This window comes from Cydia pomonella, chromosome 18 (genome assembly GCF_033807575.1).
Source record: "Cydia pomonella isolate Wapato2018A chromosome 18, ilCydPomo1, whole genome shotgun sequence".
NCBI lineage: Eukaryota > Metazoa > Arthropoda > Insecta > Lepidoptera > Tortricidae > Cydia > Cydia pomonella.
The window spans coordinates 16,479,229-17,055,944 of record NC_084720.1 but is presented as its reverse complement, the minus strand read 5'-3'; the positions used below and the strand labels follow the sequence as shown (position 1 = coordinate 17,055,944).

Below are 576,716 nucleotides of genomic sequence, written 5' to 3'. Positions count from 1 at the left end.
GTAAGTACCCACAACACAAGCCTTATTGAGCTTACTGTGGAACTTATTGTTAAGCAATTTGTGTAATAATGTCCTATAATATTTAAAAGAGAAAAAAGATAATTATGACCCGTTGAACCTTATTAGTATACCTACTAAACCAACGCTATAAGTGCTATAACAATAGACAATCAAAAACCTACAATTTAATATCTAAAGCCATATGTTTATGTAAACAGGAGTCCTTGGCCGCTTCCTCGTACCGTGGGAGACGTAAGATCGCTGTAGGTCAAGGCGCCATTTGAATACTGGTTTTGTTTATGTCCATGTTAATTATGGAATATGAGCTCGGTCACGTTTGCCTGCGGATTGTGGTCCTGCAGAAATGGAAACTCATTTTATGTAGGTACAAGAGGCTAGTATTCTACAATAGTCAGCATTCGGACAAAGCGGACATTCAACAGGTTTACCTTTTACCAATTAAGTGAAGAACAAAAATGAAAATTTATGAAAAGACACTTTTATGCGTCCGCGACACAAGAATAAGGTTGATTCCTTGTCCAGGGATCGGAAACCGGTATTTTTTGTATGGGAACGAAAACGGTATTTTTTCGTTCTTTGTTAATTATTTCATTCCTAATCGGGCAATCTAATAATACGAAGTCGTTATCTAAAAACACAACTGAGTCCTACATTTTGAGTATAAAATAAACCGAAATATATGGTTATTTCGATGTTTTTGCAAAAAACCGGTTCCGATCCCTGTCCTTGTCATTTTTAGCAGGAAGATGGCAGAAAGTGTCCGGAGAAATTATAAATGTACTTATGAGTAGTAATAAAAAAAATTGTAGTAATAAATCCCTTTTCACCACACCAGCTGGCAAAGGCTCTCTTGGAATGTTCAAAAACTGATGAAAAAGTTGCATTTTATCCACATGTGTGTCAAAGTAATCAAATTTTGAGTTGTTTCCTTATGTGTTAATTGGCTGATGGTAGAATTGACTTTAAATCAAAGTGGTAAGTAATTTTGAATGAAAAAAAATTAAGAACATTCATTTTGGTTTGATTTAGTTTGATGTTGTTTATTATTTTACATTTGGTATTTTCCTCGCGTTGGTGTGTGGTGAAAAATTTTGCAAAATTTGTTTGTCTTTCCTTGAAACTTTCGCAACACTTATCAAACCAATAGCTACGCTCGTAGTTCAATTTAAGGATCTTTCCCTTGCTCGGGTATCAATATTACCACGAGAAGATAAACAACGATTTTGCCTCCTTGTAAAACAAATAAATATTGCGTTTTCTAATGGCGGTTATTTACGGCTGTTTTTTCGCTTTTAAACGGAAAAGATAGAATGGTGGATCGATGTTTGTCGTCCCACAACTAATTCCGATGTTTATTAAAACTACAGTGATCGAAAAATTCTAGAAAACACTATTGCATCATATTTATTTTATTTCCCACGTTTTCATAACACCATCCTGGCAATCTTCCCGCTCACTCAAAGCTGTCAACAAACGATTTCTAACCTTAAAACAAAGATGTAGAACACAAAATTGATGGCATCAAAAGTCAGTGTCGGCTCGGATACTGCCAGTTTTCTCGGAAATGCTTTTCAATGTCTTCATTCATCACGGATAATGCCTGTTGACAAAAAGCCACATGTCCTTAGCAGTTTCATAGAGACTTACGCCCTTTTCGTTTAGCAATCTAGTTTATCCATTGAGAATTGTTCTCGGAGTCACTGCAGTGACACGAAGTATTAAAGTTGATGACAAATATTAAGCGAGAAGCGAAGAAAAGCGTTTTTCAGGTTATTTACATTTGGTGGAAATAACGAGTTGGAACACGTTTTTCCGTCAGTATTTTCACATTTAATTAGACACACGTACCTGCCAAGTTTCAAGGTCTTGAACGTTGCTAGGGACACATTCTAGAATTACTTACTAATTATGGGTGCCTAGCTGAGAAAAGGGACATAATTCAGGTATTTTCGGGATTTCAAAAAAAGAAAATTGAAAATGTAGATTATAGTTTTTATTTACAATAACAATATACATAATGGATATATACAGATGATTACTATAACTAGCTTATATCTAAAATAGGCCCTTGAGGCATTGTACCAAGGATGCTAGCGGCATTTCCTCGTTGTATCGCAATACTGATAAAATATAGATTAGTTTTGATTAGATTTCTTTATTTTATAATGAAAATTACCTACACTATAAAATAATCATGCATCATGTCAAAATTGCGTTTCACTTCTTATCATGATCGTCCATAAAAGGAAGGTAACAGACAAAAGGAAAGAAACACAAAATAAACATGACGAACATACTTAACACTAAGTTTAAATAAAATTGCACGGACGAAACGAACGTACCGGTCTGTAAATGTACCGGTCCGGTCGGATCGTATCGTGGCGCGGCATTATCGCACGTGCAATTGTATATTGTATGCATATTGCATATGTATTTATATTTATACCTATATTAATACATATTGTGTATTCATAGTGATAAGATATAATTGATTACAGTATTTATCAGTAATTATAGTCCACTCATGATTTAGATATTTTTTCAGGGTTGCGTACCAAAAAGGTACAAAAGGAACCCTTATGGTGCGACTGTGTCCGTCCGTCTGTCACAACGCTAAATAACGCCAGAACCACTTGAGCTCTCGATTTGAAATTTTGAATAGTTATGTACAAACCCAGACACATTGAAAGTTTTTTAGGGTTCCGTAGCCAAATGGCAAAAAACGGAACCCTTATAGATTCGTCATGTCCGTCTGTCTGTCCGATTCTGTCACAGCCACTTTTTTCCGAAACTATAAGAGCTATATTGTTCAAACTTAGTAAGTGGATGTATTCTATGAACCGCATTAAGATGTTCACACAAAAATAGAAAAAAAAACAATAAATTTTGGGGGTTCCCCATACTTAGAACTGAAACTCAAAAAATCTTTTTTCATCAAACCCATACGTGTGGGGTATCTATGGATAGGTCTTCAAAAATGATATTGAGGTTTCTAATATCATTTTTTTCTAAAATGAATAGTTTGCGCGAGAGACACTTCCAAAGTGGTAAAATGTGTGTCCCTCCCCCCGTAACTTCTAACATAACAGAATGAAAAAACTAAAAAAAATATATGATATACATTGTCATACAAACTTCCACCGAAAATTGGTTTGAACGAGATCTAGTAAGTAGTTTTTTTTTTAATACGTCATAAAATTTAAAAAAAAAATTTTTTTCATCAAACCCATACGTGTGGGGTATCTATGGATAGGTCTTCAAAAATGATATTTAGGTTTCTAATATAATTTTTTTCTAAACTGAATAGTTTGCGCGAGAGACACTTCCAAAGTGGTAAAATGTGTGTCCAAAGTGGTAAAATGTTGAACAAGATCTAGTAAGTAGTTTTTTTTTAATACGTCTTAAATGGTACGGAACCAGGCGCGGATCCAGCCCTCAAAAAAGGTTGTGGTCACAGCACAGCCACCCGAAAATCGGCCAAGTGAGAGTCGGAGTCCGAACTCGTTCATGAACAATCATGACTCTCTACCAATTTCAATAGACTGAAAGTGTGACGTCACAAGGCTATTAGGGGGCTATCTTATCAATTTTTTGCTGATACCCGATTCTCAGACAACGTTCTGATTCTTAAACAGATCTTCGATGCCTGGGAGGAGTCACAGGATGCTTTAGGTATCTTCTGTGACTTATCTAAGGCCTTCGATTGCGTCTGTCATGAAACATTGATCAGGAAACTGCACTATTATGGAGTAAGAGGCTCGGCACTGAATTTAATAAAGTCTTACTTACACGGTAGAATACAAAGGGTTGATGTGAGTGGACAGCGATCACCGGGGTCATTGGTCTCTATGGGTGTACCGCAGGGATCAATATTGGGGCCGTTCCTGTTCCTTATCTACATTAATGACCTGCCTTACCTTGTAAAGACCCACCATGACATAGTATTGTTTGCAGACGATACCTCACTTATTTTCAAAGTCAAACGACAGCAACAAGCTTGCAGTGATGTAAACAATGCTATTTCTAAAGTAGTAAATTGGTTTAATGTTAATAATTTATTGTTAAATGAGAAAAAGACTAAGTGCATTAAGTTTGTTACAAGTCACATAAGGAATGAGCAAACAGGTGTCATTGTCAAGGATGAGGAATTGGAACTAGTAGATAGCACAGTTTTTCTTGGTATAACTTTAGATTCTAAACTACAATGGGGTCCCCATATTGCTAATCTCTCGAATAGACTGAGTTCTGCAGCTTTTGCAGTGAGCAAGATCCGTCAGTTAACAGACGTGAAAACAGCTCGATTAGTTTACTTTAGTTACTTTCATAGCATTATGTCATATGGTATTTTACTATGGGGTAGTGCTTCAGAGATAAATACCATTTTTGTTCTGCAGAAGAGGGCTATTCGTGCAATATATAAAATGTACCATAGAGACACACTTAGAGATAAGTTTAAGGACATTAACATAATGACAGTGCACTGTCAATATATTTATGAGAATATTCTGTATGTACATAAAAACATTGCCCGTTTTAAGAAAAACTGTGAAATACATAATATTAATACTAGAAATAAGCATAAGCTCGCAGTGCCCTTCACTAGGCTCCATAAAATTAAGAAATCATTCATGGGTAATTGTGTAAGATTTTACAATAAACTTCCTAATATTATAACTGAATTGTCTGTTAGTAAATTTAAAAATTATGTAAAACGTAAGCTTATCTCTAAAGCCTATTATAGCACACAAGACTACATGAATGATGAAACACCGTGGGATTAAGTGTGATTGTAAAGAATGAATTATTTATTGTTATGTTATTAATGATGAAATTGATAATTCAATGTATATATATACCGTATTTTTTGACATTTAGATTTTATTCTAGAAAGGTTCTAGACTAGTATTTTTATACAATTTTGATGATTGACGATCTTTTTGTGAAATTCTTATTATTAAGTTTACCATATCTATAATAGTTCAATGTTTTTTTTTAGAACAATAATAACTGCATCAATAAATTGCTCTGATATTTAGATTAAGATGATATTTGTAAAATTTGACGATTTAAAAGTGCTTGTTGCTAGGCCTATTTGAATAAAGAATATTTTGACTTTTATGAGATTCGGCTAAAAACAAAATACCATATTTTTTCATGAATATTTATTTTTAAATTTTGCAAATGTTTATGTGCTGGGATTTTGTTATTGGAAATTTCCACTTCTTTAGGAATATTTTATTTTCATTTCTTAAATGTATTATAGTTTATGAGATATGAGATTCGGCTAAAAATAAAATACCATATTTTTTCATGAATATTTATTTTTAAATTTTGCAAATGTTTATGTGCTAATGCTATATATACGCTTCGAATACATTTTTCTAGACATTACTTATTCCGAATCTAATGAGGTACCACCAGGGGCGTAGCTACCGCCGTATCTGCCGTATCAATTATACGGGGCCCTCGGGCCACGGGGGCCCCCAACGTGCGTTTTTGTGAGAAATCTTTACCCTTCCTAAGGGCCCCCAAACGAATTTTTATACGGGGCCCCGCCAAGGCACGCTACGCCACTGGGTACCACATGTATTTTTAGGAGCAGTATCTAAATTTTTCAACTTGCTAACTAGACTAAAGTTATTTTCGAATAAAGTGACAATTTAATTAAACTTTAACTGACAGTTAAATTAGTAATTTAGCAATTGCGGTAGGTACTTACAACATTCGGGTCGGCAATATATCGAAACCGATTTATTGCAGTCTATGGAGCACGTTTTATACATACGCTACGCTAACTACGCTAAAAAACTCTTACAGCTGTAAATTAAAAGCTGGCAATATTTTTAAATATTGTACTAATATTTGTGAATGTTGAAGATTTCTAAGACTCCATAAGCTAAAAGTAATTGCCCTTGTTAGTAAATAATCTTTCTTTATTTTTTACAAATAATTAGGACTCGTGGTGGCGAGAATTTCTAACGGATGATCTGTTTTCGACTTGGGTAAGCGTGACAGTTATCAAACTATCAATTTATCAATGTTATGCCAACCAACTAACTACTCTGTGTAATGAAATTTTTACAAAGATTCCTCTGCCATAGCATCTAGGAAACAAAAATCGGCATAATTTTACTCGAACAATCATTAGGGCACCCTATTAGGGTTGTGGGCATGCCCATCGTGCCCACAACGGTGGATCCGCCCTTGTACGGAACCCTTCATGCGCGAGTCCGACTCGCACTTGGCCGCTTTTTTTTATTAACTATGGAAAATGCCCAATATGAAGAGGGGGCATAATTTCATCCCCCCCCGAAATTTACCGAAGAACAATTATGAAATATTTGCATAGTATTAACATTACTACAAAATTTACAGAAAAAATATAATCAGACCTCTATGTTGGTAACTTTTTTTTTAAATTAACAAAAAATATTTGATCTTCTGATGTCTTTGTCTTTCGCCTTTATAGTTACACGAGAAAATCCAAAGTTTGTACGGAACCCTCCATGCGCGAGTAAAACGAACTCGCACTTTTTTTTTCACTGCACCTAAGTTCACAAAGTTTTGTTTCGGGGCGTTGACTGGTAGAGAATACCTGGAGGCATTAAGGCCCCATATTGCACTTATTGTAATTTACAATAAAGTTTAAAATATGAATAAATAAAACTGTACTCTTCTGAATGTCTTTTCAGCTACCATGTTACAAAATTATCGCCTCGCCTGGTCGGGCTATAAAATGCTACAACCAAGCACTACCCAGCAGCTTGTTTATTGTTTCCCATTTACCGTGAATATTATTACAACATTTATCATTAGCAATAACAACTTTATTTTACGATTCATTTCGAACAGTTCTTGGTACTTCGCACGCAAATAAAACTGAATGCATTTGTTTATAGTAACAGCTATAATGGTCTCTAACCTCAAGAATATCGCATATGAATTATGATACATTGCGGCATTTGATCGAACGATTTAATTTGTTGCCAAGTAGCCGGCAATGTATCAAAAATCGAGTGATATTATCGTAGCCTGTATAACCCATAAAACTAATGATTTCATAAACCGATGGCCCTGAGTTACAATGTTGCTCTATAAAATCCAAGGTCAGATGTCGGATGATCAAAAACATTTTCATGTAAAATGTTGCCAAGGCTCACACAGTCAAAAAGTTATCAGATCTCTTGTACCTATAGCCAAGTTTCTAACTCTAAAACCTCTACAAGCCCTGGGTTCACAAACTCTACACGGGCGTAACGTGAAAAAAATATTACCTATTTATTTATTTTTTATTATATTTATATACTTTTGTTGAGGTATATTCGGGGGCAAAAATCGATCTAGCTTGTCTACCTTTGGGAAAACGCGAATTTTTTACTTTTTATATGTTTTCCGAGCAAAGCTTTATTTCAAAGGATTAAAATAATGCCATCATTTATGTCTACAAAAGTCTACAACTCTACAGCCCCTTGAAGGTGTGAAAAAATCAAACTTCTAAGTTACGAGTAACCTAAAAAAAGGTATAGCCGTTTATGTCGCAAAAAACGTCAATTTTGTCACTCTCAAGGAAATCAAAATTCATATGGTTATGGTACTTCCTGTTGGCCTAGAACTATGAAATTGGGCCAGTAATATCTTCTCACTTTACAAATACAGGGCAAAATGACAAAACAATAAATTTGTAAAAAAATAACAAAAAAATAAGATAGGTTTGTACGGAACCCTCGGTGGGCGAGTCCGACTCGCACTTAAACAATCATCATCCCACGCAGACGAAGTTGCGGGCAGAAGGTAGTAGGTGCATATAAGTAGGAGCGAAACGCAAGATACACTGCATAATTAAATCAAATTGAGATCAATTAGTAGGTAAGTAATCGAAGACTCACGCTTGCAAGCCTTCATTAAAGCGATTAAACAAAGAGGCGCTTTTTAAATATTTAGGTACTTCTTTATGGCCTTTGTGTTTCAATGTGAAAACCCTTTCAGGACGAGGGAGAGATTGGGTGTGCGTCGCATTGAGCGCACGTGCAGCCCAAATGTCGTAAAATCTCCGACAAACTCCACGAAATGGTAATTGAATGAAAAATGAAAATGAAATGTAAAAAAAATGAAAAGAATATTTATTCTCTAACAAGCATATTTAAAAAAATACAAGTTGGTGCCCCTTTTTAGGGTTCCGTAGTCAACTAGGAACCCTTATAGTTTCGCCATGTCCGTCTGTCTGTCTGTCTGTCTGTCCGAGGCTTTGCTCCGTGGTCGTTAGTGCTAGAAAGCTGAAATTTAGCATAGATATATCAATCAATAAAGCCGACAAAGTCGTACAATAAAATCTAAAAATTTAATTCTTTTTAGGGTACCTCCCCTACACGTAAAGTGGGGGTGAAATTTTTTTTTCGCTTCAACCCTAGAGTGTGGCTGTGGGGTATCGTTAGAAAGGTCTTTCAAAACTAATATGTAGGGGTTTTCAAGAAACAGTTTTTAATAAAGTGAATATATTCGGAGATAATCGCTCCGAAAGAAAAAAAAATGTGTCCCCCCCTCTAACTTTTGAACCATAGGTCCAAAAAATATGAAAAAAATCGTGGAAGTAGAGCTTAAGAAAGACATTAAATGAAAACACATACACTACAATATACTTTAAGCTCCAGTTTAGCTTATTGTGACGGAAGAGTAACTACGGAACCCTACACTGAGCGTGGTCCGACATGCTCTTGGCCGGTTTTTATTAAGTATAGAAATACCTGTGTTAAGGAACACCGATGTTATAATATAACACATTATACCTATTACAAATTATTAAATAACTGTTGGTCAACTACTTCTTCACGCTTAGACCGCTGACCCGATTTAGATGAAATTGGTATAGAGATATTATAAGTAGGTTATTGTTTTTATATCCCAGACACTGAACTGCCATTTTACAGGTTTTTTTAACTTGCAATGTAGGTGTATGTAACTATGTTTGTATGTATGGGTCAAATCTTGCAAGTTAAATTTGACCCACTTCCCAGGTTCCGATGAAGCTGAAAATTTGCATACACATGTAAGTCGGACGACAATGCAATATGATGGTACTATCCAGCTGATCTGATGATAGAGACAGGAGGTGGCCATAGAAACTCTGTGAGAAACTAACGCAACCTAATTGTGTTTGGAGTTTTTAGAATTGTCTCGATGAGTATTAGTTGCCTGTGGAAAGAAAAATACAATCAGCGGTAAAAGCTTTTACCTAAAATAGAATTTTATTGTCAAAAACTTATTAGTATCTGAAATAAACATAGTAAAATAACTAAAATAACTTTAGCACGTGAACCGTTGAGTTTTGAACTCGCTTGCCGGTTACAATGTATTTGAAAAACATACACAATTTACAGAATCATTGCGTCCAGCGCTCTCAGCGCCCCCTATTGGCGGAGCTCCAGCATCTACCAGTAATTAGGCATGAATATCACTTGTTTTGCAGCTGTTGCTGTTGCTACGCTGACTCAGACGCTCAAGAGTCCCCAGAATGCTCGACCGAATTTCACCTTCCCCATACAAACGGAGTTTCGTTTTCCTTTTTAAACTACATGTTGGATTGTAATGAAACTGCATATAATCATCAGTATCAGAAGTTAATTTGCTTAGATACAGAATAAGAATAATAAGAATAAGAATTATAAGAATGATAAAGAAGAAGAAAAAGAATTATAATCATTTATACATATGAATAACGTAGAAATATTGGGCAAAGGGTTCCAGTCTCAGCGTGTGCTGGGCCGAGATGCCCGGCGCTGGTTTTCAGACAGTACACTAATGGGATGTTACATAATATTATTTATAGATATACTGTTTATGTTGTCTGCATGTATACAATGACATGAGTATCTTATGTACAATGTATCTTATGTATCTTGTTATACATATGATACATTGATATGAGATATATCTAGTCCAGTAATTAGTTTATATAGCTCCAGTTTATAACACAAACGAGATAGAGCAAAAACAAGTTTTGTATGAAATATTCGCTGTATTTTTTAACGATGTTATCTGAAGCTACATAAACTAATTACTTATAGGACTAAGATATACCTTATCCTATTGTAAGTACATATTTACAGTTTCAGAGCAATCTAGCAAGTGGTTTTAAAATGAGAACGTAACTACGTTAGTATGGAGATCCAGCGAGCATGCTGGGGATTCTTAACAGAACTCTCCATTAAAAATTCAAAAAAATATTATAAAAGTTAGGAGCGAAACACGAATTTCAAATATATATTTTATTATGGCTCCTCTACGTGATGGCCCAGCGTAGGCCAGTCCACGGGACGCATTTATGCGTTAGAGGGAGTAAGTGATATTGCTATCTCATTCCACCTCGTAGCTGCGTCCCTTAGACTGGCCTACGCTGGACTATCATGTAAAGGAGCCCTCTAATGCTTCTAACTATGAAAAGAAAAACTAATGAATGGGATTAGTTGTGGTTAATTTACATCAAATTGTGTACGTACCTATAAATATTTCCATCAACTCGGCGATTCGGATATTTCGTCTCTCTGAAATCGCACAAAAGCTCGAAGAAAGTAATAAGTATTCGATGGCCAAGTTTGTGGTAAATTTCCTACAACGCTATAACTATGTACACTAACCAGAGATAGGGTATAGGGATCATCCATAAATCACGTCACACTATCGGCCAAACTTTAACCAGCCAAATTGAATCCTTCAAAACCTTAGTAAATATTATTCATGAAACACGTTGTATACAACAAAAAAACACGAAATTGTAGTTTCACAACAAACTCCCCGGAAACGTCATTTCTTCTTCGATAGCGTCTGCTACTCACAGGCACTTTGCCAATTTCAATCAAATTAGAAATTCATGTATCGCATAATAATTACACACAATACTCTTTCGGTTCTTTCGTTGTTCAACGGGAGGGCCACGAGCAGGTGAAATAAATAAAAAAGTAATTTTCTGTTAAAATTAGTACATTAAGTACATATATGGATGGATAAGCATATTAAAAAAAGCGGCGAAGTGCGAGTCAGACTCGCTCATGAAGGGTTCCGTACCATTTATGACGTATTAAAAAAAACTACTTACTAGATCTCGTTGAACCCAATTTTCGGTGGAAGTTTGCATGGTAATTTACATCATATATTTTTTTTAGTTTTATTATTCTGTTATTTTAGAAGTTACAGGGGGGGACACATTTTACCACTTTGGAAGTGTCTCTCGCCCAAACTATTCAGTTTAGGAAAAAATGATATTAGAAACCTCAATATTATTTTTGAAGACCTATCCTATAGTTTCGGAAAAAAGTGGCTGTGACATAATCGGACAGACAGACGGACATGACGAATCTATAAGGGTTCCGTTTTTTGCCATTTGGCTACGGAACCCTAACAAAGTGACTATAATGAATAAATTTCATCACAATTTTGGGGGTTCTCCATAGAACTGAAACTTAAAAATGTTTTTATCATCAAACCCATACGTGTGGGGTATCTAAGGGATAGGTCTTCAAAAATGATATTGAGGTTTCTAATATTTTTTTTTTCTAAACTGAATAGTTTGCGCGAGAGACACTTCCAAAGTGGTAAAATGTGTGTCCAAAGTGGTAAAATGTTGAACGAGATCTAGTAAATAGTTTTTTTTAATACGTCATAAATGGTACGGAACCCTTCATGCGCGAGTCCTACTCGCACTTGGCCGCTTTTTTTTAATATGTTATAGTTCTTAGAATTAATTATATTTATGCACCTAGGCTAATATTTGATACACTATCGCATTGGGCAACTGTCATGATAGCTGTAACGTTATTGTAAAAAAAAAATGTTTTCTTTTTTTGTGTGGTCTTTGAATGTGAATCTTTATGCGGTTCACAGAATACATCTACTTACCAAGTTTCAACAGTATAGCTCTTATAGTTTCGGAAAAAAGTGGCTGTGACATACAGCCGTTCAGACAGACATGACGAATCCATAAGGGTTCTGTTTTTTGCCATTTAGCTACGGAACCCTAAAAAAGACACACAAGCCGCAAAAACGCATAAGCTGGGGTAAGAAGATCTTTAGTTCGGTCAGAACCCTGACCTGAAAACTACTTATGGCATGTTATGGCAGAGCAGAGGGGAAAGAATATGAAATGCTGATTTTCACCAATTCGATCAATTTAAGAAATATCTTAGTACCTAGTTCACTCCACTTTTGGCTATGCATTTTTTTTCTTTTTACCCTCGGTGGAACAAAGACGGTAAGTATATGCGTTTAAGCCTTGGTTTAAGATGAGATAATACTACTCTTTGAGTTGAGGTTGTTTGTGTATTTTTTTTTTGTATTTTAAGGCCTGGTTACGAAACCTTTAAGCCAAGTGTATGTTTGTCCATATGAATGAGTGTTGCCAATTATATAACAGTACTATAGATGGCGACACAATTATAAGTAGCATTTTATTGGAGTTTTTTAATTAAGAGGTAGGGCAGACCTGTAAATAAGTAAGTAAAGTAAATATTCTTTATTAATTATACATTTTACATACATGTAAAACTAGAAATGAATTTTAAAGGAAAATAGAACCAGGTAACAACAGGCGGTCTAAGGCGGTATATTGTTAATTTTTGTATGGAAAGTAACATACATGCAGATCTCTCTTAGCTGTCCATGCTAGCGCTGGTGTGGAACCAGCTTCTTCTAGACTTTCGATTATTGCGGGAGGTCCTTAACATACATCTAACATACGCAAAACTTCAAGGTCAAAGTGTAATATGGCACTTGTAAAATTTCACATATCACGTCACATGCCACCACATTTGCCCTTTACCCAGCCCAAAATTAACGCACCTAGGTATAATAAGTAGCACGAAACGCATTATGACGGGTGACCTTTGTAATAGCCTGTATCATGCTGAAGATGTTTTAAAATGTCCACTTTATTACAATCGCTTAAAGTTGTCATTTGAACAAATTTGCTGAATAAGATATGAGCTTGCGAAAGTTAGGTGGTTTAGCCTCGGTCACCCTACAATCGCAGTTCTCGGAACTAGCGTGTCGCCACGCCACGGTCTCGTATGCCAAAATTTGTCTACACCCGGCATCCACTAAGCATTACATATATACTACGTACTACATAAGTACATGTAATGATTTTGAATTATCGATTTAAATATATTGTGGATACTAATATGTTATCTATCAACTGTATGTAAGGAGTCCATAAAAACAGTTTTTTTTTTATCGTAGTCTTGCCTAAGCAATGTTTATAATATTGTAATTGATAATTACAAACACAATATTTTAAGCCTCTTATCGCCATCTATTGACAAGTAGTCTCCATACGAGTTCAAGTTTTATTTTTAGTGCCATCTAGGTTCCAGTAGTAATACTATTCTTTATTATTTATGGTATTTATTTTAATAGGACCATGGAATTAATACCAGAAAGTTTTTAAATCAATTTTAAATCGAAACCATTATTTGCAAAGAAAGATAATAATATTGTCTTCATTTAATGAAAAAAATATCTGCTTTTAAATGTTAATTATTTTAATTTTGTGTGTCAAATTAAAGATGATTTATACATGATTTGTACATGATGCTCTTGAGCGTGTGAAACGGCTTAAATGGAAAAACTTTTTTCCTCTGGTCATATTTCTTACGATTGCTTATGACTTATCAAAAAATGAATCAATTGATTTTAAACCTTAATGTACAGAATAAGGGTTTATCTTTAAACTTCTTGGCTATGCAAAAACCGGTATCTTTTATTACGTGGCAGCACTAATCTGTTGTCTATGGTCCAACGTTGACTGACGTCTAGGTGGACGTATCCGGCCCACGAAAGGGCCTTTTTCAAGCGTACGCCATTGTTGGCGTATGGTAGTTTATTTTATTGAAAGTAAAATCTAAAACCATCCAAAATGGTGAGTATTTAACCTCATAATCGTGTTCAGAAAAGTGATACGGTGCATCTATATTAACGTTTCGCGTGTTTATTTTTGATATTTCTTTTAAAACGGAGAAATTAAATTTAGTTCTTCTCACGACCGTCTTTGTAGTTCGATGACGTATTTCACCGATATCATGTCGGTGCAAATCTCTCTAAAGTGCCAGTGAATACAATTCAACTGAAGCTGAAGAGTTGGACCTTTAAAAGAAAACATTGGAGTTTTATTTACGTTAAAAATGAAACGTGCGTGTGACAGTGCATGCCCATCTGTGTTGTGGTCGAGACTTGGCGATATGTTGACGTGTTTTCTGGTTTGCGCAGGTGAATTTCACCGTAGACGAGATCCGCGCTATGATGGACAAGAAGCGGAACATCCGCAACATGTCCGTCATCGCTCACGTCGACCACGGCAAGTCGACGCTGACGGACTCGCTGGTCTCAAAGGCCGGTATTATCGCCGGAGCCCGCGCCGGCGAGACTCGTTTCACCGACACCCGCAAGGATGAACAAGACAGATGCATCACCATCAAGTCTACGTGAGTTACTTCAGATGTCCGTATAACCTTTGTCATATGTGACTATTATTATTACTTTGTCAGTTGTCGGGAGTCACCAACTTCTTTGATTTATAATGAATGTAAAGACCATGACAAACAACGGTACTAACGGTAGTTACCAGTAATTAGCTTTAATTGCACCACAAAATCAATACCGTACCTCTACCTGTCACTGCATTTGAAAGTTGCATTTACTATGCATTGTGCAATCATATAAAAACAAACAATATCGCTTCAAATGATGATTGTTCTTACCATTAAAAGCCGAATACCATTGAAGATCTTTAGAACGGCCATCTGAGAAAAAAAGAAATTGTAGAAATGTTGCTTTCAAATTCTAACCTCAAAACTAACACATGTTACTTTCTCCAGCGCGATATCCATGTTCTTCGAGCTCGAAGAGAAAGACATGGTTTTCATCACGAACCCCGACCAGCGCGAGAAGGGCGAGAAGGGATTCTTGATTAACTTGATTGACTCGCCCGGGCACGTTGACTTCTCTTCTGAAGTGACTGCCGCGCTCCGTGTCACCGATGGTGCTTTGGTCGTAGTCGACTGTGTATCTGGTGAGTGTAATGATATTCCATCTTGTTCAGTGGTTTCCTTTCAATGAGTGACTACTTAACAAAATTATATTTATGCCAGGGACTGAATTAATAAATGTTAACAGGGTTGTTCATTGCATTGATTTGCAGACCACTCCTGGTGCTTTCTGGGATCATCAGTGGTCTGCAGATCACCTGTTAAGAATGGCTGCTTTAGCTTCATGTTATAATATAGCTACAGGGAGCTCTTTCTGACAGCATCCTTGCTGAGAGGTTGAAGGCATCAACTGTCATTTTACACTTGTCCATTCAATTTAAGAGCTGGGCTTTTGTCGGTGCAGCTTGATGAAGTTTTCTCCACTTTGGTTGATCCGAAGCCAGCCTTTTAGCATCCTGATACAACACGGCCCATACATACTCCTTTACTTGGCTCATATATCTTTTCCTTGGGTTTCCCCCCCTCACCTTCCAGTTAATATACATAGATAAACTTTATATTGATGTCACATCATAATGAAAACAACTCAATATGATTTATTTTCAGTTTTTTGTGACCACTAACTTGGTTAAAATGCATCACAAAATGAATACTTCCCACACTGAAAGATTTCAAATGATGATTGTTCTTACCATTAAAAACCGAATTTTCATTGAAGATCTTTAGAACGGCCATCTGAGTACAAAAATGTTTCCACAAAAAATACTCAACCAAGGAATCTTTATTGAACACAATCTATCCTCCAGGTGTGTGTGTACAAACCGAGACTGTGCTCCGCCAAGCCATCGCGGAGCGCATCAAGCCCATCCTGTTCATGAACAAGATGGACCGTGCGCTACTGGAATTGCAACTGGAGTCTGAGGAGCTGTACCAGACCTTCCAGCGTATTGTGGAGAACGTAAACGTCATCATCGCCACCTACAATGACGACGGTGGTCCCATGGGTAAGTTGTCTATTGAATGATTTTTAGATATTATTAAAAAAATAACATATTTCCAGTGATTGGCATGGACGGTGCCATGCCGGGGGATTTTGAGTAGAAATCTTAATATGGACATGACTCAAATCCCATGATCTTATTTGAACAAGTAATTCTGTCGAGCACTATTTTATATAATATTTTTTAAGAGTTTTCAAATAAGATTTCTTCCGTGCCGATCACTGCTTATATTTCAGACTGGTCCACCCATACAACATATGAAATATTTTTTGAAGTCTGCAGGCAGTGAACTGTCAGTATTTCCCAAGTAAATAGTCTATTATATCACTTTATATGCAATCTACATCTATCTACATGCACTTCCAGGCACAAGATTTGACTTTAACGTAGCTCGTGTAGCATAGCTACATGGCTGTTGGCCTATTGTACTGAATGGATGTAAACATCTGTTGGTGACTCATTCATTTGCAAAGTATTGCATAAGTTTGTTTTTTTCACCACACCAACTGATAAAGGTCCTCTTGATTGTTCAAAAACTAAAGAGAGAGGTGCAAATTTTGAGTAGTTTCCTTATGTTAACTGTTAGAATTGACTTACGAACAATGATTTTGAGTGATGAATTTTTTATTACGTTCATTTGGATTTGTTTTAATTTTTATTGTATTTTCCTTGCGTTGATATTGTGAAACTTTTGTATTTCACTCGGAGGCAAAGTTTGTTTACAACTTGTAAAACTAATAACTATTAATATTGAAAATGGTAGTGCAATAAAAGTCTTGGAAAATATTATGGGACTCAGGGGACCTGCCGCGAAAACCGAAATTCGCTAATTGCGGGGATCTTTCTCTTTTACACTTACTAAGACGTAATTAGAGTGGCAGAGAAAATTGCCCGCAATTGACGAACTTCGATTTTCCCGGTAGGGCCCCAGGAACTTTTGATAATGTTTTAGATAAATATTTTTAATTTTATTTAAAAAATATACAATGCAAAACATTTCTTTCAATTTTAATGGATTTTGATATTTGAAGAACATTTAATCACTTGCAACTTGTTTGTCCTACAAATGCCAAAGGACGCGTTTTTGTTGTCGGCAGCTTTCTTTGTTATCACCTTGTTAGCGGATCGCGGTGATAACGCCGAGGTCGCGACAATGACTCGTACTTACAAATGAACACAACATGTTGTTAACTTGTTAAATCGGGTTATATAAAATGTGTGTTTTCCTTGGATTTCATTTGGCACATAACATAAAAGCTTAAGTGGCTCAACCTTCTAATTATTCCAAAATTTTAAGTTCCTGTCAAAAATAAGTCATTAACTTAAATGACAAATTCTTAGGGTGGATCTTTTTCGCTTAACTACGCCATATTATGTCCCAGTCCCACTGCTGGGCTCTGTTCACCATGGGCACAATAGAGCCTTCCAATTAACTCATCAATTAATGAACTTGGACAAATTACGAAAGATTTTTAAGAACTCCATAATAATCAAATGAAAGAGCTATGATTATAAAGGATTGGGTGTTTGCTATAATCTGGTTCAGTTCCCAAGGCATTTGTGCTTCCTGGTTGTCTCGCTGGGCCCTGACCACTCTGACTAGTGTAGTTGTCGAGATGCGCAAAACGCTTCACTGAGTTGAAAAGATTGATTCATATCTTTTGCTCGCAGAGTTAGATATCACTCATTTCGCTTAGTGGATCTGTAGACTATATTGTTCACGAGTAAGTAGAGAGAGACGTCAATCAATCAGATACGCAGCCATGAGTGCGACCAAGATGGCGAATCACGCAAAACGATCCCGCCATGTTTTCCCGACACCCTCCGAATTCTTTCGAACCGCTCCGAAACATTCGCATTGTCTCGCTCGTCATGCTTGGCCGGCTCATTCGATTCATGAAATCATAAGTGGGAAAGAGTGAGCAAAAAACACCGAGATAGTTGAGTTACTGAGCGAGTTAAATTATCAGTGGGTTGAAGAGTGAGAGAGTTCAATTAAAAATCACTCGTGAACAACACATGTCTAAATAGTTGCATTCATAGGAATCATTCTCACCTGTCCTCGCCTCATGTATGGCAGGGACAAATTAGAATGCATCTAACAGATTCGTCACATTATTCTTATTCTTATTCTACACACCCAGTATTTGTGGCTTAAAGATGAAAAGACTTGTGTATTTGTTCTATGTTTTCACTTTATGCACTTGGTCGCAGGTGAGGTCCGCGTGGACCCCAGCAAGGGCTCCGTCGGTTTCGGCTCCGGTCTCCACGGCTGGGCCTTCACGCTCAAGCAGTTCGCCGAGATGTACGCCGACAAGTTCAAGATCGACCTTGTCAAGCTCATGAACAGGTAATTGGCTCTAAATAAAATGCAGTTGGAACTGGAAAACTTCTAAACATAAGTTCCTTTTAAATTATCTTTTTAATATGCTACGAAGCGACATCGTTTCTTTTTTATTTTTCAAAAAAGTATAGTTCATTTCAAACTTATATCAGGTTCGCTAAACGTTACGTTTAACGGCGAACATTAGAAGCAGATACCCTCGTGCTACCCAATGTCCATTACTTTCATTAAGTCAAACAAAACCAAGTAGCCTTTTTGCTATATTTCTGTATGGTGAAGGCACGAGAAAAAATTGTTATATATATGATGGTCAGATTCATGTCTGAACTACGTTTAATTAGGTTTAATTAAACAATTCACTGATGTGATAAATCATCTGTAATGTACCGTAAAAACTAGATTATTTTAACCTATTAACTAGTGGTGTGTTTATCAAAATAGAGTTCACATTTATATATTGTCCCGTTGATACTGGGTAAAGACTGTTCTTTACACCGGCGGCAGAAAAGGACGAACATTATTTATTTGTCCCGTTGATACTGGGGAAAGACTGTTCTTTACACCGGCGGCAGAAAAGGATGAACATTATAATTGTGTTTTTCAATATGTGGATTAATATAAACCGTCATAAACAAAAAAATATCTAATCTACATTTTCTAAACTGGATGCCTAAGTAGACACTGACCATAAAGCACTTAGATTTAATCTAAGAGTCCGCATCAAGCAGCGCTCAACTCCGCGTTGAGATCACGTGCTAACGCTTTAAAATGTTTTTGTTTGACGTAGAGTGAGACAGGACGTAAACCAACGACAAAGGGCGGCGCTTACCGCCCTCCCCCGTACCATTCCCCCGCACTGGAGTGATTCGCTGCAGATTCGCATCAAAATTTTGTAGTTTTTAACTATTTTCGTTTGAAAACCACAAAATCAATGTCGAAAAATGCTTTTTCTTATGGAACTACATATGTAGTTTAAACGATGCTGGAGGTTTTGGCTTCAATCTAAACTATATTTTGGCTGTAGTGTTCAGCCAAACTGAACAGGGTTTTGGGGGTCTTAAAATGAAAAACTTGTTTGTACTCACTCTATTTTCTTTCTAATAACATTTTAGGACTCGTAAATTAGTTTCAGGTCTACATATCTCATTGTATGTATTTACAAATTTTCATGATAATGCAACATGTTATTTTAAAATAATGTTTGTATGGAGAATCAACCTTGCTGCGGACTCTTAAATTTACTTTTTAGTCCCAAGTTAAATCCAATATAGGTAAAATCACTGAACAGATTCGCCACATTGTTAACTGACAATTCGTAAACGCAAACATATTTATGTTCAACATTCCACTTATTCCAAACCTACCCTCAGACTGTGGGGTGAGAACTTCTTCAACGCCAAGACCAAGAAGTGGGCCAAGCAGAAGGACGCGGACAACAAGCGCTCCTTCTGCATGTACGTGCTGGACCCCATCTACAAGGTGTTCGACGCCATCATGAACTTCAAGAAGGAGGAGATTGACTCGCTACTCAAGAAGATCGGAGTCACCATCAAGCATGAGGACGCCGACAAGGACGGCAAGGCCCTCCTCAAGGTAACACAATCATTACTAAGGTTTTGGGTGTGGGGATGTTTTACACCAGCCAGTTGCTAAAGATTGTCAAAAATGTATTCGCGCACCCAAAACCCCCGGGTGTGATCAATTGATCATTATTACAGTTTACTTTTTTTTATTTGCAATTTTGACTAATTGTACGGGTTGAAACATAAATTAAATAATTGAGGCTTGTAAAGTTTTATGAATAGCGGGATAAGTTAACATAATCACATTGAGTTTGAAAAAGGTTTATTTTGCTACTGTAATATGGTGCAGTTGACTAAAATCTAGTCCCAAGTGTTGCCGGTTACTTGCAATAGGTTTCTGGGTGTCAAAGTGGACTTACAGCGTCAGTCTTTCCGGAATTGGTTGTAAACTAAGTAGCTTATGACCCCATTAATGGAAGATACACTTTAATTTAATATTTAAATTAGAACCAGTAGATAATAAAATAGACATCTTAATCTTATCATAGTTATCTTGATAGGTTGACTTTGCAAATCTAAATTAGCCTTTAGAATCTCTAGAAATTCTCTGAAATCTGTCTTGTAAAGCCTTTCAGTCCTTGTACAAATATTAAATTGGTAATATTTTGTTGCAGGTTGTGATGAGGTCGTGGCTGCCGGCCGGAGAGGCGCTGCTTCAGATGATCGCCATCCATCTGCCGTCGCCCGTCGTGGCCCAGAAGTACCGTATGGAGATGTTGTACGAGGGACCCCATGACGATGAGGCCGCCATCGGTATCAAGGTAGGTAACATTTTTAATACATTGTTGTTTAAATTTACAATCTCTTGGTCAATTGAGTGGTAAAATTAGTATTTGGGACTTAAAAGTACCAGTTGTAACTTTGTTCAAATCAGTCCCAAGTGTTGCCAGTTACTTTAGTAAGTTTCTGGGTGTCAAAGTGGACTTAAATCATTTCTTTCCGGAATTGGTTGTAAACTCTATAGCTTATGACCCCATTAATGGAAGAAACACTTCTAAATGATGATAGAACCACAATAAACACATCCTAAATAGATTTTCTAATTATTTTTTGCGTTTCCAGATGTGCGACCCTGAGGCTCCCCTCATGATGTACGTGTCCAAGATGGTGCCGACTTCGGACAAGGGCCGTTTCTACGCCTTCGGCCGCGTGTTCTCCGGCAAGGTCGTCACCGGACAGAAGGCCCGCATCATGGGCCCCAACTTCCAGCCCGGCAAGAAAGAGGTAACTACAACCGGGCATTCAAAATGGCGACCAAATCCGCCATCTTGTTTTTCAAACAATTCAAAATGTGCCTGGTAAAAGTGCCGTGCTATAGCGCGCTGCTCGCTCCGGCGGCAGCACGCCGGGACAGCACGGCGGCGCCGGGCACAGAGTATAGCCACTTGCCTGCTCGCTACGCTGCATATGGACCTCTATCCTTATGTCCCAGGACTGCTAGTTCCCGGGCAGGCAATACAATTCCTATTTATAACTTTTCATACTAGCCCTTTCAGTCTAATGGACATGTTTGAAGTACAAAACTTTTTCTTTTTACAGGATCTGTATGAGAAGACCATCCAGCGTACCATCCTCATGATGGGTCGCTACGTGGAGGCCATCGAGGATGTGCCCTCCGGTAACATCTGCGGTCTGGTTGGAGTCGACCAGTTCTTGGTCAAGACCGGTACCATCACCACCTTCAAGAACGCTCACAACATGAAGGTAATACAATTAATAGTTCTCCTTTACAGGTTGCGTTTTTCAACGTATTCTCGTGAAATTTTGTGAGCAGGTTCCATTAGATTTGTTCTCCTGATCCTCTTTAAATCTGCTCAAATACAAGGTGGGACTCCGTTAAAGGGCATATTCAGTATCGTATTCTGATGAGGGTAAATTAGAAGAAAAAATTTCTGACGCGAATTTTTTTTTTAGTTTGTAGGCCAAAATGAACAAATTGCTCCATAAAAAAAATCTCGTCAATACTATTTTTCTTCTGCTTTTGCCTGTTGATTCCTTGGGAGTTGGTACTTGGCAGAAGTCCTTTTGATCATTTTAAACACCAAGTTTTAGCTTTAACACGAGTGTAATTTCCCCAGGTCATGAAATTCAGCGTATCGCCCGTGGTGCGCGTGGCCGTGGAGCCCAAGAACCCGGCCGACCTGCCCAAGCTGGTGGAGGGGCTCAAGCGCCTCGCCAAGTCCGACCCCATGGTGCAGTGCATCAACGAGGAGTCCGGCGAGCACATCGTCGCCGGCGCCGGCGAGCTGCATCTTGAGATCTGTCTTAAGGTAACACTACTATCCTGAATATTAATGACCGCTCATAATGCCTCAATTTGTTCTGCAACGAGTCCCTGGTTTGTTAAACAGAGAGAGAATAGTTCAAATTTTATCAACGTCTTTCCATTCATTCCATTGAATAGAAATTGGAAAGTAAATTCTCTTTGCTGGCTATAGTTATACCAGCAAACTACTACAAAAATTATCTTTGATCCAAATAATTGTTGTGTAGGATCTGGAGGAGGACCACGCCTGCATCCCCATCAAGAAGTCCGACCCCGTCGTGTCGTACCGCGAGACCGTGGCCGAGGAGTCGGACCAGATGTGCCTCTCCAAGTCGCCCAACAAGCACAACCGGCTCTTCATGAAGGCGCAGCCCATGCCCGACGGTCTGGCTGAGGATATCGATGATGTAAGCATGTTCCTTTTACTGGCTCAGTCTGGAGTTGGTCATTACACCCTCTTACATTCTTCCACCCCACATAAAAAATATTATCCCAAAACATCGTGTTCCTGCATAGTTACCCACATGTATAATCTCAGCGGTACTAACTTGGCTGATAGCACCGCCTTTCCGAAACGTAAACGTAAATATTTTTTTGTTTTGGCATTGTCAATATACGCCTGAATGGGGGACTAACAAATATTTAAATCTTTAATACGACAAATAATTGAAACTAGTCGAAATTCTATAGGGGTAGACAACAAAAATAACTGGCTGAACTGTAAATTTGTAAACACAGGTCTGCACAGTGCGATCCCTTTTAGAAATTTAATATTTTAAATGTCATATGTTTCTTTATTTTCAAATAGTATCTTTCGTCTTGATGTCACTGGGACTGTAAGTCTTATATGTTAAAAGTGTTACATTATAATAATGTTATGTTGTTGTCCTGGTTTAGGGCAAAGTGAACCCGCGCGACGACTTCAAGACGCGCGCGCGCTACCTGTCGGACAAGTACGAGTACGACGTGACGGAGGCGCGCAAGATCTGGTGCTTCGGGCCCGAGGGCACGGGGCCCAACCTCATGGTGGACTGCTCCAAGGGCGTGCAGTACCTCAACGAGATCAAGGACTCCGTCGTGGCCGGCTTCCAGTGGGCCGCCAAGGAGGGCGTCATGGCCGAGGAGAACCTGCGCGGCGTGCGCTTCAACATCTACGACGTCACGCTGCACACGGACGCCATCCACAGGTTCGTCCGGCTGACTGTCCCGTAGCTACGGTATAAACTGATCCTTAACACCTTATAAAGTTAATTATTGCGTGTGTTAGGAAATAGTCGCGGTAGTCAAAAGAGGTCCTACTGTTCGTTTCCTATTGTTAAATGGAGGTCTGTTCCAGTGCTTGTACATCAACAAATTCACCTCTCCAAATTTCTTTGTGCAATGTGCATTGCGTCTCACTCTCTCAATAAGCAAACTGTAAGATGCAAGTACACATTAGACAGGTGAAATACCATCCTAAGACTCCTTGTCTAAGAGACAGACAATTTTCTCTTAACACATGTCTTTTCTAGAACACTACACCACGACACCTAAGCAAAGTACTCTTTTGATAATAATTTTAATAGAATATTTGATGTTGATGGTAGCAAATGTAACGTGTTGCAGAGGTGGCGGTCAGATCATTCCAACGACGAGAAGATGCCTGTACGCGTGCCTGCTCACCGCGCAGCCGCGCCTCATGGAGCCCGTGTACCTGTGCGAGATCCAGGTACCGGCTCACTCTCATTCACGTCAACCAATGAGGGCTACCGCGTTTACTTTCGCCGCTAGGAGCGCTAGTGTAGACGGAGGTCGTTCGAAATGTCAAATTCATAGAATTTTTGGGGGTTGCAAGCTTTTTTATCGCGACTTTTTACTACTTATTCATAATTGTGGTATATCATTTTATATTTGATGCATGGTAAACATAAGATATGGTTCAATAAATCTTAGTGGTTTAAAAAAATTGCCAACTAAAATATGTGCAAAATTAATCAAAGAACGGCAAATTTATACATTAAAATACCGTTGTGTGTATTAGAACGTATAATTTTTTTTTTAAATACGCGTAGCAGAATTTTGAGTTTTGGTTTTCCTGGACCTACGTCTACAGTGGCGCCAACTGGTGAGCACAAAAACTAGCCCTCATTTATATATTTGTTTCCCTTTGAAAAGCGAAAACACAATTGAAATATAAAATTACACTTGTTTCTACTGATATTGACAATGAAATGACGAATGTATCCATTACTTGAGTAGACTAGAGTAGATTTCCATTCACTTTGTTTGAACTTTTCGAAGACAATTGTGAGTAGATTTCCATTCAGTTTGTTTGAACTTTTCGAAGACAATTGTTACTAGGCTAGACGCCTACAAAAAAGACGCTTTCCGCATAGATTTTGGCACATTGACCCGCCTGTTGCTATATCTCTATTGCACGCGCATAATTATATTACTATCCCACTCATGATGCCGGTTGTTAATGCCACTGTGCGAGCTTAACAGCAATATAATTATGCACATGCAAATAGAGATAGCAACAAGCAGGTCAAAACGAAAATCTATGTGGAAAGCTCTTTAGAGGTCCTTGGATCTGTCATTTTGCTTTTCATGTCTTTATTGTGGCTTGCAGTCCACTCCTGCATGTGTTTATTACCCACGTTTATCCTGAGCGGGGCTAGCATGTCTGATAGCACCGCCTTTCCGAAACGTGGCAGATCAACAGTTCTTTGTTTTGGCATTGTCACCCGACATACACTTTGCCTGAATAGGGGGACTAACAAAATTTTAAATTATAACAGAAATTATTGGCACTAAGACTGTTAAGATTATAAAGGGGAGGACAAAAATGGTATTCTCCATAAAACCTACCTGCATGGTGTGTCCCCTTGTAGTTTTTTTTTAGTACAGTTGATATTATTAGATTTTTGTTGTAATTTTTATGGCAATAATTGTGTCGAAGTCTATTGGGAGCGTGCACGACTGTCACGCAACCTAGTGTCCGCAAGTCTAGGGGAAAACGTCAATTCACTACATCTTATAAAACTACTCCAAAACTAAAAACTACTGAACGGATTTTCATACGACTTTCATCTATCAATAGAGTGATTCTTGAGGAAGGCTTAAGTATATAACTTGTTAAAGTTTTGTGTAAATTGTTTGAAATATAACGATTTTTTCGGAAAAAATCACGCTGGCTAGGAGCTTTAATCGAAAACGCTGCCTAATCCGTTTGAGCTATAACAACACAATGTATGGTAGGGTTGTTTCTCATTCATAGGTCTACAAAAAAGTCCGCGATGTTAAATGTCTATCTTTTAAGGATAACTTACTATATCCATTCTTAACTTTTAGAAAAAGATCACGTAATATGTGGCATTTGCATTTTGCAAAGCTATTTACATGGATACATTATTAACAATTATCAAAATAAATACGTTTGTTATATTAAGCATTTCATACAGATTACAATGATCCCTTACACCATACAATTTAAATGAATATTTCAGGAGTAATCGTAAATCAAAGTTTCATTTCGAGCCATATAATTGTACGAAATGTTAAAGACGCTATCCGCAGTTAGTTCAAATTTTTACCACCTTATGCGCTGGGATCGCTTTACATACCCCCACCATGCACCTCGCACGGTCCCAATAGTCTAAGGTCCTACTTTGTTGCTTACCATAAGGACGAGATTTGCTTGTATCTTCATACGAATAACTTGTCTATGCGTCTTTATGGCAAGCGACAAAATGGGACACTGCTTAGAAACGACACAATTATTGAAGTAACTATTATAACCTTTAAATAATTAAATTTACGTTATTAGTAAATTGCCGCGCGAGGCAGTTCGGTCTGTGCAGACATGCCTCGGCCGCGGCAATTTCCTCGCGAGGCGGCTCGTTCTGTGTGGACCCGCCTATTTACTATTGTGTAAAATTAATATATAGTTAATTTGTCTTGTTTGGCATATGTATAGAAATTTGATATGTATTGTGCAGTGCCCCGAAGTGGCCGTGGGCGGTATCTACGGCGTGCTGAACCGTCGGCGCGGACACGTGTTCGAGGAGTCGCAGGTGGCGGGCACGCCCATGTTCGTGGTGAAGGCCTACCTGCCCGTCAACGAGTCGTTCGGCTTCACGGCCGACCTGCGCTCCAACACGGGCGGCCAGGCCTTCCCGCAGTGCGTGTTCGACCACTGGCAGGTGCTGCCCGGCGACCCCTGCGAGCCCGGCAGCAAGCCCTACGTCGTCGTCCAGGTGAGAACTTGCTACCCATAACGACTATCTTTTAAGCTTGGCTGTAAAAAGAGTCGGAACTTGGTCGCCGCCATACAATCAGAGTTGCACTTTCATTTTAAAATGATATGATGAAAGAACATAAATTTGGCTTGAACGTTAAGGTAATATGTATATCTGGTATTAGTTTTTGTTGCTAAAAATTCTAAAATGGAAGAATGTGTGGAGGACATTCGCAAAATTAGGAGCCGCGCCCCACTGGTGCGTTGCATCGCGTTGTTTCAACGCTGTGCCATTTCACATATATTTTTTTATGACATGCCGACGTGTGTTAAAATTACAGGACCATCATGAAAGGTACAAATTAGGTATTAAATCATTGCCAAAAGACGAATTCGTTATAACGCCTACGACTTGGAGAAATGGACTAACCTGACGTCAGAATGGCTGACCACTTTATTTTCAACATTTCTCGATTTTTAGCGAGGTACAATTTTTCTCATGTCATGTACCAAATAGTACAGAAAAGCACTAAAACTTGGAGTAACTCTCCTTATAAATAGCTATTATGGTCCTGTCTGTAATTTTAGAATAGATTAGTATGTTGTCCTACGTGGAACTATGTTGCTGTGCCCTAACAGGGCGTCACATGAACAGCTTATATTTCAGAACACCTTTAACTGTTATGTGATATGCAATAAATGATTTCAATCTCAATGTCATTCTGACGCTCACATGCCGACGCGACGCAACGCACCAGTCGGCCTATCCAAGTTGACGATCGCTATCGCTTCGACAACGAAACGCTTTGTGTGTCTCTCTATCACTCTTCCATATTAGTGCGACAGTGACAGTTGCGTGTCGATCGCTACGGAGCGTAAGCGATTTGCACGTTGGCTACGCGGCCAGTAGGGCCCCTCTAGCTCGCGTAGCTTCGATTGTTAACGGCAGCAAGTTCTTGTGACTCCTAAACTGCTTTTGTAAATTCAAAATGTGCCGGGTAAAAGTGCCGTGCTATAGCGCGCTGCTCGCTCCGGCGGCAGCACGCCGGGACAGCACGGCGGCGCCGGGCACAGAGTATAGCCACTTGCCTGCTCGCTACGCTGCATACGGACCTCTATCCTTATGTCCCAGGACTGCTAGTTCCCGGGCAGGCAGTACAAATTATTATTTTAAGATAACTAAGTACATACATGTATGTGATTTTTTTATTCATCTGCAATTATTTGTTCCGCAGGACACGAGGAAACGAAAGGGGCTGAAGGAAGGTCTCCCAGATCTAAATCAATACTTGGACAAACTGTAAACGTCGTAGCTAAATACAATGTACTGTAATATATGTAACGAAACCAGCGCACGTACATACACCACATTATACTATACTGTTTTATTACGTTTACAATTTTTATTCGCCCCGGTTCTTACTTGTTTGCGCCTGATAAGTTTGTAAGTGTACGTTCAATAAAATATTGCTGGTCGATATACGCATTGTTAATATTCCGATATGAAGGGTGATACTAGATTAATGTTGTAGTATCACACATGATAGATGGGAACCTGAATTTTTCCTTTATTATACTGTAATGTAATTAATTTTTAAATTATAATTTTTCTATTGTAATGGCAGTTTCATTTGAAACGATTTAGGGTATAGGATCTTGAAGTATGGAAATGGTGAGTTGAAATATTTTACACTACCTTTGTTTATTAATTTGGTGCATTTTTGTTTCACTAAAACAGTTTTTTTTTTCAGATCAGTTGGTTTGGCTTCACATCTGCTTGAGGTTAGTATTTGAGTATCATTTTATTGTTCCAATATTTTCCGTTGTATGATGATCCTTCACAGACCTGTTCTGAATATTTTTGAGGAGAAAATAAATAAATTTCTGATCAAATTATGAAATTTGACATTTCTGTGATGTGCTTCAACGTATTTAACGTTTTTTATTATTATTTACAGGTATCTTCCCTCGTTCATCACTTGGTCATTCATCAGGTAAGATTTTATTTCACATTGAGAATTCTCCTATATTTTATCCAGGCAACAAATTAATTAAGTACTTTGCCTTATATCGTGGATCATTATTATCAACTCTACTCACGATGACGTGTAATACATTATCCGGATACCCTGTCATCTACCTCCACCTGTTATCTGATGATCCTTCACAGACCTGTTCTGAATATTTTTGAGGAAAAATTAATTTACTATCTGATTAATTTGTATACATTCTATTTTGCTCTAGCGTGTTTGGACGCGTAGTGATGAAATTGTTTTATTTTTCACAGGTATTTTCCCCACAACGGATCCATATTGCTAATGCATCAGGTTTTTCTTCATAACAGTTAATAATATTTACACTATTATTTATAAATAAATCGTTTAACTATCTGAAAGATTATGATGATAAAATTCCCCCGATGCCACCGTGACGGTTTATACAAGCTCAACAGGACTGATGTATAAAAAAAAATACAAAAACTATTATTCACTAAGCATACAATTGCTTACATTGTTTTTGTATCTTTTCAGGTGTCGACTGACTGAAGCTGCTGGATCATTTTGTCCACATAAGAAAATGTAAGTTTTAGTTTGTCGGTATATTTATATAGTTCGTGTCATCCACGATGACGCGCAGATTTGTCAAATCTAACCTCTAATAACATGACAATACGAGTCAAGGCACGCGTCGTAGTGGACTATGGGGACCGTGCGCGTTAAAGGGTCTGCCATCTTGTGGCCTGAATCGGAACCATAAACTTGTACATTTACACGTCACGTGTTTTCTTGAGCATAGTAGGTTCTGCTATTTTTTGGGCTACATCGGAACAATAAACATCACATTTACGCCCCGCGCCAAAAATCTGACGGCTCCTGTGCTGCCTCCTACAGTTCATGCACGCTCCCTTTCGTTTTGGATAACCTACACATAGATTAACTACATTACACATGTACATTCAAATTACTATTCTTAGATAAAATGTGTACAATTTCAGGATTATCAGGAAACTAATGAAATTAGAAAAACGTTGAGTGTCCCAAATCTGAGATTTATACCAAGAACTGGTTATGTAATAACCATACCCCGGGTTTTGACTACGGGAATGATTTCGTATATGTATTTATAAATTTACTTTATTGTAACATAGACACCAAACTATTTAAAAACATTCCCGCATGCCGAAACCCCGGAACATGGAATAAGTAAGCGTAAATGATCAATATGATGATAAACTTCCCCTGATGCCACCGTGACGGTTATTACAAGCTCAACAGGACTGAGATAATATCATAAGTCAAGGATTTCTCTGTACCTGCTACAAGGAAATAATTGTAGTTTTTATTTACAGGCTTCATCGCACACGACGCATTCGCAGCAGCACGTCTAATCGATTTTTTTACATTAAAGGTAAGCATTAATTAACTTTATTAAATTTAAAAGTCTGTTTATAATCACGTATACACCATTCGTGATAAAGTTAATTACTTCTTATCTAGGTTATTTAACGGGCTACAGGCGTTAATAAAAAGCCCCTTATTTGTTTTCAAAATGGAATAACTGCCTAACAATTATCAGTATTATCGTTAATTAGCTAACGTAAATAACGGCTTCACACGGGTTACACAAAACCTTAACCAATCGCACACCTAAATTTCATTTTATTTCATAGTTAATATTTTCCTCGCGTTGGTGTAGTGAAAAAAAATGTGTTTGACTCGGAGGCAAAAGTTTGCCCTTGTGCCTTGATACCCCCCCAACGCTCAAGATTCTTTCGCTTGCTCGGGTATCAATATTACGAGCAGTTAAACAACAAACTTGCCCCCTTGTAAAACAAATAACTATTATTTAACATCAAAGGTAATATAACAAAGGCACATTGCAATGAACCCCACACCCCGATTCTTTATCCATTCTATGATGAACCTTCACAGACCTGTTCTGAATAATTTTGAGGTCAAACTCTTATTATCTGATTATTTCTCATCATTCAAGTTCAGCACTTTGTGTAGTACTTATCTTAAAGTACGTTTTTCGTTTCAGGCGCTGTATTCGAGTCTGCGAACTGCGAAGCTAAATTTGAAAGGAGCATGAAATGTTAGGATGTATGTGAAATAAATAAATAAATAAATTTAAGGAAACGTTTATTTTAACCCTCTCCAAAGAACTTAACCCTTTTCCAGGCATAGTAAGATTTATCGACCACACATATGCGCCATTACAATTTCAACTTTAGCATTCGGATTTAAGGTTCAAATTAGATTACACTTTCAGGAAATGTTACTTGTCTTCAAATGAATCATCAAAGCTGGATTAATTGGAATATATTTGAGGGGTATAGAATCAAAGTCAGCTAAATCCATTTTGGTAAATTTTTCATGAAAGGAATAAAACTAATATTTTTATTTTTGGATCGCTGTATGAAGAAAACTCCAAAAACCTTGCTAAGAATGATATCTCCAGGAACTACACACTAACTGAACAAAGTTACGATTATTTTTTAATTAAATTTAATTTATTTCATTTAGCTGCTTTTGATACCAACTTTTGGATTTAGCTGACTTTGTTTCTAAGACGAATGGATATAGCTGTATTTGATCCCAATAATAAAATGATGACATACTATGACTAGTGATGTGCGTAAAGAAGAATGTCAGGGAAGTAACAAAAACCCAAAGTAGCAAGCGTGCTCAAAAATAGTTTCTGGCAAACTGGAATCAATTCTTTTTTTACATATATATTATATTTTATAGCAAAATCTCTACTTTTTCTTGTATTCTTAGTAGGTCGCTTTCGTTGGTTTTTTTTTTACCTTAGGACATTTTAGTATTAATGCATCTTGGTTATTTTTTAACGGTTTTGCGTAAAACGAACGATGAAAGTTTAGCAAATCGCGTACTTTTAATTTTTTACATGCGTATGTTTTACTATCATGATTACATGTAATTGGTTCAGGCAACGACTTTGCTGAGTATCTGTAAAAAAAAAAGACGAAACTTTTATATTTACCTACTAATTAGTAGTTTTATCACAGACTTCTTATTTATAACGGAAAGCAGCGTTTCGCGTCATACTTTTAACGAAATTATGAGCCATCATTTCATAGTAAGTACATCACTAGTCTGAAACTTACCTATCAATTTTGGCTTTGTTTGCCTTCCAATTTTCGGGATTTTTCTTGCGTTTCCTCCCTTTCCCTTGCGAAGATTCCATCACAGGCACTTCCATTGTATTTTTTACTTTAACTTACCACGATTTTTTAACTTCAAATCAGCTTAATTACCATAAAAGTTTAACGAAAACAGCAGACACGCAAACGCTATTTACTATAGAAGTCGCCATTTTGAAGTTACCGCCATTTTTAAGAAAAAGGACGCTGTGATTGGCTGATCACGATTTTAGCTGTTTTCGTTTCCAACCATACGGGATATAGCTGTCTTTGATACTAATACAATATTTTGAAGTAGATTTTTTAGTAATTCGTTAAGCTTGATGCTGAATAACTTTGGAATTGTACTTCGAATTTGATCGATGATTACAATGGCATTCATAACTTATAGTTTGATTTGATATGGATTTAGCTGACTTTGATTCTATACCCCTCATTTGGATTTTTTGGGAAAACCTTGTAGATTGGTGCGGCATGGAAAAGGGTTAACATTTTAAAACTAAATCCTCTTCGGACCCACTCGGCTGCTGTATCAATCCTCTAGAAATGGGGAAGGCGGCTGCCAAACTTTGACTAGGTGGCGCCACTAGAGTTTGTGACATGACATTAGTTTGTCCCACCTTTTTTCTTTGAATAATTAAATTATCATAATAGTTGGAAATGTGAGTTATCACAATCAAATAAGTTTTGTATTTTATGTACCGGTCTAAATAGTTTATAATATTAGACATGATCAGAGGTGGGAGCTTTGAATCTGCATTGATATGATATCTCTAAAAATTTACATCACAGGCGAATTCGGTTGGTGCCTCATAATCGACATTTAATGCTGGGCTCAATTGAAAATTATTATTTTGGTCGTAAAGTAACTTGTTGATATTGTATATTTTCCTTGATATTTTAAGCATAATATTTTCGAGTGAAAACATACGTAGCCAACCTTTCTGAGGTCTTTTTTTTTCCTTTTACGGATACCTTGCGTTCCCGTAAAAGTGATTTTAACTGTGTTACAGTCAGACGTCCATATTTTGCATGAGGATCCATTTTGCGTTAAACAGACGATTATTAAGTACATGAAAATATCCTACATGCTCTTGTCAAAACAAAACTTTATTTGAATGGCTTTGAGACTATCCGACAGTTTCTCGGTCTCAGATACAAAGTTTAATACTTATAGAGTTTAATTATGAAGTATTATTTATGAAACATTGGTTTATTAAATACAAATATTTCTTTAAAGTTATAAATTTCATAAGAGTTGGTAGTTATCTCAAACTCTAGTGGCGCCATCTACAATTAGCATTCAGCCGCCTTGTGATTATATGCTCTTTGGCCTTCCCCATTACACTTAATTTGGTTCATCCAAGGAGTACAATGCCGAGAGCTGTCGCACGCCGAAAGAGTAAAGGTTTTTTTTGTACTGAATCTGCTGATACGGAAGACGTTAAAATAAATGTACTCAATATCACGCAGGCTATGCTCGTCAAACTCAAAATCTGAGGGCCTACCGCGAACCACGTTCGACGTGTTGCCTCTCTGTCGCACTTGTTAATTCGTACGTAAGTATGACGGAGAGGCAGCACGTCGAACGTGGTTCGCGGTAAGCCCTCTGCTGTAATTTCGACCGGTTCGTGTTTGGTGGAAGTAGTCATCTCGGTAGATTTAATCCGCCAATGTCAATGTTGCCAGATGCAATGCCTGTTCGTTTCCTATAGGGACCGTGCGTGTTGGAGGGTCTGTCATCTTGTGGCCTGAATCGGAACCATAAACATGTACATTTACACGTCACGTGTTTTCTTGTGCATAGTAGGTTCTGCCATCTTATGGGCTACATCTGAACAATAAACATCACAATTACGCCTCGCGCCAAAAATCTGACGGCTCCTGTGCTGCCTCCTACAGTTCATGCACGCTCCCTATACTACACTGGCACAGTTACCTCGTCAGCAGCAAAAGACGACAAATTATTTAAAAAAAAAATTCGCTCCTTTTTCTAATGACAAGTTAGGTGTGTTTCACTGTTGTTGGAAATGGATTCAAAACAATGAATATATTCAATAAATCAAATGACAATATAGTTAGACCAAGCTAATATGGCAGCGATTAATGATACCCAAGACGGTGCACGGGTTATTTTAAACGTCAAACTTCTATGAAAATTATGACGTTTACTTGACAATTGCACCTTTCAAAATCGCTCCCAATGTATCCAAGTGTATCATACTTACTTTACTCTTTATGATAGATAGATAGATACATTCTTTATCCATACCCACAAGATACATGGCATTAGCATCAAAATAAACAAAAAAGAAAAGTGTAAAATAAAAACATGCAAACTTAATTCAATAAAACATTTTTTTTAAATTAATACGCCATGTGTTGTGGCACAGAAAAGGCGCTGACTCAGCATAATGATCAAAGAATATAATACTCACTAGGATAATGATGCAGCAAGCCGCATCGCTGGTATTCTGCCAGTCTTTGGTTCTGTCTCTTTGGGCCAGACTAGACGTCATAATTTTCATAGAAGTTTGAGGTTTGAACCAACACTTGCACAGCCTGGGCTATCAAAATCGCTGCCAACTTAGCATGTTCTAATTCTATACTTTTTACACTGTGCCATTATTACATGAGGCCATAATACAAGAAATCAAGTCCGAGATTTTAATCAGTGAACGAAAATAAGATTTGAATAGTCCCGTATAGATCGATTTGTATCTTTCGTGCGGCAACACTGATCATAACGTCATTTCAATCACGTCTAACTCAAGGTTATAGCATTGCGCATGTTTTATAAAATAAATTAATTTCAACGAAGTAAATTAGTCGCTCTCCGTTTGATGCTATATCGTGTGCTCCGTCGCTTTTCAGTTTCATTCAACAAGATGGTGCCAGAAGTGGTGTTTGTGCTGGGAGCGCCCGGCTCCGGCAAAGGGACGCAGTGTTCCTTGATCTCTAAAGAATACGATTACGTGCACCTGTCCGCGGGGGATCTGCTGCGCGAGGAGCGGCAGCGGCCCGGCTCCGAGTACGGAGAGATGATCGAGGAAAAAATCCGTAATGGCGAAATCGTGCCCGTGGAGGTTACGTGCTCGCTCCTACACAAGGCCATGCAAAAGTCCGGCAAGACGCGCTTCCTTATCGACGGCTTCCCGCGCAACAAGGACAACTTAGATGGCTGGGAACGCGTAATGACTGACAAAACAAAGCTTCTGTTTGTACTTTTCTTCGAGTGTGGTCGGGATCTGTGCACGGAGCGGTGCCTGGGGCGCGGCGCGGCGGGCAGCGGCCGCTCGGACGACAACCTCGAGAGCTTGCAGAAAAGATTCAACACGTACCTGAACGATACCATGCCTATCATAGACCACTACGACCGCCTGGGCCTCGTGCGTCGAATTAATGCTGAAGTTGGCCCAGCAGAAGTGTTTGAGAGTGTCAAAAAAGTGTTCACAGCCGTTGAGAAAAGTGAAAGTTAATTCAATTAACATGTATGAATAAATAGGTCAATCTTAGTTGTAATGGTGTTTGACATGAAGCATTGTCATATCCTGTGCAATAGTTATTTATTTGTCAGCTATGAGTGAGTTTACAAGTTTTAATTATCCAGGGATTTTAAAGTGTATTAATAACACCAATTGGCTTAATAGCCATGTCAAGAATGAGATGATTGAGTTGAACAGAGTTTTGCATAATGTGATCACTGATCATGCTAGGTGATTAATTTTATTAAAGCAAAAGACCAGGACAAAGTAATGATTTCCCCACTCTCTGTAAAACTATGTTCATTTGTTACTAACCCTTTGTGTGCCGAACTCCTGCAGTGGGACGAAAATTAAATTGCCATGTCTGCCGGCCTCCATTTTTAAAATTTTGCCACATTTGGCAGGGGCTGGGCGGGGCTACACACCATCGTCCACGGAATTATGAAGTTTCTATAAGCCTAAAAGATCCTTGTCTAATGATTTAGCATTAGTATATGTCTGAGCGGTACAGAACTAATTTTTGACACTCAACTTTCCGTCAAGAGAGAGTACCTTACATTGTTATATTGTCCCGCAGCGGGACACTGGCAGACAAGGCAATATTTCTTCCTGGCAGCAGCGGGAGAACGGCATATGTACAGACTTGTACAAAATGGCGTCTGACACATGAAAAGCTAAACTTCTATGATATACAGATTATGATGGTCAATGTTACACCTTTAGCCAGGCCGGCCATCTGTGGTGGTGTCCTTGAAATAGCTATACATAATAATTTAATCAAGAGAATGTATGATGAGAAAGTTCCTAGATAATTTTCTGGTCTGGCCTGGCTATAATAGATAAGGAATTTGGCCCAAGTACTTTACAACAGGTTAGAAGCAACCTACGTTTTTAAAGTAATTTTACGCAATGAGATTGGAATGATAAGAAAAATCAGTCATTGTTTTAAATGATCCCTATCGGCTTTACTGTTTGATAAGGCCTGTAATCTTCAAGCTGTAATCACTAGTAATATCTGTCTAATTTACCTTGAATTCAATACATATCATTGCTTAGCTAACAATACCATGCAAGTCAGATTTGCTTGATTTCAAGAAAGAAAAAACTTCATTACATATATAATTGGTGACCAATTGTCATGGCCAATTCTTGTCTTACACGGTATTGTTAGCTAAGCGGCGACATGTAACGATAAAATATAGCCATACTGTTGCCATTAGTAAAAATACTATATATTATAGGACATTATTACACAAATTGACACAAACAAAAACAAATTTACTATGTACAGTCAGCGTCAAATACTTCGTAGCAGTCAAAGTGGCCAAATAGTTCGGTACACCATACTAAATATATGGTGTACCGAACTATTTGGCTACTTTGACTGCTACGAAGTATTTGACGCTGACTGTACACTTAACATGTATGCCGGCAGTACGTATAGTGATAGTTGTACTGCTAAATCTTGTCACACCAAGACAAGTCTGCAACAATTTTGAGGCAGTGCAAGTGTTATTTTAAATGTCAAACTTTTATGAAATTATTATGTATAAGTAAACCTTGCACTGCCTCCACGGCAGACACAAAGCGATAGCTTGATGTCGTAAAAGCAGATACGGGCGTTGCGTAAACTGGCTCACACGCGAGGACGCCCAGGATCGCTCAAAGTGGAGGAAAGTGACCAAAGGCCGGGATAACGCTAGGTAGAAGAAAAAATTACACTTGCACTGTGTTTGCTATCAAAATAGTTGCAGGCTTATCTTGGTCTAACTCAGTTTAAATTCAATTGGCAAATACAGCTATAGCTGTTACTGTTGAGGAACGTGTGCAATGTGAAGTTATAAAATAATCAGTACAACTCAGTTTTAGATAAGCAATAGATAGATAAGCAGCTTTAGAGCCATTGTGATAGTGCATTGGCGTATAATGTCTAGTGGTTTTATTAGTATCCCTACAAGTATAGTCAGCAAGAATGCACACTCATATAGCCATGTACACCCCATTATTACCAAAGAGAAGATTGTAATAGTGAGGTAAAGTCTAAGAAAAAAACGTGCCCATTTGTTTGACATCCAAAACAGATGGTGCTGTACTGCGCCATATGTTTTGTGGTTACTGAGTTGTCAAACATCAACTTTTGACGGAGTTACCGCAAAATGTATAGAGCTGTACAGCGCCATCACGTTTACCTGTCGAATTCGAAGCATGAAATTGTATTAGATTTTACGCATCTTACTAATTTAAATTTGAACTTTATTGCCACGGATAAAACTTAAATTTAACACATTCACTGCCATGGACTCGATGGGTATTATATTGGAAAGGGGCGCTTGGCACTGAAATGTTAACATGACTTCAATCTAGATGTAAAAGTAAAAGGAATATTTCTATGAATGGGCAGGGTTGTAAACAAAGTGGCAAATTGGGCAAAAAATATTCCTTGGGTTTCCCAAGCCAAGATGAGCCCTAGGACCGTGAGATTCTCAGGAGAATAATACATTTATGGCCAGCTACTCGCTAGGCGGGTTGTCTATCCGTAGGCGCTTTTCGCTACATAAAAGAGTTAGCTCGCGCTAGCAGTAAATGCGAATACTTATGCATTATTTAATGTTGAGGGGGTCTAAATGAGGATCACCTCTGCAGCTGACTGTAAAAACAACATTCCTGTTACTATGCAGTCATTAATAAACGTACACTTACTGAAACTACATTATTTATTATCTACTGGTGAAATTTCATTGCTATAATAGTAATAAAATATCATATGAATATTGCTATTGTTTATTTTTACAAGCTTTTATTTAACTTGCCCTGTTAGTATGTGTGTGGGTTAAAACTTGGAAGCTCAATTCGACCCACTTCCCAACTTCCGATTGAGCTGAAAATGTGCATAGAGTCAAACCAACATAAGTTAGAAGCGATTTTGATAGCCCAAACGGTGCACGGGTTAATTTAAACGTCAAACTTCTATGAAATTATCACGGTTACTTGAGACTTGCACCGTCTGGGCTTATATACTTACTTTACTCTTTGATCTGGGCTATCAAAATCGCTGCCAACTTATCTTGGTCTGACTCTAGGTACATATGTAAGTCGGGTGATAATGCAATATTGGATCTTTCCTCCTTAGGAATCTCCTGGGTAATTGCAATCCGCAAAGGCCCCCGAAAATCATAAGATAAGATAAGATGGTAGGTACCATGGAGCTGATCTGATGATGGAGGCGGGAGGTGCCCATGTGTTAAATATCAAAAAGTGACGCCATCTAATAGATCAGAGGCCAAAGGTATGGCGGCATCGTTTCGAGCGATGGCGCCATACCTTTGGCTTATGCTCTATTAGATGATGCCACTTTTTAGGGTTCCGTAGCCAAATGGCAAAAAACGGAACCCTTATAGATTCGTCATGTCCGTCTGTCTGTCCGATTATTGATATTTAACACATTAGTGAAAGAATAAGGATCAAAGCAAATATGGCGTTCTAAAAGTTTTAATCATGTGTCGAAAGATGGCAGTAAATTTACTGTGGCTTGGCTACAAAGTTTTCTTTGACAATCCAACTCTATTTCAAATTCTCTTTGTTAAAAATCCTCGAAACTATCTCCATACCAAATTTTATCAAAATTGGATTAGCTGTTATTGATCTCCCCTTTTAACCCCCTTAAGGGGAGATTTCTGGGATAAAAACTAGTCTATAATGTCCTTCTCCGAGTCGAGTCTCAATCAAATGGCTATGATGTACCTACCTAATTGTCCAAATCACGGCTCGAAGGTTAACTGAAAGAGATACTGGACATATACGAGTTTGACAGAGATAGATTAGACAAGTTACATGACGAGTTTTTTAACTTTTTTATACCACGACGGTGGCAAGCGCGTGCGCCCAGCGATGTTAAGCAGCAATGGCCTTGCTCGCCATCAGAATACAATACTAGGCACTTATCAAATATATTGGAGCGGCCGAATTGCTCAAAAATATCTAAACACACAAGTACCTTGACCATAGAGAAATATGTAACATAACATAGAGTGCTCACTCCATACATCAGTTTTGGTACCAAAACGCTTATTATTTTCGTAGTCGACATCTAAACATCGAGTAGCGGAATTATCAGTACCGCTACTTGACACTAGATGTCTCGTGTCGCGTTTACAACTAATATTACAAACAGAAGGAGTTGTAGACTTCCGGTTATAAAATTAGCTGAAAATTGTTGAGCATTAGACTTTTCGTTCGTCGCAACATCTATTGTCAAAAAGCAGTACCTACTGATAATTCCGCTACTCGATGCTAGATGTCGAATACGAAAATAAGAAGCGTTTTGGTACCAAAACTCATGTATGGAGCGAGCACTCTATGTTACTTATTTTTCTATCCCTTGACAATGACAATAGCGGCCAGATATTTGTGAGTTCCTTGGACGCTTCGATACATATCTGATGGTGACTGTACATACCTACAGGGACCGTGCGCGTTGGAGGGTCTGCCATCTTTTGGCCTGAAACGGAACAATAAACATGTAAATTTACACGTCACGTGTTTTCTTGTGCATAGTAGGTTCTGCCATCTTGTGGGCTACATTGGAACAATAAACATCACATTTACGCCTCGCGCCAAATATCTGACGGCTCCTGTGCTGCCTCCTATAGTTCATGCACGCTCCCTACAGAGTAAGGTGCAGGTATGGTGGAAGTACTTCCCCAGTACTTTACGGAACTCTACCATAGAATAGTAAAAAAAAACTTTCTGAATCATTGAAACTGACAAATAATAGAAGGAAAACAGTCGTCTGTCACTTACCCTAGAACGTAGTGATTATATGCTCTTTGACTTACCCATGAGAATGCTTAAATTATATTTCTCGGTAACAGTGAATAATTGTATAACGGGTGAATAAACCATGGCCCGCAAAGGACAGGTTGCTATCCAGGACTCCGTCGAGACAGACGAGGAGTTTGAGAATTATCTCAATGCAAATTTCAATAGGTTGATCTGTGAGTAGCCAGTGGGTAACTTGACTTTAGGTATTTTTCGGTTACGGGCGTGCTTTTTATGCCCAAGTCAAATAAATCGAATAACAAACTAATCTTCGTTATCCTCTCGAGTCCAGTCCAGATCAAGTCTGCAAATAGTTACTTAAAAAATATTCATTAAAATGTTTACATGATATTACAGTAATAACCAATGCGTCACGAAACTATAACAACAATAGGTAATAGCAGACAAATTATATTGGAACAGTTGCCGTCATATATTCTCGTCCATCGCCAAGCAAACACAGATAATATAATAGTTCTTACGAACGCAAATAGGTGGTACTCAGGAGCTCATTGAGCAGTGAAAGGGCGTGGCGAGTTCCTGTGCGGTACAGGTCTTTCAGAGTCCCATACGGGCTCAACTTCATAAAAAAATATAACAATTTAAAAACCCCGGGGGTTTTTACATTGTCTATGACTGGAACTTTAGAGGATTATGCAAATTAACCCCCATAATGGTGTTTTAGGTATGGAAGTGTACTCGGATTTCTGCGGTCCCTGCCTCGCTACCGCCTTCGCCGTACGTAAGGGCAAGATGGAGATAGGACAAGATCGGATCGCTATGGTCAAGGTACGTTACGTACTTTACGAACTTATAGACCATCTACACGGAAAACGGTAAGGTGCTTTGGAATCACTTAAAAAGTGGGGTAATTTTGAAAATCGTTAATATTTCACACTACTCGAAACAGTCTTGCTCAAACCTTTGATGTATTCATTATATGAAGTACTTCTAGTTTGGTAGATATTAGCGTTAGCGATAGTCCCAGTGCATCGAGGAAAGAATTGTAGGTACGGCAACGAAAGTAGACAGTTTGTTATGAGATGAGTAATATCCTTAGGATAGGCGTCTAGCAGTTGTTCATGGGTTGAAGTCCATCATTTAATCCGAATTTTATATAAATAAATGGAATTTTGTTTTTCAGGCTATGTCGGACAATATTGACGCACTTTCCCGATTCAAAAACAAAAGTGAACCAGTATTTCTCTTCATCTCGGTGGGTAGCAGAATATCTTACTTACTTTTCATCACACTTGATCGAAAAAGATCTTATTCCATGCAGGTGTACTGAAGGACAAATGCCTATTTTGTTCCCGAGGGAGTTATGGATTGTGAAAAAAAAAAGCTATAACTCCAGGGAGTTACAGCTTTTTTTTTTATTATGTCTCTTCTTCATACAAACCAAGTAGCATAAAGGTCACAGCTCATTAGAGCCACCCCGCACCCGACCCTCACCGCCTCGCCTCGAGCGGTTAGTATTCTTCGTATGGATTTCTATGGGCATGCGCTCACTACATCAACTTCGTACCACCACCGGATAAGTTGATGTAGTGAGCGCATGCCCATAGAAATCCATACGAAGAATACTAACCGCTCGAGACGAGGCGGTGAGGGTCGGGTGCGGGGTGGCTCTAATGAGCTGTGACCTTAAATGAGTTTACTTTTAAAATACTGATATTTATAATTTTATATTTTTGTTTATGTTAAAATTATTTAGTTTGATTAATTTAACAGCCGTTAAATTTTTTATTTCATAATTTTCAATCGTGGCTGAATAGAATAGGTGTGTGCCTTCGATCCTCGACCACCTTCCTGAATTCGACCTGTCTGAATGTTTGATATGTCACCGTATTTAAGAATTATATCACTTAAAATTTAGTTTTTTCTTCGCAAGTGTGATGAAATCATTGTCTGTAACTCCGGGGATAAGAATATTGCAAACTCGGGTATTTAAATCCCTCCAGCCTGCGGCTATCGGGAATTACCACCTTCGTATCCAAAATTTGACTTACCCCCCTCGTTGCACAATGTACTATTTCTTGTCGGATTTCATAAATGCATTGAAAGACAAGATTTGCCCGAAGGTTCCAATTATCGGGTTAGCTGAATCTAATGTAGATTAGCGAGTAGAGACAGAGACGTATACAGATTATACTCTTTGCGTCCCTCTCTCTTTTGTAGATTTAGTGCGAACAAGATGCACTAAAATACGCCCTACGAACAGAAAACCAGCCAGCCAGCGGGTCGCTGCCAGTGAATGTGTTAAGAATATCGGTCATTGAGTCATTCAGCGTTCTTACCGCGCACATACCTATGCTACGATTGCTGCGCCGTAGCACGTTGTAGCACGTAGCAGGTTAATGTCAAATGTAGAGAAAAATCCCGCTAAGGAAAATATTATTATTATCCCTCTTACATGTGCTAGCAACTGCTGGTATATTTGGAGTCGTTGCCAGGGCAAATCTTAAAACAAGTTACCGTAAAAAACATGTGACATGATGACAGTGATGACTATGCTTCTCATATGCATGTTTATTAAGTACTTCTCGAGACCTTTCTAATGAGCCTAAACTCGGATGTGTTTAATATGCTCCTCCACCGAGTTCCTTCATTCCTTTGACAACCTTTCAATTGCATCATCAGATCAGCTCAGTGTTAGCATATTGCAATGTCATCGGAGACGGTAGTATTCGAAATTTAAGCTAAATCAGATGTGATTCAAATTTAAGTTACAAAATTATAATCAAACATACAAATTAAATACCGCAGCAAAACTAAATAAGTGTGTAAAATCGTCTATACACTGTTGAACACACTGTTTCAGAAAGGCAAGCTGACCCGCGCACTATTCGGCGCAAACGGGATCGAGCTATGTCGCATCATCGAGGAAGAGTTGGCATTAACACAGAAGGAGATTGACACGGGCGCCGCGCGGCCCAAGCACGAGATCTCGGAGCAACTGCCCGAGGAGACAGTGAGTGACTAGTTGACGCTGGCTCAACAGTTTACATACATGTTCTCTCTCGGCCGGTTTCGTCCACGGCGACTGCTTTAGCTCGATTGTTGAAGATAACACGTTCGCGTGTGGCTCGCGTGTCTATCTTATTTACAAAGACTCGTAACTAGGACCAGGAAATGACACCACTACCTACTGTAATTATACTTAATAGCCGCTGGTGGGCGAGCTTTCAAATCGACTAGCATGAGTTGCGTTCTCGGGCGCGAGTACATACTTGAAGTCGCGCTTGACGTATTAATCTCGTCTAATATCTCGTAAGTATTTATCGACGGGATTAAAATAGAAATACACAATCGCACTCAAAAAGATCCGACTTTACGCTATCATTATTTGCTATTCTAAAGCTGACTTTTATAGGGAACTGATAAAAGGAAGAAAAATTCTTCGCAGAGTATAAACAAGTTCTGTTCTGCGTAATAAATACGTTAATTAAACCCAGGCGCGGCTCGAAGACGAATTGAAGCTGGAAACTCAGATGAAAGCGGAGGAAGAGCGCATTCGAATTGCTACTCTAGCAGCCCGCAAGAAACGAGTCTCCGAACGGCTGTCGTACGCTGTGGCCAGCCTGAACTTCATACTGTTCTTCCCGCACTGCCACCAAGCGTACTATGACCTTTATGAGAACTGGGATGTGCTCGGTAAGTACAGGGCTATAACTACGAAAACCACCACTCTCTGCCACTCTAATTACGTCTTAGTGAGAGTAAAAGAGAAAGATCCCCGCAATATGCGAATTTCGGTTTTCGCGGTAGGCCCCCAGTTTATTACTCTAAGCAAGAAACGGGTCTCCGAACGGATGTCATACTCCGGGGCGGGCCTGAACTTCGTACGTTCTTCGCGCACTGTCACAAGGCTTACTGCGACCTCTATAGATCGTGTCATTCACGAAGACGCGTGCCTTGACTCGTATTGTCATGTAATTAAAGGTTAGATTTGACGAATTTGCGCGTCATCGTGGATGACACGAACTATACGAGAACTGGAACTTGCTTAGTAAGTACTGTTTACACTCTGTTCACTCTAAGAAGCGGATCTCCGAACGGCTGTCACAATCCGTGGCCGGCCTGAACTTCATAGGTACTATTCTTCCCGCACTGCCATCATGCTTACTACAACCTTTATGAGAACTGGGACTTTCTCAGTACTTACACCTTACACCTAAATGGGGTTGTGGCAGGTTGAAGTATTTTGCAAATGGCGCCCGCATTCGTTTTACGTGTCAGTCCTATGAACAGTGTTATTTTTTTTTGGGATTGTATGGCCTGGATGCTAGCCTTTTAAGCCAAATCTCATAGAACAATGCTAGGGGCAGGTAAAACCTATGCTGGCGTCATCTACACAAACTTTTGACAGGTGCCAACCTTATTGCGTAAACTTGTAAAGCAGCCTAAAGTGTTCTGTGGAATCCCGCGTCCTATCGCAAAATTCCAATTGTCCGCCATTTTGCTTGACACTTTCTGCTCGCTTGCTATATAATAAGGGACAGGGAAACAACATATATGTTTTTCTGTACCTCCCAGCAGAAAGTGTCCTGGAAAAGGACAGGGAGACTGAGGAGACTTGATCCTAGGGGAGACTTGGTCCCATAAATAGTAATGTTAAATTTTAAAATAGATCATTTGCAATTCTAACAATACGACAGTTATTTTTCATTTAATGGCAAATAATTATGGTTTTATAATTTAGGTGAATAAGTTTTCCCTTGGATCAAGTCTCCTCGGTTTCCCTCTGATTTAATAAAATATGTCAATCCATTTCCGTCAGTATAAAAAAGAGGCAAATTTAAAAAATGTAGTCGCGAATGGTTATCGTTCCATAGAAACTTTGAATCTCGCCCCTTTTTCTACTGAGAAACTTGTTTGTCTGGCTATAACTCCTTATCCTTTAAACACTCGATGCGAAATTATAACAACGTTCCACTATTGCAGCCATACAAGTAGCAGCCAAAGAGGAGATCCAGATAACAGAGGACATGATACCCGAGGTGCTGTACATGAGCGACGTGGAGCCCAACGAGGCGTGCGTCCACGCGCTCTGCCACGGGCCGGCGCTGGTCGTGCTGTTCAAGTTCTTTGACAACGACTTCAGGAACTTCGTGCGTGAGTAAGATAGACAGACACAGACAGGGACAGCATTAGACGTGTTTAACGGGGCTTGCTTTCCCGTGCTTTGTCTCGGGCCGGCACTCGTCGTGTTGTTCAAGTTCTTGGCTACGACTTCAGGAACTTCGTTCGTGAGTGACACAGACACACAGACAGGGACAGCTGTAGACATGTCCAACGAGGCTTGCGTCCACGCGCGCTGCCACGGGCCGGCGTTTGTCGTGTTGTTCAAGTTCTTTGAACTATCGTAACGACCATGGGAACTTTGTTCGTAAGCATTTTTCCATTTAGATACCTAATATACGCTGAGTGCGTCTGTGCCAGTGTTTTGATATACTCGTGTCTCGCGCCATCATGAAGTTGAAGCACCTCGCCTCTAATGCTCTCAAGTTAGCAGGCAACGCCACCGCTAAATATGGCCCTGCATATTTTTTGTCTATAGATAAAAAGGAATAGATGCAACAAAAGTATTTATTCGAACACGGCAATGTGACTTGAGCGGTCACGTCTTGCCTTTTGAGTGTTATTAAAGAAGTATCTTAGTTCTATGTTCTGAGTTACATTGATCAGTCTGTCAATTGTAGTTGGAGCAACCGGATTTTAGTCTGTCACACTAGGGGCAGCAGTTGTAATGTTATTTATCTTTGGACAAGACTGCAGATGTACAAGTTTTCAAAAACTTGGAAAAGTTCTCGATATTTTCAGGAAAAATTGACAGAAAACAGAGGAAACTTTCATTTGATTGTTATACCAAAGTATGAGGTAAATTTCGCAGTTTTGGAATTTTTCTGGACGCACATCAGTAGGCATGACCAACCGCGTCAGGCCACATCAATTGTCATTTACCTACCTATAGTGGCAGTTACTCGAAAATAAATATTATACAAAATAATGGTTACAGAGGTTCTTCGCCACTTTCTGTACGAGATGATCCCAGAGCCCAAAGAAGACGTGCCCCCGGAGAAGCAAATCCCGCCCATCCCGGCGTACGAGCGCTACGCTACGATCAGCAAGACGCCGAGAGAAGTGCGACGCGATCGTTACAACGCCATGCTGCAGAAACAGGTTGGTCGGTGATGCCATATGATGATAGGGAGATGGGAGGGAGGGAGTCCCACCCATCCCGGCCTACGAGCGTCATGCTACCATCAATAAAACACCGAGAGAAATGCAGCGCGATCTTTACAATGCCATGCTGCAGAAACTGGTTTATATAATTGTGTTACCTGATTAATACTCGTAGAAGAAGCAAGTCCTGCCCATCTCGGCGTACGCTTCGCAACCATCAGAAAGACACCGAGAGAAGTGAGGTGCGTTCACTACAACGCCATGCTGTAGAAACAGGTCAGTTATTAAAATTATTTAAACGGGTTACTCGCGTATTATTAGACAAAAACGCTCACCATGTTTCGATCCGATTTTGAGGATCTTAGAATATTAGGAGATAAAGATAGTTTATTATTCAAGTAGGCATATTACAATGCGCTTATGAACGTCAAATAAAGCTACACCGACTCTAACCCTACACCTCTGACCCCGAGAAGATCTAAAAAAAATATGGACCGGCAAACAACTCGGCGGCACACATCTTTTCAAAACATTATTACTATAGAAATCATGCAATTACATACAGTAGCTACTTTTCTTTATAGAAATTTGATTAAAAATATATATATATATATGTAATATCAAATCATACGGAGCACCGACTGCACCGCCTATAGCACCTAACCTAACCTAACACTTTATTGTTATATAATAATAGAACGTATAGTGTCTCGCAGCTTTCCAACGCCGGATTCGCCGATGACGTCTCTGTCCGCTTGAGTTGCAACCCAGTGCAACCATTACCCCCACAGTTCACTCTGCCAGCTAAGTCCTACATTAACTCAACCGCCTTCACTTTTCTTCAACCTCAACAGAAACCTCAATAAACGGCTTCCAGTTCAGTATCCGCTACTTTTAACCGGAGACCCGTTTCTACTTGGTCAAAGATTTTTGATTAATATTGGTTTCAGAGAGAAGAGGAGGAGGAACGAATGCGACTGGAGGCGGAGCAGGCGCGTTTGGCGCGAGAGGCCGAGGAGGAGCGCTTGGCGCAGGAGAAACAGCGCCTGGAGGAGGAGAAGATGGCGCGCATCGCGGCTGGGGTTCGTTTTGTTTTATAGGATAAAGAATAACCATTTTAGGTACTGACTTATTACGTTTATACATGTTCTAATTTGACTTGTTTTAATGTTTTGTTTGTATTAATGTCATATTTCATATACTAAAGAAAAAGTGACCAAGCTCTCCTATTTGACCTATTTTGTTTGAAAAAATAATAGGATTTTTTTGCACGAATGAAGGAAGAAAATGTTTCCCTCATTGTTTGAAGTAGCAACTCGATAGTGACATACTGGCCCACCAGCCATGTATAACAACAGGTGGTCTAGCCAAGACTGCGAGGATTTAATAACTGTCTGTAATTTTGGGTTATTCCCACTAGTTACCACCAAGTTGTTACCAGTGGTAACTACTGGGATTTTTTTCCCACCTTTTACCACTGGTAACTACTGGGAAAAAAAATCCCACTACTACCACCAACTCGGTTTGGTGGTAATTACTGGGTTTTTTTTCCCAGTAGTTACCACTGGTAAAAGGTGGGAAAAAATTCCCAGTAGCTACCACTGGTAAAAAATGGGAAAAAATTCCCAGTAGTTACCACTGGTAAAAGGTGGATTTTTTTTCCCAGTAGTTACCACCAAAATTTGGTTAGTGTTCAATACTAATAAAAACAGTCTAAATATAAAGTGCTTTAATCAATAATTAATTAAGTCGAATTAATTATAAGTTAATTAGTTATTCGTTGACTTATAACTCGATTACTGATTCAGAAAAATCCTACTATTTCTACTGTTTTTTTTAGTATTGAACTCTAACAAAATGTTGGTGGTAACTAGTGGGAATAATCCGTAATTTTCTGTACAAAACAGTCTGTCGATTTTTGCGGGGGAGTTTCACCTCAAATGTGGCATGTCAGATAAACGTCAGCAGGTTTTCGACAGATGGGTAAGCTAAGGGGCCCACTGATTAACAGTCCGCCGGACGGTATCGGCCTGTCAGTTAGAACAAAAAGTTGACATTTCCGAACAACTAAATACTAAGCTACTTCAAACAATGAGGGAAACACTTTCTTCCTACACAGAATAAATAATAGTACTACTGTGCAGAAATGACACTTCTTCAAAACCGAAGTTTGACATCGATTCAGGGACGAATTATGCTGTCCCTTTCTAATATATGGCACTATCCCTTACGGCCATTTAGGGTTGTCAAAATTCAAGTCATTATCTTATCTGTCGTCGTGCACGTATAGGGACGTCAAGTTGTGCCAACCCTAATAATTGCTCGGAGCAATGCTAAGCCGAACGGAGCCGGGAAAAGCTGAAAGGAGGAGTGTCGCCCCACTGCCTAAAGGTCTTGATCAGGACCGAACTTTTACTTTATTACGCAAGCATACGGTTGTTGGTAGTTGGGCAGTAGGTAGACTACATACAATGTATGCCCCTCTACGGCGTCTGCCTCCCCTAGGCCTCCGGTGACATATGCACTTGTCCCCTGTCCCCCTAGTTCACTGGCTGGCTACGCCCTTGGGTAGAGTGACAGCTGTCGCATCCGGAATTACAGATTTTGTTTTCCACGATTCTGTGACTTCTAATTACTCATTCCAGTTGCCTGCATCACCGGAGCCCGAGCCAGCAACGGAGGAGGAACAACTGCCAGAGGGAGAAGAAGGGGAGCGACCTGAGGGAGAGCTACCTGAAGGGGAGAAGGCAGAGCAGACTGAGGACACAGAAGGAGCTGTAAGACCCATTCCAAAATATCACTAATATAAATACAGTAAAGAGCCAACTTTGTCATAATGCGGCAATCCATTTCCTCTATGTTAAGTTTAGTTTTTAGGCATACCTAGGTTAGCAATCGAGATGCCTTTTGAACAGTGCTATTGGTTTAGCCATATAATACCTATAAGGTTCAGATAAAATTAAATTTTCTAATATTCATTTTAAATAAATTTTCGCAATTACGAAAACGACTTGTAATGGTCGTGTCGTGTGCAATAAATTTATCACCTGCTGTATACTCGAATATTTAATATACCAACCCTTGCGTTTCTCAAAATTTTACATAGGTACTTGATTCGGTATGATGTTTACCAAATTAAAATAGAGCTGGGCGGGACATGTTGCCAGGCAGAGTGATGGCAGGTGGGCCAAAATGTTAACGGAATGGTGGCCGCTTTCAGACGAAAGGAGTGCCTGGCGTCCGTTGGCTCGTTGGGTGGACGACATTTGGTGGACGACATGGTCACTTCTGGATGAGATTGGCTCAGGACCGGGATAAGTGGCGTACTGGAAGAGAGGCCTATGCTCAGCAGTGGGCGATAAAAGGCTGATATGATGATGTTTTATGGCAGTGATTTCCTTTTCAGTAACAGAGGCCGGAATTTTCGTGGCATTTTTGAATTGTCCTAGTGATTTCTCATTTATCGACTTTGCTTTGCAAAAATGCCAAGAAATTTCCGGCCTCTGGACTAATAAGGGACCACTCGTCGAAATTTGGTGCCCTAACATGAATATTTCCTTTTCTATGCAGCTAGCATGGCGACGTGGGTACTTAATTTGGGGCATTTACTATTCATACCTACGCACCTAATCACCTAACGTACCTATGATGAATGAATTTAACAAAAGATGTTATCCTGTTCAAAATTCGCGGTCCACTTCATTTTACTAGGGAGTAGGGACCCTTAGTACTCCGCGGATGGCAGTTCTGTGGTTCCAGGGTTTATAATGATACATTAATGTGTTGGTGTATTTTCCAGCCAACAGAAGAAGCCCCTCCCGAGGAGGTAGTAGAGGAGTTCCACTCAGACGTGGAGGTGGAGGGCGAGGAGTACATCCCTCCCGGCGGGCTGTTCGTGCCCGGCTTTTATTCGCCGCCCAATAACCTCGCCAAAGCCAACGGACTGAAACTGTTCTTCCCTAAGGTGTAGTACTAGCAAAGATAAGCTCCTGTAGAGGAGACAGAAGTTCCACTTGGACGTGGAGGTGAAAGGCGAGCAGTACATCCCCCCGGGCGGGTTGTTCCTGCCCGGTCTGTAGGTACTCGCCGCTCAATAACCTCGCCCAAGCCAACGGACTGAAGCTGTTCTTCCCTAAGGAGTAGTACCAGCATAGATAAAGCTCATGTAGAGGTGACAGGAGTTCCCCTTGGACGTGGAGGTGAAGGGCGAGCAGTACATCCCCCGGGAGGGCTATTCCTGCCCGGTCTGTACTTGTCGCCCAATAACCTTGCCAAAGCCAACGGACTGAAGTTGTCTGAAGGTGTAGTATCATGGCCATGGGAAGGTAGTATTAGGCACTTCTAAATTTGATATCCATCCATCCATCTCCGTCATTCTAATATTGCGTAAGTAATAGAGTCAGACCAAGCTAACTCGGCAGCGATTCACGCTCACCTACCTGACTCCTAGATTTGTAACAACTATACATATTCGGAAGTCAAATTTACAGTCCGCACAGTTGTTTTTTTGCGTCATTATCGTAATTTGTGACAGAAATAATTATATGATATACCTGACTCAATCAAGGGGGACAACAATTCTGTTGAGGAACGCAGGGAGAGTCCGCTGCCTCCCCCTAGAGGTCTAGAGCATAACATTTATAACTAAATAAATGTATGCCCCTCCTTCTTCTCTTTTCCTCTTCTTCGTCTCTTTCCCATTTGCCATATCAACCACATATCAACTGCCCCCTTAGCCCATCAGCTGGCGACGTCCATGCACTAATTAAAGTGGTTGCCAACTGTCAAAGCTGGCGCCATCTGACTACCCTACGGCTACTCAGTACTAATTTCCGTTGGACAGGTCGTCGCTTCAATGACGAAGATCGAGTCGGAGCACCTGCCGCCGCACACGCTGGTGATGTTCCCGGCGGACAAGCGCGAGGGCGTGAAGGAGATCGTCGACCAATATCCTGACGAGATACTCAATGTAACTACATATCTACCTGTCTGGCCTAGTGGGTGACCCTGCCTATGAAATGGAATGCCCTTTGCCCCTGGAGATTTGAACCCGGGAACAGCGTTCAAATCCCGGTAAGGGCATCTATTTGTGGGATGAGCACAGATATTTTTTCATGAGTCATGGGTGTTTTCTATATATACATAGTATATAACATAGTATAGGATGGGCATTTCTATTTAAAGTTGTACCCCCAACTTGCGTTTTAGATTTTGGAATGTTTATATTATTTCCTCTCAGAATCACGAGCTCTTTCGATAGATAGATAGATAAAAACTTTATTTCAATATTCGATCCTAATAATAGGAGAAAAAAAAACAAAAATATTTTTGTCTGTTTTGTTACGGTCGTAGAATGTTGTATTGAAAACGTAACCCAGCAGGCCAAAAAATTTGGAGACATCGTTTTTCTCTGTAACAATGGAAAAAGCTCGTGATTCTGAATAGAAACATTATAATAATTCCCAATTCTAACACAAAAAAATTCGTGTTCAACTTTAAATAGAAATGCCCATATCGTTGTCTAAGTATCTACACCACAAGCCTTATTTAGTTTACTGTATAGAGCTTAGTCAATTTGTGTAACAATGTTCTATAATATTGATTTATTTATTTATCTATTGGCGTTACTATAGGATCGCAAAACAGGTAAAACGTCATGGACCCTGCAGGCCCCTGGCCCGAGAGGAATCTAAATTTGATCCAGTGGTCGTGAGCACAAGTCGCTATTGCTCCCAATTTCATGAATTTGCCATAGGCCGCAATGGCCTCCCCCCGCTTTTCCATTCCTCCCGGTTTTGAGCAGTCTTCGGTCATTATTTTAAAAAGGAGTCTAGCTCGTCTCGCCATCGCCGACGTGGTTTGCCAAATCCCTATTTTGAGCTGGGCTGCCATTCTGTAACCATTGCCCACAGCCTCACGCGGCATACGACAGACATGGCCCATGGAATGTACTTTCTAATATTAGGTATGAATCCATTGTGTAGATTACGCTAAAAATATGTAGCCTGACCTCTGAACCGGTATTTGCGATGTGTAGTTATTTAGATAATGCAACTATGTAGTCGCATCGACAGTATTTGTAGCGTTAATTATAATGTCAATAATAGATAATAAATGCAACTGTATAGGAGTTTCCTACTGATTGCAACGCTATACTCGTTTCCTAAGTTCCTACTGATAAAACAAAATGAAGGTCTTTATGAGAACACACCAGTAGGGCTAAGATGGTCGGCTCTTTATTTGTCACCATGTCTGTCACGTTCTAACAAGTACGTAAGTGCGAAAGTGACAGACATAGTGACAAGAGATAAAAATGAACTATGTTGCCACCGCAGTTAATGAATAGGTACCTACCACAAACAGATTTGTTTATATCTATATTCTATTGATTTGTGTATATCGATTGCATCCGGATCCGCAAGTAACCACATAGGTCCGGAACCATTCGTGGGGCTCTCACAGGGAACCATTATAACGGCTATTAAAGACCACACTAGGACGAGACACCAAAAAGAATGGGACAGTCTGACGGGTCTAAAGCACTCAAAGCTCTTCATACAAGAAGTAGACTCCGGTTGGAGCAAAAAGCTATGGAAACTTAGCAGGAGACAACTCCAAATTATAACAGGGGTGTTTACGGGCCATTATGGGGTCAAAGGGGTTTTGGCCAGGATGGGACACTCTGACAACACCGATTGTCGAATGTGTGGTGAAGAGGAAGAGACAGTAACACACCTAATGTGTGAATGTCACGCCCTCGCCAGACAAAGAATGAAAGACTTTGGAGCAGGCTATCTGGAACCAAAGGAATTCAAAAGGCTACCCATAAGCTCCATCATCCGACACATGGAAATGGTCAAAAAGGCTCTTGAGTAGCTAATGGGTCTTTCCTTAGGGGGCAACTACACAAAAGATCCCTATGGGTCGAAGTGTATCCGCAAGGGCCCCCGGTAATCAGAAGATAAGATAAGAAGTATATCGATTGCTCTGTCCTATACGGTAAAGACCCCTATAATGGACGTGGCACCAATGATGAGACTATAGTCTGGCAAACCCAATTTGTCAGTAAATAAAACAAAAAAATATTGAATTAGGAATATATAGGTTTTAGGTACTATCAAGGTATCTTTTCCCAGTTGGGGATCTTCCATGGCGACGAGTTGCATTCTCTGGAGCACGTGGCCTACACAATCAAGCAGTACGACAAAATGGAGCGGGGCTACCCACACAAATCGTAAGTCTGATACTAAGTATTGTCTTTCTGTCAAAATTAACCACACAGAAATTTCAAATAATATACTTAGACATAGGTCATAAGTTCTGTCAAAAAGGTTTTGACTGATTAAAAAGATATGGGTACAAATCCTGTATTATTCATATGCATTGTAACGTAATTTGCTGTCTTAGTTTTGCTTAATTCTAGGTAATATTCGGAAAATGTTATAGAAAAACATGCAAAAAATATTACGCGACCTGTTTAAGTTGATTTTGATCCCTATTTATTTATTTTTCTTTTTACATGGTTGAATCTTACATAAAACAAAAGCTAGATCTTTTATCTTTCTTAAAATATATAATTCATGTAGGTATACATGTGTAGTTCAATTGGTATTGCAAAAATTGCAACTGGACGTGTTTTACCAAACCTACTCGTTGGATGGCAGTCAAAAATTAGCGTGTCACTGAAAATTATCCCAAGTTTGAAGGGTATTAGTTGAAATGCAGACTTGTAGGAGAACTAAATGCTGGTGATAAAATAACGTTCTAGTAAAGTAGGTTAATACAAATCAATAATTTGTACCTATTTTATTAATGTGACACTGATTTTTACTCCCTTTTGTGAAGTACAGTTTTTCACAATCCAGCCGCGTATTCGCGTCTAACGAAAACACTAAAGCAAACAAATTATACTCGTATTACGTTTTGATCAGTATAAAACAAGCTTTCGAATCATGGCAAACTTTTTTTTATTAAAAGCTTTGTATTACATAAATTACATTTTATCAGTCAAAACCTTTGCGACAGAACTTATGGCCTAACTAAGTACGTATTAAGCTTACTTCTTATATCTATGGACAACCCTATAACCTAACTTAGCCTAAGTTTACCCAGTAGCACTAGTTACATGAAAAAAGCCTTATATAGAGAACAATTCTATATGACGATCCTCAGACATGAGGAAACGACTTTGAAAGTTTCGTATATGCAGAATCAAGACCAATTAAGTTATTCGTTGTACAGCAAAGACCGCGTGGCGGTGATGGTGTCCCGTAAGAGGAGTCTGCCGCTGCTGCAACTGGCCGGGCTCAACCCGACTTACATTAGCATTGACCCTCCTACAGCCGTGCGTGACTGTCTTACCCTCTTCCCTGTGGGCTATGGAGACGAATATGAGGAGGAGGAGAGCGTAGTTGAAGAGGAGATTGTGGTTTGTTATTTATCTTAGTCCGTCATTCTTAAAAAAAATTGTCTGTGGGGTCCATATTGGGTTGCATTAAAGTTTAAGTCATATCTTTGGTACGCATAACAACTTGTGTCATAATCATCCTTGCGCATAGAAATGAAAAGTCATATTATATTGTGTCATACATTTTTAGCCATAATATTTGATGGCATACGTAGTAGTTGTCATATATTTTTTGTGCATACCTAACGAACCTAACCTAAAATTTATGCGAATTAAAAGTAAATGATTTAAAAAAAATATGACATTAACTCATTTATGACATAAACCCAGTTATGCTCAGGAATAATTGTGACAAAAGATTTTTATGACTTACAATTTGATCAAAATCAAAATCAACATTAGACAATCAAAATTATGACAAAAGTTGTTACGCGACCAGAGGGTGACCCAAGTCTGTGGTCTAATTGCCGCGACCCATACATAATTTATGAAAAAACAGACAGTCTGAGACATATTCTCAGAGAATGACCTTAGTACGGTCGAAAGCCGGGCTCAACCCGACATACATTATCATCGACCCACCTACGGACGTACGCGATTATCTTAACCTCTTCCTTGTGGGCTATGGAGACGACTATGAGGAGGAGGAGAGCAGAGTTGAAGAGATTGTGGTTAGGTACTTATTTTAGTCCGATGGTAGCCGTGTTCAACCCGAGATACATTATCATCGACCCACCTACGGGCGTACGTGACTATCTTACCCTCTTCGCTGTGGGCTATGGAGACGACTTTGAGGAGGAGGGGCACATTATTAAGGAGGAGATTGTGATTGGTTAGATGTATGTTGTCTTAACCCGTCATACACCAGCATCGATCCTCCCAACCTCGACTGTCCTACTCTATTGTTGGCTACGGTGCCGCCTATGAGGGGGAGGAGAGCATAGTTTAAGAGAAGAATGTGATTGGTTACATGATTGAACCTTGCTAACTACAGTATTAGCAAGAGAATCGCCATCCGCATCATCTGTTTTATCCGGTTGCCTGTTGGTTGGTTCCCAACAGGAAACAGGACAGCGTAGTCGAAATGGAGGTTGTGGTTGGTGGACCTTGGGTTGGTTGGGAAGGAGAGCGTAGTCGAAATGGTTGGTTACTAGCTTAAAATATACTTACACGGATCGACCAGGCTGCTTTCAAGTTACTGTTTTACCCTTTTCTCTGTAGGATTCAGAGTCGACTATGAGGAGTACGAAAAAACAGTCCAGGAGAAAATTGTGGTTGGCTACTTTTATGAATGTTTGTCTGAATTATGTGTACAGGCCATAGTAGGCTGAATTTGATTTTGATTACAATGTTCTGTTATTTTCAGGAAGTGCCTCCAGAGTCGGAACCAGTTGCTGAGGTAATTAATTAATGATATCATAATATTAAAATACGAGAAATTCATTATTTGAATAAATATGGTAGTATATCAATTATTCCGTCATTAACGTGTCGTAGCAGTCTCGTACTACTTATATAGGACTTAGGGCTTGTGCACTAATCACGCGAGGTTTTTTCGGCTACTTTTTTGGTGAGGTTCTTGGCTATCCCCCCCTTCCACACATAACTTCACGTGTATTTTTATTATATTTTTTCACTTGACTTAATTTTAAGATAAATAGTATTGTATACAGCAAATCTTGTTAATACTCGCTATTTTGAAGTGCCAAGTAAAGATTTATGTTTAACGAAACCGAGAAAAAGTGTGTAGTAGATATTATTACTTAGTTTCGTTCACTATAGAAAAATACCCCCTCTCCCCCAACGTGATGTGTCGTGATTTTGTCGTGACCCCCCTCCCCCCTATCGAACCTCACGTGATTTGTGCACAAGCCCTTATAAAAAACCTAAATTTACTTACGAAACTACGACTTATATACGAAATATAATTTTACATTAGTTAAAAAGTTGCTGGTCGATGTAGAAAAACACAAGGATACCTATCTGCATAGGTTTTGTAAAGAAAATTAAATATTTATTATTTTATTATTCTAGAGGCTATTCTATTACCCTCTCTAGTTCAATACGGGAAGGTCTGTGCCCAACAGTGGGACGCCTGTAGTCTGGTGATGGCTAAATTAAGGACGCGAGGAGAATTTAGTATATTGACTCGCTATTTCCTATCGATCGCAAGCCGATAATGCGGGCGGTCAATGCCACTGTGTGAGCGGGACAGCAATTGTAGGTCAATGGTCGAAATTCTTCGTGCTTAGCGTCCTTATTTCATATGATTTAATATCAAATGTTTATTGACAGGGTCAACCAGTCGAGAAGAAAGAAGGCGGCGAGGATGAGGACGAGGAGGAAGATTGAAATTTATTCAGTCAAATATTGCTAATATACACCGTTTCTTTTTGGTTTCCGTTAATTTCAAGGGGGCATTCCTGAGCTTAAATTAAGTAACTTTGTCAAAGACACCGGTATTCTAATTAACTCCATTTCGGAGATATTAATACATTTTTATATGTTAAGGCCCTTACGAGCGTGTACACTCGTCTTAGGGCTTGTTTACATATTAAGTAGGCAGTGTTTAGTAACATTTATACATTTGTATTTGTAAGTACTATCTGGGACGTTATCGGTATATTCGAAATGACATTGATATGTCACAGTTTTCAATTATTTGGTTGAGTTAAATGTAATGCCCGTGTAACAACGCTAAATGCAACATTTATTTACTATAAAAAAAAAAAACTTATGTCATTTAGTTTCCTTCAACGTACAGTCAGCATCAATAATAGTTGATGAAACAGGGCGCCAAAAGTATCTGACATGCCGCATAATTATTCCAAATATAGTCAAATTTCTAAAATTCACGTTAGAAAGTATATATTTTACAGTCTATTAGTTGTTCTATATAAAAGACATCACTTTTTTTAAGCTGTTACATAACGGAATTCAATAAAAACGCGGTGTATATAATATTTCGTAAGTACCTAGTTTTAATAGTATTTAGAGTTATAATTATTAAAGGTCTTTAAAGGTTTCCCGTCATTTACTTATTTTCATTAAATCGTTACCTGTTGAAAAATGAAAAAATACATTATATTTGTTACATGCGATCTTTATGTGCGCTCTGAAGAATAATGGTTTGAGGTCATCTTCTAAGGTTTTTATTTGTAAAAAGGAAACTACGTTTTTTTAACGATGCAAAAGCAAAGGCCTCCTCCCTAGACTTATAAATATAATAAAAATAATAAAATAAATAATATAAATATAATAGGGGGGACATTCTTACACAAATTGACTAAATCCCACGGTAAGCTCAAGATGGCTTGTGTTGTGGGTACTCAGACAACGATATATATAATATATAAATACTTAGATACTTATTCAACGCCCATGACTCAGGAACAAATATCTGTGGTCATGACACAAATAAATGCCCTTACAGGGATTCGAACCCAGGACCATCGGCTTCATAGGCAGGGTCACTAACCACTAGGCCAGACCGGTCGTCAAAAGACTTCCAATCTTCCCGATTAACTCCAGCAAACTACGATTAAGATAGTAAAAAAAAAAACATTTTTAATTTATTTAATTTTCACCTTAAAAAATGTTACATTTTACATAACTTTCATGTACCTACTTATATACAAAGGGACCTATGACACACCCGTTGCGCGCTCAACTCACTCGCAACGCGCTAGTGTAAAAGAGTCCTAAAGTTTACATGTTTCAGTCTGGTGCAAGTAAAAATGGTTAAGGATATTTTTAAATTAAGGGTTAAAATTTATATAAATCATCGTTTTAGTATTCACGCCCCGAGTTAGCTCACGTATGCTGATAAATCATTCTCATTAGTATATAGGTAACGGTCGGTCCTTATCCAACCCGGAATTAGAAATATCGTCTACCGCTCTCTATGGCAATTAGTTAACTTCACAATTACGCATACATGTATCAGGCTGAATCAACCTGATGCCGATTCTGCAGGTAGCACACCTACACATTACAGTCACGATATTAGGTACTTCATGTATACCTCAATATTAATCTTGATTACTCTCTAACTCCATAGCATTCGACAAAATTTCTGTACTAGATGAGACTACCCTGCTACGTGTCAGCTTATTTCTAAATTTAAGGTAAACCAAAAAACATAACACTGCGAGCATTGCGCACAACAGCGTGCCAAAGTTGGCCGCCAAATATCTGTTTGTGACGTTGACAAGTTTTTCTAGATTTTCATTTCCCGAGAGCAAAATTTTATTGTCACTATCTTGTGTATTATTGTTTATCTCAGTCTCACTTTTACATGTTATTCCATTTACATTTTCTGTGACGAAATTTGGGGATATCGCTCTCAGAGAAGGCTGGGTTCGCTCATGTGTAAACTTCATCAACATATCACATATTAACGGGTTACCTCCTATAGATAAGGTAGTCACACCAGAAAATTCAGTGAAATTAATTTTGTCTATAAAATTGTTGTCAAGATAAACAGCTTGTACATTTTGTAGTTCGTAAAATATTTTTCCATCAAATCTGTGAAATCTGTTATTCGATAAGTTAATTATTCTTAAACGCTCCATACCTTCAAATACGCCAAATTGAAGAAATGACAAATAATTATTGTTTAAATTTAAACTGTAAAGAAATTCACAGTCAATAAAGGATCCTGGCTGAATGTATGATATTTTATTATAACTGATATCAATTAAAGTTACACTACGCTGCTTTTGAAAATAAATGTTGCTTATAGATGCAATAACATTGGAAGTTATCAGTATCTGTTGCAGTTTTAAATTTGTACTGTTTATGGAAAATGATTCAATCTGGTTGAACGATAAATCTAAAAATTCTATTGCCCCAGTGCCATTGAAAACGTTAAACTCTAATAGTTTTATATTACTGTGTGACAAGTTGAGTTTATTTAATGATCCCATTCCGTTGAACGAGTTGTTCTGAAGGGTTTTGATGTTAGATCCCGAGAGATCTAAATCGTAACATGAGGACAACCCATTAAACGTGCGTTGAAAGATATCAGTGATAGGATTATTTCTTAAATTTAATTTTTGCAGAATTTTTAAATTGTTAAACGATAGTGTTTGTATATCTTCGATGGCATTATTAGACAGGTCAATAATTTGCAGCGAAGTGAGAGGTTTGAAAGTATCCCTTCGGATTTGTGTTATGGTGTTATTATTGATGTAAAAATGACTCAAGTTCTTCAGACCGGTTGTATCAAAATCTATGCTTCGTAGTTTGTTAAACGATAGGTCTAGTTCCTCTAAATAGTCGAGGTTTCTAAATGTAGTCTTACTTATTTTGGATATAAAATTTTTGCTGAAATCAAGTGATTGGAATGAAGGATGAGGTCCAAATAGATCTGGCCCCAGCTCCCCTATGTCCGCGTCGCTAAGGTCCAACTTTTTAAAGTATAGACCATTAAAGGCGTCAGTATCTAAGTAGCCTGCTAAAGTATTGTTATGTAGTTTTAAATCGGTGATATGCGCGCCTGCAAAGGCTCCTGACTCTATTTTCGAAATTTTATTAAATGACACATCGAGTGAATATAGAACACTGTTATTCTGAAACGTTGATTTCAAAATGGCCGCAATATTGTTGTTACTTAAGTCCAGTTGCGTCAAAGAACTCAAAGAGTTGAAAGAAGAGCTCTCAATACTTTTTAAACTATTGGAGCTGATATTGAGATATTTCAAAGCGAACAAGCTATGAAAGTTATCCTTATTTAAATGCGTTAAATCGTTGTGTTGTAAATACAATACTTGTAAACTTACTAGACCAGCTAGTGAAGAGTCAAGCTTGAAAATCTTGTTATTCGAAATGTCTAATGTTAGCAATCCTGTCAGATTACTAAACGTATCTTCATTGAACGATTCTATGTAATTGTAAGATAAACTCAAATGTCTTAATGTTACATAGGGTGCGATGTTGTTCTGTAGCACACCTTGGATATTATTATGGCTAAAATCGATCGTGATAACTGGTAACTGCCAGGAGCTAGGCCAACCTATCTGGGCGTCTAAACGTTCTATATTATTATAGGACATATTAAGCACGTTTATCATACTCGGTCTTGCGAATGCCGCTAGATTTAAAGAGGCAATACTGTTGCTAGAGAGATCAACTATCGTCGCTTGTCGTAAATTTAAAACAGCTTCTGGAAACTTCTTGATTCTTCCGTTCGTTATCGAGATGGTCTTTATATGACCGTTTAGCTCGCTTATAATTGACGAGTCATTGGCGCTGAAGTCGAAATCTGTTGCCTCAACGGAGATGCTAAAGTTCTGATGAAAGATGTGTTCTTCTGAGTAATCGTTGTATAAGTAGACGCAGGGCATTTGGACTATGAGGCTGATCGCATCACTGAGGTCGCGGGTGCAGACGAGGTGGCCGCCACAGGGCGAGTCGTCGACGACCTCATGGATGTTGCAGTCGCTGTCTACTGGAGGGCCTGTAGCGACCAGTAGCGTCAGTATTAAGGTTGCTTTTGCTGTGTTATCTGGAATGTGGATCATCAAGTTTTATCCGTATAGGTATGTGATGAGAAAGGAGACGTAAGTGCTCTAACAAGAGAAACAGTAAGGTCGACACGAGGGTCCGAAAATAGATAAAACTGGGACAAAGGTAAGGAATAACATAAGAGCTATATGCAATTCTTATTGCCTATCATAAGCGCTAATTACCTATATCCACACTTCCCGATAACGGGCCCAAAATAAGTCCAGATTTCTGGCCTGATAATCGTTTTCCGTTTCACGAAATATCAGGACATGGTTAACAATATTTGAAATGTAAAAAATACTTTGTCTCTAATTGGCAAAAATGTTCAATGTTTGATATTTTTGGATATGGACCATTTTTTTACATTTCAAATATTGTAAACGATGTGCTGATATTTAGTGAAACGAAAAAATATTCTTTCTCGTGCCCAAAACGGGTCTAATATCAGGCCTGATAAAGTGTGGATGTAATTGGCACTTTAGAGATCTTCGTATTATTTTGTATCTGTGTCGCTAAATGTTTGTTAAAGACATATTAGGTATACGTAGTTCTGAATTTAAAAAGGACATTATTGCACTGGCTTTAGAAGAATATACCTAGGTATTCCAAAAACATAAAGTCCTATCTATAGGCTTTTAGCTCGAACGAAGACTTGTAGAGTCGGACCCAGAAAACCTCTTCATGGCATTTGTAATGACAAAGTGTAGCAATATATGACGTTTATAATTATTAAATTCTTTCACTTTGTTCTGTTCAAGTTAGCTTGCAGTGAAACAGTTGGGGATTCCCCTTACTATTTTTTTAAATTTAATATAACAGAGGAGGCGGAGGAGAGACATTGTACAAATAAATGGGTAGGGAATACCTAATTTAAATTAGGAGAGAATATAGTAATATTAATAGGTAGTTAATCATAATTACTAATTGTGCACGGATTAAGTGTGCCATTTGTACAGCTTTGCATTGAGAAATAAATGGTAATAAACAAGCTTAAGAAAATACATTTTAGAAAATTCCAAAGTTAGATAAATATATATTTAGGAAAATGTTACTGACTGAAACAAATAGGGATGCGCGCACCCGGGATAAGCATTGTCAGCCGTCCCTTCCAACTATAAATATACCTACACTAAAATTAATATAATATATATATATATATATACGATATCAAATTGACTATCAAAATGCACTCATATATTTAAAAGCTCAAGGTTGTTTTTTGGCTGACAAATTTAGCCAGGGGTTCCACACAACACATGATAACAATTACAAAAAAAGATAAACTTACCCATTTTATCCTCTTCATATGGCAACTAAAACCGGCACTGCCCGATATTTCAACAAATAAATTAGGTACTAATTGATAATTATTGTTATTTGAATGGCTATCAAATGACCTGACTGTCAACAGTGGCGGTGCAACTGTCCGAATGACGGTGATATGAGACCGAGGGCCTTGTTGTGTTGTAAAGAGTTGTTTGTTGTAGAAGAAGTGTAAAGTTTAAGATAAAATCGTGCAGTGTTTGAAAGGTGAGATGGCGCTATACGGCGCAATGTTTGTGGGAACTGAATAGGGTTGGCCGGTCGAAGTATTTTACAGATGATATCAGGATAGATTTTTCCCGTCAATCCTACGAATAATGTCAAAAACTTGTTTTTTTTTTTGAATTATATGACCTAATGCTAGCCCTCTAGCCAAATCTCATAGAACAAAACTAGGGTAAAACCTATGCTGGCGCCATCTATACATATAGTTTACTTTGACAGAGCCAACCACATTGTAAAATGCCACTTTTCACAGACAAAGTTACCGAATAAAACACGGTTTAGACTACACTATTTTATTGGCTTTATTTCTCATGTAGATAAGATACCCTGTCCCTCTCTCCCCTACCTGTTTTCCCTAAGCGCTCTAACTCTTACAACACCGAAAGAAATAGTCTGCAACGCATTAAACGGGCTGTACTGTACAGTACCGACAGTATTCAGCTGTCAAATTACAGGCACGATTAAAACATTTCTACAGTAAGACTAAGATAACTCTGCAGCGATTTTGAGAGCATAGACTATGCAAGTTACTTTAAACGTCACACTTAAAGAAATTAAGACGTATAATATAACACTCTATGCTATCAAAATATTGGTCTAACTCTATTTACAATTATATCCCAAACTTGTATTTTGGAATTTTTATATCATTTCCATTCAGAATACGACAATAAAAGTGTCGCCAATAATTCACGCATTTTTTTGTTTGTCCGTTACGGAAGTTTGTATTGGAAACGTAACCAAATGTCCTTTTTTTTTGCTCTGTAAGTGTGGAAGATAAGAAACGAGCAATGCGACGAAATAAATGAGTTCATGGAATTGACATTTTGATTCAGAAATTGTTTTATTCTTATTGTTTTTATTTATTGACATTGTTTTCTTTATCATACAGATGATCCTTATTGGGAGATACTATTTCATTGTTTTTTTATATTGTTGTGTGTTGACGATTCTTATTGGGAGATATTATTTGTGTTCTTTTATTAATTTATCGTTTTTATTTTTATTGTTCTCGTATTTTCGTAAGTTTTGACATTGTAAATTTATATTTTGGATTTTGTAAGTATTTACCTACTTACTGTTATTCTAATTGTATTGACAATCCTTATTGGAGCTATAATTTTATTTCATTAGTACTGTTATTATTTTCATTTTTATTTTATTTTGACGATCATGATAGAAATTCTTATATTTTTGACATCAATGCAAATTTATTATGTAATTGTCTTTCATGAAATAAATCATCTAATCTAAAATAGAAATGCCCGTTTCTCAATTTACACCTCTTCTACAATTAACAACTCTTTGGTATTGTCCTTTGTTATCGCTACTGTCATGCGTGATGCCTAAGGTCAACAGGGCATCAGCGGGCAAGCTTTCGTTTAGGACAATAACAAATTGCATACCTATTATCCAGACAGCTACACGTTCGCTGTTCTTGGCAACTGAATGTAGGATCCCATATCAAAACCGGGGTAAAAACCGAAGCCCAACACTCTCTTCATATATGTGTCGAAGTCTAGTCAAAAGTCCCACTTTGGCGCTTACCATAAGGACGAGATTAGCTTGTATCTATAAATATAGGTATAAACGAATAACCTGTCAAGGCGTCCTCATGTTAAGCGACAAAGTGGGATGTTTTTCCGGCTAAGGGCATATTATCATTTCACCTCTTCTACAATTAATAAGACTGGTAATGGACTGGTATTGTCCTGTCAGCACGCGGTTAAGCTTTCGTTTAGGAGAATAATAAATTGTATATGCATAGGTCACCTATTGTCAACACTGCTTTTGGGTGGATCGACTTTTTTGGAGTTGTTATTCGGGTTGTTGTCTAAGAGACAATAAGACACAGTTACAGTTAGACCAACAAACGATTTTGATAGCACACGTAGTGCAAGTGTTATTTTAAACGTTAAAATTATATTAAATTATGACGTATAAATAACACGTGCACTGCGTAAGCTATAAAAATCTTTGTGATTTGTCTTGGTCTAACTCTAGAAGAAATGTTATATAAATTAATGTTTCGTAAATGTTGATATGTTTTAAAGCCGTAACCTTGGCAAGGAGTGGCACTAAAATTTGATTCACCCTTTTTACACGTTCGCTAGGTGGGTGCGGTAGGGTAGGGGTAGGGTTAACCGGGGTAACTCTCGAAGTCCAACATGGTATAAAATTGTGAAATACTAAATTTCCCTCATACTTTAATAGCAAAAATTACCCCTATATTCCGATAAGGAACCGCACCATATCATACGAATTTATAGATATATCATCTATAAATTCGTATGACACGTAAAAAAAAATAGGATTTTAAATCATAATTTTCGGCTAAAGCGAAAATTAATAGACTAAACGCCGGATTAATTAAACCATTTAGCCAATATACGGTCAACTTTCAAGAGAGCCCGAAAATGAATTAATCGGTATTTAATTATATTGAGATCTCATTGTCCTTACCTATCATTTCAGTATATCAAAAAGTATGCCGAATGATCGGCGATATATTTGATCAATTTGGCTTTCTTGTAACAAAGAGTGGGATGTCTATATTAGCTTCAATATTAATTTCTGACTAGTACAGTCAGCGTCAAATACTTTGTAGCAACCAAAGTAGCCAAATATTTCGGTACACCATATATTTAGTATGGTGTACCGAACTATTTGGCCACTTTGACTGCTACAAAGTATTTGACGCTGACTGTACCTAACCTAATGTGACGATCAAATTGTCTTATATGTACTCTAACTAAAAAATAAAACAATAACTAGATTACAACAATAAGTGTTTATTCAAAAAATCAAAATAGTTGGTGTATACATGCAGTCTTTTTACATATTGTAATATCGTGCTAACGTAAGTACACATACAACAAGTCCGTCCAGATCTGGCGAATACACCGCTATCACGCCATTAGCGAATAACTTGCGAACTGGAATTGCACGCGCGCTACGCTGCACGCCAAGTTTCAAAATGGCGTTACTTGGCAATTACTTGACATTTCAATACTATTATTTATGGAAGGTAGAGGCAAGGAACAGAATCTCCATAAACCAAAAAGTGTCCGACAAAAAATCATAAATAGGTGGCGCTACAATACCTAGAATACTTGAGAAAAAAATCTAGTCATAGACAGCGCACTTCACTCCCTCAATAACGCCTTGGTTCTTAGCTACTCTAGCGCTACCCTGGAGAGATTTGGAACTATCATTTATAGCTGACAGCTGGACACTTGCAACAGTTCTGCCTAAGGGGATTCTGTTCCTTGCCTCTACCTTCCATACGATTATCGTTTTGGTGTGTTCCGACATTTCACCGAAACAAGTATCAAGTAAGAGATAGCAGCAATACAACGATATACAAGCGATCCTTTGGCGCAATGGTTCGGGAATGGCGCGCCGTCGGTGCATTTTCCATATCCGGACGCACCGCATAAGGGCCCCTTCACATCCACTTAATAGCTCCAAAATAGTTCCCTATATATCGGTTTCGGCTGCGATAGCCGATACGAGTAATCTTGTAGAGATAGGATTTATAATGTGAAAGGGAATTAGGGAATTTGATCGGTAAATTTTGGGATTAGAAAAGTCGGTACCGGTTCTTATATTATAAGGCTTAAAATAAATGTGATTATAAGTTTAATTAAACAAAAGACACAGATTAATTTAACGAATACCTCGAGACTTGGGCAGTTGCCAGCCAGATATCAACGTTAACTCTTTTACAGCGATTTATGGACCACATGCGTGCCAATGGAATTGCAACCTTAATTTTACGAGTTATAGTTCGAATTGAACTTTAGCAAATTGAAACTAATGTTAAAACGTATCTTGAAAACTTAATTTCTTAATTTATGAGAAGACATTATGTTGTAAAAGAGTTAATCACCTGGTCCCACTGCGACGGCAGCATGGTTCCATTTTTATCACTTGTCACTATGTCGGTCACTTTCGCGCTTACATACTTGTTAGAACGTGACAGGCATAGTGATAAATGATAAGGAGCCGACCATCTTAGCCCTACTGCTAGACATTATAATGTTATAATAAATAGATATAGGAATAAATGAATGAAATTAAATTATTAGAATATTATTTCAAATATACACATATATATATGATCAATATCATATTCCGTTCCTTATATGTATTATAAGCTTACAAGCCTTTTATACTTCTATTCCTTTGGACAAACTTACTACTATTAATTAAAATATGTTGATAAAAAAATGTTTATAAAATTATATTGTAATAGGGTTCCTTCTTCACCCTCTGACAGCCAACACGCAATGGTACAGTGTACTATTACTTCGTTCATTTCCATAAGTTACGTTGTCGCATTGTATATAATAAGCGTAGCAATCAAAGGGTTATGACCGATTTAACCTGTTTGCCGCCATTGACTTATATAAAGTCTGTACATTTCGTGCCCCATACGTCACTACTTCATATCAAGTCGTGGTTTTGGTCAGGTTTGTATACGTGCAATTTTTTACGTGTAGTTGACGACACTATTACCTCATTGACGTGGCGGCGAAAAGGTTAATAGGGTCTATCATATTGAAATAGGTTAATAGGGTCTATCATATTGAAATAGGTTAATAGGGTCTATCATATTGAAAACAATACTTATCGAATAGGAATGCGTCAGTTCTGGTTTAAGGGCGACTCATGACATACCGTGATAAACCCAAGCTGTTTTAAATTTTCTGAGACACGGGCTGATGCACGGCATGTGTGTCTTAACTCGTTAGGGTAAAGGTGTGTTAAACATCCCACTCCCATTGGCTTTAAAAATATATTTTTACCTAATTTACACTTTAATTATGTACATACTATTTTGGTACGCAGGATTATATAAGTTTTAAGCTGCTATTTAGAGAGCTACCTTGAGCACTTCTTAGGACCTGCCTATAATCTGCTTATAAATATAATACTTCTATATTTTTAATCCATTTGTACAAAGCCGAATACCAATGTCGCTTATTATTTGCAATATTAGGATAAATTTTTGCTTGTTTACAAACCAAGCAATATACACGGTGTTTTACGAGGAACCTGAAAGAATTTAATAGTGTATTCATATTTAAAGAATAAAATGTCCTATAAACTTTTCTGGAATTCGCCTAGTTTTAAAGTTCAAGCTAATTGTAAAAAACCATATTTTTAGTATTACTTGGTGATAAACGCCTTTTTGATGGCGACATTCCTATGGGACGCAGTCTAAATATCTATATGTAAAAAAAAAAAACAACACTTTGCAAAAACTAGGTTTTACGAAAAACAAGTAAAGATCCATGTTAAGTAACCGGTTTACTAATGACTATTGATTTTTATGTAGAAATACATAAAAAAAAAACGAAAAAAAAAAAATGTTTTTTTTTTTTTGCCGAAATACAACCTAAACTCATATAACATTTTTGCCTTCTTTTGGCCTGAGATATTCGTGGTTAAAATCTTACGGGTTCCTCCTGTATTTCAATTCGGTATCCTATGTTTGCTATATTTTATTTTCTCGTCTTTTACTATAAAATACTACATAAATAGAAAGCCTAATTATAGGTATAAGGGAATGTACAACAAACAGTCAAGCAAAACAAGCCTCTATAAAATCAGTACACATCCCATAATACTTCAATTATTCTCCTGCTTCAATACTTTTTAATCTTTGGGAACTTATAATGCCCATACTTAATCTAAGTGCTAGAACATTGAGATTACTTGGTGCTAAATAAAATATTAAGCCTTAATTAAACAAGGATAAAATATTTTTTAGGGTACCATAATACAGATGTAGTGAATAATCTTTTCCCATCGTTTTTTTACGGAAACGTACGAACGTGTTATGCTATTTCAGTCGGTCTCAGTACAAAATGTACTGAGGTTGACTGAAGTAGCGTGACAAATACGAACGTTTTCGAGAAAATACGATGGGAACGGATTATTCACTACATCTGTACATATTCTTCATTTAGAACTTCATACGTTGTTGTTGTTACCGTACGGTCACAGACTTTTAATTGCTGATCAATATAGTGTTCAAGCTTATTTGGTTTTCAATAATAACGGTATGAAATGGCCAATGTAAAGCAAACCCTAAATAGCGTAACAATTAAAGTCCGTAACTGTAGCTAAAATTCGCCTTAAGCCTAAGGTGTGTTAAAACGTCGGAGCCAAACCAAAACACACCGGCATGCAAATTTACCGGTTAATGCTACATAACAGGGGGCCTACCACGAAAATCGAAATTCTCGAATTGCGGGTATCTTCCTCTTTTACTCTCACTAAGACGTAATTAGAGTGACAGAGAAAAATGCCCGCATTGACGAACTTCGATTTTCGCGGTTATAGCCCTGATATAGGCAGAGAGTGGTACGGTCAACTGAATAGGGTCGCTAAGGCAAAAATTGTGATTTCATACCATGCTGATTTATTACCGCTATATTCATAAAGCTTTACTGATTTAATTCAATTATGTTTTATCTCTTTCTTACAAATACATCAGTCAAAATGACAGATAAAGACAAACAATTCATCGCTATTTCAGGCCAGTAAAGCGTTTATGAATAACGCCATATGTGTTTACGCCCGACATGCACCCATTCACATATCAAAGAGCGAGCGGTGAATGGCTCAAACGTGTGTACACGCCTGCGTGTGTGTGCACGCACGCATATATGGCTCAAATGTGTGCGTGCGAAATGGGCTTGCCATGAAGTTACAGTTTTGTCTTAGCAACCCTACCACTATTTGTTAACTCTGGTATTAACCGGTATATTTTAAACCGGTTCTACACCTTGTTTGTATCTTCTTTGCTAGAAAAATAAAAAAGTAGGTAGTTTATGTTAGGGTTACTAGTTGTAGAAAAAATGCTGCTAGGCATTTCAAAAATCGGTCGGAAGTAACAAGGCCACATTTTCGTTATTTATTTCTTACAAAATACGACTTTACGACTAGTGACAACCTTTGTGACAAGTTTTGTTATTACTGAAAGCACCTGTTAATTACACCTATCAGTATTTTATTTTTGTATTATGTTTTTAATTTGAACTGTGATGTTTTTAACCTTTTGAACGCCGTCTGTGAAACTCAAGAACGTCGTGCACACGCCAATATCCCTGGCATAAGTGAGCACATATAAACCGTACTGGAAACGATTAAGGTTACGTTGACAACGTACGCCATAGCACTTCAATCAATCAATTTTTCGTGTTATGGCTCCATCAAGGTGTTGATGATTCTGCCAATGTCGAGGTTGGATAAGACACGGCTAGTATATGAATCTTATTACGGTCATAGACAGTGTTCGGTGGAGTATCCGATCTGCAAAGAAATACAAATTACGACTAACGCCATAGCACTTCGAGTGACAGCTTTTGTGTTTGACACGGCGTCGAAAAAGTTAAGGGTTCTTGGCGTTCAAAGGGTTAATAACCTATATCCCATTGGTAGGTGGGTTTATTGGTTTTTATTGTATAATGTTATACATTCTTAATAAAATACACACTACCAAAGCCGATTACGATACAACCAAGCCAACAGTACACACTAAAATATTTTAAATATTTGTTCAGATTTTGTTTTTTAAATGTACCATTGAATATAAGTATAAAACTTTTAAAATGTTATTGTTTGACATGATGCCAACGGCCACTTTCTATCACCGCACCGCTCGCCGTCGGCAGGGTGTTCATCCTCACACCCTAGAGCCTAAATGGTCGCGTACTGTGCGGTTTAAGAGGAATTTCCTCCCGCGAACGCTCCGGCTGTGGAATGAGCTTCCTGCCGAGGTTTTGCCGAGGGTCTACTGCAATATGGGGTTCTTCATAAAAGGAGTGCACAGGTTTTTAAAGGGTCAGCAACGCGCATGTAACACCTCTGGAGATGCAGGCGTCAATAGGCTGCGGTGATTGCTTACCATCAGGCGGGCCTTATGCTTAATTGTTTGCCAACGAAGGTTCGAAAAAAAATTATATAATTGTCATTCAAAATCGTCATGGTGGTATGGCGGTGGTGATCGTCATGGTGTTGGAATATGAACAGTGTAGTAAAACAATGAATGAAGTGCAATAAATAAATGATAATGCCTAATGATTAAAATATAACGCGTACCAAGGCTCGTCTTAAAATAGACCCGCACTGAAAATGAAGGCATGAAGGAATGTTTACTTGAGTGAGGTATACAGTCTCAACCCCTTGAGCAGGGCTCGGAAACCGGTTAAATTTCCAAACCGTTATCTTGTACTTGGCGCAAAACCTTTATAGATCGGGCAGTCAAACTTAATTTTTTTCCGGTGCTAGCCTTTCCAAAATCTTGGACTATAAAAGTACCTCTCAAAGCTGGGCTCAATCGGCACTTTGAGGGAGACCACTCCAAGCCATGTTTTGTTAAATTTATTGGCCTATACCTAGGACTTGCAAACTCCGTTTTCACAGCAACTAGAATACCGAAACTCTTATATTGGATACAATATCGGTTTACTCCGAATTTTCATAAGAACTCGAATGTCTTAAGAACTTTATTGTAAACAAAATAAACCGGTTTATTCGATGAGCGATGAGACGGCCGGCCGGCCTGGTGGTATGCCGCGTAAATAAAGATGCCTACCGACATAGGAAGAAACCGGTTTTTATTGTTCTAAACCGGTTAATAGGCAAGAACTTTATTGGTAATGTTCTCCTAAAATCCGGTTTTAAAATAACGGTTTCACGAACGAAACCAAAATTAAAAGGTTTTGCGCCAAGTACACGGTAATGATTTAGAAATTTAACCGGTTTCCGAGCCTTGCCGACCATCTTAGGATCGGTTTTGTCCCTCTTTGCGGGGGCAAAGCGAGGCTCATCAGTTGAGTAATGTGGCCCAAACAAAGGACCCGCAAAGCGCCCGTCTTTAAAACAATGATAGCAAAAGTCTAACCTTAGATATAAAATCAGTTGAACTAACGTATAGAGGTCTCAACGCGCGCCTCCATGGCTAGAGCGAGGAACACTTCTTCGAGGTAGTCTTCCCCTATATATAGGGTTGCCATAATTATTCGAAACATACTGGAAAAAATACGGGAAGCGATACTTAAATACGGTGGCAGTCCCGTATATACGGGACGTATGGCAACCCTAAGACGGGAACTGTTCTCGAAGGTTCTCGAGTTGGGAGAACAACTAGCTGTTCCACATTGCATTTTTCAGTACTTAACCTCCATTACAAAACTTTTCGAAGCATTATACCGAAGATCCCGCAAAGCGGGGTTCAATCGACACTGTTTTTGTTTAACTTTTTAGTCCATATATAGGACCTGCAAAGCTAGGAATCTTTACATTAATCACAGGAAAAATCTAACCTTAAAGACAGCAGTTGAACATAGTAGGAAATCTATACGGTCTCAGCGCGCGCCTCCTTGGCTAGAGCCAGGAACACTTCTTCGAGCGTAGTTTCTGTCACGGTATAGTCTTCTACTATAGAAGGGAACTTTTCTCGGAGGTTCTCGAGCTGAGAGAACAGCTCGCTGTAGCGGAGAGAGTCTTTCACGTGGTAGCTTAGCATGCTCTGCAGAAAACAACAGGTACGATGTAAATGAAGTGGATTTTCGGATATCCGAAGGACAGGAAGACTATTTTTACCATATCTACTCGGAAAGATTCTCTTAATTCTTTGGAATTAGAGAGCAAAGTTGCATTTCTGCTAAAGTGTAAAGAAATTTAAGCAAATTTTTAGTTGTTTCCTCACGTTAGCTGATAGGATTAACTTTCAAGTGATGGATTTGAATGGTAAAATATTTCATAGCACTAATTTGAATTTCACATGTTTTACAGCTGGTTTCCACACCTTTGTATGGCGTAATGCTTTTTTACTAGGGTTTCTGCTCGAGAATTCTCGAGGCGAGAAATCTCGAGAAATTTGTCCTTCGTCGAGGCGGGAAAAAAACGTCAATGCCTCGAGAACTCGAGAAATAAATCGTGTGATAAATAAAATGAAAAAATGCGTATGATACGTGATGCTGATGTGTCTATAGTGTATTTCTTTAGGTAAATAAATAAATGTAAACATTTCTTTCAACATTTTCAGGTACTTAAAACATTAGTTACCGACCAAATAAAAAAACTGACTAGATCCGTCCCCTGTCGTGCTAGCTTCAACCGATTTCATATTTTGAAACTTTTGAACGAATATCCTCAAATGTTAAAAAAATTCGCTCGTTTTAGGTTCTTTGCTATACTTCGTTTTTTTTTTTGCATTAGAAAAAATGTAAACAACATTGACGTATCTTCTTATTGAAAAAGGCTTCTATAAAATAAATAACTATTATCAGTTATGAAAGCAAAATAATGTAAATGATCATATATCATTTATGATTGTTATATATTTGCAGTGACTTATTTTTAAAAAGTGTTTTTCAATAAAAAGACTACGGAAGGTGGAGGTAAGGAAATAAATCTCCATGTACCAAAAAGTGTCATCAAAAAACCTTAAATAGGTGGCGCTACAATACCTAGAATACTTGAACAAGAAAATCAAATCATAGACGGCGCACTTCACTCCGTCAATAGCGCCTAGGTACTACTACTACTACTAGGTAGGTAGGTGTAGGTAGGATAGTAGCTACTCTAGCGCTACTCTGGAGAGATTTGGAAATATTATTTATAGCTGACAGCTGGACACTTTTGCAACAGTTCTACCATAAGAGATGTCACTCCTCTTAATTCCACTCTCACAAGACAGGTCCAGTTCGCTTATCTTCTTGCAAATGCTAAAAAAAAACGAATTATTGTGCCATGTCATAGCAAATATTACAAAACTAAATTACTATTGATAAATCAAATCATTCCGATATACATATCCCTATTAGCAAAATAGCACAATTTCAGCAGCTTCATTGTTACGTAGAGTAAGTATTAATAGTACGCAGTAAAACTTCTGTAAGTTTGTCACATCGAGTACGCAGTAAAACTTCTGTAAGTTTGTCACATCGAGTTAAATTGATTTGTAATATTCTTGCCTAAAAATATCTACCATATCGTTGTTTTTTTATATAATGTTAAATACCTAAAGAAATACACTATTGCATATCACATCGCCGCGCCTGCACCTTTTTTTTTTGTTTGTTGTTGAAGTTTTGACTATGAAGTGCAATTTATGGTATCTAAAAATCTACCATTTGTTTGATTTGTAATAAAGCAAAAAAAAATTAAATAGGGTGTTTTTTGAAACTTTCAAAATTTCTCGAGATACTTAAGAAACTCGAGAAATCCTGGTAGAGAATTCCCGTCCCTCGAGAAATAAAAAAATGTCGAGATATCAGAAACCCTATTTTTTACAAGTTTTTATTTAACTTGTAATGTACGATAATGTAAAAAAAAATTGAACCAATTTCCGGTTTCCAATGAAGCTGAAAATACATATGTAACATACGTATGTAAGTCGGGGGACAACGCAATATTATGGTACCATCGAGCTGATCTGATGATGGAGACAAAAGGTGTACATAGGAACTCTGTGATAAAACAACGCAACCTAATTGTGTTTCGGGTTTTTAGAATTATCTCGATGAGTATTACTTGCCTGTGGAAAACAGCGATAAAAGCTTGTACTAAAAATGAAATTTCTGCCAAAAACTTATTAAGATAGTAATAGTATACCTGGTGCTGATCCTGTAGCTCGCATGAGAAGCGCGTGTTCAGCTCGCCCTTGAATTCGTCGAGTTTGGACACGCCGTCCGTCACTGAAAACAAGGGTTATGATTTAGCAGCCCGACCAAGCTAACCCTGCGTGGCATATGCAATAACAAAACGTGGCAATGTTCGTTAGAGCGAAAGACAAAGTTAGTTTTGCATCGCGTTTTTAACCTTTCGAGACCCGTGGGCTTCCTGAGAAGCCAGCTTCAAAAACCAATGACCGAATGTCGCTATATTTGTCCGGGTCTCGAAAGGTTACAGTACCGAACCGCATATAGTTGTTGTGAGACAGATATAGTGAGAATGCACCGCGCTCTATAGGGAACGTGCATTAATTGAGCGGGCAGCAGTCTCCTACTTCCCCGTCCCCTGCTTATTGGTGCGAAGTGTAAATGTCACATATAAGCTTCCAATGTAGCCCACAAGATGGCAGAACCTATAATGCACAAGAAAATGTAGGTCAACTGAGGGCAGCACTTGCTTTGGCATGAAGTAACAAGATGGCATACCCTCTAACGCGCACAGCCCCTATAAGTTATATGCTCAGCTTGAACACGACGGAATACCTTTATGCGTGTTCAGCTTTAGGTCTATACTCTGTATCTTTAGGTATTTAAATAAAAGTAAACAAACAATTTGTACATTTTCGGGTAGTTATAACAATTATTGATTAATCAACCAAATACAAAATCGCCTGGACTGTGACTGAACGACCGGACTTTAACCTACATTATTTGATCATGTAATGTTTTCATCTACCCTCAACTGGCTTAAGGAGCCATTTGAGGGTAGATTTTGTTTACTATTATTTACTCGCCGTTCGACAAGTCGTCCACTGTGGAACAGACAGCTAGTGTAGACACTTACCGTCTTGTGCGTGGCTCAGCTTGAACACGACGGAGTAGCCCTGAGCGTGCTCGGCCTTCAGCGCGGCGGCCGAGCCCAGCGCGCGCAGCTCGCCGCCCGACATGATGGCGATGCGGTGGCACAGCGCCTCCATCTCGTCCAGGCTGCGGAACACATTATATATATCAATCAGCTCGATGGTTAATCAATAATTGTTATAGCTAACCGAAAATGTACAAAATGTATAATTCCATGCACCATTGTTAGCTATCTGACTTTCTTATTTCTTCTTGTGCCTTGGAATGTCAAAGCTTTAAACAAAGTAGTTTTTATTCAAATTTGTTATATCCATGAATGAGCTAGTTTCAAAAAAAGACTTTATATTCTGTATCGGAAACCAGTTGAGTTGTTTAGTATAAAAATATTTAATTTAGTATAGGTGTGCGGGTGCGAAGTTATGTGTGATATGTGAAGAGTTCCCTCGATTTCCTTACGATCCATTCATCGGATCCTGACGTAACGACGAAGGAATCAAAAAGGATGTTCTAAATAGGTCCAAATCAGAGAATATACACAAAAATAGCGGAAATGTAGGAGGTTCCCACTGCTTCTCTTTGAAATCGATCTATAAGTGTACCTGTGCGAGGCTCATGATGAGCTCGTGGTGTCTCTTGGCTCCGAGCAGGGCTTGGTGCAACCGCTCAGGTCAGGTCAGGTCGATATACGACTGCTTTATGAATACACTCGTGACTGTGGGTCCATAGATACCTGTGGGAAGCGATGATGAGCTCGTGGTGTCTCCTGGCCCTGAGCAGGGCCTGGTGCATGCGGCGCCTCGCCAGCGGGTCCACGCCGGCGGTGGGCTCGTCCAGCAGCGCGGCGCGCACGGCCTGGCACAGCGCCGCCGCAGCCGCCAGGCGGCGAGCACAGCCGCCGCTGTATGAAGATAGGCGTTTGTCTGCGTGCCGTGATAGATCTGCCAATGGAAAAAAATTGAATAGGGAGTATTATTGCAATGCCGCCACAGTGGGCTTGTGCATAAATCACGCAAGGTTTTTTCTGCTAATTTTACCCCCACATAACTTCAGGTGTACTTCAAAAAAAAAAACATTCGAGCATTATCTGTCGTCATTTTTTCATGAATCCCCCCATCGAATCTCGCGTGATTTGTGCATAATCCCAGTGCAGCACTAGCACCTATCGTAAACCATAGAGTAACTTATACATACTCCGCCTTAAACTTTTTTCGATAAGTTTTCACAGATAATAAAATATGACATTGATGCATCAAGGCGGTTTGTTTACAAAAGGCCTATTGGGAAACGCGAAAATCGAAATTTTGTTATCTGTGTCTTTATCGATGGAACATGCAAGAGTGATAGAGAGGTTAGATAACGAAATTTCGATTTTATTGTTACGCGGTAGATCCTTAGATTTTGATGGATTGTGGTAGTGGCGCCCTCTACGCAGAGTTTCACGTAAGATTCCCTATACATGGAGTTAAACAAAAACACTCACAGAACAAAAGAAGTGTGCACGCAGAATTCGTCTCTTTTGTCACCCCATTTACCCGATATAACAATCAGATAGTTCCGCTAAACATTCCGTAATTAAATGGCTCAGTAGAAAACTATGAAAATTTTATCTGTCTGGTCAAATCTGGGATTGACGTTTTATACCCTACCTTATTAAAATTAGTAGTCGAGCTGATTATCAGAACACTGAAATAACGTAGGTACATCTAACTTTTGGTATATACGCATTTTTTATACTACGTCGGTGGCAAACAAGCACACGACCCGCCTGATGGTAAGCAGTCTTCGTAGCCTATGTACGCCTACCCTAGCGTTGCCGACCCTAACACTCCGCACCCTCGTTGAGCTCTGGCAACCGATAAGTAGGGTCTAGTGTTATTTGGCTGCGGTTTTCTGTAAGGTACTTCCCAGTTGGGCTCTGCTCTAGATCTGGAATGACATGAATGCTGTGCCCTACCACATAAAGCGAGATGACATTCACAATGCCCATACCTCTCTTTTGGACGTAGTTTAAGGACGTACCCGGGTCCGCATTGAAAAGCATGGTTTTTTTTTTTTGCATGCGATGGAGCTACTACATACCGACTTCCTCGATCCAAGAGTTGGAGACGGTGGCAACATCCTCGTCTTGCAAACCACGCAGGGTCAGCAGCAGCGAGAGGTTCTGACGGCCAGTTAAGAAGTCGTCCAAACCCGCGAACTGCGGACAGTAGCTGAACGTGCGCATATACTGGGGACAAAAAAGATTAGTGCAATAAGATGTCGATCAAGGGGCACATGATTAATACATAACAGTACTCCTGGAAATTTTCTATAAATTGGCCTAACATATGATGTACTCGGCATTTACGGTTATTTTGTAATTTAGAATCGAAAAGTAGAAAAAAACACATGTTTATTTTTTAATTTTTTTTATTTCCTCTTATGGAAACTCCAAATAGGGAACCATACATAATTAAGAATTTCTGCCTCTCTGGTCCATATGAACTGTAAAATGTTTTACAGTACATATGGTGCTACTTTACCGCACTAGTGCGCAGATTAGCATATTACGTTACTGTGTCAAACTTTTAAAGGGCCATATGTACTGTAAAACGTTGTACGATACATGTGCGAATAGATAATTCGCAACTCGTGTCGATTTAAGACACTCCCTTCGGTCGTGTTTTAATTTATCGCCACTCGTTTCGAATTTCCTATTTTTCGCACTTGTATCGTAATGTACTATTACAGTACATATGGTACTACTTAACCGCACTAGTGCGAAAATTAGCATATTACGTTACGTGTCGAACATATAAAGAGCCATATGTACTGTAAAACGTTGTACGATACATGTGCAAATAGGTAATTCGCAACTCGTGTCGATTTAAAACATTCCCTTCGGTCGTGTTTTAATCAATCATCACTCGTTTCGAATATCCTATTTTTCGCACTTGTATCGTAATGTACTATTACGATATATGTGCGAATAGCTCCCTTCGGTCGTGTTTTCATTTATCACCACTCTTCGAATTTCCTATATTTACAATAATTACCACCACAAGTTCATAACCATAATGAACCATATTTCTACTAAAATAAGGTTGATTTTTGTTTAATTATTTTTTTGTAATTAGTGAGCTTTGCTTGTCACCTGACGATATGTACTGTAAAACTTTGTACGATACATATATGCGAATAGGTCATTCGTAACTTGTGTCGATTTAAAACACTCCCTTCGGTCGAATATCCTACTTTCCGCACTCGTATCGTAAAAAATCGACATGTATGTACATATGACCCTTTAAATTTTCGACATAGTTACATAATGTGCTAATTTACGCACTAGTGCGGTAAAGTAGCACCATATGTACTGTAAATAACTATTATTTTTCACTCCCTATTATTGCCTAGCGATATCCCTTTTCTTTAAATAAAAAATGAAATTGAGAAAGAAATGCAAAGTGATACCATGAAATAGGAATACCTCTTAAATAGGTATCGAATTATAATCAGAAAATATTCCGGGGCAATTAGAATCGCCACTTTTTGATATTTAACTAATTTAACACATATCAGTGAAAGAATAAGTATCAAATTCAAATGGCGTTCTAAAAGTTTTAATTATGGGTCTAAAGATGGCATTAAATTTACCGTGGCTACAAAATTTTCTTTGACAATCCACCTCTATTTCAAACTCTGTTTGGGTAAACTTACCGCGTTTCGATCGGTTGCATAGTGCCCGTTGGCGAATATTTCTCCCCCAGTGGGGCTAGTCAGCCCCGTCAGCATTTTGAACGTCGTGGTTTTTCCCGCCCCGTTCACTCCTAGTAGGCCGAAACACTCTCCTAAATACAAAAAATAGTATAATGAGAATTTAGATTTAACTGCAAAAAATATTATTTTTCATCACACTTCCTCGAAAAATACTTTATTTCATGCAGGAAGGACAAAGGCCTATATTGTTCCCGCAGGAGTTATGGATTGTTAAAAAAAAATTATAACTCCCTAGGGAGTTATAGTTTTTTAAAATTACGTCACTTATTCGTACAAACCAAGTAGTATAAATGAGTTTTACTTTTAGAATACTGACGTTTATAAGTTAATATTTATGCTTATGTTTAAAATTATTTAATTTGATTAATTTAACAGCCGCTTCACATATTTTTACATAATTTTCAATCGTGGCGGAACGCCGAATAGGTCTGTGTCTCCGAATATTTGATATGCCACCGCCCCTCGTTGCACAATGAACTATTGTGAGTCATATTTTTTATGTAATGTACCATGAAACTCCGCGACTGTTATGCTATTTAGCATGCTATTTATTTATAAAACCACACTCGTGTATTTTAATGCCTTTTATTATGTAGTCACATTAACTACTATAATATTATTCTTCTTCTTCAATCTAGTGTTTTCCCGGCCTAGCGCCAGGGTCCGCTTTCCTACTCAATATTCTCCACTTTGCCCGGTCTTCAGCATCCTCAGATGTGAGATTGTTCTCTTCGATGTCCGCTGTCACGACGTCCAGCCAGCGCTTCTTAGGCCTAACGCCTATTTTATAATATAATAATATGTAAAAAACGTGAAAGTTTAAATCAGTTTTCGATCGAAACATGTGGACCGCTATAAATTGAATAGCTCTGACCTTTCTTGACAGAGAAGCTGACACCCTTGACAGCAAAGAAAGGCTTCCGCTTGCAGCATCCCGGGTACAACTTCTGCACGTTGTGACACAGGATCGAGTCCGTGATTTGCTGCTTAGCTGCAATTTATAAGAAGTTGTTATAGTTTTTAAATCCAGTAACTGTGTACGAGTATAAGAAAATAAAAGGCATTTATAAAAGGCATATATATTTAGAGAAATCTTAAAAGTTTATGTGATATTATATTATTGCTTTTCTTTAATTCCGGACTAAACGCTATAATATACAGGCTGGAATTTCTAAATAGGCCAGTGCTGCTACGCGAGAATGGTCTAAGAAGACCTTCCCTCGATTTCAAATTAATGAAGTTTGGCGTTTACAGATTTTGGATAAAACATACAGGGTGCGAGAAAAGGGTCATTTTTGTCAAAAAATTGTTTGATGCCAATCGATCCCATTCTTATCTAAGGGCCTGTTTTACAATGTCCAAGTAAAGTCCTGAATAAGCTACTTGCCACTTATCTGACGAATAAAATCATCGTTAGCGTTTCACAATCTTCAAATAAGCTGATCTGATAGATAAAGTGCTAAGTTTTGCGTCAAGTTTTATCTGGCAGTTAATTTATTTGTTAATTAGCTATCCAATACTTTACTTGGACATTGTGAAAGAGGCCCTAAGAAACATACACCCAAGACCAAAAGTATGGAAACAAGGTTGTTTTCTTTAATATCTCATGTTTCTGTCTTTGTTTTATGATTGTAACCGTTGTGTTAAAAATACTCGCTAAATATCAAAACATCCTAAAATATTGTCAAAAACATTTTTAAAAAATAGGAAAAAAAACGTAATTATACCCTTTTAATTGCTTTGAAAAATGTTGAACTGGCAAATATCATAGCAACAACTTGAGTAATTTACTTTTAAAATGTTCTACTATTATATTTACCATTTTGTTTCTAATGAGTAGTATATATTACATCCTTCGAGCAACACCGGCTTCCGACACGTCGGAAGGGAGGAGCCTAGGCGATATCTTACCGAACAAATCATTCTGCCATTTTTTGCGGAGGGAAACGTGCACACAGTCGCACTTCTCACTCACTACATACAAAATCCAATCTGTAATGACGACACAAATACATAGAATATGATACACGTCAAACAAATACATACGTAATTGTATGGCCTTCTCGACGTACGCGGTCTCCGCGCGCGCCATGGCGTCCCCGTAGCGGCGCGGCGGCCGCGCGCCTCGCGCCGCTACACGCGCGTACACGCGCTCCAGGAACCCGTTGTCAGACAGCAGCGTTAGCACCTATATAAAAAAAAATAGTACATTATTGCAGAGGCCGGGAAAGGCCAATTCGTGGATGACTTTCGATTTTGTCGGACGACGTAAAGCGGAATCCGACAAGGAAGACGAATCCACGAATTGCTGTTCCTGCCGAGGCGTATATAGTGCTTTTCTTCAAACATGCGAGGAAATAAGGTAAAATAATCACAATTTAAACATAAAGCAGCACTCAAATCGAACCTTCACATCAAAAACGTCAAAAACAATTTCGCTCTTAAATTATTTTTTAAAAGTTAAAGGCACATCTATTCTCCCATTCAGTACCATTCAATATAATTGTGCAATATAAGCTGTATTTGCACGCATGAGATCCTTAAAAAAATATAAAAGTTATATAGTCTGATTTTATTAAGCAGTATTAAGTAGCACGTCGGTCTTACATGACCCTATCGTATAGCTTGAAATAATGCTGACCGGGTCGTGTAGACGCGGCCCGCAGCTATATTAATTGGCTGTATGCGTTTTTCTTAGTGGATACATGTTTTTAAAAAGTAAAAAACCATACAGTAATAACTTTCCCGTCCGCTAAAACACGACAATAATGGTTTGAATTTTTTTAATATGAATTTGACCATAACGAAGAACTTCCCGTACTATTTTTGATACAATAAGGTGAACATTCCCAAGCATATTGGAAAAAAAGCCTTTTAGTTCTCGAATTCATACATTGTTTACGAATTTATTTATTTTTTGGTAAATTATTCAAGAACCCGCTTTCACAGGTGATGTCCTTCTCCAAAGCCCTCCATGTATCTCGATCCTTGACCATTTGTATCCAATTTGGTCCAGCAATTTTGGTGATCTCATTTTGCCATCTCAAAGTGGGTCTTCCTTTCCCTCTTTTTCTTAGAGGTCCCTTCTGAACATATATACGCTGTTAATAAAATCATATGATGAACGATTGACTTTCGATGTAGCCGCCGTTTTGAATTTTTTACTTCCTAGCCCGATCGCTTTCGAGTTTAAACCCTTCTAGTACCAGCTATTGACGATGTCACAAACCCAAACCCCAATGGTTTTTAACTTTTCATATATTATGTATGTACTTAGTACCTATCCCGTGTGCGATATCGCATTCGAGAGACTCCAGGGGACCTGACGTGGCTCTACATAATATATATGTGGATGTATCTCTATAAATACAAACACAACTTCACTAATCACTAGTTAGGTCTTTATACTGCGTCCAGAATTACACAAACAACAACAACAATTGAAATTTAAAAACTTTAGTCATTTTAAATGAATTATTAACTGTCACATGTTTTTCCTATGTATATAAAGTAAGACAAACCGACAATCACAATATAAATTCCTAAGAATTTACCACGCGTAGTTTTAAGTGAAATTGTATATTGTGAGATAAATAAATCATATCATATCAGATCATATCAACAATACACACAACAACAAACAACAAGAACAACAATACACACAACAACAACAACAACAAACAACAACAATATTTCAAAAAGTTTACCTACCCTACAAGAGTAGATGAATTTAAATTACTTGTTAAAAAAAAACCAATAAAATCGTGCGTATGAATTACATTTAACTTTCAATTTTAAACAAATTTCGATTTTTCGCTTTGGACAGATTAAGTATACTTACAAAATATGCGACGGCTTGCAAGGCGAGGATAAGCATCGGCCAGCCGGCGGCGTCCGTCGCGAAGTAACTCCAAGGCTCCGAGCCAGGAGGGGAATCTATTGAAAATGCATCGTTATAAATACAATGGGGCATTTGTATCATACTCGTAAATCACAATACTAATATATAACACTATATTTTAATCCGTTTAGAATTAGTTACTTAGCGTTTCAACTATCTTTCCTCGCTCGCTGTGCGGAGAAACATCTCCTTGCTCCACCACCTTCATCATCTAAGTTTTATAGTAACTCTTTTACTTTTCGTGCTGTTCGGTTGTGGAATGCTTTGCCGTTAGACATTAGGCGTGCTAGATCCCTTCCCGTTTCCAAAAATCTTTTGAAAACTCATTACTTTTCGCTGCCTTAACTTGCCTTTATTTATGATTGTATAATATATGTATGTACAGTCAGCGTCAAATACTTTGTAGCAACCAAAGTAGCCAAATAGTTCGGTACACCATATAATTATTTAGTATGGTGTACCGAACTATTTGGCCACTTTGACTGCTACGAAGTATTTGACGCTGACTGTACGTATGTATTTATTTTATTAGTATGTAGGTATGTATTATATTGCTTGCGTCTTCATTTTGTTGAATTATATGTATATCGGCACTACCCAATGTTGTAAGTGCATAGTTTCCTGCTATTCAAAGGTTGTCTGGAAGAGATCGCTTTTTAGCGATAAGACCGTCTATTGTTACCTAACATTTAAGTGTTTTTCATTTCCTGTCTATTTTTAACTGTATGGTGCACAATAAAGAATATCTATTTACTTACTTATAAATCGTCAGATTGTGATAATGTCGATATGTTTAAGTTCATGAATTGCCAACAAACAGATTTCTATTATTCTAATAATTTAATAAACAATCGCGGACACTACAGAAACGAGAGACTTGATAAAATGAATCTTTGTGCTATATCAATAAATGAAAATTGCATAATATTCACTAAAACCGCGTCTTCCATTTTAAATTTCATGTTTATGGGCCGATTGACTCATAAAGTTGACGACCGGTTTGGCCTAGTGGGTAGTGACCCTGCCTACGAAGCTGATGGTCCCGGGTTCAAATCCTGGTAAGGGCATTTATTTGTGTGATAAGCATCGATATTTGTTCCTGAGTCATGGGTGTTTTCTATGTATTTAAGTATTTATAAATATTTATATATTATATATATCGTTATCTAAGTACCCTCAACACAAGCCTTATGGAGCTTACTGTGGGACTTAGACAATTTGTGTAATATTAAAAAAAAAAGTATCTCATAATTTATACTGCAGCGTGATGACATTTATCCATTGGATAAGCTGGGATAAAAGGCATAGTTACCACAACACTTGGCCGTTTCAAAGTTGTCAGGGCCGACCAGCGCCGGGCAGCGGGCCCGGTTGAGGCGGCAGTAGGCGTTGGTCTGCGCGGCGGACGCCAGCTGCAGCAGGCCCGCCGTGAGCGTGTGCGGCGCCACCAGCGCGTACGGCACCGACAGGAGCTTGTACCAGAAGCTCGAGGATTCCGGGATGTTGGGGGTTATTTGACCTGGAAGAAGTTGGTGACTAGTAGTTTACGTGACTGCTACATAATGAAACGAACGACGAATTTTTATATAAATATAAACCCACACTCGTATTTTAATGCCTAATATAAAAGGATCACACGAGTATTTTAATAGCTAATTGTGTACAGTTACATGCACTTAAGTAAGAAAATAAATCTCCATGTATCAAAAAGTGTCATCAAAAAACCTTAAATAGGTGGCGCTACAATACCTAGAATACTTGAACAAAAAAAACAAATCATAGACGGCGCACTTCACTCCGTCAATAGCGCCTAGGTTCTTAGCTACTCTAGCGCTACTCTGGAGAGATTTGGAACTATTATTTATAGGTAACAGCTGGACACTTTTGCAACAGTTCTACCATAATAGATGTCACTCCTCTTAATTGGGACACTGGGTAACCGCATCGCTAAAAGATGATGTAGATGTAGAAAGGGAGCGTAGGGCGCTGGCAGTAAGAAGTAATATGTTGATTCGTAGGTTCGCAAGGTGTACTAGCAACGTTAAAATCACCCTTTTTAAGGCGTACTGTCAGTCATTTTACACCTGCAGCCTATGGATCAACTTTACTCAAAAAACTTACAGCGCCCTGCGCGTGCAATATAATAATGCTTTTAGGATGTTGTTGGGGCTGCCGCGCTATTGCAGCGCTAGCGGTATGTTCGCGGAGGCGCGCACCGACGGCTTCCACGCCATCATGCGCAAGCGGGTGGCGTCGCTGGTGCGGCGCGTGCGCGGCAGCGCCAACAGTCTCCTTGCCACAGTCGCGGACAGCGTAGATGGCGCTTTCTGGCAGTACTGGAGTAGCCTACATGCCCATAATAATCAAGCTAGTCTTCTACATTATAAAATAAAATAGTTATTAATATAGGTTTAGTATATTAGGTAATAAGTTACTAATATAATATAATATAATATGGAAATTTAATTCTGAAATAAATGTTTATTTAATTTAATTTAATTTAATTCCACACTCCATTCATGCACTGCTTTATCTACATCAATATCATACGCTTCAACAAAACAAATTAATTTATATGTACTTATAAACTAATAAGAAGATAAACTAAAGTAAAAGCCTGACCAATAATATATGATCACGCGCCATATTGCGGAATTTCATTGGAACTTAATTTTTCATACTAAACTGAACCCCACCCCATGAAAATAACAGCGCCCTCTAGATAGTAATCATATATTTCTGGTCGCTCAGGAATATATGATAATTGTCAAGAGGGTGCTGTTATTCTCATGTATAGGGTGACAGTTCAGTTTAGTATGAAAAATTTAGTTCCAATGAAATTCCGCAATATGGCGCGTGATTATATATTACTGGTCACGCTTTAAACGTCAAATGGCGGTAATGCAAACTTTTTCACGCATGTCACAAACTAGAGTCGAGGGCCGACTGCCATATCTTTCGATATCAAGTAACATTCGTCAAAACGGTTAGCAACTGACATTTAATTACGCATAAAACGTCATTTAACTGATATGACAATAGAGATCAAATCAAATTCCTTTGTTGAATGTAATTAAAATAACGGCTATCGACGACGTAAAGTAAAAATTACGATTCAACTCGCTTTTAAACATATTATAGGGAAGTTATGGAAGTAGAACTGGTGACCGAAGAGTTGGCGGCTTCCTCGCTAAACGTATCATTATTGCGATACAACGAGGAAAGGCCGCCAGCATCCTTGGTACAATGACTCAAGGGCCTATTTTAGATATAAGCTAGTTATAGTAATCCTCTGTATATATCCATTATATATATTGTTATTGTAAATAAAAATTTCGTATTCATGGAAGTAGATAAAACTAGTTATTCATTGAAACCGATGGACTCATTTTAGAGAAATTGTTATTAATGTTTCAGGCACATAAGAGCTTTTTGAAAAGTGTTTGCAACCTGACGTCCGCGCGGGTTAAGGCTGACTGTGTTTTAGTCCAAAAACAGCGAACACAACAACTTCAAAATGAAATTGAGAGCTTCTTTTTAGCTTATTTTATTAGAGAGAGAACTATTTAATGGGCTCTGCGGGCTTACGATGTTCGCTATGTTACTGTCTATTAACGTGACTGTCACTTTCTAATAAGTAGGTACGAGGTGCGAAAGGTGCAAGAGTGATGGATGATATTATAGGCTGGCCACTAATCGGGCCTATTGGCCCCATGGCCAACCCACACCATGACCATCCATGTGTATGACCTACAAGGTCATTAGTTAGGTGCTAAAAGGCTGCTACATCAGTGAACGTATCTCAGTGAGGCCACAGAATAAAAGGTCAACCATCTTAGATCCGCACGTGTTTGTTATGGATCAGGCTTTTTGATTCAATTATGCGTTTTCAAAGCGTTTATGACCAAACCCAGCTAGAGCTCTACCTACTTGCTTTCCGCAGGCCGGATTTTATGAAATTTAAATTTTACCTATTTTATAGGCCCGGGCCGAATTAACCGATTCGCCGTGCGTAGTCTGAAAGCATCTTTTTTTTATACTACGTCGGTGGCAAACAAGCATACGGCCCGCCTGATGGTAAGCAGTCTCCGTAGCCTATGTACGCCTGCAACTCCAGAGAGGACTAACACTCCGCACCCTCGAGCTCTGGCAACCTTACTCACCGGCAGGAACACAACACTATGAGTAGGGTCTAGTGTTATTTGGCTGCGGTTTTCTGTAAGGTGGGGGCACTTCCCCAGTTGGGCTCTGCTCTAGGCTTAGAATAGTGTAGACTAAAACTGAATTATGAAAGTACTGACTGAAGAGAAAAGCGATGACGACGAGGACTGTCGAGGCGGCCGTGTAGCTCAGCAATGTGCTGGCCAGGTACACCAGACCAAGGAACGACAAGATTCCCAGCACTAAAAGTACGCACAGTGCCCCTGAAACAAAACAATATAATAATTTTCACGCCGCTTCGCTACGTTAACCATTAAATATACGTTTATTCAAATTTCAACCTTATTTCCCCTATACAGAGCACATATTTGCATTGTATCGAGCCGCACCCAATCATAACACCTGAATATCGCGTGATATGCATAATTAGCCAATCACAGCTCCGCATCCTTACAACATATATGCCGGAGCCTTCAGCTCCTTACACTTGCTTTCCTATCGCCACACAAACCGCACTACCCAAAAGTATTTAATTTGTTGCTTTCAAATGTCAAATCTCTAAAAACTACTCGTTCCCATCTGGAACAGGTACCATCGAGCTAATCTGATGATTGAACCAGAGGAGGGATAGTGGTCTCTATGGTGGCTATTAGTAGATCTGTTGAAATTAAGCTAATTGTTTTTTGTCAGAAATAACCCTATCCAGTGTCGCACACGCGGCGAGCCGGTTATGACGTAACAGATACATACATAAGGCTACTCACATATGAACCCGGGCTGGTCGAACGTGCTGTCCTTGTCGACGGCAGCAGCCAGCACACACACGGGCAGCACACACGCCACCAACGCTTGCAGTAGTTGTGCAGCAAGCGTAGCTATCCAGTGCAGCGCCCGCGGCGCGCCGGCCACGACGTGCGCGTGGCGCGCGCCGGACAGCCGCTCCGAGCAGGGCAGCTTCGAGAACGTGCACAGGTAGAAGAGCACCACTGCGGACAATGGGAGATTATTGTACAGTCTTATTTACTCGATCGTGGACAAATTTCGCCTTGAGAAAAAAAGTAGGGTGTAGTTGTAGGCTTGAAAAAAAAAGGTTATCGATAAAGTATTTAATATTCTCCGCATATAAATTATACACAAGTACAATCTCACAGTAAAGTAGTAGCACATTACTATAGAGGACGGGAAACGAAACCGTTTCTCGCCGAGATTTGTATAGTGCTTTTCTCAAACTAGCAATGAAATAATAATAAAATAGGATGATGATGATGATAATAATTGCATCATGTCCTAATATGATAGGTTATTCAGTGCGTGGGGTATTGAAGGGGAACAAAAATTAAATTATTTTGGCGCTACGACGCACGCCATTACACTTTTTTTTTTTTCTTTTTTTTCATTATTACTTTGGGGTTCATAAAAGGGGAACGAAAATTTGATTATTTTTTCGCTACGTCGCACGGTTTAGGAGATGCAGCCCTATAAAGATTTCTGCACGACTGAAAAAAAAAACTTTATGGGGCTGTATCTCCTAAACCGTGCGTCGTAGCGCAAAAATAATCAAATTTTCGTTCCCCTTCAGGAAGCCCTGAAATAATATTTAACAAACACAAAAGACAAAAAAAGCATAATGGCAGATTTTTGCTTATAGGTTTTTTATGGTTGAATGCCAAGACGTGCCATAATTTGGCGTTTAAAAACAAAAGAAGGTTGCCTTACAGGCCTAGGTATGTAAAGTTGTATGAAATTCCTTATCATCTTCACTCATCGTACCTAATATGTAGTATTTCCGGACCTAATTTGAAGTAAGTCAAGTCAACATTTCATTATAAGTTGGAGAAAAAATTATAAGAGGATGGTACTAGGCAGGGAACATTATATATTCACATGATACTGTTTGTTACATTACATCATGCCATTTTGCCGCATAATCCGATCTCCGATCTCGATCCGATTCGAGCCGATCGTTCAGTATATTTTTACACTGTTAGGCCTAATAAATTCCCACTCATAGCAATATTGCAGGTGCATATAAACTTTTTTTTTTATATATATACCATGGACGCCTGCAACACCAGAGGCATTACATGCGCGTTGCCGACCCTTTAAAAACCTGTACACTCCTTTTTACTGCTTGGGTAACTTGATTCTATCCTGGAAAGGTACGAAGGCACCTCGCAATGTATGATTACGGGCCATAATAGTATGTGCGTCGGCTCCAGCTAAAAGGCGTGCGCTGAGTGCGTTACTTAAGAGATTTGAGGACTATAAGGGACTTTAGTTAAGAAGCATTATACAATCTTACCCATAGCGATGTTGTTGAGATTGAGGGCTATAAGGAAATTTAGTTAAGTGTTATACAATCTTACCCATAGCAATGTTGCAGGTCCATATAAACTTCTGTTCATTCTGCTTGGGTAACTTGATTTTCTCCTGGAAGGGTACGAAGGCGCCCTGCAGCGGGTGGTTGCGCGTCGCGATGGCGCGGGCGCCGGCCCCGGCCACGAGGCGGGCGCTGAGCGCGTTACTTAGCAGGTTGAGCGCGACGGGCGCCGCGTGGCGGACTGTGGTCGTATACAGAGCCTGGCAGAGAAAACATTACGTTACTTATAGGCTTTGGAGACTAATATACATTAAGAAATCAGTAAATTTAATATCAATCATATCAAAAACAATATAAAATCTATGGTTACTTTAATATTTGTGTCGTTGATCTCGATTCCCACAAGGTACTTGTTGTACTCCGCGACGTCTTCTTTGCCGATCCGAATTATAGCTGTAATAAACAACTTACGTTAATAAAACTTGTTGAGGATGATGTTATTAGTGCATGGCGCTTTTATCGCTAGTTATAAAGAGGCAAGTATAGTGGTTCGTTTTTAATTTTGTATCTATCTAATTAACAGTGTATTTAAGAAAATAAAGCAATTGTTAGGGGTTCTCTAAATCATTGCCGATAATTATTTTGCCGAATGTCATTTCCCAACCAATTATTCGCATTAATATAATTCGTATTATTTGCCAACCTAACAGTTATCAACTATGTTGGGACAATAACTTACAAAAACAATTTTTAAAACGCAATGTTTTAGATAGGAGAATGACTTTGTAAGTCTCATACGAAACAAAAAAAATGTTTTGTAATCTAACATCGTTCGATGCAAAAAAAGTAGGTTCTGGCGCAAGCTCACAGAACACGCTCCTCCTCGCTTCGCTCGTCGTCGCACCTATCTTGTCTCTGCCATATGACTAGACGTTTTCGTATTATTATTATTTTTGCTTAATTAATGATTTGGCGAAAGAGATGTATTCCAAATGTTGTATGTAATAATAATAATCTACTTAATAATAATTCTACCAAGTCAAACCTTGACATAATGAAAGTTGGCCGAATGTTGGTCAAAGTAAGTCATCTGCGAAAAGTTGGTTGGCAAGTGAAATTTGGTCAATAGAACTTCGCGAAAAGGCAGAAAACCATTATTAAGTTATCGCAAAACACGGTAGTAAAATGTCGTTTGAACTGAAGGTCCAACGGATTATCTACTCTATCTCTATGAACAATAGATTACAAGTCAAATAATATACAATGTGTTTGTCCACGTATAGTGGAGCCGTTAACCACGACGACGTACGATGCATTTTATCGACAAATCACCCCCCATACCTATGTTTTTTCTCAACCATTTTAAAACTGCACCCTTTCAAAGTTTTATGGTGCCATACACTACTGCACTTGGTTAATGTACCATTATCTGCCCATTTACCTATCGCACATCTAAAAAATAATAATCATTCAATAGCTTATGAATTAGGGCATAAATTTGAAGCATAAATGTCATAAAAAATTTTTCACAATTACTCGATAATTAATAACAAATATAAAGTCCGTCTTCAAAAGTTTACCTTTTCTGTAAATTTTATCTTTTTTTTCGAAAACGAGGTCGTTGCCCTGTACTTTTTTTATTATTTAATGATAGAACAGGATTTTTTTTTTTTTTTTTATTCTTTTATTATTTAGGGACTTACAATCCTTAATGATTATGTCAGCCCCATCGTACCTTAATCAATATTACAGTCAATATTTATGTTATAGTCTTATATCTACTTAAATAGTCTAACACAAATAAATAAATTTGTTTGGCCTCAACTGACGAAGGCTCTCAGGATATCAGCTAAAAGTTAACATCAAAATGATAGCCCAAGTTAAAACATTTCACAAGTTATACGAGTCCAAACGAGACCTTCTAAAATTCATCGTACTATACGTGGTTAACGGCTCCACTATACATGGACAAACACATTGTATAAAACAGCCCACCCACGGTACGCCACGTGTCGGCCTGACTGTGAAACTTTTTAAGTTGGCCGTTTAGCACTTGAGAGATTACTCCGACGTGCGAGCGGGATGTCGCTATAATACGCGCATAGTGTTCGTCTCGCTTGAACATCGGAGCGACGTGAGAATCGGATCTAGTGTGCTAAGCATATAAGTAATACAAATAATAGCAACCAATAAAAATGCATACAAATTGCTAAGTACCAATTGGCTACTTGACAGTTTTTTGTAAATAATGTCAATCGATCTTGATTTTCCTGAGGATCAAATGTCTATATAGGACTCATGGCATTTAAGCAACACAAAGGTCAGAAATGAGAGTTAAAGTCTGACGTTCGCACTCGACGATTGAAACGCCTCTAACAAAATGATAATGTGATGTGACGTCACATAGTTCAATAACTGTTAGTGGTTTAAAAAAAGTGTCAACTAAAATATATACACGATTAAACAGCTTTAAAAAACGGCAAACTTAGACAATAAAATAATTTTGTGTATATTAGAAGGTTTTTTTTTAAAATAAGTATAGCAGAATTTTGAGAGCTGTGTTTCTGGACCTCCATCTACAGTGGCGCCAACTGGTGACCACAAAAACGGTAGCCCTTATTGCTTTTTTTTCTTAAGTACACTGTTAATATTAAATTATCATATATATATATATATATTAAAGAATAATAATGTCTTAACATCTAAAGTTTGACTTATATAATAAATTACAAATAAATAAAAACTAACCAAAAAAGTCCCCCAAATCTGTTCCCTGCGGAAGGGTGCCCATAATGCTGGCTACATTCCCCTGCTGAATGGCAATGCCGATTCTTTGGCCAAGGAATGAGCCAGCCCTAGGGTCTCGAGTGGTGTCGAGGAGCATCTTTTTCATTTCCTTAAATAAACTATGGGCATCCTGACACCAAGGTCCCAAAGTCTCAACTGCAAACGCCGCAAATATGTGGTTGCTTGATAGACCCGCATATTGGCGGCGCTTTAGAGCTTCAGTATGCTGTTAATTGGATGGGGCAAAACTAAAGACGAAACACTAAAGTAGGGAAATAAAAATTAATAAGTTTTTGACAAAAAAATCATTTTGGGTACAAGCTTTTATCGCTGGCGGTTTTTTCCACAGGCAAGTAATATTCATCGAGACAATAGACGTGAAACTCTGCGTAGGGGGCGCCACTAACACAATCCATCACAATCTGAGGGTCTACTGCGAAATAAGAAAATCGAAATTTCGTTATCTAACCTCTTTATCACTCTTGCATATTCGAGCGATAAATGGGCAGATAACTAAATTTTTCGCGTTTCCCGGTAGGCCCTTCTTTGTAAACAAACCGCCTTGATGCGTCAATGTCATATTTTATTATCTGTGAAAACTTGTCAAAAAACAGCTTAAGGCACAGTATGTTACTCTATGGTTTCCTAAGGTGCTAGTGCTGCACTCTGGCGGCAGAAAATTGCAGTAATATTCCCTACTTTAAAAACCCCAACAATTAGGTTGCTTTGTTTTATCACAGATTTCCTATGGCCACCTCCTGTCTCCATCATCAGATTGCATTGTCACCCGACTTACATATGTATGCAAATTTGCAGGGTACAATTTATCTTGCAAGATTGACCCGTACAGACATACAGAGCTTGTAACATAAATATTTCAACCTTAAAAAAAAAACTATAAAATAAACATTAACAAATTACATTTTGATTAGAACGCCCTCTCTGTGTGCATCGCAGAACTAGAAGGCTCACCTGAAAACCCAACTCACGCGCAAGCCAATTTAGGAAACGTGATAGAGAATTAGTTCCGGAGTCGTCCACAGCAATGGTAGAAGCGCATCACAGAGACTGCATTCTTTTTCGATACGAACGGCCTTGTGATAGGAGTGGTTGCATTTAGATAAATGAAAAAAAAAGAATTTACATGCCTACGTTTGACGATCCGGTGAGTACGGGACTCCCTCTGGTCGCATAACAACTTTTGTAATATTTTTTATTGTCATAACACTTTATGCATACAATTGTAAGTCATAAAATTCTTTAGTCAGATTTTTTTTTGTCACAAATGATTTATATCATCATTTTTATAGTCATTAATTTAATTCGCATAAAATTTTAGGTTACGTTCGTTAGGTATGCACAAAAAATAAATGGCAACTGCTACGCGTGTCATCAAATGTTATGGTTAAAAATTTATGACACTATATAATATGACTTTTCATTTGTAACCGCAATAATGATTATAACACAAGTTGTTATGCGTATCAAAGATATGACTTAAACTTTTATTCAACCCAATATGGACCCGGTGAGTACCAGTGGAATCTATCTTAACTGTTACAAGTTAAATAAAAGCTTGTAAAAACGTACCATCAACGACATCCTGGACCTCCTCAAACTGCACGCCCTTGAAGGCCACCTGCAGCGCGCCGAGCGTGTCGCGGTCCACGTGCAGCAGTACGCGGCGCGGCGCGCGCGCCCCGTACAGCTCCAGGCTCATCGGCGCCGCCGCGTCCGGCTTCTCGGTCTGCTGCATGCCGAACGGGTTGTTGTTGGCCACGGAAGTGAAGGCCCAGAGGAGTAATGTTACGAATACTATCTGGAATGGAGGGAGTTTTGAATGAGAAAACCTTCACTAATGAACACACGTTCCGATACTTCGGGGCAGTTGCACTAACCACAATGGACGGACTGATTAAGGTTACTCAGTAGAGAACTTTAAAACTTCACATAGATATAGTCGTTAGATTTGTAGCTGGCCAGAGCGGCTAATCCTTTGTGTATATGTTAAGTAAAACCGCACCCTTTTTTGTCGTATTAGGATCCAAAGATCTCTTTATTTTAAGTAGCAAAAACATAAAAAAAAAATAAAGTAGTGGGTATACCTTTAAATAAAATGGTATATGATTATGAATAATACTTACGACGTCAGTAAAGTTCAGGAGTAGGGAGTATAACATAAAACTGATCATTTTATTTTCAGGTTTTTTTTAATCCTCGAATTGTGTTAAAAGATTTGAATATTTGTTAATTGTGAATTGCAAAATCGTAAGTTAGGTACATCCACATCACGAATGGTCATTATAAATCAGCAGGGATTATTTTAAAAGCAGTACTTACAATGCCCAAGAAAGAAAGCAATTGAGAAGTGATGTAGCGCCACTGCCTCAGCAATAACACTGCGAACTGGCGAGCGTACAACGTTGGGCCCTTTACCGTCCCATGGACCGGCTCTGCACAAAATCACAATGTCTGTATTATTAAACATTAGGTACATATAACGACAAAATAGAAAATTTAAGGAAACCGATGCAACTGATAAATCTGTCAATAAATTTAACTTCCTGTTATAACAAAAAATATTCCATACATTTGTCAAATTTGTGAAATTGATCCTTCTTAATAAACTATGTCCAACCAATTTTGACAGTGGAACTAGGGCTTGCAATATCGGACGGTTTCCAATTCCGGAACTGATTTTCGATATTGGGTCCGAATTCCGGAATTCCGGAACTGGTTCCGGAATTGGGGTTCACCATATTTTTATTAGATTTTTTAATAAAAAACTAAAAAAATTGAAATTCTGATTCTTTACGTTTATCAAAGAAAGTGTTGTTTCAATAGAAATTAGTTAGTAGTATTATTAATCGAGAAATATCAATAAATTGAGTAGTGCCGTCTTTGCACCACTTATTTCAGCACTTTATTACTATGGTCCCTTTTATTCACTTCAATGATACGGCGTATTTATTTGGGGATACTACGGATGCTAGCAAACCATTTGATGCCTAATTTTATATAATGTTTAAATATAACGGCTGCGTTGCCTAGTAAGTGGTGGTTCTGTTTACGAAGATGAAGGTCCTGGGGTTACGATCTCGGTAAGAGCATTTATTGTGTTTATAACGATTATTTGTTCCTGAGTTAAGATTGTGTTCTATGTATTAAAGTGTATAGCTATACCTATTACCTTTGTGCATTGCCGATTAGTGCCCAAAACCTTACTAAGATTAAACCAAATGGGCTAAATGGTTAATATTATTTTATTAGCGCTACATTCAGCCGGATGAGCCTTTTTATGAAGTGTAAAATAATAACTGCCATGTCAAATATCAAACATTTATTCAGCAAATAGGCCACAGGGGCACTTTTACATGTCCATTTTTACAAACAATAAATTAAAAAAAAAAAAAAAAAAACAATTACAAATATCGAATCTATGAAATAATAAATACTTTATTAGAGATGTATACTGTCTCTAAATGTCAAATTACACAAAAAAAAAACTATGATAAAAAAATAAAACCATAAAATACTAAAATTCTTTAGAGATGTATAAGTCTCTAAGTGTCAGAGATAAAATATAAAATATATATTAAATTATCCTTAGAGATGTAGAGGGTCGCCAAGGCTTGAATTCTTATATAAATAATTAAAAGACAAAAAAAATAAAACAGACAAGAACCGAATGAAGTGTCTCACGTTAATGTCACTCAAAAGTAAAGTTACATACTTTAACATAACCTGTACCCCGTGTAAGCTTAAACAGACCGGTCTCCACAAACAGCACCCGTTCACGAGTATGACGTGTATCTCAGCCATGGCTCACAGACTTAATGCAAAATATAGGTACTTAAACGATACGTTTTTCAAGTTCGGTTTTTTCCTTACTAGTTCTTAATTCAGAATATAATATGTTCCGCTACAGGATCCGAAATCTTTCATTAAGGAAACTTTCTTCTGAGTTGTGAATGAAACATCCAAATATTTATAAATTTTAATTCAAAAGTTCGCGTAGGTAGGTTTCTGGGAAAGTATAGATGTATGGTTTTGCTTTATACTTCGTTTTGAGCATTAGAAAAAAGGTTAAACAATCAAATTTAATCTTGACGTGTATTGTTATTGAAAAACGCTTTTTAGAAATAAGTAGCTTTTACTTATGAGAGCAAAGTAATGTTTTATTTTTCAACTGTATATGATTTATAATTTTTACATATTAATTGATTTTCAAAAGCGTTATTCAATAAAAATACATGTCAAATATCCCTGACATTCTTTCTAATGCTAAAAAAACGAATCCTAGCATGTAAGTATCAAAAGTAAAAAAAAAAAACGATGGTTAATGCTGTTGCTGCTAGGCTTGAGACATTAGTCAGCGACGGCTAATAACACCAGCATAGTGTAGTTTCTTAACGATTTTCAGTATTAAACGTAATAAAATCTAATTAAAGTACATAAATCCAATTCCGGAGTTTTCGATATTCAGTGGTCTTAATTCCGGAATTGTAATATCGGAAAATTGGTCCGAGATTCCGGAATTTAGAAATTCCAGAATCTCGGATTGCAAACCCTAAGTGGAACATATCGTCAACACAGTTATTTGTATGAAAATCTATCGGCCGTCTGATACAGATAGATAAAGCTGACATGATGTATTTATTGTGCACATCAGCAAAGAGTTATTGAATTTAGAAGAGTTGTAAAGTAACAGTAAAACTATAATTTACCTGTTGTGGTGTTGTCTGGTTCCTCCGTATATGCTGGTTTGTCGTCGCTGCACAGCCTGAAACCAAGCATTATACTTGCTAGAAGCCACTATGGCGTGAGTAGAAGCATAATAGGGGATATTGGTCGGATACAATCAGTTGAAAGTCAGAAGGGAGCTAGCACTCGTTACATATATCTTTAAACTGCTTAGGGGAAAGATATACAATGCGGATATATTGGGGTCGGTGGGTATTTGTGTCCCGCGGGCGCACCAAGTTGCTGCGCGAGGCGCCGATGACGCGCGCCATGCGTACCCTGAACATCATAGCCACGCATATAGACCTATTTTCATGTACGATGAGTGAATTCACAAAAGTGGCTGTATTAACTCTTTCTTATATTGAATAGGTAGTATGTAGGTTAAAAATTTAGTTGTTAGATATAGGTACTTGTTTTTTGTTTGTTTGTATATTTAATTTGTTGCTACATTATCGCATTGGGTTCAGCCTATAATGATAATTGTATGTGTGATAATAATAATAAAAAAAAAAATTACGCAAAACTCTGCGTAGGGGTTGCTACTAGCACATACTGAGGGCCTACCACTAAACACGACAATCGAAATTTCGTTATCTGCCTCTCTAGAAACAGACTAAGCTAAATTGTCAGCGATTTTGATAGCCCGGCCTGTGCAAGTGTTAAGTAAACGTCATAATTTCATAGACGTTTGACGCTTAGAATAACACTTGCACCGTCTGGGCTATCAAAATCCAGCCGACCAACTTATCTTGATTTGACTCTTGCATATTCGAGCGGCAAAGTGGCATATAACGAAATTTCGATATTCGCGTTTCGCGTAAACAAACCGCCTTCATGCATCAATGTCATAATGAAAACTTCTCTAAAAACTTTTAAGGGGCTGTGCACACCCAATGTCCTTGAAATAGATGTTACTTAAACAGTTTCTTAAGAAAGACTATTTAAGAACAATATATGTTAATATTCATTATATTTCAAAGACCGTGGTCGTACTCGATACATGATTGAACGAAATTCGGCTCGATAGAAAATAATTGCAAAGATTGGTCTTAAAATCACAATTAAACGGTTCTATGTCTTTATTGTTTTGACTTATGGGTCTGCAATTAAAATCACAATTTCAAAATCATTCATTTATAGTTTATAGATTAAATATTATTTTATATATAATTAATTTTAACGTGTTTATTTAACAATGTAGTCTAGATTTTAACAGTAATGAATTGTAATTGATTGTATCTAATTTGAAATCATCATTAAAAATATTTTTATTTCAAAACATTTATATCTAAACCGCTAACGTGTAAAATATTACACTAATAATCCACTTTTTTTTTATTTAAATAATTTTCTTATTATTCCTTTGCCCAGGCCCAGTAACATGCGACAGTGCTATCTCATTTACTCCGATACAAATAGACAGTGTGCGCGCTTTAGGTATTGACAGCCTCTTAAGGCATAGTATGAATAAGTTATTCTATGATTTACAATATGTGCCAGAGAGCAGCATAACCGCATAGTTTTTTTGCCATCATAATATTCCAATGGGTGCCACAAGATTATACATTTTCATCATCAAGGAGGGCTCGACGAAAAAAAGGTTGGAACCCCTGTATAGCTGCAAAATTGCATGGGCACATTATGAATGAATTCATCTAAGAACACATAACAGTTTTAAGCGCATCTTGTTCAGGAAAACGCGCCGTGCGATCAGACAAGTTGTAGAACACGCCATTCGGACGACGGTTACTTATAGCTGCATAACTAACGTATTGCTGTTTTCGACTGTTATAACTAAATTAATAAAACTTACTATAAAATACTTCATCGAGTGTGCTTTTGTCAACACTAATGGTATCAATTCGCAACTTAGAGCGCGCATCTTCCAGCGATGCAAAGAGCTGAGGGAATCTTGCAGTGTCTTTCGCTGGGAGGTTGTAGGACACTCCGTTCGGACGACGGTCGCGGATGGTCGCGATCGGACGATGGTCGCAGATGGTCGCGTTCGGACGACGGTCGCGGATGGTCGCGTTAGCCACGACGGCGGTGATGGATGATGTGATGGCTGCCTTCGAACTATAGTTGTCAATGAGAGTACAGGGAATAAAACTTACTCTAAAAACACTTCATCGAGTGTGCTTTTGCCAACACCAATGGTATCAATTCGCAACTTAGAGCGCGCATCTTCCAGCGATGCAAAGAGCTGAGGGAATCTTGCAGTGTCTTTCGCTGGGAGGTTGTAGGACACTCCGTTCGGACGACGGTCGCGGATGGTCGCGTTCGGACGACGGTCGCGGATGGTCGCGTTCGGACGACGGTCGCGTTAGCCACGACGGCGGTGATGGATGATGTGATGGCTGCCTTCGAACTATAGTTGTCAATGAGAGTACAGGGAATAAAACTTACTCTAAAAACACTTCATCGAGTGTGCTTTTGCCAACACCAATGGTATCAATTCGCAACTTAGAGCGCGCATCTTCCAGCGATGCAAAGAGCTGAGGGAATCTTGCAGTGTCTTTCGCTGGGAGGTTGTAGGACACTCCGTTCGGACGACGGTCGCGGATGGTCGCGATCGGACGATGGTCGCAGATGGTCGCGTTCGGACGACGGTCGCGGATGGTCGCGTTAGCCACGACGGCGGTGATGGATGATGTGATGGCTGCCTTCGAACTATAGTTGTCAATGAGAGTACAGGGAATAAAACTTACTCTAAAAACACTTCATCGAGTGTGCTTTTGCCAACACCAATGGTATCAATTCGCAACTTAGAGCGCGCATCTTCCAGCGATGCAAAGAGCTGAGGGAATCTTGCAGTGTCTTTCGCTGGGAGGTTGTAGGACACTCCGTTCGGACGACGGTCGCGGATGGTCGCGTTCGGACGACGGTCGCGGATGGTCGCGTTCGGACGACGGTCGCGTTAGCCACGACGGCGGTGATGGATGATGTGATGGCTGCCTTCGAACTATAGTTGTCAATGAGAGTACAGGGAATAAAACTTACTCTAAAAACACTTCATCGAGTGTGCTTTTGCCAACACCAATGGTATCAATTCGCAACTTAGAGCGCGCATCTTCCAGCGATGCAAAGAGCTGAGGGAATCTTGCAGTGTCTTTCGCTGGGAGGTTGTAGGACACTCCGTTCGGACGACGGTCGCGGATGGTCGCGTTCGGACGACGGTCGCGATTGGTCGCGTTCGGCACGACGGTCGCGGATGGTCGCGTTCGGCACGACGCTCGCGGATGGTCGCGTTCGGCAAGACGGCGGTGATGGATGATGTGATGGCTGCCTTCGAACTATAGTTGTCAATGAGAGTACAGGGAATAAAACTTACTCTAAAAACACTTCATCGAGTGTGCTTTTGCCAACACCAATGGTATCAATTTGCAACTTAGAGCGCGCATCTTCCAGCGATGCAAAGAGCTGAGGGAATCTTGCAGTGTCTTTCGCTGGGAGATTGTAGGACACGCCGTTCGGACGACGGTCGCGGATGGTCGCGTTCGGCACGACGGCGGTGATGGACGATGTGATGGCCGCCTCTTTAGGCGCGCCGATTGTAGTGAACGAAAGACGGTAGCCGGTGCCTGGTGAACAAAATATATATTATTTTGTGAAGTGAGGTTAATCAATTATTTACCCTATCTGTGATGAACTTTGTTTTTCGGCAACCTTAAGGTCGTATTTCATTATTTTAGAATAATAATAACCCACATCTTCTTAGTTTACCTAACTATCATACTAATTATGGCAGGAATTCAGTATTATTTAGACTTTCAAAAACGAACAACAATCAGTTTAACGATGTCTATTCATTTGTGCATAAGTTAAAAAATCGTTTATGGCAATATACGAAAGATCAACACTAATTGCCATTTAAATTTGTACTTTATACATTCCATATAAAAATGACAGCGCCTTACCGCTCTGCGGACTCGCTTCTGTTCGAAATCATTGGCATAATGGCGAAATTATTGGCATTTGTTACGCAACTACTGTATTGGGACCGTGCGAAGTGCATGGTGGGGGTAAGTAAAGCGATCCCAGCGCATAAGGTGGTAAAAATTTGAACTAACTGCGGATAGAATCTTTAACATTTCGTACAAGTTATATGGCTCGAAATGAAAATTTAATTTGCGATTACTCCTGAAATATTCATTTAAATTGTATGGTATAAGGGACCATTGTAATTTGTATCAAGTGCTTAATATTACTAACGTATTTAATTTGATAATTATAACACTGTATCCGTGTAAATAGCTTTGCAAATGCCACATATTATATGATCTTTTTCTAGAAGTTTAGAATGAGTATAGTAAGTTAACCTTAAGTGATGGACATTCAACATCGCGGACTTTTTTGTAGACTCATGATAGAGGGACAACCCCACCATACATTGTGTTATGAATGAATGAATGAATGAATGTTTCTTTATTCAGGCAATAGACCCATTACATAATTTTAAAATACAAATAAAATAAAAAAAGATACAGAAATACAGTAAAAATAAAATACAGTAAAAATAAAAAATACAAAAAAATAAAATAAGTAAACACTTTATTTACGTTATAATAGCTCAAACGGATAAGGCAGCGTTTTCGTTTAAAGCTCCTAGCTAGTGTGATTTTTTCCGTCAACATCATTATATTTAAACCAATTCACACAAAACCTTAACAAGTTATGTACCTAAACCTTCCTCAAGAATCACTCTATTGAAAGATGAAAGTCCTATGAAAATCCGTGCAGAAGTTTTTATTTTTGGAGTAGTTTTATAAGATGTAGTGAATTGACGTTTTCCCTTAGATTTGCGGCTGCTAGGTTGCGTGACAGTCGTGCACATAGCGAATAGAAGGTTCAAATTTCCTTGACTCCTAAACCCTTGCTGAATGCCGTGAAAGTTAAATTACTTACCGATAGCCCGTAAAAAACAAGGAAGTGGCGTGGCAGCGCACTCGGCCCTGATGCAGAGCTGCAATACGGTCGCCGAGCGCCGCCTCTTTTATGAAGTGAGTTGTTAGAAGCACCTTGTGCTGAAGGACTTTGAAACTTATTTACAGAAGCTAAGAGTCATTACTCACCAATGGCTCGCTTAAGGAACATGGATGTGACGTGGCAGCGCACTCGGCCCTAGTGCAGAGCTGCAATACGGTCGCCGAGCACGTCTGCCTCTTCCATGAAGTCAGTTGTTAGAAGCACCTAGTGCTGAAGGACGTTGAAACTTATTTACAGTAGCTAAGAGTCATTACTCACCAATGGCTCGCTTAAGGAACATAGAAGTGGCGTGGCAGCGCACTCGGCCGTGGTGCAGAGCTGCAATCCGGTCACCCAGGGCGTCCGCTTCTTCCATGAAGTGTGTTGTTAATAGTACCGTTCGCTCACCGCGCAGACTCTGTCATTGGAGGCAAATATTTTTTATTATTAAAGACAACTTGGGCCTACCAAAGCACCGCATCAAATGTAAAGATATAGGTCCAAAATGTGTCAACGTGTCACGTTACCCGAGTGACTTAAAAGTCGTACAAACATTCGTAAATTGTGGGGGGAACTGTGATTAGCCTTTTGACCGCCAAAGACGTCATATGACGCGCGCGGCTACAGCCCAATATCAACCTTCATGGGTACCGACAAGGTTCACGATTACGCGCCGCGTGCGATAGGCGTGGCGTTCAAAAGGTTAGAGTCGTGTATAATACTGACCAGCAGTAAGTCCCACAGCTCGCGGCGAGTTTCGACGTCCAGCCCACTAGTGGGCTCGTCCAGCACGAGCACCTGGGCGCCGCCAGCCACAGCGCAGGCCAGCTGCGCGCGCCGCTTCATGCCGCCTGACAACGCGCATGTCAACGCGTTCGCTTTGTTTGATAGTTGGAGTTTGGAGAATAGGTCCATGGCTGACTTGTGGGCTTGTGAGTATGTTTGGCCTTTGAGCTGGAAATATAGTGTTAATTATAAATTCCAGAATCTTGGAGTAATTTAATCTGATAAAAATATTAGAAACTAATCTTGAAAAATCGAACAGTTCCGATTTCTGAAGAAATGAAAATACTATTTTGAATGTTTTTACAGATCTGCTCTTATTTGAACTAGCAATGCCGGAAATATTTGGAGATTTAAAATTTAAAACACGTTTTAGACTATACCATTTCTCGGACCCAATATATTGGAGTACCCTGCCACCCTGTACCCCCTAAATTTCTTAAGTCCACCATAACTATGTTTACATAGCACTTAGCGAGAAATAGTGTCCTCTTTATAGTATATTTCATTTAAGCGCTTTAAATATGATGTGCTTATGTAGTCATGATTCGGAAATCCGGAACACAAAAAGTTAAGAATCTATTATAAATTTCTTATTTTTCATTACTTCAAAAATCATGATTCATTCTTACCATAGCAAAAAACATGGCGTGCTCCAGCACAGTAAGATGCGGGAAGAAGATGTTCTCTTGCGGACAGAGGCCGATAAGCTTGCGAACGTCCTTCGCTTGCTTGACTGTGTCCTTGCCTTCCACCAGAACGCGACCGGACGATGCCGATATCAGACCTGAGGAATAAGACTTTTTTGACGACCAGTTTGGCCTAGTGGGTAGTGACCCTGCCTACGAAGTCGATGGTCCCAGGTTCAAATCCTGGTAAGGGCATTTATTCATGTGATGAGCATGGATATTTGTTCCTGAGTCATGGGTGTTTTCTATGTAATTAAGTATTTATAATTATTTATATATTATATATATCGTTGTCTAAGTACCAATAGGCGGAATTCTTCATCGCAAAAATCAAACTGTCAGAGGGATTGACCTAACTGTTTTATCGACTTATCGATAAATATTTGTCACTTAACGAAACACAGGTGTCCCTAATTAGCTGACCGCCACTGTAGTTTGGTATAATAGTATAGAATAAAACAGAAAATACTTTTATGATGTAAATGAACGTAACATTTAGAGCAATATATTGTGGAAGAATCTTCTTTGAAACTGAAATAAGAATCTTTCTGTATCAGTTTTTTTATTGTTTTCTTTTAAGATTAACCATTTTAGTAACACGGCACGGAAATCACTCATGAAAACTCAAGTGACATAAATGACTTATGTGACGCTGACATGATTTACTTTAATACGGAGATGCAAGTTGCTTATCAAAGAGGTCAAATGTTATAGAATAATCTTTTAAGTTGATTATGGATACCTAATGCGATATTATTCCGTAACATCGATAAGTCGATAAAACAGTTAGGTCAATCCCTCTGACAGTTTGATTTTTGCTATGAAGAATTCCGCTCATTGCTAAGTACCCTCAACACAAGCTTTATTGAGCTTACTGTGGGACTTAGTCAATTTGTGTAATAATGTCCTATAATATTAAGACTCCTATGTAGACTGATCGATTAACAGGGGCATTCCAGAGAAGTGTCGGGTATGTTATAAAAACTAACTAAACTAACTGCTTTGGTTCAGCGATCCAAAAAGAATCTTGGCCTCCGAAACGAGAGAACGCTACCTGTCCCGATCCAGCGCGGTTTCCTGCCATGAATTGGCATTCAGCCGACGCAGGTCCGCCTCCACGACAAGGAAGGATCCGATCGGGCGCCCCAGGTACCGCTGGTGTGATGTCGGGTATGTTATGCTATTATAAATTGAGAATTTGGGCATAAAATACAAACCGGTGATGATGTTGATGAGCGTGGTCTTGCCGGCGCCGTTATGGCCAAGCAGTACGGTGATCTCGCCGCGGTACACGGTTAAATTCACGCCACTGAGTGCCGGGTCTTTGCCGAACGACTGAAACAATCCAGGGCATGAGTTTATCCATCTTAGGGCCTGTTTCACAATGTCCAAGTAAAGTCCTGAATAAGCTGCTTGCCACTTATCTGACGAATAAAGTCATCGTTTGCGTTTCACAATCTTTAAATAAGCTTAACTGGTAGATATAATGCTAAGTTTTGCAAGAAGATTTATCTGGCAGTTAATTTATTTAATTAGCTGTCCAATACTTAGACATTATGAAACACGTCCTTAATGCAGTCAAAGCAGCGTTATCTTGCATATTACGGGCGTCCGCTCGCTGGCGCGGTTGCACGGAGCGGGTGAGCGGTTTTACGAAAAATTGTATGAGCGACGCTAACTGGCGCCGACGCGTGCGACTGATTTTCCTTATAGCACCCGCGTGCGTGCGCCCGCTCCGTGCACCCGCACCAGCTAACGGACGCCCTAGGTCGTTGTCACCTCGTCAAAAAAGTGCCCTGTCTATTCTTGGACCAAACAAAAGCGTTTGATACCATTACAATCCAGAATTTACCTATTTAAAAACATTCTTACAATGAAGAACGAGTCTAAAACTAAGTTTTTTATATGGGAATATGTATAAAGAAAATTAATTAACGTATTAATTGAAAATGAAGTAAGTGGCAAGCTCTCTCCTAATTTTGGTGTTCCACAAGGGAGTACCATTGGACCTATTTTTTCTTATTTATATGAATATTGTCGGCTACACAATCCTTTAATTTAAAAAATCGCATTATTGACTTCTTCGCAATGCAATGCGTACTTTATCAACGGCTACTCTAAACAAAGATCGACTGCTCATCCCGACTACTGCTGAAGGTTTTTTAGCCAGAATGCTTTTCGTTTGCCTTTTCGTCGACGGCCAAAAGGGACATCCCTATATATCTCTATTGACTCTTTTTTTTTACAATAACTTGCTATACCTTCCAGACATCGTTGACCTGTATGCCAACCGGGAGGCCAGCGGGGGCCTTCTCGAAGTAGCGCGGGTCGGCCTCACATGGGTCGAACTGGGTCTCTTCTGGCGCAGCCTCTACTTTTGGCTGCATGTACCAATAGTCTTTCTGGAATGGAAATAGTTAAATTGATAAAACAGTGATTTACATCTGTAGATTGCAGTAAACATTACCTAATATCTTGAATCCGACGAGATTTTTCTTAAACTTTTACGAATCTTATAAAATCAAACCTTATGTATATCTTCTTCAGAAACCTACAATAGATCTGAGATATAGGCGAATACTTAGACTTACACTAAATGGGAAGTTCCAGGGTAACGCTTGCCCGTACTTCCCCGGCCGCACCCTAGAGAGGTACCAGGCGATCATAGACAGCAGGATTATCTGCAGCACCATAAACAGATACAGTTCGGCGACGGCGGTCTGTTCGGCTGCGTTCCACGTCCACATGTTTGTGATCGATATGCTGCCACCTGTTACAATATACTATAAATTAAACTTCAACTCTTAATCTTGCTGGTTGAACATCCATAATAGGTATGCCGACCTCGATACTCGGCATTTTTATATCAACAGGCCGCCAGATTTCTGAATCCGTCTAGGCAACTGTAGGCCCAGCATAGAAACGGCGCGACTGTATCTCGCTCGTGAGATAGACTACACTTCTTTTTCTCACTGTATTAATTAGAGAGGGATGGGTTGTCTATCTCGCGAGAAACTGTCGCGCCGCTTCTGTGCTAGGCATAGGTACCTAGGTAGGTACCTATCGGTTTACTTTGCGTTAGCGCTTTTGTCGATTTAGAAGCATAGTTTTTGGCCACAATTCACCTCATGGTTAGATATATCAGCGCAGGAGTACTGGACTATTTGCAGAAAAAAAAAAATTTTTGGAATTAAAGTGCGAGTCGGACTGGTGCACGCGAGATTCTGTGCTATTTACACAAAAGTTTTAATGTTTTGATTTTTTTTTCATAAGCCTGATTTTAATTATTAGAAAAAGTGTAACAAAATTAAAGCACAAACATTAGGAGTGATATTTTAAGAATTTCATAAACCTTTTATCAGTCAACCTTTTGAGGCATGTGGATTTTTGACTCACCGAACATCTCCCTAGAACCGAGCGCGCGCCAGAATCGGACGAACGGGTCGTGTGGCAGCAGGCAGCACAGCAGACACAAGGCGCGACTCTTGAGCTTCTGGCTCAGCATACTGGCGACCAGGAACGCGGTATACACTGACATGGTGATCAGTTCTAGGTATTGCGCTGAAAGAAAACCCCAAGTATTAGTACGTCCGTCTTTTTATCTATAGTCTGTATCTTTAGGTATTTAAAAAAAGGTAAACAAACAATTTGTTCATTTTCGGGTAGTTTTAATATTTATTGGTTAACCAACCAAATACAAAACCGCCTGGATCTGTCACTAAACGACCTGACTTTAAACCTACTTTATTTGATCATGTAATGTTTTCATCTACCCTCAACTGCCTTAAGGAGCCATTTGAGGGTAGATTTTGTTTACCTTTTTTTAAATACCTAAAGATACAGACTATAGTACCAGTTACGATTATCAGCAATGGCAGGTCAATGTAGCTAGTATAATTAAGTTTTATGTCACGCGCAATAGTAAGTAATACTCGTGCGATGGCAAACACTGAAGAACAACATATTCAGGTTTAATTTATCTCCTCGAATCCCACGGATGCGACATTGCACACACGATTTAAGAGGTTTTCGACACTGTCTGCCTGAGACTCCAGCAGTCCCTTGTGTCAAAGTGATCTTTTTCCGAGCTTTAAATTGAGCATGAAGACTCTCGAGTCAAAGGGATCGAAATTTACCAGCCAAAAACAATCTTGTAGTTTTAAATTGAGCACGTAACTAATATTCGGTTGTCTAGCTTGTAGAACAGGGCGCCCGCCGCGTAGAGTCATATGTACTTACTCATATTGAACACGTAAACTGTGACGAACGCCAGCGCCACCACAGTCAAAAAATGCAGTGCCATCGCCAGTGCTATATAGAATCCGCATGTAACGGGTATGAGGTCGTCAATCTTGTAGAACAGTGCGCCGCCCACTGCGTAGAGAAGGAGATGGGGAACTAGGTCTAAGACGTGGGACACGCCTAGCTCTTCCCACGAAACGCCTACCATTTTCACCAGCTCCTGCGAATCATACGTTAGATTAATATAGTTAAAAAAATCTTAATTTAGAGGTCACATGGAAATATGTAACCAAAAACGCGCCATCTTGGTCACTGCTTGTGAGGAAGAAAAATGTGAGTGAGATCAACAAGATGGCCGTCAGCTGACTCACTGTTGTAATCTAAATCTTATACAGCATAGGCGTAAGATCCACTCGATTGCCTGTTCTTTATTCTGGCTCACACACGGTGTTGCTGTAATCTGATCCTTATACACTAGGACATAAGGTCAGTAATTTCCACTCACATGCATTCCGCTGTTTTTCTCCTCGAAAAGTCTGCCCGTGAGGAATACGAATGTGAGTGTAAGTGCGAACGGCAATAAGAATGCTGAAAGCTGGCTCACGGCCACTACGTTGGTGTTGAAGTGGGCGGCCGCAAAGGGAAATTCTTGGAGCTCCATGGTCTGTGGAGAAAGAAAAAAATTGATTGAAAAGTATATAGTTACTTGGTAACAGAATCTTGACTATGTGTGATTGAAGAGCGACAAGTGAAAAATGCAAGGAAAAAGTTTGTTATATCCATCTAAATACTTTAAATTTACTTTTTTTTAAAGCCTACATTGTGTCCCACTGGCTGGGTAAAGGCCCCTGGCCAAACATATCCAGAATAGAGAGAATTTAGAATAATTTTATCGATCTAAGAGACAAATTTTGACCTTGGTCGAAACGAGACGGGATCAAATATATCGCATGCTAAATGTTCCTCCCGTAAGGACACATACACACAATCTAGCAAGTAAACTTTTTAAAATTCGTCATCATTAGGGTCCGTTGCCCGATCATTTCATTTAAAAAAAAAAAATATATTCCACGACTCTTCTCTTTCCGCACAGACTCTACATAAAATACACTGTTAAAAATCTAAAATATGTATTATTTAATAAACTAATAATGTATTTTTAATTGACTGACAATAAGACGAAAGTCAGAGTTAGACATTTCTTATTGTCAAGTATCTATATCGGTTAACTAAAGAGGTTGACAAATGATCATACTCTGTGTAGCGTGACGTCATTTTTCCGTCAACGGCATGAAATGTACGGGCCCTGGTCATCATACTACCTACAGTACCTCGCCAATCATCAGCGGTGGCAGCATGGTTCCATTTTTATCACTTGTCACTATATGCCCCTCACTTTCGCACTTACATACTTGAACTAGTACGTGACAGGCATGGTGACAAATGATAAAAAGCCGATCACTTTAGCCCTACAGGTGAAATTTAGGTCAGAAAGGTGCATTAAAAAAACTAACCTGGTCTATATTGGCGCCAGTCAGAAGTCGCAAATAGCTGGTGTCTATGGCCCACTGCAGGCGCATAAACTCCTCGTACTGCATACCTGCAAAAAAAAAAGTTTTTATTTCGATTTTTTACATGATGAAGGGCAAATGAAATGAAGGAATACGAAAACTGGACTATATACTCCATAGAGAAAAAACACGAAAACATGTCTAATGTTTATTTATTTTCAATTGTACGTTTATATCGTTAACCTGCATCAAAGATAATTTGAAATAGAGGTGGATTGTCATAGAAAACTTTGTAGCCACAGTAAATATACTGCAATTTTTCGACACATTATTACAACTTTTAGAATGCCATTTGTAAAATTTGATATGTGTTAAATTTGTTAAATATCAAAAAGTGGCGCCATCAAATAGATCATAGGCCAAAGGTATGGCGGCATCGTTTCGAGCGATGGCGCCATCAGATGGCGGGTCAAAGTCAAATGGCGCTCTAAAAGTTTTAATCATGTGTCGAAACTGTCCAAAGATGGCAGTATATTTACTGTGGCAACAAAGTTTTCGTTGACAATCCACCTCTACTTCCAATTCTCTTTGCCCTGCACTCCATAGCAGTATCATTTTAGTATAAAATAGCTAGTGATATAACCGAGGGGTTTGACCAGCGAAATAAACCTCTTTCCGATTTCCGTTGATCTCAATTTGCCAGCCATAAAACAACCTTGAAGTTTTAAATTTAGAATTGAAATTTGATTACCGATATCGCGTCGTATGACTCAAGGGGTAAACGGTGGTAAGAAATAAATTATTTCGATAGTGTTATAATTATGTCCTGTTCTTTGCAGCCTATCAATTCTAACGTAGCAAATCCTAGCATGGCCTACTTACGGCTGGAACCGTAGCCGAAGCAGACCAGTCAGACCAGTTCCAGCAATTCCAGAGCGGCCCTAGCTGACGTCCCTCAGCTAGTGCGTCTCCCAACCCGCAGCGGCTGCGGCAGCTTCAGAGGAGTACTTGCGTGGTGGAACTGACCTCGGAGCAAAATCAGTACCGGCCTAAAACGTACCCTACCCTACGACTCTAAATCGTGTGCTTGCTGCGGAATTTCGGTAGAATAAAATTAGTTCTTTATTTAACTCACTGTTTTATTTATTCTCACCGCCAACCGTAGCACTGGCAAACCGTAGCAAATCGAGAATGCGAACAGCTTAAGATGATGGGATTGATGGTGAAAAAGACTTACCAAAGTACTCATGATGACCCATATCAAACGGGTCTTCGGGCTCGTATTGGTTGGTCATGAAATTGTTCTTCATCCGAATAGTGTAGTTCAGTTTCTTCGGCCACATTTCTGACTCCATATCCTGGAGGTAATACAGATGTAAATGACATTTATTGTACAAAACACGTAGCTAACGTCGACTAAGGTCACTTTGACTCGAGGGGTAACATTGGCCGTCGATATTGAAACTAAAAGGAATTTGTTAACTAAGAAGGAGTAACTAGAAAGGAAGAAAGTAGAATTTTAAAAACAATCTATGGGAAAGATAAGATTGAGAACGGGAAGAAATCTGGAGTTTATAAGCTAACCTGTAATGTAATAAAGTGTATGTGGGGCAAACGGGGCACAATTTCACTACGGTATAAGAAGCATGTTGCGTCATACAGACAGAACCATCCAGAAAAATTCGATTTCGCAAAGCACTTAATAGTCAGCGACCACGCTTTGTCTGAGAATCGTTCTTTGGATATTTTACATGCCTGCGAGAAAGGATTGCATTTGAGTGTTTTGGAACAGTTATAAAAATAAATAAATATTATATGACATTATTACACAAATTGACTAAGTCCCACAGTAAGCTCAATAAGGCTTGAGTTGAGGGTACTTACACAACGATATATATAAATTAATAATATATAATATATCAATATTTATAAATACTTAAATATATAGAAAACACCCATGACTCGGGAACAAATATCCATGCTCGTCACACGAATAAATGCCCTTACCAGGATTTGAACCCGGGACCATCGGCTTTGTAGGCAGGGTCACTACCCTCTAGGCCAAACCAGTCGTCAAACAGTTGGAAACAAATAGGTACAACAACAGGGGGAAGATTCTTAATGAACAGTTGTCAACAGCTCCAGCATCTGTGGATACCTCGTAGAGAGGCGAAACACGTGTCGAGTTTTGTACCTTTGGTGGTGGTGTTATATTTATTTTTACGGTGGGGGAGTGGGAACATTTATTGCATGTAAAAATACGCAAGTAAGTATAACGGGTTAGTACCGATTGACTAGCACGTTATTATTTCGCGGATTAACAATGTAACATTTTTGTTTGAAACTTAATCTTAACCTAACTTAATTCTACCTAAAGAAAATAAATAACATTTTGTTGTTCTCTGAAATAGTTAAGATTGTAGTAATGGCTTAGATGATATATTGCTTCACATATACAACTTCAAATGTGAACCAAAAGATCGGTCGACATTATCGGTGTATATAGAGAAGATTTCTACTTGTATATCTATGCAGATATTGCCTTACTGACTTCAGACAATAAGTTACCATTTATTTTAAAACGACACAAAATTTATCTCTATTACCTAAAATGTACAATGTCAACGTATTTCAAGCATAGATTCAAGTCATCGACACTTAATTACAGGAACAGCGATCATAAGGAAAATAGACCATGATCATATAACATTAAGAGCCATTTTTGATAAGTAACTATGTGGCAGTTACGCCGTTCTGATTAAAGCGTGTACAACAATACCGCATCGAAGTATTGTTCAGTTTTAAAACTATCAATTTCCTGTATGAATTTGACTGTATAATTACATACGGTCGTATCGTACGGCGTGTGTTTTATCAACGATATGATATTTTAAGCAGATTTTGGATTTCGACTGAACCATTGATGAGGAAAGAATGAGTTTTTGGCAAAAATTTAATTTTTGGTACAAGCTTTTATCGCTGACTGTAGTTTTCTGTTTGTCTTAAATATCATTGTCAAAGTGTCATTTGATTTATCAACGTGAAGTGGCCAGTTAAGTGTTAGGTAAAAGAAAAGAGGCTCTAGAATCTGTTCAATGAGGTCTCATTTCATTATCTCATTAACAGTGTGTTTCTACGTAGCAAATTTGTTTTCTAATTTTATTTTATTTTATAATGAAATAATGTTTCATACTTAAATATACTTCAGGAGCCGAGTATCAGCTATATTTTTTTTTCCTACTATAGTGTCCCACTGCTGGGCAAGGGCCTCCCACTCGTTTTCTCCACTCGACCCTGTCATCGGCATTTTCCTACCATTTTGGATAGAATGTGTCCAAGTCGTCCCACCATCTCCTTTTCGGTCTGCCTGCACCCCGTCCTGCACCATCTATGGTGTTCCGTGGGTCCCACTCAGTAACCATTCTGGCCCACTTTTCCGGGTGCATGCGGCAGACATGTCCAGCCCAATCACACTTGAGCTTGGCGGTCTTGACGCCTACATCTACAACTCGAGCTCTGGATCGTAGTTCCGTTTTCTGATTCGATCAGTTCTACGAACACCTAATATACTACGCTCCATCGCTCGCTGACAAACCTTGAGTTTCGACTTTTAAAATATCGGTAGCTACCTAATTTGTCAGCACATTATATACTATAGTAATGTTTTTAAAGGACGACCCAGTCACAATGTAGCTAGTATTACTAATAGGTACATGATAGTGAGCCATGTGAGCTGTCATGAGTGTCATGCCATTTAGATGCTGAAATGCTACTAAGTGTAGGTAACTATAAACATACATTGTAGAAATGGATATTTTGCGGTCTATAACATTAACCTTAGAAACTATAGAACCGACCGTAGACTCTGGCCAGCGAATCGTATCACAAAACATGCATAACAGTAAAATTACTACGAAATGAAACGACAGCTTGAAATAATGTTTTAATTGATAGCCAAAAGTTAATAGGCAAAATAGGTTTCTTCTCGACTTGCCGGCCAAGCTCTATAGCCACAACTCCTTATGAAATCATGTAAGGAAAATGTATAGTGGTGGCAAATACAATTAGATTTTCGGAACTTAAGTTAGAGTTACTAATCGTTGTTCGGCCAAGGGCAACTTCGTGAGGAAGCCGAACTAATCCCAATAAAACTTAGATTTGCCTACAGCAAACCGCAAGCGAGGGAGCCGGGGGGCCCGGGGGTTAGTCAAGACTAGACCGTGCGAAGAAAATGATAAAGATGGTGTACCTCAAATATGACAATTGCATCCTCATAGCCCATATCCTTCGAGTATTCCAGTATTGAGAGCGCCGACGCATTTGAGAACGGGAAGAAGCCATACTCTTTGATTCCTGAAAAAAAATACATTAAGTCATTGTTTTTATAATCATTTTGTACTGTTTTCATTAACATCATTACAGTAAAACCCCTATTATTTGAATTATTGTGACCCAGACCAGGTTGGATAATCGAAATGAAATTTTTGGGACGAGAACAAACTAACAAGACGTTTTACATTAAAAAAAACTGTAGGTACAGTATATTAATTTTGATCGTACAATTTAACGTTAAAAAAAAACCTGGATGAAAAAAGTTCGGATAATTGAGGGTTCGGAAAAACTAAGTCTGCGTTCGGATAATTCAAGGTTCCGATAGTAGAGGATCTTATAATCGAGATTCTACTGTATATCCAACATCGTACACATTTGCAACACACCTAAATCATTGTATCTTATCTTATACCTTTAAACGAGCAATTCATGTATATTTGTATAATTCTGGGATCTCTGAAACGGCTCTAACGATTTCGATGAAATTTGCTATATGGGGGTTTTAAAATCGATCTAGCTAGGTCTTATCTCTGGGAAAACGCGCATTTTTGTGTTTCTATATGTTATGATCGGTCTCCCAGATATTGGTAAAAATCTACAGTAAATTATCTCAGCTTTGCCCACCACCTATTTACAATTCCAAATAATTAGTGTCTCGCTGACTGTTCGAATACATTGACAATTTGACACGTCTTTGACATGGTTTAATCTACAACGACTGTGTTAGAGCGGCATTTAGTCTTAACTACTTGAAAAGTCTGTAAAAATACATTTAAATTAAACATGCTGGCTGTTGAAATGTCTTTTTGCATTTTTCATGCAGCTAACTAAATATTTGCCATGTGTATAGGTGAGTTTAAGAGTCACTCGAGCCCACCGCAAAAAAAATATACGAAATTTAATTGAATTGCCGATTGATTTTTGTAGTAGTTTTTGCGTAGTTTGCGAAGAAATTCGCCGATAGAATACTTTTTCAATCTCACTGTATATGCATGTATAGAAAGCTATAATGTATGGTTAGCATCATTATTGTTGATATTAGTGTAATTTATTAATTAGTTACTCACTGATTTCCTTGTAAAATTATATAACAAATAAGAAAACTATAGGACTTAAAACATTATGCATTTACTCATTTTGCATAAGACTGTTTGTTTCTTAATAAATAAATTTAAAAGTAGCTCCCATACAACAAAATAACATGAAATTTGACATAAATATTCAAATATAAACTGAAATAGATATCATACACTAAAAATGACAAAGTCCACCGGTGGCCGAGGCGGGAATCAAACCCGCGTCTTCAGCATACGCGACTAACGCTCTGACCACTAGGCCACCCGGCCACGGCAGTACCCTTCCCAAATTCTCTGGTGTATGCTATCTTTGAAAGGCTAGGCGCCTTTGACTTTTTTCTGTAGTGTATGATATCTATTTCAGTTTATAATTTATATATAGTAATGTGACTGTGTGAAAAAAACATAAAATAATTTGACTTGTTTTCTAGTTGGATGAACATTCAAGTAAAATATACAACACTATGTCACTAATCCGGCACTAATGCTGACACAAATAGCCGGAACACTGTAAAATTCGTATTACTGGAAGTTAGAGCAAATCTAATTATTATATTGATGTATTTTTAGTATGTCGAAGTAATACACTATAATAACATACTAAATTCAAAGACAAGCGTATTATTATCTGTATTTTAGGATTTTATAAAGATATTCAAGAGTGATAACGTAAGCGCACATAATAAATTTGGACATAGAATGATCATTTGCATTGCATCCCTACTTTAATGCCGGATTACTGGGTGTACTGGACCATCGAAGTGTCAGATTATCGAGATTTAACTGTATCTATGTATAATTTTCATTGCTAGAAATAGAAAATATAGAAATTGTCACACGAATACTCTTAAGAAAGGTGTAAGCGAAGGCAAGACGCCCTGTAAGGTGTGAGCAGTTCCGACGCCCATTGGCCGAATCTACCGCTACTAACGAAAAAAAGTCAGCTAACGAAATCATTTGAAACAACTGACCTAAAACGTTCAAGGTTGAATGTTTCGTACAGATTACATTTCATCGATTATAGAACTAATCTATTGTTGTCTAGCTCGTATTTAAAGTTATGTTTTAGGATGCACATATATTATAGACTTTGCGTAAAATGGGTAAATTTTATCAAGTGTGGGTCCAGCTATATGGTCAGGGGGAGTAGGATCATATGGTTAAATTCTAGTTATTTTTTTCGCAAATACATATTTATTGTAGACACAGCCCAGGGCCCAGAGGAGTAGGGCGAAGGCTATGAGTTTTATCTTCTGAAGGCTCACGGTCCTATAGTTACCTAATCACATCGAAAGATGACTATCCCTATGACACTTGATTTCTATATGGAGTATAGAAAATGTTTGTACACATTTTTTGGACATTTAGCACTGTTTAGAAATTCGCGCACCGAGGGTTCCGTACAAACCTGTAGGTATATAAGTAAAAGTTCACCCATCACGACAATCGGGTCATATCAATTATTAAAAATATTTTTATTATATGATGTAACTAAAAATTTACGGTTTTCGCAATTTTTCCTTTATCTGTGCTATAAGACGTTGCTTCGTACCAAATTTCAAGATTCTGAGTTCACGGCAAGTACCCTGTAGGTTTTGATTCCCTTGCGAGTGTCGAAAATTTGCGGCTTAAACGGCTGTATCTTTTGATTGCGTTGGCTTAGAAGTTTGATTTTTTCATAGCTCCAAGGGACAGTAGACCTGAGTATTTGATATAAATTCCAGCTTGATACCTCCACGCGTTCCTGGGAAAAAGGGTCTTGACAGACAGACAGACGGACGAACCCTTATAAGATCACTTTGTTGTCCGTCCAACAAATTGATCTTATAAGGGTTCCGTTATTTCCTTTCTAGGTACGGAACCCTAAAAACACATTTTGTTCAATTATTTTTAAATCAAGTCCAACCAAAAGCGACTTGAAGAACTGTTAGGATATGAATCACCATTTGACGCGATAGGTATAGTGCATATCCAATCAAATGCAATATCCAATCCAATAAGACCATATCCAATTGAGACAGAGTTGCATTTGTATCCTGCAGTCCATATCCAATCGAATTTATTTTATTTCATTTAATTTTTAAACAAAATAATAAAAACTATTTCCTACACTATAGGTTATAGGTTTTGACTATTTATTTTACTTTGCATGTGTTGTAAAAAAAAAACAATGCATAAATATCAGTTATGAATTATGATCTTGAAGTAAACTAAAACAATAAATAGGCGCGTTGTACGAATCTCACAAGCGGCGTTGAACCTTTAAGTCTAATGAGACTTTGTCGCCTTGTGTGTTCTACCGCTTGTACAATGGGCTGTGCTCAGAAGAATTGTTTGACATGATGCCAACGGCCACTTTCTATCACCGCACCGCTCGGCGTCGGCAGGGTGTTCATCCTCACACCCTAGAACCTAAATGGTGGCGTACTGTGCGGTTTAAAAGGAATTCCCTCCCGCGGACACTCCGGCTGTGGAATGAGCTCCCTGCCGAGGTTTTCTCAAGGGACTACAGTATGGGGTTCTTCAAAAAAGGAATGCACAGGATGATAAAGAGTCGGCAACGCGCATGTAACACCTCTGAAGTTACAGGCGACCATAGGCTTCGGTGACTGCTTACCATCAGGCGGCCCGAATGCTAGTTTGCCAAAATACCAAACCTAAAGTTTTTACATTTCTAAGTAGGTAGGTATGGTTCTACGCGTAACATATTTTAAATAGTGGAATTTAAGAGCCTTCTAAAGGGGAGATATCAATTTGAAACAAAAAAATATTCAAAAATATTACAGGCTAGTAAATATCAAACGAAATAAAGTCACATTAACATGTTTTTATTATACAGGAGGCAAGCGGACAGACGAATTGCCTGATGGTAAGCAATTACGGTAGCCCATGGACATTTGGACATCTACAACACCAGCCCGCGTAGCCAACGTGCCAATCTTTAACCTTCCGTAGCGTAGCGTATCACACTTCATTACTTCGTTGGGTCATACATAAGTTCTGTCACAAAGGTTTTGACTGATAAAATGTAATACAAAGCTTTTAATAAAAAAAGTTTACCATGAACTGAAAGCTTGTTTAATACTGATCAAAACGTAATATAATTAGTTTAAAATTTAGATCGCGTCTTAAGCTGCGGAGTCTAATGCTGCGGAGTTGCAAGTGCGCTGCCAACCTTTCAGATGGGCATATGCCCTTAAGGTTCGAAACAGGGATCCAAAAACCGGTATATTTTTCATACAAATTAACCGGTATTCAATTTCGGTATCTCGGTTGTTTATTTATATTTTTGCATTTCACTTAGGTAATTTGATAATTCATTGTCCTGTATCTAAATACCATTCTAGAATATCAAAAAAATATTTGGAATGCTAATACGTGATTTTTTGATTGTTAGTTACTTATACCGGTAACGATCACTAGTTCGAAAGTCGTATCGGTCCAGAAATAACCGGTAATAATTTTATAACTTGTAGCTAAGCTAAGTATAGCCAGTTGCTTTCATTCCCACCCAATGTTGATAACCTTGTGAACTTTAAAATATTGATTTAAAAGGTAATTTGAAACGGCATTCGGAAATATATAGCTTGGCATTTAGATGAGTAATTTTACCCGTGTGTCAACTTGTAGGTAAGTACTTGGCACTACTTAGCAGCCATTGTTATTCATTCACGGCATTCTACAATGTAACTGTTATTAAATAACCAGAAAGCTAAAAGCGTTTTTATTTTTAAACACTAGTTGAAATATTCAAGTTGTATTATCTTTATGTTCTATTTTACGGTCGTAGTAACAACGACAAATAACGTTATTATTATTATACATATACGTAGGTATGTTAGCGAATGGCGAGTCACGCAGCGGCTTACGTGAGCGAATAACTCGCAAACGCGAAGCGGCGCGGCGCGGCGTAGGTGAATCAATCCTTTGATACCTATGGAAGTGTCCTACGTGGGCGATCTCGTTGCGAACGCGAATACCGTGGGTTCGCGAGTTATTCGCTCACGTAAGCCGCTGCGTCACACTAAGCGCGCAAAGTTGTACAGAATTCGAAGTTTTCATGTTCCACGTTTTGTTTACAGTGGAATGCTCCACGATTCGCAGAAGTATTTTGTTTATTATTTTCTCAAGCATGTACGAGTATGAATACAATCCTTACATGCAATGCGACTGATCAAGGGATTGTATATTTGATATTGAGTAAACGTTACGGGGGATCTATAGAATATTGTTTATCACAGTAGAGACTCATTACTCAATTTCAAGCAATTAACACAAGTATTTACAAACGAGTAGTACTCGCACACCGAGGCCGAGGGTTCCGTAGTTTTTAGTATTTGTTGTTATTGCGGCAACAGAAATACACCATATGTGAAAATTTCAACTGTCTATCATGGTTCATGAGATAGAGCCTGGTGACAGACAGACAGACAGGCAGACAGACGGACGGACAGTGGAGTCTTAGTAATAGGGTCCCTTTGGGTACGGAACCCTAAAAAAAGGGTACCAACTATTCACCGGCAAGCCAGTAGGTACCTAATTTTTTTTTACAGTTTGTCCTTTTTTCGTGGGCTGTATTAAAATTTTGTTACCTCCTATGGATTGGCTGCTTAAGTGCTTAACCCCCACAAAATTTGCATACCCGTTCAGAATCACTGGTTTATGATTTATATGATGATTACAATAGCAATATAATACTGATGAATAAAGTAAAACTCACCCGGCAGATGATCCAGTCGTTTAAGTTTGAGTTTAGCGCCAACCTCATCCATGAGTCTGTTGGTGTGGTCCGTGTCCGGTGTGAACAGCACTCGGACACGGTGCTGCCCATACTTCTCCAGGCTGAATGGCTCCTAAAATGATACTTTACAGTCATAATCAACATTCTAGTTAGATAGACACCACTGTTTTACATATGGCTCTTAACGTTGGAAATGGCATAATAATTACTTGGCTTGACTTGGAGATGAGTTGTGCGGGGGTGGGGTACATCAAATGTGTGTCAGATAATCTGCACTATACATATGACTATTGGGCGAGGTTTTCGACAGAGGGATAAGCTCTTAAAGGCGACTCTGGTTGTTAAATCCTGTAAGGCTTCACTCCGTCACATTTTGTTGAGGACAAACAAAAATATTTTGACCCAGTTACAGACAGTCCCTTATGACAAGACAGAAGAAGCAGCCTCCCAGCATCATCTCAGATCCCCAAGAGACCTCCCCGAGGTCCTACTCAACATCAAAGGTTTGATAGGATTCCTCGAGGAGTCTGGCTCAACCCCCCTCCCCCCCCCACTGATACAATACAATGGCCTTTGTGGATAACAATATGGAAATTGTTCCAACAAAACAATTTTATCAATACAAACTAATTATTATAAGGGAAAAATCAATATACTCATTAATTTATAAGGTTGTCTGGAAGAGATCGCTTTTTAGCGATAAGACCGCCTGTTGTTACCTGGTTCTATTTTCCTTTCAAATTCATTTGTAGTTTTACATGTATGTAAAATGTATAATTGTTGGTGCAATAAAGAATATTTACTTGCTTACTTACTTAATTTATGTACTGATTGGTAGTAATTATTTGTTATTAAATCTAATTACAAAATTTTTACCATTTTTAGCTGCAATTTTTTTATGGTGATGGTGCAGAGTATAATTTTTTTTTAAATTGTTTTTTTTGATCTTTTTAATAATAATTAATGAAATATAAACAAATAAATTAATAAAATAAATGTTTAGTAATAAGTCTTTCAGTGCCAAGCGCCCCATTTCCAGTACAATATGAACACACCTGACGAGTTCTTGGCAATGAATGTGTTAACTACTAGATGTAGGCCACCCTGGCCACCTTATCTTCCAAGTTGGAAAAAATCAAAATTTACACATATCAACCTAGCCCCAAAAGCAGTTAGTGCTATGGGTACTAGATGACGATATACTTAAATACTTATAATAAATTAAAAACATCCATAACTCAGGAAACATTATTTGTGACAAACACAAATAAATGCCCTCACCGGGATTCAAGCCCAGGATCTCCAGTTTCTTAGGCAGAATCATTATTAACTAGGCTAGGATGCCGTTAAAGATACATTTTGCTTGAAAACGGCAAATAAAAATAAAAACGTGGACGTATTAGAGGCCAGTTGATAGTCACAAATTCTCAGACATGAATCAATAAGTAACAAAAATATTGGAAGTAGATAATAATACACTTACCGTATAATGAACATTCTCATGTCTTCCGAGTAAACTTGGACCAGTAGTCAGGTGTATGAGCACAAAATACAATAACGGAGAAAAGTAGTCGAAAAATGTTCTAATGTATCTCCGTTTTCTCATAAGGCTGTGCTTCCACAGCAATACCCAAACGGACCACATGATAACTGTGTTATATTATTTCACATTAAGAGATAGCGAACTCCTTTAAAATGTTTATTTGAGATACAATGTTTCAATTAGTATAAACTATCATTTCTCACGTTACACAGACACCTAAACCGTATGTATTTGAAACTCTATTGCACTACACATTATAGTATTTGAAATATACTATTCATATTTAATAACAATGGAGTGACTCATAATTCCTTTGAAAAATCGAACTGCGAGAAACAAACAATCTGGGCCATGGAGTTCGATTGATTGACATGAAAACTTTGACAAATTTGACAATGGCATTTGACATTGACAGATCACAGTAACCATAGACTAGAGTTTTTTTCACATAGATGGTAGGATCCTATAGATGTGCCATACCGCGTGCGCCCGTGAGGGACAGAACATACGCAAAGCGACAACATTAAATACACGTTTTAATATTCCTGACAACGTGTCCTGGGATAAAAAAATGACTGTGACAAGGACAAACAATCATAGCGCTTTCTCTGTTACTCCTACCGAAAGATCCATAAGAGCATCTCGTTCTGTCATCTCCCGGCTCTACCATTTCATTTCCATACTTATGTCCGCAATTGACGAACTTCGATTGTCGCGCTTATAGCGTTTATCGTCGCAGTAGCACAAACATGGACCGCGTTTTGTAAAGGACTGTGACACTGTGTAAATATATTTGTTACAAGCCTTGCGACTTTAGCCGTTTTGTGCAAAAGTCATTATATTATTAATAGTCTATGTTCTGAATGAAATGTGTATGGTAACATTTTTCTTGTAGAAATTCCCGCTAATGATGTGTGAACATTTTACTTTTTCAGTCGCCCTACCGAGGGCCTAACGCTAACGCGAACCACGTTCGACGTGTTGCCTCTCTGTCGCACTTGTAAATTCGTATGCAAGTGTGATAGGGTGGCAACACGTCAAACGTCGTCGCGGCAGGATAGGATCCTAATAAAATTGATCCTAGTTAGTGCAGTGGAGTTTTTTACTAAAGGCGGTTACATCTTTAGACATCTTTAGGTGGCGACTGACTTGTAACATTTCGGTGTAATATAACGTGATACAACCCGAGCATTACAACAGTCAGTGCAGCGAGCCGAGCCGCTCGACGCGAGCACCGCGTGCTCCACTCGGCTGTCGGTTTTTACGCGAATCCCTTTGAGTGTTACAAAGGTGGCGACTGACTTGTAACGATCGCCGTGAACGATACATTACAAGCAAATGTTACAAGTCAGTCGCCACCTTTTACTTTAGGTAAAATGTTAGAAGCATTTTAAGCGCTTAAGGACTTATTATTATTACGTCTATTTTCCATCGGATACTTTCTAGTGGGAACGCCATATAAAGGTAAAAAGGTTTATTAATATGTTGTCCGAAGAAAAAGTACATTTATTATCAGCATCAAATGGATAGTGCCGGCACAGAATAAATAATAAATAAATAAATAAATAAATAATAAATAAATAAATATTATAAGACATTATTACACAAATTGACTACCGTACAGTAATTACACTTCCTGCAGAACCGAAGTTTGACAGCGATTCAGGGACGAATCATGCTGTCCTTTTCTAATATATTGCACTATCCCTTTCGGCTATTTAGGGTTGCCAAAATTCAAATCATTATCTTAGCTGTGGTCGTGCACGCAAAGGGACCTCAAGTTGTGCCAAACCTAATAATTGCTCGGAGCAATGCAGGGCTATAACCGCGAAAATCGAAGTTCGTCAACTGCGGACATTTTTCTCTGTCTCTCTAATTATGTTTTAGTGAGAGTAAAAGAGAAAGATCCCCGCAATTTGCGAATTTCGGTTTTCGCTGTAGGCCCTGAGCCGGAGCCGAGAATGACCGAATGGAAGAGTGTCGCCCCACTGGTGACGGCCAAAGTGGCCAAATATACACATCCTTATTTCAATGGTAACAACTTGTTACTAACAAAGTGTGTTAATATAAATTTGGTCATTTTGACCGTTAGGTATTATTATCTCTTTGATGCTGACTGTACAAAAAAAACATGAATAATTTAAGTATTATTTCAAAAACTATGTATTTTGATTCGTTTATTTTCTAACATATATATTAGTTATATAATACCTATCAATATTACGCATAACAACCGTCATAGTCATCGTAAAATCAATTTAAAACTTGTAAGAGCGCAGAAGGCCTATCGCACAAAATCTAAATTTCTCGGTAGGCCATCTTAGGTACTACCGCGAAGCACGTTCGACGTGCTGCCTCTCTGCCGCACTTGAAGATTTGTACGTAAGTGTGACAGGGAGGTAACACGTCGAACGTGGTTCGCGGTAGGCTCTCACAAGCTTTTTGGCGCGACCCGATTTCCGTGATTCACCAAAACAATCCCCGCAAGCTGCAGAGGGCCTACCGCGAACACTCCAAGTTCACAAATTGCGGGCATCTTTCTCTTTTATACTAGAGAAAGATGCCAGGAATTTGCGAACTTCGCCATACGCGGTAGGCCCTCTGCTTGCTTGATACATTTTAGACAGTGGGCGGGGATTGCTTGGCCTCTCTAGCCAGCGCGAGGAACACCTCCTCAAGCGTGGTGTCCGTAACAGTGTAGTCTTTCAGCAATTCAGGGAACTGTGCTCGATGCTCCTCCAACTGGGTGAACAGCATGCTGTAGCTGAGCGAGGTTTTCACGTGGTAGCGCAGCGTGTTCTGAAACATGAGCAAAATTGTCAATAAAATAACCATGTTCTATATCTACGTGAATGATAATCCGAATTCCATATAACAGTTGTTCCAAATAGCTTTTGGATTATAGATGGCAGGATATGGTAAATTTACGTGAGGTAAAAATAAAAAATGAGACTGTGACAATGACAAGGACAAATAATAATAGCGCTTTCTGCTACTCCTAATGAAAGTTCCATAAGTGCATGTCGTTTGGCCATATGGCCCCTCCACTGTGTCATCTCTATATTATAGTACCTCTTTGTTTAGACCTAATTTGAAAAATAATTGAAGTTGACGTCTAATTGTGCCAACCCTAATAATTGCTTGTAGCAATACTTAGCCGAACCAGTGGGGGAAAACTGGGCTATAACCGCGAAAATCGAAGTTCGTTAATTGCGGGGATTTTTCTCTGTCACTCTAATTACGTTTTAATCGGTTTAAAAGAGAAAAATCCCCGCTATTTACGAATTTCGGTTTTCGCGGTAGGCACCCTGCAGCATTCGGGCGTTCTCGGCTCTGAACGGAGCGGATAAGATTACTTTTGCCCGACTGGTAGCTTACAGTTACTGTTATAAATCTTAGAACGTATGTGCTACTCGTATATAGGCTGTATTTTGGAGGACTCTTTTTGAATATAGGTATAAAAAAAACTCTTTAAAAGATTAGATCAGAGAAAATATTCAAACCGATCATGACATTCTTGATATTCATGAATCAAGTTTGCTTGAAATGAGATTGTAGGCTACAGGCCACTGAAGATTAAGGTGTAGAAACTACTGAAGAGTTGATAGTTGGATCGACTCGGCAGTCCCCAGTATGCGATATCAGTGTTAGCTTTTTATGAATAAAACTAACCCGGTGTTGGTCTTTGAGCTCGCAGTCGAAGCGGCCATACAACCGTTCCTTAAACTCCTCCAGGACATCATCATTAACTGTAAATACAAATATTATTAGAAAAATATATTCATCATTTTCTGCTTATAAAATTTTAGTGAAATAGATACCATATAGGTACATACGGAAGTAAAAGTTATCAAGGCTTCTAGTGCCAGTAGTGTGAAGGCTTTTACATATTTCCCAATCCAGTTTAATCTATGGATTCAAAGACCGGGTACCGACATAAACGACAATTGCTTTTGTTATAACTAAGTACTTAAGAGTTTGGTTTCATTTGATTTTTTTATGCGATGTCCCTCACCCTTCTCGGTGGCCAGTTTGAAGACGATGGTGTAACCTTGAGCGTGTTGTATTTTGAGCGCGGCGGCCGAGCCCAGCGCGCGCAGTTCGCCGCCTGACATGATGGCGATGCGGTGACACAGTGCCTCCATCTCGTCCAGACTGCCCGTTTAAAAAAACTGAGTCGGGAGAAAGCAATGAAAGCATATTCACTATGGTTGCCTGAAATGTCCGTGTATGGTCATCAGCAAGAATCTCATATTCTTATTGCGTTGCGCATACCTGCAGAGGAGCACCGAACGTTCACAATTGGGTCGGGGCAGTTCCATATTGGAAGGATGAGATAGTTGATCTTGGTCTACCGCTAGAGAGCACAATTTTGACCGAGGGCCTGTTTAAGCGGCAAGACTTTGGTAGGTGGTTGACCAATTTAGAAGGGCAGTTCCCGACACTGCTATTCTTTTTTAAACAGTGGATTCAAAATGGCGACCAGTTTTCAAGTGTGTCCTAGCGCGCTGAAATTTGGCCTCTAGATTTGTATGACCATTTCGTACAGTTACCTATGTGACGCGATAATGATAGATTTCTGTCTCCTGACGCGCAGGAGCGCCTGGTGCATTTGACGGCGCGCGACCGGGTCCACGCCGGCTGTGGGCTCGTCAAGAACGGCGGTTTCCGCAGCCTGGCATAACGCTGCCGCCGCCGCCAGGCGCCGCGCCATGCCGCCGCTGTACGATGACACGGATTTATCGGCGTGCTGAAGTAGGTCTGTTGAAAGGTGTTGTTTTCTAAAATAAACTAGGAAATGTCCTTGTTTTCTTTAAAAATCTAGAACGAGGAATAAATTTTTCAAATAGCGGGTATTACTACAATGTTATGCCGCCAGAGCGCAGCACTGGCACTGGCACATATTGTAAACCATAGACTAACTTATACATACTTTGCCTTACACAGTTTTTGAGAAGTTTTCACTATGACATTGACGCACCAAGGCGGTTTGTTTACAGAGGACTTTATCTTTCGAATATGCAATAGGTAATGGAATTTAGATTTTTCGTGTTTCGCGGTAGGCCCTCAAATTGTGTTAGTTAGCGCTAATGGTTTAATAACCCACTTTGCCAGTAGAAAAAGGCGCGTAATTTAAATATAGCATTCCAGGATAACTCTTTGCGTCTACATTTTTTAAATTTGCCGCCTTTTTATAGGTACTAAAAAAAGTTCTGGACTAGGGTAAATTAGAGTACTAATTTCGTGGCAAGTTATTGTTTAAAAAAAAAGTAGACACGAAGGGTTGTTTTCCCATAGAAAAGTTGAATTTCACGCCTATATGTTCAAGAACAGCGGTACTCAACCTATGGTTCGCCTGGCTTTTTTAGGTGGCCCGCAAGGTAAACATGGTATAGATACATAGCCTTGCCATTTGAACGTACACCTTCAAATTCATCTTGCGGCCCCGGGCTACAAGGGAAATTGTCTTTGTGGCCCTCATAAAGAAAAAGTTGAGTATGGCTGCATTAGAAGGTACGAACCGACTTCTTTGATCCAGGAAGTGGCCATGACAGCCGCATCGGTAGCTTTCAGACCACGAAGTTTCAGCAGCAGGGTCAGGTTCTGACGACCTGTCAGGAAGCCATCCACCCCGCCGTATTGCGGGCAGTAACTTAACGTGGGCATGTACTGTAAAGTTGAAGTTACAATTTCGCTAGATACCACAAAACTTACGGCGCCGTACAGCAATATCTGCAGATCGATTTACAAGAGCTGGCACGAATGGTATGAACGAGTGAGTGGAAACATTTATGTGTGTATCAAATTAACAAATAAAATGGTGATTTAAATTTTCACGATTTTCACACATTATTAAATTATGAAACGGGACTTAATCCGGGAAACAAAGCGCACCATAGCAGAAAGAGTTAAAAATCGTCAAGTGAACAAGTCTGCTGTGGCTGAGAATTTACTGGAGTAAGGATCAAACCACTGGATCGAGTTGCATAACCCTAAAATCCTTTCCACGGATCGCCATTTCTACGGCAGAAAAGTGCCAGAAGCCATTGAAATAAAAAAACATTGCAATTTCAATCGGGACGAGGGTTTGGGGATCTCATCCACATGGAATCCAGTCATTAATATGTGTCAGCGGAAACGAATATCGACAGTTAAAAAATCGAATATCGTTAGTGTTGTGTGTCGACAGCAACACGTTCAAGTTGAAGACCAAGTGCGGGTAGTTCGAAAAACTCGCGCGGCTACAAGATGTTGATGTCAACTTTAGCCAGTCTTCTCCGAGACCACGGGGACAACGCCATCCTCGAAACGTTGGGAGGTAAATTTAAAACTCAATACGCGATGAAGTCCCGTTTCTATTTAATAATGTCAATAAAATGGTGGCTCTGACTGTATACTGATACAGGTGTCAAGCATACAATTCGTGCCAGCTTTCGTGAATCGACCACTTCAGCTATCAAACTTAAAGGCACTATTTTTCCGTATACTTGAACAATTCTATAAACAATAATTCTTTGGGAAAAGGGACGAGAGGGGTATGTTCACCTTTTTGATCGGATACTGTCTGTTGAGAGAGGCATAGAGAAAGTACGTTGTTTCCCTCCCCCTTTAGTAGAAAGTGTCTGACGAAAAGGTAACAGTAGAAGAAGAAGAAGAATAGAAGATATAATGACACCGTGATCTTCAATCGTTAAGTTTTTCGGATTCAGTTTTTTTTAATTCAGGTGTTTACTTACTTTGCTGCGCTCAGTAGAACGGTACCCGTTGGCGAAGATTTCGCCTCCCGTAGGAGCTGTCTCGCTCGTCAGCAGTTTGAACGTCGTGCTTTTGCCGGCCCCGTTCACTCCAAGCAGGCCGAAGCACTCTCCTGAAGACCACGTAAAGTATAAAAACGTCTCACCATTAGGTTCGGTTAAGATATTTAAGATCCACGCAGACTGGGGGATACGCAGTCTTGATAGAATAAACGGTGGTAAAACGTCTAAAACCGAGCGCATGCAACGCATCCTCGTTACTCTGCTATTCGACACGTGAAATATTTTTTTTTTGTTAGAAAATTTGGCTCTTTTCTGTACCGGTCTGGTCTTACCATTAGGAGGCCTCTGCCATGCTAGTATAAAGTCAAAATTGTTGCAATGAGTACTCACAATGCATCTCGCTTATACTGACAAGTACTTATTGGTGCAAGTAAGATGCAAGGTGAGTAAGATTAAAATTACTTAGTGGCTTCTTAAGACAGACGCGTAAATCCGTAAAAAGGGGACTGACCTTTCTTGACCGAAAAGCTGATACCCTTGACGGCATGGTATGGCTCCTTAAAGCACCGTGAGTAGCTCTTTTTGACTTTGTAGCCCAAGACAGCGTCTGGTATCTGATTGTTAGCTGCAAGTAGCAAACAACAAGAACTTCACATATATTTAAGTATTAATTATAAGGTGACAAAAGCATATGTTTTATTTCTAAGTAGGTCATAAAGTGACCTTCCCTTTCCAGTTCCATACCTGTACTCAACTACTTACGCAGCTTAATGGTGTTCTCAACGTAGACGGCTTCAGCCCGAACCGCGGCATCCTTAAAGCGTAGCTTCGGTGGAGCAGGTGCCGAGGATATCAGTCGCCCCAGCATGCCATTATCCGAAAAGTATGTCAGCATCTACGAGGAAATACGACACTGAAAAGTTTTGCATGCGAACAAAATAAAGGTGCGATCAAATGTAGGCAAGCTTCGGAAAGACACCATACGTACCATACACTACATACCTACCCCGCCCGCAGCTTTGAATATTATTACCGAATACCTACATAATTTTCCGCTATTAAAAAAAAAAAGTTGTTTATGGTCATTAAACGTTTTGATTCGCTAAAATAAAATTTCATACCTCTTGCGAGGCATTGCAATATTTGACGTTGTCAACATGCGCGCAGTACAGTTGAGTCGCTCGCGGCACAATACACGTGGGGTCATTCTTGAGGAGCTCTAGATACTTACGAAGAACGCGACTGCTTGGAAGACGAGGACGAGTACCGGGCCGCCGGCCGCGTCGCCAACTGACCAATAGCTCCATGGCTCCGAACCCGGAGATGACCCTGATCGACGTAAAACGCATATATAATTAAACTAAAATACAATATCGATACTTAAATCACAAAACATTTATAACCGAATCGTATCTTTAAGTTAAAAAGAGAACGCTGCTGTATGGCTCAGTTTCATTGGTCGATAACTGGGTCGATATAAAGCGAGCGAAGACCTCGCTGGCGTTATAATGACTTGTGAAACTCAATAGTCGATAGTTCGGTCGATATACAGCATGTGGGTGACTCCCTGCAGGCGATGAGCGGGTGCGAGTGCGGGCCCTATAATGGCATGCTTTATGGAAACCTCCCGCACCCCGCATTCGGGCCCTATCGACCAATGAAACTGAGCCAGTTCGGTACCTTAAATATGTTTGTAACTGAATCGTCAAAAGAGTCTAGCAGCACAATTCCCTCTATGGTAAATTTCAAAATCCCTAACTAAATTGTCTATTGAGTTCAAGCTCTGCCCAAACAAAAATCCTGGATAGGTACATCACTGAGAGTTAAACACGATTGTGGCATGCCAGCTTTTATGAGACTTACCACAGCATTTATCCGCTTTAAACATGCCCGGTCCAGCCAGTTCGGGGCACCTGACTCTGTTTAGGCTGCAGTGGCTGTTCACTTGTGCCACGGTCGCCGTCTTAATCAGCCCATCCGTGAGGGCGTGCGGCGGAAGCAGGACGTAAGGAATGTACATAATCTTTAGGGACTCCTTCACAGAAGAAGTGAACATAGCTGAAACATCAACAGAAAATATACCTACTTGATGCTAATGATACTGACCCATGACTTTTTAAACCTTTTATCCAGAGACTGTACGGAACGAGGAGTCATAGAATGTATTGGTTCCCTTATATTCCACGATTCTTCTCTTTCCGCACAGGCTTTACCAGTGTTGGCCGAAACGTTAATGCAATTGACCATTAACCATTACAAATTGAACCGTAAACTGTAACCGTCCCTTACGGTTTACGGTTCAATTTGTAATGGTTATGGTTATGCTTCCAAACACCGCCGCAGCCAATAGAATGGTAAACTTTTCAGTTAGAACATAGTTCTTATCTTATCACGCGTAATAACGTCGATATCGATTTAATAATGACATTCTATTTAACATGTCTAAAAAAATTTTTTTACCATATTTCTTGTCAGTTAAGATGACTTTTTACTTGAAAGAATAAGTTTTTGGAAAACAATTTAATTTTTGGTACAAGCTTTTATCGCTTACTGTACTTTTTATTCCACGGGCAACTACTCGGGACCCGAAACACAATTAGATTAATAGGAAGCTGCGGGCAGTAGACTGAAATAAAATGACAACGGTACTAACTGCTGATCATGACGAGTATGAAGAGCAAGGTTGTGGTGGTCGTCAGGCTGAACAGCGTGCTGACGAAGTACACGAGCCCCAGCATCGCCAGCAAACTCAGCATAAGCACCACGAATAGGGCCACTTCAAACATTTATATTTATTTAAACTTTATTGTATATCAGGTGACGATCAAAACTCCATAATTACTACCACAACTTCAGAGTCATTATAAACCACACGGACCGAATGCGGCTTGTACACACAGGCGAAGATAATTCGATAGGTTTATAGGTTATTTATAGGTTTATAGGTTAAGAGTCGTAATGGATTTCAAAGTCACAATATAAATTTTAACACTACTTTCTTGCCGTGGTGGCCGAGTGGATATGACGTCCGACTTTCAATCCGGAGGTCGCGGATTCAAATCCTGGCTCGTACCAATGAGTTTTTCGGAACTTATGTACGAAATATCATTTGATATTTACCACTAGCTTTTCGGTGAAGGAAAACATCGTGAGGAAACCTGCAATACATCTGCAAAGAAATTCAAAGGTGTATGTGAAGTCCCCAATCCGCATCGGGCTAGCGTGGAGACTATAGCCCGAGCCCTCTCGCACATGAGAGGAGGCCTGTGTCCAGCAGTGGGACGTATATAGGCTGAATTATTATATAATTATTATTATTATACTTTCTTGCCATAAAAAGGAAAAAAATGAAGCATGAGCAACCTAGTGCACCAAACGGCAACTGATAAACCAAACGAGTGAATGAGACTCACATAAGAACCCAGGCTGTCGGAACGTGTGATCCTTGTCCAGTGCAAAAGTGAACAGGATGATAAATAACACAATGATCAGTGTAAAGTTGACATGTCCCGCGTACAAGGCGGTCCAGTGTATCCAACGCGGCGTGCCCGCCATTATGTAGGCGTGCCGAGTGCCTGTCGTGCGCTCTATGGACGGAAGTCGGGCGAATGAGCTCAGGAAACAACATAAGACTGGAAAACAAATGGTTAATGTAACTATTGACATATATCTAAGGACGGGCCTTACGGGCAATAAGAAGGGGCCAGCACATCTGTGTCACGCACACGAATTCGAGCTACAGTCTAACGCCACAACGCGATTGGTCGATGAGTTCGCAACACGCGCGCGATTGGTCGCAACTAGTTGCGTTAGACGATTGGCTGTAATTCGTGAATGACACCACTGAACTACCACCATTCTTAGTGCCTATAAGTCCCGTCCTTAGATATATGTCAATGAATGTAACAAAGTACTAGCATTTACACTGTTGACTGACAATGTTTAAACCTTATTACAATGATTTATAATGATAACTACACTGTTTTCCGAGTGTGGTACTAGCAGTGGTCATAATACTTTTGGATTGAAAAACGGGAATCGCCAAACGTAAGTAGTTTATGTAGACTTTCAGACTAGGTAAACTGACGGTCACGGGTCACGCAAAGTCCAAAAATTTGTTGGAGGGCAGAAAAGTGAGGAGCCCTCAGTAAGAACTACTCCAATAGTGGACTATCCTAATCTATAGGATGAAGAAGATGACATCAGCGACATGAAGATGGCAGGTCTGACTTCAGCCCGTGTAGCCAACGTTTCAATCGTTAACGCTCCCTAGCCAACGAAACGCAATTGTCACTGATGACTGTCGCACTAATATGGAAGAATGATAGAGAGAGATGACTACGATACGCTACGGAGCGTTAACGATTCGCACGTTGGCTACGCGGCCTGGGCAGGAATTTAGCGATGCACTGTGGCCCACATTGATGTTAAATTTTCATACAGACTAACTCGAATGTGCGTCTCGCTCACGCATTAACGTGTACGGACAAGTCCGAGTGAAATGAACGCGAGTTCGAATTGGCCCGTTAGACTACGATTCTTCATTCTCACTGTGTCACAGTTTGCTCTGCACCTCCAAATTTTATCAGGGACGCATCGTATCCCTATATACTCCATACGAGTATTTGATGTAGCACTTGACATGAAAACTCAGCGTGGTCCGACTCTATTAAAAATAATCTCACTCATAGCCATGAAACTGCTCCACATGAGTATAATTTCCTTCTGTTTAGGCCATAGTAGTTTAGCTTCGTTGTAGGGCACGTAGGCGCCGCGCAGAGGATGGTTGCGCACGTTGATCGTTCTTGCGCTCATCGATCGTAGCGGAGCGAATCTCGTCAAGCGTGCTGCTAGCGCGTTGCTCAGCGCGTTCAGCGCTACGGGCGCCGCGTGGGGCAACGATGGCGAGTAGAGCGCCTAGGGGCAGATATGGACATTCATATTCGAGCCACCTCACGACACTAGTATCTCCCAAGCGTCGACGTCTAGTTATGGCTGCTGCTCGGCGCAACTACGCAGCGACGCCATTTTCCATTGCGCTGACTAGGCGCCAACGCTCAAAAGACGTTGACGTTGAGATGGTACCTTGGCACTGGTATCGTTAAGTTCGATCCCCACTACATAATTTTTATACTCTTGCATATTCTCCCGACTGGTCCGTAACATGGCTGAAACAAATATTATCTCAAGTTTTTTTTTAATTCGAGAAAGAAAAAATGGTAGAGACTGTGAGGAAAAAGAAGAGTCAAAGAATGTATTGGCTGACTTCCTTATATTCCACGACTCTTTTCTTTCTGCACTTACAATACAAGCTTTCAGAATATACTGTTTTTTGCAAGCAAACTACGATCATTAAAGCTGCTGTGGCTGTGAAGGGGCCCACTTATTAACAGTCTGCCGAACGGTATCGGCCTGTCAGTTAGAAGAAAAAGTTGACAGTTCCGAACAACTGACAGACCGATACCGTCCGGCAGACTGTTAATCAGTGGGCCCCCTCAAAGAGCATATAATCACTACGTTTTAAGAGACGGGACTTCCATACTAGCGAGTGGAATCCGTTTGTTTCGCAAATCATTACCAAAATGTACGACAAAGAACTGTCAAAGAACCATAGTACCAACATAAGCAATTTAAATAGTGTAGTACGCTACACGCTTGCGTTTCTTATCGATATCGATAAAATGGGGAGGGTTGAAATATACTCTTCTCTACAAATTTTGTACTCGAAATCAAGTTAGGATCGAGTCCACATTTAAGTTGTATGTTTATAGTGGATAGTTCTATGAGTGGACCAATACGTGGTCGAGCTTAATGTGGACTCGATTTTTTTTTAGAACACCTTGTTGTTCTTCACCACTAGGAAGGATCAAAGTAGCACTTTTCTTCCCTACTAGGAGGGATCACTCTTTTTTCCTCTTTTTGCATACTTCTTAGGTTGAATTATTTAATTTAATTAGCATTAATTAAATTTATTTAATTTATTCATTTTTTATTTGTACCATAATAATTTCCTCATAGGTGATGTGAAAAGCAGTATGTAAATTTATCACGTGGTAGCAAAAATATTTCCACCTTAGGGTGGTATTCCACCTATCCAATTTCTTGGTCCAATGTCATTGCGTCTCACTCTGTTATTAAGCAAAATGTGAGACGCAATACACATTGGACAAAGAAATTGCATAGGTGGAATACCACCCTTAGGCGTTAACACTTGAATCCCTCACTACGCTAGGATTCTATTTTAGAATACCTCGTTACACTCAGAATGTAATTATAAAATCCTTCACAATTTTTTTTCTTAATTTTTTTTATTAAAAGCAATATTTTCAAAATGATCTGCAGATACATGTTTCAATAAATATAACTTTTCTATGGGAAGATGTATCAGGTCTTCGTTCCCAACAAATTTGACCCACTGCCTGCATCTGAAAACATACAGCCTTGGTTATGTACAGTTTATATTCCAAGTGTTTGCTAATGAGATGATCAACTGATTATTTAGCGCTAATATGCATCTATAAATCATGTTTTTTTGGCATCCAGTTATCAACAACCCTTTATCAATGCTCAACTTTTTATATATTTATATGTCTGTTAATCATGAGAACCGGTCTGGCCTACTGAGCAGTAACCCTGCCTATGAAGCTGATGGTCCCAGGTTCAAATCCTGGTACGGGCATTTATTTATGTGATGACCATGCGTATTTGTTCCTCAGTCATGTGTGTTTTCTATGTATTTATATGTATATATCGTTGTCTAAGTACCCACAACACATGTCTTATTGAGCTTCCTATGGGATTAAGTCAATTTGTGTAATAATGTCGTATAATAGTTTTTATTGATCACAAAAAGAGAGATTAATTTACTTACATTTCAGATTAATATATTAAATAATTACTAGATTAAAAAAAAAAATGTTAAATAATGACCATTAATGCATAGATGATAGATAATTTTCCACTGAAAATCTTCGACGAATTAATTTTGTGTCATATTGCATGCAAGTTCTCAGGAAATTTCACATATTTTATTTAATTACTTACACTGATATACAACTAAACATACAATTATCGATAGTTTTAGTACATCCCTATATAGTTCACAACTAAAAATAATATAAAATATCAAATTTTCGATGTGTTTAAAGCGTGCTGCACCAAAATAAGGTCAAAAGTATCTAAAGCAATACATACCGGTCTTTATCCAAGGGAAATTTCGCCATAAAATCCCTTTTTTCGTGATTTTCTCGAGTGGCTCGCTTGCCACATATTTCACACTTAGTAAACCGTTTTCTCGGTGGCATTGTAACAAACTCGTTCTTTACTCTGATCACGGTTCACTATTTTCACTAAATAATAAATAAAATAATAAAGAAATTGCACGAAATACCCGAACATAACATTGAAGCCTTCATAACACACAAAACAATTAGGCTGACAGTTGACTTGATGTAAACCTGACAGAATAAATAGCACTGACGTTTAATTTTTCTTCGTTGGCAAAGATTTGCGAAACAAGTTCCATACAAAACTTATTTTGTTCCTAGTTGCGTCAGCCTGGGCCCCCTTTACAGACTAGTGGCTCTGTGACTTGTAGATCTCGCGAAACACAATGGCTCCGCCATTTTAATTTATTAAAAAGTAGATAGAAAAAGAAAGATTATAAATTTTTTGTCTACTAACCGACTGTTGACCAAGTTATCATATCCAGGAGGGCAATTGACAATTTAAAAAATTGTCTTGAAACTGAATCCCGAGACGTAAGCCAGATAACTTATGGACCTAACCAGCCTCCATTACGTAATAGAAAAGAAAAGATAAACTAACCATTAGCAACATCGGGCACCTCTTCGAACTGCACTCCTTCGAAGGCCGTCCTCAAAGCCTGCAGGGTGCCCTCATCCGTCTTGACGAGTACGCGGCGCTGCGGCCGCCCGGCGTACAGATCCAGATTCAACGCTTTAGTGTCTGACTTCGTTATCTTTCTGCGCGGGTTGTTGGATGCGAGGCTTAAGAAGCAGATCAGTGCTCCAATGAAGATTACCTAAATAAAAAGATTTTCCGCAAATCGATAATCATTGTGCCTATTTTGCGTGAAATCGAGGTAGCGCTACTCTAACCACCCCAGCTCCTCCACGAAGCCTAGCAAGGCTTTCAGGTTGCTAACTGCCTCGTTTATCGCCACTTCTTCCATGCACGCTCTGCACATGAGGATGTCTGATTTACCCATATTGTGTAGGTGTTTGTTTAATGTGTTGTGTCCTGTAATAAGTCCTTCACTGATATGTGTTTGATTTGTTAAATATCAAAAAGTGACGCCATCTAATACTTATATCAAAGGTATGGCGGCATCGTTTCGAGCGATGGCGCCACAACCTTTGGGTAGTGCCGCCCGGGAAGATGGCGCCCCTTTTAATACATTTAACAAATTTAATACATATCGTGAAATAATGAAGTTCAAAGTCAAATGGCGTTCTAAAAGTTTTAGTCATGTGTCTAAAGATGGCAGCAAATTTACTGTGGCTTCAAAATTATCTTCACCTCTATTTCAAATTCTCTTTGCTATAACTTTTTATGTTTTTAATTTCGTCTTCGAAAAATCGTGGAACATACATAAAAAACAATGATCCCGCGAACAAAAAAGAGTTTTTGTTTTCGTCATTAAGTGTATTGACTGTATTCAGACATTTGATTCGACTGGTACTTACCACGATGACAAAATTACGAAGCTTGACAAAGTAGCACTGCCTCTGCAAGAGTGCTATGAACTGTTGGGCACGCAACTTACAACCCGTCACCATCTCAAGCGCCGGTTCTGAACAAAAAAAAAAATATTTATCTTAGCTCAAGAAAATTAACCCGAATACGGACTCGCGCATGAAGGGTTCCGTACCATTTGAGACGTATTAAAAAAAAATCTACTTGCTAGATCTTGTTCAACATTTTACCACTTTGGACACACATTTCACCACTTTGGAAGTGTCTCTCGTGCAAACTTTTCATTCATTTTAGAAAAAAATGATATTAGAAACCTCAATATCATTTTTGAAGACCTATCCATAGATACCCCACACGTATGGGTTTGATGAAAAAAGATTTTTTGAGTTTCAGTTCTAAGTATGGGGAACCCCAAAATTTATTGTTTTTTTTCTATTTTTGTGTGAACATCTTAATGCGGTTCATAGAATACATCCACTTACTAAGTTTGAACAGTATAGCTCTTATAGTTTCGGAAAAAAGTGGCTGTGACAGAATCGGACAGACAGACGGACATGACGAATCTATAAGGGTTCCGTTTTTTGCCATTTGGCTACGGAACCCTAAAAACTGATGAGAAAGTTGCATTTTATCCACATGCGTGGCAAAGTAATCAAATGCAAATGTTGAGCTGCTTCCTTATGTTGGCTGGTAGGATTGACTTTTGAATGATGACTTTGAATGATAAATATTATTATAACATAAATTTTGAATTTATTTTGTTTGATATTTTACAGTCAGTATTTTGTTTGCGTTGGTGTGGAAAAATATTGTTTAACTCGGTGGCAAAATTTGTTTAACCCTTGTGCCTTGAAACCCTCGCAACGCTCAAGATCCCACTTTTCAAACCACGAGCGTAGCGAGTAGCAATTATGGATTCTTTCACTTGTTCAGGTATCAATATTAGCATAACACGAGAGGTTAAACAACAACTTTGCCCCTTGTAAATATTACCTCCAGTTGGGGTTTCTTTCTCCTCATACGTTGGTTTTTCGTCGCTGCACAGCCTGAAATAGACAGCTTTTTAACCGGATGGTTTTCAGGTGATGGGTGTTGGTTTAGAAATATAATTTATAAATACGTAAACCCAGATCTCCACAGCCTCTCCTTATGGTCGTGTCTATATCGAAGCGGCTTTATTTAATCACAGTCAATAACTGATCGCAATAAGATTTTATGAATAGCCAGGTGTTTTTGAAGATAAGACTCACTCCAAGAACACCTCGTCAAGAGTGCTTCTACTGATGCCAATGGTGTCGATTTGCAGTTCGGAGCGCGTTTTCTCCAATGTGGCAAAGAGCTGAGGGAAGCGCGCCGTGTCCATCGCCGGCAGATTGTAGGTCAGACCGTTCGGACGACGGTCCCGGATGGTAGCGTCCGGCACGACGGCGGTGATGACCTTTGTGATTGCTGCTTCATTCGGCGCGCCCAATGTCGTGAACGTGAGACGGTGACCAGTACCTAAAAAGAGAGAGAGAGAGAATTAGAATTTATTTAACTCGAGAAGAGTTGTAATTTGAGTTTATTTCCACAAGGAGAAGTAGCTGATGCATGGGGCCCGCGGATCTCAAGTTGAATATGGCTAGTGTATAGAGTATGAGCCAAGAAGTGGCCTTAAGTTTGAACCACGAAACAAGTTTTTGGGCCTTACTATCGCTAAGTACTCACGTCGAAGTACCATGGCAAGTTGAGGATTTTGGCTTAGGAATTTTCCATAGCTAGTTAATAATTTTTTTTAATAAATCTTTCAATGCATCTGGGTTAGCCTAATTCATGACTATTCCAATCGATAGCTTAAAATAAATAGTTGTCTAGATATTTAGTGATGTGACAGACCAACGGACGGACCATAAGGGTTAACGTACGGATGTGAAGCCTGGACACTCACTTTGAGAGAAGAAAGAAAGTTCTGGGTGTCTGAAAGGAGGTATTTCCGCAATTTCCTCGGCCTTGCCTAGAGAACCGATAGCAGTTGGAGAATCCGCAGTAATACCTAAATCGAAGAACTAGTTTCTGAATCCAACGTCATTGGTGTAACTAAGGCGCATAGGCTTCGGTGGCTCGGCCATCTAGATATCAGCCTAGATTTGCGCGAGCTCCAGGTTGAAGACTGGCGAGAAATGGCACACAGGACCGGGATCGGTGGCGAGCAGTTATGTTGGAGGCCAAGATACAGTTTGGGTCGCTGCGCCAGAGGAGTAGTAGTAGTAGGTAGTATAGCTGTAGTAACTTGACCATAGTTGGGTGGTTTACGGTACGCTAAATTGAAGCCTGAAGGTTTCCTTTATTCATTTCACAGACCTATGGCTCGTTTGAGGAACATGGGTGTGGCGTGGCAGCGCACTCGGCCGTGGTGCAGCGCGGCGATACGGTCGCCGAGCGCGTCCGCCTCCTCCATGAAGTGTGTCGTCAGCAACACCGTGTGCTCCCCGCGGAGACTCTGTCGGTTAAGAGAGGTTCGAGTCTCTACGTATTTACCTTGACAAAACGACTTGGTTAAACACCAATTTTACGGAAACTAAACAATCATGTTAGGCCAACGTTTAACTTCCTTAGACCACTTAACATTTGCACGTTGGGTCTCAGAACGGTAGACGACCGTATGAGGTAAGAATGATGTCATCTAATTCTAACCATTGCGTTTCTATTCTACGGGTGTGTAATGTTTGGTATAATTTTTTTTCGTATATTTTCATTCGATATAACAACATTTGGTATATTTTTAAAGGGTATAATCATTCATTAAGTATAACAACAAAATATATACACTTATTTCATATATTCATCATTACGTATAACGTTTATTTCGTATATACTACATTTGATATAACACGTATTTATTATAACAATCATATGGTATAATTAACTTTTAATATACAACTCATATTATGTAACTAACTATATATTAGCCTAGGAGATGTAGAATCATATATAAATGGCGATCTGCGAGTATTGGTTTCTAATTTAAGTTTAAAATGATATTGCAAAGTTTAATGAAAAAAATATATTTAATTTTTTGTATACCTACATTGCGTTCTGTTTATCCATCTTAAACTAATTTATATCATTTCCTGTAGGGATCACAGTTCTAACCTAACCTAACCTACATTTGTGATAGCAGTTCGTTTCTTTAGGGTTTGCAATAAAGTTCCAACCTATACAATTTTATAATTAGTATTAAATTTGTAATTATATCTCCAATACATTATATAAAAAAATTATTGTTCTCGCTTTAGATGAAATTAGCGCTATACCATTTGATTATTATTAGAAATAAGCATTATACTCAAAGAACGTTATAATAAATGTTATTCGATATAATGAACGTTATAAGAAACAATAATTATACATAATGTGAATATATCATTTGTTGTTATGTCAAACAATAATTATATCAAATGAGCGTTATTGCAACTAATATTATATAAAACAAAATTATAGCGATCGATACGCAGCCTTATTCTACACATATTCGACTTACAATAGTAACGATGGTATAGATGGCAGGTAGAGCTGAAACAATGAAGCACTGCCCTTCTGACTCTACCTGAGCGACGACGTATGTGCACAAAACTAGAGTTAATATATTACTTTTATATATTTGGATTTACTGCATTGACCTTACACATGCAAACTAACAGCTTTGGCGGATAGCAAGAATAAGTATATTAACCAGGAGCATATCACACAGCTCTCGGCGCGTCTCCACGTCCAGCCCGCTGGTTGGCTCATCCATCACTAGCACCCTGGCTCCGCCAGCAACAGCGCAGGCCAGCTGCACGCGCCGCTTCATTCCGCCGGATAATGCTGCAGGTTTCTCTTGCAGCTTCTCAGACAGCTGCAGTCTTGCGAGTAGTTCGGTGCTTGATGTGCGGGATTGTGAGTACGATTGTCCTTTAAGCTGTAAGTTTATTATTGTTTAGCGACGCCTTATAATATGTCAATCGATAACATAATAAGCAGATTATTATTTCTTCCGAGATTCGAGACTTACAAAAATTATATTTTCAACACTGATGATATTCGCATGTAATTCATAAAGTAGTTTGTAATCGACGAAGTAATACATATTAATTAACGAGGAGGGACGTGAAATTTAGATTCTCCCAATCACGCGTTCGAGTCAGGTCGAGTTACTTACTTATTAAATTGTAATTTTTTTACAAGTGTTTGCTATTGCCCGGTACCTATGTATAAGTATAATCTTTTGACTAATTTATAGTTTTTCAGGCGTATGTGGAGATTGGGTATTTTACTTATATGTTATAACTTATAAGGGTGTTCAAAATGTAATCTTATCTACGCAAGTTTGAAAAGAACGTTGAAACGGTACCATAGCGAAGACCATAACGTTCTTGAGAATACGCAGGTTGTCGAAAAACATATTCTGTTGTGGGCAGAGGCCGATCATCTTGCGAGCTTCCACCGACTGCTTAATAATATTCTTGCCCTCAATCAGCACGTTGCCTGACGACGCTGGTATGAGATTTGGGTTCCAATCAACATTATCTGCCGAGTTATATTGAAACGGTACCATAGCGAAGAACAGAGCGTGTTTAAGCACACGCTTGCGGGCTTCCATCGACTGCTTGACGGTGTCCTTGCCATCAATCAGCACGGTGCCCGACGACGTTGGGATGAGACCTGTGTTTCGTCCATCAACATTATTTAGGCTATACTGAACCGGTAGGTACCATAGCAAAGAACATAACGTGTTCAAGCACACATAATCTGTCGAAGAATATGTTCTGTTGCGGGCAGAGGCCGATCAGCTTGCGGGTTTCCACAGACTGCTTGACGGTGTCTTTGCCCTCAATCTGCACGGTGCCCGACGACGCTGGGATGAGACCTAGGATCCAATCATCAACATTATCATCCAAGCTATGTATATTGAGTGTTAGCGTAAAAGTAACCTAACAGTGGGGGCAGAACTCTGAGGTTAAAAGGTCGTTGATGTCTTATTCTGTACTGTAAGTAAATAGTACGAGTAAAATATAAGTCCAGCATAAGCGAAGTTAGCATATCATTTGGTATCCGTTTTTACGATGAAAACGCCTGAACAATTGTTAAAAAGTATCAGGAAATCTAGAACTATGGTGCTCAAATAAAAATGTGATATGCTAGATTTTCGCTAAAATTCACAGACAGTAGACCTGGCCGCGTAGCCAACGTGCCAATCGCTTACGCGATTACGCTATGTAGCGTCGTAGCGATAGAAACGCAACTATCACTGTCGCACTTATATGGATGACTGATAGAGGGACACAAAGCGTTTCACCTTGGTTAGTTCGGCTGTACCCAACTACCCACATTAGGCTCGTTGATGTCTTTTTTTACTTTTTTTTGTTCTGCACAGTGTGTAAGTGTTACATAGTTCACAGACCGGTGATGATGTTGATGAGGGTGGTCTTGCCGGCGCCGTTGTGACCGAGCAGCACGGTGATTTCACCGCGACACACGGCCAAGTTCACTCCGTGCAACACCTTCTCTTCACCGAACGACTGGAAAAACCATTCCGGTGTTCAAGCTCTTGTTTCCTCCCTTGTTGCACCATGTATTATTTACCAAGAAGCTTTAGTCCAGTTTCGAGAGATATATGTAAGTACGAGTTAGCGCAAAGTGAGCAAAGCGTTTCAGCATGGGAAAAATAGCTTAAGTGGCCCAGAATTTAAGATTCTTAAATGACGACTGTTTTCAGTTTTGGAATTCAATAATCGTAAGTAGTGTAGTGAATTTCTTGCCTTTCAAGTATTTCGTATTGAAATTTAGAAAATCTTAACCATTTCGGAAGGCAAGATGGCGGACATGTATTTTTATCATTAAAATCTTTATAGAGGTCGTTTTATAGGTTTTCGAGGGATATTAGTGACCTTACCACGATATTAGTGTCAGCGAGATATATAGAAAATAAATCTTGGTAGCCGTACTTGTTGATTGTTGGTCATACCTTGTAGACATTATTGATCTGTATGCCGACCGGAACGCCGTCAGGGGCCTTCTCGAAGTATTGTTTGTCATTCGTATTTATAGTCTGGACTTCTCTTTGTACGGTCTCTACTTGTGGGTGGGTAATCCAATACTCTTGCTGGAATAATCCAAATAATATTATGCGTCGTGTATATGCCATAGCAGAGTAGTTATTTTAATAGTAGATTAATAACCAAGGGATGAAAGGCATTTATTCCTGTCGTTCGAGCGCCAATAGTCTGAGACTGAAATGGTGCCTTTCACCAGACTTAAACAATCTCTTTTCATTTCGAACACGACGAAAGTAAAATACATGAGTATAAAAAAACGTGACTAAGTATAAGGATTTATATAGTATTTCTTGAGGGTACTTTGAATTGATAGTGATTTATGGAATGGGGAGTTAAATATAAGAATGGAAATTGTGCAACTAATCCATTTAATATAAACAACTTCGTTTACTATAAAATCTAAAATAACTTCTTTTCAACTCACACATTAAAGTCGACGAGTACAAAAATATAATATCGTTACCACACCTCGGACAGACGAGGGCAATTTCGGTTTGATAATAGTGCAAAGGCAAATGAAAGTTGAAAATCAAGCATATGTATGCAAATTAAATGAAGTTAAATAAATAGCTTGTGGCGAGCTGTCGGGGAGTAACGATCCCACGGACCCGAGTACTCTCGAGAGTCGTTCAGGGTCCATCTCCGGCGTGTCTTCGTCGGTCGGAGTGGATCCCAAGGGGACCCGTAGGACTCTCAGCTCTGGCATACCTTCATTGGCTGTCCAGAGAGGAGTCGTTAGCTATATGCTCCAGCGATGGAAGTCAAACATGCATATAGACTTACTTTGAACGGGAAATTCCAGGGCCAGGGCTGGCCGAATTTACCCGGGCGCACCTTAGACAAATACCAGGATATTATAGAAAATAGAAGTATTTGGAATGCCATAGACAGGTAGCTTTCACCTACGGACACTTTCCTGAGCCCCTCCCGTGACCACATGTTAGACATCGTTATACCAACACCTGAAATAGAATTGAAATGGAAAGTTATCAAGGATCTCTTCTACGTTCCATCAAATGGGTAATTCTCAAGATTTGTGCCTGAGTCTAAACTCCATCAAACCATACAAAATGTATGAAAAGTTTGACGGAGTTGAGTTTGGCCGCAGTCATATATAGGTACTTAATTTGAGAATGACCCAAATCTGTACTTCCAACTTCGATTGTATGTCCCCACAATTTTTGTTACATCTTGTACATACAAAACTTATACCCGCTGTATTTGCTTTGTGCTTCGAGCAGCACCGGGAAGGGAGACGGCATTCATACTATTGTATTTCCCCTCTGCCGAAGCATAGGTATAACTGTACCTCTTCTTCTTCCTCCTGCCCTTATCCCACGTTATGTGGGGTCGGCACAACATGTTCTTCTCTTCCATTCTCCTCTATCTTTCGTCACTTCAGCACTCACTCCTTTCTTTCTCATATCCTCTTTCACACAATAACAGCTATAACTGTACCTATGGCAGTGCATGTTGTGACTCGTCCGTACACAAAAGAAGATCGAGGTTTGCAACATATGTCTCTGACGTTTGTCATTTTTTATGTTTTTGTGTCGTCTTTACAGATTGGATTTTGTATTTAGTGAATGAAATGTGCGACTGTGTGTACGTTTCCCTGCGCAAAAAATAGCAGACTGATTTGTTCGGTAAGATATCGCTTGGGCTCCTCCCTTCCGAAGTGTCGGAAGCCGGTGTTGCTCGAAGGCTTTGTGTAACAATCTTTAGCAACGAAAACTAGTACAGTCACCATCATATATATCGGAGCAGCCGAGGTGCTCAAAAATATCTGAACACGCACTCTAGCGCCTTGACAATAGAGGTGACCCAGATACCAGAGATATATGTTACTTAAATATTCATGCCAAGTTTCATGTAATTAACTTCAACTGGAAAGGCCATTGAAATAAATAAAAAAATTGCAATTTCAATCGGGACGAGGGTTTGGGCATCTCATCCACATGGAATCCAGTCATTGGTATATGTAAGCGGAAATGAATATCGACCGTCGAAAAATCGAATATCGCCAGTGTTGTGTGTCGAACGAGTAACATTCCTAATGCGCAAAACGTTCAAGTTGATAGACAAGACCAAGTGCGGTTCGGTAGTTCGGTAAACTCGCGCGGCTAGAAGATGTTGATGTCAATTTCAGCCAGTCTTCTCCGAGACCAGGGAGACAACGTCGTCCACGAAACGTCGGAGCTAAATTTAAAACTTAATACGCGTTTAAGTCCCGTTTTTATAATTTAATAATTTGTTAATATTTGTTTTTCACTTACCTAATGCCTCTTTATAACTAAGGGACATCCAAAACCCGGAATACGCTTGGAGTGGTATGTAGTACAACAGCAAAATTAATGTCCGACTTTGCAGATGTATGGTGGCCATGATGATTATAACAAAACCGAACATTATACAAAACATCAGCATTTCTACGGTTTGGGCTGAAATAAAACACATTGGTGAAAAACGCAGATTGACATTCGAAACCCAGGTATGACGTACCTATGTATATATCTCTAGCGACATCTTACTATGTCTTTGGACCCTAAAGGTCACACAATACTAGATCCCATTAAAAACATTTTCATGTAAAATGTTGCCAAGACGAAACCATGAGGCCATTGTCAAAAAGTTATCAGTACCCCTAGTGTAAATAAATTCGATTTCGAAACGTGACGTACGCGTTTGCGTTTAGTCTCATTTTGTATTGGATTTAGAAAGAGCGCGCCAAGCGGGACGTTTTGGAAACTCAAAAATCTCATACAAAATGACACTTAACGCAAACGCGTACGTCACGTTTCGCTGTCGAAAATATTTACACTAGGGGTACAGATCTCTTGTAGAGCCAAGCTTCTAACTCTACAAGCCCTAATTTCACAACCTCTACACCTTACTCAAAATATATGGCTTGGTGGTTTCGCTGCCTTCACACGGGCGTAGGGTGAAAAATTTATTCAAAAGTCAAAAGCATTTATTTGTTCAACATAGGTGTATAGATTACAGGTCCCGTATATCGTTTTACTATGTTGTGCCGTAAGGCGTACAATTTTTCATTTATGGACTGTGACTGCATGCTGTGCACAGTTCACTATTTTTTATTATTATACAATACTTCTTGTAGTAACGAGATGGCCAAGCCACATATTTTGACTAAGGTGTAGAGTTTTTGAAGTTAGGAATTGTAGAGTTAGAAGCTTGGCTCTACAAGAGATCTGATAACTTTTTGACAGTGAAACCTCATGGTTTCGTCATGGCAACATTTTACATGAAAATGTTTTGGATGGGATTTCATTTCTTCTTGTAAGATGCTTATGAAAATCTTCCATACCCTAATTTAAAGGGTTGGGGGTGATTTACTATTAAAAATCCTAAATTAAGTATCTGGGGGGCATATTTTATACAATCTGATTTTTTTACTAATTCCCCATCCAAACTTAAACCTCTTTTCCCCCCCTAACGCCCTGTTCTTCCCCCTTTTCACCCTTACGGGGTGATTTTGGGGTTGAAAACTATTCTACATGCTGCCCCATAACAATAACTATCTATATACCAATTTTCAACTAAATCGGGTCTGCGGTTATCAATAACCGCATACAAACCCCATACAAAATTAAACTCCCCCTTTCACCCCCTTAGAAGCAAAACAATTCAAGTTTTTGATTTTATTTTGTTATTTGTGTACTAATAATATCCTACATACCAAATTTCAGCTTCCTAGGACTTCAGGATGTACCCTAATGGTTTTGATGATCATTAGTGACTTTAGTGAGTGAGTGACGAAATCGGGGCTTTTTAGATATAAATAAAATCTAAAGTATAAGAGCTATGCAATTGAATTTTTTTATGCTTACTAAGTCTACTATTGACAAATATCCCAGGAATTTTGTTGATCTGGTATAATCCAAACCCAATTAAGTTATGAGGGTTCAAAAAAATTACGAAGCGCTTCGAAAAAAGGTAGGTGCCCCCAGATCAAGGATGTTGCGGATGCAGATGCTTTGACATCGGATATTAAAAGGCTCACATCCGCGGATACTAAGTACCATATGCTAATGTGGATCATTTACAGAGAAAAATTGGTTCTGGATCACGGCCCAGAAATCACCCTATATATTTATTTACCTGAGCTGATATCGAGAAGGTAAAATACGATGAAAGTAAACGCCATGATACTGCAGAAATACAGCGCCATAGCGAAGGCGAGGTAGCCGCCGCTCGTGTGGATCAAATGGCCGGCGAGCTTGAAGTACAGGATGAAAGCCAACATGTACACCAGCAACACGGAGAGCATGTCGAGCACGTGAGAGAGGGCTATTGTTTCTGCTGATACACCCGATATCTTCTGTAGTTCCTGTATTAACACAATTATAACCTCACTTGTAACTAAATAAATAAGTAACTAACTATTAATGTATGATGTAAATAAATTAAAGGAAGATGCCACTAGAGCCGATTGGACGGGCACGCTGCAGGCACCAACAGTTGATGATAAAATCTCTCATTTCAATTCTGTCCTTCTGAAGCTGTTTGATGCTCATGCTCCGGTTCGACCAGTTCGGCTAAAGAGGCCACCAGCGCCATGGATTTCAAAAGGCGTGCGTATGGCGATGATGAAGAGAGACAGGGCTTTCCGTGCTTACAAGCGAGATCGGTGCGAGGATAACTGGCGGCTTTTTAAAGTAGCCAGAAATCGCTGCAATCAAATGGTAAGAGCAGCGAAACGACGTTACATACACGACAACATCACGACATCTTCTCCCGCGGACACGTGGAAATTTCTCCGATCACTCGGGATTGGTAAAACCAAGGCCGATATCGACTCGCTTCCTTTTTCTCTTGACCACTTAAATTCGCATTTCTCTCAAACTCCTGTTCTTAATTCCATAATAAAGTTTAAAACCCTATGTTATATCGCGTCTCTACCTACTCCCAATGTTGATCCTTTTTCTTTTGCCCCAGTTACGGATGATGAGGTCCGAAAGATAGTCATGTCAATTAGGTCGAAAGCTGTTGGACACGACAATGTGAGTAGAGTCATGATCACCCTTATCCTCGACAGCATATTGCCCATCGTCACCTATATTGTAAATACTTCGTTGCTCACTGGGGTCTTTCCTTCATGTTGGCGTAAGGCCTTTGTTATCCCACTTCCTAAATTATCTAACCCTAGTTCTCTAAATCATTTTCGGCCCATCTCCATTCTTCCTTTTCTCTCGAAAATTCTTGAGGCAGCAGCTCATAAACAGATTTCCAAATTTATACACGGTAACAACCTGCTTTCTTCGTTTCAATCGGGATTTAGATCAGGGCACAGCACCACCACCGCACTTCTCAATGTTGTTGAAGATGTCAGAAATGGCATGGAGAATTCCAGAGTAACGGTGTTGGTGCTTATCGATTTCTCCAACGCTTTTAATGCGGTTGATCATGACCTACTTGTTGCGACTCTTACACATCTGAGGGTCTCATCAAAAGCGACTGAGTGGTTCGCGTCTTACCTTTCTGACCGCGTTCAGGCTGTTAAAGCCAGTGGATGCTTATCTGCTTGGTGTGACCTGAACACGGGAGTACCACAAGGTGGGATCCTTTCTCCTCTTTTATTCTCAATCTTTATTGACCAAATCACCTCCAAAATCCGCAGCTCTTACCATTTATATGCAGATGATTTGCAACTTTACGCCCATGCTTCTGTGGAAAACGTAAATTCTGCTGTTTCCCTCATCAATGACGATCTAGTTCACATAGCTGAATGGTCCAATAGCTTTGGCATCAGTGTCAATCCGGCAAAATGTCAGGCTATTATTCTGGGTAGCCATCATCAACAAGTAAAGCTTGGTGCGGTTTCTGTCGCGCCGATTTTGTTTGATGGCACTGTTATTCCAGTTACTAAACAAGTGAAAGATCTCGGCCTTGTATTAGATTCTAGCCTTACCTGGAATGACCAAGTCTCTGAAATAAGTCGGAAAGTTTCAGGAACATTGCGTTATCTCTATAAATTTAAGAATTTTCTCCCTGTAGGTACTAAGAAATTACTTGTGCAGACTCTAATTTTGCCAGTTATTGACTATGCGGACGCGTGCACGACTAATATCTCTCAGGAGTACCTCAATAAGCTAGACCGTCTTATGAATAATGGCATACGTTTCATTTTCGGACTTCGCAAATACGACCATGTTTCTTTTTATCGCCGTCAGCTAAATTGGCTCTCCATCCGTCGTCGTAGGTCCCTTAGAATCCTGAGTATTTTATTCTCCATTTTGTTCGAGCCTTCCTCCCCTGGTTATCTTAAACGTAAATTCACTTTCATCACCCCCCGTCCAGGATGTGAACTCCGTTCCTCACGTTCTCTCAAACTCTCGATTCCTTCTCACCGTACTGGTTTTATGTCTAACTCTTTCGCCGTTGAGGCAATCCGTCTCTGGAATTCCCTCCCTCTCTTTATTCGACAAGCCCCAAGCAAACCCGTTTTCAAACGACTACTTCGCAAGCATCTTCTGTCAGAAGAACTTAAATAAGGTTCACCATCATGTATATGTACATAATTATATGTATTAGTCTATCTTTTATACATTATATAAGTAGTAGTATTTAACTATTTATATATTTTTGATATTATTTGACTTCACGTTTAATTTTTTCCTTATTATTTGTTATTATTTTTTCCTGCACCAACATACACAAATGTCTCTGTTTGACCCAATGGTTGACTGGTAGAGAATGCCTTTTGGCATTAAGTTCGCCATTTGTACATTTTTCTTTATGTGTGCAATAAAGTTTAAATAAATAAATAAAAATAAATAATGTAATAATATTTTGTATCTAACTTTAACTAATTTTAATAGCCACATCGAATAAATTTTCATCCCAGGCGTTCCGGGCAAGCGTGATGGAGACAAGATAAGGAGCTAAATTTCAGTTCAATCAGATTTTAATCAGATAATTAAGTAGAGTGGATACCTACTTATAAAGAGTAATGTAAAACGAGGGTTAAACAAACTTTGCCTCCGAGTGAAACACAAAATTTTTCAACGTACCAACGCGAGGAAAATACTAAGTATGAATTACCGAAAAACCGGCCAAGTGCGAGTCGGACTCGCGCAATATTTATTATATATTTTTTAGTATTTGTTGTTATAGCGGCAACAGAAATACATCATCTGTGAAAATTTGAACTGTCTAACTATCATGGTTCATGAGATACAGCCTGGTGACAGACGGATGGACGGACGGACGGACAACGGAGTCTTAGTAATAGGGTCCCGTTTTACCCTTTGGGTACGGAACCCTAAAAATCAAACTAAATCTAAATTCAAATGAACGTAATAAATTATCGTTCAAAATCATCATTTAAAATCAATTCTAGTAGCTAACATAAGAAAACAACTCAAATTTGCATCTGATTACTTTGCCCCACATGTGGATAAAATGCAACTTTCTCATTAGTTTTTAAACGATCAAGTTTACCAGTTGGTGTGGCGAAAAAGAAGTTATTATAGTGAGCCACGGACTGGTTGAGGTTAAAGGTCTGACCACCTTATAATAGATACGTGGTGTATCTATTATATATATATAAACATAGGTACTGAATACTGAACGAACTTACATGCAGTCCGCTGATCTTTTCCTCGAAAAGCCGTCTAGTGAAGCTGACGATGGGGCCAATAATCGCCAAAGGCAAAATTATGGAGGCGAGGATAAAAACAAACCATGGAGTTGTGTCGGTGCTGAACGGGAACTCTTGCAGAGCCAGTGTCTGAGGACACGACAAATAAACATTACGATACTTACTCCGTTGGCAACAAGTAAAAGACAAATAGCGTCAAAAATTTCGAATATAGCTGTAAAACGCCAGTTACGAAAAGAGGAACGTGTACTCGTTCAACGTGGCTGATCAACTTTGTCACTCGTGTAATAGGGTGTTTAGAAGTAAGTTCAGCCTAGCCAGCCATATCATATTACGGCTGACGATAGACAACGTCCGTAATGTTTATTTGGGATCGCCGTCATCGAAAGCGATGAGGACTAGGTATATACTCCGCTGGCTTCGTGATCCAAAGTCTTGATCAGCCTTCGATATAAGTCGGCGCCATCATGCCCTGTCTTGTGTAATTTCCTGCCAGTTTTTTGCATTCAGGGCAATGTTTAACACCCCTCACACGTAATAACCCAGTTATAAATACCTACTCGTACGACGAACAATCAATATTTTATTAATATAAAGACAAAGTGTAACCGTTAAAATCTGTTTAACAAAAGAACAACTGACTTCGCAAAATAGTTTTACAACATTTATTTTACGGTCTTCATCAACAGGGCCGTAGCCAAAATAACAATCGTTTGCCGACAAATATCAATCTAAAATTGCCGAAATTACCTGGTCAACTTGAGCTCTAGTGGTCAATTGGAGGTAGCTGGTGTCTATGGCCCACTGCAGACGCAAGAATGCCCGCATACCTGCATAGGGAAATAGTAGATTGTACATATATTGTAATGGTGCAAAATAAGCACGGAATATTTCATCTAGACATGCGGAACCAAAACCAAACTGAATTGTAGAACTAAAACATAAATATAACATTTAGTATCGTCTACAATAAAGGAGATTTTCGGAGCGTTCTAGCCTCTGACCGATACAACGTATGTATGTATGTAAAATCTTCATTGTACATACATAAGAGGTTAAAACATGATAAAAACAAAATATACGACGTATAAAGGCGAAAACATTATAACTACGTTTTTTAGGGTTTCGTAGTCAACTAGCCCTATCGTAGCTATCCTACCCTATCCTTATCGTAGTTTCGTCAAATTCGTCTGTCAGTCTGTCCGCGGCTTTGCTCCGTGGTCGTTACTCGTTAGTGTTAGAAAGCTGCAATTTGGTATGGATTTAAGTAGTTGACTGTACATATATACCAAAATTCTCGTAAGTGCCCACGTTGAACATATTCAGCGACTCGTGTTTGTATGTGTCATATGGTTCTAGTTGCGTCATGAAATCCGTCTTCATCCGAATGGTGTAGTTCAGTGTGCCCGGCCACGGGTACGAGTCCATATTCTGTAAATAAACCATAGTGGAGGATGGCTTCTCCATGTAAATGTCGTCCTAATTGTCCTTTCTGGATATTGTATTTTTTTTTGCATACTAACCATAGCTATGCCCCTTGATTTGACTTGAGGAAAGAAGGAAAACATGAACATAAATGTTAATAAAATCATAAGGTTGGAGGAGTATGGTTACTGTCAGCACGCAACTTTACCTCAAATATAACCATGGCATCTTCCGAGCTCATATTATCCCTGGAGTATTTCATCATTGTTAATGATGAATCCCTTGAAAATGGACAGTAACCCCTCTCATTTTCACCTAAAAACACACATAAGTAAAATTTGGTATATACGGATCTACGGACGGACGGACGGATTATTCAACGGGCCTAAAGTAAACAACCTATCTGACGACCTGTCTGGCCTAGTGCGTAGAGTCAGACCAAGCTAAGTTACCAGCGATATTGATAGCCCAGCTTCATAATTTCATAGATGTTTGACGTTTAGAATAACACTTGCACTGTCTGAGCTATCAAAATCGCTACCAACTTATCTTGATTTGACTTTAGTGATCCTACCTATGAAGCAGATAGTCCCGGTTTCAATACCTGGTAAGGGCATTTATTCGTGTGATGAGCATGATATTTGTTCGTGAGGCATGGGTGTTTTCTATGTATTTGTTTTTATAAATATTTATATATAAAATTATATGTATGTATTATTTTCTAAGTACCCAAAATACAAGCTTTATTGAGCTTACTGTGGGACTTAATCATTTGTGTAATAATGTCCTGCAATATTTATTTATTAAAACTTTTATTGCCGACTGTGCTTCTTCTGATTTGCATTGTACACGGTGTTTGTTTTAAAGGTGTGATTAGGTGTGCATTCCTGAGCTTAAATTAAGTAATTTTCTCAAATTGATAATTCTTAATGAAAACGGTGTTCTAATAAGCTCCATTTTGGAGATAGTCAATGATTATTTTTTATTTGTTAAGGCCCCTACGAGCGTGGTCTTAGAGCCTTTTTAAGGGTTTCATATTCACCTAGAAACCCTTATAGTTTCGCCATGTCCGTCTGTCCGTCCGTCCGCGGCTTTGTTCCGCAATTACAGTTTCGTTTCAGCCATTTCTTCCTCTGCCTATATTTTAACTCTGGTTCGTGAGTACTTACTGGGTAGATGGTCCAATCGTTTTAGGTTCAACTTGGCCCCGACTTCGTGCATGAGTCGGTCCGTAAGTTCAGATTCCGGAGAATAGAGGACGCTTCCCGAATTTTGGTGAAGCTCCTCGTTACTGAACTCCTGAAATTATGCGTTGTAAATCATTGCCGTTATCATAGTAACCCAAAGGCTGATGGAGTTGGATCATTTTATTTAAAGTTGTACAGTCACGTCTGAAAATGTCGGTACGAAAAATGTGCCAATAATATGTACCTATACACTACCTTAATATTTGGGCAATAAAGTCTTTTTCGTATCGATATTTTCAGACGTGACCGTACCACAGAATAAGAAATAGTACTACCGTACAGAAAATAAACTTCCTACAAAACCGAAGTTTGACAGCGATTCAGGGACGAATCATGCTGTCTCTTTCTAATATTTTACGCCACTATCCTATTCGGATATTTAGGGTTGTCAAAATTCAAGTCATTATCTTATCTGTGGATCGTACACGCAAAGGCACGTCAAGTTGTGCCAACCCTAATAATTACTCGGAGCAATGGTAAGCCGAACGGAGACGAGAATGCCCGAAAGAATCAGTTTCGCCCCCCTGGTTGTACACATTACTTTGGAATAGCCATGTCTAGCATGAAATCAAAATAAGGTAACATAAATACTTAAGGCGTCCGCTAGTTGGCGCGGTTGCACGGAGCAGGTGAGCGGGTTAACGAAAAATAGTATGAGCAACGCTAACAATTACTACGCCCGCCCACCGCCTCCGTAAGGTTAGTACGTCTTTCGTCGGGAACTGTACACGTTTTTATAACAAAGTTCCCACTGATATAGTGAATTTGCCTCTTAACAAATTTAAGTCACACGTTAAGAGCTCTTTGTTAAGTAAGGCGTATTATGCTGTGAATGATTTCATAGATGATAAGGATGCCTTTAAGCCAGTAGCTTGATCTTGATAGTATGATAAAAATGTAAGTAATAGTGTTTTCGTTTTCTTTCTGTGAAATAACCATACTAGCGTCCAGTAGAACTGACACAAGAGAACATCATGTTCTCGTTTGATTGTATTATTTTAGTTTTGGACACTTAGAGACCTTATACACCTCTAAGATTTTATTTTATTTTAAATTCAATTTTATTTTAATACCTATTTTAATGATTTGGACACTTAGAGACCTGTACATCTCTAAGTCAATTTAAATTTATAATTTAGTTTTATAGGTAGGCACTCCTTATGAATAATATGTAGTCGCGTTTATGTGGCGCTATGCCGTCTTTAATGTAACTTACAAGCACAAATGTTGTATCTCACAATTTTTTATTTTATTTTTATTACAGTCCGCGACAATAGTATAACCCACCCCCCTAATTTTTTCATATCTACTGTAAAACTAAATATAAGTAAATATATTACTAACGCGTCAGCATTGTTCACTTAATTCTAGTATTATGGTATGTATATAGTTACGATCCGATGCTACTTTGTTACGCAGCGGAGAGATTCTTTGTTTCATAGCGCGACAAAAGTATAACCCATTCGTCTTATTGACTCAAGCAGCTCAGTGCACTGGACATGTTAGTTCATGTTTATACTTATTTTGTGTAACTTGTGAGTTTTTACGTATAAATAATTTGCTTGAGTTAATATTTTTTTATTTTTTAATCTAAATGCCACGGGGAAAACACTTAAACGAAACTGAAATTGCTATAATTAAAAAATTGCATTCTGAAAATTATTCAAAGGCCAAAATTGCAAAAATCATCGTGTTGAAACAGAAGTCATCGTGTTGTGCGAAATTATTTAAAAGATCCTGAAAATTATGGTAAGAAAAAACGGACAGGTCGACCTAGAGCAACTACACCAAGAGAAAGAAGGTCAATCCTAAGAGTTGCGTCCAATTCTACGCTTACCGCGAGACAAATTGCAGTGCGGGCTGGTGTTAACACTAATTTAAGAAATGTTCAACGTATTATACGTGAGTGTGAACATTTAAAACGTAAGAAATTACGAAAAAAACCGCCAATGTCTGATAAACATAAATTACTTAGATTACAATTTGCAAAAGATCATGTTCAATGGAAAAGAAAGTGGCGAAAGGTTATTTTTTCTGATGAAAAAAAGTTTAGTATAGATGGACCTGATGGTTTTAATTACTATTTTCACGATTTAAGAAAAGATAAATTTATATTGAGCCGTCGGCAAGCCGGAGGTGGTAGTGTAATAAATGATATGGTCTGGTATTGGATAGGTACTCAGGTAAAATCAGGGATATAAAGTTCTGTTCTGGAAAAATAAATAGTAAACGATATATAGAAGTGATAAATGAACAGGTTACGTCTCATGCAATGCGAATTGATGGTCCTAATTTTATTTTTCAACATGACAATGCCAGCATTCATCGAGCAAAGATAGTAAAAGACTACCTTACTAAAAAAAATATTCAAGTTCTTGAATGGCCAGCGTATTCCCCTGACTTGAATATAATTGAAAATTGTTGGGAACATTTATCACGAGCTGTTTGTCGTGGATCAAGACAATTAACTTCTGCTGAAGAGTTAAAGAAAGTGATAATTGACGAGTGGCGAAATATAAATCAAGACATAATCAAAAAATTGTATGATAGTTTACCAGATCGAATGATCGAGGTGATAAGTAAAAGTGGTGGATCTACTAAATATTAAATTATATGAATGATTATTGATTGTTGTATGTTTCTAAAATTTTTATTTAAATTACATTACCTGGGTTATACTTTTGTCGCACCGCAAAACCCACAATCATTTATATTTGGTTAATTATGTATTCAATAAATAATGTATTAATAGTATTAAAAACTTACTAACGCCCAAATTTAGTGTATTAGTAATGTATCAATATAACTATAATTCTTTATCAGATATGGAAAAATTAGGGGGGTGGGTTATACTTTTGTCGCGGAGTGTAATACAACCCGGCAGCTTGAACATGTCATGCTCGCTTAAAAGTCTTTACTTACGGTGGCGTCGTTGATCGGGTCGCCACTTTCCCGAATGAAGGTTGAGGGAGGCGATGGCTGAGATACACGTCATACTCGTGAACGGGTGCTGTTTGTGGAGACCGGTCTGTTTAAGCTTACACGGGGTACAGGTTATGTTAAAGTATGTAACTTTACTTTTGAGTGACATTAACGTGAGACACTTCATTCGGTTCTTGTCTGTTTTATTTTTTTTGTCTTTTAATTATTTATATAAGAATTCAAGCCTTGGCGACCCTCTACATCTCTAAGGATAATTTAATATATTTTTTATATTTTATCTCTGACACTTAGAGACTTATACATCTCTAAAGAATTTTAGTATTTTATGGTTTTATTTTTTTATCATAGTTTTTTTTTGTGTAATTTGACATTTAGAGACAGTATACATCTCTAATAAAGTATTTATTATTTCATAGATTCGATATTTGTAATTTTTTTTTTTAATTTATTGTTTGTAAAAATGGACATGTAAAAGTGCCCCTGTGGCCTATTTGCTGAATAAATGTTTGATATTTGATATTTGATATTTACTGGCGCTTATTCAGTCAGCGGCCGCGTGCGACGGATTTTACCTACAATGGCACCCGCGCGCGTGCGTCCGCACCCCGCACCCGCGCCAACTAACGGACGCCCTAGTGTTCTAAACACGAAAAACTTGGGGGGCTAGGGCCACCTAAAAAAGTCCGGCGGGCCGCAGGTTGAGTACCACTGTCATAGACGATATTATTCAGACTGCATTGACTCAAAATATGTTCACGTATCATTAGACATTTAAACCTTGCTTTCGGTAAATGAAAACATCGCGATGAAATCGGATTTAGTTTCCCATTTGTGTTGCAAGGTCAAATGGCAGTCCCTTTCATAAAAACTGGAGCCCACGTCAAGTCTTAGGAGTAGGTTGCTCAGCACACCTCAAGCTCCATTAAAGTAAGGACCATAAGCACGAAGAATTCCACATATTGACCCGCCATTTCCTATCTCTATCGATAGCATAACTATATTGCTGTGCCGCTCGCACAGTGGCATTGATCGGTGCATTATCATCATCGGCGACACAGCAATTGAGCTACGAATAGGCAGGTCAATGACCGATTTTTTTTGTAATTATCCTCCTTACCCAAAAAAAATACATTTTCAAACTTACCATAGTATTCTTTTTATTAACACTTATTTTTGCCATGAAGTGTAGCACTATAACCATTATTAGGGGAACGATGAATTCGCATACAGCTGCAATGCTCCTTCCCCGCACCAAGGTGTGCTTCCAGAGCAGCACGAAAACCGGCCACATGATGCTTAGAAATAAATAAAATATTTATTTAATATTCACACAAGATTAATTCCTGGAAGAGCTGTATTTGTAGACTTTTAGACTGAATTGAGATTTCTTGGTCAACTAGAAAAAGCAGTGTTTAAGTTTAATTTATATCCAGTAGGTAACAACCACTCCTATACCTCTAATTGTATGAATTCATTACAATATTATTAAATACTAAATAAATAAAAATAAAAATTTTGCTATATGAGAGCAACCTTGAAGTAAACAATTAAGACATGATTGACAGTCGCAAATGATAGCTTGAAAGAAAGAGTAAGTAAAGAAAGCATAATAGGTAATATGTGTCACAGCACAGAGGTTGCCCCACCCCCATCCGTAAAGCCCGAGGGACGTCTGACAAAAAAGGTACCCAACTGTCCGGTTCCGATTTGATTTATATTTATATATGTTATAGAGTAGTTGTTATGTTTGAGAACAGGAAAAAATAATGTACACGTGTTTTGTTATATCTGCTTAAACTCAAGTTTTCCTAAAAAAACGACCGTCTTTATGTGTAACTTTAGCGATAAGATATCATAAAACTTCGAATGTCGATTTTTTTTAGGAAAAAATGAGTTTTAGCCGATATAACAAAACACGTGTTCATTATTTTTTTGCTGCTTTCAAACATATACTCAAACCAGCCATTAACTAGCAAGTTGCTTGAGCATCACTTTCTATAGGAGTTAGAAGATTTAGTAACTTTTTAGTACTTTGGAGGACAATTTCTCCCAATGGGCAGCTAAAAAAAAATACGTGTCCGTTATTTTAGACTACTCTATAACATATATAAATATAAATCAAATCGGAACCGGACAATTGGGTACCTTTCCTTGTGAATCAAAGAGTCTGAATGCCAATTGGGTCATTTTCGACCATTTTCGACTCACTGAAAACTCGCTCCTAGACATTGCAATTAGCAGGAGAGTAAGCCTGTAAACTCAAGGAGTATGACGGCCCGATTCGAACTTTAAGATACGTCAAACATTTGCTAAAGATACGATATGTCTTAGATATGTCAGTGTCAAAAGTGACGTTTCTTCAAACAAAAACGTAAAAATTACCACTGACATATCCAATCTACATCGTATCCATAGGAAATTTTTGATCTTAAATTTCGAATCGGGCCGTGAAACTGCTTTGGACGTCAGCGGCGCCGCGCCGCCCATCGCGCTGCTCGCCGCGTGCGTCCAGTCGGCGACCTAATTCAGAATAGACGGTGAGGGCAATTAAAAGGGGTTCAATTCAAATAAAAGAGCATCGATAATAAAAAAAATCATTTTAATTAAGAACCACTGAACAGCATATAATTAAGTACCACAAATGCTATATACAACACTGACATAAATGTACCTCAATGATATACAATGCATTTCACAGCATCATAGTGTTGAAAGAAAGGCAGAGGAAGTGTCGTTAAAGACTAAACTAACGAGTGTGGGGCCTGGGACCATTTATCGAACGGTATTAGTCTAATATAATTAGTGTGTTGTCATGGTAACCCATATGATTTGACAGTTAGACTAGGACTTTTAACATAAGTAGTATGGCTACCTTCCATACGTAAGGTCTAGCGGCTCTGGGATCTTGAACTATATTATGGAAGGTAGAGGCAAGGAATAGAATCTCCATAGGCCGAACTGTTGCAAAAGTGTCCAGCTGTTAGCTATAAATAATAGTTCCAAATCTCTCCAGAGTAGCGCTAGTATATGGAGATTCCATTCCTTATCTCCACCTTCCGTACATCAAATGTATCACATATCACGAATAACAAGTACCTACTGCCTAAACATAGGAAATATATTACACCATGCTCATTTCAAACATATACAGAGAGAATCATACTGTCTTTGTCTTACGCTAGTACTAGCATCCAAAAGAAAGGGATGAGTATAGTGACAAATTGGGTTGCAAAACTATAAACGCGATCATTTTTGAAGTGAAAACTTCTTTAGCGGCGCTGTGCACTTTATGTGATGGGGAAAAAAGTTTAACTCGCGACAGATCACGTGGCCGACAGATTCGACAGATTGAAAATTCGTAAGACGGACCCGTGACGTAGTCGTTGAAATTATGGTTTATGGATATGTTATGGATGGAAGTTGATTTTCCCGAGATAAACTTTTTAATGTTAAATTAATTGTAATAGTCCAGAATTGTTAATTTTTTAATGTTATATATATTGTCATGTTTGTGTACGATAGCGCAATAAATGAATATTGTATTTTACCACATATATGATAATACTTTTATACTGATAATTAAAGCAATTCGTGCAAAATTATTCCCTAACCATTCCAAAATATCAAAAATGCACAACGTTAATATTCAAGTTTTCACTTCTGCCGGCACTCCCAGAGTGCAGCCCGTTATTTTTTTTTTCAAAAAACTAGGTAGGTACCCTCTCACGACAGTTAAAATTTAAATTTGGAATGTCACTGTTTTACGGATACTATTTTAATTTTTGATATTCTGAGACATAGAGTAAGATCAAACTTGTATGAAATGATGACGTATAAATAACACTTGCACTGCGTGTGCTATCAAAATCGTTACAGACTTGTCTTGGTTTCAAGGGCGTAGCCAGCCAGTGACTTAAGGGAGGGGCTAATTGATATCGCCAGAGGCCTAGGGGGCAGACGCCGCAGAGGGACATACATTGTATTGTCTGTAATATTTGAGCTCCAGCTGCCCCCCCCCCCCCCCCCCCCCTGCTTGAACCTGTCTACGCCCGTGATTGTTCTAACTCTAAACAGGTACGTATAAGGTTATGTGGTAAAAAAAAACACAGTTTACTTTCCCCCGAGGCAAGAGAAGTGTTTTTTTTTCTCTTGTTTCAATGTTTTTCTTTTCGTCCAACCTTAGTAGTATTAGAAGTATTAAGCTAAATCTTAATTTAAGATCATATCTTAGATCTATAAGGAAGCAGCCTCCACTGTGACTGAATCATTTCTTGGTGGTTTTCAATCGGCTTCAGGTGGTCGCCATCTAAAAAACGTAAAGATTTTTTTTATTAAACGAATAAACGGCCCAGCCTAGTCGGGGGTGACCCTGTCTTTGAAGCAGGAAGTCCCAGGCTCCCAGGTTCCAATCCTGGTATGGGCCGGTGTGTTTATCACAAAATATTTGTTCCTGTGTTTTCGATGTTTTCTTCTTCTTCTTCGCGTTGTCCGGGTATTTTTGCCACGACTCATGGGAGCCTGGGGTCCGATTGACAACTAATCCCAAGATTTGGCGTACTAGTTTTTACGAAAGCGACTGCCATCTGACCTTCCAACCTAGAGGGTAAACTATGCCTTATTGGGATTAGTCCGATTTCCTCAGTCTGTTTTCCTTCACCTAAAAGTGACTGGTAAATATCAATTGATATTTCGTACATAAGTATAAAGTTTGTTTTTATATTATCAAGTCAACAGAGAGACATGTCAAACAACTTTGCTAGGCAACTACCAAAGAACAGCTAAGTAAAAAAGTAGGTATGTAAAGGAGGTTACATATCTTCACATCCACAATACTTTTTAGAATTTGAACAAATCTTGAAGTCCAATTCTTTGACTTAGCATGGTCAGTCTCGGTCCAAACAATGGTTTGGTAAACATGTCCGCTAATTGAAGATCAGAGGAAACTTGCTTCAAAACGAAGTCACCATTCTGTAAGCACTCTCGAATAAAGAAGTGTTTAATTCTAATATGTTTTGTCCTCTTGTGGAACTCGTAAGGCGGATTCTCGGAAAGCTTGATCGTTGATTCATTATCCACATAAATGGTTGGTTTTTCAATGAATCCAGCCAATTCCTCCAGGAGTTCTTTTAGCCATAACGCTTCTCTCGCAGTTTCAGTTAAAGCCACAAGTTCTGATTCGGTTGACGAGATTGCAACGGTTGGCTGCTTCTGGCTTTTCCACATTATGGGACCGTTGAACAGGAAAACCATCCCTGATGTTGAGTGGCCCGTAGACGAGTCGCCACCGAAATCAGCGTCACTGAAGCATATCAACTTCTTGTCCCGGCCTTTTGAAAATACCAATCCTTTGTTCACTGTACCTTTGAGATACCTAAAAATACGTTTGACTCTCATTACATCAATATTACTAGGTTTTTCCAGGTTTCTTGAGGCAACACTAACTGCATAGCTTATATCTGGCCTTGTAGCGACCATTAGGTACGCTAGAGCTCCTACGGCTTGACGATAAGGAAAAACTACATCATCATCCTCTTCGTCGTCTTTATTAACTTTAACTGCCGGGGTTGGCATTGCTTTGCAGTTATCCATTCCGAATTTATTGAGTATCTTCTCCGTGTATTTAGTTTGATTTAGCGTGATATTACCTTCTCTGGTTTTGTTAATCTCCAGTCCCAAAAAGTAAGACGCCGGTTTTGTGGTTATTTTAAATCTATTTTTTAACTCTTCTATAAATTTCCTTCCAGATGTTTCATTGACTGAAGCCACTAAACCGTCATCTACGTAAAGTGCAATTAAAACTTTATCACGCATGTACAGGCAGGGATCTTTCTTGCTTTGGGTAAAACCTGAGTTTATAAGGTATTCAGATATGCAAGCGTTCCAGCATAGTGGAGCCTGTTTAAGTCCGTACAAACTTCTTTTAAGTTTGCAAACTTTATTTGTACCATCAGTGAATCCTTCTGGTTGCTTCATGAATATGTCTTCTTTGACATCACCATTCAAGAATGCAGTAGATACATCAAATTGTTGAAGAACTAGGTTTTCTTGAGCTGCCATCCCTAAAACAGCTCTTATGGTACTGAGGCGGGCGACTGGGCTAAAGGTCTTTTGGTAATCGATGCCTGGTTTTTGCGTGAAACCTTTTACCACCAGCCTGGCCTTGTAACGTTCAATAGTGCCATCTGGATTGTTTTTAATTTTGTAGACCCATTTGCACGAAAGAGGTTTGCGGTTTTTGGGCGGACCAACTAGTTCCCAAGTTCGCATTTCATCCAGCGACTGCATTTCACTTTGCATGGCCTCTAACCATTTGGCTTTATCTTTGCTTATCATAGCATCTTTAAATGTTTGAGGTTCTGTTTCGTTATCCATATTTATAGCTGCCAAAACATAATCCTCTAATATTTTTGGCGTTTCTATGCGCGATCTATCACGAAGATCGTATGTCCTCCGTACTTCTACTTCCTCTGGTGCATGGATTGATGCATCGACATCCGAAACAGGTTCTGGTTCTGCTTCATGATATACCACATTATCATCTGCCTCGTTGTCTAATCCATTTACATTTTCTCCGTTCTCGTCGATCTCAACGGTCTCGTAAAATGGTTCGTTTTCATTCAGGTCATCAGGATTTTCTGTGGTATGGTCATAATTTTCGAAGTCATAGAATAACTCGTACTTGTTTTGTCCATGATTAGGTGAGAGGTAAGGAAAATCTTGCCCATTTTCGTAGAACATTTTGTTGAGAATACGAACATCTTTGGATATTATTGTTCGCTTCTTTGACGGAACATAGATTCTGAACGCTTTGGAAACTTCAGAATAGCCTGCGAACATTCCAGGTAATGCCTTAGGAGAAAATTTGCTCTCACGTTTTCCTTTCTTTAGGACAAAGGCTTTAGCACCAAAGATATATAGATGGTGTACACAGGGTTTCCTTCCTACCCATCTTTCAAATGGTGTTTGGTTATCGATACTTTGATTTATGCTCCGGTTAGACAAATAATTTGCTGTATATACTGCGTCTGCCCATAGACACATGGGGGCTTTAGATTCCAACATCATGCATCTCGCTTTTTCGATTAGAGTTCTATTTTTTCTTTCGGCAATGCCGTTCTGGTGAGCAGTATATGGAGCGGATAACCTTCTTGCTATACCATGTCTCTTTAAAAATGAGTCGAATTTTTGGTTCCTGTATTCTGTACCATTATCGCTCTGTAGGCATTTTATTTTATTTCCTGTGAAGTTCTCGACTTCTGCTTTATATTCTTCAAATTTCTGCAGCACTTCGCTTTTGTTTTTGATGAAATATACTCGGCAATATCTACTATAGTCATCGATGAAAGTTACTATATACTTATTGCCGTTCAGCGAAGGCTGTTTAAACGGACCGCAGACGTCACTATGGACGATTTCAAGACGTTGAGTCGTACGTGATACTTTCTTATCACTTGGCTTGCTGGGAGTTCTGGTCAGTTTTCCTTGTATGCATATTTCGCATTCTGCCAAAGAACTATTACTGTCAAAATTTAATCCAACCAGGCTTTCATTCTTTAAGGCTAACTTCAGGTCCTTTTCATTCATGTGTCCCATTTTGCAGTGCCATTTCATGATATCTGTAGACTCATCTTGTTTTCGATCATTATCAGCATTATCATCAGATTCTGCAGCATTGTTGGCTCTAGCAACATTATTGTTTTTAGTTTTCAAATAATATAGGCCATCATCGTCTCTGATTGCTTGCATTTGTACTCTTCGCTTGTGATCTTTAATTATTGCTTTTGTCTTTGTAAATAAAACAGTTAATCCCTTATCAGTAATTTTTCCAACAGATAGGAGGTTAACGCACAGGCTTGGTACATAAAGTGCATCAGTTAAAGCAATTTTTCCTTCTTTAATTTCAATCAAAGCAGGCCCAGATCCTTTTATTTTTGCAGTTTGGTCTTTTGACGCCAATCTTAATGTTTTTGAAGTATTTTTAATATTGGTAAAGGGCTTGTCCGAATATGTCATGTGTGATGTGCAACCACTGTCTAGAATCCAACTAGCTTTTGTTTTTTCATTCATTAAGTAGCAACTGTAGAGGTTCGTTTCGCTTTTAGGTTTGCTGAAACTGTTCTTAGGTTTTCTTTTTTTTCTTGCTAGTATTATTTTTATTTTTCGACCAGCATTTTGTAGTATCGTGGCCTTTCTTTTTACAGATCTTGCAAAACGCGTAGAATGCTTCTTCAGTGCTGTTGGAGTTGCTAGTGCTGGGGATATCTCGTCGACGAGCATCACTCTCTTCGATTATTTTGATTTTAAGCTTTTCAGGATCAGGCAGTGAGTCTTGAGACTCTATAGCTGTTCTAAAATTCTCGTAATCGGAAGAAAGGCTGTAAAGCATCATAATTGAAAGCAAGTCACTGTTGATGTCGATTTCCATCTCTTTTAATTTATCAACTGTGTCCATTATTTTCTTTAGGTGCTCTCGTACGTCTTCACCTTCTTCGAGTTTCGCTAGTAGCAATTGTTTTAAGAGAGTTGCCTTCCTGGCAGGACCCTTACTCGCATATATAGATTCGAGGGTGGTCCAGACATCTTTCGCAAATTTGCAGTTTTTTACTTGTCTAAGCTCTGACGGTGCTATTAATAGCATTAATTCTGACTTCGCCAGTTCGTCTTCGTCGAGTTCGGATTGTGTTGCATCTGCTTTAGGAGTTTCCGATACATGTTTCCATAATTTGTTTTTAATTAAATACGCCTTGGCGTGTATGCGCCATGTATCATAATTTTCCTTGTCTAGGGCTTCTAAGCCCACTTTAATACGTATAGTTGACATACCCTTTTTTTTTCTCGTATTTCCGTTTTCGTGGAGATTTTACATTTCTCTTTTTCGCTCTGCTACCATATAAAGTTTGTTTTTATATTATCAAGTCAACAGAGAGACATGTCAAACAACTTTGCTAGGCAACTACCAAAGAACAGCTAAGTAAAAAAGTAGGTATGTAAAGGAGGTTACATATCTTCACAATAAGTTCCGAAAAACTCATTGGTACGCACCGGGGTTTGAACCTGTGAGAAAAGTATTGCGAATGAATGTGGATGGAAGTAACGGGAAAGGGAAACCGAGGAAAGGGTGGATGGACTGTGTGACATGATATGAAACGAAAGCAAGTAAAAGATGAGATGACGGGCGGCAGAGAGTAGAAAGAAAAAGACATGCTGCGCCAACCGCAAATGAATTGGATAAGGACAGGCGAATAATATTTATTCACTTTATTGCACATAAACAGGTTTACATAAAACAGGGCGGAACTTATCCCTAAAAGGGATCTGTACCATCTAACCTTTGAGAAAATGCAAAAAGAAGAAGAAAATGCAGGTGAAAGGCAATTTAGTATGAACAATAGCAATATAAGAGTTTTGGATACACATAAAGTAGGACAAGAGCAATAATTAATAATAAAATAAACAGTAGAAAATCAGTAGTATGAATACGCAAACTGTAAACATATACATAAACCTATGAATGATGATATTGAATATTGATGATGATATAACTAGTACTAGTACCTATGGAGTGTGGAATTAAGAGGAGTGGCATCTCTTATGGTAGAACTGTTGCAAAAGTGTCCAGCTGTCAGCTATAAATAATAGTTCCAAATCTCTCCAGAGTAGCGCTAGAGTAGCTAAGAACCTAGGCGTTATTGACGGAGTGAATTGCGCTGTCTATGATTCGATTTTTTGTTCAAGTACTCTAGGTATTGTAGCGCCACCTATTTAAAGTTTTTTATGACACTTTTGGGTACATGGATATTTCGTTCCTTATCTCCACCTTCCGTAGTAGTACCTATAGTTGGTGTCATACACGATGACGTGCAGATTTGTCAAATCTAAACTTTAATAAGATGATAATACGAGTGAAGGCATGCGTCGTCGTGAATGACATGTTCTAGCGCCTGTGTTGGTTTTATCGTTAGATACCTTTATCAGTGATGTATTGAAGCATGGAATCGACGAATGCTCGAGCAGGTACCGCCATATTGATGTAGGGGTAGCACGCGCCTGTATTGGTCTTTGCGTTGCTGACTATGATGCCTAGAACTTCCACATTGGAGTCAACTATCCGGAAGATGGGGCCACCGCTGTAAAAGATTGATTATTTTCAAAAATAAATAAATAATATAAAATACTATTTATCTTTTTTAGATTATGTACCTGAATCCTGACTGCACGCAACAACTGCTCTGTATCATGGAAGGCGAGACGCTGTTGACATGGCCAGCGGTCACGTTTGGCTTTAAGTTCTCCAGCATATTCTCGTTGAAGTATGGGTAGCCGGCTGCCAGCACTGATTCTCCTGAAAATTAGAATATGGTGGAAAAAAATATGGTTGTATAATTTTAAGCAGACAGATGAATGTAACATCATTCGATTTTTGCTTTAAACCGTTTGTGGTCGCTCATAATTTGCATTAGGTATTCAAGAAGTGAATTATACACCAAGGGGATAAAGTGCTGTTTTATGTCACGGGCGCGATATTGAATCCTGAACATAAGAAAGCACTCAGATTTAACACCCGAGCGCAGCGAGTGTTAGTTAATTAGGTTATTAGGAATTAAGACTGAGTCCTGAGTACAGCTTTATCTCCGAGGAGTATACTCTCCTTTTGTTACCTCCTGCGAGACAATAAAAAAACTAAGGCTACTAGAAACAATATTTTATTAAAATAAATCAAAAATTAAAATGATATATAATTTGGCATTGTCGAGCAGGTAGTGTGAAAACTAATATTATCGAACTTATCGGCAAATTTAAGCAGCAGTGGGTAGCATATTATTGCTAGTAGAACCGAGCTATTTGAGCGGTAATAGTTTCGACTCGAGTGGAAAAATCAACGTTCAACTTTCAACAGCACTAGAGGACAGATAATATGATTCAAGGTTATAGGACGCGCTGGATATGAGCAACATTGTTCAGCTAAGTACATATTTTTTCCAAGTAGGTACATAATAAATTAATAACAAGTCAAAGCATTTCTGAGACCAAGACGGCAACATTACCAACTGAACGAACCTTTCTCAGAGGGCGTCTCAGCGAACACAGCAGGCAGGAGATGCGTCCAGTTTTCAGGGTTCGTGTATAGAAGAGCTAAATCGTACGCGCGATCATCGCGAGTCTTATATCGAACTATCGCTGTTTCGCTTACGCCTTGACAGTATATTGATACTTTGTGGCTTCCGTACTGTAAAAAAGAAAGATAATGTAAAAGGGAGACAAAAAAATTGAAGTAAATAATTGATCTGGCGAAGATATGGCTGATGCGGGGGCTTCCCCTGTTCCCCATAACCGCGTATGTAATGAGAATTAGGACTTACGTGTTTAACAACGTGCGCGCACGTGGCAATATGGCCGCCGCCGAGGTACACCCCCGCGCCCCACGCGCCCCCGCACCGCACCAGCACCGTCGTCTTGTCGATCCTGTCTGCAACAACTCCGCGCTAGTTATGGGCGCCTGGTACTTTAGGTACAGAAGTGCCTTTTGGAGTTAATTTTCAAATTTTTTTTTAACTTATTAATTTCACAATATAAAACATTGCTCTCTAGCCCCACTAGATACCATCACATTTTCTATCATATTATTATCTAGCTCCACAAGACAATCGTGTATCCAAGTATCAAAAGAAGCAAAGCAAAATTGGGTACAAAATCGATCTAGATTCACCATCATCCGTCGGATAGGGCATAAGTATGGCGTCCACAATAACTCTGCATGTTAAACAGCGGTAAAATACTACTGCATCTCCACTAAGCACACTCACAGAGGAGACACAATATGTCTGTATCGCTACATAAAGAAAACGTATCCCGCGAGTATTAAATAAGTCATGGAATCCAAAATGGAATCCAAGTTCCAACTCACTAAATATCTCCTGATACTGCCGACTGGGGGGCTGGCGTGGTACCGCTGGTGAAGACACCCTCAGCTTGGCGCTCAGCACTGACACCAATGGCGCCGTCAGCGTCAGCCCCACCCATTCCCCTCGCCACCATGATACGCTGCATACTACTGCGCCTATCAATTCTTTGCTGCAAAAAACAAAGATTATAAATAATATATTATAAAAAAAAAGCTTCACTTCACTAAATGCCGCTTTTCGAGAGAAAATGCAGGAATTACCTAACTAATAAGAAAAATCACTGTCTATAACAATTGAAATGTTCCGCTGATTTCTTGTTGACCTGATTTTAAGAGAACTAATTGTGAAAACGATTTGAACTGTTTCATTTTGAATTTTAAACGTTTTATGGGAGAATTAGAGCATGGCTCATGATTATGATAGTGCGTTGATTGCCCACTTCTAATCCAAAAAGAAAACTATGTTTCTTTGCCAAAAGGCTTTGTCAAAAGTAGACAGTCACAAAGACGCAGTAAAGAACTATTTGAACGTACTTAGGTCCTTCTGTGAATACCGGGCCACCTTCAGACCCTATGGCACTCGCTGCATCAGTAAGTACCAACGATGGCTGCCGGCCCACCACACCACACCACCCCGGTCACCGCATTCAGGAACACCTTTGAACCATATATAGAACTATCCAAACATACTTGGGTCCTTCTGTGAACACCGGGCCGCCTTCAGACCCCAGCGCCGTGGCCGCGTCAGTAAGCAGGAGCGATGGTTTCCGCCCCACCACACCGCACACCGAACCACGAGTCACCGCATTCAGGAACACCTGTGGACCATTCACCAGTAGAGAGGTATCCTAAGCTGTCTCTTAGACAGGGCACTTATTATACTACGCTATAAATCGTTCCCTGTTTAAGTGGGAAGAATAGCTTTGCGATCCTAACGACATAACGGTACTTTTTCTATGAAATTCCATTTCGGGAGAAAACGGTTGATTATGATGTCGATCACTTCAGCATAATAAATTCTAAGTTTATAGGTTTCGCAATATTTTTTAATTTTCAATTTTTTTTATTGCAAATTTAGAAAAAAAGGCAGATTTATAAACCTAGTTTTCCATTGTGACAAGAATATACTTAAAAATCATGGAGAATGGAAAATATTTAGAAGTGGAAAAACTTTTTTTTTTTGTACGTGAAATTCTAATATCGCCCTATTCAGGGTGCATAGCCAACATGCCAATCGTTCGCTCCGTAAAGAACTGTTACTGTCGCACTAATAAAGAAGTGTTATAGAGAGAGACTACCGTATCGTTCGCCACAGAGCGAACAATTGGCATCCTGATGTCTAACCACCCTGGTTCCATCTTTAGGGCTCATTTATAGATCGTGTCATTCACGAAGACGCGTGCCTTGACTTGTAATGTCATGTTATTAAAGGTTAGTTTTGACAAATCTGCGCGTCATCGTGGACGACACGAACTTATTACATTGCGGTATTTGGTCCGCCGGCTGATGGATGTAACCTCAACAGTCCGCAACAACAGTCAACAGTCTCGTATGCGAGTTCGTGCGCCGTCTAAATGCGCTTTTACACTCCGCTATTCCTTGAGGCAGAGTCCCACATAACGCGCTCGTAACTTTTCTGTCTTGGGTGCCTAGCCAAGGTGACAATGGCTTGCGCTACGACAACGTAACACTTTTCACTCTATCACTCTTCCATATAATGCGATAGTGACAGTCGTGTTTCGTTCGTAGCGATAACGATTGGCAAGTTTGCTACATACCCTGGGTAGATTAACGACCATTAATGCCATTAATGGTCCTTTCTGATGTGTAGTGACTTTCACAGTATTCACAGAATATTGAATTTCGCAGTTGATTAGATATTTAGCATGGGTTCTAGAGTTACCTCGCATCCGAAGGGTGTAGAGTGCACTTCCACGGCCGACCCTCTGTCGGGTGGCGGTTTCACCAAGTCCAGTAGCTCCGAAAGGGGCCTTAGCGTCCTAAAACCTGAAAGCAACATGTTTTAATAATGAGACAGACAGGCGGCTTGCCTAGCTTCTAGAGCCTAGCGAGTAGCTTAAAAAAACACAAAATTAAATAAATTGTGATGAAACCTTTTTCAAACAAGACAACTGTTTTTTTTTTAATAAACAATCTGACAGCTTTGACATTGTCATAGCCTGTCATTGTCTGTACAGTACAATATTTTCAATAGATTATTTTATCGGTATTAAATGCCGGCGACGACGTGCACGTGCTATGAGGAGCCTATCCGCAACTACTACTGTTACTATGATACGCCCGAAGGCTGTGATATTGATAAAAAGGTGAATACCATAAATAATTCTCATAAAAATCTACCCTATTATCTAAGAGAGACCTCTTAATGATATCTAAATCTTGTAAATGTTTAGGAAGGCTGTTTAGTATTTTTGGAAGCAAGTAATAGTTGGTTCTCATACCGTACACATTTTTAATGAACTTAAGAATTACTTAAAAACGTCATTGATGTTGAAGGCTGATTACAGAGTCGAGGACTACTTGATAGACAAACATACATGTTCCAAAATCAGAAACTGTAATAAAAACAAGTAGAATAGAGTTATCACAGCTCAGGTCAGAAAGCACATCAAATATTTTATGTAGGTATTTCATAGCAATCAGTCAGATTTATATAATACATGTATCATATCATTTGTTTTATTTTATTTTCCTTTTGTAAGAATTCGATATGTTTTCTGAAAGAGCTACGTATTTGTATGATTTGATCAGGATTTGATGTACATATACTACATATATATTTTTAAATCAAATTTATACAAAGAAAAGTGCCTACTGCATGTAATTGCATGAATTCTACAATCATTTAAATTATATTTTTTCTTTATGAATGCATGTTAATTATAAGATGTAATGTTTTAAAAAGATGTGTCCCGCCGAGTTTCTTGCCGGTCCTATATTGGGATACCCTCCTGCTATTGAGGGGGGATTTACATCTTCTCGATGCAGAGATATAGGGTTAGAGCCGGTGTAGCTTTATTTAACGTTCATAAGCGGATTGTAATATGCCTACTTGAAAAATAGACTAAAGATATTTATCTGACCCGCGATCTCCAGGAACTAACAGTTTTTGGAAACGGTATTCCACCACAAAACAGTATTCTTATATATGTATTTAAAGCATAAATATACAGAATATAATCTGCTATATATTTATCTTTGGTCAAAACACTACCATATTTTACGTAACGTCCCTAATGGCCTACATTTTCTTAAATACTAACTTCCGAATACATTCAAGTTGTTACAATGCTTTGTTCCCATATGTTTCATCAATGCTTTGTTCCTATATGTTTCATACATTGTTATTCAAACAATTATTATTGTAATTGTTCATTAACCTCCCTAAAGGAAACGTTCAATACTATATCACAAAGAATAGAGAAACACCTAAAAATAGCCATAGACTATTGAATTGACTGTCTGAACGAAAACAATACACAGAAATTACTAAAATAGTTCAGAAAAAGAAAATTACCTACAAGTCACTATCAAAAACAAATAATTGTGGCGTCCCTCAAGGAAGCATACTCGGTCCACTGTTATTTTTAGCATATATCAATGACCTGCCAAACATACTAAAACATACATGCGTATTGTTTGCAGATGACGCAACCCTAATTATAAAGTCTACCAATAATAGTGACCTAGAAACGGAAGCCATTAATGAACTGCATACCACGGCTAGATGGTTGGAAAATAACTGTCTTAAATTAAATTTGGCTAAGACTAAAATTATAAAATTTAGAACTCGTAACTCTACGCATATTAACCTTAATGTTAATTGTAACAATTTTAATGTAGAACTTGTAGATTCAACCACGTTTCTTGGTATTACTCTAGATGAACATTTAAATTGGAGAGCACACGTTGAAAATGTATGTTCCAGATTGGATAGATTTGTTTTTGCCTTGCGACGGCTTAGATCTATAGCATCAAGAGAAGCTGCAATGTCAGCCTATCATGGTTATGTCGCCTCAATTTTGCGTTACGGACTTATCATTTGGGGTAATAGCACTGATATCCAAAGAGCATTTGTGACCCAAAAAGCTTGTATCAGGGCGGTAAGCGGAAGTGAATATTTCGCCCACTGTAAAACAATATTTCAAGAACTCAAAATTTTACCATTGCCTTGTCAATACATTTTAGAAATCACCAAATTTGTTAAAAAACACCCTCAGCTTTTCCCACTTCATGATGAAGTTATAAACAAGCAAAGGCCCAGCAGGAAGCCACTTCAGCTTTATCAACCTGCGCAAAAGCTAAAAGTCTCCAAGTCAAATGCTTGCAATATGGCTGTTAAAATATTTAATAGAGTCCCAGATGACCTCAAAACTCTACCGGCATGTCAATTTGAAAAAAAAATGTTTCAGTGGTTGCTTGGTAAATGTTATTACTCTGTTGATGAATTTTTAAATGGATATTTATTATGAATTGTTAATTAATTTTACTAATCTTATACTGACTTTGAATTTTAATGTTTAATTTAACTCCTCATGTAAATATTTCTACGCCGATGCATGCCGGCAGAATATGCTGATCTAATACATTCTACTAACCAACAGTGTATGTACCATATTCTTGGAAATAAAGTATTGAATTGAATTGAATTGAATTGAATATAAGCTATTTACTTGACTTAAAAGCTTTGCACGTAGAGGGTTGTGTGAACTTTTAGCACGTGAGGTTTAATCTATTTTCACGTGCAATGGTATGTATGTATGTTATTAGTAACATAGCCATTGAAATCAACAAAGAAGTAACAAAATGGTTTTGTTGACAGATGATGGTGACCACACGTTACGGGGTGATAGCAGGACTAGTATTGTCTACGTACGATATCCTCCTGCACTCTCACGCCTCGGGACTGGGCCCCATTTTGAAGAGGTTAGTATTATTGGCAACAGGTGTTGTGGTGAACTTGTTTTTTTTTTCTCTCCTCACCGCAAATCTCTGTGTCGACTGTGTACCTACAGATGTAATGCATAATCCTTTACCATCGTATTTCCAAGGCAACGTACAAACGTGTCATGCTATTTCAGTCAGTCTCAGTACAAAAAGTACTGAAGTTGACTGAAGTAGCATGACATTGCTTGGCTGCAATCACGCTTTTTGTTTAATACTACGTCGGTGGCAAACAAGCATACGGCCCACCTGATGTTAACCAGTTACCCTAGCCTATGGAAGCCTGCAACTCCAGAGGTGTCACATGCGCGTTGCCAACCCTAACACCCCCCGCACCCTCGTTGAGCTCTGGCAACCTTACTCACCGGCTGGAACACAACTCTATCCCTATTGCACGGGCATACGGCTGTCAATGTCACTCTGCGAGCGTGTTAGCAATCTAATTATGTGCATGCAATAGAAATAGCAACAGGCAGCTCAATGTATGAAAATCCTTGTGGTAAGCGTCTTTTCTTTACCTAAAAGCGCTGGGCAAAAAATATAGAGAATGGTTTCAGTGAGCAGGTGGGCACAGGATGACATAGAGTCTATGATCGCGACCTGAATAACCACGAAAAAAAATCCTCAATCCTCAGGTTCACTCGACAGAAGACTCGACACTTAGCCGGGATGAGCAAGGAAGCTATTGAAAATTTTATGTTTTTCTGTTTAAAGCATGGCTTTTTGGCCTCGGGCCACGGCCTACGCATTTAGCTCTGCCAGATTGGCAGGCTGGCGGGCTGATTCCGGTTGTGGGTTGAAACTCCTGGTAAAAAGTGTGAGAAATTCACCTAACATGTAAATGTAAGGAGAGATTTATGCAGTAAATGTTCTGTGATTAACAGAGACTAAACAATATTGTGTTTGTTAAAGGTACGCGGTCCACACAGTACCACTAGGCCTGATGGGAGCCACGTTCGCTGCTGTCGCCAACGGCACTATGATATACAGGAAGAAGGATGATGTCTACAACTATTTCCTAGGTAGGTACCTACCTAAGCCTGTCTGTTCATTGAGACGGAGACAAGCGGAGATTAGGCGAATAAATCAATAGCATTAGTTGTAATCGGAGCGTAGAAGATAACCCCATAATAATAAAATGTTGATTCCCCACATCACTGCTTGTCTCCGCTTCAGTGTTTAGCCATTATAGCCAGCCTAAAAATATGTCCACTTAGCTGCACCAAACAGCACTACCCAGGTTCCTCTCCCAGAAAATCCCTTTCAAAAAATGTTTCACTCAGCAAATTAAAAAATATACTTACTGAATACCTCGTTCTATAGGCAACTGGTCTATTATAGACAAAATTTCTATCTTTATTCAGGAGGATTCGCCTGCGGCCCAATCCTCGCGCACTACCTCGGTTCAAAGCACGCCGTGCTCCTTGGCGGCATAGCACTGGGAATAGCCGGCATGATCAAGAAGGACGCAGTGAACAACTGTTATACCCTGCTTCCAGACCCGCAGCCTCACCAGAATACCGTGTGGAGGTGGAGACATGACTTTACCCTAGCTGAAGACCCGATGAAAGGTTAGTACTTTATTAGGGGTAATTTTTGCTTCTTGGCGGCATAGCGCTGGGCATAGCCGGCATGATCAAGAAAGACGCAGTGGGCAACTGTTATACCCTGCTTCTAGACCCGCAGCCTCACCAGAATACCTTGTGGAAGTGGAGAAATGACTTTACCCTAGCTGAAGACCCGATGAAGGGTAAGTATCTTATTAGGGGGAATTATGCTTCTCGGCATAGGGCTGGGCATAGCTGGCACGAGCAAGAGGGACGCTGTGGACAACTGTTATACCCTGCTTCCGTGCCCGCGTTCTCACCTGAATACAGGGTGGAAGTGGAGAAATGACTACGTTAGCTGAGGACCCGCTGAAGGGTAAGTGAAGTGCCTTATTAGGGGGAATTATGCTCCTCGGTGGCATAGCGCTGGGCATAGTTGGTCAGTCGCGACACTCGAGACATCTAGTGTCAAGTAGCGGTACTGATAATTCCGCTACTCGAAGGTAGATGTAGACTACGAAAATAATAAGCGAAGTTAACTTTGCACAGACTTCAACAGAACAAAGTAAGAGAATGCCATTATAAACGTCATATTTTCATAGCAATCTTATATTAATGAAGGCATTTTACTATAAAATATATTTCGATACGCTGTAGTCAACTAAAAAAAAAATTGACTAATCACGCGCCGCCGCGCTCCCATAGAACGGGCGACGGGCGGGCGGGGGCTCGCGCTTTTATGTATGTCTGTTTGTATACTTAGATACTTACAAATTTTCATTACTTATTCAGGTTTTATGGTAAATAAAATATTATTTTTGGTGACTCGTAGAAAAAGTATTGTATACAATAGTGATATAATCAAGCTATTCAATCTCGTACCTCACTTAGGCAACTCAGCAAGCTTCGTTGCCTAAACACGGTTCTCGACTGAAAAGCTCTCTATTATATCACGATTGTATAAAATACTATTAAAAATTAATGAATTAAAGAAATATAAAAAAATCTTGTATGATTTCTTAATAACCAAAGCTACTAAGTACTTAATCAAGATTTTTTGTCATACTCTGGAAATTTTGTGTATATTTTATTATTTATCATAGATATAGTTTGTAAATGCATGCTGTAGCTAGCTTTATGCCTTGTGGCGAATAATAGTGATACTTTATTATATTACATTTAATACCTACTGTTGTACCAAAAATAAAATTGTATTGTCCACAGTTTACAACTAATATTACAGCAGAAGGAGTTGAAAATAGAGTTCCGGTTAATCCGGTTATAAATTAGCTGAAAATTGTTGAGCATTTAGACTTTTCCTTCGACACAACATCCATTGTCAAGTAACAGTACTGATAATTCCGCTACTCATGCTAGGTGTCGACTAACAAAACTTGATGTGTGGAGTGAGCACTCTATGTTTACTTATTTCTCTATGCTTAGACGCACTCTAAAAATATGTTAGTGTAGCAAAATTATATCTATTATTCCAGAAATGGAGAAAATCTGCGCTGAAAAGCATACACATGGGCGTGGGCAATGTGGAGCGAAAAAAAAGTGACCGCACAGAACAAACACAAGGCAACATAAACTTGAATTACTACAATTTATTAAAATATGATTTCGATACTGCCTTAAAATTATTTTATTTCTACTTAGTAAGTTTACCTAAGATACAGGAAACTTACCTATTCTTAATAGCAGCCTATGCCTTATCTATACTCTCTGAAACTTGCTCAGAGAATGTCTTTAAGAACGCATACTACGGAAATGTATATTCACAACTCGCGTATGGCATCATTTATTGGGGTGATTCTGTTGATGTTCTATCTGGAAGAGATCTCTGTTTAGCGACAAGTCCGCCTGAAGTTATCTACACTGTTAGACTCCAATGAATTATCTGTAACTTTTATCTTGTAGTGTGCAATAATAGTATATTATTACGGAGGCCGGGAAATGGTAATTCGTGGATGAGTTTCGATTCGACAAAGAAGACGAATCCACGAATTGCTGTTCCTGCCGAGGCCTATATAGTGCTTTTCTCCAAACATGCGAGGAAATCAGGTAAAATAATCATAATTTAAACATGAACCATCACTCAAATCGAACCTTCACATCAAAAACGTCAAAATCAATTTCGCTCTAATTATTTTTTAAAAGTTAAAGGCACAACTATTCTGCCATTCAGTACCATTCAATATAATTGTTCAATATAAGCTGTATTTGCACGCATGAGATCCTTAAAAAAATATAAAACTTATATAGTATTTGGCGGGATAACTTAGACTCCTTTTTGAGGGACTGGTCGGTCGTAGCTCAAAACCGAGATGAGTGGAAGAAGAGGGGGGAGGCCTTTGCCCAGCAGTGGGACACAATGGGCTCGTTATAATAATAATAATAATATAGTATTTGATTTTATTGAGCAGTATTCACACGATCATACACGTCGGTCTTACACGACTCAATCCTATAGCTTGAAATGATGCTGACCGGGTCGTGTAGACGCGGCCCGCAGCTATATTAATTGGCTGTATGCGTTTTTCTTAGTGGATACATGTTTAAAAAAAGTAAAAAACAATACAGTAATAACTTTTCCGTCCGCTAAAACACGACCTCAACACGACAATAATGGTTTGATTTTTTTAAATTTGTGTTTGACCATAACGAAGAATTTCCCATACTATTTTTGCTACAATAAGGTGAACATTTCCGAGTATATTGGAGAAAAGTATTTTATTATTATCTACATTCAGGTTACAATAAAATAACCGGCCAAGAGCATGTCGGGCCACGCTCAGTGTAGGGTAAGCTAAACTGGAGCTTAAAGTATAGTAAATTGTTAACCAAGGGATGAAACGGTTTCTTTCAGTTAGAGGGGGGAGACACTGAAAGCAGGACCTTTACCATCTGCGTTTGCTTTTCTACGTCACCGTGCGTTGGACCATCGGCCAGCGGATGGTATAAATTTAGACGATGTCGTCAACGCAGCAGCTGAGGACTGCATTATCATACATGAAAGAGTGACTTACCTCGATCGTCACTCTCCAGGTCCACCAGCACAAACACTGAAAGCAGGGCCTTGCCCAGTTGCGTTTGCTTTTCGATATCACCGTCGCGGTGCCCGATGGTCCAACTGTAGAGGATGTCGTCAACGCAGCGGCTCAGGATCGGGCATTGCCAGACGTGGACTATCCTAAAATATGTGTAATATATGAAAGAATTGTGTGAGGCAAGTAAAAACAGTGAACAGGAGATGATTTTGGCGGACAGTCCAGCTGGGGCAGTACCTCCACCTTTTTTTTTTTTAATTTATTTAGGATCACCAACAGACAATACATCAGAGAAAAAATAATCTGTAGCTTACATAACATTAAGGGTAGATGTTTGTCCAATTATAGGTAACAGCTTATTGAAAACCTTACAGAAAACCGCAGCCAAATAACACTAGACCCTACTCATAGTGTTGTGTTTCTGCCGGTGAGTAAGGTTTCCAGAGCTCGACGAGGGGAGGGAGGGTTTTTAGGGTCGGTAACGCGCATGTAACTCCTCTGGAGTTGCAGGGGTACATAGGCTACGGAGACTGCTTACCATCAGCCACCATTTCCACCGATGTAGTATAATAAAAACAGTTATTAACCATGTTAGAAAAGTTCTTAAGAATGATTACGTTGACGAAGAGTCTAAACTCTAAAAGAGAGATGAATTTTATAAATGTAGGTTATGTAGGTCTTTCGGGATCATGTCAATGTTATCTGCTTACTCGCTTAGCTTTTTGAGAAATAGAGGACTTATTATACTCTTCATTCATTTATTAAGTATTCAAACTGGTAAGTATAATAATATTGTCTGTGGAAAACTAGGTTGTTTCTCTAGTAACAATCACCTCAAAATGTCTTTAGGTTAAATCGATACGAGTATCATAACAATTATTGCCATTAATAGCCATTGGCCCCTCGGACCGATTAGATAAATTAACTTTCTTAATTCATCTCGAGTTGGGGCTTGCGATGGGCGTATTGGGCGCGTGTCAAACGTAGAACTAAATCAAATGTTACCTACGTTCTACGATATGATGATGAAACATCAGATCGCAGTATACCTAAATTTGATTTCCTTTCAGGAAATGAGTGTTCTGTGTCTGCCACATACATTAATTTATTGCCAGGCTGGAGTTACCGGGATCGCCTGAGCTGTTCCGGATATACAAATTCGTGTCGGAAAATAGTCGTAATGTAACTAAGTAGTAAATACGTCACTAGACTCATGGTAGTTATGTAGATTAGGCTTCGTGGAAGCTTTATGCAGCGTGTATTTTTGATACGACAGCATAATCTAAGGATACGTGGTTTAAAGTTAGTTTATAAATTTACTGAAATTCAATCCAAAGGTCGCGGGTTCAACCCCCGGCTCGTACCAATGAGTTTTTCGGAACTTATGTACGGTATATCATTTGATATTTACCAGTCGCTTTTCGATGAAGGAAAACATCGTGAGGAAACCGGACTAATCCCGTTTCCCCTCTGGGTTGAAAGGGCAGATGGTAGTTGCTTTCGTAAAAAATTAGAGCCTACGCCGATTCTCGGAATTAGTTGGAAAGTGGACCTTAGGCTCCCATGAACCGAGGTAATAAGCCGGGAAAAACGCTAGGAAGAATATATATTGCTGTGAAGTTCGCACAGTGACATCAATATAATCATGCGCGTGCAATAGAGATAGTAACCGGCGGGTCAATGAACGAAAATCTATATAGAAAGCGTCTCTGCTTTACAGACGTAATCCTTATCGCATAGACATAAGGTCCGCTTTAGGTTGTATAACTCACCTCCCAGTAAGCACTCTGATCTGGTAACTACTATGCTCCAACCCATCATCTCTCTCCCTACTAAGCCTCTCCACGTCGTCATACACGTTCCCCTCTTTTGTCTCTCTCTCGCACGTCACGTATATCTCCGGCAGGTTGTCGTAGAACTCCTCTTTCAATATAGGGTTGCCTCTCGCGTGGTTGATGGCTTGTGCCTGTAAGAGAATTGATAAATAGTGATCAGTTTTCTGGGAATAAATAAACCCACAATATTGTCGGACCAGATTTAATGTTTGAGAAAATATAGGCATGTTGCATCTGGTTTTGATGACAGTATACATGACATCATCAAAGAGCATATAATCACTAATTATAATCACCATTTGACTAAATGCCAAAGTTACAAAAAGCAACATGTCAATTTGGTAACTTGTAGTATTGTTTCAGTTTATTTATTCAAGAACAATTTACATCGTGTTTGAATATTCATTATACATATATACAATTAATATTAACCTAGTGAGTACACCTATATAATACCAATAAGAAAAAACAAAAAGGCATGAAAAACATAAATGATAACTCAAATAATAAATTATATTATGACATTAAAACATTTCAACAATCAGCCAAAGCAAATTCATAAATCAATTGAAAATAATAATAAAATAATAAGTATTATAATGTCAGGACAATCAATAATATGTATACATTAAAAATCACTAATTTCATAACAGCATGTTTCTAACAAATATAATTTTAACTTATCTCAAAATGTTGCGGAGCATTTTATAGTATTTTATGCAACAGTTGTATAAGAAGGGTCAAAAAAGGCGAGTGGCGTGAGTTACAATGTGAGCCGGAGCCGAAGGCGTAAGCGAACATTGTAAAGGAATACGCCACGAGCATTTTTTGACCTACTTATACAACGTTGCATACAATATTTTTCCTACGAGTCAACAAAAATAAATCTTAATTTAGGTAAACAAAGCAAAAGTATACAGCCAAGACGCGCGAGCATACCTTGTTACGCGCCCAGCCCGCCCCGGGCCGCGGCCGGCCGGTCAGCGACACCTCGTAACTCATGAGGCCCTGGTACTTGCTACTTGCTAAATTAAATTTTTGGACAGTTTTTTCTAACTCACGCCACTCGCCTTTTTTGACCCTTCTTATACAACTGTTGCATAAAATACTATAAAATCTATAGGCATCTTGTTAAACAATCTGACCGCTTGAACTCTGGCGCTGTGCTCTACAACCTCCAGTCGCGGAGCTACTACTGGGGTCAAGTTCTTAGTCCTAGAGGCTTTCCGTAACACCATTTCGGATTCCGTTTCATAACGATTGCGATGCTTGATAACATCCGTTAATAGAACTAGTATGTAACGACAAGTGAAGACTAGGTACCTACAGTAAGTATTTTTAGACTTTTGAAGTGTTCTTTACAACTTCCCCACGGAGGAATATAAGTGAGATACAAACTTGATGCTCTTTTGATCGTTCCTTCTAATATCCTATGATCAACGTCTTGCCGGGTGATAAGGTAAGGGTGAAAAAATATGAATAGCAAAAAAAGTTACAGTACTATCCGGTATCTATTAATGTAGTTCCTGCCTAGTGTAAATATAATTAAATGTAACCTGTTTGAGGGGCGACATTGCGAATTGAGCCGTGGGTGAGGACCCAGCGCTTGGAGAACTTCATCCTTGACGCGGAGACGGTGATGATGTTCGAGTGCTCGCCGTCCTCGGAGTAGTTATAGGACACCATTACGCCTTCTCACTCTGTCAAGAGTGAAACGATATAGAAGGATAAATGAAAACGTAACCTGTTTGAGGGGCGCCAGGAGGGAGCCGTGGGTGAGGACCCAGCGCTTGGAGAACTTCATCTCTGACGCGGAGACGGTGATGATGTTCGAGTGCTCGCCGTCCTCGGAGTAGTTATAGGACACCATTACGCCTTCTCACTCTGTCAAGAGTGAAACGATATAGAAGGATAAATGAAAAGGTAACCTGTTTGAGGGGCGACAGGAGGGAGCCGTGAGTGAGGACCCAGCGCTTGGAGAACTTCATCCCTGACGCGGAGACGGTGATGATGTTCGAGTGCTCACCGTCTTCGGAGTAGTTGTAGGACACCATTACGCCTTCCACGGACATGGTTGCTGTAAAGAAAGTTTGTATATAAATACAAGCTAGCTTGGCGCAGACTTTACAGTGACAAAGTGAAGGTAGTGTCAATGACATTTCAGTGTATTGTGGCGCCGCCTATTTAATGTTTCTTCATGAATTTAATGGATACATTATAGATATATTTCTTCATAAAATTATTATTTTGATACTTTACTTCTGGGAAGTTAGGGTTCACTACGGTAGATAAGTACTTTTGCCAACCCTGATTTTCAATTAATTTCGATATTGATAAACATGGTTTTTAGTTAGGTATTCTTAGCAGAAACTCAGAAAGTCTCCGGTAAAAGATAGACAGCGTTATTTATAAACGCCTGTCAAGTCTGAGAGCCTCAAGAGGTTCATTTGGCCTCATCCGTTATTTTGAAATAATATATTTTTGGTATGCCGGGGCCACACTAACGGGAAACGCCGTTGATTATCGCGATAATCTCAGTGTGGCTGTAGAGTCAGACAAAGATAAGTTAGCAGCGACTTTGATAGCCCAGCCTGTGCAAGTGTTACGTCATTTCATAGAAGTTTAACGTTTAAAATAACACTTGCACTGGCTGCCAAAATCGCTGCCAACTTATCTTGGTTTTTGACTCTATGAAAAACGTCCATTATGTCCATTGATGGCGTTTCGCGTCAGTGTGACCTCGGCATTAGAAAGGGACGAACTTAAACAGAGTTCTGCTAAGTTTTTTGAATAAAAGGGAGATAAAATATTAATAGCACCTTATCTCATTGTTATTTTGATTACATTGAGCTTTTTTGATGCCATTGTGACCTTCCTTTTAAAGTGGCTACAGGATCCGAACTAGGACAAAGTCAAAATCTCATGAACAGTCCTGAAATTTAGTGCATATTCGGAAGATCGATTCTAATCTTTGATGACTTCGGTCTGGTTTTGACACGACCTTGACGATCGTTTTGGTGATCGGCGCGCATGACACACTTCATTTCGGATGCACCAATCAGCGGTAGCAATTGTTAAGGTCGTATCCTACCATAACAAATTATTCAATCCGAATCGGGTTCTTATAAGTGTAAGTCCTGAGTGGACGCTCTAGTTGAGCGTGCAGCGGGGCGGGGCGGCGTGCATGTTAAACAAATGTAAACGTATTGGGACCGTGCGAAGTGCATGGTGGGGGTAAGTAAAGCGATCCCAGCGCATAAGGTGGTAAAAAATTGAACTAACTGCGGATAGCGTCTTTAACATTTCGTACAATTATATGGCTCGAAATGAAACTTTGACTTACGATTACTCCTGAAATATTCATTTAAATTGTATAGTGTAAGGGATCATTGTAATCTTTATGAAATGCTTAATATAACTAACTAAAAAAATGCTTAAAATATTTATTTTGATAATTGTTAATAATGTATCCATGTAAATAGCTTTGCAAATGCCACATATTACGTGATCTTTTTCTAGAAGTTAAGAATGGATATAGTAAGTTATCCTTAAAAGATAGACATTTAACATCGCGGACTTTTTTGTAGACCTATGAATGAGAAACAACCCCACCATACATTGTGTTGTTATAGCTCAAACGGATTAGGCAGCGTTTACGATTAAAGCTCCTAGCCAGCGTGATTTTTTCCGACAACATCGTTATATTTCAAACAATTTACACAAAACCTTAACAAGTTATATACTTAAGCCTTCCTCAAGAATCACTCTATTGATAGATGAAAGTCGTATGAAAATCCGTTCAGTAGTTTTTAGTTTTGGAGTAGTTTTATAAGATGTAGTGAATTGACGTTTTCCCCTAGACTTGCGGACACTAGGTTGCGTGACAGTCGTGCACGCTCCCATATGTCTCAGTGCACGCTGCTCACATAACTTTTGAGCCCGACGCCACGCTGCACGCCCCGCCGAACGCTCCGCTTCGAGCGTCCACTCAGGCTTTACACTAAGTCCCACAGTAAGCTCAAGAAGGCTTGTGTTGTGGGTACTCAGACAACGATATATTGTAATATATACATAAATACTTAAATATACAGAACACGTACGTAGTAACACTAACAAGACACGTATGGTCATTGAGCTGTAGTCAGTCTTAGTTCGTCGAGTGGATGTTGCCTGATATAAAACTCACGAAGACCGTAATTAGCCCTAGAACGTTGAAGCACTAAAATTAATCACTATAATGTCGTAAGAAACCCACTCACGCACCGATAGCGGCATTAGACAATAAAATGCGGAATGTTAGCAAATGGACACTATAAATAGGTTAAGGTTAAGCTGGCTTATGTAGGGACTAAAAATGCTACGAACCCTAAAGTATAATGCTTGTAGCTTGTTCAAAATAATCTTTAACCTTTGTGTGAGGTGGTCAAAAATCGTGAGTGCAAAGTGTTCAAACCCAGGCTGTGCTGTTAAGTATGTCCATATAAAGCAGAAAGAGCACGTTCTAAAAAAATGCTAAATGATGACTAAAAATTTGGTCAGGATTCTTATCAATCAACACGAGAGATTAATGCCTAAGGAAAAACATTTAAAAAATCCCTAATGCTGGGGCTACACTATCGGGAAACGCCGTTGATTATCGCAATAATGGAGGTTCATATACTTCATATTCATACGGCCACGCTGGGATTATCGCGATAATCAACGACGATTCCCGTTAGTGTGGCCCAGGCAAGTTTAAGATATACGAGTCAGTTTTGGACTATAGGTAGTTGCGTTTTACAGTATTCACCAACTCCCCCTTTACCTGGAGGACGCCATTATATCCGTCATTCCAGTAAAAATTGAAAATTGCCCATAAATGACTGAACACACAAACTACCAAGTTACCTTTACGGGTGGACAAAGTTGGAACTTACGGCACTGCGTACGGACACCATGTTTAGACGTAGACGGTGGCGCCCTCGATAAGGGAAATAGAGAATTAATTAATTACCACGTTATATTTACGGACGGATTAAATTGGAACTAACAGGGCTGTATACTGAAAGTATGGTTGTACGTAGACGGTGGCGCTCTCGATAAGGAAAATTGTAAATAAACTTGTTTGTTCGTCATTGATGTTGTTAATGATAATAATGATCGTGTCATCTGACTGAAATAAAATGTGGGGTCTATTTTATCCTTCCTTTTCTGATTATATGTTCGTTATTACATTTTTTTTACTTTTATTATGGTGATACAGTTAAAAAATTTTGGGGGCACACATCTTACTCAAGGATATTGCCCATAGCTCCGGGACATATTTTTTACTGTACAACAGCGAAATAAAAGTTAAATCTCTTCGGTTTCTGATAGCTATCTATTCTTTGACATTGGAGCCTAGTTTTTAGTATGGAGTTATGTCAGGCCTGGCTTGAAATTGAGGTATATATAACATTTATTGTATAACAAGCCGCATATAATAATATAGGTACATACATACGTATTATCGAAACATTTCTCCGCCCTTGCATTGAAGGTTAAAAATATTTATGATAGACAGCTATAAAAATATTCAAGCAATTTGCTACATCAAAACGTATGAGATTGATAATAAAACATGATGAAAAGTAATTTTGCTACACATTTCTTTGACTAACATGGAATAATCAGTCTACTGACGTAGGGCGTCTCCTTGAGACTGCACCAAGACACATAACATAATCTACTAAATCTGAAAACACGGATCCATTGCTGCTTTTACTAAAAGTTGCATTGATATGTTTCAGCCTCAAGCGTCGATGGATACAGCGTATAGTGAAATAAAAGTCGTAGGCCAGTGTTTGTAATACGGGGTATAAAAATGACAGACAGGGTGCGATCTCTATTACGAATTTGCGGAACATAAAACACTCCCATAATACGAATGTAATGAACGCATTCAGCGGGTGGTCACCGCGCCATACAATTTGTTAGGGTATAAAAGAGAAGTGCGTCGTGTTGGGCCGAACGCCTTCCAAGCGCCGTTGTAGAGGGCGCTCGCGGTTCGTGTTTTTTTTTTCGTGGATTTCGCTTGCTGTTTCGGTTTTTGGCGCCGGTGGATGTGGTAAAGGTAAGTGGAATTTTATAATGCAGTTTAATGTCATGTGATACAAAATTTCGCCTTTAACTCCTAAGTTTCCGTAGTGTAGCGGTTATCACGTGTGCTTCACACGCACAAGGCCCCCGGTTCGATCCCGGGCGGAAACAGTTTATTTTTAAAAAATTTCACCATTTTAATTTTTTCGGGATGTTCTTTTTTTTTTACATTGTATTTCATAGCACAGGAAATACTTTAGCTATCCATGCCACGGGGCTTAGAAATACGATAAGGAAATACCGAGTTCCTTAGATTTAGCTTCTGCTGAGTGCCTCAATATGTAATCATCCGGTCACGTTTTTATACACGTGGTATATGGCTCAAGACACTTTAGTACTAAACCAAATAGATTACATTAATTAAAATATTGAGTTAAATAATAATTCAAAATGTGCAAAATATATTTTTTTATTATATAAATATTACATACAAAAGTTAATTAAAGCAAGAAATTAATTTATTAATTATACAAAAGTTAGTTTTACATAACAAAAATAAACAATAATTTTAAAATAAATAAATGCCATAAAAATCTAAGAATGAATGCAAGTATAAAAAAATACAAAAAGTTTCCTTCGAGCCGGATTTGAACCAGCGACCTATGGATGACTTCAAATTGCCTACTACAGTCCACCGCTCTACCAACTGAGCTATCGAAGGCTTACGGACATGTTCGAAATTACTGTGAACTATCTGCAAATGATAAATGGGCATGTCTCCTGACATTTTGGAGTTCAAATTGTAGGATGACAAGTGTTTTAATGAATAATAACGGACAAGTTGTTTAGATTTTTTGTGTGATGCAAATTAAGAATACTTTTCAACATTATTTTCGTTACATTTTTTTAAGTAATCATAAAATTTTAACAGTGTTACGTAGCCTCGTGAGACCCAATGTGTATTAAAATGTACACTCCGTTTCAATCTAATTAGAGCCTTTCATATACCAAATAATTAGCATTTTTTTATTTCATTGTTTTCTCAAACAAACGAAATTCATCCCTATTTGCTATACAACAAGGTTGAAAATAAAAATAGGATCATTTTATATGGTGTGCCTTACAAGAGTAAAGGAATACTTAACTGATAATATCTAATAAATACTTGAATATGCAATATTTAGCATTGTTTTAATGTTTCCTTTATCTTATCAGAGTGTTATTGTAACCAGGTTGTTCGCCAGAATTATTGACTCAGTTTGACCCAAATTTACCCGAAACACCTTTGAGATAGTGACTAACCATACTGGCAATGACATTAATGATAAATTGAGATCACCGAACAATGTTAATTGTCCGGTCGAAAATAGCCGATTACGTTTTATTTTTAGAACGTTTATTATAATAGTAATTATATGTCTACATTGGAATTTAATTCAACATAACGCATAGCATTTTTAATTTCTAAAAACGAAAAAAATAATTACGTCGTATGTTTTATTGAAAACTCCGTCATATTTACCAATTTTACATATTTAATTTTTATTTTTATGCTTGTAGGTACACCAACGAAGCTTTGGGGGTATATACCTAGTCATTTTATTTACATAATTAGGTACTCTAAAACACATGGATACAATGTTTGGAAAACGTTGAAAAATACAATTCTTTTAGTTTAACCATTTTGGCAATTAAATACGTTTCTACAAAGTTAATATAGCATAATATATCGCCACTAACATGTTTAACTAATATACAATTCTACTAATTCTAATACTAATATTAAATTCATAACTTTGTATTAAAAAAACATAAATACCTACCTATATAATATTATAGCTACCTAACGCGCGTTGTACAATTTTACGGCACTTTAAACAAATGCTTTAAAATAGGTCCTCCATAAACAAAAATAGTATATTCGGTATCGTGTTCTTGTTACGAAAAAGTAGAAGAAAATACCGAATATGCCAGTGTTGGCCGAATGTTAATTGCAATTGACCATTAACCATTACAAATTGAACCGTAAACAGTAACTGACGGTTACAGGTTAAGGTTCAATTTGTAATGGTTATTAGTTAAATGCATTAACGTTTCTGCCAACACTGGAATATAACTTTAAACGAATCTCCACTATTTTTGTTACTCTTGTATGTGAACTCATTCCAACATTGTCGAAACTTCTCACAAAAAATCGTGTTCTTTTATAGGTTATATGTACTACTAATAGGTACTTGATATTTTTGATATTTGATATTTTATTGATAAAAATGTTTACATGACATTACAGTTGAACCAATGCGTCACGAAACTTAAACTAACTAATATTTATAAGTATTAACAATTATAAAAACAATAATGGCACATTAACAAATTAAATTGGGACAGTTGAGCACCTAGCATCCATCGCCTCACAGAATCTCAAGCATTCACTATACACTGCCGCCCATCGCCAAGCAAATAGATCGCATTCAGGCGTCGATGCCAGGAGCGCATTGAGCAGTGAGAGGGCGCGGGGCAGCGGCGAGTTCCTGCGCGATACGGTGCGCGCCGGCGGCACGGCCAACAGGTCGCGTTGTCGTGGTCTGAGGGCCATTCTCGGGACGTCCGGAACAAACAGGCGCACGAGACCAGAAACAACTTCGGGACAGTCTGACTCCCCACGCAAGGCTCGGCATGCCATGACAAGGAGTTGGTAATTCCGCCTGACCTCCAAGGAATTGTACCCGAGGGAGCCGAGAAGATACTTTGTCGGGTACAGGTACGGATAGAATCCGAATATTTTTTTATAAAGGAACCTTAAAAACGCTTTCTGGACCTTCTCAAGCAGTAAAGCATACGTCGACTCGTAGGGGTTCCAAATGATCGACGAAGTCTCCAGCTTACTCCTTACTAGACCATTGTACACCATTTTTATAGCCACCGGGTCATGAAAATCGCGAAGATTTCGGATTACAAAACCCAGCCTTTGAAAGGAGCTCTTCGCGAGAGAAAAAATATGCTCGTGAAAAGTTAGCCGTGCATCGAACACTACGCCCAGATCCTTGACGGAAAAGACACGATTTATTGGCTCTGACCCCAGTATATAATGCCCATATATAGCGGAACGAGAGCGGCTAAATGTACACACACAACACTTGACTGGGTTGAAATGAAGTTTATTGTGCATACTCCACCGAAACACCAGGTCGATGTCCTCCTGTAACGTCTCGCAATCAGTTCTTTGCTCAATCCTGTATACCAGCTTCAGATCATCAGCATACAAGAGACATTGAGCCGCCCGAAGAACTGATTTGAGATCGTTAATCATGATGCCGAAAAACAAGGGTCCCAAGATGGAGCCCTGACTCACGCCGGACCGGGTGTGGTAAGGAGTCGAGACAAAACAGCCATGTCGGACGAATTGCTGCCGATCGCGCAGATAGTTGGCAAAAAAGGCTAGTAGCTTGGGAGAGAAACCAATTTCATCAAGTTTCCTAAGCAGCACATCGTTATCCACGCGATCGAAAGCCTTCGAGAAATCGAAATAAATGACATCGACCTGAACACCTTTGTCAAGATGCTGAGCAAGGTTTTCAGTCAGTATCAACAGATTCGTGTTGACCGAACGACTTGGCCGAAAGCCATGCTGCGCGTCACACAAAAAGGGCCGAACCTGGGAAGATAGAATCCGGTGAAGTATGGACTCAAACAGCTTGCCAAGGGTGGGAAGAACGGCTATGGGTCTGTAATTCTCAACGACGGAAGTGTCACCCGCCTTCGGGATCGGCCTCACTCTAGACACCTTCCAACTTCGAGGATATGACCCAGAAGAGAGCGCCAGGTTAAAAATATATTGTATCGGAATCTTCAAAAACTCCGCACAACCCTTTACAATATACGCCGGCAAGTTATCAGGTCCAACGGAGCTATTGGCCTTTAAGCATTTTATCCCGGCTTCGACCTCCTGTAAAGTTATTGATTTGATATCAATGCAGTTAGCGTTAGGCTTCCGATCGGCATTTTCTAACAGGTTCGGATCGAGAAGCGGAATGTCAGGTAGAAAAACGCCTGCGAAATAGTTAGCAAACGCGCTCGCCACCTCCTTACCAATAAATTCTTCACCCTTACACTTTACTCGGGAAACAAAACCGCCATTTGTCTTAAGACTGCCTACGTGCTGCCAGAAAGCGCGAGGATTGACTTTAAGAGTACTTTGGATATACCCAATGTAGCTATCATAGGCAGTCGCTAGCAGCTCTTTTACTTTTGACCTCAGTGTTGCAAACTTTTTGTAGACGTCTTTATCCCGCGTAGCCTTCCATTCCCGGTGCAGATAACTTTTTTGTTTGATTTTACTAATCAGGTCAGCCGTGAACCACACAGGATATCGTCTACTCGAACCGGGCGGCCGTTTCCGTTTAGGTACACAGAGGTCAAAGATATCATATAATATGTCGTAAAACATGTCCACAGCGATGTCGACATCGCCAGCACTGAGAACTTTCTGCCAACTTATTTCGGACACTAATTTATACATTAGCTCAAAATTACTCTTAGTAAAGTTCCAGTCCCGACGCATATCCACATTGCTAGGATCTAGCCGCTCCGCAGTTGGTCGATGCGCACAGCTCCTGGGCACAGAAATCTCCAATGGAGGATGGTACGTATCAGATCTAGGGACCAACCCCTCACCCGCCATCTTTGAGACCGTAGCACCAGTGATGCGCTCCGGCACCAACACGACATCTAGCTTACTTCCATGTACATTCGTCACTTCGTTCATCTCATTCAAACCGCAGACAGATAAGAGATAACAATAATAACTAAGGACACTCTGGGACGTATACACCGGGTTCAAGTTTAGGTCGCCAAGCACAAGCACTACACCTGCGAGAGTGTCTATCACTGACTCAACTTTTTCAACTTGATTTAGTATTTTAACTAAGTGACCGTTGCGCCAGAGTGCAGTATAGTTCCCGAAGATAACAAGGCGCATTAGATAAGATTCTAGTAAAATACCAGTTTAAAGCAGTTCATATGTTCCTTGTTTCAAATATTAATTTTAATCGGTTCAGTCAAGTTATTAGTTGAAATATTATCTCTCTAACCAGTTTTAGGGAGCAAATGTCATTGCAGTTGTAACAAAAACAATGTTTGTGTATGCAACACATCATATCATCGATTAACAATAACTTTACTTAAGTAGGTAATGAATATTTACTTATAATCAATCTTGCATCTCGGTATCGTTTCAGTACGCATAATCTCTACTAGCTTTGACAAAGTTATAGCGCATTTTTTTCTATGTGCTTAACTAATCTAAGTATAGCGCAAAATGGGTTAGGTTATTTATTAATAATTCAGAATTTCTAGTTTAGTCTTTAAGAATGAATAGAAACATGCATTGCATTTTTTTTTATGTACCATTTTGTAACGTTAAAGGTATGTAAAAAAATAATTCAAAAATTACAAAAAAAAAATTGCACCATACTCTTAACCAAATGCTTAAAAATCTTAAAATGAATAATCCAGTTCACATACGTGGTTTCAGTGACAGTTGTTTTTTTGTGAGACATCGTATCAAAATTCAAATCACATACGATAGTGCAAGCATTTCGACAGCGCACGTATGCACGTAAAAGCTTGAGGAAAGTGAATCGTAAAACGCTGGAGCAAGTCCCCCGCCGTGATTGGCGGAGACGGGTGGTATGACCGCCGCGCCCTGACGTTTGAACACTGTTACCACACACCTTGTTTTTTGAAACACGATTAGCAGGAATTTAGTCTGTATCGCAATGTTAATGGGAGGAAGTTAGGTACAGTCAGTCTCAATAGATACTGTACATTTGACTACTATGACCCAGAAGATACTTTGACGCCCCAGAGACAATAAGATACTTAATAATTGGCTACTTGACAGTTTTTTGTAAATAATGTCAAACGATCTTGATTTCCCTGAGGATCAAATGTCTATATAGGACTCATGGCATTTAAGCAAAACAAAGTCAGAAATGAGCGTCATTTTTTTTTTAATAATACGACCTGAGATGCAATCACATTTTTTTAATGCAAGAATAAGGAATGAGCTATCTGTATCTATTGTTAAAATAACAATGCCAATTTTACTTTCCAATCGGCAGAAGCAAGTCATATTGTGTGCAGGTATGCAGTAAATATTTAAGTTTATTAACAGAACATCATATTTCAGTCCGTATATCAAGTTGAACAATGCCTAAAGATAGCGGTACATAGCCGCTTAACTATTTAAAATATATTACTTAGTATGTTCAGACAACTTAAGTGTGATTGATGAAAATTACTTTGTACCCAGACAAGTACAAGCAGAGACTTGGTATAACTTACAAAACCAATGAAGTTTATATGTCCTTTAAAGACTAAAATCGGCAACTTTGCAGTAATTAAATAAGTTTTATATATATATTATTCATTACCCTATCTTATGATTTATATAGACACTCCTATAGTTAGGCCAAGTTAAGTTGGCAGCGATTTTGGCAGCCCAGACTGTACAAGGGTTATTTTAAACGTCAAAATTTTATCACATTATCACTTTCATAGACTGGGGTATCACAAGCGCTCCAAACTTAGCTTAGTCTAACTCTAAATAATCTTTTAAGACTAGAAATATTTTATGCGACAACTCACGTTAGAAATAAATCGGATAGTAAAAAAAGAAATATACATAGGTGGGTAATTTGATAGCTACACGGTCCGTCAAATAATAAAGTTTAGAGTACATTTTATAAATGCAAAAATTCACATGTAACCTTATGATTTTCTTTCATTAAAGTTACGGTGTGCTGAACGCTCAATACATATACAAATTTTACATCTTCGTGTCCTTCATCACTGTGTCAAGCTAACAAATTACAGAAAGGAACCAATGCTCCCAATATGTCTTTAGGTATTGATATAAATGAGCACCTTACTGTGACCTTAAGAGCTCGTTGGGGCACTTGGGGCATCCTTGCTCGCGATGGCAATCGGGCACTGGCCTATAACAGCTGCTCCTAAACAACAATTTGCCTTACAGAGAGCCAATTTCAGGATAATCTTGTATCAAACTAATACAATTGATTTTTACATCTACATATTATTGGTTCGGAAATTTGTAATAGCGTTCTCAAAAACTGAATTAACGATTTCATTAATTTTGTGATCTAAGAGCTTACCAGTAGACATCATTATGTGAATTGATCGAAGTTTTTATGCGAAGGAAAATACGTGTCAGTGTAACAAAACAAGTAACAAGCGCTTAGTATTTTTAGATGTTTACAATACTCGAGGCTCATCATATGTTTTATAGGTGGATAATTCAGGAAGAAGGCTGCAATTTTATATAAGTGGATAGCATGTCTATCAATGGCGAGGTTATTGATCCATTCCAATTGCTAGACTGCATCAATGTTCTAGGAAATTAAATATTAACTAAGTTCCAGTACATTCCTCCTGAAATACCAGGAACAGGTGCACACTAATTACATTATTGTAATTATGTCAAAAGAAATAGGTACGTTCAGACTGTAACTCTACATAGAATTGAGGTCCGAAACCGGATAAATCCAGATGGAAGTGGCGCGACACGGATTTTAAATCATCTCGAGTTACAGAAATCTTTAGCTTCCATCCTTATTGCAGTTTAAAACAGATTGGCTTGATGACAACAAGGATTGTTATAGGATACTATGTTTTCCTTCATCTGTAACGCTAGTTTTCAATGTTTCTTCACAGGCTTTTGTTTATCGGATTGCGTTGTCGTTGTCAGAAATTTCGATTTGGTTCCTGTGTGAACCATGAACGGAAGCGGCCGGCTTCAGAGCTTCAAATTAACTGTCCAATTGAACAAACGAGCGTGAGTAGCCCTGGATCCGGTCCCGTGACGGGCTTCTTCCCTTTGCCGCTTGTTACAGCTTCTTATGATAATGACCATATTTGGGGTTCAATTTCAAAACATACGCAATTAAAACTTAATTAGCCTCATATTTAACAAAATCCCAGGTCACTATCAGGGTTAGTCATACTGGATAAACAGATAGACGTATGTATCATTGGACACGCTCGAGTTTTAATGACATAGATTTTGCAAAGGACATACCTTCGCCCCCAAATTCAGTGCGACTCACACGTTTATCGCTCCCGGTCGGCAATTTGAGACAGAACCACTGGCGTTACGATAAGCCCACGACAATACAATAATGGACGCTCTTTTTGCCTAATGGGTCGCATCCTGCACGGCCCAGGCGCAGTCCAGTCAGGAGTTCGCTTCTCTCGCTCCTCTACGTTCGTACGTGAACGTACTTTTAGAGGTTTGTCTTGTTTCCAGAAGTCGAGATCACGTTTCGCGTTATTAACAACATCCTCGCGTGGGTAGTTTTGTCCACCTTGACGTTAAAAGACCGACGGTTGTCGGCAACGAACGATGTGTGCGTGCGAAAAACGAAAACGATAACATTTGCCGAACTCCAGTGTACGGATGCAGTGTTGAGGATGCGCCAGTGTCTTCTATAGGAGGTTGAGTGCTGTGCAGAGTGACGGACATGCCTGAGTTCCGACGGCTGGCATCAAGTGTGAAGAAAAAGAAGTCACTTTCACCGACTCAGTTACTGAGTCAGTCGCACAGTTCCATTTACTTGATGCGATAACGTTTTAGGTGAGTGTATTGGAAGCCATTAGTAGAAAGAGGTCAGTTTAATGGGTATTTTACCCGACAGTGAACAGGTGTGTCGTTTTTTATCTTGTGGCTTACTGTCCCGATTTATCTTTGCCGTAGCTATGGTAAGAATTTTAAGTTTACTTCGTGCCCTAGAAACATCATCTATCTCTAAAGCTTAAAGAAGTCCATTTATAGTTTGCGTACCTACGACGTAGGAAAATTCCCGAATATAAAGATACTCAAGACATACAAATGCAATAAACAAAATAATGTAGGGCCTTATCATACAAGTGCGGCAAATGCCGCTATTTGTTGTTCTTATAATAATAAGACATATTACTCAATATTAGAGGGTTGTGAAATATTCCCCTACTCACATTATTCTTAGACAATAAATAGTTCTAAAGTATTATTATATTTATAAATAAAGTACTTACATAAATGTCGATATGCATACCTTTGATCCTACACGTGTAGAGGTTATGTTGTGTTTACAAACTGAACTCATAAAAAAAAAAACGAATAGATCTCAAAATATAACCTCAAATATTTTATTGTTAGACCAAACACATCACTGACACGTTACTGCTTTGATAGTTCGTTTAATAATATAAATATTTCTCAAGCTTAGATAGTTTTATTTATTCACTTATCAGCTGGTTATTGTACTTTGTAAGTACGTACATAATATTTGTACTATAGCCCCTACCAACAATTACTACGCAGAGCGATAATGAACCAACTTCAAAGCCATTCATACAATTCACAGTATAAATTTAGCTCTCTTCTTTACGATTCAGTTCGAAACAATTCCGTTAGATGGCGCGAATATTAAAAACATAGAACTACTATCTAATGTTTTACTTTCATTACATTATTTATAATTCAAAAATTCAACATTCAATATTTTTGTACCAGAGCAGGTATTTTATAAGTAAGTTTTGAAGTAGAAACATGTTTTTATTACTATTTTTTATAATTTTACATAATTTAGTTTGTTGAATATCAACTAAAAATTCAAAAAACTAAAAATTAAAACTGTTTTTATTTAATAACTTAAGAATCACGTTTTCAAATAGCAACTTAAATCCTTACCTTATCATTATCAATATATTTATTTCAAGTTTTTTTTTTACTATATGTTTTATATAGTTAAATACTCCTGTCTTTTGTCCTTTAATTAATAATTGCAATCATGGTCGCCCTTCGCAACTTTTATATTTTTCCAGCCATTAATGAATTATTTATTATGTAACATTGAAGGTGTTATTTCATTTCGAGGTTCTGTATAACTACTTAGCAAAAATCGTTTTTCCGTTCAAACAAAGGAGAAGTTGTATAAATTGTAATTGCCAATTAAATGTATTGTGGTCACTCTTTCACTAAACCGACTAAGTGCGAGTCTTTTTTAATACGTCACCCTACGGAACCCTTCATGGGCGAGTCTGACTCGCACTTGGCCGCTTTTTTTTCGGGTACCTTAACCGCTTTCATAAAGGTACCCTACCAGCTTATACCGCTACCATACCGTACCTAACCGAAATCAGTCCCTGCTTTCAACCTTAATTGTAAATTGCTGGTAATTAAGCTTCGGCTGAGGTGCTAAAAAATATGTGAACATGCACTCTAGCCTTGACAATAAAGGCGTGTTCAGATATTTGTGAGCACCTTGGCCGCTCCCATATATCTGATAGCGACTGTACCTATATGTACGGGAAATCAGCCGTAAAAGTGCATGGCGACTTTGTCAATGATTTCATTTATAATTTTTTCATGCAATTTCGCAGCCCTCTTTACAGTCACGTCTGAAAATATCGATACGGACAAAGTTCCTAAAATATGTATACTCGACCTTATTGCCCATGTATCAAGGTAGTGTATACATATTTTTGGCACTTTGTCCGTGTCGATATTTACAGACGTGACTGTACATCTAGTCGCAGTACTTCATGGGCACTAGGTAAATTAATAAATTATTTAGCGTTTCTTTAAAAAAAAAATCCAACTTCGTAAATTTTATATTTTTTCATTTATGAATATTATATTTTTTAAATTTATTGTGTCTTTTCGACTTAGAATCACGAGCTCTTTCTATTTTAATGGGATAAAAAAATGCCCCAGTTTTTTTTCTATTGAGTTACCATTTCCCCATATACTTTATAAGGCGGTAACAAGAAGGAAAATTTGAAAACGGTATGGAAATTTCGTGACACTTTTTTTCTCCTATAACTATGAAAACAACAAAAAAGTGGCAAAAAAGGGTTACATCAAAAAGTGGCAATAAAAAAGAAACTCTATAATAAGGTTGGCATTGCCAACTTGGCGGCATAGCAACGGATTTTATAGATGGCGCTAGCATTGGTTTTACGTTTATCTGCTTTTGTTCTATGAGATGTGTCTTAAAAAGCTAGAGCCCAAGCCGTCAAAAAACAAGGATTTGATTAGTAGTAGGTTTTACAGGTAAAACCCACCATCCACAATCAGTATAATAATTTGAGCGGCCAATCCCATTTTCCCATGCAATTTTGCAATTCACTGTATACTTGTATAGCGACATCTAACTGTCAAATTTTAAACACACATTTTTCTTAGACTTTAACCATTAGATATTAATAGCAAAGAGAACTTGAAATAGAGGTGTATTGTCAAAGAAAACTTTGTAGCCTAAAAGTTTTAATCATGTGTCGAAAGATGGCCGTAAATTTACTGTGGCTACAAAGTTTTCTTTGACAATCCACCTCTACATATATCAAATTCTCTTTGATAATATCAAAGATAATAGAGATCGTGCTCGTTGGAGGATCTGCCATCTTGTGGCTTAAATTTGAAACACTAACATTTTACGTTAAAGCAAGTGCTGCCCCCTACTGTTCATACACGCTTCCTATACGAGTACTTAAATTAAATAAATTAAATTTAAAATTAAATAAATTTCATTTTCATTAATCCACTACGTTCGATTCTGACTGTATGTAGTTATACTATATACTTCGTCGGTCCATAAGTTCTGTCAAAAAAGTTTGGCTAATAAAATGGGTTTTAATAAAATAATGTATAAAAATCAAGCATTAATAAAATAATGCCAAATTCATATCCGCAACGCAGGCTTCGTCAGGAGGGATAAATGTATTGAAAAACGGGTCACTCACGTATTTTAAGTCGAACAACGCTCGACATGTTTCACTGCGTACCGAGGAGTGTCGTCAGGAGCTTGCGTTGACGAACCGATGCAAACTGGCGGTGTTTTCAATATATTTAATATCTCTGTGTCTGTGTGTTTAATATGTAGTCATGATTTGAAAGCTTGTTTAATACTCATCAAAGGGGTACTGTAGAACACACTTTAGTTTTCCATCCTTCGGTTTCCACTGTATTGTCTTACCTACGTCATACTTTTCGGAGGAAACTATTAAATCAAATGACTAAGCTTTAATAATATGGGTAGATTAGGGATTTCTCAAGATCTCAAGATTAAAACATGACAGTTCTCGGTACTAGAGTTTTCCTTTATAATTATCTCTGCTTCCGCTTGAGACAAGAATGTTTTAAGTGCTTCTTATATTCAATTTTATCATTTGTGTATTATTTTACCCTATCTAGTAGGTATGGGGGCCTAGTCAAGATTATAATCGTTGATAAAAAAGGGCAATCAAAACATAAATAAACGCTTACGTTATATTTACTAGAGATATCACGAATAGTGGTTTTTGCTGAATATCGAATACCGAATCGTATTCAGCCCTTCTCGGCCAAAGCGCCAAATATTCGGCATAACATGCCTACATTTTGTATAATATTTTTTATGATAACTGTGCGCCAACAAAGCACAACGTTTGCTAAGATTTGATTTATGCTCAGAAAGTGTGAAAGTAGTCGATCAAAACTAAGCCATGGTAAAAATAAAATTGTAATACTTACAAAAAAAAAATGCTCAGAAAGGGACTTTGTATTTAACAACTTCCTTAGAATACATTTCAAGACATTCACTTCCAGTTTTCATAACGCTACGCTCGTAGCCGATCCCAGCGTTTTTCCGCTTATACGAACAGAGTACACGCCGAGCGGGTTCCCGGCTCTCAAAGTGTTAAATATTAAATAAAGTGGATTACGGTTATTTTTAATCTTTAGTTTTTCTTTTTCGGTAGAGTAGTTTCTATAGCAAATAGAGTTTTGCGGTAAACCCAATAATTGCTTTGTTTTCTTATGTACCCAGTTAACTAGGTCGGTCGAAACTAAAAACGAAACACTATGTATACATTACATGTTAAGTAAATGTAAATGCTTAAAGGTCTAATATATAGTATATTAAGTATGAATTAATTAGATATCGCAGTTTACAAATTACAGGCTGTAAATTTAGTCAGCTATAGGAATTTGACGTTTTAGTGGCGCCCCCAGACTCTGCCACTTGTCAAATCAGTGCAAAAAATATATATACGCCTTAATATATGGGCGAAAAGTGTATACATATTTTTGAGACTTTGTTCGTATCGATGTTTTTAGACATAACTGTACAGAGCTCTAGTTCCAATCTTACGAACATTCATTGCATTGCGCTCACACACATAGATTAGTATATGTAATTACTGTAACTCACACATACAGTCAAAGCATTGAATTTTAGTACTATTTCGTACCTTGTCACAGTAACAATCAATAAGAAAGTAGCTAAGAACCTCTTACTATTGTCACTGTGACAAGGTACGAAATGCTGAAATTAAATTCCTTGACCGTACAAGTACACGTGAGAGCTCTTTCCCACTTACGTCCAGTTTTTTACGTCCAGTTTTTTACGTACGGTTTTTTTGCTGATCCCAGTTTTCTGTAGGTATTATCCCGCAAACAGAATTACTAAATTATTTAATTTAGAACGTTACTAAATTGAAACCAAGACAAGTCTGCGACGATTCTGCAGGGGCGTATTTACCCTAGAGCCAAGGGGCCATGGCCCGGAGCGGCAGGCTGCTAAGGGCGGCGCAGGCTCCACGTTTCCAGAAAACGGCGAAAAAAAATGCATTTGTGCTTATTATATGGGGCGGCCCAAGGCCCCAAATATTTAAATACACCTCTGCGATTTTGATTGCACAAGATTGGGCAAGTGTTATTTTAAATGAAATTATGACGAATTAATAACACTTGTGTGTGCTATCAAAATCGTTGCAGACTTATCTTGGTCCGACTATATATTAGCACGTATACTAAAACGGGATCCTGCAAAAAACTGGACGTATGTGGGAAAGACCTCTAAGCGAAAACGAAACCAGCCAATTCAATTCCAATCAAATATCGTCACAAATGTTAGTGTCCGAATCATGAGCCTGATCTCAATAGTTTTTTGGGTGACATTGACATGTTTCATGATAACGACAAAAAGTCACCCGGTTAATGGCTCACGTGTGCAGTAACGTGGGACTTTCAAAACGGTAAATATATTTAATTGGGTAAATTATTGATCCCATATTGATGAGTGGTTCCATCCAAGTTTAACACGAAAGTGGTGGACCACCCCGAAACCACCTTTTTATACAAACGTGGTCCCAATTTTCCTCTCTGGATCCATTATTGACCATATTTTAAAACAAATTGATCTATAGGTATTAACCACATCTATGCAACTTCTATTTATTTCTTTCGAATTTTTAATTATTAAATAAAATAAAAAAATTAAAATTTAATCTGTTTATTTCATACCAAAAAAAACATGCATTTTTCTAACTTAACTACTAATCTTAAATTAAAAAGATTTTTTGAGTTAAGGAGTCTAGGCGTGTCGAATTAATTATACAGCACACTTCATCTTTATATAAATTTGCATTATTTTCGCATTTTAAGCATGTGTTTCTTTATCATAGATCTAACTTGCCCACATGTTCGACCTTCTAATGAGCTTACTAATTCATATGGAAATCTATTCAATATACGCGGTACAATGCATTTCCATACTCTTCGACCATATTCATTGTTTGTTTTGCGGACCTCAAACGTTGGAATGTTATCTAGGTTACGTAACCGTAAGGGTCGCGTTTTTTTGTTTAAGTATTTTATGCTAATAAATATAAAAGTAATGAGCATTTAAAAGTTTGTATGGTTTTTTTTCACTCCTAACTCTTAAAATAATAAGAAAAAACGAACTCCGGTGAAAAGCATCCATTTTTGACTCGACCTAACCTCATCATGGATGCCTTTGATCCCTTGGCTAACAATCTAGCATTGTTATTGTTACTGTTATGCAAACATTTCTTTCAGTGCGATACAGTGCGGCGCCATATGCCCATGACCGATTGCATAAGCGGGTTGCGAGCCAAGGCGTCAGTGATGACGATTCGTCCGTCATTGCATCAGTCGGTCATGCTGACGGTACACTGCAATTAGTTGCATACTGAGCATGGTTTACAAACTGAGTAGCCGTTGATTATAGTCACAGGGGATGTAGCCAAGATGTCTATAGTTTGCACTACAATTACACTTTCCTCCCTGGATTTTGATATTATGGAAAATATTTTTACAGAAAAAGAAGCGCAGGTGGCCTGGTGGTAAGAGCACCTTGCGACCCGGAGGTGGCGGGTTCAAACCTTGGCTCGTCGAATGAGTTCTTCGGAGCTCTTATACGAAATATCATTTGATATTTACCAGTTGCTTTTCGGTGAAGGAACCGGACTAATCCCTATAAGGCCTAGTTTACCCTCTAGATTAGGCAGGTCAGAAGGCAGTCGCTTTCGTAAAAACTAGTGCCTACGCCAATTTTTGAGATTAATTGTCAAGCGGACACCAGGCTCCCATGAGCGGTGGTAAAATGTCACACAATTTATTACATATTTACCATAGCTATGCCTCTTCGTTTGACTTTTATAGATGTTTGATAACTAATAAGAACTTTATTCTTTGAAAACTTTCGTCTTAACAGCAGATTGAAACTACGTTAAGTGCTCGAGTTTCGCAACTCGCAAACCTAAATGGCCGTCAGTCATAAACCTGATTTCGTCACGTCATTAGGTCACTACACTAACCGTAAGAAAAGTCAACGACACAGGAAATGGCTAGAGGAAACTGTCATTCATACTTTTTTACACATTTTTTACGCAGAAGCAGAGGTCGATCTTCAACCAATCATCAACAAAAAACCCATGTGTTTTTATAAATAGATATGTAGCAGATTTGCCGACAAACTTCCTATCCGACATGTCTAGAGGCCCGATAAATGAGAAGTCACCATGACAATTCAAAAATACCACGAAAATTCCGGCCTCTGGTCATGGCAACATTTGTCAATTGTCCGGCAAGCGAGAAGCGTCACCGTTTTCGTCTGTCCGGCTGTTCTCTTCTAGGTACAGATCGCCTTTCTCAGCCGATTTTTGTGAAGTTATGATAGCAAGTCTAATAATATTTTGTTTGTAAATTTTTCGCGAATAAATTTTTATAAAATGGCGGAGTCATTGTGGTACACGAGGTCTACAACTTACAGAACTACTAGGACCTAGACTAGGACATACTTAACAATAGGCTTGAATAGCATTGAACCAAGTTTACGAAGTTGACAAATTTCTATAGGAAAAATTCTCAAAAATTTTTAATTAAGAAAACAATATAAAACAATACTTTTTTTAATTCCACAAGAATTTTAATGATTGCATTAAATTCTCGTGTAATTTGCGAGAATGTTCAATAGATAATGTTTTACTGGACGAAATGCACAAATAAACCATTTCAACTCGTTTTAATACCAGTTCGTAATAAGTGGCAACGTACGTCACCAGCAAACACGCAAATTTTGCGTCAATCGTTGAGAAATCAGAGGGCTTACCGCGAACCACGTTCGACGTGTTGCCTTCCTGTCACACTTACGTACGAATCTACAAGTGCAACAGAGAGGCAGCACGTCGAACGTGGTTCGCGGTAGGCCTTCTAGTTTCACCAATTTTCAGAATAAAACGTAATAGGTACGGCGATATTGTGATGATCCTTGGTTTTATTATAGCTCAAGAAAATTAATAAAATCAGTAGAACTAATTCGTGTAGTTTTGAAAATTGCTATAGTTATACCTTGTGGTCTCCAGATAAACATACTAAAAGTCCTCGAGGGTGGGGGTTGTGCTGAGGGTGTAAGGGGGGTTGAAGGTACCTTTTTTCAGATTTTTGCTCATATCTTGAATATTTTTACAAAAAGCATTAATAGCATTATCATTACTTCGGACAAAAGATTTACCATAAATTTCCGTACAACTGTGGTTTGTTTATTTTTACTCTACGATCAATACGAGTACTTTAGGAGCTACAGGGTGTTTAAGTTAACAAAAATAAAAATACGAATATCCTCGTTCTCTTTGCGTGCACGACCACAGATAACATAATGACTTGAATTTTGACAACCCTTAATAGCCGAAAGGACTGTCCCTTACATTAGAAATACATTAGAAAGCGACAGCATGATTCGTCCCTGAATCGCTGTCAAACTTCGGTTTTGTAGTATACTATTATGCATTCTGTGATTAAGCTTATTATCTTTTCGCTACATCAATCATGTTGGTTCCCATAACCAGATCGCGTTTTTGTGGCGTTGCAACGTTGACGTCATCGTCTGCGCGCGAGCAGGCCCGCGGCGTCTACACAGACCACTGAACATGTTAAATGACCGACTTGTTCGTAGATAACTATACTACTAATAACTATATGGGGGCGTACAGTAATGACGTGCGGTGTTCTGGGGGCGGAGGGGGCAAGCTGAATATCACCAAATATCGTGGGGGAGTGGAGGGTCTCGGCCAATACCACATTTTTTTTCTAGGAAAAGGGGCGGAGGGGTTAAAAAATCCTCAAAAACACCTCACGCGCTCCCTTCAATAGACGCTCCTTATTACTAATAACTAAATATGTGGGTTTTTTTAATTTGCCATAGTGGTTATATTAACTTCGCACGGCTATGACTTGAACTAATAGGTAAGTGTACGATGTGGCGTAGCCGCTTGATGGATGCAATAAATTAATGAATTATGATTTTATTTTATCGAATGCGCGCGGGCATGGGCCCCGCTACGTCTGTCTTTACATAATATTTGCTTTTTAATGCAATAATCGATTGTATTTAATAATGATTTCTAATTTTAGCCACATAAAATAAAACTACTAAATTAAGTACGTAAGGCATCTTTTCTGTAGGTTCTAGGTACTTGCGTCAAACAATTTTACGATTTCGGTCGCATGGCACACGCATTAATTTATATTGGGTGAAAGCCTACCGTTACAAGAAAATATTCCCAAAATTTTAAAGAAATAATAATACATTGTAGGAGAGGCCGGAAAACCGCTCAAAGATGGACGAGGGAGTCTCTCACTCAAATAATACGAGTCCATCTTTAGCGTTTCCGGCCTGGCATTACATAGTGCTTTTCACGACTACTGCGAGGAAATAAGAAAACATTTGCATAACTATAAGTACTTTAATAGAAATTAATATTTATATTGGCGCGAGGACAATTGTTGAAAGAAAGCGATGTATTTTTGCCAGGAACATTTATATTTTCTTCACTAGAAGAACTCATTTTTATAGCGTAGATAAATACGTGTTTCTTGTATATTTCAGTCAAACACAATTTACATTATTCAATTCAGTAAGTATTTTCCAATCCCGCCTTTTTTGCTTTTTTTAACACTTTTGAGAGACGTTTTTCTGTTGTTTGCTTCAAGTCGATTCTAAACATAGAAGCGTGTTTGCTAAAAAAACCACAAACAGCTGAATGGTTTTGACGTTTCTTTTTAGGGTTCCGTAGCCAAATGGCATAAAACGGAACCCTTATAGTTTCGCCATGTCCGTCTGTCTGTCTGTCTGTCTGTCTGTCCGAGGCTTTGCTCCGTGGTCGTTAGTGCTAGAAAGCTGAAATTTGGCATGGATATATAAATCAATAAAGCCGACAAAGTCGTAAAATAAAATCTAAAAATTTAATTTTTTTTAGGGTACCTCCCCTACACGTAAAGTGGGGGTGAATTATTTTTTTCGCTTCAACCCTAGAGTGTGGGGTATCGTTGGAAAGGTCTTTCAAAACTAATAGGGGTTTTCAAGAAACATTTTTTGATAAAGTGAATATATTCGGAGATAATCGCTCCGAAAGAATAAAAAAATGTGTCCCCCCCCCTCTAACTTTTGAACCATAGGTCCAAAAAATATGGAAAAAATCGTGGAAGTAGAGCTTAAGAAAGACATTAAATGAAAACTATAGCGGACATGATCAGTTTAGCTGTTTTTCAGTTATCGCAAAAAGTTTTCCCTTCATAGTAAAAAGACTTATTTAATTAGGTACTGATTATGCAAATTTGCCTATTTGTTTAACTCGGGTGAAAGGTACCGTTTCATCCCTTGGTTAACAATTTACTATACTTTAAGCTCCAGTTTAGCTTAATGTGACGGAAGAGTAACTACGGAACCCTACACTGAGCGTGGCCCGACATGCTCTTGGCCGGTTATTTTAAACAAGTAGTTGGTCCTATAAATAATCTAATTTTATTTTTGAAGGAAAAAGTTGTGCCAAAAAAAGACCATTTACTCGCACCAATGACAGATGATGATAACAATGATCACCAAAGACAGGTGATGATAACAATGAAACATTGTAGTAGTGGTGGTTCAGGTACTACAGCTATTTCCTACTTTCCAGCTTGGTTTTAGACCATCTATTGCCACATTTCCGAACAGTGGCGTGAAAATAAAATTACTGGCGCACTCGAACGAGTATGACGTCAATTAAGTAATTTCATACTCGTATTCGTCAGAAATATCTACAAACGGTACTACAATAAGTGAAAAGTAGTAACTTAGTAACAACAATAAAAATAGGCAAGGGTACATAAAGTCCTGTTTCAGTTAATAAGTGAAATCATAACAATCATGTTAGTTTAAGAGCCCATCAACGTGCTCACTAGCGCCACTGGAAAATAATTGTGATTGTTAAAATTTAACGATAGATATTTAAAAACGGGGGCCGCTACGTACTGTATTATGTATTTAAGTACCTTTTGAATACATCAAACTAGTTTCCATGTTGCTGGATTCGTCGATCTATGAACTCAAAACAAAAACGGCCGTTTTAACTTTGGACGCCTAGATTGACGAATCCAGCAACGTAAAAACTATTATGATGTATTCAAAAGGTACTTTAATACAAAATACAGTACGTAGCGGCCCCTTTTTTAAATAGCTATCGTTAAATTGGAATAATCACAATTATTTAGCAGTGGCGGTAGTGAGCACGTTGATGGGCTCTTAATATACTACAATGCTTAGAAACAATAAAAGTCTCACCGAGACGGTAAGTTTAACCAATTTCTCTTTATCTCTAAATTCAAGTCAAATTGAATCTGTCATTTACACACACTACTTAATACACATTCCGTTACACGTACCTAATCTGAATGAGCAAGAACCAATAGGACAATTCCAATCTGATTCCAATAGGAGTATAAAATTTCTCATACAAACAGTATTTGACCCGCGTACTATACTACCGTATGTCTGTGTGCCGAGTTCGTCGGCAGTTCTTTGAAGAACCGTGGCTAATCCACGGAATACCGATCGCTTGCTACTGAAACACTTTTCTAGAAATCATCCCGGTAAGCCAATATCAGCTTTAAAACATCTAGAAAAAGTTGAAATTTCCTTAAATACAAAACAAGTTTAATAGGTGCGTAGACGCGCAGTCTGCGAACGCATTGCGTGTTCCAAATTTGAAAGGTCGACTTTTTAAAACGCAGAATTTCCATTGCTGGCTTTGGAAGTTAAAGCTAGAGCAACCATTGTAGGTGTAAAGCAATGGATGCTGAAATAAAGGAATTTGACGAGGAATTAGTTTGGTAAACAAGAACCGATCGTCCATTGAGGGATTCCTACAAGTGGAGTGTAAACAGAGTGGGATAATGTGACTATTGTGACAATATTGTTTTAGATGGTTTTGAAGCGGGCATTCTTAACTTCATTCGTAGTTAGTGGTATTTACTACTGCTTCAATATAAATACGGTTTGCTGGGTGTTCCAGACAATAATATGCTATAGGTATGTATTTCAATAAACTACTCGTCTTAGCTTCTTATGGATAAATAAATAAAATTCTTACACAGATTGACTAAGTCACACGGTAAGCTCAAAAAGACTGTGTTGTGGGTACTCAGACAACGATATATGTAATATACAAATACATACGAGCGAGGTATTAGCACGTGATTGTCAATACAAAAAGGGAAAATGTTTTTCCACTTCTAAATATTTTTCATTCTCCATGATTTTTAGGGTTCCGTACCCAAAGGGTAAAACAGGACCATATTACTAAGACTCCGCTGTCCGTCCGTCCGTCCGTCCGTCTGTCACCAGGCTGTATCTCATGAACCGTGATAGCTAGACAGTTGAAGTTTTCACAAATGATGTATTTCTGTTGCCGCTTTAACAACAAACACTAAAAAATACGGAACCCTCGGTGGGCGAGTCCGACTCGCACTTGTCCGGTTTTTTAGTATATTATTGACACAATCAAAAAGTAGGGTTTTAGGTTCTCATTTTTTTTTTCCATTTTTATTAAGCGAATCCTATAAACCTATCCTATAAAGTATATAATGCTGTAGCGATCGACATCAAAATCAAAGTGATTTGTTAAGATTTAGTTAGTGGAAAACGTTTTCTCCCAAAATGGAATTTCATAGAAAAATTACCGTTATTTCGCTATGATCGCAAAAGAAAACACGCATGACTCAGGAACAAATATCTGTGCGCATTTCGCCGTTTTCCACAGATTTTCGTGTGACGAAATAGAGTTCTCGAAATTCAAAAATTGGCTCCTAGATCTTCTTCTGGGCTCTTACCCCCTTATTCTTAAAACTTTACGGATCAGTTAAATTATGTTTTATCCCTTTGTTACAAATACATAAGTCAAAATGACATAAAGACAAACGATTCATAGCTAATTAGCTAAATTGGCTTTGTTTTAATTTTTATTGTGATTTTAATTTTAAGTTAGATTTTAACTTTAATTTAGTAGCAACTTTATTTTGACATGTGGCCTTCACTCTGATTTCGTAGTCTGTAGCCCAATTCAGATTTAAACATTTGTTACGGTTTCGATCCTATTTTGATGCGACCTTGAAGATCGCTCAAACTGATTAGTGCATGCGTAGTCGTCCTCCTCACTACGTCGTTGTTATACTACGTCGGTGGCAAACAAGCATACGGCCCACCTGAGTAAGCAGTCTCCTTAGCTATGGACGACTGCAACTCTAGAGGAGTTAGATACATTCGCGTTGCCGACCCTAGCACTCGACACCCTCGTTTAGCTCTGTCAACCTTACTCACCGCGAGGAACACAACACTATAAGTAGGGTCTAGTGCAGGTGGCCAAAGTACGGCCCGCGGGCCAACTCCGGCCAGCGAAAGTATTTTATCTGGCCCGCCGGTCCTTCGAAAGAAAAGATTACTTATATGGCCCGTATGCGTTTTTGCTGCAATTCTGGCCCTTCTCTGAAATTTATTAAACTTTGAAGCCCCCCATGAAGAAAGTTTGCCCACCACTGGTCTAGTGTTATTTGGCTGTGGTTTTCTGAAATGTAGAGATACTTCCCCAGTTGGGCTCTGCTTTAGATTTGGAATGACATCCATTCTGCTGCGCACTACCACACAAAGCGAGATGACATTCACAGTGCCCATACCTTTCTTGAAACATTACTTAATAAGGTGTTCATTCAACATTTTTTCCCACAAATTAAACTTAATTGATTTTCCCTCTTTGTAGGTTCATACACATAATAAAGACGTTTGGGTGAACAAACTTATATTAGAACTCGCAACTACGGGCACTACGGCCTATTTTTCCTTGCAGTCGTTGTTACCGTGAGTACTTAGAGAGACCCCACACTAAAGAACGGACGCTTGGCACGAGATCGTACATTGACTTGTCTCTTGCTATCGCACGCGCGTATTGGAGTTGGGCGGGACATGTGGCGATGGCGAGGCAGAGTGATGGCAGGTGGCCGTTTTCGGATGAAAGTAGCCCCTGGCGTCCGTTGGCTCGTTGGGTGGACGATATTCGGAAAATTGCGGGTCACTTCTGGATGAGATTGGCTCAGGACAATAAAGATAGGAACAGGCGACGAGTCAATGTACGAAATTCCTCGTGGTAAGCGTCTTTGTATAGCGTCTCCCGAGCGTCAGAGTCTTTTTTTTTTTTTTTCTCGCAGGGCTAAATGCATTTACGCATCTCACCCCCTGGCTGGGGAGGCCAACTTGGGGGGTGGTATGTGGGACTCGCTCCTCCCGGTACTCCCTCTGTGTTTCTAGTCTACTCTGTGACTACTGCTTCTTCTTCTTCTTTGTCAGGGGCTATGTAAGGCTCTATAGCCTAAATATCACTGCGACCATTCCTGATCTATTGTGATCGCCACCTACTACAACTCTCGATCCAAACCTGCAACTTCAAACAGCTGCAGGATCTCCTTGATCTCGAGAGACCCTAACTCCTCCGGACGCAATGTGTGTCCGCCCAGGATTGAGTCACGAGTGCGCATTAGGCAAGGGCATTCTGCGAGGATGTGCAAAGGCGTCTCCTCTGCCTCCATACAGAGTCTGCACCGTCCCATGCCACGTTTCCCCATAGTGAGCATGTGCTTATTTAGGCCGCAGTGCCCAGTAAACAGAAACACCCTTACCAAGTTGCGTAGTTGGTTCCTAGATAGCGCTAAGGCGTTCGAGGCCGCCTTTTTGCTGAAGGCTTTGATAAGCGCCTTGGAATGATTCAAGCCTGTAGTTTCTCTCCAGAGTTGAATGGTTTTGTAGTGACAGTAGGTCTTTAGGGTAAGCCGCGTGACTACTGCTACTGCTTGACGCGACGTTATTGCAACTCCGCAGCGACACGATATTCTTTAGCCACCGACGCTGACGCCATTTTTTAAAATAATGTGGGATATCTGTATAGATTTAAAAGTTTATTCTAAGCATTCAAATAAAAAATCAATCGATCAACAGGAAGTACGACGTCTGTGGTTTTTCGCTTCATTTAATTAATTTCTAAAGAATGATTCATTTATTTATTCCAAGAACGGTATGTCAAAAAAGCTTCAAAATAATCCAATTCCTTTTTACTTTTCTACGAATGCATACCAATTAGTAATGGTAAAGCCTTCTTCATAAAGAATAGGCTTTATAAATAGTAAATATACACGATGAAGTTGAAAAATATTAATTTATAAAGTCACACTGAGCAACTTTTACTATGGAACTAACCCTGATACCTATAACGAAAAAAAAAATTTGGCTGTTTTATACATTTTGGCTGGTCTGACGTTGACATTTTCAACGAGAGAGTCATTTTTTTCGGGGTTGGTCCCATAGTAAAAGTTGCTCAGTAGTCAGTATGACCTATAAATTAGTATTTTTCAACTCCTCACCACCGATTGGATTTAATCGTGTATTTTACTAGCTTCTACCTGCGACTTCGTCTGCGTATAATTCGTACTTTCGCATCCCAATTTCATTACAAAATCCAGTCCCGACTCGCATTTAGAATTAAGTATTCTAACCGGGTAGAGCATTTATTAGTACCATTTAAAGTTGCAGTTTTTTAAAATGTTATCAACTTTATGCTTTAACCCTAATTAGTAGATGGGGTCAACGACCTTCCTAATAATCAAGCTTTACATGAATGGCATAAATTATATCATCAATGTCATCAAATTATAAATATATGTAGTTAACATTTCAGCATGCACTCTAACTAATAACCAAATTTCTTGGCACAGTCAGTTCAAAAAGCTTGGTACAGTCAGAAGTTTCATTTTTCTAAATAGAGGTTTGCATGATATCATTATGTTTACATTACAAACAGCTCTGATGCACCGTTTGGTCGGTAACAGTGCTAGGTTTGCATAACCAGAATTTCCCCAAAGCAGAATGCCATATTTAAGTTCAGAGCAAACATATCCGTGATCCGTGATACGCTTGTATCGCTGTCTCTTTACTGATTTTTTTCAACCTTCGTGAGGCATATGCAAACAAGTTTACCTAACGACGTACTTTATTAATATGCTTTTCCCAAGATAATATATGTCTTATCCAAGCATATACCAAAACCCGTATATTTTTAACTGCCAAAAACTGGGAGTTAAAGAAATGTTTTGTTTACTATTTCATAATTTTACTTAACAATAACTTTACGAATAGGAAAAAAAATTAATGTAATTTACACAATTAGTATTTCGCTATCATTGTGAACCAGGCCTTACAGGACAAATTAATATTCGCCGATCGGAAACGACATTCGAATTAAAAAAATGATTCAAACGCGTACCCGTAGCGCATTTTGCTTGCACCAATATCTAAGTACGATTGGGATGAACAGGTAAATGATATCACAATGAGATGAAATTGACAGTTGTAATTTCGAATCGGCCAGCCATTTTGGTACTCGAAATAGAGCCGTGACGTCACAACGGTGATTCACGTTCAGTCAATGTTGAATTCAACCGTAGGCGGTTATGTTATTATAGCTGCATGTGTGGGAAAAATGAAACAACCGTGTGACGTCATTTGTTGCATAACTGGGAAGGAATTCGGTGTATTTAAACGCACGGCGAAAGATCATTTTCAGGAGGGCTGGAAGGCTTTTGATTGTAATGACAGGTTATCCATCATCTTTGTATAGTTCATAACTTGAGGGCCTACAACTAAAGTAATTCAATTGAACTTAATTCAATTCATTATGGTTATTTGTACGAGTAAAAGCGCTGGTAGCGTAGCGGTAAGAGCGTGCGACTTTCAATCCGGAGGTCGCGGGTTCAACCCTGGCTCGTACCAATGAGTTTTTCAGAAGTTATGTTTCAAATATCATTAGATAATTACGAGTCGCTTTTTGGTGAAGGAAAATAAAGTGAGGAAACCGGACTAATCCCAATAAGGCCTAACTTACCCTCTCGGTTGGAAGGTCAGATGACAGTCGCTTCCGTAAAAGCCTACGCCAATTCACTACTTGGATTCCCTAGGATTAGTGACCAAGCGGATCCCAGGCTCCCTTGAACCCTGACAAAAATGCCGGGACAACGCGAGGAAAAAGAAGATGTTTATATGTCGAAAAGTGCAGTGCTATAAAACGGTGTTACCTACAATGTAATTAACCATTTACTCCATTTTTCCATTTTTTTATCTATTCTCACACATAGAAATATGAAAGATTAGTATTATAAGTTAATCATTTAATTTAGATTAAGGTACTAATGTTGAAAATGAGTGCCTCATTTCGCCGTTAATCGTAAATTTGGCGAACCTAACATAAGTTTAAAATATACCATATTTTTTTGAAAATAAATTTAAAAAAAAACTCACCAAAAAAATATCATGTAAAATGTTGCGAAGACGAAACCATAAGGGTCGCACTGTCAAAAAGTTATTAGATCTCTTGTAGAGCCAAGCTAACTCTACAAGCCCTAACTTCCAAATTTTACACCTTTTTCAAAATATGTGGCAAAACGACGAAGTGCTTCGAGAAAAGGTAGGCTTTGCTCGACTTGGTAGGGGCTATTGTATACAATACTTTACAGTACATATAGTGCTACTTTCCCGCACCCGTGCGGGAATGAGCACTTTCCGTGCATATGTTGAAACTTTAAAGAGCCATATGTACTGTGTAGCCAAACGTTGTACGATAGGTACACGTGCGAATAATTGTAATTCGCAAATGGTGTCGATTTAAAACACTCCCTTCGGTCGTGTTTTAATATATCACCACTCGTTGCGAATTTCCTATTTTCTGCACTTGTATCGTAAATAACTATTACCTACGAGTCATCTAAAATAATACTTTTCCTACTATAAAACTTAAATATTTAAGGAAAATTAGGGAAGTACGAATCTCTCAGTAGTACAAAAGACATCAACGCGTGCATAATATATGAATATTACTCATGAAGTCGCGCGTTGGTGTCTTTTCCACTGGACCGCGGTTCCACGTGATTGGTAAAATTCATTATAGTTGAGTACAGTGTTTGCTTATCAATATTCGCATTATATTTATTATTTATTAGTTGAGTTGGTAGCCCATACATGAAAAAATACGCAGTTACAGTTTAGTATACGAGTTCATAATTCAACAATTACAGTCGACGAGTAGAAATTTTTTTTTGATACTTTAACGCGTAGTCTAATGCTTTGGATACCGACTGTACTGCATACGCCTTAAATTTTTCGAAGTCTAGTCAAAGGTCCTACTTTGTCGCTTAAAATAAGGACGAGATTTGCTTGTATCTTTATATTTCAAAGCGGCAAAGTCGGACTGTTTGCTTGGAAACTACACAAATATTTTATCTTTAGAAGAGTCCCCAGCAAGCTCGGTTCTCCAGGGATACAAAAATTGTTACGCTCTCATTCTAAACGACTAGCTAGATTGCTCTGAAACTTTGTACTTATAAAAGGATAAGGTATATCTATGTCTGTAATTAGTGTATGTAGCTTCAGATACCACCAGGTTTAAAGTTTTTCATACAAAACTTGTTTTTGCTCTGTTTCATTTGTTTTACAAGCTGGAGCTATATAAACTAATTAGAGGCATAGAGTCATTGTATGTGCAAAGTTTAATTATAATCCAAATCCAAACAAGTAGTTTTAAAATGAGAACGTAACTCCGTTTGTATAGGAAGGTGAACTTCCCTACTAGCAAAATCAGTACTTTAAAGTATTCTGCAAGCCTAATTAAGTGGCCGAGCTTGCTGCGGACTTAAGTTACAGAATTAGACCTTACCTTTTTTTGTGGAGAAACCTCAATAACCAGGTACGGTGACCAGGGAAAACCAGGCTAAGTGGTAGTTATAAATAATAACATATAACGTCACACTTGACGTCTGCCGTCTGCGGTTTCAAGACGACTGCGGAGTTTCAAAAAGGCATTTTACAAGCAGATCTTTCCATGGACTGTCCCGTACAGTAAACGCATTTCATTTTTTTAAATACTTTACTTTTCTAATTATAACAAAAAATATTACTTTAAAAATTAATTTTTAACAAGCAGAAACGTCTGGGAACGATGCTATTAAACTTAGAATAAATTTATAAGTGGAAAATTACTGTCTTGGGTGAGACTTGAACTCACGGCATCTGGATCGATACTCCGGCGCTCTGCCATCTAAGCCACCATGACCTTATACATATAGGCAGCAAATTTTCCACCATATGGGTCTAGAGGACCCTAGCGACATCTACCGTAAGAACGTTACACTTCTGCTGCCTATGGATGAGGTCTTGGTGACTCAGATAGCAGAGCGCTGGAGTATCGATCCAGATGCCGTGAGTTCAAGTCTCACCCAAGACAGTAATTTTCCACTTTTAAATTTATTCTAAATATTACTTTGCTAATCCGCGAAAAGATAGCGTGCTAGTCAATCAGTTCTAACCCGTTATACTTACTTGCGTATTTTCACATGCAATTAATGTCATCCTCCCACCGCAAAAATAAATACGCAAATAAATATAACAACCCACCACCAAAAGTACGAAACTCAACTCAACTGTACTTTTTACCACAGGAAACTAATACTCATCGAGACCATTCTAAAAACTCAAAACGCAATTAGGTTTGCGTTAATTTATCACAGAGTTCCTATGGCCAACTCCTGTCTCTATCATCAGATCAGCTCGATGGTACGATAATATTGCATTATCGCCCGACTTACATATGTATACAAATTTTCAGCTTCATCGGAAACCGGGAAGTGGGAGAAATTTAACTTGCTAGATTTGACCCGTACATAAGTACATAGGTATGTAATGTAGGTGTATAGGTAGGTATGGACTCTGTCTGAAATAAAAGTTTTTTTTTTTTATAGGTAGATAGATACATTACAAGTTAAATAAAAGCTTGTAAAACAATAGTATTGATAACTAGCGGTGGACTGTGGACTGTGTAAAATGATATGAGATGATGGAAACACGTATTAAGAAATTAATTACTTTAATAAATATAATTACAATAAATATTAGGCACAATTCTATCAGTGGCAACGGCAGAACTGACACATGACATGGAATAACAAAAACAACTAGATGAATAAAAGAGGTCGCATGCCGGCCAGTCGCCAACAAGTATGGAATGACTTTATTTTTTTATTAGCATTTAATTAAATAATAATGCAAAATTAGACCTATGTTCATATTGAGAAATCATCAGAAATTGTGATTAAACATTTTCGAGTATTTGACGCCCAGACTAACTAGTTTATACCTAATTATTGTAAAGTAATTGGGATTTTTTTAAATTGTTCTTGAAGGTAAAATTAAGTTTATATTTAAAAAAAATATTGGTCACAATTAACTCGACATTCAAATGTTTCCTTTAACTTTAGGCTTTTGCGGTTTCTGATGGCAATAAAAGCACCTCGCTAATATTAAAATGTTTATTGCATTCAGTTTGAAAAGAAAACATTCTAAATATATACAAGGAAAAAACTGCATTAACGACCTTTTTAAAAGCAGATAAAATCGGTTCTAATTAACCCTTTGAACGCCACGCGTGTCGAGCGCGGTACTCCATATTGAACCTTATAGGAATGTACGAAGGTTGATATTGCATTGTAGCCGCGCGTCAGTTGACGTGTTTGGCGGTTAAAGGATTAACCTACGTGGGGTATTCCCACGATGGACTTGTACCAGCGACGTCACTGGTAACTGACCACGACGGTGGCAAACAAGCATACGGTCCGCCTGATGGTAAGCAGTCACCGCAGCCTATGGACGCCTGCAACTCCAGATGTGTTACATGCGCGTTGTCGACCCTTTAAAAACCTGTACACTCCTTTCTTGAAAAACCCCATACTGTAGACCCTCGGAAAAACCTCGGTAGGGAGCTCATTCCACAGCCGGAGCGTCTGCGGGAAGAAATTCCTCTTGAACCGCACAGTACAGTATACCAAAGTGATCGTCCATACAAAATGAGAAAACGTTTTTCTACTTCTAAATATTTTTGATTCTCCATGATTTTTTAGTATGTTATTGACACAATGAAAAACTAGGTTTATAGATTTCCTTTTTTTCAAAATTTGCATAGCAAAAAAAAAAATTATCAAAAAGGCGAAACCTATAAACCTAGAATATATTATGCTAAAGCGATCGACATCAAAATCAAAGTGATTTGTTAAGATTTAGTTAGTGGAAATCGTTTTTCCCGAAATGGAATTTCATAGAAAAATACCGTTATTTAGTTAGATTCAAAAACCTATTCTTCCCTCTTTAAACGTTATGAGATTTTCCAATGGATTAAAGTAAGGCCAACCAACGTAAAGGGATAAAGAATTATAATAAGCTTTCAGGGATTCAACACTACTTTATTCGAATAGATCTTTTTGTTATTAGAAAATAGATACATTTGACCCTGCCTGTATAATATACTATATTGTTTTTTTTTTATACATATAATTTTTTCAGGTTGTTTGAGCCCACCCTGTATACATTTACAAATCTTGAATTGTCTCTGTTACTGAAATAGGAATACATTTATTCACTTAATAGCGGCGCGACATTATTAGTTTTATGGGTAGATTTTATCTCCCTATTCTGTACAATATTACCGCAATTTCAAATAGGCACAGGCAATAATAGTACTATAACCGAAGTTTGACAGCGATTCATGCACGAATCATGTTGTCCCTTTCTAATGTATACACTATCTCTTTCGGCTATTTAGGGTTGTCAAAATTCAAGTCATTTTAATATCTGTGTTTTGCCAACTCTAATAATTGCTCGTAGCAATGCTGAACCGAGAACGCCCAAATGCTGAAGTTTCCCCCAACTGTCTACACATGAAATTTAAATATTTCCGCAATTTATGAGTTAAAAGGTAAAACTGAATCTATGTAGACGCCCTGTGTCTTCACGCCCATCTCACATGCTACATTTACGATTGCTAAAGTCTGTTGGATTTTATAATACCAGTAAAACACGTCATAACTTTTATTTAGTCAAAAGGCTAAACAGGAGTTATAAAGGCCTGATGCTGCCATTGACTGCCCGCAAGGTGTCCACACCATATGGTACTTCGTAACTGTCTGGCTGACAAGTTTTATAGGGCCTACGTGTCCCGATGCACGCGTGCCTACGGGGGTTAATGAATGTTAAAGTCAGAGGCACGATATTTTAGGAAGCAATGGAGATTATCTTATGCAAACGTATTATGTATGAAAACTAAACCAAAGCTCAAAAAATACAACATATTTGAAATCGTAAACACAAGAAGTCAGTAAAACAGTTATTAAACACTGTTTCCTAGCAATTATCATTTTAAGACGTAAACATTAAAATCTGATAATTGTTTTCCGTTTCGCGGAATATCAGCACATCGTTAACAATATTTTAAATGTTAAAAATACTTTGTCTCTAATTGCCAAAAATGTTCAATGTTTGATATTTTTACATATGAACCATTTTTTTATATTTCAAATATTGTAAACCATGTGCTGATATTTGGTGAAACGGAAGAATACTCTTTTTCGGGCCCGATATCAGTCCTGATAAAGTGTGGATTTAATTTGGCACTTTATTAATGATATAGCTGCTTTTCTTCTTTTCCGCATAAGTCTTCGTGACGGCCTAGCCTAGTCGCTAGTGACCCTACGACAGCCCTACGAAGCAGAAGGTCCCGGGTTCGAAGCCTTGTCAGAGCATTTATTTATATTGTCACACACATGTGTTTCTAAATTATGAATGTTTTCTATGTATAAGTATTTACATATAAATATCACATTCAACACATTACAGTAAAATTCAAGTAAAATTTTAACTTATACTAAAACAAAAGAAAACAGAACCTTAAACTTAAATCTCATCTTTTAGGTAATGTTCAATGTTCCATCCTAGACTGCATCGGCCCTTATTACCATCAGGTGAGATTGTGGTCAAATGCTTACCTTTACCCAATAAAAAAACTATAACTACAATATATATATATATCTCGTCGTTTGGTACCCATAACACGAGCTCTACTGAGCTTACTGTGGGAGCTAGGTGTAATCTGTGTAAATTTTCCTATATTTATTTATTTCGGTATTTATAATCCCTCACTATTTAACAAGGGTACCGCGTGTAGCGTGTTACCCCTACCTCCCCTGCCATTTTGCCTTTCCTTAAGCAGCCCACTGATTACCAGTTCGCCGGACGATATCGGCCTGTCAGTTATTCGCAAAAGCTGGCAATCGCGAATAACTGACAGGCCGATATCGTCCGGCGAACTGGTAATCAGTGGGCCCCTTTACTATAAATATAGTTTTAATTTAACATTGACATTGTCATTTTCGACATAATTCTGAGAACGCTTGTTTGAGTAGATTTGTTAAAAATGCGGCGTTATCTTCCGCAAACACGCTCAATCTGATAAGTGATAAGTTGATAAGAATGGTGTTGATAATATTGTGACGCCGTCGAGATTCAAACAGATTAGATGACGGTGACATAATAATATATAAGTGTGACGCTACCTTTATCTTCAGTCGTAGGACTTTAAACTCTTACTTATAGGTATATAAATTCCATATTAATTTAAAGTGTATTTTTATTTATTTAATGCATGTTAGTTATAAGATGTAATGTTTTGAAAAGATGTGTCCCACCGAGTTTCTTGCCGGTCCATATTGGGATACCCTCCTCCAATTGAGGGATTACTAATTTAATTCTCGAGTCAGAGGTGTAGGATTAGAGCCGGCGTAACTTTATTTGAAATCCATAAGCGCATTGTTATATGCCTACTTGGAAAATAAACTATCTTTATCTTTAGGTAGGTAGGAAAATATAAAGTTAAGGTACCAACTTAATGTAGGAATTCTTAAGGCAACAACAAATACAATATTCATCTGTCAAAAAATAAAAAATCGGTCAAGAGCATGTCGGGCCATGCTCAGTTTAGGGTTCCGCTGTTAAAGACCATTCTGTTAAAATAGGCTAAACATTCTGGCATTCTGTTAAGTATCATGTATATTACACGCATAAGGAACTTACCTTCGCAGCGCTTTGTCCGTCTTTTTACTAAAAAGAGAAGGCTTTTACAATAACTGAAAAACCGGGCAAGTGCGAGTCGGACTCGCGCACGAAGGGTCCCGTACCATTATTAATAAAAACGGCAAAAACAATATGTTTGTTGTATAGGAGCCCCTTAAATATTTATATTATTCTGTTTTTGGTATTTGTTGTTATAGCGGCAACAGAAATACTATCACGGTTCGTGAGATACAGCCCTGGTGCGATTATTTCCCAAAATATTCACTTTATCAAAGATGGTTGTTGGATATCCTTATTCGTTTTGAAATACCTACCCAGCGATACTTGCAGTATTGGGTTAAAGCGAAAAAAAAAGCATTTTGTATCACAGGTATGCAATTTTTTTTGTAGTTTTTATTTTACCGTTTTGATTTATGTATCCATACCAAATTACAGCTTTCTAGCAATAACTATTAGGGTTGCCATGCCCCCTTTTTTCTACCGAAAAATAGTATTTTGCCAAAACATTGAAAAAAAAAAGTTGTAGTTACTGCAAAATGGAAAATAAGAGGATACCGATTTGAAGCGAATTGCGGCGAAGGCACATACTATGCAATATCGTTGACATTTGTACACCCCTTTCTTTAGTAATGAAAATATAGTATGTTTATTACAAGCTTTTATTTACTTTCACCTGACCGTTGTCTGTTTGTAATCAAATGTTGCAAGTTAAATTTGATCCACTTCCCGGTTTCCGATTGAGCTGAAAATTTGCATACATATGTAAGTCGGGTGACAATGTACCATTGACATGACATGGTACTATCGAGCTGATCTGATGATAGAGATAAGAGGTGGACATAGGAACTCTGTGATAAAACAACGCAACCTTATTGTGTTTGGGGTTTTTAGAATTTGCTCGATGAGTATTAGTTGCCTGTGAAAAGAAAAGTTCAGTCAGCGATAAAAGCTTGTTCCAAAAATGAAATTTTTGCCAAAAACTTATTTTCTTACTATATTTATTTGTATGTTTGTATAATATATACTACAATTGACTAAAATATAGTACGATACTATATATTATAGTACGGGTGGCAACCGTAAGACGGACGGACATTGGACATTGACTACGGAACCCTAAAATATCCCACTAGTACCTAATTGATTGTTTTGACTTGCTCGTAATTGGCCCTGACGTAGTTTTCGGGAGTATTAAATTAAGTTTATTGTTGACGTTAAGAGTTTTTTGTTATAAGTTTTTACTTAAAACGATCTTTTTTTTATAATGGGACCCTCTTAGGTGAACTGCGTCAAAACTTCGGAGTTCCCCGATTTTAATCTACGGAAAATAACAGGAAATGGACAACAGCGCATTTATCTGACGTCGGTGCAACATGCATTAAAAGATATTCATATGATTTAATTAGGTACTAAAGTTTTCAATTAACATTGCGACTAACTTCTATTATGCCCCAAAAATTGACAGTAATAAAAGTGATTGAATTTTTTGACAATGTTTAATTTTTTTTTCTGCTTTATAAATAGCACTTATGAAAGGTTTATTTATTCATAATTTTCCGATTTCTAAAAATATATTTCAAAAAATTTCAAAGCGGAAAATTTGTAAAGTTAAAAAAGGAACAAAATAAACATAAAGGTATACACATTTTAATTATCCTTAGGTACCATTTATTCTTAAACTAGTTTAAAAAACATTGATATTACATTATTTGACAATTGTGTTAGTTCACAATGAGGAAATGTTTTAAAAAGATTTGGAATGTTTGTAATATAAGATGTGATAAAGGAATATGGCGTAATATTATGATACTAATAGTTGACTAGCGAAAATCAGTAGTGTTATTTTAAACAGTGACGTCATTTCTTTATTATCTGGAAAAATCTCTCAAATTGTTATAACACGTGTATCTTATACGGAAGAAAAGTAACTCAAACATATATATGTACCTACAAACCGCTGATAAATAACAAATAGATGGACTTACAAAAAACAGAGATAAAAATATTGCTAACAATTTGATAATCTTTGCGAGTTTGCGCCGACTGAGAGCGACTCGGAAAGAGTTATTCCAGTAGGTGGATACTTGGATAGTTTATTTAACTCATATTTATATTTAAATTTATTAGTATTTTTTGCTGCTTATATTAAACAGTAATATCAATAACTTATACTTAGGTACATAATGTTAGGTATGGTCTTATATAAGCGTAAAAGGGAAAAGTTATTCTTTCACCTCATTTTCTCGTATGCACTCAAAGCAATAAATGGTATAAAAAGTCACCTTTTCATTGCTTATGAATATAGATATCACATCAAATGCATCGTTTCACGTCATAAACCCAAACTTCTTTATTAATAGTAACAGGAAATGCCAAAATCAGCTTGCATTTTATAGATACCTAAGGCGCATGGCACACTGCATCCGATTCGCAAGTTGCTTGTGCGTATATACCTAGTACCCTACTATTCAATATACTCTATGCTACTTACCGCACCCGGTAAAGTAGCACCATGTGTACTGTAAAATAATTATTACCACACCAACTGGTAAAAGCCCTCTTGATTGTTCAGAAACTAATAAGAAATTTGCATTTTATCCACATGTGGGACAAAGTAATCAGATGCAAATTTTGAGTTGTTTCCTTATGTTAGCTGGTGAAATTAACTTCTAAATTATGAATTTGAACGATACATTTTTATTACGTTCATTAGGATTTGTTTTTTTTGGTATTACATATCTACAATTTTCCTCGCGTTGGTGTGGTGAAAAATGTTGTGTTTCATTCAGAGGCAAAGTTTGTTTAACCCACGTGCCTCGAATTTCGGAATCTTTCGCTTGCTTGGTTATCAATATTAATACGAGCGGTTAAACAACAATTTTGCACCCTTGGAAAACAAATAACTATTACTAAATAATAACCTGTTGGCACATAAGTTAAAAGAAATCCAAATATCGCATACATATATTACTCCCTACCCCGCAATACTCGTACCTTTACTAGCTATCAATTTTATTGGTCATGTTCTCCCATGGCATTGAATCTGATATTTGGAAAACCGATCGCTCGCTCGCTCCCGTAATCGGCTGGCTAGAGTCATACGCAGCTACTGTTGCATCAGCCGGCGCGGCGGAGCAGCGCACGCGCCGCACCACGAAAAGCTAGCAAGATTGAACCGAAGCTTTACCTGTACGCATTCCAAGCATTTCAATAGACCCAATAGATAGAATACTCGTTTATTAGGGTAGGTATAGCGTAGTCATGGCAATTATGAAATCATGATTATGAATAGAGAATACTTTTATTTTTTATATTCATTTAAAACACGCTGATAACGGGACCGAGTTTAGAGTACTTTTATGTCGCATTTAAGAGTGAGTTTACCCAAAGTTGCAATTTTATATTGAAATTTTACACATTTTAATCAAGGGAAAATGCAATGAAAAGAATCACACAGAAACTAAACTACATTTGCAAGGGCAAAGATAAACCAAAACCTGAAAAGGTTAAAGTAGGCTTCATTTATTTTCAATGACCATCAATATATTACTTAACCTTTTACTAACACCCGTTTACTGAAATAGCAATTAACAGTTTTAAATAACTGTCCTATAAAACTCAAAACCTAAATCTAAAAATAAATTAAAATAATCTTATAATTAATTATTAAAAGCAATTCCTCTGCCGCATGGTGCCATAAATGCTGGCAGTATTTCCTCGCTGTATCGCATCGCAATACTAATTCTTTGAGCGTGGAAGCTGCCAGGGGGCCGATTTTTTAATTTCAACCACTCGATTTCGTGTATTTTGTCACAATAATATCTCTACTACTAGGCATTTAAATTCAAATAAATACAAATACAAATACTTTATTCGTCGAACATAGGTGTATACAACATGATATTGCATATGATGGTTATACATTTGCTTGTTTCACTATGTCGTACCCAAGGGCATACGAAATTAGGTTTCATTGTCCTACTGGAATTGAAAACGAGTGGTAAATACCACTCGATTCCCAATTTCTATCGCTCGTATTTAAAAAATAGCATTTCGCCGTTTTCCACAGATTTTCGAGTGACGAAATCGAGCGCTTGAAATTCAAAAATCGGTCCCCAGCTCTACGATCGTCAGTGACGTCTCCTATCCTTTTTGATAAATCCTTTATTAGCGTAACCTCTTTAGGATCCCACAATTTAATTATAGTATAAAAAACGGGGGTATATTAATATAGTAAACGGGATTTTAAACGCGTTGGGCGTTGGTGCGTCGCTGGGACAGCCCTATGCTGGCCCGCTGGAAAGCGCTGCATACGCATTAAGCACTTGATGCGTACGTGCAGAGCTATTTATTTAGTTAGATTTAATTTATTGTAATTTAGTAACATTAAGTTTCATAAGTACATACATTGTATTACTAACATAATACCTATGGGCTTCAAGCCTGAAATAAAACATTGAATTGAATAAAATAGCTAGTGATATATATGTATAGTGGAGGGACAAGCAAAATCTCACGCCACGTCCATATCTACCTATGATTAATCGTGCTCAAAAGTGTTTACATCGCTTACACATAGGTACCTAATTGTTATTATTAAAATACTTTAGTCCTTTCGCAGAACTGTGACGCCTCGCTGTAAAATTTATAAACTTATGCGTTACAACGAGTCAAAGGTTTTGAACACTATTACTTTGAGCCAATCAATCTAGTTCATTACAACAAGATGAGGAGGTAGTTTTGATTATAACTTCAATAAAAAATCACAAATATCTAAATTATAATCAACTCCAGATAGGAAATAATACAATCCTTTTCTGCAACCACCCGCAGCACTGTAACTTCTACTTTATCTAGATTTATAGTATTTTATGCAACAGTTGTATAAGAAGGGTCAAAAAAGGCGAGTGGCGTGAATTACAATGTGAGCCGGAGCCGAAGGCGTAGGCGAACATTGTAAAGGAATACGCCAAGAGAATTTTTTGACCTACTTATACAACGTTGCATACAATATTTTTCCTGCGAGTCCACAAAAATAAATTTTAATTTAGGTAAACAAATTACAGCAAAAGTATATAGCCAAGACGCGCGAGCATACCTTGTTACGCGCCCGGCCCGCCCCGGGCCGCGGCCGGCCGGTCGGCGGCGACACCTCCTCGTAACTCATGAGGCCCTGGTACTTGCTACTTGCTAAATTAATTTTTTGGACAGTTTTTTCTCAATTTTGGCCACCGTAGCCTACGGAGACTAACAAGCAACGCTAAGCGGTCTTCGTAGTCTATGGGTGTTGCTATATTACGGGTGTCACATGCGTGTTTCTGACTTATGAAGTCATTATTTTTACTATGCAACCAAATGAATATTTTGTAAGTTGGCATCAATGCACGTAGTTTAAAACTGTATTCGTTTTGGTTTTGTTAGGTTGGTAGCCATTAATCGCAGTAACGTTATAGCGTATAAAAGCACAAGAGCTTTTATGAGGAATAGACAATATAGACTTTTCTTGAAATCTTTTATGTATGTTCTTATATTCGTGTTAATGAATGCATAAATGACAGATAACAGTAGAGGAGTAGGAAAAGTCTATTTTAATGTTGTTGTGTATGTGTGTTTCGAATAAAAGCATCATTCATTCATTCAATATATATTTTAATTGGAAAGCGACGACTTGTATTGGTAAGTTGTCATAAAAAAACACACACAGACATTTCTATCAAATTGACATAATTTTCACAATGATATGACCCTTCACAACAATAAGATTGTTTGGAAAAAAATCCCTTCATGCATGATATAATAATACTGTTACTCAATTAACTTAGTATTTAAGAATTTTGCAATGTCCTGACAGGGTGCCCTGTACGTGCTACTTTACAAATAACACCTGTGTATTGTAATGTACCTGATTATGCAAATAAATAAAATACAAATACAACACGTTTTTCTTTGCTACAAATATCACAACAATAAAGTAAATATTTTCATGAAACCTTCAGGAATTTCAGGATTAAATATATTATGAAACTAAACAGGTGTGCATTATGTACCTAGTCATATACATTGGTTTTATTCATAAAATACATAACAGCAATTAACACTTATCACAGCAAATACTTTACGTATACATATATAAAACTACATATAATCAAATTAAAAATGAATCTAAATTAAAATACATCAAAATGAGCCCCCCGCGACATTGTTCCAAAGATGCTGGCAGCTTACGTTCCGCGAGAGAAAGCTGCAAGCTCTCTGTTCACCGGTAGTATCGAAGAGCTTTTTGCTTAGTTCCTTAAATAGAACATGTGCGCTTATATAACTTCAATTTTCTAGAAAATATTTCCATCATTTCCTGACTAAAAATGAAAGCTTACAATAACAGTCCGATGAAAAGCCAACTTTCCTCAGAAAACAATATTTCGGTTAATTAATGAAAGTTACGTGATCCAATATACTCCGACTAATTGATTCCGTAACTTAATTAATATTACACAATACGCAGCCTTAAATTCAATTAAAACGAATTCTAATTCACAAATTTTTCGTTGAATTGTGAATTTTCTTCTACCACCTCGCAGGACAACTTATGGTCTAAACGGGCTCCACCTGGGCTCCACATTCTTGATAAAACAAAAAGAAACTTACCGAATAGAAAATTTTGAGTATTTTTGATAGTTCACCGACGTCTGTATAATGTCAACCGCTTTATGCTTTAAAATATGAAAGGCAGAGGCAAGGAACAAAATCTCCTTAGGCAGAACTGTTGCAAAAGTGTCCAGCTGTCAGCTATAAATAATAGTTCCAAATCTCTCCAGAGTAGCGCTAGAGTAGCTAAGAACCTTGGCGTTATTGACGGAGTGAAGTGCGCTGTCTATGATTAGATTTTTTCCTCAAGTATTCTGGGTATTGTAGCGCCACCTATTTATGGTTATTTGTCGGTAAATTTTGGTATATGGAGTTTATTTTCCTTCTTTAAAAGTTCCTTTATGTTTTTTATGTATTTAATTAAAGCTACTGCAATTGGTTTCAATATTAATAACCAATTAAAACTATGCTTTTTTTTGCTCCAGTCAAAAATTAAACTTAAGCAGCTCTTTGGCTCTTGTTTATGGTAAAATGTTGCCGTTTAAAACTGATGGTAAAACTTGTTTTACAGGATTTGTCCACTCCATCCCATTACTGGTGCCTGTTCCATTATAGGGGTGTTTACTATATATTAGTTTAGGTCAATTTCACTAGTAATAGTTTTTTTTTTCGTATTTTTGGTTGTATTTGTACATAAAATATAAACGCTATTTGTAAAACTGTAACTCAAAAATAATTTGAACTTTTTTTTGCAAAGTGTTACTTGTCACTTTTTGACATCTATCAATAAGGATATTTGGACTAGGTCCCATAGTGGTAACATCAGCATCAAAAAGGCGTTTTGCACTAAGTAACAATAAAAAGATTTAAAAAAATTGTGAGGCCCTCTGGTGGCACAAGAAATACTTACTTACTTACTCCGTTGGCTCAGCGACCCAAAATGGGACTTGGCCTCCGACACAAGACAGCGCCACTTTTCTCTGTCCTGTGCGACCTCTCGCCAATTGTGGACTCGAAGCTCGCGCAGATCCGCCTCCACCATGTCGCTCCAGCGATACCTAGGGCGTCCGATAGGATAGGATAGGATAGAATAGGATAGGGCGCAAGAAATAACGAACATTTTTACGTTGTGTCCGAGGTATACTTATTTGAGGCGCGAGACCCCTCGGACCGAGATACCGTAGGCGGTGGCCCACGTCGCCCACGTCTAGCGCCACCTCTGGGGGTGAAAAGTTCAATATTTTTTTTATGAAACTTGTACCTCTTTTCACTACTGTGTGAGACTTTCACTAGAGCCTCTAGGTAAATTACAGATGTTCATTGTTTCTGTTACGTCAGCGATCGAATATATAAAGACTAATTGCTCCTTTGGACCCGAGTATGTCTTTAGACTACGTCCAAAAGAGAGGTATGGACACTGTGAATGTCATCTCGCGTTGTGTGGTACACAGCACAGCGGATGTCATTCCAGATCTAGAGCAGAGTCCAACTGGGGAAGTACCTCTACCTTACACAAAACCGCAGCCAAATAACACTAGACCTTACTGTTTAAACATAGTGTTTGAATATTTCACAATACACCATTTCCCATTCCGAAAAATGTGATAAAAGTCAATAAGGGTCAGACCAAGCTAAGTTGGCAGCGATTTTGGGTGGTGTAAGGGTTGTTTTAAGCATGCAAGCAAGCAAGCAAACTTCATGAATTATGACGTTTACTTAACACTTGCACCATCTGTGCTATCAAAATCACTTCCAACTTAGTTTGGTCTGACTCTACCTACACTGCATTATTTACTCAAATATAAGCTCTCTGTGATGTGTTCAGGAATTGCATGTTACAACCGTCAAATAAAATTCCTTTAAAGTACATATGGTGCTACTTTCCCACTCTGGTACGGGAATGAGCACTTTCCGTGCCTATGTCAAAAATTTAAAGGATCATATGTATGGCCGTCATTTGCGGTTTTTGAACACATCAGAGAGAATTTATAATATTATTATAGTGAAAATTCAAGAGATTGATGATTGTTTTACATCCGCAAACTAATTGAAAGCATAAACAAGGCAGGTCAATGCTTCATAAATAACTGATACATAGTTGGCTCACACGTGCAAATCCACGAGCTTTGACCCAAACATATAACGTGAGTAAACATATTGGCTACTTTGTATTCGGACGTAACAACTAATTGACGTAAGACAATTAACTAGAATATCTATTAAAGTCTGACTAGAGCTTAAGTAGCTACGGGAGCTGAGATTTGAATATTTTACGTGAATATAATCCGTCTCGCTAACAGAAGCGGCTCCTAAAACTAGTCCGATAAAGACAACGCTAGGTTAGACGAAAAAACCTGCGTAAAAATGTCAAAAAACGATGTATCGTACTCGACTGTTTCCTCCTCCAAAATTTAACCAAAGTAATGACATTTTGAGTTCTAAATGGCAATGAAATTATTTGTGTCGGACTGTTTTACTTATTAGGCTAATTTATGTCAGTTTTGAATACCATGCTTCTCTTTGCGGCCTAGTAAATTTGGCCGTTTTTGTGAATATTTGAAGTGCACTAGCGCATTAAGAAACAAAAAAAGCAAAAAATTCCGACACAGATATTAATAATAGTAATCTGTATTAAAAAAAAATATTGTTCTAGCTTCAAAAACCACAGAGGAGCGGAAAACTGTGTCGCTAAAATGATTTTTATTTAGCTTTTATGATTTTTAGGGTTCCGTAGCCAAATGGCAAAAAACGGAACCCTTATAGATTCGTCATGTCCGTCTGTCTGTCCGATTCTGTCACAGCCACTTTTTTCCGAAACTATAAGAGCTGTACTGTTCAAACTTAGTAAGTGGATGTATTCTATGAACCGCATTAAGATTTTCACACAAAAATAGAAAAAAAACAATAAATTTTGGGGGTTCCCCATACTTAGAACTGAAACTCAAAAAATCTTTTTTCATCAAACCCATACGTGTGGGGTATCTATGGATAGGTCTTCAAAAATGATATTGAGGTTTCTAATATCATTTTTTTCTAAAATGAATAGTTTGCGCGAGAGACACTTCCAAAGTGGTAAAATGTGTGTCCCCCCCCCCCCCGTAACTTCTAAAATAACAGAATGAAAAAACTAAAAAAAATATATGATATACATTGTCATGCAAACTTCCACCGAAAATTGGTTTGAACGAGATCTAGTAAGTAGTTTTTTTTTAATACGTCTTAAATGGTACGGAACCCTTCATGCGCGAGTCCGACCCGCACTTGGCCGCTTTTTTATTATTGTATGGCATTATTTCCCTGAAAATAAATGATATTTAATTTTAATTTAATATCCAGGGAGTGAGACAAGCTTTCGTCATAATGATGATACTCTTCATTCATTAATGTAAATAAATGTGGTTAACTTTACTTGATGTTGATTTTTTTTAACCTTTAATATGTTCTCACTACTGAGGTGAAAAGTCGTATGTGTCACACGAGAGCAAAATAATTTACATCTCGAGAGCAAAATCAACACTCGCCAGAAAAACCAACTTTCCTCTCTTGTTGCACAAATAACTATTTGGCGACGGTTTTCTGTAGCGTTGTAGGATTAGGCAGATTCCCACGGAATCGCCGAAATACCACATTCTTCGGACACAAGTCCGATGTATGAATTGTCCATTCGGCCACCGCGTGTTGCATGAACCAGACACCTACTAAGTCGTCTCCTTCCGCGGAAAAGTTCTCAATAATTAAAATAATTGTAGCAGCTACTGCATAATTCCACAATTCTCGGATATACTTAGTGTCCGGACTTCGGGAAATACTGCCTTATATTCCTACTGTCTAGACGGTTTATAATTGGTTCTATTTATGGCTTGTCATGTGAGATGTCATTTTATTGGAATGGGAAATAACCAGTTGACTTTTAGATGGAAACCTGTGACAGGTCTAAGCCTTATTTATTGGTATCTAATTATAATTTGTTTATTTATTTAACCTTTATTGCACAATACAAAAAAGTATAAATGGCCTACTTAATGCCTTAAAACATTCTCTACCAGTCAACCATTAGGCCAAACAGAAACTTACAATTGGTGCGGAAGAAAATCAGTACAGAGATAAAAGTTACTATCTAAATACTACTATTATCGATAAACATACATAAATACTCAGTATTATAATATATACATATTATATACATATACATTTAGCGCACCTGGAAAAACGAATACCTGTCAGAAATCCTATTTTGCATTAAATACAGGTTTTGTGATTTCGAGGTCGACCTCACAGTAAAAGTTGCTCAGTATAACCTATATATTCAGCCTGAAAATTATTGCAGGTAACTGAACAACAACCTGTAGTGTGCGAAACAAACTTTTCCCCACTTTTGAAACAGCAAGATTCATTTTTTGAAGCGTCAATTTAATGTGAAATGTACAATAATAAATACGAAAAATATAATTTTCACCACACCAACTAGTAAAGGCCCTCTTGATTGTTCGAAAACTAATAAGAAAGTTGCATTTTATTCATTTGTGGGGCAAAAGTAATCAGATGCAAATTTTGAGTCGTTTTTTTATGTTAGTTGGTAGAATTGAGTCTAAAATTATGATTTTGACTGATATTTTTTTAGGATTTGGTTTGGTTTGATTTTTTTGGTATTTCATAGTTAGTATTTTCCTCGCGTAGGTGTGGTGAAAAATGTTGTGTTTCACTCAGAAGCAAAGTTTGTTTAACCCTCGTGCCTTGAAACCCTCGCAACTCTCAAAAATCCACTTCTCAAATTTTGGTATCTTTCGCCTGCTCGGGTCGGGTATAAATTAGTACGAGCGGTTAAACAACAATTTTTCTCCCTTGTAAAACAAATTACTATTACTGTCCTGAGAGACTCCAATCTGTTACATTGTTATTTTAAAAGTTAACTCCAAAACTTTTCCTTATTTCGTGTGCGTGTGCGGTGAACTTCGCGTTGAAAACTTATAATGTGATCATTATTGAACTTTCCTACCTGAAATATTACAGTAACTACTCATTCTGCAAAGCAACCTACTAGACTCTGACCACGCTAACTTTGCACTAACTTGTTAGTAGGAATGCATACATATCCCTTTAAGTTCCATACATGACATAGCACTTAGAATGAAAATTAACGTGGACCGGCTCTAACTACAAAGTTTATAATTTTTTACCCCACTTTTTACCGTTGAACCACAGAATAAATGATGGTACCGTACAGAAAGGAAACTTCCTACAAAGACGAAGTTTGACAGCGATTCAGGGCCAACTCATGTTGTCCCTTTCTAATGTATGGCACTATCCATTTCGGCTATTTACAGTTGTTAAAATTCATGTAATTATCTGTGGTTGTGCATGCCAAGGGACGTCAAGTTGTGCCAGCCCTAATAATTGCTCGGAGCAATGCCGAGCCCGAACGCTCTAGTTTCTTCCCCCTGGTTGAAACCCCGATATTTTCTAGTTAGCTACAAAGTTTTTTGTATTATATAGGATGCAAACGAGTAATCGATTTTTTCCCCATGAACACCCGCAACACCAGAGGGGTTGTAAGTGCGGTGCCGGTGGGGTAAAGTTTACCAAACAGTCCAACCCCCAAATTTCCAAGCATCTTTCATGACGTACCCAGTGAGTCAGGCGGGCGCGCCGGCGCTCCACCAATCACAGCGCTCCGTGCCGAGTATATACGCGATCGGGCGCCGTCCGCGCGCAATGTTCACGCGCTCCGCACACAGTACGCACGGTCGCGAGTTACACGTCAAACTTTCGTAGTTAACCTTGTGTTTGTGATACATTTCGGATATAACTGTAAGTATTTCGGATTAAGTTTGTAAATAAACAGTTACTTTTGAAAGTCTGAGTTAGTTTTTGCATTTTGACACAGTTTTGACATTTATATAGGATGTTTCGTAAAGTAACTATTATTTTATCGATTACTCATTTAAATCGCGATTATTTTCCTCGTAATTTATATTTGCTTGCCTCCCTCAACCTTAAAAGACAATTCTGATGAACAAATATTAAAATTATAAAACGTAAACATAAAAATATTAAAAGTACTTAAATGTATTAGTGAGTTTCTCAACTTCTAAAAAAATAAGAATTCATATAGGTTTCAAATATATATTCGTAGGTATCATATCTCAAGGATTTAATAACAGGGGATAGTTTTGCAATAATATATAATAGTTATTGCAGTTTAACACTATTATGGACTTTGTTCGAAATAAATGATTATTGGTTAAACACATGTTTAAAAGTGTTAGAAAGGTGCTGTTTCGTGTCAACTAAATTAGCACCTTATCAAACTTGTTTGCGGTTATTGATAAACATCTGCATTTTATTCCTATATGCATCGAAGTAATTTAATAACTTTCTAAGGTATTGCAAGTGACTAAAATATGTATTTATAGAGGATGTTTAAAATCGAAACGGACGGAACTGTGTGAAAAACTAGAACGTAGAAAACTTAGAAACCACACGGTACCATTTCGGAGATAAGAAAAACTGAACAAAAAAAATAAGTCAACCGGGTATCGAACCTGGGCTACAACCGCGAAAATCGAGAATTAAGATCCGCGCAATTTACGAAATTCGGTTTTCGCGGTAGGCCCCCTGGTAAAAGCTGTCAAAAAACCGGAAGTCACATTTTTATCTATGCATACCCATCTGTCGCACTCCTTGAATTAGTTTTAAAATCTACCTTTGGTAGTGTTATAATTTAATTGACAGAGACTATAAAATTGTTCATTCTATTAAGGTTACAATGTATTGCACTTAATAACTTAATAGGGAATATTACGCGAAACACTGCGTAGGGGGCGCCACTACCACAATCCACCACAATTTTGATTTTGTTATCTAACCTCTCTATTACTCTTGCATATTCGAGCGATAAAGAGGCAGATAACTAAATTTCTATTTCCGCGTTTCCCGGTAGGCCCTTTGTAAACAAACCGCCTTAATGCATCAATGTCATATTTTATTATCTGTGAAAACTTGTCAGAAACAATTTAAGGCACAGTATGTATAAGTTACTCTATGGTTTACGAAAGGTGCTAGTGCTGCAGTCTGGCAGCAGAACATTGCAGTAACACTCCCTATTGTCAATTAGTCCAATTTACCAAAAATCTTATTTCAATTCGTGAAAAGTCCGTTCACGACCACTTAACAGACCCGTCAATTCTCGTATTTCAAATGATGGCCATCGCGATTCCAGTTTCACATTCGCCTATAGACTTAACAGGTGATAAGAGATCTTAATTCTAAAATGGCGTATCGGCCGCCATTTTCTACTGAAGTTCGTCACAGTTGGCCAAGATGGTGGATAAGATAAGGCAAACGTCACGCCATTGCATCGTGGGTAACCACAGCATCGGGTTACCAGCTTGGTCGAGTAACGAATGCCGTATCTGTATATACAGATGTATTTTTGATACAAACGCATATTCGAAGGGCAGTTAGTGAAGTCCTTAAAGAACTTACTTTCATAGGTTTTATTTAAAAAGTACAACTTTTATTTTTACTTTAAAAAAACAAGCATTCTACCGTTACTTTGTTCTAAATCAAAACGTCGCATTTACTGACACTACGTCAAAACTGGTCATATTATAAGTAATGACGATGTATACAATACATTACCATCTTCCTTGTGTTGTCTCGGCATTTTCCTTCCAACGCAGAGGGTAAACTAGGCCTTATTAGGATCAGTCCAGTTTCCTCACAATGTTTTCCTTCAACGAAAAGCGACTGGTAAATATAAAATTATATTTCGTACATGCTGAGTTCCGAAAGAGCCGGGATTTGAACCCGCGACCTCCGGATTGCAAGTCGCACGCTCTTAACGCTAGGCCACCAGCGCTTCGCAATACATTACCGCTCGAAATAATGTCAAAATATAATGGTCTCTGGTCATCATCATCATCATAACTTAAGAGCTTTGCTCTCGTCGGAGTATTTGCCAATCCTTTCTTTCCTGGGCCAGTATTTTGATTTGCTCGTATGCATTCTTTTTCACTTGGCTAAGACAATGGGGCGACACTCCTCCTTTCGGTCATTCTCGGCTCCGTTCGGCTCAGCATTGCTCCAAGCAATGATTAGGATTGGTACAACTTTATGTCCCTTTGAGTGCACGAACACAGATAAGATAATGACTTGAATTTTGACAACCGTAAATGGCCGGACATTAGAAAGGGACAACATAATTCGTCCCTGAATCGCTGTCAAGCTTAGGTTTTGTAGGAAGTGCCATTTCTGTATAGTAGTACTATTATTTATTCTGTGGCTAAGATATGTTGTGTTCTAGTAGTCGAGTCTAAATAAAAAAAAATTGCAGCACCGTATTATTGCAATAAAACTTAGGTAAGTAGGAATAATATCGCGCAAAGTCGCATTCAGTTTTATGCCGTGTCGTACAGCTGCGTTCGTGACCCATAAATGGTCTCGCCGGAAGATCAGCGCTGACTTTTGGGTTAGCATTTATGCTGAGGCGAGACCATTTCGTGGTAAACTATTTATTTATCATCCCCCTTATTCATAAACGTGTACTAAAGTGACGATGCCGTTAATCATCGTTTGTCCCTTTCCATCATACTAATACGTCGGAAAGGGACAAACGATGATTAGCGGCATCGTAACTTTAGTATACGTTTATGAATAAGGGGGTATATGTTTAAATATTCCTTTTTTTTATGCTATACTTTTGTATGTTTTGATTTCTGAATATATAACGTAGTAGGGATATGCTATAATACGTATAATTAATTAATTATAAGTTATCAATCCAATCCCGACATCTCATTCGCTTGAAACTTTGAAACTACCAAGGTAACGGTAATGCAACAAAATGGTTGCCGTGAAACCAGCGTATCGTTTTATGAACGTCTTAATACTTAACCGGTCGTCAAGCTAAATGACATTTAAGGGGGTGTTAACTGGCGTTCAGTGGCCAAGGTAGTAATTCATTGCACCGTAACAATAAGGGTCGGCGTACACTAAAGAATACGACTTATAATATGATATGATATGATTTATTTATCTCACAATATACAATTTCACTTAAAACTACGCGTGGTAAACGCGTTGTCAACAAAACTTAATAACTTATTTATTTAACCGAGCGTTAGCGAAGGATTTCAAATCATCTTGGGAAAAAATGCTTTCATACGCCCGGATGTCCTCGACAGGTCGCATTTCTTAACTGATTCTCGTCAAATTTTGTAATCAGCTTTGATATTTACATTTTTTTTTGTCCTTTTTGTATAATATTCAAAATAGCGGAAATAAGGTACTTAAGCTTAAGCGCCAGTAGAGTCTATGGCGCTTAAGTCTTAACTTAAGCGCCATAGACTCTACCACGTAGTGATTATATGCTCTTTAGACTCTACTGGCTCTACTTAACTTATTTCTTACTAAGCTTATGGCTAGACGTACAGCTCATACAGCCACTAATTATTATATATTAATCTATTAATTATTTTTCGACTTCATTATAAAGAAGTTTAAAGAGGAATTGCATATTTTATAATCTGTGCGGAAAGAGAAGAGTCGTGGAATGTATGGATTCCATTAGGAGTTGTTAAAAATGAGTGTTATTCGGGTTACGGTTATACATTTTTGAAACTAATTTATTTGGCTATATGGCCTGCTATTAAGTAAGTTACGTTGGCTAAATATATAATATGGCCTTACATTAACCACAGGTGACATTTTTTTTTATACTCTTTATTGCACACCTCAATACAGAAACAGTATAAATAATACAACACATAAAGAAGAGATAAACAACAGGCGGTCTTATCGCTAAACAGCGATCTCTTTCAGACAACCTTTAGGTAGTGGAATTAAAAAAAAAAAATTATGTCAGTAGGTGTTCCAGATGCAATAAAAGAAGTCTAGCACAGAATAAACACAAAACAAAACATCATATACAAATCTAAATAAAAAGATATATAAATACATATATAAAAATATGTTAAATCTGGTCTACAGCATAAGGCCTCCTATAAATAAATGAATAAATTATGAAATGTATATTGGTAGTAAATTATAAATGTAGAATTTTCTATTTTGTAAGCTGTTTATTTATTTTTGGTTAATTTATTTATAATGTGCTTTTGACGATTCAAAAGAGATTGTAAAATCCTAGTAGCGGAATAAAAAAAAATCATCAAATTATATTTAATTATTTTTATATAAAAAATAATGCATAGGGAAATCATCGGGAAATTTTACCAAAATCACTAATATCTACTAAACTAGAAGTTTCATACTTTGGTAACACATAGGGATGACTTACGTTAATACGGCCCAGGTCCGGGGTCCAATACTTCGTTTTCTATAGAAAACATCATGTTATGATCTGTTCCTGTCATATAAAATGAAGTGTCGGTTGCCTCGGCCCGGACCCTGGCCGTTCTAGCGTGATTCATTCTTAAAGGATCCATTACGCTCCTGCAACGCTTACCAAGGCATCATCTTACTGTTGCTATACCAGAAAATGCTCGTAAAAGATTAAAAGATAAATTATCCCAATACACATTATATACAAAATAAAATTTTATTTGTCTAAAATCACATAAAATTTTCATTTCATGGACTTGAAAGGCGTGGTTCAAATCTAGATTGTCATACATATAGAGAAATCTCAAATATGGCAATCCAGCGTAGAACAATGCAAACCTTACGCGAAATGAAAGCCCTACATAGTACGTTACTTGTCTACTTTCCCTCCAACCGGCACTGTGCCGCCATCAGACATATCGGAGCGGCCGAGGCGCTCAATAATATCTGAACACGTACTTGAAGAGTCATCGAGAAAAAACCACTAACCGCAAATTTACTATTATTCGCACTTGTATCGTAATGTACTATTTTTGTCGAGTAATTTTTTGGATATTTTTTATGATGGCTAAGCCAATGAACCCACACGTTTATTCTGTTTTAGGTTATACTCGCGAGGTCTACAGATTCACTAGTTTAAGTTATTTAGCGTTAAACGCCAACATGCATCATCCCCATACAAAAGACATCAACGGCACAATTTGGACCTTCGGAGAACTTCCCTTACTACCTCATAAACAGATTAAGTCATCGAAAAGCTATTGCAAATTATAGCCTTATGTTACTGTCAATAAGATTGAAATTAGAATGAAAGCTAAGTAGAGATATGACATATTGAAGTAGAAATGTGAATTTTATATAGATTCTTTTGCGTGTCGGTCCGTATGAAGTGGTTTGATCTCGATGTTTCTGAGAAATTTGCGTCTGAGGTTTTGTACTGTTTGCAAAGAGAAGAAAGATTTATTATCGAAATATTTATGGTAATGAAACTTTGAATAACGTTTATAGCTGGATCAGAACAGAATCATGCTAGAGTATTTGTATATACTCTTTTTAAATAATTATTAACTTTAATAAAGTCAAGCCAAGCTAATCGCACAGACTTTGCATGGACAAAGTGGAACTGACAGCAAAAAACTCACTGCTTTCAAAAATCAAATCATCACTTTTAAAAATCAATTCCAACAGCCAAAAAGAGAACTCAAAATATGCATTAGTTTACTTTTCCCCTCTTGTAAATATTTAAAATGCAACGTTGTCATCAGTGTTTGAAGGCACGTCCACAATTTGTCACGTCAAAGTCGGTGAAGACTTAGCTTTGTCCCATATGTAGAAAATCGCCTTATACTTACTATACGTTTTTTACGAAAACTCAAAAAAACGCATTTTAAAATTGGCCAACATATCGCATACAAAATACATAAAGCCTGCGTACTAGTATTTTTGAAAGTTACATCAGTATTTGAAGGCACTCCCACAATTTGTCACGTCAAAGTCGGTGAAGACTTAGCTTAGTCCGTCTAGGTATATGTAGAAAATCTTCTTATATTTACTATGCCTTTGTCACAAAAATTCTAAAAAATAAATTTCGAAATATGGCCAAAATATCGCATACAAAATACATAAAACATGCGTACTAGTATTTTAGAAAGTTACAAAATCTAGGTTTCATTTTGACCTCAGAAGGCCTACCGCGAACCACGTTCGACGTGTTGCCTCCCTGTCACACTTACGTACGATTTGCGAGTGCGACAGAGAGCAACACGTTGAACGTGGTTTGCGGGAGGCCCTCTGTACTCATTAGCATTCTAAACTTGAACAAATCGACATAATGTCCCGTGTCTCATCTAATCTGATCTTTCATAACCGCTTGCAATTCCGCAAACTTTCCCTCCTACCTGATAATAAGATAAGATAAACTTATCATCATTGCAGTTTAATCTTGGCATTACTATCATATTATTACCATCGTGACAACTCACTAGTTTTCGATATCTTTATATTACCGTATAACAAGTTAAATCATTTCAAAAAGTACAGGAAGGCCTCAAAATATGGTCACAAAAAATATTAGTGCAGCATATTGTTGATAATTTTAAGAAACGTTTACTTTTATGCATTAAAGCCAAAGGAGAATATTTTATTTAAATGATTGCAGTTTAAATTTTTAATGATGTTTTGTACGAGATGTTTAAGTAAGAAAAGTAATCCTAAGACTTATTCGTCAACGTATTTTTGGGGCATTCCTGTATGGCTAAGATGGTCGACTCTTTATCATTTGTCATCATACCTGTCACGTTCTAACAAGTGTGTAAGTACGAAAGTGACAGGCATAGTGACAAGCGATAAAAATGGAACCATGATGCCACTGCTGTAGTCTATATAATCATCATCATCTATATAATCCGACTACGGATTATTTCCTCCTTTTTACTGAGTAAATATTACGCTAAAAGGATGATGGATGACCCAGAAAACTATAAAAAATAAATTTGGGTTTGAGTTTCATCAAATAACGTTATTTATAACGCCATCATCATCCTACGGGACAGGCCTCGCCTAGTGTAGGAACCAGAGGGCCTACCGCGAACCACGTTCGACGTGTTGCCTCCCTGTCACACTTACGTACGAATTTACAAGTGCCACAGAGAGGCAACACGTCGAACGTGGTTCGCGGTAGGCTTTCAGGCCAACTGGAAGGCACAAACCCTGTTCTTTCAAATTCTGTACTGTAGGATAGTTCTTTATTGTTATGTGTAAGCGTCAACTTGAATTTGTAAAGAGAGAAAAAAAAAAACTCGCACCATGCGGGTTTAAAACCGCAAGTTAGCGTCGAGATTAAAATTCTCTCATAAAATAATTTCATCTTAATTATTGGCCCCTATTTCATAAAAGTGACCGATATTACAATCGTGAGAAAAAAGCAACTTGGAGCTCTCTTAGTCCCCAGTAAGCTCGGTTCTCCATACAAACGTAGTTACGCTCTCATTAAGAGCTAGATTTTTCTGAAACTTTGTACTTCCAATAGGATAAGGTATATCTAGTCCTGTAATTAGTTTATGTAGCTTCAGATTCTACGGTTAAAAAAATACAGCGAATTTAAGTTTTTCCTACAAAACTTGTTTTTGCTCTATTTTGTTTGTTTTATAAAATGGAGCTATACAAACTAATTACAGAACTAGATATACCCCATGTCATTGTATGGGCAAAGTTTAATTACAATCCAACATGTAGTTTTAAAATGAGAACGAAACTCCGTTTGTATCGGAAAGTGAAATTCGGCCGCGCATGCCGGGGACTCAATGAAAAATAAAAATAAAAAAAGCACAAATCAAAATATTTTAATATTTATTTCATTTATTCCCTAACTTTTTGTACACACCAGCAGCAGCAGCATGATTCCATTTTTATCACCTGTCACTATGCCCGTCACTTTCGCACTTAAGTACTTGTTAGAACGTGACAGGCATGGTGACAAATGATAAAGAGCCGAACATCTTAGTCCTACAGTTAGGCTAAGATGGTCGGCTGTCTATCATTTGTCACTATACCTGTCACGCTCTAACATATACGTAAGTGCGAAATAAAGAAAAATAAAAAAATTAAATATGACATTTGATTAAAACACGACCATAATACCGCTGTAGTTGACGTTCCATACTTTAATTTTAGATAGGTTCGTAAGTATAGTACGTGTCAGGCTGACGCAACTAGGAACAAAATAAGTTTTGTATGGAACTTGTTTCGCAAATCTTTGCCAACGAAGAAAAATAAAACGTCAGTGCTATTTATTCTGTCAAGTTTACATCAAGTCAACTGTCAGCCTAATTGTTTTGTTTGTTATGAAGGCTTCAATGTTTTGTTCGGGTATTTCGTGCAATTTCTTTATTATTTAGTGAAAATATCGATAATAGTGAACCGTGATCAGAGTAAAGAACGAGTTTGTTACAATGCCACCGAGAAAACGGTTTACTAAGTGTGAAATATGTGGCAAGCGAGCCACTCGAGAAAATCACGAAAAAAGGGATTTTATTGCGAAATTTCCCTTGGATAAAGACCGGTACGTATTGCTTTAGATACTTTTGACCTTATTTTGGTGCAGCAGGCTTTAAACACATCGAAAATTAGATATTTTATATTATTTTTAGTTGTGAACTAGGGATGTACTAAAACTATCGATAATTGTATGTTTATTTGTATATCAGTGTAAGTAATTAAATAAAATATGTGAAATTTCCTGAGAACTTGCATGCAATATGACACAAAATTGATTCGTCGAAGATTTTCAGTGGAAAATTATCTATCATCTATGCATTAATGGTCATTATTTAACATATATGATTTGATTTATAGATGCATATTAGCGCTAAATAATCAGTTGATCATCTCATTATCAAACACTTGGAATATAAACTGTACATAATCAAGGCTGTATGTTTTCAGATGCAGGCAGTGGGTTAAATTTGTTGGGAACGAAGACCTGATACATCTTCCCATAGAAAAGTTACATTTATTGAAACATGTATCTGCAGATCATTTTGAAAATAGTGCTTTTAATAAAAAAAAATGAGAAAAAAAATAGTGAAGGATTTTATAATTACATTCCGAGTGTAACGAGGTATTCTAAAATAGAACCTTAGCGTAGTGAGGGATTCAAGTGTTAACGCCTATGGGTGGTATTCCACCTATGCAATTTCTTTGTCCAATGTGTATTGCGTCTCACATTTTGATTAATGACAGAGTGAGACGCAATGACATTGGACCAAGAAATTGGATAGGTGGAATACCACCCTAAGGTGGAAATATTTTTGCTACCACGTGATAAATTTACATACTGCTTTTCACATCACCTATGAGGAAATTATTATGGTACAAATAAATAAATAAATAAATTTAATTAATGGTAATTAAATTAAATAATTTAACCTAAGAAGTATGCAAAAAGAGGAAAAAAAGTGATCCCTCCTAGTAGGGAAAAAAAAGTGCTACTTTGATCCTTCCTAGTGGTGAAGAACAACAAGGTGTAAAAAATCGAGTCCACATTAAGCTCGACCACGTATTAGTCCACTCATAGAACTATCCACTATATAACATACAACTTAAATGTGGACTCGATCCTAACTTGATTTCGAGTACAAAATTTGTAGACAAGAGTCTATATTTCAACCCTCCCCATTTTATCGATATCGATAAGAAACGCAAGCGTGTAGCGTACTACACTATTTAAATTGCTTATGTTGGTACTATGGTTCTTTGACAGTTCTTTGTCGTACATTTTGGTAATGATTTGCGAAACAAAAGGATTCCACTCGCTAGTATGGAAGTCCCGTCTCTTAAAACGTAGTGATTATATGCTCTTTGGTACGTGTCATCCACGATGACGCGCGGATTTGTCAAATATAATATCATGACAAAACAAATCAAGGCACGCGTCATCGTGATAGACACGATCTATAATAATTAATGCATAAACAAATAGCTAGAGGGTAAATACTTGTATATTAAAAGGCCAATTAAAACTCCAGTAAACCATACCAGTAAATCCAGTATCTAATTTTATAGTTAATTTAATTACGCCGATTGGCGATGAGTCATAATAGTTTAAATATTAATAAACTGATTGGGAGCGTGCTGCAAGTCGCCATTAAAACTAATTGCCGAATAATGGATCCGTCAACCTCGTTTCTTATTGAGTTTATTTATTTATTTACACTCCCGGCCAAAAGTATTTTTTATTTATTTTATACTACGTCGGTGGCAAACAAGCATACGGCCTGCCTGATGGTAAGCAGTCTCCGTAGCCTATATACGCCTGCAACTCCAGAGGAGTTACATGCGCGTTGCCGACCCTAAACCTGCGCAACATCAAAAATACTTACAAAAAGCAAATGCAAAATCACTTAGAAATGCTTATTATAATGTTAAAAACATCTGCAGCAAGCCAAGGGTACAAGCCAGTTTTAAGTGCCTAAAAAGTTTGAGCCTTTTCATTTTTGACAAAATCTGATATGTTTTGACTCAAAATGTGGTGAAATGATAGATCTTACATATTTTCACTGACTTCCTCTAAACGATGGGCATCAAAGAGCAAGTTGATTTATCTATGAAATAAAACTATGTAAACGGATTATATAGCATATAATGAATTTACAATACATCCCGATGTTTCGACCGCTTTACAACATTCGTGGTCAAAGGGAGAGTGAGGAAAAGCTGTCATAATTACAATGTGCAAAATAACCCACACATTTTCAAAAATAATGAAATGAAAACTAAAACTACCTATATATTATATATACATACAAATAATGACTATGCAAAACTAGATGAAAATGAAGCTTCATTCATTAAACCGCTGTTATTAAACACCTGATACCTTAATATGTTATTGATTGTATTAATAAGTATTAAATTATATTAATAAGTATCAAATTATATTAATAAGTATCAAATTACCGACTAAAATTTACGAGGCAAATAGCATCGTAAAATTGAACCTTAATCATAATGCAGAAAGTACTAGATTTGCGCCAACCAGTTCTGTACATAGCACCTTAATAATCCGACCATAGACAATATTAAGTTTATTCATATTCGACATTTAAAATTAATTAAAAACGAATAAAAATCGTTAAATTTGAATTCGTTCGAACACCTGTGGTAACGTGACACCGGAGTATCGGATGTTGAATCGATTCTTATGGACTGTTTCGGTCAATAAATATGGTATAAAAGTCGTGTTCGGGGCTGTTTACGATCGCCGGCGCTCTTTGACTCGACGCGGTCGTTTCGACGGCTTGCCGATCACAGACGATCAAAGGAACCAGTATAAACGAAGCTCGATTACGTAGTTTTTAGTGATCTCGGATTTACAGTTGACTTAAAATTTGCCAACGTTGCAAACGACCGAAAGCGACGTCGCAATAATTGAATATAGAGTTGATGTTACTCACCTACTTACTTGCTACACGCGACAATTTAGGGTGTTTAATTTTTCTGAATTTTCGACTTTCATCTGACTTCGCTCGAATGTTGTGGCTGATAAAAAAATATTATATGGTAAAAAAAAATCGCTATTTTTTTTTTAGGTTGAAACCTCAAGAAAGATTTTCTTAAATAACCAACGACTCTACATGAGAGGGTAGTAAAATGGTTTAAGTGGCTACCATAGAGAGAGGTTAGAGGTAGGGTAGTAAAATGGTTTAAGTGGCTACCATAGAGAGAGGGTAGAGGTAGGGTAGTAAAATGGTTTAAGTGGCTACCATAGAGAGAGGGTAGAGGTAGGGTAGTAAAATGGTTTAAGTGGCTACCATAGAGAGAGGTTAGAGGTAGGGTAGTAAAATGGTTTAAGTGGCTACCATAGAGAGAGGGTAGAGGTAGGGTAGTAAAATGGTTTAAGTGGCTACCATCAAAGCGAAGAGTAGTGTGATGCTGAACTTAACTTAGAACATAGTTAATTTTCACGCAATGTATGGAGTTCTCCCTCTACCTTTTGTGCAACCTTTAAACGTTATTAGATTCTTTTGAAAATTAAAAAAAAAAATAGTTTTTAGAGTGGGGAGACTCCATTGGTGAGCGAAGTCAGGAAAAATATCACACCTTTTTTTCTCTCCATACAAAAGTGAAACAACCTACGCGACATTCACTACGAGTTCGCAATAAAAAAAAAAGTAAATTGAAATAATTAATTTACAATATAAGGCCAAGAACATACGTTGCACCTAACCTAAACTGTGGAATGGACTGCCACCATTTTCGAACCGATACGGCCTTTGAACCTTCAAGAAAAGAAAGTAATCATATCTTACCGGCAACGCACTTGCAACCCCTCTGGTGTTGCAGGTATCCGTAGGCGACCGTAATCTCTTACCATCAGGCGATTCGTCTACTCGTTTGCCTCCATTAAAAAAATACGTTGCACCTAATATATCTACGTGACGGCGGGAGTATAAATGCGTCAATTTACGCTCTATTTTTTTCCAGTATTTTTTTATTTGAAAATTGACTCAAATGAAAATATGACGCATTGGTATTATATGTATTGGCGTCTTGCACATTGTTGTGATAATTAATTAATAAAGCCTATTTCGGCGGAAATGGATTTCCTACGGTCTTCGCCCGCATCCGGTATTAACCCAACATACCTTAATTTAAAATCGTATTGATTTGGATACTCTCTTAAATTAACTCCTTTTCTGGTTTGCAAGTAAGGAATATTTATTATTGTTTAGTCCACTGTGCATTGAATTATCTCCGTCTGGAGAACATCCCACAAACCAACTGTAAACATGGGGGTGACGATGAAATTATAACTGATCAAACATCATTAAGAGGGGGTTAATACAAAATTGATTTTTTTAATTATCAGGCACACGTTTATTACAAAAGAAAACGCTATGAAGAAACTACTAGTAGATTTTATTTGCAAGGGCAGACAAATCAAAACCTTACTACCTAGGATGAAATGAAAATTGTACATGTTTTCGTGATCTTTAGTGTTCCGTACAAAATTTTGTTCACGGAACACTTAAGGGCTCACTTCGCTCTAGTTTTCTATCGATACAAATTTTATTATTGTATTTATTAAAGTACATCGACATTATACATATTATAACTTACACTAAAAATATTTTAATAGGTAAAATATATATATAACAACTATGGAGTACCTAACATGGACTACTTATATCGCATCGCAGTGAGATTAAACTTAACCTAAAGTATACACTTAAATCTAAAATTATACTAATTTAATTATAACAATAAAACTACAACACTACACCGAATTTCTGTTATAAATACTTATAAAAAGCAAGAATTGATTTTTATTATTTTCTGACCTTTTTTATATATTTTTTCCTTTTGAAGGCTTGGTTCCGTGGAAAACTTCAAAGTTTGCCCTTTAACGAATAGTCTACATAGTTTCTATGTGATTTTTTTTTCGTTTGTCTTTGAATAAAACATGTAGAAAGTCAAAATAAAAACAATTATTATGCGTCAGCTTCCACTTAAAATTTTGTAGCGTTAGAAACGTATACAGTGCTCAAGTGCTCACATCCCTTGATCGGGCCGGCGGCGCGCGCGCAGTGAAAGGCGGTATCTGTAATTGTATCGCGATGTGGATTTCCTTGGGTTCGATTAATTCCTACCGACCGGCTTGAAGTTTAGATTTTATATAACTTAAGTGTAATTATACTTTTTGAAGTACATACATTAGCAAGCATACATGAAATATATGATTTTGTTATGTCTGGGGGAATTTAAGTTATACCGAACAACTTTTATTATGGGGCCAATCCCGAAATCACTAAAAAAATCTGCTGTTTCATAAAAACATTGACATGTGATTCACCGATTTTTCTTTTTCGCGTTTTCGGGGTTCCAAAGAAGCACGTTTACTTACAATTTGGAAATACTTAGGGTTGAAAGGATAACTAAATATATTTTACAGTACATCTGGTGTTACTTTACCGTACTAGTGCGATAATTAGTAAATTACGCAACTAGGTATGTCGAAAATTTAAAGAGTCATACGTATTGTAAAACCTTATACGATACATGTGCGAAGTTATTATTTATTAACAACTCGTCTCGATTTAAAACACTCCATTCGCTCGTATTTTAATCTAACGCCACTCGTTATGAATTTACTATTTTGCGCACTTGTATCGTAATGTACCTACTAATAAAATAAAGACAAATAAATAAACCAACCACTTAACCAGACACTTTCACAATGTAATGTATTTTAAATAATGTAATACCAATGTTCAATAAAAAAAGTGGGCTTGGAACTTACAATCTCTTACATAAAAAGTGACCTGCAGCATTAAAATAAATTTTATTTTATTTACCTATACAGAGTAAGATTTGCAATGGACCGATGTATTTTGTTGTCGATTCTTTTTATTACATCTGCATAAAAAACTGCTGGTTTGTAAACATATATCTAAAGGACGGGCCTAACGGGCAATAAGTGGGGCCAATACAACGGTGTCACGCACACGAATTTGACCCAATCGTGCAGTCGCCACAACGCAACGCGATTGGTTGATGAGTTCGCATCACGCGCGATTGTTCGCAACTATTTGCGTTAGACTGCACGATTGGCTCGAATTCGTAAGTGACACCACTGAACTAGCACCATTCTTAGTACCAGTAAGGCCCGTCCTATATAATATGTAAATGTTTGAAAAGCTCCTCATTCTGGGTTTAATAAATACGAAATCCCAGTTAAGCTTAATCCGAATCTAAATCAGTTAATACATTTAGTATCTATCTTACAAGGGTTTATAAAATGTAAACGCTCATTCACTCGCTGGCCGGTGCACAGAATGCGATGCTAAATGCGGAGCGGCGTCGCCTGGTCTGCGTTTGCGATGCAACTCATGCAACCGCTCGTTAGGACGGGGCTAGGGCTGTACGAAAAGTTTGTTTTTATAGTTACAGTTTTTATAGTTTGACGACCAGTCTGGCCTAGTGGGTAGTGACCCTGCCTACGAAGCCGATGGTCCTAGGTTAGAATCCCGGTAAGGGCATTTATTTGTGTAATGAGCACAGATATTTGTTCCTGGTTCAATTCATTTTGGTTAGGAATTTAATATAAAACAAACGCTACAGTGCGTAATAAAATACTATTAGTACCTATGAAAAAGGCAATTAAACCTTCAAACCTTCAAGAAGAAAATCGTACTCCTAGCTCAAAGGCCGGCTGCAACCACTCTGATGTTGCAGGTGTCCATGGGCGCCGATAATTGCTAATCATTAGGCAGTTCGTCTCTTCGTTTTCAACTTATATCATAATAAAACTATTAAACGTTAACTCCCAGTATGTCTCGACCCTAACATCCTCCGGTTGCCAAGAAGTCTACCGCTGCCACGCACACACACGCACGGAACTCGATCTCACGCACACGCGCGCGCGGGAAATCACTCACACTAGCGCAGCATAGATATAGGCAGGCGATAATTGGTACTTGCTAGTGAAGGTAGTACTGACCCTTGGAAACTATGCGCCATTTTTTGTAAGATATAAGAGGCAGTGTTGGCCGCACGTTAATTAACCGTGACGGTTTTACGGTTTACGGTTCAATTTGTAATGGTTAATTTTCAATATTTTCAATTCTAATTAACATTCGGCCAACCCGGTAGAAGGCAACCGGTAGGTTGCGTTGTTTTATCACAGAGTTCCTATGGCTACCATCATCAGATCAGCTTCATGTTACCATAATATTGCATAGTCACCCGATTTACATAAGTATGCAAATTTTTAGCTTCATCGGAAACCGGGAAGTGGGTCAAATTTAACTTGCAAGATTTGTCCCATACATACTAACTGGGCAAGTTAAATAAAAGCTTGTAATTATCCTACCTATATTCTCCCTCGGTCTTCAAACTATTTCCATACCAATCTGCATCTACATACCATAACAATAAGCATTAATATTTTTATCCCATAGCCCAGTATTTAGTCCATCGCTTTCACCCAATAGCCCAGTTCATGTTAGAGTCATCAACTCGCAAATAGTCCTTACACCCTGGCGGGTGCTGTCTCTGTATGCATCCCATGACACGGGCAACTTACACGGGCTCCGCGCACGCCTCCCAAAGGTCCGGAACACCATTGTTCCGTGATGGGAAAGACATAAAGCATAAGTATAACGATACAAAATAACATGCATTAAGTATTTGTATCTAATTAAAAAAAAAATTGAGTTAGACCAAGATAAGTCTGAAACGTTTTGATACGAGTAGCACGCGCAGTGCCAGTGTTATTTACATATACGTCATAATTTAATGTAAGCTTGACGTTTAAAATAACACTTGCTTGTGCAATCAAAATCGTTGCAGACTTGTCTTGGTCTGACTCTACATACTAATTCTTTACCTATGTACAGTCACGTCCGAAAATATCGATACGGACAAAGTGCCAAAAATATGTATACACGATCTTATTGCCCATATACCAAGGGAGATACATATTTTTGGCATTTTGTCCGTATAGATATTTTCAGACGTGACTGTACATAGTTATTTACATAAATAACTCGATAGTTATTTATTAAGGGTCGATACCCGCCCCGTTTTCGCACGGGTTACACAAAACCTTAACTTATACACCTAAACCTTCCTCAAGAACCACCTTATTGATAGGTGAAAAACGCATGAAAATCCTTTCAGTCGTTTTTTAATTTATAGTGAACATGCATACATACAGACAGACGCGGCGGGGGACTGTTTTATAAAGCGTTGCGATTATTTGAGATTGAAAGTAAGAGTTACCGAAGATTACTTTATGGTCATCATAACCGTATTCATTAAGTAGATGTGTTCGCATTTTTTGTCATTTTTTGTAACCTGGTTACGTACATGTATTAATCTCTTTTCAACTTGTAACTAAGGTCGCAAAATAAGGTCACATGGCCTGCTTTTATGAATACTTAAAATTTAAATGTATTTTTTTTTCTACTTAATAACTCTGAATATAATTAATCATCTTCCGATATCTTACAAAGAATATGGAATAGCACACCTTCCTCGTGTTGTCCCGGGATTTTGCCACGGCTCATGGGAGCCTGGGGGCTTGGCAACTATTCCCAAGAATTGGCGTATTCACTACTTTTTACGAAAGCGACTCTGACCTTCCAACCCAGAGGATAAACGAAACCTTATTGGGATTAGTCCGGTTTCCTCCCGATGATTTCTTTCTTTCTCATTGGTATGAGCCGGGGTTTGAACCCGCGACCTCCGGATTGCAAGTCGCACGCTCTTACCGCTAGGCATTGTTGGCCAAACGTTAATTAGAATTGATCGTTAACCATTACAAATTGAACCGTGAATTTCCTCTTTCACACGACATCTATTTTAGTATTTTTTTATTCATTTACCCCCTTATTCATAAACGTGTACTAAAGTTACAATGCCGCTAGTAATCGTTTGTCCCTTTCCGACGTATTGGTATGATGGAAAGGGACAAAAGATTATCAGCGGCTTCGTAACTTTAGTACACGTTTATGAATAAGGGGGTTAGTGCCGTGTGCGATATATATACAAACTAAACTAATTCATATGCAAACATAACTCTATGTAACCGTTTTGTATGTGTTCTCCATAGTGTCTTGCGTGATTAATTATTTTTTCATAAATATTTATTATTGTAATACATGTATCTTTATCTATTACTTGTTGTATCATGTAATGTTCTGTTTTATATTTCTACTGCAGTTTTGTGATCGTCACGACCTAGCTGTCTCCTCCCCCTTACTATGTATCTTTTTATGTAAATATATACCTTCTCAAGCAATATCTCATGTGTAAGAAACACACCCGGTAACACTGTCCCTGTTCCACATATTTTGTTAACTAGACTCACATGTTAACGACGTCGATTAACGCACGCGTTGCTAAGGAGCGGCGTGATTGACACACATTTTTCTTAGAACATTATCCGAAGGTTCCGTGAACAATGACGTATCTAAATCGACTGCCATCAGTGATTCAGTTCCCAAAGAGTACAACACTTCAGTAATTTTACTTTTAAAATTTAAACTTAACTAAATAATATTTGTGTCAAAGTTACGGGCAGTTTAGTGGTTTTGACATCCCAAACTTTAACCATTGTCTTTTCCACTGTCGCTTCTTCTCTCGTTAAACTTTAAAGTATTTAAAAAAATAAGTATTACACATAGAGACTCTATTCAATCATCAGTAGATAGCTTGTGTGATATTGTTTTAATAGAAAGTACTAATAACCCCATCTCGGCAAAGTGGAACCTGGGGTCAAAAAGACACATTTGAGGCGGTACTTGACTTTAATCTCTATCTTGACGATATGTACTAGAAAATATTTTTCAGCATGTTCATTTGTGACCCCTATCTGACCACCTTGACAAATATCAGGAATGCCGCAAAACCCCTTTAACACTTTAAAAGGCTTGGAAAGCTTTCACAAACTTAACCTTCGTAAGTGTACTGGTAATAGCAGCATGAGCTTGTGATCCCTATCTGACCACCTTGAAAAATATCAAGAATACCGCGAAACCTTAAACACTTTAAAGGGCTCGGAAACTTCACCTTCGTAATCTCCAGAATCAAACTAAATAAATAATTAAATTGAAATGTATTACTGCAGGGAAATGAAATGATACACCGATACAAATGTTCTCCAATTAAAAACGTGGTCTCCATTGTTTCTATTGTGCACACTACAAACAAGGTAATAAAAATAAAACGGTTGCTATGTACAGTCGTCAAATATATGTTTAACTTTGCACCTTACTCCTTTGTAATAAGGCAAATAATGTAAGTTTGCCGTCGACTGTACAGGTAGGTCACACGTTATCACGACCATTACAGTAATGTGTCGGCATCACCTGCGTGCATTTAATTTGACATTACACTAAATACCTGTTGACAGTTATGTCACATTAGTGCATTCCCGGAAGGGTTCCTGTTAATGGCTTGCGATGATTAGTCACACCCATCTGAAAAAAATGTGACGACTTTAGCCCCACGTTTGTTGTTTCGATTGAATGTCGATCGAAACATTGGTGGCCTGCGTGCGACTTGCAAACCCTGTCGCGGGTTCAAACCCTGGCTCGTACCACGTACCAATGAGTTCTTCGGAACTTATATACGAAATATAGTTTACCCTTTGGATTAGAAGGTCAGATGGCAGTCACTTTCGTAATAATTAGGGCCTACGTCTATTCTCAGGATTAGTTACCAAGCGGAACCCAGGCTCCCATGAGCCGTGGCAAAATGCCGGAGTTGTTCCAGCGAGGATGAATAAGAAGATTTTTTGTGTCGATTGGGGTAGGTTAGACAGTCCGTCCAGTTCCTTCCAGTTTGCTAACCCTTTGAGAGGGACGTTAATTTTAAGATTAAATCAACAAATTATTGTGTTCACAACAAAACTAGAAGTTTTGCTAATCTTTTTTAGCCGACTGAGCCTATAGGCAATTTTTAAGCTTCTGTGACAGTAATTTTGCTGGTAAAAATGATCGTTTTGCGGAATGAGATAAAATACAAATATACTTAGGTATCACAAAGATAAGGTTATAGCTAAAATAAAATGTAGCAGGCTTAACATGTAGGCAATTAAAACACTTAGGTATGTATTTTGATAGTGGCTCAAACTCAAATTAGCTCTACAAATAATGACTCAAAACCTGTCCCCTGCTAACAACTCCATTATCGTCTACATCTGAATAATAATTATCATCTTGCGTTTTTTATGCAATCTTTATCTCATCTTATCTCGGTTTCTGAACTTATCTCAGTGCTTGACGTGTTGTTTTGCAAGGGAAGTTGAATTTTATTTAGTTTATTTCGTGCTCAGTTCCCAGCTCTCCCGGTGGCCGCTACATATTTATTCATACCGGATTCTAGTTCATTATAAATAACCCGAGGAAGTGACACGTTGCCGACCAAACTGGTATAATCAGACGGCTCGGCTGTAGTTAAGTATACTCAGTGTTGACTGAACGTTAATCGCAATTGAAAATAACCATTACAAATTGAACCGTAACGTAACGGACGGTTACAGTTTACGGTTCAATTTGTAATGGTTAATGGTCAATTGCATTAACGTTTCGGCCAACACTGCGTATGCTTATGACGCGATGCGAAAGCTTTAGGTTCCATATATTGGAGATATTGAAGTTCCAAGCAAAAACATACATGTCGAAAATAACCTATCGAACGTTCTTCTTTTGAAATTGTTCTCTTTCTAAAAGCAAAGTCACCTTATTTTTATGTATTATCACCGGCAATAATACGCTAGGTGTGTCCATTTTGTAATGGATATGGGGCGCTTGGCACTGAAAGTATTAAGTTTTGAGTAGTTGATTTGTTTTCTACTTAATACTTGTTAAAGTTGTTATTACTAAAGACACCATGTTTAGTTTCGTGAAACGGGCGGCAATTTGAATAATTCTAGCCAGTGTGGACGCACCGTTCTCCACTCAACCGTGACGCGTGTCAAGTTCCAATTGAATATGACCAAAGTGCGTGCGTCATTGTCACGCTGGACTAAACAGATTAGTTCTTAATTGTATACAGTAAAATACGCGGAACAGTTTCTATACAGAAGTGGGACTCTGAAATTTATAATTAATAAAGCATAATTAGTTGTTTAAATGTTAAAGTCACGTCTACGTCAAACGAAAGTTGAAGTATGCTCTTACGTCAAACGAAGTCTATTTTTTATGCAAATTTTGGTATTCTAGATGGAAAGGTAGCGGCAGTTTTTTAAATGAAATAACAATAAATCTGTGTATCCGTCTTGTGAAAGTAGTTGGACCCGGGCACGTCCTTAAACTACGTTCAAAATAGAGATATGGGCATTGTGAATGTCATCTCGCTTTGTATGGTAGGGCACAGTATAGCGGATGTCATTCCAGACAAAGCACAACTGGGGAAGTACCTCCACCTTACAGAAAATTGCAGCCAAATAACACTAGGGTACTCACAGTGTTGTGTTCCTGCCGATGAGTAAGGTTGCCAGACCTCAACGAGTGTTAATATGGTCGGCAACGCGCATGTAACTCCTCTAGAGTTGCAGGTGTACATAGGCTACGGAGATTGCTTACCATCAGGCGGGCCGTTTGCTTGCTTACTTGGTTGCCATCGACGTAGTATAAAAAAAGTTTTGCTATTACACGTGGTATTTTCATCACTCAAAACATTATTTATTTGAATAGGCCTTTCTAACCCTTTCGATCATCCTTCGTGCACCCTGGCATTACTGGTATCTCTGTGCGTACCTGGTCGGTAGAAAAGTATGGTAAAGCCTTGAATCAAAAGCAAATTCGAGAATGAGCCCATAACTTTAACCTTATTTTGGATGGCCGCAACATTTTTGCCGACTTTTCAGTAAAACCTACGCAAGATTTGAAATAGCCTATCTGTGTGTGCAGAATGTGGAATGCGTTACCTCCTGAGGTATTTTCTTTGCGCTGAGACCTGGGGTTCTCCAAACAGGTATTGGCAACGCATATATAGCTCCTCTTATGTTGCTTATGTCCATGGGCGACGGTGACCGCTTCCTATCGGGTGGCTCGTCTGCTCATTTGATATTTGTCACATGGAAAAATGAAAAATAAAGTTTTAACTTTGTATAAATTAAATATTAACTCCTAGTACAACATATTAAACAAAGCTATGTACTTACATTATGACAGATCGAGTGTCTAGCGCGAGCGAAGCTGACCCAAATCGCGGGTGTCAAGTAACGACGGAGCAGACTCCATGGAGACTTTGAGGCCACACTTTGACGCGCCTGACTAATTTAATACCCAGTAAGTTCATGTTTTCTCTCACTCTCATTGACTCGATTTTAATTCTTTGTACGTTTGTTTAAATAAAAATAAAAAAAATCGTTACGTTCCCTCAAAAATTATAATGCAGATTTTTAGTAGCAATTTTCATATTTTTAGCTTATATACATAAATTGTCACGAATTATTAAAGTGCATTTTAGAATTCTTGATTTTTTTCTATTGAGTGAAAGTCAAAAACTCAGTATTCGAATCAATACAGTCTCTTGAGAAAGGCCTCATGTTTGCTAATTCAATTTATGCCATTGTGATCCAAATAACCGCTACGACTTTTTAAAACTTCTTTTTCGGAACCTATTGCGCCGTAATATAAATAAAATACACGCTATACTCATGTGTATGGAAGGTAGAAACAGGGAACAGAATCTCCTTCGGCAAAACTGTTGCAAAAGTGTCGCTGTCAGCTATAAATAATAGTTCCAAATCTCTCCAGAGTAGCGCTAGAGTAGCTAAGAACCTTGGCGTTATTGACGGAGTGAAGTGCGCTGTCTATGATTAGATTTTTTTCTCAAGTATTCTAGGTATTGTAGCGCCACCTATTTATGGTTTTTTGTTTTTTGGTATATGGAGATTTTGTTCCTTGCCTCTACCTTCCATACTCATGTTTCCACGTGACATTATATAAGTATTACCTACTTGGACACATTCTTGACTATAGGATATCCAAACTTTTTGACTGGAGGGCCACAACTAGGCCTACGAACAACTTAAATTATTTTATGAAATTAAATGTAAGTGTAAGTGTGTAGGTGTGTTTTGTAATTATTTTGATTTGTGCTTTTTCATAATATGTAACTTATAAACCAAATTAGACGTATTAAACCAAAGAAAAAGTCACCAAGCTCTCTCGTGGCGGAGGCCGAATCTGGTTAGGGATTCGTACTTTGAAACCCCTTAATGGATAAAAGTTAGTATTTAAATAGAAAACTTACGCAAGTCAAAATATTTTTATCTTCGCTATACAACTGTCACAAATATATAGTTAAAAAATGTAAAAATATGCTCTTTTGATTCGTATATTTCCAAATGGCTTCACAAAATATAACGTCTCAAAGAATTATATAGTATTATAGACTCGAGAGTTGTTAACCCAGCACGTCGTCTTGCCGGATTTGATCTTCCTAGACAGCAATGGTGCCGTTTGAACAGACTGAGAACGGGACACGGCCGAAGCAACTACTTTTTGCACAGGTGGGGATGGAAGGACTCAGCATTGTGTGAATGTGGTGAAGAGACCCAAACCATGGAACACATTATCCAGCGCTGTCCTCTGCATTCATACTCTGGACCACCGGAAGACCTACTATATCTCACAACCCATGCAGCTGCATGGCTGAACACACTGAATGTTGACATCTGACCTTATTATGTTGTAATTTTTAAATTCTAATTGATTGCCTATATGTTAATACTTGTGCCATACGACTAAATAAATAAATATAGTATTTTTTTCTCCGGCGCCTACGGGACAGCCGCAACAGTCTCCTGGCAGTTATAGCTGACAGGCTTGGTAGTCAGCTTCTTGTGCACTGGAACAGGGTACACTCAGTGGTAGCTACATACACATGACTCACATGAGTGTATGTAGTTAATAGTCATGTATATGCCTGGCTCCTATGAAACTCTATAATATATTTGAATTTAAATTTAAATTTTGTATATAAATAACATAATTTTTAGTGTGCTTTAAAAATTAAGCTAAAACAGTGTATGGACCAAGGTCTGAAAAAAACTTTTTTTTTTTTTGTATTTCCAAACAAAAAGATACCTATCTAATATGCTATGTTAAGCTTAGACATTAGAAGTGTATAATCTTAATTTATTTTTTGTAAGTAACCGAGAGGAGAAAAATTATGGCTATCATGTTAGGGTGAGACCCCTAGACATGTGTAAATCGTAACGCGATATCCTTGCTAAAAATAAAACCGCGTTATACTTGATGTGAAATATTTATTCTATTTTCGTTGCCTGTTAAAAACGGTGTTATTAAACCGAATCAGAAAAAGTAGAAATAAGTAATGCTGTGCGTTGATAAGATAAAAGACATTTCACTAATTGTAATTTTGAGATATAATGTATGTGTACATTGTCCATTATAAATAAATATGAATAAATTAATGAATGAATGAATGACATTTATTTGTGACGATCACAAAACATGTACGAATATGTACAAACAATAACAACAAGAAAAGAACAGATCATTAACTGACAACAAACCTAAGGTTCATTAAATCATCAATCATTGAGTGAGTCATTGTTTTCAGCTCACTTGTTGCTGACCAAAGAATGTTCAGATTTTTAGTGGTCAAGTTGTCTTTGTCTATTTGCTTGGGTTAAATTTTCAATCAAGAAAAAAATTGAAATATTACTCGTGCCCGACCGAAGTTTCGGTTTCGGGATAAAAATCATGTTTCGACCAAAGGTTCGATTTCAAACAAAAAAACCATTGAAAATGTATTCGGTAGCGTCCGGCCGAAGTTTCGCTTCGGTTTCAGCAAAAAATCCTGTTTCGGTTGGACACTAAAAATGGCCCCTGCCAAATGTTACCAAAGATACTGGTAACATTTCCTCGCTGCATTGTTAGGGTGATGAGTTGAGCGAAAAAGCAGCTAGTTCCTCGATCTTTTGTGGTATCTCTGAGTCACTTTGAGACGTCTTAGAAGAGACTCAGAGCGTCCGGGCCCATTTTTATTTATTTTTCTGTATTTTTTATTTACATTGTGATGCATAACTATAAATATACACACACTTAAACGTATTTCCAGTTTTCTGACTTCACAAGTGAGATGAGATCATATTAGTTAATTAAGAAACAGTTTAACGAAATTTACTAGCGGATTAAAGTGCATCCGCTTCGCGTGCAATAAAATTAGGTGAAATGTGATGTTAATTATATAATTAAGCTTCAAGACGTCGCAGTTGGTTGCAGTTGCCAAGCCGTCTTGCTTTTCCAGCCTCACTTTTACTTTGAGATTTTGTTGCAAATTTAACCATAAGTAAGTAAGTAAGTAAATAGTCTTTATTGCACCAACAATTATACATTTTACATACATGTAAAACTACAAATGATTTTTAAAGGAAAATAGAACCAGGTAACAACAGGCGGTCTTATCGCTAAAAAGCGATCTCTTCCAGACAACCTTTAGGTAGCAGGAAATTTCGAACTCATACAAAAGTCAACAGGAGCAAGAGCAAGGAGAGGAGGGCAAGGAGCTAAATATGGAGACTATTAAATACAAACACACATACTACTTATATAAGTATTAAAACAATACCTAATATACTAATAAATATACAATATAATATAATACAATATATATATATTTATACTTACACATATACAAGACATAAGAGGGTATATAAATATAAAGAGTACACCAGGGGCCCATTTCTCGAACGGTATTAGTCTAATAATATTAGTGTGTTGCCATGGTAACCCACCCTACTCTTTTTCCTTTTAATCAAAATTAAGCCAATGACCATAACGGGTAGAAATGCCAATTAAACTGTTTAAAATGAGAAAGCCCGTGAAATTAATTGTAGATGGACTTTCAAGTGCTCGGGTCTGTTTATGTTTAAAAATCTGTAGGTACTTTCCTATTTGAATGTCTCCGTTATATAGCTTCTTAAAACTATACCCACATCGCAGCAAAGTTGGAGCAACTTGTAGCTGTTTTTACCGTGTACGTACAAGAATATCCAGCGCTTGTCTCTATAGTATAAATATTGTGTTACTATATCTCTCGTCCTGCGGTCGCGAAGTGGCAGACAGTCGTCGCAGAGCTAAACAAAAGCTAAAATTAAACTGCATCCATTCAGACCAGACACATTTTTTTTTAACTTCAAACACTTCCGTCCGACGCCTTGCCAATTCGATTCTTCGCAGCTAGTTAAATCGATTCAAAGCTCGATAAAAAATTAAATTGTCCTGACTTTCAACTCGCTGCCAGATGACGCACTGATTTTGAGCCAGAAATAAAAAGTAAACATAGATTTACTGAGAGCGCTAATTTAACGGACTCTATGATATTACGAGTAAAGTTCGAGTGAAATTTTCAGAATTATCTTTTCTTTTTCTAGATTTTTTTGCAATGAGTCCCAGTAAGATCATTTAGGTTAGCTTCATCCGCTTAGCTACTTTATTCGCAAGTTCGCACGATGAATTTTCTAGTAAATCTTTTTATTAAAAGATATATTATGTTTAACATCGTCTGATGTTGTTGGTCATATTTCATAATGTTATTTTGTTGCTATCATTTATATTTAGAAGTTATTCTGCCATATTATTAACCGATTGAATAATTTTAATTCAACACAAAAATCGTCACAAAAAAACCTCCACGTTGCATCGAATACCATTAATACATATTGTTTATTTTACCTCTTAATTTTCCTTCAGTAGACAAGTATACACACTGGTTTTTTGCTAGCGGCATGAAAAAAAAACAACTTAATTTGTTTATGGAAATATGGCGCCAATATCAGGCGCCAACAATTTGTCACGGCTACGAATCGATTTGCAATTATTTAGCTGTGACTAATGTATAATAGTTACGTTACAACTTTATTTTTAATAATATTTGAGATAATCAAATGGATATCTATGAATGGACGTCATATATTATTATGTGAATGGATGTTTATAATTGTTAAACTTTATTGCTTTTGGATTTTGGCCAGCACACGTCTGTCTTGTCTTGAGGAAAATCAGGGTTCTGTCGACGATAAATAAAAGTTAATGCTGGCCTCCCAGACGGCGTTGACAACTTTACTTTGCGGCCAGACGGTACAGAAAAAAAAAACAAAACTAACTTTTTAATTTTATCCTTCACGTAACATCATGCTACTTAGGCGTGTACATCGTATACCTGTCATCTGGCTAATTAATTTAAATTTTCTTTCAAGAAAGAACGATTAGTTTTATTTTAAAAAGGATAAATAAAATTAGGTACCATAATCTCATTTAATACGTTTTTAAGTATATTTTTATAGTTTTTAAAGTAGCTTTAATTGCCGATCAGTCGTGGAAAAGCCCGCTAAACCACTAGTGCAATTATATTAATTACTAATTTTGCTAAGTAATGAATAGATATATTACGTTATTTTCGCTAACTACAATTACATTCTTGTCTAAGATCAATCTTCATCAAACTGTTTCGTTTTTGTACGCCGCTCCCTGACAACTCTGTTTTTTTTTTAAATAAAAATACTTACAGACGATGTCAATGCACGTACACAAAAGGCTCGGCTTTTGTTATGTAATGCGGATAATATATTCAAGTTCTTAAATAAGAAGTACAATCGGCCAACGGAATTTACGTCATTTCTGTTAGACAATACCAAATACCTGTTACATTCATTATTACGCATTAACATAAACTAAGATTAAGAATATAATACTATATAGTTATCCTATTTATATAGATAACTGAAAATTTTTTATTCATGTAAAGGTAACGAAACTTATAATTGAACGAGGTCCTATGTTGAAAATGATTACGTGAAAGTGCGGATTTTATAAATATATTATTATAAGACAGCTTGTACGATAAATTTAGTACCAGTGACCGCAGAAAAGTTGTGGAAAATCCCCTCACTGTATTATTTGTCATATTAGTTTTCGCAATTTAAGCAGAAAGGACAAGACGGTCTAATTGGCCACACTAGAAATAATTTAAGCGATGCTCTCAAAATAATTTCTGAGATACATTAGTCTTAATCTAGGCCAGTTCTAAACATTGTTGCAATTTATTCGTCCCAGGATGTAGGTACTTTATTATATCAACAAGATTGTTATGATGTCTCCGAGTTCAACTCCGGAACTGTTCTTACTATTATTTTATTTATCACGTGCGAGATGAAATTGAATAAAATATACCTAATTACTTGAATTCAGGACGGAAATTGCAATATAAAAATTTGACGTCCTGTATTTACCTACATTAAAATAATGTTTATTTACGTACGTAACACCCAAAAGTAGAAGCAAAATTCACAGATAATAACATTGAATTAGATTAGATTTTGAATCTAAAAAGATTTAAAAAGTATTTATTGTAGACATTGTAGGAAGTTTTGACTCTGAAAATCTTTGTTTTTGCGGCGCTGTGCACTTTTTGTAATGGGGGAAACAATTTTAAACTCGCGACAGGTCACGTGACCGATAGATTCGACAGATTGAAAATTCGTAAGACGGACACGTGACCTGATCGAAAAACTCTATGATGGTTCTAGTAATGATGATGGTGTAAGAGTCGTTGAAATTATGGATATGGATGAAAGTTGATTTTTCTGAGAGATAAACTTTTTAATGTTAAATAATTGTAATAGTTCTGAAGTGTTAAATTTTTTGTGTAATATAAATTGTCATGTTTGTGTACGATGGCGCAATAAATGAATATTGTATTTTACCACATAAATGATAGTACTTTTATACTGATAATTAAATCAATTCGTACAAAATTATTCCCTAACCATGCCAAAATATCAAAAATGCACAACGTTAATATTCAAGTTTTCACTTCTACCGGCACTCCCGGAGAGCAACCCGTTGTTTTTTTTTATTTACTTTCGGTGTCATACATACACATATATCTTTGTAACTCATTGTTTTACCTATGTGTGTCGTGAATGGTGAGTCTGGAAAATATCGATGACTCGCGGGGTATATTTTAGTGCCGAGTAGGTATTTAACCATAGACAATGTGTAATTATAATGTCATCGAACAAGCTTGAGGTAAACGGCACGCGACAGTCACTACGATTGTTTAAATTCATTCATGATGAGGAAAATTGCTAATTCATAAGTCACGTCATACATTATTGTGGACAATGTGTATTCATTTAATTTATATATAGATAAGAACTGTTTCCAAATGAAGGCTTCTACAGACCAGGCATGCCATTTTAGTTAATTACTGGCTAAGCAGGAGCACAGAATAAATAATAGTACTACTGTACAGAAATGACACGCCCTACAATAAAACCGAAGTTTGACAGCGATTCAGGGACGAATTATGCTGTCCCTTTCTAATGTCCGGATATTAAGGGTTGTCAAAATTCAAGTCATTATCTTATCTGTGGTCGTGCACGTAGGGATGTCAAGTTGTGCCAACCCTAATAATTGCTCGGAGCAATACTGAGCCGAACGGAGCCAGGAAAAGCCGAAAGGAGGAGTGTCGCCCCACTGGCAGGAGCAACGAATTCAGTCGATCGATCTAATGCAAATGTATTGCAAATCGTATGCGATTATCTGTGACGTCTGGAGTAAACATTCTGGTTTAGATCCAAAACGTATTTACCGCCTTTAATTGCGGTTGCTTATAAAGGATTTTTGATACGGTACATCACTCATTAGCGATGGTTTTTAGATACATTTGTACGTTATTTTTCCACTTTCTAGTAAGTAACATATTGTTGCTTTTGATTTCATTTTATTTTATCCGAAATAGTAAAGTATATTTCAATATTAAACAAATTAAAAAAAAAAGATTTTGGTTATATGGTGGTTACGGGTATTAAAACGCCCTCTAGCTTTATAATTATAATATTGTTTTTACAGTACATATGGGGCTACTTTATAGCACTAGTGCGAGAAGTAGCATATTACGTTACTGTGTCGAACATTTAAAGGGCCATATGTACTGTAAAACGTTGTACGATACATGTGCGAATAGGTAATTCGCAACTCGTGTCGATTTAAAACACTCCCTTCGGTCGTGTTTTAATTTATCGCCACTCGTTTCGAATTTCCTATTTTTCGCACTTGTATCGTAATGTACTATTTAGAGAGCTCATGATATCTATTTCAGTGAAGGTTGTTTTAAATTTTTATCGGTGGATATGGTAGATATATTTGAATACTCTAACAAAATTTTATTAGGTAATGACCTTTGAATAAATTGAGATTTTTTTATTTCTTATAAGCGATTCGGTGTATTCATTAGTAACTTGTGCGCCATCTTCTCAGACACTAGGTATTGTGGTAGTTTCTCTAATGCGTAATATTGTGAGGCATATTCCATTAGCATTTGTGTTTTTAATTGCCATATATTATTACATCCGCTTCCTGTTTGCAGCACTTCCGTCACATTTGTTGTCTATGACTACCTTTTAGAAATATTACAGTAAACAATCTCTACTTACAATATAACAATTTCATCTTAGATTTTCTTGTTCATTGTATGTTTAATTTACAAAAAGAACTTAAAATCTTTGGTTTATGATTTCGATTTAATGTAAAATTTGTAAATGAAAAACGACAGAGAAATTATACTTTGGCACAGCGACCATGTCATTAGAAAAAGGCGGCAAATTTTAAAAAAGGCGTTAATAGTTGACTTCCCATAGAAAATTTGGATTTCGCGTCTTTTCAATTGACAAGTTAGATGTGTATATATCTCGAAAAATTAATTAACCGGCTGATAAATGTTTACAAGCGTTGTTTTCCTTTCTGTGTGCCGCAACTCTCAGTTTCGTCGCGCGCAACAAGTGCATCAATCGGTACACTCTATTATTATGCCGTATTAAATTTATCTCTCGTAATCCAAGGCCCACCTGAGCGGTTCAACGGCACTAGACGCAACCAGTCCGTCTGGTTAACCGGCCAATATAAATTTACACGTGTCAACTACAATCGCACACAATTCGCGACCTTATTGCCAAGAATTATATCCAACTCAACGTACACCATATGTAAACCAACGGTCTATGGTTACATGACGTTTGCCGCCAAAGCGCCATTTATGTTTTTTTTTTTTCATTTTGTTTTTTAAACTGTATCTGCCCGGACGCCCGCGATTAATGCCAGTTGTTCGCGAAGTTTCTTGTCTTTTTTTATTCCCTTTTCAGGGTGGGCTGAGATGTTAGAATTCAAATAATGCAGGATTGTAATGACAGACAAAAAAATTACTTCGAGCAGACAATTTTAAATTATGTTCAAGCGGACGGATTGGAAGGGCGGACAAGGAAGCATTAATTTCTTTTTTGCCTGTCAAGTCTGTAAATTAGTTTTAAGTGATTTAGCACAGCGCAATCGCTCTACATGTGCAAGAGTTGCGCGTAGTTTATGTAAACGACAGTCGTTCTCGAACGTTCGCGGCTTTCCTACCCAACTAGGTACTTCAGCGACAATTTTCCAATAGTTGGCCTCATAGGTTTTTTTTATGGTTACTTGCCTGCCAGTACATCGAGCATACCGGTTGCGAGTACTTTACACAAATAAACTTGACTCTCGACTGGTTTGTACATACGCGTTTAAGTAACTGCCTAGTATAAAAATGTCATCATAAAGTGTAAAAAATAATTACAGTTACACACATACTGGGCAATTGTATTACAAACTTTAATGATTTAGGTACTTAAAATATGAATTAATCGTAAGTTTTATTTTACTACAAGTTCTTCCTCTTTATAAAGTATTTATTAAATTTATGAACAAGGTACCTTGTTGTGTTTAGTACCCTGACTCAATCAGTTTATTAATGCATTTATTCAAGAACTGGGAATTTACCCAATATCAAATTCTCAATATCTGTATGCTATTTATTTACACTATAAATGCAAATAATCTACTTGTTCGCCTACTTGATAACTTGTCTAGATTTAAGAACCTTGTAAACTCCTGACTTGCAGGAATGTAATCGATTTTAATTCGAATACACCCGAATTTCTATCGATTATCGATTGATTACCAAACGGATTCCTTTAACGTTAGTCACTGGCTGAATGCAAATCAAGTTGTCTATGACCTGTATTACACTATCACTATTATCACGCGATACCTCCCACATGGACCCAGTACGTAACATACGTACCGCATAAATATTAAAGTTTACTCACAACTGAATTTTTATGGTTCTGCTTTCTTTCAGAATTCCGAATGATCTTCAAAATGTGTCATTTCTAATTGTCAGATTTCCATAACTATGCATGTATGTATTTTTACGATACTCTTTACAGTGAATTGTAAAATTTCATGGAAATATTATGAATGATATTGCAGCTGTACATCAAAACACGAAAATTTAAGAAACACAAAAATAATTGATCATAACAAATGTGACTTTATTCCTTTCAGCAGCAGTATCATGGTCGCATTTTTATCACCTATCATGTCATGCGTCACTTTCGCACTTACATACTTGTTAGAACGTGACAGGCGTGGTGACAAATGATAAAATGCCGACCATCTTAGCCCTAGAGGAACATTCAAATTTGATCGATTGCATGCCCTATCGAAATTAAAATTCGCGATAATACTGACACACCACACGATATAGTGACAGTGTGATGCAGGTCTAAGGCACCGCGATCGCGTTGCACCACACAATACGTTTATGATCAATTGATGAAAACGAAACCGAATGCACCGTGTGCACACGAGCACGCACATGCACACATACGTGAGGATGCATTCGACCTCTTTGAATCGGTTTAGCCAATAGGGACGGCCGGTCGAAATATTTTCCAGATGGCGCCATCATAGCTTGTCCTCTCAATCCCTAGAATTGTGACGATTATTTTATAGAATTTTATGGCCTGGATGCCAGCCCTTTAAGCTAAATCTCATATAACACAACTACAGATAAGGACAAGCTGTGATGGCGCCATCTGTGCAAACCTGACGATTACCAACCCCATTGGAGATACTAAATGGCGCAGGCAAATTACGGAGAATGCGAAATATACTCTGGTAAGCCAGCCAGCTTTATCAATACTCGTATAATAGTTTTTGCAAAAGAAATAATTTTTGGTACAAGTTTTTATCGTTAACTGTACTTTTCTTTCCATATGCAACTAATACTCATCGATACGATTCTAACAATCCCGAGTACAATTAGTTTGCGTTGTTTTATCACAGAGTTTCTTTCCCATGGCCACCTGTCTCCATCATCAAATCACCATGTCTTCATAATATTGCATTGTCATACGATTAACATATGTGCATGTTACCCAGCTTCCAAAATTTGACCCAAACTAACATACATACGTACATACTAACAGGGCAAGTTAAATAAAAGCTTGTAATAATAAAAAGAGGGCAAATATGAAACATGTTAGCGAAAAGTATCGATCCCCATAAAAATTTGAATTTCGCGCCCTTTTCTTTCCCAATCTCATGCCAAACCCTCGCAGAGAAACGAAACGAAAAGCTATCTGTCTCTATCGCACTATGCAATATGGAAGAGTGATAGAGACACAAATAGCGTTTCGTTTTCAGCAAAAGATAGGCCCCCTGAAATGTTTCTGTGTATAGTAGTTAAAAAAACCATAGCCATGCAATCAAAGTTATGAAAATATATAAGTCGTATTTTTTTATGTTAGATAAAATATGGATATTTTAAATAGGAATACAAATTAAACATTCCCGGTTTCTGTCATGGTGATAATTTAGACTGTTTGCATCCATTTTTATACATGTGTTACATATACATACAGGGTGAAATTATTATATTTGACCATACGCTGAGGTGGATATGCAGGTCATACTGAACAAATTTTACTATGAGGCCAACATTTTGGTGAAGCTGGTTAGTGGCTACATGCCCATCCTTCACCTAATACTGGTTCTTTATTGGTTCCACCTCCCTTAGACTGGCGATTGATTTGCGACTGGGGGTAAGTATGTAGGCCACATAGGTCCATGGATTATCTTGTCAAAAAAGTGCAGGTCGATTTTCAAGACATGCGTCGCTTAATGACATAATCCGTCGGTCTCTTGCCATCATCAATGTGCCTGCTCTTCTTGAGCCGACTGGCATTATCAAGAATGATGGCAAGAGGCTTGATGGGGTGTCCTTAGTTCCTTGGAGCTTGGGACGGATGTTAGTGTGGGATGCTACCTGCGTAGACACACTGGCACCGTCCCACTTCCAATGGACTAATGTAAAAGTCGGCGCATCGGTGGAAAGTGCCGAAATTTTGAAACGTAATAAATAATAATATTGTAATCTGAATGATTGTGAACAAAATGTACCTACACTACTTATTGACTTAATAATATAAATATGTACCTATTTAACTACGTATGTTGTTTGTTATAAATTTGACGTGTAAAATGAATATTTTATGAATAAAAAATTGAAATTGCAATTGAAATTGAAAGACCTTCGGTAGAGAGTACCATTTTGTACCATTTGGCGTTGAAACTCTAGTTCCGTGGGGATCTAGCGCGCACAAACTTTTTGCAGAAATCGCGAAGCGTCTAACTGGTGACCGGAGAGCTGGCAGCTTCCTCGCACAACGCATTGCGATATAACGAGGAAATGCCGCCAGCATCCTTGGTACAGGGACCTATTTTAGATTTAAGCTAGTTATAGTAGCACCACTGTAGATCCATTATGTATACTGTTATTGTAAAAAAAATCTGCAGCATTTTGGTGAATGCCAATGTTTTCTATGGAACAGCTAATTTCTTTTCCCGATTTCGGGGCTAGCCCCATAATAAAAGTTATTCAGTATGACCGACATATTCAACTCTCAGCGTATGGTCAAACTTAACAATTTCACCCTGTATATTATATTTACTGTCTAACCTAAAAGTTCCAAGTTATTTTAATGACATAATTGCGCATGATTTACAGCGTGCCCGCAAGTCCTTACGCGGTATGTTTTAATCAGTATAATTAATCAAATGTTTCTAGTCAGTTAATTGCACGTGGAAGGTTTTCTCAATCATGTACGTGAATTACTCTCTCAATTAAATACATCTGTTATACCTACTTGTTTAAAACGACCTACTTCACTTTTTTTATGAGTTAGGAATTTTATTTGGCATAATGCATGAAAGTATGTCTACTATACTATCCGCAAAACTATCTGGCCGGTCAGGTCATAATGCCATCTCTTTCACTCTTGGTTGGTCTTAACAAGGGTAAAGGAGATAGCATTATGATCTCAGTGGCCAGTTATTTTTGCGGCAAGTATAGTACCTATTAGTACCGCTGAAGTTGCAAGTTAAATAGGCTGCATCGTCCGCTTACCATCAGACAGGCCTGACCCTTGTTTTCCAACGTAGTGAAAATAGGCGTAGTTGTAAAATCAAGTGATTTAAGCTTAAGGAACATACCTACAAATTATGACCCATTTAAAAAGGCGGAAATGTACCTACTTTTAAAACAAAATATTGCGCGTAATCTTAAAATATAAGTAACGCTGCAATATTTACTACTTATCTAAGAAATGAAAATAGAACTATATTACCCACTTCATTGTAACGATACTATTTACATTTCTAGCTATTTAAAATAAAATGCATAACACGGGCATTTTACACATTCTAACACTGCGTAAGTTTAAAGCAAATTATAAAGTTTGAAACACAGATTACTTCTTCCTACAAGATGGATTAAATATATGTACTTATATTAAATTTGCGGTCATCACATATAGCCACATTCGTACTTATTTAGTATGGGAACCAGACCTTTTATTTCATTTGCGTCCATGTTTACCTGTGAAAACATTAAAAATATCTAAAAAAATGTTTTAGGGGTGACATTTTTATATAACAGATTGTTGTAATTTAAAATGGTGTATAACGCAACTCGTTATCCACCTAAAATAAAATAATACTTATATAATTAAGATTATTCGTGAAGATATTCTCCAAATATAGATATTGCTACTGAGTTCTGCCAGCAGATTATTATTATTTTACCCATGGAGCATTGTTCAAATTAAATTGAACCTACGCATGACTTCGCGATCTTCGTAAACGTTTCATAATGTGATAAAGTTAGTAAAGTAAATATTTTAATGATCAGTAATATATGATCACGCGCCATATTGCGGAATTTCATTGGAACTAAATTTTTCATACTAAACTGAACTGTCACCCTATACATAAGAATAACAGCGCACTCTTGACAATGATCATATATTTTTGCCCGGGCTTTAATTTGCATTAATTTTGTGGATTACCAAAACTAGACTTTCTGTGTAAGCCTGAGCGCCTACCGTGAAAATCAAACATTTCGATGTTTGCCTCTCTCATTCTCGCATGTTCCAGCAATAGAGAGGCAGATAATTTCGCGGTAGACTCTGTCCCGTGACTCCGTCATTGTACTGTTCAGTGCGATTCCTTACCTTACATTAATTGTTTTAACCTAAAGGACAACTATATATATTGTTACATTTTAAAGTAATATATGTTTAAGTAGTCTGTGGTTTGAAGTGACGCGTATATAAAATGAAATGATAACTAGGGAAAACTAATTTCACAATCCTAGCTTGCGCAACTGCGCTGTGCGCAGCCGCAGACTGCGGGGCGGCGCTGACGCCCGGCCATGCGCGTGGTGTGCTGGCTTATTATTATTATTATTAGCTCCTGCATAAGGAAGGAAGAGATTTTGACATTTCTTTATGACTAGCTATATATTTTTTAAACTACCAGCACCATCACCACACTATATTTCATAGTTAAAATTATAAAAATATTTTCTGTTTTAGTAGGATTGTAATAACACCGCAATTTTAATTCGCGTTCACAATTCAGATATTCAAATTCAAGACATCCAATCTTCTAGTTCCAAAATCATAACAATAAAATATCGGCGAAAGCGCCATCTGTTGCGTAATTGATACACTAGTATGTCTATATATTCCGTCTCTACCCTCATTTTGCACAATTATTTAGTGCAATTTTGCTGCTTTAATATTTACACAATGATAAAATTTTGTATTTATACTCTTGAATCGTGTCACTTTCCCGCGTTTCAATAAAGCTACAAATGAGTAAATCCGTCCATAAAACACATTAGTTTCTCATAAAGTTACCATGTTATATTATTTAATTTCATTATGACACATTTGTTAACAATTTACCGAACCATTCTACGCGAAACCTTGCTCTTTAACTGACATTTAATTTAAAATCATATGAGCAAGAAGGCAGAAATCCATACGCTGCCACGCACGAAGTGAAAGCCCGACTGTGCAAACTGTAGTTTGTTCCACATCACACATTTCAATGCGCAGTTTAAGAGGATAGTTGAGGACATGAGGTTACTTCATACAAACGTAGCCTCCATTTTCCTCCCTGGATAGGTATAGACATTATGGAAAATATTTTCACACAATTTATTGTGTGTTTACCATAACTATTCCCTTTCATTTCATTTTTTTTCGCATTTTTGATTATTATAAGAGTTGGGAGCGGGATTTTGTTTATAAGCTTCTAACTCTAATAACAATAAAAGAAACTAAAAAAAAACCCTTAAAACGAAAAATATAACTACTATATTATTCAGTGCGAGCGTATTCGTAACTAGTAGGTACCTATGTATTATTTTAATTGATTTATTTATAAAATCAATGTGCGCTCTCGGCACAGCTCGGATTTGATTGATATTACATTTAAATAGTTATATTTAGTTTTGGCAACAACCCTTACCGATGAGACGAGACGGCCAGACATCGTGGTGACATGCTGATGTAATTTAAATAACGAATAACCATCCTACTCGTATTTCTTATTAAACCTTGATCAATATAAAAAGTGTATTATTTATTATATTGGAGGTATCAAATTTATGTTTTGCATAGTGCGTCATAAGGAAAACAGTAAACAATATAAACCTTAGCAACCTTATTCTAATCGCGATTATTTTATTTTTCTAGCTTTTGCCAAAATCTGATGCCTACCTAATTTATTTTTACTTATTAACGTAAGTTACAGATGGTATAAAAGGGGTAAAGTACTCGGTCAATCGCTCTTTGATTGACGTATATTACACATCAACGTTCGAAAACTCATAAAAACGTAACAGGAAACCGTTAACAATCTCACGACACCCATTAACCCATTCCAAGTATCGACGTTATCAATAAAACAATTGCGAATCGAACGGCACGTCACTTCAGTTTCAGCTGACCCAGTTCTGCGGACACGTGGTTAATTGTCTCTCATTGGTGGAGACGTCACGCGATGTCCTAGCCGCTAATTGAACGCAGATTTGATGTCTAAGGAGTTGCCCATACTGTCGAAGTGTCGACTATATCTGGCTACTGATGGCTAGTTTTCTTAGTTTTCTCAAGACAGACTCCACAGTGACTATTGCCAGCAATAACAACATTGCCCTCGAAGCAATACCTCGCACAGCCAAATAGTAAACTGTCTCCCGTGGTATTTCCGAGCCGATATTACCTTCAAACCTTCAAGAAAAGAGCGTACCTACTTCTATCCTTATATCCTTACAATCAGGCGATTTGCTTGCTCGACTGCTCTCTAAAAAAAAAGCAGGAAGTTTTATATGAACCTGTTGATAATGCTGATCGTAATTATCCAATGCCAGGGAAAGACGGGAAATATGGATAGAGCGCCTAAATCAATATCAATAGACAGAAAATAAAGAGTAGATCTTGAGTTAAAATACATGACAGGTAAATCATAAGTTGATAAGCATATTATTCTAGAAGCATAAGTTATGGCCTGCGTACCTAGTAAACTCCTTCAGAGCACACATACACATCCAATTTATAATCCAAAGTGTGTAACATACTTTTAAATGAGCTCAATTAGTTTTCCACCATCATTCATCATCATCAAATAGGAAACCTTCTAAATTTAGATCGTCCTAGCTTTCCACGCCTTTGCATTTAGACGGCACTTTACTAACTTAACAAGAGCAAGGTCCAGAATATGATACGGTATGCATCGAACACATCGCGCACTGTGACTAGCATACCACATTAGTCCACTTGTAGTCAAATATATGTATGCAATTTTCGCCTTATTACAATACCATAAGATACAAAAGTGTATAGATGGGTTTGAAGTTGAGTGATATTAAGACGGAGGCCGATGGCATGCAGCCTGATGCATTCAAGAACGTTGACTCTATTGATTCCTCTTAGGGCCGAGCGATCCTTGTTTATTTAGTCCATTATATTATACTAGCGACCCACGCACGGACTACAACAACCGTAACAAATTATACACCTAAACCATCCTCAAGGATTATCGTACTGATAGGTGAAAACCACAAGAAAATCCACTCACTAGTTCATCGCGAACATACAGATAGACAGACGCAGCGGGGGACTGTTTTATAAGGTGTAAGATCTATTATATATTTATCAACACGTCATATTTAACACAATTGTTAACCAGTGATTAACTCGTTCGTTTCTTTCCTGTAGATATCGTTAAAAATGGACCCTAAATATAACCAGCCATAGTTGTTATTACCAAAGCTATTGCTTTGCATATGATATGATAAACTTCAATAAAAACTTATACGTAAGAAGTAGGTAACTTAGGTACCTAATACCTTACCGAGAAGATCTTGTCAGCCAATGTAGGCAGCCGAAGGCTTTTAGTATTCAGCCACTTGTAGAGATAACAGGATGATGATAAATAAAACACCTTAACAATTCACACGGCGGGTTTCCACGCTGACACTATAGCTGCCAATTATTCTGCAATTTTACTCGAGTTGTTTCAATTCACAGACGGTTTTTATTGTGAATTTCATTATAGGAATGGAGGAACGCAAAAATATACTAATGTTAATTTTATTATCAGCGTTATTAATTTTTTGTCATGCCTCAAAATGTTATGTTCGAGATCGATAATAAATAATAATTACGCCAGATTATTTCCGCATACCTAAGATACGTCTTGAAACTATATAGATCATGTAGGGTCATTTATTATTGTCTGTCAAACCAATAATTCAGTAAAAACCGGGCAAGTGCGAGTCGGACTCGCACTCCGTACCATTATTTATAAATACGGCAAAAAAAATATGTTTGTTGTATGGGAGCCCCCCTTAAATATTTATTTTATTCTGTTTTACAGACGGACGGACGGACGGATGGTCCCGTTTGACCCTTTGGGTACGGAACCCTAAAAACAAGCGCAATTTTTTTTATTGTGTACTGGAGATTAAGCGATAAAAATCGCGCTTGTATTTTTTAAATTCCCTTCTTTTTCTACTGATAAAATTGATTTGCCCGACTATAGGTAAATTCAGCATAAACAGTAGGGTCACTATCCGCCAAAAGTACCTATCTACCAATATATATATATATATATTTAAAGTAGTTTAGACTGTTTAGAGTATCTGGAAAAGTATTTACTTGTGGCAGATACTTTTGATGCGTTTTTCATACGCTATTTTGATGCTGGCAATACGATCAGTTTTTTAAACATGCTTATAAAAGGGGGAAACTCTAAACAAATAGCCGTATATTAGTTATTCTTAACACTTTCGCGCGAGCACCCCACTTCACCAATAGTACTTGGAGTGCACAGTATTTTCCCATACAAAATAAACCAACGTTAATATACGTACTGCTTTTAACTTGTGAAACGATCTTTTGAAACGTGACACAAACATTCAATGACGTCTACGGCTACAAACGTTCAGCCATATGTCACCAATTTCTGCTTATAAACAAGGAAACAACGTCTGATCACGTCAACGTCTATTAACGTTCCGCCTTATGCCATCGATGTATGTTCATATGTAAGTACTCAACGTTGTATGACGTTAACGTTTATAAACGTTGCGTCGTATAAGAACATGTCTACGTTTATATTTGTGTGACCAACGTGTAACGTCGTTAACGTTTAAAAACGTTCCGTCACATATAACTAACGTATTTGTTTGCACAGGGTTACAACGTCTTATGACTTAGACGTTTATGTACGTTCCTGCCCATCATATTCATGTTTCAAAAGTACATTCAACAACAACGTTATTATACGGTAATTATAACGAAGACATTTGACGAATGTAGCCCTCTGCAAACATCTAAATATTCGTAGGAAAAAAAGGAAATAATCAACATTATACTCTTGTGTTATTTTTAATATTTATTGTAGTAAATCAAAGTCCGAAAATTTTTTTTGCCACATACAAACATCAGTCGCATGACAATTTTTTCAGTCTTTTTCCCTTTTTCTACTTCTTCATCACTTCCTGTATACATGAAAATATTACGTATGAAACCATCAGAAGTAGTCAACTCGTAGAATTTTATCCCATAACGCGCCTTCTTAGACTTGATATACTGCCAAAATGATAAACGCCTGTGAAACAAAAGTAACGATTCATCCAAAAAGAGTTCTTTAGTAGGCTTGTAGTAATCACGGAATTTCTTAGCAATAGCATCTCTGAACCTTACGATTTTTTCTTTTCTTGGTGCGTTTAACTCAGATACACACAGGCATCGCAATATTTGTTCAAATCTGCGCCCAGACGTGACGGTAATTGATATACCCAAAAATCAGATGATAATAACGGGGAACACTGTAGGTGAAAAGTTTTCGTTTTTGAGGGACATCTATATGTCCCATACAAAGACATAAACCCAAAAATTTTTGTATTTCTTTGCAGTCGGTATCTTTATCTATAACGACGCGAGTTTCTAGTAGAAGGCCTGTTTGTAGCGCAGAGAGCTCTTCCGTTTTCATTTATTTTTGCTACTACAATGAAGAAGGACTGACGTCAACAATGTGCTTAGGAAATAATTTATCAAAAACGACTTGAAGCGTTTGGTCCTAAATCAGATTGAACACCTGTAGAAATAGTGTCTAAATCAAAAGTAGGTAATTCGGCACTTGTATTTTCCCAAACATCGTCCTCGTCTACTTGTTGAGTACGGTTGCGAGAGACATGTTTTGATAACGGAGGAGTAGAAGGTTCATCAGGCCATGGATCACTCCTTACTCCCCTGGAATTAGGAAGCGTTGACGTGCCTGGTGAGTTGCCCTCATTGCCCATGACATTAGGAAGCGGTGTTGGGTTTTCTTCTATCTCCACGCGCTCAGGAGTTGGCGGTCCGTAAGATGAAATATAACCATTTATTCCTTCAAGATTAAGAGGAAGCGATGCGATAGAGGACGGGTTAATCTCTATCTCCGAGGGACTGGGAGGTGGTGAGAGGGTCGGTGTTAGACGCCTCTCTATTTCCTAGGGATCGGGAGCTGGTGAGGCGTTCGGCGGCAAATTGCCCTCTATATGCTCGAGCACTTGAGGGAGTGCGGCGTTTGGGTGACCGGAGAGGGCGGAGCATGCATCTCAACTAAATCAAGAGGTTGTAATTCGTGCGGTGATGAGTCTCTCTCCAACTTCACGGGGTCTGGAGGTGGCATCGCTGGTGGACATTAGCGTTTATCGCTATAGGAGGCGGCGAAGCGTGCGGTGGTAAGTTGTCCTCCATTTCCAGAGGATTAGGAGACAGCGTCGCGTGCTGGACGGCGTTAGCCTCTATTTCAGGACCGGGTTGCGGCGAGGCTTGAGGATTGTCCTCCATAGCCACGGGGTCGGGAAGTGGCGATGTCTCAAGTGTTTCCAATATGTAATTATGGATCGAAACTATTGAGATCGTATCAGCAGTATCCATATCTACGCTTGAATTGTGTCTCAGTGGTTGTATTGTTTCAGCAAAAACACTTACGGAACTATCGCTACTGTTATGTTGCTCATCGACTGGATCGTATTCCTTATCAGACCAAAACTCTCCATCGTCCTCATATGGGTCTGCTGATGACTCCCGTGACGAAGATCATTCAAACATCTGCATAAATTTCTTGTGGTTTGTCTTATCCATCTACGTATAAGACGATTAAATTACTTTGATATACGTAGAAGATAACACTTACTGCCCGTAACATAACTTTTGATTACAAACTTACACTCAAAATCGATAAAAAATGTACTTACATTGACACAGAACGGCCGTTGCGAATATAAAATCTCGGCCGCTACATAACCGCATGCGCGTTACCCTTTTCGCGTGCGCAGGCGAACCGAATGTACCGCGCATATAGGAACGGACGACGTCCATTGACGTTGTATGTGTGTGTGGGAACACTCGCATATGTGTGAGTAAGCCCTACAGAAAATAAAAAAAATATCGACTTTGCGTGGCGCTAGGGATTTAAAATTGAGCCGTGTTGTGACGCAATGACGTAGCTATAGGAGTAAAGTAAGGCCAGCCGACGTTTACAAACGTTGTACCCTTAAAATGCATTGTTATGAAGACGTGTTTAGACGTTGTGTCTCGATACATTGGTCAATTTTTGACGTCAAATGACGGTGCTCGCGCGAAAGTGTTAATAAACGCCCCAATTCAGGGAAACTAGGAAGCGATATCCGAATTCGCGCTAAGGCCATCGTGAGGTCGCGCGAAGGTTACAACAATGGCGAGATGGTACGATACTCCATTGTCCCAGGCGGCCATTTTGTTTTACAGCTAGTGTTTATGGACAAGTATGCCCAGTATAAGTCAATGATTGTAGAATATTTGTGATAAAGTTGTACATGTAGGCAGTTGTACATGCAGGGTGGTTACGTTCAATAGTTCCAACTATTGCGTAGGTGCAAATGAGTCAGTTATAAACCCAAATCCCTTCATAACCTTTTGTACCCATACCTAAAGTTTGACCCGAAAGTATCTCCTTAAACATGAAGGGCTTGTAGGTATGAAGTACGCATGCAGATTATAAATTATTTATTCATCACACATATCCGTCCATTTGCCAACTAAACGCCGACATGAGAGTATTTAGCATTTGCGCTTACGCAAACCTTTACATCATGTAATATCGTAAATTCTATAGGAATTACTAGAAATATAATGAGAAGCTTAGAATATAATGGTATACAAAGTAATTCGACGGGTAAATGTGGCTTTCCTATGCAGAACAGTGGAAATACACATTGATTTTTTTTATAATCCAATAAAGCAGTGCAGTGAATTATAAGAAATAATCCTTTAGTACGGAAAAGTGGTATTTTCTAACCGTGCATTGCAAAAAGGTCAACATTACCACGCAATCTTAGGTGCAAGTTTTATACCTTCGTATTTAAATAACATTAGGCTGGCGGAAAAATACTTGCAATCGCGATCATTACATTACAAGTATATGGGCAAAGTCACCTCAAATGCGCAACAAAAAAGTCCTAAACATACACGAAGTCAAAACTTTCTTACTGCATTTCAGCTCTGAACAAGCGTGGTGCCATTTTGTCTGTCCTCAACGACCACTCTAATCAGATCTCCATTACGTGTTTGCCCTCAACTGTCTGAGGTAATCGGTGGGTCAGCTTACGCCGGACCGTCTAACATCGATACAAGTACGATTTGTTGTAAACAAAATAAACTCGACGTTTTAGCAGTGAGGCCGACATATTAATGTAAATGCAGTATAATATTTGGAAACTAACACTATGAAACTTGGTTTTATGCCGTCAGCTGCGTAATAAGGTTTCATTTAAAAACTTCTCACGGAGTTTCTTGTTACCCTTTACGTATAACTAAGTAGATGTTACCTACGTAAGTAACTATAAACTTTGTGGACACGTACCTAAGCGACACGAATTAATCACGCTATTATATAAAAAACAAATATATACATTTATATGATGGGTTTATTTTACACCCACAAAATAATAACATCATTATGTAGGTACCTATGTATATTCTGTTTTCAAATGATCGGTTGGCCACATTATGAAAAAGTCAAACCTAACCTTTTTTTTTATACTACGTCGGTGGCAAACAAGCATACGGCCCGCCTGATGGTAAGCAGTCTCCGTAGGCTATTTACGCCTGCAACTCCAGAGGAGTTACATGCGCGTTGCCGACCCTAAACCCGCCCCTCGTTGAACCTAACCATAAATCATGAAGTGATCAATTCTAAAATGGCATATAATGAAATGATCAAAACCTATGATCTGGCCACGACTGGCCGCGAGTCGTATGTGATGTGTGTAATAGGCTGTTGTCATTACAAAAACAACTCAATTTAAATTCACACTTACTTTGTACCAACCTACAAGTCTATAAGATTTTTTACGTATGACGGAACCCTAAAAAGGCCTGTTTATAAATCGTTCAATAATGCGGGCATTATCTCCTGGGTGGCAGCCGGGCAGTCTAGCCTGCATGATTACTATTCGCGGTGCGCGCAAGACAAATTGCAGCAGGCGCAGCGCATGCATCGACAGTAATTCGACTTCGTTGTTGAAACAAACGAGGGAGAATTTACCAACCGGGTGAAAAATTTTCGTAATTGAAGGCGGCTTTCCGGTGGACAATAAGAAAGTAAACAATTCACTAAGTCTTTAATCATTAGAATTTTAGAAGTAAAAGGTGCAAACATTACATTTTGTTCGAACATTTTGTTAATCGTCGCCTCCTTTCACATCTCCACAAGCATAATTTGTTGAATCGGTTTCAGTCAGGTTTCCGCCCCGGGCATAGCACTGTCACGGCTTTGGTGAAGGTCACTGATGACATTCGTTTTAATATTGAGAATAAAAAGCTCACGGTCCTGGTACTTTTAGACTTCAGTAGTGCCTTTAATGCGGTGGATTTTGATATTCTCCTTCATATCCTTCGTACGTTAAAAGTTTCTCCTGCAGCTTTGTCTTGGTTCCGTAACTATCTCTTTGGGAGGCGCCAGCGTGTCAAGGTTGACGACAAGGTCTCGGAGTGGTGTGACCTTTCTGCTGGTGTCCCCCAAGGAGGGATACTCTCTCCTCTCCTTTTCTCGATCTTCATTAATGGCATTACTGAGTCCTTAAATTGTAACTTCCACCTTTACGCGGATGATTTACAGATTTACGCAGCGGCTAGCATTGATGATTTTTCATCTTTAGTTGATAGAATAAATGGCGACCTTGAGTCAATTCGTTGCTGGGCGAATAAGTTTGGTTTGAAAGTTAATACAAAAAAATCGCAAGCAATTGTCATTGGTGGTCCTTATTTTGTGTCCAAATTGTCAGAGATGGTGGTACCCAAAGTGCGTTTTGACGGAACAATTATCCCTCCCAGGTTGCCAGAGCTCAACGAGGGGGGTGGGGTTAGGGTCGGCAACGCGCATGTAACTCCTCTGGAGTTGCAGGTGTACATAGGCTACGGAGACTGCTTACCATCAGGCAGGCTGTATGCTTGTTTGCCACCGACGTAGTATAAAAAAAAAAAACCCTTTTTCTTCTACAGTTAAGAACTTGGGTATCATCATTGATCAAACCTTGTCCTGGTCAGCTCATGTTTCTGACATTAGCAATAAACTTTTTGCGTCTCTCCACTCACTAAGGCGTCTTCAAAATTTCCTTCTTCTTCAAACCAAAATAACTCTCGCATGTTCACTTTTACTCCCGTTGTTAGATTACGCTGATACTGCTTTCTTGGACCTTAGTGAGGAGTTACTGGACAAACCCGAGCGATTGCAAAATATTTGTATTCGATACATTTTCGGTCTACGTAAGTTTGATCATGTATCCCAGTTTCGATCTCAGCTTGGCTGGCTTCCGATTCGTCGTCGACGAGATGTGCATGTCCTATCATTGCTTTTCAATGTTCTATTTAATCCTGCTTCGCCACCTTACCTTTCCGAAAGGTTTAGTTATTTAGCTGCTGGTAGTGGTCATCGCCTTCGATCAAGCACCAATCTTTTACTCACGATTCCTTCCAATACGACGCGCACATACAAGAAATCCTTTACTGTCCATGCCGTCAAGTTATGGAACGAGATTCCGGTGTCCGTGAGGCAATCCCAATCCGTAGCATCACTCAAGGAGAAGCTTAAAAAATTGTGGCTTTCCGATACTTTGGTTACGACTTCCTAGTTCTTTGGAGTACTTCTACTTTTTTAATTTCCTTTACTTTTCTGGTTCGAATTCATATTTATTTATATTATATATTGAATATTTATTTATATATATATATGTATGCATTATTTTATGGTTATTTTTCTATCTATGTATATTTGTATCAATGTGTATTCAAAACGTGCATTTCATTAATTTCAGTGATTGTACACTTTTGTTTGTGTTTGTCATTCATTCACCGTTACTTCTGTTTTACTCATTTCCTCAAAGGTTAACTGGAAGAGATCCCATACAGGGATAAGTTCGCCTTTGTTGTATTTAATTTACTCTGTAACTGTGTTTTTCGTGTTTTTATTTCTATGTACAATAAAGTATATACATACATACATACATACATTAGGTTTTAATGTTTATTTATTTTATGAACCACAAGAAAGGCGATTAATTATCCTTAAAAATTCATACTAAAAGAATTTTTGCCCCAATTATCAATTCAAGTTCCATTTTCGTCTTGGATGTGCATAAAAACACCATTAGGTATCTATTATTGTCCAATCCAATCTTAGGATTGGTTGGGTCAAGTCATGTCAGGCAATTAAACAGTGCGCTGACATTTAATTCTATAGAAGTATCTTAAACTACGCAAAATCTCAGTACATTTCAAAAGCACTTGTTCACCCGTTTCAAAAGCACTTGTTGTTATGCCGTCACAATTTTCAATATAACTTAGCAAAATTACGAAAACATCTCATATTTTTGTATGGGGATCCAGATTGTCCGTTTCCAAAATGATAGTTTCCTTAATTCCCTATTTAATTTCCGTACCTTTTCTAAATCTTTCCGCATTTTGTAGATGGCCAATCCTTCCGCTAGTATTACCAGTACCCCTCATGACCCAGTCTGCTATTTTGATTGAATTCTGATTCTGAGGTTCACATAAAGCACCATTAAGTCATGTTACTGACTTACCTGCCCTACTGCGGTAGATACAGGCCTCGACTCGAGTGCGTTCACTCCTTATCCACATAGAAACCGTGGAATCTTATGTTTAATTGATGACTGGAGCCATATACGACGCCGCCGTTCGCAATTCCCCGTATTTTAAAAGTATAGTCAAATGTCGGCCGCTGATCGACAGCTGAATTAAACAGTGATGTTGCAAATGCTTACCAAGTCGACTCGGTAACCAGAGGACCTGCCGCAAAGAACTCTTGCGTTTTGCAGGGATGGAGAGGCAAATAAATGAACGAAGGACAACACTGATACTGATAAGATTACTTTTTAACAGGGCTGTTTCTTCTCACTCAGAATGAAAGCCGAAAGCCATCTTTTCGGTAACCAACCGCACAGCATAAAGTCACCTCAGTTTACGAGTAGGAGCAGGTATTTCTATTTTACAGGCTTTCCAATGGCAGATTTCCGATTTCAAAATGAAGAGTTTCGTCTACAGAAAGTTAAAAAATCGTTCATGGGAAACTGTGTAACATTTTATAACAAAGTACCCTTAGAGGCATGGAACCTGCCCTATACTTCATTCAAGCAATACGTCAAAAATGCACTTCTCAAAAAGGGATACTATAAAATAGATGACTACTTGGGAGACACGGAATCATGGCCAAGTATCCAGTCTCAAAAGCTGTAATAGTTTTGCGTGCAGTGTCCCGGAGAGGCATATGGCGCTGTTGTTTCTAGCTGTTCAACCTTATGTATTAATGTTTGTTATGTTTTAGTTATTTTGATGATGACATTGACATATTAAATACATAGTAGTTATGTATTCTGTAGAACTAGTTTTAAGATTGTTAGCTTAACAGTCTCTTGACGTGAAATATGTATTTCATACAATTTTTTATTTTTTTTATTCTTTGACATTTGGAGAACCTTTACACCTCCAAATCTTATTATTGTGTATTATTATTTTTCTCAGACCGTGGGGACCTTATACATCTCCAAACTTAATGTATTAACCGTGGAGACTATACGTCTCTGTCATATTGTATAATATACTTGACTTGGTACATACTAGTTATGTACAGAATGTAGCATTAGTTTATGAGACTGCTAGTTTAACAGTCCAGACGCGGTTTATTTATTTAGTATAAATTTTATTTTGACACTTGGAGAGACTTTACACCTCCAAATTTTATTAATATTAGTACTCTGACATTGGGGACCTTTTACATCTCCAGATTTAATGTGTTTTTAACCATAGAGACTATACATCTCTATTGTATTGTAGTAATTATTTATTTTAAGATTATTATAATGTAATGTTTACCCAGGTATTGGCTGTTGTATTTATAAAATGTTGTTATGTATTTTTCATGTCACTATATGATGTTACTGTAAATGTTGTATTGACTTGTAAAAGAGCCCTTGAGGCCTACTTGCAGAATAAAATTTTGAATTTTTGAATTTTTTTTTAAAAGATATTTTCGCACGCGAAGTGCGAGGGAGACGCGGGGGGGGGGGGGGTGTTTCAGTTTCGTGAGTGTTGCGGATTAATTAGAAATGATACATCGCTGGCCAGCAGAGCAGCGTGCATATATGTTATTGAGACGTAGCGTACCTGAGTTTTTAATTAGTACCGCAAGGCGTCAGTTTTGCATTAATTTCAGAATAAGTATGCGGAAAAGGTTAAAGGAATGTATATAAAGATCAAAAATAAATAGTTTGAGTTTATATATTTCAGTTTTTTCGATAGCTCACATTATATTGGCGCCCTAGAACTCAAATCGTCTGCTCTAAAGGAATACACGGACTCAGTTCTCATGCGAGGACTAACTTTATTACATACATGATTCAGATTCGCCAATTTATTCATTCTACAACAAAGCTTTTATCCCAACGTTAAACGGGCTATTATCGCTTGTTTCAGCTGGTTGTTAAGTTGGTAGTTCAAGCTCGTTACGAACAAAGAGACCGATCTTTACGATCGTGAAAATCGAATCGAATCGAGACGGGCTACGGTTCCGTTGCGATTATTTCATCGTCAACGTCAATTTAACGGATGATTTGCTGTTTAAGAAAAGAGTTGTGTGTTTCCAATTTAATTATTTACATTTAAGAAACAATTAAGAATTTTGCTTGTGCCTTTGTACGAGTAAAATTCGTAATCGTAGCATGAACCTTTTATTTAAATTGCAAAGTACCTATGTATGTACTGGTCAAATCTTGCAAGTTAAATTTGACCCACTTTTCGATTTCCGATGAAACTGAAAATTTGCATACTTAAGTAAGTCGGATTACAATGCAATATTATGGTACCATCGAGCTGATCTGATGATGGAGACAGGAGGTGGCCATAGGAACTAAGTGATAAAACATCGCATTGCAACTAATTATATTTGGGGTTTTTAGAATTGTCTCGATGAGTCAGCAATCAAAGCTTGTATCAAAAATGAAATTTTTGACAAAAACTTTTTTTATTAATATGGAAGCCTCTATTTTTTCCAAATCCTATAAAATTAAGTTCTAAACCATACAAAATTGTCCTTACGATGGCTCATGACATTTTTGTAAACACATCACATCAGTAACATGAAAAAAAAACAATGCACTACCTTCGAGCATAAATATAGCATCTTCAAGTTCCACTGGTTAAAAATAATATCATTTGTGACTCAAAACATTACCATGTCTCGCATAATAAGAGATATCAACGCCATCTAATGTGCAATTGAGAAACCTAGTTCGAAAAGTCAACGACATAGCCTCTTAATGCACTTATACTTTCTGCTCGGCCCCTATCTTCCCAGATAAACGGCCAACAGACTTAGTGGGACCACCATCGCACTATATTAACACTTTACAAGTCCACTTTGCTTAATAACTAGCCACTCACTTGAGCTGCCAGTTTCAAAGGACTTAATACAAGTTTCCACTATACTTTGCTACGGTAGGATTTTACAGGTCGTTATCACTTTACCTGACACGCTATAAAACACTCTAGTCCTATTTAATAGGGTATATTTTCCCTTGGTGCACGTCACACTTAACAGCTTGCAGATTTACAACTTTATCTAAGACTCTGCAATACTCTTATGCCTTTCACAGAAAGTCTATTTTACATAAACTCGCAGCAAAATTTTGTAATTCCCGAGCACGTGATAAATGCAAATATGACGGCTCGCGTCTGACAGATGGCGATTGCGCGGAGAGTTGCGCTTGCGACACTGGGGTGTAATTTCAATCGGTTACATAGTCGATTACTCCAAATAACCTGCATAAATGCACTCTTCAATCACCACGCAGTTGCCACGATTCCGTGGCTCAATTTTTCTGATCTTTATAGACTCGCCTGGAGTCGGTAAGCAGCTTAAACTCGGCCAGGTATCGAATGTTCGATTTACCGACGTAATTATTATAAAATCGATTAGTGCTAGGGCCGGGTTAGACCTTGGCAACAGGAAATTGAGTTAGTTTAAAACGTAACCGTTAAGCGTAACGAGTTAATAGGACCTTAGGTTAATTAGTTTTCTGCTCCGATATATCATTTCTATCCCATATTTATGCGACTAAGGTGGTCAGTGGTCACTTGTAAACCAGCGCTATGTTACATATTAAATAACAAAATTACTTGACACTCCTGAAAGTCCTTGTACGAGGCAAGTTTTAAATAATCTTGCAACATATGCTATGCGCTTCTTTTATACGCTTTCGCCAGAACTTTTCTGGCTGGCAAATTTGGACCCCTATCCTGGGAGTTAAGGGATAAAACTAAGCAATAAGTCCCCTGTTTTGTACAAGTTTCTAACCCGTCAGTCAAATCCTTTGAATATTAGATCTCCAAAACAATATTCAATTCAAAAAAAATTTCAAGATCGTATTTAGGCAGGCAATTTTAGATCCTTAGGAGTTCATGGGTTAACTCTTTGAACGCCAAAGACGTCAACTGACGCACAATTCCGACAAGGTTCACGACGCGTCGCACTCGATAGGCATAAGGTTAAAAGGATTTCACTATTTCTAATCCAGCAGCACCATCTATTGTCAAATCCATTTACTAATCTACTTCTCTTTCTGTTACAGATGCATCTAAGCTCAGTACAATTGGCGTGCGCGCTCCTGACGCTGGCGCTCGCCGCGGCGGGCGCGCCCCCCGCGGCGACGCCGCACCACGTCGCCCGCCGCTCCTTCTTCAACCTCCAGTGCAAGGGCGTCTATGACGCCGCCATCTTCGCTCGCCTTGACAGGATCTGTGACGACTGCTATAATCTGTTTAGGGAGGCGCAGCTTTATACTTTATGCAGGTGTGTTTGTAATTTGAATGTTTTGATATCCGTGGTTTAAGCTAGGATACGTTAAACGAGTTCAGAGTCAACACTCGCACAATGTGAAAATAGTAACCAAATTACACAATAGATGGCATTTATTTTAACTTCTGAATTCATATTTTTTAAATTAATTAGGTAACGTATACGTTATATGCTTAACGTATCCTTGTTTAAGTGTATCATTGATTTATGTTAAAATAGACCCAACCTGTAATATGATACAGTAACTGAATTGCGGTCTACGCTTACAATTTTGAGACATTAATAAAAAATATTATGCCTCAGGAAGTAGTGAATGTTGTGCCGTTTTTGATTTATTTTATGTAACAAAAAACATTTACCTACAAACTAAAGAAATATTATGGCATTTTTAAACGCCATCAACAGATGACGCTTTTACTAATTTACTGTTATAATTACCCACATTCGTCATAGTTATTGCTTTAAAACGAAAGAGGATCAAATTTATGAGCAAAACATTACTTACATACCGTTTTGAGCAGACAACTATACAATGCGCAGAAGTTTCCAAGCACGATAAGTGTTCAAAATGATCTAAACTAACTTTAGGAGAGAACATGAGCGTGAGCGTATGCGCTTTTCTACTTATGTTAATGACTGTACTCGTCGTCTCAGTTTAAATATTTTATTCCCTGATTGAATCCTCTTTCGTTCACACCAATATGTTGTTGTATATGTGTTATAATATGTTTTCCTGGGGAACAGGCAAGACTGTTTCACGACAGAGTACTTCAAGGGGTGCGTCGAGGTGTTACAAGAACAAGACCAGCTAGAACTCTTCAAGACATATATAAAACAGTTACATGGGGCGGATCCAGGGATTTAGGTGAACATTTTATTTTGTTTTCTCCTCTCCTTCCTTTTCTTATGAGACCGCACACGCGTCTCATGACCGTCGGCGTCTAGTCAACTCTATGGCTGCTGCTCGACGCAATGTTGGCGCAACTGCGCAGCGACGCCATTTTCCATAGAGCTGACTACACACCGACGCTCAAAATACGCTGTGTGCCTCCACAGGATGAAATCTGAGACATAGTAATAACGCTCAGATTACACCCTATAAAAAGACTAACTGCTTCCTTTTCTAATTATTTTTCCTCTTGGGGTTAACAATTAACAGCATGCACTTTCGCTGGTTCTGCACTGGTCTAGTTTCAAGCACCTATTTCTAACGCAACTAATCGCATGGCTAAATTTAAGTAGTACTATTAATAATAAGTCTTGATTATATTTTTTTTCAATAATTATTACGTCCTACTTTACGTCCGTTCTATGGATTATGGTCCGAAATAAACAATTTTTATTTATTTATTTACGCTACAGTTCCTTCAATAAGTATATAAGCCTGCTAAGATTAATAGCAAAACGTTGTGTCCGGCTACGCTAACTTTGCATGAACCAAATGTGAGGAGGGTCCCGTTATAATTGTCATATTTTCCTAGAAACTTGACATTAATTATGACATTGCCACACTTGGACACAGCTGATCCCATGCAGAGTTATCTTGTCCGAGTCTACTTACGTCATCGTAATGTTTCTATATAATATACAGGGTGATTCAGGAGACGTGAGCAGGATCAAGTCTGTGCATTCAGTAAGTTATGATATGAGCAACTTTTTCGTACCAGTATTTGTGAGATTGGGGTTCATTTATTATTGACTGTTCAAAAAAGTTTAAATTTATTTACGACATTCATCGCCACTCTACAGATTTAGAATCACTTTAAAATACTGTCGTCAAATACCGTTACTCTTTGTTTTATCCATGACAAGTGTCACATTGAACGACATTGGAGTCTGGTTACTTTTGAAAAATCGTATCTCACTCAAGTGTGACATTTTATTTTTTTCATGATCAAAGTCTGTCATAATGGTGTCAAACCTCTAAGGATTTTATTTTTATTAATTAAATGTAGTGTGGTATCCATGATTGATTGATGAAATATTAAAAAACAGGAAAAAAGTGTAACTGATTTATTTAATTATGATGGTGAACGATCCATTACCATTTACTGAGTTTGCATGCTTAGTCCTGCTCAAGTACCGGTTTAATTGTATTTTCTTAAAATAATAAAAGTTTGTATTATTTGGTAACGGTTCCGTGACTTATGGGTTTAAAACCTAGGACATTCATCTTCTAGTCCCGTTTCAGCAGTTAGGGGAAAACCTGTGACTAAGGCAAGTCGATATCACTGGCATGCAAAGTCTTAGGTCAGGCAAATACGCCCTATACGCGGTCTTTTGTAACCCCTAACTAATAAAGATATGACATCTAAAGATAAATATATTTTTTAATTAAGGTAGGTACATTGCAATGACACTACGGTTCAAAATTCAGAGTTGTCGTATTATGCAACTGTGTACTTAGGTCTATGGAAGGTAGAGGCAAGGAACAGAATCTCCTTAGGCAGAACTGTTGCAAGTGTCCAGCTGTCAGCTATAAATAATAGTTCCAAATCTCTCCAGAGTAGCGCTAGAGTAGCGAAGAACCTAGGCGCTATTGACGGAGTAAAGTGCGCTGTCTATGATTTGATTTTTTTGTTCAAGTAGCGCCACCTATTTAAGGTTTTTTGATCACACTGGTACATGGAGATTTATTTCCTTACCTCCACCTTCCGTACTTAGGTCATTAGTTCTGTCAAAAAGGTTTCGACTGATAAAAAAGCTATAGGTACATTTATGTATATGGGTAGAAAGTTTATTGAAAGCTGGTTCACTTACAATATAATTTAACGTAATTTGCTGTCCCAGTTTTACATAATTCTATGTAATATTCAGAAAAATGTTATAAATAGCATGCAAAAAATACGCGACCTGTTCAAGGTGATTTTGATCCCTATTTATTTATTTATCTTTTTTACATAGTTGAATATTACATAAAACAAAAGCTGAATCTTTTATCTTCTTAAAATATATAATTCATGTATAATTAATTGACAATTGGACTGCCAAAATTGCAACTGTACGTATTTTCCCAGCAAATCTACTCGCTGGATAGCAGTCAAAAATTAGCGTGCCATTAAAAAGTACCCTAATTTTGAAGAGTATTAGCTAAAGTACAGACTTGTCGGTATATAAGTATAATCTTTCATAATCCAGCCGCGTATTCGCGTCTAACGGCAATCCCAAAGTAAAGAAGTAATAATAAAGACGCAATCTAAATTGTAAACTAATTATAGTTATTACGTTTTGATCAGTACAAGACAAGCTTTCTATCTAATCATGGCAAACTTTTTTTATTAAAAGTTTTGTATTACATTTTATCCATTGAAATATATCTAAGGACGAGCCTTACGGACAATAAGAATGGAGCCAGTACAGCGTTGTCACGCACAAGAATTCGAACCAATCCGTCACAACGCGATTGGCTGATAAGTTCGCATTACGCGCGATTTGTCGCAATTAGTTCCGTTAGACTGCACGATTGGCTAGAATTCGAGAGTGACACCACTGAACTAGCACCATTCTTAGTGCCCGTAAAGGTCAGTCAAAACCTTTGTGACAGAACTTATGTCCTAACTAAGTGCCTATTTACAACTCTGCATAGTGCAGATTGGAATAAGCCCTTTATGGGTTAGTATCTTAGATAATTTTATTCATGCTAAATTGTATATACCTCTTTAGGTATACATACCTCGAAATGTGTAATTTAAAAAAACTACAATAAACCCATTAACTCCAATTTATTATATGTGAGTTGACCTTTTGTAGTAAAAAATAAAACTGATATCGTTCATTGAGTAGGCGTTTTGATCTTACCAAAGCCTTTCCTTAAGCCTTTATAAGGCAGTGGGAATATATTTCCCACTTGGTATTGTAACTGTATTTCAAAGTGATGGGGTTCAATTTTGCATAACTTCTGACATATTTACGCCTTAGAAAGGGTAAGCTCCGCTTAAAAGCTTGTGTAGGCTTTAATGGACTTCCTTTCTGACTAAGCTCTGAACTTTTATCTACTCTGTAGCCTTTTATAAACTTTTCGCTATCAGTATTTTATTTCCTTCAAGATAATCTACACTTAAGTACTGCAGTACACTTAAGAACTTACTCTTACGTATTTTTAAATACTTTTACTACATCCGATATTTTTACTTGAACATTAGGTACTAACTTTTATTTAATATCAACCGAATAAGCATGGTTCTAATTAATAAACTATACTTACTAACGTAGTGGCACTAGTGACCGACACTTCTATTTTTTATTTACTGGTTCCTGTCAATCACGGATGCCACACTACTTTTCTTGATACAATTATTTCGAGTAAATTTCGTCTTTAGTCATGTGTTAAGTTTTACTCGAATTTTATTTAAAGTAATGATCATCGACTATCCAAATATACTATTACCCCGATACTAATAAATATTTTATTGCCGTTCCAGGGCCAAATGTTTCACCACGCCCTACTTCAAGGGCTGCATGGAGTCTCTGTACCTCTACGACGAGGAGGAACAAATAGATCAAATGGTGGACTTCGTCGGACGCTAACGCACTCAACGCCATCTAGCGCGCGGAGCGGTCAACCAGCGCTCACCACACACGCTCCGCGGTCACCATCGCAATCCCTGACCGCGCGGACGCTACCACCTTGCGTACACTGCGGTCAACGCTACCGCGGCGGTCACAGCGGTCGCCATCGCAGAAGCAGAAAGTCACGTTCCTCCTGCTTTCTATCCTCAACGTATTCTAGTCTATTATGCGGCATAAATTTATTTATGTTTGCAACTAATGTAATGTTATCATAATTCGTATTTAAGGACATTTATTATTATGTATTTTATTAAACGAAATGTATATTTTATTAAGTGTTGTGTGTAAGCTTAGCCAAGAAGTAGTACATAAATCAGTCCACCTCCTAGGTACTGTCTGACAGCTTCCCGAAGATGCTGGCCATCTGACTCGAACGAATTCGCGACGCATTCCAAAACCAGTATTTTTAAAAACGCTTTTTTAATGTTTTTTTTTTACTGTTTAAAGGACTAAACATAGGCCTAATATACATGTACGCTCTAGTGATAAGAATCACAAAAGTGGCTTAAAGTTTTATAGGAATATTGTCAACTAGGTTATATTTTTAACGCCACAACATTATCACATTACTAACCTTCAATTTAAATTTAGAATTTATAACTATTTTGAACACAATAAATTAAGTATTTAAAATGTCACATACCATATCCTATTTAAATACATTCTACAGATTTTATGAAAAGCAGACGTCATAATCATCACAAAGTATTTTAAATAAAAACTATTGTCTGTTTATTTCTTTTGTACTGGAAATAATTATTTTTCGCTGTAATTAAATTCTTCGCTTAACCGTTTAGTGTTAAAGAGCGCGAGGTTGAATTTATTTAGTTATTTAATTTAGTTTTAAGTATTTATAAAGATTATTTTTATATACTTCCGAACTATTTATTGTTGATTTATTTATTTGCACAACGGAATATGCAGCTATAGATGCCAGTTGACATAGTATTTTAAACGGTATTATTTAAAAATTAAATTATTAATGTAAATTCTGTATTTCATCTCACAAGGTGCTAAATATGCGGATATAATAACAAAACAAAATGTTCATCTTGAAAGAAATCAAATTGAGAATGAATTGTTACTATCACCTACTTATATACTGATCTATACACAGCGGTTTATACTTATTTAACAAAACTTTCGCTTTTCTCTCCGAATCTCACTTTAATTCTATTAGCTAAATAAATAAAATAATGTATTTATTGATAACTCAACAGATACATTATTTAGTTAGATTTGCGCATTGCGTATATATAGAACCGAGGTGCCAATAACCCTAGTAACTATTGGTTAGAGATATGTAGAGGACCTGTGGTATAAATGTAAAGAATATAAATTTAGTAAAGTAAACCCTATTTGTATAAATTTTATAAAAACAGCCAAGAAACGCTACGGGTTCCGTGAAATATATTTCATTTCGAAAATCATATGTGAATTTTATTACATCTTTCCACGTCCATCCCTCCATCTTTCTAGCGTACGGAGAATCGAAGACCACCTACAATCATTTATAATTAGATAGGTGCTTGTCAGTGTTTGATAGGGAATAACCATAGGGGAATGAAAGATTTCAAACAAATGAATATAAATATTATACGGACATCTTACATAAATTGACTAAGTAGGTACTCAGATAACAATATATATTTAAGTATTTGTAAATATAAGATGCAAAATACTTAAATACATAGAAAACATCCATGACTCAGTAACCAATATCTGTGCACTTAAATCGACCGGGATATAAACCGTGATTACCTTTTATATTGTTTTTATGGACGCAGTTACATGCATCTTGTTCACGGGTAACTGGAGATAGCGGGTGGGTGGTCACTACGCGTGTTTGATTCGGATATCAATGGTTTAAAACAATATAAAAGGTAATAATTATAATAAAAATTCAGCCTATATACGTCCCACTGCTGGGCACAGGCCTCCTCTCATGTGCAAGAGGGCTCGGGCTATAGTCCCCATGCTAGCCCAATGCGGATTGCGGACTTCACATACACCTTTGAATTTCTTCGCAGATGTGTGCAGGTTTCCTCACGGTGTTTTCCTTCACCGAAAAGCTAGTGGTAAATATCAAATGACATTTCGTACATAAGTTCCGAAAAACTCATTGGTACGAGCCAGGATTTGAACCCACGACCTCCGGATTGAAAGTCGGACGTCATATCCACTCGGCTACCACCGCTTACTTAAAAGATATATAAAAGGTAATCACGGTTTATATCCCGGTCCATTTACACATTCACTGCCGGGAACCCACCTGGTGGGCGCATTCACTGCCGGGAACCCACCTGGTGGGCGCTCGTGAACTTTGTTCAGATGCCGGACAACCCGCTGGGCGGGTTGTTTTGTACGCAGCTATAGACCACCAGTTTCTGGGGTAGTGCGCCGGTTTTTGTCTGGCAGTGAATGTGTTAAGTGTAGTGAAACTAACTGTGAATCATTCAACTGTTACCAATATCTGCGCTCATCACACAAATAAATGCTCTTACCGGGATTCACTACCCATTAGGCCCGACCAGAAACACGTGGAAATATCGTCTTTACGTTCGTAATAGTAGCCTGCGAAACGTCGTATTGGTTAAATCTTGATAACTTTAACAAAATTATTTTGCAAACAAAATTGGAACGATCAAAAGTATATGGAAAAAGCAGCGATAATCGAGTAGATAGAAATTCCCTTCCTGTAATTAAATTTCGACTCTAAAATCCGATGTCTGATAATGGGAATAATGGATAAGATAATTTCAAAATGACAAACACTAAATATACATCATAGTCATTTATTATAAACAACACAATTAATCTATTTTGACACATTTAAACTCATTGTGCGAATCACAGAAAGGACATAATCAACTCTTCATCATTATATAATTACAGACAAAATTATAATAAAATAAAATGATTTTGTTCTGCGTAACGGTCTGTCAGAGACCACAACAAGTGTGACTAACAATTTTCTAAATATCTGATTAAAAAGGAATCAAGGAAGGAATCTGTCAGGAAAGTGAAATTAAATTGTATATGTACCTAACTACCTACACCAGAAAATTTAATTTACTTAACTTTTCCTTTTACAAATTAAAACATTTACGCAAAATATGACCCACAAGGAAAGGTACCCAACTGTCCGGTTCCGATTTGATTTATATTTATATATGTTATAGAGTAGTCTAAAATAACGGACACGTATTTTTTTTTAGCTGCCCAAACTCAACCTATTGGGAGAAATTGTCCTCCAAAGTACTAAAAACGTTACTAAATCTTCTAACCCCTATAGAAAGTGATGCTCAAGCAACTTGCTAGTTAATGGTTTGTTTGAGTATATGTTTGAGAACAGGAAAAAATAATGTACACGTGTTTTGTTATATCTGCTTAAACTCAAGTTTTCCTAAAAAAACACCCGTCTTTATGTGTAACTTTAGCGATAAGATATTATAAAACTTCGAATGTCGATTTTTTTAGGAAAAAATGAGGTTTAGCCGATATAACCAAACACGTGCTCATTATTTTTTGCTGCTTTCAAACATATACTCAAACCAGCCATTAACTAACAAGTTGCTTGAGCATCACTTTCTATAGGAGTTAGAAGATTTAGTCATTTTTTAGTACTTTGGAGGACAATTTCTCCCAATAGGTTGAGTTTGGGCAGCTAAAAAAAAATACGTGTCTGTTATTTTAGACTACTCTATAACATATATAAATATAAATCAAATCGGAACCGGACAGTTGGGTACCTTTCCTTGCCAGTCTAAATAATAGGTTAGTGAAAATTGATAATATTCTAGGCGATTTCAGTTTTGCTGTTCAACGCTCGATTTTTATACTACGTCAGAGGCAAACAATCATACGGCCCGCCTGATGGCAAGCAGTCTCCGTAGCCTACCGACGCCTGAAACTCCAGATATGTTACATGCGCGTTATTTTTTGTCTGTGAAGTTGTATGCTTTATGCGCCGAGCGCGAATCATTGTCGGTTAGGTTCGCGAGTCACACGAGGCGAACCACCGCCACCCAATAAGATATAAAGAGTAAGACATACTAAAATCAAAGAGAATTTGTAAAAATAGTGGAATGTCAAAGAAAATTTTGTAGCCACAGTAAATTTACTGCCATCTTTAGACGCATGAATCACATGATTAAAACTTTTAAAACGCCATTTGACTTTGAACCTTATTCTTTCACTAATATGTGTTAAATTTGTTAAATATCAAAAAGTGGCGCCATCTTACCGGGCATAAGCCAAGGGTTGTAGCGCCATCGCTCGAAACGATGCCGCCATACCTTTGGTCTTTGATCTATTAGATGGCGCCACTTTTTGATATTTAACAAATTAAACACATATCAGTGAAAGGATAAGGATCAAAGTCAAATGGAGTTCTAATAGTTTCAATCATGTATCGAAAGATGGCAGTAAAACTGTGGCTACAAAGTTTTCCTTGATCCTCCTCTATTTCAAATTCTCTTTGCTAAAATAACATGAAATTTGACATGAACATTTCGTTTTAAAATAACAGCGTAACTTCGATTATATGGAAGCGGCTTTTGTTGGCCGGTTTGTGTGATTTAATTTGTGTCTTTTAATTTATTGTAGTTATGTCGGAATATTTGGTTCTTGATCTATGCCTTTGTAAATATCTCACAGAAATTAATGAAATAAGTCTCACATTAAACTTAAATGCTAATAAGTCAATAAATTGTTCATCGCTATAATAACCATGTAGAAAACTTAAAATACTATGGTAATAATAATTATAGGCTACGCGTTATTAAAATTATTGACGTTAGGATCTTCTAGAAGTAGACTGATATTATAAACATTGAAATGTGGACTTTACCACAACGGAATAAGAACTTTCTAATACTCGCTTAATTTGCAGCAAAAACAAGGTAGTATATGAACAGGTACAGTCAAGGAATTTAATTCAGTACATTGCCACAGTGGCAATAGTATGGTACAGTCACGTTTGAAAATATCGGTACGAAAAATGTGCCAAAAATATGTATACACTACCTTAATATAGGGGCAATAAAGTCGTGTGTACATATTTTTGGCACTTTTTTCGTATCGATATTTTCAGACTTGACCGTACCATAGCGACTTTCATATTGATTGTCACTGTGACGAGGTACGAAATGGACTGAAATTAAATTCTTTGTTCACAAAATATACCTTATTAGAATGAAATACGGTACATATTCGTATACAATCGAAATCTTTGGGAATTACACCGCCATCTTGGAAGTCGTGGTACAATTACATATCTACTAAAATATTATAATGGCACTGATGATAACTACAATATGTCTACAATATGGTGACATTTTAAGGACAAAAATATAATTAAACGTCTTTACAGCTAGAGTAGAAGTAACTAGAGTCGAACCAAGATAAGTTGGCAGCGATTTTGGTAGCCCAAACGGTGCACGGGTTATTTTAAACGTCAAACTTCTATGAAATGTATGACGTTTACTTGACACCGCCTGAGCTATCAAAATCGCTGCTAACTTATCTTGGTCTGACTCTTAGCAGGCAAGGTATTCAGAAAATAACAGGGAGCCTAGCCAAGGGAACAATCTTTCGCTTGCGCTACGAGAACGAAACGCTTTGTGTCTCTCTCTTTTCTATATTAGTGTAAGTGACCGTTGCGTTTCGTTCGCTACGGAGCGAAAGCGATTGGCATATTGGCTACGCACCCAGGGGTGTTTAAAAGTCACTAGAAAGAGTCTTGGCCAAGACTTGAGAGCTGCCATAACCGACTGTCGAATGTGTGGCGCAGAGGAAGAGATAGTAATACATCGAAGGTGTAAATGTCACGCCCTCGCCAGACAGAGAATGAAGGACTTATGATCAGGTTTTCTGGAACCAGCTGCGCTTGAGATCCATCATCAGACACAGCGATGGTCGAAAAAGCTCTTGAATAGGCACAAGGTAGCTTTTAAGAGGGTGATTACACAAAATATCTCGATGGGTCGAAGAGTGCTAGGGCCCCCGACACAATAAGATACGATAAGGTATTCAAAAATACGTTTTTTTTTAAAGTAGTATTCAGTTAATTTTGAACACCTCACCCGCGTATCATCTTCTGCTAATTATAATTAAAATTTAGCAATAAACCTTACTAATAATACAATAAAATACTTCCTAAATTACGATTTCCCTCGACACATAGACGGATGTCAAAAGAGAGTTTTTAAAAGAAAATTTGTTTACATAGTTTTATAAAAATATTTTCTTATGTTTGCGTATACATGATTCACTAACATACATTTTATTTTTTGTATTTTATAATTTTTATCACATATAAAATATAGATCGAACAAAGAATTAATTGAAAGAAAAAATAAATGAGCCTCTATCCGAATTATCAGTAAAAAACATATTTTAATCACAATATTTTATAACTACTCCTCAGTTCTAGGGCTTCCAATCCCGGTATTCCGAGATCTCGGTATTCCGGGATCACGCGCCTTTTTTCTCAATCCCGCTTGTTGCGGAATTGCGAGCGCGGACTTACACTCCCGCATTCTGAACGATGCAACAGAAATTAGAGCTGACTATAATTCATCAGCCTCCCATCTTTTTTATTCATTACCATCTCGGACTAACACTTGAGTCCATAATCAAAAAAGAGATGAATATTCATTATTGTGGCAGGTCTATTGGCAAATATTTATGCTTTGAAAGTATTCTGCGAACCAGCTGTTCTGCAGTTTGGCGACATTTCAAAGCTGTAAAATTTGTTTATTGCGTATGTTAGAAAATAAATTTAAAAAATCAGTTTGTATGCTTTTTCCTGTGTTATGTTTTCTTTGGAAATATTCTCAACAGAAAGCTGACCAAACTAAGTATACTTTAAAAATGAAAAACAATATTTAGTTTTCTGATTTTCATTGTCATTAATGAAGGTAAGTATTTATTATTCTTTATCTTTGATCCTATGGTTGATTATTTCAATGTGTTTTTAACCTTGTATTATTAGTTTTAAATTTCATGCGGGATCCCGGAAATACCGGGAAAATATGCAGTCCCGCAGGTACCGGGCTTAAAGATAGGCTGCGGGATCGGAAGCCCTACTCAGTTCCCAGTATACATAGAAACGATAGATCAAACACCATAGTGGAAAAGTGGTGAAAATAACAATAATTATCAGTAAATGTAATTTCGTAATGGAAGTAAAGGGTGGGCAAATAAGAAGTATACATTTTGTTTTTAAATTTTAATTAGTTATATTAAATTCAAAGATTATTAAGTATTGTTTTAAAAATATATTATTCAGGGTTGGCAAATACATGCGGAACATAATGTGTGACAAATGTCCACCAAATGTGAGCCCTAATCATCGCAATTTTCAGCATATTTTCGCACATTTTCGGCGTTATCTTAGTAAATTTGTGTCGTATGGTCGGTTTTAACCGTTTAAATTTCATCAGCTTGTTAACATAGACACGTAATTTTAGATAGCCCCACAGAATTAAGTCAGGAGCTGCAAAATTTGGGGATGAGAGCCACTGTCACAGTTTCTCGAAATTAATCAAGCAAACGTGTTTTAAACAACACAAACATTTGAGAAAAAAATACTTGCTGCTAGAGGCATTTGGCAGAAATTATCTTCCGTATATAATTGCCAAACCTAAATATATTTATGAAACAATATTTAATATTGTTTGCACTTAATATAGTTAAAATTTAAAAACGATGTGTATTACTCTAATTTGTCCACCATATATGAGGTTAAAACGTAATTATAACATAGTTTTCTACATTTTATTTATTACTTACAATTTCATTTCTTTTGTCTTTGTCTCACCAGACGGAAAAGGTTGACTTTTCCAACCACTCACAGCCACGTTTCATCAACCAATCAGATCATTCAGTTTAAGTATACCCAACCTCATTGGTTACCCTCCTTATACATTTTGCCTACGAAGATTTGTACTATTTTTTTTTTTACAAAAATATTTTTTTATATATAAAACAAGTTATTTCTCTATTAATTGTTTCTAGTCTTTTGTGGGAATAATATTTTATACTAAGCCAAAACAAACTAAAGCACCGAAAAGGAACAAATCAAAGAAATCCCAGTAAATCTTACTGTACCCACATTTTTAAATCTAAGTTCGTGTCTCTAAAAGATCTATAAGACAAACACCTCGCATTAATTACTATGAATTTTCCGCCGTATGATTATTAAGAAGATTTTTAAATTGCTTATTTTCTAGAACACAAAATCAATGATGGAAAAAGGTTTTTTTTTAATTCCAGTATTTTTATTCTTCTTCATCTTAAAAACCGAGGTAAGAACCGTCTAAGGCTGCCTACCCACTGAGGAGAAAATGACAGTAGCAGAGCAGAGGCGACGATAGAGAACAAAGTAATAGCATTGGTTGTTTTCTCCCCTCCGCTGGATTACAGCAGTGAAAAGGAAGCCTAAAGGATGGCTCAAGTTAGACCGGCCCGGGTCCGGGACGGGGCGTCCAACACTTCGTTTTCTATGACGGGTGATCGGTGATCAAGTGATGTTTTCTATAGAAAACAATGTGTCGGACGCCCCGGCCCGGGCCCGCGACGTGAGTCATCCTTAACGGCGTCCGCTAGCGAGGGCGGGTGCACGAAGCGGGCGGACGCACGCGGGTGCGGTTATAGGTAAAATCCGTCGCACGCATCCGCGCCAGTTGGAACGCTCATACTATTTTTCGTTAACTCGCTCAACCGCTCCGTGCAACTGCGCCAGCTATTGCCCTAGGCCCTAAAATACATCGAGACCAACATACCAAAGTATTGAAGAAAATAACTGTTTCTATAATCCTTAAAAGTCGTCTAGACAGAAGTCGAAATGGTCTTCCATGGCCTTGTATTGCTCGCTCGAGAATCTCAGGCATTTCGGGCATTTGTATACCTGTAACAGAATATCAGATTAATATTTAGTCACACTCTGTTATGACACACAAACACAAACGATTTCCGTATTTAGAAAAATCATGCGGCTATTTCAAAATAAATATCACATTTGTAATAGGGGGTATTACTGCAATGTTCTGCCGCCAGAGAGCAGCATTAGCAAATATAGATAGATAAATATAGATGTATAGAGTAACTTATACATAACCCTTGGGGTGGTAGGCAGTCGACTCCCGACCGATAATATCATTTAAATTTTAAATTTGATTAATTGAAATAAAATCAAAATTCCAATAACTCAAAAACGACATATTCAATATGCAATAGTGATAGAGAGGCATATAACCAAATTTCGATTTACGTTTTCGCGGTAGGCGCTCAGTATGTGCTAGGGGCGCCCCCTACGCAGAGTTTTGCGTAATATCCCCTATTAAGCGTAGGTACAGATGTAGTGAACAATCCTTTTCCATTGTATTTTCTCGGAAACGTTCGTATTTGTCATGCTACTTCAGTCAACCTCAGTACTTTTTGTACCGAGACTGACTGAAATAGCATGACACGTTAGTACGTTTCCGTTACAAAAATATGAATGTTTCCATGAAAATACGATGGTAAAGGATTATTCACTACATCTGTAAATACGTAATTAACACAATGGAATCAGTTTGTTATAGTGACCTTGCATTTTTTAGTTTTTTTTAGTTTATTAGATCAGTCTATCAATTTTGAATTTACACTCATGAGCCATCAAAACTATTCGAAAGTCTCATTCTGTAGGAAAATTTTACACATCCCACTTCCATGGCGCGAAAGTGTGGTTCAACATCAAAACAATTCATACCATACATGTTAATAGCTATAGCAATGCAATTGTTTAGTAGGTTAGGCACCGGTCGGTGTTAGAACTTGTTAATACATCTAAAACACTCAAGGGCGTCGCCCCAGGGGGCATGGGGAGGGGGCAGCTGCCCCCCCTAGAGAATAAAATTTCTGCCCCTCGCGCTCCCCTTGGCCATTTCAACTGCTCCGTCCCCTATCCCACCAGCAGGAGACGCCCTTGAAAACACTCAAGGTTATAATTAATAAATATTTCTCACCATAATCATATAAAGTAATAAAATAAAGATTACTTGGATTCAACTAAAATTCATTTATTTAACTAATATAATAAAATAATTAATAAACATAAAAACTTTGTAATAAATATTTGAATTCTATATTTATTCTAAATGTATTTTATAAATGAAAATAAAAATGCCAGTGTATGAATTGCCAATTCTATTTTTGTGGCAATAAAATTGGTTCAACGGGGTTATTCCCATGAGTTACCAGCAAGTTGTTACCAGTAGTAACAACTGAGAATGTTATTCTCACCCTTAGTTACCACTGGGAACAAATGCAAAATCTAAAACGTAAAAATATTCAACATTTAGCCATCTACAACAATGATGATTTTCGCGGCGAGGTATGGGGGTTGTCAATCTTAATAGGGAGTATTATATATACAATGTTCTGCCGCCAGAGTGCATCCCAGGACCGCAATTGGCTACTTGACAGTTTTTTGTAAATAATGTCAATCGATCTTGATTTTCCTGAGGATCAAATGTCTATATAGGACTCATGGCATTTAAGCAACACAAAGGTCAGAAATGAGAGTTAAAGTCTGACGCTCGCACTCGACGATTGAAACGCCCTTAACAAAATGATAATGTGATGTCATATTATAAGTCTGTCCTAAGTGTATGGAAGATCAAGGAAATTGCCATTTTAACCCTGAAATATTGCGTTTGTGTATAGTTGTCATACAATTTATTTTTCAATAAAATGTAAGGAATCGAATAGTGCCATTTTCTTTTCTATTTTTGAAAGACAAAAAAAAAAAATTTTTAGTTTTGAGCCTTGCATTTTTTTATAATCTCAATATATATTTTTTTATTCCACATTTTTATAATGGATGGCTCATTTTCTATTCATTTCACTAAATTTTGTTATAGTATTCAACATGTGTCAAGTACCCAATTAGAAGTACCCAGTAATCATGGGAATTGGACTTTGTTGGTGGCTTGAATATATCGCTTTCCATGTCTGTGTAGAATTATCTCGGACTGTAAGCCCTACAGTAAGCAGTGTTCAACATGTTGCTGTAATAATACGAGGGTCTTGAAAGGCTCGTCGCAGACTGGACAGTCGAAACGCAGGGGCGGCGGAGTCACTTCTTTGGGCTCTTTTGGTGTTGGTGGCTCGTTGGATAGCTTCTTCTTTTTCCGGACCTTCGTGGTAATACGCTATCAGTATACTTAGTGACAATAGTTGTATTTTTTGTATACATAAATCATGTTGAAATTAAGTATCCTTAACTATACAATAGAGTCTCTTCGGAAAGAGAGTCGTGGAATATATTGGGCCCCATACATTCCACGACTCTTCTCTTTTCGCACAGACTCTACATATTAAAATAAAAATAAATAGTTAATTCTATTTTTAACAGAAACATACCCCCTTATTCATAAACGTGTGCTAAAGTTGACAAGCCGGTAACAATCGTTTGTCCCTTTCCACCATACCAATACGTCGGAAAGGGACAAACGATTATCAGCGGCTTGTCAACTTTAGCACACGTTTATGAATAAGGGGGTTAAAATATTGTAATCTTGATCCTCCTTGCAGTCCTTCAAGACCGAAATGTTATTAAAGCCCTGACACAACTTATAAGGGTCGCGATCCGGTGGGGCATGTGTTAGGTCTGGTCCGAGGGCTCATGTTAATGATAAGTCTTACCATATTGCCGGTAGTGTTGCCCTGCGTAGAAATCGAAGGTGGTGAACTGGAGCTCGCAGTGCGGACTATAGTAGTCGGGCGAGATCCGGAGGGGCGGGCATTAAGTCGGTTCTGCGGGCTCATGCTGTTGGCACCGATCGAGGTCTGCTGACAATGGAAACGTATTTTAAGTCACGTTTAGTATTTTAGTGAAAACTACTTGTAGATAACGCTGTTCTAGATTCCATACGATAAAAAAACTTCGTCGTCATAGTATGGAGCCTATGGCAGTGGGGCGACACTCCTCCTTTCGGGCATTCTCGGCTCCGGTCGGCTTAGCATTGCTCCGAGCAATTATTAGGGTTGGCACAACTTGACGTCAATGAATCGCTGTCATACTTCGGTTTTGTAGGAAGTGTCATTTCTGTACGGTAGTACTATTATTTATTCTGTATTAACCATAGTTACCAGACTGATCTATGAAACTTCCCATACAAATATTGTACCTGCTATTGTAACCTGGATTACCATATACGCAATAAATAAATAATTCCTTATTCATTCAATATAATTTAGCAAACGATTTAACAGTGGCATACGGTTTGGTGCAAATGGACTCTAAAGGGGCCAACTGATTACCAGTTCGCCGGACGATATCGGCCTGTCAGTTATTAGCAGAATAACTGTCAGGCCGATTTCGTCCGGCGAACTGATCAGTGGGCCCCTTAAGTGTGCCATCACCATCATTTATAAAGTGCAGTAATTGCGTCAATTGGAGATATCTATGATGGCTCGATTTTTGTACTTTGCATGTATATTCATTGACTAATTTCGGAAGTAATACGTCCCAATTTCTGAGGGCCTACCGCGAACCACGTTCGACGTGTTACCTCTCTGTCGCACTTGTAAATTCGTACGTAAGTGTGACAGGGAGGCAACACGTCGAACGTGGTTCGCGGTAAGCCCTCTGGTGCTCCAAAGTATAGGGTAGTCTTATTATTTAAGCTCAGGGAACCCTTGAAATTAACGGAAATAAAAAAAAACTGTGTATACTCTGCTGCCACAGCCACTTTGTCAGTAGTACTAGTAAATTAATTATATAAACAAAAAACTCGACTACTACATATAGTTTTTGAAATGTTTTTTTTTTACTACCTTTCATTTAAGAAAAAATAAATACACCCTCCTTTTTATGCATATGCGGGGGTCATTTTCTAAATTTATATACTTAGCCTATGTTACTACCGTCCAGCCGTTTGGGCTGTAAGGAGTGCCAAATGGACATACATACATATTTACGCTCAAAAAACATTACCCTCCTTCTCACGTAGTCGAGTAAAAAGACGCGAAATTCATTTTTTTTCATTTGCCACCTTTTTTGACTGACAAAGTGGGTGTGGTTGATTTCGAAGATGGGGACGTTTGGGTTTGCTTAAATGTGAGGGTTTTTTCAAATGAAAAGCGAATTAATTAAAATAAAGTTTAATTTATTTAAATAGATAATCGTCACATCAATTACAAAGTCGTATCACAAATTTTATAATATAAAAGAGTGGCTTTGCCTCGATAAGATAAATGCTATTCTATCACAAAAGATCACATCGACGTCACTTTATTGTAAGTACAAGTTAAATATAAAAAAAAACACGCCCGACATTTGAAATTATGATATATTCCTATAACATTTTAAAACAAAATGCTTATAAAAAGTTTCATGATAAATTAGAAGTTTAAAATGCTATAAATAAGTGGTAATTTTCAAACAAAAGTATAATTTATAACAGCGTTTAAAGATGCTGAGAAAAGCAAAGTAATATCACAAAGGTTACTAATTTTACAGCGCATTTGGTGCTACTTTACCGAACTAGTGCGATAATTTTGACATTGTTACGTAATGTCAAAAATTTAAAGGGCCATGTGTACTGTAAAACGTTGTAGGATACATGTGCGAGTACGTAATTCGCAACTCGTGTCGATTTAAAACACTCTTTTCGGTGTTGTTTTAATTTATCCCCACTCGTTGCGAATTTCCTATTTTTCGCACATGTATTATAATGTACTATTAGAGTCACATTATGATAGAACGCGTTAAAATAAGACGCTTGACATCATACACCACCCCTATTTCAAATTCTCTTTGCCCTTAGTTTGCCACGCAAGGCTTGACATTTACGGAATAGCCTGTAATCAGTTGATTTTGCCACACCGTGGTATTATGTTGCCAATCTCTTCTTAATCTTGTCACACTGTGGAAGTTTGCACACCAAAACATTGTAAAGTAGCCGCAACACTTGAAATATTTGTCTGGCTTCTTACTGCACGTCGCACGGATCAGGGTCGTCGGCGCCCCGTCTCCGGCGGAACTAAACAAAACACTCCAGTAAGTCCGAGGAACTATTATCAAATATCCTTTGAGCGTGTGATGTGTGGGTAACCTTGTGACAATTTACAACGTTAAAATGCGTGATGTAGCAAATTAGCGTGCATTAATGATCGTGGATCGTCAAAGCCAAGCCAATGTCGTGAAGATGCAATCTGCCGCGGCATGTGAAAACATTACGTTTTTTTACTAATTCTACGGATTCCACTAATGAGTTTTTAGTCACTCGCGCGCCATGTTTCGGAGAGACACCTGATGCCCTGACGCGAGTTTAACATTTTTTCTCCATCACAAAAAGTGCACAGCGCCGCTAAAGAAGTTTTCACTTTGAGAAGTTTCACTTCTGACACGTATGCTCGGCACACACGCTCTTTTTTTACACCTAAAATGTAACCTGGCTACCGAAATATTACACAATATTTTGGCGTGAAATTCAAAAAATCTTGGACTGGTCACACTTTGTGCAGTAGGAATTATAGTTTTGATACTAGAAAATATTTTTGATTTTCTGTGCAGTAAGGTACCTAAGGAAATAAGTTAATATACGTTGACGTGCACTCAAAGTCATCTGACTTAATTTCTACCTCTATGTTAAGTACAAAGACATGTTTCGCCAAGATATTTTTATAAATTTTATATTTTTATATCAATTTACTACTGACCAGTCATACCACAGATTTCTTTTAAATATTAGTTTTCAGTAACTCGTTACATTCCTATGTTTTGATTTTATAGATATTTTCCAGAACTTCTAGTTTATCCGTTTCTTTACACACTTGTCCTGTTCAAGAGATTCAAGTATTAATAAATTCACGTACTTAATCAAAGTTATAGGCAAATGTTAAAACTAGTACTTAAAGTATCAAAATATTAATAGAGCACCAACCTACTACATTGTTTACGACTTGTAAACATAGCAGTTTTTCGTTATACAACGCTTCACGTCGACTTCGCACATTATCGTAATTATTTATGAGCTTAAATAATAATTTGCGGACCTCACTGTCTGTATAGTCATTATTAATATTATTTAAAATAAACCCCTTATAAACCGCGAACAATTTGAATGGATGACATAAATCTACAACAGGCTATTAGCTTTTTTTAAAATCATAGACAATTGGTGATACATGGAAATATCTGTCAACAATATTTGGCTAGCCAGACTCTATACATAGAAGCAAATATCTGTGTTCGTCGCACAAATAACCTTACCGGGATTCGAACCCCGGACCATCGATTTTATAGGCAGGGTCACTATCCACTAGGCCAGACCGGTCGTCAAATTTGAGGCTAATTTAGGTGGTTTTCAACATGCATAGCGCTGCGAGACAGTGGAGTGGTGTATGTCCGAATAAGTTTGTTAACCGCGTACATCATGAATTTCGATATTTTAGAAACATTCAGGTGTTCACGACAAATAAAGCACCAACCTGTTGCAGCTTCTGCACGAGGTCCTGGTTGCGGCGCTGGCAGGTGCGCAGGTCGGTGAGGATGTGCTCCTTCTCCACGGCCATCATCTGAAGTACCAACCTGTTGCAGCTTCTGCGTGAGGTCCTGGTTGCGGCGCTGGCAGGTGCGCAGGTCGGTGAGGATGTGCTCCTTCTCCACGGCCATCATCTGAAGTACCAACCTGTTGCAGCTTCTGCGTGAGGTCCTGGTTGCGGCGCTGGCAGGTGCGCAGGTCGGTGAGGATGTGCTCCTTCTCCACGGCCACCATCTGAAGTACCAACCTGTTGCAGCTTCTGCGTGAGGTCCTGGTTGCGGCGCTGGCAGGTGCGCAGGTCGGTGAGGATGTGCTCCTTCTCCACGGCCATCATCTGAAGTACCAACCTGTTGCAGCTTCTGCGTGAGGTCCTGGTTGCGGCGCTGGCAGGTGCGCAGGTCGGTGAGGATGTGCTCCTTCTCCACGGCCATCATCTGAAGTACCAACCTGTTGCAGCTTCTGCGTGAGGTCCTGGTTGCGGCGCTGGCAGGTGCGCAGGTCGGTGAGGATGTGCTCCTTCTCCACGGCCATCATCTGAAGTACCAACCTGTTGCAGCTTCTGCGTGAGGTCCTGGTTGCGGCGCTGGCAGGTGCGCAGGTCGGTGAGGATGTGCTCCTTCTCCACGGCCATCATCTGAAGTACCAACCTGTTGCAGCTTCTGCGTGAGGTCCTGGTTGCGGCGCTGGCAGGTGCGCAGGTCGGTGAGGATGTGCTCCTTCTCCACGGCCATCATCTGAAGTACCAACCTGTTGCAGCTTCTGCGTGAGGTCCTGGTTGCGGCGCTGGCAGGTGCGCAGGTCGGTGAGGATGTGCTCCTTCTCCACGGCCATCATCTGAAGTACCAACCTGTTGCAGCTTCTGCGTGAGGTCCTGGTTGCGGCGCTGGCAGGTGCGCAGGTCGGTGAGGATGTGCTCCTTCTCCACGGCCATCATCTGAAGTACCAACCTGTTGCAGCTTCTGCGTGAGGTCCTGGTTGCGGCGCTGGCAGGTGCGCAGGTCGGTGAGGATGTGCTCCTTCTCCACGGCCATCATCTGAAGTACCAACCTGTTGCAGCTTCTGCGTGAGGTCCTGGTTGCGGCGCTGGCAGGTGCGCAGGTCGGTGAGGATGTGCTCCTTCTCCACGGCCATCATCTGAAGTACCAACCTGTTGCAGCTTCTGCGTGAGGTCCTGGTTGCGGCGCTGGCAGGTGCGCAGGTCGGTGAGGATGTGCTCCTTCTCCACGGCCATCATCTCGCGCGCCGTGCGCTCCGCTTCAAAGTCGCTCCTGTAACGAATACAATCAGGCGTTACTTTGCGGAAATCCATATTAATACGAGGCATCCTCAGAAGATGTTGACGGTCCGAAGTCCGAAGACTCCTCGGACCGTCAACATCACCTGAAGTTGCCTCGTAGAGAGGCGAAACACGTATCGAGTTTTATACTTTCGGTGGTGGATTGTTATATTATGTATTTGCGTATTTATTTTTGCGGTGGGAGGGTGGGAACATTAATTGCATGTAAAAATACGCAAGTAAGTATAACGGGTTAGCACTGATTGACTAGCACGTTATCTTTTCACAGATTGGATATGGGAAAGGGTACGATAATGGTGTTATTGGATTTTTCGAGGGCATTTGATTGTATCAACATTTCGCTTCTGCTTTCGAAATTACGCTATTACGGTTTTTATGACCATTCAGTACGCTGGTTCGAAAGTTACTTCAAAGACCGTAAGCAAATCGTTAAATTGACGGTAGGCGATGGTTCTTATTCGACTTCCAATCCATGCCCAGTGAATACAGGAGTCCCTCAGGGACCCATTCTATGCCCCCTTTTATTTATCCTTTATAGCAGTGACATTATAAATTGTATAAAGCATTGTAAATACTAGCTATATGCTGATGATTTACAAATATTTTTGTCTTTCCACCCCAGTGATATCGCTTCAGCAGTAAAAAAGGTAAATGATGACTTAAAACGATTATCAGGATGGTCCTCTACAAATGGTCTCGTACTAAATCCAACAAAGTCGAAATACATGGTGCTCGGGCCTCGAAAACAGGCAAATACTTTTTTTTTTTAATTCTTTTATTAATTTAGGGACTTTTAATCTAAAGATTATGCCAGTCCCATCGTACCTTAAACTATGTAAATTACAATCACTCATCAATCACGGCCTGACAGTATACTGACTAATAGAATTGAGGGGTATAGAATCAAAGTCAGCTAAATCCATTTTGGTAAATTTTTCATGAAAGGAATAAAACTTTTATTTTTATTTTTTATTTTTGGATCGCTGTATGAAGAAAACTCCAAAAACCTTGCTAAGAATGATATCTCCAGGAACTACACACTAACTGATCAAAATTACGATTAATTTTTAATTGAATTTAATTTATTTCATTTAGCTGCTTTTGATACCAACTTTTGGATTTAGCTGACTTTGTTTCTAAGACGAATGGATATAGCTGTATTTGATCCCAATAATAAAGTGATGACATACTATGACTAGTGATGTGCGTAAAGAAGAATGTCAGGGAAGTAACAAAAACCCAAAGTAGCAAGCGTGCTCAAAAATAGTGTCTGGCAAACTGGAATCAATTCTTTTTTTACATATATATTATATTTTATAGTAAAATCTCTACTTTTTCTTGTATTCTTAGTAGGTCGCTTTCGTTGGCTTTTTTTTACCTTACAACATTTTAGTATTAATGCATCTTGGTTATTTTTTAACAGTTTTGCGTAAAACGAACGATGAAAGTTTAGCAAATCGCGTACTTTTAATTTTTACGTGCGTATGTTTTACTATCATGATTACATGTAATTGGTTCAGGCAACAACTTTGCTGAGTATCTGTAAAAAAAAAAGACTAAAACTTTTATATTTACTAATTAGTAGTTTTATCACAGACTTCTTATTTATAACGGAAAGCAGCGTTTCGCGTCATACTTTTAACGAAATTATGAGCCATCATTTCATAGTAAGTACATCACTAGTCTGAAAATTACCTATCAATTTTGGATTTGTTTGCCTTCCAATTTTCTGGATTTTTCTTGCGTTTCCTCCCTTTCCCTTGCGAAGATTCCATCACAGGCACTTCCATTGTATTTTTTAATTTAACTTATCACGATTTTTTAACTTCAAATCAGCTTAATTACCATAAAAGTTTAACGAAAACAGCAGACACGCAAACGCTATACTATAGAAGTCGCCATTTTGAAGTTACCGCCATTTTTAAGAAAAAGGCCGCTGTGATTGGCTGATCACGATTTTAGCTGTTTTCGTTTCCAACCATACGGGATATAGCTGTCTTTGATACTAATACAATATTTTGAAGTATATTTTTTAGTAATTCGTTGAGCTTGATACTGAATAACTTTGGAATAATTGTACTTCGAATTTGATCGATGATTACAATGGCATTCATAACTTATAGTTTGATTTGATATGGATTTAGCTGACTTTGATTCTATACCCCTCAATTATAGATAAATAAATATACCTCCTTTGCCTCTTCTGAATTTGGTGTCGCCAAGATGCTTTGGAAGGCGCCTACATCTAACCTATTAAGCTTAATTGACTTCAACAATATTTGTCTTTTACCTTCGTTCCGCACACATTCCACCAATACATGTTGAACATCCTCTACAAGGCAAATCCTATTATTAGTAAAGATCCAATTATACTGATAAATGATGTAAAGGTTGATCGTGTTGATGAAACAAGAAATCTAGGACTTTTGTTTGACACAAATCTGCGGTTTGAAAATCGCGTGGTAAAAACTGTTCGAAACTGTTTATATCGCTTAAAACTTTTATATAACCTCCAAAACTTTCTCAGTGTCGACTTTCGATTGAGACTGTGAATCCTTGGTTTTATCCAAAATTAATTATTGTCTCACTGCATATGGCCCATGCCTCCTGGTTCGTTCACAACGTCTCATTTAAAGAGTACAAAATGTTTGCGCGAAATATTGCTTCAAAATACCTCCTAGGAAGCACATCACACCGTACCTAAATAGCTCGGATACGTTAAAAATGGCCGGTAGGCAAGAACTTATGTTTGCATGCCTGTTATTTGACACTATCCAAACGAAACAGCCCTCCTATCTCTTTAAAAAACTCGTATGGCTTTCTAATACCCACCACCAACCTAGAACGTCACGAGCGGCCGTATTACTGGTTCCCAGGCACAGATCCGCTGCTTTTAGGGGGAGTTTTCGGTACCGTGCAAGTAAATGCTGGAACAATATTCCTCCACCGATTCGTCGCTCACAAAACAAACTCAGTTTCAAAAACAAATATCGTCTACACCTTTTAAACGAACAAAAATAAAAAGGCTGAATCTGCCGTGCTTCCTTTTTGATGTTTCTTTAAATAAAAATGTATTTATGTCACTATGTTACTTTCACGTAAAATAAATAATTATACAGATAACAAATAGAAAATATTGCCGCGACTCGCATATATACACAATTACACTAACACAACACTTACACAAATACTACATGAATTGGTACAATAAGGTACGTCATAAAGCGTTGCACAAACTTTTATGTAAGGTCCTGGCACAATATCAGCGATGTGGCTTGACGCATCATCATGCTGAGCCAGCGCCAATTCTCTGCCGAGACACATGGTTATGTCCTTTTGTTTTTATTTATTTTTCATATCGTGTAATTATAATAGTTTATCTTTTAATTTAAGCTGCATGCCAATGTTTAATTCCACATATTTTGGTTTTAATGAATGAACCATTTTCAAAGTATAATAGATTTTAAACTTACTTGTAGAGATCCAACTGTGCTTTCAGTACATCGACTTCCTCTTTCTGCTGTCGCAGGTTGTTCAGTTCTAGGGTAAGAGCCGACACCTCCTGCCCTCTAGCGAGCAGAGCCGTGGTCAGCGCCTCTACGTTAGGACCGTCTGAAGGTTTCTAAAAAGAAATTAATAAAAGTTTTTTTATTGACAAATATTTCTCAAGTTATAGTTGGTTATTTAAAACTCAATATCGGCCATCTTGGACTGGCGGCCATTTCTGTTAGCTACCATTTTGAGATGGTAGCTAACAGAAATGCTTGTTGTTTAATATCTTAATAAGTTTATTTAGCTGTGAAAAGGAAATTTGGTGCCCCAAATTATACCGAAATCATGCCTTGCCCATGGGCTAAAGCGGACTTACATTTTGCATTGTCAGCGACTTCTTCAGCAATTCGTTGTAGTCTTTAAAGATGCCTTCAAATATGGTTATAGTGCTTCGTACTTGGCCACTGAAATTATAACAATTTATATACTTATGAGTAATTGTTCATGTTAACACCTATATACCGGGTGTTTCCTGTAACAGTAGCAATAAATTAAACTGTAGGCTGTACTCCTCAAACTGACCAACATTTGTTCAGCGACTTTTAAAAATAACTTACGTTTTGATTTTTATTACATTTTAAAGTTTATTTTAAGGCGCAATGTATTGCAAATTTTGTTATGTTTAAAGCGTGACAAGCAACGTCAAACACACTGATGTCAGCGTACATTGAAAATAATATTTAATTTGTATGAAAAAGATAAAATCTAAATATTTGAAAGTTGTAGAAAAGAAAGTAAATTTTTAAAAGTTGTTAAACAAAAGTTATATCGTTTGAGGAGTACAATATATGGTTTCATTATTTGCTCGTGTTACAGGAAACACCCGGTATATGATATGATATGATATTTATTGGTAAATATTTACATTTACAAGTCATTTTATATACAATTATTTTGTCATAGATTTTACATTGCATGTCTATTACATTATTTGATTATTTACTATAGTCATGTATTAATAACTTTAGACTCGTATAGCATTACAATACATATTACGATAACAAGATTTTATTATATTCCTATACACTTTAGTAGGCACACGATTGAGCCAATGACTCGTGGCCATCGAAGAACTTCTCAATGGTATAGCAAGCCATCTCGAGTAGTACAGGTTTTAGTTTGCGGACAAATATTGCATCGCTAGAAGCTTATTAGCTTGCACCTATAGGTGTCCTTGGCGCTGTGGACACGACTAGCAACGACGCCTTTAGATGTTCTTGGCGTTATAAAGGTTAAAATGGAATGTAAATATAACAAAAATACGCTATTTAGACTATGATTAGGAAAATTTTATTTTACATGATTTAAAAAACGAAGGAAGTTTTTTAATTCGTCGGGATCTTTATTCGTGTACAATTTTTCCAAGATTACTGAATATGATTTTAGCAGCCAACGTCCCTATCTTTTACGCTCCGTAGTGAACGAAACGCAACTGTCTCTGTCGCGGTATTTCTGGACATTTGTAATAGACAGTTTATAACCTTAGTTATATCTTTTTAATTATTAACACGTACTAATAAAATAAGTGCCACGTTTGTCTGGAATAAATGCATATGACTTTTTTACATATATAGTTATATTATATACATGTAGTTGAGCACGTTGCTGTACTGCTTGTCGAGCTGGTGGCGCGCGAGGTCCAGGCCGGCGAGCAGCGGCGCGGCGCCCTCCGGCAGGCTCGCCGCGCACTGCTGCAGGCTCGCCACCGCGCTTATCGACTGCAATAGACTGTCCGATGCGCTGAAAAACGAAACATACATTCACATGGACTTACGCAGGTCCGAATACCGATATCAAAGGTAAAGTTTACGGCCGGCGATGACATACGGCTCTGAATGTTGGCCTCTTAAAAAACAACATGCCGACAAACTACATGCTGCGGAGATGAGAATGCTCAGATGGGCTGGCGGAGTAACACTCTTGGACCACATTAAAAATAGCCATGTCAGAGGCAGTTTCAGTGAAACAGTTGGACAGTAAAAAGAACTCACGAGCAAAAGGTACATGTCAACGAGATGAAGATGTTGAGATGGTCGGGAGGTGTGACTCGACTCGATAAAGTACGCAACGAATATATAAGAGGCAGCTTTAAAGTCGCACCAATCACCCAGAAACTCACCGAAAACCGTCTCAGATGGTACGGACATGTCAAAAGAAGAAGTGAGGACCATGTGGTACAGCTTGCACTAGATTTGCCAGAACAAAAGAAAGGTAGAGGCCGCCGGCCCCTAACCTGGTGGTCAAAAATACAAAGAGACCTCAAGGAAGCCCATTTGCCTGAAAAAACAACCCAGAATAGATTAGCCTGGCGCAGAAGAGTGAGGAGACCCGACCCCAAATAATGGGAAAAGGGCAGGACGAAGAAGAAGAGGCAGTTTCAGAGTGAGGCCGATCCAAGAGAAACTCACCGAAAACCGGCTCCGATGGTACGGCCACGTCATGAGGCGTCCGTCTGCTCATATGACGAGGAGAGTTTTAGAAATCAGTGAGAAGCCTAGGGGGCGCGAAAGACCCAAGACGACATGGATGGCGCTTATCCAAAAGGACCTTAAAGAGGCAAATGTTCCAGTCGAGACGACCTAGGACAGACATTCCTGGTGACGCCGTATTAGGAGAGCCGACCCCAAGTAAATGGGATAAGGCTAGGAAGAACGAGAAGATGGACTTAGGCAGGTACAGGCAGGGGGGCAGCTCCCACTCTAGAATCCGGACTGATGGACAGACAGACTGAACAGCTGAGCTATACTTTATACCGATGCAGTTAAACATGTAAGATAACTAACCCATGAGCCATGCCGTTGAGTAGTTGTGCTAGATGCGTCAGTGTCCTGTCATATAACTCCACATTGGTGAGATACCTGGAGACCTCGCTGGGACCGACAGTCAGACTGATGGACAGACGGACTAAACAGCTGAGCTATGCTTTATACCAATATGGACACATGTAAGATAACTACATAACCAAGCCGTTGACTAGTTGTGCTAGATGCTTCAGTGTTGTCGGAGAACTCACTGGGACTGTTAGAGTCCGGACTCCGGACTGATGGACAGACGGACTGAACAGCTGAGCTATATTTTATATGAATGTGGTTAAAATAAAAAATAACTAACCCGTGAACCAAACCGTTGAGCAACTGTGCTAGATGCTTCAGTGCCCTGTCATACAACTTCACATTGGCAATATACTCGGAGAACTCGCTAGGGCTTTCTGAGTCGGGACTGATGGACAGACGGACTGGCTGGAACAGCTGAGAGAAAAAGAAAGACGGTATATTATAAAGCAGCTATAACTTTTTTTTTTATAAAATAAAATAAAATAATTTATTTCTGATGATTCAATCCATAGTGTGTTACAAATAGACTTAAATTACTATGTTAGTACCTTAACTAAGATGTTGGGAGGTCCAGTGCCTAACTAATGCACTATATTAAAGGAAAAAGGTAAGCTCTTGGCCACAATAGTAGATTATTGCAAAGGCCGGGAAAGGGCAATTCGTGGATGAGTTTCGATTTTTCGACAAAGACGAATCCACGAATTGCTGTTCCTGCCGAGGCATAAATAGTGCTTTTCACCAAACAGAAATCAGGTAAAATAATCATAATTTAAACATGAACCAGCACTCAAATTGAACCTTCACATCAAAAACAATTTACCTCTTTAATTATTTTTTAAAAGTTAATGGCACAACTATTCTGCCATTCAGTACCATTCAATATTCGCTCATTCAATATAATTGTGCAATAATTTACGCATGAGATCCTTAAAAAAATATAAAAATGATATAGTTTTTGATTTTATTAAGCACTATTCGCACGATCATACACGACGGTCTTACACGACTCTATCCTATAGCTTACAATGATGCTGACCGGGTCGTGTAGACGCGGCCCGCGGCTATATTAATTGGCTGTATGCGTTTTTCTTAGTTGATACATGTTTTTAAAAAGAGAAAAACAATACAGTAAGAACTTTCCCGTCCGCTAAAACACGACAATAATGGTTTGAATTTTTTTTAATTTGAGTTTTACCATAACGAAGAACTTCCCGTACTTTTTTTCTACAATAAGGTGAACATTTCCGAGCATATTGGAGAAAACTCAATTGATTACATTGATAGTCATTGTAGGGAGCGTGCATGAACTGTAGGAGGCAGCACAGGAGCCGTCAGATTTTTGGCGCGAGGCGTAAATGTGATGTTTTTGTTCCGATGTATCCCACAAGATGGCAGAACCTACTATACACAAGAAACACGTGACGTGTACATGTGCATGTTTATGGTTCCGATTCAGGCCACAAGATGGCAGACCCTCCAACGCGCACATATAAAACATATAGATACCTGGTGTCTGAAATAAATATATTCATTTTAATTTTTTTATACTATAAATATATTTTTGAATCTTTTTACAAAGTATTTTAAGTTTTCCATACACAATTATGGAGGTTACTTAATCTTACTAATATTACAAATGTGATTATTTTTTCCCTCTTCGCGCTAAGACGGCTGAATGGATTTCGATGACTAGTTGACGGAACGAGGAGTTTTTCAAGCTTGTATGTCTGTCCGGCTGATCTTATTCGCAGAACGCATTAACACGTTCACAGTCCAGTGCCCCATATATGGGTCACACTAAACTTTCTCCACACGTCCATGCCCCACATATGGGTCACGAAGATACGACCAGGTATGCATTTAAATTAGTATAACTTCATACCGCATAATAATATAGGGATAATTCTTATATATTTTTGTCTAGTTACACAACAGCATACAGAAAGGTATTGTTCTAATTCGAGTGCGTGCTAGTTTTCTCAGTGTCCTATATGTGGACGTGTGATAGAAGTAATTTGCTTAAACGTACGAGAAAATGCATACATCTAGTATGGGGACTGTTAACGTGTTAATTAAACGATTTTCGTGATATTTGGTAAGCGAGTTCGATAATTATATAATTTCTTTTTTAGTTTCATTTTTTGACATTTTCGTAAATAATAAGATATGCTTACCGTAATCTGGGCATCCTTAAGTCTATTGTGGAGATCTTGTATTTGGTCCTTGTATATTTTTACCATCTCGGATATTCCGGATTTGTGTTTCGAAAATTCCATCTGAAAATGAGTAATTTAATTTTAATGAATAATTACTATATATTATATAACATATTAACTTATATGGTAAGGAAGATAAATGAATATATACCATACCAAACCTTACTACAAACTCATTAGTTATACCTATTTACCTATACACGTTTTTTTTAGCTGTTTTGCATGTATAAAATAAATTATGTACAATAAATCATGTTATGTAAGCACCGTAAAGGACTTTGCGTCAAAATGGTCTAAAAACCAACAGAGTTGAGAATACTACTAGTTGTACTCGTATTTCTATGAACTTCATTTAGTTCAATGGGCACCAAGGGGATGTCCATTGCAGAACTGAGATATTGGTATTTTATTCAAAATGCGATCAGCCAGGGCCCGTACATTTCATGCCGTTGACAGAAAAAAGACAACACGCTACATAGAGTATGATTCCAATTAATATTTTCGTAATTAACCTTTAACCTTTTCAGTTAACTGATACATATACTTGACAATCAGTAGAGAAACGTCTAACTGACTTTCACCTTATTGTCACTCAAATAAATAATAGATTGTTATTTTGTTAAATAATACATATTTTTTATTTTTAGCAGCGTATCAAGCTTTTATTGGCGTAATAAGTATTTATTTTTCTACCCGTCAATGAGTAATTTATCTAAATTTGTAGTGTTGTAAAATAACTCCCTGTATGGCCGTATAATGACCCTTATTACCTAGGCAATAGAGTCCACCGCTAAGCGAGCGCGCCCGCCAATATCATTGGTTACAGTTTACAGTATTACCTTGACGTTCTTCAGTTCGAGGACCTTCAACTGCGAAGCTTTGTAGTCGCTCTGCAGAGCTGACAGCTTGGTCTCCAATCGCTGAATCAAAGCGTCGCGCCTTTGGATCTCCGAAGATTCACTCGTCTGAAAGTTGGTTTTTAAAATTAGCACGCAAATTTTTACTCATTATGTAGTCGGATTTTATACGTAGATTTAAATGGCATTTTTAAACCGTGGATATATAAATAAATAAAACGACAAGATATCCATATTTCAAAAACAACAAATAATTTAAATATTTACATGTAAATTAATTAAATTTAATAAAAAAATATTAATTAAACCGAAGGTCCTGCGGCTGTAGCACGGTCTCATTTTTACCACTTGTCACTATTCCTGTCACGTTATAAAGTGACAAGTATTGTGACAAGTGATAAAAATGCAACCATGCTACAGGCGCTGAGTTCAAATCCCGGTAAAGGCATTTATTTGTGCGATGAGCACAAATATTTTTCCTGAGTCATGGACGTTTTCTATATATTTAAGTATTCGTATATCATATATCTCGTTGTCTGATTATCCACAACACAAGACTTCTCGGCGTACCGTGGGACTTAGTCAATTTGTGTAAGAATGTGTCCCTATAATATTTATTTATCTTATCTTATACCTTTAAACGAGCAATTCTTGTATATATATATATTTCTGTGATCTCGGAAACGGCTCTAACGATTTCGCTGAAATTTGGTATATGGGGGTTTTTGGGGGTATACAATCTATCTAGATTAGTCTTATGTTTGGGAAAACGCGTGTTTTCAAGTTTTCATGCGTTTAGAGCAAACAATAGCCCTTAACTAGGTTGAGCCTGTGTCTTGAGGACTGTGGGACATTAAACATAGGATTTACCACCAAGATGCGTAGGATACAGATCTGATCAGAGGATTTTTTTTAATGAAGTTTTTTTTTCTAACTTTATATTAATCATATTCGGCCCTAACCTAACATAAAAGCCAATTTCCCTCGATTGTTGTTGATTTATGGCTTTCCACTTCAAACCGTCTATAACCAAAGAGAATTTGTAATAGAGGTGGATCGTCAAAGAAAACTTTGTAGCCACAGTAAATTTACTGCCAACGATCGACGATTAGATGGCGCCAGTTTTCGATATTTAACAAATTTAACACATATCAGTGGAATAAGGATCAAAGTCAAATGGCATTCTGAAAGTTTTATTCATGTGTCGAAAGATAGTAATTTTACTGTGGCTACAAAGTTTACTTTGACAATCCACCTCTATTTCAAATTATTTTTGCTATAACCTTTTTTTAGAAATTATTTACTCAATTTACTATAGTATAAATAAACTGCTATTATTTTTCACACTCCTGTACATATTATCTGCACATACGAAATACGTATGTAGGTCGTATCGTATTGAACCACTTTGACTGATCCAATACGGGCGTTAAATTTAACCAGATATAGAATTTATGCGTGTAATAATTAATGAAGAAGTTTTTTAAACTTACACTTAATTACGACACCGTAATTACTTTCTGAAAATTTACTTACATTACGAGACAACATAACATGACATTATGAGATACGAGCTTTTTATAGTAACTGCCTACAAGCTTGGACAGTTACGTTTAAAAGCTCGTATCTCATAACTTGTGTATTACTTTACATTGCGGGCCGAATTACTTCACTGGAAGAAGTTGGGTTGGTTCACCGGGTTGACTGGAAGAAGCGAGGGGAGGCCTTTGTGGGGAGGACACAAAATTAGGCTAATTAAAAAAAACACCGTAGGAACCATAAGGAATAAATCTGCACTCACAATGCTGCTGGAAGACTGCAGTCTGCCCTGGAGGTCTTGTATGGTGCACTTTAACATGTGCATCTCTGCTGCATAGTCGCTATCTTTGCCGGAAAGTTGCAACTGGAAATACAAGTTAAAATTCAAAATAAAATGATGAAATAAGGACAAAGGACAAAGTAAAATATTGTTAAGTACATTTATGAAACAGACTTTAATAGTGCGCTAGTTCAAAAGACCAAAGTTAGTAAAATATTAACTACCTCGACATCTTTAAGTTTTTCTTTAAGATCATCTCGTTCCTTGGATGTCGCGTCCACAATGTGTTCCAAGGACTCCTTTTGCCAGGTCAGTTTCTCGTTGTCGACAATCACCTGCAATAAAAAAAACAACGGGTTGCACTCCGGGAGTGACGGCAGAAGTGAAAACTTGAATATTAACGTTGTGCATTTTTGATATTTTGGAATGGTTAGGGAATAATTTTGCACGATGCTTTAATTATCAGTATAAAAGTACTATCATTTATGTGGTAAAATACAATATTCATTTATTCCGGTCAACTGGCTTCAATGACATTGTAACAGTTTTTCGATCAGGTCACGTCTCCGTCTTACGAATTTTCAATCTGACGAATCTGTCGGGAGTTTAACATTTTTCCATTAGTGCACAGCGCCGCTAAAGAAGTTTTCACTTCAAAATTTTTAAAAAAACCCTTAGTATGTTTTTTTTTTTTATGTATAACCACTAGGGACATACATCAAAGTACACGTTGTGTGAAATTGACATTAATGATGATTTTAGTATTTGCTAACTTGTAACACAACTCTCTTTTCGACTTTTCCTAATAAATTAGAGTAAATACAATACTTCTGTTGATGTATTCCCATGTGCCCCGACAGGCACAGATAGAAATAGGTGCATTTATATAAATAATTCCCATCCGTCCCCGCCTCGCATATGGCGACGATCACGTGGGGCGAGGACAAATGGGAAGACATCCTTCGGTTTCTATTACAAGTTACAAGCTTTTATATTCCTTTTTTTCATTACATTTTCCACTAACGTGTCGGCCTTCAAACTCACTCGTCCGTCTTTGAGCGGTTTTCCGGCCTCTCTTACAATGTTCTATAGCGCCGTAGACCTATTAGCAAAGAGAATTTGAAAGAGAAGCGGATTGTCAAAGTAAGCTTTGTAGCCACAGTAAATTTACTGCCATCTTTCGACACATGATTAAAACTTTTAGAACGCCATTTGACTTTGATCCTTATTCTTTCATTTCTTCTTCTCTTCAAAGCAAATGGCGTTCTATAAGTTTTAATCATGTATCGAAATATGGCAGTAAATTTACTGTGGCTACAAAGTTTTCTTTGACTACCCGCCTCTATATCAAATTTTCTTTGTTATTGGTGCTTAAGTCTTTATGCGAATTTCCGCCATTTTGAAAATTACCAAAAACTGGATCGACAAAAATAATCTTAAATAGATTATCATAGAATCTGGTCACAAAATTTCATAAGAATCGGTTAAGAATTGCGACCTGTAGAGGAGAAGATCCGGACATACGAAAGCAAAATGCCCATGCCATGCCAAAAACAATTATTTACCTGTCGACGTTGCTTCTCGACCAACTCCAACTGCGCTGTCAGCTTATTAATTGTGTCATCATCAGGGCACGTCACGAACTCCACGGCGGACGGAGGGCCCGACTTCACTTTGTCTTCCTCTCCGGTCTCAGTGTTGACTTTGGTCTCTTTTAGCTGGGCTATCTCTTGCTTGAGTTTCTTGTTTTCTTGACGCAGCTGTTGATAAATAGCAGGTTGTAGAACAAAAGCGTAAAACCAACTAAATTATATCAGGAAATTGTTGGTCTTAAGTCTTAAAGATGATTTGACTTTATGCACTGGAGCAAACCATTTTGTTAAGCCTAAACATAACATAAAGACGCACATTACGACGGAGGACCTGGGTATGTCCTTAAACTACGTCCAAAAGAGAGGTATGGGCATTGTGAATGTCATCTCGCATTGTGTGATTGGGCACAGCACAGCGGATGTCATTCCAGGTCTAGAGCAGAGCCGACGAGCTGACGCTTTCCACAAAGAGAACAGAAAACAGCTTTTAAGGACTCAGAACAACACTATTAACTGACCTTATGTGCTGATAAGGTTTATGAATTATCTATGAACAGTAGTGTGGACATATACACAAATACATAATTAGCTTGTCCCTTTGTTTAGTTACATAGGGAAAAAAACTGGTGACACAGAGATGATAGTGGGTGTGTTCTACAGCGGTATCGATATACGGGACAAATACGGGACGCGATTCTTCAATACGGTAACAGTTCCGTATATACGGGACGTATGGCAACCCTATATATAGGTAATAAAGAAAAAGTGACCATGCCTTACGGTGGCCAAGGCCGGAATCGAACCTGCGTCTTCTGCTTACGCGGCTCAAATTGCACATGATTGGCGTGACAGTATCTCGCGGCGAGATAGACTACCCGTCTTTTTCTATATTAATTAAAGAGGGACGGGTAGTCTATCTCGTCGCGAGACACTGTCGTTCCAATCATGTGCTAGCCCGGCTGAGCCGTCTTTGGTAGCCATACAGTAGGCGTGCATAAAAATGTCTTCACATGAACAAAGGAAATTATATTTTACATTCTATCAGAGAGTAATTGTAAGATACTGCGCAACAATTTCTTGGCGAGCGTAACTAATCAATGCAGATAATTATATGCGTAATAAAAGTAATATAAATAGATAAGTTAAAGGATGGTCCATGGTCTATTCGTTCACTTGTAGTATTATTGTATGCAGATAAATATAAGCCTGCACTACTAATAATAAACAACAATAAATAAATAAAAGGGACATAATTATAGGTATCTGTACTATCTTTAACAAAAATAATCAACTAAAGAAGACTAACAGGCCATTTTATGCTCTTTATCAGCAGTTCCACTTTACCAAATTGTACTTTCCGAGAGTTAGCTCCAGCCTATGGAGCGTAGTATTCTGAGCGTGAAGTTAACTGATCGCATTAAAAATACAATACTACGCTCCAGCGGCGGCGCGTCACAAATATTCGTGGGGAACCCGGAGCTAATTTTGCTTTCCTTTTCTCCATCGATCGATCGTGAAAGTACTCTACTGGCTGAAATTAGACAAGCCGGTGGGAATCGAGTTCTTTGAACGATCCGCCACTGCTACGCTCCAAAACTGGAATATCTGACGTAGCTGAAACTGCCGCTAAGCTCAAATGAGACTGGGCAGGGCACGTCTGCCATATGCCGGATGACCTGTGGGCCAAAACAGTCACCTGTTGGGTCCCACAGGTTGTAAGGCGTAGACCTCAGAGATGGCGGGACGAACTTGACACCATTGACAGAGACTGGTGGGAGACTTCCGAGGATAGGGACACATGGAAGCATAAGAGGGAGGCTTGTGCCCAGCAGTGGGACAATATGGTCTCAAATAAATAATAATAAACAATGGAAATTCTTCAAAAATTAAGGCTGGTAATTTTTGAAGAATTTCTTCGTGATCCCATCTTATCCTGACATATTAACCAAACCTAACCCCATTAAAAAATAATATCAGATCGGTTCTTTTCAAGTCAGGGAACATACCACAACATCTTGACACTCTTTTTGAAGTCAGCTAAAAAAACAACTAACCTTCTCCACCAGCTCCCTGGTCTCATCGAACTTCTCCTTATGGAGCGAATGCGTCTTCATCATGTCCTCCTGACACGACGCTATCAGACAGAACTGCTCCTTCATGGACTCATTATTCTGCTTCAAAGTTTCTTTGAGAAGGACATTCTCGTCGAGAATCTCTCCAAAGCGCTTCTGGAGTTCTTCGGTACTTTTGTCTTCGGAGATTATGGTGCTGGCCACCATTAGGGAGGCTGGTGATGGCTGAAATTAATAAATAGATGTACAGAATTAAAATTAATTTTTATTTATCAATTGGGTACTTGAAACATGTTGAATATTATAACAAGATTTAGCTAAATGGATAGAAAATGAGCCATCCATTATAAAAAAGTGGAATTTAACAAGACATTGAGAAAAAAAACAAGGCTCCAAAGGCACCAAATTTTTTTTTTTACTTTTAAAGAGAAAAACGAAAATGGTACCAATCGATTCCTTGTATTTTGTTGAAAAATAAATTGAATTTCAACTATATACATAATCGCAAAATTTCAGGGTCAAAATAGCAATTTTCTCGATCTTCCGTACAGTCAGCGTCTGACTGTACCGTACCGTACTACTACATTAAAGTACTTGGGCTAGGGACGGTAGCGGGCCCAAATATGTACAAAATCAGTAGGGACATAATAACATTTATTGGCAATGTGGCAGTAGCGGCGCGTGAAAATTCTGGCTAGGCAACTCGGAACAAAAAAACACCTTAACAGTATGTACTTTTTTTTCATGATAAAAGTGAGGCGTGCGCTAGGTGTGTCCTTGGGCGCGACCTTTTGCAGTTAGTGTATAGCCACCTTTGCCATAACACACAACATACAAAATATCACTGGTTTAGTAACTTTATATATAAATTTGTGCACACAAGTAAGTAAAATCACATAAAAACATTTAAAACTCTAATAATAACAACAAGCCTTGGTAACAACCGGGACGGGAGTGTTCACAAACACACAAATTCTAAAACCTATTACTACAAACCTACAAACAGTACTTTCTTTGAAGAAACGTGCTTTTTCAAATTATTAAACTTACGGGTTCATAAGATTCTTGGATTTTTCTATTAAAATTCATCTTTTTTTTTAAAGGTTTTTACAAAAATTGTTATCAATAATAGCAAAATACTGTACAATTTTACCCATTTATTCAATTCAATGTTTTTGTATAGCAATATTAAGCATTCGCGCGGCAAACGCCACTCGATTCAAAATTGTGAACCATTTCACTCCAATATAAATCTTACCTGTTTGTATTTAAGGTTTAAATTCAAATGAAGCAGCATGTTAATAATAACTGACTTATCGCGGCCGTGTACAGAGGGCCTACCGCGTACCCCGAAGTTCGCAAATTGCGAGCATCTTTCTCTGTCACCCTAATTACGCCATTGGAGTAAAAGAGAAAGTAGCCCGCAATTTGCGTACTACGGTGTTCGCGGTAGGCCCCTCAGTGCTCGCGGACTTTATGAATATGTGCGTGCATTTTTCCAATATAAACCTTATGCTATTACGTTTAAGGTTTTTATTCAAATGAATAACCCGATACAAGACCGAGTTGCTTTGAAGCTCATTCGCGTGGACTCTCTATAGCAAACTTTATGAGCGTGTGCGTGAGTTTTCGTATCTGTGTAGTGGCGCACGAATGAATAGTCAAGCTTAGCTTCTAGTGATGGGTAGGACATCAATTTAAAATGAGTTTGTATGAGTACCTCATTCTCTAAAATGAGGTGTTACAATGTCTTACTTCAAATGAGGAGAGGTACTAGCAGTTTTGCAGCATCGACTATTCCATCAACTCCAACGGCAGCAAACCATATTTAATGTAAATACATATTTAGGCATTGCTAAACTTCCTTTTAAATATTTAATTGGAGTGCAATTCTGGAGGTTTAAAACAGAACTTTAACAACAGAAGACATACATTTAAGAATCAAACTAAGGAGTTAAAGTACATACATCCTATTGCAACTTAATTTGATGCTTTTATGAAACTTGTTCTAATTTAGCAGTTTATTATTTTTATTGTTAGATTGTTCAGTATCAATTTTTGCTACTTGATATCATTTTAAGTTTAACATTCATATATTGAAATAAATACTAACCATAAACTACCAAACAAACAATTAACAAACTAAGGAGAACAAATCCAATATTTTTTGTACCATTATTATATAGAAATTACTAACTTACCACCTCATAATTTATCAGTAATAATATCATTGTAATATGATAACAAACGAAAGCCTCAATAACGTTCGCGCGGTAATGCCACCGGCGTGTAATATACACTTGATTTTTGTATGCAAAAGACACAACGAAAGACCCACAGGTATATTTTATCGCGAAAACAATGTTAATATATTGTTATTTTGGCATAATTATAAGAATGGTCACTGATCACTATTTATAAAACACAACTAAAGATTACGAACAACTTTTTCGAGTTTCTCGTATTATAAATATGTCAAAATCATAAATGATCGAAATAGTTTACGAAGCACGTTAACAAAAAGTATTACAAATTCAAATCGTTAAAATGTACATGTTTATTTCACCTATACAAATTATATTTACTTTTTTTATTAATAAACTAATGTAAATTATCATTACGCCACTATATTATATTTCAATAATTCAAATAATATTTTGGTCTCTTAAACGATAACTGTTTTTAAGCAAGCTTCGTAAATGCCCAGTGAGACTTGGTTGGCATTTCAATCGCTTATCAAGTAACCATTTCACTGTCCAGTCTAATTGATTCAGATTATACATGACACCAGCAATATGAGTCTTGAGGTCAGGTTATACTGGTATGCGCGTTAGTACAATAATAGCTAACAAATATGGAGGCCTACCGCGAACCACGAAGTTTTGCTTTGCTGTCGCACTTACGTATGAAATTACAAGTGCGACAGAGAAAAAAAACTTTCTTCGGTAGGTTCTTTGATGACTTAGATTTTTCGCTTTTGACAAGTAACTTAGCAATGCTAGGATCAAAATGGCGTAATATGTATGTAAGCTTGCGGACGCTTACGCTTGTTTTCTTTCGTGTTTCATTTTTAACGTATTTTCGATGAGGTGTTATTGAAGCACGGCGCGTGTCTGTCTCACTCCCTCTTTCGGTAAATCCAATTCATTGTTTCATTTTGAAAGGATTTTTGAGGGGATGTCACAGTGAGGCGAGTGAATGGTACAAACACAACGCATTTCTCGGTGGACCTTTTGTCCTTGCACTAAGGATTGTAGTTGGGCAGTTGATAGTATGAGCGATGAATACGATGACGTCAATGACTCATTTCTTCATTTGAATGTCGGCGAGCACCGAGCGCCTCGCGACTCTCTTGCGAGTTGTGAGGAACGCGAGTGAGTTTGAAAGGCTGAGAGTTATTTTTTTAATTTGAAGTGTTTGAGTGGTAAGAGCTGTGTGTGATGCGCGCGAGTAAATGAGTAAAATTAATTGAGGAGTGATGTATGACATTTATGCGGTGTGAAGTTCTGCGACAATTTAACAAAGTGAGTGGTACAAATGAGGTGCCTCACGAGTGAGCAACTCAACACTATTAGCTTCACTTCGCTCGCCTGCTATGATTAGTGCTTTAGTAAATCGTGTTATCAATTCCAAGGTAATGTAATACGTAGTGTTTTCAATATGGATATATTTTTAATTTTAATGATGATATATAAGTTTGGTTTATGTAGCAATAAATTTTAGGCAAGCCGGTGGGAATCGAGTTGTATGGACCCGCCGCCCCTGCAATGTGGAGACCTACAATTTTCAACTCAGTTTTCAATTTCAAAAAAGTGAAGTAAATAGTCAGCATTTTTAAACCGAATTTCAGTGATATAGCAACATACTACATTAAGAACAATTCCATATAGCTCAGTATTGCAATAAAAAAAGTATATAAATAATATTAAATGTAGGTGTTTATATGTGCTAGGTTATCTCGAACAAGTAGGTTAAAGAACTTATTACCATTTTATTAGCATTACAAAACCCATTCATAAATGAATGTTTGTTCGACATTGAAAATGTTAACAAATGAAGTATTGAACAGATCTCAAATAACCTATGCCAGGTTGCCAGGTACTATAATACCCAAAGGTTGATATATAAATGATAGTAACTGAAAGCCAGAAAACCCAAGTCAAAATTATATTTTTGACGACTAGTTTGGCCTAGTGGGTAGTGACCCTGCCTACGAAGCCGATGGTCCCGGGTTCAAATCCTGGTAAGGGCATTTATTCGTGTGACGAGCATGGATATTTGTTCCTGAGTCATGGGTGTTTTCTATATATTTAAGTATTTATAAATATTGATATATTATATATATCGTTGTCTAAGTACCCTCAACACAAGCCTTATCGAGCTTACTGTGGGACTTAGTCAATTTGTGTAATAATGTCATATAATATTTAATTATAGTTAGGGTTGCCATTCGTCCGGGTTTCCCCGGATTTGTCCTAGTTTAGAGGGCGTCCGGGAGCGTCCGGGGAAGACTACATTTGTAGTCCGGGTTTAAATATTAAAAGCCTTCGGCCGCCCGCGACACACGCACAACCTGTTTAAAAAAACCCGTTTACATGTCCGGGTTCTGGACTCTGAAATCCGGGGTTTTCACGCGTCTCGTCCTGGTTTCCAAATTTTAGAGATGGCAACCCTAATTATAGTTATTAATTAATTCTACAGGTTTTTATTTTAAATCTGCAATATTTTACGGTCTGAATATATAGGCCATACTGAGCCTATGAGTTCAACCTTGAGCCTAAGAGAGCCTTTTACTATGAGTTCAACCCAAAATCTCGAAAAAAAATTGGATGTTTCATTCATTTTGGCTAGAATAAAGTAGATTTTCTATGGGAGAGTAAATTATTTTCGCGATTTCAGGGTTGGTCCCATAGTAAAAGTTTCTCAGTATCTCCATATTCACATCGTAAAATATTGCATGTTATTAAAAAACACCCTAAATATCTTAATGATCATATGAAGTCTGTGATCCTTCGTGACATTATATATCGGGATCGATAATCTTATCTAATCTCCAGACACATGACGGACGTGGTTATCGCGTGATAAAGACATGATATAGGAAACGTCACGTATTACTACCGCTCGATAGAGACGCGTACGAAAGAGACGGACGCTTTATCCTGTCATTATCACGTATCAAGCATAAGAATAATAAATCTTTTATATGAAGTTTAAATATAATAAATAATAAAATAAATATATATTTGGGGACAATCTTATACAGATCGATTTAGTCCCAAACTAAGAAATGCTTGTACTATGGGTACTAGACGACGATATACATACGTATATAGATAAATACATACTTATATACATAGAAAACACCCATGACTCAGGAACAAATATATGTGTTCATCACACAAATAAATGCCCCTACCGGGATTCGAACCCGGGACCATCGGCTTCATAGGCAGGGTCACTACTCACTGGGCCAGACCGGTCATTAAAAAACCTTTTTTTTGTTCCTAGTTGCATTAGACTGCAGGACTGGCTCTAATTGGTGCACACGACGCGTGTTGCGCACCAATCTACTGGCCCACTTCATACCGCCCGTGTTTACGAAGTAATATTATAAGTCAATGTTATCACGTCGGTAATCAACTCCATAAAACAGCTGGTTTTTAGATATAATAGTATGCTTGTAAAATAACTGTTCATGTTGAATGTGTGTGGTAATTAACATTTAATGCCAATGTTAATTACCACTTAACAAAATTTGCTGACTAATGCGTTAGTATAGTTAAATATCACAATGTATTCGGTTTTCTAAGAAATTTGAGGTAGTTAAGAGCTAACCAGATTGAGTTAACAGTCAAGAGCTGTGGTTAATAATTCAAACGGTACGAAATGTATTAATTGTGGATTGTATAGCATAATTTCATAAGAATGTAGCCAAATCCGTACACGAGCGCGTTATTCAAAAAAAAAATATTGCCAACTTTTGCTTTTAGTTCCAGCAGTCAAGAGCATATAGAGCTGATGGTTGAAACTAGGGAACAAATCAATATATATTTTATTAAATCTTTTTTGATTTGTGTTTTTAAGTAGTCACACTGCTACAGGCACAGAATAAATAATAGTACTACCGTACAGAAATGACACTTGCTACAAAACCGAAGTTTGACAGCGATTCAGGGTCGAATTATGCTGACCCTTTCTAAAGTATCGCACTATCCCTTTCGGCCATTTAGGGTTCTCAAAATTCAAGTCATTATCTTATCTGTGGCCGTGCATGTATAGGGACGTCAAGGGGTGCCAACCCTAATAATTGCTCGAACTAATGCTGAGCCGAGTGGAGCCGAGAAAAGCCGAAAGGAGGAATGTCGCCCCACTGCTACAGGGCTCGGAAACCGTTTTATTTTTCAAACCGGTTTCGTTTAAAGAACAGATCTATCGAGATACCGGTTTATGCCAAACTCGTAACATAACTGGATAAATTGGGAATATCGAAGCAAGATATAACGAGAAAGTGTTGCTATTTCTCGTCCCCGAAAGAGCTTAACCGATATTATTTCGTTCTCCGCGAATCATTGAAATTTGAATTTTTTATGGAGTATATGCCGGCAAACACCCATTGACGAAGAAATTGGGAGACGAAAATGGAGATAGATAGGACATACTATTCGAAGAGGGGAAACGAATAATGCTACCATAGCTTTCGCGTGGAAACCGCCGGACGGAAGCCGTGGCTCCAGGCGTCCTGTACACTCTTGGCAACGGTCCATCCTAAGAGAGTTACGAGCGGTCGGGTTGAGCTGGAGCGAGGCCAGAAGACGAGCTGAAGATAGGAAGGCGTGGCGCGAGCTTGTGAAGGCCCTTTGCACCTCTGGGGTGCTTTAGGACAACAACAATTAACCGGTTTTTAATTAACGAAATAATATAACGGTTTCGGAACGATTTTGACACGTATTTCAATACCGGTTCAAAGCTCTGCACTGCTATATGTAATATATAAACTGAAATAGATGTCTGGTGGCCAAGGCCAGAATCGAACCGGCGTCGTCAGCTTATACGGATAACATCCTCACCACTAGTCGTATAGTGTTCTAGTGGTCAGCAAAGAATAGAAATACAGAAATCCCCACAGACGGATTTATCCACATTGCTCCTATGCCAAAATCTTGAATATTGATTAAAGAGTTTTATCTGAAAATAATTGCACAAACAACACTATTAATCAGTGGCGGCGCGTCACAAATATTCGTAGGGAACCCGGACATATTTTGCTTTCCTTTTCTCCATGAACCGATCGTAAAAGTACTCACCGGGCTGAAATTAGACAAGCCGGTGGGAATCGAGTTCTTTGAACGATTCGCCACTGCTATTAATGTAAAGCCAATAGCTGTTACCACACTTAATGCTATTGATGTGATGTAATTAACTTTGTTATTATATCTCAGTTAAAAATAAGTACTATTTAATATGAGGCTGGATTGTGAAACATTATACTTTACAAAAGGAAGTCAAAATCAGTGTCATATTAATAAAATAAGTACAATGGTTTATATGTATGCACCTACTTTATTAGAACGTTATTTTATCACCAGCATTTAGTTCTCCGACAAGTCTGTACTTCAGCTAACCTTTCAAACTTAGGGTACTTTTCAGTGACACACTATTTGTTGACTTGGCAGTCAAAGACAAAGTCAAGTGTGGATGGCTCCAACAAGTAGGTTTTGGTAAAACACCTACAGATGCAATTTTGGCAACACATGAATTATATATTTGAAGAAAGATAATAAAAAATCCAACTTTTGCTTTATGTAAGATTCAACCATGTAAATAAAATCGGCCAAGAGCATGTCGGGCCATGCTTAGTGTAGGGTATCTTAATAAGGTACATTGTGGTAACATCAAAAGCTTGTACATATGATACTTACTAATAGCCCCCATTCAGCCTATTTTGACAGAATGGTAACTACAAACAGCCCTACACTAAGCATGGCCAGACATGCTCTTGGCCGATTTTATTTACATGGTTGAATGTTACATAAAACAAAAGTTAGATTTTTTATTATCTTTGTGGTATGGGCAGGTTTCCGCAACTCAACAACCTTTTGCATTACAAACTACAGGGGTATTCTATGAGTATGTGCAAAATGTTTTTGGTAATAGGAATGAAACTTATTCAGTTTCTCACATTGATTGGTCCCCATATTCCCAATCCTGAAATTTGTATTGAAATAATAGGTGGTATTTTTTAGCAAATGTATTTATTTTGTATTATTTGATTCAAATATAAAATGAATGACAGTATACCTATAATATATCAATGCGTCAATATTAAGTTAAGATTGTTATGATTGGCTTTTAAACAATCCAAAATTATGTAAACAGGCATTGGTGTTACGTAAACATTACAGATAATGCATGTAAAATGTAAACAAATAAAAATAAAATAAATGCTAGGATTGAATGATAAAAATACTGCCACATATATTCATGATTTAGTACATTAAAATATAATTTGACAGACAAAAGCAGGATGACCTGTCGGGCCTAGTGACCCATGAAGCTGATGGTCTAAACCCAGACCTGGTAAGGGCATATTTGTTCCTGAGTCATGGGTATTTTATATGTATTTAAGTATTTATACACCAAGTTTATTTTATTTGCGTTAATTTCGAGGGTGCATTCCTGAGCTTAAATTAAGTAACTTTCTCAAAGACACCGATATTCTAATTAACTCCATTTCGGAGATAATCAATCATTAATTTTTATCTTATAAGGCCCTTACGAGCGTGAACACTTGCCTTAGGGCCTGTTTACTTATTAATTAGTGTTTAGTGCGAGTTCATACATTTGATACTAAACGTTAGTACTATCTCGGACGATCGACGTTCGAAATGACATTGATATGTCACAGTTTTCAATTGTTTGGTTGAGTTAAATGTAATGCCCGTGTTACAACAATGCTATATGCAACATTTAGTTACTTTTTATAAAAATAAAAATAGTAAAAAACCAAAAAAAAAAATTTTTTTTGTAAATTAACTATGCCATTTAGTTTCCTTAAACCTTACTGATAACCCGAAGTGAACGAAATTCAATAAAAACACGGTGTATAATTATATATATTGTTGTCTAAGTACCCTCAACACAAGCCTTATTACGCTTATTGTGGGACTTTGTCAATTTGTTTAATAATGACAAAAAAACTAAGCCAGCAAAGACTGAGTTTTGACCTGCTTGGTGCTCAATAGTTGCAAGCAATGATTCTCGTTACGAAAAAAAAAATGTGGATCAAAGGATACATCCAGTATTTAGGATATTTTCAAATTAAAGCTTAAAAATATTACTAAACACAGCAAAAACTGGCTGTAGGCAGAATCATTTTTTATACAAACCAAGAGGTTTGTAAAGAAAATAATTGTTGTTGTGGGTTGTGTAGTAACACAACCATAACACACTAGCAAAATAACTTTCACTTTTAAAACTAGTAAAAATACTTACACAATCACCCAGCTTGAATGTGGCCTTAAATGCCATACTGGCCTCAGTAGACAGGTCCTTCATGGCATCCTCGATCTGTGACTTGTTCAGAGGCCCATCGCTCACCACGCCGTTGCCATTACACTTTATGTCCAAACTAGTGCCCGGGGAAGTACCCAGGATAATAAACGAGTCTTCCTCAATTGTCTCAGGATTCAAGGCCATTTTCACACATTTAACTGCAAATTTATAAGCTATTATGTGTATGTAGCACACATAAAATAAATTCAATGCCGTAGATAATGATTGATGATGAATAATCGCTCAATTACGTTCGCATAAACAAACTTGAAAGAATTGCGACACAATTACATACAAACCGGCGTATCAAATTAACAGTAATGAGTTGTTAGTGGACACCTGAGACACCAAAGAAGAGAGTTATGAGGTTATTATTAAAATACTAGTGCAAGAATATTTTTATAAGCCTAAAAATAAATTGCGAAACGGTTACCCACTTGATATTTTTTATTTAGTAATGATGGATATCTATAGACTTACCGGTGGTTTAAGGTAAATAAATGCGGACTGTGACTAACAGTCGACACTTTCTTCCAATCGGGTTTGAAATGTACTAGAATATTTTTATTAACGCCGCAAAATACACAAAAAGTAATCAACATAGGAGTTCGGAGCGGAAATTCCGAGAATGACGTGCTGTGCTGCGGGGAAACCACAGAGTGGTACATAAAATGCATACATAAAAGTTGCCCATTCATGACATGCATGGTAGAGATAATAATCGATTAGAAAAAGATCGATGATTGACGCCTGTTTTTTTTAATGATGACAACACTGATTTTGACAGCTAACTGGACTGTCAGCATTAAATCAAATCCTTGTAAGTACCTCAGTCAGAGTTGAAAGGAAACGTAACCAGCTGGTTCGTATCAAGTACAAACAATTACATTTTTGTATTTTTTTAAAAGAAATGTCCAACGAAAACACTTTGGATTTGCACTACGTACACCAAAGCTTCCAAAGAAGCCTGAAAGAAGACGACGATGTTGTCGTGGAAGCTTATATTGATGGATACAATGAACTAGTCAAGTAAGCGAATTTCTTTATTATGAATCGTTGTAGTTCACTTATAAAATATTAATGAGAATAATTGTCTAGGTTCTTGAATCTCATCGGTTCAGTGTTTTCATTCGTGAGCAGCGACGTAAAAAGCAAAATTAAGGTGATGGAGAAACATAGGGATGGTGAAGATGCAGTTTACTATGATTCTTTTAAGAAAATGATGAAATACGAGAAGGAAACAAACTTACACGAGAAAAGCGGGTTCGTCTCTGGTTCCAGGACGATGCTGAGGCTCCACAGAGGTCTAGGTCAGTACTTTTTATATGTTATGTGTTGTACATATATAAATTTCGGAAAGTATATTCTCACTCCTTTGGTCTTACAAATATAGACTTAATTTAAATGCATTAAAACTTATATTTCATTGTCATTGTTTAATAAGATACGAGGTTTCAGAAATAATTAATTTGCAAGATAACACTTATAGGTGGTATTCAAGCATGTAGAATTGGAGTAATAATCTTAGATAACTGGCATCATTTTAGCCATGAAATAAAATAACTACATTTTCCTCGTTTGATAAGAATGAGGAGTTTATGACTTTGGAATAAGCTCTATTTTAAAATAACTATGACATTATATCATTAGTATACTTGAATATTATTTAAATATTGTTTAAAAAATATTTTTTATTATTATCACAAATAGCATAAAACATTCACATATATGAGAAAAAACATACAAAGAACACAAAACCACAAGACGTCTGTTATACAAGGCTATACAAAATATAACATTTTGTTTAAACTGAAAAGAAAATCTATTATTACAAAGTAAAAAAAGCCAATACAAGATTGCATATACTTGAGAAATTTCAATGGGATCTAGGGGACTAGGGGTTATTATGGCAACTTTGATTGTTGAAGACACAGGTACGATGCCTGCCATGGGCACTAAAATCCCATAGTCACTTTTTGGTAAACTTATTTTAAACTGATAACATTTATATAAAAAAAAATACATTTTTATGATTTATTCCAAAGTTAAAGAAAAATAATAAATTTAATGCATTCACTGCCAGGGGGCGTGGCCTAGGAACAAACTTGTATGACGGTGAACGCATATATGCGTCGGTGGCAGTGAATGCGTTAAAGTGGGGTAAGACGAACATAGTTTATTTTGCTTGGTGCAAGACAAACAGTATGAGGTTTCCATACAAGTGTTTATCTTGTTCCGGTGATAGTCTTAACTCACCTTACCTTAATGTAGTTTAGTTTATTATTATTATTATTATTATTTATTAATCAGGCAGGCAGTTGAAACAACTGATAGTTGCCTGTATCTGAGTGATCTTCACTTAATATGTATTCTTTGCGCTGGTTAAGTATTTGTCTAGTCTGTTCTTAAACTGATTGACATTCAGTGCTGAGACCACATCTTCTGGTAGTTTGTTTATTTTAGCAGTAGTTTGTTTATTTTATTTTATATTTCTTTCAATATACTTTAATGTATCTCTGTTTGGTACTATGGACTCTATGGTTGACTGGTAGAGAATGCCATTTGACATTAAGTCCGCTGTTTGTACGTTGCTGTTTGTGTTTTATGCAATAAAGTTGAAATAAATAAAAATACACTATTATAAACAATATGTATGGTTGAGGAAATTGATTCTTCATCAGTTTATGGTTCACTTTACATTGAACAGCTCTTAGCTTAAGTAAGAACAACCAAATTTACTTGAACCACAAATAGCTAAAGAATCAATTTCCTCGACCATACACTTGCAAGCAAAGAAATGGAATCACTTCAAAAACACATGTTTGGCTTCTCCGCTCAATAACTTTTCTAATATCCATACCATCCTGAAGAAAATAGTAGGAAATGAAAGCTAATAATATAACCAATTGAAAAACAGTACTCACTTTCTTCAGGTTGGCATAAAAAAGTTAAAAAGTTATTAAACCTAGAACCCAAACATATGAAGTGATTACATTTCTTTGCTTGTGAGTGTAGTCAATAAACTAACCCAGCAATTGTGTGTGTGAGTGTGGTCATTAACATGTTCATGGTTATTGAACACATACAATAGAAATGACAATGTACCACCATGTGTTATATGAATGTGATAAGTGGTCGCCATAATGGTACTTGTGGAATGTAGAAGGGTCATTACAACATAGTGAACACCATTTTGATTGCTTTCCGGTTATCCTTTTGTAGATCTTTTTTTTTATACGACGTCGGTGGCAAACAAGCATTCGGCCCGCCTGATGGTAAGCAATCACCGTAGCCTATGGACGCCTGCAACACCAGACGTATTATAAGCGCGTTGCCGACCCTTTAAAAACCTGTACATTTTTTTCCCCTCGGAAAAACCTCGGCAGGATGATCTAGAGGAATCTGTCGAATTCTACCCTGGAACAGATGATAATACTAATGAAAAATAGAGCAAGTGCTCGGTCCAGCTTACTCGGCTAACGCCTCGACCACTCGCCCATCCAGTCACGGTGGTATCCGCATTGATTTATTATAACTTAAGATATATTAAACGCGTTCCAAAATTGAAGCGCTTACCAGTGTTGGCCGAACGTTAATGAGAATTGACCATTATCCAATACAAATTAATGTTTGGCCAACACTGGCGCTTACCTTCTGACAAATGTTACAAGTTGCCTTTAGTCGCACCTGAGCAAGGTAGAAATGTGCACTTGCTAACGTGCTCCCGCTCACCGAAAGAGACAAGCTCATGTTTAACAACGAGTATGACAAAGATGAATGAATGCGAAAATTAATCAAAAATAACAGATTTCTTCGCAGGTATAGAAGTATCAGTGGCGGATCGTTCAAAGAACTCGATTCCCACCGGCTTGTCTAATTTCAGACCGTTGAGTGCTTTCACGATCGAATCATGGAGAAAAGAAAAGTAAAATTAGCTCCGGATTCCCTACGAATATTTGTGACGCGCCGCCACTGAGAAGTATATATGGAAGTATTTTTTGTGCTCCTTATGTATGAGTATAACCTATCTATAGTTATATAATATCATTAAGTTTCCGTCTCAATTTCTAGATATATGCAATCTTTGAAAGACTAGGCGCCTTTTACAAAGTCTAAAGGCGTGCACAAATTACGCGAGGTTCGATAAGTAGGATACGAAAAAAACACGACATCATGTTGGGGGAGGGGGGGTATAAGAAGACCTCACGTGTATTTTTTTACAGTTAACGAAATTAAGAAAAAATTTGTACCACATGAGTAGATACTGTGAGCCGAGAAAAAGTATCTACTCATAGGTACATAGATATTTTTTCTTGGCTTCGTTAAACACTTCGTTATAAATCTTCACTTCGCACATCAAAATAGCGAGTCTATTTAACGAAATTTTGGAGCGCGTATAATAAATATATCATCCTATTTATAACGAAAATAATAAAATAAACAAGATATACAATACTATTAATGTTAAAATTAGGTCGAATGAAAAATTTCAATAAAATACACGTGAAGAAAGTGGGGAAGGAACTTCGATTGTTCTTATGGGAGCGGAAATTTTGCGGTGGATTGGTGCAAAATCTCAATGGGACAATCATAGCCAACCCAACAGCAAACTAGTCTCACCCATGTCTCACCCCCAGTAATAAGGCTTGTCAATACAAGAAAGATAAAACTTCTACATCGCACAAATAAGTGCCTTTTTCTAGGATTCAAACCAAGGACCACCAGCTTTGCAGGCATAATCATTAACAACTAGGCTAATTGCCTTGTAAAGTATTATGAGCTAGAATAATAGATGTCACCTACTTTTTACTTTTTTATCATTAATCGTAGTTTGTCTGTAAGGTTTGATCAAATTCATAGTCATTAATTTTGAGTAATCTAATTGTGTCAATAGCTACTGAGATTTAGTCACTCATATGATATTATTAATTTGGGTCAGGCCAATTGAATTGGCTCAGTATTCCTTTGACACGCTTGTTTTTTTAATAACTTGCAATATTTTTTCGATGTGAATATACGTAAGTACATAGCAACTTTTACTATGGAACTCCGAAATCACGAAAAAAAATGGCTGATTCATACATTCTGGCTGGTCCGATGTTGATATTTTCTATGGGAGAGTCCATTTTATATCACGCTTTAGGGTTGATCTCATAGTAAAAGTTTTTCAGTATGACATATATTCACATCGAAAAATATTGCTGGTTATTAAAATAACAACCTGTATATCTAGCTAATATCTCTTTTGTGGGATGCTTTGAAACTTTGCCAGAGGTTTCCTAAATTGTAAAACATAAAAAAACCACGTCAGACTGTTTGTATTTTCACACTCCCACTCACTCCGTTGGCTGAACGATCCAAAACGAGACTTGGCCTCGGACACAAGACAGCGCCACTTTTCGCGGTCCTGTGCAACTTGGCGAGGGCCAATTGCAATTGCTGTTTATATTTGGAGTGAATAAAATTAAACGAAATTATTCTAAAAGTCATCTTAGTCATCAAAACATAAATAACATTAAAACTGCATTAAAGATGTGAGTAGCGAAATAACTGAAAACTACGATTATTAAGTGACCATGGCAGAATATTTGCCACTCTTCTCATATTTGTTTATTGTACCTAACTGCTTGGGTTAAACATGATCTTATTGATTCATAATAACGTGAAAATGACATGGGCAATGAAGATGAATATGGCGTATTTTAATTCGCGATCCGTAAGCAGTATTTATGGGTAAAAAAATTACCGAACGTCTTTCCGGTCATTACAATCAGTTAACTAGTTGGATACATTTGACTAATGCTTTAATCATACAGTTTTTAACAAATAGAAGGTATAAGCTTTTGAAAATTAGAACAGTAAGAAAAGTCAGGAGTCCAGCAAGAAATTTAAGCTTTAAAGTACAGTTTTTCAAAGGAAAATACACGATTTTTCTAACTTATATTTAAAAAAAGTTTTTGGCCACTAATTATAAGTATTATTAGTTTGACTCTCATTTGTTCCAGACTTTATAAGACTGTTCCTCAAACGGCTAGGCGATTCGGAGGACACAGTCAACACATGTACTGAATGCCAGAACGCTTACAACTCAACGCTCGCTGAGTTCCATCCGTGGTACATCCGGAAAGCAGCCACACTAGCAATGCACGCGTTACCCAACCGACCGGACTTATTAAAGAAGGTAACTTTAACAGTTAACACATGTACAGAATGCCAGACCGTGGTCAACTCAACAAGCGTTGAGTTGACCACTTGTTGAATATTACCTATACCTATGCATGCGCTGTCCAACCGACCAGTAAAGAAGGTAACATACACAGTGAAGAGATGTACAGAATGGCAGAACGCGTATAACTCGACGTTCGCTGAGTTCCACCCGTGGTACATCCGGAAAACGGCCACACTGGCGATGCATGTGCTACCCAACCGACCATACCTACTAAAGAAGGCAACGTATTTTCGAAAAGTAGCCACAGTGGCAATGCATGCCAGTATTGGCAGAACGTTAATTAGAATTGAAAATATTGAAAGTTAACATTCGGCCAACACTGATGCATGCGCTGTCCAACCGACCGGACTTAAGAAGGTAAACTAACATGTTTAATAAAAACATACCTATAGAGAATGCGTACCTACAACTTAAAACTTAACCCTCGCCGAGTTCCACCCGTACTACTGAGCACTACTTTAGCCATGCTTACAGTATTTATTTCTTTGTCAAAATGAAAATTTTCAAAGTGAACGTGCGTATATTGTACCTACTATACAATAAAGTGCATCTAACAACATTCAACAATACGTGAACTGAAATCGTGACCAACATTTTATCGTACTAACGAAGACACCGTGTTACAATTTTAAAACCTTATTATAATGAGATAGGGTCTATTTTTAGATGCAATGCTCATGCAGAATTTATATGGGTATTATCGAGGAATCTGGTCGACCTTGTGGAATAGTTCGAAGGCATAGATAAATATACTAAGCTTAGAAATTATCACTGTACTTAGACTAAAGTAACTACGTTTTTTTTTTAAATTATCTATTTTCTTTGACAATCCACCTCTATTTCAAATTCTCTTTGACTCTAGTCAGTAGTAGAATAGAATACAATTCCGCATTAAACAACGAAGTCGTGACACAAGAGAAATAAAAAATATTTACCTATATATTATCGCACGTACATATGCCGTTCTCATGCTGATAAGACTTAATACTGTCTGATAAGAGATATGGCAGTAAATTGAACAGTAAGTGCTTCTGATTATCGGACACGGTAAAGTTAATGCTAATTAAAGACACCGCAACTGAATAGGCATCGTAAAATCGGCTGAATAGAAATAAAAAATAATTTTGCATATATACGTCCCACTGGCCTCTTCTCATGCGCGAGAGGGCTTGGGCCCCCACGCTAGCCCAATGCGGATTGGAAACTTCGCATACACCTTTGAATTTTACATCTGTGAATATAAATATCAAACTTTAAACTCGGTCACAGACGGAGCGTTAATATACCAAAAGATATCTTATAGCAAAGCATTTTACCATATATTTTATGTACCATTTGCCAGAGCCCACACACGAAGCTATGATATATATTTTGGTATCTTACGGGGGGAAGGTGCAAATACGTATTCACATAGCTTTAGGTGACATATAGGCGAGGAAACAAGGGGGTTAAACAGAGATGATTATAAATAAATAAATAAATATTATAGGGCACATTATTACACAAATTGACTAAGTCCCACAGTAAGCTCAATAAGGCTTGTGTTGAGGGTACTTACACAACGATATATATAACATAAATATTTATAAATACTTAAATACAGAGAAAACACCCATGACTCAGGAACAAATATCCATGCTCATCACACGAATAAATGCCCTTACCAGGATTTAAACCCGGGACTATCAGCTTCGTAGGCAGGGTCACTATACCCACTAGGCCAAACCGGTCGTCGTCGGTCGGGATTATGACCTATATTATAAGATATTATACATATATACAGTTGTGTGCAATATAATAGCAGTCAATAAGAAAATGAAAATTAGGGGAAAACCATAACTTTAGATCAATTAAGTATATTGGATCTTTTTTTATAATTCCTCTGCATTACTTGACATTATTTCAAAATTAACTGTAACCTAAACTTAAATAATATTGGACTTATTAATAATATTGGATTACTAAAAAAAACCGTTTTTTACTAGCTCTTAGCTAATGAGCCTATAAAGTGTCCCACTGCTGGGCAAAGGCCTCCACCCTAGACTTCCAATCTTCCCGATGAACTGCAGCATCCGTCCAGTTGCTGAGAAATGCGTCCAGGTCGTCGTTACGTTGTGGCGCCCACTCCGTGGCTATTTTAGCCCACCTCTGCGAGTGCATACGTCGTACATGGCCTGCCCAGTCCCACTTAAGCTTGGCGGTTTTGACCCCAACGTCGACGATGCCTGTTTAATATATTATTGTTAATATTCTTCAATTCTTATCGTAACAGATCTTCGGCTCAGAAGACAGCCTCACAGCGGCGCTAGCCATCCTACCACAGACCCTCTCATCCTGCGACGAAGTCTACAACCGTGTGCAACAGCTTTACACAGACTTTGACTTCCACGGCCTACCTTAATGTTGCCAGGTGAATAAGTTAGACATTGTCAGATGAAAACGTGATATTAATGTTAAGTTACGTTCAGAATTGTTTTTATAAGTATTAATGTCATTTAATGTTTGGGCCTCTTTTTCAAACATCAGATAATAGGGAAGTATTACTACAGGTTTCCGCCGCCGAGTGTAGACTAGCACGTATCTTATACCATAGAGTAACTTATACATACTCTGCCTTAAACTGTATTTTGACAAGTTTTTATAGACAATAAAATGTGACATTTATGCATCAAGGCGGTTTGTTTACAAAGTGCCTTCCGGGAAACGCGAAAATCGATATTTAGTTATCGGCCTCTTTATCGCTCAAATAAGCAAGAGTGATAGAGAGGTTAGATAACGGAATGTCGATTTTCTTCTTTCGCGGTAGACCCTCAGAGTGTGATGGATTGTGGTAGTGGCGCAAAGTATCGTAAACACTAGAGTCCGCCTAAGCTCACTGCAGTTATTTTGAAGCTCACTTCACTGAGATTGACAAAGTGTGAAAACGCCATTACAAGCGTCATATTTTCATTTTGACGTTTATGATGGGACTTCCACACACCGGAATGCAGAGTTAGCTGGGTCCGATTCTAAAATAAATGTTCCGATATTAAATATTTATGTGATAGATATTTGAACCTGGCCCGCCATTTTTAACCCAAAAGAAAGATGGTCATTCGCACTAGTAAATATTTTTCTGTTGTTTGAAAATATAGGCCCAAATGATAGCTTAATCTGCCAATGCAATATGCAGTATTTTGTTACGTATTTTTCCCAGAATCCTTTAAAAACCTTAAACCATACGTAGGCTTTTTTGATCAGTTAGAGCAAAGATACATTGATTGAGTAAGATGTGTAAAATCTAAGACAATTCCGTGCTTAGAATTTGACAAGCAAATCAGATGGCGCAGTACAGCTCATACATTTTGCGGTAACTCTGACTGTCAAAAGTTGACGTTTGACAATTCAGTGACCGCAAAATAGATGGCGCAGTGCAGTGCATATACGTTTATAAATAAATAATCGCCTTTCAAATTATTGGATTGGATTTTAGTTTTAACGTTTAGCGGCCCACTATGATGATATGATATGTATATATCATTCACTATGATGATATGATATGTAAGAAAAAATGGCAGTATAATTTGAAACAATGGTGTTAGAATATAGAATAGAATTTGTTTCGTATTAAAAAGGAACAAAACAAAAGAAAGTCAACGCTGTGCAAATTGAATAATTTAATTTCATTAAAGATAATCTGTTCCAGTATTAGGACCGTGGGACGCTGGAAGTTAAAACGTAATCCTAGTCTGTATTATTAAATAAATAAATCGAAATCTATTTAACTCAAATTTTATAATCTTTCTACGGGAAAATTGAAAATAATATTGTACAAATGGACCTCTTTAAAGCGCATCAACATCTAGCGAATACGTCGCAACTACGCACCCATGTTTGCTGTAGGTTGCGCATTTTATGAAATCTTTTGAGTTGCACTAATTAGGCCGATTTGGCGCGCGATTTGAAGCAAACATGCGTATAATATGCGCACTATATAGCAGCGCATTTGCTATACTTGCCGCAAAACTATGTGCCGAGTCATGGCTATAACGGCAAAAATCAAGTTCGTCAATTGCGGGCATTTTTCTCTCTCACTTTAGTTACGTCTTAGTAAGAGTAAAAGAGAAAGATCGCCGCAATTTGTGAATTTCGTTTTTCGCGATAGGCCCCCAGGTCGTAAATCATAGGAATCTCTTTCGCACTTGCACGGCCTTATGGAGCGGGAGTTTTTTTTTCTTTTTGGTGCTGCGGCAAGTAGAGATCTTTATAAGTATATATTACCAAGGAAAATTGATTGTAATAGAGAGCTAAAGTCTAAGAAAAAAACTTGCCCCTTCGTTTGACATCCAAAACACATGGCGCTGTACTGCGCCATATGTTTTGCGGTCACAGATTTGTCAAACGTCAACTTTTGACAGAGTTACCTCAAAATGTACTTATTGAGCTGTACAGCGCCATCTCTTTTACCTGACAAATTCGAAGCACGAAATTGCCTTAGATTTTATGCATCTTAATGTATTTTTGATATTACACTTAGAGCAAAAGTACATAATTTTATTTTTAAGGTGTGATTTAAAATGATTTTGTAATTAACAACGAATATTAGCCATTCATCGTTGCATCCCGGTGCTATGTTTATTTTGAAATAATAATGACCGTAAAATATAAGTAATTCTAATGGTTTTGTTACCTAATTGGTTTAGTAGCGAATTTTACAACGACGACTCAAAATATGTCATAAGTACTATAATGTTTACATTTATAATTTGATCTCGTAGAAATCGATTTAATATATCCCATATAAAAATTACAAATGTATAAATTTGAATGTATATACAGTGTGTCCCTAGCCATTGGACAAAGCCGAAATGTACATTAGGGTATTTAGAACCAGTGTACAAAGTATCATAACAACCGGTGTAGCGGTTTCGAAGAAATTACCATTTTTTACTTTAGAGCAGCCTGTATGTGTTAGTAGCTCCTAAGGTAATATCCTAAAACAATAGTATGGAACCTTTTTCGACCTTTTTGATTATAATTTTTTATTTATGACACTAATAAAGCTTCAGACTTTTGAAAAATGTAATCTTTATCAAATATTTCGAACAAATTGTCAAAAACACTGCCAAAGATTTACACAGTCTGTTTCTTTTTGTTGTCGATTATTGCAAATAACTTTTGTTCGATAATATTTTTTTTTTTTTTATCTTTTCTTCTAATTAAAAATATTAACGTCAGAGCATTCCTGAGAAGTAATCCTACGTGGGATTTCAGGGTTTGTCCAATGGCTAAGGTCACCCAGTATACCTATTGTTATTTCATAAAATTTCAAATGAACTAACCCTTTTGTAATGTGGTTATGTGGTTACTGACCACCATCATTTATAATTTAAAAATATCTATATATAAAGGATCGATCGCACCGAGGCTAAAAACGTAGTTCATCGATTATACGGCAAAATGTATAACGAAAACGCGAAACAAAACTCGTATACATTTCGTGTCGTCGGGTCGGTCCTTTATTTACTCAAAGATTGTATAAGATGTAAAAGTTTAAAACAAATTCCTGCTTCGGATTTGACAGCTAGTATATGGCGCTATACGGTCCCGTACATTATCATTATCACATTCACTGCCAGCGACCCTCTAGGCGGGTTTCCTATTCCTAGCCGCTTTTCGCTACAAATGGGTTTTCCCTTCTTGTTGGCCACGAAGTACCAACAAGAAGGGAAACTAGTTACCACAAAACATCTTCAGCTGTCAAACTCGAAGCCAGGATTTTTCCTTAGACATCTTATAAAATCTTTGAGCTTAAAAAGTTTTGATAGAAACGTTAAAAGTAAAAAAAGACGTAAAGATTGAAGCTCAATTTGTAACTATTGCTCACATTGACCTGTGGACAGTAGATTTTGTACCTACACCTTTGACTAATTCTAAATCACTCGCTTCGCAAAAATATCTATTTTATATATTGCTTCGTAAGCAGTTGTTATCGTATAATAATAATTGTAACGTTTGTACGTAAGAATAAGAAAAAGACAAGAGATTTTTTAAGGCCCATTAACTAAGGCTTATTTGTATGCACTTCGTGTTTAAAATTCCTAACTACTATTTTTGGTAGTGGAAGAAAAAAATGTTTGTAACAATATTAAAGCCCTCTAAAGCATTTTAGGTTGTCACTAAAGTGAATCAATGAAATCATGGGCTAGCTAATAATAATTACTTTAGTTAGATTGTAATAATAATATAATATATTTAGTAATTACCAAAGTTAAAGATGCTTTTTTTCGCCAAACATTAAATAATTAAGTTAAAGAGACTATAATTTATCAACTCTGTGTTAATTATTCGTCCTATACTATTGTTTAAGGCCTGGGCCCTATTTAACAAGTTACAATTTTATAAGGCCTAAGATACACTTGTAAGTGTTGCTTACGTAAGTTGGGTCAAGCTATTTGTTAGACTGAGATAATGATATTCATCTCTCAATTTGTAGTATAACTGTGCCCTATCTTATCTGTGTGTATCTTGGGCCTAATAGAAAGCCGGGCGTTATGCCGTGCATAAGTGCACCATTGACTAACAGCGACTCGCTAGGCGGGTTCTCCGTTCGTAAGCGCTATTCGCTACAAAGCGGAAAACACGTGCTGGCAGCGAATGTGTTAAAGTCATAGCTATAACTACCAAATGAAATTTAAATTTGTATCAGTTATTATAATAATCCAGGAATTCGAGGATTATAAAGTAAAATTATAGGCCTACCTATCGCATTCCAAAGGCATTCCTCTAGGAAGGACTATTAACGTATCAACTTGCCTCTTTCAATAAGTATATGTATTTATTTTGTATTTTCTTATATACATATCTGTGTTTAATGCTAGAACTATAAAAATCTTAAGAGGGAAGAATAGCTTTGCGATCCTAAAGAAAAAACTGTACATTTTCTATGAAATTCCATTTCGGGAGAAAACAGTTTTCACTAACTAAATCTTAATAAATCACTTTGATTTTGATGTCGATCGCTTCAGCATAATATATTCTAGGTTTATAGGTTTCAATTTTTGAAAAAAAAAATTGTTTTAAAATTTTGAAACCAAAAGGAAAACTTATAAACCTAGTTTTCCATTGTGACGATAACATACTAATAAATCATGGCAGATGGAAAATATTTAGAAGTGGAGAAACGTTTTCACTTTTTGTATTGACGGTCATGTGCTATACTTCCCTCTTAATTATATAAATAAACCCTCAATTCTTAAGTTTAAAATTAAAAAAAGTATCTATGAAGTAAGTATGTATGAAGGACTGCCCATAAGAAATATTATGGAACGCTCATTTGTTTCTAGCATAGAAAATGTATGGCGTAATACTTAATAGTTAAAAAAGATATAACATCAGCAATCTTATTGTTGGAACTTGTCATATCAATAAGGTATAAAAACAATGTGAAGACTTAAGGTCTGTTTTTTTTATTCCGTAGACTAAAATGACGTTTCATATGTATTGTGAGACATGATATTTCTTAGTACCACATGAAATGTCATTTTAGTCTACGGAATAAAAAAACAGAAAATAGTTATTCCTAAAACGATTTGTGTGATAATATTCAGCATGCTCTCGATCTTATAGCCCGTTTAAAGAAGAGTCGGTCACAATTATTGAAATTCTAAACGGGCAACATTTGTTAACCCTTTAATCGCTACGCCTATCGTGCCCGGCGTGTCTTCGTGAACCTTGTCGGTATGCAAGGTTGATATTGGGTTGTAGCCGCGCGCGTCAGTTGACGTCTTTGGCGGTCAAATGGTTAAAACCCAGTTTCATTAGTCACTTCAATGTTGCTAGTTTAGATTTACCTATGTTATATGAAATTACTTTTTTATCGATGTCTACCTAGCACATGTCCAATTTCCACTAGCAACATAAATGTTTTTTTTTAACTGTTTACTTAGAAATGAAACATAACTGACACGGTAGCATTTATCGATCAGTTACACGACAGTGCTCATTAGAAAGGGATGCGATATATGTCTATAAAAATTGTCGTGTCTCAATAATAATAATAATACGGACAAAGTGTCAAAAATATATATACACGACTTTATTGCCTATATATTAAAGGTAGTACGAGTATGTACATATTTTTGTCCGTATCGATATTTAATACGTTAATTGTACCTATTGTTGCTATTTTCATATGATACTGCTTTGCGTGGATGTACCTATTAGCTAATTATGAAATATAATATTATATACAGGGTGATTCATGAGACGTGAGCTGGAGTAAGCCTACACAATCAGTATATGTTAATGAATCGTTCACCATCATATTTAAGTAAAACAATCACGCTTTTTATCTGTAATTTAACTTTTTCTTAAGGACAAATTTGATTATCGACAATCATGGACACCCTACAACACTTAATTAACAAAGATAAAACCTCTTTAACCGTTATGACAGCACTTTGATTATGAAGAAAATAAAATGTCACACTTGAGTGAGATACGATTTTATAAAAGTAACCAGACTCCGATGACATTCAATTTGTCACTTATTATGGATAAAACAAAGAGGGTGACCATAAATATCGTAAATAAAATAAAACTCTTTTTTTTGAACAGTAAAAATTAAATTAACGTTAATCTCACAAATACTGGTACGAAACAGTTGCTGATAATTTACCGAATATGCAGGCTTGATCCTGCTCACGTCTCCTGAATCATCCTGTATATTTTGGCTATTTTGAAGTTTCTTTTAAGAGCGTACTCCCATCTTAAAACCGGCAACGCACTTTCAACTTTCTGGTGTTGCGGGTGTCCATGGGCGGCGGTAATCGCTTACCATCAGGTGATCCGTCTGCTCGTTTGCCTACTATATCATAAAAAAAGCCATCCCTTCCTGTCTCCTTTAGATCAATAAGGTCTAGTACACGTTGAGCCAACTTCCATGAGTCGTAAGACAGAACCAAAGATTTATTAATTAAGATATGTAAATTCTAGAACAAATTGTGCTATTACAACCTGCCTTCCGGTAGTTATGGTGCTCCCTCATTGGCTATTATAAAATGTTATCCAACATCGTGTATAACATTGATATCATCATGATAGTTTGATAATAATTATTATGTTGTCCCTGTCACACGATTACAAACCGACCGTTACGGTTTACGGTTCTATTTGTAATGGTTAACTTTCAATATGGTCAATTCTAATCAACGTCCGGCCAACACTGGTTATATAACAGTTTGTATCAGGAGCACCATTACGGTGTTTGGCCTAAGGCCTAAAGAGATAAGTAGCATATCTTTTTTGTTTTCTTTTATTCAGAAACAAACAGTCATTCAATAACATTGAACAGTAGATTAAGCAGCAGTAAATTGACCTATAGTTTCCTTAATTTACATATCAAAATACGAAGCTAATGCACTTTTTGAATACAAAAATATCGTATATAAATGCAAACAATTTTTACAATACTTTAAACAAATATCTACAGCTTGCCTATATACAGTACAAGTTGATTAACAGCTAAAAATAAAAGTGAACATCAAAGTCATGTGAAATTTAAGCTAAATAACAACCAAAGATGCATATATCTCAATTATTAGAAAAAATATGCTTATTTAGGTATTCTTAATACATATCATTTGAATGCTTTTTTCAGTAAAGTAGTTGTACAGTTAAATATATCCACATCTGTGAGTTTTTCATTATTATTAAACATGTAACAAAAACAAATCTTCAAGTAACAAAACTCACAAATTGCTAAAAAAAAAAAAATCCTAGCGTTGTCCCGCATATTGCTACGGCTCATGGGAGCCTGGGGTCCGCTTGACAACTAAATATGACAGATTGCATAAAAATAATTAAACAAAAATCAACCTTATTTTTTTACTAGTACGGTTCACTATGATTCAGAACTTCAGCAACTTAATAACTAAGTTTTGGTTGCCACCTCACGGTATGGAAGTCTGGCTAAACTTGTTGATAGGGCGTAAGGAAAGTGTATGGAGGGTAGAGGTATAAAGAAAACGATCAGAGTAATTAAAATCTGTAATTTATTCAATGCCTCAAAATAATACGAACATAAACGTATTGGAAACCCAATAAATAAAAATTACAAACAAAGTCAACAACACAATGAACATACGTAATTATATTATTATTCACAGTTATTTTACACTATCACTTATTGCTTACAATTATATTTACTAATATATTATAACAAAAGGCGCTTATAGTTAGTATATGTAACACAGCTGCTAGCATCGAGATACAAAATCAAATTTATAGCATTTAGTTACGCGTTTTAGTAATAATAATGGCCTACTCCCATTTGTATCAAATAAAGTAAAAAGTAAATATATCGTCCCAGATTTCCCGAGTAAGGGATGGAAATAAAGGGTTTTTCATGTCTCTGAAACGGCTAGCTGGGAAACCCCCTTTGTTCGATTAATCCTTTGATAGGGTAACCCTAATGAATGTTTATTCTATTGGGTTAACCCTAAAAACGGCGCTGAGAATGACAAATCCGTTATGTGCTCAATTTTTGTTTGATAAATTGTTGCCTAGCATACACATAAGGTATTAATTCATTAATTTAAAATCGTGCACATATTGGATTTGGCATTCTAAATGACTAAATTATAATTTTTCCAATTCACTATTTCGCCTAATGTAAATTATAAGTATTTCTGAATGCACAAAAAATAAAATACTTTAAACCCAGACTTGAGCAGTAATCAATATCTTAAAAATATTTTGTTTTTACAAACACTGGTTAATTTATTTTTCACAGACTTAAATATAACTTATCTTAAAGTTAAATGGGATAAAATTATTTTCGTTGTCTTGTTTCTGACCACTCTGTCACACTTGAATCTATGTCTTCTATCAAATAAATAAAAAAGTCGAGTGCTACTGTGTGTCTTTCTAGCTGTAGATTATATTTTACATGAGAAAAATTAAAAACAAAATTTCATCTCATACAAAAAGCTCCTCTCAGTCACATTTTTTTGGGACAGACAACAAAAAGAATTTTGACCCTAATATGTGACCGAAACCGGCAAAACGTCCCACTTTGTCGCTTGCCAAAAGGACAAAATTTGCTTGTATCTTTATACAAATAACCTGTCAAGGCGTCCTTACGGTAAGCAACAAAGTTTTGCCGATTTCGGTCTCATATACATATCGTAAGCTTATTATAATATATTAAATTCTTTGATACGAAAACTACAGAGATTATTTCATAGACTGGGCTGACGGCATAGCCCGACATTTAATATTAGTTGATGGCATAAGGAACTTTTTTAATTACATTCAAAGCTGGTTGCACTCGGCAAACTCAGCCGTAGCTAAGACAATCATTTATCGACGAGCCATTCGAAATTTAACCTCTAGCGGGCCACCATACAAGAAAAATTGGCAGACAAATTGGAATCAACCGTATTAGAAAATATAATTGAAATGGTTTTGTTTTAAATCGAACGAACGAAGGAAACAGAATGAAAACTCTTGTTAAATTTAATAATGATTTCAATTTTGAAGGTAAGTTTATACCTTGTAAAATTAGTACCTTGGGAATAAGGATGAGAGACATATTATTTCGATGGATGGATCAACTTTTTTGTGTTGTTATTATGTCCAAGAGACAAGTGTGGCACAGTTTGCCAGAAGAAATGTAATCTACTTAACATGCTTAGATGGTCATTTAGGGAAATAGCTTACAATCACCGCAATAATGCAAGTTTGGTAAATTCAAATACCATCACATCAGGATTTTAAGCTGCTTTTCCCCTGGACAACTAGCCGTAAGCAACTATGTCAACGAGTAACACTAAAAAGTTGATACACCCCCATACATTAACTTTCGATTAGGGTTTTCATATACGATTCTATTGCACCCATAATTATATTGCTGTCCCGCTCGCAGTGTCTTTGACCACTCGCACCACGGGCGGGACAGCAATATAACTATGCGCGTGCAATAGAGATAGCAACAGGCGGGCCAATGAACGAAATCCCTCGTGTTTGCTTTAGGCTACACTTATGCGGTGATATATATGCCTTGCGCTAGTTTGCGCAGCATTTGTACGCACTTTACAACCAGCTCTTTATCATTCAATACAACCAGCTACTCATTCATAAATTAGAATAATATAATTCCCTAATGAAAAAAAAAAATCTCAATCATGAGAATAGATTCTAGGCTGCATAAAAATACAGCTAACATTCTAAAATATGTGAAGGATTTCTCTCGACATTCTTTTTTGACAAATAGTGTACTGAGAAAAATAAAAGTGGCAAGTATTTACGATCATTATGACATTATACCAAAAAAGTTTGTAAAACAGCAACGCAATTTTATACATATTATATCCAATCGTGACTTTACACCCGTAAGGCCCATTTTTGATTGGACGGTCACTGTTAACTGTGCGTTTTATACATTTTTGGTTTATTTTATTTCATAAGCTATATCCTGAAGTTTGTAAAAAATTAACTAAACTTACACGCTAGTTATATTAATCACAATATATTAGCCTATCGGAATTACAAAGCCAAATAATTTCAATTAAATAAACCTACACAACGATATCTTGGCACTGATGCTATTGTTAGTACAATATGGTCATTAACCAAATAAGTTGGTATCCTGTGGTCCATGGTAAAAATGTGTGTGTATACAAGATACAAGTTAATAGAAAAGGTAGTACCCTTCAATCAAAGAAATAGCCTTTAACTTTGATGTCCACAGTAGAGACGTGAATCTAAACATTCGTGTCATACAACAGACGTAAAAACACGTGATTTCAACCCAACATCCTGAAGTAGTCGGAATTACCCGAAAGCACACATAAATACGCAATATTTTTCTAATGGAATCAACCATTTCCTGCTTTCAAAACACATCAATAGAAGTTCTAGCTACTTAATGCTTTGAAAGAGATTAGTTACTAAATATTGAGCAAGCATTTTAAATTTAATAAGGTTATTTTGAATACCTAAAGATTATTACAAATTAATGTTTAAGCATGTGATTTACCATTTTCTTGTAACGTTTTCATCGCTTTACCATATTTATTTATTAACCTGTCGTCTACCAAATGCGGATATTACCGGCCAATTGTTTGTTGACCCCGACTATCGCTCCCCACCCGTGCGGGCCGCCACCCCAGATCTATCACGATGGATTTTTCCGGATATACGCAATCGAAAAACAGCTTTATTTTTATTTTAAATAAAACTATTTTTCGACTGCGTGTAAAATGACCGGTAATCTCTGTACGTAGTAAATACGGGGCACAAAATTCTGGCCGGTAATCTCCGGCCTCGGTAGGTAGAGGAATGCTTAAACATACACACACAGGTTAATCAAATATTAATAAATTCACACGGTACACGACAGGTTAATCAAATATGAATAAATTCGTCATTATATTTGAATCATGTGTGCCTAGACTGGCTAGCATCAATTATGGTTGATGGACTTATTAATAGTAAGTGAATAGCTAGTTGTTAAACTATCGTCACTTTTACTTGCTGTAGAAATGTTAAACTATTCAATCACAGTATTTTATTGGACGTCGTTAGTCAAGTTTACATTACAATGTAGTCTCTCTCTACATTACAATGTAGTCTCTCTCTACATTACAATGTAGTCTCTCTCTACATTACAATGTAGTCTCTCTCTACATTACAATGTAGTCTCTCTCTACATTACAATGTAGTCTCTCTCTACATTACAATGTAGTCTCTCTCTACATTACAATGTATCTACAGATTCTATGTTACTATTATGTCACTTTATCACTATTCCTATGTTTAATTTAACGAGTGTACCTTAATTGTGTTTGAAAGATAATGTTAAAATGTGACTCGGGTTTTTCAACGAGTTAAAATGTCATACAGGTGTAGTCGATCCGAATTGTATTTATTTATTATTAATAAGTAAGCATCGGAGTTTTTATCGCACAGTAAGACGTTAGCAAGCAATGGAGTCGACGTTAGCAATGAAATTCAACTCATATTTATACTTATTAATTTATTTTATTAGTGATTTTAATTTTATAATTAAGCACAAGTACGTTGACGAGTTATAAACGTTTATTTAATTTTGTCTTTCAGTATATAAATATTACAACTAATAATAATAAGCTTTTTTGTATAGATTAATTTATATACATTATGCTTACCTCTTTTAATATACATATTATTTTCTATGAAATATTGTAATCTAATCAATACAAAATGTGGTCACGATTATTATATATAATATTTACAAATTCAAAGACAAAATTAAAGAATCGTTTTTAAACTCGTTAACGTTCTTGTCCGTGATAAAAAAAAACGAATGAGCATGAATATCAGTTGAATTTTATTGCCAATGTCGACTCCATTGCTCGCTAACGTCTTACCGTGCGATAAAAACTTCGATGCTTAAAATAAGAAAATTACTTACGTACCTTTCGGTTAAATTCAAACGGCAAGAATTTGATCAATTTTAACACCCGGAATTTCATGGACGCGATATCACAGCAGGAGGTGGAAGTTTTCTATGTCTATGATCGGACCGGGACTCGGGGGGGAGATTAAAGAAATGTAATAGAACGGTAACCGGATTACATGAGATGGAATCTCCCGTCAGTAGATATACCTTAATGTAGAGTAGTGGTGTGCGGTCAGGCCTGCGGGGGCTCGTCCATGGGGTTGGCGCGCGGCAGCTCGCGGCCGGCGGGGGAGGGGGCGGGCGAGGGGGAGGGGGCGGCGGAGGGGGACGGGGACGGGGAGGGGGCGGCGCCCCCCGGGAGGGACGAGGAGCCGCTCCGGCTGGACGACGTGGACGACGAGCCCGACTCCGCGCTCGTTGACTCCCTGACAAAATAACCTCGTGTCATCCCACGCATATACTTACGGATACGACCGCGGCCGCGCACCATTTCGTACGTTACTGGCAGCGATTATACCGCACGCTTAAAGCACGCTTGTGGCGGCTGTCATCCAAAACAATAGTACATTACTATAGAGGACGGGAAACGAAGGGTTGCAGGCCAAGTAGATATACAGCCGAGCGTAGCGAGGTCGTATTGGGATACGCGGCCGGCAACCCCGTTTCACGCCGAAATTTGTATAGTGCTTTTCTCAAACTTGCAATGAAATAATAAAAAAAAAAAAGGATGATGATTGTTTCATGTCCTAATACGATAGTATTCAGTGCGTCGTTTGATTATTTTTGCGCTACGACGCACGGTTTAGGAGATACAGCCCTATAAAAAAAGCCCTACAAAACTTTATAGGCACAGGCCTACAGATCACAGATTTATAGGATACAGATCTCCTAAACCGTGCGTTGTAGCGCAAAAATAATCAAATTTTCGTTCCCCTTTGAGACCCCGTACTATTATACAATAAAGAACTTTTCAGAGTGATATAATAGAGATTTTCAGTCGAGTATCGAAGCTTGCTGAGTTGCCTAAGTAAAGTACGAGATTGAAAAGCTTGATCATATCACTATTGTATACAATACTTTTTCTACAAGTCATGTAAAATAACACTTTTTTACTATAAAACCTAAATAATTAACCTTTGAACGCCACGCCTGTCGTACGCGGCGCGTAATCGTGAACCTTGTCGGTATGCATGAAGGTTGATATAGGGCTGTAGCCGCGCGCGTCATATGACGTCTTTGGCGGTCAAAAGTTTAATGAAAATTGGTAAGTATCCCAGTAGACAGAAATGTACTCACGTGTGTCTCCCGCCCTGCGCCTGTATAGCTTTTCTATGGGAGCGTGAGAGCACGTGATTGAAATAACGGTACCGTTATTTTTCGGCATCAGAATAAATTTATTCCGAATGCCGGTGCGTGTGAAGGGGAAGGTGTACAAATCCGCAATCCGACCGGCTCTCACCCACGGCGCTGAATGTTGGCCTTTGAAGAAGGTCCATACCACAAAACTGCACACAACAGAAATGAAGATGTTGAGGTGGGCAGGAGGTGTCACTCTACTTGATAGGGTTAGAAACGAGCACATCCGCGGCAGTTTTAAGATCCGGCCCATAGAAGATAAGCTTTCCGAATCGCGCTTAAAGTGGTATGGCCATGTCATGAGGAGGCCAGAAGATCACATGACTAGACAAGTCCTGAGCATCAACGTTGGCTCCAAAAGTGCGGGCAGAGGTAGACCCCTTACGACCTGGACGTCCGTCATAAACAACGACCTTAAGAAAGCTCAAACAAATGTCTCGACGACCCAGAACAGATACGCCTGGCGAAGAATGACGAGAGCCGACCCCAAATGACATGCGAAAAGGCTAGGCAAAGAAGAAGAAGGAATAAATTTATTCGGCTACCTAAATGATTCGGATTAAACCAGTATGACGTCATACCGTTATATGAAGGTATCGTTATTTTTCGATTATTCAGTCCCTGACTTCCAGTCACCACATCCATTCAATAGTACCATGATGGAAAGTGGATCTTATTAACCTAGCAACATACCAAACCACAAATACACTGCAAGTTAAATAAAAACTAGCAAAAATAAACTCACTTGTGGAAGCCGTTGGTCTGACACGTGTTGTAGGCACCGCAGTGTTGACACTTCAGTCCCACCACGTGAAACTTCACCGTCGATAGCTGTAATATTATATTTTATTATAAATATATCACTATTTTGCGATACAAATTTACTATCTAGAATTGATATTAGATTGATACTTGTATGTTTACTGTAATTTTATATATGAAAGTGGGATCGATAACGTTTTTGCAACACGTACTTTTTTTATTAAATTCTCTCGTTTTTGCTTCCCAAGTCGTCTGAAATGCGTTGCTTTTGTATTTTTTTTATACTACGTCGGTGTCAAACAAGCATACGGCCCGTCTAATAGTAAGCAGTATCAGTAGCCTATGTACGCCTGCGACTCGAGAGGAGTTATATAGTTGCTGACCCTAAGACTCCGCACCCTCAATGAGATCTGGCAACCTTACTCACCGGCAGGAACACAACACTATGAGTAGGGTCTAATGGTATTTGGATGCGGTTTTCTGTAAGGTGGAGGTACTTCCCCAGTCGGGCTCTGCTCTAGATCTGGAATGACATCCGCTGTGCTGTGCCCTGCCACACTAAGCTAGACGACATTCACAATGCCCATATTTCTCTTGTGGACGTAGTTTAAGGACGTACCCTGGTCCAAGGTATTAATAGATTTGATCTGAAAGTTCCTTTCGTATTTATAATTAGTAGAAATACTCACCTTATGGCAATCTTTGCAAAGTATAGTGGCCTTGTAGTCTGCGTACTCGGGCGGCATGGGCGTCGCCGCCACCTCCGAGTCCAGGTAACTCCATAGCTGTAGAATATCAAATTAATATTCATTTCAAAATTGTGTTTAGTTTTCTTTTTGATCAAAGCTAATAAGATAATTGTGATGCCGCTTACAGCTATTTGTACAAAACAAATAATATAATTGTGATGCAGTGGGATTATCAAAGTGCTTCGGCATTTCTCGATTTTTAGAGGAACAGATCGGAAACGAAAATAACACGTAATAAAATATAAATGACACAGTAGCCCTTCAAAACAACAACAAATATAAATCAGCTATACAGTGCTAGGCACGCGTAATATAGAACATTGACTCACGTTAGTCATGTCGATCATACTGGTCTGACACGTAGGGCAGGCGTAGTGTCCCGAGTGCAGGAGCTGCTCGAAGCAGGGCCGGTGCAGCAGGTGCCCGCAGTCAGGGATGTGGCACGGGATACGGGACGTGTGGATGTCCTCGAGGCACACGGGGCAGTTGGAGCGAGACACGTTCTCTACACACTGGAAAATAAGGTTACTGACAAAAATTCGGATAGACAATTAACTGTCAGCAAGCAAGCAAATCTTAGCAAGGGAACTGGCGGGCCCAAAGCCCGACTTCCTACCCTTGCGAAGGCTAAAGACCCAGCTCTACGTAGGGCCGCAGGCCTGGAGCATACGACAGATGCGCCAGCGGTTCCTAACCTAGAGGTAATTACCCCCCTAGGGATAAAACTGGTATTTTACGGGGGTAATAGGCTCAATTCAATATAACATAAATTAGACCTGTAAGAAAGAATATTGATATTTATTGGGAGTAGGGGTAAAATCGGGTTCTCTAGTTAGTCATAGGGGTGGCAGAACTGAAAAGGTTAGGAATCACTGTTGCCGAGCTGCGGGAGATTACTGCTTAAACACACCATCTAATAATCGAAACAGCGCGTCGAAGGCCCGATGATGACCTTTTATACCCAGCGAAGGCTGAAAGCCGAAGGCCATCCGACACGTGCGCGACAGTTAGGGCACCACCGCAACCGACGCAGGTGCCCTTGCAGTGGTACTACCCTATGTCCCACTCTCTGTAGCTGGATAGGCATGCACATATTGCACCGCTCGCAGTGAAAACAGCGGTTGCCGACGCAACAGGTCGACACCTGTCATCATACTAGCGTTTTTTTGCGTCGGCGTCTAGTCAATGCTATGGAAAATGGCGTTGCTGCGCCAGCGTTGAGTCGAGCAGAATCCATAGAGTTGAGTAGATGCTGACGCTTGGGAGACGTAGTGCGGGGTGGATAACTTACCCTATGCCCCACTCTCTGTAGCTGCATAGGCAGGCACATATTGCAACGTTCGCAGTGAAAAAACCGGTCGCGTCCGCCGACGCGGCAGATGCCGCAACCCTCGCAGTGGTACTGGCGCTTGTCTTCGTCGTCAAACAGGTTGCATATGAGGCATGTGTACTGAAACGAAAGGTTTAATTGATTATTTAAATATATATATACATATATAAGTAAATGTAATGTAGACATTTTTGTTGTTTGAAGAAATAGTCCATTGCTGACCAAGTTACCATTGTTTAAGAGGGGGCGCCCGCAAAGATGCAGTTTTCATTTTGAATTTTTCTATTTTATTGAGGGGCGGGCGTTGAAAAAATTCAGACGGAAACTAGACTATATTTCCGAGGACAGACTCTAACAAAAACCTTAAAAGGTTAAAGTTGGGTTGATAGAAAAAAATCACGAAACCGTGTCTATTTTTCATTTATTTTCAAATATATACTGTTACCCTGCATACCATAGCAGTGTAATTTTAGTATAAAATAGCTAGTGTTATAGCTGAGGGATTTGACCAGCGAAATTTTAATCAGAAGTGTTAGTTATCAGAGTTATTGAGGAAAAACGTTAAAACCCGCGCGATCGTCACATATTTCGTCGCAAGTTTCGCGCGGCGCGCTATATTTATTATTCCTTTCTAATTTCCTGGGTTTACGCGCCCTCAATACAAAACGATAATAATGTATGGAAATGAAAACGTGACTTTTTGTTCCAATCATTAAATTCGTGTCACGTTACCTTTCCGAAGCGCACGCCACAGCTCACGCACTCCGCCTGCACCGCCTGCCGGGTGTCGCATTCTGTACATATCAGCTCGGTGACGCTCTTGCGGTCCCTTCTCGTCGTGGCAGTGGTTAAATGTATTATTAACTTACCTTCCCGAAGCGCACGCCGCAGCTCACGCACTCCGCCTGCACCGCCTGCCGGGTGTCGCATTCTGTACATATCAGCTCGGTGACGCTCTTGCGGTCCCTTCGCGTCGTGGCAGTGGTTAAATGTATTATTAACTTACCTTCCCGAAGCGCACGCCGCAGCTCACGCACTCTGCCTGCACCGCCTGCCGGGTGTCGCATTCTGTACATATCAGCTCGGTGACGCTGTTGCTGTGCCTTCTCGTCGTGGCAGTGGCTAAATTTATTATTAATTTACCTTCCCGAAGGGCACGCCGCAGCTCACACACTCTGCCTGCACCGCCTGCCGGGTGTCGCATTCTGTACATATCAGCTCGGCGACGCTCTTGCTGTGCCTTCTCGTCGTGGCAGTCGTTAAATGTATTATTAACTTAGCTTCCCGAAGGGCACGCCGCAGCTCACGCACTCTGCCTGCACCGCCTGCCGGGTGTCGCATTTTGTACATATCAGCTCGGCGACGCTCTTGCTGTGCCTTCTCGTCGTGGCAGTCGTTAAATGTATTATTAACTTACCTTCCCAAAGCGCACGCCGCAGCTCACGCACTCTGCCTGCACCGCCTGCCGGGTGTCGCATTCTGTACATATCAGCTCGGTGACACTCTTGCGGTTGAAGTAATGCTGCTCGTTCTCGTCGTGACAGTAGCGGCACATGTAAAGTTTGTTGCAGCATGGTGTCTGAAACAATACAATATAATACAATACAACAGGGGTCAACAAATTTGTCGGCTCGCGAGCTGCAAGTTGTTTCGAGTTTGAACAACCCACCTTTGTGTTCTGAGACCACTGAAGACAGATTTTACGAGATTTTTTCTCAATATTTTGGCGATCGCTGTGATTGCATGTATTGCACATTGCACAGCAATGTAAGTAACACACAACAAGCGGCTTATTGTTAAAATTCGATCTCAATACAGCCGGTACAATTAGGTAGCGAAAATTATTATTTTTTCATATGAAATATTTGAATTAGTTTATCAAGTATAAAAGTAAAGTTTGACTGCAAAGATTAAACTGCCCACTTTCCAGAGCTCCGTACAAAAAAAGTTCCAGTTCTGTCTTGAATGGTTAAAATACATTACCTACTTAATAGGTTCTTGTTTTTCCCGTGAATAAAAAAAAATTAAATGATAATTCATTAATTTGCATGTAACAAACAAATGTATTATATGTAAAACAAAGTGCGGTAAATGTGGCCAAGTAGGTTGACTCTGCGGCATAATGTATAACAGGCAATTCCCAATAATAAATTGGTTAATGGAAAGTTTTTTTTTTTTATATGAGTTCTTTATTTAACATAATTTAGTACAATGTAATTACTTAATCTAGTGTACATTTCCATCCTAGACAGTAATAACAATAAATTAATACAATTTAGTGAGCTATAGGCGCTCATTATAAACTTTTTAACAACTTAGTGTTTATAACATTGCCATGGGTAAAATCATACTTACACTAAAGCTTAGAACAGCAGCATAACTATTATTACGTTCGCTCAGATATAGCTTACGTTTGTTGCATACATAATAACCACCTATAATTAAAACATTTAACAATTAAGCTAAACTAACAAATTTTAATGGTTAATGGAAAGTAATGTACCTACCAACAAGTGACAACCCAATACAACACTTATTCTAAACTGTTAAATTACTCTATTCAAGCCCTGGGGCATTCCAGAAAATTGTTGGGTATGTGAAGTTATTTTTTAACACATCTGATAGAGCTAATAACCCAGTCTGCTAAATATTTGGCATGGTAACATTAGATAACTTAGTGTTAAATTCAACGGATACATATAAGTGGCGACAAAGTAGACCTTGTGGAATGCAAAAACAACATACGTATGTAATATCTAAAATAAGTTTCTTGTTAAAAAATATTTTTTAGAAGCAAGTAAAACCTTTTGGCATATGTTCATTTTATGGCAGCAAATATTATTTAGACACATATTTTATCCTTCTCAGAGAACTCATATAGAGGGCACCATTTAATTTATTCTTTTGACAGCATCAAGCATGTCTAATTTTACGTTTCTAAGTCACAAGTAGCAATAAGACACTTTCTGTACATAGTGTAGTGTTCATATTGTTTATGTAGTCTATTAGTTAGTCGTAATTTGTATTTCTTTGCAGATCAGATACTCCACTGAACACTGTCTATGACCGTAATAAGATTCATATACTAGCCGTGTCTTATCCAACCTCGACATTGGCAGAATCATCAACACCTTGATGGAGCCATAATACGAAAAATTGATTGATTGAGCAGTATTCACACGCTCAAAGTTAAAATGCAAAATAAAAAGTAGCACCTACACAAAGTGTGAAGTATGCAGGGCATGTGATGTCTGGTCATATATGGAGATAATCAGTCTTCTTTATTTACTAACGTTTACATCTCCTCTCCTTCCTTGATTCCTCATGACTGAGGGTTGCAACCACATGAGGTTATTTTGTGCACCAAGGCTCGCCATTCTGCATACAACAGTCTATTTACAAAGCTAACATTGAGACACTGTTGGTATATGGCACAGTTTGAGCCGAGATAAGGGAACTGTTTTTTAACATGGCTAACACAACAATCTCAATCATTGTGTAAACTGAATTATTTTACATTTTTATTTACATAACATAATATAAATCAGCTTCATATAACTGTGCTTTCAACTTCATGACCATAAAAACTTTTTAAAAACTGCCTCGGTTCAACAGTTTAAAAGAAACACAATGGTATAAATGTAGCTGGTCAATAGGCGGGTCCACACAGAGCGAGCATACGCGCGAGGCAATTTCCTCACGCACAAACCGGCCAGTGTAGACGTGCCTCGTGCAGAGGCGGCACGCTCAGACGAGGCAAACGCGCGTCCCGTCTCGGCTGAGGAACGTCTACAGTAGCCTCGTGCGTATGCTCGCTCTGTGTGGACCCGCCTAATCAAGTTTGTTAGTAGAAAAGGGCGCGAAATTAAAATTTTGCTGGCACATACAGGGAAACTACACACAGAACATTGGACAAACCAGACTGGATGCAGACAGGCCAAACAAGCCATGCCTGGCATCAACGGAAAGCTCACAAGGGTGCTCCTTCGACTAGGGAAGGTCCAACTGAGTATGGTATCCAGTGTCATAACAGGTCATGAACTATTATCAAACATATTGCTCCATATAAGGCTTAACCCCCCATGAAAACATGACGATTATTTTGGCACCACCACATTTAGTTTTAGTCCTAGTTTTAGTCTTACCAGGCTTCACTGAAAATCAGCATCATGTAGGGTGTCCTATCTAGGACTCACTTTGTGGTAACAAGCTGAGTGAAGAACTTTTAGCACAATTTTCTGTTGCTTTATACATATATTCATTTGTGTATAATGGTTTATGTTCTTTTTGTGCTAATAAATCTTATCTAATATGTACCTATAAAGTTAGTGCAGAGTTGGCTTGGTCTAACTATAACCATAGTTGAATTTAAACAACAAGTTTAGATAAACATCTACTTTATTCGAAATTGCATAGAATTCATATATTGTTATTTTTAAAGGTTTACTCATAATGTGTAGGACCGCCTCTGGGGAAGACCCATGATATAAGTAAAGATCGAGTCACACCAACTACTTATCACTTGATATTTGTACTCAACTCATCAATTCCAAAAATCACAAATAACCCAATAGATAAAAATGCTATCTATTAGTCAAAATGCATTACTTGTAAACAGTTTGCGTGCAGTGCCCATGCAAGGGTTGATAAGAGGGTGAGCTTCATTTGATGGAAATGTAAATGTTGTAGCAAATGTTTAAAATGATGCAATTATTCATATTAACTAATGTGAATGCGAATATTCGTGACATTCCTAGTCAATAATACAAAATACAATATCAATCAATACAATAACCAATTTTATTTTTATCTGTTAGTATTATTTTTTAAATTAAACAGTGCTATTTGTTTATGTAGAGCTATGAGCATAGAGTAGACCTTGACATTCTAACATAACCCTGTAAGAACAAAAATGTAAGAAATAATTTGATTGGATATGAAATACTAATTCCTAATTAACATAGATCTTGGAAGTATAGCAGGAACGCTATTCCTTTAAATAGAATTTCAATACTATACTTATATCCATATATTACACCACAAGTGGTGTATGTTTGAATTAATAGAGAAACTATTGAAATGTTGACATGATAGGTAACCAATTAACCCTTGCCCCTGTTGCTGAATGCACAAGTTTCCATGACCAATACCGATTTGTTTTTGAAAAAAAGAAAAATTTGTTCCATAAGTCCAGCAGCATCGCTTTGTTTTCTAAATTTGCATATCATTTTGCAAAGATCTCGTAAGTTTCTGCGCCGCTAATGTTTATATTTAGAAGCACATGACGAGAGGTTTTTGAACTTAATTTTTTATTGTTAAGAGATATTTATTGGAACATAAGCGTCGACGTCGGTGCATCTAGCAGTAAACTTACCACGAATTTCGCTCGTCGCTTGTAATGAGCGCAGCCTATGCGTTTTTCAACAGTTTGTTCGGTCGCAGCCGACGATTCACCGTTCACGGCCTCTTCTTTGTCATTCGACATTTCACTATAATTTCATGCACTGAACACGAAACACTTTGAAACTTATCTAATATTCAACCACTAAGTTTAAATTATTGCAAACGCCAAATTTAACGGGTTATTACAGTAAAATAGAATAACAAATTAACGTGACATCTGCTTGTTTTGCGTGATTGATTTGACATTTCGAATTCGACATTTTTACTCACGTCACGTCACCATTGTCATGATTACGGATGGTTAAATCAAAGCATAGAAGTGCTCCATTTACCTGCGAATTTAGACCTTAAGAATATAAGATAAGAACAATGTTATTACTCGAAATTTCAGAAATAAATGGAAAAACAGTGCAACTAGTTTCAATGTGTTTAGTACTGCGTTTAGTTTCATGACGATGTATACGTGATACACGTCCGCCCTGTATTTACATTTTTGATTCATGAATGTCTCATTCCAAAGATAGATAGAGAGCATACTGTATTTGTCTTACGATTGTACTAGCACCCAAAAGAAAGGGATGAGTATAGTTTTTTGTTCCTAGTACAAATGTAATAAACGCATTTTGAAAGTGACCGCATAGACATAAAAGTAAAAAATGATTTTTTCTGCCCTCCAGGCGGAAAGCGTCAACTTTGGTCCCGCTGCGCTAAACGAAGTTGCCGCTTTCCGCCTCCGTCGAGCAGAAAAATAGTATGAGCACCACGGGAGGAAATGTAGGACATTCCTTCCCGCGTGTTTGCCACCCTCGCCTTCGGCTCGGGTAACAATTTTGCACACGGCACTCAATTTCCTACTTTTCCTCCCTTGGGACACAAATAACTATTGTTGCCCACCATAAAAAAAACGGTGGGCAACAAAAAACGTCTATGTCACTTAGGACATTTTAGAAGTAGGCAGGAAGGACAAGTGAGACTATGACAAGGACACGGACCTAGAAAATAAGCCTGATAGTGTACATTGACCAAAAAGTGTGTGCATCTCTTTCTAATTAGGGTGACAATGATTCATGTGTATGTGGGATATTAAGATAACATGGAGTACATAGTTTGGCAAGGATCTTTTCTCATTCATGCATAGTCAGAAAGAATCACATTGTATTTTCGCTGTGATAGTGAGAGTAAAAGAGAAAGATCTCCACAACTTGCGCTCCGCTACGACCGTTCATTATTGTTTTTTAACTAGGGCGCTTGAACCCGATTTCATGAACATTAGTGTAAAGAATGAAGGTTGTAGAGGCTTGAATTAAATGGTACACTGCACTTTACCACGTTTATTAGAAGAAAAACTTAAACTATCACATTTTGGTAGTTATGAACGCTGCGAGAGCAGATAGGAAGAGAAAGAGTTAAACGGTGTTGCCGCACGCAGGAGGCGACTATAATATGAAGGTGTTTTTACACGCTCGGATTTAGGTGTGTTTCACACAATTAGAGATAAACATATTATCTTTTTCTTACGCTTGTTAGAGTCGAGCCTACCGCGAATGTCGAAGCAAATTCAAAAATTCGCAAATTTTGAGCATCTTTCTATGTCACTCCCAACTCCCTTATAGGAGTAAAAGAAAAAGATGCCCGCAATTTGCGAACTGTGATTGCAACAAAAATTCAAATTTGCAACCTTATTCTACTGACGGAAATGTGTGTCCAACCTTTATAGATTCGATTAGAAGTCAAACCAAGGAAAGTTGGCAGCAACTTTGACGGTGCACGGGTTATTTAAAACGTCAAACTTCTATGAAATTATGACATTTACTTAACACTTGCACGATCTGGGCTATCAAACTCGCTGCCCACGTATCTTGGTCTGACGTTATATATATATGTAAATAGTTTTAAAAACCGTTTCAGTAATATTATGTATAAATGTGAGTCTGTAATGTTTAAGGAATTTCGATTTAAATTTCGGCAATTATTTATTCTATAATAGCTCTCATTCCACTAATTTAAACGTGCCGAAATAAAGACATCTATTTAAATAAACTTCCTTTTAGGTAGGTAATAAGAATTGTGTACAACTGATTTACATCGTGCCGACATCATAGTCACCCTAATGAGCCGAACGCGAATGTAAACAGCAAGCGCTCGTCCCTCACCAGCCCCTTTGACTCGTGCCTCGGCGGCTACCGGGAAAATCGAAATTCGTCAATTACGGGCATTTTTCTCTGTCACTCTAATTACGTCTTAGTGAGAGTAAAAGAGAAAGATCGCCGCAATTTGCGAATTTCTGTTTTCGTGCCCAAGAAACCGTTCACTCCCGCCATAGATGGTAGGATCAACTAGATGTGCTACACGCGTACGCCCGTAAGGGACAGAACATACACAATGCGCCATGCGCCAAATTAAAAATACGTTTTAACATTCCTGACAATATACCAAAAATAACCTACGTAATTTGGTCGGGTTATTTGTTGCCCACCATAAGCCATGTATGGTGGGGAATAAAAAAAATGAAACGGTGACTAGGAGAGGACTAGGATATAATAATAATAGTTAAGTAAAATTAAATTTATGTTACTTAATATCGTGCTTTGTTATTATCGATAAATGTACTGGATATAGATCTAAGATAAGTAACTAAATATTGTACGCCTTTGTAAAGCAGGATATGGAGAACATGACTCATTTACCTAAGACCTTTGTAGAACCCATAACCAAACAATAAAATAGGTATTTTTGATTTTGACAAACAATCATAGCGCTTTCTCTGCTACTTCTACTGAAAGTTCCGTAAGAGCATCTCGTTCGGTCATCTACTGGCTCTACCATTTCTTCTCTATACTTATTGTACATCTATGACTCCCGCCGCGAGTCCGGCGAGCAGCGAGCGGAGCCACGAGCTCGGCTCGGCTCGCCACTCACACGCGAATGTAAAGCGCCATTAGGTTTTGTATTGTACAATTTGTACTTGCAACACCGCGTCTTTCACTAATTTCGGTTTCTGATGTTTGAATTTAAAATTTTGTGAAAACAAAAAGAGAATCCTAATATGTATTTTAATTTTTCATCTTTTCTGTCTGGAAAAGTACATCGGATATAAAAAATAAAGCCACTTAATTAGTCAAATGTCCACGTAAGTTCCACTAAAGTTACATCTATTACTATTACTCACTATTTCACTCATATTCTATGACTAGATAGATAGAGTACCTCTTACAAATTTTATTTCCAGATACTGGTCCGTGTTGCGTTATTCAAAACAATAATTAGATGTCTGCAGTAAAAAAAAAATTACATCAGTCTACCCTACCTACTCCGCAACAAGATGACTGCCGTAAAGTAAGAAAATCTTTCCTTATCTTTGATACCTGACCAATTTTGTTAGAAAAGCACTCTAACACCTTGACCCAATAGTTGTCTTCGGTTATTGGTATGCAGTATGTAATAAAGTTACCTATAAACTATAAATCATGTGAAATCCCTCATTCTCATGTGAATCCTGATCCCATGCTGACGCGAAAATGGTATTAGCAGACCTTTAAGTCTTAGCATAATGAGTATAATGACTTTTTTATTAACATTAATTGTAATGTATAAATTAAGTTTTTTAGGTATTTAGGTACCTACGCGCGACAGTGACAAGATTGTCTTTTGCCAAATTTGTTTTGATGCCAATCAATCCAAATTTTATATAAGCTTTCTCAAGAATAACCTAGGTTAGGGCCTTAGAAAAGCCACCTGGTACCTAATATTTAAAAAAAATGACATGCCCTTCTTTCATGCCAATCAGTAGGCAGTAGGTACTAAATTAAGCTTATTTGGTTATTACATTGTATGGAAACACACAGACCAACCCTTGTTTTGTGATGGAAGCTTCAGAATTAAGTCACTAGAAATATTGAAACTCTAACTTCCTTTATTTTCCATACATTTATTTCATCTACCCTTATCTGTCCCATTATTCAGCTTGTTACTCTAATTGTACTTAATGTCTTAATACACTATTATCATCCTGAAGCCTAATGAGAATGATTGGCATAAAAACGACCATGTGAAAAATTCAACTGTTTTCATACAATGGAAAACATTTCTCCGGTTTGTGACTTTTCTACTGATCTGGGATAGACATGGAATTGATAAATATATTTTTCCAGTTTGTAAATGTCAGTAATTGTTAATTAAAAAGTTAGTAAATGTCTCCTGTCTCCATTTTGTTGTACAGTACAGGATGTCCTGAGTGCTACATCTAGAACTTTCACTCTGTATAACATACATCATCACAGTAATAACTTGATTTATTTGTTTACAGTGTTATTTATAGAAGAGACGGGCCTTCTGCCTCAAAGATTGTCTACTCAATGACTTTCACAGGTGAATCTGAGACCGACCCCATAATTTACACCATTGATAATTTGGTTGTGGTGAAATTGAAATCCAGCGCCAAATTGTTAAGAAATAAAATGAATTTTTCTGTTAGTTTTTCATCATCAAAACATGACTCGGCTAAGGAAAAAAACATCAAAATAAATGTAAATTGTCTAGACTTGAAATATTCTGAATTGAATATTGAAGTGCCTAATGATTGGTCTAAATGGCAAGAAATGGGACTTACCCAACCATATGTAAGAAATGGACTCTATTACACTACAGTAAGCATTGTTGTCACTGCATATGAATGTAAAAAGGAAACGGTACTTTCAAAATTATATACAGACAGCGTCTTCACTGACTTCCATCTAGTGACATCTGAAGGCTCTGTCCCTGTCCACAAGGCATGCCTGGCTGCTCACAGTGATGTATTTAAAGCAATGCTGACCAATGAGTGGAAAGAAGCAATCAATGGTGAAATAAGGATGAAGGGAGCCACCGTAAAGACACTTCAACAGTTAAAGGAATACATGTATTTGGGCACTGTGCCTGAAGATGGACTTCGTCCATTACTTTTGATTGCCAGGTGCTATCTTATTGAAGATTTAGAAAAACATTGCATTAGAAAGTTAGCTGAGAATGCTACAGGGGAAACCTTATTCTCACTCCTTGAATTTGCATGTGACAACAATATTCCAGAACTGTCATATGCTATGCTAGTCATAACACAAGAAGCTGTTGTTAATGAAGCTAAAGATATAAAAACAGCTGTTTTGAATAGTCAAAAATCTAAACAATCTCATCAGTAAGGTTTTTTGCCACTAGGGAACCATTGACTTAAGGCAAGCAGGGCAAGCTGGGCCAAAGTTGATTTGCGATTTTGTCAATAAGTACAATTTTCTATCTTAACTTTAATTAAAAAATATTCTTAATTATTTGTCTATAGTCGGGTCCACTCAGGCAATTTCCTCATGCACAAACCGGCCAGTGTAGACCTGCCTCGGCCGAGGTGGCGCGCTCAGGCGAGGAAAACGCGCGCACCGCCTCGCCCGAGGCAGGTCTACACTGGCCGGTTTGTGCGCGAGGAACTTGCTTCGCGCGTATGCTCGCTCTGTGTGGACCTGCCTGATGTTATTTAGCTGGAAAGTCAAACTATAGTGACGTGACTAAAATGGTTAAATGATTACCTTCATGAAGTTTGCCTATTGAAAAGTTACATAAATTGTATGTGAATGGATGGATGTTACAATCATATAAAAAATAAGTAAGCTCCTCAGTGTTTGTTCTATAAAAAGATAATCCATTTATCAAGCAAACTTTTCGAAAACTTATTTGTAGTAAGATTTAAACTTAACAAATGGTAAGTTAAGCAAGTTTCAAACTTATTACTCTCATACAACTTATTATTATTAGGTAGGTAAGTAAGAAAACTCATGTATGGAGTGAGCACTCTAAATTTACATATTTATGGTTCAATAAAGTAATCACAGAATCGAATTTTGTTTAAAGTGTTGGATAGGGTTTGATAATTTAGTTTAATTAGTCTAGAGTTAATTAGTTTTAAGTTCAAGTAGATTTTGTTACGGGTGACATTAACAATCAAAACAAAAGACCTAATAACAAAAAAGTCGCAACCATCAGATCTACAGTCTATATATTATAATTGTTTGTTTACATTTCTACTGAGATAGACTATACCAGGGATCACTAATTAGTTTCTACAGGGGTCCAATTTTTAAAATAAAATGACCATCGCGGTCCGTTTTTGCTTGAGTTTAAATTAAATAAGTAAAAAAAATTGCTCGACGCTCCGGGTCAGGACCGCAGTCAGCCATTTGGTGACTGGACTATATTGTTGCTATTACGGTCATAAGAGGACAACCGTAAATATCGAAAAAGTATTCCTCTATCGCTCTTGCATATTTGAGCGATAGAGAATTAGAGATAATAACGAAATATCAATTTTTGGTGTTTAAAATCCTTTAGAACTCTGAAAGATTATTTCGTTTCGTCAAACGAAGACTTTTACTTAAATACTACTTTTATTTAGCTTCACTGCGCATATTTCAGCCATTTAAATGGGTTGGTATGGGAAAGCCAAAAACCACCAAGGCACCTTCAAAGTTCTAAAACCACATTTGTTTCGGGAGCAGTATAAACTTATTTTACCCACTGTTGACCCATTTGGATTGTCTACCTTGTATTGTAATTAGGTTGTAATTGTACCGAGTTTATATTCAGTTATATTTTGTTATTCTAATTTTATAAGGATTAATAAATAAAACAGTTGAAAGTAGTTTAAATTTATATTTTATTTTAAATATATAACATGATAGTAATCACTATGCAATTAAATATTCTATGTGATTGAATGATATAATATTTGCACGTGTCTTCGCCCGTCGTCGCTCTCGTTTTTAATTTTCGTTAGTACAATCTCAGTCTTTTTCACTAAATTAGATTTCGTCGTGAAATAAAAACGTTGCCATTTCCATATGTCAAAAATGTCACATGGCAACATTGTTACAAAATCGATATCGATTGAACAGTGCTATGTTCACAAAATTACCTATGCTCGTGTTTAATTTTATTACTAAAGCGTTGTGATTTTTACGATTTAAGGAATATTTACACGATTATTGCTTTTTTTTAATCATAGATAGGCCTTAGAGGTCAATAATTTACAAAGGAGGTTGGAATAGACTATAGAGTATTAAAAAAAGAGGGCCCTGTCATAGAACGCGATGAAATGCGACTTGGAACCGTGCGGAGTCAAAACATGGGATTCAACTTGTGTTGTACCTCGTAAATAGGGCCTTATCGCGTCTGGTTATAAGGTGCAGATTGCAATGTCCTATTTCTTACTTTTTCGCAATAAGGCCCTTTTTACCAGACGACATAACATGGCGATCTTAACTAAAATCTAACGTTAGTTACGTTAGTAAGGGGACACAAAGTAACCCAATTGTTTGGCAAATTAAAAATTTAAAGTACCCACTATCGAAACAATTTGTATGGATAAATCGGGACACTATTTGCGATAGTTGGTATTTCTTATGCAGAATAAAGGATTTCACACAGCTTACTTAATTCAGTAGCTGACAACAGAGACGCAGTAATACGTAGAAGTGAGATGCATATATCTCTACCGTGTCTAACGTATGCCTGGTCCCTGCGTCAGTTACTGAAAGTAAGGTGTGAAGCACTTTAATCTGAAACTATGAGAGACAATGAAATTGGGTCACTTTTATGTCCCTCCTATTTCACCACGAGCTTAGTCTCGAGTCTACGCATCTTCATGAAACTGAAGATCATGTACGTCTAACCTAGTTCTAGTTCGGCCTCTAGTCTAAAAGTTGAAGGAATAACAAATATTACTTTACAGTACAAGTACAAAATTACATATTTGAAGTACCAGGGCCTAGTCAAGATGCAATCATTGATAGGAAACTTCAATAGTTCACATTTTGAACGCCAAGAACACCTAAAGGCGTCGTTACTAGTCGTGCTCACAACGCCAAGGACACCTATAGATGTAAGGGCTCCTCTACACGATGGCCCAGCGTAGGCCAGTCTAAGGGACGCAGCTATGCGGTAGAATGAGATAGCAATATCACTTCCTTCCTCTAACGCACAAATGCGTCCCTTGGACTGGCCTGCGCTGGGCCATCGTGTAGAGGAGCCATTATGGCGGACGCTGTCAAAGTAACCTTCACACTTTCGAGTAAGGCTTACATTGGCTCCCTTGCGCCCGGGAGCTTGTCGTTTGAGTGATGTTTGTGTTTATGACAAAGCGTTCAAAGGGTTAAGTAATGTATGGAAACAGTCACGTGACTTTTCGTAGCATCTGTCATCTCAATACATATTTATTTTCGTTTGGCGTGTCTTTGTACGATTGCCATCTTGGCTAGGCTCTCTGGTCATTAGAGATAGTAATCCATCCATATGAGATCACAGACTGATGGAAAAAAAAATTACATCGTAAGTATCCCTCATTATTTATTTGAACATCATTAATATTTTTAAATACTCCAGCGGCTGTAGCACGTTCGCTGTTTTATCACTTGTCACTATAGGGAGCGTGCATGAACTGTAGGAGGCAGCACAGGAGCCGTCAGAATTTTGGCGCGAGGCGTAAATGTGATGTTTTTTGTTCCGATGTAGCCCACAAGATGGCAGAACCTACTATGCACAAGAAAACACGTGACGTGTACATGTGCATGTTTATGGTTCCGATTCAGGCCACAAGATGGCAGACCCTCCAACGCGCACGGTCCCTATGCCTGTCACGTTCTAACAAGTATGTAAGTGCGAAAGTGACAAGTGATAAAAAATGCGTTGGTGCTACAGCCGCAGTAGGGCTAAGATGGTAGGCTTTTTATCATTTGTCACCATGACTGTCACGTTTTAACAAGTATGTAAGTGCGAAAGTGACGCATGACATGACAGGTGACATAAATGCGACCATGATACCGCTGCTGTTTTGTATGTCCGAGTAAGTTTAGAGTATATCTAGTCGCCGTGAAAATATACCATCATTTTTCGCTTTTTGTACAATAAAACAAGTATTATTTATTATTTTCATTCATTGAGTATGATAACAGTAGATTTTCACAGAGATACAAAGTAATAGCCACATTACTGGTCGGATAATAAAATCAGTAGAATATGTTTTACATATTAAATTTGTCATGTTGCCTACATTTTATTCAGTTTGGTATAATAACTTTAAGTTTCATAATCATTAATGGTAGTCAGGGTGCAATATAGGTACATATAAGCTGTATTCTTGTAAAATGTCAGCCCTATCGTCTAAACTTTGTACCAATTTTGTACAAAAATAGCATATCGGTCGGATATGAGCACCCCTGCACACAACTATGTATTCAACTATGTGCTACCATCATAAATATTTTCTCTTTATGACCAAGTAACGTGGCGGTAAATTCGTTAAAATTATGACAATTATTAGAACAGCTAAACCTGTATAATCTAAAGCCCAAACTACTTATTCGTCTGTCTCAGTCAAAAATACGTAACATTTTTCTTGTGGGGCTTTCTATCGGAATAATAAATAATCTATAATTCCAGAAGCATTCTACAGAAGTGTAGTTTACTTAACGTTACTTTTTTACTTTAAAAAATGCTAGAAGTGATTTTTTGACTTAAGGTATTTTTAGATTATGACGAGCACGAACTTAATGTTGTTTTATTACAGAGTTCCTTTGGCCAATCCCGCGATCCATCAAACCAGTTTTATGGTATCTTAATATTGCATTATTATTGAAGTTACGAGTGTGTTTAAATTGGAGTTTGGGTTTAAAAAACCAACACATTGCGAATAAAAAAATAAACACCTAAACAATGAACAAATTCAGACCAAAAGACTTCCCACCTTCTTAATATCTATTAAGGTGCTGATAGACTTGAGCAGAACAAGCGTTCGCAGTTTGCAAGAATGCTCATTAAAAGTGATTGATACAGTCTATCAGCACCTTTAAGGGCCAGTTGCACCAACAACAGTTAACAGACTAATCAACATCACGCAGCACAGATCTATGAAACTTCCCATACAATACAATTTAGAAAACGCTTTAACGGGGACAGACGGTTTGATGCCACCGACCCTCGCAGCATTCGGCGAATGACACTAGTGGAACGCCCTTGAAACAGGCCCAGTCTCCGAGCAACGCGCTGGCGACACGGCGGCAACACGGGGGCAACATGGCGACAACGCGACGGCGACGCGACGACATTACCGCTCGCTGTCGTCGCGGCGCTCGCGGCGCTTGCGCAGCGGCGCGTTGTACTCCCACGCGTCCTCCCCCATCGGGCTGAATAGCTGGAACAAAAAATAAACTTTCAATGGGCTTGGTCGGTCGAAGTATATTGCAGATGGCGCCAGCATGGGTTTTACTTGTCAATACTAAGTCATTAGCTGTTAGCCAGGCTGCGTAGCCAACGTGCAAATCGTTAACGATCCGTGGCGTATCGTAGTCAGCTTTCTCTATTACTGTCGTACTAATGTGGAAGGGTGATAGAGAGACATGACTTCGATACGCTACGGAGCGTTAACGACTTGCACGTTGGCTACGCGGCCGGATCCCTCTGCGGCTGCTCGACTCTGTTCTTGGCTAGGGTTGCCTGCTCCTCCTGTGTTAGAGTAGGACCAAGCTAAGTTGGCAGCGATTTTGATAGTCCCAGACCATCGAAAAATAAATAGACATAGAATGCTCACTCCATACATTATTTTCGTAATCGTCATGTAGCGTCAAGAAGCGGAATTATCAGTACTGCTACTTGACAATAGATGTCGCGACGAACGAAAAGTCTAATGCTCAATAATTTTCGGCTACTATAACCGGATTAAGTGGAACTCTATTTTCAACTCCTGCTTGTAATAACAGTTGTGAATTGTTGAGCAACACACTTTTTACCAGTTGCGGCACTTGTGACATCTAGTGTCTAGTAGCGGTACTGATAAATCCGCTACGCTAGTTGGCCACTGTAGCCCGCAGGATTTCTCAAACGGTACGGAATAGTATTAGTCCACAAACTGTCAAATCGTATGGGTTACCATGGCAACACATTAATAATATTAGTCTAATACCATTCGAGAAATGGGCTTCTGTTCCACTTGTCCCCGGTGGCCGCCCTCTGCTTGGCCTGGTCCCGCTGCGCCTGCTCGACCCTGCTCTTGGCCAGCGTGGCCTGCTCGCAGTCCCGCGCTACATACCTGCGTGTTCCACTTGTCCCCGGTGGCCGCCCTCTGCTTGGCCTGGTCCCGCTGCGCCTGCTCGACCCTGCTCTTGGCCAGCGTGGCCTGCTCGCAGTCCCGCGCTACATACCTGCGTGTTCCACTTGTCCCCGGTGGCCGCCTTCTGCTTGGCCTGGTCCCGCTGCGCCTGCTCGACCCTGCTCTTGGCCAGCGTGGCCTGCTCGCAGTCCCGCGCTACATACCTGCGTGTTCCACTTGTCCCCGGTGGCCGCCCTCTGCTTGGCCTGGTCCCGCTGCGCCTGCTCGACCCTGCTCTTGGCCAGTGTGGCCTGCTCGCAGTCCCGCGCTACATACCTGCGTGTTCCACTTGTCCCCGGTGGCCGCCCTCTGCTTGGCCTGGTCCCGCTGCGCCTGCTCGACCCTGCTCTTGGCCAGCGTGGCCTGCTCGCAGTCCCGCGCTACATACCTGCGTGTTCCACTTGTCCCCGGTGGCCGCCCTCTGCTTGGCCTGGTCCCGCTGCGCCTGCTCGACCCTGCTCTTGGCCAGCGTGGCCTGCTCGCAGTCCCGCGCTACATACCTGCGTGTTCCACTTGTCCCCGGTGGCCGCCCTCTGCTTGGCCTGGTCCCGCTGCGCCTGCTCGACCCTGCTCTTGGCCAGCGTGGCCTGCTCGCAGTCCCGCGCTACATACCTGCGTGTTCCACTTGTCCCCGGTGGCCGCCCTCTGCTTGGCCTGGTCCCGCTGCGCCTGCTCGACCCTGCTCTTGGCCAGCGTGGCCTGCTCGCAGTCCCGCGCTACATACCTGCGTGTTCCACTTGTCCCCGGTGGCCGCCCTCTGCTTGGCCTGGTCCCGCTGCGCCTGCTCGACCCTGCTCTTGGCCAGCGTGGCCTGCTCGCAGTCCCGCGCTACATACCTGCGTGTTCCACTTGTCCCCGGTGGCCGCCCTCTGCTTGGCCTGGTCCCGCTGCGCCTGCTCGACCCTGCTCTTGGCCAGCGTGGCCTGCTCGCAGTCCCGCGCTACATACCTGCGTGTTCCACTTGTCCCCGGTGGCCGCCCTCTGCTTGGCCTGGTCCCGCTGCGCCTGCTCGACCCTGCTCTTGGCCAGCGTGGCCTGCTCGCAGTCCCGCGCTACATACCTGCGTGTTCCACTTGTCCCCGGTGGCCGCCCTCTGCTTGGCCTGGTCCCGCTGCGCCTGCTCGACCCTGCTCTTGGCCAGCGTGGCCTGCTCGCAGTCCCGCGCTACATACCTGCGTGTTCCACTTGTCCCCGGTGGCCGCCCTCTGCTTGGCCTGGTCCCGCTGCGCCTGCTCGACCCTGCTCTTGGCCAGCGTGGCCTGCTCGCAGTCCCGCGCTACATACCTGCGTGTTCCACTTGTCCCCGGTGGCCGCCCTCTGCTTGGCCTGGTCCCGCTGCGCCTGCTCGACCCTGCTCTTGGCCAGCGTGGCCTGCTCGCAGTCCCGCGCTACATACCTGCGTGTTCCACTTGTCCCCGGTGGCCGCCCTCTGCTTGGCCTGGTCCCGCTGCGCCTGCTCGACCCTGCTCTTGGCCAGCGTGGCCTGCTCGCAGTCCCGCGCTACATACCTGCGTGTTCCACTTGTCCCCGGTGGCCGCCCTCTGCTTGGCCTGGTCCCGCTGCGCCTGCTCGACCCTGCTCTTGGCCAGCGTGGCCTGCTCGCAGTCCCGCGCTACATACCTGCGTGTTCCACTTGTCCCCGGTGGCCGCCCTCTGCTTGGCCTGGTCCCGCTGCGCCTGCTCGACCCTGCTCTTGGCCAGCGTGGCCTGCTCGCAGTCCCGCGCTACATACCTGCGTGTTCCACTTGTCCCCGGTGGCCGCCCTCTGCTTGGCCTGGTCCCGCTGCGCCTGCTCGACCCTGCTCTTGGCCAGCGTGGCCTGCTCGCAGTCCCGCGCTACATACCTGCGTGTTCCACTTGTCCCCGGTGGCCGCCCTCTGCTTGGCCTGGTCCCGCTGCGCCTGCTCGACCCTGCTCTTGGCCAGCGTGGCCTGCTCGCAGTCCTGCGCCCGCAGCGCGGCGGTGACGTGGCGCCACACGCGGCGCGACTCGTGCGGCTGCTGGCGCGACACGGGCGCCACGCGCTTGCGCCGCGGCTTCATGTTTGATACCTCGAAGAGGACTTCGTTGCGCTGGAATGGGAAATGCTTTTGAGTCTTGGATCGTTTAAAAAAAATAGCTGTTTGGTGTTTCTTGCCTACACCTGACACCAATCTTCCTTATCGCTCGCACAAAGGACTTACTTAACTACCTAAAGTAGTGAGGTGGAACTCATTAAAAATATTAAAAAAGTAATAACATGGAGCTGATATACTGATATATTCTTGGCCGATCCTGTAAATACACTTACCCCTGACTCTGTCCACCGACCGTCCACCCTAGTATTCCACTCCCCCTGCGCCGTGTAATACGGTTTCTTCTCCGCCCCGGCGAAGACTTCGCACGTCACGCGGTGTTTCTTGCCCCCGTAGAAGGGCTTGGTGAGGAACTCCACGTTGGCCTTGTGGCCGGTCTGTACGCACTCTATGCAAACGGAGCCGCCGAGCTCGATCCACGGAACCGTTAGTATTGATCTGCAAAATATAAGGTAAATTTTATATGTGGGCAGCAACAATTAAATTCAATTGAAGCCCATTCTGCACCTCAGTTTTAACACATACCTTAGGAAAAGGGGAAGACCCTCATCGGACAGGGACTTATAGTATTTTTCAAACTCGCTAGGGTAGGCTGACACATGTCAAAAAGAAGTTATAGGGTTGTTACAATGCAAATTAGAAACGATTATTTACGATTCTCGATTTTTTTATACCACTACGGTGGCAAACAAGCATACGGCCCGCCTTATGATAAGCAGTCACCGTAGCCTATGGACGTCTGCAACTCCAGAGGTGTTACATGCGCGTTGCCAACCCTTTAAAAAATCTGTACACGCCTTTTTTGAAGAACCTCATACTGTAGACCCTCGGGAAAACCTCGGCAGGTAGCTCATTCTACAACCGGAGCGTGCGCGGGAGGAAGTTTCTCTTAAACCGCACAGTGCGCGACCATTTAGGTTCTAGGGTGTGAGGATGAACGCCCTGCCACCGGCGAGCGGTGCGGTGATAGAAAGCGGCCGTGGGCATCATGTCAAACAATTCTTCAGAGCACAGCCCATTGTAAAAGCGGTAGAACACACATAAAATCTGCAAACGCCATATACCTAATCGATTCTATTGGAGATGATTTATATTTTTAAGTAAACATACCTTCACAATTGGACGCGACTGAAGCGATTTGACACGAGCGGAATCGATTCGTTCGATAAGTAGAGTCAAAATATTGAAATTGAGTTCCGTTTTACATAATGAAATTCAATGATATTAAAATTTATCTCTTTATTTTTATAACATAATAATATATGTATTTATCCTACGTCGGTGGCAAACAAGCATACGGCCCGCCTGATGGTAAGCAGTATCCGTAGCCTATGTACGCCTGCAACTCCAGAGAAGTTACATGCGCGTTGCCGACCCTAACCCCCTCCCGCCCCTCGTTGAGCTCTGGCAACCTTACTCACCGGCAGGAACACAACACTATGAGTAGGCTCTAGTATGTATTTGTGATTTATGTCTATTATAGTGAGATATTCTGTTACGAAGATGTCTATTTTTTATCCTTACATGATTCAAGTTGTGTTTGTTAAAAAAACATTGGTCTGAAACGTCATGGGCATGGAATGAAAAAAAAAATCGAATGTCAACCTACCCTTCCCGTTTGAAAAAGACTATCTATAGTACAATTTAACTTTAAGGAAACTAAACGGCACAGATAATTAAAAAAAAAAAGTTATTAAATGTTGCATATAGCGCTGTTGTAACAAGGGCACATTTAATTCAACCAAACAATTGAAAACTATGACATATCAATGTCATTTCGAACATAAATCGTCCGAGATAGTACTTACGTTTAGTAGCAAATGTATAAACTCGTACTAAACATGAATCAATGTGTAAACAGGCCTTACCGATGTTGTCTATACTGATCGACAGTCCTAAGAACTTGCTTTACGAATGTGAAACTTCAGGTTTACATTACAGGGTTAGGTATTACACAACAAGGTCTCACCTGCCGTATCCGTTAGGGAAAGTAAGCGTATACTCTTCGCCGGTGTCTAAAAGTGTGACAGTGCCTTTACCGATGTTGTGGACGCCGATCGACAGCCCTAGGAACTTGCTTTTTGTCCATACCCACGCTTCAAACTAGAACAAATGAGACACAATATGATAAAAAAAACATTTGTATGATTTAAAAAAAATATTACTATTTTTTTCCAACATAATTTTTAAAACCCCCAGTAAAAGGCGAAGGTATTAAGCTACCTGCATCTTTAGTTTTAGCCATAGTATAACTGATGTTACATACAAAATCCCATTTTCTAAAAGGTTAGCTGGAAGAGATCCCTTTCAGGGATAAGTTCGCCTTTGTACATAACATGTTTTTTTGTTTTGTCTGTTTTATGTTAGCCTGTTTATGTGCAATAAAGTGACATATACACATACAAACACATTTAAATACATACATAATCTCGAAAAACATGCGCCGAAGCACTAGGCTTAAATCTGCCGGGATATAAACCGTGATTGCCATTTATATTGTTTTTGAGCTCCCGATATTTCGACGCAGTTACATGCATATTGTTTACGGGTAACTGGAGATAGCGGGTGGGTGTCAAAGTTGTGTAGACCGCGCTCGCTGCGCGTTAGCTGCGTTCGCTTTCAACGTTACCACTGGTCGCGTCCACACTTGTTAGTCTATCCAAGCACACTAGACTCATAGTGTCACTACGCGTATTTGATTCGGATATCAATGGTTGTTTTGTTGGTTGGTTTATATCCGGATCGATTTAAGTCTAGTGAAACTAACCGTGTATCATTTAAAACTGTACCGAAGCATTTGGGTAAAATAGACGTGTATTGTGTGTGTCATACCTGTATTCGTTTATTAACGTGTTCCGCGTAGAACGCCGAGATGGGCGGGTGGTGCGACACCTGCTCGGCCACGAACGAGAGCTGCTCGGGCGTGCACCAGGGAACCGGCCCGTCGCCTACTTCTTGTAGCTGACGACAAACAAGCTAATTTTAAAAATATATAACTAACTTTGCTATCATAAATGGTCATTAAGAATCAAATGTTTTTTTCGGGAATTTTTCCAAATTTCGTTTTTTTCCTGTTTTATTCAGATAAATTAAATACGCCATATACAATGCCACTGATGAGTGATGACAGTGTCAAATATATAAAATGCCAGAAACTAACGCATTAGACGTGCAACCTTAACCTTCCTGTTTAACTTCCCAATCAAATTCACATGGAAAAATACAGAAGTTTAAAAAAATACGTACTTATACATTTTTTCAGAAGTAATACGTATAAGTTTTTTAGTAGAAAAAACGGTTCGTTTGGAAATTTTCCCGTATTTTTCCTGGTTTTTTCAACGCTCTTCGGAATGCAAAATTATAAATACCTAAAGAATGTAAAAGACGTCTTTCAAAGCCCTTTTCAATTGAGTTTTTATTGTCATGTCTTCAGTGATACTCGGGCAATTAAAACAAAACAAACAAACAATAAAGACAACAATAATAAAGTTTCAATTAAAGAAAACAATACAATCGACTGATGTTAATAACCATCACGATAGGCGCACAGACTGTATATCTAGAGTTCCGCAAATGAACAAACAAACAAACACATACACTGATAAACACATTAGCCTTTGTCTCGAGCAGTCGGGTAAAAATACCATCATAAATCATAAACGATCACATTTAGACTAGGCAATAGATAAATTTGCCATGCAACTAGCTTTTTACTTCTCCTACTCATCTAAGCATTTTCCCGGCTGCATCCTAAAGCCCGTGGTTCCATTTGGCAACCTAATCTTAAGAATTGGCGCAAGCACTGTTGTTAACGCCAGTACATAAAGCGATGACGCACGGGAGGAGACGCGCGGGGAACGCGCCCCGGCAGGCGCAGCCGCCCTCCCTCCTCACCGCCGCGGCGCTGCCCGGCAGAGACCCTACGATCTTCGTCGCGCTCACGCGCATGTTTAGCTAGCGATTGTTCGATATTTGTGATTTTACGATGTAACCATTTTAATACATATGAAAAATCTAATGTGTTGGAGTGTCATTTCAACGTTACCCAAGTACCAATGTCTGATGGCAAAAAAGCTTTCGGCGGAAACAACTAGTTTTTACGAAAGCGACTGCAATCTGACCCGTTCAGAGGAGAAACTAAGGCTATTAGTACAATTTCACGGATCTATTGATATTTTTCTCCAAAAAACTCGCTGATAATAGTCCCGTATATGAAGCTGGAAAGAGAGGAAAACAAAAATGGAAGTATTGAAAACGATTGAAAACAGAAGGGGAAAGATGTTGGAGCACCTGATACGGCACGATACTTATATAAAGTCATTAATTGAAAGGAATTATTGTCCATGTCCCAGTAGCATCGGAACAGCTCGCCCAGGACGTAAGGCTTCTTGGACACTTTCCACTTGGTACCACCTAATCAGTTGATCCATACGGTTCTCTAGACAACTACCCTACTATTTCAACCAACCTTGTCCTGGGGTTGTGATTCATTAGCATCCAGGTCCCAGTAGCATCGGAACACCTCGCCTAGGATGGGGTTGTACGGTTTCTTGGCCACTTGCGACTTGCGTCCGGCGTGGTATGAGCTCAGGTACCACCGGACCACTTGGATCATGCGGTCGCGGGGCGTTGGCTGGTCTACTATCCTGGAACAATTAATGAAAGATTTAAAACGCAATCTAAGGTTTCTACCTCTTAGTTAGCATCTTTTGACTGTACGCGGTAAGGTAAGGGAACTAAGAAGAAACAAAACAATAATTATTGGCTTTTTGTTAATTGTTGCTGGAGCTATATGCATGATGCATGCGAGGTGTTAGAGCTATCGGACTTCCTGGTGGGACAGTAGACTGGAGAAAATTCAGCAAGCTTTCACGAGTACAATTGATTTTACTATTTGTTTTTATACCACATCGGTGGCCAACAAGCATACGGCCCGCCTGATGGTAACAGTCACCGTAGCATATGGACGCCTGCAACACCAGAGATATTACATGCGTACCGACCCTTTAAAAACCTGTACATTCCTTTTTTGAAGAACTCCATACTGTAGCCCCTCGGGAAAACTATATTGAAATACCTCAAAAGGCTCCAAAGATCAGTTGAAACGGTAAAAAAAAATATTTCTTCAAAGTTAACGGGAGATAACCCTCAAAGCAATGAATCAGGGTATTTGTTATACTTACTTGACAAACTGGTCGGGATGTGCGAAAGAGTCCGCGTACATCTCTAGCAACGATCGCCTTTCTAGGATAAAAGTGGGGAGGACGACCTGAAACCAAACATGTACATAGTTAATGAGGATAAATATTAAAAATATTTGGTGCTGATGATGACACAAGATTTACTCCTGTTTTTTTTTTTTTTAGTTTTTTTTCTGTTTCTCTTAGAAAACAGTACCACACCAATCTGTACTTCTGTGTGTCTAAAACTGTCAAAAGGCAAACGAATTAAAACAACATTTTATTTAAAATACGCTTGGATAGATGTTTATGAATAACCGCATAATTATTCATATTTTTTTATTCGATTTCATTTGTAGTTGATTTACTCATGAGCATATCTTTTACGTTCTATAAACAACACTATTCACCATTCATCACATAAATACGAAAGGTTTTCTGTATTTCCCAAGAGCTCACTAACATTTTATTCCTACAAAATGCCTCAAAATGGACGCTCGCCGAACACACTAAGATGCTTGGTAAAAAAATTAATAATAGATGAATGACATGACAGATCAAGTTGAAGATTTTTTTGTTGCCAGGCGTGAATAGGCTACGGAGACTGCTTACCATCAGGCGGGCCGTATGCTTGTTTGCTGACGATGTAGTATAAAATAACTACTGCTTCTATGATTCATACTAAATGAAAACGTTTATAATAAATGTAATGGACCTATTATCGAGGTTTTTTGGCAGTGATTGACTGTTTTGTACTTTCTTGTATTGTGGAAAAAAGGCTAAATAAATAAATAAAATTGTTTATGAGTGACCTCAAGATACACAACCCTTAGGAGAGTCTTAGTCCTGTCCGTCGACAATAAAGTTTAAAACTTTAAACAAAACTGAAACTCCCCAACGGCTTTCGACAGTCTTTTTGAGTATTCAGTGTCAAAGTTTCCGAAAAGTATAACAGTGTCGCTGAAGGATTATTTGGAAACTTTGTAAAAGCTCGATTGTTATTGGGCCCGGCGCGGTAGTTTGCCGTCTTTAATAACAATTTTAAAATGGAAATGAAAATAAACATTTTCTGAGCCAGCAGAAATAATACCTATATCATTTTCTTCAAGACCTTTGTATCAACGTCTAAGTTGAGACACGTTATACTTATAACAGTCTATGTTGTAATAGTACATTACGACACAAGTGAAAAATAGGAAATTCGAGACGAGTGGCGATAAATTAAAACACGACCGAAGGGAGTGTTTTAAATCGACACGAGTTGCGAATTAGCTATTCGCACATGTATCGTACAACGTTTTACAGTACATATGGCCCTTTAAATGTTCGATACAGTGACGTAATATGCTAATTTTCGCACTAGTGCGGTAATGTAGTACCATACGTACTGTAAAATAAATTATCCTTCGTCTGTAACCAGCCGTATAAAAAATTTAATTCATCTTAACAAAAAACTTAGTCAGCAAAAAAAAAATTGTTAAAAGACTAGGTATACTATTTACCCACTAAAGGTGTTCATACAAACCGGTCACATTTCGGTCTTAATTAATAAAGGTTGGCCCTAAATACGTAGACAGATTGATAGACAAGAGAGAGATTTACCTTTCACAGCAAAGTTAGAATGTTGGACAGTTTCAGGGTACAGCCAGGAGCAGAATTAGCTAAGCAGGCGAGGCGTTCATAATGACCTTAACCGTTTATTGTGTTGAGAATAAGAGCGTTCGCAGGTTATGAACACGTTGCTTCACAGCCTAGTTGCTGACTTGACTGTGAGAGTCGTGGAAGGAGTTTGCAACTCGGAGATCGGGCTGGCGCATTGCTATATCAATACGGGTCTTGATAACTTTGAATGCGGCCGGCTTGAAGATCTAAACGTCAAAAGTCAGCTCCGAAAAATTCAACCCAAGCCCTCCTCAACTACACATACAACGCATCTGGACAGCCCTACTGTGTTGCTGGACTTCAAAAAAAGATTGGGATTTGCAAGCCATGCTCGCGCCCATGTACGTAGGTCGTAGATATTACTTAATAAAGACCGATTTTATTATTAATTAGTCAGGATATCGCCGTCGACGGATACGTATGGGAGGACATCATCATCATTTATATTATAACCGTACCTTGGTAAGGTCCATTCCAATCTTGACCTGTGATAGCAGATGCGTAACCACGAACCCATGGTTCTCCATCGAACCGATGTCGTTGTCTCACGCCTCCTCGTATAATGAATATCATAACTCGTACCTTGGTAAGGTCCATTCCAATCTTGACCTGTGACAGTAGATGCGTAACCACGGACCCATGATTCTCCATCGAACCGTGGTCGCTGTATTCTCCTCATATAATGAATATTATATAACCGTACCTTGGTAAGGTCCATTCCAATCTTGACCTGTGACAGTAGATGCGTAACCACGGACCCATGGTTCTCCATCGAACCGAGGTCGCTGTCTGACTCCTCCTCGTATAACGCTGCAACAATTACGATTGGTTAATTATTTAATAAATTCGTTCAATCAATAGGGGAGCGTGAACTGTACATAGGGAAAAGCAAAGTCCCTTGTTTATAGGCACGAAGCGTTAATGTCGAGATGAAGTCTTCGATTTAAGGAACGTAGTAGCAGAGGGCTTACCGCGAACCACGTTCGACGTGTTGCCTCCCTGTTACACTTACGTACGAATTTATAAGTGCGACAGAGAGGTAACACGTCGAACGTGGTTCGCTCTCAGATCCTGTAATGCGCAAGCTGCGTACGTTACATATGCTGCAGCACTCTTGTAAAATCAGGAGCAGCCTTGTAAAGTTTTTGATGTTTTCTAGAGGACTTGTGTATTTATTTGATATAGGTATATCACCGTGTTCTTATTGAATTCCGTTAACTTCGGGTCATGAGTAAGTACGTTTAAGGAAACTAATTGGCATGGGTAATTTAAAAAAAGGTTTTTTTTTTACATAAAAAGTAATTAAATATTGCATATAGCGTTGTTGTAACACGGGCATTACATTTAACTCAACCAAACAATTGAAAACTATGACATATCAATGACATTTCAAACATCGATCGTCCGAGATGGTACTTCCTTTAGTAGCAAATGTACTAACTCGTACTAAACACTAATCATTATGTAAACAGTACCCCTAGTGTAAATAAATTCGATTTCGAAACGTGACGTACGCGTTTGCGTTTAGTCTCATTTTGTATGTGATTTAGAAAGAGCGCGCCAAGCGGAACGTTTTGGAAACTCAAAATCCTATACAAAATGAGACTTAACGCAAACGCGTTCGTCACGTTATGATGTCGATTGAATTTACACTAGGGGTACTGGTCCTAAGGCAAGTGTAAACGCTCGTATGGGCCTTATAAGATAAAAATAAACTATTGATTATCTCCGAAATTGAGTTAATTAGAATACCGGTGTCTTTGAGAAAGTTACTTAATTTAAGCTCAGGAATGCACCCTTAAAATTAACGAAAAAAAAAACACGTTGTAAATTATTCATGTGTCCCGCGTGTTTCTTGCGCCGGTATCTTCTTGGGACACAGTCATAAGTGTATTGTAATACGATGCCTAGATTGAAACATAAAGACTTTCACTTTAACCTGTGCATGAAATGTAACTGTCTTTCTAAGTTTTAAAACGACACACGGTATAGGTTCCAAGTATAAATAAATATATATTAGCATTTGCGAGGTGCGGGTGTAAGATAATCACACATCCCTAAGCATTATATTAAAGGGGCCTATAACTTACATCCAATAGATACATTTTTTTTATCCGTTATTAATAGGGTTGTTTCCAATTTTTTGAAACGCTTGTATTACGTTCTATATTAAATAAAAGTTGCCCTAAAATTCAACTTTTATACTAAAAACTGCTTTAAATATGTTAAATTAACAAAATAGATTTTTACAGATGCTTTCGCGCCCAAAACGCTCTTTGAAAATTGTATGACGTCACAGTTTACGGTTTGACACATAACTACATAAACACGTAGAAGATACGAACTGTCAACTGACATTTGTCATTTGTTGTTTATCGCCTAACTGTCAACAGTATCAATCCGGGAGTTGTGACGTCATCAGAATCTTCAGACGTTTCGAGTTTGGTCACGTGACGTGTGCCAAAATATATTTTAAATTTAATATTTACAAAAATATGGTCATTACAGGGGACCTTTAAAAGTAGTTAAACATGTTCTTATAATCCAAAAGGATTTATTGGGATATAATTCTGCCCTAAGATTTGTAGATGGAAAGAACCCTATTATTCCTTCTTACTTTTAGCTCAGTCTTTATTTATTTTGTATCAACTGTATGATAAACCCCGATAGAGCTATAACACGTCATATCATTATTAACGCCCCGACTTTCTCGAAGGCCAAGGCCGACAATAGTGCCCTGTCATGTTATGTCGATTCTTTTGTACATACCTAGTTATAACAACCCCGTCATCATTGATACGATGCCCACTTTTATAGTCACTTTGTAGTAATTACTTATTGCTTACCATCTGGCGGGCCGTATGCTTCTTGCCACCGACGTAGTATAAAAAAAAAAAATTGTGTGAAATTTGTGTCGATTTTTTAATTATGTATAGTCACTTTTATTTTCTTTCGAATACTATTCAAGGTAAAGGTAAAGTGAGATTTACACGGGAGTATTTTTCGCAAAATTGGATTAAAATGATAAATAATTGTTGTCCCGGTTTTTTTTCCACGGCTCATCCCAAGAATTGACGTAAGCACAATTTTTTTTTGCGAAAGTAACTGCCATCTGACCTTTCACCCTAGAGAGGAATATAAGCCTTATGGGATTAGCCTGGTTTCCTCACGATGTTTTCCTTAACTGAAATTATAATTGTGCGGTGCAAAAATGAAATTCAAGGATATAGGCTCTACTATCCCACTTGATTGGTAACCAATCAAATCATTAGGTGCGGGCGAACGCAAAAATGCCAATTTTCGACGCTAGTATGCAGTGCGTATGTTTGCATGGGGGCAATTTTGAATTTCAAGCGCTCGACTGTCAATGTTACCCTTCATTTCAAAATCCGTCACATTAAAATATTAGCTTTAGAGCCTGTTTCACAATGTCCTAGTAAAGTCCTGAATAAGCTACTTGCCACTTATCTGACGAATAAAGTCATCGTTGACGTTTCACAATCTACAAATAAGCTTAACTGGTAGATAAAGTGATAAGTTTTGTAGGACGATTATCTGGCAGTTAATTTATTTATTAATTAGCTATCCAATACTTTATTTGGACATTGTGAAACATGGCCTTAGTTTTGAATCTACGTAGCCATCAGAACTGTCACGAAAAATGCAATTTAGATTTTCCATAATAAGTAAATATAGTTTGCAGACCTTTTTATAGGCCTCTAGGCGACTAGAGGTTAAACCTAATAGATACGTCCAAATGACGTACAGAAATTAATGTTTGAGCTACGCTCGCGCTCCAACAGTTACTGGTAAATGGTTACATAAAACACTAAATGAAACCTTAAGTGAAAGCAAAATAGTCTATTTTCATATGGCTGAGTGGTGTTCGCTCGAGCGTGGAATATTTTAGGCACGTAGGGACTGTGAGGATGTAACACATGTGTTAAAACAAATTGGCATCTGCCAATTCTGGGAGGATTCGCTTTCAAAGGTGTTAGTAGAACCTTTGCTTTGTAAATGTAGACTAGTTGTGAGCTGATTTTAATGAGTAGGTTTAACTTTTCAATACAGTTTTTTTGGTTACTAGACGGTTAGTAAAAAGCAAAGTTTCAGCGATTGAATAAGATGTTAGAAGTCTAACAAAAAACGTGTCCCCCCGAATTTCACAGCACATATAGAAGGCGTTATGCAGCGCCTTATAATTTGTGGTAAAATTGTTGAATTGTCAACTTTTAACAGCCAGCTGTGTAGCTGTAAATTGTAGGCACGAATTTCTCTTAGAATTTATACTTAAACGATTTCCAGGTGAGCTCCATATTGGTGATGGCGTCTTGTATTTTTTTTGTATTCTGCTCATTAATATATCTTATTGTGTAGTAAACTTATGTGAAAGTGTGCAGATAGGGAAGAATTAATCTTGAAACGCGGGTGTTGATTACAGTATGGTTAACATACTGTAATCAACACCCAGCAGTCCACGTGGATCTTTGTAATCCAGCTTATTTACTAAGAGCTTATCACCGTACAACGTTTTGCTCTAAGAGCACACTATTGTTATTGGGAAAATGGTCATGTATTTAATAATACTCTAAAGAAGCCATTTTTTTAAACTGAACTGTACTATACGTCTTATACAATCAATGAATCATCGGTGAGAAGTAATGATTAGTAACGGTTTGGTTTAAGATTTGGTCTTAGTTTAAATTGAATATCTCACGCCAGCACTCAACCGGTAGCCTTCACCGCGGCCCCAAAACCTGGCCCCGCTCAAACGGTATCACCAGGCTAGGGGTCGTGGGGTTGGGTAACGATCGATAGCGAAGAGCTGGCCATCACCAGCAGTACACACGTCCATAAAAATACGTGGAATGACCTCTCCACATCGGTGGGGAGTGACTCGCTACAGCCGTCGCAGTTTTACGGTGGACACGGCCACTCATACCTCCCGTCAGGGAGGTATCGAAAGATATGACAAAGCAATGACATGGCAAGCCTGACTGGTATTGCCATTTTATTAAAGGTTAGATTTGATAAATCTGCACGTCATCTTGAAACGAACTATAACCGACCGGCCGAGTTAAATAGTAAGTTTTCAGGTTATCAAGAAACAGTGCCAGTTCAAGGTCTACTGAATTAATCGGGTCTGATTCAGGCTGACCTCTAGACTTGCGTGTTAGGTGCCGGCCCTCAAGGCTGACACGTAAGTTGACCTGTTGGGCTAAATCACACATTATGTTAAGCTAGGTTTAGACGAAGCCAGTAACGTTGGCGCCAGACCTCAGTCAAACCAGCACTGGGGGGAATAGACAAGTGCTGGCAGTCAGCGCTGGCTTGTCTTGAAAAACTGTTTATACGAGGCTAATAACAAGCCAGCGGCGCTGGCTGCCAGTCCGCGTTTCACTGGTTTCGTGTAAACCTAGCTTTAATAGCAAACTGTTATTTTATTGTCCACACTGTTGCCTAAATATTCATAAGTCTTTTATGTATATGTTACCGTAAAAGGCCGAAGTACGGTAAAGTGAACAATTATTATTTATCATTTCGGGCTTTTACAGTAACAAACATCAATAAGAACAACGAGCTTTGCAGTCTCCCTCCGAGCCAAGTCACTCTGTTGTAGATAGCAAAAACTTATTTTCACGTTAGCAGCTCGAACAAGGGTAATTTGCTGCTTAAAATAGTGAGCAAAATCGCATTTTGCTCACTGAGTGAGAAAAAATAACATTAAAGTGGCCTTTATATTTGAATGTCATTTCAACGTGCGGGGCATAATACAAGTTCGAAGTATTTGGATTCTATTGTATTTGTCCCTTTCACGTCATTAGCAAAAAGAAAGAGACAAAAAAAGTTTATAATAGACCCCCGAAATAAGTCAGACCGCATCGTTCCAAAACACCCTACGAGTCTTCATTCGTAATAATTAATTAATGAAATAAAAGTTTAAAATTTCATAAAAACATCATATTTTACGTATTTTATTATACAATCAAAACAATGAACTTATAAAAATTTACGCAATTGTTACGCAGAAAATAATTCTACTTAACTACTTTTAGTAGTATCCGCAATTCGGACCGTATCTTACAGTTTTTTTTTTACACAAAAAAAGTTGTCGATTGAACTGTCAATTGATGTTCGTTAATTCATTATTTTCGTATTATTTTACTGAAATTGCTTACGTTTTGTTTTATTGCGGTAATTAAAGTTAATTGTTAGAATACCTTCAGAAAACATGAGTGAAACAGTGATGAAGACGGATAAAAAAAAATCAGGTTGTATTTTTTGATGGCCGACTGACGTGAAAATTTTTGTGTACTACACGAGATCAAAGTTATTTACATCTCGTGCGCTTTTGAGTCCCTTACTACGCTCAAGATTCTAAATTATTATAGAATCTTTCGCTTGCACGGGACTCAAAACAAGCACTCGAAGAAATATCAAACTTGGCTCTCTTGTTGTACAAATAACTATTATTTTCAGCCATTTAATTTTTCCGTGTATGTCATCTTAGATCCACTCAAAGTATTTTCGTTGTAAAAAGCGATGAGATAAACTACAATGGATAAACCAAGGCATTAATCTAAACGCTCTGAAATAGTTTTTGAGTTTTAGGCCCAGGTATGCAACTTAATCGAATATAATAGATCTGTTGCTTGTTTAAGGAATTAAGAACTTCAAGAACATACTCATGGCAAAACTAAAACATAAACTACACTCTACAGCCATCAAATTCAACATACTCGTATCCATTTTAAAAACTCTGACGACTGGATCTACTGCACGTTAACATCAAATGGGCACTATTCGTTTTTTGATTGCAAATAGGAGGAAGCGCGGGCGTTCATCAAGGCCCAGCTTCGCTAAGCTAGTTTGTGGGTGGACCCGCGTATTTCTTACCTACTTAACACTTGATCCATTATTGACAAAAGTCACCCCACTACTAGAACTAACTAGCGTAGTACCAACTCCAACACAGAAGAAAAATAAAGTTGTTTACTCGCCTTGACTAACAGTACAAGCGTGGCCTTTGGAAGCGTGTGTACATGTACAAACACTGTACCTAGTGTAAGCAATGCATACATAATGCCACTAAGACTTCGAACCGAAAGACAAAAACTCAAGAACTGAGGGCCTACCGCGAACCACGTTCGACGTGTTGCCTTTCTGTCACACTTGTAAATTCGTACGTAAGTGTGACAGGGACGCAACACGTTGAACGTGGTTCGCGGTAGTCCTGTAGATGTAAGCCTATTCTTGCGCCTCGGCCGCGAAACGCACACCCCAAGCGTGTACGCTCTACGCTGATCACCATAATGTACTCGTATGGCGGTCTGCGTCAGCGTCAAATGTCGTCAAATGTCCTCTAATGATGACGGTTAGCTCCGAGAGCAACGGGAGTTAGGTGTGACGCGCGTCAGACGTTATGAAGGTTGCCATTAGGGCTCAAACAATTTGCATACATTGTTTCCGACAGTTGATCCCGGGCTTATGTTTCCTTTGCGATATGCTAAAATGGCGGTGCTTTTGTGTAAGGACATGTTAAAAATGTTCGCTTGTTTTTTTTTTAAAGTGAAAATTGTGAATTGTGAATGAGACGGAAAACTTACAGTCGTGTGGTTGTATGGGACTGATTTGCTGCTACGTTATGCTTTGAGTTAGTGTTGAAGAGATATGTATTTAAATTATCACGGAACAAATTGCTTAAACAATCTTTAAACTCTTATTAAACATGCCCTTGCCAGGATATCATAAGGCAACCCATAACATCTTTTTGTAGGAAAAAGTTATATGAAAGTGAATTTGTCTACATAGTAGGCTGTCTACGAATGGTATGATGGTGATACTATCTTAACGACATACACATAATACTGAGCAGTCAAGTGTAAGAACGGGAAGCCTTACACACGCCATCACACACGCTCTAGCGACGTGTCTCTTCGACCTAATTTAAGTAGGTAATTTATGCAATACGAGTAAATATCTGATTGCGGTATACAACGTCAAATTCGTGAATAGTTTGAAATATGTACATAGTTTACCCTAATCTCCGGTGGTTGTGATTAATATCACAGATGAGCACCTACCTATTTAAGCGAAATTGAGATTCAGTAAGCGAGGGTTCAAGTTGTTCAACAAATGGAACGGAAAGTTTCTTGTGAATTGACACAAATTAAGGTTTTTTTACCTACTACATACATAAGACGTTTCTCCTAAACGCTTGATTATTATTTGTCCTTATCCGTCATTTTGACTAACACATGAATAAGGGGGTTATTTAATTTACGCCGGAGATAAATAGCCAAGCATATCTCGAATAGAAAATAGTATCATTTTTGGGGTTCCGAATTTACAGTTGGAATTATAACTTTAAATAAATAAATTAAGGTTCAAATTTGATTGATTAATAAAGCGCTCCGTCACCGGCTGTCTACTGCCGATGGAGAAAAGCATTCTACAAAGTAAACGTATCCTCGAACATTCTCATGATGGCGCTGCTAACGTGGCTAAGACTTTCTTCTCTATAAAGTCAGAATAGGTAGTGATTTAACCTTTCCGATGCCAACGACGGATATATCCGAACCTCAGGTCCAACGCCAATGACTTAATCCGTCACAGATCACAGAGCAACATAGACCTACGTGCCTATGCATAAAGTTCAGTTTCAGTTTTGACACTTCGGTGGCGTGGCGTCTAAGTAACATCTTTTGCGTTTGACACGGCGCGGCGTCGAAAAGGTTAAGCACATAACAGTGTCGCAGTAAAGCCCAGCCCTGTTCGATAACAAACACGCGACGTCTACTTTATACTGTTTCCATAACTTTTGCTTTCCAGTTAAATGTAAGTTATGTAGCCATGCGAAAGCAGAATTTGGTAATGAAATGTACTAGTGGTGGTACTTTTGAAAGTTTTCAACCGTAAAGGATATTTTAGAGGGGTTAAAAATAATTATTTAATGTGTTCTTATGTTGTATTTCGATTTAAAAGTATTTTCTCAATTGATTGTGTGAAGGGTGCTTCAATTAGCAGTCGAAGTAAAAAATACACAACCATATTGTATCGTGGTCAATATTTCCCATTAATAATTACTCTAATATGCCAGGGGTCTACAAATTGATTTGACTCAAGAGCCATAACCAGCACTTTGGCTCTCGCGCTACCTTTCCACGGGCTCAAAAGGACTCACAGACCGGACCTTGCTATAACCTAATGATACCCAGACTAATATAATACATTCGCGTTCGTATTATAACCCTATTATAGACCTATAAGGTGATACGGATCGTTGCTTAACTGATCGTTAACATTAACACGTCAGCTGAAATTCGCGGTATTAGTTTATTGACCTATCGTTCGCGGCATTGTTTTCCAAAGCTATTTGCAAATGAAGGACGTTGAATAACAACGAAATGCGTAGTTGTATACTCTTGCGGTTGATTATACGAAACTCAATTAAATTCTGATCTGATAAAAGGGATTGAACGAGGCATATCAGAGATACCTGTTAGATATTTGGTAATAAATAGTTTGGAATAAACGTAGATTACCAACTCTCTTAATAAGGATTGGGAATTTTACATATAACTTTAAATTCATCCATAGGAACGCCATCGATTATGGCTCCATGTTTGAGCAGTTTGAGATACAGAACCCTACACAATGTTTAAGGAAGCTAGCAAAGCGCCTTACTAAGCGAAAAGGAATCGCCCGCTCCGATTTTATAAAGCTGTAATTCACAATTTTAACTGCTCTAAAATCCGCCTTCATTAGTCAAGCAAGTGTCAATCACATCAACGTTGCTGACCACTCGTCAAATTGTAACTAACTCTTTCATGGGATGTATTCTCATTAGCCCCCGCAGGGCACAGATGTTACGGAATACAGACCGGAATCATTTCCATCCGTCCCCGCCTCATGTATGATATGACGTTGGCGGCAGTCGCATGGAGCGGGCAAATGGGAATACACCTGTTCTGAGGCTCAGTCGGTGCAGGACGGTATACTCGCCAGTCTTCTTGGCACCCTTTAGTATTTGGGACTGTGTGAAGTTACTTACCGTCATAGTCGATCTCTCCATCTCTCGTTCGCGGCAGGTCGACGGGCGGCGCTGAGTCCGGCTCAGGCGCGCCCTCTGCCGGGCAAGTCCGACTTGCACTGTAACAATACAAAAAATATGATAAATATATGGCATATAGAATACATTTTCAAGCGTTTAGTAACAACTGATCGGAAAACTATTCAGCTATTCAAAATTAAAAAAATTAGAATTCCCGACCTTTCGAAACTTTCTAACCGATTGAACTACCATGCTTATCAGACCCATTGTCAGCGTCATAGAGGAGTTATTCAAGTTGTCTGTTTGCCGTGTTTTTATGTATTAAATGCTTAATAAGATGATGATTGTTGTATTTAACAGTTAGCACAAACATTAACTCGCTTACGGTTCTCGCACCATCTAAATAAACCTTTAGATACCCATATACATATACAGTATGTCCCTAGCCATTGGACAAAGCCGAAATGTACATATGCATTAGGGTATTTAGAACCAGTGTACAAAGTATCATAACAACCGGTGTAGCGGTTTCGAAGAAATTAACAAATTACCATTTTTTACTTTGGAGCAGCCTGTATGTGTTAGTAGCTCCTAAGGTAATATCCTAAAAGAATAATATGGAACGTTCTTCGACCTTTTTGATTATCTTTTTTATTTATGACACTAATAAAGCTTCTGACTTTTGAAAAATGTCATCATTATCAAATATTTCGAACAAATTGTCAAAAACACTGCCAAAGATTAACACAGTGTGTTTCTTTTTGTTGTCGATTATTGCAAATAACTTTTGTTCGAAAAAAATATTTTTTTTATCATTTGTTCTAATTAAAAAAATATTAACGTCAGATCATTCCTGAGAAGTAACCCTACGTGGGATTTCAGGTTTTGTCCAATGGCTAAGGTCATCCTGTATAATAACGTTACAATATAATTATTTATGTTTAAGTGTCCTATAATAACTCTAAAATGTCCCAATGAAAAGGGAACACAACTGTGCTTCGTTTTGAGTACGACATTCACTTAATCGCTATTTACCTTTGAGAGTAACATAAACGTTGGGAAATAAAAAGGGAAATGATGAGAAACGTTTATTTATTTAAGCCTGTGAGATTCAGTATATTAAAATTACGAATTTACCCTGGCAAATGTTAGTACATAATTCTGTTAGTTAATTTCGTTTGTTTGATATTGTTTTTTTTTTATGCAAGATAGGGGATTTAAAACAGTTTTAGAGGCAACATCTGATTTGCATTTTTGCCACGGCTCATGGGAGCCTGGGGTCCGCTTGGCAACTAATCCCTAGAATTGGCGTAGTCACTAGTTTTTACGAAAGCCACTGCCATCTGACCTTCCAACCCAAAGGGTAAACTAGGCCTTATTGGGATTGGTCCGGTTTCCTTACGATGTTTTCTTATACGGATAAGCGACTGGTAAATATCAAACGATAAGTTCCGAAGAACTCGTTGGTACGAGCCGGGGTTCGAACCCACGACCTCCGGATTGCAAGTCGCACGCTCTTACCGCTAGGTCACCGGCCCTGTGTCAAGTTTCAAAATAACGTCTGTATTAACTAGCAGGTACAGTGATCTGCGAAATTTGCATGGAGAAATTATGAATGAATTCATTGATAAAGTCGCCATGCACGCTTACGGCTGATGGTACAGCTAACTACAGATGCCATTTTCAAAAGTGATCAATCGTAAACGAGCAATATCCGGACCTATAACTCGACACAGGGCGCAAACCGGAATAAAATCGGAAAAACCGGATAGCTCGCAAATCAACCTGAAAAACTAGATCACAACCTAGCTCTTTCGCTCCGCCCCGTGTGTATAGATTTTTCGTATAAAAGGGTTTAGCTCTTACCTAGCCAAGATGACAATTGTACATCGAAAAACACCAAACGAAAAATAAAAATATATTGGGATCACATGTCTATTTCCATACATTATTTAAATATGGATTGACATTTTCCATTAACGATCATGTCTATCAACTCAATAACTGTAGTCTCGCTTATCATATTAAATTGGCATATAGTCAATTGACGTAGAGCTTGATCGGGAAAAACAGGGGGCCTATAGTATGAATTTTCTCAGATACTTTTTACGCCTCAGACCCTGTAATCTGTTAAAAGCCTTTGTTTCTTTTATGCAGAGGCTACCAATGCTACCACTACTGACTGAACGGAAACAATCTAGTTTAAAAAGCAATTTTACCGTCCTATTTATATGGTTCAAATGCATGTAACAGCTCATTCTGCTACCTGGGCGGGGCGACCAATCGTTACCGTAACGACATCGTTGTTTTGGCACGCGCCTAAACCGCCTCTCCACAAAAGAAACAAGGGATTTTTTTTAATAGATTAGGGTCTGATGCGTAAAACATATTCAAAAAATTCATACTAAAGGCTCCTGTATAGCCTGTTTTTCCCGATTGAGTTCTATGTCATTTGACTATATGCCAACGACGTAATATGAATGAATGAAATGTTTTATTCTAGAAAAAAAATTTCATAGGTATGCACAATAAAATTAGACTATTTAAATTAAACTATAATATATTATGGTAAGCGAGACACAGTTATTGAGTTTGTTGCTCTCTATCCTAACTCACATGGTTCAATTTTGCTTGGAAAATTTGTAACTGTACTCTCAATATTCAGTTTACGCTCGTACTGTAAATATTTACAGCCATTTATGGTGATCTATTGCGTTGTATTTTTCAGCCGTTTATCAGAAACCTGAAACTTTCGGCTTATTTACGATAGCCGATTCATTTTAGGCGATTCGGCTTTACTTTTGTTTTTATAACAGGGACTTTAGGCTTTCAATTAAAAGTTTTTAGGGTTCTGTAAAAAATATAGTTACGTCAAGTTTTATTATCTAACAGAAGACATTCTAAACGTATGCTCTAATGGCGTATTATTACCTTGCTTCTTTCTTCGTAGATGCCTAATGACGATTTAATAGCCCGTTTTACCTTGCTTGCTCCTAATACCTACTAGATGTTGTAAATATATCTTGCCTTCTTATGTATTTTAGCTTCATTAATAGCTACATTCCATAGGTACTACGTAATTACTAATTACCTAGTTTCATAAAAATTAACTATCAAATGTGTGTGGGATCTACGCAAAAAAGAAGGTTCCGTACCTACGACATATACGAAATAAATTCCTATAATATCAAATGTCACATACTTACGATGTTTTTAAAGATAATCAGTTGTGAATGAAAAAAAAAACATCTTTATGTAAAGAGCGCCATTGAGAAACGGCTAAATGGTACAACTTCGACAGATAATGACAATATATTATGAAAATTGGAACACAAACACAAACAAAACGAAATATGCAATTAATATAACGAATTGCGTTTTCGCCATTACTTACGCTGCAACAGGGTATTACTGCCAAGAAAAAAGATTTAGACGAACAAACGCAATAAATCTGTTGTTCAAAACATGTTTCCGTTGATTACAAATATAACCTTTATTTTACTCGCATTAAAGTTCATTTTACCTTTATTGACCACAAAATTGGAGAGCATAAATAAATAAAATAAATTAATAACAAAACATTACCCTCCTCAGGCGCAGTTAGGTAATTATGGGACAATCTTACACAAATCAACATTATATAGGCCCATATTAAGGCTCAAAAAGGCTTGTGTTGTGGATCCTCTGACAACGATATATGTAATAATACAAATACTAAGTCCATCGCTTTCACCCAATAGCCGAGTCCATTTTAGATTCCATCAACGCTCAAGTAAATAATTGCCCTTACCGGGATTCGAACCTGGGACCTCTAGCTTTGTAGGCAGGGTCACTACCAACTGGGCTACGGAGACCGTTTGGAGCCATAGTAAACGAAATGTAGTGACATAAGATTTGTCGCAGTGCAGGGTCCAGAAACAAAGGAAAGCGTTGTGAGCACATTGATCTCGACCTACATTAGGTTGGGGTAAGTTAAGCAGGGATTTATACAGGGCGTCCCAAGACTATGGGACATCAAGGGAAAACACTGATTTACACTTTCACGATTTTTAGACATTATTAACTAACACAAACGGGACTTAATCGCGTATTAAGTTTTAAATTTACCTCCGACGTTTCGAGGACGGCTTTGGCCCCGTGGTCTTGGAGAGGACAAATAAAACGACGACGACGACGGAGGTAAATTTAAAACTTAATACGCGATTAAGTCTCGTTTGTGTTAGTTAATCAATGGAAAGTACCTTAAATATCGTAGATAGGATATTTTGCTGAAAGAAGACTTTAAGTTATTTTTAAAAGTCAGTAATTCTGCATTTAAAGATTTTCTAAGAATTACTTGTTTCGTCTGGGAATCGAACCGACTTAATAATTTTCTTGAAATTTGATTTAAACATTTTACGTTGTTCCTTTCTTTTGAAATACTATGTTACTTAAGAAGAATTATTATTTTTTGTCCATTCTTTCGATTGGCATCATAAAAATAGGGGTGTTTTTTTTTTCACATTTAAGTCGGTTCGATTCCCAGGCGAAGCAAGTAATTCTTAGAAAACCTTTAAATGCAGAATTACTGACCTTTAAAAATAACATAAAGTCTTCTTTCAGCAGAATATTCTATCTACGATATTTAAGGTATTTTCCCTCAATGTCCCGTAGTCTTAGGAACGCCCGGTATAACTAATTTGTACTTATGATCCCTGAAAGGTACTTATTACGCATGTTTTAGAAGTAAAATAAGGAGTAATATTCAAGTTTTTGAATCGTTAATATTGTGAAACTTTTGGAAATATGGTTTTTGTTTAAGCTAATGTTGTGTACCTATATATTACTTATACTAATAAGGAGGTTGCAAGAATACTGTTTTACTTAATCGTATGGTAGCTAAGTGATTAGTAGGAACATAAGGTTATATTAAGTAGTTTCATTAAGTATGTAATAGTATGTATAATAAGTAAAATACATGTGCATTAATAAAATCAAGACAAGTATAAACTTCAGTAGTATTTCATGCGGGTACTTTCAATTCAAAATTCAAAAATTTATTCTGCAAGTAGGCCTCAAGGGCTCTTTTACAAGTCAATACAACATTTATAGTAACATCATGTAGTGACATGAAAAATACATAACAACATTTAATTAACAAGTTATATAAAAATGTCGTTATTGGTGGAATGGGGAGTTAATTATCAGAATGGAAATTGTACAACAAATTCATTTAAACCAAAATTTAATTACATATCGTAAAAAAAGAAACAAAACGTACTTAGAAAGCGCAGTGCTCTAGAGCAGAAAAGTATCATTTTCTGCTCACTTTTTAGAACAACAACGACCCACTTTTATGCATGATAAATTACACACAGAGCATGATAAATTAAAAAGTATAGTTGCTTTGAAGTAAACTTATACAAATAATAAGTTGGTTGAAAACCGAATGGACTTGCATAAAGAATAGTAATTATATATTTTTTTTTTACTTTTCAGACCATGTAATCCGTTCAGGCGTATCGGTAAAGGTACTTTCACTTGGTAATGGTTGGTTCTCACCGCTGAAATAGTTGTCACTGACTTACGGAAATCAACTGACATGAAAACTGATTATGAATGAACTAGCCGAACAATAATTAACTAAATTATATTATTATTATACATTTTCAAATATATCAGTAGTACCTACTTATTACCTACTTGATTTATTTTATTATACGAGTACAAACGCCAAAATGCGAAATTTTCGTTAGAATTTTAAAGGAAGTTCGTGACTTATGTCAATTACCCAAATCAAAATACTATTTTATACATGCGTGATATAATGGAGAGCTTTTGTATCACTATTATATACCATACTTTTTCTACGAGTTATCTATAATAATAACTTTTTTACTATAAAACCTACATAACTTATGAAAATTGGTAAGTATCTCAGTAAACAAAAATGTAGTACAAAAGACAAAAACTTGCGACTATTCGTCGCCCGTTTAGCCTTTTTATTGATTGATTGGTAATTTTTTTATAGTTGACTACAGCGTATCGAAATGAATATTATATTTGAGATGGGAGCCCATAAATGAAAAGTACGCAATTATAGTCTGGTATACGAAATCTTAATTCAACCATTAAAGTCGACGAGATGTTTTTCTACATAATAATTTTCGTAGCATAATGCATGTTTATTTCAAAAGTTTATACTGTCGTCCCTTTCTTTAAACTCAACCCACAACATTTTTAATTATCAAAGCAATTTGAAAGCATTATTCCGCACTACAATTGAGACCACTTTCACTACAATACGTCACTATGAGGCACAAAACCTTTAACTGCCCACTTCGAATGCCTGCGATTATTCTCGTATCACATAGCAACAGCAATATCTTCAAAGGATTCCTTGAGACTTGCTCCTCAAGAATTCCTTTGAATTATAATAAAAACCATCCAAGGAAGGCGATAGAAAATACACAAACGCTGACGACCGTCCACGCTGTTAACTGAACCTAACCCTTATTGCAAATATATAAAGTCCACGTATGATGTTGCTGCTATAATATGAAGGGTTTCAAACAAAGACCCTTAGATCAAAGAGATGGTATCGGTAGATAGTAATCGCGAAATCAATAGAGACTCGGAGTGACCGACGGATGTTTGTGTTATGGATGGAAGCACTGAATACTAACAACGTAGTAAAGTGAGCATTGATAATTCTTATGTACCATTGCAATAGGGTTTAAATACGAATGGCCTGTTATCTCTGTTGGTACGCTAAAGTCTTAGGGCCGATACAGTCGGACTGCAACCCGACTGCTACTTGTATGGGAATTGCACGCCAACGTTGCCGCTGACATGCAGTTCCCATTTAAATTGCAGCCGGGTTCCAGTCCCCCTGTATCGGCCATTAGAATAAATGTATCATAGAAAACCTCATCTGAATCTATACCCTAACCATGGTTTTACGCGGCCTTAAACGCCGCGTTAACTCAAACGCAGTACATCTCGCTTGCACCAATGTCAGTACGAGGAAGATGCATTGTGAGTTAGTTTACGCAGTCGCTAGCGAATATGTCAGTGTTACTCATAGTGTTGTGTTCCTGCCGGTGAGTAAGGTTGCCAGAGCTCAACGAGGGTGCGGAGTGTTAGGGTCGGCAACGCGCATGTAACTGCTCTGGAGTTGCAGGCGTACATAGGCTACGGAGACTGCTTACCATCAGGCGGGCCGTATGCTTGTTTGCCAACGACGTAGTAAAAAAAAGTGCCAAACTCGTGGTTCATCAACAAAAGGATCATCATCATTCGCTTGCCCTTATCCCATTCATTTGGGGTCGGCGCAGCATGTCTTTTTCTTCCATATCTTTCTGTCACCCGTCATCTCATCATTCACTCGCGTTCGTTTCATGTCATCTCTCACACAATCCATCCACCTTTTCCTAGGTTTTCCTCTCCCGTTCCATCCCTCCACATTCATTCGTAATACCTTTCTCGTCACATGACTTTCATCCCTCCGCATCACATGCCCATACCACGCTAGGCGATTCGCTCTTACTTTATCTATTATGGGTGCAACTTTCAGGCTTCCTCTTATATACTCATTCCTTATCCTATCCAAACTCGTGGTAAGGATACTGGTTATAAATTACATAAACATAAAACGCTCAAAGAGGAATGAAATAGAAAATTGGTGTACGATTTGTCTTTTGTCGGTAATTATTGCCTTCGTTGTTAGTCATTTAGTCATATAGTTTACAATATATATGCATGGTGTGTGTGATCCTATATTATTTGTATCAGATATCCGGATTCGCCATTAAAATCTAATCTAATCAATCACTACTTCAAAAACGTGCCAACGTTAAATATTGACCCTTTTAAGTGACTAATACATATTTGACTTTAATTTCAAGTAACACTAGCTTCTCCATAGTATTAGTATTATATCCCTCAAAGCATAGTCAGGGGTCACCAACCTCCAGTGTAAGTAAAGTAACCACTGAATGCGTTATGAGTACCAAGTAAATGTTAAGGTTCACTGGCTGTGACTTTGAAGTCGCCTTGATACTTGGAAGAGTTTGCGTGAATACAAAGGTGCGTTCACTGGTTGCGTTCGTGCATGACGAATATTCACAATTTAGTAAGCAGCTGAGCGAATGCTTACCAGCGTTGAAAAGGGAAAGCAGGAAGTGTACTTGAAGGATAAAGTATCATACTATTGAAGATGGGCCATTTAATTTAATGTTGTAATCTACACTTTTTTTCTAATTTAGAATTTTAAATGTTATTCTACTCCAGATCTCTCAACACGATTCTAATTCTAGCAGAAAAAGAGTGAGATGACAACCCTCTAAAATAACTTCATGTTCAATCAATCAATCAAAACGTTTATCCTGTAAATAGGCTAAAGCTAGCACTTTTACATGTCATCTTATAATTATATATATATTCTATTTTAACATAAATGCATCCTTATCTTCTGAGAATTCCTTAACAGTATAATAAGCTTTTTGTAAAAGCTGTCGTTTCACAACTGACTTGAATTGTTAGGTTATAGGTATATTTACTCCCATTACTTTTATATCATATAGAATAAAAAGTATTCTGAGTAAGGCTGGCAGTGACCGGAAGCAATGTCTAAAGGGGGTAGATATCGGCCTGTCAGTTATTCGCAAAAGCTGAAAATCGCGAATAATTGACCGGCCGATATCGTCCGGCGAACTGGTAATCAGTGCGCCCCTTTAGGTCAACGCATTGCAAACAGCGGAGTTCCTGTTAAATAGTTTGAATAGATATGAACGCTGGGGACTCAAACCGGCGTCTTTAGCTGCGTATACTGAAGTCGGTTAAATGCGCCTATTTAGCTTTTCTAAAATAGTATATACTAGAGAATTTGGGAAGGGTACCGCTGTGACCGGGTGGTCTAGTGGTCAGGACGTTAGCCGCGTAAGCTGAAGATGCGGGTTCGATTCCAGCCTCAGCCATCGGTGGAATTGGTCACATTTTCTTTAGTATATGACATCTATTACAGTTTACAACCCTTTAATCTTCATATTTTAGGTAAAGTTATTTTATATAAATTGACTCCATGAAATTTTTATCATATACAATGCAAAGTGCTCTGAGTCAGATCGCCGGCAGTGACCGGCAGCATTGTATAAGATCATCGCATTGCAAATAGCGGACTTTCTGTTCAACCGTTTATGAAAGCTAAAGGCATTCTATTGAAAAGATACGCTTGGAAATCATTTGGTTGGCATTTTACAATAGATCAGTTGGTTTAGTGAATAGCTTTCATTCTTTCTTTATTATGTACATTTCAGAAGCTGGACTGAAAGGTGATTTTAAAATTTATATTGAACAGTTTACATAATGTAAGAATATGGTAAAATGTTGGTTAATAAAAGGTATTACGTAAGCATAATCTGCCGGCATGCGTAGAAATATTTACACGAGGAGACATTATACAATTAAAAATGTATCATTTTGATTTTGAAAATTCTGCTACAGAGCATGTACAAACATTTAAAGTTAAAGATAGTTTATTTTCCAAGTAGGCATATTACAATGAGCTTATGAACTCAAATAAAGCTACGTCGGGTCTAACCCTACACTGAGCCGAGAAGATTTAAATCCCTCCTAAATTGTAGGAGGGTATCCCAATATGGGACCGGCAACAAACACGGCATTTGTCAAGCAACCACTGACCTTTTCTTTCAAATTGACAAAATCTTTTAAAATTTGAAACTAGATAGTCAAGTGAAATTACGGGTGAGTTCTCTCAAAAAAATATGCTTCGATAAAATGTTCATTGGTTCATTGGATGTCATCATTAAGTACATTGTGTTTGTATCGACTTTTCTTTTCAGACCCTCAGTATACTTTATGTAGGTTTGTTTCGTTTAACTATAATGTACTACGCCATACCTTTTCTATGCAAGTAACAAATTAGCGTTCCATACTATTTCCTATGGGCACTACTTCCATGGTCAATAGAAATTATAATAAGATTGTGTATCAATTATCGCACGGCACGCGACAAGAACCCAACTGTCATTTATTTAAAGGCGCCCACGCCGCCCACTGATAAGCAGTTCGCCGGACGATATCGGCCTGTCAGTTATTTGCGAATGACAGCTTTTGCGAATTACGGACAGGCCGATATCGTCCGGCGAACTGGTAATCATAGTGGGCCCCTTTAGTTACACATAGGCATTGGATAGTATCGCTTCTAAGCTTATTTAATATGTTCCACTTTACAAACGTTCCCCCAATGTGTTTAGCGATAAACCACGAACTGTGGTCAGTGGTTTCCTAAGCACATTTAGGTAACGTTTTAAGTTATCCTAAGTAGTTTTGGGTCGGAACTACTAAAAGTCTTTTAAACTTCCCTAGCGACTCCGAGAAACTTATACGAGTTTGATATTATCTCGAGCCGGGATGGAGCAGTTCTCAGTTTACTCTTCGTACGTCAACGAGATCATAAATATGAAGTATAAAAAGATACGAAGCATATTTTTATTTTATGTTTACGTCCAGACTAGTGCAGCTTACTGACAGTTACTTATGAAAATGTTCGTGTTGGTTTTTTTTACGACGCTACATAATAGTAGTTTATGTGATGCTACACAATGAAAGGCATTAAAGTACGCGTTCGGGTTTAGAAACGAGTTGAAACTGTTGAAAGCGAGTTTCATTAGAACATCACAGGACTGTTTTAATGCCTAATTATCTACACACGTATTATAAGGTCTCTATGATGTGCCCAGGAATCGTATGTTACGACCGCCATTGCGGCATTGATTACACTGTTTACAATTGATATTTCATTTAGAATATAAAACAGTTTTTAACTACTATTCGATATTTGTTAAGATACTTGTTACGTTTGTAGTTTTGCTATGGATAATTCATAGCAATATAACTTCAGATTGTCAAAAAAACAATAACATCCAAACTTTTATTTGACAATATTTTTCGAAGAAGTTTCTGAATTATTCGATTGTACGTTTATTTTATAGCATCAAAAATATTATAAAGCATCATGGAAAATTTTCAAATTAAATATTCATGAATAATAAGCCTGTCCATAGTGTCCATCCAGACATTTGTAATTCTGACGTTTGAATTATTTATCATAAATAACACGTATATTTAAAGTTGTATTTAAGGCAACGTTTGTATGGAAAAAAGTGACAACATTTAGGGCTTCCATCTTCTTTGCCAATAAAAGTAAGTACGTAAGTAAGGTTCACACGTTTAGTTTCAATTGCGTTTTCACCTTAAACAATATTCTCGGACACCTCGGATTTTTTAGAGATTTTTATGATGTAGACGGACTGAAAACTAGAACAAATTCGGTGAAACCTGGACAGAAGGCAGCCCTACGGTCGACGGGAACTGGTCGGGTGTTCGGTCAATGCCAGGGTGACAACAAGACCCTATCGATCGGACACTCTGCCCTTGGCGACACTTCTCCGGGTCATGTACACTGACGTGCACAAATGTGCAGTCAGGGTCAAATTTTAGTTTTGATGTATGTTTCTATTACGACAAAGCCTGGATGGATACGATACGAATAGCAGCCCTAACGGCCGATGGGAACTAGTCAAGTGTTCGGTCAATGCCAGGGTGACTACAAGGCCCTATCGATCGGACACTCTGCCCTTGACGACACTTCTCCTGGTACAATGTATGAAACTGACGTGTACCGACTAATTTGTAATCAGGGTTTAATTTTAGTTTCGATATATGCTTGGCTGTAAGCGTTAGTGGCTAGGCCTGGGTTACTTCTGGCTCTATGAATTACTTAGGTATGATTTTCTTTCAAAGTTGTGCAATGAAGAGTATCTGTTTTGTATTATATTGCAATAATTGTGCCACTTTCAAATCGTAGCTTATGGGATCATACCAATGAATTTCTTGGATCTTACAATTGTCATTTGATATCAATCGCATTTCGGTGAAGGATAAAATCATTAAGAATCTGGACTAGTCCCAAAAAGGCCTAGTTTTCTCAAGGTCAAAAGATCAGTTGGCAATCACTTTCGATCAATCTAGTGTCTCGGCCATTATTTACGTTGCCAAAGTGGATCCGGGACTTTTTTTGGTTACAACCGGGAAAACGATAAGATGAGAAATATTCTTGATACAACTCTGTTTTGTTACCCAGGGCCGTAGCCAGAGCTGAATTTAAGATAGGGCATCCGTAATACAGGTAGGGCGCAATACCTATATTATCGAAGTCGATGGTATTTCTAAGGTAGGGTAGGTAATGAATGAGATTTTAAGGTAGGGCATTGCCCCATAATGCTCCCCCCCCCCTAGCACCGGCCCTGGTGTTACCTCTACCTAATTGTTTTTGTTTATTTTTCTGTTACATGTCTTGTAAACTGTGTGCGGTGTGCAATAAAGAGTATTGTATTCTGCAGTCGCCATCAGATATATCGGAGCGGTCATTGTGCTCACAAATATCTGAAAACACCTCTATTTCCGAGGCGTTAGAGTGCGAGTTCCGATATTTTTGAGCACCTCGGGCGCTCTGATATATCTGATGGCGACTGTACTCTTGCCACTGACTACCGAATCTAACGAGCTATGTAATTGCGTGACATGCCATTATAGGTAATTAAGAGTTATATAAATAGCGATTGTGGTTGTAAACAAGAATCTGTTTACATTCGACCACGTGTCGCAGAGCGTTACTAACCACCCAGGAATTCATTCCTGCAGACACTAAGGCGATTATAGAACACAAAAGAACTTAAGAAACATCATTTGCTGAAAAATATGACGTTTTTACACGCGAAGACACAGATAATTGATGGAGCTTATCTACTAGTAATAAAGTCTTAGTTGGCGTGAAAAAGTTAGAGTGGGCGGGAATGGGAAGCTGCCAAATTCGTCTGAATGAGCTAGACAGTATACTAGTAGCAATTTTCTACATGCAAAAATGCGACGCAATTTGTGTAAACAAGGTTTGTATAAGATTTGTGACAGTCCAAATCAAAAGGGACCTTATGGCGGTCGGCGCTTATGACGCGTAGTACCGCATTAGTATTGGCGCGCCGCTAATAATGACGTAAGCGCCGACCGCCATAAGGACCTTTTGATTTGGATAGTCACATTTTATTACGACCACTTAGTCGGTCATAAGGTCTCGGGTTCGAATCCTGGTAAGGGCATTTGTTTGTTTGTTTATCACAAATGTTTGTTCTTGAGTTATGAATGTTTAATATGTCGCAGACCGTGTCTCGTTTGAGGAATGTCAAGTGTTGAAATAGTCTATGCTTGAGTGTGTTTGACTGCTATACAGTGACTTATTTGAATGACCCGAACAGCTGCTTTAATGGATTGGTTCCTGGCTGATTCTGATGACAGCCCGAAAAAGGCTGGCATCTTGAGAGTAACCGTCAGTCAGATTGGAATTGGAAAGTGTCGCAGTCAACCTCGCTATATTCCTATAATTTGTATTTTTATGATTTGTATTGTTTTAGCTGGCGTTCATCAAGTATCATTAATCTACGTATTCTTCGACATATATGTATGTACCTATATCGACGTCGAGTACCCAGAACGGCCAGAACACAAGCCTTATTGAGCTTAACTGTGGGACTTGGGTAGATCTGTGGAAAATTATCCTATAATAATTATTTAATTGTCCTGGTAACCAGGTGAGTGTTAGGCTCGGCAACGCGCATGTAACATATCTGATTTGCAGGCGTCCATAGGCTACGGAGACTGCTTACCATCAGGCGGGCCGTATGCTTGTTTGCCACCGACGTAGTGTATAAAAAAACTGGAAATCTGAACTGCTTTTGATTTCTCTTTTGTATATACAAATCAGATTTACATATGTAAAGCTTCTACAATTCTAAATATATTAATGTTATGAGCACGCGACTTTTGCCTAAATTTCGTACTGTTCTACTTGTACTGTGAACAGACATTTAGCATCATACATCATGTGAGAAATAACGAAAGTGCTTTAATTCGCCCAAGGTCGAAATGGTTGTCTATTGTACGAAACCAAGGCAAAAAATTAATGGACTGCTATATTTTGAAACATAAATAGAATCGTAATTTGTAATAGAATCTTTTCTCTGACACGACTTCGACGAGATCATGAAAATTAAGTTTATTATAATATTTGAGATGATTGTTTTTTTTTTTCTTTTTAGAGTCGTTGATGTGAGTCAATCGGTCCTCGCTAGAGATACGGGCGGCCGGTTGCTCTTTGTTTGATAAAAGCTATACTTGTTGTGTTTTGTGGTAAATTATTAGTGTTTTGTTGGGTTAGGTTCCCCGCAACGATACGCATAGGTATTCACAATACAATATAGTACCATAACATATGAGAGAATAGCACCACTTTATTAGGAGTTAAATATAGGTAGACAGCTCACAGTTGTAATGCTATACTTGTATAACAAAACAATTTTCTGTTTTACGATGATAACTTTTTATGGTGTTAACACATTCACTGCCAACAACGCATATATGCGTTCAGTGTCATACAAATTTGTTTCTAGGCCACACCCCCTGGTATTGAATGCAGTAACAAAGAATCGTAAAATTTGGGACAGTCCTCAATAGATTCCCAAGATCCTTACTAAAATTCATAGATTTTTACTAGGACGATAGTTATCGTCGAAAACCAAAAGATTCTCATGTCAAACCAATATGGCATTGTTCCATTATGCAACTGTTTGATAGACAATCGCTTTTTTTCGTCATAGCAGGCAAAGTTGAGCAAATTTACACCATCTGTCTAAATAAACGGCTTTATAAAGTTACAAGGCATACTTGATATGCATGATGCGACGTGTTTGACAGAACCCAGCCTCAGGTCCTCTTACAGTATACCTAAGTATTCACGAAGCTTAGGGTGCATAATAAAATTGTACTCCATGACTTATTCAAAGGCATAATAAGGAGCCGGCGCGTGTTAAAACTATACCTATGAGGTGAATTGATTAAGCTGCTTATTTTACACTACAATGCAGCCAAAATTCGAGTCGCCCCTAAAATTTGTCCGATAAGGACAACTGCAGCATCGGCGAAAAATGCTGCGTAAAAATCCCAAAAATCGAGGTTTCGTGCTCGACTGTTTCCTCCTCCAAAACTTAACCAATCGTAAGAAATTTAGAAATTTAAATGATAATGAAATTATCTGTGTCGGACTGTTTAGTTTTTTTGGCTAATTGATACCAGTTTTGCATACCACGCCTCTCTTTGCGGCATAGTCAATTAAGCCGTTTTTGGCCATGTTTGAAGGGCCCTAGCGCCTTAAAAAACAAAACAATATTATAACAAAATAATATTAATCTGTATTGAAAAAATCATAGCTTCAAAAACCACGGAGGAAACAGTCGAGTACGTTTGTATGGAGAAATGACCACTCCTGTTGCCTCTTAAGGTTGCAAGCGTGTACATTACATATACACGTTTCACGAGGAACCCGAAAGATTATATTTAAAAATTAAAACGTCCTTGAACTTTTCTGGAATAACATATTTTTATAGTTATACTTAATAGTGCTACACGCCTCCACCTTACAGAAAACCACAGCCAAATAAGATTAGACCCTACCCATAGTGTTGTGTTCCTGCCGGTGAGTAAGGTTGCTAGAGCTCAACGAGGGTGCGGAGTGTTAGGGTTGGCAACGCGCACGGTAACCGCTTACCATCAGGCGGGTCGTATGCTTGTTTGCCACCGGCGTAGTATATATTTAAAAAAAAAAGCGGCCAAGTGCGAGTCGGACTCGCCCATGAAGGGTTCCTTTATGACGTATTAAAAAAAACTACTTAAACTACTAGATCTCGTTCAACATTTTACCACTTTGGACACACATTTTACCACTTTGGTAGTGTCTCTCGCGCAAACTATTCACTTTAGAAAAAAATTATATTAGGAACCTAAATATCATTTTTGAAGACCTATCCATAGATACCCCACACGTATGGGTTTGACGAAAAAAATTTTTATTTTAATTTTATGACGTATTAAAAAAAACTACTCACTAGATCTCGTTCAAACCAATTTTCGTTAGAAGTTTGCATCGTAATATATATCATATATTTTTTTTAGATTTTTCATTCTGTTATTTTAGAAGTTACAGGGGGGGGGGGGGGACACACACACTTTTTTTTACTGTGGGAGGTTCTCTCGCGCAAACTATTCAGTTTAGAAAAAAATGATATCAGAAACCTTAATATCATTTTTGAAGACCTATCCATAGATACCCCACATGTATGGGTATGTTAAAAAATTTTTTTTTTTTTAATTTCATGACGTATTAAAAAAAAACTACTTACTAGATCTCGTTCAAACCAATTTTCGGTGGAAGTTTACATGGCAATTTATATCATATATTTTTTTTAGATTTTTCATTCTGTTATTTTAGAAGTTACGGGGGGGGGGGGGGGGACACACATTTTACCACTTTGGAAGTGTCTCTCGCGCAAACTATTCATTTTAGAAAAAAATGATATTAGAAACCTCAATATCATTTTTGAAGACCTATCCATAGATACCCCACACGTATGGGTTTGATGAAAAAAGATTTTTTGAGTTTTAGTTCTAAGTATGGGGAACCCCCAAAATTTATTGTTTTTTTTTCTATTTTTGTGTGAAAATCTTAATGCGGTTCATAGAATACATCCATTTACTAAGTTTGAACAGCACAGCTCTTATAGTTTCGGAAAAAAGTGGCTGTGACAGAATCGGACAGACAGACGGACATGACGAATCTATAAGGGTTCCGTTTTTTGCCATTTGGCTACGGAACCCTAAAAACGCATTTCTGATGCCTACTGAACTTGAACTGACTAAATATACTCATTGATAGATGTAAAAAAGTGACAAATTAAACTTTACAAAAACTAGGTAAAATAAAGTAAAAATTCATTTTAACCTTCACTCAAATTTAGCAAATTATAATTGCTTCCTAAGACCCTGCCTACAAAATTATGTACATATTCTACCATCAATTTTGAACTTTAAGTTCCCAATTTTATGAACAAAAAGTTCCAAATTCAAAAACAAAACAGATGCTTATTGGTATTAGGGGTTTTGTTTCTCAATCAATTAAATTGCATACCTTTATCTGGGGCTAACTTACTGTCAATAAATAGCCTTACAATCAAAACTTAAATTGAATTTAAATTGGCTACAATTTAGTCTAATTACTATATTCATTACATTTGGTATTAATTTACGTCGTTGAAAATGCTAGTTTATAAAACTGCGTGATTGATATTCAGATTCTAATTAAATTATAATGAGAATCATTTATCTGACATTATTTAATATGATATAGCAATAATGATCAATACCTAACTGGTTAATAACGTATAATTTTTTAATAACGTAAATATCGTAACGACTTTAAATATTTGTACTCTTATGACACGCATTATTTGTATTTCAATTCAATTCAATTCAAATATACTTTATTCATGTAGGCCTAGCAACAAGCACTTATGAATAGTAAGACAGTATTACATATAATTATCTTAATCTAATTATCAGAGCGATTTATTGATGTTGTAAATATTATTCCATATATAATACTAATGAATATAATTCATAGATCAAATTTAATACTAAAACTTTCACAAAATACAGTCATACAAAAAAAATGTATTTAAAATACTAGTCTAGATTGTTTCTAGAATAAATTCTAAATGTCAAATAAATATAATAAAAACAACAAAGGAAATACATGCATTGGAATATCCATTTCATCATCATTATTCAAATATAATAAATAATTAATCATTTCGAATCACAATTAATCCCACGTTGTTTTATCATTCATGTAGTCTTGTGTGGTATAATAAGCTTTAGAAATAAGTTTACGCTTTACATGATTCTTAAATTTATTAATTGGTAACTCAGTAATATGGTTTGGAAGTTTATTATAAAATCTAACACAATTACCCATGAATGATTTTTTAATTTTATGGAGCCGAGTGAAGGGCACGGCGAGCTTATGTTTATTTCTAGTATTAATATTATGAATGTCACAATTTTTCTTAAAATCGGCAATATTTTTATGCACATACAGAATATTCTCATAAATGTATTGACAGTGCACTGTCATGATGTCAATTTCCTTAAATTTATCTCTCAGTGAGTCTCTATGGTTCAATTTATATATTGCTCGAATAGCCCTCTTCTGCAGAACAAAAATGGTATTTATCTCTGAAGCACCACCCCATAGTAAAATACCATATGACATAATGCTATGGAAGTAACTAAAATATACTAATCGAGCTGTTTTGACATCAGTTAACTGACGGATTTTGCTTACTGCAAAAGCTGCAGAACTCAGTCTATTCGAAAGAGTAGCAATATGGGGACCCCACTGGAGTTTAGAATCTAAAGTTATACCAAGAAAAACTGTACTATCAACTAATTCCAATTCCTCATCCTTCACAATGACACTTGTTTGTACATGCATTACATTACTAGTGACAAACTTAATACATTTAGTCTTATACTCATTTAACAATAAATTATTAACATTGAACCAATTTACTACTTTAGAAATAGCATCGTTTACATCATTGTAAGCTTGTTGCTGTCGTTTGACTTTGAAAATAAGTGAAGTGTCGTCTGCAAACAATACTATATCATGGTGGGTCTTTACAAGGAATGGCAAGTCATTTATGTAGATAAGGAACAGGAAAGGTCCCAATATTGACCCCTGTGGTACACCCATAGAGACCAATGACCCCGGTGATCGCTGTCCATTCACATCGACCCTTTGTATTCTACCATTTAAGTAGGACTTAAGTAAATCCAGTGCCGCTCCTCTAACTCCATAATAGTGTAGTTTCCTGATTAATGTTTCATGACAAACGCAGTCGAAGGCCTTAGACAAATCACAGAAGATACCTATAGCATCTCGTGACTCCTCCCAGGCATCGAAGATATGCTTAATTAGCTCAACACCAGCATCGGTTGTCGAGCGACCCCGTGTTCAAATAATCACATATGATCAGAGCATGTTGTCATAATTATAGTTACAAGAAAATGGGAAAAAACAGTGTACTAAAATATAATATCAACCTATCAAGAAAATAACTAAATAACATGTAACTCTGTGCGAATTTAATAATACCTTATAAGTTTTGATAAGTAGATAGTGTTGGTACTTATCATAACTTTACTAGGACCCTTAATTATTAGTCGAACGTGTGAACCATTTAAGTATCATGTCAGGACAGAAATATGTCATAAAGAAAAACCTTTGCTTTCAAATTAATCCGCCTAAAGATTTCGAACGAGGACGTCTGAAGTAGTGGGTCCTTTTTTGTTAGTACCTACGTACGTATGTTCCTTGATTTCTCAAAGACGGCCAGACCGACTTGGAAAATTATTTTTTTAGTTAGAAAGGATATACGTAACAGTTAGCTCCATGATGATTGGGTCTGGATCAGATGATGGGATCCTGGAGAATTAAAGGGAACTTTTCCAATATTAACTATAGGTATACGGCGCGGCTATAATGATTCGGGCATTATTTGTTATATATCGCGCATTTTTTCCCAGAAAGCGACATTTGGTGAAGTAGAACTGATAAGGACCATTAAAATATTTTATATAACTGAAGACAACCCTTGTAGCGTTTATAAAGTAGCTACAAGTAGACTAGTTAGTCACTGCCATTGTATAAAGACTGCACCGAGATGAATAGGATGTCCTATAAAGTCGCGGAGCGCGATTCCGTTTGCTGGCTCGCTGCGCATTCGATTGTTCGCTGTGAAGGGAGCTTCGGTGACTTGGAATTGTGGTTAAGAAGTTTATTGAGGTCTGGGGAAGACTAGCATATAAAATTTACTGCGACTGTCATAGGGCAAAAAAATCTCATATTTGTATACGTATGTCACTCAGACCGAACAGAATTTGAAATAGAGGTGGATTGTCAAAGAAAACTGTACCCACAGTAAATTTACTGCCATCTTTTGACACATGACTTGGATCCTTATTCTTTCACTGATATGTGTTAAACTTGTTAAATATCAAAAAGTGGCGCCATCTTACCGGACATCGGCTAAATGTTGTTGCGCCATCGTTTCTATACCTTTGGCCTTTGATCTAATAGATGGCGACAAGGCTATAAAATTTTCTTTGTCAATCCACCTCTATTTCAAACACAGTCAGAAAGGAAGAGTCACTCCTGCTCTGCCTACTTTTTATAAATGAAGAATGCAAGAGTTAGAGAGTGGTATTGAATTGAATTAAAAGCGATGAAAGAATTTGAGTGGCAGTTAAGGTTCGACCACACCAGAACTTGACGCAGCGCTTACGCAGTGACGTGTCTTCAGCGTTGACTTTTTATCATATATTTTTTAGTCCGCCATGAATGTTAAAGACGCTGGTTCGGCCAGAAAAATTACCGAGGCTTCCAGTACCCAGCCTTGGTCAGTTACTTTTTCTTTTTTTATGGTAAAAGGTCTCTGTAAATGTTCTATGGTAAATTTGACTATTTGACAAACTCATTTGATGGCAAGTACCGGTGCAGTCCAGGATGGAAATGGAAATATGTCTAAGCACTCTCGACTAAAAACAGATTGAGGTTGAAGTGGGCTGGGGTTTCAACGCACGGTGTGCCAACGTCTTTTGAGCAGCGACGTGTTCGATTTTTAATTTGGCATTATTATATTTTCAACTCAAACAGGGCATTACAAAATAGATATTTAAATATCACGGTTACACTCACTTGACTTGTTTCGTCGCTATTGGCGACATATTTCGAACCCATCGGGGGACCTTCCTCAGGCTTGAGTGCTCGCGTCGACGAAAAATGTCGCCAATAGCGCCGAAAAAAGTCAAGTGAGTGTAACGAAAGTTAAAATTCGATTATGTCATTACAATCTAATAATCTTTAGTACACTGGAAAGTATAGCGTTACTCGTTGGTAATAAAGAGGCTCGATACCTGTGCCTACATTGTCGTCAGCTTCAGCGTCAATATTGTCAAGATAATTAATTTTCGTCATTGTTTAAAGTTCAAAGAAAAAGCGCTGGTGGCCCAGCGGTAAGAGCGTGCGACTTGCAATCCGGAGGTCGCGGGTTCAAACCCCGGCTCGTACCAATGAGTTTTTCGGAACTTATGTACGAAATATCATTTGATATTTACCAGTCGCTTTTCGGTGAAGGAAAACATCGTGAGGAAACCGGACTAATCCTAACAAGGCCTAGCTTACCCTCTGGGTTGGAAGGTCAGATGGCAGTCGCTTTCGTAAAAACTAGTGCCTACGCCAACTCTTGGGATTAGTTGTCAAGCGGACCCCAGGCTCCCATGAGCCGTGGCAAAAATGCCGGGACAATGCGAGGAAGAAGAAGAAGAAGTTTAAAGTTCAAAGAGCCCCGCAATATTAATATGGAACCTTTAAAGCAATAACTTAATAAACAAGTTAAACTGACGAATTAACAACTTCCAACTCCTACAAGTAGATTAATAATTAATTTTACTAAGAAAATAATTGGGAAAACTTTTGTTCGAACCGAAAACACGAGTAAAATTGTGTTATTATTACTATAGAGAAGCCATACCAAACAATGAAATAATCGCAACCTGTACAGTCGCCATCGGATATATCGGAGCGGCCAAGGTGCTCACAAATATCTGAACACGCCTCTATTGTCAAGGCGTTATAGTGCGTGTTTAGATATTTTCGAGCATCTTGGCCGCTCAGATATATCTGATGGCGACTGTACCACGCGACCAAAACGTCGTAAACGCCAAGTAGTAGTGTAGCGCATCAGCCGACAACAACTCATGGCGCAAAATACTTGTTCTCTGTGCCGGTTCTATACGTAGTAATAATAGTTCAATGATTAAATTATTATTGAAGTTTTAAGAGGATAGTGGACGACCGCTTCTCCATACAAACGGAGACCTCATTTTCCTCGCAGGATATTGAATTATGTACCCTGCATTCGGTAAGTTACAAATTACCCCATATATACAGGATAAATACCGAGAACGATTATCAAAATCATATTTCATCATTCGATTTTACCAGGCGACTTAGCCCATCGAGTGTAAGCGCGCCTTTACAGCACTGAATTCGTAACGTAACTGAAATGGTGGTTATTACGGTTTTGTGTTGTCGTAAATATCGTCGTAAACGCCGATAAGGACCATAACCAGGACGATTAACATATTAATGTGCGAATGAACTTTCATGTGCCATTAGAGGGCTTACGGTTTTTACGATAACCTTTTAGTTTCCGGAAAATATATGTGAATTTTTAATAAAAGTCTGGAAGCACCGACTGCAGAGGAATATTTATTTTTCTTTTTGTTAGACAATTGAGTATTTCTAAGTTTTAAAGGAATTGAATTTTCATCATACTTGTACGAAAACATTCTTATTTCATGGAGGTATACTGAAGGACAAAGGCATGTATTGTTCCCGCGGGATTTTTTAATTTGTGTCACTATTACATAAGAAACAAGTAGGTAAGTACCTATATAAATGAGTTTTACTTATAAAATACTGACGTTTATAATTTATTTTTATTGTTGGTGTTAAACATATTTAATTTGATAAATTTAATTGCCGTTTAATATATCTTTTACATACATCCTTTTTAATCATGGCTGAATGCCGGATAGGTCTGTGCCTTCGATGCCTAGCATGACAAGGAATGTCAATATGGCGGACGAATGTTTGAACTGTCACCGTAAGTATTTAAGAATTATTTTGCTTAAAATTTTATTTCTTCTTGGCGAGTGCGATGAAAAACAATTGATGTAATATTTGCTACCATTTCGCATCTTGTCACAGCAACCCTAGCAACTTTCATATTGATTGTTAAGGATACTGTGGCAAGGTACAAAACGGTTCGAAGATTAAATTCTTGGACTGTACGGTCACGTCTGAAAATATCGATACGAAAAAAGTGCCAAAAATATGTATACATGACTTTATTGCCCATATATTAAGGTAGTGTATACATATTATTGGCACGTTTTTCGCATCGATATTTTCAGACGCGAGTGTACAGTCGCGGATGTTAATTGTTGAGCCATTTTAGGTTCACTTTACTTGAACCGTAGATGGGTCCACAATAAGTCAGTGACCGTACCTATGTAGTATGTACTACTTTAAACGACGTACTTTTCTGACCTGCAGTAAGTATCTAATAGCACTTTTAGCGTAGTTAAGACAATTTATCTAAATGGCGGTAAGTTCATCAACTGTTAATTGTATCGTTGTCTGCAACTAAGCGCGAAGCGATACCGTTACTCTACCAACACTTAACTGATCGGTATGCTCACTGGTGGACCTTATTGTCTTTCCAATAAGGTTTACAAATCAGTAATCAGTATCTTTATTCAAATGATCAGTTAACAGTGTACAAGATGGTACCGTCATTCGTGCTGCTTGATAGACGATGTAATATCGAATTATAATCATGAGATCTAATCATCATCAGATCGAGTTGTTCAACGCATCTATAATAAGAATTGACAATTTTTTAATGGGATTGGTAGTCTATTATCGTAAGGCCTATTATAGAGCTGGCAGTATTTTAACCAATGGACATAACTTTTTTTTTTAACCACACTTAAATAAATAACATAAATTAATTACAGTACTATAATTCGTGTCATTCACGAAGACGCGTGCCTTGACTCGTAATGTCATGTTATTAAAGGTTACATTTCACAAATCTGCGCCTCATCGTGGATGAGACGAACTATATTTCGTACCTTGTCACAGTGACAATGAATATGATAGTCGCTAGGGACCTAGTGTTGTGAATTTAAGCTTCGAGGCGTAAACTACAAGACTCGAGTCGCGATTGCTGAGTCTAGAAGTCTCGAACCTTAAACGGTCGAGGTATAAGCCTCAAATTAATAAGTTTGCGTTGCTGCTTACGATCACAGAAACCTCGAGTCTTTAGGCCTCAAGCTTTAAAGCCTCCTAAGCTTTGAAGGTTTAAGTCTATAAGGTTTGAAGCATTTAAGTCTTAAAAGCTTCTAACAAATTAGATCAATCTATGTCATATTTGATAGTTATACACGGTGCCCGTGAGGAACCCGAGAGATTTTAACAGCGTAATCCTGAGGTCATTAGAATTAAAAAGTATTATATCAATTTTTGCAAAATAGGGAAGAAAAGAAAAAAATAATTCGGACTTTATCGCATTTTGTTTGTAAAATATCAATTAGAGTGGATAAAAAGCGGCCAAGTGCGAGTCGGACTCGCCCATGAAGGGTTCCGTACCATTTATGACGTATTAAAAAACTACTTACAAGATCTCGTTCAAACCAATTTTCGGTGGAAGTTTGCATGGTAATGTATATCATATATTTTTTTTTGATTTTTCATTCTGTTATTTTAGAAGTTACAGGACACACATACACACACACACACACACACACACACACACACACACACACATTTTACCACTTTGGAAGTGTCTCTCGTGCAAACTATTCAGTTTAGAAAAAAATGATATTAGGAACCTAAATATCATTTTCGAAGACCTATCCATAGATACCCCACACGTATCGACTTGATGAAAAATTTTTTTATTTTTATTTTATGACGTATAAAAATAAAATTACTTATTAGATCTCGTTCAAACCAATTTTCGGTGGAAGTTTGCAGGGTAATGTATATCATATATTTTTTTTTGATTTCTCATTCTGTTATTTTAGAAGTTACAGGGACACAGGGACACACACACACACACACACACACACACACATTTTACCACTTTGGAAGTGTCTCTCGCGCAAACTATTCAGTTTAGAAAAAAAATTATATTAGAAACCTCAATATCATTTTTAAAGACCTATCCATAGATACCCCACACGTATGGGTTTGATGAAAAAAGATTTTTTGAGTTTCAGTTATAAGTATGGGGAACCCCCAAAGCTTATTGTTTTTTTTGTCTATTTTTGTGTAAAAATCTTAATGCGGTTCATAGAATACATCTACTTACCAAGTTTGAACAGTATAGCTCTTATAGTTTCGGAAAAAAGTGGCTGTGACATAATCGACAATTAAATCGACGACAGACAGACGGACATGACGAATCTATAAGGGTTCCGTTTTTTGCCATTTGGCTACGGAACCCTAAAAATACCTCTAAACGTTAAAGGTTAAAGATTTTTTTTCGACTACAGATCTTTTTTATGAGTGACTTCAGTCTTTTGCGATCTGTTAATAACTATACCCAGACATGACTACAAAGTGGCAACGTAGTTAGGTTCATATATTCTTTAAAAAAAAACACTATAATACTTTCTACCTAGAACGCTCATTGTTTAAGCTCTTAACGCTCGACTAAGGCCTTCGAGGTTCGGGGGGCTTGAGCTTTCAATAGGCCGAGTTTTTAAAGCTTGAGCTCTCTATGAAGCCCGAGTCTTAATAAAAAGCTTGAGTCTTCAAAGCTTGAACCTTCAAGGTTTGCGAGGTTTAAGGTTTCAAAGTCTTCAAGGCTAGTCTTTTAACAACACTATAGGAACCTCATACCTCTTGTCACTGTGACAAGGTACGAAATTGTACTGAAATTAAATTCCCTCACCGTACTACTGAACGCGTGACTTAAGTAGTTATTATACTAAAATTAATGTATGAACAATACCCAAAAATAAACACCATGAAAGTATAGTCTTATTGTCAAACAACATAAACAATTGACGTAACAGAAACAATACTGAGCCAAAATTACGAGTACTAAACGGTTATAAATAAAGATATTGGATAGAAAGATTTCATTCGGCGAGTATACAGAATTTAGTATTCAGTAAATACAAGGTCTTTCCAAACAAAATAGGTACCTAAGCATATCCTTACGAAGCAAATAATATGTATACATACAGAAATACAACCTATATACGAATATACAAATAAATTGAATCTTATTAGATAGGGTAATCTCAGTATATAGGCAGATATTACATTAGTTTATATATTTACCATAAAAGTACACCCGTACGTGCTGTAATATTTGGGAAAGCTAAGAGCGCAAAAATATCTAGTAAAATCTTATTTGTTCAGCCATAAGAGCATGTGGGTCATTCTACTTTGTGATGACAATCAATCAATTTCCAGAAAGAAGTATGATAGATGTTGAACTCGCGTATAAAAAATGTTTCTTTTCTACATTGTACTAAAACCAAATAATAAGACTTTGACGACCAAAATTTATACTTTAATATAGATTAATGTAAAAAGATGGTAACGCAGTGGTAAATGCCTTATTTTCATACAAATCTGGAGACAATAAAAGACCACTGAGTTACTGCGATTAAGAATATTTACAGTAGGTACTGATTTTCAAAGCTTGTTCGGGATTGATGGCCTAATTAAGCCCGTTCTTTATCACAAATCAAAAAAAATAAAGCAATGGCATATGCATTGAAAGACTTTTGCTTTGTGTAGTAAGCATACATAATAGTACATTACGATACAAGTGCGAAAAATAGGAAATTCGAAACGAGTGGCGATAAATTAAATCACGACCGAAGGGAGTGTTTTAAATCGACACGAGTTGCGAATGACCTATTCGCACATGTATCGTACAACGTTTTACAGTACATATGGCCCTTTAAATGTTCGGCACAGTAACGTAATATGCTAATTTTCGCACTAGTGCCATAAAGTAGCATCATGTGTACTGTAAATAATGTTTCATTATCTAGAGAGACAGTGTTCAGACATATGTTATTAGATTTAACTAGGATGTAGGTACTGACATGTCCGTGAATTTTGTAAGGCAAACGTGTCTGCTAGAGATTTGTCTCATTTCCAACCAATATAACATTTGCTGTGTCTACATTAACTATTTTACTATTAAAAGAAGTTAGAAGTTAACTTGTCACATCTATAGAGTTTTGTTCACAGGCAATAGAATAAACAAACGTAGGTGTAACTACGCTGCGTAATCCCTGAGTACTACAGACCAATTTACTATTTAGCTAAATTTAGCTCTATCATATCCAATTTGCGGAATGACGAGATCAAGGGGCCGCTTTTTCTATCCGAATGTATTGTTTTTATTGCTATTGCTGAAAAAATATTATACTTACAGTCCACAAAGAAACGCCTAATTCAATTCAATGAATTACTTAATATAAATCTTAACTATTATAAAAAATCAACCTAACCTAACCAATTCTTGGATTAGAGGTTATATAATCCAGTTCTTACGTAAATATTGTCTTCGACTACCGCCATAGTAAAACAAACCTATTTTAACGGATTATATTACGTATAATGACGTATTTTTATTTCATTTAACCGAACCTTGTTATTTCTCAGACATTCTCGGAGTTCATCTAAAGACACCCGGTGAAGTCAGTCCTGTCACAATTCTTAGTTCGTAAGTCATCATTTTTAAGGTATTAAATAAATCCGCATTCAAATTAAGAACAGCATACGAAAAAAAGTTAATTAAGCTTTCGAATTATGAAAGCACTTAAACTGACTATCACATGAGTCATAGCAGTAAAAAAAATGGGTCAAAACGGTGAACACAAATTAATGCGGAATTTAGACCAAATTATGTGGAACGATATGTATGATTAATACTGCTGAGTGCGAGGGTGGCCCCTATATTTTGGGAGGGTATAATTAGCAGTAAAAGTGGCTAAGCGAGACTGGCGTTCATATCGTAATGACCTGCACTAAAAATGTCTTAGCCTCAGCGACAAAGTGCGTTCAGCCAGTTTTGAACCCCTCGCTCGCTTAAGCGCGCGGTTGTTTGGTGCGATATCCGCCCAGTTTACTATCCGGATTGCAAGCCCTAAACGCGGCGTCTAACGCGATGTGTTTGCTGCAAACCCATTTTAACTCAGATAATTTAATCACCGTATAATGCGTTACGGGGAAACGCAGCGATAAGCGCATTGGGCATCGCATAAAACCGCGCGCTTTAGTGCTAATTACTGCTGGTGATGGTGACTAACTTGGTAGACAGATCAAACCTGAGCAAGGTTCCCGTTCATGTGTCTATATAATGTTTTATGGACTATTCCCACTCTAGTTATAACGAGTTAGATGTTTGCGGGCTACCCTGGCCTCGAGGGCTACCTTGAGGCTAGGATAATTCGAGGTAGGTATATAAAATTTTCGTTGGTTGTGAGTTGTTCGTGAGTAGGAAAATGGTTAAAGGGTTACATATACCGGCCTTTCTGAGAATGCCTGTAAACTTTTAGAAATCCGCTTACTTTAGTTGACCTTTCCATCTCTTTGTCTGAGTAACGTAATTTTACACGAGCGACCGCCTGAAAGACTTACGTAGAGGGAATATAAATGGCAGAGAAACCTGACAAAGATAACAAAATGTGAAGGACGTAATCGGATCCCTTTTTAAAAGCACTCAAAACATTTCAAGTACTTTTATAGTCCCTATACAAATAGTAGGAGCGAACAAAATTCAGTAACATTATACGAGTTTCTACGTTTATTTTATACTACTGTTTTCTATTATACGATGATGTTATTCATAACGCTCACCTAGCATTTTGGACATGTCAATATAAGTGTGACCTCACATTACATACAGTTATTACCGACCTCGAGCTCAAGTTAGATTGGAAATGAGCTCATTGTTGATACATTCACAGCAAGCTGTGTCATTCTTTTAGGGGAAAATTTAAAACTGGTTTAGCAGAAATTTTAACCCTTTACCGCATATGCAACTATATATGAAACAACCCTATTGACATTTTTTTTTGCACATAGGCCTCAAGTGATCCTTTACAAGTCAATACAACATTTACAGTAACAATGACATCATATGGTGACATTGGTGACATGAGAAATAGCCAATATCGGGGTAAACTTTTTTTTTCTTATAGGATAATTTTACACATCAAGGTCCCCAAAGTCATAGAGTCTGTGCGAAAGAGAAGAGTCATAAAATGTATTGGCTGCCTTATATCCTACAATTCGTTTCTGTCCGCACAGGCTCTACTCAAAAAAGTCGAAAGGCCTAGCAAAGGAAGAAAAATGCAATTTGTAATATAATACATACGAAAACACCTTACCTACTAAAGAGAATTTAGTATAGAGGCGTATTGTCAAAGTAAATTTTGTAATCAACTAAATTTACTGCCATCTTTCGACACAGGACTAAAACTCTTAGAATGACATATGGCTATTTGACCCATGTTCTTTTGTTGATATGTGTTAAATATCACACCGTGTCGCCATCTACTCGATTACAGACCAAAGGTATATCGCCATCTATTAGAGCATAATTTTATCTTGATTTTTCGAGGCACGTTTTTTCTTAGACTTTATTTATCTTATACAGAGCTATATATAGTTATAAAAAGATCGGCTTAAAACCTGTGTAGGTGTGAGGGATACTTGACGTTCTTTAGTCGACCTTTGACATTCCCAAATACAAAGCAGTTAAAAATAACGGAGAGCGTACCTGCTACTGGGAATAATTGGATGACGGTGGGAGATTAGAAGATACGATGATATTTAAAAGAATTCAATTTGGAGCTGGAATCGTAAATGGTTATCTTCGACCGTTGTCGGCGATAATATTGTAATGAAGTATTTTAGCACTGGTATTTGTTAAAAAGTTGGTAAATAATAGTTTATGTGACTGCTACATAATGAGAGGCATGAAAATACGAGTGTGGGTTTATGAAACGAATGAAATGAGTTTCATAAAAGGATCACACGAGTGTTTTTAATGCCTTATTATGTACACTTGTATACACTGCTTTATCTACACACATACATATTATAAGCTATATTCAGGAATCGCATGTTACGGTTATTTTAATGTCGGTCGGCGTTGGGGCATCGGTGCTCACGGAAAGCGAATATGTGGTGGCGTCTCATGGTCACTTCTCAAAAAACTTCACTTAAAACATCACAGACTAGTTCTTGCTTTTGCTCATAGGAAATTCGGTAACGCGCAAGTACCACACCTGGAGTTGCGGGCGTAAACAGGCTACAGTCATGGCTTACCATTCGGCGGACTGTATACTTGTTTACCACCGAGGTGGTATATTTAAAAAAAACTTTGTTTACCTACCGCTGTCTCGCCGCAACGACCATCTCCTGGAAGTCAGCGCTCGAATCATGGTCTCTTCTTAAAAAGCTTCACTTACAAAATCACAGACTAGTTCTTGCCAATGCTTATAGGAGGTTTGGCAACGCGCATGTAACACACGTGGAGTTACGGGTGTAAATAGGTTACGGTGATGACTTACCATTCAGCAGACCGTAAGTTTGTTTGAAATCGACGTGGTATATAAAAAAAAAGACTTTTTACCTGCCGCTGTCTCGCCGCAACGACCATCTCCTGGAAGTCAGCGCTCGAATCATGGTCTCTTCTTAAAAAGCTTCACTTAAAACATCACAGACTAGTTCTTGCGGGCGTAAATAGGCTACGGTGATGGCTTACCATCCAGCGAACCGTAAATTTGTTTGAAATCGACGTGGTATATTAAAAAAAAGACTTTTTACCTGCCGCTGTCTCGCCGCAACGACCATCTCCTGGAAGTCAGCGCTCGAATCATTGTCTCTTCTTAAAACTTCACTCAAAACATCACAGACTAGTTCACGCCTACACCAGCTCAGTCATTGTACGTAGATGCACTTGGTTTTGTTATTATTAGTATCACGTTTCGGTTTTTGCTCAGTTTATGAAATGCGCCATGTTTGGTTTGTCTGTTGCGTTGAAAAGATCACGTTTCTAAAGATGATCGTTTCTTAATTGCTATTTTGTGATATGAGTATCAATAACCAAATAAAATAATCAATTAGGTATACATAAAATAAATAGGAGAATAAATTATAGTTCCTAATCACCACAGTAATTATAGAACATGTAAGTAAATAAGTAAATATTCTTTATCGTGCACCATACAGTTAAAAATAGACAGGAAATGAAAAAACACGTAAAAGTTAGGTAACAACAGGCGGTCTTACCGCTAAGAAGCGATCTCTTCCAGACAACATGTTTGCTAGTTCGTTTTTTTTTGCATTAGAAAAAAGGTAAACAATCTTAACGTGTCTTTTTATTGAAAATTAATAGTTTAATAAACACTAGAAAAACACGCTTATTCCATCATGGAATGCCAGTGCCTATCTTCCGGCTTCATCATCAGACCTTGAAACATAATCGTGGTCAAAGTTCATTACAAGACTTTTCTAACAAATCCAAACACAGCTATGATACGATGTTCCATCATGAAGTTCCAGTTCATATATTCCGGCTCCATCATCAGATCAGTTCGACAGTACCATATTATTGTATTGTCATCAGAACTACAGCTGCCAATTTTCATGACGGTACGATCCTTGGAAGATGGTTAAATTAGTTACCCTAGATTCCATTACATAGTTACATACAGGTCGACCTAATAAAAGCGTGTTAATAATATTTAAAAACGCTCTTTATAATTCTTATATAAGCAAAAGAATGTAAAAAATCGTATGATCGCTCACCTTCTTTCTAATGATAAAAAAACGAACTATATGAGTGTACACTCAAAGAATTTGATAAGTATGACACTTCGTATCTTGTCACAGTAACCATAATATGAGATATAATGGGTACGGTGATACGAAATATAAAGCGGCTTTCATATTAATTGCCATTGTGACAAGTAGCACAGAAATCAAGTTACTTGACCGTATGTACACGACGAATCAGGGTGCGTAGACAAGCTGCCAATCGTTCACTCTTTCATATTAGTGCGACAGAGACAGTAGCGCTTCGTTCGCTACGGGCGTTAATGATTGACACGTTGGCTATGCATCCAGGAAAGATCTACTCTTTTGCGGTTATCACACTGCTTTTGTGTGTGAGCGAGACAACACTATATGCGCGATGTAGCGATGTTCCGCTCGCACATGATGTGAAGACCGCCTTTAAAATAATTGAGCGTGTGAAAACCCTTCAGAGCCGGAAGTATGACAACACTCTATTAAAATTCCTCTGTCTCGTAGTTCAGAAAAGGTTTGTTTTATTAAACAATGCCGTTGTGAAGTTCAAAGAGAATGTTTTTACAGTGAGCGAACGTGGAATAACTCTTCTGATGTTATAATATGCGTGTATCTTCAATCCTTCATATATAATTGAAAACGATAGAATTATATAAAACCTCGAATTTTCTACGTTTTGGGATAAACACATTTAAATGAAAGAGTACCTGGGCGACCGAGCAAATTATAACTATTTATTGTAATATGGTGGTGTATAGGTGATAATCTTAACTACATTTTTTTACTAAATTAAACTTGTTTAAAACAATAAAAACTAAAAAATTATATATAAACTTGAACATATATAAAAAAAACAAAAGTTAGTCACTGGGCGAGATTCGAACCCGTAACACTCGTTTCTAGCCGTCCGCGTCTTAAGTGTCTTAACCCGCTGGACCAGACGGACAGTGGCCGGTGACACGAAATTAGCGATCATATTCTGCGTCGAAAGAAAAACGCATGAAAACTCGAAAACACGCGTTTTCCCAAACATAAGACTAATCTAGATCGATTGTATACCCCCAAAACCCCCATATACCAAATTTCAGCGAAATCGTTAGAGCCGTTTCCGAGATCACAGAAATATATATATACAAGAATTGCTCGTTTAAAGGTATAAGATAAGCAAATGTAGGTATAAGCAATTGGCATTATATATCATTACTACTGTATATTATAAAAATCTGAAACCAATCGCGACCTCACCTAATAAAATTCATTAATCAGTAATCAGTGATGTATGGTCGCTAAACTATGATTTCCTAATACACCAATATCCTAGTGTTTTCATAATACACCAGTTTCCGATACGCATACATTCATAATTCGGTTCTAGGCGACGAAATCAAAACCGATAGACAAATTAGTATGCCATCAAAAACATAACTTGTAACTCAAGTCTCGCAACTTAGTTCTTCTACCGTAAAAAGTAGTGAGATCTATGTAAAACCAAGTTGGTTAATTTATTCAGTCCCTACTTAAGGGACCTTCTGTCTTAAGTTATTACGTAATTACGAGTAGCTAACCTAAGAACATCTTGTAGTGACCATATCTTTAGAAAACAGAAATAATTGGTCCACTCGAGTGACTCGTGTCCAATCACTAACTAATTAGAAAGCCTCGATCCAAGTATCCGCAAGGCAAGAGGGACCACGAGAACTATCATTTCTCTTTGTGTTGTTATTTGGTACTAATATGTATAAGTGTAAGTAATTAGCCTTTATAATTTATACCGGGGTCTGTTTACACATTGATTAGTCTTTGGTGCGAGTTCATACATCTTATACCTTTAAACGAGCAATTCTTGTATATATATATTTCTGTGATCTCGGAAACGGCTCTAACGATTTCGCTGAAATTTGGTATATGGGGGTTTTTGGGGGTATACAATCGATCTAGATTGGTCTTATGTTTGGGAAAACGCGTATTTTCGAGTTTTCATGCGTGTTTCTTTCGACGCAGAATATGGTCGCTAATTTCGTGTTGCCGGCCACTGTCCGTCTGGTCCAGCGGGTTAAGACGCGGACGGCTCGGAACGAGTGTTACGGGTTCGAATCTCGCCCGGTGACTAACTTTTGTTTTTTTTTTTATATGTTCAAGTTTATATACAACGTGTCCCAAAACTCAACGATAAGCCGGCACCAGAGGATGGAGCTGCTTATGATTAGTCGAGAAAAAATAAGGAAAAAAATATATCCCAATTATTTTAGAAATTACAGAAAAAAAATGAAATTCCTTTAAAAATCGACATCCCTAATTGTATTTTTAACGACCATGTCTACAAATATTCAAATATTACTGTTTTTTATTTTGTTTTTGGAAACTTCAGTAGCCCTGCTATCTAACACAGTTCTTAAAAATACCAAAATACATGTAGTTTTTACACAAAAAATAATCAAAATTCATTTTGTCCCTACAATTTTGAAAGATTGTTTCTTACAGTCCACTTTCAATCATCATGGTGTAAAAAAATAGTATCGACACCACTATGGCAATTATTTTCAAAAGTTGACGCAACTAACCAAGATTCCAAAATGGTATAATACTTTGGGAAACCTAGTCACAACAAAAAACAACGAATTTTTAAACAAGAACCGACATTTTTAAATGTTGATATTAATCACTTTTGAAAAGGGTTGTTGTTGCAAGTTTTAAAATTTCAATGGAAAATGTGGGTAGTTAATACAATTTTCAAGTCAGTACACTCTGATCCTTTGTTCGCTGTGCACCGTTCCGTATTAATTGATGTGGCTCTCATACTAACAACTCTTGGCTTTGCTTTTTGGACTGGTGATCTGCAAACTGTACTGACCTGGCATTATTTTGGACTGTGATTGTGTTTTGTGTATTGGATTTTTTCCGTATTCTGGATTGTTTAGCGTTTATCATGCCGCTACCGTACACACCGTTGGAATACGCTAATATGCATCTCATGTGGTTTCAAAATGATGGTTGCCCAGCTCACTATGCCCGTGCAGTGCGAGAATACTTAAACCAAGAGTATCCAGGGCGTTGGATCGGGCGACTTGGTCCTATCTTGTGGCCACCCCGTTCGCCCGACCTGAACCCCCTGGACTTCTTCTACTGGGGCTGTCTTAAAGACAAAATCTACTCAAAACCCATAGCAACATTGGACGAGCTTCGCCAAAAAATCACACAAGCTGCGGATCATATCAATGGTAGAAGATATGCACGACGGATAAAACGATCATTTCTAAGGCGATGTCATGTCTGTATTAATGCCGGTGGCAGGCAATTTGAACATTTACTGTAGTATTAATAATGTAGTAAATGAATTTAAAAAAAAGGAAAAAAAATTGTACCATTTCTTTGCATTTATTCAACATTTTTCAACAACAAAAATCCTTTTTTGGGTACAGTAAAAGTGATTACCGCCAACATTAAATAATGTCGATTCTTGTTTAAAAATTCGTTGTTTTTTTTTGTGACTAGGTTTCCTAAAGTATTATACCATTTTGGAATCTTGGTTAGTTGCGTCAACTTTTGAAAATAATTGCCATAGTGGTGTCGATACTATTTTTTTACACCATGATGATTGAAAGTGGACTGTAAGAAAAAATCTTTCAAAATTGTAGGGACAAAATGAATTTTGATTATTTTTTGTGTAAAAGCTACATGTATTATGGTATTTTTAAGAACTGTGTTAGATAGCAGGGCTACTTAAGTTTCCAAAAACAAAAAAAAAACAGTAATATTTGAATATTTGTGACATGGTCGTTAAAAATACCATTAGGGATGTCGATTTTCGATGAATTTTATTTTTTTTCTGTAATTTCTAAAATAATTGAGATATTTTTTTTTCCTTATTTTTTCTCGACTAATCATAAGCAGCTCCATCCTCTGGTGCCGGCTTATCGTTGAGTTTTGGGACACGTTGTATAATTTTTTAATTTTTATTGTTTTAGACAAGTTTAATTTAGTAAAAAAATGTAGTTAAGATTATCATTATCACCTATACAGTATACACCGCCATATTACAATAAATAGTTATAACCGAGCATAGCTCGGTCGCCCAGGTACTTTTCCTTTAAACGCATTTAGCAAATGCATGAACTCGCTATAAACACTACTCAATGTGTAAACAGACCCCAATGTGAAGGCCAGCCACACTAAACCCGCAGCTACACTTACACGTATCAGGCGCGGATACAAGGGGGGGGCCATAGGGGCAATGGCCCCCCCCTAAAACCCTGGCTCTCACATTACTAAATTGAGTAAATTTTTTTTTACCTTATTTTCTGTGCAAAAATATATGATTTTCTCAAAATGGCCCCCCCCTAAGCCAAATCTTGTATCCGCGCCTGACACGTATTGACCTTTTACGTACCTAATTATAGGCCAAAAAAAATATGTGCATTCCCGTTGCCAGGGCGGTTTTGGGATTATACTGAGCAACTTTTACTATGGAACCAACCCCATGAAAATGATTGAATCTTTACAAGCTTTTATTTAACTTGCCCTGTTAGTATGTATGGATCAAATCTTGGAAGCTAAATTTGACCCATTTCCCGATTTCAGATTTAGCATGAAAGTTACAAGCTTTTATTTAAATTGCAATGTACCTATGTATGTACTGGTCAAATCTTGAAAGTTAAATTTGACCCACTTTCCGATTTCCGATGAAACTGAAAATTTGCATACTTAAGTAAGTCGGGTGACAGTGCAATATTATGGTACCTTCGAGCTGATGTAATGATGGAGACGGGAGGTAGCCATAGGAACTCGGTCATAAAACAAAGCAACCTAATTGTGTTTGGGGTGTTTAGATTTGTCTCGATGAGTATTAGTTGCCTGAGGAAAGGAAAGTACAGTCAGCGATAAAAGCTTGTACCAAAAATGAAATTTTTGCCAAAAACGTATTTAACGACCTACCCGTACGAATACGCGGGTATTAAAGACGAGTAAATAAATAGAATATACGTTCCATTTAAAGTATTATACGACTTGATGCAGTGTGTTGTCAACTTGTCATCGATCGATCACGTGTTGGTGGTTGACCAAATTATTTCATCAATCATTTTGTTTACCAATCATATAGACCACACAGTAAATACAGTTCCCATTAGAAGGCAAGAGTAATTCAATTATTCGCAGTAGGTTATTACGTTGAATTTTATCCGATCCCTAAAGATTCTTTGATAGCATGTAAGATGTGCAAAATCTAAGAAAAAAATCAAATCCCCGAGGTTAAGAGGCAAGCACGCGACCGTCCACACAAAAAGAGAAAACGTTTTTCTACCGCTATCGCTGCCTACCGCTGCACGGCACTTCTTGCCGCATAAGTCGCATATATGTATATGTTGTATCATAAAGTTCTATCAACTTATTACCTACTATTTGAAAACCACATTGCAACGAGACAAATGATAGTTTAAGTATCTATACTTCCACAGATTGTTACTATCTTCACAAAAAACTGGACGCTGCATTTTCCGCTACACCTCACACCGCTAGTTTTATAACGTTTAATAGCTCTATAACGGCTATTGCCGCCTAATGTCGAAACGTCGTACGTATATAAAAGTTTGTATAGTATATATGTCGTTTAGTAGCTGAGTACGGTACGAGTACATGATAGATTGCAGTGAGAAAACGGCATCGGCTCGGGCTATAACCGCGAAAATCGAAGTTCGTCAATTGCGGGCATTTTTCTCTGTCACTCGAACTACGTCTTAGTGAGAGTAAAAGAGAAAGATCCCCGTAATTTGCGAATTTAGGTTTTCGCGGTAGGCCCCCGTTCTCAGGGTGACTTTTATAATTCCGGCTGTACACACTCTTCGAGAGCCTCTCGCCGAGTTTTGATACCGCTCCGATCTAATCGGAAAAGTGCGAGACGAGACGAGGAACAGCGTGACCAGAAGGGAGCAATGTGTACACACTCGTTCTTCGCCAGTCTCGGGGTATCTCGACGAGTGTGTACGCTCGCATAATAAACAGTACGGCTACCACGAGCTTGTCACTGACCTGACATTGACATATTCGCTAAAGTCTGCGTAACTCACTTTCTATACATCTCGCTCACACTAATACTACAAGACATAACATAATTCACTAATTTCACAAGTTTTAATCAAAATCGAACCATAAATAAAGTTTTTTTAAAGCAGGGAAACGCTGTCGCAAAACGACCGCAGATAATATAATAAAAAGCAGTCTTCTGCACGGCTACCACCAGTTTTGACATTGAAATTCGCTCACGTCTACGTAACTTACTTTCTATGCATCTCGCTCGTACTGGCATATTAGTGCAAGCGAGATGTATAGAATAGTACATTGTGCAACGACGGGGGTAAATGAAATTTTGGATACGAGGGAATTAAAGACCCGAGTTTGCAATACTACCCCCGGAGTCACACACAATGTTATTCATCACACTTGCGAAGAAACAAACGAATTTTAAGCGAAATAATTCTTAAATACGGTGACTTCTGTAAAACGTTTTACAGTACATATGGTGCTACTTTACCGCAGTAGTGCGAAAATTAGCATATTACGTTACTGTGTCGAACATTTAAAGGGCCATATGTATTGTAAAACGTTGTACGATACATGTGCGAATAGGTAATTCGCAACTCGTGTCGATTTAAAACACTCCCTTCGGTCGTGTTTTAATTTATCGCCACTCGTTTCGAATTTCCTACAGTACATATGGCCCTTTAAATTTTCGGCATAGTTACGTAATGTGCTAATCATCGCACTAGTGCGGTAAAGTAGCACCGTATGTACTGCAAATATATGTGTGCGAGATGATTTGCGGGTTAAAGAACTTTTCATTTTTCATGCTGTGAAAGAGGATCCTAGTTGTTCTAAAAAGTGTGCAGAAAGTGATATGTTTCTGCACTAGAGCATTTTACTTTCCAAGTAAGATTTTTTTTCTTTTTTTATGATAAGACAAACAATTGAAATTTGGTTATAAATGTATCTGTATTTGGGGTGTTAAATAACGATACTTTACCTAAAAGGTTGATAGAAAGTACCCTCAAGAAATGCTATAAAAAATTATACTTAAGTCATGTTTTTAAGAGGAAAGAGGATAGCCGTTTCTTCATACAAACGGAGTCCCCATTTTCCTCTCTGGATATTGATATTTTGAAAAATATTTTTACATAATTTTATGTATATAAACTATAGCGTAAAAAGCTGAGGTTATTTACTAGTATGTATAGGCACGTAAGCATTTTCGTCAATTTAAATGCTACAAAGTTGATAAAAAAATATGTGAGCTGCAGAATTAAATATACTGTTTATTTCTTTTTCCGAAAATTAATAGAAAATGGCAAAGAAAAGTGCCATATTGATATGCCTAATTTCGCCCACCCAAACTACATACATAGTTTCGGGGTTCGATATTGTTTGTTTAACGTTTTCCTTCATACAAATTATATACAGTATTTTCAATTGAAGGAGGAAAACGTGGAAAGTTATTGTATGGACGAAACGTCAGCTCGTATTTTCTCTGAAACGTAATTTACTAACATAGTTAGTTAGATATTAAGAATAACTGTTATTATCGTTTCTCTATGAGAAACAATAGACCACCTGCATCAATAGTCGTCAGAAAGCGCATTTCCTTCCACCGCAGTATATTCCTTCTCTTAAAAAAAAAACTGCCTTAAAAACACGAAAACGCTACCAAAATAGCTCCATTTTCAACTAACGAGACCAAACACTGTAACATCATTCAAAAAACAACGTTAACACACTACTCATAGAGTTGCAATTAGAAAAAAATGCACTTCCACCGGCTCTCTACAAAAACAGATGAAACTAGATTAGACGCTCGATTATAGTTCTTAACGAATCGACTTAAAGATTACAAACACGTTGTGCACACAAACAAAAATAAAAGACATGCGTTCCCAATCCAAATTTCGAACGATTAGTACAGAACACGGAAAGTACTGGACTTGATTACGGTTAGTAATATACACGGAAAGTACAGGACGTACGTAATTTTGCCGGGTTGTATGGGGGTGGGTTCGGTACGGTTGGTGCGGTAGGCGCGTGGTATCGATCGGTTCGGGGAGGGCGCGCAGCGGAGGTGCGCCGTGCGGCACGGTCGGTCGTGCACTAGCGCTCAACGGGAGAGATGGACAAAGAATCGTTATGTGCAGATGAGGCATTTGTTTTAGCGGTGTAACTTGTTAATTATTTCAAGAAGATAATTTACTTTCGTATTAAAACAACGATTTGTAAATTATACTGTCTACCCATTTCGGTCTAACAAAGGACAAAAACCTTAATTGTCTAAGAGCGTTCTCCGGAAAAAGTTATTTATGAACAACCTGTATATTTCCCGACATTCGAGGAAAAGTACTGCCAGGTGATGATTAGATTAGATGTGTTGCACAACGTTCAAATTTTAACACGGCAAGAGGAGTGACTTCGTTTTAATCATCTATTGGGTGCCCTAAAAGTATACAATTTTTTTAAGACCTATGAGATGTACGGATCAGGTCAATCTTTGAGTTAGCAAGTTGGAAGAATAGTGGAAGTAGAACAGGAGTTAGAACAGCCAACGAAAATGGTGACCACGACCACTATGCCAAGAATAACTGTCGGTATGTGTCTGTGTGAAAGAAGGAAACCTTTACCAGTTTGGCAAGAGTCACCATGCTTTTTACCACATGAGAAAGCTTAGGGTCCGTTCGCAAAACTCATGCACGTTTTTTTCCCGAAAACGACTGCCATCTGCCCTTGAACCTAGAGAGGAAACTAGGTCTTATTTGGTTTGGCAAATCTATGAAGCTTTAATCTATGACCAAACGCACCGCGGCGCCCGCTGCGACTGCGCCGAGCCGCGGCGAGCGTCCAATTGTTTATTTATAAACACCATGTATCGCCGGTTAGCAAGGTGAAGGATCACACACATAGGTTGATTGACTTAGCGGATAACAGACTAATTAAGTAAGTACACATCGTTTATCGCTATAAAAGTAATATCTAACCTTTATCACAGCAGTATTATACAAAAGAAATTGCATTTGGATGTGTGTTGATTGTTATTCCTTCACGCAAATACAGGTGAACAGATTACGATGAAATTTGGCACACAGAACCTCGAAAAGAACATTTAAAGATTTTAGTACGAGATAAAGGGATGAGGGCTACAATGGTACTCGAGAATCTAAATTTGAAGAACTAGTCGTTTTTACGCGACACTGCGCTTAAAAAACTTCAGTCTTTTAAGTCCCGAGTCGAGTCCTTTTTGTGTTTAATGTGGAGACAATGCCTGTAGAAAACTTTTGTACATAATTTGAGAGTTCTCTTTAAAGGCCTCAAGTCTTTACAAAAGACTTAGGTCTCGATAAGGACTCAATTTTCGACTTCATGACTAGAGTCTGAAAAACTGAGTAGTCTTAATGCAGAGGACTCAAAGGACTTCACCAACTCTAGTGAGGGTAGACTACTACGGATTTGTTAATAGCACCCGTTTTCTGCAGGGAAACGGAACGGACAGTTTCCAGTTCATACGACCACAAGTCCTGTGTCCACACTTACAATTTCAGTGAAACATGATTATTTTAAAAAAGAAGCCCTTGCGAGTGGATCGGCTATGATGAACAAAATAAAGACAGTTACTCCTTGAAGCTACATTTCATTATAATAACATAAGTAGCACTTTTTTAAATTGTAGTTATAATTACTCTACTTTTACAGAACAACCCTTACTTCTTACTAAAATAAACAAACCAAAACATACACTGATGGCTATAGGAAATTAGGCAGTGGGTTATAATGGGTTTTATATGTCAAATGACGGCCTCCCGTGGTCAAGGTTTTTGTATGGCCTCCTATTGTGGAATAAAACAGCTGTCCAACAGCTGACTGACTGATTTCTTTCAGTTTCTATTTTCAATTTGTGAAACCCCCACCGAAGGTTCCGTACTCTTTAGCTGTCTGTTTTAACTGTCTAGCTATCACGGTTCATGAGAAACAGCCTGGTGACAGACGGACAGACAGACAAACGGACGGGCAGCGGAGTCTTAGTAATAAGGTCCCGTTTTACCCTTTGGGTACGGAACTCTAAAAACCTAATGTAAACAGTAAATCTGTGTACGCTCCAATATGTATTTATACTATATCGTCGCCTAGTAATTTAGTGAGCTTGTATTGTTTTCCCGTGCATCGTTGTATTGTGTGTAGCTGGGGCAGGTTTTCGCCACTCGACGACTCGCGATTATTTTGTGTGAGTCCTTAGCTAGATTATTTTGTGTGAGTCCTTAGCTAGATTATTTTGTGTGAGTCCTTAGCTAGATTATTTTGTGTGAGTCCTTAGCTAGATTATTTTGTGTGAGTCCTTAGCTAGATTATTTTGTGTGAGTTCTTAGCTAGATTATTTTGTGTGAGTCCTTAGCTAGATTATTTTGTGTGAGTCCTTAGCTAGATTATTTTGTGTGAGTTCTTAGCTAGATTATTTTGTGTGAGTTCTTAGCTAGATTATTTTGTGTGAGTCCTTAGCTAGATTATTTTGTGTGAGTGCTTAGCTAGATTATTTTGTGTGAGTCCTTAGCTAGATTATTTTGTGTGAGTTCTTAGCTAGATTATTTTGTGTGAGTCCTTAGCTAGATTATTTTGTGTGAGTGCTTAGCTAGATTATTTCGGTAAAGGTAGATTAAATAAGATTGTCCCGTAGTCCAACTAGGGAACAAATCAAATTATTTTAGGAAAGCGGTGGCCGATTGGATATCGACTTTCAATCCGGAGGTCGCGGGTTCAAATCTTGGCTCGTACCAATGAGTTTTTCGGAACTTATGTACGAAATGTCATTTGATATTTACCACTAGCTTTTTGGTGGAGGAAAATATCGTGAGGAAACCTGCATACATCTGCGAAGAAATTCAAAGGTGTATGTGAAGTCCCCAAATGCATTGGGCTAGCGTGGGGACTATAGCCAGAGCCCTCTCGCGCATGAGAGGAGGCCTGTGCCCAGCAGTGGGACGTATATAGGCTGCATTATTATTATTATTTTTTGATTTGTTTTTTTAAATAGTCACACTACACACTACTAACTATATATAAATTCGATTCCCGCCTCGGCCACCAGTGGATTTGGTCACTTTTTTTTAAGTGTATGTTAACTATGTTCCGTAATATTTATTTTCCGCCAGTCGGATACAGATCGCATAAAAAGCAGCAAACGAATCGTAAAATACGAGTAAAACGAACCGAGATGGACAATAGATAATGGAGAGTGAAAGCTGTCAGTGTACAGAATAGACGCTTTCAGGTCATGCGAATTGTATCAAATCGTTTTATTGTGAGATTACTTTGTGAAGCCGTATGGTGGTTGGTTTATTTAACAACAGATTGAATTATGTTGCGGTTTAATTTTTAACCAACTTCAAAATGCAGGATTTTTTAACGTATAGTCTCCGATTTCACAACTTGACCGATTTAGGAAATTCTTTATACAAAGTTAGTGGTCCTGGGTTCGAATCCAGTCAACTTTATCTGTGTCATGGGGGATGTTGTCTGTTGCCTCGTCCTCATCATAGCATAGTTCCGAAAAACTCATAGGTACGAGCCGGGGTTTGAACCCGCGACCTCCGGATTGCAAGTCGCAAGCTCTTACCGCTAGGCCACCAGCGCTACCACCAGCCATCAGCCGTGTGTATGTACCATCAGCCGTAAAAGTGCATGGTGTCTTAATCAATGAATTCATTCATATTTTCTCCATGCAATTTCGCAGCTCACTGCATTTAAGGGTTGAACTTGTGTTGTGGGCCATAGTTGCAGTATTGGGCCAGTAGTTCTACAGTACACAAACAATAAATCAGCTTGGACACTTCCCCGAACAACTTATTTCCTGCATCTTTACTGGGAAGTTTCCTCGCTGACGTAATGGAACTGAATGTGGAACAATACCTACAGAACGGGGTCAAGGGGCATGTTTGTACAAAAATCGTAATACGGTTACGATCCCACACGTATTTGATTGCAAACAAGGCGAATTAAAGAAATTAAAAAACAGAACAGAGGAAAATTTAATTCAATTAATTTATTTAAAACCACATGCCAGTATAGAGTGCTGGACCAATACACTTACACATTAATAACACTTTATTCTGATACAAATGTCATATAAATAAATAAAAATTGCGAATGTTATATACATACTCGTAAAGACATATAATGCCTACATTGTAATCCGTCAAACTGTATATAGTCTACAGTGTAATCTCACTAATCCGGGACTATTAAAAACCGGTAGGTGCCGAATTATTGGAATGTTCGGATTACTGGATTATACTGAAGTCATAGGTAATGAATAAAATAAAGCATTCGACGACGCAGCGACCGAAGCGCACAGGTGTAGAGGGACGAGGGGGCGAGGGAGGGTGCCGGATTATTGGACGTGCCGATCTATCGAAGTACCGGATTAGTGAGATTATACTGTATATATTATAGGCTGTTGGTTGCCAAACAATAATACGTACATACATTAGATCGTTAAAAAAACATCCCCTTCGGCAGTCAGGTAAAAAGAAAAAAAACCATCTCATTTGTGTTCTTCGCGGGCTTATGAATAAACACGGTTTCGGAGTTTTACAACTTAATAATGACAGAATCAGTCAGAGTCAGTTCCATCTTCTGTCGAGCACCGTCAAAAAGTTACGTTTGCTCTTTTCAAGTCGATGATACGATGCACGTGAAGGCACGATGAACGTTGCTGTCAATTTTTGGACGACTATGGATTACTATAGAGCGGGCAAGCCCAGGAAAGCAACCTTGATGTACACCGTATTTCTCAAAAAATAATATTAAACTTACATTTTCGAACGAACGAGCGAAGCGATGTGAAGTTCTTACATTCAATTTGGAACACACGGCTGGGTAGGGACATGTCCCGGCATTTAAATGTTTTTAAGATAAACTATCAAAGGATAGTTTGATAGACAATAACTTAAGTAAATTTGTTCTAATTTAAATGAAATTGGTTAACTAAATTATAATTATGGAGCTAGAAAAGCCTAGAAGGCCAAAAAGATATTTGTGAGGGATCTTGCTATTCTGGTCATCTTATTTGCACGAAAGTATGGTCGAGTTTGGTATTAAATGAAAGTGCTCGGTTCACACATTTATAATACAGTTTTTTTTTTAATTTACGATTTTAAAATGATTAGCAAGATAAAAAACGAAATTATATAGACATAATATAGGTACTTGACATTTAATAAGAAAGATTGCGGCTTACCACAGATACAGTTTATTAATCTAATCTCAATGGTGACTCAAATCTATCATTTAAGGGCTCCACAGACATGGCAATAAATGTGCAATCAATTGACCTATCTTTTTGGCGAATCGCGCGTTCTCAGTTTGGGGCGAACTACTTGTATTACATAACCATACCTATGCAGTTGATACCTATAGTTAGAAAGCATATAGGGTGCGCTTATTCGGGGTTCTCCTGTTGTTTCGAATTGCGAAGTCAGTATGTCGGTGAGCACATGTCGCCGTGACTCATTTCCTTCCCGGGAGTAATGCCCGCTCTTACACCGGTTATGTGACATAATGACTCACGCAAACACGGTTACAATTCCAACGGAGACCCATTTTTAGATGACTTTAAAATAGTTTAAAAGAGAAGGGGCGTGAGCTTGTCGTTAGTAAAAACTGGCGTGAATCCGCGCAGGACCGGGTAAAATGGCGTGCTTTTGTTTTGGAAGCCAAGACTCATTTCGGATCATTGCGCCAAACTAGTAAGTAAGTTCAAAGAGGAGGGGGTATTTTTTTCGTACCTATTGCTCTATCTAAGCTTATTTTTGTAGCTTTATTTTATTTTATTTTATTGGAGAAACAACAGAAGCAAGTACAATAATAGTATAAATGATAAGTTATTGCAATAGACGTGCACCTACCTCCTAAAAACGCTCTCACTAAGAACTATATATAATATAGGTAAGGCAATGCTACAGTAAACTATGCTAAACTTAACGCACTCTAGCGACTAGATGGCAATGATACAAATTGTACGAAGATACTAAGTTGTCTCAGCTAGTATTTCAAGGATTTGTTTTTTGAAACTTACTCTACTTGTATTGAAAATGTCTGCGGCCGTGAACATTTTATTGTATGAATTGGGTCTTGTTGTGATGTGTTGGTGTTATTTTATTCGCTGTGACTTTTCAGGCTATTTTAAAAGTACCCAAACGTGTAGGTATACTCAGGTAGGTAGGTGTGGTAGTTCAACTTATTAGTTGGCTTTATTAGGCATGGTTAGCTATTTCTACCTATCTAACACAAAACCTTAAAACTAGACCAGGTTGCAAATACTCGTAAAAATAATCGGTACTAGAAGTCCGCATTATAATCTGCAGACGCATTGAAATATAAATATGAATCCAAAAGAGTGCCATGATATATGTAGTGCTCTGACGTCGGCCGCGGCGGACATGCCGCTATACTCGTATAGACGCTGGATAAGGCATACCTACTAACTGGATATATGTTAGCACTTTCATAGTGATGACATCATCTTCCTAGCATTGTCCCAGCTCTTCGTACTAATCCCAATCATTGGTGAACTGTTAACTAACCTTCCAACCAAAAGGAGAGACTGGGCATTGTTTTATGTCAGGTAAGCTAATCGATTGAATCATTATGACGATTGGTCAATATTTGGATTATTAAACTTAGACTTCTAGCTTCTAGTATAATCGTTACTTATAATAATACTTTTTTTTTTAAATAGCTTATCTTGTGTCCCACTGCTGGGCAAAGGCCTACCCTTCCTTCCGCCACTCATCATGGTTTGGTGCATGCTCCCGCCAGTCGCTGCAAAAAGCGTCGAGGTCATCCCGATATTCAAAAGTATGAATTAACATTTATAAGAACACAAATTTTGTACCGAAATCATGGATGTTTTCTATATATAAGTATATATTTATCTATATACGTATGTATATCGTTGCTTAGTACCCATAGTACAAGCTTTGCTTAGTTTGGGGCTAGGTCGATCTGTGTAACATTGTCCCCAAATATATATTTATTTAATGTATAAATTTAAAGAGATTAATTTCGAAACGTCTAAAATATAAACCTTGGTTATTCATAATATCGCCGACTTTCGATATTAAAAGTAACCCCATATGAAACATATTCCACAGTAAGAAACCGTAATAAATGTGGAGTTTGGCAAGACGCGACGATTTTAATGTCCATTTGGCAAGCCGACAGTGCGATGTTATTTGATGCGTACATGATATTTGTCACGGAGATATAAAATACACATTGTAATATTACGTCTGAATACGAGTATTTACAAATTAGTTTTTCAGTTTTATAACATGGTGATGTTTGATTGTGCCAGTCCTAAAATTCGCTTTTAAAATTGTAAAGGCACCATTACACTGTGTCGACTTCAATTTATCTGGTCTTCTGCGATTGCAAGCATAAGGGAGTACCTTCGCAGCGCTTTGTACGACAGACAGACGGACATGGCGAAACTATAATGGTTCCTAGTTGACTACGGAACCCTAAAAAAGAGAACTCTTCAGAAATAATAAGCATACTCACTCTCATACTTTGGATATTGTTGTGGGTACTTGTAGTATTCTTTCCGAAAGCGACAGTGAAATTGCTGTTGAAAGCCAGCTAAAACAATGATATAATATGCAGTGTTTTGTGAAATGGTTTCTTTTTTAGGGTTCCGTACCCAAAAGGTAAAACGGGAGCCTATTAGTAAGACTCGGTTATCCATCCGTCTGTCACCAGGCTGTATCTCATGAACCATGATTGATGGCTGTTGCGGCTATAACAACAAATACTAAAAAGTAGAGATCCCTCGGTGGGCGAGTCCGACTCGCACTTGTCCGGTTTTTTTAAGGTTTCATATAGCTCTTCCAGCATTATATTATAAGTTGACGTTTGCATATATTTGTCGTCCGACTTTCAGCCTTGAGGATAATCGTGACAAACACGCAACTTTCGGACAATGTTTCGAGCTAACAAATGATGGTGCGTGATTTTGTACCCTAATTTATGGCACTAAAATTTTCACTGATGTAATCCCAAGTTTTGTTTTTGGTGTTCACATAATGTTTAACCCTTTGAACGCCAAGAACCCCTAAAGGCGTCGTTACTAGTCGTGCCCACAGCGCCAAGGACAACTATAGGTGTCATGACATACGCTGTCAAAGTAACCTTCACACTTTCAGCATTAGCTCGGAGTTTTACATTAGCTCGCATGCGCCCGGGAGCTTGGCGTTTGAGTGATGTTTGTGTTTATGACATAAAGCGTTAAAAGGGTTAAAAGGCATAATATACACCATGGGAATGAGTAACCCGACATATTCAACCACGCATTCCTGAGGTCATAAGGAGCAAAAAATTGTTATAAGTATGACTTTTAGTCAAAATTGTGATTATGTGTTTTCTGCACACGACGCATTATTTCTTTTGACATCTTGACGAAGATAAACCTTACAACTAATAACTAAATATTTTCATTAAAATAGAAAATATTTATTTTAAAGTTAATAACACAAACAATTTTACACCAGAATTGTCATTTTAGTCTCAATGCGGTCAAGAAATCAACGTTAAAATCTGTCTCGTTCGCATGGTTTATATTATGTACAGTCAAGGTATTAAATATCGACACGAACAAATTGCCAAAAATATGTATACACGGCCTTGTCACGGCGTACTGTCAGGCGTTCTACACTAGACAGCTGTGGTACCATTTCACGAAACGATCGTACAGTACAGTACAACAACGCGTTTCGTGCAATGTTACGGTGGCGGTGTAGTGCGTCTGGTATGTTCGCCGAGAACAGAGTAGATGACTTTTACGCTATAATGCGTAAAAGGCACTGGTCGTTTGTCAGGAGAGTGAGCGAATCGGCGAACAGTATTGTTAAAATAGTGTATACAACCTGCTACTGTATGAGCAAGGTCTCCCCGCTGCACCTATATAATTAGCTTTAATTTTAGTCTAGAGAAATTTAATTGTATATTTGCGTTATTGTAATTTAATGGGTTGATACCTGAATAAATAACTTTTTTTTTATTACCAATACATTAAGGTAGTGTGTATATATTTTTGCCATTTTGTCCGGGTCTATATTTAATACCTTGACTGTACTTATAAGGTAAGGTATCCAAATACCCAATCTACCCATTTTGTACTGTGATCGGACTAAATGTAGGTCCGCGGGCATTTGGCAGAGATAAGCATGCTAAAAAACCTACGCCATAACCTAAAGACCTAGTTTTCTGTATGAATTCAGATAATACGGACATGCCGAACGTGCTTGTAATTTGAATCTTCTACCTTTGTGTTAAAGTTCAAAATGTGTAGGTACTTATTGTATGGCATGGTTATGGATGGACCTTTTAATACTTCATAATGTCATAATAATTATAATATAAAGTGTTTATGATTCATAAGTATTTATTTGAAGTGTTCCACATTTTGGTTTTAATTGGAATGAAACTTTTAAATTAACCGGGTCAAAAGTATGATGTTCGTTTCAATTCCTTAAATGGGTGAATAAACTATTTCTTTTTGTTGCTCTGTCCCGTCAGCCAGGCGACAACATTAGCATTGTTTGTTAGAAGAACTTTTGCCACGGCCATAATATTATGCTCGGTAGATGGCTCAATGTGGAAAGGGTACGTACGACAAAAATGCATATTTGATTGATTTAAGTGCCTAAAACCAGGTTTTAAAGACTGACCCAGGTGACCGTAACCATGGCAACGAATGACAACGCCAATTTTTTCTAAACACTTTCAACGTGACGTGACTCAGTAAAAAACAACTTTTTGATTGCAATTTGCCTTTTGGGTTTAGACATAGTTCGTAGAGCACATCCCAAAACTCCGAAAGAAAGCTGTCGAATTTAAGTACTTTAAGTAGTAAGGAATAAGGATAATTATAGGATAGGATATAGACGCAATTTAATAAAGAAAAAAAAAAAAAGAAAAAAAATGTAATTTATGTTTTTACTAATAAAAGTTGCCTTTTATGTACAAAATGTATTTAAACATATTTTTTGAGATTTTGCAATGCATATTTATATCGGTGCGAGCGAGATACAATGCATAATATCAAACACATATCAGATCAAATTGCGCTTTTTTTATTCAAATGCGACTCGGGTATTTCGATACGCCCGAGAGACCCGGAATTAGGGCAATATCGATCTGTGCTGGTCCTGTTATTCACTTTTGCCGACCGCATCATAAGTGGGCCAGTATAGCTCTGGACCAGAAGTGGTGATAAAGGGTGAATCAACTTTTTAGCGTCACTCGTTGCCATGGTTACGATTAGTTGTCCAGGGGACAAAAGTTCATTGAAATACTGATTTTATGGTACTTAAATGTTTACTTAAACTTAAACTTACTTAAACTTGCGTTTTTGTGGTCGTCATATATGTCCATAATGGGCCCCTTACTAAGCATGTTAATAGAACAGCATACACCGTCTCCTCAAACAAACTGTGCCACTGTTGTCCCTTGGACAACGGGACTGGATAACAAAACAAAAAAGTTGATTCACCCTAAAGTATAAGGCGCAGCATATAAGGCAACTCCCGCTCAGCTCACCTGTACTCATGTCATATAATTCGCTCGCACTTATTGGTGCGCGACAGATGTAATGCAAGTCTTGTCAAGGTCATCGTATCAAATATCAAAACTTGACTTGATTGTAAAATATGAATCCCTACTTCGTCTAAAGGTGTCAGTCAGTTTTAATTGATAATATATAAGACTCCCTCTCTGATCTTCAACTTGTTATGGATCAAACATTTATTCACCAAATAGGCCACAGGGGCACTTTTACATGTCCATTTTTACAAACAATAAAAAATACAAAATACAATTACAAATATGGAATCGATGAAATAATTTATACTTTATTAGAGATGTATACTGTAAATGTCAAATAACACAAAAAAACTATGATAAAAAATAAAACTAACAAATACTAAAATTCTTGATGTATAAGTCTCTAAGTGTCAGAGATAAAATATATAAAAAAAAAACATTAAATTATCCTTAGAGATGTAGAGGGTCTCCAAGGCTTGAATTCTTATATAAATAATTAAAAGACAAAAAAAAAAACAGACAACAACCGAATGAAGTGTCTCACGTTAATGCCACTCAAAAGTATCTCAGCCATCGCCTCCCTCAACCTTCATTCGCGAAAGTGGCGACCCTCTAGTGATCTTCAAATCTCTATAAAATGATACCCCTTTCAGCATAGTTCGTTATTCTTTTTTTACTATATGGCTAATTACCGTCGATAAAGTTCAACCATCTGAAGTTAGGGTTGTCACTTTGCCGTTTACCGCACGTCAGTGTGTTTACATGTATTTGTAGTCGATCGTAGGTGTAACATCCAAAAATAAATCATACACAGAAATGCAGACGATTTGGCGTAACTGGAGGTCGTTGACCTAAATATAGGGCTACCACCTGCGCTGGGTTATTGGTTAAACTGAAGTTAGAGAATGCGAATAACAAGCTAATTTGAATGGCGCTCAAGTTTAACGTAGTTTGTGAAATGCTGCACGGCATGCAAGTCAACGTTTAGTATAATTGTTGGTTGAAACATACAACACAAAACTGAAAAATTAATGATCTAAACTGATTAATTATAGGACAGTTTACTGGTGTCAATAGAGTTAAACCAAGATAAGCTGGCAGCGATTTTGATAGCCCAGACGTTGCACGGGTTATTTTAAACGTCAAAATTCTATAAAATTATGACGTTTACTTGACACTTGCACCGTCTGGTCTATCAAAAATGCTGCTAACTTATCTTGGTCTGACTCTAGTAAGATTTCGTCTCATGAATGTTTATGGTGGGGCCATACTGGGTGTTATGTTACGTTATGTAACAGTCAGTGAGGGACTACCGTTATATTTTTACCACGAAACTACATCACCTCTAAAAATCACATCCATAAGAAATGTAGATGATTTGGTGTAACTGGAGGTCGTTGACCTAAATATAGGGCTGCCACCTTCCCTGGGTCACTGTGTTGATCTGCAGTGAATGCAAATAACAAGCTATTTCAAGTTTGACCAAGTTTGTGAAAAACATAGCGTGGCATGCAAGTCAACGTTCAGTGTAACGGTGTACTGCGGGGTTGTTCACCTGTATATAGGGCTGGCACCTGCTTGTTGTAAATAAATTAAGTTTAATCTTATTAAAACTAGTTAAACTTATACATCTTATAGTGGTCTCATCTCAGTTTCATGTGGTGAAATGTTAAGTTCACGACCATTATCCAAATAACATAATATAAAGTGTAGTAAATTATGACGTTGTTAACTTCTCTCGCATTACAAACGCTGTTTACTAATGTTATTATTTGGCGACCTGTCTGGCTTAGTGGGTAGTGACCCTGCCTACGAAGCCGATGGTCTCGGGTTCGAATCCCGGTAAGGGCATTTATTTGTGTGATGAAGATGAACACAGATATTTAAATTTGATCCACTTCCCGGTTTCCGATTGAGCTGAAAATTTGCATACATATGTAAGTCGGGCTGAGCTGATCTGATGATGGAGACAAGAGGTGGAAGGAACTCTGTGATAAAACAACGCAACCTAATTGTGTTTGGGGTTTTTAGAATTTGCTCGATGAGTATTAGTTGCTTGTGGAAAGAAAAGTACAGTCAGCGATAAAAGCTTGTACCAAAAATGACATTTTTGCCAAAAACTTATTATTACGTAGATATCTCCGAATATTGCCGAAGATTTTCGGTTAATTTTAAATGTTCTTTGTGTGCGTGTATTGAAGAACAGCTCACCCGAGTGCCTCTGATATCTTCCAGTTAATGTGCAGCAATAGTGCCATGATGTTAAGGTACTATTTACACTTTTCATTCGCTTTTTTTCAGCGTTTCATAAATATATAAGACCGCCTGTTGTTACCTTACTTTTACGTGTTTTTTCATTTCCTGTCTATTTTTAACTGTATGGTGCACAATAAAGAATATTTACTTACTTATATTTAGCGCATATTATTAACACGATGTTCTTCTGTCATACGTCACACACACGAGTTTCTTATGAAGGTAATGTAATATTTCAGTGCCTTGTTTGTGACAGCCCTACACCTGACCCATTTCAGCCGCCCTCGATGTTTGTAGCCACCAGTGAAACACTTTGCAGCCTATTATTTCAGTATACAATGTGCAGTCACTACCCAGCTGGTTTTTCGTAAAGCTGAGGAATTCACACTTTCCCTTAATTTTTTTTTTGTTGAGGTAATGCAGTCCCCATCAGATATATCGGAGCGGCGAAGGTGCTCACAAATATCTGAACACGCCTCTATTGTCAAGGCGTTCGAGTGCGTGTTCAGATATTGTGAACACTTTGGCCGCTCCGATATATCTGATGGCGACTGTATCCTTTTGTATTGTAATTGACATTTGTTTTGTCTTCGGTTGTGTTTGTTTTTATGTCAGTGTGATTTAAAACAACACTGGAGATATCGAACCAAAATTTCGCGTCATACAAACCGTCTTATCTCATAAATGTGTAACATTTTTTTTTAGAATATTGTCAACAATATCGGCCATATCTCCCTTATTCCGCTATTTACTTGAGTCTTATTCATTGGTAGTTGGACTAGTTAGTATATAGATAATTCGTTTGTTAGGATAACTGTTGTTCATTTTGATGAAAACAGTTACTTTGAACTTCCCATACATGTCACCTAAATGTACAGACAAAGTAAATGTAGTATTTGCAACGGAACAGTTTAGTTACAGACTAGAATGTTGGATGTCGCTGTAGATTTAAACTAATAAATAACGGTAGAAAACCAATTTTTGGTTTTCTGTAGTATTTATTTACAACTAAAGATAAACTTAAAAAATATAAACATTATTTTATTTAAAAACATGTATTCCATGGTTACTCATATAAAACAAATACTAAAAGATGTAAGTTATCTATGTAATAAAAAGTTAAGATTATTGAGTATTATTTTGGTCGTCTTTTTTTAGCAAAATTGTTACATACGACTTGATGATTGACGTAATAATAATAATTGAGCCTATATACGTCCCACAGCTGGGCTCAGGCCTCCTCTCATGCGCGAGAGGGCTCGGGCTATAGTCCCCACGCTAGCCCAATGCGGATTGGGGACTTCACTTGGGGAATGCGGATTGGGGATGATTGACGGAAAAAGCGTAAAGTGATGCCTGTAAAAACACAGTGTATAATATATTCTTGATGTGTGCCCGCCCAGTACCTAGTGAACGTCAGCTGCGCTCCGTTGGATTGCGGCTTAATAATGAAGCTTCGTACGTGTTTGGCCAAACGTACGAAGTTTCAATATTACGAATAAGATACATCTCCCATAACCACTTTACGAGATACCGTGTAAGTTTGCGATCATAAAAATCTGTTGCTAGCTTCAGACTATAAGTACTAAAGACTAGCACTTACCTAGGTCCCGGCTGCGTGTCTTCCACTCCATCGTCCGCGTCGTAGAAGTCGTCTTCTCCTTCAGACGACGAGTACGATGTGTCGGGGACTAACAGCGACATGGCTTGCCCTGAGAAATGCGACTATGTTAGTATGGTGATAGAGTTCAAGTTATGGCGGTAAAAACAGCTAGTCTGTTCCAAACATTACTGTATTTGCCGCAAAACTAAGTGGCGAGTCAGGTCATAATGCCATCTCTTTCACTCTTGTTTGGTCTTAACTAGGGTAAAGGGGATAGCATTATGATATCAGTCACCAGTTAGTTTTGCGGCAAGTATAGATGGTAAGGCGCAGCGGCGACATTGCTTGCCCTGCGAAACACTACTCTGTTAGTATGAGGATAACGTTCAAATTACAGGTGGCATACATTGTTATAAACAGACCCCTTAGCATGAATTGCGTTGTGGCTCGCGACTCCATCCTTAAAGTCGCGCTTGACATATGGAGTTAGTGCAAGTTATGCTACGAGCAGCAGGTCAGATGCTCTGTTTGGACATAGACTAATAATGACGTTATTTATGAACGTGTGACAAAGCTAAAAAAATTACTCCTCCGGAATTGCAGGCGTACATAGATTACGGAGACTGCTTACAATCAGGCGGGCCGTATGCTTGTTTGCCACCGGCATGATATTCGTTAGTCCCTATCCGTCATTATGACAGCTCTGTTTGTTAGAAAGAGTATATATTAGTTATATTCAGGGCCCGTACTTTTCATGCCGTTGACAGAAAAATGACGTCACGCTACATAGAGTATGATTCCAATTAATATTTTCGTAATAATTAATCATTTATCAACCTCTTTAGGTAAGTTATACATATACTTGACAATCAGTACAGAAACGTCTAACTGATTTTCATCTCATTGTCACTCAAATAAATAATAGATTATTAATTTATTAAATAATACATATTTTGGATTTTTAACAGCGTAACAAGCTTTTATTCTCGTAACAAGTATTTATTTTGATACCCGTCAATAAGTAAGTTATCTAAATTTGTAGTATTGTAAAACAACTCCCTGTATGTTAAATTACGCCATTTTTGCGTCAACGGCATGAAAAGTACGGGCCCTGAATATAACTAATATACATACATAAATAAATTAATTAAGCAACCTTTTTTTCTTTTACCATAGTTCTTAGTTTTGGTTCTTAGTTTTTTTTTTACAAACCGCGTTGAGTTGTGGAACAGCCTTTTAAGAGGTCGCGAAACCTATGATTAGTCCTGGTCTCAAGACTTGGCCCGAAAACGGGCAATAAAACACATGCGCGATGAGGGTCGCCTCGGTGCGGACCCTTATTTCACTTGCCATAAATGTGGGCGATAATGCCGTTCAAGAATCGGTTTATATAGCCTCAAGAGGCGATGTCGCTAGATCATAGATGCTGCTTAAATCATCTGTAAAGATGTACAAGGCCTGATCGTTGATAGTTCTTAAAGCTCTGCGCGTAAATTTACAGTTACATATTTGTGTACCGGTCACTATAACGTTTTAATCCTCTCACAGCAATCACAAACGTAAACAGAACTAGTAAGTTTCGCCATAACACAACATTATCGATTACCGTACAAAACAAAATAAACTATAACAAGGAAAAAGATAAACGTTCCCGTAGGTTTATACTTATTAAATATTATTGGTTATCCTGTTGCGTTTCATCATAGAGAAATAAGTAAGCAATGAGTGCTCACTCCATACTCCACCACCTTCACCTTACAGAAAACCGCAGCCAAATAACACTAGACCCTACTCATAGTGTTGTGTTCCTGCCGGTGAGTAAGGTTGCCAGAGCTCAACGAGGGGGGGGGGGGGGGTTATTAGGGTCGGCAACGCGCATGTAACTCCTCTGGAGTTGCAGGCGTACATAGGCTACAGAGACTGCTTACCACCAGGCGGGCCGTATGCTTGTTTGCCACCAACGTAGTATATAAAAAAAAAACTCCAGTTTTCTTTCCAAAACGCTTATTATTTTCGGAGTCGACATCTAGCGTCGAGTAGCGGATTTATCAGTACTGCTACTTAACAATAGATTTCGCGACGAACGATAAGTCTAATATGTAATGCTCAACAATTTTCAGCGAATATTATGAACGGATTAACCGGAACTCTATTTTCAACTTCTTCTGCTTGTAATATTAGTTTTAAATTGTTGAGCCATACACTTTTCGTCAGTCGCGACACTCGTGACGTCTAGTGTCAAGTAGCGGTACTAATAAATCCGCTACTTGACGCTAGATGTCGACTCAGAAAATAATAAGCGTTTTGGAAAGAAAACTGAAGTATGGAATGAGCACTCTATGCTTATTTCTCTATGGTTTCATAATGTAATAATATCAAATACAGTACAGTCAGCATCAATAGTATAGGATGAGGCTACACGCCAAAAACATGTAGATACAAGAATCGCAGATAGGAACGAAATGGCCGAACCTTATTTCTATGGTAACAAAGGGTTGAAGGCACTAAGTCAAAAAAGTAAATTCATTTTTGGTACAAACTTTTATCGCTGACTGTACCTACTTTTATTAGCACAGGCAACTAATACTCATCGAGACTTTTCTAAAATCCCCAAACACAATTAGGTTGCGTTGTTTTATCACAGAGTTCCTATGGCCACCTCCTGTCTCCATCATCAGATCAGCTCGATGGTACCGTAATAATGCATTGTCACCCGACTTACATATGTATGCAAATTTTCAACTCAATTAGAAATCAGGAAGTGGGTCAAATGTAGCTTCAAAGATTTGACCCACATTAACAAACTTACATACTAACAGGGTAACTTAAATAAAAGCTTGTAAAAACTATACGTACAAATTCCACTTAAATCAGTAGTTTAAACGTGAAGAGTTAACAGACAGAAAGACGGAATCGATTATGAGATTTCCGAACGAATATATTAAAATTCATATACATATTCTATGACGACGATTGTACATTGATTATAATTACTTGCAAATAATTTCGGTCAAGGAAATGTTTGGTAAAACTGCCTAATTAATTGGTCGTTAAAGGATTATTGTAGTTTTAATTTGAACTAAACCTTATTTCAACAGAAATAGGGTAACAAGTCACTTGTCAAGTTGTCACATCGATGATAATACTTTACAGTTCAATCCGAACTGAACGTTATTTCAATAGCAATAAAGTATCAATTCACTCGTGGCTTTCAATGGCATCGAGCGGCAGGGCACCATAGGGCTGTGAATTTAAACTGAACCGTATTTTAATAGCAATAAGGACTCACTTGTCGCTACGATGGCTTCCAATGGCAGTGAGTGTGTAGAAGTAGACAGTTCTCGGCATTCGGAGCCCAGCTCCACGTCTGATGGCAATCTGAACTAAACCCTATTTCAATAGTAATAGAGTCCCAACTCACATGTAGCGTGGGTGATTTTGAGCAGCAGGATTTAGTGAATTCCCTTACAACCTGAACTCAATCTTATTTCAGTTGAAATAGAGTATTAACTTGTAGCGTCGATGGTTTCATGAGCAGAGGGTTTCAGAGCGGTGGAAAGATTCCAAAACTTTCATAGAATGTTCAAGAAAATTTCAAACGTAACGAAGGAATCATTAAATTTGGAAATGGAAAATTTCGACTCCCATACAAAAATATGACATGTTCCCGAAAATTTCCCATGTGGAAATTTTGCGATATTGGAAACTTTCCGACGGCACGGGAGTAAAAAGTGCATTCCGTTACAATCTGAAACGGATCTTATTTCGATAGTAATAGAGTATAGACTCACTTGTCGCATCGATGGCTTCCAATGGCAGTGAGTGTGTAGAAGTAGACAGTTCCCGACATTCGGAGCCCAGCTCCACGTGCGGGGAAACGTCTGAAGACCCTGGATTTGGAAACTAACATGTATTCAAAGAAGCACTACTCTCTAGTTATAACATGTAGTAAAGGCGTCCGCTAGCGGGCGCGGGTGCACGCAGCGGGCGCACGCACGCGGGATCCATCTATCGTTGTTCATATATTTTTCGTAAACCCGTTCACCCGCTCCGTGCAGCCGCGTCAGCTAGCGGACGCCATAACAGCAACACACTTAATTGACTGATGGTCTATATTTTTTAAATTGACATACTAGGCCATGCAATGAATGCTCAAAAAAGTTATAGAGGGAAAGGCTTGGAACACAATTTTTGACTTCGTAACTTTGTTTGGACTAGTTAGGAGGTGAACATATCAAAAGTCCGCGGCCGTAGTCCTTGCTTGAGCGGGGTCGGGGGGGGGGGGGGGGGGGGAGGAGTTTGAATTGAACGCCCCAAATAAACTTTCATGGGAAGATATCTCGAAAACAATTTAAGATATCGAAAACTTGACTAATATAATTAAGCCCCCCTCTCCCGCTGCTCAAAGGCGTCGGCCGGGGAATTTTGATATGTTCACCTCCTAACTAGCCCAAACTAAGATACGGAGTCAAAAACTGTGTTCCAAGCATTTCCCTCGATACCTTCTTATTGCTTGGCCGATACAGTCATCTTCTGGTTTATTAGCAAGCTTCATGCCGTACGCAGCACACATACAATAAATAGAAAAAAGTACATTTAACAATATGACGCGAGCGAATGGCTTAAATCGAGACAAGGGTTAAGTGGATAATAGATGTGATTAACAAAATAACAGCAGCTAACAAGCTTTGTGGAGTTCTGTATAAAACGTGTTACATCAGCCACTGAAAGTGGGATGGCTACACGTTGTACCTATATACTTACTGAGCTACTTTTACTATGGGACCAACCACGAAATTCTGACAAAAAATTGACTCTGCCATACAAGATATCAGCCAGCCAAAATGTATGAGATTCAATTTTTTTTCGCGATGTCCGAGTTGGTCCCATAGTAAATGTAGCTCAGTAAGACCTACACAACGTGTACCCACAGTGGCTGATGTAATACGTTGTAAATTTTCTTTGGGATGGAAAAGGTTGTCAGGTAGAAATTACATAGTAGTATCAATTCTTCCTGTTGTAACTGTAAATGTATTTGTGCCAATATAAAAGCTCGAGTTTGCATGTCGTGCTGCTTACAAGGACAGTATTTTTTGGAATAGATTTAGACATTTGTGTTGTACAGTCGCCATCAGATACATCGGGACGGCCAAGGAGTTCACAAATATCCGAACACGCACTCTAACGCCGTGACAAAAGGGGCGTGTTCAGATATTTAAGAACACCTTGGCCGCTACGATGTATATGATGACGTATTCCTAATCTAACTCAAATATGAATGATAGCGGCATCACATTGGCAACCGACATTGTTGGCATACAGCGAACGACCCGGTGTGATTGCGTCATAACGACGTCACGTCAAAACAAAAGACTGCCGAATTCTAGCTACTGTTGTTCGACCATGTAACCGGCACAATTTGGATTTTGGATAATCTGGTTTACCTCTCTGTCGCACTTGTAAACACGTACGTAAGTGTGACAGGGAGGCAACAAGTCGAACGTGGTTCGCGGTGGGCCCTCTGGTCTTGACACTCATGATGGCGACAACAGGAGCGAACGTTAAACTGTGCGATTGTTCTGATCCGTACGTACGCCATTACATGAACGTTTCGAGCAAAGTGACCAGACGCGGGCGTGGGTAATATCAACCGCCATCACGCCATGCATTCGTTTTTACATTTCTATGAGAGTCTTTGTTGTCAGCGTCGGCATTAGGCTGCCTTTCCACTGAGGAAGATATGAATGGAGACGTGCGGAAATCAAGCAATTGATTGTATTTGTAATACGCGCTGAAGCGCTCGGTTGAAGCGCTGGTGGCCTAGCGGTAACAGTATGCGACTTGCAATCCGGAGTTCGCGGGTTCAAACCCCGGCTCGTACCAATGAGTTTTTCGGAACTTGTGTACGAAATATCATTTGATTATTACCAGTCGTTTTTCGGTGAAGGAAAACATCGTGAGGAAACCGGACTAATCCCAATAAGACCTAGTTTACCCTCTGGGTTGGAAGGTCAGATGGCAGTCGCTTTCGTAAAAACTAGTGCCTACGCCAATTCTTGGGATCAGTTGCCAAGCGGACCCCAGGCTTCCATCAGCCGTGGCAAAATGCCGGGACAACGCGAGGAAGATGATGAGCAGTGAAAAGAGATGTGGATTACAGCCATGATTTCAACACGTGCCTCTCATCTTCTCCTCAGTGGAAAGGCAGCCTTAGGGTCTTTATATCGGTTGACGACACACACAGGGTACTATGTCACATTATAAGGGATGAGGGAAAGTTTCCCCAAGCCTCCTAAAACCTAGCCATACAAAAGAATCCAAAATTTGCTAGTGAAACTTGAACCTATACTATAGAAAATAGAGTTGATATTGTTTTGTTTGAAAATTAAATGATACCAAATACTGAATACTGGACCGTGACCGTAAGCTTTAGGAAGCTAAAATCTAAAGGGGCCCACTGATCACCAGTTCGCAGAACGATATCGGTCTGTCAGATATTCGCAAAAACTGACAATCGCGAATAACTGACAGACCGATATCGTCCGGTGAACTGGTGATCAGTGGACCCCTTTAAGCTATATGTCGTCTCCCGGCAAACCTAAGAGAATGGACCCTGGTACGTCCTTAACATACGTCCAAGAGAGAGGTATGGTATTGTGAACACATCTCGCGTTGTGTGGTAGGGCACATCACAGCGGATGTCATTCCAGATCTAGAGCAGAGCCCAACTGGGGAAGTACCTCCACCTTATAGAAAACCGCAGCCAAATAACACTAGACCCTACTCATAGTGTTGTGTTCCTGCCGGTGAGTAAAGTTGCCAAAGCTCATTGAGGGTGCGGAGTGTTAGGGTCGGCAACGCGCATGTGACTCCTCTGGAGTTGTAGGCGTACATATGCTATGGAGGCTGCTTACCATCAGGCGGGCCGTATGCTTGTTTGCCACCGACGTAGTATAAAAGAAAAATAACGGGTTGCAGTGCCGGCAGAAGTGAAAAATTCAAAATTAACGTTGTGCATTTTTGATATATTGGAATGGTTAGGGAATAAATTTGCACGAGTTGCTTTAATTACCAGTATAAAAGTACTATCATGTATGTGGTAAAATACAATATTCATTTATTGCGCTATCGTACACAAACACGACAATTTATATTACATAAAAAAATTAACTACTGGCTTCAATGATATTGTAATAGTTTTTCGATCAGGTCACGTGTCTGTCTTACGAATTTTCAGTCTCACGAATCTGTCGGTCACGTGACCTGTCGCGAGTTTAACATTTTGTCCCCATCACAAAAAGTGCACAGCGCCGCGAAAGAAGTTTTCACTTTAAAAAAAAACCAATTGGCTCGAAGCGTATTTCAAGGCATTCGGGTTAAGGACAGAAGTGTGATGTTATACCTTGTTTGATATGTGTTTGTGAGGTACTTGTTGGTCCTTGGTAGACACCGTTTACGGGATTTACTGTATTCTGAAAGAAAATAACAAAGCGAACTTAATACAATGACCATACAAAATATACCTGGTAAATACGTAACACAACTATGTTTTGTTGATATGCTCTGATGTTAGACAAGAGAAAGTAGAAACACAAAAAGGAACTGCCCGTGAATTGGTTTTCAAGAGTCAAAAGAAATGTTTAAGATCAGTATGCGGTATTACAACCATGGATTCATGTAAAACTCATTTTAGAGAATTAAAAATACTGACAGTTCCTTGTTTATATGTGTATGAAATAGCAACCTATGTTAAATGTAATATGAACGAATTTACAAAATTCAATAGCCTGCGTCATCAGGGAAAAATTAATTATAAGTCATCTAGAACCGCCTTTGTGTCTAAAAACATAATCGGTATGGCCCCACGAATATTTAATAAATTACCACTAAGCATCCTAAAACAAGAAAACATTAAAGAGTTTAAAACTGCATTGTATACATTTTTAGCATCTAAGGCATATTATACCATTCAAGAATATCTCAATGACATACATTTGTAATAGAGTAGGTATAAGTAATTTATGCATGCGATACACATGACATTCTTGAATATTTGCATGTCTTTGTGACGAAACATGTAGTTCCTTTTTTATGTGTATGACCTTTTGTACCATGTTTTAGCAAATAAAAATCTGATTCTGATTCTGAACATTTTTGTTTGATATCCTCCTAAGGCCCAGCCATACAATTGGAAAATCCTATTTTGCCATTGAAATTTGAATCTATTATGGAGAAAATAGAGTTTATTTTGTGTTGTTTGAAAATTGAACGAAACAATGCAAAAGCGACGCTATTCCAATTGAATATGATTTAAATTTCATCGAACTGAAGGAGTACTATCGGTAGGACCTTGGGCCTTAAGCAGATATAAAAAAATGTTGTAAGGAATGAACGTGTACATACATGTTCGGTTATTTTAGATCTATATAACAAGGATTAAATAGAACGTGGATTTTGCAAAAGTTTACCCTCCCAAATGGTAATTATTTTTGACCTATAAAGTTACAAACTAATGTAATTTTAAATACCATATTAAATGCAAAAAGCAGAAATATACTGTAATCGCGTGTCAGTCTCGCTAGATGGTGCTGTTTAAATTTCAAAGAAGTCATTGTATTTGTATTTTCGTCTGTATAAATGGAAGTTTCGATGAAATTACGTTTTTTACGTCAATAAGCTGTTATGAAAACTGTAGTAACACATACTGTAATAAGCTTATTAAAAATAAGTGACGAAGCAAATTATTCTTCCGCAGATATCACTATCTTAAGCAGATCTCGTAAAAGCAGTGTCTAGCTTAGTTTTATCAAAGATAATTTGAAATAGAAGTGTACTATTGTCAAAGAAACTTTTTGATATTTAACAAATTTAACACATATCAGTTAAAGAATAAGGATCAAAGTCAAATGACATTCTAAAAGTTTTTAATCACGTATCGAAAGATGGCAGTAAATTTATGTGGCTACAAAGTTTTCTTTGACAATACACCTCTATTTCAAATTCTCTTTGTTTTTATACAATTAGTGTATATGACAGCCGACGGCCGACCTTAAGATCAGGCAGATCGTAATGTTCCTGTATAATGTTTTGACGGTAGTCGCATTAAACCAATAGATATGTAGGGGACCATATCCATACAACGTCACCCATTTTTCACAATTTTGTACTCCCCTCCCTAAACTGGGCACGTAGCAGTGTTTCCCGAACGTTAATTAGAATTGACAATGAACCATTACAAATTGAACCGTAAACTGTAACCGTCCGTTACTGTTTACGGTTCAATTTTATAATGATTAATAGTGAATTATAATTAACTTCGGCCAACACTGGCACGTAGTATGGGCACGTTCCCTAGAATAGGTTCGTTAGGTAGCTTCAGATGTCCAAACCGTCCAGAAATAGGAGGCTCCGTTGACCCAGGGAACAAGAGAGAGATTTTTACGATCTGCCTGATCTTACGATCGGCCGCTGACATATAGAAGGTGGAAAGTGGAGATGGTTAAATAAAGACAGTTCATATGTGTCGTTCCCAAACAAAAAGTCCCACTTTGTCGCTTGTCATAAAGACGCTTTGACAGGTTATTCGCTTATGCTTATGGTTAGGTTATTTGTTTATAGATATAAGCAAATTTCATCATTATGGTAAGCGACATATGACATTTAATTTCCTAATATATTTTTCAATACACTTGCTCAAAACAGCGTTTTTATTCCACCGTTTGGGTCATGGTCCTAGATATTAAACACGCTTTTTCAGTATATTATAACATTTATAACACTCGTGCATTTTCATAATATTATCCGAGTGAGGTAAGAAGGTAACTGATTGCTAATAATATGTATGGAAACGGAGCCTTCTTAAATTGGTCGAGTAATTTTACAACGTGGACTGTCGCTGTCTTATTATTTTTTACGAAGACGTGACAGAACGAAAAACAAGCAGTTATTCTTATATTATCTCAACTTTCCACGCTCTTTATAATATGAATACGTGTCAGCATACTACAGTACCTTAGCTATTTGTAGAAGCACTATGGAATGTTTTATGTTATCCAACATTGCCTGCAAAGGAAAACATTGAAAATTATAATAAAATAATAAGAATCCATGTACAATCAAGCTCGCTGCTGGCGTTCTTGTATTTACGCTTTGAAAGCTGAATCTATAATATTTAAAGTGTTCATAATGTTTTGTTTGTAAAGATATTGTTTGTACAGTTATTGTAAACCTCAAACGGAAGAGCGGGGTTTCCTGACACAGATGTATATATTCATCTACTAGGAAACTCCAGCCATTATATTATAATTGTAATTTATTTGTTACCCAAATAAACATTTTTCATTTTTCATTTTTCATTTTCATTGGTGATGATGAGATAAATATATCGAATTTTCGTCAAGCATTCATTTAAATGTATATGTTTAGCAATTTAGATAAACGACTTCGTAACGAAGTCGTCTTTTAGAACGGTTTTGGCTTAACGGTTTTTCGAAACGTCTTTAAGTGGAAAGGCGACCGCTTCTCCATACAAATGTAGTCCCCATTTTCCTCTTGGATATTGACCTTATGGATAAACTTTTAATATAATTGGATGTATATTAACCATAGCTATGCCCCTGAGGACTTTTTTGAATTTTGGATTACTGTAAAAGTTAAGAGCGAAAAACAAATTTCATGCAATGTTTTAAATGCTCCTAACTTTTATAATAATGAAAAATTCGAAATAAATCAAACGTAAATCATTAATTTAAATGTTAATATCGAGAGAGGAAAATGAGGACTACGTTTGTATGAAAAGGCGATCACGCCTCAACCTTCGTATTAAATATATCAGATCTCATCATGATTTCATGTTGCAAATATTTACATTAACTTTTCTGTGTATGATTTAGGCTTAGCGATGTGATGTAAAAGGGGTTGGTGCCCTGATAAGAAATATCATCAGGTAATTTTACAGCTCTTGGGCATTATGGCATACTGCAATGTTTTTCATCCTGTCTGCTTTTTCATCCCAAGAGAGATCATATTCCCAACAATGGTGCTAACCCAAGTTACAACTGGTGGGATTTTTACTCATTTATTATTGTGAAAGGGTTGAAAAACACTGGATGTTAGATGTAGAGAAAATTGAGGGTACTCACATTGGAATGGTCTAATATAACTTGTCCTTTCGCCTTCTCATGCGGGTCACCCAGCTCTGACACCCTGAGTGTCATTTTCTGGAACAAAACAAAATACAGAAAACTTGAAGTACAACGATTAAATTGCCAGATGTCCACATTTTAAATCAATTTCGCTCGAGGTCACCATACCGCGAGCTCTGCGCTGGAACGATATCGTGTATAGCGGCTAGTCTGAGAGACAGCTGTAGTGTGCGAGCAGTACCTCCACCAGCTCGATCATGATCTGCAGGTACGCGTCCGCCTCGGCTATCCACCGCTCGAGGTCACCATGCCGCGCGCTCGGCGCTGGAACGATATCGTGTATAGCGGCCAGTCTGAGAGACAGCTGTAGTGTGCGAGCAGTACCTCCACCAGCTCGATCATGATCTGCAGGTACGCGTCCGCCTCGGCTATCCGCCGCTCGAGGTCGCCATGCCGCGCGCTCGGCGCTGGAACGCTCCGCGACCAGCGCGACCGACGACCGTGTCGGGAGATCGTGTCTTCGAGGGCGCGGACCCAGCGCTCACGTTCTGAACCGTCTCGGGCCTGGAAATTAGGAAATGCAATTATAGTTTAAATGCATCAACGTAAAAAACTATGTCTTAACTTCAACCTTAATATAAGGAACTAAGATCCAAAATGGCCAGTTGTATTGCCGTTAGTACAGACTCACCTGGAAATGAAAAGTCTTGTGATCGACGGTGATGGTGAACGTTGAATCGTCTTCGTCGTCTATACCTATGACGGCTGCGCGTAGACGCACACAGCCTCGCCGAACGCCGCGTGTCATCTTCTCTTTAGACTGAAATGAAAGAGATAAAAGATGAGAAAAATTGAAGAAACCACAAGATATTATTCAAGGAATAATACTTTGAAAATAATTTTCTGATTTCTGTGAATAAGTTAATGTACCTAAGGTAAACAACTGCAGGAAAGGTAAAAGCTAAGCGGAGCGCGGTGTTGAAAATTATTTGTTAGCATTTTTATTTTCTTAACAATAACGTTGTGTTCAGTTTGAACATCTCACCAGGTTCTTCTGCTGCTGACTGGGCGTGTAGTAATAAGTATTTATAAATATATGAAGTTCGACAGTTTTCTGTAGCCGTATACACTTAGGAGCAAAACTGTCCCAATAGTAGCATATTAGTAGAATGTGAAGAAGTTGATGTCGATCAAGGGGGGGGGCATAATTCACACATAACAGTACTCCTTAAAATTTTCAAAACAAATCCGCCTAACTTATGATGTACTTGGCATTTACGGTTATTTTGTAATTTCGAATCGAAAAGTAGAAAAAAACACATTTTTATTTTTTCCAATATTTTTATTTCCACCTATGGAACCATGTATAACTAAGAAATTCTGCCACTATAAAATCATCATGAAATTGTTTTAATGGGGCATATTTTTGAAGTTACTTTTAGGTGCCTTATAGTTCGGTGCAAAAATGTACCATTAAAAACAGCCATAGAAAGTGTCTGTTAGTTCAATGTTAAAGACGACTGTCATTTTTTTTCTACTTTTCAATTCGAAATTACAAAATAACCGTAAATGCCAAGTACATCATATGTTAGGCCGATTTGTAGAAAATTTCAAGGAGTACTGTTATGTATTAAGCATGTACTTCTCCCCTTGATCGACATCGACCTCTCCACATTCTCCTAATATGCTACTATTGGGACAGTTTTGCTCCTAAGTGAAGCAAACCTGCTGCTGCTAAGTGCTGTCATGTTAGTTTAAAGTTTATTGATATATGTTTTTATTTTTATTTAATGTTCCAATAAAAATTTACGATTTTACCTAGTCTGGCTAACCCAACCCTGAACAGACTTTACAGTGATGAAGCGTGGCAGTGCCACTATAAATGTCATATTTAATCATTTGTCAATTTGTTATGTTTGTTTCACCGGATGGTCTCATCGGAAAATGCTATTCATGTTGCGAACATCAGTCTACTACCTAGTCTCAGAAAATGATTGCTTTTTACTGAAACGTCCCTAACAACCTCGAATGTTTCCAGTAACTCGAGGACCATTAATCTTACTCAACGGCCAGAAAAATTGATATATCCAACCGGATTTCTACGAGGAATTAGTTTTGCTGCCGACCTCAAGCTTAAAAAACTTTCCTAGTTGTGATTCATTAAACTGTTAATTATATAAATAACGTATAGAATAGTATAGACTTTTTTTTCGTAAACACACAAACAGTCCAATACATAAAAGAGAACATAGGGAGAATAAAGTGTTACGAAATGGCCTCACCTCAGCATGTTGCTGGTGACTTCCAGCGCTGATCTTCCGATGAGACCATCAAGTGAGGAATAATCACGGAAGGTAACAGGTACTTATACAAAAAAGAGATACAACATGACGACATACTTAACACTAACAATTAGTTATTTTTTTTCTTTTTTGTATTGTATTTTTTCTTTATTTTTATATTTAGTCGTTGAAATGATTTTTATTTTTATTTCAGTTTGTTATTATTTTTGGTGATTATTTATGGGCATTAGTCTGAATTTTTTTTTAAATTGAATTGAATTGAAAATAAAATTGCACGGAGGAACCAAACGCACCTATCGAGGGTTAATACAATTTTCAAACTATAATAAGCAAAGCAAAACTATCAGCTACAATTTCGATCGACTACGCTATCGCTACGAATTGTAACTTGTACTTTTATACACTTTTATAACTTTATAAAAGTAAGAGTTACAATTTTATAACTTTTATAACTTTCAAAAATTTGGTATTTCGATCGGGGTTGTTACTTGCCAGACTATTGTATTGCCACTATTTTAACTCCGATATAACTGACGATACAGATAAATGCTCCAATGAAACACGATAGAATCACGAGCATTCAAACTGAGGACTAACTTTGTGCATAGAAGCCAATGCAATACAACTAACAATAAGTTGAATGAAATGCGCCAACTTCTCTATTGAGTTTTTTGACTTGTTTGAAGTTGTTCGTGCTCGCAGCGCTCTCGTTCTACTCTACGCTCGTATTACGATACGCTTACGCATCTCTTACGCGTACGCGCCGTTTACATGGGGCCTACCGCGAAAACCGAAATTCGCCAACTGCGGGGATCTTTCTCTTTTACTCTCACTAAGACGTATTAGAGTGACAGAGAAAAATCCCCGCAATTGACGAACTTCGATTTTCGCGGTAGGCCCCCTGCGGGCCTAACTTGTCAAAAAATGACAATATGGCGGACGACAGCTTAGAATGTTACCGTATTTAAGAATTATTTCAAATTAGTTACTAAAAATTAAGTTTTTTCTTCGCAAGGGTAATAAGAAAAACATTGTCTGTAACTTAAGGGGGTAAGAATATTGCAAACTCGGATCTTTAATTCCCTCGTTTACAATATCTCACTTAACTCATCTAAAAGTGCAGTTTTAATTATGACGTGAAATTTTTAATTTTATTATATGTAATGTTAATTAGGTATTCGAACATGGTTATAATGTTTTATATGCGTTTAGTTTAGAGTGGAAGGCTGTCTGTGTGTTTTTGTGCACACTAATAATTGTTATCCTCAGAACGGCTCGCCGGTTGCGATGTTCTGTGATGGATCGATACTTTGATGATGTTTCTTAGATATATTACAAAACTTTTATTTCGCCAGATGTTTTCATACAGTCGTAAATATTGATAATTGATATTTTTAGGGTTCCGTAGCCAAATGGCAAAAAACGGAACCCTTATAGATTCGTCATGTCCGTCTGTCTGTCCGATTCTGTCACAGCCACTTTTTTCCGAAACTATAAAAGCTATACTGTTCAAACTTGGTAAGTAGATGTATTCTATGAACCGCATTATGATGTTTACACAAAAATAGAAAAAAAACAATAAATTTTGGGGGTTCCCCATACTTAGAACTGAAACTCAAAAAATCTTTTTTCATCAAACCCAGACGTGTGGGGTATCTATGGATAGGTCTTTAAAAATGATATTGAGGTTTCTAATATCATTTTTTTCTAAACTGAATAGTTTGCGCGAGAGACACTTCCAAAGTGGTAAAAAGTGTCCCCCCCCCCGTAACTTCTAAAATAACAGAATGAAAAATCTAAAAAAAATATATGATATACATTACCATGCAAACTTCCAACGAAAATTGGTTTGAACCAGATCTAGTAAGTAGTTTTTTTAATACGTCATAAATGGTACGGAACCCTTCATGGGCGAGTCCGACTCGCACTTGGCCGCTTTTTTGTTTATGGTGCCGTAAGTTCTGAGAGCGGAGTTTTTGAAAACTCGTACCGATTTTTAGATATCAATACGGTTGCCAAAAGGTAAATTAGCAATTTTGAGGATTTTTATAGGGTGGGACTTCAGCGATTCGAATCCTGTTTTTTTACTTTAGCTCGATAGAAAAAAAAACGCACTTTATTTTTTTTACAATTTATGCACAAAAGCTAAAAATATGAAAATTGCATATAAAAATGCGCAATTTTATTTTTGAGGGAACTCAGCGATTACTTTTTTAGCTTACACCAAATAAAAGTTTAAAAACGTGACATCCGCGGTCCCGCATCCATCTCACTCACGCTTATTACGTTCAGTGGGAGTGAGAGAACAAGAACCTACGGGGCCGTAAATAGAATATGTAAATTTTCTCAACTTTTGTTTCTATTCTTAATATATAGGTAAGTATTTTTCCTTATCATCTAGCCTTGTTTCCAGTGTCCTATTTCATCGCATTGTCCGCTGCGACCCCGCTGTAAGCGTATGCGCTCATAAAATTGCAAATGAATAATGCTCAGGAACGCCTGCTCGGCTTTACGTAGGTAATCATACCGTATCATGCGTAGAACTGCATAAATACAGGCCTGTATTAAACTACCGATCTCTCCGTTAATTTAGTCCACCGAATAAAATAGATCGAAAGTTTGCTAGAACATTAGTTGCGTCGCTTAACTCCAAATTCAGATAAATCCATTCGACCTTCTTAGGTAATATCTATCCTATTACCTTTTCTTAATAATACTAAAATCGCAAAATCTGACAGTTGGATTTATCTGAGTTTGAAGTTAAGCGACTTAGTTATCCGCGACCAAGATGTGTCGAAAAGTTCTCCAAAACTCACTGTCCCGTCCCTCGATCTATGTAATTCTACTACCTCTTCAATCGGTCCCTCAATGCTGAGGATCGTGACATCATGTATTGTTGAAGACCAGGTTCCTCCATGGACTTCTATTCCTGCAGTTTTAGTTGCATAGGTGCAGTGATTTGAGCACACCAGCTAGTAGCGGAAGGGCCCTGAGGTCTGGTGCCTTCAACTTTGCCCGTCATAAAAACTCTCTCTTAAACTATCCGGGGAGCGGCGTGAGAGATGTCCGAAGTATAAGAGAATTAATTAGGTCCTAGCATATCGTTGACAACCGGCGTTTTATGCGTAGCTCTTCCAGTATGGACTTATTAGATCTCTGCTTTTAGTAGTAGTAGTTCAGTTTTCTCCATAATTAGACCTCTGCTTTTAGCCTAATTAGGGAACAAATAATATTATTTTATGAAATATTTTTTTTTTGTAGTCACACTACTATATACAAATTATAAACTAAAATAGATATCATACACTAAAGAAAAAGTGACCAACTCCACCGGTGGCCGAGGCGGGAATCGAACCCGCGTCTTCACCTAAGGCGGCTAACGTCCCTCCTCGTCTCTGTTCTTAGCAGTTAGTTTGAAGGGTTTTAAAAACTCTGACACTCGTCAAATCCTCCCGCAATTACGACAAAGCACCAAAAATCTTTACAGGGGCAATCCTGACGAATAGCAACCCGAACAGTGAACAAGGGTGGAGGAGGGTGGACACAAAAAAATATATTTAAAAAGCGTATGAGAGCCCAACTGGGGAAGTACCTCCACCTTGCAGAAAATTGCAGCAAAACACCACTAGGCCCTACTCATACTGATATGTTCCTGTCGGTGAGTAAGGTTGCCAGAGCTCAACGGGGGTGCGAAGTGTTAGGGGTCGGCAACGCGCATATGACTCCTCTGGAGTTGCAGGCGTACATAGGCCACGGAGACTACTTACCATCAGGCGGGCCGTATGCTTGTTTGCCACCGAAGTAATTTAAAAAAAGGCTTAATTTCGACTCTTTGTACGGGCTGACCTATTCAACATTGAAATCTTAGAGAACGAGAGCTTCTATTAACAAGATGTTCCACTAATGATTGGACTCATTAATCAAAATAATAACGTATTGCGAAATGAATCGATTCTGCCAAGGTTAGATCGATTTTTTGGCATTTGATTGTAATCGGCCTCGATTACCATAATACAGCGATTGCAAAACGAATCTGAGTCAATTATTGTGAATAATAGTTACTCGAGAGTGGCTAAATTGATAATTTTAACAGAAATCCATTAAGAACGGTTTAAAGTGATGGCTTAATTTAATTTGGTCACAAACAATTGAGTTGACTATAATTTATTGTTTGGTACGGTCACGTCTGAAAATATGGATACGGACAAAGTGCCAAAAATATGTATACACTACCCCTAATATATGGGACATGAGGTCGTGTATACATATTTTTGGCACTTCGATCGTGTCGATGTTTTCAGACGTGACTGTACCTATAACGTTACTTATAAACGTAAAGGTTATTTTTTAGAGTATTTATAGTACCTAATCATTGACGGGTTACTTTAGTTTTTCGGTACCCGCGTGAATATTGTAATGTCAGTATGTTATACGTCGATTTTTTTATAATGTCTAACAAATGTCAGTCTGTCGAACCTCTACCAAATTATTTGTACAAATGATATGTATACAGCAGGAGTTATAAACTTTAATTTTTTTCCTAATCATAATCATTATCATCCACTTAGATGGTTGGCAATCCTCAACTGTGCGTTTCTCCGGAAACTTCCCGCCTCGCACAGCTAAACTGTGGAAAACTGTCGCCTGCGGTATTTCCGGACCGATACGATCTTCACACGTCCAAGAAAAGAGCGTACTCTCATCTTAATGACCGGCACTTGCAACTCTGGTGTTGCAGGTGTGTGTGAGTGAGTGCCCCACGAATGAAACCGGGGATCTGGCAGACCTCGTCGGCGATGGCGGGATAACTTAGACTCCTTGAGAAACTAGCCAGTTGTAGGTCAAGCGGGACGAGTGGAAGAAGAGGGGGAGGACTTTGCCCAGCAGTGGGACACAATAAGCTCGTAATATATATATTACATTTGACGTCGTCGTACAACAAGTTAAGAACCTTCTCCTTTGAAATTTTAAACTTGGTTAAACAATAAAATAAACTATCAAATATAACTTTTTCATTGATACTAGTAACTACATTATGAATAGTGACATAAACTGGAATTCCCTCCCTCTCTTTATTCGACAAGCCCCAAGCAAACCCGTTTTCAAACGACTACTTCGCAAGCATCTTCTGTCAGAAGAACTTAAATAAGGTTCACCATCATGTATATGTACATAATTATATGTATTAGTCTATCTTTTATACATTATATAAGTAGTAGTATTTAACTATTTATATATTTTTGATATTATTTGACTTCACGTTTAATTTTTTCCTTATTATTTGTTATTATTTTTTCCTGCACCAACATACACAAATGTCTCTGTTTGACCCAATGGTTGACTGGTAGAGAATGCCTTTTGGCATTAAGTTCGCCATTTGTACATTTTTCTTTATGTGTGCAATAAAGTTTAAAATAAATAATAAAATAATAAAATGACGTCAGTTTGTTTTTATCTTGTCGGGCACTAGAGGACGCTTTAACGGCGAGCTCTGCCTCATTAGTAAAGCTTTTCACCACCCCGCGTGTTTCTAGCAAGTTTGCAGTGTTGAAAGCGGCTGAACATTCTGATGTTATTTCATTTTGTTGTTGATATAATGGATATTTTTAAATCTGATTATGTAATAACCACTTGTATTTAAATGATAAGGATCCTGACCGAATTTTCAGTAATTTTTTTTGCAATTTTCTTCAATTTTTTCTGCTCTATATACAGCACAACCGTGGTTCGACCCTTCGATTATTTACTTCCACACGTATATGAAGGTTAAAACTATTTTCAGATTTTTTCTTTATTTGCATAATAGATATATAATGAGGTATTACTATTAATAACTAGCTGAAATCTAAAATATGCCCTTGAGGCATTGTACCAAGGATGCTGGCGGCATTTCCATGGTCGCAATAAAGTATTATGATAAAGTATCATTATGGTTATATTGCAATGCTGATAAGTTGTGCGAGGAAGCCGCCAGCTCTTCGGTCACCAGTTACGTCAACCAGACGCTTCGCGATTTCTGCAAAAAACTTGTGCGCGCTGCGACCTCATGGACTTCAAAATTTATAAATAGGTGGCGATAATAGTGCAGAATCGGCGTCTTAGATAACTAATATTATTGAAAATCAAATAATAAAAGGGTGGTAACCCCGTTATGTGTAACAACTTTTCCAATCCAAATATATAGGTACATATATGTCACTTATGAAACACAACCGAAATGTTCTGTAGAAAAAAAAACACTGGCGAATATTCCACAGCGACATGTGTTAAATGTTTCTGTTTTTGATGAAATTAATATTTTGCCATGTGAACTAAATAAGTCCAAAAAATACGTTGTTTTTTTTAAATCTCGCTTGTCTAAAGCTCGTTTATGTCATAACTGTATTGCCCAAATCGACACTACAATGATGTTATAACAATACGATTTATAAAACGCCCTGTACACAAAACGAATTCACTATCTATATAATGTATAAGGTCCAAACTCCACAACATTAGTGCAAAGCAATACTGCAGTGTGGTCGTGACACAATGGATTATATCGTGAGAGCGTACGACATAGTGTTCTATGAAAGAGCAGGTAATTACGCTAATAAGCAGTTTAATATGCATTGTTTTTTGGAAACTTGGCTGTGAGTCTCACGAGTCCTTTTAGCACCGGCTATCTAGATTTAAATAATGCCTTGTACATGTGAATTAGTTTGTACCATGCAACGATTTAGAATAGATATTTATATAAGCCTTATTAGAGTCCAAAAACGACCCGACGTGTATTGTGCCGCGAACGACTCAACTGTACCTAATTGATGGAAGCGCTGGTGGCCTAGCAGTAAGAGCGTGCGACTTGCAATCCGGAGGTCACGGGTTCAAACCCCGGCTCGTACCAAAGAGATCATTTAATAATTACCAGTCGCTTTTCAGTGAATGAAAACATCGTGAGGAAACCGGACTAATCCCAATAAGACTTAGGTGACCTTGGCTTGGAAGGTCAGATGGCAGTTGCTTTCGTAAAAACTAATGCCTACGCCAATTCTTGGGATTCGTTGCAAAGCGCACCCCAGGCTCCCATGAGCTGTGGCAAAATACCGGGACAACGCAAGGAAGATGAGCTACTCAACTGTACTGCGCGCAGCTTGACAACGCCATTCGAAATTTAAATAATGTATGCAAATAATCACGACTTTTCGTAGCATCCCACCCCAATATGTTTTTGTTTTTTTTTCATCGTGCGGCGTTTGTCAATTTACGATTGTTATCTTGGTTAGGTCGTCTGAGCATAATATGGCGGTAAAATCGCATGTGAGTTTTCTAAGTCGAGTCGAGTCGAGTCGATCTAAGCCTTATCCACTGTATACTCTTCTATAGTATTTTTCAAACTCGAAGGGTAGGCTGACACATGGTAAAAAGAAATTATAGGGTTGTGACAATGCTAATTAGAAACGATTTTTCACAATTCTGGATTAAATCTGCAAAGTGATGATTTATATTTTGAAGTAAACATACATTCTCCACTGGACGCGACTAAAACGATTTGAAACGAGCGGAATCGATTCGGTCGATAAGTATTCCGTTTTACATAATGAAACTCATCGATATTAAAATTTATCTCTTTATATTTATAACATAACAAAATAAATAGTTGTTATTTGTGTATATTATAGTGAGATATTCTAAGCTACGAAGATGTGTATTTTTGTCCTATGGAATGAAAAAAAAAACGTTTCTATCAAAGTCGTCAACCATTTTGAAATAATTGGACATTTGACTTATTATATCGTTCGTTTCACACAAAACTACATAATTGCATCAAATTGAAAAGAGGGACCCCCGCGGCTGCAGTGGAGTGGTGTCGGCATCCTCAAAGAGCAATTATATAAGTAATTCCATCTGCATTCAGGCTATTACCATTTTCGTAATATCAGTACAAATGTCGAGGCATTATGAATAAACGGATATTGTACTGTACAGTCCGCGTCAAATACTTATGCTTATGCATTTTAGTACAGGAAACAAAAATACTAGAGCGTAGAGAGATTCTACTTTTCAAAAGTATAGTCATTAGGGGCAAGTACGAGCATATCGAAGAGAATTTGGAATAGAGGTGGATCTGATGATTGTCAAAGTAAACTTTGTAGCCACAGTAAATTTGCTGCCATCTTTCGAAACGATGCCGCCCCATACCTTTTGCCTATGCTCTATTAGATGGCGCCACTATTTGATATTTTACAAATTTAACACATATCAATGAAATAATAAGGATCAAAGTCAAATGGCATTCTAAAAGTTTTAATCATAAGTCGAAAGATGGCAGTAACTTTTCTGTGGCTACAAAGCTTTCTTTGATAATCCACCTCTATTTCAAAGTATCTTTGAGTATGTTGAATTTTCTTCACACATAGCCAATCAAGCCGATAACAATAATCCTCAAGTCGATTAACAAAAAGTATAGGTAAATCATAGTACCTAGCAGTAGCGGCGCGTGAAAATTCTGGCTAGGCAACTCGGAACAAAAAAACACCTTAACATTATGTACTTTTTTTTCATGATTAAAGTGAGGCGTGCGCTAGGTGTGTCCTTGGGCGCGACCTTTTGCAGTTAGTGTATAACCACAATTTTAGGCAAGCCGGTGGGAACGTTGTATGGACCCGCCGCCCCTGGTACCTAGTGACTGATATAAGCCTGCTGTAGAAACCAACCAAATAACTTCTAACATTTTCAATATTGTATTGGACAGACTGAATTTACCGCTATTTTAAAATTATTAAAAAAATGATTATAAGCAAATATAATTTAATTTAGTGATATACCATTATACCTGCGAAGTATATAATAACACCTTGAAATCGTTGTTTTATCACCACACGGGTAATAGCCCCAGAGTTAGATCTAATGCACCAACCGACTGTACTTTACGCTATCAGGCTCAGGTCTTACTTTCAAACACTACACGGAACATGTAGGCAGGCTAACATCGTAGGCTGAATACAAACGAGGTAGAAAACGTACTTTATCAACAAATGCTGACACGCCTTTCTCTGTTTTGCAATGAAACCTAGTCATATTTTAGGTCTAGATTAATCGTCTTACAAAATCTAGGCACTTGCGGTTTCCGGGCTTAAGTCCGTTAACCAGATCAGATGCGCATTAAATAATGACACAGAAGTTTGACTCCTAAGCAAGCAAGATATAAGGTACATTACACTGTAAGAGGCCACGAGTATATGTTGTGTAGAAATATGGATCTGTCGGCGCCATTTCAAATTTAGATTCTTATGGGTGTGTAATGTTTTTAATAATAACAATTTGCGAAATTTCATTTTTCATAATTTGAATTGCATAATTTTGATATGCAGAAATTATGATTTGGTATAAAAACAAATACAATAAAAACGAATTGCATAATTTCGAAAGTAATTATAGTTTAGTAGCATAGTAATGTATTTGCATAACAGGCAACCAGTATAATGTTCACTCTGTATACTATTTTATACTCAGAACGTTTTTTATTCATGAAAACCAACAGCATAATGTTGAAGGTGTGGTTTCACAATCAAACCACGGGAAATCGTTCATAAACTTTATTTGATTGAGTTTGCTGAAAGTTTAACAACACTGAATTACTAATTAATAAAAAAACATAAAACATTATATTTGCATGGAACATAATCGATTTTTCTAAGCGTCAAACTTACCTACATCCGTACTTTACGTCTGTCGACATATATTTTACCGCAAAGCAGCGGCCAGTGTGAGTTGGAACCTTTGTGGTTCCTAAAGGATTCAGATAAACTTCATATAAACGCCTAGTGAAAATGAACAAGCTAAATACAATTTCCAAGACATATGGTTCTCCCCATATGGTCGCAGTTCTATCTAACACTCCTCCTCGCTTCGCTCGTCGTCGTACCTAACGGCGACCAGCTTTAAAGTTGAATAGGTAGATTGTTGTATAATTTAATAGTTTGATTGACACCAAGTATATTTATCATAGAACACTATGTCACCATTCGTTAAAATTTAGTACTATATTTTAATTATTATACGAAATGTATGTTATAACAAGTAAAATTATTCCTAAGGATTGTTATGAATAATGTTTTTATGATGATAGAGCATTCTGTCATTAAATTAGTATGACTAACAACTTTATATGTTTTGTTTTTATACATAATGTTTATTATGAGTTTCAATAGTAGTTAAATGAAATTATGCTAAAAGTTTGTATTAAAATTGAACGGCACCCACATAAATCGTTAGTACAATGAAAAATACTTTTAAAACTCGCTTAACTGCGACTCTGTCAAGGCTGTTATTTTGAAAAACAATAAAAGTGTATCATAAATTTATATACACTTCGTCTGGTAAGACATTATCGTAAGAGACAGTGAGAGGACTATATATTTTTGTACATATTGCTTTACATAAATAAGTTCATTCAAAATTTGAAAATGCAAATGCCATAATTAATATCGGGCGTTAATAGTTATAGTATAATAGGATTACGAATTAGACGTTATTTGTTACGAATCCTAATGTTATCATAATATAATGAAGCATGATGAAGCAATAGAACGGTGACAACACACGTTCAAAATCTCCCTAGTTTCTGTTAAATCACCTACAGGCAGACTAACTTCTGCGCTAATATATTCTGATGCAAATTCCTTTCACCGTGTGGCAACATCTTCACAATGTCGTAAACAATTCAATTTTTTAGAGTCAGATCTGAGATAAGACGCATTAATACGATTACAAATAAGACATTCTGATTGAATGCGTGAATAATATGAATGATGGCTGCATGTCGCCTCAAGAATTAAGTGCAATAGGAGTTTTTTTGTGCAATATGTTTCCTGTTAAATGTTTATGATCTTCTTTTTTGTGGTTTACGTTCACTGTTGTGTAAGAGAAAAAAGTATATTGGAAGATCTGTGGAATCTTAATACACGTCAAATTAAAATGATGGATCGTTTTTAGTGTGCCGTACAAAAATTTGTTCACGTAACACTTATTTTGTTATATATATTTCTGAACAAGTACAACGCCTTGACAAAAGAGCCGTGTTTAGATATTAGTAAAAACTTCAGCCTCCGTGACTGAAACAAAGCGAGTAAAAACTATCGCCATTAAAAAAAAATACAACGTTTCCAAATTTCCACTTGCACATCCGTAAAACATAACCCCCCAATATACTGCAGTGAACTAGATATAACGCAACAACTTCTACATTCCGAATACGTAATACAATTAAAACAGATTGTTTCTGCAATCACTAGCAACAGTTAACAGAAGTGGACAATGAACGCGATCCGATCTTTTTCGAAACTCATTCATAACTGACGGATCGCGTCAATCCGTCAGCATCATGTCAGGTCATCAAGCTTCGCTCTGCTATTGTTTACGACCATCGTTTGTTTCTTGACCGTTTAAGTGTAAAAGCTGTTACGATATTTAGATTGCTGAAATGTCAGTGTCATCTATTCGCTTTGCAAAAAAAATATACGTTTGACATTTGTGATTATGACCAAATATTTATTTAACGTTTATAAATTCTAATGTCATTTTATATTTTTGCTTCCATGTTAGGCAATGTGCTGTAATAGTACATTACGATACAAGTGCGAAGAATAGTAAATTCGAAACCAGTGGCGATAAATTAAAACACAACCGAAGGGAGCGTTTTAAATCGACACGAGTTGCGAATTACCTATTCGCACATGTATCGTACAACGTTTTACAGTACATATGGACCTTTAAATGTTGGACATAGTAACGTAATATGCTAATTTTCGCACTAGTGCGGTAAAGTAGCACCATATGTACTGTAAATGTATGTTTGTTAATTAAATAAATAAATTTATATTATGTATTTACCCACGCGTCCGGTATCTCAACAAGGTAAGGATGCATTTGCTCCCCACACAACAAGTCTGATTTGAAAGTCTTCCTTCTTTGGACAGTACAGATGAGATCATGTTCCTCGCGTTGTCCTGGAATTTTGCCATGGCTCATTTCTGCCTGCCTGGGATTATTTCGTACAGAAGTTCCGAAATATTTGTTGATACGAGCTTCTTTCAAGCCAAACAAGCTCGTAAGTTGTACTACGAGTACTGACACGTCGACGGTGACAAATGACTATCGCCATGTTGGTTTACACCAAAGACAATATAAGTTTAATATACCAAAATTCTCTTTTCAGATCCCCGCGTCCTAGACTGGCCGCTCATGGGCTCACCATGGCCTCTCTTATTCATCATCACCAGCTACCTGGCCGTCATCAAGATCATATTACCTGCTTACATGAAGAACCGGCCGCCTTATGAACTGCGAAGCATAATCAAATGGTACAACGTGGTGCAAATTATCGCTAACGCTGTTGTTACTTGGGGGGTAAGTATTTCCTCTTTATCATCATTTACTTAGCTATAAATATCATAAAAACCGACTTACACGAAGAACTGTCCGCCTTATGAACTGCGGAGCATAATCTAGTGGTATATCATGGTGCAAATTATCGCTAACGCTGGTGTTACTGGGGGGGGGAAATCGCCAATATCTCAAAAAGGTAATACTTTAAAGATAATATTGGCGAAAAAGGAAATATCTTCTTATTTCCGTCTTTTTGTCTATAACTTATGAAAGGTTTTGTGTGCTATTAAACGCTTCGAATACATTTTTCTATGCATCATTTCGTATTCAATGAGGTATCACACGTATTTTCAGGAGTAGTGATCTCTATTTTTCACCGTTTTGAACTTGTCGAGTAGATTAGGAGGCTAGAAGACGGCTAGACCGATTTGGTCCCATTGTCATTGGGTCAGGATCTGATGATGGGATCCTGAACCTATTTTATTTATTAAAGTTCTTAATAACCGTAACAAATCGAGAGTGGTAAAAACGTAATCCTGACTCATAAGAGCTTATCTAAAGCGAATAAATAAATATTATAGGACATTATTACACAAATTGACTAAGTCCCACAGTAAGCTCAATAAGGCTTGTGTTGAGGGTACTTAGACAACGATATATATAATATATAAATAATTATGAATACTTAAATACATAGAAAACACCCATGACTCAGGAACAAATATCCATGCTCATCACACGAATAAATGCCCTTACCAGGATTTGAACCCGGGACCATCGGCTTCATAGGCAGGGTCACTACCCACGAGGCCAAACAGGTCGTCAAATATGTTCCGTTTTGCAACATACAGCACAAATAATGGATTCCACGAAACGCTTGTAAACTGGCATTCGCATTAGCTCAATCGCAGCATCGGACAAGCATCATCATCATCAATCACGCTACGCACATCTCAGGTACCTACACGTGTAAAGATGTGTCCCCAGAGGGTCTACTGCGGAAAACGGAAATCGAAATTTCGTTATCTCTCTCTCTCTCTATCTATCGCAGAATATAGAAGAGCGATAGGGAGGCAGATAACGAAATTTAGATTTTCATGTTTCTCGGTAGGCGCGCAGACCACTACCATATTTACGTAGGCGGTGTGGATGGTATGAATTGGCGAATAGGCTTAAGAGGCTGTCAACACCCAATGTCCTTGAAATTGATGTTACTTAAACAGTTTTTTAAGAAAGACTATTTGTTTTAGTCAAGTAAGAAAAATATATGTTCACATTCATTATATTTCAAAGACCGTGGTTATACTCGATACATGATTGAACGAAATCGGCTCGATAGAAAATAATAGCAAAGATTGGTCTTAAAATCACAATTAAACAGTTCTATGTCTTTATTGTTTTGACTTATGGGTCTGCAATTAAAATCACAATTTCAAAACATTTATATCTAAACCGCTATTGAGTAAAATATTACACTAATAATCCACTTTTTTTTATTTAAATATTTTTCTTATTATTCCCTTGCCCAGGCCCAGTAACATGCGACAGTGCTATCTCATTTACTCCGATACAAATAGACAGTGTGCGCGCTTTAGGTATTGACAGCCTCTTAAGTGCACATCGTGAAGTAAAAGACGTGGTCATTTGTCCATACAAACGTATTCTGCTTTTCCTTCCGTGATTTTTGGCCCTCTGCAATGATTTTGCTTGTTTGATATTGTTGTTTTTTAAGCGCTTAAGCTAAAAACGGTCTAATAGACTAAATATGGTATTTAAAACTGATATCAATTAGCCTAAAAAGCAGAACAGTCCGGCAAAATTCGTTACGATTGGTTAAGTTTTGGAGGAAATAGTCGAGTACAAAACCTCTATTTTAGAGATTTTTGTGTAGGATTTTTCGCCTAAGCTGCAGTTGTCCATATTCCACTCATTTTAGGATCTTCCCCCTAAAATTCTCAATTCCTCGGCATTGGCGAAATTGACTTTGGAACAAGTCATGTACAAAAAAATAAAATATATCTTTATACGACATTTTTAACTTTTTGGCCCTACATGATTATAACTCTTCGGATTCCTCCCAAGTATCCTATATTAGGTGCTAACGTCTATCAACTATAATAGTCATTACCAGTGACCCCCGGTAACCCGTGATACTATTATCTATATTATGTCATAAAAGCATGCAAGTAAAACGAGTCAGCGTCGGAAAGATAATAGACGAACAATAATACTGAACTGTCTATTAGTAGTCCTTATCTCGTCGCATTAAGGTTCAAGAATAGTCAATTTACAGTGTCAATCATAATAGAGATATTATGCACTGTTATTAATCAAACGTTAGTTAAGGCGCCGAGAGTTCAGGTTCTTCTCTCACTCTCATTGAGTGTAAGCGCGAGCAAGATGGCTGTGCGTGCTCGGGATCGAGGATATCGTGTTTTTTTGTAAGTTTTAACAAATAAGATTAATCGATGAGATCGATCAAAAATAAAACTTCGCATTTTGAAACAATTTTCGTATTTTTTAGCTTTGGTGCATATTTAACAAATCAGCAAAAGTCAATAAATCAGGTTTCGAATCGATGATGTTACTGGAGAAGAGCTTAAGATTGCTATTAATATTTGACTAATGTATATCTTTATATTCAAATTGTATTTGTAATTTGCTATGTATATTATGGAGTGTGTCTGCAATAAACGTTTACAATTTGATTACAATATTTGACGACCGGTCTGGCCTAGTGGGTGGGTAGTGACCCTGCCTATGAAGCTGATGGTCCCGGGTTCAAATAAGAGCATATAATTGTCTGATGAACACGGATATTTGTTTCTGAGTCATGGGTGTTGTCTATGTATTTAAGTAATTATAATTATATACTACAACACAAGCCTTATTGAGCTTACTGCGGGACTTAGTCAATTTGTGTAATAATGTCCTAATTGAATATCTACCAAAGGCCTAAATACGATTTTTCAAAAACCCTGCTAGCTGAACCTACGGCACCTTAACTGTGAATTGTGTGTCAGATCTTCCATTTGTATGTTAATAGTCTGTATATTGGAGCGAGGACTATTCTTATTCCGAGAGACAGAAATAACAGGTTGAAATGTCAAATGTGAAGCTAATGCAACGATACCAGTATATTTATTATCTGTGATGTAGAAATGGATTAATTTAATTGAGTCTAAAATTATACTAATTAATTGAAAGATTCCCACAAAAAATACGTATTGCCGAAGGGTCGAAACATCGCGTACAAATAAAGAGTATGTAAAGTATATAAATAAATAGCAATGAAAATGGAATATGTAATTTAAGAAATGCAATAGATTAACAGCAAGCAGAACAAAAAATGTAGGAGAAAATATGGTCCGCAGAAGTAGCAAAGCGGTTAAGGTGGTTCGCTTTCCATACAAAAAACAAAGGCATTTTATGAGGTCATGACACACTATTACTACATACATATGAGCGCATCTATCTACTTTCGAATATAACGCAAAAAACGTTATTTTGGTGTTATATTGATAAAAAATATAACGTTTATGCGTGATTTCTGTGTGAAAGTAGATAGATGCGCATATATTTATGTAGTAATATTGTGTAATGACTACATAAAACGCAATTGTTTTTTGTATGGAAAGCGAACCACCTTAATGTGTTCGAAATAATCTGTACGACACGCATATATGTATTAATAGGGTCCGTGCGCGTAGGAGGGTCTGCCATCTTGTGGCCTAAATATAAACTTAGCATTGACAGTTCACGTTAAAAATGAAAAAATTAAAATACCACCACTAGGTATCCATCCAGGTATCAGACTCCAGGTATCCATGTTTGATTACAACATTATGTTAGTAAAATAAATTACTAAGGAAGCTTCCCTGCTATTTATGAGAATTTTGCGGTAATTTATGGAAACTTACGAAAAATTATAGGTATATATATAATACGTAGGTATATATAATATATACCTACGTTAGTGAAAAGCATAGTGCTCATTGCATCGTACATTACATACATGACATCCAATGAGTGATAAGAGGGTTATCTACTCTATCCGCAACCACCTTCAGGAGTGTGATGATGCTGCCCCGCACACGGTTCCACAGGGACGCCACCCTTTTTCGCAGCACTGCGTGGAAGCCGTCAGTGCTCCACTCAGTGAACATTGCCGACGCGCTGCAGCGCCAGGGCAGCCCCACCAAACCCCTGAAGGCGTTGTTAAACTGGACACGCAGAGCACTGTTTCTTTTGGTGCAGTTGCTCCACAGGTTGCACGTTTAAAGATTTTGGCAGTAAGTTTTAATAATGTAATCTTAACCTCGAGAACAGTGCAAAGCATAAAGCAGAAGCAAAGCCAGAAACGAATAAAGCAGGTGCTGTCCCCTACAGTTCAGGGACGTTACCTTGCCCGTTGTAAGTTCTGCCATATTGTGGCGTAAATTAGAAACTTAAGCTTGACATTTACATTTCGCGCCTATTAACAGGGGGCTCTTGTGCTGCCCTCTACAGTTCACACACGCTTCCTATTCTAACAATAAAGTTGTGTTCAGTTTCAAAATAAACTGACTGAAACACCTCGCCCACTTGACAACTTCTGGTGCAGACTGTTTATGTACAGTATACTTACAGGAATGAAAACCCTTGTAATCAATCAGTTGACCTAAATTTCTTATCGCAGATGGAGCGTGAAACCTAACTCAAATTGATTAATTTTAGTTCAACACGATACGTAGTAAGAGAGAAATCGGTACAGAATTACTGTGTATTGTAAGTACAACCATGAATGAATATAGAGGTACAATAAGCAGTTTATCGTTTCAAATAACGCGCACTTGCGTTTCACCCTTACGTCGTTACACTGCCACTGATTCGCACTAAACGCTATGCATCCAGCTTTATCATGCGAACGGCTAAGGAATGGAATTCACTTCCTGCAAATCTATTCCCAGTCCAATATAACACGGATCTTTTTAAACGAGAGTGAATAGATATCTTGTAGGTAATAAGCATGCTCCATCCTAGTCTCCATCGGCATTTACCATCAGGTGAGATTGTGGTCAACTTAGTGGTTCAGCTTAACAACGAATAATCTCATGTAAACTTTTTCCCGATATCGGATAAGCGAAAGTCCACTGCCGCAACATACCCCATTTTCATATTCACCTTTGAAAGCATATACTTAGCCTCGTTAAATATTTACGGTCAGTATACCCGCCTCTTAACGCCCACGTCACCTCTGTGCGTGAGATGGTTGCGCTTTAGTCGTGTTATCGTGGTCATGTTCCAAGTTCTAACAGCCAAGTGCGAGAATAAGGCATAACGCGATAGGTACACATTAGATGCGCAACCATCATATCGCTACGGAAGAGCATGTAGATCCAACGACTCAGTAATGGGAACTTGGGAATCATGATAGTAATGTTTATCCTAACTAGTTTATTTTGATAGTTTTATCGTTGCAAAATGATTTTTTAAAAAACGTCGTCCAAATCATGTCCTCTCATACAGCAGGATTTCTGCATACATGCTCGAAGAAAAATTGTCAGGACATTGGCAACGCCGTGTTGCTTTCCTTAGTAATAGGTCTTTCTACATCTGTTATATTCTGTTATATTCCTACTCATTTTTTTTTCTTTTAGTAGTAACTGTATATATTGTATTTAGATATAGTTATTGTAGAATATTTCCATATAAAATTAAGCTACGTACATTAGTATTAGCATTACACATTATTAGTGGTTTTTCTTACCTGAAACAATTTTGTACAAACGGCACAACGTCAAAAAATGGTCTGATTAAACTAACATATGAATCGGGACTCATATACTATTGCTCCTCATTCAGTCACTTTCTGACACCAAAAGTATTGAAAGGACAGGCTTTCATACGTATCAGCGCTTTACTATATCGTTGGCTAAGAGTGTAAACCTGCCAAATCCACTTTTAAAAACAGAGAAATTTGTACCTATTTTTATAGACATAAAAGTTGAAAATAAATACGATGTAGAAATAGCTGTGCGTGTAGCTACATCTCATTTCCTGTGAGGGGTGGTGCTACTATTTTCCGGAAATCGTTTTTCTCAAGTTGCTATTTCTGATATTGATTTAATGTACTTGCCACAATAAATATTATAATAATAAAAGTTATTTAAATCATGCGAATGGTTAGAAAGGAAACCTATTAGGAAAGTAAGCTATTGAACAATAAAAATATAATAGGAAAATTTACGAATTGTTAAAACGCTTTGGGGAAAAAATGTAGTGGTAAATTTTGCGAATGAAAAAACTGGCATCAGAAAAAAAAAGACAAATATATTCTCCCTGTGAGACCTTTCCCTTCGTTTTTCAGGTACCTTATTGACGGGCCGTACAAAGCTGTATATCTCACAAATGCACAAAGATCCCCCGTGTCGGGCTTTGTGTGATCTTATTGACAGCGAAGGTTCTGAAGTCTTGCGAAATAGAAAACTTTCAACATAATTCAATAACGTATAATATATGAGTATAAATACTAGTTCAATAACGTTGTGATGCTATATATATACATGTTTGGAATATGTTTTTTTTTAAATATAAATGTACGGAAAAAAATGTTCTCTTACCCCACATGAACTAAGTCTGTACATTATATTGCCCGTGATGTAAGTGCCTGATTACACATTGAACTGATTAGTAGTGCGAGATCATACATTTTCGACTAAACGCACTAAGAACTAATCAATGTTTACATATCCATGTGTAGACAGGCCTTAAAAATGCCATCCCCCCTTAGACCTCTCGAGCGAATTAAAAAGTCCATTAGGAGGAACATTGGAGGAGCCACTTATGTGGTGCCGGCCCTTGAGAACCCTGAATATCCGCTTCTTGAAGAACCTCATATCACAGCGCAAAATAGTAGCAAAAAAAAGTTGTGAAAGTCTACGAATTGCACATACAAAACAAAGCCACACCCACTTGAACTGCGGAGCTGGATAAACAATTCCCTTTGAAGTCACCGTCATGTCACAAGCAGACGACAAAAATAGCCGATAGCCGCATCGCGATTCTACGTCGAGGATCAGAGACAATGGTTTGTTTGTAAATACAGCCGCTGGCGCTGGCGTTACGGATGGAGATAGCAAAGTGCTTTTATACCTGTATAAAAAGATTGTTGTAAAGATATTTTTTCACGCTTAGTTGTTGTATAAAATGATTGCAGGTGACTGTACAATATCCTGTACAGTAGCTGTACTTTAGGTAGATGTTGGTTTATGACTTCTTCGTCTACATTTCTTGAGTTTCTCGCTAATATTAAATACAAAGTTCTTGAACCGTGTAACTGAGGCTTTTTATGTAAACTTACGCTTGCTTTTTTTATCCTCCATTACGAACAAAGTTACAGTAAATTTCAAAAAGAGTATAACAGTTCTCAGCCAGTACTAATATAAATGCTGAAAGTCTAGACCGAGAATTGCATAAGTAACAAACCGCTAATTTAATCAGTCACAGTGACTCAATAGGACGTAACCAACTCGTATCCGCGAGTCGTGTGTGCTGAATTAACTTAAACCGTTGAACGAAAGCTATGATTCAACTCCGACACGGATAGTGAAGAATAGGTTAAGGTGTAAGATCGAAAACAATAAAATCCAAAAATGCGGCGCTTGCTTGCTTTCTTCCCGTAACCCGCGCTCATCCCGATACATCGCGCGTAATGAATTGCTTTTGCGCTAGCTCATTCCATAAGGTCGTATGCGGCAAAACGGGTTTTACTTATTAAAGTAAAAAGACAAGAATTAATCAACTACAGCATTCAAGTGTGGGGAGACTAATCTACATGGAGAATTTAGAGGCTTGAATCCGTCCCATTTGCCTGTATGATGAAATGTTGGTTTAAAAAGAGGCATCTTTGATACGATTTTCTCTGCTATAAACGTTAACCAATCGTGTAACGGCAAGAGAACAGAAATGAAGTTGATGCCATATTAACCAGTTCATCAAACAATACTTTCACGAGTTTTGTAATTGCTGAGGTAAATCTTGATCTTGAGGTATCTTGATAACTGACGCCAAAATTTACAATGGGTCGTCTCAACTTCTACCCGCCCAGAGCGAATCTGAATCTTTATTTTGACAAATCAAAATTGCTATTGATCTTGGCAAGATTTGATGTCTGGGCGGGTAGAGGATACCCACGTTTACCCACAATGGATGAATATAGCGTATTAGTCTATAAACAAAAAATCGCGCAGGCCACGTAAGAGTCACACGAACCCGCCGCCAAAATGCCGCCCTCCATACAATCGAAGTCTCGCTCTCATTTTAAACGAGCAATTCTTGTATATATATATATATATATATTTCCGGGATCTCGGAAACGGCTCTAACGATTTTGCTGAAATTTGGTATATGGGGGTTTTTGGGGTAGTCTTATGTTTGGGAAAACGCGTGTTTTCGAGTTTTCATGCGTTTTTCTTTCGACGCAGAATATGGTCGCTAATTTCGTATTGCCGGCTACTGTCCGTCTGGTCCAGCAGGTTAAGACGCGGACTGCTAAACGAGTGTTACGGGTTCGAATCTCGCCCGGTGACTAACTTTTTTTTTTTTTTATATGTTCACTTGCGTTTAGTGGAAAATTTATGAACTCGAAATAAACACTAATCAATGTGTATACAGGTCCAATATGAAGGTCAGCCACACTTATCGCTATGCCACACTTACCCAACACACCTTACATATCTAGATTGACTTCGTTTATTGTTGCCCGTCGCAAAAATATATTTTTTTAGACTTCTATATATTCTATAATTTTCACGGAGAATTTAAGCAGTGAAATATTCCCATGTGCAACCTGACACAGTTCCTAAGACATCAGAATGAAGGCCGCTCTCTGGAAGAGCAGTTGTGCAGTAGTTCATCAAAGGAATAATTGGATTTCAGCAAAGACTACTCGCCTATTAGATGGTGCACAGAGCTTGTGGTTACAACGACATCGCCGCTTCCATAATAACTTGTTGTGAGAGCTGAACAAATACAAATAGTCTTTATTGCTCACCTCAATAAAAGAAAATAATACAAAGATCACATCAACCCAAGTAGAGGTAAACAACCAGCGGTCTTATCGGTAAAAACCCCCTCAACCTCTTGTTTTACTTGCATTCTCGTTTACAAATTTCCAGGTGTCTTCTTCTTCTTCCTTGCGTTGTCCCGGTATTTTGCCACGGCTCATGGGAGCCTGGGGTCCGCTTGACAACTAATCTAAAGATTTGGCGTAGGCACTAGTTTTTACGAAAGCGACTGCCATCTGACCTTCCAACCCAGAGGGTAAACTAGGCCTGGTTGGGATTAAATCCGGTTTCCTCACGATGTTTTCCTGACATGAAAAGCGACTGGTAAATATCAAATGATATTTCATATATAAGTTCCGAAAAACTCATTGGTACGAGCCGGTTTGGAACTCGCGACCTCCGGATTGCACGTCGCACGCTCTTACCGCTAGGCCACCAGCGCAGTACAAATTTCCAGCTGTCATGAAAGTTTAAACGTGTAAAACAAGCATTTCTAATATCTCCCTTTCTAATAAAAGTTAACAATGAACATATTTCTGGTAGTAAGTATCACAGGTTACAAAGTTTCGTGAAGTAGGCCTTGATGTACGCATGTAAATTACAAAAGTTGATGGATGTAAACACGAGCTGATGTTATATAAAATGGTGCAGTTTAACACATTGAGTGCCGGGAACCCGCTCGGCGGGTTCTCTGTTCGTAGTCGCTTTTCTCTACAAAGCGGGAAAACGCTGGGATCGGTTACGAGCGTAGCGCTACGAAAACGTTGGCAGTGAATGTGTTAAAGTAGAAAAGAGTATAGTGTCCGCCATATTCAGAGACGTTTCATAATGCCAAGTTTGTAGGTTTTTTTTTAAGAAGCAGAATCATCTGCGAACGGTGCTAGCTGTTTAAGGAATGTAAAGCTCTTACGGTAAATGTCGCTTGGGTCCCCTAGACCTATACGGTGGAAAGATTCGCTGACTATGGAAGAAGTCTTGGTGGCTCAGTTGGCACCGCGCTGGAGTATCGATCCAGAGGCCGTAAATTCAAGTCTCACCCAACGCAGTAATTTTTCCACTTTTAAATTTATTGTGAATTGAGTAGTGACCGCGGGTCTAATAAGCGTTTTTACTAATTATACTACTCCTACCCTAGTTAATACGTTGGTACTTGTCCTAAAGCGCTTCATAATGCAGAGACCGAGGAAGGCAGTCTGTAATTGAAGCTCGAGTGAACCGCCTAATGCATTGCGAACGATTACCTAAAGAGAATTAATTACACTGCTGAAGACGGCCTGGACTACAAAGGTTTACTAATGAACATTGTTCTGATTCGGAAGTTTTACAATGGCTCTGTATTTCTAGTGGTGATTTATTTGAAAACATAGCATCTGTTCGAGGATAACTTATTTGTACAGCTGTCCTCTGGACGGACTTTTTTATGTTTGTTGCCATCAATAAGTAAATACATATATTATAGTGTTCCCTATTTGGCTTAATTCAAGAATACATACACGAGCATATTTTTAACCGTCATTTGTTTTTGACTGTTAGAACTAAACTGTAATTGAATGGACGCATACGCTCGATATAGACGAATTATACATCCTCTTTTTCCAGATCATGACCTCCGGCTGGACAACGACCTACCACTTCGGCTGCATGCTCCCTGACTACTCCCTCAACGCTGAACCGCTAAGGATGCTCCGGTTCCTATGGTGGACCATCATACTAAAGCTACTGGAACTGCTCGAAACAGTGTTCTTCCTCATGAGGAAGAAGGAAGGACAGGCGTCGTTCTTGCATGTCTACCATCATTGCAGCTCGCTCACTATTATTTGGGCGGCGACCAAGTATGTTGGAGGTAAGGAAAATAAATTCGAAGTCTTTGCCTCTTTGTCTGTGTTCTATACCGCTTATACAACGAGATGTGCTCTGAAGAATTGTTTGACATGACGCCAATGCCTTTCTATTACCGCACCGCTCGCCGTCGGCAGAATGTTCATCCTCACACCGTCACAACCCTAGAATCTTAATGGTCGCGCACTGTGCGGTTTAAGAGGATTTTCTTCCCGCGGACTCAGGCTGTGGAAGCCGTGGAAGGATCTTCCTTGTCGGGGTTTCCGGCTACAGGATGGAGTTTTTTATGGAGTTCATAAACTTGAAAAGCGGTTAACAATACTCTTACTAAAAGATAACCTTATCCTTTTTGTTTAAACAGTCATTTAGTCATTTATTTAATATTGCATTGTCATCATGTAACATAATAAGGTGTTACATTTCATATAGCCAGTTCATGACACTGTGTGTGACATGACATGTGTGCTGTAAGGGCACACAATAGTACAGTTCTATTCTCTTAATGCTAGTCTACATATTATAATTAAGGTAACATAATAAAATTAACATATTAGCGTATCAGAAGTTTGGTAACCTACTAGTTAGTCACATAAATTAATTTAGTAACTTCAAAAATAGCAACGTTTACAATGCACCGATACCGTAATGGCCGATTGAATTAACTTGTCAAATAATTATAATAAATATTTATTTAATGGATGTTAATGAATAGAATAGAATAGAATAGAATAGAATAGAATAGAATAGAATAGATTAAAGTGATGGCAGCAATATTATATGTCAAGTTACAAGTTAAAATCCTACATTAATTCGGTGTCATCATTATCTAACGTATTATCTTTCAGGAATGATTCTACAGTGTAATAACAATTTTCTATTAATAGGCTTTTCAGTTTAGAGTTAAAAGTTTTGTCATTTAGTTCGTATTTGATAGCATTAGGGATTTTATTAAAAATTTGGATAAATTGTGGTCCATTCTTATATATAGCCAAATTAGATCTAGGTAGTAGTCGCCATCAGATATATCAGAGCGGCCGAGGTGCTCAAAAATATCTAAATACGCACTCTAACGCCTTGACAATAGAGGCGTGTTGTCTGTTGTCCCAATGTTGGAAATCTTTTCCTTTTCTTTCTCGGATTGCATTATAATAGCACGAGGTCTACTTTGTAAAATACAAATTTTAACAATAGCCACTACGATCTCATCTTTCTTATGTGAGGGAAAATACATAAAGAAGATTCCGGGTATTCCGACTAATTGTCTCCTCCTTTTTGAACTCCACTCAAATTAACTCTGACTAATTAAAATTATGTCAAAGAGAATGATAACTATTGCAAGAGGTAATAAGGTAATCTTACGTAATATCTGACATTTACAATCATATGACTCAATACATGTTTACTACAACATTAACAGTCGGGTCGGGTGTTTCATAGCCAAATTCACTGCTTTTACGTCCGCTGTAATTCCGAGGTAACTGTTAAACGATTCCACTGAATTTATGCCCTGATTAGAGCCGTCTTGTTGCCCGTTAAAGCATGCGTGCAACTCGTATTTGAAGTATTTTTTCGTATTTAAATACCTGTTACCTATACGCTTATCGCGTATCTCGGAGGAGGGTAAGCGGAAAGTTGGCGGACAAGACCTCCGATGGAAAGATGTTCAGAAACGACACGTGAAAAGATTCAACATCGAGCCCTCTCAGTGGGAAGGTTTGGGAGCACATCGTCCTGAGTGACGCAGGCTGGTGCAGGGTAATGTGCGCGATTCCGAGGAGCAACGCAAAGTTGACCTCGACGCTAAGCATGACGAGCTGAAAACACGCCAGCCTGCGTCCATTCACTACCACTACGTAGCTGGTCTCCTCATGTGCACATTGAGGGCACGTGAGGAGACCAGCTACGTAGTGGCGGCTACGTCAGCCATCTTCGGGCGCATGAGCGCCGAGCTAACTAGGAGTCGAAGTGGTCGCCATGGTCGAAATCGGCCGGAAGGATCATTCATTTATTCATTCATTCATTCTCCTATACTCTTAGAAAAAGCGTGAGATCACCACACATTAGTGAAATTTTACTTATAATAAAATGGTACGCTGCGAGCGGTATTAGTTAACCAAAAATAGGGGAAATACATCTGCCTTATATATTTTCCATATACGGCCCTTATATGGAAAATATCGGATAGAGAATTTGTTGTGCTTGAGTTTATTTAAGAAATTATGGAAGCATAGGTATTAAATGGAAATTGACGAGAAAATTCGAACTTCGAAATCGCTGTTAATTTGTGTTAATTTGAAACACCTAAAATGCGCGTACCAAGTAACTAGTATTGCCTAGTATTTCCCGCCTCTATAGCCTTGAGTGAAACTTGCCTCTTGTATACAAATATTTGCCTACAGTGGGTACGCCCAGCGTTTAGCAGGGCAAATACGGCGTTGATGTTACTAGACGTTGGGCATGTTCCATTATGCACGGTCGACGTTACAGACGATTTTGAACGTTGTGCCATTGCAATAAGGCGAAAATGTATTCATTTGACACTGCGACACTTAAAGGTAAGGAAACAAGTTACCTGGTAATTTTTGTGTATTTTGTAGTCATTTTATGATTTGTGATTATGTAAATGGGTCATTCTCCAGATTTGTGCCTGACGCCTGTGTCTCAATTTCGTCAAACCAACTAAATGTATGACAAGTTTCACAGAGTTGAGTCTGACCTCAGCCATAAAATTTGAGAATGACCCAAATGAACTACGATATTGCAATACTAGTCACCTGAACGAATATACTTAAGATATATATACTTTTTTAATTATTTATTTAGGTAACAAACTGTCATATACAAAAAATTATGTAATAATAAGCAAAGTGTTAATTTTGGGTTATAGTTGGGAGCAGTGGTGGCCTAGCGGTAAGAGTGCGAATTAAGGCGTAATTAAAATGACAGAGATAGTTACTCGATATTAGCGAACTTCATTTTCGCGGTTATAGCAAGTTAAGAACCATTATCATTAGAATCGCCTTATATCATTAAAATTATTTACATTTTTTTTAAAGCCGTTTTCAATAATTTACAATCAAAAGACACGTCAAGATTGTTTACCTTTTTTATAATGCAAAAAAAAACGAACTATAGTATCTAATGTGATTGGCACCGGCATGCCGTTTTTGCTTTCTGCCCGGCTCAATGTGATTTTTTTTGTAAAAACTATTTCTTGCAAAGGTTACTTGTCACTTTTTGACATCTATCAATAAGGATATTTAGACTACGCCCCATAATGGCATCATCGCGATCAAAAAGGCGTTTTGCACTAAGTTACGATAAAAAGATGTTTTTTTTTTACATTGGTATTAACTCTGAAACTAGGCGAAATCCAGAAAAGTTTATATGACATTTTAGTCTCTAAATGTGATCAGTAATACACTGTCAAAATCTTTTGGGTTCCTCGTGAGCACCGATACATACTTATATACATAGAAAACACCCATAACTCAGGAACATATCTGTGTTCATCACACAAATAAATGCCCCTTAGCGGGATTCGAACCCGGAACCATCGGCTTCATAGGTGGGGTCACTAGTGTCACTACCCACTAGGCTAGACCGGTCGTCAAAGGAAAACAAGGAGATTATTCGCCTGATAGTAAGCAATTACTGTTGCTCATGGACACCTGCAACACTAGAGGGGTTACACTGAAATAATGAATGATGGGATGAATTTTCACGCCAGTTTGAATTCCAATAGACGGTGATACCCTTGAGGGCTTCACTCTGTCATCATTACGATATAATCATAATAATTTCACAACATCACCTTACGATGTTATAATGTGTAAACCCGACGAAATCGCGTGCGTCGAATGGTGATTTTCATAAAACCAGTGTTGCACGCGACGCAAGTAATGGCTTATAACATAGCTTCATCGTAAAATAGGTTTCGTGACATTTTTGGGCGGTGATGTAACTTGTTATAAAATTGTCTATCACGTAGGCTTGATTATTGTTTTTATTAAAAAGTAAAATATGGAAATCGCCTACTTCTACTTGGAAAACATCTTCTCTTTCTCTACTATGTTTGCTTGATTCAAACAAGTAATTAAAGCCGGACCAGAATTACACCGTTAACTTCGGGGTATCGGTAAGTACGTTTAAGGAAACTAAATGGCATAGTTAATTTAGAAAAAAAAAAGTTTTTTTGTTTTTTTTTTTTATATAAAGTAATTGAATGTTGCATATAGCGTTGTTGTAACACGGGCATTACATTTAACTCAACCAAACAATTGAAAACTGTGACATCTCAATGTCATTTCGAACATCCATGGTCCGAGATAGTATGTACGTTAAGTAGCAAATGTAGTAACTCGTACTAAACACTAATCAATATGTAAATAGGCCCTAAGGGAAGTGTACACGCTCATAAGGGCCTTATAAGATAAAAATTAATTATTGATTATCTCCGAAATAGAGTTAATTAGAATACCGATGTCATTGAGAAAGTTACTTAATTTAAGCTCAGGGATGCACCCTTTAAATTAACGGAAATAAAAAAAACACGGTGTATATAATAATTGTCAAGAAGGCGCTGTTATTCTCATGTATGGGATGACCGTTCAGTTTAGTATGAAAAATTTAGTTCCAATGAAATTCCGCAATATGGCGCGTGATCATATATTACTGGTCAGGCGTTTACTTTGTAGATCAAATTTTTCTACTCGTACTATATATCAATCCTGTGCTTTCATCATTGCCTCTTATGTCGACGTGTGTCTGACGTTTCAGATACGAGTCATACTCGGCAGTTCTGATATGGGTGACATTTGACCCAAAAATGCACCGATAGTTTAACCTAACCTTCTATGGTAACTAATGTGACTAATTCATTTCTTAATTTCTTGTCTTTTAATTATTTATATAAGAATTCAAGTTTTGGTGACCCTTTACATCTCTAAGGATAATTTAATTATTTATTTTTTAAATTAAGTATATTTATTTCTTATATATCTCTATACTCAGACACTTTTACGTTTCTAAGGCCCTGCTTCACAATGTCCAAGTAAAGTGTTGTATAGCTAATTAACAAATAAATTAACTGCCAGATAAAATTTCCTGCAAAACTTAGCACATTATCTACCAGTTGAGCTACAGCACTAAAATTGGAATTGGAGGAGTAGTCATTTGTGGTTCGTATTTTTTATCATAGTTTTTTTTTGTATAATTCGACATTTAGAGAGAGTATACAGTGTATACTCTTAAAGGTACATTACAGCGATATCTATGTCAATGCCGTAAAATCTCCATACACAAGACCGTCATGTTACGAGCTAACATTAAAACGTCGAATAGAGCCCAAGATCGTTAAAAAGTGCACATGTTCCGCTAGCGTGACCCCTTTCGTGTGACTTGATAGAGACATATTATGTCAATGACTATGTCAACGCGGTAGAATCGTCGCCATGCCGTGACCGTGACGGATGCGAGAATGTTGGACCAAGCTAAGTCTGCATGCCATTTGAAATGGCAAAGTGTGGCGATGTCATTAAGTCATCATTAATGTATGTTTTTTTTTTTCGAATAAAAATATGACGTTTAGAATGAAACTGCCATACATCATACATTGTTCTAGTTATTCAAAGTTAGCTTAGACGGACTAGACGGACGGTGGACCGAAAAATGACTTTGGCCGTTTTAAGAAAAGTTAGTTTTCGATGAAAATAAAATGTGGTAAGATTTGCGTTAATTGGGAGATAAAACATTGTATACGAGAGAAAAGAAGGAAGGATAAATTTATATTTATAATTTCATGTTGTTAGATGGACTAAGTTTATATGTATATCATATTATATGTTTAGATTTCTAACTCTTTAAACTAACTCCATCCGCGTGACGTCACAGACAAGAGATATTTACAGTAAAGTCTCCATCAAATATATCGGAGCGGCCAACTTGTTCGCAAATATCTGAACATAACCTCTATTATCAAGACGTCAAAGTGAATGTTCAGATATTTATGAGCACCTTGGCCGTTCCGACATAACTGAAGGCGACGGTGCGTACTTAATATATCTCGTATGATACTTGGTCTATGGTACTTCGATGTTAAATTTTCGCCCTACGTAACCGCGACTTCGAAAATGTTGGTCGCGTAGGTCGAAAATACGCCTTTCATTTTCGCCAAGCCGAAGCCATTTCAAACAGAAAATTTACTTTTATTCTCAAAATAAAATCTTTTAAGATTTCCCTATGTAGCTCGCATTTGTACGATTTCCCAGACACCATTCGGCCTTTCGGGGTACTAAAAATAAATCCATTCAGTAAAAAGCCCAGGCGACGAACAAAGGGGAGCCTTAATTGCGGGCCTAGTTTTAAGCCTTTGGGGCCGGTATGTAGGCTTTAAGCCTTTGGGGCCGGTATTTAGGTTTTAAGCCTTGGTATGTAGGTATAAAGGGAGATATGAGTTGCATGCGCAAAGGCGGTAAAAAGATAGTGGACTATGTATATATTATGTCATGTTGTAAGTTTTTAATTACTTTTAATATGTAACTTTTAAAATGCACTTTTTTATGATACATAAGTATAACCGGGTGACGAATCTCCTGATGGTAACGCTCGACGCAACTGTTGACGCCATTTTCCATAGCGCTGACTAGACGCAGACGCTCAAAAAACGTTAGTGGAGGGTCTTTTTCTTGATGGTTTGAAGGTCGAATCGGTCCGGAAAACCCGCAATCGACCATTTACGAGTATTCCACAGTTTAGCTGTGCGAGGCAGAAAGATCTAGATGTTAAGCTATGTGTGCCAAATTGCATCTAAATTTATTTAGCAGATTTTGTATGATTGAGCAACCACATACAAACTTACACAATTTCTGACATAATAATTGACAAAAGTTAGATATAGGTACTTCAATCAAAATAATAAAGTTTTTTTTAAAGAAAAAGTAAATTACCTATGTTTGACTTTTATATGACCATAAACAGTTATTTGCATATTGATATATTGTACCCACTATTGTGTATTGTAATATCGGTGAAAAAGCAGAAATCGTGATGTACTACCAACATAAAATACCTAAACATACATAAAACCCGAGGGTCCGAGCTTGTTATCAAATAAAACACCTAAAATGAGATTGGCCTTTTACCCAATTACGCGATGCAGGCTTTAAAAGCTTATGTGAATAATTTATATGCACAAATTGAAACAGGGAACTCATTAGGCTTCTACCTTTGCCACCCTAATTAGAGGGGGAGGTATTTAAATATGACGTATAGAACATCTAAATGAAAGGTGGTTCGCCTGGATTTAGTTTTTATATATATTTAAAATATACAAAAACCATTATAGGTGGTCTCTCTCCCTCTCGGTAAGCTATAGAAGTTACGAAACATTGTTATGCGATTTTTACTTGATCCAAAACGGTTAGGCAATTTTTTATAGGCCATGTTTTGTTGTACATACATACATATACATACATATTGAATACCGATGATTTAGTTGACCGAAATGACGTTTAACCGAAATTCTATACCCAGTTCGTTTATCATGTTCTCAGAATTCCGAAATAAGGTAAAAATGAATATACAATTCCCATAATTTCATATTTTTAATTTAGAGATTGAAAAGTGGGTGAGGTTAGGTTAGAACTGCGATCCTGACGGAATCAATCTGCAACCAGAAAAGTGGGTGAGGTTAGGTTAGAACTGCGACTCTTACAGAACTGAACTGCTCCGAGACATGTGGGTTAGGTAGGTTAGGTTAGGTCAGGTTATTTAAATATCAGTAGAGTCAGATAGCACAGCCCGTAAAAGTGTTCAGTAAATGTCATAATTTCATAGAAGTATAACACTGTCCCCAACCAAAAACAAGTTAACGGTGCTTGTATGTTTTTGACAGTGAGATCAAACTTAACGTCAAGTTTAAAAATTCTTGCATTTTGAAGTGTTAAATAAATTAGCGACTCGACAACGCACTTGCTGACAGTTCTAAACAATACTTACCGAGTGAAAACAACGAGACTTGGAAACAATGATAAATTACGAACATCCATTACTTTCAGAGATGTCAAACGAACAGACACGCAAATGGAAAAGGCAGTTTAAATATATATAGCATCATCTTTCCTTTCTTTATTCGCTCTGTGGCGCCGCCCTAGTGGGTGTGGGATATATTTATTGCTTATTTGACAGTTGGCAGCTGCCAATTGCCAAATAGTATGATGTCGTCCCAAGAAAGTTAATATTTTCACCACGTTGTGTGTTGGCGTTGCTTGTATTTTCCTCACCGCCAACATCGCACATAGCCTATACAATTTTATACTTTGATAACGTTTGCAGTGCAAAAAAAAACCGTATTTGTTTGAGATTTTATCTTATCTGATAACATACTACTATTTGAAGACAATGTTAAATAATGGATTTACTTCTTTCTTGGTTTTCCAGAATTAGAAAGAGTACACTAACTATCGGGGGCGTGTATTTCATGAGAATATTCAGATTACCGCGTTTTCGTATAAACCTCGTATTTTTATGACTGTAAGTAACTTTTATTTATGCGGTTTCTTACCAACTCAATCATATTTTTACGTTATTCAAACTACTACCAGTTTACCCATCCTAATCTTGGATATAAGGGCAGTTTCAGGCTAGGTTTTGATAGACGCGTTAAGCACGCTTTTTGTTAAATGTAGCGCACGTGTAAGTGCGTATGCCGAAACGACCGTATACGTGCAGAGAAACACGCTAATGTGAAACAGGTCTAAACATATTCAGATACATATTTAGTAGACGGAATTCGATATCACTACACAGATTAACGCACCATACTACCTCGTATAGTATGCACGTTATAATTAGCAAAGCTTACGTGCGTATGATATCAGAGGCATGTACTAATTATTCGGATGGTGAAGTCGGAACAGACATATGACTAGTACAAGGTAGATATTGTCTTGTTATATTTGTTATTAGATACAGGTAGATAAAATGAAATGAAAATCTTTATTTCCGGCAACTAGTGGCCCCTAGATAGATACCCTAAAATAGCTAAAATAAAGTAGAGAAGGCCGGGTCGAGGCCTATAAAGTTAAAGATAAGTAGTTAGAACTTTTTCATGCAGGCATATTATGCGCTTATGAACGTCAAATAAAGCTAACGCTACACCTCTGACCCGAGAAGATTTAAATCCAAATTATATTTATATGCCAGTTTGTAATAGGCACAATGTGGAGATCAAATGAAGTTACATTTAATAAAAATAATAATCCTTTATTTCAGACAGTAAAGTAAATTTCATTTTTTCTACAGTTCTTGCATATTTTATTCCTGTCCTTGTGCCACTTATTGGCAAAAGGCCTCCTCCAACCTTCTCCATTCCTCTCTATCCTTGGCAACTCTCGTCCATGTGCTACGGCTTTGATGTCGTCCACCCATCTTCTAAATAGTCTACCTCTTTTCCTTTTCTTATGGCCTGTGAACCAGTTCATTATCGATTTCGACCATTTTTCTTTGCCTCATTGTATGTCCTGACCATTTCCATTTTAACTTTTTTATTGTTTTTGTGACATCTTTTGTTTTGGTGAGCTTTTTTATGGATTCTATTCTTATTTTATCCGAGTCTTTTCCCCAGCATAATTCTTTCCATGGAGTTTTGGCAAGTTTCTAGCTTTCTAATGTGTGTTTTAGTGAGAGCCCAGGTTTAGCCGTAAGTGAGTATAGGAAGTGTGCTGGTATCAAAGAGTTTCCGCTTGATAGTTACATTCATATCTTTATTTCTCATTATTTCCTTTAGGCTCTAATATATCTTCCAAGCATTTCCAATACGTCTATCTATTTCTTTTGAGGTTAGATCTACCGGAGAGATTATCTGGCTGGTTATTCGTTGACGTATAGAATTGGGTTATTATTGATGAGAATAGGTTCATGCTTGTCGTTAGTTATAGCTTTGGTCTTTAGTGTGTTCATAACCAAATGGTTGTGAAAGTTACATATTGTACCTATATAGATTTAAGACCTCTTTGTAAACCCACTGTTGACAAATAAATAATAAAATATTATATTATTTGATGGTTTTATGGAATTCTTGCATGCTGGTTTCTAGTTTTTGACGATCGTGATGTGAATTCTTATAATTTTGGCTTAGGCAAATTTGTATTGAAATTTATATCATGAAATAAAATAATCTAATCTAATCTAATCTAATGAATCAATCCCTGCTAAATTGTAGGAGGGTATCCCAATATGGAACCGGCATGAAACTCGGCGGGATACATCTTTTCAAAACATTACATCCTGCCTGCAAGGAATATTTAGCAAATTAGGCGAAATTATATCACACGACATTTCACTAATGGTGCGTTTTATAGACGGGCTGTTTTGCGCCAAGGCATAGCCCAAAGACGTTTTGCAAATATGCACCCTATCGTTTTTTACGCTTTATTCCTTGACTATACACAAAAATATTGTCAACAGGTGGCATAACATCCTTCTCGCCCATGATCAACAATGCCGTGCACGTCATCATGTATCTCTACTACCTACTGTCAGCCGAAGGCAGCCCGGGCGTCAAAGCCACGCTCATCAAGTATAAGAAATGGCTCACTATTGTACAGATGGTAAGTAATAGCTCACAAAAAATATTGTAATGTGCAATCAAAAAATTGTAACCTAGGCAAATGACGAATTAACAAGCCTCAAGTAATAAAAACGGAATAAGTATCTTAGCAACAAAGCATTGCTTTAAATAAAAGAGATCCCGTTTTTTTTAACTATTATGTTACCATTTATGGTTTATACTTTGTATGGCGGTATATATTAACAAAAAGGAAAGTTAGAAAAATGTATAGAAATTTTGGGACACTTTTTTTCTCCTATAGGGATGAAAAGGGCTCGCGATCCTGGCTAGAAATAAAAATAACACAAAAGTGGCAAAGAAAAAAGAAATGCTCATTGTCAAAATTTTAGTAGGTAATAAACACTATTGAATGAAAAAGGATTACAGCAGATAATTTAATCGTGTAGTATAAGGACGAACTACAAGAGCTTGTGTTTCTGAGTAGAACAAACACGAAATTTATGAAAAAATACAAAATGAATGAAAGTGGCATTTTTTTTAAGAAACACTCACCTGTGTTTAAGGCCTGAGTGGACGCTCGAGTTGGACGTGCAGTGGGGCGGGACGTGCAGCGGGGCGGGACGTGCGGCGTATATGTTAAACAAATGCAAACGTATAGGAGCGACCTTAGTGCAAATCACTTGTGAGCCCGACGCCACGCTGCACGACCCGTTGAACGCTCCGCTTAAAGCGTCCACTCAGGCCTTACACTAATGCATATGATATGAGGCCTATTGTATAAAAACATTGCTTTTTTTTTCTTAATCAAATGTTTCATATGTAAATTGATTTATTGGTACCAGCCGTGCCTGAAGTTGTCAATGTTGACATATCTGCTTATTATTATTAATTCCTTTAGATATGAGTTACTAAACAGATTACAATAACAAAATTCTTAATCTTCATCGGGATTGTTGTATTATAAAACTAACAGAAATAAAAATTTAATGGCCTTCTGGCCTAGTGAGTATGTGAGTAGTGAACCTGCCTATGAAGCCAATGGTCCCGGGTTTGAATCCCGGTATAGGGCATTTATTTGTGTTATGAACAGAGATATTTGTTCCTGAGCCATGAATGTTTTCTGTGTATATAAGTATATAAATATACATGTATATCATGCTTAGTACCCATAGTACAAGCTTTGCTTTGATCGGGGCTAGATTGATCTGTGTAAGGTTGTCTCCAAATATATATTTATTATTTATTTTATTTATCTAAGTATTTATCTATAGCCTTATTCAGCTTAAGGTTCTTATTCACTATAAATTTGGGCTACATTGTTTCTGAAACACTATGTAGATGTTTACCGCAACTGTTTCTCTTTCTAATGGCACTACCCCTTTCGGCTATTTAGGGTTGTCAAAATTTATGTCATTATCTTATCAGTGGTCGTGCACGCAAAGCGACATCAAGTTGTGCCAACCCTAATAATTGCTCGGAGCAATGTTGAGCCGAACGGAGCCAAGAATGCCCAAACACTCTAGTGTCTCTCCATGGTAATGGTAAAACTAGTCAAAAATATGTTGACTAGGTTATTTAATTAAATGAGTGAATGACTAAATGAAATATTTCTCTTGCAGATCCAATTCACATTTATGCTTGTGTACAGCTCTCAAGTATTCCTACCAAGCTGCCCGGCGTCAATGGGCGTGCCACTTCTATACTTCCCTAATGTGATATTTATTTACTACATGTTCTTGAACTTCTTCAGAGAAAGTTACGTTAAGAAAGGCAAAGTGGAATTAAATGGAAATGGAGTGAAGAAATCTGAATAACTAATTTATTCTAATCTAAGATCAGGTCAAAGACCCTTAACGCATTCACTGCCAATGTTATCATAGGGCAACACGCATAGCAAATGCATAGATTATAGGATTTTCCCGCTTTGTAGAGGAAACCTACTATGAACAGAGCACCCGCCAAGTGGGTTCCTGGCTGTCAATGTGTTAAGATGAGGGATAAATATATTTACTGTGTAGATTATAAGTTCATTGATTAATGTAAATATTTGTGACCATGGCCGGCAAGGTGCCATTTTGTTGTTTGCCATAAGAACGAGACTTGCTTGCATCTTTATAAGAATAACTTGTCAAGGAGTCCTTATGGCAAGCAACAAAGTGGGACGTTTTGCTGGCCGCTGTCACATTTTTTGTAGTTTATTATCAGCCTATGTGTGATTACTCTTCTAATGAACTTGAAATTCGGAATGAGTTCATTGTTTTTATTCCAATTTAGCACTTAAGTAAATTTGCATAAATGTAATTCTTTTTAATATAGTTAATAAATTAATGTAATACAGTCATCATCAATAAACATTCGATTCAATTTGTAAAAGGGTAAAGAAACAGCGAGACTAAGTGACTGAGTCACACCTTTACGCATTAATAACCACTGCTTTCTTTAGTATACATTATTAGTTTAGAGATTAAAAACAATAAAACTTTTTAAAAGTATACATATATTTTGCATTATGATTCTAACTATTAGATACCGAGAAATATCTTTTATGTATTTGGCAATTAGTATGCCGATAACCCGTACTTTACACAAAAAAATCTGGCAGTATTTATCGCTGTAATCAACTGTAAGACAGCGGAGAAAATAATAGTGAAACGTCACTTACCGTGTAGTAGGAGAGGAGTCCGGCATTTTCATCCAAAACGAACCACCGATACTGCCAACCTTTCATCACATTCGTCCATTTACTTAAGGAACCCTCCATCATGATTATTTAAACCCAAAATATGATGTCGAAAGTCATGAAAAAACTAAAAACAGTAAATTTTACACTGCGGCAAAGGCCCACCACCATAAATAATCCATATGTTTGACATTTAGTTGGCAGATTATCAGTGTTGCCAACGTAACAGCTGCCGCTTCGTGTGCTCGTTCGGATTCTTGGTATGTTTAATAATCGATTCTTATAATTTACATTCGATTTAAACAATAAAATCAAAAGAGATGAAATTACTTGTTTTTTTCATCAAAGATATTGTAAATAGTTCTTTTAGAAATATCTAAGCGATTTTAACTATTTTAGCTAAGTAGCTTTTTGTAAAGGCCTGCAACGTAATTTTTGAGCTCTATCTGCCTTGCTTTCTAACAAAACGATTGCCTAGTGCGCTACTGTGGTGCCCATCTGGCTTTACACTTTACTTTGGCTCTTGTTTGGTTGGGTTCTTAACGTTAACTTACATACTTTCTCTCGACAAATTGGATCGGCTACTCAATAACTGCATTCGCTTCATTTTTTGCCTTCGTAAATATGGTCATGTCTCATCTTTTCGTTCCCAGCTCGGCTGGCTCCCCATTCGTCAACGACGCAATGTTCGCATGTTGTGTACTCTTTTTTCTGTGTTAAATGATCCTCATTCTCCTGAATACCTTAAGTCTCTATTTCAATACTACGGCGTTACCCGGGACCGTCAACTTCGCTCTTCCGGCAATATGTCTCTATCTATCCCTCTTCACCGCACTGGGTTCATGTCGAATTCGTTTTCCGTGCAGGCGGCCCGTCTTTGGAACGGACTTCCCTACGGCATCAAAAATGCTCAAAATAAGTTTGCATTTAAAAAATCCTTACGTGCTTTCTTTGCTAGCAGAATGAAAAAATAATAATGTACGGGTAAGCTCTATATGTTTTGTCGTTATTTATGTATATATTATAAGAAATATAAGTATGTATATTTATGTATGTATGTATTATGTATGTATGGTATGTTATTGTATTATATTTGGTTGTTGTTGTTAAAGTAGCACCGCCCACAATCTCTCTGCTTTGCCTAAAGGTTGACTGGTAGAGAATGCCTCATGGCATTAAGTCCGCCTTTTGTACTAAAAGGTTTTCTTTTGTGCAATAAAGATTAAATAAAATAAAATAAATAAATACTTAGCCTAAAAGTAGCGTAGCCTAAAGGTGGTCGGTGTGACTCTGCCTGCCAAACTAGAGGTCCTACGTTCGAATTGGCCGAACGTTAATTGCAATTGACTATTAACCATTATGGTTTAAGACATTTATTCTCATAAGAATATACATTATTCACTTAAAATGAGAATTTAAATTTAACTTAATGCTATACAATGACGTGGTGTGTATGTTTTTGCATCCCTCGGAAACACGAGTGAATTCGCATATATACTTATTTGAATAGGAGTAAGGTTGGTATTCGTAGCGCACCCGCGGCCGTGCGATGCAAAAACTGTACAATATTAACTAATTAAGAGTGGGTAGCGTAACAACAACATGCATAACTCTGCGAGTACAGTATCCAAGAATTAATAGTTTTAGATCAAAATATGTCATGCTTCTTAATGTAAAAGTATTTTAGGAGCAGTATAAGTTTTTTTTTTTTTTTTTTTAGTTAACGTGGTATACCAAGCAGTTTTGTATTTGAAAATATTCGTTCAAGTTAATAGGCTGATTTGCCTTTATTGTTTTTACATATTTGCAATTGTTATATGTATTTAACTATTTTAGCGAAATATTTTCAACAACATACCGTTTCAGTTTATTTTTGAATATTTTGAACGAAGGACTATTTTTAATACTCGGCGTCAATTTGTTGTACAATTTTGCACCTTCGTTTAAAATACTTCGTTTTCCGTAATTTGTTCTATGGAAGTGTAACTTTAAGCTATGTTTATTTCGAAGATTATATTTATTCTGCTTATATGTAAATGAAAGTTTTGTATGCAGTTTCTTATGTAAAATTTTATAGACCAAGATACAGGTTTTAAAAACGTAAATTTGTTTAATATGCATAATTTTTAGTTCTTCGTAAATTTTTCTTGTTGAAGTATAATAGTCATATCCAAATAATACCTTTAGTAGCTTATTTTGCGATGTTTGCAACTTATTCAAGTGAGTGCTTGCCGCGCAACCCCAGATCTCAATCAAATATTCTAGATGTGGCTTTACTAATGAGTTGTAAATTACATAGCGTACATTTCTAGGGAAACATCCGACGACATGGCGCAGTGAGCCTGTTAGCGAGATCATTTTTTTTCTGACACGGTCTATTTGGAGATTCCAAGTAAGGCGCGGCTCAAGTAATAGACCTAAGTATTTTTCTTGTGAAGAAGCTTTAATTATTTCTCCATTGATATGTAGTGATTCGTAAGGTCCAATAGTTTTATTTTTAGCGGAAAATATCATATAGCTAGTTTTTGATGCGTTAATAGTGAGAAGATTTTGTTTAAACCAATCTGTTAGCTTGTTTAAGTCGCTTTGAGCACGATCTATGAGCTCATCGATTGACTTTCCAAAATACATCAAGCAAGTATCGTCCGCATAGAGAGATACTTGTCCCTGTAAATCAAGATCCGCGATATTATTTATATAGGTTATAAAAAGTAGTGGGCCCAAAATTGACCCCTGCGGTATGCCGTATGTGATTTTTTGAGGACTACTAATCATGTTGCCTATTTTTAAGACTTGTTGCCGGTTTTCTAGATAAGATTTGATCATTGAGAGAGCTTTTCCTTCGACTCCTATATGTTCTAACTTTTTAAACATCAAAAAGTGACTAATGGTGTCGAATGCTTTTTTTAAATCTACAAATATACAGAGTCCTAAGTTTCTTTTATCTATATTTTGTCTTATATCTGTTACTAGGTCTAAAGTTGCAGATAGGGTGTTCGATTTAGCTCGGAATCCATATTGAAATTCAGAAAGGAAGTTTATCGAATTAAGGTATGTCTGAAGCCTCGTGTGAATAATTTTCTCTAATATTTTAGAAAGTATAGGAAGAACTGATACAGGGCGGTAGTTTCCTGGACAGGTTCGTTTTCCGGTTTTAAATATTGGCGTTACTTTGGCTATCTTCATACTGTCAGGAAATTTACCATCTCGTAAACATTGATTGAAACTGTTTGCTAGTTTAGCAACTATTAGGTCTCTGATACATTTAATACTTTTAGTGCTAATTTTGTCTATTCCTGTACTTGTGTTAGCGTCAAGATGATCGATTATTTTGCGGACTTCGGAAGTGGTGCAAGGTTCGAATTCTGTAAGATGTTTGTCGGGAATAGAGCGGTTACATAATGTACTAGTGTCTATAGTATTGTGATACATATCAGGAATTTTGTTGGCTAATACGGACCCAATGGTAGCAAAATATTCGTTGAAGTATTCACATATTTCTTGTTGGTTTATTATTTCTCCATTTCCCGTATCTAAACTTGTTGGCATAACAGATTCCTTTAACTTGTTTTTGGATAAATCATTAATCATGGCCCACATTTTCTTTGGTTTATTTTTAAATTTAGCAAATGAGTTTTGGTAGTAAGTATTCTTTGTTTTCTTTATAGTAATTGTTACTTGATTTCTCTTCCTTACAAACTTCTCTTTTAATTCTGTATTGTTTATATCCCCTTTCAGCTGCCGCCAGTAGTAATTCCTTTCATTTATTCCATTTATTATTTCCCTATTTATCCATTCGTCTTGTGGCAGATTTTGTATCTTTGTTTTCACTATCTTACATGATTCTATCTTTTCTTTAATGTTTTGTTCCAGATTTTCATATGTTTCACTTTCTTCAGCTGTATTTGTAAAGCTTTTATATAATTTATCATAGTCTATGGCTTCGTATTGGACTTTCTCTCTTGGATTATGTTTCATTTTCTTAACTTCTAAGCATATCTGTTTGTGATCCGATAGCGCTGATTCTATTATGGTTATCTCAAAATGTTCTTTTCTTAAATTAGTTGCTACATGATCTAGTAAGGTATTAGTTGTATTCGTCGTTCTTGTGCCGTACTCTATATCAATTTTGTTTAGTATATTTACTCCATTTTCTTCCAGCATATTTAAGTATTCTATGGCGGCTTGATTTTTATCGAGTAAATCAAGATTGAAATCTCCAAAAGTTATAACTCTCTGGCGTTGCTCTAACTTTTGACTATATTCGTGTAGGAACGAGTCTATGTTTGAGTATCCAGGTCTATATATACCTCCAATATGGAGCGCAAATTTTTCTAAGTAAATCCAGATATAATTAACGCTACTGCTGTACAAGTTTTCTGTTATTTTATGGTTAAGACTCTTATGTACATAGATTGAAACTCCACCTCCTATTTTATCAGGTCTGTAATTGTAGCAGTGTGCGTAGTTAGGTATTTCCAGAAGAATCGCATCATTATCTGATTTTATCCATGTTTCTGTCACGATTATAACATGTATGTGACTCTTGAAGGACTTTAAGATACACTTAAGTTCGTCTAGTTTTCCTCGCGTCATGAGACTTCGAGCGTTGGCGTATAGAAATTTTAGCGATGTGCTGCTTATAGGTATATCTGCATAGTTGTCAATTTTATTATAAACTATATCATCATCACTGGAATAAATGCCTTTACGATCTAGTTTTTTGACTGGTCTTTGACAATTTGCGGGACACCTTTGATATATTTAATAATTAGATTCTGCTCACCGCTTAGCTGGCGTTGGTCCAGTTGTTCTTTAAGTCGCTTCAAATAATCCTGTTGAAGCGGGGTTCTATCCCCGTATATTTTTATATTGTCCATGCCAATGTTTTCTCTGTTTCGGAGTATTTGTTTTGTGTCATTTTCATTGTTGAAACTCACTTTAATTGGTCGATTTTTGTCTTTATTGTATTTTCCTAGACGTATAATTTTATCGGGATTGGAACAATCTTTATGGACTTTTCTGATTATTTCTTTTACCAAGTTGTTGTCTTGCATTTTCCGTTCCTTTGCATTTGCAGTTGCAAATTGAACCGTAAACTCGGTTCAATTTTTAATGGTTAATAAGAATAAGAAAGTTTTTATTGACCACTGTGTAAGTAATGGTCAATTGCATTAACGTTTCGGCCAACACTGCCCGGTACAGACAATTATTTATGTTTTTATAATGAACATTTTTAATTTGTCCCTACGATCGTATGGCCCCACGGCAGGATGGATGTAATATAAGCCCTTTAGCTTACCGTGAAGAGGTTGACTTGAGGGATTTGTGTAAGATTGTCACAAAATTATATTTTCTTGTAACAATTAATTAACTAACTAATGTGACTCAGCGACACAAAGAGGGGCTTGGTCTCGAAAACAGGCCACTTTTCCCGATCCTGCGCCACTTCCTGCTAATATTGGCTTGGAGCTGCCGCAGGTCCGCTACAACGCTGTCTCCCCAGCGGTATCTGAGGGCCTACCGCGAACCACGTTCGACGTGTTGCCTCTCTGTCGCACTTTTAAATTCGTACGTAAGTGTGACAGGGAGACAACCAGTCGAATGTGGTTCGCGGTAGGCCCTCTGGGTCGAACCGCCGGGCGGCCACCAGTCGGTCTTGCCAAGTACGCCCTCTTGGCAGCCCGATCCTCTTCCATTCTAACCGAACCAGCGAAGTCTGTGGGATTTGGTTTCGCTGGTGATATTCGGTTTCACCCCGGATCCCTTTGTTTGACATAATTATTGAAAGTCATAATGTAAAATGATTGTCAGACTATCATTAGTCATAATTCTGAAACCGTTAACTTTTCAAGATTTTAGTAAGGTCCTCAATAGGTTAGGTTAGGTTAGATTTGTTTTATGGCAATCCTGATAAGCTGCGCGTTTCAGAGAATATTATAACTAATGAAAATGTGGACAAACAATATATTATGACTTAAACCTTTATGGGAAACAACAGAGACCCCCCGGATCTTTCGATAGACCTTCCCAAGGCCTTGTAATACTCGTAATTAGCATTTGAAAATGTGACTTAAATGATAAGTAACAATACAAAAATACGGTAACTTTAAAAATAGTAATAAGGTGAACGATCTTATAGATAAATAAATAAAATAGCAAAGTAACAAATTACAAATTTATTTCATTGTTACCACAATAACATCATATATTGGGATCACAAGGGAAAAATCGAGAAAATAAAATGCATTATTTTTAAGTACTTAATATTGTACAACCCGATTATCACTTTCATAAAAAATATGGACTAATTACGTGAAATCACGTAGTTTTAATTTAGTTATACTAATCTACACTATTTACAGGGTCGCACGCCTTACGGCGCGTTTATTATGAATGCCTTCTTAATGATCGTCCAAGTTTTGTTTTACTGTATCCCGATGATATTGACACTTGATTGCTGTTTTCTTGGTCTAGGCTGAGGCCAGACAAGTCTACTAATAATGGCACATTTTCTGATCCTTCAGCGATCTTGTCGTCTGATTCCTTGTCGAAGTTTTCAGGAGTCCCTTCTCCTTCGATTGCGAGTTTTTCAATATCTTTGCTGAGTGAGTTGTTTTCAGCTGCTTCAACAAAGGCGTTTGAGAGTTCACCACTGAGCTTGTTAACGTTTCCTGAGGATATGTCGTACATGAAGATTTCTTTTTCTTCTGGAGCCGTGTCATTCCTGGAAATAAAAAAGTGTATCTAAATAACGAGAAATAAAAACTGTTTGTTTGAAGAATAAGTATATGCAGGGAACTTCAGCATTATTTACACTTTAAATTTATAAAGAAAATAAACTGTTATCTCTTTCGTGTATCAGATCAAAATGACTAAGTATAATAACAAGATGATATATATTACATGAAAATCATGCTTGTAAATCTACCTAGGTATGACTCAAGTATTTGAAGCGCTCTTGCACAAGATAAACTCGCTTCCATTGAAAATCATATTTTCTTATTTATATTTTGTAAAAAATACAGAGCTCAACATAAAATTTATAAATATAATATCTTACCCGAGCACAAGTAGAATAACTGACTGGAGATCTGACTCTGTCTTCTTTTCAGTTTCAAGCCATTTCTCGAAATTCTCCTTCGATGGCCGTTTCAGCAAGTCATACAGGCTGTCACCAGCGACGAACTTAATGCCTTTTAAGCTAGTGCTAGTTGCGCGTTCCGCCCTGGAATGATCACCATTCAAAGCCTCAGTTTCAACAGGGGCTAACACGACAACTGAAGTAACTTTTCTACCCTTCAAGATATCAGGTAGAGGAAATTGATTACCACTCACTTTCAGTGGCAAGTACCTGTTATATTTCTTATCGTTCAGGGCTACAGGCTCTAATTGGGTAGCATCTTCTTTGACATACTCTTTCGCAATATTCTGGCCCTTGTCGCTTTTAGGATCGAAATGGACTACTTTCATTTCCACAGCTTGTTTTAGTGACGGCGGTGGCGCTACATAACTTGGCACATTTTCAGATGCAGCAATTTCCTGGTCGTCTTCTTCTTCATCATCAATTCTTGATTGAATGAAGTCTCCATTAGGTTTTACGACTATCGGTCTATTTTCACTAGCGGCAATTTGTTGTCCACCACCAGCGCTGAAAAAGTTGGCCAGCTGATCTGGAGGCAAAGATTCCAAAGGAGTCTCTCCAACCTTGTCATAATCTAATATACTAATGTCAGCGTTGTCTAAAATACCCGACGATAGCAGTTGTTGGCGAAGGTCATCCGGAACTTCGTCGGGAAGTTCTACGGCAGGCTTTTTGTTTTTCTTCTCTTCCTTCTTCGCCTCTGGAGTAGTGCTTATCGAGTTCAATGTAGACGAGACATACTTCTGAGTGGTGGGTTTAATTTCGACAGTTCTGGAGGTTGATTGGTAATAGGCCGGAGATGGAGTGCTAGAGGAGAACGTAGGTTGCTGTTGCCTGTCATTCGAGAATTGGTACTTAGGTGATGAACTTTCGAATTGTTGTTGGTTATAGTTGTTACGAGACTGAGTTAGTTGATGCTGTTGCTGTGGCTGTTGTTGCTGCGCTTGCAATAATTGAGATTGAAGTCGTTGAATTTCCTCTTGTTGTTTTTTGACGTTTTGAGCTAATTGCAACCTGACTTGTTCTTGTTCGGCGTCATACTGTTGCTGCTGTTGCTGCTCCTGTTCTCGCTGTTGTTGCTGCTGACGTTGGTGTTGTTGTTCTTGTTGCTGATATTGCTGTTGTTGATGCTGGAGACGTTGGTGCTGTTGTTCTTGTTGCTGATATTGTTGTTGTTGATGCTGAAGACGTTGTTGATCTTGTTGCTGCTGCTGATACTGTTGCTGTTGCTCTCTAATCTGTTGCTGCTGATGATGTTCTAGTTGCTGTTGCCTTTGTTGTTGTTCTTGATATTGTTGTTTGGCATTATGGCTGGCTGCAGGTGTAGGTTGATTAGATCCGCTTAAACTGCTGTAATCAGTTGTAGGTCCTGTTACTGTAATATGTTGCTCATATTTGGGTATAGCGGCAACCAATTCCCCACCGTTTGGAACAAATTGACCAACATTTTGTTGATGTTGAAGATTGGCTTGGTCATGGAAACTAGACTGACTACCCAAGAATGGTCTTTCACTTGGACCTTGCGGTTGAGCGAAATGAGGTCTCTCGGAAGGTGATATCTGATGGAACTGGTTTTGTGACTCTGGTGCCGGAGATGGTTGCGCGTGGAAGTTAAATAGCGGAGGGGAGGAAGGTTGAGGGAGGAACTGTGTATGAGGGATGGGAGAAGGTCCTGGGAAGGAGTGCTGGTTGCGAATGCTTTGTTGAGTTGGTGATAGAGGAGTAGGTCTAGGTTGCGACTGAGGTCCTTGATGGAAGCTGAAAGAAGGCTGCTGTGGTTGATTTTGTACCGAAGAGAATTGATGGAAAGGAGGACGATTATCATCAATCTGTGGAGGCGATGGTTTAAGGTTGAAGAAAGGAGATCTGCTGGGAGATGCAGCAAAGGACGGTTTACTGCGAGAGTCTAAGAACTGTTGAGGTGGTCTTTGCTGGGGTATTTGTTGGCTGGTTGGAATATGCTGAGGACGCGTCAAATGTTCTTGGAAATGGGAAGGCGTAGGACTTGGGCTAGGTTTGGGAATAAAGTTAAAGTTAGGTTGCCTATTTGACGCCAACTGATCTTTTGACTGGTCGATCTGCTCAGTCGTTATGGTATGATAATTTTCTTGCAAGTATTTGGGTTCATCAAAGAACGGCTGAGCTGGACCTTGATGGAATGGTCTCTGTGGCCCGGAATGGAACGCAGGGGGTCCTCTTGGAGGTCCATTGAAATGCGGCCTAGATGCAAATGGTGGATTTTGGCGAGAATGGAATGCTGGTGGATTGTTAGACGGCCGAGAGAACGCGGGAGGGAAGGTAGGGCCTACAGGTCCTGGGACAGTAGGACCATTGCCGAAGTGAGTTATAGGTCCAGGGCCACTATTCGCAAAGAAGGAGCCCGGGCCGCTGTTTGCAAAAGAACTAATGGGACTAGCTGATGGAGAAGACCCCAATGGATTTGGGCGAGGAACGAGAGTTTGTGTTCGGAATGGAGAAACAGAAGGACCTTGTCGTGGTAGTTGCTGCTCGTTGGGAATTTTAGGTTGTTGGAATTGAATACGGCTCTGTGCATGTTGGGTAGGACGGTATGTCTGCGGAGTAGGACCAGAATGACTCTGGGGTCTTAAAGCAGGTTCATGAATTTGAGGTTTTGGTGTAGCTGAACGCTCTAATGGTGGATGGATTGGCTGTTGTTGAGGATACGCTATAGCCGGTCTCGGGGCAGTTTCTTCGTGATCCTCAGTTTGAGAACTACTTTCGCGCCTGTCACTGTAATGTCGGCCTTGACCTTCATTTCCAAATGTCACTTTGACACTGCTATCACTGTGATATTGTTCAGATTCCGGTTTAATGATAGCTCTTAGTGTTGTCGTTTCACGAGGAAGATACAATGGTTCTGGAGTCACTGTGACGTAGTCTTCATGGTGTTCATTTTCATCTTGGTGGTTGGTTGGGGGAGTGATCGCGGGAACTGGCTTCTCATACACAACCTTGTCCTTAGAATGCGGATCCTTGCTGTATTTTACGTAGAATACATGAACCGGTTCCTTCTTCTTTTTCGGAATCGGCTGAGGTGGTGGTGCCGGTAAAGATTCGTTTGATTCTTTAATGATAATTTCAATAATAGGCTCTGGAGCTTCATAATAGTGCGGGTGATCTCCTTGGCTGTACAACGGCGCTGTCGGGAGCGATCCATACGGAGGGCCATAACTTTCAGGTAATTGGTCGTGAATATTCAAGATCTTAGGCTGAGCGTAGATTTCATTCTTGTTAACTACAGTATCATCCAAGTTATCAAGGGTGGGATCATAAAGAGGGTCCTTTTGGGAATATTGGACTACAGGCTCCATCTGGACGGCATAAGGTGGAAGTTTTCCAGCTCGTGGTACGCCATGAGAAATTCTTCGGCTGCTTGTCAATGACCGGAAGGAAGCCACTCTCGAGTGAGGAAGTACCAGAGAGTATTGTAGATTTTGCGGCGTTCGGATGTTGTCAAGTTGTCGTTTCGGTTTCGCTTTCGTGGTTGAGTTTTTTGCGTTTGTTAAGCTGAGCACAGCCAGGGCTGTAACCTGAAACAAATAAAACCGAAATATAAATAAAATGACAACAACAGATTAACTTTTATTACTATTGTGATAAATTCAGGTTGTAAGGTATCGATAAAAAGTTGATTATAGCGATTTCCGTCTGACTCCAACGCAGAATCGATTACTTTTCCTTTTCGCAAGAATTCGAAGTCGTTAGTGTTGCAATAGTATAAGATAAAAAAAAAAAGTTTCAGGCGGGAAAAATATACCAATTATAACTCAATCACATACAGCGCTATTCTTTAAAATTTATCAACGGTCGTTCCTAAACATTTAAGGACACTTATAAACAATGCTGTTATTGTCTGTACCATCGTATAGTTTGGCAAGCCATTTCCGTCAATTAAAAGAAGGCAGCAAATTTTAAAAAAAATTGCGCGGAGGTTCTATAGATAACTTGAATTTCACGCCTTTTCCTGCTGACAAGGTGGGTTGGCCAGAGTAAATTATCGAAATAATTTCGAATAGGTGCAATATGAAACTTTTATATTTTATCTACATTTTATAAAATAACTACAATGAGATAATTTAGATACTCATTTCTAAACAGAAGCTTAAAAACTTTTGGTGATTTCCTATATTCGTATATTCATGGTCTGAAAATACGTGCACAAAACAAAAGTAGTGCAGTAGAATCACCAGGGATCATCAGTCTCGTCACGTTGTTATTTTCTCCTTTTAGCATTCGGCAGACGAAAGAGACGTATAGTAAAGTAAACGGCCGTCGCCTTGACATTGAGACGGAATCGATTTCACGCTGTCGACTCACGATTCCTAAATTATTGTAGGTCGGCTTTTTACTTTTATTTTCTCCTTTTTTCAGTATGAGCAACCGTGATGTTTTTTGTTTTTAGTTTAGAAGAGGTCTAAGAAACAGTGGGCATTAAGGTACTTATAATTAGTAAGAGAAGGCTTCATTCATGTTACTTAAGTAATATAAATACAGTTTATTGGTCTATAGGTATATACATATAGCCACGTTTCTATTTTTGTTACGATCAGAGAATTTTGATGCCAACTGTACTGTAATATACGTTGGATTGACTCAGGTTAGGTACTCTAAGAGCTCGCGTGGTGGCTGCTCGTCTCGTACGTCATCTTAAGGGGGAGGGTCCGGACCTCAGTGTCCATCAGTTCGGTTTCCGTCGGGGCAGGTCCACCATTGACGCAATTGCGAGGGTGAAGGATCTGGCGGACGAAGCAGTGTCCCGGGGTCAGGTGGTTTTGGCGGTGTCTCTTGACATCGCCAACGCATTTAACTCCCTGCCTTGGGCTTGCATCAAGGCTGCACTGAGGCGCCATGTCGTGCCAGAGTATCTGCGGAAGACGGTGGAGGATTATCTCACCGATAGAACCGTCAGGTACCCTGCGCGCGGTGATTGGGAGGAGAAGGAGCTGTCGTGTGGCGTTCCACAGGGGTCTGTTCTAGGACCACTCCTGTGGAACATCGGATACGACTGGGTGTTGAGGGGGGCCAACTTGCCGGGGGTCAGCGTGACCTGTTACGCCGACGATACTCTGGTGACGGCTCGCGGCAGCACCTTCAGGGAGGCATCAATTCGGGCCACGGCGGGAGTGGCGTCGGTTGTGGCCCGAATTAGGAGGCTGGGGCTGGAGGTGGCTTTGAACAAATCTGAGGCCCTGTGTTTCCATGGGCCCCGGAAGGCCCCTCCGGCGGGTTCTAACCTAATAGTGGGGGGAGCGTCCATCACGGTCAAGTCGACAATGCGGTACCTGGGCATAGTCCTTGACAGCCGTTGGACGTTCAAAAAACACTTTGAGGGCCTTGCTCCCAAACTAATAGGGGCGGCGTCGGCTCTTAGCCGACTTCTACCCAACGTCGGCGGGCCGAACGTGGGCGGTAGGAAACTGTACGCGGGGGTGGTGCGGTCGATGGCCCTGTACGGCGCGCCCATCTGGGCCGATTCCCTGACCGCCGAAAATAAGGCCCAATTGCGAAGGCCGCAGCGGGTAATGGCGGTCAGGATGGCGAGGGCGTATCGCAGCGTCTCCCACGGGGCAGCGTGCGTGTTGGCGGGGACTCCGCCTTGGGACCTCGACGCAGCGGTGTTAGCTGATATTTATTGGCGTGTCACCGAGGCGCGGGCCAGGGGGGTCCAACCACCTCTGGAGGAGGTCAGACGGTGGAGACTTGACTCCCGTCGAGTGCTCTTCCAGAAGTGGAAAGAGCGACTGGAGGCGCCTAGCGCCGGCCACTGGACCATCGAAGCCATTCGACCTGTCCTGGAGAGATGGATCGGAAGAAAGGGGGGGCTCCTCTCCTTCCACCTTACCCAGGTCCTCTCGGGGCATGGTTGCTTCGGGAGATACCTGTGTAGGAGGGCGGGACGGGAACCGACAATGCAGTGTCACGACTGCGGCGACGCTGAAGATACGGCGTTACACACGCTGGCGGTGTGCCCAGCGTGGGCAGAGCAGCGGGCCGCACTCGTGGCTGTAGTAGGTAGAGACCTTTCCTTGCCTGCGGTGGTAAGAGCCATGATTGGTGGGGAGAGGCGATGGGAAGCTGTAGCCTCCTTCTGCGAGGACGTGATGGCGCATAAGGAGGCGGCGGAGCGCGGCAGGGAGGAGGATCCGGCCTCTCAGCCAATGCGCCGCAAGCGCGTGGGGCGGCGGCGGTTGGCATACGACCGCCGATTACCCCCATAAGGGTACCTGTGGGCGGCAGGCTCGGGGACATCTGCCGCCTACACTAGGGTCCCTGCGTGGGCGGGCGCGACGTTTATCAACGCGCTCACTGAGGTGGAGGGGTGATTCCACGAGTCGAGTCCGAGTACGGACGGTCGCTGGCGAGGTCGCGGAAGAGTACTTCGGCGTCCCTGGGACCTCGCCCTATAGCACTGAGGCGGCAACAGAGGGGTTTTAGTGGGTAAACCATGGGTCTCATCAGCCTATATGGGAGTCCCACATAACCACCCCAGGCCCGTCCCCGCGCCTGGGTGGTATGCGTAATGCATTTCCCCTCTTAAAAAAAAAAAAAAAAAAAGGTACTCTAAGAGCTAGCCTCAGGAAATACTCAACGACAAGAGCAACTTGTCTAAGTAGCTAAATCGCTATACTATCCTTACTGTTACTAAATCGTTCATCGGTGTCAGTCCATAAACAATAAGTAAATTTCTCGGAGACAAATAAGTATGAAACTAACTATGTAATACCGTGGTAATAACAGAAATAAACAACATTTTATACATATTCAGAATTGACCCGGATCGGATGACAACCAAACGTAATACTAAACGACCACCAGAGGTGTTTGGGGAGAAAGTGTAAAAGCACTAAGTATGAGATAATGTTTACGTTGGATAGGGGTTGGGCCAAGATACGAGAGTAGCGGTTTTATTTATTTATTTGACGATGGCAAATAACGACCTACGGTTACCGGTCTCCTTACTAGGTCAAGTGAGTTGCTTAGTATTAAAAAATCAGGCGTGTGACCATTCCGCTAGTTTCCGTCCAGTTTTCAACTACATGACGCAGTGGCAACTAATATATTTTGTTTTTAATATGCTACTGGCAAAATATAATTTATTATGTAGATAGACCTATTGTTTAGATATTAAGGTTTGCATTAATTCCAAATTTGTGCAGTAAGGTAGGTTTATATTCAAATTTATGAAGTGGATGAAAACTAGAGCTGGACGGTAACTAGCGCAATGACCCTAGCTTAAATTATCGACGTATAATATTTTGTTTCTGTAAATAGTTTTACCAACAAATCTTGAGCATTTTCCTATTATTGATTTGAGTTGGGTGTTCGCATGACTCATCAATAGAACTAAATGAAGTTATTTTCTTCCATCTTTATCGTTACTACCTATTTTTGTCGTCATAGAAGTAGATACAGGTGGCCCAAAAATACGTTGACAAAACATTTTTAGGAATAATTTTTTTACAATAATATGCCGCAGTATAATTTTTATCAACGTATTTTATGATAGCATTGAACAGCATTGCTCGTATCCCTAATGAATAAAAGTCGCTACCGCCTTCGTCTTAGACCGCTGCTCAAGGAAATTTCGTGGAACCTGTCGGCCGGCATTCCAATAAGAATAAAAGTAGACCGAATTCGGCGCGCGCGCCGGTAGCCCGCCTTTAACGGGCACCTTACAATAATAGGTACGGTGACGACGCTATAGAAACCATTGACTATTCATCCATCCTAGTTATGTGGGTAGAGCTAGTCTATCTCTAAGCTAACTCTACACAGACTTTGCAGCGAAGCAGGAGCCATCCTGCATAGGCATGTACAAAAAAAATACATAAAATACTAAATTAGTTTTTGACCGAAACATACTTTATAATGTTTTATTATTATCATTCTTATTGATAAATCTCCTGGTATTTCCTATTGTCCTCACGACACAGGCTTGACCTAGTGTGAGGGTTACTGCTAATCCAAATTGTAATATTTGTAGGTGAAACCTATTCGTGTTTTATCCTATATTTGACCTATGCCTTGTAACGAAATAAATTTTGTATTTGTATTGTATTTTGCACTGTGACTCTGACACTATGATGAGCCTGTCCTGCCGCTTACAATAGTTTACAAAAGTTAACAATAATTTTAATTTATTTGTGCATTTATGGACGTTTTCTATGTAGATGATTAATAATTTTTATATATCGTTGTCTAAGTACCCTCAACTAAAGCCTTATTGAGCTTACTGTGGGACCTAGTCAATTTGTGTAATAATGTCCTATAATATTTATTTATTTATTTATTTATATCCTTCTAATATACATATATGCCATCCACTACGTAGTGCCTATAACACTACTCCTTTTTGTTTAAGCTTATTAGGTGGGACTAGATCGATTTGGGTAAGATTGTCCGTTAAAAAAAAAAAGAATTTACATATTGTAGTCGATGCAAATTTGTCTTGAACTGCAGAAACTTACTTTGCAGAAACAAAAATTAGCCGATGTAAAAATGTACAATAACATATGGAATTTCAAATTTTAAGAGGAAGAGTTTGAGGCAAAAATTTAATAAATCAAAACGTTTTGGAATACGCGCTACTCTTACTTTAGTAGCAAAAGTTTGTCAAGATGTTCATATGTATTTCGAAAACTAGAAGAGCCGCAATTTAAAAAGCCTTTAAAAAGCCACATGACATGACAATGAAGCCCTTGACATAAGTCAACAAAAGAAAACTGTATCAAAACCATCTGAATCTACACTAAACTTCTCACCATTGTCCAAAATCAAACAGTAGGCGTATTGATCTAACCGGAACTAAGGTGAGCCAATAGATCGATGTTATAGATATAGCCATTGTCTCGAAAGTATTGATACGATCATCGATCATAAAATTATTTTTTAGGGGCCGGAGGCAGTTGAATATCACCTCGGTCATGTTTGGAAAATAGATATAGGAGAAAATAGTAGACCACAGTCAAATAAAACTATTTACACAGAAGGTATAGAAGCCCCTTTCATGAAAACTTACTACGAAAACAAAATACAAACAAAAGCCTCTATTTGAAACCTATTCTGAGGACCGCTCTGGCCTAGTGGGTAGTGACCCTGCCTGTGAAGCTGATGGTCCTGGGTTCGAATTCCGGTAAGGGCATTTATTTGCGTGATGAGCACAGATATTTGATCGTGAGTCATGGATGTTTTCTATGCAAATGTCATGATTTAATAATAATACTAAATAGTGTAAGCAAATATGAATTTTACGTTGGCAACATTCCGAAAGTACCTAAATTAATGTGAGAGTGATGGGTAATGTTTCATGACTGACCTGGCAACACGTTAGTTAGGAAGGTAAGCGGAAGCTAAGGAGAGTGTTGTACAGACTCCTTCACTTGGATTGGGGAAGTCAAAGAGACGACATCTTGATGGTAACGGGTTGAGCAAAGTTAAAGAGGCAGTTCCATTTTATAATTAGAGCAATCGGATATATTTATAATACATATAAGTATTTGTATATTATATATATCGTTGTTTGAGTACCCACAACACAAGCCTTCTTGGCTTACCGTGGGACTTAGTCAATTTGTATAAGAATGTCCTTATAATATTTATTTATTTATTTTACAAAAAAAAGAAAGAAAATTCCACTGCATTACAAGTTTGTAAATGAAACGTGCTCCTTTAATGAAAAGTACCATCGGAGCCGATTTTCAGCTTTTATAGGTAAATAAAAATAAGGATGCCCTGCCTTATTAAAGATGAAAGAATTATCAACAGCTTTTCCTATGACCGGTGATCACAGAGAATTCCGTATTCGTCCAGAAACTGCAGTATTTACTTACTGTAATCTTGTTTGACACCATGTAATAAAAGACGAATGAGATTTGATCGATGCATCAGACGAATTTCAACTTGTTTTCGCAATAGTAACCTTACCTACACCTCTTGCCGAATTGAGAAGTAAAAGTAGCCACTTAGCACTGGAGCTGGTTTGAGGCTATTTAGTAACATGCCGTGCCATTCTTATAAGGTAGTAAAGTATAAGCCTACATTTGTTTGTCATAATCGACTCGTAGGTAATTCCAACTGAATATGGATTTCAGTGTGTCACGCCTGCTGAGGGGAGTTTGCTCACGTGGATGAGCGATTTCAAACACCTCTTTGATTTTTTTAAGTAAGTAGGTTTTATTTAACACAGATGTTAAATAGCATAAAAATTCGGCCCCACGAGAATCGTTTTTAGGTTTCCGGACCAAACAGGTAAAATTGAACCCGTCTGGCTGCTTTATTGCTAAATATTTCGGGAACTTCTTTCACTATCGTTTTGAAATTTGGAATAATTGTAAACGAGGTTAACCCCGACGCATTGAAAGTGTTATTTACCACGTCGTAAATTATTACTTTTAGTTCCTCAACCATGAACTTCACAAAACTAATGATTCTCTATAAAAAACTGTAACAGCATGTAAAGTATGCTATACAATAAATAAGTTCCCTGGCGTTAGTGAGCAAAAAGCAGCATTTCACTCTTATTACACTTTGCATACAATAGCAATGACAAATAGAAATGGAAACGGACGGCCTACTCGCACTTGCGATTTCTTCCAAAATGAGTATTAATCATTTACATTTTCAGACTCAAATACAGGTCATTAGGTCGAAGAGTTGGAATATTTAAGTAAAAGCTATTATAGGTATTAACTAAGACACAGGTGACACTAATAACGAATACTTACGTAAGTAGACTGAACATTTAATTGCGAAATTTCTAGTTAAATGCTTTTTGTTAATTAGTTAAATACAAAACTGAGCTGGAGTTCATGTTAAAATTATAAAAAATTGGCCAAGAGCATGTCGGACGATGCTCAGAATAGGGTTCCGTTGCTGCCCAATGAACATAATTAAAAAAAAAGCAAAAGGAATTATCTTCGCAGCATTTCATACGTCTTTTACTAAGAAGGGAAGACTTAGCGGTAACTCAACAGCTTAACTGATCATGTCGGCTATAGTTTTCTTTGAAAGTCTTTACGAATACGTCCACGATTCCCGATAAAAAGTTTCTACTACGATTAGATTCTGATATCTATTTTAACCTTTTTAGTTATAAGTGTGCCATTATTCGAATAGTAAATAACCTTTTTGAAAACTTTCGTCTGAATGGAACCTTGTATTTATTTAATTGCTAAAAGGAATTTACGTCAAAAAATGATGATAGGTATACAATAACATACCTTACCTGTCATATTTCATTAAAAACCAAACGGAAACCACTTTCCACTGTCAGCCACTTTTTTTTTATATTTACCAAGTTCTTATCTACATTCAACCTTCTATTGACCCGTCTTCCTCCCAGATTGTGACAAAAACAGCGAACCGTAACAATAAACATTTTATCTGCCTCATCGTGAGAAGAAAAAAACTACAATAGCGTCTGTTACTTCACATTCGTTTGGCACTTTTCTTTTCATGTCTACGCCTTTATTTATCTGTAGCTAAGGTTTAAATTGGCTTAAATTGAAGATGATATGCGATAATTTCTCCAAACTAGCGGATGTTATGCAAAGCGGATAAGATGCGGCTAATTTTCGATGATAGATGAGATGTTAGCGGGTTTTAATGTATTTAAGATTTATGTTGTTTTAATTGAATTTAAACATTGTTGTTTGAACTAATTGGTAACTCTGTGAAATTGTGCATACAGTTTAGTTAATAATTTAATGTTTAGTTTAATGGATCTAATTTATAGCGTTAATTTGTCATCCAAAGGTAAATCAGATGTGCTTCTTCATAATCCGTTGCCTTGTAACATACGATTAGATTTTATAGGTACTTGGATAATGTTTACGTGTTTCGTTTATGTATACATATCAAAATCATTTTAAAATAGCATATCCATATAATCTGCCATATGTATACACTATACATTTAAATCATTATGAGATGGAATTATGTATGTTTTTGTAATAGTTGATGAAAATATTAACTATTAAAAATAAATTGCAAGAGCTCTCGAAGGCCTGAACTAAAACTTTCAGTAAAGGTAACCTAAAAGGTTATACATTGATCCATTATTATTTACCTTTCAAAACAAACTAACATATAATAAATACATTACGATACAAATGCGAATAATAGTAAATTCGACATGAGTTGCGATTTACCTATTCGCATATGTATCGTACAACGTTTTATGCTACATATGGCCTTTTTAAATTTCCGACATAGTTACGTAATGTGCTAATGATCGCACTAGTGCAGTAAAGTAGCATCATATGTACTGCAAAGTATCTTAATTTTCCGCTACTTCAATGATATGAGATGAGCCTAATAGCCATGAGCACATTACAATTACTATTATCATCCAATATACCATAACCTCATTAAATCAAGTGACCTCACTGTCCGCATATTACATGGTTCACAGAACTGTTTTATTACATCTGCTATCGCCTGTCATTAAACCTGTCGTGTTTAAAAATAACTCTAAGCTTATATCTATAAAACAGCAATTTCAATGCCCATGTTAAAACGTGCAAAACTTATAGCCATCAGTCGCATTAAAAGTTAAGATATACGATGATTGGATGCTTGTTTTAAGCTCAAGTAGCCTTTAATTTCATAATGGCTACTTAAACACCAATTAGGAAATTTGTGGTTGATTACGTATGTACGCAAAACCTCTCAGTAGCATTTATAATTTCTAATTCCGAAAATGAAAGTGCAATGAGCTTCAGCGCTTTGTAGAGTCACTTTTAAAACCTCGATTTATGGGACATTTAAGAAATTATATATCAAATACTCGTAAGATTATAATAGCGACAAAGGCAGGAATACTCGGACTACCCTGAACTAGTTGCACAGTTCAACGCCTTTTCGTCCCGAAACCCAACTTAATTTCCGATCACGAATCCTCATTTATTAGCTGTACTTACCTAAAACACGTACATGGCAAATCACCACTTGTCCGCGCTCTACAATATACATATCAACGCGCTTCTTGCATCAGCGCCGGAATGTGATGTGTTGGATGGATCTGTGTAAAGAGTATATGAAATTCTGTGAGGCGATGGATAAGCGTGAATCTTCTGTCCTGTCGGTGTGTGATGTATTAGTTTTTATTCTTACATTTATACTGTTTGTTCTCTCCTTAGACTATATCGTGACATTAGTCTGTATAAATACTGTTTATTATAAATTTCACAGTATATTTGTTCGCAGTAATGCTGTGTAATTTTTTGAATCAATAAAAGAATATGCCTTAGCACCTTAGCTGCCTACCGAATCAGAGATTGTATCCAGAGAAGGCCGCCAACAAGATAGAGAGATGACTGAATAAGATCTCATAACTCGTGTAGACGATGGGATGAGGGCAGTGCAGCGCCCGAGCGATTGTGTGAAGATCTATGGAGGAGGCTTATTAGGATGACTCACGCTAGACCGACCCGTGCCCAGGCCGAGGCGTCCGACACGTCATTTTCTATGACGGCTGATCGGTGATCTCATGGTGCTTTTCATAGAAACGAATCTGGCTTTAAAATTACATAATATCCTTGTAGACCTTCCCTCCTTAATTCAAATAGAAAAATTATAATGTTAAACTACAAATTTACACACCCTAAAAACAGAGAATAATACAAACATCCTCAGCCATACGTTTGTTTGTTTTACAAAGTGGTTGACAGATTGCTTGCACTCGAAGTACGAACAATACTAATCGTAGGACGGTAAAAGTAGGTGGAATGAGCCATTGTTGATGTTTGCTTGTTGTTAGAAGTGTATTGTGGTGTACTAATAAATAGGATTAGTTTAACCCAGAAGTTGGTAAGCTTTTGACGAGAAGAGCCAACCACTGTTGAGATTATCAGTTTTAGGACTTTTAGGGTCCACAAAAGTTGATGTTTCTGGTCTAAGTCCTCTAGGTGTTAATCGTTTGGAAGTATGGAAGAGCCGCAATTGTTGGTCTAGAGAGCCGCATGCCGTTTGTTTGCTTTACAAATTGGTTCACTGATTGCACTGGAAATGAGATATCTAATGATATCGCTCGCGCCTATACATGTATGGACAAGTACAAGCGAAATGCACGCGGGACTGATATCATTTTGACGTCACAATGTAAATTAATTTTTACCAAACAAACGATGCTACGTATATTATGCTTAGAATAAATTTAAAAGTGCAAAAATTACTGCCTTGGGTGAGACTCTAACTCATAGCCTCTGTCAGTGCTCTGCCAACCAAGCCACGAAGACCTCATCCATAGCCAGCGAATCTTTCCACCCTAGGAGTCAAGGAGCGAGAGATCAGATTTGATGATCTATCGTAAGAGCGTTACACAATCACGATGTTAGTTTTAATGGGCCTATATGAGAATTATATTAATCGTAGGATGCTTGCTTGTTGTTTGTTTATCAAGTTTAAACGAGGTACGATACGTTATAACTTCGGTTGATTTTTTTTGTACCTATTTGTAGTATTTTGCTCTACTTATGCTTATTTTTTTATAATATAGGAGGTAAACTAGCAAATGAATGGCCAGATGGTAAGCAATTACCATCGCCCATGGACGCCTGCAATACCAGAGGGGTTGCAAGTGCGTTGCCAGCCTGGGACGGATGGGAGGGATGGTACGCCCTTTTCTTGAAGGTTGCATTGGTCCGGAAATACCGCGGGCGACAGTTCATTCCACAGCTATGCAATTTTTCTCTACTTATGCTGATTCCTACAGAAAACTCCCATAGGTTATATAGTGACCAGAGAGTATAGAGGTACACACAACACGATAATACCATGTCACGCAAGAGCCGTGGGAGACGAAACGTAAACGGCTGTTCGCTAATCGCGGGGCTTGTTTACATTGTAGGCTTTGTTGCAACGGGGAGGTATTAAGTGATATGAGAAGCTAATAAGAGTTGCGGATGTGTACCTTTACCCTAACCTAACCATTTAATTTCCTAGTCATTTGCCACACGGAAAAAATAGTTATGTAAAATTTACAGATAATTTGTAAAATTTACAGAGAAATCTGTAAATTTAACAGATATCTCGTTCTTTCCGTGCAGAATGACCTCCAACCGCGAAAAATGGCGAGAAATCGTACGGCAAGCAACATCTTCGCCTGATGTCAGCAGTTGGCCACGGCGCTCTGCAAAGAGTAGAACGACAAATAAGAAGAACCATAGGAGTTTTTTAGGTTTCAGTTAAAACGTAATTCAATTTAGGCCAAACAAGTTCTCGGCGTTAAAATTAACGGCTTCCTAGTTTAATCAGTTGTGACCCTGCCTACAAAGGAGGAGGTCCCGGGTTCGAATCCTGGTCAAGGGTTTTATTTGGGTTTTTTTCAGATTAGGGCTAGATACCAGAGCCGATGCGAAGCGCTTCACACGCGAGGTAGGACTAGGACGTCGATTCAGACAGAAAGGGGATGCTCTCCCCTTTCTGTCTGAGTCGTTCCTGGTGCAAATGCTGTCCATGGTAATCCTGAGATAGATTTGCACCAGGAACGGCAGGGAGTGGTTTGTTTTTATAAATTTAACGTTTATTTGTGTTAACCTTAGTTGTAATTTGTGTCCTTTTTTGTGTAAGTACAAGAATAATGTCACGAATAATATTAATTAGTTTCATTACATTTCAATTTGATTATCCTTACTTACTTTCATATATTTAATTTAAAAAATATTCCTAAATCAGAAAGCAAAAATATTAAATTTGTCTTAAATAAATTCCGACAATTTATACAATTACTTTAGATGATCATCTTTACTGCGCACTACACAATACACCTGTCAACGGTACAATTATCTATTACCACGGTCATCATGTCATCAAAATGATGCAATTTGACCACATCTCTCGAAACAAAACCAAATTGTTTATAAAACGCGTGAGGTCTCATCACGTTTCGTATTGGACCGAAACGTAACGCAACCATGCAGCGCAACATATTCTTAAATTGGATTTCCTGCCTAGATTATTTGGGGTGTGTTGTTATATTTTGATAGAGTTTTGGTTGATTGTCAGCTCCATATTGGAAGCGTAAATCAATTACATTTTCATTAAACTGGAATGCGGGATTCTTTAGAGTGTTTTATACTCGTAATCAGCGTATAATAGCTATTTACTATTATTATTTAACTTCTTGATGTTATTACCCGACTGCCGAAGGGAGGAGGGTAATGTTTTTCGAGTGTATGTATGTATGTCTGTTTCTTTGTGGCCTCCTGTAGCCTAAACGGCTTGATGGATTTTGATGTATGAGGTATCGTTAGATTCGTCTTGATCACGGGGGTGTTTTTGCGGGTAACTAAAAAGTTATAAATAAAAAAATAATTATTATAAAAAAAAAACTAAAAACCCGACTGCACACTAAAAAAGAGGATAACAAGTCCCACAAGAATATTGTTGTTGATGGTAATAAGTATCGCAGGCGGGGACCAACAGAGGGTTACTTATAGTCATTTTGGTTGTTGGTCCCCGCCTGCGATACTTACCATCAACAACAATATTCTTGTGGGGCTTGTTTTCCTCTTTTTTAGTGTGCAGCCGGGTTTTTAGTTTTGTTCTTTTTTTTTATAAAAATTAATGTTTTTTAAGTATTGAATTTGAGTGCATGGTGTAGGTTAGTGTGGGTCACTTAGTGTATGGTGCCGCGTGTAAAGGGTGGCAAACACGCGGGATGGAATATGCTACGTTTCCTCCCGTGGTGCGCATACTATTTTTTGTGCTCGACGGATACAGACGGACGCTTTCCCCCCGGAGGGCAGAAAATAAAATTTCGACCCACCTTAAGTGTAGGTTACTAGCTTCTGCCTGCAACTTCATCTGCGTGGAATGATGATGATGATGATGATTGATAAAAACTATTCTATGTCCTTCCTCGGGCCTTAAACTATTTCCATACCAAATTTAATCTAAATCTATTCAGCGGTTTAAAATCGTGAAGAGGTAACAGTAAGACATAGTTACAATCGTATTTAAAATGTTATGATACCTAAATGTTTACGCACACAGGTGTATACATTTGACATATATTCGTCCCCCAGACACATCTGCCATACATACATACACTACATCGGTGGCAAATAAGCATACGGCCCGCCTGATGGTAAGCAGTCTCCGTAGCCTAGAGGAGTTACATGCGCGTTGCCGACCCTAACACTCCGCACCCTCGTAGAGCTCTGGCATGGCAACCTTACTCATCGACAGGAACACAACACTATGTATGAGTAGGGTCTATTGTTAGGGCTTGTTTCACAATGTCCTAAAAGTCCTGAATAAGCTACTTGCCACTTATCTGACGAATAAAGGCATCGTCGGCGTTTCACAATCTTCAAATAAGCTTAAATGCTCGATAAAGTGTTTTGTAGGAAGTTTAATCTGGCAGTTAATATTGTTAATTAGCTATCCAATACTTGACGCACTTTATGTGAAACAGGCCTGACTCTCAAGTCCTTATAGTAAAGCTAAATAATTCAGTTCAGCAATTCATAGCTACATTACGACTAATACGAATAAATAAACGTATTGTGGTTGCATGCCGCCGCCGCCTCGGGCGTTGCTAAAACGCCGTTGATGTCCAAATTACGGACAGATGACTCTCGTTTTCAACATAACACGAGCGACAGACATATCAAATAGACTTCACATGTAATGCGGTTTTTATTATATTGAAGCTTGCTAAAGACTGAGCGTTGGATGTTACGACATTAGTGATATTTTCGTGATTGGGAATATTAATGCAATTTAATATTTTCGTTGATTAATTCATAAATATTGATTATAACTTAGATTGGTGATAGCATTGGTGGCCTAGACTGTGACTCTTACGCCTTACGAGCATGTGACTTTTAATCCGGAGGTCACGGGTTCAAACCCCGGCTCGTACCAATGAGTTTTTCGGAACCTATGTACGAAATATCATTTTGATATGTTGATCAGTCGCTGAAACCGGGCTAATCCCAATAAGGTCTAGTTACCCTCTGGGTTGGAAAGTCAGACGGCAGTCGCTAGTTAACAAGCGGAACCCAGGCTCTAATGAGCCGGGGCAAACGCTAGGATAACGCGAGGAAATTGATGATTATAACTTAGATGTAGTCAATTATTTAAGTAAAAACATGGATGAAATTTATATTTAGTTAAAAAACTTTTTTATTTCTAAATAATAGACCAAAATAAGATTATGTATATGGTGCATGATTGCAGAGCATGATTGTTATATCGTTAGTACCCACATATGTAAGTGCATTGCAACGTGGTCTACATAGATATATGTCTGTGCCACATGCACTTGACGTTATATCATCCATCATTAGCCGATTCGAGAAAAAAAAACAATAATACCAAAACCTGCACCTAAAACAGCGTCTTTCAGCTCATCGTTATGAAATAGGGTCAGTTACGTTAACGTGAACGTAATAGTAATAAGATAAAATAAAGTGATATGCAATAGTGCATTCACTTTTTGATGATTTGGGTTACATATTGACATCGCAATTTGTTGGCTTGTTACATGTGTTACTTTATTTTTTTTATTGAACCAGTTTTAAGATGTGATTGCTTAGGTGTTAGCGATGTTGCTTATGAGGGACTGGACCCGGGTACGTCCTTAAACTACGTTCACAAGAGAGGTATGGGTATTGTGAATGTCATCTCGCTTTGTGTGGTAGGGTACAGCACAGTGTATGTTATTCCAGATCTAAAGCAGAGCCCAACTGGGGAAGTACCTCCACCTCACAGAAAACCGCAGCCAAATAACACTAGACCCTACTCATAGTGTTGTGTTCCTGCCGGTGAGTAAGGTAGCCAGAGCTCGACGAGGGAGTTGTTAGGGTCAGCAACGCGCATGTAACTCCTTTGGAATTGCCGGCGAACATAGGCTACGGAGACTGCTTACCATCAGGCGGGCCGTATGATTGTTTGCCACCGACGTAGTATAAAAAAAAAGGAAATATACCATGTACTTTTCTATGCAAAAAGATAAAATGTTTATCCACTTCCAAATATTTTACATGCTCCATGATTTCTTGTATGTTATTCACACAATGAAAAACTAGGTTTATAAGGTTTTCCTTTTTTTTTCAAAATTTGAATAAAAAAAAAATTAATTGAAACCTATGAACCTAGAATATATTATGCTGAAGCGATCGACATCAAAATCAAAGTGATTTATTAAGATTTAGTGGAAACCGTTTTCACCCGAAATGGAATTTCATAGAAAAAGTACCGTTATTTCGTTAGGATCGTAAAGCTATTCTTCCCTCTTAAGGTACAATAGATTCAGAAAACGTAGTTTTAAAATGTCCTAGCGCTTTTTTGGATCACAATACGACTACCATTGCTATAAGACTATAAGATATCATAAGATGTGTGGACTCTGTCAAAAGGTACGTAAAATTATATCGAAAGATGCCTTGCTATGATATATCCCTTGGTATATTATCGCTTCATCAGTGACGGGCTTTATCAGGTTTTCGTCATTCACAAACGTTTTAAATATTACTACAACAATGTCACAATTTAAAATTTCCGTGTACCATTAACTTTTCATGTTACCAACTATACAGCAAGTGCTATTAAGATAACTTCTTCAAAGACTGACCGTTATCGACCATCTAACCATCAAGAACTCTTTTTATGGTAAAGCAAAATGATACGAGTTATGTAACATGAAATTGCGCAGAACGACCCGAGATGGTCAGATCCCACATTATATTTGGAGGCCAATTCTGTGTTAACAATTTGATAGTTTTGGTCTTTTTTATGATACGACCTTGACACGGCCATAGAGAAATAAGTAAGCAAAGAGTGCTCAGTCCATATATCAGTTTTCTTACCAAAACGCTTATTCTTTTCGTAGTAGACATTTAGCGTCAAGTAGCGGATTTATCAGTACTGTTACTTGACACTAGATGTAAGAAAACTGATGTATGGAAGAGCATTCTATGGTTGGTTATTTCTCTATAACACGGCTCATATTGCATTTCACGCGCAATATTAAGTGCGAGTGAAATCCCTTATGAGACAACTCCTGGGTTCCTGGCCAAGCCATGATGACAACCGTTGAGAGTAAACGCCAATCGACACTTATACATATAATGTATTGCAATAGTCACGTGACTTTTCGTAGCATCTGTCATCCAAAAATATTATAACTACACTATTATGTTTGTGTTTACGTTTTCCCATGTTTCGTACGGTTTTGAAAAACGAATAAACAAGATTGGTTGCGAGTGTTGCGACTGACCGGTTGTTGAATGAGTGAGTGATCGAATGGGCATAATGTCTACTTTTTTAAATTTCTAAAACGATGTAACGATGCAGTAGACTACATGGTAATTAAATCTGGAGGATGCAATATTGGAGTAAAATAAAACTATAAAGTTATAATATCATTGCTGACATTTCGATACAATCAGCGTTAGCGGCTCACGTTGAGTGTTGCAGCGGCGCGCGCTAACTCAAAGTTATATCAAAATGAAATGAAAACCATATCATATTTTTGAAACAGAACTGGCCCCTGTTACTGTTAGATTCGGTTCACCGAAGAATGCCTCAATTACATTTGGTTCACAGAGGTTAGATAACTTTGATTGTTTTTTTAGCAGCGGATCTGTTAGATCGCAGATAAGAAGCCAAAGTAGGACGTAAGAAATAGGAGATCTTGATTCAGATAACATTTAAGAGTTACACAGCCCTAGTCGCCGTCACACAATTGAAGTTACGCTCATTCATTTTAAAACGGCTAACTGAAATGCCACCACACTATGGTCTAAGACTCAAATAATAGACGTAAGCTCGGAAAAAAATGTTTGATATTTACATTGATTTAGCGAGAACATTGGACTCTACTTCTCCGTATTTTATAGTTGCATGCTGGTGCGAGCAGTTTAACCTGGGTAGAACATCAACTAAAGACAAACACGAAAACCGCCCATCTATCGTCCTTACTGAAGAAAACACCAAAATAATTAGCAGATAGAATGAGACTTATCAGAACCCCTAGTGTAAATTTATTCGATAGTGTGACGTGACGTACGCGTTTGCGTTGAGTCCCATTTTGTATGGGATTTAGAAACAGCGCGCCAAGCGGGACGTTTTGGAAACTCAAAATCCCATACAAAATGAGACTCAACGCAAACGTGTACATCACGTTTTCTATCGCTAGTTGAGCTCACGAGGACGTCGTGTGGCACATGAAAAATGTCTACACTCCTGCCGCAAATGCCGAACAAAAGACCTCCCTACAAGGCTGATATTACAGCAGCCATACGATAAAATCCCCATATTCTGCAGATCTAGTCCCCGGCGTCTTGTATCCCTTTCAACGGCTGAAGGAACATCTTAGAAGCAACAAATTTACGGATGATGGCGAAGTAATGGCCGCTGTGAAGGCATTTCTAAGGGTGAACAAAATCATTTTTCACCTTAACAGATTTTATAATCTGAATTTGGCACCAGAAAATAATATTTCAAGATGTTGTCTTTATAATTCGAAATGACAAAATTCAAATATTAAGAATATTCTTATTGCTTTCGATTATACCATTTATACCTAGGTACTTCTTTTACGTACTCTTTGGTTTATTCATCATCAAAGTTAGGAAGCTACGGTGTCTTATCCACAACGATAAATGATAAAATTTCGACAACCATAACCACTGCAACCAGTCAATCAAATAGTGATGACCCCGCTGACCGTATGATACGAGTATAGGTAAAATATGAAATGGCTACTTTGTTGAACAAAGGTACTATAATAAGACAATCTATACTTTCAAAGGATAGGATCAAACGATAGCCATAAAGTTCCATAACGCCATCGACTTCGCTGATCGAAAGTCGATTAAATGAGTTCCATCCGTTCCATCGTCATTAGACACTTCACCAAATTAACTCTGCATTTGGCCAAATTTAAAACCAGTACAATTAACTGGCAACTTTTGATGTGGTGATGGATTTGGGAAGTTGGTTTGAAACAATCGGATTCAATACTCTCACTGGCAACAATTATATTGTCATAACATCCATCAACATCATTGTAATGGGTTACCTTTAATATGTAATCGGATGTGAAGATATGAAATTAAACATTACATTTGTCGGCTTTTATGTCATTAATTATGCCGGCTTTTGTTAATTTTGATTAATTGTCGGTCATTTGTGTTTTAATAATAACGTTAAGTTTGTTTAACTTTATTATGTTTTAATTCTTTTAAAGTTAGATACTCAATAGTAATTTGTTATGTATGTATGCATGTATGTCACTTTATTGCACATAAACAGGTTAACATAAAACAGACAAAACAAAACAAAAAAACAAATGTTATGTACAAAGGCGAACTTATCCCTAAAAGGGATCTCTTCCAGTTAACCTTTGAGAAAATGCGAAAGGATGAAACACTAACAGGTGAAGAACAAATCAATATTAACAGTAACAATATGAGAATTATTAATTTTTATTTAGTAATTTGTTAAGTTAGGTTGAAAAGTTGTTTTATGCCAGTGGGTGAGTTTATTAAAACAATAGAATAAAAAAAAATTAAGAGGAACCATTACAAGGGTTTTAAGGCAGTAAAATTATGTTAGCTAAATTACGTTAAGTAGGTAAATTTCTTAATGTGAATCTCTAATTCTAATTTTATTTATCAGTGGCCATATCTAATCTTAATGGCTCCTCTACACGATGGGCCATTATACTGGCCCACTAAGATGGGCCAGCGTGTAGAGAGGGTACGGCGGGATGGCGATGGGATGAACACGGTATGGGTTTTTCGTCCGCACATAAAACGTGGCTAATGGCGTGGCGGGATGGCCATGGTGTCGGCTTTTCGTCCGCACATCAAAGGTAATGGGCCAGCGATGGTACATACGCCCATACACGTGGCCCATTCCATGCGTGCTCGCAACCATCGTATGGCCATCTCGCAGATCCAGCGCTGGGCCATCGTGTAGAGGAGCAATAAAAGGTAGGGTTAGTTATACGAGTATGATGATTAGGTAATTTGAATAAGCATAAATTATGTAGGTAAATGATGTCTTGAATTAATGCATAAATAGCATCGGAAATTGTACCAGACGTGGGTTACGTAATATGGTTGCATTTTATAACGTAACTTAGGATTAATGTTTATCTTTTATTAACATGGGACCGGATTGCAAAGACTTGAAAGAAATAACCAATACGATGTTATTACATATTACTAAAGAAACTAATAACTGACGGAAGCTTACATAAGCTTCAATAACATAAAATTGCCTATAAAAGTAATAGAAATCTTTGATGCCGCACGAATTACTATTAAGCTTTAATCAAAAACTATAGTTTCTCATAATCGGACATATTAAGACTATTATATTTTGAGCTTGCTTAGTTTGAGGCTACGTAACTATGGGAGCTCAAAGTATAGTGGGGTACAGAGGAACAAAAGGCCAACTTTCGTTTATACGTCGTATAAGGGTATGTACTCGTAATCTTACTTTCAGGCATAATAGGAGACTCTTTATACCTAGACGCTGCAACTGTATTACTAGCATTGAAAAGGTCGTTTTTGAATGGCAGTGAGTTCATTGTTCTGAAGGTATAGGTCTATTTAAGTGATTCCAGTGGTTGAGTGAGTGAGTGAGTGATTGAGTGAGTGATTTGAGTGATTGTGTGATTGTGATTGTGAGTGAGTGAACTCGATGATGCTTCCAAGTTGCACAGTTTATCTCGTAGCACGAGCCATATTGTTGAAATTGTTGTTTGATCAATAGTTATTAGCTGTCTAGGCAAAAGTTAACAAGCTGAGGGCTAGTTAATTAAGGGCTCGAGTTTAAAGGAAGAATTATCTTTGAAATTTCTAACCAATGAAAAAATGTGGTAGGTATAATTAATTAAGTATGATTTATATGGGGAATAAAACAATAATGTTAAAGTTATCTTATGTAGAGTAGTGTTCCAATTGCATAAAAAAGCCTCATAAATTTAGCTTAGTTCAAACTCATGAAAATATGTATTATAAATCAAAATAACTACTCGAAGTATTTTTAAAAATGTTGCAGAATCATAGTAATCAATTTGATTACCTACTGGTACTATAATAAAATAAATATGAAGGACGTGTAACAAATTATAACAATAGTTACATAAACTAACTTGACTCACTCGCCTCTCGCTTACCCCATGACAATCACTATCGCCGTAAACGTCCGTGACTGTGTCCACCATTACGACGGTAAGCGATGTAAGCGGTAAGCGATGGTATATTATAAGATGGTGAATGATGGTAAGTGTTGGCGCTACACGCATCGCACGCACGCTGTTGTAAGGTCCGGAAAGTTGACAGTGACATAATGTCTCTTGTAATTAGATGACCAGTGTTATAATATAATTTGTACATCTATATTTATATATGTTACTACTAGTTTAGGGTAAATATGTGTAATAGTTACGGAAATATATTTTAGTCTTGGTGCCATGTACTAATCTGTAGGTACAGTCAGCATTAAAAGTAGCGGATGAAACAACGCGCCAAAAGTATCTGACAATCCGGATATTTATTGAAATATAGATAAATTTCTAAAATTCGCGCTCAAAAGTTATCTTTTACAATTTTAGTTGTTCTTTATTATTGACATCACTTTTTGTTAAGCTGTTACAGAATGGTAGATACTTATGAAACGTTATTTGATCCGCTACTTTTGATGCTGACTGTACCTAGTTTGTCTACCATTACTTTTTTTCGCAGTTGTTTAACGCTTTATAGGAAACTTAAAATAAATGGCAAAAATTACCATACTCTAAAACATCATCTTGATTTAAAAAAAAAAAAAATAGGACTTGGAGGCGATGAGGCTTGATACGTGTATTGTTTTTAACCTTGACCGTTAAAGGTTTAAAGGTTACCTGGAAGTTTACCTTTGTTATATTCTTTGTGTGTCATGTAAAATACACGTATTTTGAGTAATAAATAAACTAAATTTTACTACTTATAGTAATGACTCTATTCCTAATAGAGTCATAACAATAATTGTCATTAAACAATATCTTTAAACTAACCAAACTAAAGGTTCGGCGGGCGATATCAGCCTGTCAGTTATTCACAAAAGCTGACGATCGCGAATAATTGACAGGCCGATATTCAGGACAACTGTTAATCAATGGGCCCATTAAGAGAAAAGTCCTGTATGCGGCAAATAATGCCAAAAATCATATTTAAGTTCCCGTAAGTACTTTAACGAATAGGTGGGATCTAACATTTAATAAAATTTACGACCCAAAAATACACCTTAGCAGTGGTATTCTGTAACTCAAACAACATGACTAACGAGATTTTAAGCAGTTACTTTAGTTTTTAAACTCTCACAATAATTATACCATCACATAAATTGTTTAAGATTTATTAAATTCGTAATAGAAGACCTTTTAACTTCCTCTGAAACGTAATATTAACCTTAAGTTTAATTTTGTAACTTATGGCATTAGTAATAAGGTATATAATAATCTTAAGAATGGGTGTCAGTCATGAAAACGTTAATTAAAATGGAGCAAAATTTTAAAGTCTAGTTACTAGGTCAAGTGAGGTATCATATAAAAGAGCTTGTATTGAAATGAGCTCACTTGATTTATTTATCTATCAAGCCCACATTAATCTAGTGAGATTTTGGTTGGAGTCTGCCCTTTCAAATAAGGTAGGGTGGCCTAAGAGCGGATGTGCCACAAGACCGGATACATACAATTTTGCACGAAAGAAGAGACATTTTTCGCGGCTGGCAACATAGTTTTGTCCACCATTTTGTTCTGCCCCTCCCTTCATACCGCGAACGGCGTTGCTAAAGACAGGTCGCGTGTAGCGGAGCTGACAAAAAAAATTGCCATTTTTAGTAAATTTTTGGCGATCCGGTCTTCAATCCAAAAGTTCGTTGCAAAATTATGGTGAGTATTTATCATTTTATTGCTTTTTAAGTAGAATTCTGTGTAGAATTAGCAAGTGCTCTCCAGGATTGTATACTTGGTTTACGCCTAGGACGTCTGTAAACAAAGATCCGGACTTTTCTCCCATTGCCAAAGTACGGACTAAAATAGTCCGATCTTAAAGCACTAAAAAAAATGCAGTGGTTCTCAAAATTTTCAAATAGCGCTGGAACACTAAACCTGTCAGGCAGCCATTTTTACTTCCATCATTTATCTGCATGGGTTCTGAATTAGGTATATAGTGTAATTATATTTATCTATGAGTTTTATTCAGTTCAGCCCTATTTTAGCACATACCAACTATTACGTCCGGTCTTAAATCTCTATCTTCCGAATGCTACATTGCTACCCGACGCTGACTGAGTAAAGTTTGAGAAACTCAATTTTGCTCATATTATGCTTGGGAGGGAAGATCGGACTAAAAATGCCAAAAAAATAATAATTACCTGTGTTTGCCACACCAAGCAAAATTACAGGACGATTTTGTGGTATGTTGTTTTCGATTTAAGACCGGATATTTTCCTTTTGTGCACTCTAATGCCACAGCTTCAAGGGTGAAATTAAGCAGTAGTCCGAACTTTGGCTTCGCCAGGTTTTTTTGAAAAGTAGTCAAGAAAACTATTCTGTCACTTTGAAGGCGTGTCTCGTATAATCTACAGCGTGTATCGAATTAAACGAAAAGTGACCAGATTATTTGTTTTATTGCTAATAATTTCCTCTAGCAGTCCATTTGTAAAATAGTTATAGGAAATGATAAAAGCAATGTTTTTTATCATGGTCCGAACTCGACGAAAAAGCGTCCGATCTTAGGCGACCCTACCTTATATAATCTAGTTTCTGTGTGATTTTTTTCATGCCATTTGATTAAAACGTTTGCCCCCTCTAATTCTATATTATTTGTGAACATGGTGTGCGAATCTGGTAAACATTTATGCAAATGCTCAGTAAGTAAAACAGTTCTATTGTCTGAAGTAGGCACAAGTAAAAGGTGTTATTACGCCCACAGAAGTCGTGGTACGTTAGATTATGCAATTTCTCTATTGCAATTGCAGGATGGTGTGAATATTTGCACATCTGAGTTGCAAGATGAGTAATAAAATTCCTGATGCGTTAGTACAGAAGACGCTCGGTATTCCGGCTCCCGCTAATCCGGCAATTAGTGATTCATGTGACCCGCTCTATAATCCAACAGATTACACAGCTATACGCCGTATTACAAAGCTGTTGCATTTCACATGTGGAATTATTTTCTATCATCATCTTCCTCGCGTTATCCCGGCTTATTGCCATGGTTCATTAGAGCCTGAGGTCCGCTTGGCATCTAATCCTAAGAATTGGCGTAGGCACTAGTTTTTACGAAAGCGGATGCGGAACAGATGACTACATCTGATATAATGGAATTATTTTCTATATAAAGGTTTTATTCTCCATACCTACAAATCCTATAATCCGGCAGTCTCAACAACCCAGCATAGGGGGAAAATTTCAGCTGTTGGATTATCGAGCGCCTACTGTATATGTAGGTATTGAAGACTGTATATTATTGACTTCATCGATGGAATTGGTGGTCTCGGTTCACATACGGAAATATTAGATTAGAAGCAGTGACATGATCATGTCACATGACTATGTATATATGTATTTTGCTGCGGCAGGCAAAACGTCCCACTTTGTCGCTTGCCATAAGGATGAGATTTGCTTCTATCTTCTTAGGAATAACCTGTCAAGGCGTCATGGCAAGCGACAAAGTGGGACGTTCAGCCGGCCGCGGTCATATCTTTACTTTTATTGACTTATTCGAAGAAGCTGGTGTTCCCGGTTCACATCCTCATTAGATTATAAGTTGTGACATGACCATTTTTCCTACGACTTATTGTATCTAAATATTTATGTGATTTTTTTTCGGAGACATATAAATATCGATTAGAACTTAAAGTATTTCTATTGTTTCCAGAAAACATTGAAAAATTAATTCGGAGCATTGTGCGTTTTCCCGACTTCTATTTATCAAATATGCTTACATTTACTGCACGCATATCTAAATTAAAGATTATTTGGATTTTTATTGCATTACGACATTTTGCCCTTTGCAAAACCTCAATAAAATCTGAATACTGGTTAAAAAGCCATGTCCAATTCCACACCAGTCATTAAGAGATCACAGACTTTGTAACACGTATTGTGTCATCCATCAGACACACTTAATAATATGTAGTACCTGCATAATTATTTTAGATCATATGTTAAGGAAATAAGGTTACAAATGGAATAGATGGTAAACTTGACCACAGAAAATACGATGCGAATTTCATTTCGCGATTTCATAGTCTCTTGCGCCGCTTTGCATATTCACCGGTTGCGTATTTTACAACTTGTTTTTGGCTTTATTGCCTGAGAATAAAGTTTGTAATTGATTGAGTTTTGAAATGGACATACGTTTAATATGTATAAGATATGTTAAGCACGATAGTGAACTACGCATTCAGAACTACAAAGGTTTTATTTTAAGTTTGATTAAATCCCATAAAAACTTTTGGAAAAACTTAAACTTGCAAGACAGAAACGAATAATTTATGACCAAACTGCTAATGGAACATTTGTGCGTAAGAAAATCCTTGAAATCTTGCGCTTCAATGGAAAATAAAATTAATGGTCTTAGTAAATTATCGTCTAATAGTTTTTGTTTTGTTTTATTTGAAAAGATGCGTGTTTAGAAAGGATCAACAAACGTAGAATCTTCGAGAGTCATTATGTGAACTTGTGAAGCAATTCTAATATTATTATAGATTATTAGTAATATTTCCTAATCTTTACATAGATTGTGCATAACTTTCTTTACAGTATGATTATAATAACACCCGTCTAGATATAATACATGTATAAAGTATATAGAGACAAATGGAAGGTAACTGGTACTTATAGCACAGGTTCATACCTATTTTAAGTATCAGCGAAAGACTCTTGGACAATGAATCCTATGTAATATATTATAAGAAATTATGTATTAGGTGTAAACTTTTGAGGTTAATAAACTTATCTTATCTAATCGATAGGTATTTGTTTTCTTTATCGTACCTATTTATTTCTGACTGGACCATTCTACGAGAAACAGGGGGCCTAGACAAGTGACAATCTATGATAGAAAACGCCAATCGAAAGTGAAATGATGAATGGAAATGATCACGTGACTTTTCATAGCATCTTTTATCCGGATACGTTTTTTATTTTCGGTCGGCGTTTGTCGATGTACAAACAGCAACCACATTTAACTGTCCATCGGTGGAACTTATGCCTTTTGTAATAAGGTCCACCACTGGACAGTTAACAGTGTGTGTTATCATCTTAGCTTGGCCCCAGGTATTTAATATGGTACGTTAAATAAATAATAATTAGTTATAAAGACGCAGATAGCCAATTTTCGATGATCACAGAAAGGCCTCACGTCTCCAAACTGATAAATGAATAAATGATATAAAGTTTGGGAAAATAATGTAACAAATCAAGCTTCTAATGCTGTAGACCTAGTGAAAAAGAGTACAAGTCTCACGCAGCTTAGGTATAAATAGCTTAAGTTACATGGAACTTACACCCTTTTACACCTGCGCTGTTCGAGACTCCCTTATTCACTAGGGCCACAGAATCGAAGTGTAAGGAATATTGCAATGGTACCACTCAAACTCACAATTATTTTAGTCGGTAAGTTAAGTAAGTCTTCATTTAGGTTTTTTAAAGTTGATTGTAGTGTAGTTGAGTTAAAGTAAGTATTTATTATTTATTTATGACAATGTTCATTTTTATATGGAGTTCACTTTTTCAAAGTTAGGGCATTTATTTACCTATTTATTAAATGTCACATTTAAGTATTAGGTCATTACCTATGACATTGGCGTTTTGTATGGAGAACTTTAACGAAATTCGATCTTTCATACAATAAATTTTGCGGATTATTTTGTGATAGCATTTTCAAACCAAACAATTTTTTGCCAGTAATCTGAGAAATTTTTAAGGCACATTTTCTATCTCATATTTTTTTTAAATCTGTCCCGTCAGAAAAATATAAGTCATTTAAATACTACAGCCGGCAGCACATGAAAAGAGCTGTTTTCAGGGCGGTATTCTGAATACATAAAACAATAAAAGTAGCAAATAATTGTATGTAAAATCGTTGTTATGTAGCACACTAATGAAATTAAAAAATACTTCTAAGTTACTATTATAATAAATAAACTATGACATGACTAATACTTATGAGCAAAAACGCAAATTTCATAGGAAATGACCCAATATGCTTATTTTGTTACTTGGTGAAAATAAATTGAAATCACTAAGTAATAAAATAATGGTAAAACATTTAAATTAAGCCCAACCAAATGATACTTAAAGAAACTGTCATAAGTAAGATTCGACGCGAGGTATAGTCAAATCATAACTTCTTACCGACCGTTCTCAGTCAGGTGGTAGACCTATAATCGGCGCGAATCGTCCGCACCAAGTTCACCGGCTGACACTTTCACCGCGCACAATGCTCGCGTTTGTGCGCGCGCGCATCGCTTCCGTCAGACCGGCTCAGAGGGCCTTCCGCGAATATCGAAATTTGACGATGTTATCTCTGCCATATTAATAGACAATATTGCATTTTCGAGAAAGAGAAACTTCGATCTTTGATAATGGCCCTGAAAGACATTTTTTTTATGATAGAGGAGGCAAACGAGCAGACGGATCACCTGATGGTAAGCGATTACCGCCGCCCATGGACACCTGCAACACCAGAGGGGTTGTAAAATGAAATAAAACAATAATTTAGGTCGATAAACAATTAACATGCTGCTAGTACTATACTAAGTGATATCCATATTAGGTAATAAATATTGTTCTCAATGACTTTAACACTACGTTTTCAACTTTTCAAACGTTTTCAAATTTCGACTTTTTTTCTAATTAAAAACAAATACAAATCATTAACATGTAACTGTTATGTACAATTGTGCCTTCACTCGACACGTTTTCACCAAGTTCAAGTTACATGTCGCTGTTTTTCTCAAGCCTGTATGACATGAAAATGATCCGTTATATAACGTAACGCAAGCGACATAACCATTCTAAATCAGTTCAATGATCTTGTTAACAGTTACGCTCTGAAAATTATACGTTTAAACTTAAACTTGAACTTAAGCACATAGAAATTAGTAAATAATCTTAAAGTGCTCCCTCCATAAATGGATAATGGAAATTTATAATAAGTTTTAAGTGAGATTTGTAATACTAAAAATAAGATTCAAACTAATTAACTGTGATTAAGTTTTATGCATGTTTTATCAGATTTTTTTATATAACTCTACCTATGTTACTTAATATATATATATATTTTAAATCTCTATGTAACTTAGTAATACATTATATGTATGATTATTTCTAGAGATAGTTCTAAAAGTGTGTAACGTGTGTAATACCAGTTTACTAATTTTATGATACTGACTACATATGTATTAACAGTATAAGTGTCTTAGCTGTATTTGTAAACTTATACTTAGTGTTTGCCTGAATAAAGAATAAAAGTCATTAAAAGTACCATACGTCAATAAGTAAGGAAAGCCATGAATGGAAGAGCATTCTAAGGTATTTCTCTATGACTTAACTTAGCAGAGTTCCTAGTAGAGCCTATTTCTAGCATTTCTATTTAAGATCTAGGTTAGATTCAAGTCTGAGCTCGACATTGACATTAAAACGAATAGATCTGCGACAGTTACCCATGAAGTGTTAATAACAAGTAATGTTGATGTGACAATTTGATCAGGTTTAATGTCATAGAACAAGAATTTGTCCTGGAATGATAAGTCTAGGGAAACAGGGTTAATTACTTATGGTTACGATCGACCGATAGATATAATCAAAGATATGGCTTATTATATCTATATACCTACTTATTAGATGGCGTTTTAACATATTGTATGTATGTAGATAAATACGTAAAAGGCATCTTAAAGATTTATAATCAGAAAATTAGGTTGGATTACTTATCTAAATATATGTACTGAATATTAAGCTAATTGATCGGCAGTAAACTTTTAGTTAGGTTTATGGTAAGTAAGAAAATGTTCGATGCAATAAATTTGTGAACGGATATTTCTACAATGGAGCGTCTCCCAACCATAACTAATTTTATTGAAATCAAGCTACAGTCAAGCCCAGTTTGAGATCCTTAGTCTGTGAGATCGGATCATATTTAAAGCTTAAACTCTAAAAAAGATCTAACAAAGAATATTCCAATGGGTTTTCGGTATTTGCGGAAGTTTAGCACATTCATTTATTTAGAAAGGTCACACTTAACTAATAAATATATGGTAAAACTTATTCGTAAACTAACAATATTTATTTGTGCAACAAGAGAGGAAAGTTAGTTTTTCTTGCGAGTGTTGATTTTAGGTCCCGAGTGAGCGAAAGATCTATAATTGAAGTTCTAAATTCTAAGTTAGAATCTAGAGCGTAGCGTGATGTAAAATAACAACAACAACATACAACTTTTCTCCTCAGTAGTGAGAACATATTAAAGGTTAAAACAATTCAACATCAAGTAAAGTTTTTATCTTCGGGTTGAGTTAAGTAATGCCACGCCTGCCTGCTGGCCAGTGAGCCTAACCATGATGATAATCGTATATGGCATGAAAGATGAAACGAAAAGTCACGTGACTATTTTCATACATTACTTTAATTTAAATTGGCGTTTTCTATCAACGGTTGTCACTTCTCATATTGGCTAGAGCCTCCAGCTCTTAATTTTCGAGTACCTACAACAACACTATACCCATGGATGAACCATGATGTCTACAAGTAGGCTTACGAATTATCAGTTAACATGGACGATGTTCTTACAGCAAAATTTGGAACTGCTTGTGGACCTTAATACCATTGAAATAAGGTTTAAGATCAGTGAACAAAGTGGACGGTGCAGACAGGTTGGGCCGGAATGCCGAGAAAGCGGCGCACGCGCATCGCAAATGTGATGTCGCGTTTTGGCGCATCGATCGATTTCGACCTTTATTACTATGTAGTAAGGGCTCAAGGATAATTATTTTTGATTAGTTTTCTATATTGTAGTTGACTTTATTAGTACTGACAACGCGCGTAACGCGAATACCTGTTATGTTTTGGCGTAAGTACCGACTGTAATTGCCTTGAAGATGAAGGTCATAAAGGCTTGTACATTGGATTATTTTTTGGGTATTTTTCTAAATTAAAAAGAGCATTATTGACAGACAGAAGTGAAGGTTTCTGTCTGAGCTTGGGCAGAAATGTTCTCCTTCGACAGGTCGCATGTCTCAACCGATTCTTGTTAAATTTTGTGAGCAGGTGGAATGTAGGTAATTAAATAGATTTTTTGACGATGCACTTTTTGGACAAGTTTCCAAAATGGCGGAGCAATGGGGGTTTGCGAGATCATCTCACAAAGCCACTCATTTATGTTGATTTAATAAGAAATTGACGCATAAAACAAGGTATACAACTGAACGATTTTCACTTACGTACCTAGTATCAAAGATTAATCCGTTAATACCTCGAAATCAGTCACAAGATTAAGAATGAAAGGATGAGCTTTCAGATAAACCCCACTAATAATCGACCGTTTGAATTATTCTAATACCTAGCTCATTTCCTCTATAGATCGCAGTTAAGATAAAAATCGCCATATCATTAACACAGAATAAGTGTTGTAATGTAACACAATCTCAATATTATGGGAAAATCACAGACTCAAAAGCATACTATTAGCCTCATTTCCTTTATAATATATGCTTGTTCCTCCCACTCCACCCGAATCATTGTCACTCCAGGCCTACGATACTAGTTTATTGATAATACTTTATTGATAATGTTGTAGTGTGACGTTTGATTACTTTGATCCAGTTCTGTTAAGTAATATTTCAAGTTACAAAATGTTTCTTTGGTGAAAGTTTTGACGAGAGACGGATTGATTTAAAACCAATTGAGAAAACTCACTAATTGTCTATAACTACTAATGGTATACACAGAGGATTACTATAACTAGCTTAAATCTAAAATAGGCCCTTGAGGCATTGTACCAAGTATGATGGCGGCTTTTCCTCGTTGTATTGCAATACTGATACGTTGTGCGAGGAAGCCGACAGCTCTTTGGTCACCAGTTACCTCAAGCAGACGCATCTACAGGCTAGGGCCATAAAGACACTTTGAGTCTGAAAACGTTCAAGTACCCAGATCTTTTTTACAGTTTTGCAGATCTACTGTTTAAAACAGTTGGAAAAGGTGAAAAATATTTAATACACTAAGTGCAAGTCGTAGTAGTAAGGCCTGAGTGGACGCTCGAGTTTGGCGAGCAGCGGGGCGGGGCGTGCGGTGTGCAGATTAAACAAATGCAAACGTATAGGAGCGGCCTTAGTGCACGCTGCTCACATCACTTGTGAGCCCGACGCTAAGCTGCACTGCACGCTCCGCTTTACGCTCCGCTTCGAGCGTCCACTCAGGCCTTACACTAACACATGTAATCTTTACCCTTTTTCTGCGATTACATTATTGTTTGTTTCTAATTTATTTCGCAAATGTAGATGTACCACCGACTAATCAGGAAAGCCGACTATCTGGCGTCATTTGGTGTTTGCGATTAGTTAACTAAAATCTCGACTAATTAAAAAATTCGAATAGGTACCTATTGTAGGTACTTAGATTGTAATGAAAATCTCAGAGAAAGTTAGTTATTGGGGTCAAGTCCTGTCCTTAATTCAAGATGGTTAGATAAGTAGGGGGAGTCCGGGAGATATGACCAGGTGGGAGAGTTGAACCACGACAAATATTTCAATTCAAATTTTGCGCCACCGACGCCGTTGACAGCTCATGTCGTACTTCAACAGAAGGCGCAACTTTTGGCGACGCCATATTGGCCGCTATTAGTCTGGTTTGGAAATGACTGGAGTAAACGTGGTTTCGCTGTCGCGAAGTGAAAAAAATTACAATTTTATATTTTTACACTATTTTGAAAATTAAACAGGTGAGTAGTATTATTTTATCTTATTGTACTTGTTGGTTAATGTAGTTTTACTAACAGTGATCATTTGTAATGTTTATTGTAAGAGTATAAAGAAAACATAATCTATATAAAGTAAAGGGGGGTGCGGGAGAGTTGAGCCGCATGGTGGTAGGGAGACATGATCAGTGGTTCAATTCTCCCACACTGTGCTTAAATAAGGGTTTCCTTTATTTTTATGCAGGCCAAACGTCAAAGGAGGTAAGAGGAAGGTGTTGCAAGATAGCGACAAGAGAAAAAAATCCAAAAATAAAATAAAAAACAAGTGTTGTGTTCCTACCGGTGAGTAAGGTCGCCAGAGCTCAACGAGGGTACGGAGTGCGGAGTGTTAGGGTCGGCAACGCGCATAAAACACCTCTAGAGTTGCAGGCGTCCATAGGCTACGGTTACTGCTTACTATCAGACGGGCCGTATGCTTGTTTGCCACCGACGTAAGTTGCATAAAAAATGTTCGACTGTGTGGTTCCTGCAAAGGATAGGTATATTCACGAAGTTTGCGATGGGTTAACTGGCAAAGATGTGGACAACTTTATTTGACATGAAGAATTATGTTATGTAAAATGAAAAGGACCTTGCATGTGCCTTTGATAATTTGTTGACTGAATTGATCTCATAGATATAATTCATAATAATAATAATTTAAAGATAATTGATCTCTTGAATTTCATTTAATGTTGCCGATTTAAAATTTTATAAAGTTTATTTAATTTTTATATTTTGTTTTATGGGTAAAAATACTTTGTTACAACTACTTTCCTTTTTTAATAAATATATTGGATTAAACAGCAGTTTTTTCACTGTTTTTCCTACCTAACATATGTATAGTCATATCTCCCACACCCCCTGGTCAACTCTCCCATAGGTTGGGGAGACTTGAGCCAATACCCCGTTTATGAAAAATATTTTTGCAGAACTTAAATTTTGTACTTTATCAGCACTTTGCTATGCTCTAAAGATACCTATTTAGATATGTCATCTATACACGAAATATCGAGTTGCTAACACTTACGGATAAACCTCTAGTGGCTTCTGAGTAAAAAGAGGTTCAAGTCTCCCGGACTCCCCCTACCTTATAGGTAAATTGACATATTGTACAATGGAGAATGTAATATGATTGATCGGAGTCATCATCAAGAATTTCTGTAGGTATAAAAAAAATGCGTGTAACCTGGAGTCCGATTCAGATTTAATAATTTGGTATGGTTTGAAATGGGTTTGATACGGTTACGGTATTAAAAGTGTACGTGAGATCATCTCCAATCACTAGCCAAGGCTCCCAGTACTGAGTTTGCAGTAAGGCGAGAATCGGGAATTCCCGATTATGGTACTGTATTTGTAGAAAACCAATACGGGGAGCACACCCGGATAATCGCCAAGACGATCGTCAAGGTCTTATCAAAACCAGTTTACAGCAGTAACAAATTGTTAATCTGAATCGGGTAAATTGTCAGCACGGTAACAAAGTGGGTCTGTCATATTATAATGAGTTTTAGCGACGATAAAGATCTTGGCTGCATTTTATAAATTTATTTGATTAACTCATTGACTATTAACTGATGGCGACATCGTTTGTTTACATGAGCTTATTTGTTATTCAAAAATAACACATTCATTTTATGCAAAGCTATTTTTCCGATTGTAAACTTTGATGTGACTCAGAGGAACTTACTTTTTTGAGTTATATTACGTAAAAAACATCCTGAATAATTTATATGCATGTTTCTACCTATTTATATCTCGTCGTCTAACACAAAATACAACACATATACATATAGAACTTGCAGAACTGGTCAATACGTTAAAGGTATTTACCGTAATATTCATTTATTTAGGTATCTATTTAAATGTTTCATATGGTAGTAATTATTATAGGTATACAAAGAGCGTTAACTGTCGTTGCTAAAATTTGCACACTGAGACCACAAACATTTTAAGACAATAGGACTGAGCCACTGCCAACTTTTTGTGAGTAATCCAGCATACTTGTAACCACAGACAAAGGACTTAGTTGCGGTTATTTAAAGGTATTTCAAATTGTATACTAGGTACTCGTATATCTACTAAATACGTTTGTAAAATATGCTTTGCAGTGTTAGGAAGGAATAAAAATATATTAATTGAACATCTACAGAAATGATTATAAAAAAACATCCGTCAGTCCGTAAACCAAAGCTACTTTGTCCAAGTAATATAGGAAAAGGTGAATATTGTTATTATGATCACCGACCTGAGACAGAGGATATCAACCAAAGTTACCCTTCTTTAAGATACAAAGATAGTTTATTTAAAGAAAAAACTGCCGATTTAATTTGACAATCGAAATCGATAATGACCGAAAATCCACAAACATAATCTTGTTAAATGTATTGCTTGCTAATCTTGTGTCTACATTACAAGGTGCTTATTCTATCCCATTATCCTCTAATTATAAGCCATGTAAACAGGCAGCGCGAGTTTTCTCCAGCGTGGGAAAGCCCTGAGGATGCCGGCGCTTACGGGGGAAATGATAGCTTAAAGGTAATAACTTTAGATCTGGGGAGATATCTCGATTAATTGCATGGTCAAGTGATCATTGGTCGTTTAAACGGGAGTAGAGTAGAGCAAAAAGCTGGTTACTACTAAGTGTAACACTTGTAAAATGAAAATCGAATCGAACTCTGTATGTTTATATAGGTTTAGTAAAGTTGGCATCAATAGCGGACGAGGCTAAGCGTCAAAAGTATCTACAATTATTCGATAGCTTTACATAAAGAGATATTACGTGTAAAAAGACTACTTACATGTAATAATATAATTGTGTAGGAAAAGGTTTGAACACGAAGTCTAGGTTACAATACAATACAAATACTCTTTATTGCACACCTCAATGCAGAAACAGTACAAATAATACAACACATAAAGAAGAGGTAAACAACAGGCGGTCTTATCGTTAAAAAGCGATCTCTTCCAGACAACCTTTAAGTAGCAGAATTAAAAAAAACCTCCTACCTCTAATACCTCTTGTAAAGTGTTTAAAGTGTGGCCACTGTGGTCAGACTGACTTCGGTGCGTATCCGCTTCTATTAGTACTATTGATGCTTTCAAGAAAATGTTTGTATGTATTTTTGGCGTATTTTGGCGTGGAGTGTCTATGAAGTGTAAAGTAGCAGAAACAAGTTTCATTACCGATTCTATACGCTTATTATATTTGTATAACGCTACGTGACTATTGTTTTTTCATGCTTACATAAGTTGCATACAAGTTTAACAACTATTGTCTATCTGGTAAATCAATCGGTCACATCTATTCTACCATGTTAAATTCTAGTATACCTGTTTCCTACAATAAAATATGTATATAGCTAAATAATTATTATGCCCGTTCTAAACTATGAACTTGACACAAAAACAAATTTTTGAAGCCTTTTTTAGATTCCTTACTTATTATAGATTTACTTAAGTATGTTTTAGTTTAGTTTCTAAAAAACTAAGATTCAAGTTAGTTATTTCATATATTTCAAATTAAAAAATCTTTTATTTTTGTAATGTTTTCTTATTCGTCTTAGAAGACAATGTTTATTTTTATTTTTTTATAAAATACTAAGTACATAGGTTACCATTTTCGCACAAACAATTAGAGAAGTGCATTATAGTTCCGGATGCGTTCGGCGTATTACATTACGAGTACGTTACAGTCTTTCCTACGTTACTCCAAACTCAAATTCTTAATTCACTTTAATTACATTTATAAGATCACTGAACAGTGTAATGTTGGTAATTGAAACAATTGCCCCCGCAAAACCGAGCGGTGCGGTTGGAGCGTTTTGCCAGAGTTGATTATGTAAATATTCGGAGTATTCTATCTTGAAAGGATGGATGCGAGCGTGAAAAGAAGAACAGGCCAATTCGAACGTGCACTGACATAAGAATAAATATGTGAGAGACTGAGCTTTGCTCGGAAAAACATATAAAAACTCAAAAATGCGCGTTTTCCCAGAGATACGACCTAGCTAGATCGTTTTTTCGCCCCCGAAAACCCCCATATAGCAAATTTCATCTACATTCATTAAGTAGATAAGCCTTCTGGACTCGTATTAACATAGCCAAAATGCATTTTCTCGAATTGGTAGACTGGTAGAGAATGCCTTAAGGCATTAAGGCCGCCTTTTGTACCTTCATGTATTGTGCAATAAAGATTAAATAAATAAATAAATAAATTTAGCCGATAATACGATTTAACCGGCGGTACGATATAGTCGACTCTCTCTTACGTTAGAATTGGTCTGTATGTAGCAATACCTACGCGTTACAACTTACAAGGACTCAACTGAGTTGGTGCAACAACTCAACCTAGTATGAGTTTTGACCTCTAATAAGTTACTTTTTCTATCTGTGTCTACTTCATTCACCCCTCGATACCTATCCGTTGACCTAATTATGCTCTTTTTACTACACGGTCTTATCATATCTTTTCGAAGAACCGTCCAACATCTACATATCAGCTTTACACAGGACTCGGGATTTGGCAGGTATTAGTAGTGATTAGCAGTCGTTTCGTCTGAGAAATTCAAACGTGACGTCAGATGGATTCATTAATCAAGCGCATGTAGTTTACTGTTTCTGTCCCTTTACTGTGGTTTTGTTAACCGCGTGTAATACCACGCTGAAGTTGGAAAATTATGTGTTTGTTCTAAGATGAACAAAATTGTTTAGACTTTAGATCAGTAACTTTTCTGCAAGTATAATAATATTTAGGTACTTATGTTAGCGAGAAACTTAGTGTTATCAAAATATTCGGTCAGATAGCCTGCACTTGTTCGGTTTTTTTTTTGTACAAAATATTCAGAAATTATGAGAGTTTTCCAGAACGGGGCGTTATAATAGAGCACTAGTGTTTTTTTTATTGTTTAATAGGTTAATTGTAGGTATAAGGGCCACTTGCGCCATCCAGGGTTAGCCACTAACTCGGAGTTATCCGTTAACATAGGGTTGAATTGTTCGGGTAACTCTGGGTTTAACCCTTAGTTAAGCTAACCCTGAATGGCGCATGTGGCCCTAAAGCCTACTTGCACCATCTCACTAACCCGAGAGGTTAACCGGTTAAACCGTTAACCCAGCGTCAAATTGTAACCATGTTAACTCCAGGTTTGACTGGTTAACCCCAGATTAGTACGCAAGTGGGCCTAAGTAAGTTCCGTGATCGGTAAACCAAATATTAATTAATGAATGTTTTATAATCGTAGAATAATTGGAGAATGAATAAAATTTTCCCTTCTAAATGGCAGGAGAGGGAGGGGAAGACCAAGAAAAAGTTATATGAGCCAAGTAAAGGAGCATGTAGGAGCCGTGTCGTACCAGGACACTAAAGGGCTGGCATCGGATCGACCAAGGTGGAGACAACTTCATCAAGCTGCATCGACAAGAGCCCTGCTCTTAAATTAAAGAAGAATAAAATTAAAATAATTATGTAAATTATATAATGACATTATACAGTAGATTACACGTCTAACTAAATTACTACCTATTAGTTATAGACCAAATCAAATAAAAGCTATTAAAATAATTAAACTAAGTAAGTATCCCACGACCAAAAATACCTTTAAATTTCTTTTATTCACTAATTCGTAACCAAAGATACGCTCAGTAAAATTTATAATACCTACCGTATTTACTTATGCTTTCCCCTAAACGAGTCGTTAGCCTTATCTGTATGATGTAACTATTTGTGGTGTACTATTCCGTAATTCGTTACAACTGACCATTTTACATAAACCCAAACTCACTAAAGAATGTAGTAGAGATTGATGTCATTCATTCCGGTTTCAAACGCGTTATTAATTGACATGATTCTTTACTGTTCACTATTTATATTTATTGGGGTATTCTGTGGTTACCAAAGTGTAGGAGAAAGGCAAGTATAAATAAATGTCAGTGGTTTATCTCCAGTACGTTTAGTATTTTACCGGCTATTATTTAGATGGTTATAAATGTCAATGGAATGGTTGCTGGAGTGAAGTATGACGCCATGGGGAGTTAAAGTTACCTATTTAGAAATATAAAACACGATTGTTTCTAATCTGTTAGACACTCCAACTATTTTGAAAGACAACATACTCGCATTACACTTGAAAATGCTATCCATGTTTTTGCGACAATGCCTTCAAACCTTCAAGAAAAGTACTCCCATAAAGGTTGGAAACGCACTTGCAACCTCTGAATACCTACATTTTGTTACATAAGCCTGTCTTGAACTGTCAAGTCATCCTAAGGGCCATCCGACACTTCCGAGCGTCTAATCAACTTTATGGCTGCTGCACGACGCAGCGTTGGCACAACTGCAGGCGTATTTACCCTAAGGCCAAGGAGGCCATAGGGGGCGGCAGACTGCGAAGGGCGTGCAGGCCTCAGGTTTCCGGAAGATGCCGAAAAAAATGCATTTGTGCTCATTATATGGGGCGGCCATGGCCCACTGGTCTAGGGCGCCAAATATTAAAATAACCTCTATGCGTAGCGACGCCATTTTTCATAGCGCTGACTTGACGCCGACGCTCAAAAGACGCAAGTGTGGGGTGGCTCTAAGGTTCAGTCATTCATAGTTACAGTTAAAATACAGTTAAAAATAGTCAGGAAATGAAAAAACACTTAAAAGAGGTAACAACAGGCGGTCTTATCTCTAAGAAGCGATCTCTTCCAGACAACCTTATACATAGTACCTAATATCTAAGAACATTTTTTCCCAACTGTTAGCGTTTAGCACCCAAACAAGTGACGCCCGAATTATCACATCCGCCTGTTATCTTCACAAATTGACATAACTTGATAAATTCCACTTGGGTTCCGTATATGAATATACAACTTGTTTTTAGGTGGTCGATATGGGAGGAAGGTTAGGTTTTTTATTTATTTATACATGTTTTCATTAAGTATTTCAATGAATAAAGGGAATAAAACTATTATTATAGTTATTTTAATAGCCGTTCACAGTCGCGCTAGGTCCAAACCATTTACACAGATAACATTTCAATTTAATTCAGATATAAATATCCAGCATACACATTTCCACATTTTATTAAGTATCTTTAATATCCATTAGGGGTAGAGCGTCCGTAGACCTTGAATCTCACCGATTTGTCTAAATTTCAGCCAGTTGCGTACTTTTGCTACGACTGATGAAGAGATGAGAAGAAGAAAGCTAAAATAGATACGTACCTCTACGAATATGTCTAATTATATAACAACCACTGAAAGGGTGTAGCAGGATAGCCTAGGAAAAATTGCCCCCAGCGATTTTGGGCGGAAACTGTAATCAAACGATGCCTTTTGGGGAGGTTATACTCTGCACAAAGTTTCATCCCTCTGTTACCCCCTGGGGGTGAAAAACACCCGATTAACCCCAAACCTGTTTTAATTATTTTTTCCTAAACTATGAAAGTGACGAGTTTGAAATTTTGTACAAATATTAATAAGACTAAAAGCTATGTGCTAAAAAAATATTAACCCCCTAACCATTTAAATTCTTGTAAAAAAAAACAAAAATAAAAAAGAATCACCCTGTATATCAAGTTAGGCTCATGGTACACACACCATTTTTTTTACAAAAATGAACCAGTTTATATTCTACATTATACAAAAGTTTCATGGACCTACTCCAGAAGGAACATTGCGAAATTAAAATAAACTTACTATTTCGTAGCCACTAATCATTATCCTCATATCATGCTTAATACGCAACGTCTCGGACCCGAAAACAAAATAAATAAAAAAAACCGGCCAAGAGCATGTCGGGCCACGCTCAGTGTAGGGTTCCGTAGTTACTCTTCCGTCACAATAAGCTAAACTGGAGCTTAAAGTATAGTAAATTGTTAACCAAGGGATGAAACGGTACCTTTCACGCGAGTTAAACAAATAGGCAAATTTGCACAATCAGTACCTAATTAAAGTCTTTTTACTATGAAGGGGAAACTTTTTGCGATAACTCAAAAACAGCTAAACTGATCATGTCCGCTATAGTTTTCATTTAATGTCTTTCTTAAGCTCAACTTCCACGATTTTTTTCATATTTTTTGGACCTATGATTCAAAAGTTAGAGGGGGGGGGGGACACATTTTTTTTCTTTCGGAGCGATTATCTCCGAATATATTCACTTTATCAAAAAATGTTTGTTGAAGACCCCTATTAGTTTTGAAATACCTTTCCAACGATACCCCACACTGTAGGATTGAAGCAAAAAAAAAACTTCACCCCTACTTTACGTGTAGGGGTGAATTAAATTTTTAGATTTTATTGTACGACTTTGTCGGCTTTATTGAATTATATATCCATGCCGAATTTCAGCTTTCTGGCACTAACGATCACGGAGCAAAGCCTCGGACAGACAGACAGACAGACAGACAGACGGACATGGCGAAACTATAAGGGTTCCTAGTTGACTACGGAACCCTAAAAATGTTTTTATAAATACAAATGAGTTTGATTCACACTTCTTTATCCCCACCTTTTTCAAATCGGGCACGAGCAGCGGTCCGATCGCAAGCCCTTGTTTATTATTAATAATGCAAGGCTCTTTGTGGGAATTCAATGAATAGAATAGTACGCACCAAAGAGCCAATACATATTAATTTCGCAATGTTCCTTCTGGAGTAGGTCCATGAAACTTTTGTATAATGTAGAATATAAACTGGTTCATTTTTGAAAAAAAAATGGTGTGGGTACCATGAGCCAAACTTGATATACAGGGTGATTTTTTTTTTATTTTAGTTTTTTTTACAAGAATTTAAATGGTTAGGGCGTTAATATTTTTTTAGCACATAGCTTTTAGTCTTATTAATATTTGTACAAAATTTCAAATTCGTCACTTTCATAGTTTAAGCAAAAATAATTAAAACAGTTTTGGGGTTAATCGGGTGTTTTTCACCCCCAGGGGGTAACAGAGGGATGAAACTTTGTTCAGAGTATAACCTCCCCAAAAGGCATCGTTTGATTACAGTTTCGGCCCAAAATCGCTGGGGGCAATTTTTCCTAGGCTATCCTGCTACACCCTTTAAATATCCACGTAAAGCTCGTGTACAATTATGCATTTTAAACCGTCGGATACGTCATTACCAAATTAAAATGGCGCTGGGCGGGACATATTGCCAGGCAAAGTCATGGCAGGTGGGCCAAAATGCTAACGGAATGGTGGCCGCTTTCAGACGAAAGACTCCTTTCGTCTGAAAGCGCCAAAGCCTGGCGTCCGTTGGCTCGTTGGGTGGACGACATTCGGAAGATTGCGGGTCACTTCTGGATGAGATTGGCTCAAGACCGGGATAAGTGGCGTACTGGAAGTGCCTACGCTCAGCAATGGGCGATAAAAGGCTGATATGATGATTATGGGTAAGGCTCGGAAACCGGTTTAGTTTCGAAACTGTTATCATGTACCTTTTAAAAGATAATTTCCGTAAAGTTCTTGTCAGATTAACCGGTTTAGAACAATAAAAACCGGTTTCTTCGATTGCGTAAAATGGAAAATTCTTCTGCGAGCCCTATGTCCCTAATGAGGGCTAACAGGATTACATCATTACCATCAATCTTATAACTTCCATCACTTTAATTCTTAACAAACTGCAAACAATGTAAACGAATGACTTTAATTAGAAGGTGTCGGAAAGCCGACTTAAATTGTATCATTATTTCATGCCCTCGAGTCGAAGGAAAGGTAACCATTATACCTGTCAATTTAAGTTCACAAACTAGCTACTGATTTCGAAAGGGTCACGGTAGAAGCTTTTCCGACGACTTTTACTCCTCTTATAATGAGTAAGTATAAATCTTTGACAATATTTAATAGTGTTTCTAGGTAGGTAGGTATGTAACATAGATTGAGGTGTGTTTGGCTTTTTCGTAATAGCTTTCTTTATTTGATAATGGGGGGGGGGGGGGGGGGGGGGGGTTTAAATTTTGGTCCCGTCGTCTAGGGAAACCGCACGGATTTCCAAGCTTTATTCAAATTTAGCGCTTTTGAAACTCACAAAGCTGAAACTGAAATTACCTATATACTCGTACTATTAAGTATATTGTTTCTAGAAGGTGGGTCATTTTAAATTTAGATAGTCCCAAAAAGGAAGCAGGCTTTATATTTTTAATTTAGACCAAGACCCACAAACATTTAAGTAGTGTTAGATAATATATTAAATAATAGTCTTTTACTTTCTTCAAGAACTCGATAACGATCATTAACATAATTAATACGATTTAATGACTCGATTAGTTTGAACGCAAACGAGATCAAGTGAGTCGATTACTTCTGCCTTTAAATATCCATTTCTATTCAAATGTGAACATCAAAAATATGAAGATTACAGGTAAACTTAATTTGAAGAAAGTGCTTGAATGCATTTTTGGATACTGTGGGCTATCAGCTCATCTGCGTATTACGTAATGTACATAATAAATGTAAATAAATAAATATTATGTTACAATTTTACACAAATCGAGTTAGTCAGATACATAAGCTGAATAGAAATGTTTTGTGGACGTAGACGACGATATATATTTTATTTTTATTTTATTACCAGGAGATAAAACAGAAGCATACAAGTTAAGAACAATATAGCCAGTGTATCCGTAACTAGTACAATATAGATTATGATGTTTCCTTCAACATATCTCACTGAGAACATAAGTGATGTATGGAATAGATAGATATAGATAAATACATAGAAAACATCCATTATGCAGGAAGGGCTTAGAGGGCTGGCCAATATTTTGCCCAGCGGATCAGCATTGCCATCCAGCAGGGCAGGCCAATTTTTTAAATTATAAGTTGTTTAATTTAAGTGATTTTATTATGTTTACCAATAAAAGATTACCTTATTTAACTATTTAAAAAAATGCAGGAATTGAATGAACACACAAAATATGTCCTTACCAGGATTACACCCGGGACCACCTGCTGCGTCTATGTGTCAGTTATTGACACTGTCCCAACTGTTTCCACACTTATTTCCTAGTTCATTCCTAATAGTAGACATGATAGGCTGTCAATAATCGGATTTAAGCTATCAAACATTAATAAGTAATAACCTTTTTAGGGTTGCGTAGCCAACTAGGAACCCTTATAGTTTCGCCATGTCCGTCTGTCTGTCTCTCCGAGGCTTTGCTCCATGGTCGCTAGTGCTAGAAAGCTGAAATTTGGCATGGATATATAAATCAATAAAGCCGACAAAGTCGTACAATAAAATCTAAATTTTTTTTTAAACGAAGGTACCTTCCCTACAGGTAAAGTGGGGGTGAATTTTTTTTGCTTCGACCCTACAGTGTGGGATATCGTTAGAAAGGTCTTTCAAAACTAATAGGGGTCTTCAACAAACCCTATTACTGAGACTTCGCTGTCCGTCCGTCCGTCCGTCCGTCTGTCACGAGGTTCTCATCCAATCACCGAAGTTAAGCAACGTCGGGCGGGGTCAGTACTTGGATGGGTGACCGTTTTTATAGATAATGGTACGGAACCCTTCCTGTGAGAGTCCGACTCGCACTTGCCCGGTTTTTTACTATAAATAGTTTCGGCCGAAATCGAACCTTGGCTGAAACATGATTTTTATGCCGACACCTTCCGAAACCGAAACTTCGGTTTTATTCAGTACTTTTGGATAAGCAGCTTCGCACTAAAATATTAATGCCGCTAATTAATTGTATCAAAGATACATTAATTGACTAAGATGTGTAAAATCTAAGACAATTTCGTGCTTCGAATTTCACAGGTAAACGAAATGGCGCTGTACACTGTACAGCTCCATACATTTTGCGGTAGGTAACTGATTATCAAAAGTTGACTTTTGACAATTGAGTAACCGCCAAACATTGTCAAAGGTTTTTTTAGACTTTAATTGTCTATTACAATCAATTCTTTTTTGCTGTATTATAACGTTCAATAAATAAATAAATAAATATTATACGACATTATTACACAAATTGACTAAGTCCCACAGTAAGCTCAATAAGGCTTGTGTTGAGGGTACTTAGACAACGATATATATAATATATAAATATTTATAAATACTTAAATACATAGAAAACACCCATGACTCAGGAACAAATATCCATGCTCATCACACGAATAAATGCCCTTACCAGGATTTGAACCCGGGACCATCAGCTTCGTAGGCAGGGTCACTACCCACTAGGCCAAACCGGTCGTCAAAATCGTCAATGTCAATTACATTTCTCTAGAAGAATTATTCTTCATGTCTATTCGCGTGAGTAATTAACAATGTTATCTATTAGCCATTTCCCATATTCTTCAAGGAAACCTGATCGTAAATGCTCGAAAGCGTATTTGCCAGTGTGTTAGCACCATAAAAGTAAAAGTTTCCCCGTAGCACCTATTGCGTAAACCACAAGTGTGAGTATTGCTTGTAATTGTTGTTACATCGTATGCCAAATACTTTTACTCCGAGCGTAAGTCATGGGCAGACGTTACTTGGGACTTTCTCAGAAGGTCGCCAAGGACAGAGGAGTGGAGTAGTTATTTGTCGAAAACTTTTTTCTGTGGTGACATGTGCAAGATTAATAATTGGACCTATGCATTCATATTTGTTTTTTTTTCTGTTTGTTTTAATTATCACAGATCTATATCTAGACATATTATGCTGAGATGAGGCCATTTCGTGGCATTTTATACTTTTTAAGTTTTTGTTATATTATGTTATAAGTCTTGTTTGTGTTTACGAATAAAAATAATTCTATTCTATTCTATATGTACCTAGTTGCATTATGATTTGTAATCGGGATCCGGGAATTGTAGTCATCCGATTTCGGTTCTGTTACATTCTATGATCTATGATAATTTGGATCCGGATCACAAATTCTAATTGCTAATTTAAGCGTAGGTTTTGGCCAATGTAGGTAATAAGGTCAATGCACTCAATGTCCTATGGCGACCGGGTTCACAACTACGAATACAATAAAAAAAATGTATAATTTAATTGTAGCTTAAAGCATAGAGAAATAAGTAAGATTAGTAAGTGCTTACTCCTTAGTGTAGGTATATCCATACGGCCAAAGTACACACTACCTCAATGTATGGGCAATAAGGGCGTGTATACATATTTTTGGCCCTTTGTCTGTGCCGATATTTAATACCTTGACTGTATGTACATGAGTGAGTATCCTTAGTTACTTAATAATTGTAGTTGCATGGGAGGTAGGTATACTAAACGTATTATTAATAAGTTTGAAACTCGTTTAAATCGTAATGCTCATTAAGCACAAATCTTTTTAAAAATAAGCTGTTACAAACCTGTCACCTTATTATAAATGGGTTTTTATCACACTCACACTGGGTTCATTTAACATTCTAAGCGAAAGTACTTATTTCTCTATGCTTAAAGTAAAAATTTATCGTCGAAATTATAAAAGAAACTTTGTGTAGTTCGACATACTCGTCACTGACATGGTAAATAGGTATTTATTTTACCTCTCAATCATTATTGATTATTGGCCAAAAAACCTGTTACAATATTTAGCCTAATAATTATCAGTATTATCACCACTTTTAAGATATACATTTACATGCTTTACTGGCACAGATTTTTTTTATATGTAGCTATTTTATAAACAGCGTCTCCATAGACTCTATGTTGTAACTATAATTAGATAACTATACGAGTAGTTACAGTCTCATAGCTGACCGGCACCGTGCACGCATGTATGGTTGAAATTATCTATCCAACACTCGTTCAAATATAAACCTTACTGTCTTACCAAGATGATTCAAATTCTAACAACACTGTTGCTACTAATCTTAAATACTTAAACTTAAGAATATCGCCAGATCATGATGGTTTATCAAATTAACGCCGCATGGCTGATTGATTTGTTTGCGTCAGTAATAGTTCTATTATGTTAATTAACTGCTCTCTGATTCATATTCCCATTGATGAACACGATGTTTTGAACAAAGTGAGTAATGTTTGTAATGCTTAGGTCCGACGCCCACTATCGGCATGGCACGACAAGGGATCCTTCGGTATATTATCGAGGTATCCTCAGGCATACCGAGGCGTTCTCAGGCATGCCGAGGTGTGCTTGGGAATGCCGAGGCATCCCTTTGGCGTTCTCAAGCATACTCCGGTGTCCAGAAATGCTAAGAACGCCTCGGCATGTCTAAGACACCTTGGATTAACTTGGTATGCCTGAGAACGCTAGAGGGATGCCTCGCCTCGGTATTCCCAAATACACCTCGGCATGCCTGAGGACGCCTCGGCATGCCTGAGGACGCCTTGGCATGCCTGAGGATGCCTCGGTAATATGCCGAAGGATCCCTTGCCGTGCCATTTCGATAGTGGGCGCCGGGCCTTAGTGATATATGGATAGAGCTATGGATGGTATGGTCAAGGAATTTAATTTCAGTACCATTTTAGTACCTTGTCACAGTGACAATAGTATGAGGTCCCTGGTGACGTTCATATTGATTATCACAACGTACTAAACTTGATTCCTGGCCTACTGTAAAACGTTTTTCACATGACGTATCATTGGCATTACATTGATAAAAAAAGTAAAATTAATGAGACACTGTACTGTGAAAACGTTCTCTGGTAGGTCACAAATCAGTTTAGTTCGTTTTCATCACACTTGCTCGAAAAAAAATCCTATTTCATGCAGTTGTATTGAAGGACAAAAGCCTATACTGTTCCCTTAGGGAGTTATGGATTGTGAAAAAAAGTTATAACTCCTTAGGTAGTTATAGCTTTTTATTTATTCTGTCAATAAGTCATACAAACCATATAGGTTTATTTTTAAAATACTAATTTAATATTTTTGTTTGTTTTAAAAATATTTCATTTCATTAATTTAATAGCCGTTTAAAATATTTTTACACAATTTTTAATCGTGGCTGAATGCCAGATAGGTCTATGCCTTCGATGCCTAATCTGTCAAACAATGAGAATATGGCGGGCGAATGTTTGAAATGTCACCGTATTGAAGAATTATTTCACTTAAAACATAGTTTTTTCTTCGCAAGTGTGATGAAAAACATTGTGTGTAACTTCGGGGGTAAGAATACTCGGGTATTTAATTCCTTCCAGCCTGCAACTGTCGGGAATTATCACCCTCGTGTCCAATATTGAACTTCCCCCGCGTTGCACAATGTGCTATTGTATAGTCAGCATCAAATATGTATGAAATATGTAGATAATGACAGCCAAAATGGCCAGATAGCAGCAAAACACCTTTGTTATCAATTTACCATAGAAATACAGCTTAATGATTTATATATATTCAAGGTAATTATATAAAAGTGGGTTGTGTAAGCAGCCTTCACGGGTGAATGCAAATGTAGCATATATCGCTATTTTGTAATCATATTTATATATGACGTTGAAAGCTTTACATTTTTTTAACAGAATATGTTTTTTTATGGATTATTTTAATAGTTAAGTCGACATTGTTGTTCGCATTATTACACTTGAAAGTAAATTCACAACCAAAGAAGAATAAATCAATTATTGTGTACATGATTGCTAACAATTTTCTAAATCTGATACCTTAAACATTAAAAACGAATAAATCGAATAAAAAGTGCTATAGTAGCTGTTTTATATGTAAACTGTAAATATTTAAACTTAAAAGAGAAGAATAGCTTTGCGACCCCAACGAAATAACGATACTTTCATAAATGAAATACAAGTAAAAATGTAAGATTACATTAACTCAAAAATTGTACGTATGTATAAACAATAGATATCGACAAAGGTATATTTCTCAGATCGCACAGGACACGACAGTCAAGAAGCGACTAGTTGACACCCTTTCACCACAAAATCGTTAAAAATCACAGGCCAGCGACCCCGACCATCGCGATTTACATTTAACATCGGAACGTGTGTACGAGGCCTAATGTGTGTGCAATTAGTATACCTGGCTTAACATGTGTTTACAAGCAAACTCTTTCTAAACTGTCTATCATCCTTAGTAAAGTTTCACACGATTCGTATTCGAGATTTCAGGTTACTATGTATGCTTTGGCACAGCCACTTGGTCAGTAAAAAAATGCGCCCAAATAAAAAAAAAATTTGGAGCTAAGAGTGAACAAATCAAACAAAACTGTTCATCAACAGGTGGTTTATACTCTATTGAGGTTGGTAAACTAAAAAAAAACATGAACGAAAACTTATACAATCCAAGAAAAATCTTATCAACGCGATCTACGAATCAGGACGCAGGGAACAGCGCCATCTAGCGGGATATGGTACACCATCTTTGCTATACAAGTTGTACCTACAAAGGGGTTGATATCTCATAGAAAATTTGAAATTTGCGCCTTTTTATACTGACAAGTTGGGTGTGTTTGAGTATATTAAATACCTAGGTGCTCAGCCAAGATGTCAATCGTTTGAGCTTCGATAACCAAACGCTATCTGTCTCTCTATCGCAATAATATGTAAGAGTGATAGAGAGACAGAAAGAGTTTCGCTGTCGTAGCGCAAACGATTGGCATCTTGGCTGAGCACCCAGGTATTTAATATACCCCCTGATCATCGCCAGTTACACATACCAAATACCTTGTTATAACAACAGGACAGGAACGTATATGTTACTGTATTGTTTAGTAACCATCAACAGACCGGCTAGTTGGGTTTACAAAGAGTCTTATACCCACTACTAGGGTGCATGGGTATACATTACATTTCTGCACTTTATGAATTACTATACGCTTCATAGAGTTAACAAATTTAATTTAACCAGAATGCTGTGGTTATGTTTACAAAGTGTCCTGTCGTCACATATACAACAAGACAATATAGTACAGCTAACCAGATTCTGGTTACCAGAACCAGGTTTTTTTTTTCAGTGTACTCTGATATATGAAAGGTACTTTGGTCGTATTTGCATATCATGAGCACCTCTTTTTAACAAAGAAAGAAAAACAACTGTAATACACAAGAACTTTCTCGAACTGCCAAACATGTATATTGTACACACCTCTCACATTGTCTGATAATATCGGATATCATAGAAGACTACATCATTCAAATTCATAACCGTCGTTGTCGGATCCGTTATAGCTGCTTCTGTTTCCATCACCAATATTCATTAAAAACAATACTTAGTATCAAAGTGCCGTTAGCAATAAAATATTGAGAATTATATCTTCTTCTTCTGGTGCCATGCCCAGTCTAATGGGCGTCGGCGGTCAGCATGGCATTCAGCTCTCTGGTCTTTGCCAATCTCTTGAGGGTGGCTGCGTCTTTTGTATGCGTCCAGTCTTTAATGTTATTTATCCATTTATTTCTAGGTCTACCTCTCCCTCTTTTTCCCTCATACTTTCCCTCGATGATTGTCTGTAATAAGTCGTATTTCTTATTTCTATAGATGTGACCCAGATAGGCTGTTTTTCTTTTCTTAATGATGTTGAGTATTTCTGGTTTCTTCCTCATTCTACGTAGTACTTCTTCATTCGTAATGTGACTGGTCCATGAGATTTTTAACATTCTGCGGTAGAGCCACATCTCGAAGGCAGCAAGTCTGTCTGTTGTGTATTTATTCATAGTCCATGCCTCCATGCCATATAGTAGGATGGATATTATGTAGCATTTGACGAGTCTCCACCTCAGTTTGATATTTATGCTTAGAATTATATATTTTTTTATTATATATTTTTTTGGGGGTGTGATGCCCGCGTGGTTTCTTTCCTGGCGCAAAGGCAATCCATCGCAATTCAACGCGGTAACGCAGCGAGTGTGATGGGCACCTTTGCGACGGGAACAACTCGCGGGGGGCCTCTTTGAGTAGTTGGTTAGTTTAGCTTAAGCTTAATTTATAATTAATGACATAATTATCTATTGACGTTTATAAATTACAGGTCATACAATGTAGAACAGTGTTGTACTGTTCTGTTAAGCTAAAAAGCAGTATTTTAAATAAAATCGCACTTCACAATCGAAAAAATTCGAAGTAAGAATTTCTTTTAAACATAAAATAGATTCTGATTTGATTAAAAATGTTTGTAAACACTTTCAATTTACAATGATTTATATATATTTTGTAATTTTTATTGTTGGTTGGATTTTACGATATATATTTAGTGAAAAAAAAAACTCTGCCACATACTTATTTCCGAAACTTTCGTCTGTCTTCGGAGAGCTAATTTCGCCTAGTATTTTACTATCAACCACCGTTATCAATGATAAAGCATTCCATTCACAATCTAAACGCACGCCCCATTGCACCCAGCCTTGACTTTGCTTTGTGCTATTGATCCAAATGTCAATGGCTGACAACCGGCACAATAAGGCCTCAATTTGTTTAGGCCGTGTATGGATTAAGGCCCAAATCATTTGGTCGGTAAAGGTCAACTTGTATGCGTTGACATGTGTTTGACAATAGCTAACAATAGGATGACAGGTTCAGATTCAAATACCGCTACTGTTATTATTATTACTAGAAGATGCCTTGACATGTTTCGGTTTATAACGAGGAGCTTCAACGGGACCGACGCAGACGCAGTAACGTTGAAACAGCTAGAGCGATATATGTCGAGCAATCTTCGAATTATTAGATAGACCCGTTTAAATATATTTAATATGTCTGTGATAAACTGTGATAATAAACGTTTTGGTTGTTCGATCTTCAACCCACTTTGGTATTACCTAAACATTGGAAACGTTGCTACTTAATATTACTTGGAGTAGTACTTAAAATCGAAATATGAAAATCTACTCGGAAAATTGAATATTCTTACTTGCTTAATGGTCAAGATTAAAGCTTTACTACATTGAAGCGGTACTGGAGAAAGTTGCACGGGTATATCTATATCGCGAGACAACCTTTATAGGGCCTGAATGTAGGTAGATATTTGAAATGAAGCCTAACTTTCATTCATAATAATGCGTCATTGGAAAATCCAATTCAAATTACATTATCTAAGTACAGTCGAGTTTGTAAATATGTATACCTTTATTCAACCCGACCGCTCGTAGCTCTCTTAGGACGGACCTTTGCTTGGAGTGTACAGGGGGCCTACCGCGAAAACCGAAATTCGCAAATTGCGGGGATCTTTTTCTTTTACTCTCACTAAGAAGTAATTAGAGTGACAGAGAAAAATGCCCGCAATTGACGAACTTCAGGGCACCCGGAGCCACGGCTTTCGTCCGGCGGTTTCCAAGCGAAAGCTATGGTAGCGTTATTCGTTTCCCCTCTTCGAATAGTATGTCCTATCCATCTCCATTTCCATGTCGCGATTTCTTCGTCTGAATAAATGTAATGTATGTTTTTAAGAAGATATATGAGATTGTTAACCTAGGTATTAAGCGTAGATAATTATTAATAAGAGTTGATTTGTTTTGCTATGTCACAATAAGGGTGACATTTTCAACTGTGAAAAAACCCTTTTTTTCAATAAAGATTAGAAAAAAAAATGTACCTATACATATTTATGAACTCGACTGTACGTAAAGATAGCACTCCAATCACAATCAATGCTCATGTAGATACGATTCTTACCAACCGATCGAAGCCTAAGCATAACTTATGAGTAAGGAACCTGGAAGTTTATACACAGAAGGGTTAATTATTTTGACCCTAGTGAGGTGCACGCCGTCTCTGCCCTGCTGGTGGGAATCGTATGTTAGCGTAAGATTTCCGGAATAAAAAATGATTTGTGTTTATATCCCTTTCCGTAACTTAATATTCCATACTATATCATGGTACACGTAAAAAAGAAGATGTCAGTTTTAGGAAATGGCTCTTTCACTGAAGCTTCTTTACGTGCCTGACCTTAAAGGTACATAGTAAATTTAGAAAAAGGAAGAAGATAATTTATTGTGCCTAGCCTAGCCTCGGTCCTTTATTTTCTCCCTAGTTTTTAGGGTTTTGTACCCAAAAAAGTATAAAAGGAATCTTTATGGTGTTTCCTATAGGTGATAATTGCCAGGATAAAATATTCTATATTATCCTGTTTAGAGTCAGACCAAGATAAGATGGCAGCGATTTTGACAGCCCAGACAGTGCAAGTGTTATTAAATAAATAAATAAATATGATAGTAAATTTTTACACAACTTGACTAAGTCCCACAGTAAGCTCAATAAGGCTTGTACGACATGTATAATATATAAATATAAAATATAGAAACTATCACATTTGTTATATTAGTAGTATTGACCAGCATGCATTACCTAATGAGACGACACGGAAGCAAGAAACACGATGCCGACTGAGCATACATAACTCACTGCTTGGATGTTGCTGTGACGTAATATGTATCACTTTCAGTGCCCTATATGAAACATGAAATACTTCTACCATCATACCTTTCTATAAGTATGGATGTAATCTAGCAAACTGTTTCATAGAAGAAAAAGTTCTTGAACCAAGGAATATTGTTTCAAGAATAACAAATTACTAAATAAAAAAGGTCAGTTTTGATTCAATATGTCTCTTTACCCAAGTACTTACTTAATAAATTCTTGTCACAATATGTCTATCTTTAATTTTGAGAATTTAAAATTCTTGAACCGTTAGAGAGATTATCTTAGTCCAGTATCTTGTGTTGAGATATATCAGTTGAGACATATCTGGATCTCGATTCAAAAAATGTTTTTTTTTCGTGTTTCGATAGTCAAACAGTGGCAATAAAAAAGGGCGACAATTTAACATCATATCGTCAGGTGACAAGCAAAACTCACTCAGATATGATTGGTTTTCATTGATTTAAATTTACTGTCATTAGTTATTTGAGCGTTACTTTGTAGATAAAAAAATATTAAGAATTAACTGTAGATTTTGGTGATATTTCCAATAATTTGGTGAAACTGGTCCTGTTCTAGATTCCTCCTCCAAAAACGTCTCCTACAAAAACGTGTCTACGAAAATGATTTTAAACAGATTCCGAAAAAATGCAATTTAAACGTATATATAGATCGTGCCATTCATGAAGACGCGTGCCTTGACACGTATTGTCATATTATTAAAGGTTACATTTGACAAATCTGCGCGTCATCGTGGATGAAACGAACTATATCATGCTTTTTAACAGTTGATCCTGGCAAAGTGATTTGACTAAGAGAAATTCAATTTATAATGTTTCCTAATAATGAGGATACCCTGAACAAGGCATCGTTATTGAAGTTATCATGACCAATAGGGTCAATTATTTATGTATTATTTGTGGGTCACACCAAAACGCCCACGCTTGGCTTTCACTACTCAATGGACGATGACTCACAAAAATCATCTGATGTCAACTTTTATGTTACATCGTCCTCGTAAAAAAATGCAGGCATTCTTTGCCTACTTACATAATAAGATATTAACTGGTTAATAGTTGATAAGTGTGAAAGATTTTACATTGATTAACCTAAACAAAAAAAAACCGACTTCAAAGCGGATAAATTAGTGACAGAATTTATGGCTAGACAAGGTAGTTTGGAGGATCGTTAAATTCATTATTAATAGAAAAAAACGGCTAAGAGCATGTCGGGCCATGCTCAGTGTAGGGTTTCGTAGTTACCATACTGTCAGAATAAGCTAAAGGAGGGCTATTAGTAAGTATCACGTACATTATAAGCATTTAAGGGAGTACCTTCGCAGCGCTTTGTACGTCTTTTTACTAAGAAGTCTTCTCGACTTTTTGCAATAATTCAAAAACGGCTGGATCAATCATGTTCGCTATAGTTTTCATTGAAAGTACTTGTTAAGATTTTGTTTTACGATTTTTTTCATATTTTTGAATCCATGATTCAAGAGTTAGAAAGGGGGTGGACACATTTTTTAGTAAAAATTACACACCGAAAGTAAAATTTCGAGCGATTATTTCCGATCAACATCACTGTATCAAAAATGGTTGTTGTTGTTATCCTATTGTAAGTACGGTCACGTCTGAAAACATTGATACGAAAAAGCGGCCAAGTACGAGTCGGACTCGCCCATGAAGGGTTCCGTACCATTTATGGCGTATTAAAAAAACTACTTACTAGATCTCGTTCAAACCAATTTTCGGTGGAAGTTTGCATGGTAATGTATATCATATATTTTTTTCAGTATTTTCATTCTGTTATTTTAGAAGTTACAGGGGAGGGGGGACACATTTTTTCACTTCGGAAGTGTCTCTCGCGCAAACTATTCAAATTAGAAAAAAATGATATTAGAAACCTAAATATCATTTTTGAAGACCTATCCATAGATACCCCACACGTATGAGTTTGATGAAAAAAGATTTTTTGAGTTTCAGTTCTTCTAAGTATGGGGAACCCCCAAAATGTATTGTTTTTTTTTTCTATTTTTGTGTAAAAATCTTAATGCGGTTCATAGAATACATCTACTTACCAACTTTGAACAGTATAGCTCTTATAGTTTCGGAAAAAAGTGGCTGTGACATAATCGGACAGACAGACGGACATGACGAATCTATAAGGGTTCCGTTTTTTGCCATTTGGCTACGGAACCCTAAAAAGTGCCAAAAAATGTATACACGACTTTATTGCCCATATATTAAGGTAGGTAGTGTATACATATTTATGGCACATTTTTCGTATCGATATTATAAGACGTGACTGTACAAAGTTTTAAAATGAGAGCGTAACTACGTTTGTATGGAGAACCGAGCTTGCTTGCTCTTAATCTGCCTCAAAATCGTCTCCTCTAAATATTTCTATCACCCTGCCCTAATAAAAGTCACATATGATGTCGGTAATCGTCAAGGGTCGTTCGGGAGGCGCGTCACGCACCTGCCGTAACGGGCCAGGTAGGCTACTAACCGATTAAACTACATTCTTGTACTTTCTTTAGGACTATTTGCATGTCAAGTTATCCTTATTATGGCATGTGTGTAGTTATGGATTGTTATCTATTTATAGTATCATAATAATATAATATATAAAATTAGTTTGCTTAGTAATAACGACGATTAAGTTTACCGATCTAAGTAAAAGATGGTTAAATGGCCGTTCTTGATTTTGTTTTTTATTCGTAGGTGCATAATTGCCTGTACTTTTCTTTCCACAGGCACCCAATACAAATCGAGACAGTTCTAAAAACCTCAAACACAATTAGGTTGCGTTGTTTTATTACCGAGTTCCTATGGCCACCTGTCTCTCTCATCAGATCAGCTCGATGGTACCGTAATATTGCATTGTCACCCAACTTACATATACCTATATGCAATTTTTTTTAGCTTCATCGGAACACGGTAAGTAGGTCAAATTTACCTTGCAAAATTTGACACGTGCAAACATGCATTGTTACATTGCAAGTTAAATAAAAACTATTAAAATAATTTTTGGTACAAAATTAAAGTAACGATTCTGGAACGAAAAAGAAGAACGAAGTTATGCACAAACGAGTTATTTCCACATCATTTGGATATTTCGTTCAAACACCATGCAGTTAAACGTAGCTTAAAAACCTTCTCCAAATATGTATAAGCTTTTTTAACCTTGCTTTCAACATAATTATAATTCCATATTATCCAATAAGAACAAGGCCGCTTACCGTTAAGAAACTCGACGTGTCGCAGCTATTTATTAATTTCCATTGTACATTATAATGCAATAGTAACAAATGATAATTTAATAAGTTTCAAACCCTCAATAATGCCATTTATTTGTTGAATGGCATTTAAGTAGCTGGATATAACAAAGTACTTAGGAAAGATGTCTTCAAGAACTCTATGACTATGAAGTCTGTTCTCGAGGTCCTCAGTTTGTCCTTTGTATGACTGGGCATTTCAAAACCACAATTAGGACGTCCACAACACATAAGAGAGGCTATGCAATGATACCAAGGGGGCTGTAATCTTCAAACTTCTGATTCTTCATGCTGAATTTTGGGGTTGCCGTGTACAATTTTAAATTGCTGTGCTCAAAGAGAAAACTCAAGAATTGACTTATCGCAAAAAATTGCACCAAGGTGCAGGATAAACGATGACGCACGCTAGACCGGGCCGGGGCCGAGACGGAGCTTCCTGTGCTTCGTTTACTATGGAAAGCACCACGTGATCACCGATCGGCCGTCATAGAAAATGACGTGTCGGACGCCTCGGTCCGGACCCGGGCCGGTATAGCGTGAGTCATCCTTAAATGTATGAGAGATACGGCAATGGAACTGCTACCAGTGCTACCATTACTTATGTAGTGTTTTTGATCAGTATGCACCATTTATGGACCCGGGTACGTCCTTAAACTACGTCCACAAGAGAGGTATGGGCATTGTGAATGTCATCTCGCTTTGTGTGGTAGGGCACAGCACAGCGGATGTCATTCCAGATCTAGAACAGAGCCCAACTGGGGAAGTACCTCCACCTTACAGAAAACCGCAGCCAAGTAACACTAGACCCTACTCATAGTGTTGTGTTCCTGCCGGTGAGTTAGGGTCGGCAAAGCGCATGTAACTCTGGAGTTGCAGGCGTACATCGGCGACGGATACTGCTTACCATCAGACGGGCCGTATGCTTGTGCCACCGACGTAGTATAAAAAAAAAAGAATTGCCATACTCTACGGCAATTAGCGTAACAGGACCATTACTACTTCTAACGCATTTGTTGTTAAATGATTGTTGACTTAGATGAGCGTACTAAAAAAAAAATTACATTCGAATGAACACCTATCTGTGGAAACCTGTAATTGACTTCCCTGATACATATTTATGTTAACCTAGTTTTAGTTTATTAAGCTGTTGGTTTTCCGAATAAAATAAAATAAAATAAACATCGAACGAGAACGAGAAACATGAAGTATCTCACAGATAACACCAAAAACGATTAAGTAATTTTGCAATCTTTCATTGTCAGCCGTCATTAGTCTGCGTCCGAATTCATACCCTTCGGCAGTGAATGTATGAAGCGTGCACTTTATCTATCACTGTAACAATTGTATAGAGCTATCATAGTTTATAATATATCTGAGCGCCCGAGCGAGCTGGGCACGAGACCGGTAGCGATCGGAAGCTTAATTACAATAAAGTCGGTACTTTAAAAAACCACGATGTAACGCTTTTTATTTTTTCAAATAAATTCTCCTAGGAAATAGTTTAATTTTCATTTTCTTTCCGTAATCTTATTTCATAAATTTCATCGAAGTTACTACTAGTATGTATTTTTTGGAAATTGTGTTATATTATACTGCGAAAGTACCTATGCCATTTTATTTACAGTTAGTACATATTTTTCTTCATTCCAATTTTGAATTTCTATGTTATTTCTGCTAATAATCACGAACTCAAAAAGTGTCTCAAAATTTCCATACATTATTCGTTTTTCCTTTCCGTTACCGTCATACGAAGTCTATGAAAAATGGTAACGGAAATAAACATCTTGGTAAGGTATTTTTTTCTTTTATTATGATCGAAAGAGCTCGCGATTCTAAGAAAAAATAACATAATTACAAATTTATGAATGATAAAAGCTTATAATTTACAACTTTAAATAATATGGCCCACTTATGGATAATGGTGAAATGATATGTTTTATTATATCTTACAAGTCATACATAACTGAAATTGACAGACGTTTTTAAGCGCAGTGTTCCGTCACGTTCGGCTCATCTTTCACTTTTCTCAGAATCGCTGAAAGCTAATTAAAGCCACAACGTTAATTGTTACGTAATTACGCCGTAATAGCCTTAGTATAATCTGAATTCACGTTTTGACTTAGCTTTGTTATTACGATATGATAAACTTTCGCGATCTTAAGTAAATATTCTTTATTGCACCAACAATTATACATTTTACATATATGTAAAACTACAAATACATTTTAAAGGAAAATAGAACCAGGTAACAACAGGCGATCTTATCGCTAAAAAGCGATCTTTTCCAGACAAGCTTTAGGTAGCAGGAAATTTAGAACTCATACAAAAGTCAACAGGTAGTGCAAGGAGCTAACTATGGAGACTATTAAACACAAACACACATACTACTTATATAAGTATTAAAATAATACCTAATACACATATAAATATACAATATAATATAATACAATATATTTATTTATATTTACAAATATACAATATATAAAATGGCAACTGAAGGTAGAGATAGAAAGTATAGTTTCAGCTGATTTTTGAAAATGGGGAGAGATTTAGCTAATCTTATTTTATTATGTTTTCAAGTTTTAGCTCTTAGAGTCGGACCAAGTTAACCCTGCACAGAGTGTAAAAGTGTTACTATAAACACCAATTTGGAGTTACAGGCGGCTATAAGCATCGGTGACCGTTTACCATTATGCGGACAGTATGCTAGTTCGCCATCGAAATGGTATATAAGAAACGTGCACAATTCTCTCTTGCCCCGATGCGAGTAAGGGCAACTTGTACAATTTTTCACAAGGTAAGTACTTACATTTTGGAACTATCTTGAGTTATAGTAGATCATCGGTTAGAATTTAAGTACCTACAATCGTATCTTGAACCGAGGAGCCTGTATTGATTAATTTACTTAACCTCGTAAGGCTCACCATATAATAGCTATTTGTGCAACAAGAGAGGAAAGTTGGTTTTTCTTGCGAGGGACTCAAAAACACGAGATGTAAAATAACTTTGCTCTCGTGTGACACATACAACTTTTAAATTTAACCACATTTATTCACATTCATGAATGAAAGGCATCATCATTATGACGAAAGCTTGTCTCACTCCCTGGAGTAACCAAAGTAGGCTTATTCGAGCTGCTGAGGTGAAAAATATTTTTGTTTATTTGAATTGTATCCCTAGTTTAGTCTTAAACAAAAAATAACTGACATGTGTAATTTGTTTAATTTGACCCTCTAGAATTCAAATGACAAGTATTTACTTGGACAAAAAAGAAGCGCCAACATACAATTACATAACTCACCATTGTTTCTACGAATTGCGATTGTAATGTATTGTAATGCCGTGGCAATCGCTTTAGCTACGTGTATTCGGCTAAGTTGACCGTTTAGCCGTGCTCACACGGATGTCACACGCTTTCCTATGTGACATATAGACTTGTCACAAGACCGTGCTAGATAATTATTATGGCTGTGTAATTGGTTATATTTTTCACATCGCCTATTCGGAAAAGGGCTTTTTCTTCTCTGCTACCAGGGATCAAAGTGGCACTTTTCTGTTCTAGGACATTTTTTTTCTTTATTGGGTACTGTTTTTTAGCTTAAATAATATTTCGAAACATCATAATTTCTTCACAGGTGGTGTGAAAATCAGTATATGTCACATGGTAGCAAAATTATTTTCACATTGGGCGTTAGAACTTGAATCCTAAACTACGCTCGAGATTATATTTTAGAATCCTTCGTTTCGTTCGAGATACAATGTACGCCCTTGCCGTAAATATTACAGTTACTTCCTTGTGACACAATCTACTATTGAGTATCAAGACAGAGGTTGAGTATTGAGTATTGAGTTAGTTTGCTATAGTATTCGTCAGCATAACGCTAGAAAAAAACTTCATTCATCTGAGAGCAGTTATAAAATATGTAACTGTTATAAAAGTCACTATTTTAAATTATCGATTACCTTTCCGTAGTAAATATATTATATTACAATATATGAACACATCTCAATTATAACATTTAAAGGATGTACTTATAGGTGTCAAAGAAGATTCAACCTTCCAAATATGCTTAGCTAGGCTAACTTTACCGCAGTGAGGACTAATACCAATAAAATTTTACTATAATAAATAATTATAATTATTTTCCTAATCACATCTATCTAGCCGGTCGCACATGTAATCTTTATGATATTAACACATGTAATTTTAAGCATATACGATTAAATTGTAAATATGCTCATCCCAATATGTATATAAATAAATAAATTTTATAGGACATTATAACACAAATTGACTAAGTCCCACAGCAAGCTCAAAATTAGCTAGCCGGCAATTGTAGTGGAAAATTGGAAATACTGGCTAGCTTGCCAAGTATAAGCAAGGTACGAGTAAGTGCAGCTGGATGCAAGAGAAACGGAAGCGCATGGGAGTCTGCGCGCGCGTCGATGTCTCATCCGCGTGCGTGTGCGGTCCTTTCGCGAACACGTCACTCTGACCTACTTATTTATAATATTATATTTGTTACATTTTATAAAAAATATTACATATACACAAAATATTTTTTTAAATATCTAAAACTGTTTTTTTGGTATTTTCACTTGCAAAAAATGTATTTACATTTTGTGAGTGAATGCGTTCACGTAATAATTGCAGTGAGATTGTTATAAAATTGAAATAAACGGCACTTTACGTCAAAATTTCCGCTCATTACACGCAATTAAAACAGTTAACACAAAGATACAAAGTACATAATTATGCATAAACGACTAAAAGTTTCTAAACTATCGTTTTAAACTTAACTAGCAATTTGATTGCTAGACAGAAGATCGATAAAAAGATCCGCACTTTCACTTAACAAAAAAATGACCTGTTTAGCTAAAATTGAAAATGCTTACCCAAAAAATTAGCCTCATTGTATCCGAGTGCACAGCACAATTTACAAAAATAAAATTATAAAGTAAAACAGCACAGCACAGGCGCGTCGGCGCGCGCGTCACTGGGGACTGAACTGAGGCTGCGCCGGCGACGGTCGGCGAAGAAAGTCAACCTTCACATTCGGATTATGTAAAGATGGTAAAGTTTTGGGCGCGGGGTTGTTGAGGTTAGAGTGCAGTAATTAGTTGAGGTTAGAGTATGGATTTGATTGTTCTGGTCCAATTATTGATGATATGATATTGCGTCTTCATTTAGGTGAAGATAACTTTATTCATGTGCGCATGGGCGCCGTACAGGCCTGATATAAAACCGATATTGGAATCATATCAATAGGATATCATTCGTACGTTCATTTCGCTCTGACTTGTCCTTACATGTGCGAGCGAGACACCCCCGCGAATGACAGCTAACTGATATGATTCCAATATCATTCTAATGTCGGTTTTATAAAAGGTGCACATTTGAATTAGCCTGTCTAGGGTGAAGATCATGTTTTGTAATTAGTTAAGGTTATATATTGCTTCGGTTATTCTGAAGTTATTGATGTTTGGTCCCTACATTTAATTGAAGAAAATTAAATTTTTTTTTGAAGATTTTTTGAAGAAGAAAGAAGTCGTTCGTGTACTCTCATAATCTCTGCTTATTATTATTTATATTAGTAGTAGTAGTAAAAACTCTTTACAGTACAAAAATGAAAATAAAACAGGAAATAAAACACTCATAATTAGTACAAAGGTGAACGTATCCCTTTAAGGGATCTCTTCCAGTTAACGTTTGAGCAATTGAGGGAGAATTGGATTGGATTATATTAATTTAAGATTCAAATCGAACAGAAGATGCGTGACTGGCCTTTAATTTACGAGTAATTACATAAAATTTGAATGTCGCAACGATCATGGCGAAGTTTTAATTAAATTAAACTGAGGTCTCCTAAACACGTCCTAAGAAATAAAATAAAGTACGTAAAATACTATCAATGATATTAACCGGTAAGTATAAGGTAAATTGTTTAGTTTAATTTAAACGATTACCTACTTACAGCGAAAATAATGTTTTTTTTTATCTTTCCAGGTATTCTGCATTTCAAGGTTACCTACTCATTCTGTAAAATGCATAAATTATTAAATTACAAACACTCCTGAAGTTAATACATGTAATAAACTATTAACGATGTTTATACGCTTGAACTCCGACCCCGCTGTAGCAATATCTTATATCATGGAAAATGTTGGAAACTATTTGTCAACACATAGGGACATGGCAAAAACAAATTGTTTTTTATTTACTTATTTAAATATGTTGTTTTCCCGTTAGATAACTTACTCAATTATGAATTGATAGGAAACATATTTATCGATCGAGCGAAGTGAAGTGTTTAAGACTTTTCATACAACCTCTCTGGATATTAACATGATTGTAAATATTTTGACACAATTTGTTGTATATCAACCACAGCTATTTGTTTTTTTTAATCGATTTTTTTAATTATTATAAGAGTTAGGAGCATTTAAAATTGTATGTAAGTAATCTGTTTTACGCTTTTTGCAAATTTGCAAAACAAAAAATAATTTTTTTAATTCCATGTGATTTGTTAAGATTTAGTTAGTGGAAAACGTTTTCTCCCGAAATGGAATTTCATAGAAAAATGACCGTTATTTCGTTAGATTCGAAAAGCTATTCTTCCCTCTTAAGTTCCAAATGTTTATTGGAATAGTTTAATCTTAAGTGATAGACTCGACCGTGTTTTTCAGCCTTATATAATGAAGTTGACACTCGAGTTCGTATTAATTTGTTAGAGACCCAAAAGGCTTTGAGTCCTTTTCAGCAAACTCTCTTTTCTTACGAATAAAAACAAAATGCATTGTCTTCGTGTAAAATTCATGGGTGTGTGTGGTGGGTTCACTGTACCTAACAGTCGAGTTCATACATTTCTTCACCTTAATCCATTGCAATTGGTGAAAAAATGTATACATAATATGTATACCATACAATAACGTTTATTTGCTTTATTACTACTATTATTTAGATAAAACCTACAAAATTCTTGACGGAGTCTTTATTCGGAGACTCGAGTCCGTTTGAGTTGCGTTTAAAAAAAGACTCAAAAAGGACTCGACTGAAGAATCAATTTCAATTAATTCAATTATTTACTTATATCGAATCTAGGGAGATCCATATAGTGTTAGTACAGTACAACGAATCTTAAAATTAATTTAGGTTAGTGACATAGAATTTACAAATAATTTGATACACACAGGGCATACGACAACACAAAAAGTAGTACAATAAATAATATAATAAATTAAAAACTGACTGGGAAGTTGTTTTTCGCAGCCTTGGAAAACCGAGTCGAGTTTTTCAAATTTAGAATCAAAAGACTTAAGTTTTTGCCAACAGTACCAACACCACTCATATCTCCATTATTTAGTTACATCCACAAAGTACATCCATATAGGTAATTATGAGTATGTTGCAAATTACAAAATTAATAATGCAATTTGTAGTTCATTCTAATAGATACATTATTAGAATAACGCCCACGTTTGCAATAAAACCAGTAAAGCGTGAGTCGTATTCGCGTATGGCGCCGTTCCGTTCCATATTACCATTACTACCTAATTCACACTTTTATAAAACGTTAAACGTTATAGAGTCGGATTCGTCATCGAGCTATCATTTATACTTCAAATCATGAAATTGTGATTATTATAGGGTTCAAGTTCTTCTCTCACTCTCACTGAGCGTAAGCGTGAGCGAGACAGCTGATCGTGCCCGAGATCGCGGATGTCATGTTTATAAAAAAAAAGTAACCGTTCGGTTTGAGTAAATATAAAATAGCGTCTTATTAAAAGTATTTTTTTTTTTTTGCTTTTGTGCAACTTTTATGGTGAGTTGTAGACCTATGTTCGTGATTTTTCTGTCGAACAATAATAAATCAGGTTTCGAATCGATCAAGACTAGAGAAAAGCCTTAAGTTTGCCATATTTTTTTGCAGTCGTATTATGACAAAAACTGCTGGCTCGATCTTTTGGACCTTTAAAATAACAAATAGGTACAAAAAACACCGAAAAATTAACGTTTTCAATTTCTACCATGATTCACATTATTTTTGATTAAAATTAATAGTTAAATTAACTATTTATATTTTAATTTAATTTTTCTTTAATAGTGTAATTAGTTATTGTTATTGTCATGTTATTAGTATTAATATATATATATATATATATATATTTTAAATTATTTTTGTGTTATAATAATAATCTAGCGCTAGCGACAATGAATATAAATAATCTCTAGATGTCAACTGTCTAAAGATGACTCTCAGATGTCAACTGTTTACTGCTGTGAAGTGCTGTGACATTGATCCCACCACGTTACGAACCCCCAATATTTTTTGATGATAGTTAATCTGCATACACAGCCGTAACTCCGATTTTATTACATGTAATTAAAGTTGCGCAATGCATTTAAAGTTATCAAAAGATTTTTGTTTTTATTAGCGACAATAAAACTCTTGTGTTAGACCATATAGGGTCGAGTAGTGTGCGGTGCGGTAATGTGGGGTCAGAGAAATGTTATGCGTGCTTGATGAAAACATCGTAAAATACAAAGAAATATGTTATACACAGAAATCATACTGGTATTATTTATTTAAATATAAAATATACAATTGAAATTTATATTTAAAGAAGTATAGCTACTTATATAATAAATAAATAAACTACTATAACTAAATCTAACTTTAAAAAAAACTAAAACCTTCCCTTTAAAGTTTGGCCTCTCAGCAAGGAGCCCATCACGCAGGCATTATTCCCGCGCTATATCGCGGTATTCTCGACAACAAGTTTAGTCTTTCGCGCCCCGAGTCTTCTCGTCTTCGTTTGTCTTCGTTCGTTCTTTCGTTCTAGCTGTCTTCAGCTAGAACGAAAGTTCCCTGTTGTCTCCTTTAAGTGTCTCCTGAGGAATAATATTTACCGAGCACGTAAAAATGAGACTCACGCATGACACGATGGACAATCAAATACAACCATCATAATACAGGATGTTTATTTAGTCACCTGCAATAATTTACGGGGTGAATATATAGGTCATACTGAGGAACTTTTACTATGGGTTGGACCCCCGAAATTTTTTACTCTCCCATAGAAAATGTCAAGGTCAGCCAAAATGTATGAAACAGACAAATTTTTTTTGGCGATTTCGGGGTTGGTCCCATAGTAAAAGTTGGTCAGTATGACCTATATATTCACCACGTAAATTATTGCAGGTGACTAAATAAACACCCGGATACTCGTAACAACTGTAGTAAAATACTTGATCAGAAATGCTTTATAGATTTATTTGCATTGATTCAATGGAAAGGCTTACCTATTTAGTTATTAAGCCATATATTGCATAGTTCTAAAATCTATGAACTGTGACCCCCCACGTATGAATACGGGTTATAAATTTAAGGAACAATTTCATAATAACACATCTGTTCGTGATTATTAACATTGCCCTGCGAGCTCTGAAGCAGCATTCAATATTTAAATTTGATTTCATTTTGATATTACTGACATCTCGCTTGGATCAATATACCTACAGGGTAATTTCGTTTCATTTCTTACTCTGAGTAAAATAGTAAATTACGTCTTACTAAATAATCTTTTACTGTGGGCCGGTCGCGATACGTTAGCCGCGTAAGCTGAATAAGCTGGGGGCCTACCGCGAAAACCGAAATTCGCAAATTGAGGAGATCTTTCTCTTTTACTCTCACTAAGATGTATTTACAATTAGAGTGACAGAGAAAAATGCCCGCAATTTACGAACTTCGATTTTTGCGGTTATAGCCCTGGTTCGATTCCGGGTTTTTCCACCGGAGCGCTTGGTCACTTTTTCTATAGTATATGACATATTTTTCATAATATATTTATATTCATATTATACATTGTCAGGTTAATTCAAATATACAATTACACAAATTCAATTTCACATTAATAACATCAGGAAAAATAGTTATTGTGGTAACAGGTACGGGCACATGTAGATTAATTATTGCTAAATTTCAGCATTATTTATTATGATTATTATGATTTTTTAATAACAATTTTTATTATGATTTTTTAATTTTTTAAAATAATACTTAAGAATCTTTGAACTTTATAATTTGTTATAAATGAGTTTTTAGAACGAAGTTTCATATCGGACGGTTGACGGATGGGGGCTTTTATCTTGTACAAAATATTTTTTTGTGTTTAGTTATTCTCGCTGCCTACAAGTCAAGTCAGGCATTTCTGAACTGATTTGTCAAAAATATATAATTATTATTTTGTCAATTAATTTTATTTTGTACTTGTTAATCAGTAATATAATACGTAATTTATCAATAATAATAAACTTCGTTCCAACCGAGTGCTCCACGACACTTGCGCATTTTTTTCTACCTATCTATGGAGTGAGTACTCTAAAGGGGCCCACTAATTAACAGTCCGGCGGACGGTATCGGCCTGTCAGTTAGAACAAAAAGTTGACAGTTCCGAACTACTGACAGACCGATACCGTCCGGCGGACTGTTAATCAGTGGGCCCCTTAAGTTTAATTTTTCTCTATGATCTCTGTAAGCGGCAGCAATAGCACCCGCGCATTGCGTATAAGTTTGCAAAACAGTTCTTCTCCAATTATCAGTCAGAAGCGCGCGCAGACCGATTTAATTCATTAATCTCATATCACTGTTGCTTGAAATGTAAACTTTATTTCGAATAGATTAAGGTTGATTTTGGAACTAAGCAATAAGAATATGAGATTAGGAAAGTATTTAGTTATTAGGCAATAGGATTATTGGTAATAATGTCTAATTAATCTACGGTCAAGAGGTGGATTAGTCAGTTTCGTAAATGAAAAAAAAAGGATGATATTTCTTATGTAAATCGTGCCCGTTCTTGTTGTTTCCATCTTAAACAACACAAACACGAATATTATTTTATACTTTACTATAGCTTCTCTCCGCGACTTCGTCTGCGTGCTGCGTGGATGATGATGATGGCTGAATTTTAGATAAATTGGTTAAACGTGAACAAATAACAGACAGACAGACAGTTACTTTCGTATTTATAATGATATACAGGGTGATTTCTGGGTCGTGATCCAGAACCAATTTTTCTGAATCTATAAATGATTTACATTATCATACGGTAGTATTTGATTGAAAGATAATTAGTTTGATTTTTATTATTTTTCAAGTAAAATTAATCTTATACGAAGTAATCATGGTCACCCTATGACTTTTGACATACGCTGTATGGAAAGCGACACGACGTCACATTGAGTAGGGTGACCAAACTGTATGCAAACATGTTTTTTTCTACTTATCATCTGAAAAATAATCATAATTATTGGTGATAATAAATAATGAGCAACATCATTAGACTCATCTTTGAATTCTGTGTGATGTCTTGTTCTCTTGCTCCACGACCCCGAAATCACCCTGTATAATATTTAGGCATAAATATATAAAAGTTTTTTCGCAAAGATTAGCTGGAATATATCCCTTTTAGGGATAAGTTCGCCTTTGTACATAACATTTTTATTTTTGTTTTGTTTTGTCTGTTTTATGTAAACCTGTTTTTGTGCAATAAAGTGACATACATACATACATAATAGGGATGGAGTATAGCAGAACATAGAGCATACCACAAAACGATAAAAACAAATATTTATGAAAGATCCGTCCAAATAATATTTAACGCATTTTTTATTTTAAGTGTATTATATTAACATGTTTTTACATAATCCAGCCATCTGCGACTTATAGACTTTCTTAAGTCTGAGCTATAATTAGTATATATCATGATGAAGACTAGACTTAGATTATAGTCAAATACATTTTATGCCCCCTGCTGGCAGGCGTCCACTTTCATTTTAATCCGCTGCGCCAAGCGAAGTTGCCGCTATCCGGCTCCGTCAGACAGAAAAACAGTGTACACACCTCGGCCAGCAGGTAAATAAGACAGCCTCAGATCACACGCTAATCGTCGGCTGAGGCGAAGCCTAGATATTTCTTACTTAATTGCCCTAGGTATAAGTATAACATATTATTTCTTTTCTTTACGTACAATATAACACATACTACACGTTTGCGACATGCAGGTTCTGCCATGAATAAGACGAGACTGTAATGCACATTATCTGTTCCTGTAGACCACTAATTTCAAAATGAAGTGCTTACGTAGGGCGGCACGTATTGCAACCTTATGAGGTACAGAACATAGTTCGTGTCATCCACGATGACGCGCAGATTTGTCAAATCTAACCTTTATTAACATGACAATACGAGTCAGGCACGCGTCTTCGTGAATGACACAATCTATATGGCCAATGAGGATAAACGTCAGTGAGGATAAAGGGTTTATTTTTGATACTCTTTTGCGTAGAACTGGCTCTTAATTTGGGTGATTTTTGGAACGCAATTGAAACAATGTACAGTCACGTCTGAAAATATCAATACGGACAAAGTGCCAAAAATATGAATACAATACCTTATTGCCCATATATTAAGGTATTGTATACATATATCATGGCACTTTGTCCGTATCGATATTTTAGACGTGACTGTACTTAAGTACCTAATTTTTATCATATACCACACTTCTCATTCCCGTATTACAACTTACAACACGATTCAAATAAAAACTCGATGCCTACTCCACTCATTTGATCACACCTACGTTAGTTAAGCTATGTTGACAGTATATTTATTTAATAAACTGTATAAACTAAAATGAATAACCAAACTTACTGCAGAAATCGCGAAGCGTCTGGTTGACGTAACTGGTGACCGAAGAGCTGGCGGTTTCCTCGCACAACGTATCAGCATTGCGATACAACGATGAAATTTAGTTGAGTACAGTTACAGTAATAGCCAGGAAATGTCTTAAACATAAATAATTAACTTAACTATGGATAAAGTAAAATTAGAATAATATTTATAAATAATATTTCTGATGGTAAGCTGAGCTCAACGAGGGTGCGGACTGCGGAGTGAGGTCGGCAACGCGCAAGTAACTTCTCTTGAGTTGCAGGCGTACATAGGCTACGGAGATTGCTTACCATTGCCGTATGCTTGTTTGCCACCGATGTAGTATTTAAAAAACCAGCCAAGTGCGATTCGGACTCGCGCACCGAGGGTTCCGTACAAACCTGTAGGTTTATTGATAAAAGTTCACCCATCATGACAATCAATTATTAATAATAGTTTTATTATATGATGTAAATAAAAATTTACGGTTTATCTGTGCTATAAAGCGTTCGTACCAAATTTCAAGATTCTGAATTCAAGGCAAGTACCCTGTAGGTTTTGATTCCCTTGCGAGTGTCGAAAATTTGCGGAAATTTGCGGCATAAACGGCTGTATCTTTTGATTGCGTTGGTTTAAAAGTTTGATTTTTTCACAGCTCCAAGAGACAGTAGACCAGAGTATTTGATATAAATTCCAGCTTGATACCTCCACGCGTTCCTGAGAAAAAGGGTCCTGACAGACAAACAGACAGACGGACGGACAACAAAGTTATCCTATAAGGGTTCCGTTTTTCCTTTCGAGGTACGGAACCCTAATAACTGTAATAGTCTAATTGTTCTTTATGCCTTGAAACGAAATGAAATGTATTTATTTGTCAGAATATGGTACATTGTTTTGATCTTAAATTAGAATTATTGCAAGTCCTTTCATATTCTACCGTGAAGGCGGTGTACAAATATTTTTACTTATATCTAGTTCTTACATCTATATCTTTGGTTTACACAAAATACCTACGAAAACAAAACTAGGAACAATCGAACAAATAAACTTTAAAACTAATCACTATGGTCCAGAAACTCGTTTACTCTATAAACACAATGCTTGAGTAGGTAATAATCTAAATACTTTTTGAATAATGTTGTTGGTTTGTTTTTTATATCATCAGGTAACTTATTATAAACTTTTATTGCCATAAAGTAAACATTTTTTTGGAATAAGACTACAAAAGAGAGGTATGGGCATTGTGAATTTCATCTCGCTTTGTGTGGTAGGGCACAGCCATTGGATGTCATTCCAGATCTAGAGCAGAGCCCAACTGGGGAAGTACCTCCACCTTACAGAAAACTGCAGCCAAATAACACTAGACCCTACTCATAGTGTTGTGTTCCTGCCGGTAAGTAAGGTTGCCAGAGCTCAACGAGGGGGGGGGCGGGTTTAGGGTCGGCAACGCGCATGTAACTCCTCTGGAGTTGCAGGCGTAGATAGGCTACGGAGACTGCTTAACATCAGGCGGGCCGTATGCTTGTTTGCCACCGACGTAGTATAAAAAAAAAAGTTGGATTCAGGCAAAGTGCATGCCTTTATAAAATCCTTCACTTCAATCACTTATTTATCTTTTTTTAACCTGTCAGAGGATGTTTTGATGTTGTCTGTAACTCTGTACGTCAGGAACACGGTGTATTTTCACATCTCTGGCTCTGAAGGCGTAATAACTAATGATACGGTTGCTTGATTAGACAGCTAAACGCTTATTTCTATAATTATACTAATTAAAATAATATTAGTGTCTGCTTCGTCTTACGTCGGTGGTTAACTCATTCATTAATAATGCTGGCCATAGCTAAACCATAAAAGCATGGTCAATGTTTTCGATTATTGTCATCGAGTTTGTTGTTGTTTCGATTATTGAGATCAGTTTCAAGATCTCTTCTTGAAACTTATGTCAAATAACCTTTCCTGTTCTTAAAAATCAATTTAATATACTTAGCGCATTTAATCAAAATCAGAAACTATCGCTGGTGGCCTAGCGGTAAGAGCAACTTTCGATCCGGGGGTCGCAGGTACAAACTCCGGCTCGTACAGTCAGCATCAAAAGTAGCGGGTGAAACAACGCGCCAAAAGTATCTGGATATTCCGGATAACTTTTCCAAATATAGATAAATTTCTAAAATTCGCGCTCAAAAGTCTATCTTTTACAGTCTTAATTGTTCTGTATTAAAGAAATCACTTTTTGTTAAGCTGTTACGGAATGGTAGATAAGTATATGAAACGTTATTTGATCCGCTACTTTTGATGCTGACTGTACCTATGAGTTTTTCGGAACTTATGTACAAAATATCATTTGATATTTACCAGTCGCTTTTCCGTGAAGGAAAACATCGTGAGGAAACCGGACAAATCCCAATAAGGCCTAGTTTTTCCTCTGGGTTGGAAGGTCAGATGGCAGTTGCTTTCGTAAAAACTAGAGCCTACTACAATTTTATTCTAGGAATTAGTTGCCAAGCGGTCTCCAGGCTCCCTGAGCCGTGGCAAAAATGGTGGAACAACGCGAGAAAGAAGAGAAACTATCCCTGAGAGTTTTTTTCGTGTTTGAGAAACATGAAACTGATTTTGAAGTTAATAGAATACAGTCCGTCTAAGTTTACAGACACCGATGTGAATAAACAAAGTGAGGGAGTAAGTATACCAGCAATATAAATGTCTACTGTTACAAAAGCAATAATTTACGCAATCACATATCACTTCTAAATTAAATACTTCCAATAACAAACACTTGATGACTTATCATCCCGATTTTGGTTGGACCTTTGATATTTGACAGGTAATTTGTGTGTGTAACGTATCAAACTGTCATTGTCCTCATATCGTAATGCCGTGCTAAGTGCAATGTAATGGCCATAGCCACGGGCGATGGCGACGAAAATGGTCGCATATTCATAGTAGGTGCGTGAGCGTAAGTGACTTCAAGTGAGGCATTCTGCATCGAACTAAATTTAGAAGCCGTCCCCGTCAGCGCGAGGGACATTTTCATCTAAAATTCTCAAATCATAGAAAGGGCTCAGCTGGTATTTCCTCTTAAATAGTATGCAGACGACCAGGAATTCTTAACAAGCATATATGTACTTAATAATGAAGAAGACGTACGTGATTTACGTGATTGACAAGCCTGCTTGATGTGCGAGCAATTTCAAGCCAAGCCGTAAAATCTGTTGGGCACAGTTGTGTTATATCATCAGATATATCAAATGGTTTTCAAATAGTGTGTATCAATCGATTGATGTCAATCAAAATAGTTATTTGGTTGAATGCGCATGACAAATTAAATTAATTCTTCTTGCTTGTCAAGTACGCTCAATCGTCTGAACATCGCATTAAATTAATTATTTAATTACAAATTGCATTGGAATACAGCGAGGAAATGCCAGGAACCAGCATCTACGGCACCATGCCGCAGGCGGACAATTTTTAGTAATTTATTTCAAGATTTGTTTAATTTATTTTTAAATTTAGGTTTTTATAGTTTAGTTATTTAATTATGTTACTTGATTGTTCCATTTTCTATAAGTATAAATAATCTATATTGTCTAATATATGTTAGGCCCAGGACTGCCAATACCCCGTTTTTTTTCAGATCAGAAATTTTTCACATACACATACATACAAATACATACATACACATATACATACTAACAGGGCAAGTTAAATAAAAGCTTGTAAAACGTTATTTTGTGAGTGAGTTAAAGACCTAATATGTAGTAAATATATAATATGTTTTTGATCATGACATTTATGGCCAATGTTAAATTTAGTATTAATTTATTTACCTACATCGGAACCTCGATGCAAATGTGTCGAAATCATTAAATTGCGTTATGGTACGGCCGAGTTCACAAACATCTTTAGGGAGACCGATCCAAAAATATGTTTACACGACCTTATTGCCAGTTTCTTAGAGGTGTGTTAATATATATTTAAAACGTTAGTTTGTTAAGATGTTTTTTGAACTCTTCTGTATACGTTTGCATAATATTTAACCTTCAGGATGAAGGAAGGAAGAATTTTAGATAAATTCGAAACTAAACAAGCAAAAGTGCTAATTGAATACTAATAAAATTAAGAAGGAGCAGTACAGACGAATATTAAATAGACAACGAAAATATTAATACATAAAGCAAAACATGTGCCACTTAATTTAGGAAATTACATTTTACAGAACCGAGTTTGATACGCATACCAATGTACCGAGTCCGAGCTAAGAAAAATTAATATTCCATATCATACTAAACGTAATTTTACATAATAGGTACCCATATACTATAAGAATACAATGGCTTGTAAGGATTTAGATCGTTCCGAACAAAAAATGTTCAGAAAACAGTCTCTAAAATTTGTCAATGTTTTTAACAATTACCTACTTACCCAAAATTCATGATATTTTTTTTTTTATACTACGTCGGTGGCAAACAAGCATACGGCCCGCCTGATGGTAAGCAGCCTCCGTAGCCTATGTGTGCCTGCAACTCCAGAGGAGTTACATGCGCGTTGCCGACCCTAAACCCGCCCCCCCTCATTGAGCTCTGGCAACCTTACTCACCGGCAGGAACACAACACTATGAGTAGGGTCTAGTGTTATTTGGCTGCTGTTTTCTGTAAGGTGGAGGTACTTCTCCAGTTGGGCTCTGCTCTAGATCTGGAATGACATCCACTGGCTGTGCCCTACCACACAAAGCGAGATGACATTCACAATGCCCATACCTCTCTTTTGGACGTGGTTTAAGGACGCCCGGTCCAATATTTAACTTAAGTATCTGTTTTTATTTATCTATGCCACATCGCTATTGGGCAAGGCGTCGACCTACGTGCACATGTGTAGGATTTATATGACCATACACATCACCATTCACTAAGAACGGAATGCCTTACATTCAACCATCTGTGAAAGAAGATACGACCTTTTAATCCCGATCTAAATACATAGCTACAGATGTGTAACAACGTAGCTACCATTTTATAGCCAAGGACTTACGTCATTTCAGAACTGAGATTCGGGTTACATCATGTCCACTTGTCCAAAATATTTGCGCAAACAATTATTAAATGTAAACCTTAATGTACAAGTTGTCAGTTACTGCAATTATTGGTTCAATGTAATTGCACTAATTGTGAGTTTGAGGTCATTTGACGTTTAAAGAAATGTTTTGGTGTCTTCATCTTATGAATTGGTATTTAAGCTACATAGTATTAGATTAGAAAGAAGTTAACTCACTTTTATTGTTGAAATAGAGTGAAAATCCCCCCCCCCCCCCCTTTTCTTAGGATATAAAGTACCCTTGTCCCGGGACTCAAACTATCTCCATATGTATTAAATTTCATCTAAATTGTTTAGCTGTTCAAGCGTGAACAGGTAGCAGTGAGACAGACAGGCAAGGAACTTTAATATTTATAATATTAGTAGGGATAGTAGGGTTGTATTATCCTTTACATGTCTATCAAGCACTCCTAGATCTACTAAATCTTTACTTGACTAGATCCAGGAATTTCTTTGGCTACCCTCCGGCTACATCATCAGATCAGCCCCATGTATTGAATTATTATCAGAATTACGGAAGTGTGCCAAATTTTTTTTCAATCAGACACCAGATGGTTCAAATATAAGTAACACGATTTCTTAAAAACTAATTTTGGCAATTAAACAGCTTTTTGCTACGTCGTGTGTTACAAAAAAATTGGGGTGGCTGGTATTGGATTCGGCAAATCCCCACTGAACCGACCAAATACCACACCGTTCGGCGAAGTCTGCATTCGCGATGGCTTCACGAACAAGCTGACGTGCACATAGAAGCGCGATCACGGCTGGAACACCCTCAGTACGTAACGGTATTTAACGAGCGTCGGAGCGTAAACTTACTAATACATAGGTTTCCGATTAACAATGTGCCAAAGAGAATTTTCCAAAATTGCGAAGTTTTTTACTCTTTATAGCCCAAACCTTCTTACAGTTAGTTTCGATATCTATGATACTCTACGAACGACATTTTTGACACTGACATATCCAATCCATATCGTATCTTTAGCAAATTATTGACGTATCTTAAAGTTCGAATCGGGCCGTTGGACATCTTCTGGCATTTCCTTCGAGAACAATATTTTCTGCTCTATAAGTACAGGACTACCAAGATTTGAACCCAAGATTTTCGACAACCACACACATATTAAAGTTCGCAAACAAGTACCTTTTATATTTCTCTGCGCAATAATTATCTAAACTTTAGAGTTAGAAAGGTGTACATAGATGATGTTGATTTGACCCTTTATTACAAGCTTTTTTTTTACTTTCCTGGCAGCATGGTTCCATTTTTATCACGTGTCACTATGCCCGTCACTAGCAATTACATACTGTTAGAACGTGACAGGCATGGTGACAAATGATAAAGAGCCCACCATCATAGCCCTACTGTTAGTATGTATGTATGTGTGACTCAAATCTAGGCAGCTTCTGACCCACTTCTCGATTTATCATTGAGCTGATAATTTGCATACATACATATGTAAGTCGGGTGACAATTCCATATTATGGTACCATCGAGCTGATCTGATGATGGAGACAGGAGGTGGCCATAGGAACTCTGTGATGAAATAACGCAACCTAATTGTGCTTGGAGTATCTAGAATAGTCTCGA

The 576,716-nt window shown here is 37.8% G+C and overlaps 17 protein-coding genes, 2 long non-coding RNA genes and 3 other non-coding genes across 30 annotated transcripts; 10 read left to right on the top strand and 12 right to left on the bottom strand.

Annotated features, from left to right (window-relative positions):
- Window positions 1-13,779: 13,779 nt before the first annotated feature.
- On the top strand, window positions 13,780-28,025 carry LOC133527804 (translation elongation factor 2). The gene is made up of 15 exons (XM_061864981.1): window positions 13,780-13,927; window positions 14,275-14,489; window positions 14,883-15,076; window positions 15,800-15,997; window positions 18,209-18,344; window positions 19,709-19,931; window positions 20,536-20,682; window positions 20,984-21,145; window positions 21,461-21,625; window positions 22,000-22,191; window positions 22,415-22,594; window positions 23,085-23,374; window positions 23,793-23,895; window positions 26,168-26,425; window positions 27,642-28,025. The coding sequence occupies exons 1-15, from the start codon at window positions 13,925-13,927 to the stop codon at window positions 27,708-27,710; spliced, it is 2,535 nt and encodes an 844-aa protein (XP_061720965.1). The 5' UTR covers window positions 13,780-13,924; the 3' UTR covers window positions 27,711-28,025.
- Window positions 28,026-28,194: 169 nt separating this feature from the next.
- On the top strand, window positions 28,195-30,532 carry LOC133527805 (uncharacterized). Its single transcript, XR_009800918.1, has 5 exons — window positions 28,195-28,400; window positions 28,694-28,733; window positions 28,938-28,985; window positions 29,756-29,814; window positions 30,448-30,532. It is a non-coding gene; the product is annotated as an uncharacterized LOC133527805 (long non-coding RNA).
- A 3,780-nt stretch (window positions 30,533-34,312) lies between these two features.
- On the top strand, window positions 34,313-37,829 carry LOC133527689 (UMP-CMP kinase). The gene has a single exon (XM_061864808.1). The coding sequence runs from the start codon at window positions 34,417-34,419 to the stop codon at window positions 35,050-35,052; it is 636 nt and encodes a 211-aa protein (XP_061720792.1). The 5' UTR covers window positions 34,313-34,416; the 3' UTR covers window positions 35,053-37,829.
- Window positions 37,830-39,893: 2,064 nt separating this feature from the next.
- LOC133527688 (uncharacterized) lies at window positions 39,894-56,926 on the top strand. The gene is made up of 15 exons (XM_061864807.1): window positions 39,894-40,052; window positions 40,562-40,665; window positions 41,021-41,092; window positions 42,701-42,850; window positions 43,335-43,533; window positions 44,824-44,994; window positions 45,899-46,062; window positions 47,016-47,147; window positions 48,711-48,842; window positions 49,865-50,029; window positions 50,909-51,034; window positions 53,202-53,299; window positions 54,307-54,493; window positions 55,839-55,871; window positions 56,768-56,926. The coding sequence occupies exons 1-15, from the start codon at window positions 39,959-39,961 to the stop codon at window positions 56,822-56,824; spliced, it is 1,884 nt and encodes a 627-aa protein (XP_061720791.1). The 5' UTR covers window positions 39,894-39,958; the 3' UTR covers window positions 56,825-56,926.
- A 1,100-nt stretch (window positions 56,927-58,026) lies between these two features.
- On the bottom strand, window positions 58,027-62,716 carry LOC133527687 (protein artichoke-like). Its single transcript, XM_061864806.1, has 2 exons — window positions 62,271-62,716; window positions 58,027-60,980 (listed from the first exon to the last, which is right to left on the bottom strand). Exons 1-2 carry the CDS (start codon window positions 62,272-62,274, stop codon window positions 58,504-58,506), a joined length of 2,481 nt encoding a protein of 826 aa, XP_061720790.1. The 5' UTR covers window positions 62,275-62,716; the 3' UTR covers window positions 58,027-58,503.
- Window positions 62,717-65,302: 2,586 nt separating this feature from the next.
- Window positions 65,303-121,770, bottom strand: LOC133527686 (phospholipid-transporting ATPase ABCA7-like). Its single transcript, XM_061864805.1, has 32 exons — window positions 120,581-121,770; window positions 119,077-119,209; window positions 113,198-113,301; window positions 110,186-110,306; window positions 108,952-109,037; window positions 107,943-108,101; window positions 107,435-107,657; window positions 106,592-106,756; window positions 105,787-105,965; window positions 105,457-105,597; window positions 104,413-104,530; window positions 103,139-103,293; window positions 102,450-102,677; window positions 102,003-102,141; window positions 100,090-100,339; window positions 96,740-96,795; window positions 94,353-94,465; window positions 93,603-93,831; window positions 89,596-89,678; window positions 89,272-89,485; window positions 87,670-87,891; window positions 87,046-87,168; window positions 84,057-84,263; window positions 82,685-82,779; window positions 80,890-81,031; window positions 79,718-79,834; window positions 78,784-78,914; window positions 77,167-77,314; window positions 75,818-76,025; window positions 75,071-75,213; window positions 74,168-74,250; window positions 65,303-72,077 (listed from the first exon to the last, which is right to left on the bottom strand). Exons 1-32 carry the CDS (start codon window positions 120,740-120,742, stop codon window positions 71,904-71,906), a joined length of 4,851 nt encoding a protein of 1,616 aa, XP_061720789.1. The 5' UTR covers window positions 120,743-121,770; the 3' UTR covers window positions 65,303-71,903.
- Trnat-cgu (transfer RNA threonine (anticodon CGU)) lies at window positions 114,555-114,626 on the bottom strand. The gene has a single exon. It is a non-coding gene; the product is annotated as a tRNA-Thr (tRNA).
- Window positions 121,771-122,776: 1,006 nt separating the features above from the next.
- On the bottom strand, window positions 122,777-142,409 carry LOC133527916 (phospholipid-transporting ATPase ABCA3-like). The gene is made up of 23 exons (XM_061865113.1): window positions 142,103-142,409; window positions 141,539-141,656; window positions 140,850-141,004; window positions 139,829-140,056; window positions 138,457-138,595; window positions 137,367-137,616; window positions 137,110-137,162; window positions 136,107-136,213; window positions 135,245-135,442; window positions 132,484-132,741; window positions 132,084-132,315; window positions 130,812-131,030; window positions 130,052-130,174; window positions 129,262-129,456; window positions 128,630-128,727; window positions 128,161-128,293; window positions 127,910-128,023; window positions 127,378-127,508; window positions 126,163-126,310; window positions 125,194-125,401; window positions 124,656-124,795; window positions 124,313-124,389; window positions 122,777-123,439 (listed from the first exon to the last, which is right to left on the bottom strand). The coding sequence occupies exons 1-23, from the start codon at window positions 142,280-142,282 to the stop codon at window positions 123,260-123,262; spliced, it is 3,684 nt and encodes a 1,227-aa protein (XP_061721097.1). The 5' UTR covers window positions 142,283-142,409; the 3' UTR covers window positions 122,777-123,259.
- A 17,051-nt stretch (window positions 142,410-159,460) lies between these two features.
- Window positions 159,461-198,162, bottom strand: LOC133527434 (peroxisomal leader peptide-processing protease-like). Of its 4 annotated transcripts, none has more exons than XM_061864445.1 (12): window positions 196,594-198,162; window positions 180,660-180,808; window positions 178,669-178,862; window positions 176,876-177,039; window positions 169,238-169,341; window positions 168,025-168,152; window positions 167,338-167,504; window positions 166,793-166,899; window positions 166,491-166,659; window positions 165,633-165,774; window positions 165,399-165,559; window positions 159,461-159,738 (listed from the first exon to the last, which is right to left on the bottom strand). In XM_061864445.1, exons 1-12 carry the CDS (start codon window positions 196,619-196,621, stop codon window positions 159,653-159,655), a joined length of 1,599 nt encoding a protein of 532 aa, XP_061720429.1. In that variant the 5' UTR covers window positions 196,622-198,162; the 3' UTR covers window positions 159,461-159,652. The 4 variants fall into 4 exon arrangements, with proteins under 4 accessions (XP_061720429.1, XP_061720430.1, XP_061720431.1 ...); XM_061864446.1 differs by lacking the exon at window positions 196,594-198,162 and adding an exon at window positions 193,902-194,304; XM_061864447.1 differs by lacking the exons at window positions 180,660-180,808; window positions 196,594-198,162 and adding an exon at window positions 180,476-180,644.
- Window positions 169,471-175,473, top strand: LOC133527437 (NADH dehydrogenase [ubiquinone] 1 alpha subcomplex subunit 11-like). The gene is made up of 5 exons (XM_061864451.1): window positions 169,471-169,661; window positions 172,178-172,281; window positions 173,212-173,321; window positions 173,664-173,870; window positions 175,340-175,473. The coding sequence occupies exons 1-5, from the start codon at window positions 169,569-169,571 to the stop codon at window positions 175,405-175,407; spliced, it is 582 nt and encodes a 193-aa protein (XP_061720435.1). The 5' UTR covers window positions 169,471-169,568; the 3' UTR covers window positions 175,408-175,473.
- On the top strand, window positions 184,887-184,959 carry Trnav-cac (transfer RNA valine (anticodon CAC)). Its single transcript has one exon. It is a non-coding gene; the product is annotated as a tRNA-Val (tRNA).
- On the bottom strand, window positions 185,421-185,509 carry Trnay-gua (transfer RNA tyrosine (anticodon GUA)). The gene is given in 2 exon segments: window positions 185,421-185,456; window positions 185,473-185,509. It is a non-coding gene; the product is annotated as a tRNA-Tyr (tRNA).
- LOC133527438 (CHH-like protein) lies at window positions 193,115-287,529 on the top strand. 3 transcript variants are annotated; one of them, XM_061864453.1, is made up of 4 exons: window positions 193,115-193,441; window positions 281,304-281,524; window positions 282,275-282,395; window positions 285,952-287,529. In XM_061864453.1, the coding sequence occupies exons 2-3, from the start codon at window positions 281,304-281,306 to the stop codon at window positions 282,393-282,395; spliced, it is 342 nt and encodes a 113-aa protein (XP_061720437.1). In that variant the 5' UTR covers window positions 193,115-193,441; the 3' UTR covers window positions 285,952-287,529. The 3 variants fall into 3 exon arrangements, with proteins under 3 accessions (XP_061720437.1, XP_061720438.1, XP_061720436.1); XM_061864452.1 differs by lacking the exon at window positions 193,115-193,441 and adding an exon at window positions 229,721-229,826; XM_061864454.1 differs by lacking the exons at window positions 193,115-193,441; window positions 282,275-282,395 and adding an exon at window positions 229,719-229,826.
- Window positions 287,530-296,150: 8,621 nt separating this feature from the next.
- Window positions 296,151-328,068, bottom strand: LOC133527915 (nucleoprotein TPR). Its single transcript, XM_061865112.1, has 18 exons — window positions 327,913-328,068; window positions 327,373-327,590; window positions 317,860-318,102; window positions 315,779-315,973; window positions 314,438-314,548; window positions 314,196-314,297; window positions 312,377-312,502; window positions 311,496-311,597; window positions 309,599-309,735; window positions 308,075-308,227; window positions 306,804-306,891; window positions 306,409-306,557; window positions 302,672-302,906; window positions 302,486-302,572; window positions 302,286-302,372; window positions 301,686-302,168; window positions 297,794-297,940; window positions 296,151-297,285 (listed from the first exon to the last, which is right to left on the bottom strand). The coding sequence occupies exons 2-18, from the start codon at window positions 327,574-327,576 to the stop codon at window positions 297,130-297,132; spliced, it is 2,805 nt and encodes a 934-aa protein (XP_061721096.1). The 5' UTR covers window positions 327,577-327,590; window positions 327,913-328,068; the 3' UTR covers window positions 296,151-297,129.
- On the bottom strand, window positions 299,239-301,672 carry LOC133527439 (uncharacterized). Its single transcript, XR_009800885.1, has 2 exons — window positions 301,586-301,672; window positions 299,239-300,135 (listed from the first exon to the last, which is right to left on the bottom strand). It is a non-coding gene; the product is annotated as an uncharacterized LOC133527439 (long non-coding RNA).
- A 164-nt stretch (window positions 328,069-328,232) lies between the features above and the next one.
- LOC133527436 (ceramide-1-phosphate transfer protein) lies at window positions 328,233-341,657 on the top strand. The gene is made up of 4 exons (XM_061864449.1): window positions 328,233-328,461; window positions 328,531-328,742; window positions 333,438-333,613; window positions 335,934-341,657. The coding sequence occupies exons 1-4, from the start codon at window positions 328,343-328,345 to the stop codon at window positions 336,060-336,062; spliced, it is 636 nt and encodes a 211-aa protein (XP_061720433.1). The 5' UTR covers window positions 328,233-328,342; the 3' UTR covers window positions 336,063-341,657.
- Window positions 341,658-343,677: 2,020 nt separating this feature from the next.
- Window positions 343,678-358,024, bottom strand: LOC133527372 (RING finger and CHY zinc finger domain-containing protein 1). Of its 2 annotated transcripts, XM_061864329.1 has the most exons (7): window positions 357,658-358,024; window positions 353,701-353,862; window positions 352,245-352,403; window positions 351,283-351,465; window positions 350,894-350,989; window positions 350,188-350,273; window positions 343,678-348,511 (listed from the first exon to the last, which is right to left on the bottom strand). In XM_061864329.1, exons 1-7 carry the CDS (start codon window positions 357,766-357,768, stop codon window positions 348,319-348,321), a joined length of 990 nt encoding a protein of 329 aa, XP_061720313.1. In that variant the 5' UTR covers window positions 357,769-358,024; the 3' UTR covers window positions 343,678-348,318. The 2 variants fall into 2 exon arrangements, with proteins under 2 accessions (XP_061720313.1, XP_061720314.1); XM_061864330.1 differs by lacking the exons at window positions 353,701-353,862; window positions 357,658-358,024 and adding an exon at window positions 353,290-353,502.
- Window positions 358,025-359,614: 1,590 nt separating this feature from the next.
- Window positions 359,615-362,966, top strand: LOC133527857 (TD and POZ domain-containing protein 5-like). Of its 2 annotated transcripts, XM_061865051.1 has the most exons (3): window positions 359,615-360,816; window positions 360,916-361,022; window positions 361,993-362,966. In XM_061865051.1, exons 2-3 carry the CDS (start codon window positions 361,009-361,011, stop codon window positions 362,858-362,860), a joined length of 882 nt encoding a protein of 293 aa, XP_061721035.1. In that variant the 5' UTR covers window positions 359,615-360,816; window positions 360,916-361,008; the 3' UTR covers window positions 362,861-362,966. The 2 variants fall into 2 exon arrangements, with proteins under 2 accessions (XP_061721035.1, XP_061721036.1); XM_061865052.1 differs by having other exon boundaries at window positions 359,615-361,022.
- Window positions 362,967-367,458: 4,492 nt separating this feature from the next.
- Window positions 367,459-491,803, bottom strand: LOC133527935 (oxysterol-binding protein-related protein 9). 2 transcript variants are annotated; one of them, XM_061865133.1, is made up of 18 exons: window positions 491,665-491,803; window positions 453,566-453,694; window positions 453,259-453,438; window positions 452,872-452,949; window positions 451,742-451,792; window positions 449,133-449,202; window positions 445,522-445,620; window positions 441,731-441,839; window positions 387,819-387,916; window positions 378,468-378,574; window positions 376,106-376,191; window positions 375,391-375,568; window positions 373,755-373,883; window positions 372,892-373,025; window positions 371,138-371,360; window positions 369,124-370,919; window positions 368,788-368,899; window positions 367,459-367,893 (listed from the first exon to the last, which is right to left on the bottom strand). In XM_061865133.1, the coding sequence occupies exons 1-16, from the start codon at window positions 491,764-491,766 to the stop codon at window positions 370,572-370,574; spliced, it is 2,121 nt and encodes a 706-aa protein (XP_061721117.1). In that variant the 5' UTR covers window positions 491,767-491,803; the 3' UTR covers window positions 367,459-367,893; window positions 368,788-368,899; window positions 369,124-370,571. The 2 variants fall into 2 exon arrangements, with proteins under 2 accessions (XP_061721117.1, XP_061721118.1); XM_061865134.1 differs by lacking the exons at window positions 367,459-367,893; window positions 368,788-368,899 and adding an exon at window positions 368,993-369,011.
- Window positions 367,807-370,465, bottom strand: LOC133527914 (uncharacterized). Its single transcript, XM_061865110.1, has 9 exons — window positions 370,461-370,465; window positions 370,244-370,406; window positions 370,020-370,106; window positions 369,796-369,882; window positions 369,572-369,658; window positions 369,348-369,434; window positions 369,012-369,210; window positions 368,788-368,891; window positions 367,807-367,893 (listed from the first exon to the last, which is right to left on the bottom strand). The coding sequence occupies exons 1-9, from the start codon at window positions 370,463-370,465 to the stop codon at window positions 367,807-367,809; spliced, it is 906 nt and encodes a 301-aa protein (XP_061721094.1).
- On the top strand, window positions 461,657-491,671 carry LOC133527940 (elongation of very long chain fatty acids protein 7-like). Its single transcript, XM_061865141.1, has 5 exons — window positions 461,657-461,757; window positions 467,377-467,567; window positions 478,193-478,436; window positions 488,900-489,042; window positions 490,622-491,671. The coding sequence occupies exons 1-5, from the start codon at window positions 461,709-461,711 to the stop codon at window positions 490,814-490,816; spliced, it is 822 nt and encodes a 273-aa protein (XP_061721125.1). The 5' UTR covers window positions 461,657-461,708; the 3' UTR covers window positions 490,817-491,671.
- A 6,043-nt stretch (window positions 491,804-497,846) lies between the features above and the next one.
- On the bottom strand, window positions 497,847-562,343 carry LOC133527357 (putative uncharacterized protein DDB_G0271606). Its single transcript, XM_061864308.1, has 3 exons — window positions 562,220-562,343; window positions 498,746-502,377; window positions 497,847-498,409 (listed from the first exon to the last, which is right to left on the bottom strand). Exons 1-3 carry the CDS (start codon window positions 562,235-562,237, stop codon window positions 498,073-498,075), a joined length of 3,987 nt encoding a protein of 1,328 aa, XP_061720292.1. The 5' UTR covers window positions 562,238-562,343; the 3' UTR covers window positions 497,847-498,072.
- Window positions 562,344-576,716: the final 14,373 nt, after the last annotated feature.

Coding starts and splice junctions, on each gene's coding strand:
- LOC133527804 (XM_061864981.1), top strand. Junction 23,896..26,167: donor TGTACCTGTGCGAGATCCAG/GTACCGGCTCAC, acceptor TGTATTGTGCAG/TGCCCCGAAGTGGCCGTGGG. Junction 26,426..27,641: donor AGCCCTACGTCGTCGTCCAG/GTGAGAACTTGC, acceptor TTTGTTCCGCAG/GACACGAGGAAACGAAAGGG.
- LOC133527689 (XM_061864808.1), top strand. CDS start 34,417: ATGCTATATCGTGTGCTCCGTCGCTTTTCAGTTTCATTCAACAAGATG.
- LOC133527688 (XM_061864807.1), top strand. CDS start 39,959: ATGGCCCGCAAAGGACAGGTTGCTATCCAGGACTCCGTCGAGACAGAC. Junction 48,843..49,864: donor CTGAGGACACAGAAGGAGCT/GTAAGACCCATT, acceptor TGTATTTTCCAG/CCAACAGAAGAAGCCCCTCC. Junction 51,035..53,201: donor ATCCTGACGAGATACTCAAT/GTAACTACATAT, acceptor ATCTTTTCCCAG/TTGGGGATCTTCCATGGCGA.
- LOC133527686 (XM_061864805.1), bottom strand. CDS start 120,742: ATGTGGTCCGTTTGGGTATTGCTGTGGAAGCACAGCCTTATGAGAAAA. Junction 104,531..105,456: donor AGGTCAACGATGTCTGGAAG/GTATAGCAAGTT, acceptor GGATTGTTTCAG/TCGTTCGGCAAAGACCCGGC. Junction 79,835..80,889: donor CGAGAAGGCCATACAATTAC/GTATGTATTTGT, acceptor TATAAATTGCAG/CTAAGCAGCAAATCACGGAC.
- LOC133527916 (XM_061865113.1), bottom strand. CDS start 142,282: ATGGCATATACACGACGCATAATATTATTTGGATTATTCCAGCAAGAG. Junction 132,742..135,244: donor AAGGAGTGCAGTTCGAAGAG/GTGCCCGATGTT, acceptor TAATGATCGTAG/TTTGCTTGCAAAAAACAGTA. Junction 129,457..130,051: donor CATACTCGTCATGATCAGCA/GTTAGTACCGTT, acceptor TTGATGTTTCAG/CTATGTTCACTTCTTCTGTG.
- LOC133527437 (XM_061864451.1), top strand. CDS start 169,569: ATGCCGGCGACGACGTGCACGTGCTATGAGGAGCCTATCCGCAACTAC. Junction 173,322..173,663: donor TGTCTACAACTATTTCCTAG/GTAGGTACCTAC, acceptor ATCTTTATTCAG/GAGGATTCGCCTGCGGCCCA. Junction 173,871..175,339: donor AGCTGAAGACCCGATGAAAG/GTTAGTACTTTA, acceptor CTATTATTCCAG/AAATGGAGAAAATCTGCGCT.
- LOC133527434 (XM_061864445.1), bottom strand. CDS start 196,621: ATGTCGAGCGTTGTTCGACTTAAAATAC. Junction 180,809..196,593: donor CGTTGTTCGACTTAAAATAC/GTGAGTGACCCG, acceptor CTTTCTTTACAG/CAACCATGTCCGTGGAAGGC. Junction 166,900..167,337: donor GCAGTATCAGGAGATATTTA/GTGAGTTGGAAC, acceptor GAGTTGTTGCAG/ACAGGATCGACAAGACGACG.
- LOC133527438 (XM_061864453.1), top strand. CDS start 281,304: ATGCATCTAAGCTCAGTACAATTGGCGTGCGCGCTCCTGACGCTGGCG. Junction 281,525..282,274: donor CAGCTTTATACTTTATGCAG/GTGTGTTTGTAA, acceptor CCTGGGGAACAG/GCAAGACTGTTTCACGACAG.
- LOC133527915 (XM_061865112.1), bottom strand. CDS start 327,576: ATGGCCTTGAATCCTGAGACAATTGAGGAAGACTCGTTTATTATCCTG. Junction 306,558..306,803: donor AGTCGCTGACAATGCAAAAT/GTAAGTCCGCTT, acceptor ATTTCTTTTTAG/AAACCTTCAGACGGTCCTAA. Junction 302,169..302,285: donor TCACGCAGAAGCTGCAACAG/GTTGGTACTTCA, acceptor TACTTCAGATGA/TGGCCGTGGAGAAGGAGCAC.
- LOC133527436 (XM_061864449.1), top strand. CDS start 328,343: ATGTCCAACGAAAACACTTTGGATTTGCACTACGTACACCAAAGCTTC. Junction 328,743..333,437: donor GAGGCTCCACAGAGGTCTAG/GTCAGTACTTTT, acceptor CATTTGTTCCAG/ACTTTATAAGACTGTTCCTC. Junction 333,614..335,933: donor GACCGGACTTATTAAAGAAG/GTAACTTTAACA, acceptor TTATCGTAACAG/ATCTTCGGCTCAGAAGACAG.
- LOC133527372 (XM_061864329.1), bottom strand. CDS start 357,768: ATGTCGAATGACAAAGAAGAGGCCGTGAACGGTGAATCGTCGGCTGCG. Junction 351,466..352,244: donor TACAGAGAGTGGGGCATAGG/GTAAGTTATCCA, acceptor CTTATTTTCCAG/TGTGTAGAGAACGTGTCTCG. Junction 348,512..350,187: donor CAGACCAACGGCTTCCACAA/GTGAGTTTATTT, acceptor TTATTTTGTCAG/GGAGTCAACGAGCGCGGAGT.
- LOC133527914 (XM_061865110.1), bottom strand. Junction 369,883..370,019: donor GGGACAAGTGGAACACGCAG/GTATGTAGCGCG, acceptor GACTGCGAGCAG/GCCACGCTGGCCAAGAGCAG. Junction 368,892..369,011: donor GGGACAAGTGGAACACGCAG/GTATGTAGCGCG, acceptor GCAGGTATGTAG/CGCGGGACTGCGAGCAGGCC.
- LOC133527940 (XM_061865141.1), top strand. CDS start 461,709: ATGGATTATATCGTGAGAGCGTACGACATAGTGTTCTATGAAAGAGCA. Junction 461,758..467,376: donor AGTGTTCTATGAAAGAGCAG/GTAATTACGCTA, acceptor TTCTCTTTTCAG/ATCCCCGCGTCCTAGACTGG. Junction 467,568..478,192: donor ACGCTGTTGTTACTTGGGGG/GTAAGTATTTCC, acceptor CTCTTTTTCCAG/ATCATGACCTCCGGCTGGAC.
- LOC133527935 (XM_061865133.1), bottom strand. CDS start 491,766: ATGATGGAGGGTTCCTTAAGTAAATGGACGAATGTGATGAAAGGTTGG. Junction 387,917..441,730: donor GACACGCAGCCGGGACCTAG/GTAAGTGCTAGT, acceptor GTATTGTTACAG/TGCAAGTCGGACTTGCCCGG. Junction 371,361..372,891: donor TTCCCTAACGGATACGGCAG/GTGAGACCTTGT, acceptor TATATTTTGCAG/ATCAATACTAACGGTTCCGT.
- LOC133527357 (XM_061864308.1), bottom strand. Junction 498,410..498,745: donor GTTATTCTACTTGTGCTCGG/GTAAGATATTAT, acceptor TTTTATTTCCAG/GAATGACACGGCTCCAGAAG.